General features: G+C 45.3%; 1 protein-coding gene and 1 long non-coding RNA gene across 3 annotated transcripts; one reads left to right on the top strand and one right to left on the bottom strand.

Moving 5' to 3' along the window:
- The first annotated feature begins 126,300 nt into the window (after positions 1 to 126,300).
- On the top strand, positions 126,301 to 442,710 carry SLCO3A1 (solute carrier organic anion transporter family member 3A1). Its single transcript, XM_030317455.1, is given in 13 exon segments — positions 126,301 to 126,650; positions 191,854 to 191,972; positions 191,974 to 192,143; positions 192,146 to 192,316; positions 361,568 to 361,666; positions 371,228 to 371,491; positions 387,544 to 387,708; positions 393,143 to 393,341; positions 395,654 to 395,792; positions 409,207 to 409,382; positions 413,636 to 413,700; positions 433,271 to 433,513; positions 442,029 to 442,710. Coding segments are annotated over 13 exon segments (2,073 nt in total). The 5' UTR covers positions 126,301 to 126,470; the 3' UTR covers positions 442,112 to 442,710.
- Positions 202,715 to 206,244, bottom strand: LOC115515545. Of its 2 annotated transcripts, XR_003969319.1 has the most exons (4): positions 206,122 to 206,244; positions 205,540 to 205,653; positions 204,394 to 204,546; positions 202,715 to 203,467 (listed from the first exon to the last, which is right to left on the bottom strand). It is a non-coding gene; the product is annotated as an uncharacterized LOC115515545 (long non-coding RNA). The 2 variants fall into 2 exon arrangements; XR_003969318.1 differs by lacking the exon at positions 204,394 to 204,546 and having other exon boundaries at positions 206,122 to 206,240.
- Positions 442,711 to 576,716: the final 134,006 nt, after the last annotated feature.

Consider the following 576,716-nt stretch of genomic DNA (forward strand, 5'->3'; position numbering starts at 1 on the left):
AAATAAATATTGGGTGCTATAACTTTCCTCATTTGCAACATGATAATAACACTTGTTTTGATTCCATATGCAATTTTGAGATGCAAGCAGTAAATGGCAATAGCGTATGGCATTCCTCTGCCTACCAGTAAATGTGATTGGACTGGCCAACGTATCTGGGGGGATGTTTTAAGTGTAATTAGACCAAAGTTTAGGTGCAATCAGAATACAGTTCAAATATCGGATAGGATAGGATAGGATAGGGGAACAGGAATTGCAAAATATGCAAAGGTGAGAATTTCTACGCCCCAAATCCGGGCCTGAGGTATGACACGTGCAGTGTGCTCATGAGGTGAGTGGCCTTTAGAGGCACAGAGGCAAATAGATGGGCTCTGGGGGAGACAGATTTGAGCTGGGACCTTGGCTCTGTGCCTCTCTTGAACTATGCATCTCTCTCGGTGTTAGTTTCCTAATCTATAAAATGGGCTAATAGCCCTTTCATAGCCCCACTGAGGTCCTAGGGGATATTGAATGGAGTCGTCTTACACACGTGTAGCACAGTGACCGGTGTATAATAACCAGTCCCTAAATGGAAGATTTGTATGTAATATATGTTTGGGCTGTGCTAAAAGCCCGGGCCGTGCAGCTGGCACAACTATGTGGCAACATGGACGAACTGCAGGGTGACTCTGGTGGCAGTGACCTGGAACTGGCATCTCTGGTCTCCGGCCGTCTCTCCGGCTTAGCTGAGAGAGAACCGTGGAACACCGTCCTCCGTTCCTGTGTTTCTCCCCTCTCCCATCTACCAGCAGGCACCCAGGAAAGGATGCAGAACGGGTGCAAATACAAAACTGCCCCAGTGGTCCATGTCCTGAGTCTGTGGGGACAGATGTGAACGCAACACCACATTAGATGCATTAGGATTAGGGCCTCTTTCCAGGAGGTCAAGGAAAAGGAGGTGAGCAGCTGTGTTGATCGCAGGTGGCTCTCTGCCTCCAAGGAAAGCACACAAAAGGCGTTGTCTGAGATGCCAGGAATGCCGGGACATTCTTCAGGGACAAGAGGACTATGGACACAGAGCTCCAGCTGCCCCGTGAAGAGGGCTGCAGCCAGTGTGGCCGAGCGTCTTGTTGCTAAAAGTACTGGCAATCCTGGAAGGGCCATTCGTTGGCTCGTTGAAGTATCGGGCTTCCATGTTTTAAAGCTACGTCGGTGTGACATTTTGGGGTCCACCAGAACTTGATTCAGATCTTGGTGGAGCCACATCCTAGCCGGGTGATCAAGGAGAAATGATTTAATCTGAGTCTCGGTTATGTCAGCAGAGACACGAGGATGGTTCCTATTTCCTAAAGACGATTGAGAGGAGTTAATGAGACGGGTGTGCCAAAGGTCCAGCACGGGGCCTGGGACAGAGAGAACACCTGATAACAGGTAGCCAGCGCCCCTCCAGGTTACAGGTCAAATACCAGGACTCAAATCCCGGCTCAGCTAGTTACTCTCTATGAGATCTTGGGCCAGTTAACTTCTTCATATCTCTGTTTTTCCATCTATAAAATGAGAATCTTTATATATGTCCACAACCCGCTATCCACAATTTCCAAATCCAAATGCTTCAGGACACCACAAAAAGATTTTCTCTAATTCCACTGGTGACAAAAGCTGACCTCCGCTGGCAGGAAGCTGTTTCCAATCTCCATCTATCCCACTCGGTATAAATATGCACATTGATTATGGAGATGTTGTCCCAGACCTGACCGGGGGTGTTACATAATATATGGTATATGAATTCCACCACCTTCTTAAAATTTGAAAACTCTGAATTCTAAAAGCCATCTGGCCTCAAGGCATGCTAGAGACCTGCATGTAGAACCCAGTTCGTGGGGCTGGAAGACTGTTGGGACCATCTATGGAGGACAGGACCCAGCACACGGAGGGCTTGGTGAGGGCACCCAGGTCGACGGGTCACAGACTCTCAACACCCAACCACAAAGGTCAAAATCCTGTTCCACCGCTTTTTCTGCGTGACCTTTGGTGAGCTCCTAACCTTTCTCGTTTTCCTCACTGTGAAATGATCATTGTGACAATAATTAACAAATAAACTAAAGCAATTAGTATATGTAAAGCACCTGGTAAATTGCCTAGTGTTAGCTATGATTATAATAATTATTACATTTTTATACATAGGTGAAAATTCCTTCTTTTTAAAGGGCATGGCATTACAGCAAAACTCAGAAACCAAGGTACTTGAACTTGGATTGCTATTCCAAGAATTTTCCAGGGACTAGAAAGGTTACCCAGTGTATTAATCTAAACTGACCTTTTGTGCCTTCCCTAATCAGATCAAAGCACTTTTCATTAAAATAGTTTTATTTTATTTTCACATAATGTGCTTGATGAATTCTGCCCCCCCCCCCAGGGATCTGATATGACAAAAATAAGAACAAAATGGTTATTTCTGGCTCTTAGCAACACAAATATTCGGATGGACAGGTGAGGAGGGGGATGGTTGAAGAATCACCCAGGGAGGATGCTGTGCTAGGTGTTGTTGGACGTGGCACCTGTTTCTACTGCCTTCTGCCCCTCCCAGGGTGGTCGTGGACGGGTGCCATTCATTTTTCCAAGAGAGCTTGTGGTGGGGCTGGGGGACAGCATCATACGCACCCCCCGCCCCACCATATGCATCTACCCCATGTGTGCCTAGACCACATGTCCCCACGTGGCTGACAACTGGTGCCTAAGTACAGCAGGGGTCCTGGTGCCAGCCCATACCTGCCACCAGTTCGGGATTCCTTTAATGGGCACTGCTGGCCCGGTCAAGACTTTTTTAGAACTTCAGTGGGAGGCTTGTCCTCCTCAGGCCTTTCTTTCCCCTCTCCTCAGACAGACGCCTCGTTGGCGTTGGAGTCTGAAGGCTCTCCCTGCCTAGTAGCGCTTTATCACCTTTATTGTTCAGAGACAGTTACTCTAATAGGTATCTTGCACACCGAATCTTCTCTAATGCATCTTGGTGTTTGTTCCTTGATAGGCCCTCGCTGACACAGCCTGTGTTTATTTCGCAGACTCCCTTGCCTTGAGGGTTCAGGATGGTATTTGGGTTCTGTCTCTGAGATGTTCTTGCGGGGGACTTGGAAAGGAGAAGGAAAGGAGCGGTGGGGGTAGCTGACAGTTGGGTTTTAGCAGATAGAGGTTTTGCAGCAGCCAGATTCTGCATGCCATACTCTGATCACCAGCTTCGTGGACTCAGGCTACTGTGACATTGGCAGTGGCAGCAGGGAGCCCCAGGTCACAGCTGCTGCGGCAGGATTTCAAAGCCAAGTAGCAGCCCCTTAGCTCCTGCTCTTACAGCAATTCCAATAATTTCAAAAACAATTATTTCCCCGAACTGGGCTTCTTTCCGCTTAAAACGCCCGAGGTGATTTCTGTGTCTTGCACCGAATACTGACTGATGCAGCAATGGCTTTGCAGGTTGCAATGTTGACTTTTCTATGCTCAGGGAAACAATTTAATAAAGCTGTTACCTTCTCTAGCTTGGAAGTGAGACTACAGACCTACCAAGCCAGTAACTCAAGAAGAAGGGATTATAAAAAAAACTAAAGGATTAATTTGTGTTGGCTGCTCCTCACAAGGTGTTTCAAGAAAAATTGAGCTCCCTTAAGGATTAGCCAGTGCGCAAGCAGAGATGGAAGGGAACGGAGAGTTCGGGGATTAAGGTCGTCGCTCGGTTGGAAAGGCAACTGCTTCCATACCTGATTTTCTTGAGCCAGTCAGTTCTTGAGATAGTCCTTCTTTACCCAGTCAAAGGGGTCTTTCTTTGGATGATGAATTAAATGGCCATCTTATTTATGCCTCAGATAGCTAGACAGAGGACAATTGTTCGAACCTTTTCCAAAGACCTCTTAAGTCCTTCTAGTCAAACGTCAGGTCAAGCAAAGGCATCCATCGCTGACCAAGGATGGAACTGGAGGTGTTAGCTTCCAACCCAACCCCCTCATCTTCACAATGTCTGCCTGTAGGGTTTCCTCTGTTCTGGACTGCTTGACTCTCCCCAAGTTTCCTTTTCTATCTGAGGGTTTTTATTGCCGTTGCCCTGGTCCTGCTTGCTTATTGTATATTGAGGGGTGGAGGTGCCGGTAAACTATCTTCTTGTTTACAGGTTACTGAACCATAAAGAGCCAAAGTCAGACCTGACATTCTTGACTTTGAGCTTAGTAATTCAGAAACCAGCTGGTATGTAGGGTTGTCTCCCTTGGGGAAAAGTGATTCTGTTCCATGTGTGGGAGGAAGGAGACACATGGATAATTGGAGGCCAGAGGGGTAGGCTGTGTTGGAGGCAGATCGTTATGCATAAAAATCCTTTCCCCAATTCTGCTCATGTGTTTCAGTCAGGGTCCAATCAGGAAAACACAGACGCCACCAGGCCTTTCCTCGAGAGGGAATTTAACATGGAATCGGTTTCACAGGGACAGATGAGATAACCCAGAAATTAGCAGTGTCCGAGACTGTTGTTACCTCGGGGATTAAAGGGACAAAGGCAGGAGGCAAAAACCAGAAGCACAATGGGAGTGCCAGGACTGTGGAGGGAGGAGCTGTCTGGCAAGAGGTGGAGTGACAGAGGAAACACAGCTAAGGCAGAGAGGGAGAAAACTGCCCAGCCTTCTCTCCTGCTCCCGCCATCCTCCACCAGGAGATAAGGAAACTCGGGAGATACGGTTGGTTCCCTGTGATATATATCGTGGGCTAGGGACTCTGGGCATCAGGCTGGATTGCATTTCCTAACCTCCCTTACAGTTAGCTCTGCCACGTGATTACGTTCTCTCCTTTGGGGTGTGAGCAGAAATCATGTGCCAACTTTCAAAGCTTGGGGCTCACAGCAGTGGGCATGCTGCCTCCTTGTGACCTTCCTCTTACTCCCCAGCTGCCATGGGGGGATTTAGAATTCACTGAACAGACAGTGACATGTACTAGCAGAAGGGAGAGCGATGCTTGGAAGAAACCCAATGACATGGACAATTCACCTGGGAAAAGGTACAAAAGGGAGAGACAAACCATGTTCTTTAAGACACTGTAGTGTTGCGTCTCTTGGCTGCTACAGCTTAGGTCTTTATCCTGATAGAGATGTTTCTCTTTTTAATTTATCTGTTTGCTCATTTATTCAAAAGTCGGTCATCACCTGTGATGTAGGCATTCAAGTACAGGAGATAAAAGTATGAACAAGTTCTTACTTCTCAGGGAGGTCACTGCCTACTAGGGAAGACTGAACATAATACACAGAAATACAGCACAGGGTAATGAGTACATATAAATACAACAGATCGAGGATAGAGAACTAACACGGCTTAGGAACCGTTCTTAAAGGACAGCGTCGAGGGGCACCTGGGTGGCTCAGTGGGTTAAGCGGCCAACTCCTGATTTTGGCTCAGGTCACGATCTCACAGTTTGTGAGATTATGTCCTGAGTTGGGCTCTGCACCGGGTGTGGAGGCTACTTGGGATTCTCTCTCTCCCTCTCCTTCTACCCTTCCCCAGCTCTCGTGCTCTCTCTCTCTCTTTCTTAAAATAAATAAATGAACATTAAAAAAAAAAAAAAAACAAAGGAAAGAATTGACAGTCGGGGACTTGGAGGAGGAGTATTAGGCATCACTACTAGTGAATGAAAACCTGCTCTGTGGCAGGCCCTTTATCGGGTCCCTGGAATATATAATCACTAACGCTCACAATATGGAGACATGTGTTAACACTTCTGATTTTACAAGTAGAGACACAGAAATTCAGAGAGTTTAAATTATTTCTCTAGGGCCACACAATTAATTGTTAAGACTGAAGCCCAGGTTGTCCTGACTTTAAAATCAATGTTCTTCACGCCGGTCAGAGTGGCCAAAATGAACAAATCAGGAGACTATAGATGCTGGAGGGGATGTGGAGAAACGGGAACCCTCTGGCACTGTTGGTGGGAACGTAAACTGGTGCAGCCGCTCTGGAAAACAGTGTGGAGGTTCCTCAAAAAATTAAAAATAGACCTACCCTATGACCCAGCAATAGTACTGCTAGGAATTTACCCAAGGGATACAGGAGTACTGATGCATAGGGGCACTTGTACCCCAATGCTTATAGCAGCACTCTCAACAATAGCCAAATTATGGAAACAGCCTAAATGTCCATCAACTGATGAATGGATAAAGAAATTGTGGTTTATATACACAATGGAGTACTATGTGGCAATGAGAAAGAATGAAATACGGCCCTTTGTAGCAACGTGGATGGAACTGGAGAGTGTTATACTACGTGAAATAAGCCATACAGAGAAAGACAGATACCATATGTTTTCACTCTTATGTGGATCCTGAGAAACTTAACAGAAACCCATGGGGGAGGGGAAGGAAAAAAAAAAAAAGAGGTTACAGTGGGAGAGAGCCAAAGCATAAGAGACTCTTAAACACTGAGAACAAACTGAGGGTTGATGGGGGGTGGGAGGGAAGGGAGGGTGGGTGATGGGTATTGAGGAGGGCACCTTTTGGGATGAGCACTGGGTGTTGTATGGAAACCAATTTGACAATAAATTTCATATATTGAAAAAATAAATAAATAAAACCAATGTTCTTTCTGCTGCGGTAAAGTCATCTCTCCATCCAATGAGCTTCTTCAGTTTTGTGATATACTTAACAGAGCACCTGCTGGACAGATGCCTGCTTGTCTGACCTGCCCTCAACGTTTATCTAATGCATCGCTCAGGTCTACGAGGAGACGATGGAAGAAAGTGTGGCAAGAAGAAGCCACTGTCATTACATGATTTATTTGCTTTATTTCTGACCAGAATACGGTACTCACCACCAGCATGACTGCCCTCCTTATTTCATATCAGATTTGTTCTAAATGACTTCAGGCTGTTTCCCAAAAAAGCCAGACAAAGATTTACCACCATGAAGGATGTTCAAAAGAAATGCTTTAGGCTCTGGCCACATTTAATAGCTCTGTCTCTGAAAGTTCTGGGCAATTGACAGGACAAGAGAGCCACTTTCCACTGGGCCCGAAGTCCCCATTTTTTAGGTATCTGAAAAGGAGACATTGCAGCTTGCATTAACTCTAGAAGACATCTTCTAATGACCAAGAATAGGTGACAAAGCCAACACTTACCTCCAAACACTAGATTAATAATTGAACAAGATTGTGACACTCTGTGCAGCACTGCTTCTAAAAAACTTAAATAAGACCGACTGATATCAACAGGGATTTTATCTGGGTATCTCCTTGACATGATAAGAGGGAATGAGAACCATAATTGTCTATTGGAAATGAACAACATAAGGCTTTTCAGAGTCCCAAAGCCAATCTTTTCCCATTTCAAATGATGTGAAGTTGCCAGTCTCTGCCCTTTTTGCAAATGATAGTTAAAAAAAAAATAAGAAAAGATATTTTGAAGGCAGCTGTTTTTAAAACAGGACAAGATAATATGGTCTCAGAGCGAAAGGGTCATAAGTTATGTCCTGTGATAGTCTAGCCACAGTGTACCTCTGAGTTCTTATGGAGAAGTCATTATTTAACAGTAAGTAATGCGTAGGTCATACAATGTTTTCTTTGAGGAAATTTGCAGTATTTGACTGATTCTTCATTCACAAAACATTCACAAAAAGAAGTATGTGAAAGGCACAGGGAGGTCGGTTTTGCAGGGACAGAGGCCAAGGAGTGAAGTGATTATGCCAAAGATGACAGAGAAAAAACACACTTTGGGGTACAGAATCTAAATCTCCTGAGTCAAGGGCCCACTAAACCCCAGTTTTTTCTATGCTTGCCTATTAGGCATTTTTGCTAACATTCGTTAATGATCGGAATGACATATCTAATCAAGATCTCACAGAAACATGATGGGATATTGAGCTTGCTGATATACACACCAAATAAATCAGCTCACAAAAAGACAAGAAATCAGATACCCCATTCTCTTCTGGGATGTCTATAAAAAACAAACCAAATCAAATCTCTTCACTGGGCTTGGATTACTAGTAGGTGCAGATACATCTTAATTTAGCTTCATTGCTCCTTGAGATCCTACAAATAAACTGAAAACTAAGAAGATACTTTTGGTCCATGTGACATTATTTATCTTTTTCTGATGTCTTGAAAGAGGTTTCCAGCCTAGTTGAGAATTTGGGGAAAAGAGATAAATCTGCCTTTTTTTTTTTTTTTTTAAGAATGAGAATACATTGAAGATATGAACTGTCAGAGGTCTGGAAGAATTTATCTTGTCACTGGCTCACTGACTTGCTTTTCAAGGCAATCCCAAGAACACCAAGCAACGTTTTTGCAATGTCTCACTGTTGGGATTGTCCTCGGTAGCATATCTGTTCCACATCCCCATGCTCTCCCAAGATGAGACGATAGGAAGAGACGTAACAAACAACGTGTTCTATTTCACTGTGCTGAGACGCTCAAAATTTTCTCATTTTCACTGTGTGTCCTTCATGTAGGTATCTCCAGTTCACACCCAGCCAGAGGAGGTAGAGGAGAGAAAGGCCCCTCCGCAGCTGGGCTGCTCTCTGCTCCCAACGGGGAGCCTTTTTACTGTCCATCCCTCTTTACTGTTGGCTTGTCCTCCTGATGCGCGGCCACCTGGGGAGGAGCTGTTCTACTTCATCACCACATCTCCATGCCTTCTTTTTTCTCCCTTTGTCCTCCTTCCTCTTCTGCTCCTCTCTTTCCCTTTCAGCCTCGTCAGTTCTTGCAACTCCCCAGATGTGGCCAACATGCTCTCCAACTCCCACTACCCACTTGGTGGTCTGGTGAATGTCTCCCACCCCCTGGGTTGCCCTCCAGTTCCTCCCCGAGGTGGTTTTTGTTTATCCACACCAGTGGTCATCTTATCAACAATAGAAAAATTGAGCCGGGGCAACAAAAGGACTCTAGGGCCCCGAGCAAAGCTGTGTCTGAGATGAAATGTCCTCAGTGTAACTTGTGGAGTCTTCCGGCGACCACTGGGGCTTGTATCCATGCCAGCCAGTGTGCTACTGAAAGCAGCTATTTGCCCCTCTCTGGAGGTAGAGGAAGTGAGCAGATGGGGACTTCTGCTTCCTTCCTCCAATCTTACGTTACTTCTTCAGCCTGTTTTCTGACCTTCAGGAAGTGGGAGAGGACAATCATGTGAGCTGACGAGGGAAAGAGCCTCACAGCTCCAAGACCTCCTGCTACTGTTAGTATGCGTGGCCTCTCCCTTCTTGACTCTACACCCCTACTCAAGAACTTCGCAAGCTCTTACTTCTCCAAACCCCCTTATTCACTCAAAGAAGAAATGGAACAATTTTGGTCAGACCAAGAGTAGGCAGCCAAGATTGCAGACTCCATATTACACTTTGCACTGAGCCCGGTTTTATCAGTTTGCTGCGATTCCTAACATACTTGTATGCACTAACATGGTGAAAGTGTGGGGTCCATTAGGGATGAGTATTAACACCTGCCTGTTTCAGCATCTTCCTAAAGGACTAGGAGACAATTAAGAGAGAAAGGTCCAAGATTTCCAAAGTCTGGGACTCTAAGGAGTCATCAGGGCTCTAAGGAACCAAATGAAAAGAGGTGGGTCACAGAAGGGTTTATGAATCTGCAAACCAGGAGTTTGTGGTGATTCTTAACAGGGCTAAGTGTGAAATAAATGTTTCAGGACAAGAATAATCCAAATTGGAAATAGAATGAATAGCCAGAGCTATTGATGGAAATGAGGTTTACAAAGACAGCCGAGTAGAGACCATTAAAGCTTATTCCTCACAGAAAGCAAAGTTGCTACTATTTCTTATTAATCCTAATAGGTTACTTGTTTATTGTGTGGATTAAAGGTATACACTATCTACATACGTCATATCATCTGTAAACAATACTCACTTTATCTCCCCCTTTCCAATCCTATGCCATTTATTTTCCTTGCCTCATTGCACTAGATGATACCTTCAGCAAAATGTTGAGTGGAAATGGTAAAAGTAGAGGCCAATGTCTTACTCCTCATCTCAGAAGGAAAGTTTTCAGTATTTCATCATTAAATATGAGATTTGCTATAGGGTGTTTATGGATAACCCTTACATTAAGGAAGATTTCTATTTTGCTTAGAGTTTCTATCTTGAACAAATGTGAATCATGTTGCATATGTTATACACGTATTGGCTTAATCACATGGCTTGCCCTATATTACCACTTGGGGAATTGTGTCATTTGATTTTCCATGTTAAACTAACCTTGCATTTCTGAAATAATGCCAACTTAACTGTGACGTATTATCCTTTTTGTATGTCACTAGATTCTAGTTGTTAATATTTTATTTAGGACTTTTGCACCTAAGCTTATGAGACAGAAAATAGGTTTTTCTTCTGACGCCCTTGTTCAATTTTGTTATAAAAGCTATGTTAACCTCGTAAAATATATTGGGAACAGGTCGGAAAGTGTACCTTATTTTTCTACTTTCTGTGCATGCTGAAAGTTAGCTCATTTCTCTACAGTCCCATTTTCTCTGGATTTTTTGACTTTTCTGATCTTGACTCTCTTACCACCCCTAAATTCCAATTTCATTTTTTCCCCATCCATGGGTCTTTGATCTCTGTAGCACCATCGTCTTATGCTCTGAGAGCAAAAATGGTGGTAAACATAGAGTTCACATTAATCTGTTCTTCTCCTTTGAGTGTCTTGGCCCCTCAAAACCTGCCTCCCGTGGTCACTCTATGATGCCTCAACAGCTTTTTAAAATCCAGATTTTACGGTTTGGGGGGCCATTTATCGTAACCAAAAGAGGAAATGCAATTCTCATCTTTAGGGTTGATGTCAGATTGAATCACTTCTCATTGTTCTTTCTTTGGATAACAGAATACTGGGGGATATCAGGTGATGTCAGGTGGAGGTATGAACGAGTGGTTACACGAAGAGTGTCAGCAGTCAGAACCAGGCTTGAGTTACAGCTCTGTGACTCTGCAGAACTTCTCCAAACCTCAGTATATCATTTTAATACAGAATAACAATAATGTATGTCTCATAGGTTTATTGCAAAGACTTAGTAAAAAAAATATATGTGAGGTGGTTTTCCAGTGCCTAAAGCATGGTAACACAAAGGGCTTGCTAACATTGAATTAACATTACTATTTGCTCTGATTTCTGTGTCCTTTTTATTTCTCTTTCTTAATGACTTTTGAGTTACTATTTTACCCAAATGTAGAAAAGACTGACTTTTGGCTTTCTGTCCAGTCTGCATATAATAGGCGCTCAGTTACTCAGTTAATATTTGCTGAATGGATTAATCGAAAGCATTTGATTCAACATGTAGAATTCGATGTGGTTTATTTAATTCCATTGATTTCAAAATAATGATGATTTCCATCTGCAGTATTAAGTCATGACCTTATCAGGCATTTTTTCCACGAAGCCAGGTGCAATCTCACTCAGTGAAATAATCTTGAGATGCCAACAACCATTCCCACCTCTATCCCAAACAAGTGGAAAGGAACGTGGTGCTTCCAAAGTAAATAATGGAGTCCCACTACTGCAAAGGGCAGAATCATAACCTCATTAAAAAGAAATAACTTTCCCTTGTTGTGATTTTGTATTGTATAGTCTTTAAGAAAATATGAATGTTTGGGCTTGGATAAGTTTCATAGCCTGGCAAAGGGACCTATAGACCATAACTGAAAAGAACACTTGGATAGAAGGATCTAGTCTTACTCTTGCCCACACAACTGAGCCTATCCTCTTCCCCAGTGCCTATGAAGTACTATCACCCACCTGGCTGGAGCCCAAGGCATGTCTCAGAACCTGGAGACTGAGACCAGAGTAATCTATGAGAGTGGAAGATGAGATCTCTATTGTGGAAGGAATGGGCTTTCCCAAAGCAGGAGATGGTCTTGTTGGATGATGAGGGCGCCGAAGGGAAGATCAGGTCCACCTTCAGGGGAGAGTCCTGGGCATGGAGAAGCTCAAGATTTTAGAGGGCTTGACACATACAATTTCAGAGTCATTGCTAGGAAAATAATGCATAAATGAAGACACAAAAATCACATATTCAAAGGTGATCATTTATTTAGAACTTGGAGAGAAATTACTACAAATGACAAATTTTAAAATCATCACCACACACATGCAGTCAATACCATCGTATTTTGATTGACACCCCTCTTGAATAGTGTTTCCCATAGTTTTTGGCTACATACCTGGGATGATTTTGAAATATTTCCTATAGAGAGAAGAGGAAAGGAAAGGAAAGGAAAGGAAGCTAAAGGAAGCCTTTCCTTTAGCATGTTAGAGCAAAATTTATTTTTTACTATGAGAGTTTAGGAAATTTCTTTTAGCCTCAAAATTACTTTTGGTCACGTCATATGCTGATTTTGAAGTTGTTGTCAATTCCTGAAAACCAGGATCTACTTTATTTCCTTTTCCTATGAGGTATTAGGTTTGGAAGAATTTTCCAGACTAATATCTGACTTTGTGTTTCATTGTTTTATGTCTCTCTCCTCCTACCCACATTCTTGTGTTTCTGGGCCCCCTATGGGACCTTCTCATGATGTTGGGCCATGCTCCTTTGGGTGGCGATGCTGAATGAGTTAGTACATGGGGCACAGTGACTATTTCTAGAAGCCATTCCAATACAGAATAGCTACTGGTAACTATACAGCAGTGTGTAGTGAGAGCAACAAGATAAATATTTTACATTGAGACAGAAACGTCTATGGGCACTCTAATGGCCCTGAATCTGAGGAAATGTGTGACAGAGCATAACATGGAATGACAAAAGCAGGTGGTTCTTAATTGCATGAATTAAAATATCTTACTTCTGCCATTTGTACAGAAATCTATGAGCACTTGAACACATAGCTAGGCCTCCTCCTAGGGCCTTACAGGGGCTCACGCAGGTGAGGGGCCTAGAAACTAAAACTTCATTAGCTTCTTGCAAATACACCCTGGCCAGGACACCTATCTTTGACCACTTCTTTCCTTGTGTGAGACAAAGTTCTAAATTAGCTGGAACTTTATTTTGTTTCCCTTCTGAAAATGTCTTCTATTGTTCAGCAAAGAATTTTACATGGACTCATGTATGAGTCTTGTGGAGATGGAAGGGTAAAGCAGGAAAGGAATGGGGGATTTTTCTTCCCAAAGAGCTTTCAGCCCCTAAGGGTGAAGAAGCTTCAGCCCATCGAGGTAATTACTCCACCAAATTGCCAGTAGGGGATGACTTCAGTGGATTCCTGCATCCAAAGAGGGTATAGGTGGGTCATACGTCTTTACAAAGCAGGATTCCTAGGATACGATGGATTTGAAAGGTAATGAGTATATCTTCTCCATCATACCCCCACACACACTTGCCCTGCACCTACTATTTGGCCCTCATGGGATAGTCAAACAAGGAACTCAGATCCTGAAGCCATTTGGCAAGGATTAAAAAAACAAGAGGAAGAAAACAGAGCTATGGCTACTGTCTGTAAAAATCCTACACTTTTTTTGTTTGGGTCGTTTTTATGGTTAAAACATAAATGGAAGACTATCCCCTCAAAATGGGTTCTGGTCCATGAAGCTTTGGCCACCTCAATCATGAGTACAATTCTTCTACTGCTAATCAGCATGGAGGGTTGAGGATATCCACTACTGACTGGACCCCAGTCTGCCCAGAAGATGGAGGTTGGTTGCTGTCCCTGTGACACCAATTGGGGTCAAGTGGACATGGGAACTGAGGAGTTAAGATAACCCAGACACAAGGGTCTAACAGAACAATGTGTCCCTGTTCTTCATCTTGGGCTGAGGAATTTACCAATGCTGCATTGGACGAAGACCAGGTCCGTTCCCCGGTTACAAAGGCCCATTCTCACTAGGGAAAAAGGCAGCTTGCATGTGCCCTCTTGGAATTCTATAAAAGCAAATGCTATGCTTTTTTGCTTGTGTGTGTGTGTGTGTGTGTGCGCGCGCGCGCGCGCCTGTGTGCGTGCACATGCGCATATATGGCAAACATTTGAAAAATGCTTTATGGCCTCATGTTGGGGTCACAATTACTTAGATGTGCTGCCTGATTCCAAAGTTTGTAGTTATTCTACTCCACAGCTGGCTGTCTCATTAAAGAGATTCTCTAGACTGGCAAAAAATAATAGCTTTCTAGAACCACTGAGCTATGCAGACTATGTGATGAGTTGAAATAAAATATACCATCATAAGAATACTTAATAGTAATCGAATGCCTATTGGCACAAATGAATGATAGAATACTAGAGCTAGGAGAAACCTTACACTGAATCATGGATTTAACTAATATTCATTGAGTACCTACCTATTGTGTTTAGTGCATTATTCCATGCACAAGAGATACAAAAATGAATGAGCTACACAGATTATTTGCCCTCATGGAGTTTACATTCTAGTAGAGGAAATAGACAATTAACAAGTAAGATAAATTATGATAATCGTGTTATTATGGAAATAAACTAGGTGTATGACAGAGAGTCACTGTGCAGAGTGGGAGATCTTTAGGTAAGTGGTCAGGAAAAGCGTCCATGCTGAATATCCCACATGTGCCCATACAGATTCTACTGTCTACCCTTCTTCACAAGCTCTGAGACCCTGGAAGTTGATCTCTACTCAATTCTTATGATACAGCAAATTCAATTGATATCTGAAGTGTCTGGGAGCAGACAGGGATGCATTAGGAAGGCCCTGGGGAACCCCAACAGGAGAATCACCATGCACACCCATTGGATTTGGGAGTGAGGCCACACATATGGTACCATTTCCGTGGGGAACCAGCAAGTCAACTGGGAGCAGCATGTGAGATACTCATATCCCACATAAATGCCCCCAAGGGGTATCCATACTGGAGGAAGCTATCAACAATTAGATAGACAAGATTATCTGTCCTGTATATGTCAGCCAGTCTCTTTTCCAGTCTATGCTAGTGTTTGCTTAGAAGGCCTGAACAGGGTGGCCCTGAGGGCAGAGATAGAGACAACATAGGGGTCAATAGTATGGACTTCCCCTTGACTCAGCCTCATTCAGCTAGTGCACCTGCTGAGAGCCCAACGGCTCAACAGAAGAAGACAATATTGAAGCCCTGACATGGTGCCATTCTTTTGGGGCACCTGCCAGAAAAGGGCCTTTATATGGTGGAGAGAGTAACACTTTTTCCCCATAGTAGTACATATTCCAGATACGGATTTGACTTCCTGTCTTGCAGCAATTGTGCCAGCACTGCCATTCAGGGATTTACAGAGTTTCTTTTCTCTCTTCTTGGTATCCCTCGTATTGCCGACACCGGCAAAGGAAGTAAGGCAATGAGAACTTGGAGTCAAGACACTGTGTTTGATCCTGTACATGGATCAGTTCACATCACTGTCCCGTGATCTAGGCACTGAAATGAAGACTTGGGGAGTTTAAGAAACTTGTTCCAACTGGTCAGCTAGCTTGTACTTTGGAGAAATACTGTACTTCTTTGGAGAAATAACTGATTCCAGAGTTGGGGAAAGGAAAATACAAGCCAAGCCAGATACATCTTAGTGTGTCAGAAAATAACGAAGTGCCCCTCCCCCAACAAAAAAAAAATAGAAAGAAGAAAAAGAAAGTAAGGAGGGAAGGAGGGAAGGAGAGGGGGAGGGAGACAGGTAGGCTTGTCAAAAAAATACTGGGCAACCTAAAAAGCTCTCAGCGGCCAAAGCCAGAACAATTTGAGTAACAAAATCGATATCATGTTGGGTCATAACCCAAAGAGTATAACAAAAATCCACGAAATCCATACTGATGTAGTTGACCAGCGTGGCTTGAACTCTGTGGGTCCACTTAAATGAAAAAATTTTTAAATAAACACAGTACAGTACTGTAAATGTATTTTCTCCTCCTTACTCTTAAAAATATGTTCTTTTCTCTAGCTTATCTTATTGTAAGAATACAGTATATAACACAATATACAAAGATATATACAAAATATATCTTAATTGGCTATTTATGTCATCGTTAAGGCTCCTGGTCAACAGTAGGCTATTAATTAAGTTTTTGGGGGAGTCAAAAGTTATACATGGATTTTCAACTGTGCAAAGAGTCACCCCCCCAACCCCTGTGTTGTTCGAGGTTCAACTGTATAAATAATTGATTGAACAAATAACTACAAGGAGGAGAAGGAATAAATCTTTCTTACAGAAGAATTACAAATAATGTATGTAGATTCTCCCTTTCCCAAGAGATAGGACTTAATCCCTCTCCCCTTGAATTCAGGCTGTACTTAAAAAGTAGCTCATAGAAAGAGGGACATACTAACCTGAGAGTGGAGAAACCAAGGGATCAAGGTTAACATCACATCACCAGTAATAAGTCACATTGGTGTCTTGTGTTGCCTGACACAGTGCAATGAGAAGGGCACCACACTGTCATGTTTTTCTGCAAATTCTTAACCTGTATAATGGTGAGAAAACACCAAACCCAACCTGAAGGACATTCTGCAAAATATCTGACCGGCATTCTTCAAAACTGTCAAGGTCGTAGAGACATGAGGAAAAACAGAGAACTATGGAGAAATATGGCTAAGTGCACTGTGATGTCCTGAATTGGAGATCAGAACAAAAATAGGGCACTAAGTGGGAAAATTGACAAAATAAAGTCTGTGGTTTAAAGTGTTATACCAATGTGAATTTCTTAGTTTTGACAGCTATAGCATGGTTATGCATGATACTAACATTAGGAAAAGCTGAGCAAAAAGTATGTGGGAAGTCTCTGTACCAACTCTGCAGCTTTTCTATAAGTCTAAAATTATTACAAAGTTAAAAGCTTTTGAAAACATTCAGAAAACACACACACACACACACACACACACACACACACACAACAGACCACTGTACTAGATCGCCTCTGAGTCATAGTATTTGACAGAAAGAATTTCCCTGGGTACTCTCCACTTGGGAACATTTAGTCACAGGCCAGAGAAAATTTGCCTCTCTATCCAATGAATAGACAAAATAAAGGATAAAAAGAGAAACATAAAAAGTTGATTAGCTCTCCAGTTTATAGAGACTCCTCTGACAGGCCTGCACTATTAAGAACTGTGAACAACTCAATAAATTGAATGCCACTACCATCAGCTACCAGTTCCGTTGAGTTTTTCTCTAAGTAGCCATGAAAACCACAGGTCTTACATCTTTTGCTAAAATCTCCAACTTGACTAGAAAAATATAGTGTACCACCCCTGATGAACAGTCACTGGAATAAATCATTTGAGACAATCAGAAGCTCCATTATGCATTTGCCTGAAAAATTCTCCTCCTTGGTGAATATCTTTGATGCATTTCTCAAGTCTCACTCCACTGCAACTCGCTGTTCTGGTGAATCAGTAGAGACAGAAGATGGATACAGCAAACAAAGGAGGTGAAATGTAATTACTGAGAAGTACAATGGAGGGCGCCGGCTTCTCCAGAGCAGCGGGGCTTCCTTTGGTCACGAGTTGCTGTGGGACCCACGCCTCTTCAATGCAGTTGGCATTTAATAACGGCATATTTACCAAACACTTACCTCTGAAATTCTAAGAAATAACCGTCACCACATGCCAGCACCATAACGATCGTTCTTTTATGACCAACCCTGCATAATAGGCATTATGATCTTGATGGCTAGAAGTGAAGAGATTAAGACTCAGAGTCATTAAGCCACATGGTTAACTGGGCACCAAATCTACATTTCCCTGGCTTCAGACCTCAAGCATTTCCCCAGACATAGTGCTGCTTATTCACAGGGAGTAGATCACCGCTAACGTGTGCAAAATAACACATACTCTACACCCTGCACAACAAATGAGAGCTCTGAAGTCACTATTTAAATAATTTAATTTTTTTTAATGTTTATTTATTTTTGAGGGAGAGAGAGAGAGAGAGAGGAAGCACTAGCAGGGGAGGGGCAGAGAGAGAGAGATTGACAGAGAATCCCAAGCAGGCTCCGCGTTGTCAACACAGAGCATAACACAGGGGCTCGAACCCACAAACCATAAGATCATGACCTGAACCGAAGTCAAGAGTCAGGTGCTTAACCGACTGAGCCACCCAGGCACCCCTAAATAAATCATTTTTTTTTAAATGGGAGATCGGTTAAATAACACTCGGTTATTAGTTAACTCCAATTTTCTCCATTTTTTTTTCTTTGAAAGGTAATGCTCTATGTTCCATGAAGCATTGGAAGGAAGTACGAGTTCTCAACGGCAGAGACACCCGTTCCAGATCGAATCCAGGGAACTATGTTTTTAACATTTTTCTCCACTGGAGTCGCAAGAAACTGCTTTCTTCTTTTCAAAAGCAGCAATAACAAAAAGTACGTGTGTTATAGGAGAAAAGTCTCTTGAGTAGAAGCACCGACAGCAGTTTCGGTACAAACCCATAGCCGCTTCTCCCAAAAGAAACATTCAACACTAAAAAGGTGTAGAGAGAAACTTGGTAAACAGAAGTTCACACAGCAAAAACATAGGAGTCACAACCTTGGGAACACGCTCCAGAAATGAAAACAAAATTCAAACAGGCAGTGGGGGCACCGGCTGACCAAACTTCAGCTGTTTTTTTTGTATAAATATTTTGGATTTGCAGTTGCTATACAATATAAAAAGGCATATAGTATAAAAAGACATCTAGGTATATGCTTTTTATATTTTGGATTTGTATATTTTTATCGAGGTACCTAAATATGTCATAATAGAGAGATATGAAATATAAAAGTATATTTATATATAATATGTATAATAAATTCAAAGTATGAAATAAGGCACCTTGTGTTAAATAATATTTTTTATTAAAATGAATTGAGGGGCACCTGGGTGGCTCTCACCCGTTGACTAAGGGTCTGACTTCAACTCAGGTCATGATCTCACAGCTTGTGAGTTCAAGCCCTGTGTTGGGCTTCTGTGCTGACAGCTCAGAGCCTGGAGCTTGCTTCAGATTCTGTGTCTCTCTTTCTCTCTGCCCCTCGCCTGCTCGCACTCTGTCTCTCTCTCAAAAATAAATAAATATTTTGGGGCGCCTGGGTGGCGCAGTCGGTTAGGCGTCCGACTTCAGCCAGGTCACGATCTCGCGGTCCGTGAGTTCGAGCCCCGCGTCAGGCTCTGGGCTGATGGCTCAGAGCCTGGAGCCTGTTTCCGATTCTGTGTCTCCCTCTCTCTCTGCCCCTCCCCTGTTCATGCTCTGTCTCTCTCTGTCCCAAAAATAAATAAACGTTGAAAAAAAAATTAAAAAAAAATAAATAAATAAATAAATAAATATTTAAAAAATTAAAAATAAATAAATAAACATGAAAAAAAACTTTAAAAAAAATGAATTGATAGTCCCACTCTTCTTTTCTGACTCAGAAGTCAGGGGTAGTTGATTGTATGTGAGGGCATCCCCTGACTGGTTGAGGACACCATGGCAGAACAGTGGTGTATAATTGGGGGGAAGTTCTGAGTCCTTTAAGAATGTGATAGAAACTATGAAGTGTCTTCTGTGAAAATTAATACATACCCCTTCATGTTGGTTTTCTTTCTGAGATGTCCGTGGACACCTGGTGACCATCCTGGTGGAGAGCTCTGGAGCCTCCCAAACCTTCTTCCATATTTGCCTAATAGACTTAGAGAAAGAGATTGATAAGCCATCAGGATTTCTAAAACACAGTCTATGCATCTTTTGTGAAAGGAGCTGAGTTTATCTACTTGCACATATGGGACTGATTTCTGTGCCTTCCGATTTCTAGGTAATGTTCCAAACACACATAATTGAAATCAGGAAGACAATGAAAGACCGGAGCAGGAGACTAAGCACTCTTAAGCTTTGGTGCATTAGCAAGAGGTCCCCGAAGCTTTGAATCTGATGAGTATCAGCCAGACCTTGAAGACCAAAGAGTCTGGTTCACAGAAACATGGCTGGGGGAGCCAGAATGTTGTCCTGGCCCTCTCCAGTTCCTCTCCAGGGCAGAGAAACAGGTGGGATATGGTGTTGGAGCTGAGATAATGAAATCAATGTGCTGAGCACATGGGCTGACCCCAAATAATGGAATGGAGCTACATCATGTATGCATTTCACTTGCATTAATTCAACTGCACCCAACAAGGAAATTAGAAGGCAAAAGCCCACGTAAGGGCAACATAAAGAGTGAATGATTTAAATAATGCAGGCTATGAGGCCATTCCACTCAATGAATACAGGCCAAAAGGCAATGGATGCAAGGCTTTTGTCAATACCAAGGAGAAGGGGAAGAACATGTCAAGCATTTTAAGGCTTTCTTGGCCACTGGCAAGGAAGCCAGGCCATTTTTCAGCCAGACAAAAGAGCGAGTGTTGACGAAAAGCAAAGAGAAATTAAGACCAAGGCCACAAAGAAACATTAGCCAGTTTCAGAATGAGACAAGCCTGTGAAATCATCTGCAAAAGACAGAAAAACCTAAATATCTTTGGTAGTGGAGGAGGGTAGAGGATGAGTACTCTCTATCATAGAAATGGCCATACAATATTCATTGTTGGCAGAAAAAGAAAAAGGAAAACAAAAGTACATGTTAACAAAGAAATATGGCCAGAAGTCCCAAGTCACTAGCTGCTGTATTCTTGCATCAGTCCGGTATATCATTGGATTACACATTTGTTGGAGGCTCCTAGGTTTTCTCACTGAGAGATATTGAAAGCACTCCCTCAATAAAGTGGAGATTATGTCACACCTGATCTTGAGCAAAAGAAAACCAAATAAGGAAGTCACCGTCATGTAAAATACTAGACTGAGCTCCACAAGTATCCACATGTGTGTGAAAAGCACTTGGTCCAGATTAAATCCTGTCCATCACCATCGCTGACTCAGCCCCAGTGATGAAAGACTGGGGTCACAGCCCGTGAGGGGAAAATGCAGGCCTGAGTCAACATTTCATCCTTAACTCTCCCCAGAAATTACTGACCAGAGTTCTCCAGGGTCTCTGCCCTTGTCATCAATAATTAAACCTCAAAGAAAGTCCAGCCCACGAGAGTCACAGTACATGAAGTGGCCATTTCATTGACTTCAAGGGCAAGTGGAAATTACTGTACCAAAGATCAAATGCAATTCAGGGGCAGAAAATGATGACGAGGGATAAAGAATCCCTCCTTATCATTGTGACCTACCTTAGAGTTGGCAGAAATGAATCATATTTGCAAGTACGTTTATCTGTAAAATTCTGTTATCGCACCTGCAAAATTGCTACAAAAATTTATCACTCTAATTCCTATAGTACTTTGCAGTTTACGATGTGCCTTAGTACATATTGTCTCATGCCATGGTTGGGATTAGGAGCCTGAGGCTCAGGGTGTTTGGTGACTCATCGAGGTGCAGACCTGGAATGGGGTCGCCTGTTTGGTCACGATGGTGAGGAACCAAATTTAGTCACTAATAACATCCTGTACTGAGCTACAAAAGAAAAGGAACCGTTTGGTTCTCCATTCTCTTGGGGCAGCAACTTGCAAGGTTCTAAGAAACCAATGAGGCTATTAGGGCATTGGTTCCTCCCATTCTATCACTAACCCAGGATGAGTGGATGCCCAATTTTACAGGTGTCCCTGAAAATAATGCTGGCTTTCCCTTCTTTCCTACACACTCCCAATTCAGTGCTGTTGTTTGGTTACTTTGGATTCCCCTCCCCCATTTATTCATGATAAAGCCCTTCCAATTCTCAACACTCTAAACTATGTGTGAATGCAGACGCAGGAGGCATTCGCGATGTACAGAACGTTCCGCATGACTCCATCTACCTCTGGACGATGCGGCGAATGTATGTTGGTTTTCTGGCACCTTTGTAACCGGAATTTTCTCATAGAAAACCGAAAAGGGCAGACGATGGCTTATTTTGTATGTAATTTAGGCAGCCTTTTATTTATTCTTGTGTGGTTGTTATAATGTGTCTGGAACTCAATATTATGTTCAAACCTCCAGATCCCTAATACAGTTGAAAATAAAATGGAAGGGACAACTTCAATTTTAAAGAGGAAAACGTGTGCTGAACTCGTAGAACTCCAGGAAAGTCTCAAGAAGTCCCATGCACAGGTGCTTCTCAGAATGGGCCCTCCTTCCAAATAAAACCATACTCTGATAGCCAGAGAGAGGACAAATTTCTACTTCTGGATCGTGCTACCAGGGTAAAATTTTCAAAGTATTCATTTTTCACATGATGGGACAATAGACACACATTCAAATGAAGTTTTCAAACCATTTGTAATGCCATGGGAAGCAAATGAAGATATTAGACTATCTATGTTCTATAATCTCTTTGATATAAAAACCATATGATATACAATATATTTTAAGTAGCCAGAAAGAAGCACATGAAATGTTTATTACTAATGATCTCGGAGCTATACAATGATGATTGACCCTTGTGCTTTTTCCTTCTCCTAAATTCCTACAGTGGTCATATATTGCTTTTCTCTTTTAAAAAAAGTATTTTTTCTTTAAGAAGCCTTTCCCATTTGAGAGCAATAATGTGTCAGTTTGGACTCCAGAGATGAACTACTTCAGCTCCCCCTCCATTCGAGACTTAACTCTAAATGCTCTACCAGCCCTCTTCCTTTCCCGGTCTGAGCGCTCTTCCTAGGCAAGCTTGTCTACTCCCATTGCTTCTGTTATAATCTGTACACAGACCACTGCCAAATGTATATCCACATTCCAGAACTTTCTTCTGAACTCTAAATCTATGCATACAGGTGTTCATTTAGCATGTCTACCATGATCGGTCACTGGCAACTTGAAGTCAGCGTTTGCAAATCAGAACTCAGGGCCCCTGCTCTATGCCCAGCCCCCTTCCAGTTTCCCGTGTCAGTGAATGTCATCGCCACATCCACCATTACAGAAGCCAGGCACCTGGCTTGCCCTCTTCCTCTCTATCATACCGCATACACCCAATATGTTAATCAGGCCTACGGCTTCTTCTTACAAAATGTCTCTCAAATCTACCTGCTTTGCTTCATCTTTATGGCCACTCCACTGGGTGAAGCTGTCATCTTTCTATTGGAGCACTGCCACACGTTCCAGAGGTTCTTCTGCATCTACTCTTGCCTTCCTCCAGTCAAATTTATCATTTTGAAAACATAAATTTGGCCATGTATTACTCCAAACTTTGCATCCTTCGATCCTTCCCTCTTTCTTTTAAAATGAAATATAAAATGTCTGTCAAAATCTACAGGACTCCAAACAATATGGCCACCTCCTTTTTCATCATCCTCTTCCAGTTCTATCCTTTCCTTGGATTTCTGCAGTCTGGTATTATGGAGGGGAAAAAACCCAGAGAATTTGAAAATGAGGCTTCCTTCACCTTTTATAAAAACTGCATTGCAGGAAGGAAGAAGGAGACATCTTACCTGCCAAGGGTCAGGGACATCCTCAGCCCAGTTTCTTAACACATAAAAGTGACGAGCTTTCTTTCTGTTCTGGACACAACAGAGAGTCCCTCTAAGACTTGTCCTATATTCAGTTAAGGAGAGGACCTTGTGATGCTCAGGTAAGGAAGAAGAAACATAGTAATGCTTACCAGGGAGGGAAAGGTGAACCCTGACATAAGCCAGCAAGTAGCAAAAGGCTATTTGTATAGGGGGTCTGAGAACATGTATTTAAAGAAAGTATTTGTCCAGTAAAGCCTTTAGGATCAATACGGGATTGCAGTATTTGCCCAAGAGAGTAAGGCATTGAAGCTCTATACAGGACTCAAGATGTTTGCCCAAGGCAGTAAAACATTAAGGATCTCTTTGGCTGATATTTGTAGAGAATGAATCAAGACCATCTGTTCATCATAAGTGCCTCAAGGAAGAAAGAAAGTGTCTTCCTGCTCAGTTCTGTTTCACATGCTGTCTGTTCTATTTGAAACACTCTTCTTCTCCTTCCCTCTTCCCCTCTTCCAGGATAATTCCTATTCTTCCTGGGGATCTCAGTGCAACATCTGTGACATCGTCCCTGCTTAACTGATCATCAGCTAATAACTGATTAACTACTTCCCTAATCAACTCTTCTAGAACTCCCGACATGTTGTCCAAAGAACTAATTAATTGACTAATTCATGTTAGAGTCTAAGCTCCAGAATATGACTATCAGACTCACCATCACCACCCCTACTCTCAGCACAGGATCTTGCACATTTTAGAAATATTTGCTGAAAGAATAAATTAATTCTTTGTGTCATTTAATATTTGTTTATTTATCCTACCAAACAGTAACTCCCTTGACACAAGGATGTTGTCAGATTTCTCTTTGTATCTCCTCATATGTGATTTAATATAGCACTTGGCCCATGATAAATCTTCAATGTTTTTATACATATCTAAATAAATAAATAAAAAGGGAGACAAATGCATAGTAGTTTCTTTTATCATAACCTTATGAGATATAACATACATTTTTGGCTGCAGGATCCTTTCATTATTAAAACTTATTTAGGACCTCAAAAAGCTATCATTCATCTGATATGCACACACACATATTCACATATACATTATATATATATATATATATATATATATATATACCCACACATACATACATACATATGTGTATTTATAAACTAAGGATTAAAGCTGAAAAACTTAAAAAAAAATTTTTTTTTCAACGTTTATTTATTTTTGGGATGGAGAGAGACAGAGCATGAACGGGGGAGGGGCAGAGAGAGAGGGAGACACAGAATCGGAAACAGGCTCCAGGCTCTGAGCCATCAGCCCAGAGCCAGACGCGGGGCTCGAACTCACGGACCGCGAGATCGTGACCTGGCTGAAGTCGGACGCTTAACCGACTGCGCCACCCAGGCGCCCCTGAAAAACTTTCTAAAATGTCAACTTAATGATTTATTAAAATAACAAACTGAGGCACCTGGGTGGCTCAATTGGTTAAGCATCTGACTTCGGCTCAGGTCATAATCTCGTGGTTTGTGGGTTTGAGCCCCCCGTGGGCTCTGTGCTGACAGCTCTGAGCCTGGACCCTGCTGCAGATTCTATGTCTCTCTCTCTCACTGCCCCTCCCCAACTTGCACTGTGTCTCTCTCAAAAATAAATAAACACTAAAAAAGTTTTTTAATAAAATAACAAACTCATTACATGTTAATAAAAATACCACATTTTTATGAAAAATGTTATATTTCCCAAGCCCAAACAAGTATTTAGTTAGAAGAATGACATTATTTTGCAATTTAAAAAATCTCTTTAGGGGTGCCTGGGTGGCTCAGTCAGGTAATCATTCAACTGTTGATATCAGTTCAGGTCGTGATCTCACAGTACTGAGATCAAGCCCTGCATAGCACTCTGCACTGAGCGTGGAACCTGCTTGGGATTCTCTTTCTCCCTCTTTCTCTGCCCCTCCCCCACTTGTGCTTCCTCTCTCTCAAAATAAATAAACTAAAAAAATCTCTTTAAGGTCTAGCTTAAAGAGGACAATTTGCAGAATTCTGATACCTGCAATCTGCCACAATATGTTGGTTTGTTTGAAGTCTGTGAAGAAGATCTGGCACCACCCAGCTGTGTAGTTGGGAGAGATTTTAATAGCCTTTTCCAATAATTATGGCTATTCTTCTTTACTACTACACCAACACTCAACAAGTGGCAATTTCTTAAATATTAGCTGCCATGTAGAATCTGAAACATTATGGATTAACTTTTTTTCACATACTGTTACATTAAAATCTATCAGTTTATTTTGTCCTTTGTCCTTTGTCCTTTGTCCTTCAACTCATGCATGTCTTTGTAACATGGTGCCATGATCATTTGGAAAATATCAGTTCACTGAGTTATGCTGATCCTCTGTTCTAGTTCATTATACAACATGCAAAAATTATGTATATTAATATCACTGTCAATTTCATCAAAAAAGTCATTACCAGAAAGCTGTCAAGCTCACAATGGCAAATACAAAATCTGAAGGTCTAATTTTCACCGGAAACCTTGAATTTCATTATTGGTAAAATTCAGTTGTTCTATTTAATGTAATGGGTTCACTTCATATATTTTTAGAAAACTATTTTCCAAATACCCAAGTCTGAATAACCAGAGCTTATCTGTCATTGTTCCAAGTAAAATTGGTTATTCCAGCTTTTAACTTAGGTAATTATACAAGTGCTTTCCCTCTAGATAAAGCATCACGCTTCATATGCAGCAGAAGTGAATATTCCATCCTGGAGTTCACCCTTCAGCCCCTGTTGCTTCTGATGCAAAGTTATGCTTTCTAATACTTCTGTCTTCCAGACAAGGTCATCAAAGTCTGCATGTACAAATTATACCTCTAAACCTAGCTGGTAATGTTATTATCATTATCCCTCACTATAGGCATGCCTTGTTCACATGGCAGACTAGGCAAGAGAATACAGATGCCAGTTAGAAAAGAACAAAATAAAACCAACTTAAATTTCAGGTTCTCTTGCTGCTGGGTGGGGTGACTCCTTAAATATTAATCAAGAGCACATGGAGGTAGGAAAAAGAAAGCTAAACAACCTTCGGGGTATGTCTGGGGATTGGAAAGGATGATGTTGGTACAGAAGAGGAAGTAATCAGAGAGCAAGAGACCAGAAAGGAGGCTTGAAGATGGCACTGAGACTGGGGATAATTTTCTTCCCCATTAAATAATCATAAGGGTTTCCAAAAACACTTACCTCATTGATGTAGTGATTTAGCCAAGAATTGCAAAACCACTCTCATTAGGGAACAAATAAATGGTTCAGGAAATTAATAATAGAGCAACCACCAGGAGCCACAGAGCCCCCTCCTTCCCCGGAAAAGCATAGTTTCACCCCTCACTCCCCCTCGATTGGATGCCCTTTTCACTGTCAACAAGTGCTTGAAAACATTCTTAAGCATTTTGAGATTAGGATTTGGAGAGATTTTTAGCCTTGAAATGTATTTGGTGTTTGATGTGTATTTTCTCTGCTAAGTAAAGCTCTCTCAAGAGTATCTTTATATGGGGTAAACCAAGAGAAGGGGGAATGTCTTAGTTTTAGAAACTTCATGAAAGATGCTCTTGAAATGAAGATTCTTCCAAGAACAGAATTTCTATGATTTTTTTTTTCTCAAGCAAAAGTCGAATTCCAATGAAGTTCTATCACCTTGGACAAGTTACTTGACCTCTCTAAGCCTCTGTTTCTTCCTTTTTAAAGCAAAGATAATAGTAGTCTTTATTTACAAAGACAGCTGTGAGGGTTAAGTAAGATACTGCACATGCAGTATTTAGCACTGTTTGGTGCATCCTAATACGTCACAAATAGTGGCAGGAGCGATGGTGCCAGCGGCCATGGCAGAAATGGTGGTGGTGGCGATAGTGATTCCGGTGGTAACTGAGATCATAGTGGTGGCAGCAGGGGTGAGAGTGGTGGTGGAGGTGGTGGCAGCAGCGATCATTGTGGTGATGATCGAGATGGTGATGGTGGTGCTAGTGGCAATGCTGGAGGCAGCGGTGGTGAGGGTGATCGGAGAGCTGATGGGGGGGTGATAGATGTGGTGGCGGAGGAGGTGGAGCTGATGGAAGCGGATGTGGAGGTGATGGTGGGGAAAGGTGGAGGTGATGGTGATGGTGGTGGAAGTGATGGTGGAGGTGGAGGTGATGGTGGTGGTGGAGGTGTGGTAAAGGTTTTGGAGATGGTGGTGGGGAAAGATGGCGATGGGGTCGGAGTGAAGGTGATAGGGGTGTAGGCGATGGTAGTGGAAGTGGGGTGATGGTGGAGGTAGAGGAGATGGAGGTGGTGGTAGTGGAGGTGGAGGGGGTGGTGGAGGCGATGGAAGTGATGGTAGAGAAAGATGGTTATGGCGGAGGTGGAGGTGATGGTGGAGGTGGTGGTGGAGGAAATGGAGGCGATGGTAGAGGTGGAGGTGATGGTAAATGTGATGGAGGAGGCAGTGGTGTGGCTGCACGTGTTTATTAGTAAAGCAGGGGGGTTACCTCTGAGGGAGAACAACCCTAACTACCTTGGTCGTCAGAGTTGATCGGGTCTCCACAAAGGCATTCTCTTAACACGTGACAAGTGTGGAAGACCATCTTTCATGTCGGGCTTTACTAGTTTTCTGGCTCTGCAGCTGACATTATATGTCTTCCACTCATGATACTCCCTGTGGCTGCAAAAATGGGGAAGAGGAGCTAAAATAACAGAAAATGAACCCCGTTTATTGAATGAGCTTAACTTGATAGAGGGTGAAAAGGTCAATGTAAGTCTTTCTCCTTCTGCTCCTTCAAACCCAGCTTTTTCTTCCACTCGTTCCTGGATGAAATTTCAGTAAGATTTTTGGTTTTTAAATTTTTTTTTTATAATAAACAAACAATCCCTTGGTTTCGGTATCAGAATGTGGGGTCCAATGGCCTCATTGCCTAATTTCGCTGGAGTAAAGTACAATACCGAAGACACTGTAAATTCCTTACCCAGCGCCATCTTGTTTCAGCCTGGACAGCCGCTCTCTGCCTTTCCAGGCAGGGCCAGAAGGGCGAGCAGATTAGGGGAAGAGGGAAACGTCCTCCCCACTGACAAGTTGTCATGTGGGCTGGTCCTTCCAGATGGAAGGTGTAAGGCACACATTTGCTGGGCTTTGCCCTCGTAGGCACTGTCGCAGGGTCCTTGCAGATTCACCACACATCACACATGTGCACACCACACACACACACCAACACATACACACCGCTCACACATACCATAAATACTACACATATACCACACACACACACACACACACGCACACACCATACCACTGAGAACAGCTTTCTCAGTTTCTCAGTACAGGCCAGACCTCTCTCCTCAAGCTCTGGACATCTGCTGGCTCACCCTTCCCATGGGATCACACTGTTCCCCCAGAATGTCTTCTTTGGTCCCTTCACTAAGTCCCCATCTGGTCCCTAGAGCACACTCACCGACTTTGCTCTTTATAATCAGACAAATCCAGCATCAGTCATGGCTACTCCTCTTTGGAATCTCTCGACGATGCTAACACATCTTTCTGTGGGCCCCAGATGCCAGGGGGCTCACGCTGGGCTCTCTGATGGCGGGGGGGGGGGGGGGCGGGGTGGATCACAGCCTTCCCACTTGGCTAGGGTAACTAGAAGCCCTCTCTACCCCCCGCCCAGGGGACAGAGGGTGGAGCACAGCACCCTGACAACTCTGTCAAAGGCACCCTCCTGCACCAGCCCCTCCCTCCACCCTTGAGCCTGGAGGTGGGTGAAGGGCTGTGGCTTGCACAACTGGTTTTCCAATCTCTCAGCAAGCGCTGCTAAGAGGGTGGGGGTACTTGGCACCTACTGTGCTGCTCTAAGGCTTTGAGGCCCTGCTGAAGCCTCAGACAGACTGAGTGGCGTTTTAACCTTCTCCCACAATAGGGCCGAAATGCTGGCAAATAAGAACCAAACAACAACAAAACTATGAACCTACCGGTCTAGGAAAACAAAGAGAAAACCATAATAATGAGAAAACATGCTGCATTTGCTGGGCAAAGCTTTAACAGGTATTGTTATATAATTTTCAAAGACTAAGTGATGGATATGGGGATCACAGTAATAACCTAACGCTTGGATAACATGGCAGAGTTTACAAACAGCTTTCTCACACATCTCATTCGGTTCTCTTAAGAAGCCTGCGAGGTTGGTGGTGTCTGTCACATTCGATAGAAGAGTCGGGGTCAGGAGTGGCAAAGGAAGCTCATCTCACGAGCTAACCCACGTTAAATGAGACCTGCCGCCTAGGGAGGTGCCTTCAAAGTTCAGTTTAAATGCAGAAGTAGAAAACAAGCATTCAGGTGCTCATATGGCAACTCAATGTTGCCACAGCATATCAGTGTGTGATCAGTGGACTTGTTTCCCTGAGCAGGAAGTGGGCGGGGGGTGGGGGGAGGGGTTGTTATCAAACCCACATGCTGAGTCTCATGCCCATGAGCTGGGTACCAGTCATGAGCGGTAGGACAGCATTCCAGTCTGCTATCTGTTGGGAATTGAGAAAAATCTGGCTCTTTACAGCAGAGAATTTGAAATGCCGTGCCCCACACAGAATAGTGTATTCATGATGAGGTTTTGGGGTGACGATGGGGTTCAGAGCTGATGGACAAGAAAGAATTCTTGAAGACATCTTTGGTGCAAAAAGGTGATTTTATTAAAGCACAGGGACAGGACCCATGGGCAGAAAGAGCTGCACTGGGGTTGTGAAGAATGGCTTGTTACATACTATGTTGCTGGGGAGGTAAAGGCAAAAGGGAAGTTTCCAAAGAGATTTTCATCTGTTAAAGAAGGCTCCCAGGGTACTGGAGGCCTAGCTATTGTCGAGCTAAGGTTGTTTTTCCCTCTAGCAAAGCATTGACGGAAAGACAATAGGGAGTTCCTAGAGAAATGTTATACTCTGCCAGCCTCAGCTATTTGTCAAAGGGCTGCAGGTTATAAGGAAACTTAATTTTACCTGCCATTTTCTTCTTACTTTTGTTCCCCCACATCACTATGGAGGGGAAGATGATGTTGGGGATCCAGGAAACTAAGTCTATAGGTTTCTGGAGATTAAACTATTGATAAGATTGCCTTTTTCTCATAATTTACTAATATATTTGTAAACTGATGGAGACTCCTGTCCTTTATGACTGTGGTCTCTATCGGTTAACCATTTGTTTTCTCTCCTTTCTTTTGTTTCTGGGCAGCAGGGAGTGCCTGAGGAATATCACACAGATCCCACCTGGGGTGGGGGTGGGGGGGTGTATACTAGCTTGAACTTTGCCTTCAGATTGCCTTATGCTCCCTCATCTTTCAGAAGCATCCAAAGCCCAGGCAATAGTGCTGTGGTTGAGCAATGATGTCTACTGTTAGCATGCAGCATACCACACTATGCCCTCTCTGCTAAGTCTTGGGGTCCTGGAATAGTAGAACACCCTTAGATCTTAAAAAGAGACATATTTGTGAAAAAGGAAGCTAAGTGTGACACTGATAGACCTGATTACAGAAGCACCTTCTGCCTTCAAAATGTCAAAATTTCAAAGACATTTCACACATACTATCTCATTGGTACTCGGGATGATTCTGATAAGGCAAAGAAAAGAGTATTAATCCCTGTGTTGCAGAGAGGAAAACTGTGAGCCTGAACTGTTAAGTTTCTGCCCATAATCAAGATCTGTATGGGGCGCCTAGGTGGCTCCGTTGGTTCAGCATCCAACTTTGGCTCAGGTCATGATCTCGCGCTTTGTGGAGTTTGAGCCCCATGTCGGGCTCGGTGCTGACAGCTCAGAGCCTGAAGCTTGCTTCAGATTTTGTGTCTCCCCACTCTCTTTACCTCCCATGCTCATGCTGTGTCTCTGTCTGTCAATAATAAATAAACGTTAAGAAACGTTTTTTTAAAAGAGCTGGAAAGTGGGGGTAGGGGAATGGGAGCCCAGGACCCCAATATGTCAGGCATCACCACCTCAGACAGCCACCCGCCCATGTTACATTGACATAAAGAGATGCACAGGAAAGCTCAGAGCAAAACGAAAATGTCATATGATAGCAGTTTTGCTACAGAAAAGTTGAGATAATTTCATGGATGACATTCCAAGATGGTTTTTAGATTGACATCACAGAAGACAGGCCACTCTGGTAATAAAAAGCAATTTCCACTTTCAAACAAGTGTCCTGGCTAGAGAGGAACATGGGGCCAAGCTCAGGGTGGCAATTTCTCCCTTCATTTGATATCTTAGGCCTTGTTCTAGGTATGGTCCCTTGTGCAGTATTATAAATAGGTCCTGTGTCCAACATACATCTGTGGATCACTTGCTGTGTGTCAAAGACACACAGGCACTAGGGGCACAGACAAGAACAGAAACAAAAGATGCCTGGGCAAATATTTGCAATGATCTGTCTCACGTGTAATAATAATAACTATGTAGAGGTGTCTGGGTGGCTCAGTTGGTTAAGCATCCAACTTTGGCTCAGGTCATGATCTCATGTTTTGTGGGTTCAAGCCCTGTGTTGGGCTCTGTGATGACAACTCAGAGCCTGGAGCCTAATTCAGATTCTGTGTCTCCCTCTCTCTCTTCCCCTCCTTTGCACTCTCTCTCTCAAATAAATCAACATTTGAAAAATTTTTAAAAAGAAATAATAAATATGTAGGAGCTTCAGAACTGCTTCCAAAGAGTGAGTGATTAATTCCATGAGTGGAGGGGGTGAGGAACGCAGGAAGGAAAAGGATTCACAAAGGAAATGACCCCATTGGTGGCATATTTTGAAGGGTGAGTAGGCAGACAATGCAAGAAAGGGCATTCAGACAAAAGGAATAGCATAGCAAAGGCACAGAGGCTCCAAACCACATGATGGGTTTGAAGAAATGTTGATGATTTTATTCATCATGTGTGTTGATTGTGGTAAAATATATACAACACAAAACTTAATGTTTCAAGTGTACAATTCAGTGCCATTAAGTACATTCAAATCTAGAGTTGACCTTCACGATGTAGTTTTTAAGAGAAACTCATTTATTGTTTACATGAGGGGTAAACACTGCCTTACTGAAACTAGCCCAGCACTTGACCTTACAAAGACTTAGTTTCTTCTTTGAGTACATAAGGATGCTAACAGAACCTGTCTCACTGGGTTGTTGCAAAGGCTTGCCATGTAGAGTGATTAGAACAGCGTTAGCTCATGGTGAATGCTTACTGTTTCCTTGTTGTTGATGGTGATGACTGGTGGTGGTGGTGATCTCCACTTGACTTGGCCTTTCACCCCCCACCACCATACCCTGGCTTCTAGGACCAAACATGGAACGAATATGGAATCACTCAATTGTGATATCACAGTACAGAGCATTGCTGAGCCTACAGTGGTTTCACCAAGACTATTCTGCTGGGTGTCTACAGGGTAGGGGTTGATGAACTGCTGGCCTAGCCAGAAAGTCAAGGACATATTGAGCTAAGTCTCTCTTCCCAGAAAACTTACAACCCAGCCACCCACTTCCTGTGAATACAGTTGGGTCCTCACTGTTCACAGATTCCATGTTTGTGAAATTACCTCCTTGCTAAAATTTATTTGTAACTCAAAAGTCAATCCTCATGGCACTTCAGTGGTCATTTGTAGACCTGCACAGAGTGGTGAAAGATTTGAGTTGTGATGTACACGTTCCCAGCTGAGTTCAAATAAGGTGCCTCTGCCTTCTTGTTTCAGCTCTCATTCTGTAAACAAGTGCCCTTTTCACAGTCTACTTGGTGCACGTTTTTCACATTTCTGTGCTTTTTGTTGGTGATGTTGCTGTTCAAAACGGCCCGCAGGCATAGTGCTAAAGTGCTGTCTAGTGCTCCTCAGTACAAGGAGGCCATGACGTGCCTGATGGAGAAAGTAGGCACGTTGGCCAAGCTTTGTTGGGGCATGAGTTCTGGTGCTGTTGGCCATGAGCTCAATGTTAATGAATCAACAACATCTACTAAACAAGATGTCTTTACACAGAAACACATCTAAAACCAGCTTACATATGGGTGGGTTGATGAAAATGTGAATTGCAGGAAACTAACCCTGAACTTCTAGAAACAACGGTTCAGGATTTGCTATTTGTGTGTTTGTGGTGACTTTTTCGAACGTTAAGGACCTTGAATAACAGGAATCAGCCAAGCAAGGAAGAAAACGGCCCACGGAGGCCTACAGTGTGTAAACACATTTTCAGAGAGGAGGGTACAGGGGACAATGAAGGCTCCTCTCGGGCACCACATTCTGGTGGAGTGCGCAGGCCTTCTGCTCCTCTGTCTCCTGATTCAAGGAAGATAAGAAATATTCCCTTGGTTGTTTAGACACAAGAAATCTCCATAACTAGTAAAATAAAGGTTTCTGGGAACAGACTTTCGAGGTTAGGTTTGGGGTACATGAACTTTCCTTTCCAGAAAGCTGTCCATGTAGCCTCAAAATGGTTTAAATCCCAATTTTCCTTTCCCCTGAAAATGTGGGGTAGCTTCTGGGAAATGACTCAGCTCCTTTGCTGGCCAGACCACCCCACGTCTTTTCTTCTAAGCACTACTCAGAGAGATACTAAAATATCCCACAGATGACTGCTTTGTTATCTGTCTTGGCTGATGATGACATCCACCTCTGGGGCCATCACAAAGTGATGAGATCCTGCTTTTGCACAGTTAAAAAATGTGTTTCCCCTCTTGCCCCTGGGGGTCATGTCTAGAACTGAGTAGGAGATGTCTGGTCTTACGGTGACATTCTGAGAGGGGATACCGTGAGCTGAGATGCCTGGAGGAGGTGGTGCCTCATGGCTGAGGGGGCCTACGACAGACACCTCATTGTCCATCATGTATTTCAGGGCTTCCTCTGCAAAGCCGCTGTGCAGAGCTGACCTGGGGGTGACAGGACTACCTCGTGCATTGGAGGAGAGCCTTTGTACGTGCCCTGAGTGGCACTTCCCTAAGGGCTCCCCTGTTCTTCCTCTCGCCTTCCCTCTTTCCTTCCTCCTCCTTCTGTCTCTGCTCCCTGCCTCCCTGTCATCTCTCCATCTGGATCAGCTCAAACACCCTTTAACACTAATCAATACCACACCCTTGCTAGTGGGTGAATGGAATTTAGAGACCAATGTCTTAGGTCTGATCCCTTCTTTGTCACTCATTAATTGCATATGCTTAGTCAGCTCGTTCATCAAATATCGCGCGTCTACTCGGTTCCAGGTACCATTCCGGGCCCTCGGGTTAGTTCAGGAAGTCAGCAGAATAGGTGGCCATCCTCATGAAGCTCAGATTCTAGCGGGCATAGAAAGATAACAAATAGTAAATGTAGTAATCATGTAAGTTAGGAAATGATAAATGTTAAGGGAGAAAAAACATGGAACAGGATTAAGAGGACGCACACAGCGGTATAAGGAAAGACCACACGACTCTGCGTGCACACATGTAAATGTGGGTGATACTCCCTGGCTCTCCTTCCCAGGATGCAGCGAGACAATACAGGTGAAAGAGACATATAAATCATAAACCATTAGATGAGTGTTTACTATTTGTGGAAGAATCTTCTCATCTGCACGAGCCAAAGTTATGCGATGGAAATTCGCATGTGTTCCTCAACACATCGTGTGCCATTTATTGTGTCTGCTCTCTTCTCCGGAGAACCTCCTCTTATCTCCAAGCTGAACATCATTATCTCAGTTTTGTGGCTAGAAAAACAAGGCTCAGAAGTGAAGTAACCCACCCAAGGTCAGGTCACAGAACTGGGGGAAACCCAGAACTGGGCTGAGGATCCACTTCCGTCTTCCTGAGCCTCTTTCCTCAGGGGATCCAAAGCGTTAACCCGGCCAGGTGACCTCTAAAATTCCTCCAATTCCAAGAGTGCTCGGCGTCTCCGTGATTACTCTTCTGGGTGAGGATAATTGGATGACCCAGAGAAAAACACGTCTCTGAAGGAAATGTGTCCCTTAGTTTCTAACAGGAAGGTCATTTCTCAGCAATCCTGGCAGCATAGACCTTGGGGGAAACTGCCATCAGGGGGCTGGCACGGGGGGATGAATGGGGAGCCGCGGAAGCATGACTCAAGGGGCTTCCTCCACCTTGTGGGGTCATGGAACCCAAGAAGAAAATAAAAGCATGAGGGATTCTGTTGGTACTTCCAAGGCTCCTAATAACAAAATAAGAAGAATGACCACAGCTGAAGAAGCAGCTTCTGACAGGTAATTATCAGAAGGGAGAAGCCTTCATTTTTTAAAGACAGAGAACTGCCTGTACAGTTCAATTCAAAGTAGAAGGTAGTTCGGGGGGGGGGGATATATATATATTTTACAAAAATATATACATTTTATATATATATTAATATTTATATAAATATATATTAATATATAAATAATATATGTATATAATTTCAAGTTCCAAGCTCGTGCACAGAAAGAATTGACAAGCATGTTAAATATTGCTCACCAAAATGTTGACCAGGAAAAAATGTTTTTTTCATGCCATTTTTCCCAGCGTTTGAGGTTTTGAGATATTAAATCACTTAATATTATAGATAACGTAGTGTTTTTTGGCTGTTATCTCGTGTCTGATCCCTGCCAGGTTATGAATAAAGATAGTCTGATTTACATATTTATTAGCTACATTTCACAAGAAAATAGCAGCCCTGCATCTCCCGTGGTCCATAATCTGCACTGACTGGCAAGGACATTTAAAATAAGCCCCTGTCACAAATTCTCATTTTATACTGGTCACAGTGAGAGCTGTGCATAAAATTATAATAAGGACACACTCCCAAGTCTGTGCTGAATATCAAGTTTAAGTGCTATGAGGTCATCTGGTGAGTCTGTGACCCTTCTAATTAGGTAAGGGAGTTACCGATACCCCTGAATCCCCACCTCGGGAACACTGTGGCCTGGATCGGCTCACAGAACAAAGGTTCAGATCACGACATGCTCTGTCTGGAGGCAGTGGCATTGGTGACCTTCGCAGAAAGGCCTCTCACTTAGAGGTGGCATTGAGTGGACCGCCCTGTGTCTGGGCCCTAACATCTATGATGGTTTGTCTAGAACCACTTGGACCCCACTTCCAGTCGTTCTCCAGGGAACACTGGTTCCTTCCACCAGAAAGCTCTGACCACAATTAGTCTCCTAGACCAATTTCCTTTATCTTGTAGAAAAACATGTGTATATAAAATTTTAGCAAGGATTTCTCTTCACAGACAGAGGAGGACCTGTCACGTGGAAATGATTTGGTAAGGAAGTGAAGGTTAGAGTTGGTTCCTAGGACCTCTGGTATCTTCTCATTTCCTGCAGTGGAGATGCCCACCTGTGTTGAGGGAGGAGTATACCCTGAAGGCAGGCACAGAATAAAATTGTGAATGTATCCACATTTTCGTTTTCTTTTTTTTTTTTTTTTAATTTTTTTTTTCAACGTTTTTTTTTTTTTTTTTTTTTTTTTTTGGGACAGAGAGAGACAGAGCATGAATGGGGGAGGGGCAGAGAGAGAGGGAGACACAGAATCGGAAACAGGCTCCAGGCTCCGAGCCGTCAGCCCAGAGCCCGACGCGGGGCTCGGACTCACGAACCGCGAGATCGTGACCTGGCTGAAGTCAGACGCTTTAACCGACTGCGCCACCCAGGCGCCCCACATTTTCGTTTTCTAACTACATCTTGGGTTTAAATAAAATTTCTAACTACTGGCATCATTGAGTGATGATCCAATATTATGTTAGGGGCACTGTCTGAATTGGACTCGGACCCACATTTACTATGAAAAAGGAAATCTCTCCAATACGCTGCTGCTTAAGTTAGTTAACTTGGTGAACTTAGAGGTTAGTCCAACCTCTTGCCGACCTCCTGGTCATGGGCAAGACTGTAAAACAACATGGGCATCTGGCGCAGAGATTCTTTAAAAGAGGCATTTACTGGGGCACCTGGGTGGCTCAGTCAGTTAAGCATCGGACTCTTGGTTTGGGCTTGGGTCATAATCTCGCAGGTTCATGGGTTTGAGTCCCACATCGGGCTCCCCACTGACAGTGTGGAGTCTGCCCTGGATTCTCTCTCTCCCTCTCTCTCTGCCCCTCCTCTGCTTGCTCTCTCTCTTTCAAAATAAATAAATAAACATTAAAAAATATTTAAAGAGGCATTTATTGTTTCTTTTTTTCCGAGCATGTGGAAACACCTTTATACCTGTTTGAAAGGGAGGCATCTTATGAAAAGTCACACCAAGCATAATTTGCATCCTTATCAAAGGAGAGCATCACCTGGCTGCTTCAGAGATTTGCTGGCAGCTCAGAGATTCTGTTTCTGGGCCATCAGTCTTCTCTTAACTGCTTTAGTCAAGATGTATTCATTTACTCGGAGATTCATTCATTTATCCAGAGATTTATTCCCATAAACACAGAGATGAGACACATAATATGCATCTAAGGATCACTGGTTGACACTCCAGGGGGAAAATGCTGATAGGTAGGAAAGCGTCTTCCTTCAGACAAATATCCAGTTTTTCTTTGCTTCAATTATCTTGAAACTGGAATCTTCCAACTAAGCTTGACCATCTAAGGTCAGGGACTTCCCACAGACATGTGGCTCTTGTGGAAAATGAGATCGATCGTTATCTAATCTTCCCCAGGACTTCTGTGAACTGGCACACTATTTGGATGACCTGACTTTCTCCTTGAGTAGTTTAAGCACACTGGCAACTCCTCACGGTAAAAACAAGTCTTTCTCTCCAACGTTTAACCTCCCAACCAGAATCAAGACACTTTCAGGAGGGACATTATACGCCACAGACTCGTCAGAGATTTCCCTGAGATGTTCCATTGTAGCCTTAGAGGAACACAAGGGATGGAGACCAAGCGAGAGCCAATAGGATGCTGCAGGAGACAATGAGGTTGAATTGGGGTGGGAAAGTTGGCCCTGAGAACAAGAACTGCCTCCGACTCCCACCGCCCTCTCCTCCCCACCTACCAAAGACATTCTCTCTCTGCCGGTCCTCCCCAAAGTCGTCATTCAATAGGAATTTGGAAACTGCCTATGAAATTTGGAAATTGTGTATGTGTGTGTGAGAGAGAGGGGGAGAGAAAGAATGAATAAGGAAATGAAGATCATAAGACAAAAGGTAACAAGAGTTGGCAAGGATGTGAAGAAAACACCCCGGTGCACTGTTGGTAGGAATGTAAATTGGTGCAGTCACTGTGGAAAACAGCATGGAAATTCCTCAAAATATTAAAAGTAGAACTGCCATATGATCCCGAATTCTACTTCTGGCTGTTTATCCAACATAAATGAGGAGATATCTGCATTCCCATGTTCGTTACAGCATTATTCACAATGGCTAAGATATGGAAACAAGCTAAATGTCCATCAGTGGATGAATGGGTAAAGAAAACTGGCATAAATATACGAACGAATGCCATTCAGTCTTAAAAATTAAAAAAAGAAGGAAATCCTGCCATGAGCACCAACATGGATGAGCCTGGAGGACATTATGCTAAGTGAAATAAGCCAGACACAGAAAGACGAATAGTGTATGGTCTCACTTACATGAGGAATCTATAATAGTCGAAGTGGTAGGAGCAGAGAGTAGAAAGGTGGTTGCCAGGAGCTGAGGGAAGGGGGATCTGGGAAGATGTTGGCCAAAGGGAACGAAGCTTCAGTTATACGAGATAAATAGTTCTGGAGATCTGATGTACAGCATGGTAACTATGGTTAACAATAGTGTATTGTATATTTGAAATTTACTAAGAGGGTGGATCTTAAGTGTTCCAGAAGAAGGAGGAGGAGGAGAAGGAGGAGGAAGAAGAAGGTGACATATATGTTAATTAACCTGATTATAGTGATTATTTTACAATGTATACATATTTCAAAATATCACGTTGTATACCTTACATATGTACAATTTTTGTCAATTATACCTTAATAAAGCTGGGGGGAAAAATGAAGGTAACAAATTCGGGAGTACTTACTGAACTCCTGTACCAGGCTCCCTTGAACTTGACTTGCCCCTCTTTGATGATGAACAAGCACCACACTCAACGTGGGTAGGTAGCTTACCTCCAGCTAATAAAAGCCAGGTTCTTTAGGAATAAGGAAATTCCAGAACTATTGAAAGTGTCTACACTGAAAACTCTGTGGATCACCCAAGTGGAAGAGAATGATTAATCTGTACAACCTCTCCACACCCAAGTTTCCTCAGCTTAAAATAAAGATCCTAATAAAATCTCTCCCATGGGGTTGTCATAAAGATTGAATTCATTCATTCATGAAAAGCTTTTAGAACATAAGTGGTCAATAAGTGGTAGCTCGCATTTATATTGCAGCAACACAACATAGTAAAGAGAAAAATAAGATCCTGTGGCCAGAAACTTGCCATCCAGGGGGGAAGGCAGGCATTAAAATAAACAGAGGGTGGGGCACCTGGGTGGCTCAGTCGGTTCAGCATCTGACTTCGGCTCAGGTCACGATCTCACAGTTCTTGAGTTTGAGCCCCGCACCGGGCTCTGTGCTGACAGCTCAGAGCCTGGAGCCTGCTTTGGATTCTGCATCTCCCTCTCTCTCCATCCCTCCCCCACTCACACACACTCTCTCTCTCAAAAATAAATAAACATTAAAAAAATAAAACAGATGGAACAAATAGGACAATTCCTACAGCGGAAGTGAGTGCTTTGGGGAAGCTTAGGGTTTCCCCACATTTTCTGGAGAATAAAGAAAGACTCCCAGAAAGGGTGGCATTTGAGCTAAAATATCAAGGATAAATAGTGGGGGTGTTTTCCACACATTGTAGGAATTCTTCTTTTCTCCATGGCAAGGACAGAGAATATGCAAAGGCACCCAGATGCAACGCAGCCATGGTTGGCCAAAGTTCAAATACTTCAGACCCTGAACTCTAAGGTGGCTCATTATGAACCAAGTGTAAAATAAGTCAGTGATATGATTTTTTTTAATGGCCAGAAATGTGAAAAGTTGGGCAAGCAGGAACCAATTCACACTTCTTAACTATAGGGAAGTTGATACTAACAGGCTTCTTGTTTAAAGGAAAGCATCAGATGTTTCTGCTCCTAGCTATTATTTAGTTCTAGAGCGATGGAATAACACTGTCTATATTCTCTGAAAATTATCCTAATTAAGTAAACAATACCCAAGATCTGAAACAGATCCTGAGGCAGTGTTACCAATGTGTAATTTAAGGTTGGAAGCATGTTTTTATTTGAAGTATCCTGTTTTCCAGGTACTAAAAAGCATCATGACCCTGATCCAGACAAGGTGTCATTTCCTATTGTTATTAGTCAAGTGCTCTCCCCGAGACACAAAACCATAAGACACGTGTGTCTGTATCTGTATCGTACTCATTTCCGTCTATCTTTCTATAAAGACATTTATTGTAAGGAATTAGTAAATTGGCTTACACAATTATGGAGGCTGGAGATTGGCAAGTCCCAAGATCTGCTGTCAGCAAGCTGGAGACCCAGGAGAGCCAGTGAGTTCATTGCAGTCTGAGTCAGAAGGCCTGACAAACAGGAGAGCAAATGATCTCGTTTTAGCTCAAAAGCCTACAGGGTAGAGAGAGACCCAGGAAGAACCAATGTTTCCATTCCAGTCTGAAGGTAGGAGAAAACCAATGTGCCAGCTTGAGGGCAATTCTCCCTCACTCTTAGGAGGGTTACCTTTTTTGTTCCATTCAGGACTTCACCTGATTGGACAAGGCCCACCCACAGCATGGAGACAATCCTTCTTACTCAGTCCACCACTTCAAATGTTGATCTCATCTGGAAACACCCTCACAAGACTTTCCCAGATTAATGTTTGACAAAATATCTGGACACTGTGTGGTCCAGTCGAGTTGACACGTAAAATTAATCATAACTGGTTACGTAAGATTTAAAATCAAGAAAGGCTTCTTCAGAGTTAGAAGACCTGATTCACATTTCCTTACCCACCAAGATCTCTTACGACTCTGCAGCAAAGTATAAGGCAACAGAGGATTATCAGAAGGGATCCAAACATTTGTAATTTATAACGAAAAGCTCTGCGGACTCCCATAATGAGAGAGGGGGAAACACTCTGACATCAGAACACTTGACTCTGCTAAGTTTCCAAGGCAGTGCGTGGCTGTTCCTTATAAAATATGTATCATTAAAATCCTGCTCCTGGATACAGCAGACTTTACAGCTGCCCACACAGCACAAACAAAAACAATGTTCTGGCGATCACTTCTCAGACCTGATGGATATAAACAGGCAATCCTGTTAATTTGGAGCTGGGGTGATTTTTCTCTTGGCCTTCCTTACCGGTCTTTGCTGTGCACATCAATCACACTAATTGGTTAATCGCGAGCTTTGCACTGAGTGTCCTGCTGCTTGAAATCCCCAGGGAGTTTCATTTGAGGTAGAAAAATTTCTACCTCACCATCCCCACGCAAAACCCTTTTCCCCAAATTGGAAAAGAGTCAAGACTTCATTAAGACTTTTCTCCCCTTGAAGTGTCCACTCAATCACTCCCTTTTGCACCTCACTTAATAGCTCAGAGACAAGGTTTCATTCTGGCACCTCCTTGTACTCGAACTCACGAACCACAAGATCATGACCAACTTAGCCAACTGGCAAAGCCTTGAGTCTAGAAACTGTGTAGCCCCTGATTCGCAAGCCCTGCTTACTGTCTCTATGGCATGTGCCTTACAGGAAATCTATATATTTGGGCCTTCAGATGGCCGAATTATATTTCTCATGTGTATTTAGCCTTTGTCCACAGTTTTCTGGCTCGCAATTCCCAAAACCCTTGAAATTTCCTAAGTCAGAAAGATGTCTTTTGTTATGTTAATGATGGCAACTTTTGGACACTCCCTCTTCCGAGGTGAGGCTGGTTGCTGGCAGGATCAATCCTGTAGAACTTTCAGTCCTACTTCCTGACCTCCCAGGAGGGGAGAGTATTGGGGCTGGAGGTTGAATCAGCCAATGACCAGTGACTTAGTCAATCAAGATTACTCCAAGAAGCCTCCATTAACCCCCCCCCCCCACCACCACCACACCACCCAGGGACGCCTAGGTGGCTCAGTCAATTGACCATCTGACTTCAACTCAGGTCGTGATCTCCAGGTGTGGTTCATGAGTTTGAGCCCCATATCAGGCTCCCTGCTATCAGCCTGTCAGCGCAGAGCCGGCTTCAGATCCTCTGTCCCCCTCTCTCTGCCCCTCCCCTGCTTGTGCTCTCCCAAAAAATAAATTAAAAAATACTAAAAATAAAAAACAAAAACCCAAAAAAGCTGAGTTCAGAGAGTTTCTGGGCTGGTGAACACATGGGATGCAGGAAGAATGACGTCATGCCTAGAGAGGGCATGGAAACTTCGTGCCCTTTCTCCGTATTTTGCCCTCTCTTATATCTGGCCGTTGATTCATATCCTTTAGAGTTACCTTTAATAAACTGGTAAACTAAGTATTTACTAAGCGTAAAATAAGTGAGCTCTGTGAGCTGCACCAGCAACTCAGTCGAACCTGAGGAGACCATTGGACCTCCAATGCGTAGCCGGTGGGTCAGAAGCCCAGGTGTCACCTGAGGCTTGCACCTGCCATCTGAAGTGGGGGCAGGGGGCAGTCTTGTAGGACTCAACCCTTAACCTGTGGAATCTGATGCTCTCTCTGGGTAGAGTGTCAGAATTGAGTTGAGACACCCTGCTGGTGTCTAAGAATTATTTGGTATTGTATGTAGGGGAATCTCCCTCCCACCTTGTTGGAATTGGATCTTGAAACTTTAAAAAACCCACAAATTGACTAAATTATGTATACAATTCTTTTTAGAAGAAATGGCTTATTAACAGGAAAGATCTTGGGGTGCCTGGGTGGCTCAGTTGGTTAAGCGTCCGACTTCACCTCAGGTCATGATCTCATGGCTCGTGAGTTCGAGCCCCGCGTCGGGCTCTGTGATGACAGCTCGGAGCCTGGAGCCTGCTTCAGATTCTGTCTCGCTCTCTCTCTGCCGCTCCCCTGCTCACTCTCTCTTTCTCCTTCAAAATAAATAAACATTAAAAAAATTATTAACAGGAAAGAGTTTTACATTACAGTTGTGAGAATAGCCTTAAGTGTTTAGATTTTTGTTTTCAATAACAGGGAAGACTGAGCCATTGATGGGATATTTCAGAACCTTAAGGATATCAGAATGAAGTATCAGTTGTCAGATTCTTTTAACAAAACTGTCTTCATAGTTTTTACTTCAACATATAGAAAAGGGCTCATTTTCTTTTTTCAAATCAATGAAACATTCTGGGTGAAGCAATACACTCATTTACCTAGGACTATTTACAGAAGTTATCTTTTTCTTAAATACAAAGTTATTGTACCTATTTTTAATCAGATTTTGCATTGACTATATTTTACTGTATTAATAAATGGTGAACTCAGTTTCTGAAATTAAACTTTAAAAAAATTTTTTTTAATTTTTTTAATGTTTATTTTTGAGAAAGAGAGAGAGAGAGAGAGCGCTAGCGAGGGAGGGACAGAGACAGAGGGAGACACGGAATCTGAAGTCAGACGTTTAACTGACTGAGCCACCCAGGCACCCCTAAAATTTTCTTTAATGTTGATCTTATTTTTGAGAGAGAGAGAGAGAAAGCGTGAGTGGGGGAGGGACAGAGAGAGAGAGAGAAGGAGACACAGAATCCGAAGCAGGTTCCAGGCTCCGAGCTGTCAGCACAGAGCCCGACGCAGGGCTCGAACTCAGGAACCTGGAGATTATGACCTCAGCGGAAGTCGGCGCTTAACCTGCTGTGCCACCCAAATGCTCCTTAAATTAAACTTTTTATTTGCGATTAAAAAAAAAAGTAGGGACGGCTGCCCTCCTTCAAGCAGTCAGCTTCTAAACTGTATTGATCTATCCAAACCCAGCACCCCTGCCCGTGTGCAAAGGCTAATTGTTTATTTTCTGGCTGGTGGTTCCACCACCGTCTTAGGGGTGTACGGAGCGGCCCCTCCTCCAGGGCTGCCACGTGGAGGCAGTTAGTTCTGCTTCCATCTGTTCTACACCCAAGTCTGCCTAAGAAGACTGCTGAACAGAGGGTCCACGAGCACAAAAATTTGTAGGCAATTATTTAGGAAACTTACTCCCTTACTCCTTGCCACCTTTGTTGGAATTAACTACTTGATTTTATGTATTCATAAACTAGACTAGACTACAGTAACAAATCAATCCCGACTGCTGGGGGCTTCCCACGACAATGACGTATTGCTTATGCACACCAACTTATGCGACCAACACTGGTTGGCAGAGAGTCTGCTCCGGGGGACACTGAGGGACTCAGATTGACCAATGCTCTAACATGTCCCTCCGAGCCCTGCATATCACCAGGGCGGGGCAAGAGAGAGATTGAAGGTCAGACACTGGCCATTTGAAATCTACAACCTGAGGGGCGCCTGGGTGGCTCAGTCCTTCAGCGTGGGACTTTAGCTCAGGTCGTGATCTTGTAGTTGGTGAGTTTGAGCCCCGTGTGGGACTCTGTGCTGGGAGCCTTGGAGCCTGCTTCAGATTCTGTGTCTCCCTCTCTCTCTCTCTCTGCCCCTCCCCAAATCATGCTCTCTCTCTCTCTCTTTCTCTCTCTCTCTCAAAAATAAATAAACATTAAAAAAATTTTTTTAACATAATCTACAACCTAAAAGGATAAATACCTCTTCTACTGTCACCATTGGCCAGAATGTTCACATGGCCCCATCCAAGTGAAAGGGGCTGGGAAGTACAGAATTCCCAGGGCCCAGGAATCAGAGAAGAATGGATTATCTGGTGACGTCCATCACAGCTTGTCTCTTTTTTCTGTCACTTCAGACTTCCGACTTTCAACTCCCTTCCACCCTTTTTCTGATTTTACAACATCTTTGGACCTTTTTTCTGGAAGTCTTGTCATCAGTATCTTTGTCCTTGCTCTCCCACAGTGAACCTCCATACAAGTCAGATACGCACACACACACGCACACACACACAATGGGGAATGGGGTCTGACAATTGGTTGGCCAGCCTATTGCTGACTCTGGTCCAGTCTCAGACATGCCCCTCTGTGTGTGTGTGTGTGTGTGTGTGTGTGTGTGTGTGTGGTGGGGGAAGGAGATTGGCAGGTACATCCCCATCCAAGTGCAAAAATAGCAAATTCAACTGAAATGATCTGACAGATTTTTTTTTTAATTATAACACTCATTGCTGGCAGAGACACAGAAAGGCAGACATGCTCATACATTACAGGTGAGAGTGAACTTTGGTACATTTCTGAAGGACAATTTGGCAAAACCCATCAAGAGATTTAAAATCATGTATATACTTTGCCCCAGCAATTCCATTTCTAAATTTGTTCATAGGGATAAGCACAAAGATTTAGTTGTAAAGTGGTTCAGTATAACATTATTTATTATAGGCTTAAAACATTCTGGATGCCCAACGATAGGGAATGAAATAAATCATTTCACATTTTTGGATGCTACCCAACAATTAAAATTACATTGTGGAAATATATTTACTGACGTGAAAAGCTGTTCATAAGTTTTTGTTCTTTGTTCCCATTTTGAAAACAACTACACACACACACTTTCTGTCTTTCCATAAGGGTCAACTCCGATGACTTTTCATCTTCTCTTCATTACTGGAAATGGCTTACTAGCAGAAAATTTGTGTAAAAATACTGTTTTGTTTTGTTTTGTTTTGTTTTTGAGAGAGAAAGAGAGAGAGGGTGCAAGCAAGTGAGGGATAGAGAGAGAGAATCCCAGAAGGGGCAAAGGAAGAGAAAGAGAGAAGAGAGAGAAAGGGGGCCTCACCTGAAGCAGGGCTCGTGTTTTTTTTACCCAAAGTGGGGCTCGCGTTCACCCGAAGCGGGGTCAAGTTCATCTGATGTGGAACTCAAACTCACAAACCGTGAGGTCATAACCTGAGCTGAAGTCAGACGCTTGACGACTAAGCCACCCAGGCGCCCCTAAAAATACTGTTTTGAAAACATTTGAAATGTGACATTTTGAAGGAGACCTGTTGGTATTGACCCATCCATGTGACATCCTGACTCACCCTGAACCCCCAGTGGACAGATCTCATAACCACTTGGCTAAAGCTCTCAGTTCTTTTATATGGTATTCACCTAGCAAACACCTGACCCGTGGTAAGTCATGCCTGTGGCTTTGTGCTTCCGCTAACCTCATTCTCTAGTTATTTGGGAGGGAATACCTACAAGAGCCTCTTGCAAATCCTCCTCCCAGAACTTTGAATTTAGACCCCCCTTTTCTCTTGCATCTGATTCTAAACTAGCTCCATGGTTCCGAGCACCGTGAGTTATGCATAGGAAGCTTTCCTCAACCTCCAACCTGCCCCGTCCTTCAGAGGCCTATCTCAATAAATGTTATTTATTATCACCAAACCCCAAGGGTCAATTCTCATCCCTTCGTATATTCCTATCATCCCAATCGTGGGAACAGGATCAGATACAAAAGCAAAATTGCTTATATTTGTATAACTTGTGTATAACTCATGAAAACCTGGGTCAGCCATGAAACTCGGGTTGACAGTTCGGTCCGGAAAGTTATAAAGACAGAAGAACACCATTAAACCAAATTCCTGGTAAGGTCTTGTTTATCCTAACAGCTGGAGTCTGACGATTTTAAAGGTTTTGAATTACCTTGTGTGTTTTTCCAACATTTGTCACGGGTGTTTGACTAAGATGCAGCAAGGCAAAATTTTCTGCAAACAGGCTCTTCTGTTTCAATGTGGAAGTCCGTGACTGCCCTCACAAAAATTTCCTCTTGTTAAGGTTGGGCTAGGTATACCAATAAGTGTTATGTATGTAGCAGGTGCAAATGGAGAAAATAGAGGCTCTTCTATTGACTTGAAAATGAACGTCCACCTTTCCTTCAGATCAGCCTTTGTTTGTATGACTTGTGCTGTTCAGACTCCTGTTTCATTTGGTAACAGAATTGCATCTCTGCCTTTTGGGCCAATTTGTCCGCCATCATGTCAGAATCAATGAGCATTCTTTATTGGTCTAAGAGTGCTAAGCTAAGTGCTAAGTGAGAGGCATTGCACTGGAAGAAAGAAAAACATGACTCTGCTAAGAATTTTTCAGCACTTTCCAAGGTACTTCTCCCTAACTCTACCCTCTGGTGGGGCTACAGTCCTAAGGAAGGCATTTGTGCAAACACACATGGAGCCCTCCAAGGCCAGGCACACACCAGCTATTTGAGGACCGTGTGTGTGAGTGACAAATTCTCCTGCTGGGTATGTTATCGCGCATCGTGGTGAAACTGAGGAGCAAGCCATCTGGATCGACTTTATACTCTGAAATATAAGGTTTCAGAATTGGATGAAATGCACATTTATTTTTTGAGGTAGCTCGTTAGGAAGAAGGAATGGGCACGGTGGAGGTCAAAGCCAAACAGACATTGAGATGTCCGATACCTAGGTAGATAGGGGGTGGTGACACAAAAGGATTTGTTTCATTAGCTGGGATCTGCAAGCTCCCCCTAGGAGAGTTCTTTATTTATAGATGCATATGCCCCACCCCCGTTCAACATACACAGTTTAGGTGGGAGCAAGAGGTTAAACCTATAAGGATAAGATTACCAAATGTAATGTGACTCGCACTGTAAACCCAGTAGCCTCCGGGCTGACCAAGGGCCCCTTTTAATATAATGTTACTAGTTGCTGTGTATCATCTTGGTAGAGGCATCACCAAATTTACTGTGGCTTTTTTCAACAAGATGGCTAATCACTGTTGAGATGAAAGCCCTCGACTAAATCAGCAATAAATCAAATTCACTTAAAGCTCTATATTGCACAGTTTGGTGAGAGAGCCAACACTTGAGAGAGTAACTTACCAGGTCAGCTGTTCGGCTGCTGACAGCAGTCACTGAGTTAAAGTCTCATCTTATTTCATCAACTAGGGGGACTGAAGAAGAGGAAGTGCATTTAGGAAGGGATGGACTGGGCTGGAGGTTATGGATGGCGATGTCCTCAACAGTGTACTGCCAGTGAAAAGGTCTTGCTACTCCTTCTGTGAGCCTAGGGCTCAATGGGGAAGGACCGAGATGCATTGGGGCAGGAATGATATCCATCAGCAGGAAGATGGTAACAGGAAGTAAAGAGGTAGGTTGATGTAGCAGAGAGGGAACTGGATTAGATCCGGAAAAGCTGGTTTCACTGTGGGGCTTTGACAAAGAACATGACCTTTCTTCCCCTGAGCCATAGTGGTCATTACATACAGAATGTACATGTTTTCCAGGGCTACCATAAAAATCAGCATAGACCGGGCAGCTGACATGCCAGAACTTTGTTTTCTCACAGTTCTGGAGACTGGAGTCCAAACTCAAGAGTTTGTTTCTTCTGAGGCCTCTCTCCTTGGCTTGCAGATGGCCACCTTATCATTTCAGATGTGTCCTCATATGGTCTTTCCTCTGTGTGCACCCAGGTGTCTCTCTGGGTATTCAGATTTCTTCTTCTTATAAGGACGCCAGTCCTATGACCTCATTTTAACATAACCCTCTCTTTAAAGGCCCTATCTCCAAATAGAGTCATATTTAGAGATACGAAGGGTTAGGGCTTTAACATATGCATTTAGGGGAGGGAAAATTGTGAGGTAAAATTGAAAAGGGTGGGTGAGGGGGGGAATGAGGAATAAGGCATATAGACCATATTTAAAAAATATTTTGGCCACTGGACATCCATTGTCCTTCATAATGGTACCTGGATTTCCTTTGGGAATTCACCTCCCCAGCCCTATACGCTGGGTGCTGTGAAAATGCCCTGCATTCCCACCACAGAAGCTGAGAGGTCCTTGCAAAGACTTTCTCCTAGAGGCTTCCTTATGCGAACTCTACGCATCCCAGGTGGAAAAGCACACACATCAGTTGGCTGACTGGTTGAATTCTCCAAGAGCTGTGTTTCCTATTAAAATGATGTGATGGTGCACCTGGGTGGCTCAGTCAGTTAAGTGTCTGACTCTTTTTTTGTTTTTAATTTTTTTTTAACGTTTATTTATTTTTGAGACAGACAGAGAGAGACAGAGCATGAACAGGGGAGGGTCAAAGAGAGAGGGAGACACAGAATCTGAAACAGGCTCCAGACTCTGAGCGGTCAGCACAGAGCCCGACGCGGAGCTCAAACTCATGGACCGCAAGATCATGACCTGAGCCGAAGTCGGCCGCTTAACCGACTGAGCCACCCAGGCGCCCCAAGTGTCTGACTCTTGATTTCAGCTCAGGCATGACCTTAAGGGTTCATGGGATCAAGCCCCACCTGGGGCTCGGCACTGACAGCATGAACCTCCTTGGGATTCTCTCCCTCCTTCTTTCTCTGCCTCTCTCTCTCTCTCTCTCTCTCTCTCAAAATAAATAAGCTTAAAAAATGATGTGAGGACAGAGAAAATTTGCTGGGCTTCCCTCATTTCATCTGAAAAACTCAGATAGTCCCATATCTCATGACATCCTGCTCCCAAGTCTGGTTTTCTGACCTTATTGCTGATCTTAATGGTTCCCAATATCCTTTCCCAGAATTCCCTGTTGTTTAAAGTAGTGAGGGTTTGCATTCTGCTTGCAAAGAGTCATCAAGTAGAAGGGTGGACAGAAAGACATTTGCAAGAGAGGAGGAGGGATGGAAGAAAAGGAGGATGGAAAATTGAAAGGAAAGAGGTGAGAATTGATGGAACAAAGGGGCACATGGAAGGACAGAAAAGAAGCAGGGGTGAAAGAATCCAAAGGTCATGAAAGATAACTACCCGCATCTTCCTTGAGTGAAATCAGCTCCGTGCCCAGAGAAGAGAATACGGTTTCCTTCTCATGTTTAACATACAGAGTTACCACTCAGAAGATCTTTCTGTTCACACAAACTAGTAAGGCCCTGGTCCTCTCAGGTCATTTCAACACCAAAAGGTTTCACCTCCTCAAGCAGTCTGTGGTTATGAAGCCTTACATGAGGCTGAAATTTGCTCCCAGTAATCTATACCCTCTGGAGAAATTCAAAACAGGTCTCCTGACAGACTTGCTAATACTTTACAACTGGTGGAGAGAGACGAGGTGAAGGTACCACAGAGAGAAGCTACCTGCATTGAGGTCACTATACCCCAGATGCTGGTCCATAGCTTTGTAGGTCCAGAAACCCAAGTTAGCCAAGGAACTCAGAAGGGACTGCTCAACTCAATCAAATTCACAATACGTTTGATGGGTAGAACAGGATCCCAATTTCTCAATACAAAAGTACTAGGTTAGAATCAGATCTGGATCACAAATTGGCCCCTGTATTTCTTAACTGTGTGATTTTATGTGCAACCTCATTAACTTCGTTGGGTCTGAGTAACACCCATAGTCGGTACAAGGGTTGCATTAGGTGTTACCTGTAAAGTGCCTAGAGCATTGTGGGGCTCAGCACATGTCACTTGTATTCTCTAGCCTTCTGTACCAGTGTCTTCTCCTGAACCTCTTCAGATGCTCACCTGTTCATGTTCCAGCTACTACAGCAGTAGCCAGCTCTGGATGGGCTCTGGCTAATTCCATGCAGGCACAACCTAGAAGTGCCTTCCTCTTGCCTGTGCCTGTCCCTGTCCATCATGGCCATCCCTGCTGGCTTGGACATGTGGGAGGCTGCAGACTGCTTCTTGGTGCCCATCTGTGTACAGCCTTGAAGGGTGGGGGAGTTACCATCATAGAGTGAGTCTTTGACCAAGGATATAAATCCTTCCCTGTTTCTCCCCTCCACTATCCTGAGATCACTTATAAGGCTTCTCAGAGGACCATATCATTTCATCCCTAGAACTCTGAGTCCCTCAGAATTTGGTAACCAGTGGCACTTGGCCATGGTTAATTCAGTAAGTTATCCTTGTATTGGCTTTGTCTCCTTCTCTCCCTTATTCCCTCAGACCCTCACTCCCTGCCTGGTAATAACACAAAAGCCTTTTCCTCAAACCTAGGTTAAAAGGAACTCTGACCCCCTTTCCTCTTCTGGCCACCAGAATACCCCCATTGGTCTGTCCACTGTCTGGATTTCTGTGATACCCAGGAGGTCAAATTCATAGTTAGCAGTTTGCTGCTATTGGTATATCCATGTAATGCAATATCATGCAGCCCCCCAAATGAAGGAAATGCTGGCATGTAGTACAGCATGGGTGACCCTTGAGGACATTATGCTAAGTAAATAAGCCAGTCACAGGATGACAAAAACTAGAATAGTAAAATTCACAGAAACGGAAAGTAGGATGGTGATTACCAGGGGCCCAGGGGAGAGATAAATGGGGAGTTTGTAATGGGTAAAGAGTTTCATTTTTACAAGTTGCACAGCAACATGACTGTACTTTATAAGACTTCATTGGGGCCATTCCTGCTAGAATTTGTAAACCATACTTTAATATAGCCAAAGATTGTGCTCAACTTAGTCTGTATTAATTAAACTATAAGTATCACCTAAGCTATGGTTTAGATCTTGAAAGCCCCTATTATGGATTGGATTGTGTCTTTCACACCAAAGTCATATATTGCAAGCCCTAACCCCCAGTACCTTAGAATACGACCTTATTTGGAAATATGGCCATTGAAGATATAATAGTTAAGATGTCATTGGGTGGGTCCTAATCCAATATGAACAGTGTCTTTATGAAAACGAAAAATTTGGAGATATACACACACAAGGAAAACTCCACGTGAAGGTGAAGGCAGAGATTCTAGAAAGCAGGAAACACCAAAGATCACTGGCAAAACACCCAAACCTAGAAGAAAGACATGTAACAGGTTCTTCTTTATAGGGCTTCAGAAGGATCCAACACTACTGATGTCTGATTTCAGACTTCTGGCCTCCAGAACCCTGAGACAATAAATTTGTGTTGTCTAAGCCATCCACCCCGTACATGGCACTTTGTCACAGCTGCCCTAGCAAACTAATCCAAGCCCCTCCAAAGTCTTTTCTGCAAGTCAGGTCTCCCCTCGCCTGTACTGTGCAATTTTTCTTTTCTTTTCATACCCAGGAGCAAAACCTCATATATATTTTGTATAAGTTTGGTTCCAAAGGTATGCCGTCCATATCACTGTGACTCTTGCTCCTGTTATACTAGCTTGCATTTGCTTCCCTTCCAGGCTTATATGATCCGCAAACTGAACATTGAGTCCCTCGGGGGTAAGGACTGTGTCTTCCTTCTCGTGGGATTAAGAGTGTGACTCAATGGTGCTTAGAATGACTTCGGCCTCACAGGAAGATATGCATTCCGCCTGGCGGAATGAATAATACTGGTTTTATTATTGATGTCACCGACATGTTTATGTGAATGGCAGATTTCCCATAGGCCAACCCAAGTCAGCAAGATGGATAATCATATCTCTTTCCATTAAAATGTCTTGGTGGTAATATAACAAAAGAGGCACAATCTTATTATAATTTTGATTTAAGAAAAAAAATAGAAGCATCTAAAAACCAACAACTTAGCCTGTGTCTCTACCTGCTCTCTTTCTTTCTCTTTGGTGGAGGTTTTGCCCCAACCCCCCCATATATATAATATATACTTATACATTATATATATTAAAAATATATATTATATATTTAATAAAATATATATTAATATATAATTATAGAGAGAGACAGAAAGAGAAATAGCATTAGATCTCTCTATCTATCGAAATATAGACATAGAGATAGCATTATGTATCATATATGCATATTCACGTAGAGAACGAATGGCCTGGCTGAATTCAATATAGAGGAAGGGCAGAGTATATCTTTTGTATGTTGAAATAACTTACCCCAAATTCTCTATTTGGCTCAGCACAGTTCTCAGTTTTCATTATGGGTAAATCATGTTTCACACTACGGCACATAAAGGAAGCAGCTCGGACTTCATTTTTCTCATTCCAGCCCATCACACCAGTAATCATAGCACCTGTTGACTTGGACCATCTTGCTCCGTAGTTACCATTAACTCTGAGTGATCTCAGATGTATCACTTCACCGTCCTGGGCATCTGGGAAACAAGAGCCTTGGGGCAGCTAAACTTTGAGGACCCCTTCAGCCATGATTCGGGGATGCTTTGGGGTGATGGGGGACAGGGAATGCCTCATCATCAATATATGCTTTCAAAATGGCAATTCTCTTCTTAAGGAAAGCCATTCTTGCTAGCAGTTCATAGTTGACAGAGACAGAATTGGAACAGGTTTAGAAATCATAATTTAAATCTCTCTCAAGACCTTTTTTCTAATGTTTGTAAGTGAAATATGTCAAAAGCACTATATCTACCGGTGTGAATTTTTATTGAATATCAAGAGTAAATAATGTATGAAATGGAAAGAAGTTTCTATTAAATCTATTTGAGGCCTTATGTAGATAAAGCTATTCAATTTGTGCTTTGCTTCAATATAGATGCAGCATTAATATTTATCTACAAATAATCCATGGCTATTATTTTTACAGGTGCCTAAAACAATATATGCCTTTGAAAGACATGTGAGGAAGCAGGAGCTGTCCCAAACCTCCAGAGGACACCCCAGATAATAATTCTTCTGTTATCTGACTGCCTAGGCAATGCCAGGCATTGTTTTGTGATCACTAGAGGCAGCTGCAGCCCTGGGGGGAAGAGAAGGCAAAGGATTTTAGGGAGATGTCAAATGGACAGGGATGAAGGAGCAGGGAGTTCCCATTAGTACAGAAGCATAATATTGGGTAAATGTAGAAAATAAATTAATTAAATTTTTGCTTTCTCCCTAAAACAGAGCCCCCACCAAAATATTCCTTGAGGAAACAAAGCTATGTTGGTGACCAACTCTGCATAGGAAATATTACAAATGCAATCTCATCAAAGCCCACGACAGCCCAGGGAAATACTCCTGTTGGCCTCCATTTATAGATCTGTTAGGCGTTGTTCAATGTATAAGTGAGGGCAGGAAAAAACAGCGTTTATTCAATATTTATCGCATTCCAAAAATTGTGATAGATTTGATTGACCCTCACAAGAATCCTTCGAAATATGAGTCCGTTTCACAGCTGAGTAAACTGAGGCTAGCAGATGTTATGTATCTCAACGAAACAAAAAGTGCCAGAGTTGAACTTGGCACTGTAGACTCTTGAGTATTAACACTTTCCATTCTATTCTGCTGCATCATGGAGTATAGTTAGAATTTTATATAAAAAAATTAACAACCCTAAAAACACTAAGTTTCATTAAAATTACTATTAGAACAATGGGACATTTTCCCCACAGTCCCAAGTTTAGACATATTTCAAAAGGGCAAACTTTTCTCCAGCCTTTCTTCCTGAATCCTTCGACACAGCAAAACAGTTGTTAACTCAAGATCCACAGATTGGCTTCAGGGGTCAACGAACCTTCTGGAATTGTATGTAAAATTGTGTGTGTGTGTGTGTGTGTGTGTGTGTGTGTGTGTGTATGTGTATATGTGTGTAGCTTTCAATTTTAGAAAAGTCTCAATTTCAAAGAAAGTTAGGAATTAATCGGATAGATTCAAGGAATTATTATTAGCCTCCTGGCTGCTGGCGCTTTGATAGACCATTGAGACAATGGACAATATAAGCCACAGAGGAGGTGGTTGAAATGAAGTATCTCAGGAGAAATTCACTGACAAGCTGAAGAGAAGAGAGAGTGTAACCAATTCGTGGATCAAATCATATGCAAGTGCATCCCACTCAGTCTTGAGCGCCATAGCTAGGAAGGACCTTGACTGAGAAGGGAGTAACCAGAGGGGAATGACTACAGTGAGTGTTGCATCTGGAGACCACATAATGCACAGAACAGTTGGAAGAACAAGGGGTAAAAGGAACTCCCAGACATTGAGAGTAGGTGTGTAAATTGTACATATGGCAATATGTAATAATCTAAGAACATGGCTATTCTACAACTCAGCAATTCTCCCAGTTCATAGAGAAACTCTTACCCTGTGTACAAGGAGCCACGTAGAGAACTGCATTCGAGCATTGTGGATAACAGCAAAAATAAAAAGAAAAGAACAAAAAAGAGAAAGAGGAGGAGGAGAAGGAAGGAGAGGAAGAAGAAAAAGAAGAGGGAGAGGGGGAGGGGGAGGGAAGAAGGCAACTACGTTTATATTTATCAACAGAAGAATAGGTTCCAAAAAAGTGTAAAATATTCACAGAATGGGAAGTAAACAGCAGCTGAAATGAATGAACAAGAAACACATATACCAATACCAGACAAATCTCAACACAAATTCCCAACACAAAAGTAAAAAGGGTTACACGGAATATGATAGTCCTCATATAAACTTTAAAATCATAAAAAATAAATAAATAAACTTTAAAATCATGCAAAACAAAACATTGTTTATGTACACATACATATGTGGTAAAAGTATAAACATGTGCACGGAAATGATTCTACAAACATCAGAGTGGTGGTTATTCCAGGGGGTCGGGTAAGGAATAGCATTAGAGCACTTACGAAGGGAGTTTCGGCTTTCTTTGAAATGTTTTCTTTTTCATTTTTTTAACATTTATTTATTTTTGAGAGACTACAGAGAGAGACAGAGCATGAGCAGGAGAGGGGCAGAGAGAGAGAGAGGGAGACACAGAATCCAATGCAAGCTCCAGGCTCTGAGCTGTCAGCACAGAGCCCGACGCGAGGCTCAAACTCACAAACTGCGAGATCATGACCTGAGCCGAAGTCAGGTACTTAACCGACAGAGCCACCCAGGTGTCCCTGAAATGTTTTCTTTTTAAAACCCTGAAGCAAATATGGAAAAACAGTACAATTAAACAAAGGTGGTGGTGGGTACATTTTATTACTATTATTATTATTTCTTCACGTGTCTGTGTTTGACATAGTTCATGATATTGAAGCACAAACAGACATGTGAGCTGCCTTCATTGGAAAGTTCGGTTTGAGACAGCATGTCTTTTGAGGCAATTCCTGTAACCGTCTAAGACTAAATTAAATGGTGGGTCTTTTCCAGGTAGAAGCCTGTCAGAGCCTAGTGCCCCCAACAGCATCTTTATGTGCCAATAAGAAGCCTGCATTGGGCTCCTGGGTGTCTCAGTCGGGTAGGCTTCCAACTTTTGCTCAGGTCATGATTTCACAGTTCATGGGTTCGAGCCCCACTCGGACTCTGTGCTAATAGCTCGGAGCCTGGACCCTGCTTCAGAATCCATGTCTTCCTCTCTCTCTGTCCCTTCCCCACTCATGCTCTGTCTCTGTCTCTCAAAAATAAATAACCATTAAAAAATTAAAAAAAAAAAGAAGCCTGCATTTGTTTCTTTAGCTGCTTTGTTTCCTGTACTGTGCCAGAATCATCACCAGAGCAGAATCCTAGGAAGAGCTGTGCTGAGCCTCTCCTGCCCCACCAGCAAGACTGAAGTCTGGCTTCCAGCCCTACAGTCTGCCTGTATTTCCTCTCCTGAGCAGGAGGGAGCAGTCTGCACTTCCCTCCTGTGTTCTTTTATTTTTCTAGAAGGTTTTTAATTTTTATTATTTTTAAAAATTTTTTTAAATAATTTATTGTCATGTTAGCTAACATCCAGTGGATACAGTGTAGTCTTAGCTTCAGGAGTAGACTCCGTGATTCATCGCTTACATACAACACCCAGTGCTCATCCCAACAAGCGCCCTCCTCAATGCCCATCACCCATTTTCCCTGTCCCCCAACCCCCCACCCCCAGCAACCCTCATTTGTTCTCTAAGAGTCTCCTATAGTTTGCCTCCCTCTCTGTTTGTAAATTATTTTTCCTTCCCTTCCCTATGGTCTTCTGTTAAGTTTCTCAAATTCCAAGTAACCTATCTTCCTCTGACTGGCTTATTTCACTGAGCATAATACCTTCCAGTTCCATCCATGTTGCTGCAAATGGCAGGATTTCATTCTTTCTCATTTCCAAGTAGTATTCCATTGTGTATATATATATATATATATATATATATATGTACATATATACATATATATATATATACACCACATTTTCTTTTTTTTTTTTAATTTTTTTTTCAACGTTTATTTATTTTTGGGACAGAGAGAGACAGAGCATGAATGGGGGAGGGGCAGAGAGAGAGGGAGACACAGAATCAGAAACAGGCTCCAGGCTCCGAGCCATCAGCCCAGAGCCCGACGCGGGGCTCGAACTCACGGACCGCGAGATTGTGACCTGGCTGAAGTCGGACGCTTAACCGACTGCGCCACCCAGGCGCCCCTACACCACATTTTCTTTATCCATTCTTCTATTGATGGACATTTGGGCTCTTTCCATACTTTGGCTATTGTTGATAGTGCTGCTATAAACATGGGGGTACAAGTGCCCCTATGCATCAGCACTCCTGTATCCTTTGGATAAATTCCCAGTGGTGCTATTGCTGGGTCATAAGGTAGTTCTATTTTTAATTTTTTTTGTGAAATCTCCACACTGTTTTCCAGAGGGGCTGCACCAGTTTGTATTCCCACCAACAGTGCAAGAGGGTTCCCATTTCTCCACATCCTCACCAGCATCTGTTTCCTGAGTTGTTAATTTTAGCCACCCTGACCGGTGTGAGGTGGTACCTCAGTGTGGTTTTGATTTGTATTTCCCTGATGGTGAATGATGTTGAGCATTTTTTCATGTGTCGGTTGGCCATCTGGATGTCTTCTTTGGAAAAGTGTCTGTTCATGTCTTCTGCCCATTTCTTCACTGAATTGTTTTTTGGGTGTTGAGTTTGATTTATAGATTTTGGATGCTAACCTTTTATCTGATGTGTCATTTGCAAATATCTTCCCCCTTCCCGTTGGTTGCCTTTGAGTTTTGTTGATTGTTTCCCTCGCTGTGCAGAAACTTTTTATGTTGAAGAGGTCCCAATAGTTCATTTTTGTTTTTATTTCTCTCGCCTTTGGAGACATGTCAAGTAAGAAGTTGCTGCAGCTGAGGTCAAAGAGGTTGCTGCCTGTTCCTTCCCGTGTTCTGCCCCTGGTCCCTGTGGTTCTGCTGAGCCATCAGCTGTAGCTCCACGGTTGCCAAGTTGTGATACACTCCAGAATAATTTCATGATCATACCAAACACCTCGAGCACAGCTCCAAGTAAGAAATTCAAGAAAACCAAAGCCTCTTTCTTCCTTTCTCTTCCTTTCTCTTCTTTATCATGCAGCTTTGTTCTCTATTAAAACCTCTGGGGCTTTGAAAGTATTTGATGAGCAAATGTCAGGTAGCTTAGATTGTTGTGGCTTTGTCACTTCCTGCATAGTTGGCCCTGTTCTGCCCCCATCTATTTGCTCCCCACCCACTGCTCTTTTCTGCTGTCAGCTCCCCAGCACCCAGGAGAGCCGTGGGCCAGGCTTTGTGCCCCTTGCTTTTGTGCAAGATATCTGCTGCGTCTATGATGCCTTTTTTTTTTTTTTTTTTTTTTTTTTTGCCTGACTGTTCCTCCTTCCTCCTGGAGATCACAGCTCAGGTGCTGGTTCCAGGAAACTGGGCATTAATTCCTAAACCCCAGAATGGTCCCTGTGTGGCAGAGTATAGCACTACCATAACCCTTACGGCATTACATTGAAATGTCCTGTTTGCATGCTCCCCTCCACCATGGCGGCTTTCTCCAAGGCAGACCCAAAGCCATTGTTATTGGCTAGAAGTTATTGTACATTATCTCTTACCAACCACCCGAAAAGTCTAGGCATTATTTTTAGCCCTACCTTGCAAGTAAGGAGAGCAAGGTTTGGAATGGTGAAGTCTCTTGCTCAAGGTCATTAGATTAGAAAGGAACGGAGGGAGGTTTCAAGTCCAGTGTGTCAGACCCCAAAGTCCATGAACTTAACCATTCAGCTAGATAGTCTTGTTCACCTTGCAACCCAGCACCCTGCCTCAGCCCTCCATTCTCTACAGGGTGCCTCGCGTGGCGTTGGCGCTCAGTCAACAGCTGTCTAATACAACTGAATTGGATCCAGTTTGGAGATAAAGAAATTACATTCATACTGCTTTCATCGGAGTCAGGAGGAATGCACCGGTCTTTTTATATGTATGGGTTTTAAATATATTTATCTCATTTTTTTTCCTAAGTGTCAGGATAATTAATCATCTTTCTCATCGATACATGCAAGCACAATGCAAACTGCAGATAAAAGGGCTGTATATTTGCAAATGCAATTCGTTGTTGGCGCGTAACCATCTTGCACTTCTGTGCCTCTAGACTCACATCGACCAGGCTAACGTGCGTGAGTAAAAATTAGGGAGAAAGAGCTTTAACCACATTTGCAAACTGTTCAGTAATTTATAAGGTGGCTCTCAACTGTTGCTAAGTCAAGACTGTGCACGTACCGTGTGTCACTGTCCCTTTAAATATGACTCTCTTGCTCTTTGGGGAAAGGGGAATGATGTATATTTCTAATTATAACAGACCAGGCTCTTCCACACTCTGTTTGGTTCCCCGCAGGTTACACTATTTGCCAATATCTATTTAACTGTAGCGGTAACAGGAAAAACTTCCAAGTCTAATCAACTAGAAATTCTTTGGCTCCCTTCCTCTTGAGTGGAATCATATTTTTGCACTTGAGGTCATCTTTATATATGAGAGGGGGGACAGGGCTGAGAGAAAATTGGTATTAAAAATAGAGCAAAGTTCCAGACTCTCCCCTGAGCTCATGGAAGATTCTGGCCTTTTATTATTCATGCTTAATGCTGACACCATCCCCCCTGCCTGGAGAGCATGCCAGGATCTTCACAGCACCCTGCCTTCTTCTTACCAGCTGCTGGGGTTGGCATCTGTTAAAATGTTTCATTTTCCTCCCGCCCTCACATCCGGGCACTGCGGTGGTGGGACGGGTCAAGACGGATGGGGTGTCCGTTCATCCCTAGGCTTGCTCCCCACTCTGAAACCCTGACCACTTCTCCCACTTGACCCACCTCATCCTCATGCCTAAGGCCCCCTCAGCCCTGAACATCACCCTCCCCAAAGTTCACCATTTAGGGATGAAGGATACCAGTCAGCTAGCTGAAATTAAACACTGAAAAATTAAAATTTAAACACTGAAAATATGCTCCATGAAGAATTCCTTTAAGGCCGAAAGTTCACCTTTTACTGATGATGCCCCTGCTCTTGTAAATCTAATCCAAAAGTCACTGTAGTGGTAGCATTCTGGAACTGTCAAGAATATATTTTAAGGCAGCTGAAACCTATTTAGAAAATCTAGGATTTGACTACATCATAACTGGTGCTGGGAGAAATAATTAGATGACAAGCAAGGGGGCAAGAACATTAGCTGAATACTGTTCATGCTGGGCACTGCATTAGATTCTGAACTCACAACATCTCATTTACCCGCTGGATAAATGTAAAAATCCACATTCTTGGGGCACCCGGGCGGTTCAGTTGGTTGAGCATCTGACTCTTGGTTTCAGCTCAGGTCATGATCCCAGGGTCATGGAATCGAGCACTACATTGAGCTCTGTGCTGAGCGTGGAACCTGCTTAAGATTCTCTCTCACTCCTTCTGCCCCTCACTCTCTCTCTCTCTCTCTCCTGTAAGATAAAGTTTTAAAAAGCCACATTCTTCTTAACTGAAACCCATGGGGGAGAGGAAGGAAAAAAAAAAAAGGAGGTTAGAGTGGGAGAGAGCCAAAGCATAAGAGATTCTTAAAAACTGAGAACAAACTGAGGGTTGATGGGGGGTGGGAAGGAGGGGAGGGTGGGTGATGGGTATTGAGGAGGGCACCTTTTGGGATGAGCACTGGGTGTTGTATGGAAACCAATTCGACAATAAATTTCATATATTGAAAAAATAAATAAATAAAAAATAAATAAATAAAAATCCACATTCTTGCAGTTGAGAATGTTGAGGCTCAGGGAGGTCAAATAACTCTTCCAAGGTCACACACCTAAGTGCAAACTTGAACCCTGGTCAGGTGACCTCCAAAGTGTTTATTTTACCTCAACCCCATACTGGGAGACCAAGTATTGGCCCAGGCCACATGAAAGTGTAGAATCTGCATGTGGAATCAGAACAAGAGAAGGGTGCATGGCCCTATGGGCCAAATCCAATGCCTAGATTAGGAGCTGTGCCCAAGCAAGGTGTTAACAGAGAAGAGCGAAATGGCCAGTATTTGGCGAGGCACAAGGAAGCAGGAAAGAGGTTCCAGGGAGGTACTGAACAGGCCCAAGGAGAACGATGTTCAGGGCCAGGGTGGACAGAGAATGGGCAGAGAATTGCATGCTCAGTCACTAGACCAGAACCTCAGGATTGGGGAGAGACTCGAGCCAAGCTTGGCCTGAGGCTGAGGTGCTAAGGATAGCCCAGGACCCCTGTGTGCCTGGATCAGGGATGATGCTGAGCCCTCAGGAGCCTCTCTGTTATCTTAGGTCACCAGGTTGAGAGATCTGCCAAGTTGTGCAGATGTGAGGCTCACTGACCCTGGGAAGGCCTCAGGCAGAGCCCAAACATGATCATGTTTCACAGAAGCCAACAGGATTACCAGCTGCCTCCACATTCGGTCAGTCAGCACATCACCCTCTCAGCTGCCAAACGCTCCACGGGCCCTTTGATTCTTGTATTCCTCTGAGAGTTGGTGCCACCTCACCACTGTGCAGGAGGCCGCGTTCTGCTCTAGGGATAAAGAGATAAAAGCCATGGGCGCCTGGGTGGCTCAGTCGGTTAAGCGTCTGACTCTTGATTTTGGCTCAGGTCACGATCTCATGGTTCCTGAGATCAAGCCCCCCGTGGGGCTCTGCACTGACAGTATGGGGTCTGCTTGGGATTCTCTCTCTCTGTCTCTCTCTCTCTCTCTGCCACTCCCCACTCACGTTCTGTATGTGTGTGTGTGTGTGTGTGTGTGTGTGTGTGTGTCCCTCAAAAATAAATAAATAAAATTCTTAAAAAAGATTGCTGACAGTCTTCTACCATGAAGCGTTCCAAGATCAGATCCCTCCAGGGGCGCCTGGGTGGCGCAGTCGGTTGGGCGTCTGACTTCAGCCAGGTCACGATCTCATGGTCCGTGAGTTCGAGCCCCGCGTCAGGCTCTGGGTTGATGGCTCAGAGCCTGGAGCCTGCTTCCGATTCTGTATCTCCCTCTCTCTCTGCGCCTCCCCCGTTCATGCTCTGTCTCTCTCTGTCCCAAAAATAAATAAACGTTGAAAAAAAAAAATTTTTAAAAAAGATCAGATCCCTCTGGCTTGACTTTCCCTTGAGCATACAGGACCACGTGGCTAGAGTTCGTCAGCAGGCCCTTCTTTACCAAAGTACACCTCCTGAAAAGGGGGGCAGAAAGCCACGTTGTTCCCCCAGATCATATTTGAAATATGCATAAAGCAGCTTGCTATTATCCAGTAGGAAATCCTTATTAAACAAAATGATCATTTGGCATACAAACAATCCCACCCTACATGTCTCATTTCTAAGTATGAATGCTGCAGAAGGCAAGTTTTCTTGCCTAGGTATCTGTGGGTTCCCTGGGTATGTATAATCACGGAAGCTTGACGTACCTTGAAATTGGCTTTCCCTTCGAATTGTATGAGAATCTTCAGATCAAAGAACCCATTTTTTAAACTCAGTTTGTAAACTCATTTTTTAAACTCTTGCACAGTGACACTGTGTAAGGCTCGACTGCTGGCCTGCCTGGCTCCACGATGGTCTCAACCGGCTCAGGGACAACGTGCGGGGTGGACAGGTGGCTTAATCTGTGTGGATGCTGTCCTCTGGTTGCACGTGAGGATGCTGCGTGGAAGCCGGCCCTTCTAGGGGGGCAACGTGGTTCAGGTTTTGTTCTTCAAGTCCTCTCTGATCTACCCATCTGAGGTACCAGAATCCCACAGGCCTAGGGAGTTACATCCTTAGGCTGAACTTCTCTCCCCTCAAAAGGATGAAGCAACATAAAATGATAGAAAGAGAAATGACCCTCACATCGGGCAGGCTGAGCTCAAACAGCACCGTTGGTAATTACTGTGTGGGCAAAGGCCTAAACGTAACCTCTTTGAAGACTGTTCATTTCTACGATGAGATCAATAGTACCCACTTCAGAAACTTGTGGACAAGAAATGGGTCTGGATCCAAGAGGCCCTTAGTGAGTGACACACAGCTGCAGATAACATTCCTCCTTTGAATTTCAAAATTTTAATGAAAATGATTTTTAAGAAAAACCGAATCCAGGGGCACATGGGTGGCTCAGTCGATGAAGCGTCCGACTTCCACTCAGGTCATGATCTTGCGGTTCATGAGTTTGAGCCCCACGTTGGGCTCTGTGCTGACAGCTTTGACCCTGGAGCCTGCTTTGGATTCTGTGTCTTCCTCTCTCTTTGCCCCTCCCCCACTTGCACTCTCTCTCTCTCAAGAATAAATAAACATTAAGAAAAAAAAAACTGAATCCATGCCCTTTTAAAAAATGACTCCAAGTGCACCAAATTATATTTGGTTTGCTAAAAGGCTGACAAGTTAAAACATATCTCCATAAAATATGTTTATGCACATATACTTTATTATGTCTCCAGATACTATGCACCTGAGGGTGGGTCGGCAGGGACACACACACACACACACACACACACACACACATACACACATACACACACACACCACACCCCAAATCAATTGCAGATGTGACGAGTATTTGGTTCCAGCATTGATTTCCAGTCCCTCCTCACTGAGGAATTATCATTGCTAAACTGAATTAATATCACGTCTTATTATTGTAAACACACTTACTGGCAAGGATTTCACCAGGGCTCCTTAGTTACTGGTCCCTAAACCTGACACTGGCTGGGTTGGACCAGCGGCCCCAAGTCACCTGGTTGCCATGGAGAGAAACAGAGCCCAGTCCTTTGACAGAGCTAATAGGCCCCTTTAGGATTTGTACCTGCCCTCAAAGAAGAGATGGGGTGCCACACCCAGTGTGGTGACTCCGGCGGGGGGTGGGAAACTTCTGCCACACCCCAGGGGTAACACCCACACCCCACTCTCCTGACATATTTGGTTGTTAACTAGATCATATCACAAATTGAGTTTCGGTGTAATTATTCATGCAGTAGTCTCTGTCCTGGGCAGGCCTACGAGTTTTTCGTGTGTACGTGGAGTATGGGGTATTCATTTGTGTGTCCCAGTGTCTAGTGTGCCTTATGTAGCTCCTGGCACCATACTTGATTAGTTGGATGGATGGACGGATAGATGGATGGATGAAGGATGGATGGATAGACGGGTGGGTGGGTGGCACCTTTGCTATTTTAGCTACCTGTATCAACCTTGATCTGGAGACACAGAAGTTTTTAAAAATAATAATTTACCCTATTTTTTAAAGACTGTCGATTATCATCTCCCCCATGACCAGAAGCTGAGTCTCTTGACGATCAGTGGCAGGTGGTTATGCTACCCTGTACCACATCCTTGTATGTATCAGCTTCTATCTCAAGGCTGTGCCTCAAATGATCTTCTGGCCCCCTAACACCATTACCACCCACACCCAGTCTTTCCCTTTGAAGGGGATTAGACTACGCCACGCCTAAATATGTATGCCACGTTGACATAAGCTGACAATAACTGAGAAGTAGCAGATGCAGGAAAAGCACCCGCCCTCCCCCTATCTGCTTAGAAAGAGGTTCTCCATTTCCCTTTGTGAAGGTTTCCTCTCTCTCACACCAGGAAGTGAAGAACATCCTCTATCACCAAAACTGGAGACAGCACAGAGATGAGTCGCACAAACAAAACCTCACGAAATAACCCTTATCTGCCATTCGTTTCCCCCAAATATTTACCTCCTCCAAATGTAACTACCGCGCATAGAAACCCAACCCCATTTTCTCTGTCTAGTCCTGTCTGCACTACATATCATCCTCTGTTAGAATGGCCCAGAAGCCCCAGGTCTGACTGCCATTGGGGCATTTCACTTTTTTTCCATGAAAACCTCCCTGGACATGTAAAAATCAATATCAAATAAAACACATGTGCCTCTTCCCCCAGTCATCTGTTTAATTCGCAGATCTCAGGAGCAGAATGTAAGAGGGTGGAGGAGAAGGTTTTTCTCTCTTATACCCTTCTGTACCTCTCTCCTGGCCTGATTTTGGACCATTGGGGCTCAGAATAAACTGCAACCCAGAAGGCACTGGAAGGCTTATAAACGAGCACTTTAATCAATATGTAAATACCTGAGAGGTTTACCTGCTTGAAAACACTTCTCTGATACTAGGAGGCCGTACTTCACAGCTGCCAGTTCCGGGTCTTTGAGAAAAATGCTTCCCTCTCCCTCCTCCTTGACAGTGGTTCCAGCTCTGTTCCTTTCTTTCTCCTCTCTGCCCCCCTCCTCCTCTCCCTCGCTCCTGAAGGCCCTGTTAGAGACCTCCGATCAGTCTCTAGGATGTATGCTGGCTGGAAGATCCCCTGGCCCAGGTGGATTTCCTCCTCAAAAAGTCATTCACCCTGACTTAGCTTATTTCATGTCCCAAACCCTCTAAACCGACGTGACTGCTAAAAGTCCCAACCTTTGATTAGCCTTCTTAAAAACGCCTTCTTGTTTATATTGGTCATCAAAAAATTAGGTAAGGAAGCTCCAGCATCTGAAATCAATGCCCAGGGGCTGGCCCCTCACTGTTAGAGCATTAGCCACCTGCCAGACCTTGGAAGGCTCTTCAGAGAATGTCTTCAGCTGTGTCTGCTGAAGAGCACTGGGCAGCACCTGTCACCTCCCACACGTTTGCAGCCACCGGCCCTGCCTGGGAAGATCCTCAGGGCTTGGGACAGAAGCTAGTACCCTCAGAGTATCCCTGTGTTCCTGGACCCCTCCCCTCTGCCTTGTCATTAGATGAGCCCTAACGCAGAAAATGAGTTGGTATTTTGGATTCTCGTTCTCCTCCATATTTCTGTTGATCTACAGCAAGAAGTGGGCGGGGGGGGGGGGCAGGCTCTGGATGGGGAGGAAGGAGAATGTTGACTTGACTCTGTCATCCTCAAACCGGATGTCTTCCTGTGAGTATGGAAGTGACAACAGGAAGAGTTTCATCTTCACACCCATTTTCCAAAAGTTGAAGGAGGGGCTCTGTTTCCACGCTGTTGGTTTTTTTCGTCGTAATCTGTCTGACTGTCCTCAGCAAGTGCCAGAGTTCCCACTCACCTGCTGCCCTTGGTGCATTTCATTTTTTGTGGTCAAGGCCAGATGCTTGGAGTACCCCAAAAACCCAGGAGTGTCCAGAGGGGTGTCCAGCCAAGTGTGTGTGCAGGATCACTGGTAAGCTTCTCCCCGGGAGCCAGTTTTCTGTTTGGGTGGATTATACTGTACTGTCTAGAAGGAGAGAGCTTCCAGAATATTTTACGCCTTTGCTTCAAAAAGGAGCTGTGTCCACAGTGAGTCAGATTGCCTAAGTAGGAGGCCTGGGTCTGCCACTGCCACTAGGAGGTTTAAGCATGGGTCACCAGCTTCTCTCAACACGAGTTGTCACAGAGAGCTGTGGGGAGCCAGACTAAGTTCACCCGGGTTAAGGCCTTCTGTGCAGTGTGAGCTCTCAGTGTCAGCAGCTAGGCCTCACGTGCACACCTGCCTCCTGCTGCTTCTCCCCAAGTTTTCGACAGAAGGCATTTTCCAGTGCCAAGGATGAATCTCCCAAATGGTGTTTCCCAACTCCCAGCACCTCAAGAACCCGTGACCCCTCCGTGTCTGATGACTTTATAATTTGTCTCCTCCCTCCCTGGAAAGGGACAGCAGGGTAGAGGCAAAATCATGTCTGGGTGGGGCCATGTTCACTCTGCTTTTCCATGTGGTAAAGGATCCTTATTTTTGTAAGTCCTTGGTGACCCTATACAGGGACCTGAGAGGGGCTGTGAAGCTGCCACATTCCAGTCTTCCAGAGACAGAGCCGTAAGGATGGTTTTGGAGAGAGGTATCTCAAGGACATTTTATCCCAAGACCATCGGCAAAAAAGGGATATTAAGAATAGAATCCTGAAAATCCAAAAACATTTTTGATGAGTTATCAGACTGGAAGGAGTCTCTTAGACTCTAGAAAGACAGAGCAGGCTAGGGAAGGGCCTGGACAAGGAGTCAGAAGACATGGGTTTGAAGACATACCCTGACCTTGAGAATTGTGCTCTTGGGAGCACTTGGGTGGCTCAGTCAGTTAAGCATCTGACTTCAGCTCAGGTCATGGTCTTGTGGTTTGTGAGTTTGAGCCCCACATCGAGCTCTGCTCTGATAGCTCAGAGCCTGGAGCTTGCTTCAGATTCTGTGTCTCCCACTCTCTCTGTCCCTCCCCCGCTCATGGGCTCTCTCTCTCTCTCTCTCAAAAATAAATAAACATTAAAAAAAGAGAAGAATTGTGGCCTTGATCAAGACAGCTAATGTCTGGGGCCATGACTTCCTCAACTCTCAATTAGGGGTAATAACTTCTTTTTCTCATGTTTGGTATAGAGGCTTCGTGGGGATTTGTGTGGAAGACATTTGAAAATGATGATGTGCCACACAGCACTATTATTAAAAATTATGAGTAATAATGATAGTAAGAAGGAGAGTCTGAAGGTTAGAGTTCTTCAGTGCTTTTCAGAATTGTATAAGAAAAGAGGACTTTTTTTTGAAATGCTATTTAACATGACCCTCAAGAAGAAAAAACGTTTTCCATTGTGAGCCAGAATCCATATACATATGTCTGGGTGTACGCATATGTATTAGTCAGAGTTCTCCAGAGAAACTGAACCAATACGACACACATTTAGAGATGATTATAAGGTATTGGCTCATGTAATTTTGGAGGCTGAGAAGGCCCATAATCTGCCATTGGTAGACTGGAGACCCAAGAGAGTCAGTTGTATAGATGCCAGTTTTAAAAAGATTTTTTTTTTAATGTTCATTTATTTTTGACAGAGAGAGAGAGAGAGAGAGAGAGAAAGCATGAGTGGGGGAGGGGCAGAGAGAGAGGGAGACACAGAATCCAAAGCAGGCTCCAGGCTCTGAGCTGTCAGCATAGAGCTCCACGTGGGGCTCGAACTCCCGAACTGAGAGATCATGACCTGAGCCGAAGTCAGAGGCTCAACCGACTGAGCCACCCAGGCGCCCCCAAAAAGATTTTTTTAATGTTTATTTATTTTTCATTGAGAGAGAAAGAAAAAGCGCAGGTGGGGGAGGGGCAGGAAGAGGGAGACAAAGGATCTGAAGCAGGCTCGGTACTGTGAGCTCAGAGTGATATCATGACCTGAGCAGAAATCAAGAGTCGGCCATTTTAACCAACTGAGCCACCCAGAGGCCCCTAGATTCCAGTTTAAGTCTGAAGAACCAGGCATACCAAGGACAGGAGAAGAGTGATGTCCCAGCTCAACAGTTGGGCAGAGAGCAAATCCAACCTTCTTCCACCTTTCTGTTCTAAGCAGGCCCTCAGCCAATGGCATGCTGTTTCCCTCCACTGGAGGGAGGACAATCAGCTTTATTCAGTCCACCTATTTGAATGTTAATCTCTTTTGTTTTTTTTTTTGAATGTTAATCTCTTCAGGCAACACTTTCAAGACCCATCCACAGATATTGACCAAATATCTGGGCTTCCCTTGGCCCAGTGATGTGGACCCATTAAAAGAACCATCCTAACATATAAAAACGAAAGCTTCACAAAATAATATTTATCTGGAAGACAAAAATGGACTCTGATATTTTCCATTCTTTTTTATTCTACTTGAAATAAAATGCTGGTCATAATTCCTTAAATTAATTTAAAAACCACTCATAGGTCACAACTGCTGCTCGAAAAACTCCAGACTAACAGATCAGGAGTCATATAGCCCCCTAGAAAGGGCCTGATGGTAAATCTTTTAGGCTTTGCAGATCATGGAGTTTCTGTTGCAGGAGGCAGCCATGGGCATGCATAAATGAAGGGACATGGCTATGTTTCAATAAAACTTCATTCACAAAAACAGGTGGCCAGTCCACTGGCCACAGTTTGCTGACTCCAGGTCTAGATGAATTCGTGTCCTTTAGGTAGAAATGTGCTCACCATGGTAAAAACCATCTGGGGCTCAGAATCCACTGTAGAGCTTGCTAACAACCTCAATTTGGCCTCCTGTATCAATCCACCCTCACATGGAGAGAGAGTTCTTCCAACAGCACAAACAGCCAGTCCAGAGTCACATGACAAGTTCTCCCAGTGCAGATTAACAAACTGGCATCTGGTTGTGAGTTGAATTACTGTGAGTCATTGCCCAAGAGCCTGATCAGACCTGGTTGAAAAGAGAAGTCATGTTCCTGTGCCTACAGGTCTAAGGACCAGATTCCAAAATGTCACATCTCACAAAGTACTACATTCCCTGCCCTACTCCTTCCCCTCTGCCACAGCCTAGAGAAGCAAGAATGGCAGAATATTAACTATGGAAACCAAAACAATCCTACACGGGAATGTGCAGTTGCGTTCTCATTAGGGGTTTTCGTGTGACACTGCGTGACTATGAGAGAGGAAACTGCAAAGATCACTCTGGTGAAGGGTACATTTTTATCTGAAGTTTTCTAATATGCAATTTAAATTATTTTAAAATTGGAATATCCCAGAAAATCATCTCGTTTCTGTTTCAAAATGAGCAAAGCCCATCCTAGGCAGCCCCTGACACAGACAGGCTGTGGTTTTTGCAACCTGTAATATGCAACCAATGACCTTGAATTATTTTCTTTTTCCCCTTGCTTAATGCCTGAAGGGCATTGGCTTCATTGTGAGCCCACACAGGGGTCAGCAAGCCCTTTCATATGGGACCAGATAATAAATAATTTAGGTTTTGCAGGGCCAAAGGCAAAATCAAAGACATCATGTAGGTATTTATAGAACTATTTATAATGTAATCATTTAAAAATGTAAAAATCATTCTTAGTTCAGAGGCCTTACAAAAACAAAAGTAGGGCTACATTTAGCCCATAGGCCATAGTTTGTGAACCTCTGGCTTAGAGGGAGAGACAGCAGGACAGGACCAAGGCAGCATTATTTAACTAGGAAAAAAACATTACAGATTTGGCTTTTGGAATATATGCTTTCAATGTCACTGCCCCTTTTGAAGGGTAGTATTAACCAAAGGGAATGTTTTGTATTAAACTAGAGATATTTACTAGGTGAAAAATTACACATGTAAGGTACATGTGGTTATAAGATTTTAAAGGTAAAATTACATGATTGAGTTTAGTTATAAATATTCTTTATGATTTAGTGTAGATATATGGTATTTTAGTATTGTGGCTATAGGAAAACAAGTCTTCGACAATAAGTTGAAGACACTGGTATGGTGCTGTAGAGGAAGATTCCCTACGAATTCCATATTCTTGAGACCCATACAATAAAGTGAGAAAGGGAAATGTTTAGAATCTGGCCAGTAGAGCAGAAGTCACCATGAAGATTGCACCTGTGTGTCCTGTTATGTGACCTTGAGCACATGCTAACGACATACAGAAAGCAAAACCATCTGAAAATAAGGTACAAAGAAAATCAGGGATGAGGAAGGATTATAGTAGAGTTGGGTAAAGAACAGAGCGAAATAGTGGAGACCCTGACTGGAAAATACAAGAAAGAAGCCTGAGTCCCTGTGAACGAGAGCATGTGAGACAATGAACATTTGTACCGAACTACGCATCTTCATAATTCCATGTTGTCCCATCTGTTCTGCTCATCGTTATTGCCGAATAACCTGAGGCAGTGTAACCAGAAAGAGAATTAATTGGGAATTTTAGTCAAGGAGGGAAGCATGGTCTTGGCCAGGGAAACAGACTCAAACATCAGGGCTTCGGGATGAAATGAGGCTCAAAGTGGGAGAATCAGTACAAAGATCTGAAGCCATAAGGAACAGCAACGTGTAGCATTCAGGACCCACGGCAGGTAGGCACGCAGACATAGATGGCGAAGGACAGGGGTGAATACTGTACAAGAGAGCGACGAGCCTCCAAACTTAAACGGCACAAGGAATACTCGATCCAGATGGTTGATATAACAAAAACACAGCCAGAAAATATAAGACCATTTTTCCTATGGGATTATCTCAAGATAATATTGATTATCCATCACTGTTATGCTCATAAGTATACCTTTGTGTGTGTTATCTACACCACAGATGGCAGGCACTTAACAAATGTTCTGTCAATAAAAGATAGTCACTAACTGATCATAGTTCTCTTTTCCCCTGAACTCAGACGCAGTCTCAAAATTCTTCTCAGAAGAGCCCTTCAGTATTTCACTGATGGTTCATTGTGGTTGGTACATGAAAGGAAACATGTATGCCATCGTGATATGTGGATTGAGCGGTGAGCTTAAATTTTTAGCATAGCATCCACCAAACTTTTATTTTGATTACCACCTTGAAGGCTTGTTACATTCAGTTCAAGAATTTTACCTGAGTTCTTGCCACTAGGTTAGCATTTCAACAAATATTCACACTGGATTTGCCGTTGGTTGTCCCATTCACGTAAGTGACATAGACTCCAGAAATTGTCAATCGTTATTAGTTTTATTTCCAATGGAAGGGATTGCCCCTCACCTCAAGTAATGTAGGATTAAACTGCATTCATCTCTGAGATCTGGAAAGGTAATTGAATTAAGTTTAGTTTCAACTGATTAAAAATTCATTAGAATTTAGAATCTTGATGAAATTTTTTCGTTGACTACTTTTATGACATGAGCACATTCAAAGATGCTCTAGATTTTTCATTCTCCTCACTGAAATACCTGTCACTGAGGTAACATCATGTAGTCGCTAGAACCCTCCTTTACTGAATAAAAGATAAGGGGCAAGATGTTATCCATTTCTGGTAGAGTAGCCTGTTGCAGACCAATTTTGCCAGTAAGAATAACTAGAAAATCTGATCACAATTCAAAAAAAGTGCCATTTGAAGGCACTGGAGAGCTATCAAAGCAGCAGAGAAGAGAAGCACATTACTGTGAGCCTGACATTCTAGATATTTTCCCTTTGAGGCATTTGCTAATTCTAAAGCAGCTTAGAGCCAAGAGACTAAAAAGTTAGAGTATAAAGCAGTATCTAACAGATTGAAAGGCTATGAAGAGATTTTGGTAACCTCATGGAGCTTGAAAGACAGATATTGAAGGTCAGAGCTCACCACCAAATAGAAGGATCCCTGGTAAACAGCCCAACTTCCCAGAACCAGCCCAGAACCACAGGAGAAATAAACCCTAGGAGTAAAGGTAAACCGGAAATTGACCATCCCCTCACAAAAACTGAAACCATTGTTCAAACCACTCAATCCCAAACTGGATTAAAGAGATCTGACCCAAGTTTAATTGACTGCCAAAAAGAAAAAATAAATCCTCTGGGGAGGAAGATGTCAGCCAGAGATTCCTATGATCTTGATAACATTCTACACACTATTTGACCCTCAATAAAGAAATGACTGGACATGCTAGTAATTAGAAAAGCTAATTAAAAATCAAAAGAGGAAGACAGAATAAAATGACAAGCTGGAAGATTTCATTAGAGTGTTTTTTTTTAAAGAGACTAATGAAACTCTCACACTGAAAATGTAAAAACCAGGGCCTTATTAGATGAGTTAAGCAATAAATTAGACATAGCAGAAAAGAGGATTGGTGAACTGGCATATAGGTCAATAGAAAATATTCAGACTAAATAATAGAGACAAAAACATCAAGGTCCTAAAAGGTTTTATTAGACATACAGGTTACATTAATAAGATTTATATATTTGGTTAATTAGTGTAACAGAAAAAAGGTAAAAAAGTCTGTGACAGAAGCAATATTTGAAGAGATGATAACTGAAAAAAACACCAGCAAACTGCAGAAAGACATCAAATCAAAGACTTAAAAGCTCTTTGACTCCTCAGCAGAGTTGAAAAAAAAAAACAACCCCACCTTCCCACAAAGAAAATTCCAAGATAAAATGGCTTCCAGACCATATAGACTAGATTATCTTCAATGATAATTCTAGTCCTAAAATTCTGACTATAAATAATGGATGCATTTTTTATGCATCATAGAATAGAGTTATTTCTCCTGTGCCTTGCCTGAATTTTTGACCCACAAAATTATGGAGTTAGTAAAATGATTGATTACACATACACACACACACACACACACACACTTTCTTCTGAAGAAAGCCCCAAGACCAAATGTCTTCATTGACAAGTATTTCCAAATAGTGAAGGAAAGATCACAATAATCTTCAACAGAATTTTTCAGAGAATAGTGAACACTTTCTAATGAATGAGACCAGTATAACCTTGATTCCCAAAACTGATAAGACATTCTAAAAAATTAAAATTATAGATAAATTTCTCTCATGAACATAGATCAAAAAAATATTAAATAGCAAACTGAGACCAAGAACATATAAAAAAGATAATGCACTAGGACTAAAAAAGATAACGCACTTATTCTAGGAGTTCGAGGTTGGTTTTCAAACTCAGAAATCAATTCATTATTGATAATTCTTCCCACTAACAAAATAAAGGAAGAAACTAAAATAATTATCTCAATAGATGCAGAAAAAATGTTTGACAAAACTCTACCATGACTCATGATTAAAAAAAAAAGCAAACCATCTATAAAAAGGAACCTCTTTAAACTTATAAAGAATGCTACAAAACACCAGTAGCAAACATCATATTTAATGATCCGCCATTGCAATTTTTACGAGGGACTAGAATTAAGACAATGACTGTACTCCCTCCATTCCTATTCGACTTTGGAGGCTGCGACAATTGCAATATATTATGAAATAAAAAGCATACAGACATGCATACATACTTAAAATAAGCGTGCATGAATTACAATTGAATAGAAATAAAGCTGCCATTTACAGACAACATGATTGTAGACATAGAAAAGTTTTAAGTCTACAAACTGTTAAAATTAGTAAATGACTTTAGCAAGGGTTTTGCCTATAAGATAAATATCAAAAATACATTTCATTCCCATATGCCAGCAACAATTTAAGAAATGAATTAAACAAACAATACCATGTACGAGAATATCCAAATAAAATTTCAAATATCTAAACCCAAACTAATGCACAAGCCATCTATTAAGTAGAAAGAACAATATTGAAATAATGTAAATAAAACCTAAATAAGTGGAAGGATATGTTATGTTTCATGGATAAGAAGAATCACTGGTGTAATGTGCAAATTTTTCCAAGTTGACCTAAATCCCAGCAGGCTTATTTGTGTGCGTGTATGTGTGGAAACGAACAATCTAAAATTTGAAATTTATATGGAAGTGCAGAGATCCAAAGGTAGCCAGGATAAACTTGAACTATTTCTACCATTGGACATCATAACTTATTATAAAGGCATTATAATTAAGATATTAATTAGTGTGAGCATAGATAAGCAAGAGTCCAGAGAAAGAGTCCAGAGGCAGACCCACCACACACAAAGGAGGACTTGATTTATGAGAGAAGGAAAAGAGGGTCTGTTAACAAAAATGATGCTGGATCAGCTGAATATTTATATGAAAAACAAACCGACAAAGGAAACTAAAACATGGGCTTTACCTTAACCCACATACAAAACTCAATTTTAAATGGATTATAGAAGATACAGGAGAATGCTTTCAGGGCTATTTAGTTTGGCAAAGATTTTTTTTTTTTTTTAAGAGAGAGAGAGAGCACGAGCAGGGGAGAGTGGCAGAGGAGAGAGAGAGAGAGAGAGAGAGAAAGAGAGAGAGAGAGGGAGAGAATCTTAAGCAGGCTCCATGCTCAGTGCAGAGCCTGATGCAGGAGTCAGTCCTATGACCCTGGGATCATGAACTGAGCCGAAATAAGAGCTGGACACTCAACTGACTGAGCCACCCAGGTGTCCTGGCAAAAATTTCTTAAACAGGAAAACATAAGCACTACTTGTAAAAGGGAAAATAAGTACTATTGGGAGAATGGAATCCCAAGTCACATAGTTGGAGAATATATTTTAATTCATATTACCAGCAAAAGAATCATATCCAGAATACAGACAGATTGTACAAATAAGGTGAAAGATCACGAGAAATGAAAGAAAATAGAAAAAAAAATCAATAGAAAATGAGCAAAGGATTTGAACAGGCAGTTTAAAAAAACATATAAAAGTCACTAGGACAATGCAGATGAAAGCCACAGTAAAATACCATTACACACTCAGAAGAAGAGAATGAGTGAAAGTAAAAGGATTGACCATACCAAATACGAGTCCGTTGTGGAGACACTGGAATCTTCATGCATCTCCAGTGGGAGCATAAATCAGTGCAAATACTTTGGAAAACTATTTGGCATTCCGCAAAAGGTGAGCACACTCATGTTCTGTGACCCAGTAGTTCCATTCTTAGGCATAGATGTACCCAGCAGAAACGCACACATTGGTTGACCAACAGACATGTTCAAGAATACTCACAGTGGCCTTATTCATAATAACCGAGCATCAGATACAGTGCAAATTGTCCATCAGTAGTAGAATGGATAAATAAATGGAATATCAGAGAGCAATGAGATGAACAACTTCCTTCTTCGTGCAAAATATGAGTAAAACTCGTGAAGATAATGGTTTCCTCTATAGGAAGTCCAAAAACAGACAAAGCTAATCTCTGGTGTCTATAAATCGGGGGGGGGAGGAGGGGGCACATTGGCAGAACAGTGTGGTGGTAAGTGGACACGCAGTGCCTGACCATCCTGAATTCCCTTGGACTGAGTAACCCAGACACAGGGTTTTCAGTGCTAAAACGGTTAATCCCAAGCAAACTGGGATGGTCGGTCAGCCTAACCGGCAGCGTCCCAAGAGGTGCCTCTGCTGGGCTGGTGAGGTTCTCTTTCTACATCTGGGTGATGGTTACATGGCAGTCGCTTTGTGATTGATCACTTTGTGATCAATTTATGATTTGTCATCCCTTTTTTCATACATGATTCACTAATATATTTAAGCTGTTCAACCTATCTAGTGTCTATTGACAAATGTAGAATAATGTAGGGTTGTACAGAAAATGAATTGTCCCCAAGTTGTTTATTGATTCATATATGCTTTTCCTGCTGATTGGAAAGGCATCAAGCTAATACTGACTCTCTGTAGATATAGATGATAGATATAGATATAGATATAGATATAGAGATAGAGATAGAGATAGAGATAGATACATATACACCTAGGGGTAGGCACCATTCCAGGAACTGGAAATACAAAAGCGAACAGTGCTTCTATTCTCAGGGGACTTCCATTCAGGTGGCAGGGACAGTCAAGAAACAAGTTCTAGATTGTATAACATACTATTGGGTAGATACGTGTAACAACAACAACAACAACAACAAATTAAAAGGGCCAGTGTAAAGGGCAACCAGGGTTGAAATATGGGAAAGAGTGGTCAGAGAAGGTTGTTCGATATAAGTGGCATTCAGTGGAGACCTGAATGGAGTGAAGGGACACACTGACATCTTGGAGGAAGAGAGCAAAAGGGAGAAATGAGTGCAAAGTTCCTGAGATGGGAGCAGAAAATCCATCCCTTTCAAGCACTTATTGCAAATAAAACGATTTGGGGGTGTCAGGGTGGCTCAGTCAGTTGAGTATCCAACTCTTGATCTCAGCTCGGGTCTTGATCTCAGGGTCGTGAGTTCAAGCCCCGTGTTGGGCTCTGTGCCGGGCATGGAGCCTACTTTTAAAAAACAAGAGAGAGGAGGGAAACAAAGGCAAATAAAACTCTTTGTCTAAAGTCTTTCTTCCCCACCACCCGCTGGTGGCTCCATCGGGGCACCGACCCTACCTGACTTCCTCACCAATCTTTCCCACCATCATGCATGGCACATACACTTCCCTGGTACGTATTTGCAGAATGAATAAATTACAGAACTGCATTTTTACATACCCTTCAGTGTGTTCCTGGGCTATCCCTTCTGTCCCAGGAATCTGTCTATTTGTGCCTCGGTCCCACACAGGGACTTTAGAGTTTGTCTTACCATTTGGTGATACAATTGCAGGAGGCATGATTCAAGCAGTGGGCTATGTCCTGGAGATACAACTGTGAGTAAAAATAGACAGACGGTGTCATTGTTCTCATGAGGGTCAAATCCTAGTAGGATCTTGGAGGAAGAAGAGCTTAATTTCAAAGGAGAAACTGGCAGGATTTTCTAGGTCTGAGGAATAAATGCATAAAAGTGGGAAATGGGTAGAACATCTTATCAGGTTGGATGAGCAGGTTTTCAGATCAGACATAGACAAACCTACAAAATGAGGCTCGGGTTTTTATTCGAGGTGAGCTTCTTGGGAGCCCTTTGTCGGTTCTAAAAAGGGCGTGCTATTTCCAGTCCTGAAACCAAGTGGTGAGTGTTAGTATCTGTGAAACAGAGCCCAGAATAAATTCCCGCTGAGATTGTATGACCAGTGTGGTGCATGGTGTGATCCGTTCATCTGATCCTCCCGAAGTCGCAGCAACACAAACAGCTCGGATTGTTCCCCTGTGCCCTCACTTTGAACCAGCGCAGGCCTGGGGCCCAAGGGTTAAGTGTGGATCTAAAAAATTAAACGGCTCTCTGAGAAAGTTCCAGACGATAACCCAGTTGTGCCCCGTGGCGGGTGCCCGCTTCTCCACTGCCCCGGTCGGAGATAGTATTTCGGGCTGTCCTAGATTTCGGAGGGTGAGATGGCAGAAGGTAAAAATGTCACTGTCCTTGGCCAGGTGAGGATGCCAAGGCAGATTTAGAAACCTCGTCAACTCCGTGCTCAGGATAGCAATTAGACATGTATTTTGGTCTTTGCACCTTGGTTGCAAATATTTCCAGTGTTTTACGTTTATGTTACGCTCTCTCATTGTGAGCTTCTGCCCCAGTAGGTGAGACTGGGCTCTCTCGTATTTTATATTTCATATTTTGGTGTAAAGTTTGGTTCTGACCAAATTTTCAGAAGCCCAAACCATGCCCTAGGTGCTCTTGAAAGACCATTTAAGTACATGAATGGAATTGTTTCACAATGCACATAATTGCCCAGTTTCGTAGGTTTGAGTTTTAAAAGCTTGAGCTTTGGTAAAGCAAGATACAACTGTAGTGACGCCTCACCTCCCTGGTTTCTGCTCTGAGAAGAGGTCTCCCATTCTTTCTGCCCTCCATTTACCTTTTTAAAATTAAGAGTTTCTAATTTATATGGGTATACAGAGCACATATTTTTTTTGTCTCCTTTCATTCTCGAGACCCTATTAAATTAGGAGAGAAGTATAAAAAAGCGTTAAACCACTAACAGTAAAGAAATAGAGTGGGGAGGAGAGGAATTAAGAGCAACACAATTATTGGCTAATGAGAAATTTCTAATACTTTCCAGAAGGCAAAAGCCAGTGAGAGCATCTGATAAAGAGAATGATGTGGAGAAGCAGGAGTCCGAATTAAATCATACCAGTCATAGATTGCATTTTTGGGTGGGAAGTTTTGGAAGGAATCCGGGACGCTGCCCTACCTAAGGAGCAGCTGTGAAGATCCCAGATCGTTATCTTGACTAACAGAGCCCTGGGCAAACTTGGTTTAGCTTTGATTTCCTATCAGGTCATTTCCTTATTAATTTGTTTATCCAACACTTACTGAGTCCTGAGAAGTGTCAGGCAATGTTTCAGAAGCAGAGGATCCAAAGATGAATAATATACAGTATATATCTTTGGGGAATGGCAGGGTCTAATGGGAGAAAGAGATGTGTAAACATCATAATTAGGGTGCAGTATGAGAAGCTCTATAATGAAGTGCTTACAGAATCACAGAGCATGTAGAGGTTTCTGGGTGGCTCAATTGGTCGAGCGTCTGACTTTAGCTCTGGTCATGCTCTTACGGTTCCCGAGTTTGAGCCCCACGTAGGGGCCTGGAGCCTGCCTTAGATTCTGTGTCTCCCTCTCTCTGCCCCTCCCATGCACATGCTCTGTCTCTCTCTCTCAAAAATAAATGAACATTTAAAAAAAATTTGTTTTTAATTAAAAAAAAAAAAGAATCACGGAGCATGGACACTCCTTTCTTCCAGGGGACGAAGTGATATTAGAAAAGTTTTATAAAGGAGCTAATGTTTGGTGGGAGTCCTGAAGGAGGCTGGGATATCTCAGGCAGAGAATGGGAGAAGAACATAATAGTGTTAAGAAACAACAGGCCCCAAATGGAGTCACTTTCGCTAAGTCTCACTGAAGCTTAAAACCTACATGAACTTCAGTGTCAGCCTCTCCCAGGAGTAGAATTTTAAACCAATCAGTCTAGAATTTCCTGATCAGCACTAAGTGAGGTAATCTGCAAGATAAGACCCCCTGCGTTCCCCCTAAGGGAAGGTGATCTTGCTGGAAACAATCTTTTCTCCTGCCCGCAAACCTGTTTCTGCCTATAAAATGTCTCCATTTTGTGCAACTACTCAAAGCTCCCTTCTATTTGGTAGATGGGACACTGCCCGTGAATCGTTGAACAAAGCCGACTAGATCTTCAAATTTATGCCATTGAATTTTGTTTTTTTAATGAATGAATAAACAATGTCATCAGCGTTTCTGGGCATTTAAAAAAAGAAAAATCAGGCTCCACCCATGTTACTAAGGACCAGTGCAGTCATACCTTTTATCAGAGTAGACTGGAAATACCCAAGAGCCCACAGCTCAACAGATATATCACTAGTATCATTCATCAAATGAAGATCTATGTGGGTCAAGAGCTCTTGTTGAGATTTAAAAACCCTCTTGGAGACGCAGGTGTATTAGTTACACGGTGGTGCCATTTGCTTTAATCGTATAATCAATACTAACTACTCAGACTGATAACCGAAATAAAATTTGTTCACGTGTGCATGGAGAGAGGTTATCTTAATAGAAGACTTACGCTTTTGTGAAGTAGGGCATTTGAGATCATCATATCACAGCTATCATATTTAAGTGCATACCTCTAAGCTAGGCAATCTCCTAAGTGTTTATCTCGTTTTCTACTTCCAAATCTCTATCAAAAAGAGTATTATTATCTAAGTTTTACATAGAAGGAAATTGAAGATAAGAGGAGTGAAGGACAGAGTCCAAGTTCAACTCAGCCGGCCAGTGATAGGATCAGAACTTAAACCAAATCTGCTGCTTTTCCCTACCATTGGGGTGGCAACATTCTTCTAGAAAGGGCCAGATAGTAAATAATTTTAGGTTTTGCAGGCCATACAGTCGCTGCCCTGAGTTTTCAACCCTGTGGATGGAATGTGAAAACAGCCAGACGATAAGCAAGCCCATGAGCATGACTGTGTGCCAATAAAGCTTCATTTATGGACTCCAGAATATGGTTTACATATCATTCTCATGTGTCAAAAATAGTCTCATTTTTTTCAACAATTAAAAAACATAAAAACCACTTTTTTTTTTTAAAGTGGAGTTAATTTTTTTTTTTTTTGTTTACCGTTTATTTGTTTTTGAGACAGAGAAAGACAGAGCATGAACGGGGGAGGGTCAGAGAGAGGGAGACACAGAATCCGAAACAGGCTCCAGGTTCCAAGCTGTCAGCACAGAGCCCGACACGGGGCTCGAGCTCACGGATTGTGAGATCGTGACCTGAGCCGAAGTCGGCCGCTCAACCGACTGAGCCACCCAGGCGCCCCAAAGACCACTTTTTAAGGGTGCCTGGGTGGCTCAGTCGGTTAAGCGTCCCACTTGGGTTCAGGTCATGATCTCACTGTTCATGGGTTCGAGACCCACGTCGGGTGGGCTCTCTGTTGTCAGTGCAGAGCCTGCTTGAGATTCTCTGCCTGCCTGTCTCTCAATCCCTCCTTTATTCACATGCGCTCTCTCTCTCTCAAAAATAAATAAACATTAAAAAAATTTAAAAACCAAAACATTTTTAGCTGCAAGCTCTACATATTTATATTTACTCTTATGTTTATCTAAAAACAATACAAAAAATACATAAAATACCTATCCTATGACCTTCCTATTGAACTACGCTTGTTCATTTGAGTCCTACTTTAGCCCGACTTCTCAATGCAGTTTTGTTCGCATGTGAATGCAAAATACTTCAGTTTTTATTTCAATTTAATATATTCTCATTTTTCATATGTTTTACTAACAGGGAAGTCATATATGATCGTTACTTTTATCATAATTATTATTTGAGATTAGGTATTTCCACGTGGAGATAATTGGTTTCTTGCTTTTCTTTTATCTATCATTTATGTTAACAATTAGCTAAACTCTGATTCTTGATAAAATTTCATAAAGAATTATTGTTTTATCATTAAAATTTTTTTTTATAGTTTATTTATTTTGAGAGAGAGAGAGAGCAGGGGGGAGGGGCAGAGAGAGAGGAAGAGAGAGAATCCCAAGCAGGGTCCACACTGTCAGCGCAGAGCCCAACGTGGGCTTAAACGCACGAACCATGTGATCATGACCTGAGTTGAAATCAAAGCGTTGGACCCTTAACCGACTGAGCCACCCAGGTGTACTGTTTTATCATTAAAGAAAAAAAGGAAAAACAGGCAATGGGCTGGATTTGGCTCTTGGGCCAACTGCTGACTCCCTACACTCTACTTCCCTCCACTTAGGCAATAGGAATGCTAAAGGTGCCTGCAAAGTGGACTTGAGAAAAGGCAGAGAAGATCTGGGGAAAAAATGTGTGTCCCTTGAAGTCTAGCCAAGGAATGAGGTGGCACTGATGTGCCAGGACTTCATCTTTCTGTTAAATCTGATGGTCCTTTAGCACCACAGGCTGGTGCAACACCAATTTAGATGCCAGGAATAGCCTATAAGTCTGCAAATTCCAGGAGTCTCTGGTTCAGCTGGTTCAGCCCTTTCTCGCCAGGCCAGTGCAAGGTTTCTCATCTTGTTTTCACTTCCTCATCCTTGGAGAAGGGAGGAAGCAAAAGAAGTGGGAATGTGACAATCACACATCTGAAAACAACATGGTCCAGACTCCTGCTCTCATTCATTCTCTCCTCTCCACCTGTATTATTTAATATTTACTATAGACAACTGAAAATACCAAACACAGGGATCTGAAAAACAAGAAAGAAGTGCATTTCCTTCTCACAGAAACTTAAACAGTCAGAGTGGATCTTTTCCCCTGACTGTCCGGCTGTCAACTGGCAGCTGTCAACGGGTGGTCCAAGATGCCTGCTCCCTTTTGGCCATCATGTCTGCATTCCCAAGAGAAAACTATAGAAGAGCAGGACTTCCTCTTTTTAGGGCACTCCCATTTCTGCTTACATCCTGATAGAACATGGTCCTTGTCGCACCTAGCTGCAAAGGAATCTGAGAAATGTAGACTCTGATTCTTGGCATTCAAGTATGCAGCTAGTCTTTAGGGTAGCAAGAAGGGGAGAAGAGATGTTGGTGCATAATTGGCAGTTTCTGCCACACAGTTCATTGATGGAGAGGGACTTTTCCCACCTTTTGCTCTTGACTTTTACCTCTACCACACTGATATAAAGGATTCTAACCCCTACTTCTGTCTTGGACAAAGCCCAGAGTTGCTCATCCTGAATTTACACCTTCCCTGTGTATCTGTCTCACCTGGCTACCACTATCAACATACAGCCTGTCTTCCTGTTTATCCTCTTTCTTTACCTTTCTTCATTAGTACCCTGGCTCCTTTCCATTGGATTCACGACATTACATTTTGGCAACAGACTCTGGGACCACAGTAGGACCTTCCAGGTTGACCTGATTTCCAGGACCCCCAACCTGATCTCCTTGGGTGGCTCCTCCATCCATCTCACATTCAATGTGTCTCCCAGACTGAACCCATTACCTTTAAGCTAACATTGAATATCTGAAGCAGAGACATGAATCCATTTTGATCCCAACGATACATTAAAAAATGACAAAGGGAAAACCACAAATACAGAGAAAAATGCCTAATTAGCCATTGTTTCTCCAAGAAATCAAGTTTAAGTAAAATTGAAAGAGCTACAACATGGTCTCATTATTAGACATTATTAAATCGGTGGCAATAAATTTGATTTGCTGATATGCAAATCTTAAGGTTTGAAAAATATATATATTAGTTGAATGGCATTCAGTAGCCCAGCTACTGATAGGATAAGGTCATCAGTAGAATTCCTAATATAGGTTTGGTTTTTTTCAGTACTGAAGAGAGCAAAATGAGACATTGCCTTTTGTTCTTTTTTTTTTTTTTTTCATATTTAGAAGTACAATTTGATGTCATCAGAAGAGATATTTTTAAAAATGTATTACAGAGTCATTTCTTTGTAAGAAGAGGGGACATTTCCATAGGATAAGCTTTTTTCATCAAGGCTATTCTCTCTCAAGCTGAAGTCCCCTGGTTATAAGGTTAAAATGACATAAACATGAAATGTGCTAGTTGGGTGTCCTGAATTATACAGGGTAGCAAATAGACTGTTCCAGAAATGCCAGTCATGTGTAACATGCAGCCACCCAAGCACCCTCAGGCCAGCATCACTCCTTGAACTTGTCTCTCTCTTATTGGCCAGGTATCTTTGTTTACAGTCTATATATGCAGGTTTGAGTTTAAGAAATTGGAAACAAAAGCATGCCATAGGAGAAACTCATTTTACTAATGAGCAGAGTTTAGTGGATCGTCCTTTTGAGGTTTAAGAATATTGTGGTTCAAGTATTTTTTTTTTATCTTTTTCCTCATCTTTACCTCCTCCAAAAAAACTTCTCCAAATGCTTACATTACTTTTCAAGGCTCTTTTGAGTCTGATTTATGTCTTCTGGATGTTATGCTGTGCAGAAATTGGCCTGGAGGCCGCCCAGGATGATTTTGTTTATATATATTTGATTTAGTTTTATACTTTCTACAGATATGGAAGAGTGTCCCCAAAATGGCCTCTGGCAATGTGTTCATCACTTAGTTTAAAGCATAGGACACAATTGCTCCTCTCATTGCAAGCAGGCAGGGTCAGAAGAAGCCACATACATATGCATATGTTGGAAACTAAGTGGACCTAAAATTAGGACATTAGAGTATAAGAGTTTAAAAAACATTACCTCCATCCAGTCCCTTTAGCTTTTCTCAGTGCATCTTCCCCAAATGTCTTCAGACTAGAAACCAAGGTCTTTTTCTTGTTTATGAAAACCTATACACTATGGCCACCAATAGTGCTCTCATTATGGCGGCCATGTACTCTTTCCTGGGTTCACATTCCGTATGCCAGGTGTTTTAGAGAACTCAAAGAAGGTGGTGGTTGAATTTTTTAAAAAGTTTTTGACTGAAGTGCAGCTGACATATTTAATTTTTTAAGGTCAAATATTTGTTGAACTCTTACTCCCATACCAGGTATACATGAAGAGGCATCTCATGTAGAAGTCAGTTGAGAATTTTCCCTCCTACAGTTTTTAGCCCAATGTTCGAACTGACAGTGACTTTGTCACTGCCACTGCTTTCTTTGTGTTTAATTGGGCTTTGAAGGACCATTAGGAGTCTTCCCCATGAAATAGTTCCTGAGAAAAGCAGAGAGGGTTGAGAAAATGTTTCCAGATTCATAAAATTGGCAGTAGGTATAACATAAAAGGCCTAATAAGCAATCCAGAGTTGCCAATGAATGAAAGGCAAGGGTAAGTGGGGAATGAGGCTGGAGAATTGTGAATCAAGAATATATAGGGGCGCCTGGGTGGCGCAGTCGGTTAAGCGTCCGACTTCAGCCAGGTCACGATCTCGCTGTCCGTGAGTTCGAGCCCCGCGTCAGGCTCTGGGCTGATGGCTCAGAGCCTGGAGCCTGTTTCCGATTCTGTGTCTCCCTCTCTCTCTGCCCCTCCCCCATTCATTCTCTGTCCCAAAAATAAATAAACGTTGAAAAAAAAATTTTTTTTAAAGAATATATAGCTTCTATAAATACTAAAAAAAGACAGGATATTAATTTCAGAGGTACCACGTTTATAGAATTTTTTTGTCATTATTAAATAAAAGTCAAGGGCTGCGTGATGAGATCCACCAAAGCTTATACTGCTTGCTCTGTTTTGTTCTTATTATGGAAAGGAAATAACTTTAACAAGCAATGGAAAGACCACATCCCGGCAATTACTCTGGTTTTTGCTATTGGTATGAGCCTCATGTCGCCAAAAGCCTATTGGAAAGTAGCAATTATACTGGAAATGTAACGCTCTATTATCATCATCAGAATTACTTCCTCCACATGTTGCTAATTCAGAACAGACACAACATGGACTTCTTTATTGGCCAGAGGGGAATTGACATTATCTCAGGCCTTGTCCATATCAAGAGAGATTTCCGCTTCCTAACACATTTTCCATAAATTTACTACAGAGGTCTAAATTGGATATTGTGACTTCAAAGTCAAGGGCCTTTAGGAGATTAGATCATCAGAGTTGACTGAATCAAAAGGTTGGGCTGCTGTTGGATTGTCAGGATGCTCCTAGAGAGTAGTGGGTCAAATCTGAGGGGTCTCTGCTGCAGAGCCTATTGTTGTAACTAGGTTAAGACGAAGAGATCATCTTGGTCTCATCCCTTGTCCAAGGGAGACATGGCCTACGACAAAAGAAGCCAATATATTTCTGTGAGATTTGGGGTGGCTCATGGATTGGAAAAGATGTGGCTGTTGTCACCTGGAGACATTAAAAGACAGCAGGGCCAGGGGGCACCTGGGTGGCTCAGTCAGTTAAGCGTCTGACTTTGGCTCAGGTCATGATCTCACAGCGTGTGAGTTCGAGCCCCGCATCGAGCCCTGTGCTGACAGCTTGGAGCCTGGAGCCTGTTTCAATTCTGTGTTTCCCTCTCTCTCGGGCCCCACCCCACTCATGCTCTGTCTCTCTCTATTTTAAAAATAAATACACATTTTTTTTTTAAATGTAAAAGACAACAGGTATTTTGAGACCATGGTTGGACTACACTTAGTGAAAATGGCCCTAAGCTATAATCATCCTGAAATGTAACATTATCTTTGAAATTTGCATGTGGTTTATTGCTTTAAGTGCCATCACCCTAAGTCCCCAGTGCCTTGGTCAGCCCATTCAGTAGAGGCACTAAAGTAACCACAAACTTCTTAGTCTTTGTCCCTCTTCCAGTGAGCTGGCTCCTTTGCTAGCTTTCAGGCCTTCTGGGACCAGTCAATTATGAAATAAGATCATACATTTGTAGTGCTAAGGATACCCAAGGGCCCCGTGGGGGTGGGACAGAGGAGGGACAATGATGAAATAAATGTACCTTTGGATGAGTTCCCATTATAAATGGGTCCTGAAGTTTACTGGGTTATCGTGCCATAAAAGAATCTTTGATTGGCTACTGAATGTCATTCTGTCTCCACACAGGTTTCTTCTGTCATCTCCCATCTTTCTCTCTTCCCCCATGCCCCACAGTCCTGCTACATGACTTTCCCAAATGCCTCCTCCTTCCCACCTCCCTTCTCATTCTCTGATCTGCCCATAATTAGCAGATATGAAAGAACTGAAACTCAGTAGTGAGACAGTGTTTCCCGTGCTTGGCAGTACTGAAGAAACTACAATCCACTGTCCTAGGGACTGGGATGGTCCAAATTAAGGCTGCAGCATCCAGGGTTTGGCTTCTGAGAGAGGGAGCCTCTCAAAGAAACCAAGAACAGAAAAAGACAGAAGATGTGCCTAAGTTAAAGCCTGGAGAGAAACACTGTGATGTAGAAAGAGCAAACTTGGGTGTCAGAAAGGCCTGGGTGTAAATTTCAATTCTGTCCTTCATAAATTATGTGGCCTTAAGAGTCGTTTCATATCTATGACCTCCAATTTCCTTGTCTGTAAACTGAGTATAATAAAAGGTTATTATAAGGATTGTAAGGCATATATATTGTATCTGGCACATGGTAGCTCTGTGATGAATATGAATTATTATTCTAGCATCAATATCATCATGAGGGCTGAGAACCATGCTGAAGATACCAAACTCAGTTGGCAAATCCAAAGGGGAGGTATAGACACCAAAAACAGTAGACAAAAATCAAGAATCTGAATGGGAGTGAAGTGAGTTCTGGGTAGTGTTCATGAAAGCTGAAATGCCTATAGCCTATCTATACTGGTCTCAAGTCACATGGTATGTGAATGGGTTAGGCTTGTTTAAATGTATAGGGTAGGTCAACACCCTCTACCAGTGGGTGAATTTGAGGCTCCTCTCCTGTCCCCAAACCCAGGATGCAGCTTATCTGATAGGAGCTTCTGGACATAGTCCATCCAGGGAGATGCCATCTTTTCTCTCCCCTCTGCTGGGGCCGGGCTTCTGCGAGTGTGAAAGTGAAGGAAGCAATGGAACACAGTCCTGTCTGTGACAGACCCAAATTCAGTTGTTTGGAAGGAATGTTCATATTACTTTCTTGGTTCAGGCATACCTATGAGAAAAGAGAGGATGTCGGGGGAAAATGAGGGAGGAAGTTTGACAGGTAGAAAAAGGCACCCACGACTGAAAAACAAACAAACAAAGAGGTTACTGCTCCTTACATTCAGTACTTATGAGTGAATTTCGGGCTTAGGAAGGTGACGTCCTCATTGCTAAAATGAAGAATGGGCTTTAGGTAACCACCAACATTAGGCAAGAAAGTAAGCCCTTCTATTTTTCCATTTCCTCATCTATAAAATGGGAAAGCATGAGTCTAGACTCTATTAAAAATCATATTGACTTTTTTTTGTCTTACACCCTGGTGTTACGTACTCATTAATAGCTGCAACTTGTTGTATAAGAAATAGAGATTAAGGGGTGCCTGGATGGCATGGTTAGTTAAATGTCTGACCCTTGAGTTCAGCTCAGATCATTATCTCAAGGTTTGTGAGTTTGGGCCCCGTGTTGGGCTCTGTGCTGATGGTGTGGAGCCTGCTTAGGATTCTGTCCCTCCTTCTCCCTGCCCTTCTCCCCTGCCTGTGCTCTCTCACTCTCCCTCTCTCAAAAATAAACTTTAAAAAATTTAAAAAAGAAAGAAAGAAAGAAAGAAAGAAAGAAAGAAAGAAAGAAAGAAAGAAAGAAAGAAACAGAGATCAAGACATGTTTTACACCATTTCCCAGAGGTCCCAACCAAATGAATTCCAAATTAAGGAGATTTTGGATTGTATGTATTTATAAAATGGAAAGATAACATTTTTGCTTCTTCTGTTCACATTTCCCCCAGGACTAATTTAAATCCAGAAGAAATAAAGAGGTTAGGAAGAACTTCCTTTTGCTGAGCTTGTTTTTCTAACATTGCATGTTATTTCATAGCATTGGTAACACAATATGATGACCAAAAACGTGCTAGGCTTCTTAGTTCAACTGAATTGGTTTCCAAGCAATGGTGGAAACAAAGCCCATAGGAAAATTTCACCTGCCAGACACATTACTGATAGGGAGTCTGTGAGAATTAATGGCAACTCTCTTAATCTTTTTTCATGATTATTATCCAATTGATTCAAACTCATAAAAAAAATTCACTCATTTTTCCCAACCCCAGCCCCAACTCTGGCAACCAACAATCTGTTCTCTGTATCTATGAGCTTGGGAGTATTTTTTGGTTTTGGTTTTGGTTTTTTAGATTCCACATATAATAGAAATCATACACTACTTTTCTTTCCCTATCTGACTTATTGCACTTAGTATAGTGCCCTTGAGGTCCATCCATGTTGTTGCAAGTGGCAAGATCGCATACTTTTTTTGTGGCTGAATGATATTCTATTGTGTATATATACAAGTTTCTTTATCTCTTCATCTGTCAGCGGACACTTAGGTTGTTTCCATATCTTGGCTATTGTAAATAATGCTGCAATAAACATAGGGGTACATGTATCTTTTCAAATTAATATTTTAATTTTCTTTGGGTAAACATACCCAGAAGAGAGATTGCTGGATCATATGGGAGTTCTCCTTTTAATGTTTAGAGGAGCCCCCATACCCTTTCCATAGTGGCTGAACAATTTGAATTCCCACCAACAGAGCACACGGGTTCCCTTTTCTCTACAACCTTCCCAACACGTGTTCTTCCTTATCATTTTGATGGTGGCCATTCTAACAGGCGTGAAATGATATTTCATTGTGGTTTTGATTTGCATTTCCCTGATGATGAGTGATGAGCATCTTTTCATGTACCTGTTGGATATCTATATGCCCTCTTTGAAAAGATGCCTATTCAGATCTTCTGCCCATTTTTATATCAGACTGCTTGTTTTATTGTTATTGAGTTGTAAGAGTTCTATATATGGTTTTGATACTAGCCCCTTATCAGATACATGATTTGCAAATATTGCAAATATTTGCACTGCCATTCAGTGTGTTGCCTTTCATTTTGCTGATGGTTTCCTTTGCTGTGCAGAAAGTCCTTAGTTTGATATAGTCCCACTTGTTTATTTTTATCTCGCTGCTTTTGTTTTTTCATCAGATCAAAATATCATCAACAAGACCTATGTCAAGGAGCTTACCACCTACGTTTTCTTTTAGGAGTTTTATAGTTTTTGGTGTTACATACAAGTCTTTAATAATAATTTGGAGTTAATTTTGTATATGGTGTAATCCAGTTTCATTCTTTTGCTTGTGACTGTCTAATGTATTCTGACACCATTTATTGAAGACACTGTCCTTTCCATAGGGTATATTCTTGGCTTTTTTTGTTGGAAATTAGTTGGTTGCATATATGTGGGCTTATGTCTGAACTCTCTGTTCTGTTCTATTGATCTATGTGTCTGTTTTTATGCCAATACCATAACTGTTTCAATTATTACAGCTTTGTAATATAATTTGAAATCAGGGAATGTGAGGCCTCCAGCTTTGTTTATCTTTCTCAAGATTGCTTTGGCTGTTTGGGGTCTGCTGTGGTTCCATACAAGTATTAAGATTGTTTGCTCTATTTCTGTGAAAAATGCCACTGGAAATTCGGTAGGGATTGCATGGATTCTGTATATTACTTTAGGAAATACAGACATTTCAACAATGTTAATTATGTTAATTATTATATTTTCTGTCTCTCTGTTGAAGTTTTCCCTGTGTTTACCTATTATTCTGCCCACTTCACTGAGCATCTGTATGGCCATGACTTGGATTTTTTTTGTTTTTATCAGATAAGTTACTTATCTCCATTTTATTAAGGTTTTTTTTCTGAGATTTCATCTTGTTCTTTCACTTGCAACATATTCCTGTTTCTTCATTTTGCTTCATTCACTGTTTGTTTCTTTTCTTTTTTTTTAAGTGTATTTATTTATTTTTGAGAGAGAGAGAGAGAGCGAGCACGTGAGTTGGGGAGGGACAGACAGAGAGGGTGACAATCCCAAGCAGGCTCCACGCTGCCAGCAAAGAGCCTGACACAGGACTTGAACTCACTAACCATCAGATCATGACCTGACCCGAAATCAAGAGTCGGACACTTAACCCACTGAGCCACCCAGGTGCTCCTTTCTGTTTGTTTCTGTACAACCATCTCTCCAAGTCTTATAGGAGTGGCTTTGTGTAGGGGGTGAAGCTTATTGTTCAATCCTGTCCTGGCTCTTGGTTGTCTCTCAAATCTTGGTGCTTGTCCAAGTAGCCTTTTATATTCTAATAGTTCCCATTAGTTAAGGATGTGCCAAGACCTGTCAGTGTCCCAAAGAGGAGAATCTCAGCACCTAGATTCAGGCTGACTGGAAGCCAGACCCTCAGGCATCAGCTTTCAAAAGTATACAAATATATACAGTTCCATGGAACCTCCATCATAAGCCCCACCAGCCGCCAGAGCCAGGTGATCTAGAGGTGTTCCCTAGGCAGCGACCATAAAAACTGGGGCACCAGACATAAAAAGCAGGACACCAGGCATGGGTAAATCTTCCCTCTGGGAGATACTGGTTCTCCGGAATGTGGCAGAGGGTGGACGCAAAGATAGCACCTGCCCTCCAGGTCTCTAGAAAGGATTATAGTCAGCTCCTAAATACATGTTTAATTAGAAACCTGCCCCTTAGGCCACAGTCATGATGACTAGGTAATAGGCCTCCACTACAGAAATGTGAGCTCCTGGGTCTATAGCTTATTGCTGTGCCCTGGGGGTGGTAGTTGTTTAAGAATTCTTTCTCAGTTGGTTACAGTCCTGGGGGACCTGCAATCATAAGCCCCAATGGCCACAGGAGCAAAGTGATACAGAGGTGCCTTCTGGTGGGAGTTGCAAAAACTGGGGTGTGTGAACTCCTTTTTGGGCAACACAGATGATTACAGTCAGGAACACAAGCTCTCCTGGCCTTCAGCCTTCAGAGTGAGGAGATCAAGACGTATCTTCTGGGGCAGAGGGGTGGGGCAGCCACAAAATTCAATACTCCAAACAAAAAGTGACGGAGGGGTTGCTTCTATTAGGACCTCGGCCCCAAGGGCAGGCATCTAATCTAACATGCATCTCTAGAAGCCTGCTGGGACACTCTCCAGGGACGGAGACTGGCAGATGCCATCTTTATGCTTTCCCTATACCATACTCCATAATGACTTTCAAGGATAAGAAATCCAGTTGGGGTGTGTGTGTGTGTGTGTGTGTGTGTTTGAGGGGATACGTGATGATTGAAGATGAACACAAACATCCACTGCTTATTATCTGCTACATGCCAGGCCCCGTGTTCAGCATTTTTACAGTAATTATTTCACTTAATCTTCATGACCATCTCATGAGGCTTGTATATATTATCAACTCCGTTTGAAGAGGACAAACCTAAAGCTAGAAATGCCCAAGTTCACGCAGCTAGAAAATGGCAGTGGTATAGGGAAACCGTGGTGCCTTCACACATTGACTCAATAAATGTTGATTAAACACCTATGAAGTTCCAGACACTGTGCTCAGTACTTTGGTGCCGGGCTGATTAAACACAGATACGGACTTTAACTTCCATCTACCAAGAAAGAGGAATGGGCATGAACTGTAGAAACAACAACAGCAAAAGCAAACAAACAAGAACCCCACGTGTTAGAAGAGCGACAAACACACGGACTGAAGAGAAGAGTTACGTGGCACTTGGAGAGCCACCATAATTGGGGGATTTGCCCTCATCAGGAAGGTTGGGAAGATCTCCCTGATGCGTCTGGAGCCGAGGTTTGAAGACCATTACGGACAGAGGGGAGAGCATAACCAGCATGTGCAAAAGTCCTATGGCGGGAAAGATGACGGGGACCGCGAGGGACTAAGAGAAAGGCGATGTGACTGACACGGAAAGAGCAAAGGGAAGGGTGGTGCACTGTGTAGCCGGAGAGCAAGACAGGATCGGGCCACGTAGAGCCTTATGGGCCAAAGTGTAAAATTTTCTTCTAAGAGCAGTGGAACCACATTGCAATTTCTGAGCAGGGAAAACATGGAGCTACTATGTTAGATGCAAATTTTCCTCCTTATTTTGCCAGTGGAAATGAGGTCAAGTAAACACCCACCTTGTGGAAAGGGAAGGGAACAGAAGAAACAAAGGGACAGTGTTTTATGCTTTTTTTCCTTGAGGGTATTGACCTAACCAGAGATCACTAGCAATAGAGTGATAGTCTACAGTGACAAACATGACATGAAAACCCACAAAGGGCCCAACGTGGCTTCTAAAATGCTTTGCCAATGGAAATCTTGCCCCAGTTCCCAGTTACTCTTAAAACACAGTTACATGAGAAACAGATGAGTTTTATTTGCTTTATCTACAAACCAACAGATTTAAGGTGCCTACTCTCCCAATGTGGTGGTTAGTAAGACTAAACATGCGTATAAATCAAACACACCAATGAGTAACTACTGACGTCCTGCATTTTAAGTTATCTCTGGTGTTTTTGAGTGATGTATGGGCATTTTCTCTCTCTGTTCAAGGACCCCAGCCCTTTTAGATATACAGGGTTCTCCTAGAAGGAATAACCAAAGCAAGTCAAAATTGATTTCATTTCTTTTGTTCAAGTGAGCATATTTGTATCCGCTCTGAGAGAGACTTGTGGCATAAGAGAAAGGACTTGAGCACCAAAGATGCTCAACCATTTCTGGGAAAATCAGAAATTCTGTGCTTACTTCTGTATGTGTGAATATTAAGTTTTTGAACTTGAAGACGTTCCTTTATAGATTAAAAAGGGAAAGAATCTCAAGTTCAGTTCCCCGTACTTCAGAAAGTACAAGGCTGTATGAAAGATCTTGAAAGAAGCAGAAATGGAAGGGAAACCAAGAACATTCTAGAAAACTGGTCTTTCGTTTTGGGGGGACCATAGACAGGAGAGGGTACTCAAAGTAGCCCTTTCCATGATCTCAATGTGTCCTGTTCACAGAGTTGATATTCACATATTAATTTCTGCAAAAGTAGCAGGACCATCCCTGCTGCCTCCAGCTGGGACTCTCTCACTCTTCAGCAAGCCCTGCATGATGCTTCTGAGTCTGGCCTCCACCGATGTCTCGACTCTGCTCTGATCTCTCTGTTGTACTTTATGTGGCGGTCTTATAACGTGTCCATGGGGTGCCTGGGTGGCTCAGTCAGTTAAGTGTCCGACTTCAGCTCAGGTCACAATCTCACCATTAGTGAGAGCCCCACATCAGGCTCTCTGCTGTCAGCTCAGAGCCTGCTCTGAATCCTCTGTTTCCCTCTCTCTCTGCCTCTCCCCTGCCTTCTTTCTCTCAAAAATAAATAAAAAATGAAAACCATATATGTCCACAAGTTCAAATTCCTCCTTCCAAAAGGTGGGGCTAATTATTTAGCTTCCTTTTGGGCTAGACTTCTTGACTCACTTCTAACAGATAGAAGATTGTAGAAGTGGTAGGGTGTGGCACCTGAAAATAGGTCATAGAAGATATCACAGGTTTACCCTTACTTACTTGTTTTTTAATTTTAAAATTTTTTGTCTGTTTTACGTTTATTTATTTTTGAGAGAGAGAGACACACACACAGAACACAAGCAGGGGAAGAGCAGAGAGAGAGGGGGACACACAGAACCCAAAGCAGGCTCTGGGCTCCAAGGTGTCAAAGCAGAGCCCGACCCGGGGCTGGAACTCACAAACTGTGAGATCAGGACCTGAGCTGAAGTCAGACGCCCAACCCGCTGAGCCACCCAGGCACCCCCTTCCTTTCTTTCTTAGATTGCTCACTCTGTGGGAAGCCAGCTGTCTTGTGCAGACACTCAGGCAGCCCTATGGAGAGGCCCGCATGTGGGGAATGAAGGCTTCCCACCGATAGCCACACGAGTGCCCCATCTTGGAGGCGAATCCAACAGCCCCAGTCAAGCTTGCAGATGACTGCAGCTGCAGCCCGTATCCTGAGTGGCCCTGAGCCAGAGCCCCTGTCTAAACTGCCCCTCAATTCCTGGCCCATAAAAACTAAAGGAAATAAAGGTCTGCTGTTTTACGCCTCTACGCTTTGGTGTAATTTGTTACATAGCAATAGAAGACTAATATATAATAATAGTAACCAAAAAAAATTCACTAACACTTTAGTAGAATATAATCTCCTTGAAAAAAAGTCTCGCCATTGGAACCTCAGCGCGCTGGCCCCAAGTCAGTGCTCGGTACGTACGTAGTCGTTGGTTAAATGAATAAGAATTTAGTTACATTGACTGGTATTATGTTATTCCTTTTACATGTATTTTCTGACACAATTCTCCCAGCTATTCTACAGATGTATTTTTGTCTTTGTTTTACAGGTAACCAATGTGAGATGCAGAAAGATTATGCTTGTACATTATGGGATCTCTGGGACCCCCAGGACCGAAGGCTTACAGAGAAGTCTGTAGAAGCCCCGGGGACTTAGGGCTAGTCACGGGGCTTTTGATATCTGTTTTTGCACCTACTGTACCATCAGGTAGAAACGCGTTCTTCTCACACCTCGCCTCAGACAGAACTGACAACTGAGCCAAAACGTGCCAAAGCTCTCGTGGAGGTGCAACGGCCACAGGCTCCTGCAAGAAAGCACGAGAATAAGTTCAGTTGCTTAGGAAGGAAAGACCCAAGAGGAGGAAGGATGGGCAGGACCCACACGGGGCAAATAGGAATAAGCCATCGACCCTCTCAGCAGGGCCCGCCTCCCCCCGTGGTTTTACACAAGTCACATCTCTAGCATTGGCAGCGAGGCTTTAGGCTGGTTCAGAACCGTAGGAGCAAAGTGCCCAGATCTAGGCAAGATCCGTAAGAGTCTCCCCGGATTCTCCAAACACAGCACACGCCAGGGATTTTCTAAGGCTCCAAGTCTCTAAATTTCATTCCTGGCCCTTCTCTAAGCTTTGATGGAAAAATGTTGAGTTGTTGAAAACAAGGTTAAAAGAGATTAACCTACCAAATCCAACCAACGATTTACCTGTAGTGAACACTAACCAGATACGTTCCTGTCTAAATACACAGTATCTTTGTGGTCACCTGCTTTTTCCTTTTAAAACATAAAAATCTGGAATGCCAATGTTCTTTAGGAAGAGCTGGAGAGTTTCCCCTTGTGCTGTAGCACACTGACTTTCTGCACATTTCGTGAGATGCTGTGGTTCTGGGAGGAGATAGTTAAACTTGGAAATAATCTTACCCATCTTTGCCTTTAATATCTTTAGTCCTTCCTCTAGGATGGCTAATTTTTTGTGTGTGAAATTAATTTTTGAATAGAGTTCCAGAAGCTTTTATGGCCCACCAGAGAATCTTGAGATAATGCATTTCAATACTTTCCCGATATGTAGCTTAGTTTTCTGGTGGGAAAAGAGGGAGATAGGGAACACATATTATTATTTTTTTTAATGTCAAAATAAGTTTTAGAAGAATACTTAGTAACATAGAAAGAAGCTCACTATTGCTACAAGTGAAAAAGAAACAGTATGTATATTATGATATACTCACATTAAGTATATAGAAAAATTTAAGTTTACATATATATATACAAAAGACAAGGACAGACATGAAATATTAATAATAACCCTCCCTCTCTTCTTCCCTCTGTCCACCCATTCTTTCCTTCCGACGTCTCTTGTGTGTCTACGTAGTGTTGGGCACCATCCCAGGCTTCAGGTGTCCAGAGAGGAGATTCACTTCTGCCCTCAGGTGGCTCACAGTCAAGTGAGAAAGTCGCTGAAATAAACAGAAGAAACTAGATTTATAAAAGGCAGCGTGGCATAGTGGCTCTGAGAACGTAACCTGAAGATTAACACAGACCTGAGTACGAATCATGATTTTGCCTTTAAAGATGTGACCTTACGCAAATGTCCTCACTTCTCCAAGCTCCGATGTCCACAGGTACACGTGGGAATGAAACAACCCACCTCACATGATGGTCGTAAGGAACAAATGAAAATCCCATGAATGTGAAGCAGTCAGCTCCATCTGGCCGTAGTGACCTAACGGATGAGGGAGCCTAAGGCAAGCTGACAGGCCTCAAACATCTCTCCCCACCCCCGACCCCCAGGTGGGGCATGTGTGATAATCCTCGGGCACTTTTGGCTGCCCAAGAACAAAGGAAAGGGAAAACCAAATGGTTAACTGATAGAGATCATAGTCCTGCAGGACCTAAGTCTCCATCACCCCTCCATAGTCATGTGGGAAACTAAGGCAGAAGGAAATGCAGATAGAACTAAATTTCCTTATCACCTGTAGCCCATTGGCAACTACTTGAGGCCGGCAGAGCAAAACATTTCTCCAGGAACTCCCCACTGTCTTAATGCTAATGCTTTGCTAGAGGGAAAAACAACCTTACCATGACAATAGCTAGGGCTCCGGGATCTTGTGGGTCTTCTTTAGCATATGAAAATCTCACTAGAAACTTCCCCTGGACTTTACCTCCCACTCCATAGTATATAACCAGTCTCTCCTGGAGATCCCCAGGCAGCTCTCCCTGCAAGAGTCCTGTCCCCTGTGCTTTAATAAAATCACCTTTTTGCACCAAAGAGATCTTCAAGAATTCTTTCTTGGCGGTCAGCTCCAGACCCCACGAACCCCACTATCACCCCAAAACCTCATCACTAACCACTCAGTAAATGGTCACCATTGGCTGTTATCACAGAGGGCAGAAGAGGAGTTCAGAGGAAGCCAATAGGCTTCTGAAGATACAGATCCCTGAGTTCATAGTCATATGACTAACCCTGAACTGGTCATGACAAATCACTAACCTAGAGTTTGTATTCTTTGCAAGTCCAATCATTGGTCAAGACCTGCCATTGGTGTCTTACAAAAGTGTCCACAACACCCAACACGATACCCAAATCCTGTCTAACAAGACCACTCTTTTTTTTTTTTTTTTTTTTAAAGCTTTTAGCTTTCCCCATGTCTGTAGGCTCTTCTGAAGGAACACTCTGGGGTAGCCCCCTACCACATGGCAAATCCAAAACCCACTCAAAGACCTCCACCAGAGACCCTCAGAGTCCTGGCTTCCCGCATTTCTTCCCTTTTCATTTTTCCTTTTCCTCTTCCTCTTACAGGAAATGTTAGTTCCTATCATAACTAAAAGAATTCCTAAATTCGACTTCCTCATGGTGACAGAGTGAAGTCACAGCCGGTGGAGTCAGGCGGCCCTGAGTCTGAATCCTGTGGCTCAGGGCCCAGGAATGTTAAGCAGCTAACCTGAGCCAGGCCTGTCCTTCTGTGTTTGCCTGAGAGTGAAAACAGAGCTACTTCATGGGTCTGTCGCGGGGATGAAATGAAGGTCACTAGCCCAGTAACCAAAACTTGGCACATCCTCCATACATGTTGGTTTTCTTCCTTTTTCAATAAAAAACGATGGATTGACTGTATTTACACACAGGCTTTTATGATTCTGCCACTTAATGCCAACAGGCCCTCATTCTCTTTCCATATGCATTCAGAGATAAATAGGCCTTTCAGATGCTTTTAAAGTTGTACCCAGTTGAACTAATTATGTATGTTTTGAGGGGGGGGTTCACACTTACTCATTTTTAGCGTAATCAGACAATAGTGACAAGAGAAGAAAGGAAAACAACCGTTGGTCAGATTGACTGAGCTCCATTCATTACCAAGACCCAGTGGTCTGAATGAAAAAGGGTTGAATTGAGAGGTTGAATTGAAGGATTAAGATACTCCAAGGTCAAGCAAAGTGACCCAAATGTTTTATTCATCCGTTTATGCAGATTATCACTCCTTGGGCAACTATGAGATACACGCACAGCTCTATCCTAGAAAAAATGTAAGGCAATATCCTCTGTTTCTGCAAGAGAGAATTTGGTAGATAAAAATCAAACCTACATCTGTGATCTCTCTTTACGGGGCTCCGTATTCTGTTGGCTGCAAATCCTGCGCACATAGGTGTCCTCTATTCCCTCGCCTCCTTCACATACCTCAGCTGTTTATTGGGTACCTGCTCTTCCATTTTCTCAAAGGATACCACTAACCTTGTAATTGCCAAGACAATGGGCTTTTTCCCCCACCCAGCTCTTTGGGTGTGCACCGAACAAGGAAGGGGCAGAGAGAGAGGGGGACAGAGGATCTGAACCAGGTTTTGTACTGACAGCAGAGACGCGGGGCTCGAACTCACGAACCCTGAGATCATGACCTGAGCTGAAGTCGGATGCTCAACCACCTGAGCCATCCAGGAGCCCCTCCCCCCGCATCCAGCTCTTAGCCAACTCAGTTTCTCCCTGGTTTCTACACAGTTCACTGATCCTTTCTCGAATTTCTCTTGTGTTGCTCCACTTTGACTCACCATCTTCATTTTTGGCCAAGTTATTTATTGAAAATCCTTTTCTGCCTCTATTGCTCTACTGTGTAGAATCATTTTGACATTTTTCTAGGGCCTATGAGATAAAGTACAATTTCCCTAATGCTACCTGGAAAGGCCCTTTGGACCTTGCTCTGGCCTATCCTGGCAGCCTTGTCTTCTTGTGGTCCCCTTAGAAAGCTTATGTCCAGTGATGTGAAACAACTTTTTTTTTTTTTTTTTCCAAATTGGCCATGCTCTTCCAACCCTCCCTTCCTCTGCTTCCATGGGCTTACTCAGATGGGATAGAAAATTCCTGGGCTTAACATCAACTTGGCCCTTGAAACTGTTGTATGCCTATCTCCATCCCTAGCTTTGAGTTACTTTATAAGAAGGACATGCTTCCTCTTGATGCCCCAAGCTCTAGCAAAACGCCTGGCAAATCATGGGGAGGAAATCAAACTTTGTTGGATGAACAAGGTTCTGTTGGTTTACCTCTATAATTTCTCAGCTGTCTTTATCCTCATTTGCATTCTCTCTGTAGTGTCTCAAACTAGAGGGTTAAGTCTCTTACTTAGACTGTCACAGAGGCTTTTAATTATTCTCCTTTGTGTTCTATGTCACCTCAGTAATATTCGTCCAAAGCACAGAAGTCAGAGCAATGGTCCGAAAGTATTATTTGCACATCAACAGTTGGTAAATATCCACTGATCCAGTCCCCCAGCGATGCCCTGCCAGCCTGGCTACCAACACGCTTCCTCCAAGACTTTGGGTTGGAGGAACCTGGCACACCAGGGGATTTCTAAGACCTTGTCTCCAGAGGAAGACCAGAATTGATCCTGCTTGATTGGTGTTTAGCCTATACCTCAGTATCTGCTTACAAACTGTCAATGGTTGGCATGACCTAACAAATAAAGTCAAAATTTTTTGTCATGGTCTCAGGGCCTTCATAATTCGATACCGTTTTCAGCCTTATTTACAAATAATAGGTGTGATGTCCTATACCTAAACTTAATATGTTTAGGCATCATTTGGAGGATTTTGCTCCAAATGTAGATTCTGATTCGGTAGGGCGGGAATGAGGGTCCAGGACTGCATTTCTACTAAGGGCCAGGTGATGTCGATGCCTCTGCTCCACAGACCACAGCTTTGAGTAGTGAGGGACTCAAACCAAACCACCTCTGCCCCTTTTTCTTCTACTTGGAATGCTCTCTGGTCTCCATTAATTAACTGATTAATCCCCCAAAGCCAAGCTCAAATGCAACCTTCTCACTAAAATGTTTTCTTATCTCCTGAAGTAAACATGAACTCTTCCCTCTTGGAATTCTTGTATGTTTGATAAGGGAAATCAATCGCCCAAAAGGTGTAACTAGCAAAGTTTTCACATATATTTCCACTTTAAGAAAAGTTTAATTGTTTTCCTGTAAGGTGACCCAACCATACCCTACAATGACCTACACATTCATTACTAGCTCTGCATAGTAATTAAAGTACTATAGAAGGCTCCCATTCATTCATGACAAAATAACCAGGAGAATCTGAACAACCTAGATTGTGAAGAATTGCACGATAATAACTTATGTTCATGGTAATAACCCAGAAGCACAAGGAGCTTAAAATAGCTTCTGAATCATCAAAGGAAGGTTACAATTACATTCAGCACATTTTAGTGCTAAATGAGTTTGTGTTCTAAGTCTCTGAAAACTGACATGTGGCATATGTGTGTGTGTGTGTGTGTGTGTGTGCGCATGTGTTCCAATTCCTTACAAACATATATAAAGACCATATAATTGTCTTTTATAGTTACATACAATATTCACCACTCTCGGCACCAATTCCGTGCCTGCGTTCCCCTAACACAGGCCACATGATTTCTCATGGAAAAAAAAAAATAGAAATCTAGGATTCTACTGTACTTGCTGAATTCCCAAAATAAAGTCCTCAAAACCCTCGGTGTTTTCCTAAAGTTGAAACCTTACAATTATCTGGACCGAGCCTGGGACTGGTTATTTTATGTACTCCCATAATTGATGCATATTCACTCTTCATTCCATAGAGATTTGCAATGGATTACAAAACACACACAATAAAATTTCAAAAACAAATTGACTTAAATACGTAGAAAGGAAAACAAGGGTTGAGTGTGAATGAAGCCGGGAAGAGTGGTTGCCCGGACATGGGTTTTATAAGATGCTGCATAACTGGGGCACCCGAGTGGCGCTGTCCTTTGAGCATCCAACTTTGGATCAGGTCATGATCTCGAGGTTTGTGAGTTTGAGCCCTGCATCGGGCTTGCAGCTGTCAGTGCAGAGCCAGCTCTGAATCCTCTGTCCCCCTCCACCTTTGCCCTTCCCCGGCTCGTGTTCTCTTTTCAAAAAAAAAAAAAAAAAAAAAAAAAAAATGCTGCGTAATTGTCAACCTGGAGCAAGGATGTCAGTACATGTAGGTCTGACTTCCTGCTTCCCCTTCCTCCTTCCTCTTCCATTCCCCTAGCCCATCATGGCAGATGAACAGGTGTCTCCCTTCTTCCTCTTCTCTGGGGCTTGCTTGTACATGAGCCCTCCTCATCCAGAGGTAACATATGCCTCCCTGTCTTCTCTGGGACTATATCAGTATTCTTGCTTAATATATTAAGGAGAATAAATCACACAACTGTTTCACATTTTTAAAAAATTATGTATAATATATTCTCCCCCTAATAAACTTTTATACCTTCCCCCCCATAAAGACATTTCCCTTTGTCCAGGAATCTAACTCCTTTCAAGAAAGAGGGAACTAGATCATGTCCTGCACTTGTATTTTCATTCATCTTCCAAGCCTCCTGAGTCAGGCCAGATGAATCTTATTATTAGCTGAAAGTCTCACTTCCCATCGATGAAGATCTTTCTCATTTTGAAAAAACTTGACTTTCCCAACACTGGCTCTCTCTTCCATGGGATCTGGCCACACAATCAGGCAAAGCTTTCCTCTGCACGGACTAGCTCTCCAGCCGACATCACCCGCCTCCTCCTGCCTGTTGCCTCCAAAGTGTGGTGCAAGAAACAGGTGCTGCCTCAACATTGTTCCACTTCCTGGTTTCCCAGGAGCACTTGTGCTGCTCCTCCCCCAACCTCCGTCCAGTTACCGTTAGGGAGAAGTCTTTCTCTAGACATTTAATCCTTTGTATATCATTGTTATCTGTACCTCACAGGGTGGCTCTGTTGAAAAAGGAGAGCCAGGGAGGCCTGGGCCAAAACCCCCAAGAGAGGATAGGCAGGCACAGATGTCAGACTGCAGGATTCTCAGCAGGAGGAGAGGGAGGGCCACGGACCTTCATCACGAAGGCCCCTTCATGGATTCTTAGTCTTTGAAAGAAGCGCCTTCCTAGAGAACACAAAGCCATCTCCATGACGTAACCTTAGGTCAACAAAAGGCCCGGGACAAATTTGAACTGGCCATGTTATACAGAGGGAGACTGGAGGTCGTGGCCTGGCCAGAAGGGAGATTGAGAGGAAGCTGTCCGAGTGTGCAGAGCTGCTGAAGAGTGGGTCATCCATAGGATAAGGCCAATGCCAGCAGAAAGCCCAGGGTGTCTTAATCAGTAGAAAGAGTGTCCGTGTCTTAGTCGTCACGGCATGAGGAGAGGGACTTGTTCTGTAAGAGAAGAAGGAAACAGTGGAAGCAGGCCAGACCTGGTGGCTGCTGACCAGGGCCACCCACTGCCACCATTGGTCTTCCATCCATTGGCAGAAGCATTCTGTGTCTAGAGGCTATACTGGGGTCCTCTCCTTGACCGGCCTATTGCCTACGGACAACGCGCTAGAAACTTGTAAGCACCTGAACACAGTCTTGAACTTTGATGAGGGGAGGGGAAACTGATGAGACTGGCAGAATGGACCAAAAGTTTTCCTGAGACAGGGCAGCCGTGGGGCACACTGCCCCTGATAGACTGGCTCTCCCTTGTATTCTTCCTTGCTTTTCTCTCTGCCTTCAACTTTTAAGAATCCTTTGGTTCCTGGGAAACCTGGGTGGCTCAATCAGTTGAGCATCCAACTCTTGATTTAGGCCCAGGTTACGATCTCACGCCTCGTGAGATTGAGCCCTGTGTCGGGCTCCATGCGTTGACATCACGGAGCCTGCTTGGGATTCTCTCTCTCCCTCTCTCTGCCCCTCCCCTGCTCATTCTCTTTCTCTCTTTCTCTCTCTCTCTCCCCCCCAAAAAAAAATAAACTTAAAAAAAAAAGAATCCTTTGGTTCCTGATTGGCCATAAATTGTCTTTGGCATGGCTCAAAGCTTCAGGGTTTATGTTGGCCTATTTTTTTATAAATCTACTTTACTTCTTAGACACAATTTGCCTTGATCTCAGTAATTTCTCTCTGCCTTGATTCAAAGCCTCGGACTCTCTCCTATCCATGACAAATACCTGACTCTTTCAATCACGTTTTATTTTCCTCAGGCTCCGTTTCCTACCCTTTATCATCAACGCACTGCCATTTACATCACTGCACGAAAATACCCGAAACAATCAAGAAAGTTACCATCTTTGTGTCGTAATGATGAAGAGAGAATCATATGAGGATTTCCTGGATGACCAAGTTCTCAGCACCATGACAATTGCCTATCTGATTACCTAGGAGAGGTTAGGTGGTAACGATAATGATGATGAATACCCACCCACTTCATTATTATTTTTATATTACAATTGAAGCACAATATATTAGAATTGGAAGGGACCTTGGAGATCATAAGATACGCTACTGTTGTACAGAGACATAAAAAGTGAACCAGAAAGTTTAAGGCCTTTGCCCAGAATCTTAGGGCTAATCAATAAAGGTGCTAAGGCCAAAACCGAAGTTTCCAGAATTCCAAGTATAATATTCTTGCCACTGGACTAGAGGCTCATTTAACACACATAAGTAAATAGTAAATAGAATTGGACTTCAGTGGTAAAGCTCGGAAGAATCTGCTTCACTCATTTATCCCATTCCTACTTATCGAGTGCCCACTATGTACCAGCACTCTACCAGGAAAAGGAGGTAAGGGTGTGAGCATAGACTCCAACGCTATCTACGAGTCTTAGTTATTAGGCAAATATCCATGCAAATTGATTGTAGCGTATCTCATTTATTTTCAGATGCAACTATTTATTTAAATATCTCAGCGTATCCAATATCAGGACTCTTAATACCATTCTTACCATGGAGTTGGCCTGGGAGTCCAATTCTTCCAGAGAGCATTAGCATTTGTTTCTTTTACCTGGGGCTACTCCCAACTTGGGACACACACCTCCACCACCACAACTACCACTGTCTTTAGACTACATTCTCTGCTTTAAGGTTTCCTGGACCACACTTGTAGTCAGACCTCACACCACAAACCTGTATGATGTTCACCTTCTGGTTCAAACTGCCAGGAGAGATTTTTCTACCTGCTTCCACAAGGGGCTAAGGTTGAATTTTTTTTTTAAATGTTCCCGTACATCCATACTAGAGTGGTGCATTTTACAATCAATGGCATCTTAAGTTCTAGCTATTACAGTGGCTACAAATTACAGTAAGAGTTGCAAAAGAATAACGCAGGGTGGCCCAAGGAGACATACAGGCTGACCTGATTTAAAATTTTTTTTAATGTTTATTTATTTTTGAAGGAGACAGAGACAGAGCATGAGTGGGAGAGGGGCAGAGAGAGAGGGAGACACAGAATCTGAAGCAGGCCCTAGGCTCTGAGCTGTCAGCGCAAAGCCCAATGCGGAGCTCGAACTCACGAGCGGTGAGATCATGACCTGAGCCAAAGTCGGATGCTTAATCGACTGAACCACCCAGGGGCCCCTAGGCTGACCTGATCTAGATGGAAGGCCTCTGTAAATAAGTGATCAGGAAACTGCATTCGTTTGTGAGAGCTGCCATAACAAAAAATCAAAGACCGGGTGGCTTAAACCACAGAAATTTATTCCCTCACACAGTTCTGGTGGCTGGAAGTCCCAGATCAAGTGGTCAGCAAGGTTTGTTCCTCCTGAGCCCTCTCTCCTTGGGTGTAGATGGCCATCTTCTCTGGGTCTTCACATGCTCTCCCCTCTGTGTATCTGTGTCCTAATCTTCTCTTCTTAGGAGAAGTGCTATCAGATTAGGACCCACCCACATGACCTCATTTGACCTTAATTAGCTCTTTAAAGACCCTATCTCCAACTACAGCCCCTAACATAAACTGAGGCCTGGTGCTGGGACCAATGACCGAGGAGCTGAACATTCCATCCTGGAGGAACAGTCTGTGCAAAGCCCATTGAGAGAAAGAGGCCAGGGTTAATTTTAAATCCCTTTAGTGTGAAATTTCCAAAGGAAAAGGACGTCATTTCGGTGAATCAGTTTCTCTTGAAATCTTTAATAGAAATAAGATGGATTCCTACCTAGAAATTACTCTTAAAAATCAGACTTTTGAAAGTAAATAGGGGTACGCTCTTTGATTATAATGATCACCCACGATTTCTTCAATCTGAACTTGACTTTGTTCTTGTTGCCATGCTAAACGTGCCGTGCATTGACATGCAGATCTGTAACACGTAAATTACCACCATTACATACATACATGGGGAGGTATTAAAACCATTTCTTCTCACTGCTTTTTTAGAAGAGCCTCATTTCCAGGGGCCAAGTGTTCCGGACAGGGCAAATAGCTTGCGGCACTGGACAAAAAAGTGTGATTTGTAACAGGCTCATAGAAGGATGCACTCCATCTGGTGTATGCATGATGCCATTCCTCTTGGCCCATCCTCTCGAAATCAGTGTAGAAGCTCATGCCCATCCCAGCATCCCTTCAAAGGTGTTTCTTGGGACTTCAAAAAAGTGATAATGACTGTTGGCCATCTGTATGCTCAACGTTACTAGTCATAGGGGAAATGCAAATTAAAATCACTATGAGATATTGCTTTACACCTGTCAGAATGGCTAAAATCAAAAACACAAAAAATAAGTGTTGGTGAGGATGTGGGAAAAAAGGAACCCTTGCACACCGTTGACGGACATGCAAATTGGTGCCTCCCCTGTGAGAAACAGTATGGCAGTTCCTCAAAAAATTAAAAATAGAGTTACCATATAGTCCAGTAATTCCACCGCTAAGTATTTACCCAAAGAAAACAAAATCACTCATTTGAAAAGATATAATTACCCCTATGTTTACTGCAGCATTGTTTACAATAGCCAAGAAATGGAAGCAACCCAAATATTTACCTGTACGTGAATGGACAAAGTTGTGAGATATATCTATATCTATATCTATATCTATATCTATATCTATCTATATCTATAAAATGAAATATTAGCCACAAAAAAGGATGAGATTTTACCATTTGCAACAACATGCATGGATCTAGAGAGTATTATGCTAAGTCAGTCAGAGAAAGACAAATACCATATGATTTCACTCATATGTACAGTTTAAGAAACAAACAGGGGCAACTGGGTGGCTCAGTTGAGCATCTAACTTCGGCTCAGGTCAAGATCTCATGGTTCATGAGTTTGAACACCAGATCGGGCTCACTGCTGTCAGCCTGTCAGTGCAGAGCCCGCTTCCGATCCTCTGTTCCCCTCTCTCTGCCCCTCCACAGCTTGCGTTCTCCCCCCAAAAGAATACATATTTTTAAAAAAGAAACAGACAAAGAAAAAAATGGGGTAAACAAAAAACAGAGTCTTAAATATAGAAAATAAAATGATTGTTGCCAGAGAGGAGGTGGGTGGGGGGATGGGTGAAATAGACAAAAAGGCTTAAGAGAAGGGGCGCCTGGGTGGCTCAGTCGTTTAGGCATCAGACTTCAGCTCAGGTCGTGATCTCATAGTTCGTGAGTTCGAGCCCCGAGTCGGGCTCTGTGCTCACAGCTTGGAGCCTGTTTCGGATTCTGTGTCTCTCTCCCTCTCTCTCTGCCCCTCGAGCTCTGTCTCTCTCATCCTTACTTATCCAGTACTTATGCTGAGAAATATGTAGACTTGTTGAATCGTTATATTGTACACCTAAAGCTAATTTAACACCATATGTTAATTATATGGTAATTAAAAAGTGAAAGCGGGAAGGCACAATTCCTTCCCCGCCCCCCTCCCCATATATGGCTCCATAGCAAACAGGACCCAAGAATTTTTCCGCTTTTCCTGGGCCATCTCAGAACTCAAAGATTTGAAATCCCAAGTTGTTACGAGATTAGACAATAAGGACATCCTTGTATTTTCAGAGTTCTGCTACAAGAGCTTCTTGACAGAAGCCGACCATGCCCTGCATTGTAGAAGTGTCCGGTTACACTATAGCCCATCCAGATGAAATGCTCGATCCTTTTTCAAGCAAGTGCTCTGATCCTGAGTGACCAAAACGCACGTGTGAATTCCTAGGAGCGTGTTCAGCTTTTGCCCTGCTCTGTACTTGGGTGGTGCGGTAAGCAGACCTAAATGTCCCTTTGTGTGTCCTAGGCCAGAATGTGGGGCTCGGGAAGCTCCTTGCAGGTCGTTCCTTCGGAGCAAGGGCACACTGCTCCAAGGGGTTGGAGAACGTGCTGCGAGCTGCTTCCTTGGTCGCTAGTGCTCTGCCACCCTTGAGTCGAAACAGCAGAGGTGGCCCCAGCAACGAGAGGTGGGACAGTTGCTCTTTCTGCAGTCTAACCTTAAATTGGGTGGAAGAGGTGGGAACTTCTCACCAGCCGGCTTCTAATTTTATTTCCTTCAAGACCCCACGTTGGTCATTATGAACATTCCAGAAAAAGAAATCTCCCTACCTTCTCCTCCCTGTTTTGTGCTACTGTGATTATTTCATGCAGGGAAGATGCTTTGGCTTTGATGAAGAGCAGTGATGGCAGGTGAACTGATCATTCATTCGTTCAAACAGTAATTAACAGGCACCCACTACGTGCTCCGTGCTGCTCTGCGCATGAGACACACTCTGTTCCCAGGTCTCTTCCACTGAGACTGTCGTGTGGCATATCTTCATTTTCTTCTTTTTTTTCCCTCTTACTTTAAGGCTTATATAATTGTTTGGTTAGATCAAATAATTGTATTTGGTTTGGAAAAAGAAAAAGAGAGAGAGAGAGAGAGAGAGAGAGAGAGAGAGAGAGGAAGCCTCAGAATGGGTAAGTCCCGACTTGAGTCGTTAATTTCAGGCCGTGTAGAACAAAGCTGCTGTACTACTTCAAAGATAGAAATAAGGCAAATATTCAGCTATTGTAGATCTGAAGCACTTTCAGAGAAAAGAGTGAACTGACAGCAATAAAATTCCCAAAGAATTGATTAAACCAAAATTTCTTGCACCTGGGAAAAACTGGAGGCTTATGCGATGAAATGCACCTTTTATTTCAAAGCTAAACTTTGAAGTTTGAAAATAAAAGCGAAAGACTTGTGGCCCGGGACACAAGGGCTGTTCCAACCTAATGTGTTAGTTGGAATTTCAAAGGGAAATGATTAGAGGTGAGCACTCCCTTGTGTGCACGAGCTCTGGGAATCCAGCACTGAGGACCAGGCAGGACCTGCCGCTAATATCACCACCAGATAATTGATTGGCTTCGATGGGGAAAAGTTTAAGGCACAGAACCCTTGAAGGGAAAATCATCAGATCCTGCCTGCCTGTGATCCTGAGTCAAAGGCCGGGGAAGGGACTATTTCCTCTCTCCTCTGCCCTCCTCCTGGAAATGGCCACGTAGAGGCTGGGATTGGGGCTCACAATATGGATCTAGGTTACAAGGTGAACCCATGGGAGATGTAGAGCAGTGGAGCTGTTTTACCTGGGAGCTTTAAATTTTTTTAAGTTTGTTTATTGTTGAGAAAGAGAGCAGGGAAGGGGCAGAGAGAGAGGGAGAGACAGAGAGAATCCCAAGCGGGCTCCATGCCACCAGGGCAGAGCCCCCTGTGGGGCTCGAGCCCACAACCAAACCACCAGATCATGACCTGAGCCAAAGTCGGATGCTTCACTGACTGAGCCACCCAGGGACCCCTACCTGGGAGCTTTTAAAACTTTTGATACTCAAACCATGCTGGAGAGGGGTCTGAGGATGACCCTTTAAGTCAGGCTGTAGGGTAGGTGGTTGAGAACCAGGTATTAGCACGTTTTGACGCCCCCCTGTGTCTCCAATGCATAGCAAGGGAGAGACAATTGCTTGCCATTTGGGGCAGGACACCTGCTGTGCCATGACAGACCTTGCCTTCCTCCTCTCACTGTAATACCATGACCCTGGGAAGAATTGTTTGCCCCGTATCTCCATCTGGACCGCCCAAATTCCTCCACCTCCTTGTAATGACGCTGCTGGACCAGGAAGGAAAGGACTCAGGTCCCCTCCTTAGTGGAGACGTATGTGCAAGCTTCTACCTTCTTTAAACCAACAAGCAAGCCAACTCACCTCCATAGACTTGGAGCTCACCCCTAGCAACACCTCTCTCCTTCTTTGCACCCAGATGGCTTCAGAAAAAGAACCCATTGTATGCACTTACTGTCCATACCCTCTTAATTTCCACCCTGTCAGTATTTAAAACATGCTGACATTTTGCTTATCATAGACTTTTTTTTTTGAATTAACTTTGATATTTTAAAAACACTGCCTTAAAATATTATTAATCATGATTATTTTGTTTTTTGGCACCCCCTTAGATTTTGCTCCCAAGGTGAATGTTCACCTCACGTGTCTTACCAGAGTCCCGGCCCTGTTCTATATACTCCTCAACCTATTATGATCTGCTTCTGTTCCCCAAAATGCAATGGAAACTAACTTTGGGGGGTACCTGGGGCTCAGTCTGTTGAGCGTCTGACTTCAGCTCAGGTCATGATCTCGTGGTTCGTGAGTTTAAGCCCTACACCAGGCTTGCTGCTGTTAGCCTGTCAGTGGAGAGCCCACTTCAGATCCTCTGTCCCTCTTTCTCTGTCCCTCCATCGCTTGGGCTCTCCCAAAAATAAATAAATATTTAAAAAATAATAAAATACTTTTTTAGTTGACATTGTTTTGAGCATTTCAAACACTTCACACAACAAATAAAACGTACACAAATATAATGATTACAAAAAAACATTACTATACTTGTACCTAAACCTATACCTAAAATGTCAACCTCTTGTTTGCTTCCCAATTTCTTTATTATTTTAATGTCACTTCCATACTTCCTAAAATTACAGTGGTGCTTAATTACAAACCTTCCCAAAGGAATAGTATTCTTACCAGATCAGAAAGAAAATGAGTATCAATTCAGATAGCCAAGGTTACAGGATCTGGTTGATCAATCGATTCCTGGTTATGGCACAAACCCAGGTTATTTCTCCCAATGCTTTTCAAACCCAAGCCAGGACAGCAGGCTGAAACTTTCTTTTTAAGATAATCTTTTCTTTCTATATCAATTAAGAAAAAATGTAGGTCCAAGCTTTTCCCATGGATTATTGTTTTTAGTAACCTGGAGTTTCCCTCATTAAATGTTGAAATCTTGGGGTGCCTGGGTGGCTCATTCAGTTGAGTGTCCAACTCTTGATTTTGGCTCAGGTCATGACCTCAGGGTCATGGGATCAAATGGTGTTGGACTCCATGCTGAGTGTGGAGCCTGCTTTGAGATTCTCTCTTCCCCTCTGCCCCTCTCCCTTGCTTGCACACATGCTCTCTCTCTGTCTGGAGAGGAAAGGAAAGGAAAGGAAAGGAAAGGAAAGGAAAGGAAAGGAAAGGAAAGGAAAGGAAAGGAAAGGAAAGGAAAGGAAAGGAAAGGAAATGTTGAAGTCCTTCTTGACCAGCATGACATAACCCATTGTCCCGTCATTGTGATTACTGGGTCATTGTGATAACTTGGTCTATTGGCATTATTTAAAATGTATGGATGCCAGACCAGTGTCTCATTATAAGTCATGGTTTCATCTCCCAGGAGCGGGAGAACAAGGTTATGCAGTGAGGGCTCCTTTACAAGGCATTTGACCTATTCATCATCTTGGAACACAGTTTTGAGCCTCCTTTCTGTCGAGTTATTGTGTGTGAACATTGGTGTCATTAAGTCTCTACTCTCGGTTCTGTATATTTTCTGAGGGTGATTTGGCTTAGTTTCCTGTGTTTTCCCTCCTGTACTCACTCAGAGAGACATCAGTTTCATGTCTCTGTTTTAAAATCAAACCATTAATAGAAGAAATAAAATACCAATTTGTGTTAACCTCCTCATTAAAATTAATAAAAAATTAAGCAAGTCCCTTTATAGCCAACTTCGCTGCTCATCCTAATTACCTTTGGTGTGCTTTATATGAACTTTTACTCTTAATAACATTATGAAATTGTGGCCTTTCACAAACTCAACATATTTCAATTAACCACGATTATTATACCCATTCTGATGCTCAAATTCCAATTTGGCTGGTGGGAAACTTCTTAAGCTACGTCTTTTGTTCTTCCAGCATTGTTCCTGGCATCTTTGAAAGCATCTCTGCTTTTTGGCAACCGTAGGGTATTCCAGGACGATTCTAGTCTGTGCGTATCTGCTCAGGCGCGTGAACTTGGGCCCATGCCAGACATGTTAGTTCCATACCGCGAAGAATCAGGGATCCAAATCTGGGTGATGAGGGGCTTCATGTGAGAATAGGCAGTTAAGAGAATGGTGCTGCTGTTCACATACTTCTCGCGGGAAAACGATTGCTTTTTAACATCATGTGTTCACATTGATTTTTTTTTCGACTATTATTAACATAATTAAGTGTCTGTACTTTACTCACCTTACAGCATGAGGTTTTATTGACCTCTAAGACTTTCTAATATATTATGCAATACATGACCTCAGCTTGAACCTTCCTTCTTTTATAGTTCTACCCATGATATTGGCTTTTGTGTTTGTCTTCACATCACACTGACATTCAAGGACTCTGAGAAATTGGTCTTTGTTCCTCCACCTCGTTGGAGCTATTGTGGTCACCGATTTTCAGTCTCCTCCCCAGTGAATTCTCTCAGCCCCTGGGCAATGTACCTAAGTGTTTCTTGCCCCTGAGGAGTAATTGTTCCAGATGGCCGCATATTGATTTTCCTCAATTCTAAGAAAGGCTTGGCTTCACTGTATCTGAAGAGTCTTCTCTGGTTGGGATTCAGCCTTGGAGAACACCACTTTCCCCTTCGTCCATACATCCTCTACCACCAGCTCTGTATCTGCCCCCATAGTTTTTAGTCATTGACTTCCAACATATTCGACCGTAGGAATCTGAAGGAAGAAAGATGTGATCTCTCGAGAGTCTCAGTGACAACATGAAAAGGAGAGCAGCGTCTTTGCCCTGTCTTAGCTCAGTTAATATATTTCCTTCTAGAAATCCTTGTTTTCTTACATTTTTAATGAGTGCCTTCCTTGACTGGTAACTAACTTACTGACCCCTTTGTGTAAGGGATCTGGAATGCCACCAGGGTTCGCTCTGGCTGCTACGGGTTAAGCTTCCATTCACCAGTTGGGTGGGGGATGGGAGCCACCATTATCTTAGGAGTTGCGCCAAAGATACCCTGTTACCTTTACACTTAGGGAGAGGGCTCTGGATGAGGAAAAGGGACAACAATTGCTTAAAGAGATAAGAGATGGAACGTAAGAGAAAACAAAGATACGCCTATACATCTGATCTCCTATTCAAAATAACCTTAGCAGGATGGAGTTTAAATCTGACAGCAGCCTGAGTTTCATTTTATGCCTTTGAGCTCGGGCAGGGCACTTGAGAAATGTTAGTTTGCTGGAGACTTCCCATTAAACAAGACAAACTGGGTCCAGAAATGATGGAGTATGTATAATTTTTTAAAATTGTAATTCTAATGCATATATATATATATACATATATATATGCATTAAATATATATATGTGTGTGTGTATATATATATATATATATATATTTAATGGTAACTTGGAAATGTACATGAACATCAAACCTGCTATGAGAGAGCCAGGCTCTGTGCCAGGCGCTGGGCATTCCATACCTCTTCCAGTACTCATAGCAACGTGCTGGGGCAGGTTCTAATTTTATTCCCATTTGAAAGATAGGTAAATTGACGTTTAGGAAGGTTAAGCAAATTATTCATGGTCGTAAACTAGTAGGTGGTAAATTCAAATTCAGGTGACTCAAATTCAGGTAGTCTGACTCTGACTCCAGGACCCATAGTCCTAAATATGCTGCGTATGTGTGTGTGTGTATGTGTATGTGTGTACAACAAAAATTGGACCACACTACACATCCCATCTGGAGTTCTCCTTGTTTTTTTCACTTATTACTTTATCAAGAGCATTTCTTCTTTCTTATAATGTTTTATAAAAAATAGTTTTAAAAAAGGGTGACTACCGGGGCACCTGGGTGGCTCAGTCGGTTAAGCATCCAAACGCTGGATTCGGCTCAGGTTGTGATCTCACGGTCCATGTGAGATCTAGCCCTGAGTCAGACTCTGAGCTGATGGTAGGAAGCCTGCTTGGGATTCTCTCTCTCCTGTCTCTCTCTGCTCCTCTCCCCCGCTCACTTGAGCGTGCGCTCTCTCTCTCTCTCTCTCTCTCTCTCAAAAGAAATAAATAAACAAACAAATAAACATTAAAAAAAATGAGTGATTACTTGGGGTGCCCGGCTCCTTCAGTGGATAAAACATGTGACTTTTGATCTCAGGGATGTGAGTTCAAGCCCCATATGGTGTGTGAAGACTACTTCAAAAAACAACAAACAAAAAAACAGATGAATACTGTCTTTCAGTGAAAACGTAATGTCATTTTGCCAGTCCCTGATTAATGAGCATATACATCCTTCCCAATTTTTCAGTATTATAAACAATTATTCAGTACACATTAAGCAACAAAAGATAAAGCATCGTGCTTGAATTTTTGCTTGTGTCTCTGATGATTTTCTTCAGACAGATTCAGTAGAAGATAATTATTGAGCCAATGGAAGTGAACAGTTTGAGTGCCCTGATAGGCAGGACCGAACCACTTTCCACAGAGTGGCACGAATTCACACCTCTGCCAGCACTTTGCTAGTGAGCCTTTCCATCAAACTTCCACGAGCACAATTTTTTCTTTTCTTTTTTTTTTTTAATTTTTCACATTTATTCATTTTTGAGACACAGAGACAGATCATGAGAGGGCGAGACGCAGAGAGAGAAGGAGACACTGAATCCGAAGCAGCCTCCAGGCTCTGAGCGTCAGCACAGAGCCTGACGTGGGGCTCGAACTCATGAACCATGAGGTCATGACCTGAGCCAGTGGGAAGCTTAACCAACCGAGTTACCCAGGCACCCCGAAAATTTTCTTTAGAAAATGTTTTGCCACATTGGAGGGTGAATAAAATGTATCTCGTATTTGTTTTCATTAGCAGTTGTTTGATTAGTTGCGAGTGTGAATATTTTTGCATGGTCATTGAATTTTGTGTTTCTTTACATTTTCTGTGTGGATCCTCTGACCACATTTCTTTTGGACTAATAGAGTTTTACTTATCGATTTGTAAAGGTACTTTATGTTTGACATTACCCTCCTGCCCCATTGCTAAATCACCTTTCCCAGTTTGTGAGTTCATTGTTGCGAGTGATGTTCCTTGGCATAGGGTAGTCCTAATTGTGTAATGATAAAGTCTATCCGGCTTTTCCTTTGTAACTATTTCTGTTGCTCTTGTGTGTAGAATGTCTTTCCCTCTCCAGAGATCTAATAATTATTCACTTATATTTTTGTCTACGTGCTGTTCTTTCATCTATTTGTTTTTATTGTTGGTTTTGTGTTGGCCTGTTCCACAGCGAGGCTATAATTTGAGTCTATCAATTTTCTCAAACATTTGATGAACAACCCGTTCCTTTCACATTTTTGTTGTGCTTACTTTACTAAGCTGGGATACATACTAGACTCTATTTCAGGGATGATTGCTCAATTTTATCAATTTGTCTGCCAGTTCTTGAGTTTCTACCATACTGTTTTGTTGGATGTTGCTTGCAATATATTTTAATACCTCGTAGGACGTGCTTCCTTAATATAATTGCCTGATTTTCAATATTTACATCATTTTTTAACTTGTTTTTAATCTGTATAAACTGTAGAATCAGTACATCATATAAGCAACATAATATTGGCTTATCTTTTGGTTTTCATCATATTGAAATATGTAACATGTCATTGCAAAATTATAATAGGATTTATTGTTCTTTGGTTGGGCTATCTTTCCAATTTTTTTTTTTATGTTTATTTATTTTTGAGAGAGAGAGACAGAGTGCAAGTGGGTGAGAGGCAGAGAGAAAGGGAGAGACAGAATCTGAACAGGTTCCAGGCTCTGAGCTGTCAGCACAGAGCCTGGTTCAGGGCTCAAACTCGGGAACGATGAGATCATAACCTGAATCGAAGTCAGATGGTTAACTGACTGAGCCACCAGGTGCCCCTATCTTTGTTACTTTTATATCAGTGTAATGTTAACTTCACACAGTGAATCTTTATATTTTCAGCTTTTGTTTTTATATCTGGAAAAATCATATGACATGGAATTATCTGTCCTTGTGAAAGTCTGAAAGTTATCACTGGTGAAATTTTAAAGCAATGGGATATCTTTATAGGTAATCATTTTAGGATCAGGTCAAGTGTTCCATGAAAATATCTATTTACTTCAGTTTTCCAAATTTACTAACACATTGTTTTTGAATAATACTTTTTGATTTGCTAAAAATTTCCTGTTCTTATTTTTACATTTCTGTTTTACTTTTTTTTTTTCTCCCTCCACTCATATATTCTTGAGTTGCGTTAAAAAAACAGTTCTTGGATTTGTGCATCAACTTTACTGTTTCTATTTTTAATAAGTTGTTCATTTTTTTCTATGCTTATCTTTAGAAGATCTTTTATTCTGTTTCCCTTGTTTTAAATACATTTTAATTATATATAGTACAAATCCTTTGAAATGTATCTGTTTTGTCTACTTGTTTTTCCAAAGACCAGTCATTCTATAAAAGGCTTGCATAAAATAATTGTTTCTGTCCATTTCTTCTTGTAAATCTTTGCTTCATGTAGTTGATGCATAAAATATATATCCCTTTTATATCTTGAAGGCTGCACATTTTTATGCATACTTTGACTCATTTAATATTTTTGGCCCTGTTTCTAGTCTTGTTTGAACTTGATATTAATATCTTCATTTTTTTCTTTGTTTATGTTTTTCTAGTAAGTCTTTATTCATTTTTTATTTTTAATCTATTTGTATCATTTTGTATTTTTGTTCTGGATACATTTCTCATGAGTAGGTCACAGTTGGATTTTCTTTCCCCAATCCTGATGTTTTAACATTCTAATGTAGGAGGATGAATCATTTACATTTATTGTTGTAACTGTCCCATTTTCTCATCCTGGATGATTATTTGGGATATCTGGGGGTTTGCTCAGGCAGAGTTCAGGGGAACTAAGCCTGACCACTGACAGGAGAAACAGCTACAGGCATGAAAACAAGGGAAAGCTCAAACTTGGTCATAGCCAAGGCCATGTTGCAAAGAGAGGAACATTCTAAATCTCGAGTCTGTGGAATTGGTCAGAAATCTAGAACAGCATCCAAATCAAAGAGTTTTCAAAAAGCAAACACAGTTGAGGAGTAGGTTCAGAAAACAGAGCCAGGAGAGCTTCCTGGGGAAGCTTGGGGAGACCCAAGTATTTTCAATCTTTTTCTGTAAATGATAATGAAAAAACAGTAATGATGGCCAAAACGATTTACAACAACTTGTTTATTGACATTGGATTAAGTTCTTTCAATAAAGACTCTCTTTAATCCCCACAACTCCCCATGCTATTCTACTTTTACATACAGGAAAACAGGCTCTGCATTTTCCAGACCAAAGTGAGTCAGTGCCAGAACCACTTTCTGAAAACAAATTTCCCTAACTCAAAAGCACACGATTTTGACCATTATGTTATACTGTTTTCTTCCCAATATTAAAATTGTTCTCATTTTTCATCTTCCTAATTTTTACAAGCATATATTATCTTGAATTATTTGAATTAGGTTTTTCAAAATCACACTTGAATGCATACCTTCTCTAATTATCAAATTCATGAGCATAATTCATAACTTTTGATTCCTTCTCCTGTAAGACAAGGAATGGGGCACCCTTCTACTTCCCCACATACTCTTTTTCCCATCTTTGCCAATGTCATTCGGAATTATGGACCTATTTATTATTGGTCTTATTTTTAGTTATTCTATTTCAAGAAACAACAACAAAAACTTTCCATTTGTACTGCTATTTTATTTATAGCATTTTTTTTTTTTTTTTTTTTTTACTTAATTCTGTATGTTTAGCTGGGACTGTCACAATGGTTTTGAAGCCACCTCTTTTATTCTTGAGTTTTTGTCTTTAATTAATATGTTTTTCCATTTGAACGTATCTTTAGGTAAATTTTTCAAGAAAAGCACAGGGGTGGTATCTTTTTTGAGCCCTTGATTAGAATATCTAAGAATGTCTTTTTTGTTTTCTTTGCAAATTAGCAGCATTTCAGCTTGAGTCAAGACCATTTTCTTTCAGTACCATTTAGACTTTGTTCCATTATCATCTGGCATCCAGTCTTGGGATGCACAGTTGATTTAGACTGTTTTCGTTTGATGATAAGTAACTTTAATGCTTTGTCTGGATGTTTGCAGAATTAAAAAAAAATCCTTTAGAGTCAAACAAATTTGCTATATTATGTCTAACTGTGAATATCTCTTCATTAATTTTGCCTAGAGACGGTGTACTAGTTTAAATTGTACATTCAATTTTTTTTTTCTAGCTTGAAAAGTTTTCTTCCAGTCTTTGTCTCCAATGTTATAGCAACATCGTTTGTTCTGGTTATATCTTTCTGTGGGGGAAGGGGGTCCTTCTTATCCATGTTGTAAGTCTTTATTTGTGATCTACCAAATCATCCATCTTTTCTCTCATCATTTTTATCTCTGTTTCTCTTCTCTATGTTGATAGGAAACTTATTCGGCTTGTTTCCTACATCAGTTATTGGGTTTTCCGAAATTTTTATTGTGGTCTTTACTGCCTCGAGATCAGATGTCAATGCCACAATTTTAATTTTAGCTTACCAGAGTCCTATTCTTATCTTCCAGTTTCCTTTTTGAATTCAGTTGGAATCCCAAGCATCATCTTTGTCATCTAATGCTTCATTATTTCAGAAAGTACATCCGGTTAGTATTTTTTAAGAACACAAAACAGCGGGATTAAATTTTTTCTTGTCTTATCTAGTCAACTTTTTTTTTTTTTTTTTTTTAATAAGCAGGCTTTTTCTTTGTCTTATTGGTCTGGGGAGTCTGTTTTATGTTACAGAATATTTTTCATAGATGCAATGTATCTTTATCCCACCTTCCAACACATGCACACTCATTGCTTCTTAAAAGAAGGGATACCTATAGAAGCTGGTTGTACTTTGGATCTGCTAGAATCTTCCTCTTAAAAATTAAATTGGAGAGCAAGTTATGGTGCATACTCTCTGCCCTAGTTTCCAGTGCCTAGCTAGCAATGTGAACTGTTAGATCATGGCAGAAATTTCTCCTGCTTCCCTGACTATTCCTTTGTAAACGGGAAATGAATTAATTATTAAATAACTTAAAACATTTCATAGTCTTTTTGTGTCCCAAAACGGTGCATGAGGGGCTTTGATTCCAAGAAAGGCAATGCTTTCAATGTATGTGGCAGACTGTGTTTTCCAAGGATGGCCACAGCAATGTTTATCCCATCTCATAGGTTCTTCTAACAACGTGGCTCTGACCCACTTTCATTGAGAGATGACTTCTGTGATCTCTTCCCCTGAGTCTAGGTGGAGCTTTGTGGCTGCCTCCGTCCACAGAATGTGGCGGAAATGATGCTGCATGACTGAAGGCTAGGTCATAAAAGTCCCGTGGTCTGGCATCCCCAAGGCTGCCATTCTGGAGAGATCATGAAGAAAGAACACAAGCAGAGATGCCAGGAGCTGCAGGAAGGCACAGATGTTCCAGCCCCCAGCCGTGTGAACCTTTCTAGCCCAGGACACAGGCATGCGAATGAGTGAGACCGCCAGTGATTCCAGCCCTCAGCCCCGCAGCTGCCCCGGCTGATGACAGAGTCCAGTTCTCCCCACCGAGCCCTGCCCAGATTGCAGATTCCGGAGGAAAAGGAATCCATGAACCTTGTTGCTTAAGCCATTAGGTTTTGGGGTGGCTTGTTACATGCCATTAGATAATCGAACATGTTTTTCCCATCCCCACCCCCACCTGCATTACTATATTGCCCACTCCCTATATTACTATACACTTTATATCCCAGGACATACACTGCAACCACCCACCGTTTCCACTGAGGCCCATTGTGCTCTTCGGGGATTTACAACTGCATAGATTTAGCAAGATGAGACAGCACTGAGCTGAGTGTCCTCGGGCAGCCAAAAGGTGACCGACCATCAGGCTTTCCGACTAGGCAATCAGCCCAGGTCCCCGATGCAGAGCCCTCTTGTCCTTCTTCCCCGTGGAGGAAGGAGACACTCTTCCTTGGTCATCCCATTCGAAACTGGACAATCCATATTTGGGACCCTGGGGTTGCAGCCAGATTAAGTCCTGGCAGCCCTTTTGGGTGTTCATGGGTATTTTAAAGGGAGCTGGGAAAGGGAAGTTCACGCGGCCTTCAGGACCCTGAAGTCCCAGCTTGAGTTCTGAGATTCAGAGGTGTTGCCACAACAACAATCAGACACAAAATGGAACCACAAGAGGACCCCTCTCCTGATGCCCTGGCCTTGTCAGTCACCCATGCTCTGTGGGACTCCGTGGTGCGATGGTTCCAGGAGAAGGAAAATAGCCAGCGCCTGTTTTTCATCTTAGTCTGTCCTTCTAAAGCCCCCAGTACAAAGAAGCGGGGAATACACAGAAACGCTAAAGTGCTGCCGGAAGTCGCCTAACTCCGAGCTACTTTTGACAGCATCCTGGACCGGTTCTTTCCTTCCCAAATCATAACATGCATATCAATTGCTTGGGGATCTTGTTAAAATTTAAATCCTGGTTCCGAACACACGGGCTGAGGTCCGAGCGTCTGTGTTTCTAGCAAGCTCCCAGGTGACACCAGTGCTGCCGGTCCTCGGACAACACTTCGAGTGCGGAGGCGCTGGGCACTTCCTGTTGTTTTCACTTCCTGAAGGCAGCCCAGAAAGACTCTCACTTCCCGCCTCCCTAGGTGTGGTTTTACAGCTATTGTCACTATTATGTCCCCTGTCTCTTTGTCTCCCAGTGCTTATGGGCTCCTCCTGCCATTTTGTCCTGTTCTGCAGCTGTTGGGCAGCTCAGGCGGGGAAGGGTCCCTTCTTGTGTCCTCGCTGATTTGTTCCCTGTTCAGTAGTTACTGACCCTTCTGGGCCCGCCTCATCCAGGGGCAGAAATATAGAGATGGAGACACTGATTGGAGGCTCGTCAGGGAGAAGGGCAGCGAGTGCCCTCCACAACGGGACAAACACTAAGGCAGAGGATGACATAGGTGGTAAGGGGATGTAGGTGTGGGGAGGCAGTGGGAAGCTGGGAGGACAAGAATGAGAGGGTATTCTTTAAAGGCTTCCTGGAGGAGGTGATCTTTTAGCTGACTCTTAAGGTACTGGTGGTTGCAAGCCAGCCGAAGAAAGGGGAGGGAAGGGCCTCCTGGGCAGAGGGAATAGCAGGTGGATATGTTTGGAGGAGGAGAAAGCATGGTGAGCTCAAGGGACTGCAATTACTTAATTATGGCCAGAGCCTGGCGTGTACGTGAAGGGCTGGGGGAGGGGTAAGGTAGTGGAGTAGCTTGCTCTGGTTGCCCTAAAGAAAGACAGACCGGGTGGCTTAACCAGAGATTGGTTTTTTTCACAATCCTGGCTGCTAGAAGTCTGACATCAAGGTGTCAGCAGGCTTGGTGTCTTCTGAGGCTTCTCCCCTTGACTGGCAGACCCTCTCTGCTCCCTGGGTCCTCACATGGTTGCCTTTCTTGAGCTTTCTGTGTCCTAATCCTCTTTCTAAAAGGATGCTGGTCTTGGATGAGGGCCCACCGTAAAGATCTCATTTGACCTCACTCACCTCTTTAAAGGCCCTTCCTCCAAATACCATCATATTTTGAGGTGCTGGGGATTAGGACTTCAACCTATGAATTTTGGGGTGATCTAACTCAGCCCAGGACAAGCAGTCAGAGGTAGGATGACCTTCTTGGTCAGTCGTTTTGCACTCCTCAACCCTTTTTATTTGCTGTCTCATAGGGGAGGAGCTGGACAGGGTTTGGAGGAAGGAAGTTGGGTATGGGGGAGGACCCTAATCCGAGCTGGGTGTTCCTTTCTTTGATCTGCATACGCTTTCTCTATTACTAATACTCTTGTTTTAGGTTTTAGTGGCACCCTACACCCGTGGCTTTTCTTTCCTGGTCTTTTCATTTTATTCTTTTAATGTTTTATTTATTTTTGAGAGAGTGCAAGCTGGGGAGGGGCAGAGAGAAGGGGACGGAAGATCCGAAGTGGGTTCTGCGCTGACAGCTGTGAGCCCGATGTTGGGCTTGAACTCATGAGCTGTGAGATCATGACCTGAGCTGAAGTCGGACGCTCAACTGACTGAGCCAGCCAGGTGCCCCTCTTTCCTGGTCTTCTCATATGTCCTTTCTTCCATCAGCCAGAGGATTAATGGACTGCAGTGTGCCATGACCACCTGGGGTATCCAGGGCTGGAGCTGACCGCCCCTGAAGAGGGCAGACAGCTGTGGCCACTTTCTGCTGGGCTCGGGACCCACCAAACTCGTGTCATGCTATTAACTTGGAAACCTCACAGCTCTTTGCCAGAGATGCTGGCTCATTTCATTTGTTCATTCCATTTGCTCACATTTACCATCAGTACCCATCCTTAAAACACAAGGGTTTGGGTGCATTTTTGAGACTGGGAGCAAAACTGGGACACTTGCCCTTGAGAGAGAAAAGGCGTTGTGTCGGGAAAGGCACTCATGAGGACAAGTCTTGCTGCTCCAGGAATGTGGGAGCAGGTCCCTGGGGACAATACCTGGAAGGAAGCTGTCTATAAACCTTGACACCTTCTGGGTCATTTTCCTGTCTTTTTCATAAATATTAAGCTTCTTGGCAGGAGGCCTGTTAGACACTGCACAGGACAAAGGATCCTTTATTTTTATAGTAAAACAGGGGCGCCTGGGTGGCTGAGTCGGTTGGGCGTCCGACTTCAGCTCAGGTTATAATCTCACGGTTCGTTGGTTTGAGCCCCGCATTGGGCTCTGTGCTGACAGCTCAGAGCCTGGAGCCTGCTTCGGATTCTGTCTCCCTTTCTCTCTGCCTTTCCCCCCGCTTGCACTCTCTCTCTCTCTCTCTCTCTCTCTCTCAAAAATAAATAAACCTGAAAAAAATTCTTTAAAGTAAAACACTCTACTCTTAAGAAACTAACGGTCTATTTGGATAAACACATTCTATGTACCCACATATCAGTTGAAGGCAGCCAACGGTGAACTCCCCAAATACGCCAATATTGGTAAATGTTTATCATTTGTATTGTTTCTTTTGTCTCAAGGCTCATCTTCCACAAATAAAAGACATTTCTAAATCCCGAGTTTCTCCTATCGGTTGTCCAATTTCCGTGGATTTTCCTTCTTTTGGTCTTTCTTCCATGTCTCCAGTTGGATTTGGGTTTCACATGTTTAAAATTGCATCTACACTGATGTTTATCCTTTTCACTTCTTTGGTGATCTATTCAAATTAAGAGATATAATTGAAAATACTGAGCTCTGAATATAGTAAGTGGCAAACCCAGGCTATATGGGAGAAAGGCATATGGATAAGGCTAATTGGCAAGTGGGGGTGGGGAGAGAAAAACTCTGAGAAAGAGAAAATAGGCTTCAACTCAGCCCAAATATTAGTTTCAAGCCAAAGAAGTTGGCCTAGCCCCAACTCTATCCTTGGTTGGACACAATGCACGATTGCTGTATTTTCAGAAAAAGAAAAAAAAAAAAAAATCCATCCATAGGGTGAGAATATAAGCATCTATTTTCCATCCCAGCGACAATCAGAAATCATTCTTTGCATTTATTTTTCCACTTTGTATTTGCCTGTGAACAAAATTGAAGCTGGCAAAGGATGGTTCATGTGAATTACTTGAACAACAGTTTCTCATTGTGTTGAATTACATTGAGGCTGCTTGCTGGGAAATCTTGCCACAGCCCAGTAACAGTGAAAGATATTGTCATTCCCCCCCACCCCATGGCCATGAAGTTAACCCACTTCTCTCCCACATAAATGAGTTGGTGGTGGGGGATGAAAGCTCTCCAAATCCTAATCCCAAGCATTTACGTACGGCTTATTAATATTTTTGGAATCAAAAGCCAGTCTGTCTTCCCAAGTCACCCGACTTTCATCATGCTTCCTTCCCTACGTCACAGATTACGTGGCTTGTCACTGTTTGGAATACCTCTGGCAGCCAACCAAGTAAGGAGTGTTGGAACCCCAGGCCTAGCTAGCACTATTTTCACCTAATTTAGGAAAGTCCAATTTAGAACCTAGGCAAGAAAAGTAGTAGAAAGGCCAAAATAATCACAAGGGTCCTTCAGGCGTTTGTAATGCCTACTGTTCCTGAATTTACCATCCACCACTAGGGGGATACATGATGAAAAAGGGTCCAGGCTGGAAGTGGTGGCTATGGCATTTCTCCAAGGGAACAGTTAAGGCCGTCCAGTTGAGGAATTGGATGGGATTTAAGCTCTGTTTACCTTGCTTGCCACAGAATGGTCAACGATCCATTTCAGAGGCTGGTTGGAGGGGGATGCAACAGATCATGGGAGGGCTGAAGGCCCTCTGGATCTCCCCCCTCCTCCTGGCTGCTCCCACCAATTTAGGGTGGAAAATGCAGTTTTCAATTCCCGCCACTTGGGAGCTGTAAGCTCCTAAAAGCCACCTGCTGCTTTTAATCATGAGTGAAATGGGGCTTATAAGACCAGCGCTCCCTGTTGGGAGGCTTGAATCAGCAGTCACGTGCCAGTGCCATGCAGATATGAAGATGGTCCTGTTCCTTTGCTGCTCCCTCTGCACACAAGAGAAACCAAGCACGAGAACCTGCTGCTCATAAACCCACCTCCTCAACCCTGGAGCCCGGATCGACAGGTAAATAAAGGACGACCGCCGAGGGAAGGAAATTGAACGTGTTCAATTCTTTCCGATGGTTGTTGAGGCTGACACGTGATTTCCTTCCGGCTGACTCTGACTACTCTTTAAGGCTTCAGCCACGACATTCTTCTCTGGCCGCTTACCATTAATTATATGAAGAAGCTACAATCCTAATCTGGAGTCCTCTCTTTGGCAGAAGTGTTTGATTTCTTTAAGGACAGTTTTTATGTAAAATAAATGACCCCAAACTGAAAAAAGCCTGTGCCCCTCTGGGACTACACACAAGGAAGTGTGGTACAGAGCGAAGGCAGCTGGACTTGGATTCAAGTCCTGTCCCCTTTGAGCTGTGTAACACTGGGCTAGTCACTATATATCTCTGAGTCTCCATTTATAAAGCAGAAACCATGTGAGTTCCCTTGTCCCCAAGAGACAGACCACTGGGTGATAGGGAGTCATCAAGAACCTGGACGTGTTTCAAAGGCTGGTCCTGCCATTGACTGGATATGTGACATCGGTAAGGTGAGTCAACCTTTCTGGGCTTCCGTTTTCTGACCTGTAAAATGAGCTAATAACAGTATCTGGCTTAGAGGGTGGCTGTGAGGGTTCAGTTGTAAACACAGGTGAAGCACTTCGAATGGGGCCTGGCCAGAGCAAGCACGCAATAAACATGAGCTCTTTGGGGGCGCCTGGGTGGCTCAGGGAGTTAAGCATCCGACCCTTGATTTTGGCTCAGGGCACAGTTCCACGATTCACGAGTTTGAGCCCCGTTTTGGGTTCTGCACTGACAGCACAGAGCCCGCTTGGGATTCTCTCTCCCTCTCTCTCTCTGCCCCTCTCCTATTCTCTCAAAATAAATAAATAAACTGAAAAAAATTAGCTCTTGTTATTTCAACGCACGTGAACAACACTTATGGACCATAATGCACTCTGCTGTTTCAACAGCAGTGGGACAAGTAAACATCTCAGTTTTGCAGCGCGAAGCCACAGAGGCAGGCAGGGAGCTAGCTCATCAAAGGGCTTCTCAGGAAAGTCAGGAGATGCTCCCTTGACGTCAGAGTGTCGGAGAGGCCCCAGCCCTTCAAACGCAGGACTCAGTAGAAAAGTCTGCTGTGAGGCAGCGTGGGGGGCGGGGAGGGGGGCGGCGGGATTTGGAAAGGGGCTGCAGGAAGGTGACAGACTCTTGGGAATTGGTGCAGCCCCGGGTGACAGGAATTGGGGGAAAAATGGAAAAAGGCCTCTGTTGGGGGGAGCCAATTCAGATAGCAGACAGCGAAGACAAGGAGAGGGGAGCATCTGAAAGGGACAGCAGGTCTAGGTGAGATCATGTCTAGAACCAGAGGATGAGGCCGTTTTTATTTCAATGGCATGGCAAGACAGCACCCCCACCATGACACCATCCATTCCCATTCCCATTCTTCGGGAGGAAGTAAACATTTCGGATGTGTTCATTGCTCTTCAGTTTCAAATTGAAGCCTGCGTGTTTCAATTCAAAGCCTTCAGTTTCAATTGAAGCCATTCTCAGGAGCCTAGGAGAATGGCACATTTTCTTTGACCTGTTATTAAGTAAACGCTTTATAAACAATGGTTTGAACCACCCCTCCTCTCAGTGGCCCAGGCAGAAGTTGCTGAGGGCTTCCGGGTACTGATCCAGTCCTTTCCAGTTTCTCTGAGCTTCCAAAAGCCTGCGGACCACTAGTAGATCTTATTGGTGGTGCCTTGTGGCCCAAACTCCTGGTAATGATTATAAAGAGCGGCTGCCTCGGGGGCTCGGGCTTACAGGCCAAGACCGGGAAGGGCAGCCTGGGCCACAATACTAGGGGAGGCCTGGGCTAATCGCTTCCCGCTGACTTCAGCCTCGGCTGCATCATTCCTGAGGATGGACTCCAGGCAGATGGAGGGCTGGACAAGGCCCTCTGCTGGGGTCGCTGCGACCTTGCAGCCACCTAGACACTGCGGCCTGGGGGCGACTGATAGCCTGTGCGGTTCTCGACGGATTAATCGAACTTCCCTCTAGAAGAGCTTTCCTTCCTTGAGGTCGGGAGCCCTTTAGGCACGCCCAGCGGCCCGGGGGAGCAGGAGCAGGGACCCGCGGGTTGCGGACGCCGCCAGCAGCTCTGACCTCTGGCACCTCCCCAAGCCCCGGGGCGCAACATCTGTCCCCAGAAATACCCGGGCAGAGGGGGAGCGAGCGCGTCCACCCCTCCCTGGGTAACTCGGTCTTCGCTCTCTTCCTAGAAACCGCCCCTCCTCTCCCGTCTAGCGCCGCGAAGCCGCAGCACTCGGTCCCCGTCCCGCGGGGGCGCCCGCGCACCCCACCTCGGCGCCCCCAGTTCCTCGCGCAGCACCGCCCAGCGCCCGCGGGGGCGCCCCGTGCTCCGCAGCGCCATCTAGGGGCGGGGCACCGCCTTCCTCCCTCCTGGGCACCCCCCTCCCTCCCTGCGCGCGCGCCCCGAGCGGGTCCCCCTCGCGCCTCCCCGAGGGCGCGCTGGCGGCGAGGGGCGGCCCGGCCTCGGGGCAGACGCAGGGAGGCGAGGGCCGGCGCGGCCGGCTGGCGAAGGGAAGCGGGCGATGGCAGCGGCGGGCGTCCGCGGGCGGCGAAGCGGCGGCGGCGGCGGCGGCGGCGGCGGCGGCGGCGGCGGGCGGCGCGAGGAGCCCCTGTGATTGGCACAGCCCGAGCCGGAGGAGGAGGCGCGGGGAGGGCGGAGGAGGAGGAGGAGGAGGTGGAGGAGGTGGAGGAGGAGGAGGAAAGGGGCGAGCGCGCGCGGCGGCGGCGGCGGCGGCGGCGAGGAGCTGTGCCTTCCACCTCTCCAGCCCCGGCAGGACGGGGGCGGCCGCCGCGGGCCCGGGGCGGGGACAGCACGCAGCCTCGCCGCGCACACCCCCGCCCGGCAGCGGGCCCGACACCCGGGGCGAGCGGGAAAGCGGCGGCGGCGGCGGCGGGGGAAGGATGCAGGGGAAGAAGCCGGGCGGCTCGTCGGGCGGCGGCCGGAGCGGCGAGCTGCAGGGGGACGAGGCGCAGAGGAACAAGAAGAAGAAAAAGAAGGTGTCCTGCTTCTCCAACATCAAGATCTTCCTGGTGTCCGAGTGCGCCCTGATGCTGGCGCAGGGCACGGTGGGCGCCTACCTGGTGAGTCCCCGTGCCAACTCCGCCGCGGGGGCCCCCTCCCCGGCCCGGCGCTCGGGCGGCCGGCTGGCACGGGGAGGGGGCCGCCTGGGGCCCGGGGGCAGGCGGGCATGACCTCGGCCCGGCGCGGAGGTTGGCGAGTGGTGCAGCGGCGGCCGCCGGGGGAGCTGCCGGCCCGGGCTGCCGAGCGAGCCGGGAGCGGGCGGGACCGCGGATGCCGGCAGCTGCTCGCGCGGCCGGCGGGGGCCTGGGGTGCCCGGGGAGGAGAGGCGGCGGGCAGGTGGCCGGGAAACCGTTTGCTTCCCCGCCGGGAAGGCGCAGCCAGAGGGTGAGTTCAGGAGCCCCCTTGGAGAGGCAGGCATCGCGGGTTTCAGGTGACCTGCACATGGGAAGAAAAGCCAGTTGAGCATCCTGCGTCCTCCACTCTTTCCATTCCATCCGCCTCGAGAACAAATTCATTATGCATCATTTTCTCCGGGCGCTTTCCCCATGCGCCAATTACGGAGGGTGGGGGGTGGTATTTAACAGCTTAGAGTAAAACGCACCCGAGTGTGGCCCTGTTCGGAGCCTGGGCTGCAGGGGGAATATTCCCTCTCCGTATCCCAATAGCCATCTTTTGGCGTCTGGGATAAAGTTACAGTACCTGGAGAGCAGCTGCGAGTTTGTGTAGCTCCTGCTACCCGTGCTTAAGACCTCGATTCCCCACCGTGGTCTCTCGCCCGCGAGGGGGTCGCATCATTTTGCACTATGTGCGTCTATTTCATTTGCCTTCTGACAGGGGATATTAACGCTCAGACGGCCCAGGGGTGCCTGGCATATCAGAGGAAACAGCTTGTAATGACTCAGCACTGTCAAATACCTACTTTGTCGCCTTGTCCTGCCCCGCGCGGGTGGTCCCAACTTGAGTTCCAGAGAGCGCACTTTCAGACCCGAGTCCAGCCCTGCCTACACAGGAGAAGATTTTGTCAGTGTATAGTGTTAAATCATTACTTTGGTGATTGACCTGAAACATGAAATGAAACGTCAGAGACTTTGAGTGTTCCTGAACAAGTTTGACGGAGATAGAATTGGACAGGATTTTGGCTGTTGGAATACCACATCCTCAGATAGAACCATGCTTTTCCTGATGTACCACTAATCCCTCCTTCTTGGCCTTGGGGTGCAGTTAATGAAGGCTGGACTGGTGGGTGCCCTGTACCATTCATAGTCTCCAAAGACTCCCGGGCTTACAGTCAGAGGGAAGTACAAGCAGGCTTGTAGCGTAGGGGAACGTCATCTTTGTGGTTAGCAGAGAGGATTGTTCAAACTCAGCTCTGTTCCTGGGGTGCCAAAGTTACAGGGCTCCTGAAAATCAGCTGCATTTCCTTTGCTCCTTGTGAGATGAAAGTGTTTTAAGTCCCCGTCTCTGTGCATCCTTGACTTGTATGCTGCAGGTGAGCCCTGAAGCCCAAAGCACAGTTTTCTTCGGTGTTTAGATTTTTGTTGTACAAAAATGCACTTTTCTCGGAGTTCCAGCACAGACGGTCCCTGTGTGGGGGGTCCGTTCATCAGCACTTTCACGGAGGGAATTTTGACTGTTACGCTATTAAGATAGGTATGTGTATTACCAAGATGCAAATGCGTATTAACAAGATATTTGTGGGTCTGTGCTGGAGCGTATGCAAAGTGTGTACTACCTAACCGGGGTCTGTGTTTGGGGAGGTAATTAGTGTATCAACAGCTGCCTTCGGGTTTACCATTTTGTTTGCCTGAAGCCAGTTTTGTTCAGTAGGGTGCGTTATTCATGCGTGGCAAACAGGAACGGAACTTTTCACACCATGAATGATAAAGGCCTGGTCTTCGTTTTTTAGCTTGCCATGATCTAAGGGTTTTAGAAAGGAACGAGGCTGAGCTTCAACTAGATGAGTAGCCTGGGCTCCTTTAGAAAGTTAAGGAGCAGAGGGCTGCTGGTGAAGCTGGATACCTAAAGGCAGGGCTGGCTGGCACCGGGAGATAGAAAGTTGACTTTAATCCCAGAGTAGGCCAGTGGCAGGAACCCAGTCCACCTGGTTGTTGGTGGTGATGGGGGGAGAGGGGGGCTGCTGGCATTTCCAGCCTGGGCTGATAGAAAGCCTGGTTCAGAGGGGTAGGGTAACAGGAGTCGACAGGTGACCAGCAGAAGGCGGATGGAGGCCCAGGAGAGGACAGGCCTGGGAAACTGAATTTATTTTGATTACTAGGAGCGGAGGGATAGGGTGCTCAGGGCTCTGCCCTGCCCGGCTGCCCTGGACTCTCTATGGCCATCTGAACCTCGTGAAAATAAATAGTTTGCTTGCCAGGGTTGACTGAATCAGGTTGCTGTGGGTTTTGTTTTTCTGGGCCACTTGGGAGTTTTCTGTTCATCTGTTAATTTGGAGGTGGAATAAAAAGTTATTCCTGCAGCTGTGTGTGACTTCTTCATGGATAATTTGAGAATGGAACGTTGTAGGATGTTTGCAGGAAAGGCAGACGTCTGCGTTTTAATTCATCATGGCTTTCTTAAGAAACCTCAGAGCCTGCTTTTCTAGGTGATCATACGCACTGTCAGGGTCCATGTGCCAGGGGTGTGTTATATATGATCTTGGCAATCAGCCTGCCTCTCCGATGAAGCATTTTCAGGTACCTGATGAAGGGCACACCGTGGGACACTGCCAACAGTGCTTGCTTTGATAGCGAGGGGGGTTATCGAAAGTTCTATGCCAGCGACATTATTTTAATCTATTTGATCCCAGTAGTCCATGCAGCTACCTTATTGTTTTGTCTTCTCAGATGCCGTGTTTTATATTTGGAGGCTTCATTTCATTTCTCCCTTTACTTTCTGAAAAGGGCTTGCCCTGTGTCTTCAATGGCACCGGTGTAAGCTCCCCAACTGCAGAACTGAAGCAGGAAGTTGCCTGTGATTTGAGAAGCAACTTTGTAAAGCAGGACTGTGTGTGTGTGTGTGTGTGTGTGTGTGTGTGTGTGTGTGTGCGCGCGCGCACGCGCGCTTTCCCTCAAGAACCTGCCCAGGGAGGAAACTCAAGGGAGACTTGTATATGAGACAAACACCAATTGTTAAGCTGGGCAGGGGACCAGCAACTTTTTGCCTCCATGTGTGTGCGGGTGTGGGGGTGCGTCTCCCAGGGCAATGCTGAAGGTTATTGACCCTGACACCCAGATGCTGTGATAGTAGAGATAAGGTAATCGCGCAACCCCCCGGCCAGCTGTGGATTCTGAAATCTGCTACACTTGCAAGTGTTGTAACTGGAAATCATACTTCAGATAAGCCAATGTCACGGGGATGTTCTCTCTTAGTCCCTTAAACTGCCTGAGTGGCTATGCGATACTTTGTTGAGCATAAGAAGAGAGACCCCATCCAGTTTGATCAGCAAGGTATGCTGGGTCGAGAATGCGATTTTCCTTTACTTGGGGCTTTGCTTTGGGTGGCTCCAGTCTGAACTGACCTTGCAAGGATGTAATCTCTGCTTAAGTCTCGGCCCCTTTGGAGAAGGCTTAGGCCTATGGGAACTGCAGGGAGAGAAAGTTATTTTGTGTGTACTTCATGGTGATGTGTGGAGACCCACTGAGATGTCTCAAGCCATTCTTGGAGGCCAGCCCTGCGTGTAGAGCTTCGTGTGTGTTATCAAATTGCCGAGGACTGGAGTCGATAAGGCTGTGTACAGGAAATTAAAACCTTGACACCTCTGGGCAGTTAGGATCGAGGCTCACATACAAATGCATTTGAATTTCCTCAGGATGCAAACTTGACAAGGCCTGTTGAGTCTCCAGGGTGGGGTGCACAGACAGTGCCTAGGACCCGTGGTGGGCATTTCCCTATTTAGAGTTTTGCAAACCCTAAGTCGGAGGTTGTCGTGACGAAATAATTCGCCGGATGACTGAGTGCATGTAACAGAACTCCCATCTCACTGATTTCTAGTCACTTTAAAAAGTGTTAGGCCTGAGAGCATTCAGTGGCTTGCAATTACTTGTAAGGTGAAACTACTGGATTTGTTATTCTTTTTTTTTTCTCTCTCCCTAAAGAAGCATCATTTTGAAGATGGGTTTTTACGTCTCTTACCCAGAAGCAGACAGCTGAGGGACATTTTTAAAGTCCTTGTCAAATTAGTATGATGACTAAGGCGACTGTATTTTACTTAATCAAATTATTTTACACACTTATGGTTACTCAAAGTGACAAATTCCCTGCCATTTGCATAATTACTATATAGCCCCAGGTAGTAAGAAATACAATTACCCTGATTTTTTTTTTTTTCCTTGCTGTTTGGTTGCACATGTTTAGCTAATAATTATTTAGGGGAAAAATGATTTCTGCAAATTCCTTTCAATCAGCTTTGTGTACACAGCTTAGTTTCTGTAGGGGTTTTCTCTTGGGGGTTTCATGGTCAAAGAAATGGGATCGGTGGGCTGTAAAGCGGGCAAGATCCTTCCTGAATTTTGGAACTCTCCCCCTTTTCCATTTTAGATACCTTACAAAGCAGAGGACACAGAGGCCTCTCCGCAGGGGCACTGTCTTGCTAATCACATGCCCAGCATTTAAGCTCATCTTGCTTGCCTGCTGCCGGAATGGCATTGCTCTGTGTTAAGCTGGATAAGTTTCTACTTGGGCAGAGGCAGTTGGAGCAAGAGGGGCTCTGCATCTCTCTTGCTCGTCTTGAAGCAAGCTTTCAAGTGCTGCTTGTTTATGGAGGGGCTCGCATAGCCATCACTGGGGATGAGTAAGTGTAACCTAGCAAAAAACAATGAGGAGGCAGCCACAGTTGAAGACGATGAAGGCCTGGAATAAAGACCCAACAAAATCCGTGAATGTTCCTGGTTAATTGCAGACAGGGGTGTTCCTTTCAGGGTCTAGGCCTCCTGCAGAGGGAGTGGCAAGGACTCCTGCTGAGCTGACCTTGTTCCTTGGATTGAGGGAGGGCTCCTTGAGGTGCTAGGCAAGGAGGGTGGGGCCTGCCAGGTGACTGGGCAGGCAGGTCTGCAGAAGTTGCCCCCCTCTTGCTGGGATGGAGAATAAAACTCTACCAGCAGTATTTCTCCTTTCAACTTGGTGAACACATTTAACTTGCAGGGATTTAATTTTTTTTTTTTTAAGTTTATTTATTTTTGACAGAGACAGAGTGTGGGCATGAGCTGGGGAGGGGCAGAGAGGGAGGGAGACACAGAATATAAAGCAGGCTCCAGGCGCCGAGCTGTCAGCACAGAGCCCAACGCGGGGCTCGTACTCACAAGCCCCAAGATCATGACCTGGGCCAAAGTCGGATGCTTAACCGACTGAGCCACCCGGGCGCCCCAAACTTGCAGGGATTTAACTGCAGCACATCATTTAATAAATAACCACATTCCTCCAAAGGAGAATCACCATACTCAACACTTCTACTCATGTTTTGTATACCTACTCCTATTATGTATGTTAACATGTGCATCGTGTGCATTATACGTTTAATACGTACACGTTCTGGTGTAGGGTTGCATAGACCAAATATTGATTGCTGTCCCTTTTGGACGTTGTTAAGGGACAGTTTGCTGGTAATTTTGATTGTGTGGCTTAAACATGGGTTTAGAACTCCCCTGAAGTCAAGTGACCTATATTCTGTCCCCTCTCAGAAATGTTTTTGGTAATCTGTAAGCCGGAAAGATAGCATCCTTGTTCCTTTAACTTAGTTTTGTTTTCTGTTGCTATATCTGTATCTGTATCTACAAAATAGGAAATAAGTAGGGGGAAAAAGGGTGGAATCAGTGACTTTGGTTCACAGGATAAATAAAATTGGTATGGTTTGAGAAACTTGTATTTTATGTAACCCAAGTGTCTATGTGTTCATGTTAAAATGACTAAACGTGGTTAAAACCCCAAATGAAATGGTTAAAATTGCCAGGTAGGAGAATGATAAGCATCTGCGGCAACCTTGGCTTGATGGATGAGCTTCCGAAGACCTGGGATTCACACCCACGTTCTCCCCTTCTTGGCTGTGTGTTCCTAAACTGATTACTTAACCTCTCTGTGCCTTGGTTTTTCTTTTAAAACGGGGGTCTAATAATACTCATAACGATTCTCTGAGGATTCACTGAATTGGTACATGGAAAGCACTTTGAATGTTAACTGGCACATGGTCTTTGATATATACGAGCTATTAATAATGACATGGTTGTACATATTTTCCACAGGCATTCAGTTTGTAGCCCCAACAAATGAGAAATAAAATTATTTCAATCAAACTTTGATTTGGGTGTAGTGAACTGTACTCTCAGGTAGTTCCCTTGTTCTGCATGAACATTTTGTCCGGGAGGTAAAATGTTTTTAGAAGCAAGAAATAAGTACCAGTTGCTAATTCTGTTTATTCCCTTATTCTAAATGTAGCAATCCATTTTGTCTTAAAGACGCTGTAAGAATTACCAGTCACGTGGGAGAGGAGTTTGCTCTAGTAATGGTTCTGTTGAGCGTTTCTAGCCAGTGGGTACTTGGAGGTGGGTGGACAGGGGCGCTCGGGATGGCTGGGAGGGACAGGAGTCCTGATGCCTCGTTTTGGGGGGCCCTGTTTCCCATCGCTCTGGTCTGTGGCTACAGGATAGGGAATCCTTGATGGTCCTCTATGTTGCAGGCAGCTGAGGAGCAGAGTGTTGGCTATGGAGTCAGAAGACTTGGACTTGAACCCGGGCCTGCTACCTACCGGCTCCTGGTGACTTGACTTACCTGAGTCCCAATATTGTCATCTGAAAAATGGGACCGACTTACAGATGGTTGAGATATTTGAATAAATGGACACATGATAGAGTGCTCTCCTAGGGTACAGGATTCAGTACTTGCTTTGCTGCTAATGACACAACCCTAGTCGCTGACCTTGGCATAACCAAAGTCCTTCCCCAGGGCCTGAGAATTTGGGGTATTGGGTGAGGCCTCGGTTTTGTTTCCCACATTGGAGATTGGGGCTCTCATAGCTCACTCTGTTTCTCTGGGTGAAGAGTGGCCACTTCAAAGCAGCCTGGAGTGTCAGGATTCGGGGATCAAGGGACATATGTCCTGGACATATGCTGTCCTCTGGTCAGCGACCTGGGAGCTTGGTCCTGGTTGCCAGGGGCGGGGCTCAGGTCTCCTGCCACACCCACTGCTTCATCTTAATCCTCCTGCAGTGCTCGGCAGGGCTCAGCAGGCACAATTGGGGCATTTTCCTCATCTTGACCCTTTTTGGTTTCTCCGAAGCAGAGCAAGTCGGCTCTTTTTTAAAGTTAAAAAACTTTTTTTTAATGTTTACTTATTTTTGAGAGACAGAGCATGAGCGGGGGAGAGGCAGAGAGAGAGGGAGACAAGAATCTAAAGCAGGCTCCAGGCTCTGAGCTGTCTGCACAGAACCCGATGCGGGACTTGAACTCACAGACCTCGAGATCATGACCTGAGCTGAAGTCAGACGCTTAACCCACTGAGCCACCGAGGCACCCTGAGCAGGCTCTTGATAGATGCCGTGCTGTTTCTCATCCTCCGGGTCCATTCATCCCCACTTACGATGATTGTTTAGGGGGTTACCTTTGCACAGCGCCCCTCTGGTCGCACCTGTCCTTGGGAAGGATAAGGAATGGACTGGGCTCTTCTCAGTGAATCCACCTGCAGCATCTGTTTTAGGCGAGTTCTTAGCCTCACATTCAAGGGCCACGGGCTTCACAAGAGAGCACACGCTCTCTGAACACCACTGCATCCCCAGACTCTGCTGGCTGGGTGTCGACTTCCCCGAGGAAGAAACCCTATCAGCTTCCTAAGACCCTGGACCTTCTGTAGCCACAGTTGAGTGAACAAGACTGGCTGGGGGTGGGGGTGGGAGGGGTGCTGTGTCGTGGGCTCTCCAGTGACAATATGCAGAGCGGAAATGCTCCACTGGGTGTAGCGGAATCTCTGCAGCTGGCTGTTCCCAGCTTCTTTATTTCTGTTCTTCTTTGTGGCTTCGAGACGAGCCTTTCTGTAAAGGGAACCCCTTCCTAACGGAGGGTTTAGTAGCTCAATTTAATAGGAACGATCGTAACCAGCCCAGCTGTTTCCTGAAACGAGCTGACATTCCTCTTTAAATAGGGAATGGTTATTTCCCTGAGACATAATAGTCGGTCATTAAAATTTTCTTGGACTTAATACAAATGTCTCATTTATGACTTCCAGTCAACACTTCAGTGGAACAGTTTAAAAGCCAAAGACAACGTAGGTTGGCTCCAAGCCACAGGTTTTGAATGGGGCTGGGGAGGGGGTAGTGTGGAGCCCACTTACTCCCCTTTGCCTCCATGATTTCCTTCATAAATACCTTCATAAATAAAAGGTGCCTTCAACACCTCTTCAATACTCTGTTCTTCTGGGACATCACATCCCCAGTGGCATTTTAAGATGCCTGGTAACAGAATGGAAGAGCCTTGAGTGTAACAGCGATGTCTTATTTCCTTAGCGTTGGGTTTGGTTAAAATCTTTGGGGCACCTGGGTGGCTCAGTTGGTTAAGCGTCCGACTTCGGCTCAGGTCGTGATCTCGCGGTCCGTGAGTTCGAGCCCCGCGTCGGGCTCTGTGCTGGCAGCTCGGAGCCTGGAGCCTGTTTCCGATTCTGTGTCTCCCTCTCTCTCTGACCCTCCCCCGTTCATGCTCTGTCTCTCTCTGTCTCAAAAATAAATAAATGTTAAAAAAAAATTAAAAAAAAAAATCTTTGCCACGAGCACAGAAGCAAGCTGTGGCCACAACCCATCCAAGTGGCCAGTGGTATGCTGGGTCCCTGGCATGTCCCAGCAGGTCTGAGTTACTGTGGGATAGAGTGAGTCCATTCAAAAGCCTAGGGAGTGCCTTTCTTCTGTCTGTGCGTCTGTCTGTCCACCCACCTACACTCCCTATGTGAGTTCTCTACTATGTGGTGGCAGATTCTGATTTGTCTGGCAAGTTGCCCTTTGGGACGGGTCTCTGGATAATTAACTTGGCTGTCCGGGTGACCCTCGAAACCTTTCGTCGGTGGGTCTAAAGCCTGTTGTGGCTGTCTCTTCCTAGCTCCCCGAGTTCCCGATGATGCAGAGTTAGCAGAAATAGGAAGGAGCCAAGAGCAGGCTTTCAACACATAGTCCTGGGGAATATAATAGAATATTAGGCGTCTTGCTCCCTAAGTCACTGCCTACACAACTACCAGAACTTCAGCAAGATCGAGATGATTCTTTTTACCTCCATTTCTGCACTCGCAAGGTTGGTGCCGGGAGAACAGTGTCACAATGGCGCTTTCAATTAAAGACTATCGTCAGATGTTCTTGGGACTGGCTGTTGTCTTTCCCTCCTCCCCTCTTTGGGAGAAGGCTTATGTAAAATAGACACGCTCCGTGTCTAATTGTTGGATCTGCTCCCCCAGCCTGACACTGCCTCTTTCCCATCCTCGGCTGATTCGAATGAGAAATTACCACCTTGAATATAAGCAAGTGGAAATTGGAAAGCCGCCCTCCGACTGATTATGTAAGCTCTAAAATACTGTACCTGAAATCTTGTGTTTCCCTCGCTGAGAATTCTCTTAATGAAGGTACAAATTTCTAAGCGCGGACCTGTATGTTTTTATTATGTAAGCTTCCATTATTGTGACCCCAACCTGTGAAAAAGAATGGTGTTGATTAGTTAATCTCTCCGTTGGCTTTCAGGGTCAGAAAATCATTGGAAGTAGACTCACAGAGCCACCTAGAGCTCTCCCCTTGGAACTTGGCAGCCTGCTGCTTCAGCACCAGCACCTTCTCTCCAGGGGTGCATAGGCTCGTTCTGTGTCTGAGGTCACCCTGACTCTCCGGGTGGCAGAGGGCAGGTGTCCGTGAAGGCTTGAGAGATTGCTTGTGCGATTCAGTGGCGTGTTCGGGAATAAAACCACTGTCGATTGTGATGGGCATCCATGCTTTGGACATTTCATTTCCCAAAGTCCCCCTACCATCGCCTTTGGGGTGTATTTTGCCTCGTGTTGCATAATTTGCCGGTCTTTTGTTGTGGCTCATTCCCACCATCCTCTTCTCAGGCTGCACGCTGCGTGGCCCATTTCACATTTACAGCCTCCTAAAGTGTAGACAAGGAGCTTATTTTGTGGCCAGAGTGGACACTGGGAGGAAATACTTAAAAGAATCTAGACGAGTTGAAAGAGATCCAGAAGAGCTTCAGAAAGGCCTCCCCTGTCTCCATGTGGAAAATTTAGGACAAGAATCACAACTGATTGTGTGATTTATCATGTGGCGGGTCGCATTGTCTCCCCAGTGTGGTAAATACTGTGTCGGCTGGGAGGCTGAAATGCCAAGAGGAGTTTTTCAGCCAGCCGAAGGAAGAATGTCTTCTGGAAACAAAACCCACAAAATAGCACCTTCGCTTTACCTTTGCCAAATCTGTGGAGATGCATACGAATTGAAAAGGCCGGCAGCGTAGCTCTCCGGCTTGCAGGTGATGGGAGCAGGTAGGGAGGGCGTCCTTACCACACACGGGCTCAGAGGGGCCCGTGGAGCCAGCAGGACTTGGGCTAAAAGCGGATGCAGCCCCGTGAACCTTCTGAGATGCACAGGTGGAACCGACTGTCCACTCGGCATGTCGTCCCTGTGTCCCATGGTTGGCCTTGGCCTGCGTTCTTAGGTCTCTTTAAAAATAACGGGCGCCTGGGTGGCTCAGTTGGTTAAGTGTCCGACTTCAGCTCAGGTCATGATCTCACGGTTTGTGGGTTCGAGCCCCATATTAGGCTCTGTGCTGACAGCTCAGAGCCTGGAGCCGGCTTCTGATTCTGTGTCTCCCTCTCTCTCTGCCCCTCCCCTGCTCATGCTCTGTCTCTCTCTGTCGCAAAAATAAATAAAAAAAAATTAAAAAAAACAAAAATAAATAAACATTAAAAAAAAATAACATAGCCAAGGGGGGGCACCTGGGTGACTCAGTCGGTTGCACATCTGACTCTTGACTTCGGCTCAGGTCATGATCTCGTTGGTTCAAGGGTTAGGGCCCTGCGTTGGCCTCTGCATTGACAGTATGGAGCCTGCTTGGGGTTCTCTCTCTCTCCCCCCCCCCCGCCCCTTCCCTCCCCCAAATAAATAAACTTAACAATTTTTATATTAAAAAATATCTGCCCTGCAGTGCCTGGGTGGCTCAGTCGGTTGAGTGGCCGGCTTCGGCTCAGGTCATGATCTCGCGGTCCGTGAGTTCGAGCCCCGCGTCAGGCTCTGTGCTGACAGCTCAGAGCCTGGAGCCTGTTTCAGACTCTGTGTCTCCCTCTCTCTGACCCTCCCCCGTTCATGCTCTGTCTCTCTCTGTCTCAAAAATAAATAAACGTTAAAAAAAAAAATTAAAAAAAAAATCTGCCCTTACTGCTTTTCATCTTAGGCAAAATCGGCACAGGATTAAGTAATTTACCCAAATATGCAGCCCCTACCCTCCAGAGCTAGCCCCCCACGTTACCTCGCGGGATGAGTAGGTGAACAGTCCAGAAGAGTTTCATTTTTGGAAATAATGATTGTAAACATACAAATAAAAGTAATGTTTTGGTGAATGCAGGAAAAAAGTCCACTTTTTTTTCTCTTTTAAAATATTCCTTTATATATATATATATGTATATACGTATACATACACACACATATATATACGTGTATATGTATATATACACACACATATATATACATGTATGTATATATACACACACATATATATACATATATGTATATATACACACACATATATATACATATATGTATATATAGACCGTTTCCTAATAGGCATCATACCTATCCTTAATCTGGTGAGCAGGTAAAAATACATACACTTGTATTTATCCGTCTTCTGATACTTTAGATTTCACTGGGGAATGCTTTGTCACTTAAAAGTAATAGGACCAAGGCAGCTATTAAAAATGCCTCTAGGGCTGCAGGCACCCAAGGCTGTCAGGGAGGCTGTGCAGTGTGACAAGGGACACGTTTTAGAGCCCCCAAAAGGAAGCTGAGTGTTCCTGTGTTCAGGTCTGTCGCCTCCGTGACTGCTTTTCTCTTTGCACCGGGTGAGCTGAGCTCTGGTGGTCACGGTGGTCAGCTCAGCTCTGTCGCCTCCTGGTTGTTCATTAATTTTATTCTTGCCTCCCTGTGCTGGCCCCTGACGCCACAGGGCCACGCTTCACCAGCCCTGGCAGGATGTCCCAGTCGGATCCATCAGACCTCTGTGAGAGCGTGCTCCCAGGAGTCAAAACCTGGTCACTCCTGAGTAGGACTCCTGTGCCAGGCTTAGGCTACAGGCACTGTCAATATCCTTCTTTAAGCTGTTTCCTTTGTTGGTTTCTCACCGTCCTCATTGGGTGGGTAATATAAGCTGAGCTCTCAGTCCTACAGGAGGTAAAGATCCAGTCCCACCTTTGACCACAGACTGTATGGTAATTCTTGCCTTCCCGGATGGACCCTATTGTATTTTATTTGGGGGGTGGGGGTGGGGGTGGGGAGTGTGGTCTTCATATTCTATTTAAACCTTCCCCTGTGGAGTTCAGAGGATAGTAGGGGCATTCCCAAACATTTTCTGTATCTCTGATGTTAGAGAAAAATTGGGTTATATATTCTCCCTTAGATATAGAAAGGTGTGACGTGTAGTACAGAGAAAGTGACTTTGACAGTTCATCCTTTGGTTGGAGGAAGACTTGGACCCAGGGGCGGGAAGGTGGATGACGATATGAATGAGTTTCTAGGGCATTTCTGAAGGAAGAAATGGGGTGTATTGTTTCCCTGGGGCTCTGCTGAAACAAACTAACCATACACGGGGTGGCTTCCAACAACAGATTTATTTTCTGGCAGTCCTAGAGGCCAGGAGCCTGAAATCAAGGTGTCGGCAGGTGCATCCTTCTTCTGAGACTCCAGGTAGGATCGTTTCTTGCTTCTTTGTAGTTCCTGACAGTGGCCCTTGATCTTTGATGTTCCTTAGATAGGCTTTGTACTCCTCCCTTATGTGACTCTGAGGTCACATGGCATTTTTCTTCTGTGTTTCTCTCCTCCTCATAGAAGGACACCATTCCTATTGGATTAGGATCTACCCTAATGACCTCATCTTACCTTAACTACATTTGGTAAGACCTTGTTGCAAATAAGGTCACATTCCCAGATATCAGGAATTAGGGCTTCATCCTAGTTCTTTTTGGGGGACACGATTCAACTCACGATACCAGGAGCAAAATAGAGCAAAGGACCCTAAAATGGTCTGATGGTACAAAGAAGAAGAAAAAGAAAAAGACAGACTCTTTGCTCTCTTCAGGGTTTTGGGTTGGGTAGGAAACTTCTGGAATGTTGGTCAGCGTGTCATTCTTTGCAGATGTGCTATCCTGTGACAGTCCTTGTTTCCTTTCTGAATAAGTAAGGGGATAACTATGTTTCTGTCTGTGGGGTGGTGGTTAGGCTGCGGGAGTGAGCCCAGTTGCGTTAATGAATAGCTTTGAACACACTCTTTCCCGATTCTGGGCATAGCTGAGTGCAGGGAGTGGCTGGGATGAGTACAGCATCTGATTAAGGGAAATGCGTGTAAAAAAAAAAAAAAAAGCCTAGAAATACATGTGGGTGAACATTATGTGTGTATATATTTAGAGTGCGTGTAGTACAGCTCTCCTGTGCCTTACACCCGGGACTCCTTAACAGGAACCAGGCCCCGTGAAATGTCCAGCTGGCCCTGTCGCCTCCCTGAAGTCCTACCTGATGCAGGAAGACTGGAAGAGAATATTATGGCCATGCCGGCCAGTCCCAGATTTGGCCAGGTGTGTGTTACATTAGGACCAGACCCCTGCCTTCTAATCTCATTCATCTCCAGGGTTGGTTTTTGTTTTGTTTTGTTTTGTTTTTGCTGGGGGTGGGACTGTCTGATTCTCAGAGTTTCTCAGCATTGGCTCCTTTTAAAAGACTTCAGCTTGGTCTCTGCCAAACTTGGACAACTTCTTGAAGTAACTGTGAGCAACATTGACTTCAGTAAAGGCATCTTCTTGGGCCTCACGGAGTCTCTTTATCCTGGTGGCAGGGATGGCATGTTTATATTTTTTTCTACTAATGACTCCTTCATGAGACCGTTCCAGGCCCTGGGCCAGGCCATGGCCCTGTCCTCCTGGAGACCTGCAGCTGGTCTGGCTGTATCCGTGGTCCACGGGATGGCATGGTCTTTGCCATAGAAGCCAAGTGTTGGGTCAAAGTGGGAGGTGATGTTGGAGATGGCCCTGGGGAGAAGAGTAGCTGTCGAGTAATTTTCTCAGCCTTGGTCAGGGTGGATCCAAAGGGAAGGAGACGTCAGGCTGGTATTTCAAGAGTCTGGCTGGGGAAAGCCTTCGCAGGTGGGACGGGGGTGGGAAGCCATTTTGGAGGAGAAGGCGAAGGCTGGGAGCACAGGGCCACAGCCACATGCAGGGGCATGTCAGCGCCAGCCAGCATTGCGGGGGCCGTCGGCACCTCTCTTGGCAAGGCTTACCTCCCTCCCCCCAGCTTTGAAGTGGTGCCCTGAAATTCTGCTACAGGCATGTGGAAGGCAGCCGCATCATGGTGTCCTCAGACTTACCTAGAAGCAAGCATGGCCGCATCGCATGATGTAGGCAAGGGTCTGAAGGACACCGCTTGTCCCAGTGTGCTGTGCCCGCCTGGATGGGAGCAGTCGAGGAGGGGCGGGGGCTGGGGCGTCCATACACAATGGCACCTCTGTGGCCAACCTCTTTTTTGACTTATCTTCCAATGAGATTTCTGCAAGATGAGCTAAAATGAGGAAAGGTCCTATCGTATTGGACTTCTTTTTTTCTTCAAACACTTTAGCTCGGCCTTGGATGTATCAGTTCTGGGTAACTTTAAAGCTGGTAACAGAACAAACTGTGTTCACACACAGGAAATGTCTCCAAACAAAAAGTGGGTGTGCGGTTTACAGTTTAAAAATTGGATGGAGGCCATTCGAACTTCCCCTCCCATTCTCCTTGAGAAGGACTTGGCAACCTGCTGAGAGGGGGCATTCCTCCTTGGAATAATCGTGAGGGTCCAGAGGGAAGCTCTCTTCGGAGCAGAGCTCACCGGCAACTGGGCTGAGGCCCCGATGCTGTGGGGGCTAGGAGGCTGGTGGAGCGTTCACTGAGCTGGGTGCCCTTCAACTTCACATCCTGTGTAGAGGGGATGTGGAGTGTGGCCAGAATGCCTCTGGCCTGTTGGCCCACACCTGTTGCCCACAGATGGCCGATCTAAAAACACGGGCTGAGACAGCTCAGGAACCTTGTGTGGCCTCATCACTTGGCTCTACCATTAACTTGAACTTCAAGTTCATGCTTGTGGTATTTTTCTTAATATAGAGACCTACTGTTTTACCTATTGCACAAGGACCATGTGTGTTGAAGATTTGGAAAATATAGAGAAACATAGATATAATAATTTAACAACAACCACAATAATAATAAAAAACATTATCCATAATGTCAGGGCCTGGAGAGACACTGTCAACATTTTGGGACCCGTGCTTTTCAGTCTCTGGGAGTATGTTTCCTTATGACTGTGAGGACAGAGTACAGGTGGCCCTCGAACTATGTGGGGAGGTTAGGGGCATCAACACCCACCCACTTCCCCCACAGTCTGTGTGTAACATTTGACTCCCTTAAAACTTCACTACTAATAGCCTACAGTTGATCGTGAGCCTTACCAATAATACAGCCAATTGGCTAACACGTATCATATATATGTATTATATACTATATTCTTACAATCCAGTAAGCTAGAGAAAAGAAAAGGTTATTAAGAAAATCATAAGGAAGAGAAAATACATTTATAGTATTGTACTTTATGGGGAAAAAAAATCTGTGTATAAGTACCTCTGTGTAGTTCACATCTGTGTTGTTTAAACGTCAATGATAATAGAAGATATTGGCTTTGTGAAGTCCATGCCTGCTGTGTGTTAATCTTGTGTGGCTTTGGGCAAATGACTTTACCTCTCCATTTTATGTCTAAGATTGGCATGGTATTTTTACCTACTTCCTACTAAATGAGATAATCCATTCATAGTGCTTACCCTGTGCCTGTGCAGAATGTTACTATTGTTACTATTATTATTTTATAATAAATCAGATCACACTGCACATTCTTACTCTTTCCCCTAAACCACCATGACTACTTTCTAAGAATTTTTTTTAACGTTTTATTTTCTATTTTTGAAGGAGGGAGAGAGATGGAGAACATGAGTGGGGAAGGGGCAGAGAGAGAGGGAGACACAGAATCCAAAGCAGGCTCCAGGCTCTGAGCTGTCAGCACAGAGCCCAATGCAGGGCTCAAACTCACAAACTGCGAGATCATGACCTGAGCTGAAATCGGATGCTTAACCAACTGAGCCACCCAGGTGCCCCTGTGACTACTTTTCTGTAACATCAGATGTTTTCCTCTGGTGTCACTGTTATGAAGAAAAATGACCTTATTGTTTTTGTAAAAACAATGCATATTCATTATGAAGAATTTTAAAATGAAGAAAAGTTCAGATAAAAAATATTTTAAGACATTCCAAATCCTACCAGCGTTCGGAAATAATCGGGACCGATCCTGGTGTTTGAGGGGTAATAGTTATCTTCTCTCCGTTTCCCCCTGCTCCCACCAATTAATAATCAATAGTGTAGCAGACATGATGGCCAACCACAGGGGTATAAGAATATCAGCTTGGAGTTTGTATGGAGACATTTGGAGTTCGGATTGCAAAAAACTCAGTTTGTGGCCAGATCCAGGCTTCAGACTACTTTGCTCCTGGTCAGAATGATGGGCTGTCTGTTTCTGCAGGGGTGCACCTGCAAAGCTTACCTCCTGGAGGAGCAAAGAATGTGTGCATCCTGAGGTCTGTTCACAGGACAGGAAAAGGAAGAGGTCAGGGCAAGACTGTTAGACTTCCTTTCACGATTTTATAGACCAGATAAGTCTCCTGAGCCCCCTTTGGGGAGGATGCAGTGAGGAAGTCAGAACAGATAATTTTTCTTTGTTTCTTCCAGAAAGTAGAGGTTCCTCCTTTAGTATGGATCCGGGTATGGGTTCTGGGAAGAGGAAGGAGTAACTCCCACCCCCTTTATAATGATCATTAGCAGTATAGCATCTCAGAGTTCTTTCCGTTCCATGGAAAATCGGCTGGCTGGCTAGATATACTTTGTAAGATACATGTTCTTAAAATACAAAGTAGTAAATTTAACTTCACTCCAGTTTCACAGAAGACTTAATTAAAACTTGGAAGAAGTCACTGCCTTCTACCCTTGAGTGTTGCCATGGAAGAGTCCAAGGCCAGCCCGCTTTGTCCTCCTTTACAGACTACGTGCTCGTAGATAAGAGGCTGGAGGAGCTCTTTCTTAGTATCGGACATGTCACTTAACGAGTATATCACTGCCGCATGAGATGTGTCATATTTTGTGGCACTTGGTGTGTTCTTTCAGTTGACAGATTCAATTCTTTATTAATAGTCTCAGGAGAATTTTCTTATATTGTCTCTTTGATTTTTCTTGGTTCTGGGCAGTGAGTTCTCTGATGGAAGGACACCAGTTACTTGTATGTTGGATTGTCTTTGAACTCTATACTTGTTTGTTTTTCTTTGATTACTTGGATCCCTTGTTTGTATCGATCGTCACTTTTTTTTTCATTTTTTTATTTTAGCTTTCCTGTAGTCAGTAAATTGATGAAGCCATCTTTCTTTAGTTTGCTGTAAATTTTACTCTATATATTGCTTTTCTAATGTTTATTTGCTCCCCAATTTATTTCTTTAGGTCTACAATCTCATTTTCTTTCTTTCTTTCTTTCTTTCTTTCTTTCTTTCTTTCTTTCTTTCCTTTTTCTTTGGGCGGGGGGGGGGAGGGTTAATGTTGCCTTTGAATTCTCAATTTACTGCACTCTTATTCATATTAAGTTCTATGGCTCAGAGATCTTTCTGGGGGAATCCTCCTCTTCTTGCATTATGTTTTCTTGGAGGCTGAATTCTTTGTCTTTGATACAATGTTTCATTTGTCCTTTCCTTCAGGAGTCTGTGTTTGTAGAGACCAGACCTTTTTGTTTGCTTTTTATCACTCTGTTCTTGCCTGGGTGAGTCTATGCAGATCTTTGTTGTTCTGGGTGTGGGTGATTTCTGGGTTCGAAGCCTCTCTTTTTTGCCCCCTTACCACCCAGTTGAAGTTTGATGGCTAGATTTTTGTTTCTGTCCGGGCTTTCTGCACCCCGAGGGCCTGCAGAGCAGCCAGGACTGGCTATGCCATGGCAGGTGGTATGCAGGGCGCTGACTAGTCATGGCTAGATGATGTTGGCTTGGTGGCTTTTGCTTCTGGGATGTTTTAAAGGTTCTTTTAAGTGGGCTCAGTCTTCCTGTGGAGGAACACCCACTGCATACCCTTGGGCAGTATTCTCTGGCTTTGGATCAGCCCGGATTTCACCATGTATTCCTGGAACGTTCACTTCCTCCCAGCAGAGGTAATCAGCACCAGGGTTCATGGCCCCCTCTTCATCCTTTTCTCCCCTGAGGATGTTTTCACTATTCCCCACTCACAAAAGAGGAATATATTGACACCTGCTCAGGTTGCTTTTCTCCAGATTTGCTGATACGCATGAAAACTCTCTGGATTTTTTATTTAGTCCCTGGTTCATCTTCCTTCGCATGGTAGATGCTGGGTTTTGAGCCTGGCCATGCCATCCTGTTCTCTTCTGTTCTACAGTCTTCCTTTACTTTCCCTGGCAGGCGGGGTTTGATTATTATGTACTCATTTTTTCTTGGTTTTTTTTTTTTTTTGACTGGTGATTTTTAAAAAAATTTCTGCTTTAACATTGTTTTGGTTAAGTTTTGGAGGAGTGAGATTTTGTAAGAAGTTTGTACCATTTAAGAAAATGTTTATTTTTGAGAGAGAGAGAGAGAGAGAGAGAGAGAGAGCGAGCTAGCAAGGGAGGGGCAGAGAGAGAGGGAGACAGAGAGAGACAGAGGAGCTGAAGTAGGCTCTGTGCTGATAGCAGCCAGCACGATGTGGGGGCTTGAACTCCTCAGCTGTGAGATCACAACCTGAGCCGAAGTCAGATGTTTAGCCGGCTGAGCCACCCAAGTGCCCCAGGAGTTTCTATCATTTAATACCCAGTGTCACTTTAGAAGTTTGTATAGAATCCCATTGTATTTCATTCCCCTATATCTGTTGATCAGTCACGACGAAGGAGGGAGGACTGACATTTTCTAAGTGTCTTCTGTGTGCCAGGGAGCACGTAAATAGTCTGATTCGATTCTCGCCGCAGGTAAATGCCAGTATTTCTGTTTTACAGATAAAGAGATGAGGGCTCAGAGAAATTGAGTATCTTGTCCAGGGGGACACAAGTCGTGTGTGATCCCTGTCTCTCAGCTTTACCTTGCTCTCAAATCCCTCCTCTTTCCTCAGACCACACCTCCTCCAGAAATCACAGCCCAAATGGAAGGCTTAAGGTGTTTGGTGTTTTGATATCATTTTAATACGTTACTACTTGTAAGAGAACACTGTTCTTGTTTTTCTTCTTTCTTCTTAACTGGTAGCGAACGTTGAACACGACTTCCCTGGGGCCGGAGACCTGTGTTCTCTGTCTTTCCCTTTGCCGTGAGTACAAAATGGCATTTGCAGGAGGTGTGAGCTCTGAAAATGAGCCTTCGAACGTTCCATGCCCTGTGTCGCAGGGCCCCTGTTCTGGGCATGTTGCTACCCGTGTGCTCAGCCCTCAACTAGGTTCTCGCTCTCAACAGCCAGCCACTCAAAAACAAGGGCCATTATGTAATAATCCGGCCCTAACAGCCCCCACAAAATTACACACCGCTCTATGCCAGTGTGAACAGACACGCTAATGAATGTTTACCTCTTCACCAAATGGCCGTTTTTCCAAACCTTAGTACAAAATCACATGCCCCGTATTCAAAAAGTATTCCACAGGACTTTCTGAGAATTAACATTTTGGTATTTACTGAAAGACTCCTCAGTGGGATGTCATTTACTTACTTTGGGGTCTCAGGTTTATTGTCAACGATGAAAATGGGTACAATGCCCATCTTAGGTGTGTGGAATGTTTATGAGTTTCAAAGCATTGTTATGGGTTAATGTTGTTTAGCTATCTGGCAACCCAGGGAGATAGGTGGGGTGTTTTTGACCCACTTGTACCTTTAACTTTATATTGTAAGTTTTCGGAGCAGAGAAATGGAAATTATAGTGCAGTGAATACTTAGGACTGAACAGCTGAACAATGTATTGAACTACACACACACACACACACACACACACACACACACACGCAAATATATACGTATACTTTTTTAAAACCACCTTAGAGGAAATTATAGAAAGGAGGACATTTCACATCTAAATACTTCACTATGCCTCCACATAAAATATGATTCCTATCCTTATGAAACCACAACCCTATTACCACTCCTAATAGGAGTGGTTAACTATAGGAAAAGGTAACTGTTCCCTATTTCAACTAATACCTGTGACATAGTCACATCTCTCCAGGTGTCCCCAAAATATCTCCATTGACAATGCTGTTGACGTCCATAACTATGTCCCTAGTTCTGTCTCCAGAATGCTTATTTTTTAGACAGCCCAAAACCAAAGATCCTGCATTTCATTTGTTACGTGATTTTTAGTTTCCCTCTTTTTTATTTTTATTTTTTTTATCCTTGGAAAATACACATAACATGAAATTGACCATCTTTAACATTAAAAAATTTTTAATGTGTATTTATTTTTGAGAGAGATAGGGAGACACAGTGCGAGCAGGGGAGAGGCAGAGAGAGAGGGAGACACAGAATCAGAAGCAGGCTCCAGGCTCTGAGCTGTCAGCACCGAGCTCAACGCGGGGCTCGAACCCGCGAATCGCGAGATCATGACCTGAATTGAAGTCGGACGCTTACTCGACTGAGCCACCCAAGTGCCCCTCATCTTTAACATTTTTAAGTGTTCAGTTCACTGACATTAGATACATTATATTGTAGTATTGTAGCCACCATCACCTCCAACCGTTTCCAGGACTCTTTCCATCTCGAAAAACTGAAACTCTGTGTCCATTAAATAATGACTCCATTCCCTTCTCCCCTCAAGCCCCTGGCAACCACCTTCTACTTTCTGACTCTCTGAATTTGACTCCTCTGGGTGCCCGGTGTAGGTGGAATCATACAGTATGTGTTCTCTTGCATCTGGCTTGTTTCACTGAGCATAGTGTCTTCGAGGTTCTATCCATGGTGTCGCCTGTGCCACAGTTATCTTCCTTCTTAAGGCTGAATCATATTCTGTCGTATGTGGGTACCACATTTTGCTTCTCCATTCATCCGTCTATCGGCGCTAGGTTGCGTCCACATTTTAGCTGTTGTCAAGTAACGTTGCTGTGAATGTGGCTCGACAGCTTTCCTCCTCCTTTAATCTAGACTCGTTCCTCCACTTTTTCCTGTGATGTCAACTTTTGAAGACATGAGTCCAGTTGTCATTTTATAGGACATTCTACAGAACGTTCCTTGTTTTGACTTTATCTCATTATTCCCTGATGGCTTGACTCGAAGTTCGTTTGGTCTTGACTGGATTTGTTTTGTTTGATCAAATTGGAGAACTGCAAAGGCGTCCTTTTTTAAAAAAAAATTTTTTTTAAAACGTTTATTTATTTTTGAGACAGAGACAGACAGAGCATGGATGGGGGACGGGCAGAGAGAGAGGGAGACACAGAATCGGAAACAGGCTCCAGGCTCTGAGCCATCAGCCCAGAGCCCGACGCGGGGCTCGAACTCACGGACCGCGAGATCGTGACCTGAGCTGAAGTCGGATGCTTAACCGACTGAGCCACCCAGGCGCCCCCAAAGGCATCCTTTTAAGTTCTTCAGATTAAATGTCTGGCCCATCCCTGTTTGCGATGCTAAGGGGTTGATGTGGGTAGTGACTGCCAGACCTCTCCATGTGAAAGGGACATTTGTTTCCTTGAAGTGGGTGTGAATCTGTGCTGTCACCCTTTATTTATTTATTATTATTAAAAACATTTTTTTTATTTTTGAGAGAGACAGAGACAGAGCACAAGCAAGGGAGGGCAGAGACGAAGGGAGACACAGATCTAAAGCAGGCTCCAGGTTGTGAGCTGTTCACACAGAGCCCAGTGCAGGATTCAAACTCCCCAACCGCGAGATCATGACCTGAGCCGAAGTCGGACGCTTAACCGACTGAGCCATCCAGGTGCCCCTCTGCTGTCACCTTTTATTTTAAAAAAAAATTTTTTTTTCAACGTTTATTTATTTTTGGGACAGAGAGAGACAGAGCATGAACGGGGGGAGGGGCAGAGAGAGAGGGAGACACAGAATCGGAAACAGGCTCCAGACTCTGAGCCATCAGCCCAGAGCCTGACTCGGGGCTCGAACTCACGGACCTCGAGATCGTGACCTGGCTGAAGTCGGACGCTTAACCGACTGCGCCACCCAGGCGCCCCTGCTGTCACCTTTTAAAGTCTTTTTTGATGTTTATTTATTTTGAGAGAGAGAGAGAGAGAAGGAGAGAGGGAGAGAGAGAGAGAGAGAGAGAGAGAGAGAGAGAGAGAATGAATCTGAAGCAGGCTCCTCGCTGCCAGTGCAGAGCCCGATGCAGGGCTTGATCTCATGAACCATGAGATCGTGACCTGAGCCAAAATCAAGAGTCGGATGCTTAACCAGTTAAGCCACCCAGGCGCCCCTGTTGTTACCCTTTAAACAGATGAGGCTGTTGCCGAAATTCTGAACAGGCGCTAACTTGCTTACCGATAATAATCATCTCTCTTTATTGAGTGTTTGCTGTGTGCTGGGCACCGATGCAGAACTTGACTCGTGTTGTCTCATTTAGTCCTTCAGGACTGTCCCCATTTTGCAACTCAGTGTTGAGGACCCTGCTTGCCCTTCTGTTGTGAAGACACTTTGCAGACCCCTCCCCCTCCTGCTTTGCTTTTTTTCCTTGTCCTGTGTCCAGCCCGGGGGTCATGGCCTTACCCCCTCCCCTGCAGGCTGCCTGGTTTGACGTGGGCACTGTCTGTCCAGTTTATGTATCTGTGGAGTGAGGGCTTGGCTTTGGAGCGAGGCTGCCTGCATTCCAACCCTGGATCTACCCCTCCTGTGGGGGTCTGGGTTGGTTCTGCACCTTCTGGACTTGAGTGTCCTCATATGTAACTTGGGGATGATTACTGCCCACCTCAGAAGGTTCTTGTGAGTGTGGGGTACCCTATATGGAAGCCTTAGTGTGCTGCCTGGTGCATAATAAATCTCAGCCTCCTTGAGGTCACCCCTTCCTTGGGTCCCTGGGGACGGTTCCTCAGGCTCTTGCCTTGAGGGTTTTGTTGTCATGCCCCATGGAGAAACACTGCAGATGGCCGAAAATCTGGAGGAGACACAGAGTAGTGAGGATAGTTCCAGAGCAGGGACCAGCCAACTATAGCCCGTGGGCCAGATCCTCCTTGTAGGCTGTTTTTGTACATCAAGTTTTATTGGCACACGGCCATGCTGGTTCATTTACATATCATTGTTTCCGGCCACTTTGACATTACAACAGCGGAGCTGAGTAGTTGTGACAAGACCATATGGCCTGCGAAACCGAAAATACTTCCTAGCTGGCCTCTTATGGAAAACCTTGTAGACCCCTGCTCTGGAATCTTTTAAGTCTACTCTGGAATCTTTTAAGAGTTCTTAGACTTGTGGTCTCTGATTGGGGAGGCGGGGGGGAGGGGGGTGTCTTGGCTTCCCAGAGAAGATGTTGCTTCCTGGTGAATTCCGGCCTCCAGCTTTCATTTCCAGGGTTACTGGTTGCCCATCTTTCTAGTCTTTTTACCCAGACCCTAAGGCTGACGCCTTCCTCCGGGCAGGCTCCTCCTAATGGTTTTAGGCTGACCACCTATGTGCTCTCTCGGCTGGGCAACATCTGGGGACTCTGAAGGCCCCACATTGGAGGTTCCTGTACTTGGGATCTTTCCTCCTAACCAATCAGTGGAGTAGGCCTGCTTGTGTTTTGCAGGGTACCTTCTAGACGACCCCCAGGGAGCTCCTGTGCACCCCCCCCCCACCTCGGCCACCCTGTGTGGTTACAGTCTGTGGTGGGGGGGTGGGGGGTGCGGCCTTCCCTCTAGTCCTGCTCCTGGCCCTCGAACACAGTAACAGCTAATTGTAGATATTTCACTTCTGCCAACATGTTTGGGGTCCTGCTGCTTGACCCAAATGGAACTGATTCAGCTCCACTGAATGAGAAACCTCATTTCTGTAAGTTACCTCTGCATTTGGATGGCAACACGCCGCTTTCCTAACGTCATTTTCTCTTGCGTGCAGCTTATGTTACTTGATTTATTTCCTGGTCTTTCAGATCATTTTTATTGATCTGAGGCATTACATTTAATTCTGATGTGGAAGATTCTCTTCCCTCGGATTTTATGTCGTCTCCCAACCTCTTAAATCATTATTTACCATTTTTAATTAGTTTGGCATGGAGCCTCTGGAAACGATGATGGCAGTTCCCCTTGTAGATACGTTTTTAAATTTATGACACGAAGCCCTGCTCTCTCCTCCCTCAACCTTCCCCTTAAGACACTTGAGATGTTTGTATTCTGGAACACCTCGCGAGTTAATCAAGTCCAGTTTATTGAGCCTCTGCGATTTGCCAGGCACTCTTCCAGGTTTGGGGGACAGAGCACTTAGCAGAACACACAGGAATCTCCGCTCGGAGGGTGCTGACGTGAGGGTGCTTTTCTCAGAACCTTTGCTAATGACGTCAGAGCAATGGCTGGGATTCTCGAAAGAGTGGGTGTGTGTAGCTGAAGGTGAAAAGTGCCTTCCCATCCTCCGTGCACCAGGTGGCAGGGCCACACACACACTGCCCTCCTGTGTCAGGGCATTGCTGAGACACAGAAAACCGCACTGAGGAAATGGGGCACAATCTAGCATCCCGGAAATGAAACCATCGTATGGGAGATCTTAAGCAGGTGTGGATTTGGGCATTTTCGGTTGGCTGCAAGGCTCCTTAGTCCTTGGTAGGAGCCAGAGGGCATCAGAAGGAAGTAGCTCGGGGCGTTTGGGTGGCTCAGTCAGTTGAGCGTTGACTTCAGCTCAGGTGGTTCGTGAGTTCGAGCCCTGCTGTCAGCCCAGAGCCCACTTAGGACCCTCTGTCCCCTTCTCTCTCTGCCCCTCCCCACTCACGCTCCCTTAAAAAAATATTAAAAAAAAGAAGAAAGTAGCTCATTGGGTGTTTGCAGGACCTGATCATCTACATATTGGCTCCCACAGCACAGAGACAAAATGATGGAACTTCTTGAAGCTTCTGTTGAGTATGTTAAATGTGAAGTGTTCAGAGTGACATTTTGACAGGGACAGATCAAGCACTCTGTTATGTTTTAAAACCAGACTCTCGTTTTGTGTCAAAGCATCCAGAATTGTCACCTCCTTGCCGCCTTCTTCGCAGCTCAGAGCGTGGGCTTTTGCGTCCAGAAAGAACCTTCATTCACCAACGTCCAGACTAAGACATATGTACAGAACTGAAAAAGTACCCACACTTCCTCAGCAGGACCTTAACGCTTACGGAGAGAAATGTTGCATTTCCTGGAGATTTTATTATTTGTTTTCCTTACCTTTTGGGAGTAAGAATTGAGGCTCTTTTCCTCTCTCTCCCTTTTCATTCCATTTCTCTCATGAGTGGTTGTGTTCTTTCCTTCCTGGCATTCAAATAGTTCTGGAATCTATTCTCAGGCATAATTACAGCCTAACTATAAAGCAGAATACGGGACTCTGTTTGCACGATCTGCCTCTGATCTGTACCTGTGCTTTAAACACACACTTTTACTCACATGCAGTGAATGGGGCAGCCATGTTTCCAAAGGCAATCATGTAATGCGACAAGTGCTATTATACAGAATAGCTGTTAGCATAAGGGCTCTACTAAAATATTTATTGCTTGTCCCCGAGCTGGCGCCCTGTAATGCAGGTACATTATGCATCACCACTTATACTATGATATGCTTGGTTTCTGTCACGTATTTTGTCTGCCCTTTTTGTTTTTTTAAAGCCACCATATGCATTTTCCACTTTGAAGTCCATTAGTTCCTATGGAAACCGTGATGTCACTGGTGGGGGCGGGGGTTAGTAGCATCCGGGAGGACAGTATGAAATCATTTTATTTAATGGTTTGAAATTTATACTACTCTTGGGGAAAAGTATGGGTATGTTGGAGACAATGGTGTGCTTCTACGATTATAGCTAGCATGATGCGTGTGCATGTAACAAAAGTCAGCATTTGAATTTTTTTTTTTTAGGTTGCAGACAAAAACATACCTGGAAATTAGGAGAAATATACAAAGGAAGGAAAAGGGAAGGCCAGGGATTCATGTAATTGTTCCGGCTGCCCAGGGGTCACTATTACAGCAGGTGCATAGAGTTCCCTCTATAGGTGTGGTGTGTAGGATAGGTCTTGAGCTCTGTGAGTGACACTTGTGTTCCGGGCAGTGGTCGAATTGATTCTGATGTGCAGTTAAACTCTCTCTTTTTTTTTTTTTTTTAATTTTTTTTTTTATTACTTTTCTTTATTTTTGAGAGGCAGAGAGAGAGATAGAGTGCGAGCGGGGGAGGGGCAGAGGCAGAGGGAGACACAGAATCCGAGGCAGGCTCCAAGCTCTGAGCCGTCAGCACAGAGCCCGACGTGGGGGCTGAACTCACGAGCTGTGAGATCATGACCTGAGCTGAAGTTGGATGCTCAACTGACTGAGCCACCCAGGCGCCCCAGTGCAGCTAAACTCTTAACAAGGTCCCTAAAAAGGTGCTGGTGGTCCCAGAATCTTGTCTTGGGTGTGACAGGAGAGGAGGGGGCATCTTGAGTCCCAGGTAGGGCACCCGGATCTTTTTAATAGGTACTCAGGTGCTATGCAGAGTGTCTGAATGAAGCTGGCCTGTGTTCTCCTTCAAAACTGCTCTCTCTTTTTCCCTTTAAACTTAATTTTGGGGTAATTGAACATTCACACACATATGTAAGAAATACTACAGAAGGACACCCAATCTCAGTGGTAGCATTTTGCATAACTGTAGTACATTGCTGCAGGCAGGAAGTTGGCGTGCATACAATTCACCAGCACACTCCCCCAGTTGTCTGTGCATTTGTTTGTGTGTGTGTGTGTGTTTAGTCTCTTTCATCTCCCGGGTAGATTCATGTGATCACCGCCACAGTCAGGGTACATAGCTGTCCACCCCCCTCCATTGGATTTCCTCCTGCTACCCTTGTGTGGCCACACCCTTCCCTACCCCCAGACCTCAGGCAGTCACTGATCTAGCCTCCATCTTGGAAACGCTGTCACGTTAAGAATGTTACGTGCATGGAATCATTTAGCATGTGATCTTTGAGATTGGCTTTTTTTTTTCTCCACTCAGCAGAGATCTCTGGAGATCTGTCTGAGTTGTTGCATGAACTGGTATTCCATCCATTTTCATTGCTGAGTAATATTCCATGGTATGGACGTACTACCTTTATGGAAACAATCACTCCTTCAAGGACATTAGGTTGTGCTTATTTTTTCAAAGAGAAGGACCTGGGAGACAGTTTGATGGGGTCCCAACAGCACGGAATCAGGGAGCACTTTACAAGGATCCAGTCTCTGTCTCCTGTTCTCTTCTGGAATTTCCAACAGGGCTCCCTCCAGAAGCAGTAAGGTGCAATTTATTTAGAAAGAAGGCAGGCAGGCTGTGGAAAGAGCCCACTGAATCCCAGGGGAGCTGACTAGCCAGCTGATGTGTCTCCTTTCAAGGGTGGGCCTGAGTCTGAGATACATTTAGTTTATTTGCAGAGGGGAGCGGAGGCACTCTGTGCTCTGAGACCTGCATTTAAGCATCTGCATTTCTCTTCCAGGAGTTGATGGAAGAAGGTACTTTTTGTTTTTGATAAAAGGAGCTGTAGGGGCACCTGGGTGGCGTAGTCGGTTGAGCGTCTGGCTCTTGGTTTCTGCTCAGGTTGTGATCTCACGGTTTGTGGGTTCGAGCCCCGCATCGGGCTCTGCGCGAACGTGCGGAGCCTGCTTGGGATTCTCTCTCTGTCTGTCTGCCCTTCCCCTGCTTGCTCCCTTGTTCTGGGACAGATCATGGGTCTTACGGGTTGATTTTCATGTTGAAAAATGTTGTGCTTGGCCTTTTCAGGAAATATGTCTGGGGATTGTTTAGCCAGTCACGTGACAGAATTTTAACACCAAAATCATTCTCAGAGTGCCAGCTGCTGGTTTGAGGTTCATTGGAAGTGGCCCAAGCTGACTGACCCCGTGACCTGACGTTGTGAGTCCTCACTGAAAGACTTGTCTTGACCTTGTGTCTGATGCAATCAGCAGACTGTCCCTTTGTCCTCTGCCATTCAAGTTACGGACCTAAAGAAAGGAAGGGATTTTAGCATTGGGACAAGAGGTGGCCCACGGGGGAGACAGAAACACGTGCCTCTGGCCCAGACTTCAGGAGGTGGTCTTCTTAGCGTAAGCAGTGTGGTTTCTTTGCCTGGCAGTCTTCCCGTCATCTGCTAGCACTCACCTGGGATGTCCTGCTGCAGTCAGGTAACCCTGTACGTTCCCCATCCTCACCTCCCCTGCCTCTCCCTGGCCAGGTCCCTTGCCCTCCTCCTGCGGCCTCCTTTGCAGTTGACTCTCTTCTGACCCTAAACCTTAAGACCAGTGCCTTGAAGGATGGCTCAGCTTAGTTCTAAAGCAGCCTGGGACGCAGGCATTGTGTGTGGGTGGGATCTTCCCCGAGGACTTTCCTCAGTTGCCTGGAAGGTAGGCAGTACCTTCAGGGGCCATGCTGTATGAGAAGTGCTTAGCCGAAAATCAGGCTTAGCCTTGGTGAGGTACGTGTACGGGGAGAGGGGCACATGGGATGCACGCACAGCGAGAGGACAGGAAGTTCATGCCTCCTTTCTCAAGCACATGTTCAGGACATGCCTTTACCGAGTGGGATCGTGGATAAACCATTCATACTTGCAAAATAACGTATCATTGAAGGTGTGCGTTTGCGTGTCTCTGTGTTCATGTTCCCAGTTCAGGGTTGAGGCCATGGTAGGTATTTGGTGAATGATCGCTGAATGAATGAATGAATGAATGAATGAGCGAACGATCAAGCAGGCAGACGTGGACTTGCATTCAGTACAGGAGGGATGGGGGGATTTGCAACCTCCTCTCCCACAGCCACCCGCATACGACTTTTCTTTCAGCCCTACTCTGATTTCACCAAATATGTGCGAAAAGTAGAACTCCGTCAAAGCTAGTGAATTATGGCCTAGAAAGCAGTGGAGTTTCTTTGAGGTCAGGTGTCTCCTGGTATCCCAGGGTGCTGTGGTATCACCTGGTTCTTCAGGAACTTGGTTGGGCTGCAGTCGTGGTGCCTGGTGTGTAAGGGAATGTAGCAGGCGGCACCTTTATAAACAGGGGAGCCGCAAGGACCTGGGAGGGAGCCGTGTGCTCCAGCTGTTCGGATTCCGGGCCTGTCTGTCAGTGCATCTTAATCTTTAGGTCGCCAAGATGCTTTGAGGCTGGTTGGTAATAAAATGACCCCCTCCTCCTCCGCCCACCACACCCACCCCCGGGTTTTTTTGTTGTTGTTCTTGTTAGCAGCAGGGCAATGGTGGCCCGAGTCTCCCTTCTACCAGGTGCCGGGAAATGCCTGCTTTGTGAAACTTGAGGATGAAAAGAGAAGCGTCGTGCCGAGGTTCTAGCAACCCCTCTTTCCAGTTTGCCTTTTCACTCCCATCAGCGGAGGGACCAGAGGGAAGCTCAGAAACCCCAGGCTCCTCAGTAGGAGAAGCACCTGTTGGGGATCACAGCATCCATTCCCTGCCTCCCTCTTGCTGGGATGTTGGGGCTTGTGGATGATGGGCTGTCTCGCTCTGGCATGCTGGGGGGGGGGGTTTAGACACCATTCTGCCCCCTTGCATTTCCTTCCATTTAGCAGTCATTTCCGTAGGGATTACATCCCTCTCAGTTATTTGTAATTATCTTCTTTTATGCCATTATATACCCTTACAAGTTGCTGTTGGTTATAAATGCCAAGTTGTGATTTAGATCTCTTAGTAATTACGAAGGTGATCTTTTTGCACATTATTCATACCTTCATGATGATTGCAGGTGTTCTCCCGGCTGGTATGTAGAAATGTTGGTTCCAACTCTTTTGTAAGCAGGGTCGTATTGGTAATATCTCTGGGAGCAGCGTCCTGAGGTACCACGTCTACGTACTCAGTTCTGCCTGCTGGGCCGGGAACTCTTGTTACATGCAGTTCGTGCATCGTGCACTTAACCCTGTCACTGATGAGCGCACAACAATGTTGGACGGAGCAGAAAGCTTTGCCACTGTAACGTCACATAAAGTTACATTAATGGTCAAAATAGTCACAATGAATGATAAGAGTAGTAATACTGTCTATGACTGTCCTAAGGTTTTTACATCTGTTTAATCGTCTCAGAACCTTGTGTAATAAGTACGGCTTATTACCTTTATTTTATAGCTGGAGAGTGAGTTTCTGAGGGATCAGGAAATGTGTTGGTGTCACCCAGCTTGAGTGGCAGGGCTGGGCACCAAAACCAGGCCTTCTGACTCCAGAACCTTTTTTTTTTTTTTTTAAATAATAAAAAAGTTGTTTTAAAACAAAGAAGCCACTATTAATCTCTTCAACAGAGATGACGTGAATCACTAACATCAGAAATGATTATGAAATGTCTGTTTTCCGGTATTAAATGGGGCTTAAGTGATTTCCACAATTTGCATCTTACTAGAAAGCTTCGATAGTTAGATTTGGGTTCTAATTTTGACGTTTCCTTTTTTAAATCACCACTGTGATTTGTTCAAATTAAGCGCTTTTCGGAAACCCACTTTGTGCCAGGCCCTGTACTACGCGTGTCCCACACATCGCCTCATGTAACTCTTAAAATAGAATGATTCTTTGAGAGCTGAAGAAGCTGAGCTCCACAGAGGTGAACGCATCAGAACCTCTCCCGATTGCTTGGGCTCATGGCTGGAGCCCTCCTGGCGAGCTCCCCCCACCTGTGTTCCAGGAGCATGGCGTCTAAGGTCTTTCTCCAGTGCACCAGGAAAGCTTTCTGGGAGAAGGTGCGGTTCTGTGGGTTCTCTGGTTCTTGCTCATTTAGTAGGAAAAAGCCTACCCATCCCATGTGGGGGCCCAAGAAGGAAGTGGCTGATGAGGGGCAGGCATGGTGAGCTTGCCTTTCTGCTCTGGGGCAGCTAGTAGGTGCATCCTCACAGAGCAGAGGCCATCTCCTTTGTCCATGTGCATTGCCACTGGACAGCTCCAGACCTGACTCTGCCTTTTCTGTCATCGCCTCCCTCCCCGGGGCTCCCTTCCCAGAGCTTACTCCTGAGGGCAGGAGGGCCATGCTGGCTTCTCCTTGAATGAGCTCAGAGGTCAAAAGCTTCTCAAGGGAAGACTCAGGACATCAGAGGCCGGAGTGCCCTTTTCAAAGCTGTCCTGGTGCCTCTGTCTCCGGTAGAAGCTGGGCAGACTCACTTTCTTTTCGCAGCCAAACACCAGAGTGTCTGAAATCATATACAAGAAAAGGGAACCCTTCTCCACTGGGCACCTGGGTCAGGAACGCCCAGGGTCTTCTAATAATGCTGAGAAGAGACCCTTGTTAGGTTTTTAGCTTTTGTAAGAAATCAACCCTGAAACTGCGAGGATGACCCTTGAACAGGTGCATCAGTCTCTGTCCTTGATTCCATTCACAGCAGGCAGTTTGGGGTAGATGTCCACTGTGAACAGCCATATGCTGCCTGAATTGATCCTCCTACCCCCCCCTTTTATTTTGCTGCTAATGTATGGGATGCTAGAGAAGCCTCTCTGGGCAGATGACATTTGAGTAGATTTGAAGGAATCAAGTTACGTGGTTATTCAGAGCGTGTGTGTTTCAGGCAGAGGCAGTAGGAAGTGCAAATGGCCTGAGGTTGAAGCATGCTTGCTATGTATGATCAAAGACTAGAAAGGTGAGTGCGTCACTAGCTGGGGGAAAGTGGTAAGAGATGAGAGCAGAGGTAGCTGGAAGACCAGATCCTGCCGGGCCCTGTGAGCCGCCAGACGGCTGAATCGGTCCTTTTTTAGTATTCTTTCAGGCAGGCAGGAGTGATCAGTTCATTTCTCCAGTGCCCCTCTCAGCCTCTGCGTGTTTGCTTTTCCTCCAGTGTGTCCTGTGTTTCCCCCTTGGTCTCTGTTAATTGTGCAATGGGAACATTTTCTTCCCTCCAGTAATAATAGCACAAAAACCCATATAGGAAAGCTTAGGAGGTTGTATCTTTTTCCGTGAGCTCTTATTAGCTGAAAAATGACATTACAGCTCATCTCCTATGCTTCTCTTTTAATTAAGATCCGCCTGCCCTCCCTTCCACCCCCTCCAAACACACAGTCCTGCCATTAGGGGAGATCTATCTCCTAGGAGCCCCTGGGTCAGGGTGGCTTCCTCATTTGTCTTCCTGTGGGGCGAGTGTCTGAAACCCCTCCCCCCTCTCTGCGTGACTGTGAACCTGGACAAGAGCGATTTGCCTCTTTATGCTCTGCCCTTCCAAAGAGAGATGTGATATCCCACATCGGTGTTGTTTGTACAGTGCGACCCTGTTTATACGTTTACTGACTGCGGAGTCCCCACATGCAGGGAGTCAGTGTCCCTACCTTTGTGGCTTTGTTCTTAGGACCTCACGCCGACTCCATCGATCTGAACAGCCTGGCTTAACTGCAGCTGAGCACGGAGGGTGTGATGCGTTGGTGCTTTGTCGATTCTCTGCAAAAGTTGGGAAAATGAGGGATCGTGGGTATTTGACGAGCCCCGGAAGACGGCAGGTGTGGACGAGGGCCTTACCTCCTCCTTTTCTAATCCTGCAGTTTATATACTCTTGTTTCACAACTTGAAGCTGGCAGGTGAAGGAATTTTGCTTCCAGCTGTCGTTGCAGTTGACCGGGAGAGGAGGCGGGAGTTATTTTCCTCTCCTTTCTGCGTCCCGTGTCCTGGCCAAGACTCAACGTTCCCAGTAGAATCCCTGCCAGCCTTTATGGCCCTTTGCGTGATGTGTCTGAACGCCCGGTGTCATTAGCACTGTCAGTGCGTGGTCACAGATGAGTGTAGAAATGCCTTCGAATTCGGAGTCAGTATGATGATAGTTTTGCTTTCTTCTTCACTACTTTTCTGTTCTCATTGAGAATACTGTCACCTTCTCTTCCCCTTCCCCTACCCTCTACCATTTCCCTCTGAGTGCAGCCTTTTCCGGACCGTGTCTGGCTGTCCAAGCACCCGTGGCTACCTAACGCCCCCAAGAGCCACCCTGAAGATGTGTATTTTTTTCAGTTTTTTAAATTATTGTTTTTTAATGTTTATTTATTTATTTATTTATTTATTTATTTTTTACCGTTTATTTACTTTTGAGACAGAGAGAGACAGAAGATGAACAGGGGAGGGACAGAGAGAGAGGGGAGACACAGAATCTGAAACAGGCTCCAGGCTCTGAGCTGTCAGCACAGAGCCTGACACGGGGCTCGAACTCACGGACCGCGAGATCACGACCTGAGCCGAAGTCGGCCGCTTAACCGACTGAGCCACCCAGGCGCCCCAATGTTTATTTATTTTTGAGAGAGAGAGAGAGAGAGAGAGCACGCAAGCAGCGGAGGGACAGAGAGAAAGAGAGAGATGCAGAATCCGAAGCAAGCTCCAGGCTCCAAGGTGTCAGCACAGAGCCCTACGCGGGGTTGGAACCATGCACCGTGAGATCGTGACCTGGGCCGAAGTCAGACACTTAGTGGACTGAGCCCCCCGGGCGCCCCCACCCTGAAGGCTGAGATAGAGCGGCAACAAAGCCGGTACCCCTCGCCCGCACCCCACCCTGTCGACTGCCCTGGTTCTGCCTGAGTGTGCGGGAGCCCCTCAGCAGCTGGAGCCAGCTCGCCCTCATCTTGACACCCCCGGATGGCCTGGCGGCTTTGGCCGTTTCGAGCCCAGCTGGAACCGGTGGAGGGGGGAGGGGGGTTGCTGGGCGGTCCCGCAGAAGTCAGTTGCCGCTTCGTCCTACTAAACAGATTTCAATCCTAGGACCTTCTGAAGACCCACTGCCCTCGCCCGGTCTTCTGACGGACTTTGTGACGAAGGATGTTGGGGAGGTAGCCTCTAGGTTTAACGAATCCAGACTGGATGCACCGCCGAGGTTTTAACATCTCCTTCTGCTGTGCTAGCTGTGTGCCCTGGACAAGTCGCTTAAGCTCTCTGAACCTCTCCTCCTGGATCTAAATTGAAGTCGGTGATACCTGCACCACACAGTTTGCACCAGGATTTCATGAGATCACGCCCGTGGAAGGCGCCGCCTCTGGGTCTTGGCACGCCGTCCGCGCTCGATGGATAATGAACTTCCCTCCTTTCCTCAGCCGGGATCCCAGGCGGGAGAAGAAAAGGCCCAGTGAGCTGCAAGGCATGCTGATTTGCTCTCCGCAGCGATCTGTGCTTGGCAGGTTTCAGATACTTACAAACAGAAGTAAAAGAGCTTTGATTATGCCCTTGTTTGTGGTTTGCTTGGGTCGTGTTATTTTCCGAATGGAGAAGACGGTGGCCGTCTCACTGCCGCTGGGTGAAGGGCTGGCCGGGAGTCAGGGTGGAGAGTCAGTACTTGGTCAGGGGACTCCCAGGTCCCCCGTGCCTCGGACGTGGGTTGGCAGCATTGTCCGAATGGGGTGTGGTCCCCGGGCCCGGGTTTGCTGAGCCCCTCCCTGTGTGCTGTTGGACCTCCGGGCACATCTTCAGGCAGTGTGTCTTTGCCCGTCGTAGATGCACTGGCTTGTCTTTCATCCGCTTAAGTTAATGCTCTCCCAGGCTTGCACGTGACCCGTGCTTGGCTCTGACCTGTGTCGGTGGGAGCCTTTAGCAGGTCTCTGGAGGCGCACTGCCTGGATTCCAGTTCACCTCTCACTGGATGGCCTGGGGCATCAGGAACCTGAGTCTCTTTGTCTGCAAAATGGAGTAGTGATGGCCCTTACCTCATAGGGTTGCATGAGGATTAGGAGGATTAATCCAGAAAAGTGGTTAGCGCGGAACCTACTCCATAATAAGTGCCCAGGAAAGACTGCTTGTGCTGATATTAATAACAGGTAGTACGTGGGCATTGATGATTACAGAAGAAATATATTCCACGTAAGTGGACATTGTTAGTTTTTCTGTACAGCAAGCCCTATTATTCCTTGACTGAGGTTATAAGGTTGGAGGTACAAACTCCTTAGCTAAAAGTAAATTCTGTATTGTCACCAGGGAAGGACTGTGGGTGGCCACACTGAATCTGGGGTCTGTCCCTCCCTCCCTCCCTCCTTTCCTTCCTTCCTTCCTTCCTTCCTTCCTTCCTTCCTCCCTCCCTCCCTCCTCCCTCCCTCCCTCCCTCTTTCTTTCTTTCTTTCTTTCTTTCTTTCTTTCTTTCTTTCTTTCTTTCTTTCTTTCTTTCTTTCTTCCCCTTCCTTCCTTCCTTCCTTCCTTCCTTCCTTCCTTCCTTCCTTCCTTCCTTCTATTTATTTATTTTGAGAGAGAGAGAGCACAAGTGGGACAGGGGCAGAGAGAGGGAGAGTTCGAGCTCGAACTCACGAACCATGAGATCATGACCCAAAGTCTGACATGCAACCGAGCCCACCCAGGCACCCCTGGTGTCTATTTGTAGTACTTTGTAGGCTTTGAAGTACGGTGTCCCTCTGATATCTTCCCTTAAACTCCACACGTTGCTCAGCCCTTATTCCAGCGCCTGAGTTTCCCTGGGTTTCTGGTCCGAAGCTCGCATTGTTTCTCCTTACACTTGTGGGTGAGCATGGCCGTTGGTGCTGGGTAGCAGGGCTTGTGTTTTAGTTCAGGGCTCCATGCCCTGTTGTACACAATGCTGGCTTGTTCTATGAATTTACTAGCCCAGGAACTCTGTTAAGGTAGGCTCATTTCCAGTGCGATCGCTATCCACTTAGTGTCAAGTTCCACATAATTATTGACCCTTAGAATCTGCCCGTACTTACCTGTGTAGCGGCATGGTGAGCCTTGCTTTCTGTGTGTTCATTTAGGCTGTTAGCCCAGGCAAGTCAATGTGGCAGTTAAGGCAAATGGAAGAGACTTGAATTGTTTTTCCTTCCTTTATAGGTTGAATGATTTCATTGGGCATCGTTCAGAATTGTTACTATTTTATGACATATAGTTCATAAATACCGTTTCCCCTGAGAAGTTGTCTTGTTATGTTAAAGAATAAGTGACTTTAAGGGGAGATAGTATACAGTTTGCTGATTTTTGCAGTCGAGGAAACGCTGTGCCATTCATTTCCTACCAGAACAAAGTACGAGCCCAGACTGAGTGTCTTCCCTTTTGTTTACATGCCCAGTCCTCTGCTTATATTTGTGTTTGATTTATTTATGGCTGTGTGCATATATATGTGTGTATATGTGTGTGTGTGCACCTGTATGTGTCTGCTCGCACGTAAATGTGTATACGTATGTACGCACTTAACGTGCAGAATATAGGACTGAGAGATTATGTTTTGTTCCCTCAATACTATCAATCATTTCTCCCCAATATTTTATCATGAAAGATTTCAAACATGTAAATGAGTTGAATTGTCCAGTTAATACCCACTGTTACGATTCTGCAGATAACATCTTGCTATATTTGCTTTATTGTATAATTATCTGTCTCTCCATTACTGCATTCATTTCCATCCTTTTGTTTTTGTGTTTCTAAGTAAGCTGCATGCTGCCCCTAATCATGGCCATGTGCTCTTTTTGCGGAAAGCGTGTTTGACTTATTGGGTCTTACCTGAGCCTTCCCTGGACCTCCTTCTTGACACCTGCTTATGACTAGGCTAGAAGCCTTCCCAGTAGGCACAGAGCCCTCCCATCAGCCTCTCCCAGGGCTGTGTCTCTCTTGGTGTGGCCTTAAGAATTCTGATTCTTGGGGCGCCTGGGTGGCGCAGTCGGTTAAGCGTCCGACTTCAGCCAGGTCACGATCTCGCGGTCCGTGAGTTCGAGCCCCGCGTCAGGCTCTGGGCTGATGGCTCGGAGCCTGGAGCCTGTTTCCGATTCTGTGTCTCCCTCTCTCTCTGCCCCTCCCCCATTCATGCTCTGTCTCTCTCTGTCCCAAAAATAAATAAACGTTGAAAAAAAAAATTAAAAAAAAAAAAAAAGAATTCTGATTCTTACTGTGCAATTTTTTTAATGTTTTATTTTTGAGACCGAGAGAGACAGAGCATGAGTGGGGGAGGGGCAGAGAGAGAGGGAGACACAGAATCAAAAGCAGGCTCCAGGCTCTGAGCTGTCAGCACAGAGCCCGATGTGGGGCTCGAACTCACAAACCGTGAGATCATGACCTGAGCTGAAGTTGGTTGCTCAACTGACTGAGCCACCCAGGCGCCCCCTGTGCATTTAAAAAAAAAAATGTAATGTTTATTTTTGAGAGAGAGAGAGAGAGACAGAGTGCGAGTGGGGGGGGGGGGCAGAGAGAGGGAGACACAGCATCCAAAGCAGGCTCCAGGTTCTGAGCTGTCAGCACAGAGCCCGACGTGGGGCTTGAACTCATGAACTGTGAAATCATGACTGAGCCAGAGTCAGGCACTTAACCTACTGACCTCCCCCCCAAGCGCCCCTCTTACTGTATATTTTGAAACAAAGGTTTTCAAGATGCTCTCCATGCACCTTTCTACTTTTTCATGCTTAGAGCCTTAACTAGACTCCCCAGAAAATACTCTCTGCTCCCCATCCCTTAGCACCAGTCAGGTCAGGGCTCTGACAGACACCAACTCCTGATTCAGCTTCAGGGTTTCCCTTTGGCTAGTTTCCAGCATTCTCTGGTCTGGGCCGCCTCCCCTCCTCCTCCAGCTAGCCATCAGGCTGACCTTTGAGATGAAGCGGTTCACAGCTGTCCTGCCTCAGTGGTGCCCCAGTCCTGCCCGGGCTGGAATGTTCAGAAGGAATGTTGGAATGAGGGCCTTGCTGGGAGAAAACTTCCTATTCATTTAAAATAATGGCTTTCTCCATTATGTTTGTAATAATAATGCAATGATTTCCATTTAACATGTGCATTCTGTCAAAAAATAATTTGGAAAAAGTGAAAAATGTGCCCTTCATACAATTACAGAGGGAACCCAGGTCAAATAGATTTTTTTAAATCATTAACGGGGGAACCGGTAGGTTGGTAAAGCTGGCTCGAAGAGCGTTTGAGGAGCTGGGTATTTATAGGCATTTTGAAGAAAAAAAGATAGAAGAGAGTAATTAGGTAAGTGTGGGGGAAATGGTGAGGTACCATTCACATGAGCCTTGAGGTGACCCAGCTTCTGGAAGTGCAGCCAACAGAAAGCTCTGTAGTGGAGGAAGAAATTTTCCTCCACCCTTCTAGGTTCTTTTGGCTAGTCTGTTAATTGACATAAGACAGATCCACAGGATGAGAGCAAATTTCATTTCATATGTACTGGAGCCCCAGATAAATCTGAGAGGCTCAAAGACAGGCATTTGAGGCTCATATGCCATCCTGAGCTAAGGAGGATATGGGGGTTTAGGGCTTCAGTGGGAAAGGAGACAATTTGTAGGAAGATGGGATGAGCGGATGTTTGGGAAACAAACGTTCGGCGTGCCGTGAAGAGACAGACCATGGGACGCGGGCTGGAAATGAACACATATGCCCTTCGAGGCCCCTATCCCTTACCCCACCTAGCCCAGACTCTTTGTAGTTACCTCTGGCGATAACTCTCTTGTACTAGGACCTCCGTCTGAATTCTTAGAGGCAGTTAAAGGGGAGGTTAAAAGCTCTTCCTGAGTCTTTTGGACCTTGATTATTTTCAGCTTAAAATAATCTACATGCCATAGTGGTACATTTTGGGGAGTCAGGGGACTCGCTCTGAATCCTTTTAACCCTTGGCTGTCACCTCCCTTCAGGGATTGCCCTGGCTGAAGAGAGTCACCTGCCCGGAGACATGCTCCCTCTGGGGGCAGTCTGCGCCCAGTGTCTGATCCATGAGTGGGAAGAAAGCACGGACCTCTCACCCCCTTGCTTGATCTCTTGAGGGGCATCCTATAGTCAGAAAACTGCCCATATGGTCAGCCAAGGCAGGTCACAAGTGCATCCTAGCTTATCTTCTTTCTTTACTGAGTCCTGCTTCCTTCCCTCCCTTCTTTGGGGCTTGACCCCTAGAACACTCCTTCACAAACGTGTGGCTCCATGGCGATCATTCCAGAGTCTGCCTCCTGCGAATCCCAGTCTGTCACAGTTAGATACAAAATCAGTGAGCGCCCTACAGCGCAGTGTAACTGTAACTTTTGGGGTTGTTTTTTCCATGGCATAGAAGGTCTACAACTTGATACGTAACTTTACAGTGTCCAAGCCCTTAATATATTGGAAATAACCAAATCAAATCCAGGTATACTCCTCTAGACCCAGGTTTGGCTGACCTGTAAAGAACAGCCAGATAGTAAATATTTCAAGCTCTGCAGGCCAACACCTCTTTTGCTCCCACACAACCCCATAATCCTGCTGCTGGAACAGGAAAGTAGTCTTGATGGCATGGCCATGTTCACAAAACCGGTGGAGGGTGGGATTTGGCCCGAGGGCCGTAGTGTCTGACCCCTGCCCTAGGTGGTTGAGTCATCTGCGGGCAAGTCTCTTAAACGGTGTCCTGGTGGGACATGGAAAAGACAAGCTGCCTGCTATCTTTGCCCCTTTGCTGCTCGGAGGATTTGATTTCTCAATCCCGCAGCAGCCCACAAGGTGCTCGTGTTTCGCATTTCATGAATGAGGTAACAGGATGAATGAGGGTTCTCCATCGTCTTTCTCTGTAAGTACATGATGGTCCCTGGAAGTGCGTGTGGTGGATCTAGCCCACAGGCTTGGCTGTTTCCTCCTCCATCAGTCTATGTCGCTGAGTCATGGGAAACACGGAGATAAGGGTTTGAGTCACTTTTGGGAGAGAAGCACTCAAGAAACAGCTGACTGTGGATTCATTAGAGCCCAGAGGTATTTGAGGAGGTCCTGCCCAGCACCACACTCTCTCTGCCATGTGTCCTGGAATTGTCACACAATGGGTGGGTGTACCTGTGAGCAGGGCAGCGCGAATGCAGGTGGCTCTTATCCATTTAGGTTTTAGAGGAATTTTCCAGCCTGGACCTCGTGTCCTAGGCTGCATTCCTCTGACAGAAGTAGGAAGTCAGAATGGCTGAGCTCTTAGCTGGGCAGTGGCAGATGCTGGCTGGGCCACTGAGCAAGCCCCCTGGTCAGCCCGAGGCACTTGTCACTGTTAAGAAATATGGAGGATATTTTCAGTCTTTTCCTGCTCTGCCTTTGTAAACAGCCATTTTTTTTTTTTAAGTTTTAGTTTTTATTTTTGAGGGAGACAGAGACAGAGTGCAAGTGGGTTAGGGGCAGAGAGAGAGGGAGACACAGAATCCGAAGCAGGCTCCAGGCTCCGAGCTATCAGCACAGAGCCTGACGCGGGGCTCGAACTCATGAGCCGTGAGATCGTAACCTGAGCTGAAGTCGGATGCTCAACCGACTGAGCCACCCAGGCACCCCAAACAGCTATTTATTTTCATGTTTATTTATCTTGAGAGAGCGAGAGCGAGAGAGAGAACATGAGCAGGGGAGGGGAAGAGAGAGAGGGGAGAGAGAATCCCAAGCAGCCTCCACACTGTCAGTGTGAAATTAAGAGTTGGATGCATAACCAACTGAGCCACTCAGGCACCCCTATAAACAGCCATTTGACAGGCTCTGGGTTTGAATTCTGACTCCTCACTTCACCAGCTATGTGATCATGGGCAGGTTTCTTAAATTTGTTTTGTCTCTGTTTCCTCATGTGTAAGATGAGGATAATAATAGTACCTTTAACGTGGCTAATATGAAACTGAAATTAACTTGTACATGTAGAGTTTATAGAGTAGTACCTGGTAATACACAGTAAGTACTATGAAAGTATTTTCTGCTATTGTTTTTGTTATTATTATTACAATGACCATTAGTTTTTAGCACTTAGTATGATGTCTGGCTAGTAACAGGTGCTCGGTAAGTGTACTTCAGTGCATAAATGGGTCACATAAGAAATTAGATTCAGATAAAGTTCTAGAACAGTGCCTTCCAATGAAACTCTCTGGGATGATGGAAGTATGCTGTGCCGGTGCTGTTCAGTAGGATAGTATAGGGAGGAAAAAGAAACTTCCCTCCACCCTTCTAGGTTCTTGATGGAGACCTCCCCTATAATAAAAGAGAGGTTAACAGGGGGCCCTAAAGATATGAGACCCAAAGAAGTGACCAAAGCTGATGGCTTTTACACCTTTTTGACAAGGAAACGATAAAGTTGTAAAGAATTGACAGGACAAAGATGTCTGAGTTTGGGTAATAAATAAAAGGAAGCAACAAGGTTTGTTTACATAGTCTTCTGGGCTCCAGAGTCCTTCTCTCTGGTGATAAGGATTTCTCCTTTCCTCCTGGTGTGGGGAAGGCACCTGTCACACGGGAGATTCATTTCCTGTTTTTAGGGAGACAAAGGACGGTCCGAGTGTCTTTGTATCCGCTGTTTCTTATGTGACTTTAATTCAAAATAATCAAAATGCCAGAGTGGCACATTTTGAGATTACCTGCCCTGAACTCCCATCAGCTGTCAACTAGCCGCAGATGGCTGAGGAGCACTTGACGTGAGGCTAGTACAATCAGGGATTTTAAATTTTGTGCAGTCTTAATTTCCACTTACAGCCACCTGTGGCTAGTGGCTACCATGTTGGACGGAACAGGTCTCTGAACAAAAGCGTTCAGTGGTTGTGATTCTGTTGGTCTGGTTTTGGCATTTTTGTCAGCATCTGCATTAGCCTGCAGGCAGAATTGAGAACCATAGGACTGGAACTTTCAGGCCAGCACTTTTTCATCCACCCACACATCCATCCATCCATCCATCCATCCATCCATCCAGTTACTCTTCTTGGCCCTAGCAGTCAGCAAAGAGATCTTGGCTCTCAAAGAGCTTGCCTGCCACCGAGGGAATAGATAATGTGAAGGCACAGGATATACGATGAGAACAAAAGAGGGCTTTGCGCTGGTGACTGGGTTGGAAGCGATGGCGGTGCTTGTTTAAGGAAAGCTGGGACCCTGTTTGGTGGGGAAACAGCCTGGTCCTGATCTGGGATAAGAGTGTTCCTGGCAGAGGGGGCAGCCAATGGTCTTAAGTTGGGACCCTGTTTGGCCTGTGTCTGAAGCAGGAAGAAGGCTGTGTGGCTGGCATGATGAGCCTGGAGAGGACATTGGCCAGAGATGACCTTAGAGAGGAGGGCCCGGTGGGAATTTTCAGGACCTAGTGGGCCAGAGTCTGGAGCTCGGGATTTTTATTCTGAGCGCCGTGGGGAGCTGTGGGAAAGTACTGAGCATGCCTCCTGTACTGCGTGCCATGTAGTGCGTGGCTGATATGGGGAGGGGATAGCGGTGGCTGGGTACAGATGGTACAGGGGAGACAGAAGAGTTTACAGATGGGGATCTATCAAGGTGGAACCGACAGAACTTCCTGACGGGTCGACTGAGTATGTGAAGGTCGCGGAGTGTTTCTGTACCCTCCTTCCCAAATATACCTGGACAGTGAGACTGGGTATTTGGAGTACCCACTGACTGATGAATAAGCTTATCTTCCTTCCATCTTCAGGAGACTGCTTCAAGGCCTTGTGAGGCTGTGGAGTGTGGGTCAGGGGGGTCATAAAGCACGTAGCCTGGGGCAGTGTTTCCCTGACAGCAATGTGCGGATCACCTGGGGATATTGCTAAAATGCAGAATCTGACTCCTTAGGTCTGGGGTCTGAGATTTTGCTTTTCTAGAAGCCTCTTTGGGGATGTCAGTGCCACCTGTGTTTGAGCCCCACTTTACCCCCTAACGGCTGACTTGACTCCCTATTGTATGTTCCTGCTACACAGAGCACGGAACAGTGACCCTCCAGACCCCTTGGGTCTCTGGAGCAGGTTGTAGTGAGCCAGGAAGCACTCTCCCAAAGCCGAGTCTGTTCTTGCGGATCTACACGGGCATCTCGGATGGGTGGCTGTGAGCCCTCTCCAGACACTCAAGGAACTTGCTTTGTGGACGGGGAAGACCCCGTTCCTTTGTCCTTTGGGAACAAAGTTCCACAGCAATTATTTCACAGCCTGTAGCTCTGTACCCTCAGCTCCTCAGGTCCAATCTCTAGAACTACCTTTGAGGGGATGTATTTTACATGAGAAAGAAGGCTTTAAGACAAAATGACCCATGGGCAAGAAGGCACGTGGCTGTCTGTATTTAAGCAACCCTGCATTCTTAACACAATGCATTCACTCGGTGTCCCGGTGGGAGAAGAAATGAGACGCGCTTACATCACCGGAGATGTTAACAATGGGATGATGGGTTTCAGCAGGTTCAGCCGAGGGGGCATCCATAGCGGTGCCTCTAGCTCTCATTTCTTAATGAAATGGGTAAGGAAGTGTCAAGAAGTTTCCTATGATGCGTCTCCCTGCAGAACATCACGGTAAGTGAAAACAATTACCAGGCTGTAGGACTTGGGGTTGTTTCGAAAGGAGTGTGCTCCCGTGTTCCAGGGGCTAGCTCAACCGTATTGATCATCCGGGGCCGGCACAGAATGCTTTATTGAGGCAGGATCCCATATGGAAGCTTTTTGTAAGTGAAACGAACATTTGATTACTGGGAGAAAATGACCGTGACTTGTTATTTGGTTTCCTAGCCGATACCATTGATTCATGGTGTCTCTCGTAGTTCTTAATAATCTGCCCCATTTCATACTAGATGGGATACTGCAGTTGTTCTCTTGACCCCTAGCCCGTACATGTAGGGCTGTTGTACCAAGCTGGTATGCCAGCTTCCTTCTGTCTAATCTTTGGAGTTCCCAAGTGCTGTGGCTTTTATCATCGCAGGTTATTAAATGATTATGTGGTAGTTTGCATTTTCATTATGTTCTTCCCTTCTAATAAATGCAGATCTTGCCTTTAGAGCCCGCACAGATTTAACGCAGGAGACTGGGGGGCATGGAACTGCCTTGACCCACCTCAGTCATAATGAACCGTCCCTTCTCTTGTTTCTGAGTGGAAAGCCATTCAGTAAAGCCACTCACTCTGTCTGTGATTCTACTCGTCCACGGAAGTCTGATCCCTCCAATTGCTGTTTCCCCCTTTGTTTCATTTCTCTTTATGGAATTACAGCTAACGCCAGGGATAGCTGCTGGGAAGGAAGAAACAGGCGTGGTTTAAGAGAGCCCTTAATGAAATGGTCTTTAGTGCATAATATGGTCCTAGAATTAGGGCAGGGAGGGGGCTTCTCCCGTGTGGATGGAAAAGCTCCCCGCGTAAGCCTGTGCACCTCTGTACCCTGTGCTCTGTATACCGGCACGTTATTTCCCGGATTCAGAGCGGTGGCTTCTATCACAAAGCTGAAGAAACTTAATCTGCCAACCAAATAAAAGTCCCATGCGTGGTGTGGCCACAATTGCTTCTCAGAGGTGGGACTCCAGGCAGAAATGGCACGTGGACCAACTTTCCAATGTGAAGAAAGGTGAGCCTTACATAAGATGTTTATCATCAGGACGTGCCTTGTCTTGTAAGAGAATGGTAAGAGCTGCACTTAGAAAATGTCTCTGTGATGCCAGCTAAGATTCTGCCAAGACGTATCACGGGTTTAGGAGCCAGACAGTCCTGAGTTGAAATCTGCCTCTGCCACCTTCTAGCTGTGTGATCTTAAGAAAGACACATAGCTGTTCTGATCTCGAGTCTCCTCCAGAAAACACAATAATGCCTTCTTGGCAGCCAGAAGGCTGGGAGAATTAACAATAAAGTATGCTAAGTTCCTATCACACTGTTTGCCACTTTCTCTGCGGATTGTTGTCTTTAAAACAAAACAAAAATATTAGGTTGGGTGTTACAAGTAGGCTCTTATGTAAAGACTTGATGTTTTCACGTTCTTTGGCTCAGAATAAGCCCACAGCCGTCTCCTGATTTCTGACCGTCTCCTTCATCCTGGCTCCGTAGACTATCCCAGAAAACACTGTGGCAGGTATCTCTGCTGGTGCAAATGCCAGGGTATCATCTTGATGAAGCTGTGTCCCGGGACGCTGGCGGCTGAGTGGATGGGTTTGCTCCCATGTGCCAAACTCCGTCCGTGTCACAGCCCAGGCTCTGGCAGGAGCGTGCCAAGGAACGGTGTGCCAGTATTGGAACTGGGTGTCCGAGGCCAGTAATTGCCAAGACCATCTCCTCTGTTTTCCGACCCGTCGAGGCAGCCTGCAGTGAGTAACCTGTCAACCTGAGCCCTAACTACCGGGGCAAAGCCAGGTGACGTTGAGTGAGAGCGGGAGTCTTTTGCTGTAGACACACAGCATTTTCTGAGTAGAGATTGAATGAGATGCAGAAGACACACGCTTGGGCTTTGTGTCTGGCGTTCTTCTTGGCTTACGTGCAGGTGTCTCTTTCAACACATCTTATTTTCTAAGCATGAAGTCAAAGGGAGATAATGTGACCCAGTTAATATGATAGGGCTGCGGCAATCCCAGGGGATGTATCCGTTTCCATCTGTCACATGCGGGGCTGGCTCCCTGCTCAAGAACAGAGCCATGGTCCCCGTTACCAGGGCACACAGCAACACCGCTTGCGCTCAGCTTTCTGGTCCGGAGTTGGGCGTTAGCCACTTCTTACTGATGTGAAGAATCCAGTGCCCTGTAATATCCAACTGGAGAGGCAAATGCCTTTTTCATTCTACAATCTGCAGATTGCAGCCCTTCTGGAGAGTGCATTTTCTTTTACATTTGATATTTCTTTAAAAAAATTTTTTTTAATGTTTATTTATTTTTGAGAGAGAGAAAGAGAGAGAGAGAGAGAGACAGAGCATGAGTGGGGGAGGGACAGAAGGAGACGGAGACACAGAATCAGAAGCAGGCTCCAGGCTCTGAGCTGCCAGCACAGAGCCCCACGTGGGGCTCGAACCCACAAGCAGCGAGATCATGACCTGAGCTGAAGTCAGACACTTAACCAACTGAGCCACCCAGATGGCCCGACATTTGATAATGTTTCTAATACTGTCTTAGACCCGCTTGTCTATGTAGTTTCCTCAAGCTGTGTCTCTCCTGGCTTGTAGCTTTTATTAGACATAAACCATGTCAGTTCTGTAATAGTTGTCCTTGTTGAGCCTGGTTCTATTATTCCCTGGCCTCTAAGAGTCATTTGGGTCTTTTCTGGAGGAGCCCAGAGGGCTGTTCGCCCTTCTTCATCTCCAGTTGAACTGGAAAGATTCAGTTAAAGGAGTTTAACATTTTAGATGCGCAAGAGACTAGCATTATACCCACTGTGTTGGGGTTCCCCAACATGCCTTCTTGATGGAGGTGAAATCACCCCCCTAGTGGAGAGGAAATTGCTTCATGTGGGTGGGGAGGGGCACAAAAATGTACTGCTTTTTTATGTATAAAGTGTAGATTTACATACAGTGTATAAACATGTACAGTGTATCTGTGCTATGAAAATTTCATGGGGGCCAATTAGGAAGAAATGTCTCAAAGGGCTCTTTGAGGGTGATCGTGGGGAAAAAAAAGTTTGAAAAACCCTGCTATAGGATTTTACTATAGATGCTTCTTCCGATGCCCTGTTCACAAAAAATAATGTCCGAAAGGAAACCCTTTGCTCTCTATGTGGGGTGAAGATGTCACCAGGTGTAGTTCTAGAAGAAAAACTGGTATGTTTCCAGCTGAAGAGCTGCTTGGAGCTCTTTGGGGGCAGGCCTTCCATGAGTTTTAAATAGCATCAGAGTCTCCCAGAGAGATTTCAAGAGGGCAACTCTTGGACCCCACCCCAAATGTATCCCAGAATCTTCTGGAGCTCTGGACATCACTTGGGTGATTCCTAAATTGCCAGACTGACACCAAGTCCGTAACTACTGTTCTAGAACGTGGAGAGAAAGTGGTTTAGATTGGAAGCTGACCGAGGGCCAGAAAGGGAGACCATCTTATGGATCTCACTCTCCCCACCCCTCCTGACCTCCCCCTGCCCCTATGCTTCGGCAAACCGGAGGTGCACGGGTCACCAAACATGCCTCAGCCTTTCCAACCTCCATTCATTTGCTTCTTAGATTCTCTCCACTCGGATTCCCTTTCTTTCCTCTTAACCTGTCCACTTTCTGCTTGTTCTACAAGACCTCGCTTCCATGATTCCTCCTGTGGAAAGCCTTCTGCGAACCTCCCCCGTGTTGTTCCTTCACTCGCACATTCTGCCTTAACTTTTTGGCTATTTGTACCTATTGTCTTCTTGTCTCCCCCCATTTTCTTGAGGCATAACTTAATATACCATAATACCCATCCATTCTAAGTATACAATTAAATGATTTTTTTAGTTAAGTTACAAAATCATGCAACAACACCATAGTCCAGTTTTAAAATATTTCCATCACTTCCAAAAGTTTGCTCATGCCTATTTGCAGTCAGGCCCCACCCCATCCTAGCCTGAGACTACCCTCTTTCTCCCTCCTTCTCTCTATTCCTTCCTTCCTTCCTTCCTTCCTTCCTTCCTTCCTTCCTTCCTTCCTTCCTCTTCCCTCCCTCCCTTTCTGTCTCCCTTCCTCTTTTCCTGGACATTTCGTGTACATGGAATAATACAATATACAGCCTTTTACCTCTACCTTCTTTCAATTAGCGTGACCTTTTTGTGGTTAATCTATTGTTTTAAGTTTATTTTTGAGAGAAAAAGCACAAGTGGGGTGAGGGGCAGAGAGGGAGAGACAGAGACAGAGAGACAGAGAGAGACAGAGAATCCCAAGCAGGCTCCGTATTGTGCTATCAGTGCAGAACCTGATGTAGGGCTCGAACTCACGAACTGTGAGATCATGACCTGAACTGAAATCAAGAGTTGGATGCTTACCTGACTGAGCCCCCTAGGCGCCCCTGAGGTTAATCTAGGCTGTAGATGTATTGGTACTTTGCTCCATTTCATTGCTAAAGACTATTCTTTGGTATTCGGATTTAGTAGATATTATATTAACTGGATTGGATTAGTGTTGGCTTTATGGCTATACCATGTTTTGTTTACCCATTGACCATTGATGGGAAATGTGGGTTGTTTCCAGTTTAGGGCTATTATGAACACTGCTGTCACGGTCTTTGTGTAGACATGTGTTTTCAGTCCTCTTGGGTTGATTGGAGGTGGAATTCTTGGGGCATCTAAATTCGTATGTAACTTTTTTTTTAATGTTTTTATTTATTTATTTTTTTGAGAGAGAGAGAGAGAGAGAGAGAGAGAGAGAGAGAGAGAGAGTGGGGGAGGGGCAGAGAGAGAGGGAGAAACAGAACCTGAAGCAGGCTTCAAGCTCCCAGCTGTCAGCACAGAGCCCAACACAGGGCTCCAACCCATGAACCATGAGAGCTTGACCTGAGCCACCCAGGCGCCCCTCATAATGTAACTTTTTAAGAAAAGCCCAATTGTTTTCCAAAAGTGGCTGTGACCATTTTATCTTTTACATTCCTACCAGCAACACAGGAGGCTCCAGTCCCTCTACATGCATGTGAATGCTTGGTGTCGTCTCTGTTTTGTTAATATACCCATTCTAGTGGGTGGGTAGTGGCACCTTTGAATTTCCCTAAAGAAGAATGATGCTGAGCATCTTTTGAAATGCTTATTAGACATTTACATGTCGTCTTTGGTGAAATTGTCTTTTTAAATTACTTGCCTATTAAAATTGAGTCCTTTGCCATTTCATTGCTGAAATGATTGGAAGATCATTGGAAGGAAGTGGTGCTGAAATTATCTTTAACCTTACTGATTTTCTGACTAGCTGTTTTATCATTACTGAGAGGGATATTACTGTCTCCAGTTGTTATCACTGAATTGTTTATTTCTCCTTTCACTTTGTCAATTTTTGCTTCATGTGTTTTGGGGCTCTTAAGGTTGGTGTTGTTGGGTGTATATCTGCCATTTCATAATTTATTTTGTCTCATGTCTTTTTTATTACTCTGTTCCTTCTTTATTGCCTTATTCTGTGTTAAATAGATATTTTCTTGAGTTTCATTTTAATTCCTTTTCTCCCTATGTTTTGAATTATTTTCTTAGTGATTGCTTCTACAGTATGCATCTAAAGTCATCACAATCTGTTTCAGATCAGCACTAACTTAATTCCTGTAAAATATGAAACGTTTGCTCCAGTACAGATCTATTACTTTCCCTTGTTTCTGATATTATCAAGTATATAACATCTATATGTGTTATGAATCTTAACAATGCAGTGTTATTGTTTTATGCAATCTTCAGCCTTTTAAAGAAGTTAAGATGGGGGCGCCTGGGTGGCTCAGTTGGTTAAGCATCCAGCTTCGGCTCAGGTCATGATCTTATGGTTTGTGAGTTTGAGCCCTGCCTTGGGCTCTGTGCTGACAGCATGGAGCCTGGAGCCTGCTTCAGATTCTGTCTCCCTCCCCTGCTCATGCATGCACATGCGCGTGTGCATGCTCTCTCTCTCAAAAATAAATAAAAATAAATTTTAAAAAATAAAGAAGTTAAGAGGAAAAATATATTTATATAAGGCCCATATTGAACTTTTCTAGTACTCTTTATTTCTTTGTGTATATTTGAATTACTGTATGGTATTGTTTTCTTTCCACTTGAAGGATTCCTTTAGTATTATAAGTAAGGAAGATCTGCTAACAATGAATTCTCCCAGTCCTGGTTTATCTAGGAATATCTTTATTTTGCCTTCATTTTCAAATGATAGTTTTGCTGGATATGGAATTCTTATTTGAGAGTTTTTTCTTTCAGTTCTCTAAATATACTATTCCATTGCTTTCTGACCTATGTTTTTTTCTGATGAAAAGTAAGCTGTTAATTTTATTGAGGATCTCTTGTGTTTGTTTTGTTCTGTTTTTGCTGCGTTAAAGATTTTCGTTGGTCTCTACCTTTCAACATATATGTGAACAGACTATAATGTTTCTGGGCTTGGAGCTCTTTCCTCTTGTCGTACTTGGGGTTTATTGAGATTCTTGAATCTATAAAGATTCTGTTTGTTTTTCTTCTTGGTTCTTCAGATTGACAATAGTTATTAATTTATCTTCAAGTTCACTGATCCTTTTATCTGACATCTCAAATCTGGTATGAGCCTCTCTAGTGAATTTTTCATTTCAATTACTATACTTTTTGACTCTAGGATTTCCATTTGGTGTGTGTGTGTGTGTGCGAGAGAGAGAGAGAGAGAGAGAGAGAGGTCTGTGTCTTTATTCAGATAATCTGTTAGATTATTAATATAATATTGCTATTTAATTATTCAAACATGGATTTCTTTAATGTTTTGAACATATTTAATAGTAGATGTGTTGAGGTTTTGTCAGCTATGTCCAACATTGGGGGGCCCATTTTCAGATGACTCACATTTAATTCTAATTTTTTTTTTTTCAATTTAAGTAACCTCTATGTCCAGTGTGGGGTTTGAACTCATGACCCTGAGATCAAGAGTTGCATGCTCCTCTGACTGAGCCAGTCAGGTGCCCCCAGATGACTTATTGTCTTTTCTTTTCCTCCTGAGTAAGGAAGGGCTATGCTTTTCTGTTTGTTTTTGCATGACTGAATCTTTTGTTGAAAATTGGACATTTTAGATAATATACTGTAGCAACACTGGATTTGGTTTTCTGTCCCTCCCTCAATGCCACCCATTCTTACCCATGGTTTGATGTTACTCTGTTTAATTACCTGCTTGAACTAAGACTGTGATATCCACCTTTTCTGTGCTGTGTGGCCATGGTGTATTTTGTTTTTAATTTTTGGTTCCTGTTTTTTCTTTGCATGTTGTAAATTCTCATTTCCTTTCATTTTATTTCTTTGCATGTTGTAAGTTATTGTTTTATTTTTATTTTTATTTTTGTTATTATTTTTAATGTAATTATTGACAGATTGGTTTTCATACAACACCCAGTGCTCATCCCAACAGGTGCCCTCCTCAGTGCCCATCACCCACTTTCCCCACTCCCCCACCCCCATAACCCTCAATTTGTTCTCAGTATCCAAGAGTCTCTTATGATGTGCCTCCCTCCCTCTCTGGTAACTCTTGTTTTTGTTTAAAAAATTTTTTAATCTTTTCTTTATTTTTGAGAGAGGAGAGCGTGTGAGCAGGGAAGGAGCAGAGTGAGAGAGACACAGAATGAGAAGCAGGCTCCAAGCTCCAAGCTGTCAGCACGGAGCCAGACGCGGGGCTCGAACTCACGAACCGTGAGATCATGACCTGGGCCGAAGTGGGACCCTCGACCACTGAGCCACCCAGGCGCCCCACTCTTATTTTTATTTTAAAGTCTGGCTTCCTAGGGGTTGTCTCTGTGTCTGCATAGTCAGAGTGCATTTTCAAATGCCTCAGGCACTAAGATTGCATTCAGAATTAGGGCAGTTTTTAAGTTTCCCCAGCTTTTACTTTCTTCTGGGTCCTTTTGCACCTCCTTTGTCTACCACACAGGCTCCCAGTCCGCCAGGAGGGAATAGAGAGCGAGAACCGTCTCGTTTCTCCTCGCTTCCGCGCGTCCTTTCAGTCAACTAGAGCTCTATGGAGAGCTTATCAAAGACTCTCACGGCTGATCTTGCTGTTGAGTTTCTGTCTAGTCCGCCGGTCTGTTGCTTGCCCCAACCAGCATCGCGACCGCGGAGTAGCTGATGTTTGCCACTCATTTGCCATCGGGATTGCTATCTTTACTGACCACGCCCCTGAGTGGGGGTTTTCACGTTCCACTTAAGATCAAGTGGCCTCCTTCCAACCGCGAGGCTGCGGGTTTGCATGGCCAACCCACGTGATAGAACTGCTGTGCCAAGCTAACATGGGAGGGGCACGGGAGGGAAAGAGCCCGGATTCCCCATCGTCACCAGAGGTTCAGAAGTTTTCATGAACAAATGTTCCTCAGTGCGTTGTATGTTCCTGTTGATTTCCAGAGTCTTGAAATAGTGTTCTTTGTTTTGTTTTACAATTTTGTCCAGGTTTATCACTGTTCTTTTTTAAAAAATTTTAATGTTTATTTATTTTTGAGAGAGAGAGGGAGGGAGAGGGAGGGCAGAGAGAGAGGGAGACACAGAACCTGAGGCAGGCTCCGGGCTCTGAGCTGTCAGGGGCTTGAACTCCTGAACTGTGAGATCATGACCTGAGCCGATGTCAGATGCTTCACCAGCTGAGCCACCCAGGTGCCCCTTATTGTTCTTGAGAGACTTTGTCACGTTTCTCACGCTGCCATTCCAGCTCCGTTGTCTTTTTCCGTCTTCTAGACAGCAAACATCATGTGGCAGTTAAATAGGATGAACTCTGACACCAGACTGTCTGGGCTTGACTCCTGGCCCTGCCATTTACTTACCTATGAGACCTTGGTCAGGTTACTTAACTTCTGGGCCTCTGTGACTGCATCTGTAAAATGGGGATAATAACAGTACCTACCTGGGGTGCCTGGCTGGCTCAATCAGGAGAGCACGTGACTTGTGCTCGCTTCGGCAGCACATATACTAAAATAGGAGAGCACGTGACTCTTGGTCTCAGGATTGTGAGTCTGAGCCCCATGTTGGGTGTAGAGATGACTTAAAAAAATCTTAAAAAAAAATAGTACCTACCTAATGGGGTTGTCGTAAGAACAAAATGGATTTCATATACACAGAGTGATAGAGGCTGTGTTTGACACACTGTAGATGTTATAAAATGGTAGTTCTGATTATTAGTTTACTGAGGGAGGGACTCTATCTGATTTACTATCTTAGCTCCCATACTGTTTGGCCTGGTACTTTCCACACAGTCAGCTCATCTGACCTGCAGATCATCTTTACAATCTCTTCTTTTCTTTTTTAATTTTTTTTAAGCTTATTTATTCTGAGAGAGAGAGAAAGCATGCATGTGTGTGTGTGTGTGACAAGCTGGAGAGGCACAGAGAGAGAGAGAGAGAGAGAGAGAGAGAGAGAGAGAGAGGGAGAGGGAGAATCCTAAGCAGTCTCTGCACTGTCAGGGTGGATGCTGGTGTGGAACTTGAACTCACAAACCGCGACAGCATGACCTGAGCCGAAACCAAGAGTCAAGATGCTTAACCGACTGAGCCACCCAGGCACCCCTCATCTTTACTGATCTTTACTAATCTTATTTGCTGCCTGTCTTAGCCCCCATATCCATGGCCTGGTACTTTGCGCATAGTCTATTCATCTGATCCTCGGATCATCTTTACTGAGCGATGCTTGACGTTCAGAGGAAATGAGGGCAGCTCTCGGAGTAATTGTGGCGTGAGGACGAAAGACTGCAGGGGACCCAAGGAACAGATGGCTTTGTGTCTCGTTGAGGCCAAACGTTAGTCAGTCTTTGTCTTGGGCGCCTGTGTTTTTCCTCCCAGCCCCAGGAACTGCCTGAAATGCCTGGTGCCGCTCACACACCATATTGAGTTCGAGCCCGGGTCTGCCCACTTGTGTTTGTTTCCAAGAACTTAATTAGCACAATTGCCACCATTTCCAGAGTTCCCTTGCATCAGGCACCTCCAGGAATGGACAGAGCAGCTTGGCTGAGATGCTTATTTAGGTACTTGCGCAAAGCAAAGGGCCACCGGGGAGCTCTGGGAGGGCCGGGAATGTTCCATGTGTGCTCATCAGCCCAGGCTGCACTCACCCGAATGGAGCCATCGTGCCAACGGGAAATCAATGCTCCGTCCTCTGGTGCACACACCTGGGGGACCCGAGTACCAGCTGGATTCAGTGCTCACTCATCTCCTCGGCGGGACACCTTCGTGCAGGAAAGCCTACGTCTCACACTGCTGTACGCGCTGCTCTGTGGGCTGCAGACAGAAGACGGTCCTTGTCCCCAGAGAACGTTCAGCCTTCCTGAGGGACGCCAGATGTACCAGAATGATGACTGCAGGGGAGTCTGAATCAAGTGTCGTGGTTGCAAGGGAGAAGGCGGAGGCAGGGGGGATTCGCGGAGGAGGTGGATTGGTGGCCGAGTAGGGATCTCTGAAGTGAGTGGCGTGAGCTGGGTGGTATTTTGGCCCCTGTGAAAATTGAAAGCTGGGCGCTGAGACCGATCCAGGCCAGTGTAGGAAGGTGCAGCTAGGGATTGCTGAGGTGGGGAGGCAGGGCGGCAGAATGCGGCCAGATGTTGGGGTCTGCTACCCCGAGGCAAGGAGCTTGGGCTTTTCTGGTTGGCAGTGGGCATCAACCGGGGTTTTAAGTAGCGAATTGACTGGGGACAGGTGGGGTAGGGAGCCAGGGCTGACTGTCAGGTTTCTGGGGCCTGGGACCTAGCAGATGTCAGGGAAATAACTCATGTTCGTAGAGGGAGAGATCAGAAGAGCTGGGCTTGCTGAGCCCGGGGCAGGGGTGTTGGAAGAGGTGGAGAGCAGAATTCTGTGTTGGGACCTGTGGAGGCTGGGTGCTGCGGTTATCCTCCAGAGGGGTCTGGAGCATGGAGGTGCAGTATGGCTGCGGGGAGAGCTGGGGTGCCATCGGTATGCTGGAGACAGACTAGGGAATGTACGGATCCCCCTGGCGGGGTTGTATAGTGACTCATAAACAGTTGGTGGTGACCTTGGAGAATTCTGGCCATAGAGAACAAGAGAAGAGGAGGAGGTGGGGAGCAGGTGGCGGGGGATGGGGAAAGTGGAGGACAGCAAGTTGTTCGTGTCCTGTGTCAGAAATCAGAGAAGCTCTGCGTGAGAAGGGTGGGGAAAATAGCAATCACATTTAGGAAATAGGAACTCAGTGGGGACCTTTATCAAGGGCATCGTCCCATGGCCATAGCACAGTAGGGAAGCCCGAACTCATGGGGTTGACGTGAACATAGAAAACAGGGAAGTCTACCCTGCAAATGTGGACTTTCTTTATGCCTCTTTTTTTTTTTTAATGTTTATTTTGAGAGAGAGAGATACAGAATGCAAGTGGGGGAGGGGCAGAGAGAGAGAGAGGGAGAGAGAGGGAGACACAGAATCCGAAGCAGGCTCCAGGCTCTGAGCTATCAGCAGAGCCTGACGTGGGGCTCAAACCCACGAACCACGAGGTCATGACTTGAGCTGAAGTCAGACACTTCGCTGACCGAGCCACCCAGGCCCCCTCTTATGCCTCTTGATGGAAGGCGAGAAGAATGGCAGTGACAAGAATGTAAATTGATGTAGCCACTGCGGAAAACAGGATGGAGGTTCCTGAACAAATTAAAAATAGAATTAGCAGATGATCCAGTAATACCACTACTGGGCATTTACCTCCCAAAAAGGAAAACACTGGGGCGCCTGGGTGGCGCAGTCGGTTAAGCGTCCGACTTCAGCCAGGTCCCGATCTCGCGGTCCGTGAGTTCGAGCCCCGCGTCGGGCTCTGGGCTGATGGCTCAGAGCCTGGAGCCTGTTTCCGATTCTGTGTCTCCCTCTCTCTCTGCCCCTCCCCCGTCATGCTCTGTCTCTCTCTGTCCCAAAAATAATAAACGTTGAAAAAAAAATTAAAAAAAAAAAAAAAAAAAAAAGGAAAACACTAACTCGAAAAGGTCTATGCACGCCTGTGTTTATCACAGTGTTCTTTACAAAAGCCATGATATGGAAGCCACCTAAGCGTCCACTGATAGATGAATCGATAAAGGAAGGGGATCTTAAGTTGTTTCCTGTGGATGAGAATTGGGCCATATTGTGGATAGGGTAGAGAAGGAGCAGCTGGAGAGGGTGGAAAGAGGGCAGAGAGGTGAAGAAAGGTATCCAGGAGACAAGAAGGGCGGGTGGGTAGGCAGAAGGACCCATGCTGAGTGGGAGGGAGGGAGGCTCCTTCCCTGGGTGGAGGTCAGCTGGGCATCTTATGGCTGCATTCCCTCCCTTATGCTTCCTGTGAGCAGGATCCCGCCTCTGGCTTTGGCAGGAAGAGGCAGTGTTGTCCCACCTGCCGCAGTGATAACCTCTCCACGACTTTGTTCAGTTACAGCTTTGGTACCTTTCGTACTTCGTTTGGTGTTATTGGTACCGCATACTTAGCACCTTGGACAAGGTAACATGCATTCGACAAGTAGTAGACTGTTTTACTCATGATAGAGTGAGACCCCAGTAGCGTTAGGTTTGCTTTTATTTTAATATGGGGGGGGGGCGGTGCTCAGAGCTGGGCTGGGCATCAGGAAACATCTCTGTGAGGTACAGGTGTACGATGCTGGGCAAGTCACTCATTCCTCCGGGCTTCTGGTCCCTCCAGTAAAGTGTGAGCAAACGGGCTAGATCATCCTCAACATCCACTTTAGTAGGAGTGACGTCCATTGTTCCCGTGACCAATCGCTGCATGTCTTTAGGCAAAGCCGAGGGTGTTTCATGCCTCAGATGCACCGGAAGGATGGACGGCGAATCAGAGCAAGTTGCCGAGATTGCTGTGAGCGGGCTGAGGAAGATGAACTCTTACTGTCTGTGACTGTTTCCTTCAACGGCTGCTGACACCAAAGCTGCGGAACTTTCTACGCTAGAAGCTTTTTAGCGATGCACATGAACAGGCGTTGTTTTGTTCTGATCTGTGTTTATCTACACTTGGATGTGCAGGCTTTGGTGAACGTATTATTTTCTTATCAGCTTATGTGTGGGGTTCATTTCTTGGAGAGGCTATAATTAAGCGGAAGCAGATTATCTTGGTAATCAGGGACGTAGGTATTAGAACTTAATACCTGTCTGGTGGCTTGCTCTTGAGGAATTTATACGTAATGGTTTTGTACCCTGTTCTGGTAGAAACAATTTGTACATAGTGTACTACGCTGTGTCTTTGGACTGTCTTCGAACTTGTTCATCCTTTATGATCATGTCTGTTTTCATAGCTTCCATCTCCGTGATTCTGCCAGCTGGTTGAGGCCCTGGTGCGGCACAGGTATTCAGGGCTGGGTTTTTCACTCAGCTGACGGTAAGCCTGCACCCTCGGGCATGTAGAGAAGTTTAAGTCAGTGAACACAATTCTGCCTGAGGGGAGAGTGTTGGTATGCGTGAGTTGTTAGTGTGTTAGAAATTTCTTTCTTAAGGCACTGTGTCTGATCCTGGGGTGCCTGGGTGGCTCAGTGGGTTAAGTGTCCGACTTTGGCTCAGGTCATGATCTTGCATTTCGTGGGTTCGAGCCCTGTGTGGAGCTCTGTGCTGACAGCTTGGAGCCTGGAGCCTGATTAGGATTCTGTGTCTTCCTCTCTCTCTGCCCCTCTCCACTCTCTCTCTCTCACTCTCAAAAATAAGTACACATTAAAAAAAATACTGTGTCTGGTCCTCTAAACAATTTTGTTGAATGCTGAGGAAATCATTTAACTCTTATTGTTCTTGAAGTTTCTCTCACAGAGGAAACCTGGCATCACATCCATTGTGAATTGAAAGCATGACTGAAGTTATTTGTATAAAAGGTGCTAAACACAAATTATTAATAATAGCCTGATGCGAACATTTCTGGTAATGACTTTAAAGCTCAGTAACAGAGTGGAAGAACATTCTATTGCCCAGGGATGGAGAATCTTTGTTTTTTCCATGATGGACCACAGAGCCATAGAGAAGAATCGACGATGAAATTTAGAAGCAGGAAGCCATTAGATTTAGAGATGCTGTTTTAGGGGAATCATAAAATGTTATCCATTCTCATAGAATTAATTGAACATAAGATTTTGCTAAATATAAGGAGCAATAAAAAGTGTGTTTCCTTGTACTTTAGGGCTATTTAGGGAAGAGAGTTAGCAGGAGAGAGAGAGGAGAGAAACTAATGGGATGTAGAAGGAAAAATAGTCTGGGAAAGATGCAGATCATGAATAGAGAAGGGTGCAGGGAATGGCAGAGACAGAGGCTTAGAGCAGAGACCAGTGAGGCCTAAGGAAAGCCAGGTGACAACCCTCACTTGGGGTGACCAGAGGAAACATCGTTGCTCTACATAAAGAGTCTCTGGGCTCTCAGGATGTTGCTGAGGAAGGGGAGGGCCATGTTGCATATTCGCAACACCAGGCACCTGACAAAACACTCCACCACATTTGAACCTTGTGGCAAGCTGTGAGGGCAGGAGTGCCTTCTCCACATCACAGACGGGGGGGGGGGGGGGGAAGGAGTTGCAGGTGTATTAAATTAAATGCTTTGCCTACGGCCATTTGGCTCCCTGAATCTGTTGTGTTTTCCTCCTGCCCCCTCACACATACGGATGGCTTTGGTGTCGACCGAAGGCCAGAGCTATGTCTAAATCAGAGATTCTCTGCATAATTCTTACTCTGCTTTTTGCGAAAAATGGTTGGAGGATGACAGCCATTTATTATGTGGTCATAATACGGGCCAGATCATCCACCAGAAAGAAAACAATATGACTTAATGTCTCTCTTGCCTGGCTGACCTGTGGAGCAGGCGAGCAGCCTGTTTCCCGCCCCCCCCCCCCCCCGCCCCCGCCCGGGTCAATTACCAGAGGCCTTGTCTTCTGTCCCCTGGTTCTGCAAACCTCCTATCCTGGAATTCACAAGTGAATGCCTTGCGTGTAGCATTTCCCTTGCGCCCTAAATTACGTGCTCCAAGCAGCTGCTGTTCAGATGAAAAACAAAACCACCCAGGGTGCCTCATTCACCTGATGGGATTCCTGCTACGGCTTCAGCACAGGACAGTGTGTCTGGGCCTTAGCGGTTAAGCCCCTTCCGCGCCACCCCCTCCCTTACTGCAGGAAGGCGTGCCCTTGGCGCATCAGACAAGAAATTGAAGCTGCCTTGCAAATTACTTTCACGGAATTAAAAAGCTTGCATTAAAGACTTGCCTAGATTGACTTTTCTGTGCCAGCAGCAGGAATGCTTCACAAAGTTGTCATAAAGGGCCAGCGCTTTTACTGGCAGACGTAGGAGTAACGTGATTTCCCAAGCTGGATTGACAGAGAACGGTAGAACAAGGAGTTGGGGGAATCTGTGGCCTGTGGCCAAATCCAGCCCACTGCTTGTTTTTGTTAATAAAGTTTTATTGGAACACAGCCACATCCATCGTTTCCATATTGCCTATGGATGCTGCTTTTGTGCCAAGATGGCAGGGTGAGTTGTTGCTATGGGAACTGTGTAGCCCGGAAGCTTAAGTATTTACTGTGTGGCCCTTTGCAGAAAAAGTGTGCTGGGCGCCTGGGTGGCTCAGTCGGTTAAGCATCCGACTTCGGCCCAGGTCATGATCTCATGGTTCATGAGTTTGAGCCCTGAATCCAGCTCTCTCTTCAAATTCTCCGTCTGCCTCCCCCCCTCACAAATAAACAAACATTAAAGAAAAAAAAAAAGTGCTGATCCCTGTTCAGGAATCCCTGCAAGGGGACCACACGTCCTTTAGGTGACTACAGTTGAGCGTGAGCTTGACATCTCCTGCATTGTTGTTGCACCTGGTCCCTGACCTGGACCCTGCTGCTGGGCACCAGAGTTCAAGGGCGAGGCTTCCTCCAAGTTCCTTGGGGCAGCCTGCTGCGATCTCACATCCCATGCCCCTCGACAGAAGTGCTTCGAGATGGGTCTTCTCCACATTCACGGGCTCCTTCCAGCCAGAGGAGGACCCCCCCCCTCCACCACCCCCTGCGAGGTCCTTTTGCTGTACCTTCCTTCTCCAGGCCTCCTCAGCTGCCCGCTCTGCCCTGTGTCCCTGCTGCTGCACCTCTCCCATGGGCGCCGTCTGACGTTCTGCCAGCACTACCCTGCTGAAGCCTCATTACCCACCTGTACTGCTGAGATCACTGCCAGGGCAATTTCTCCTTTTCCATGCTATGCCTCACTGCCTGGGTAATGTTGCTCCCGCTCAAGAACCTCCCTTGGCTCCCCATTGACCTCCAAATCAAGGGCAGACCCTCCGTCTGGCCTTCAAGGTTGTTTTCTTTCTGATTATTCCTCACAGTGCCCTGAGCCCAAAAGGTCTCCCCACCGCGACTTACCCCAGGGTGATCTGGACTGTACCGCCCACGCCCCACTGATCTTTACTCTTGGAATGTTGCGACCCCTCCCCTCACCACCCCCCGTTCATCCTTACTGCATCCCGGAATCCTAGATATATTTTCCTTCTCATGCCACCGAACACCTGCTCTCACTCTCTCGAACCTTCTGCCACTCTGTCCCCTGTATGGTGGGCTGTGGTGTTCTTTGGTGGCTGCTTTCTGCTCTCCTCAGATTATAAAATCCCACGGGGTAGGGACGGTCTCTCGTAGTTCTGTTTCTTGCACCTTGCCACGGAGCGGGCACTCTGGAATGGGAGTCACACAGAGCATGCACACGAGTGACGAGGGCAGCGTTTTTATGTGCACCTACTGTGTGCTGGCAGCCCTGAGGCGTGGCCTCCTAATGCTCGCTCGGGCAAGCTCGTTATCCCCCGCTGCCCTGATGCCAGACAGGCTCGGCAGATCTGCCAAGTTCCGTCCGAGCCACAGGACCTCCAGGCTTCCCTGCTCCCGTGCTGCCCCCCCCAGAGGCGTGTTGCATGGTGTGATCCGTCAGGTGCAACGCCTCTGCCGTGTCCATACGGCGTGTCTGCGCACACACAGACCCCTGCCCGCCTGTGTCTTAGAATCACTGGGAGCTTTGAAAATACGCACGCCGGGGCCCATCTCCCTCAAATTACGGGAGAGTCGGGGCGCCTGGGTGGCGCAGTCGGTTAAGCGTCCGACTTCAGCCAGGTCACGATCTCGCGGTCCGGGAGTCCGAGCCCCGCGTCGGGCTCTGGGCCGACGGCTCGGAGCCTGGAGCCTGTTTCCGATTCTGTGTCTCCCTCTCTCTCTCTGCCCCTCCCCCGTTCATGCTCTGTCTCTCTCTGTCCCAAAAATAAATAAACGTTGAAAAAAAAAATAAAAAAAAAAAAAATTACGGGAGAGTCCTGGGGGTGGGGGTGGGGCAGGCACTGGGTTTTCCAGAGCCCCCCCAGGTGATTCTACTTCAGGCCACGCCCTAAGCCAGAGTAAGAAAGCCGACAGACCTCTGGGAAGGTTCCTGGGGGCCGTCCTGCCCCTTGGCTCCTGATCCCAAGAGCTTCTCGTTCCCTGAGTTCCTGACACCCGGGCTCATCTGTAGGTGGCCGTGGTCTCTGGGTACCTCCCGCCTGAGGGGACTTGCGACAGCTGCGGTTGGCCTGAGTGTGCCTTGGGTACCCTAAAGGGGTGAGCTCCCCCAAAATGCAACCCCAGTTTCCCCGTGAGTATGTCCCTGTGAACTGAAAATGAAGAGTGCTTGCGATTTGTATTTAATTTAACAAAAGAAAGTCTTCAGTCTTGAGCAGGGTAGGTTTGTTGAGGATAGAGCAGTGGTTCTCAAAGCGTGGTCCCCAGAGCACCATCGACACCACCTGGGAGCTGCTGAGAGCTAGAAATTCCCAGCCCCACCCCAGACCTGCTGCATCAGAAACTCAGAGGTTGGAATCAGGCAGTGAGTGATACCCTTCCCGGGGGATTTTACTGCCTCTGAGGTTTGAGCAGGCAGCTTGGGATTGATGGTGAGGACATCTGGAATCTTGGTGGTTTTCTGCCCAGCTGGGCATCTGAGACCCCCCCCCCCCGCCCGCCCAGTCTTAGAAAAACTCAAGCTCCCCTCTGGGTCTCCTCTCAGGGTTTGGGAAGTTGCATTTCGAACACATGCTCCCAGAGATTCAACGCTTTCCATCAGTCCTGTTACCCATTAAGTAAAGACAGTTGTTCCCTTTAGCACGCATCTTTCTCCTTGCTGGGTTGTTCGCTGCCACATAAAAGCCACAAGTGGGTTTTATGGCCTCATGCATACTTAATTAGTCCATCTTCTCAAAATTGTGTTTTAAGTGAGTGAAAACATTTGCCTCTGATCTAATCCGCAAAGCACCTTTTCAGAATGTTTGCATGGCCGAGGCTAGTGAGGGGCCACAGGTCAAGGAGGCAAAGACCTGTCACCCCCATGGGCTGCTCTGCAAAGAGCAGGTTCGAAGCAGGACAGGAGCTGCAGGCACAGACGTCCGCTCTTTGTAGAAGAGCTGATTATTTTTCGTTTGGCCCCAGCTGTCTCTATCCCACCATCCTTATCTGTCATCAGAAATGTCCGCACCTGTGTGATACTTTATGACGGGGTGCACCTGGCGGAACAGAGCCGTTGTCACGTTTGAGATCCGCCGCCTAGTATGTATGTCATTAAGCCTCATGGCAGGAATGAAAAACGGCTTCCGCTCCAACCTTCCCACCTGTCCACCCTCCTGCTTCTGCTGTCCTCTCCGCCCGTGGTGGAGGTCACCAGGCTCCAGACCCCACCAGGCTGCTTGAGATGACTCCAGTGTGCCCACACGTGTTCCTCCTCTATTTCTGGGCATCTCTCAAGACTCAGCACGAAGGCCTGGGTGAAGCCCCCCCCACCTCCCCCAGGCAGGTAGGCTGTCGTGTTTTGCACTCCCACGCGGCATTACCTATCATAAGCGTGGCTAGAGCGCGTACTCTCTCATGCGTGTTTGTGTTACAAAGCAAAGGAGTAAATAAATGAAGCCTTTGTTTTTCCTACCCAGAGCTTCCGGAAAGAACTTCTTTGGCAGTATTTGAAGTCAGTTTAAGGAGACCAGACTTGCTAATAAATTTCTTTTCTCGACAGTTGCAAACACTTGGTGTTGGGAAAATAATCTAGCCGCGTAGTTAGGGCTGTCGGAGTCGCGAGCTGGCTTTGACTTGCCTAGAAAGTGCGGTGGAAACGGGAATCCGAATTGCAATGTGGGCAACAGAGCGGGTACCCAGCTGTCCTGTCACAGTACCCGTGTTAGAACGTGGCTCTGCAGGGCTCGCCCCCAGGGCCAGTGCTGGAGGAAAGACCACAGTAGCGGGTGCCATTGCGTTAGTGCTGTGCACCCTGGACCAAAGCCATCTGGGGACTGTAACAAAATCCTGGGGCCCAGGCTGTCCCCGAGACCAGCTGAGTCAGAAACGTGGGGAGGGACCAGCCTAAAAGCGCTTCCGGTCTAAAAGCAGCATTGAGAACCACTGGGTTAAAGGAGGCTGTTTCTTTCTTTTCTTTTTTTTAATATGAAATTTATTGTCAAATTGGTTTCCATACAACACCCTTGCTCATCCAAAAGGTGCCCTCCTCAATACCCATCACCCACCCACCTTTAGCCTTCAGTTCTCAGTTTTTTTTTTTTTTTTAAAGTTTATTTATTTTTGAGACAGAGAGAGACAGAGCATGAATGGGGGAGGGTCAGAGAGAGAGGGACACAGAATCGAAACAGGCTCCAGGCTCTGAGCTGTCAGCACAGAGCCCGACGCGGGGCTCGAACTCACGGACCGCGAGATCATGACCTGAGCCAAAGTCGGACGCTTAACCGACTGAGCCACCCAGGCGCCCCACAGTTCTCAGTTTTAAGAGTCTCTAAAGGAGGCTGTTTCAACACGTGGGTTGAAAAGGAGGGAAGGAGGAATCCATCACTTGGCTCTTCTGTTCTTTTTCATAAGGCAAATAAAGGCATGCTAATCCTTCTAGGTATAGCTGTGCGTGTGCCTGGCCAGAGGCTGTGGATGCGTGGACAACGGTGCACATATTTATATGTTTGGAGGAAGGCTAAATCCACGACTCTCCTTCCCATTTCTTAGCAACACACAGCCCAGCGTCTCCGAAGATGAGTTTCTCAAGTTCTGCCCATTTCTCTTGCCACTGTATGGACTCAGGCCTTTCCTTGTCTCTTTTCTTGTTACAAGTTTGCTGACATTCCTTTCTTTACTCTTCCACCATCCATTTGTCACACCGTGGCCACACCTGGCATCTTTTCCACTGTAGAAACCTTTGATGTTCTCCGATGTCCCTTGATAAATGACAGTGGTTTATAGATCGCCCTTCCCAGCATTTACACCTGTAGGGTGTTTTTTCTGGCATAGCTCAGCCAGAGGTAGCACTCTTATCCCCATTTTATAGACAGGAAAGTGAAAGCATCTGGTGAACTGCCCAAGGTCACAGCTGGGTTGGACCCACGCATTCTGAACCCAGAGTCCTGGCTCTGCCTACGAGCTCCCACTACGTAGGGAAAGACGGCTCTGTGCTAACAGACCTTTCATTATTTCCAATCTTTGTGTGCATCCTGCTAGGTTGATGTTACTTTTTAGGTTTCACAGTAATCCAGGCTTGGACAGGTTAAGCACCTTGACCGAAATCCTAGAGCAAATTAAGGGTGTAGGAGCTGGAATTCAAATCAGGTGCTCCCTCTCCATACTCTGCATTTTCCCCCACCACACTGCATGGGATTGTCTTATTTCTTTAGGGTGGCATCTGTGACTCTTTAGAATCCGGTGCCCATCCACCTTTCCAACCATTTTCCATTCTGTTATTAAATCATGCCACATGACTTTTGCTCACACTGTTCCTTTTGCCTGAAGCGTTCTTTCCTGCCCAGCTAGGGCTATGAGACCTCCTCCCAGGACAGGGACCCTGTTGATAATACCCCCTGTAGAGGCTATTTGCATTTTCTCTCCACCTCACAAGCCCTAAAATAATGCATCTGCTCTTGCCCTCCCTGCCCCCCCAGTCATGTGATGGTTGCAGCCTGAATGTAATCCAGTCACTTCGTGTTTTAGTTGTGCATGTTTGCTTTTCTGCTAGGTGGCATCTTGAGGCCAGGCATCCTTTCTTCCTTCTCTGTCTCTCTCTCTCTCTTTCTCTCTTTTTTTCCCCTAGGACATTTCCAAGCCACCAGGAGAGGCTAGTAAATATTTGCTAAACAAATGAAGGGCAGACAAGAATCCAAGGGTGGGGAAAGCCTTACAAATCTTCCATCCAAGAGGCCTGGGAGGGGCTGCAGTGAGTGCATGGAAAAGTCAGGGATGTGCTCACTTGGTGGCCTTTAGGGAAATGTATGTTGGAAATTTCCAGAAGGAAACCGAGCTAATGATTATCCCAATGAACTAATCCAGCATATCCATTTTGCCAACTAGGTTTTGGCTCATTTTATTTTCTTCCGGTGTGCTTTGCTAACCTAGTAAAAAGCCCATGGCCTCTGTGCCCTCCCAGCATGGACTTTCTAAATAGCGTATATTGGGAGCGTGTAATGACGGACTTCAGGGCTTTTCCGGGACTCATGAGCCCTGCTATATGGTGGTGGGGGTCGGGAAGGGGAAGTTGTGATTCCCAAATACAGGCAGAACCTTTGAGGAATGGAACAGGTGTCAAGAAAGACACCTTCCTTTGCCATTGGGGAAGCTGGGAAAGTTAATTCTTTTAGCCGTTGGCTTGGGGCTGTCATACTAAGTAAACATTTTTAGGACTCTTCGGGGTTAAGTCGCTTAAGTCACTTTTGCATCCTGTGGAAACCGCTCAGCGGCCAGGGCCGGCCCGGCAGGTGCACTCCGAGGCCGGAGGGGGCTTCTGCTTGGGTGGCGTCCGTCAGTATTGGCCTTGAGATTTCGTTTTGCACCCCGCAGGTGAGCGTCCTGACCACCCTGGAGCGGAGGTTCAACCTGCAGAGCGCCGACGTGGGCGTGATCGCCAGCAGCTTCGAGATCGGGAACCTGGCGCTCATCCTCTTCGTGAGCTACTTCGGGCCGCGGGCACCGGCCGCGCCTCATCGGCTGCGGCGGCATCGTCATGGCCCTGGGAGCATTGCTGTCGGCGCTGCCCGAGTTCCTGACCCATCAGTACAAGTACGAGGCGGGCGAGATCCGCTGGGGCGCCGAGGGCCGCGACGTCTGCGCCGCCAACGGCTCGGGCGGCGACCAGGCCCCGACCCGGACCTCATCTGCCGCAGCCGGACCGCCACCAACATGATGTACTTGCTGCTCATTGGGGCCCAGGTGCTCCTGGGCATCGGTGCTACCCCCGTGCAGCCCCTGGGCGTCTCCTACATCGACGACCACGTGCGGAGGAAGGACTCCTCGCTCTACATAGGTAGGAGCTGTGGTGGTGCCGGGTTCGCTCCCCTGTGGTCCGTGCTGTTAGTAGCAGGGGCGCCTTGACAGAGGAAGGCAAGGTGGGCCCCCCGAGCTTCTTAACGGTTCTCCGACGTGGCTGCACATCTGCAGGGGGCGGGGTTGAAAAATGGGGATGCCTGAGTTGCACCCCCAGGAAATCCGGTGTAGTTGGTCTGCCGTGCCACTGGAACTCCCCAGGTGATTACCGTGTGCGGCAGATTTGGAGGTCCTGCTTTGCTCCGGCATGAAGAAGCTCGAGGTGGGAAGACGTGGTCAGGAAAGGTTAACACGTATTAATCTGCCATGGGTATGGGGACTTTGAGCCATCTGGCATTAGCCACCGAGGTCTGTTTGGGCTCTACACCTTGGAAGCCCCAGTGTTTAATAATCAAACTGATCTTCTGGTCATTGTCCTGTTGAAGTTCAAAGAGACGATTACACGCCCCTTCCCCCCCCCCCCCCCCAGCATTTGGTATCCTTCAGAGTTGGTGATTTGTGGTAACTTTCTGCATGGGGGGTGTGCCAGGAACTGGAGATTTAGGGAAAAAAGAAGGTATGTGTGCGTTTTAAATTTCACACCATAATAGCTTCTGTTACTTTGTACTGGCACGTTGGAAGCCCCTCATAGGTTACGGGGTTAAGGAACCTCCAGTGTGAGCTGTTCTTGCAACAAACGGGGTCCTCGCTGCTCTTGGGCACCGTGGCAAGGTCATTTGTATTGTGAGGGCCTGGCGAGCATCTCTATCTCTTGTTTACTAAGTGTGGATTACTAAGACTTGTCCCCACTCCCTGAGCGCTCAGCTTTGGCAGAATTCCTTCTACCCGTGGAAACTTTTTCTCTCCTGAAGCACTGTGCTTTGAAGTATTAAGTTAATGATCACACAAAGGTTTAGGTTAAGCTAGAATGGAGCAGAATTTGATGGAAAGCTCTCTACCCGGGCAGCTTCCACTGTTGATGAGCTAGGAGGGTTTGGAGCAGTTACGCAGCTCGATGCCGGGTTTCCTCTGTGACTTTCTGTCCCAGCTGTGGAGTAAATGCTTTTGTTGAAAACCTGTGCTGCAAATGTTCACGGTTCTCTGTGAACGGGCTCAGGGTAAGAAAGGTGGATGGAAAGCGTGTGCCTCTCCATCTAGGGCTGGAGCCTGGTCATGACTTCTCTGTGGAACACGATGTGGGATAGGGGACTTCCCAACCCACGATGGCCAGACCCTCTCCCCCTATGGTTAGGGTGGGTCCTGGGGATGTCATTTACATTTTGTTACTTCTGAAGCTTGAGCGACAGCGATCCCAAAGGAGTGTGTCGCAGACTAGAACGTGGGTCACGGCATGTAGCCAAATAGCCTCCTGAGGTCCAGCCAGACAATTGGTCTAGGACTTGACTGATGGCATCCTAAGACCCTGGGAGAGATGTTTTCTGGTAGCAGTTAACAGTAAGTAGATAAAGCTCAGAAGAGGAAATGGGGGAATGAAAAGCGGAGTTCTTGTCTCTGATGACAGAATCAAGCAGAAAAATTTCTCCGGAGTCCTTCCTCCTAGAGGCCTAGAACCTTCTTTTGTAAGTCTCCCTGCTGAGTTAGGTTGGGGTCTTTTCCTGCACTGGCTGGGGCCTGGTTTGGTGCACAAAGCAGTAGGATGAGGAAGCGCTTTGGTTTGTGTGTGGGCGTTGGAGGCAGGGGGCGGTGGGGCTGACCATTCGAGGCAAAGGGCCGTCTCCAGTTCTGAGGCCACGTCATGGGATTTGCCATGAGTCTTTGTTAGGAAGAATGTTTCGGGCAAATTTCTACTTGGGTGCCATTTTCTTTCTGTGATAGCTAGAGTTGGAAGTGTCCATTGGGTGCATGGACATCTTGGTGGCACTGGTCCATCCGGAAAATTCCAAAACATGTGGCCATTGAGATGGGCTCTCTGTCTCTGAACTGGTTTTATGGGTCTGTGTTTCCAGGGAGCAGGAAAGAGTAAGCCTTCTGCAGAGTTTGGCCTCAATGGATGGCTGCCTTATCCCATGCAAGCTTTGGATTGTTCCAGGAACAGTTTAGGAAGACCACAGTATATGTAGAGTATAACTCGTTCATTCATGGGTTGTACAGGACATAAGAAAGTGTTTGTGACCGTGAGGATATTTTAGCATTTATCTCCTCTAATGGGGAGCTAGTTCCTGAAGCCACTTAAAGCTTGAGGAAGTATGTTGGGGAACCTACTGAAAGGGACTGATGAATTATGGCCTTACATACTGCCTGTAGAGAGGAGGGGAGTCTGAGGGCACTGGGAGCGTGCGTGTGGATGCACACCCATTGTTGTTGAATAGCACGTGTGTCCCCTGGTTCCAGCTCCTGCAAAGCTGGTTAAGAGGAGAGGCTCACAGCCCGCCCTCTGGTCATATGCCTAATAATGTGAGTGTGGCTGGAGATGGAAAAGGATTATGAAGACTTCCATTTGTAAAATACAGACTTATTCATAGCTGATTCTTTCCTGTGGGTGTCAGCGGGGAAGGGGATGATGACCATGTAGTCTCAGCCACAGGCCGTTGGTGGCCAGGCCTGCCTCTGGGTTGCACGTCGCCAGTTGGTTGCCATGAGCGTATCTACGGCCACGCCCAGGACCTCTTCATGCAGGGGAGATGGGAGCATTCATTCCATCTTGAGTCAAGCCGATACAGTCCCCTGGAATGATTATTTGCTCTGGACTCCTGTGGCTGAGCCACTGCCAAGCTTCTGGATTCCTCGAAGGGCCATTCACAAGGGGCTTCTCTGGCTGTCACCAGTCTGTGGCTGTCCCTTTCCAGCGTGGGGAAAGGGAGCCAACGGAGCTCATTACCAGGGGACAAAACCCGCTGAATGGGAACACGACTCCGCTGGCAGGCTTTTCACTAATGCACAGTGTGGAAGCCAAGCTCACGGCGCAGCTAGACAATGACCTGTGGGTGGCACATGGCACTCTTTCTTCCTAGATGGACCGAAGGGCAGGGGGGCAGTGGAAACCATTCGATGTGGGGCCTGATGAGGATCTAAGAATAGACCTTTCAGGAGTCTCCTCAGTGACCCTCCATTAGCCCCAGTTTTCTTAGCTGTTCTGTTTTTTTTTTCAAGTTCAAAGCCTGGCAAGACATACTGTAGGCAGGAATAAGTAGGATAATGTAATGGACTCACCATGTCCTTTCATTAGGTTGCTACGGCAATTGGTTGCAACCTTGTCCTCTTTGAGGAAGAAAAAAGGTGACCTGAGTGGTAGAGATGTTTTAAATAACTTTATTCCTAGTTACAACGTATCACATGTTCACCGTTGACAACTTTGGAAGTATGGAGAAAGAATAAAGAATCCTTACTCTTGGGACGCCTGGGTGGCTCAGTTGGTTGAGCCTCCGACTCTTGATCTCGGCTCAGGTCATGATCTCATGGTTTGTGGGTTCGAGCCCTGAGTCGGGCTCCGTGCTAACAGTGGGGAGCCTGCTGGGATTCTCTCTCTCTCTGCCCCTCCTCCCTTACTTGCACACACCCTCTCTTCCCCAAAATAAATAAATAAACTTAAAAAGGAATCATTACTCTTAGCCCTATGATTACAGAAGGTCTTTTCTGGATTGGTATGTTCTTCTACCAAAAATGTGTTTATAATAAACATCTTTCTCTTAATATTTGATGCACATTTCCCCGTGTTACTAAATATTCTTCTGTGATATTACTGCATGCGTAACATTCTCTTGTGGATCGGTACTGTGATATTTAATGCCCTCTATTGTTGGACATAGTTTTTTTTTTTTTCTTTGTTGTTTGTTTGTTTTTAAGTGTTTGCTGCTGTCAAGAAGGCAGACGGGACCCTGTGATTCTGAGCAGTTAAATGACTTGTCTAAGAGAACTTAGCTGGACTTGTGGTCTGAGGGTGGGGGTTTTTCCATGTACGTCTGGGATGTATCACAAGGCTGGGGTTGGTGGGGGGAGAGGGCTGGTGGCTGGTCCAGGGGGTCAGGTACAAGTACCGGGCCTGCGACAAGATAGCATGAGGTCTTCAGGAGGTAAAAATCTTGGGAGCCAGCCAGGAGGGAAGAGAGCAACGTGCCTCAAAGCCGAGGGGAGAGGTGCGATCGGAAGGGAGAGTGGGTGCCCCGGCCCAAAGTGTGGGAATAGGCCGAGGGGAGGGTGGTCCCGGCTCACAGTCCAGGACAGGGTTGTGGAGCCGCCACTGCTTCGAGTGGAGGTGGCTTCAGACAGAGCTGGTGCTTCCAGACAGGGGCGGCTGCGCATTCCGCCTTCTGCTTCCCTCTCTCCTGAGATGCACTGGCCCTCCCCTCACATCGCTGATGATTCCCTTTTTGAACCACGACAGCCATTAGGTGATTGTACTTCCATTGGGTTAGAAATCTGTCTCCTTACTGGCTGCCACTGGCTCTGCCCTGGGGGCTCCCCCGGAAGACTTGTTGTCTCTCTTTGCACGCGAGTGTGTGTGTGTGTGTGTGTGTGTGTGAATGTTTTATTCATTTTTGAGAGAGAGTGTGAGTGGGGGAGGGGCACAGAGAGAGGGAGACAGAGGATCAGAAAGGGGCTCTGCACTGACAGCCCCAAGCCCGATGCGGGGCTCGAACTCGGAAACTGTGAGATTATGACCTGGGCCAAAGTCGGATGCTCCACTGACTGAGCCCCCCAGGTGCCCCTCTCTTCCACGTGTCGATAATTCAGGTAGCTGAGCACCAGCCTCGCCGGGTAGGGAAGGAGTTAACCTGCTATTTAGCTCTTCTGTATCGGGACCTTTGTTCCTTACTTGACTTGGTTTTCCTGCCACACTTGAGCCGCCATTTCCCTGTTGAAGACAGATGCTGTGGGGGCTCATTCCCAGGGGACGAAACCAGATGAATGAGGCGTGCAGGACGTGGGTCCTGTGTTAGTTTGCTAAGGCTGTCCCTAACCTAACACCACAGACTGGACGGCTTAAGCCACAGAAATTTATTTTCTCGCCGTTCTGGAAGCGGGAAGTCCAAGATCAAGGTATCCTGAGAGCTGTTTTCCTCTGAGGCCTTTCTCTTGGCTTGCAGATGGCTCCTGTTCCTCCTTTTCCTCCCTTCACAGGGTCTTTCCTCTGTGTGCTCACACCCCTGGGGGCTCTTTGTGGCCTGATTTCCCCTTCTTGAAAGGACAGCAGTCAGGTGGGATTAGGGACCCCCTGTATGACTTCATTTAACCTTACTACCTCTTTAAGGCTCTATCTCCAAATGCAGTCATGTACTGCAGTACTGGAGGTTAGCGCCCCAACATGAATTTGTCCAGGGTGGGGAGGGGTGTGTGATTCATCCCATAACCGTACTGAGGGGATCAGTACCAAACTAAACCAAGACCCTTGGGTCTTTTGCCCAAACTTTTCTATAGGAACTGCGTTGTTGTGTGTGTGTGTGTGTGTGTGTGTGTGTGTGTGTGTGTGTATGTTTGTGCTCAAGAAATTATTTGAAGATGTAGCTTAAAAACAAAAACAAAAACAAAACAACTTTTTATTTTGCGATCATTCTAGAATCACAAGTTGTTGCAAAGTACCGGGAAGTCCCCCATACTGTTCATCCAGTTTCCCCCAATGTAACACGGCGCATGACTGAAGTGCAATATCAAAACCAGGAAATTAACATGGTACCGTCTGTGGAGCTGATTCAGATTTGGCCAGTTTTAACATTGATTTATTTTTGAGACAGAGAGACAGAGCATGAACGGGGGAGGGTCAGAGAGAGAGGGAGACACAGAATCCGAAACAGGCTCCAGGCTCTGAGCTGTCAGCACAGAGCCCGACGCGGGGCTTGAACCCACGGACCGCGAGATCATGACCTGAGCCGAAGTCGGACGCTCAACCGACTGAGACCCCCAGGCACCCCCGATTTTGCCAGTTTTGATGTGTACTCGTTTGTGTGTGTAGAGTTCTGGGCAGTTTTTTTTTGTTTTTTTTTTTTTATTTAAAAAAAATTTTTTTTTTTTTTTACGTTTTATTTATTTTTGAGACAGAGAGAGACAGAGCATGAATGGGGGAGGGGCAGAGAGAGAGAGGGAGACACAGAATCGGAAGCAGGCTCCAGGCTCTGAGCCATCAGCCCAGAGCCCGATGCGGGGCTCGAACTCACGGACCGTAAGATCGTGACCTGAGCCGAAGTCGGCCGCTTAACCGACTGAGCCACCCAGGCGCCCCTAGTTCTTGGCAGTTTTAATACAAGTGCACCGTGTTTTCAACAGAACGGGATCAAGGTGAAACCAGATCAGTTTGAGTTGTGGGAGTGTGTTTGGTAGGCAGGCACACATGCAACACTGATACACACATGCGTGTGCATGGGGAGAACACCGAGACAGAGAGAAGTCTTTAGGTGGAATGGAGGCTGGCCAGAGAAGAGGGATTCTTCCAGAAGAACCCCGTGAGAGCCTTCTGAATTCCCAGGAAGAATGGAGCCCTTGCAGGCTGCCCGAATCCACAGAGCAATTGCTCTGAGTTGTGTGGCACATGTATTAGACACAAATGTGTCATGTTTTTTGATCGCTTGTATTGAGACCCAGTGGAGCCCACTGTGTTCCAGTTGATGCAGAGAGAATTATTCTCAGATTTCATCTGCCAAGTGTTTGTTCAGTACAAAGGTCACTATGATACCAGCTGGCAGCCAGAGAGAACCAAACTTCTCGTCGGAGCCCTGGGAGCCCAGAGTTATTTTGCTTCTGATGAGTTTTTATTTTAACTTGACATTGGGTAAAACGTGTTTCAACTCTCCAAAGAGTGTGGGTCGGGTATGGATCAAATACACTGTGACTGCAGTTCATCTGAAAAAATAATTAAAAGCTTTCCCTCGTGGGAGCCAGCATAACTCATTATATTCTTGCAACTTCATTGATATTGAAGTCTCCCTCATTAATTCTTTTTCTAAAATAAATGGCACTGTAACACTGGTCAATTTGCTTTGGCTGTGTTCCACCCCTCTCCCCAGCTGCTGGTCACATGCCATTTTCGGTGTGTTTTAGCAACGCGCTAGGAAACATGCACGGGGCTCTTATCTGGTGCTTCCATATTGCCTGGGCTGCTAGGTGCTTCTTGTTCATTTTCAGCTGCTCATAATTCATGCCCTGTGGCTCACGGAATCGCTTCTGTGCTCTCTGCCTGGGTGACCTTGGACGAGACTCTCAGCATGGGGCTCTGGAGCCTGACAGTTTTGAGATTCAAACCCTGGCTCCCCTTCAGACCTGCCACCAGGATTTTGGACACCTTTCTGGTTAACCTCAGCCTGTTTCCTTAGCAGTAAAAAGAGGCCGGGGTCTACCTTGCAGGGATCTGCCTTGCTGTCCTTTGCATCAGGTACCCTGTCCGTGGTGCGAGATCAATAAATGTTGTCCTGTTCTTTTTTTGTGGTCCTATCATCTCTATTTCCAGATGTGGAAAGTGAGGCGTGAGATAAGTGACTGACTTACTGAAACACACAGGCAGGTCTTTGACAAGAGCAGTTGGATCCTGATTTTCAGCTTGGGACATAATCCACCTAGTAGATCTAAGAATAGCAACCTCTTCAGTCCTGCATTAAATCAGCAGGGCTCTTCTTGCCTGCAGACCCTTCCTGTGGCTCATCTCAAAGTACCTAAAGTGCTAGCATGGCCTCAGGCAGCAGGCGATCTGGTTCATCCGAAGTCAGAGGCGCCCTAGAGTATGCCCATTACCACAACATGATGTATTGGTTGGCTTTCTGGGTTTTGACACATTGCTTCCTAATTTGCTTCTTGATATTGGCTCAGTTTTTCAAAGAATGTATTCTCACTTTAGTAAAATTGAGAAACCCCAAATATAATAAGAAACTATAATATCTAATCTAGGTACCTATAGAAAGTTATTGTCGATATTAGGTATATTTCCTTCCAGCCTTTTTCTTTTGTCTTTTAAGACCCTACTTACTATACATGTAAACCTACTTTCAATGGACCTGTTGTAAAGTTCGTAATATATCAATTATATGTGAAATTATTGTGTTAATTATCACAAAGATAACTATAGGGTATTTTGATAATCTAGAAATGCTGGAATGTGCTCGTTGGTCATTTGAACGATGAACATCTTTGTGGTTTGAGCCACATCCGTCCACATTTGCCGAAGACTTAAAAGCTTGAGTTAGTGCCATGATCCCATGTGAATTGGAAGGCAGCCCTTTGGCCTGGCTGTGACTTTTTCCAGAAGATAAGTAAGTGAGACACAAGTGTGTCATGAAAAGATGCTTTGGGCTGGCCAGGAGTGTGGGTGCCCTTGTTGTCAGCCCCAGGCCACATCTTCTGCCCAGGGTAGAAATCTTAAGTGCTACAGGGGCTCGGCCAGCAAATGAGAAAAGCAGACCATAGATGGAGGCTGAGGAACGGAGGGTTCTTTCTTCATCCAAGTACAGAGTCAGTCTTGCCAAACCTTTGGATTTTTAAGAGTGATCGGAAATCCATAGTTTGCAAGTGGACTGAATTGCCAACTCGTTGGCATCCTCTCCAAATCCTCCCGCGGGTCACCAACGCAGAAACCAGCTCGAGTACATTGGTGACTTGCCATTTTGGACCCTTGGCTCTACATCATTCATCTCAAATTGCATTTGTCTTTTGGATAGCAAATAAAACAAGAAAGGAAGCTAGGTGGTAGGGAAGAAGTTGCACATCATGGATGCCACAGCCAGAGTAAATAGTGTTATCTACTGTGATCGCAGGTGATCTGGGCGTTGGGTTGGGGATGGGGGCGGGGACTCTTGCACAAACACAGGACACAGTTGGGAAGAGAGGAAGGAGTCAGAGCTGTTGCCGCACCTCTCAGGATGCCATTCCAGCTGAGGCTTTGCCTTTTGCCTCATGAGCATGGGAATCCTAGAATGGAAAAGAAATTCAACCAGTTTCCAAGCGAAGAATGTCTGAATGAAGAAATCTGTTCCCCAAGAGTTTCCTGAAGGGAGTAGAAACCAATACCGTCTGGGGCTAGTTGGGGCCTGTGGATGTTTCCTGTGTGTGCGGGAACACCTTTGCTGAGAGATTTTAGAGCATAGCATTCAAGTGTTTGATGACCCATGTAAGACCAGAGAGGCCCAGACAGACCTAGAGAAGATTCGTGGGGAAGGTGAAGGTGCAGGTGCATGGGGCAGGGTCGGGGCGGGGCGGGTTCCTTCCTTCGGAACCGCAAAGGCACATTGTTTCTATACCATCAACCTCTTACTGCACCTGCCTCGTGAAAGGAAAATTGATTTTATTTTTCCTTTCAACTGTGACACAGGCATTGTTTTTAAATATAAAAGGTTCTGAGCTATTTTCCTGAATAACCTGCATATTTCTTTTCTTTAGTTTATTTGCAGACTACTTCTTTCCGACATAGAATAATCTCCGCTTTATCTCCTTTTTTTTCCTTTCACACCTGCAAGAGGCATTCAGTGAGAGCAGCTGTGGGAAGGGTTTGGTTTCTGTAGAGGGTTGTGATTTGCTGTTGTTACCACGGGCCTTCCTCTTCAGGGCAAAGTGAGTTCTTCATTGCTAGGGGATTCTTGTGTTAGGCCTCATGGAAGAGTCTTTGTTGTGGCCGTTGGCTTTTCCGCCTGTCTGGCACCTCGTTTCGTGACCGAGTGTTGCCTTTCCCCACGAGGACTGCAGACATGATAATGTGGTCCAGGCGTGGCTGGCCATGACCTAGAGAAGGGCTCCCATGTACAAGGATTGGCCCAAGGATTGTGATAACCAAAGCCTACTACCATGAGGTTTGACAAATGGACTCAGAGTGAGAGAGAGAGAGAGAGAGCGAGAGAGACAGAGGCCACTTTCTTTTCTAGGACTGCTAGCTGTAAAAACTTTATGTCCAGAGATTCCAATGTCTGTCATTGCTGCCACACGCAGGGAAGTTGACCTAGGAGTGAAGACCTCGCAAAGGAAGGTAGATCAGGGGGAGAGAAGGCAAGACGACTGCCTGGATCCAGCTCTGCCGGAAGTGAGCCTCTAGCCCTTGGAATCCCAGCTCCTTTAGCACAGAAATGATCCTGTACAATATTTGCAGTTCACGGGCTTGACTGCCCAGTCCATGTCAGGGGCGAGAGTTGGACTGGACTGCTTTCCTCTTGAGGGGTGACCCCGCACCTTCTGATGGGGATAGCGTTTCTGTGCAAGGAAACCACGTAGGACAGCTGTGCTCTGATCAGAGAGCTAGCTCTTTTACGATTGCCCTAAAGACCTGAACAACACTACCCCAATGCAGTCAATGAAAAGGGTTAGGTTGGAAGTTCTGCCTCAGGTTTTCATTTCATTATTTCCTAGCCTTTAAGTTGCAGGAAAGAGACCTAGAAACCAAAAGGAATGCCCCCCCCCCCCCACTCCCCGCTTTCTCCCTGACCACCCCAAACAAACAAAGTGTTTAAAATAACCTGTTGGCAGGCAGGCTTTGTTGGGGAGCAGTAAGTGTTTACTAGCAATCGCTTACGGAGGTGGGAGAGTGTCCAGCATGTTGGCTTATTATTCGGTGCTGCTGCTTTTCGAATGGAAGAAGGCTGACCAATCCTGGCTCCTTGACGTGAGTGTGATCGCTGGCCCTGCCTTCACTCCCAGCACTGGCTTCGTATCGTCAAGGGCCAGGAGGCTAAATGAGCGCGCGCCATTTGGGACTTGGCTTTGCTATTTCATTCCTGCCAAGACGTGTGCGTGTGCACGTGCTTATTTTTGCCCTTGTGCAGACAAACCTCCGAAGGCACCAACGCGTTAGGTGGCTGATGGGCGCTCATAAACAAGTTAGGTGTAGACATTAGAGCTGGGGCTCAGGAGTTTGCCTTACAAGTGTGAAGAGAAATTAGGGGCTACGTAACAGGGCTGCTTCAAACTGAAGTTTCTCGGATGTGCTTGAGGGGAGGGATCCAGGACCTTCTAAAATTATTCGGAGGTGCGTGTGTGCTCTTGCGGGGAAGCTTTCGCTGGCTTCTCGAAGAGGTTCAGGATCCAAAAAAGGTTAGAATCCCATAAAGTCTTTATGATGGGCAGACCGTGAGGTTGGGCGACTTGGGATAAGATAAACCAAGATAGTCGAGGTGATGGGCTGTGCGGAGTGACAGATGGAATGCTGTGGACTGCTCAGCTGTCAACTTGATCCGCTCCCTGGGGAGCCCCCGTACCTCTGACAGGAGGCATCTTCGCATCAGTCAGGCAACTGTGGGTGAAAAGTCAGAATGTGTTCCCAGCCACTCAGGAGACGCCCTCCAAGCCCTCCTCCTCCTGTGCCAGTGCTTCCAGAGTCCAAAAAAAAAAAATTCCTCTGGGGCTAAAATTTTCCATCCCTTCTTTCGGCCTAACTGTGGGTGTTTTGGGTAATATTCAGCAAATTTTCTGTGTTGGTTTTGCACGGATGCACAGATAGGAAAATCAGCCTTTTTTTTTTTTTTTTTTTGCTTTGAAAGCAAAAACATTTTAAAAATGCACTGGTTCATAATGGAATCTGAACTCCCGAAGTCAAAACTTTCCATGCGTTCTTACTAAGAAAAATTCTCTCCCGGGCAATGACAAACAAACAAGTAGGCAGAAAGTTGTGAGGGACCCCAGAAAATCATCTGGGGACACAAATGAACGTGGCAAAATTAGCATGGGCAAAACTTTTTACCCCACACTTTTTGGGACGGTCGCTGCATTTAAGAAACCCCCTTTCTGTCTTTACCAATTCCCATTGCCGCCTAGTTCAGGTATGGGGGTGCAGGGGGCAGGCAGGGTTTGGGGGTTGGGCACATCCTAAGCTCTCTCCAAGAAGAGATGTTTTTCTCCCTTTATCTCTAATGTTCTAACTAAGCATGTGGCACAAGTGGGTGCGATTTCCCAGTGCCTTCTTTTATGCCCAAGGCGTTATTACCGTAAGAACATTCATATTTTCCCACCTGCCTCATGGGCTGTTAATGGAGTTTACAAAGGGAATTTGGATTCCCAGCAAGAGGCCTCATTAGCCCGGCAAGGATCTGATAGATTCTAAAATTGTGTATGGACACTTGGAACCTTTAGAAACCCAGTGGTGTCTATTATTAGATCTAAATTATTTCCCCTACCCCAGCCTCAGTCGGTACATTTGTATCACGGGGGAAAGAACCTTACCTTGATCCAGCCAGATCAGCTGGATTGGCTTATGCATGCATTAACGCCTGTGGTTCTGGGGCTGAAGACAAGACTCAGAAGCCATGGGGCAGCATAAAGAACAAAATGTCTCCTGCATGGGCGCTTTTTTATGTTTTAATATCCGCCTTGTTCCTGGTTGTGAGCAAGTGTTTAATTTTAGGAACGATTGTGGTCACAAAGAAAATTTAACACCTGTCTGCTTATTTGGACAAGTGCGTCAAGCACGTGGGGGTTTGAATAATGACTGTAGCAACACGGGATATACTAGCCGTCCTCTTTGGTGTCCCTGCTACACAACAGAGAATGGGGTGCTTTGCCTGTGGTCTCTCGCTCCCTCCTCCTAAAGCCCAGGGAGACAAGGGTTGCCATTCTCATTGTGCGGATGAGGAAACTGAGGCAGAGGGAGTATGCTCGCACTCTTCTCTCTCTCTCTCTCTCTCTCTCTCTTCCTCTCCTCTCCCCTCTAATAAAATTATTCCTGATTTTAGCAGTAAAGTATGGAATGGTGAGGAGTGTCTCAGCCAGGAGACGTTGATGGCCATAGGGGACTTAGGGCCTGGCTTCTCTGTGGGAATTGTTAAAACTCTCATCCGATAAAGCTTTGTTCCCACGAAAGAACCACGTGAGTTGTTTTCACAATCTCCCCGTAGTAAAGTGACAGACACTCACCAGACGGTTTTGTTTACGTTTCAGGCCCCGCAGCCTTTAATTGGTATACAGTCACTGCTCTTACACAACTTGGACTTGGGTTGGTTTGTTTGTTGTTTTTTTTTTTCTCCCTCACTCCCAGGCTTGGCCAAGCTGGCTTGCTTTGCTCCGCAAGTCAGGAGTGATTGTACGTATACCTCACTCGGCCACAGCTGGGACCAAAATGGTAAGAAGGTAAAATAAAAAAGGCTTCGTGGATCACGGAGGAACAGGTGAGAAAGAAGTATTAAAGAACAGAGACCATGAGCTGAAATATTGCAATTCCCGGTAGATCGGACAGGGGTAGAGGCCTCTTGGGCTTTCCTAACGGGCATGATGTGCAGGTAGCTGCGTGCTCCTCCCAGAATATGTTCATCCTCACTGTCCTGCGAGCTTGTTGGAGGTCTGCAGACAAATGACCGTCTCTTATTGGCCTACCTGGCAGAGTGGAAGGTGGGTTCAGAGGTCAGAGACTGGGCGTGAGCCACCAAGTTCGTGCAGAGGGGGAGTAGGGAGCGCCTCTGGCTCATGACTCCAGATTCATATTTCCACCTTTAAAAAAACATGTTTATTTTTGAGGGGGGGAGGGGCAGAGAGAGAGACGCGCGCGCGCACACACACACACACACACACACACACACACACACACAGAATCTGAAGCAGGCTCTCCAGGCTCTGAGCTGTCAGCACAGAGCCCTATGTGGGGCTCGAACTCACAAACTGAGAGATCATGACCTGAGCCAAAGTCGGACGCCTAACTGAACCGCCCAGGTGCCCCAAGCTTTTTTGTTGTTGTTGTTAATTTTTGAATTGTAAAAAAAAAAAACCCACAGAACCTGAAATTCACCATCTTAACCTGTTTTTTAAACAATGTACAGTTAAGTAGTGTTGTTGGCACATTGTTGTGCAGCGCTTCTCCAGAACTTTCGTCTTGCAGAACTGACACTCTTCACCCAGGAAACAGCCCCAGTCACCACCATTCTGCTTTCTGTCCTTACGGGATCTGACTATTCTCATTACCTCTCCTGAGTGGAGTCCCTACAGTATTTGTCTTCTTGTTGCCGGCTTTTTCCATTTAGCAGAATGTTCTCAAGGTTCATCCATGCTGGAGCCTGTGTCTGAACTTCCTTCTTTTATAAAAGCTGAATAATATCCTCTGGTGTGCATATACCACATTTTGTTTATCTGTTTATTCCTCATTGGGCATTTGGATTGCTTCCACCGCTTGGCGATGGTGAATAGTGTTGCTGTGAACATCTGTGTGCAATCTATTTCTGCCTTGTTAAAAGTCAGCTCTCAGGGCATCTGGGTGGCTCAGTCGATTAAGCGTTCAACTTCGGCTCAGGTCATGATCTCCTGGTTCGTGAGTTCAAGCCCTGCATCGGGCTCACTGCTGTCAGCACAGAGCCTGCTTTGGATCCTCAGTCTTTCTCTCTCCCCCTCCCCTGCTCTCTCTCCCTCTTTCTCTCTGTGTCAAAAAATAAACTTAAAAAAATAAAAAAGTCAGTTCTCTACTTGGGTGTCCTAAGTAGATCCCAGGAAGTGCAAAATTCACGTCCTTAAATTTTCTCCCAAATTTGCTTTGTCATTGTTTCACCCTGCCCTTTTCCTCCCACCCCTTGCATTTAAAAGCCACCACCTCTTACTGATCCTGGCTTCTGAAGGTCTCTGGAGTCTGGCCCCTGCCCTCTCTTCATTTGCCTCAGTTGTTTCAGGCCAGGCCCTCAGCACCTCTCACCTGGATGAGTGTGCCCATCTTTGACGAGTCTCACTGATATTTAAGATAATAGTACTATATATTTTTGAGAGACTTAAAGTTACTTGACTCCTTTTTTAAAAAATATTTTTTTTAGTGTTTATTTTTGAGACAGAGCGTGAGTCAGGGAGGGGCCGAGAGAGAGGGAGAGACACAGAATCCGAAGCAGGTCCCAGGCTCCGAACTGTCAGCACAGAGCCGGATGCGGGGCTCGAACTTATGGACCGTGAGATCATGACCTGAGCTGAAGTCGGACGCTTAACCGACTGAGCCACCCACGCCTGCCCCCACTTGACCCCTTTTTAACAAATAGAGACAGGTTAAATTTAATCGTCTCCATTTCACTCATGCATTGATTTAACAAATATCGTGAGCTTACCTTACGTCAAGCCCAGTGCAGGGTGCTGGGGGGGTGGTACAGTGGATGGATGAGACCTAGCATCAGACCATGAGAGTAATAATATTAGGCATTTATGAAGCACATTCTGTGGGCCAGAGACTGGGCAAAGTTCTCTATGTATTTTATCCAGTGTGATTCTCGAAAAGATCCCTTAGGTTTTATTGTCTGGATTTTATGGAAGGAAATCTGGACATAGAGATTGATAATCTGTCCAGTAAGGGACAGCATGGGGACTGGAGCCACCTCTTTCTCCAAGGGATGTGTTCCTCTGCTTCCCAGCAAAGTCTATCAGCAACTGCCATAAAAACCAAGAGCTTGAAACGCAGGGAGGGCAGGATGAAGCTCCAGGCTTATGGGAATCTACACATGCGTTTGTGTATGTACAGTTGGAAAATATTCACCAAATGTGCTCAGGAATATTTTACAAGTGTGAGTAGTGACTCAGTGCCTTGCAGAGACACGCCGTCTTCCAAACCATAGCTGCCGTTGGAGAAAAGAAACCGCGTTGCACATGTTCTCAAAGCAAGAACTTGTGTAAACTTCATTTTTCATCCGTGTCAAATGCCGTTCCCTGATGTGATGCGTTATCTGGTCAAGGAAGTGACTTGACAAAGCCTCTCGCCCAGGCTCAGAAAGGAAGGCGATGTCCCTGATGTCTCCAGGCTGGATGTCTGGGGAAAGAAAGCATGTTTAAAACTGGTGAGGCTTTGCAGCTGGGAGACGGTGTTTTACTTCCTGTGAATCACATAGGGCCAGCCCGAAAGAGGCCACCTAGCCGTGTGTGTGTGTGTGTGTGTGTGTGTGTGTGTGTGTGTGTAGATGGTGGAAATTGCTATTCACCACACAGAACATGAGCATATTCTTTTAAGAATATCACTCCTGCTGGAGACGATTGAACGAGTAAGCCACGAGCTCACTAGGCAGGTCTTTAATTTAAAGTGGGGGGGGGGGAGATTCAGTTCTGTAGCTTGCTGCCTGCTGTGGTGTTGCCTTAGAAAGCTCTGGGTGGTGGAAAGCCCCCATTGGCAGAGTGCATACCCCGTGCCGGGCACTCGGAAATGAGTTTTCTCCTTCCCTCTGCATCATAGCCATTTCACAGAGTAGAAGACTGAGGCTCAGCAGAATGAAGTTACTTGTCTCAAGTCTATATCCCTTAGTAAGGAAGTGATCAGAGTTGAACATAATGTCTGTCCACTGATGGTGTCTGGCCCAAAGCTGAGATTTGGTAGAATAACTGATTTTTATTATGGGATATTTGAAACGCATACAGAAGTAGAAAGGCTAGTTGAGCGGACCTCAGCATGCTCATCGTGGCCTGCCTTGTTTCATCTGTCCCTACCCAGTCTCCCTTCTCCTTGGTTGTATCAGATGTACGGTTTCAGAAATTTTAGATCAGTCATTCTGTATGTAAATACTTAGTGTTTATTTCTGGAAGATGAGGACTCTATAGAAACAGAATTTACAATACTACTGTCATGCTTAAGCTCTGATGATAATTTGTTAATGTTAACACCTATGTACTCAGTGTTTAAATTTCTCAATTGGCTCTTTAAAAAAACACACACACTTTATTAGATCCGAAGAGCTCTATGATTTGCAATCAGTTGCCTTGTTTCTTAGGTCCCCTATAATCTATAGGTTCCCTTTAATCTATAGGTTCCCCCCCCCCCCCGCCTGGTTAAATAAGTTGAATCCTCTGCCCTATAGTTCTATACAGGCTGGATGGTGCTTTTTTAGCATGTTCTTCTGTCCCCCACTTGTATTTTTTGTAAATTGGTTGTTAGCTCTAAAGGACTGATCTGATCCATGTTTGATTTTTTTTTTCTTTTTCTTTTCTTTTTTTTTTTTGTAAGAAATACTTCATAGGTGATGATGTGTATTTCTATTAATGACACACATAAGGTCTGCTTTCTCTTTCTGTGTCATTGACAGCCATCGATGGTCAGGTCTCTACATAGTGGGGATGTTCAGATGCTCTCATTCCTTTTTCAAAAAATTCTATTAAGAGAAAGTTCCTTATTTCAACCCTTTTATTATATTTGGGTAGAATTTGATTAAGAAAAGCAGGAAAAGTGGCTATGTGGTTACCAAAAACAATGCTATTTATTTATTTATTTATTTATTTATTTATTTGCAGTTTGTTTTGTCCTTAAGGTATATCCTTTTATTTATTTTTTAAAAAAAAATTTTTTTAACGTTTATTTATTTTTGAGACAGAGAGAGACAGAGCATGAACAGGGAGGGTCAGAGAGAGGGAGACACAGAATCTGAAACAGGCTCCAGGCTCTGAGCTGTCTGCACAGAGCCCGATGTGGGGCTCAAACTCACAGACCGTGAGATCATGACCTGAGCCGAAGTCGGCCGCTTAACCAACTGAGCCACCCAGGCGCCCCAAGGTCCTTTTAGGGACATATGAATTACTATCTTTAAATATCATTGAAGGGGCGCCTGGGTGGCGCAGTCGGTTAAGCGTCCGACTTCAGCCAGGTCACGATCTCGCGGTCCGGGAGTTCGAGCCCCGCGTCGGGCTCTGGGCTGATGGCTCAGAGCCTGGAGCCTGTTTCCGATTCTGTGTCTCCCTCTCTCTCTGCCCCTCCCCCGTTCATGCTCTGTCTCTCTCTGTCCCCAAAATAAATAAACGTTGAATAAATATCATTGAAAAAATGGCTTTTGTCTGTGTGGTTTGGACTCAAATTCAGTGAACAATTAAACATGTTCCATTTTGTTTTTGATTCTTATAGATTACTTCTTAAGAGGTTATTTTGTTTGATAATTACATAAACTATTTACATGGTGTCAAAGTCACATCTACAGAACAGGAATGTTCTGAGAATTCTGGCTTCCAAACCTATCATTGTTTTTCCCTCCCACACCTCAGACATAGCCATTTTTCTTTCAGTTTTTGGTTTTTCTCTGTTTGAAGAATGTAACCAAATATATTTATATACCAACTTCTCCTTTTTCTTTATAAAATATAACTAATTATATGCATTTTTTTCCCACCTGACTTTTTCACTGAACAGTATATCCTATACAGGAAAATTGCATTATAAAGAGTTAGGATAATGGGCATTGTATAAAGATCTATGGAATCATTGAATTTTTAGAGCTGGTGGTAATGTAGCAAATATTCATGTGGCATTTACTGTGTTCTGTGCACTGTGCATAAATTCATTCAGTAATTCTCATAACAGTAATGCTCTGGGGTATGTATTATTATTGCCACCATTCTATAGATGAGGAAACCAAGGCACGAGGTGGTTGGTTAGGTGACTTGCCCAGAGTCTCAGATCCAGTGAGTGGCTGATCTGGGATTTGGATTCAGGTGTATGCTCTCAAATACCACATTATATTGCTTTAGAATTTCTGGAGTTTGATTTTCTGGTTTTTATGAGTTAAGGGAGTTCTGGCCCCTGGGCGGTTAACATTAAATATGTCACTACCGTGTGCCCTGTCCCAAGCTTTATTACTTTTTCAGGTGATCCCCAGCTTGCCGTGCAGCTTCTTGTTGGGTCTGGAATTTGATCTTAACTTACCGTAAAGTTAACCACTTAGCCTGTTTGTTATTTCATGGATGCTCAGACAATGAGACTCATGGGTCAGTTTAAGGACTCTATGACTCTTGACACCTTAAGAGTAGGTTGTGACTATTCCTTTTACCTTGAAGTACCACAGAGGTGATGCTGAAGATGCAGGTGGATGTCTGCGGTGCAGGAAGTCCTGTTATAGGAGAAGGATACCGAACTTGGAGTATCCACTGCTTTTATAGCAAGCAGTAAGCAACCCTATCCTTTGTCCCAGAGGGAAAAGTTCTCTCATTCCTTACAGTTGCTCATTGAGAAACGGTTGGGTTCTGAATCTAGCCCACCTCTGTTAGCTACCGAATGGGCACTGTTTACTTCCACTAGCCTGATGTTAGAAGCCCAATAAGTCTGCTAGATGGGGGGTAAGCCCTCAGCCTTTTCTCTTACCTTGTGTCTTGGCAAATGTAGCTGGATGAATGGGAACATGGACACTCTCAGAGAACTTCGTCTCCCGATATTTCTTTGCACCTTCATTGTTTGAGAATAAAGAGTCAGGTGGGTCCACGTAGCCCTTCTTTGACAGATTACAAGTGTTTGAAAATATTTGCCAATATTCCCTGACATGTTTATGGTAAGTTTTGTATCTCTCAGACTTTTTTTTTTTTTTAATTTTTTTAATGTTTATTTTTGACAGACAGAGCATGAGCAGGGGAGGGGCAGAGAGAGAGGGAGACACAGAATCTGAAGCAGGCTCCATGCTCTGAGTTGTCAGCACAGAGCTTGACGCGGGGCTCGAACTCACAGACCGTGAGATCATGACCTGAGCCGAAGTGGGACGCTCAACCGACTGGGCCACCCAGGCGCCCCTGTATCTCTCAGACTTTAACCGTAGCAAAACCAAAATCCAAGTGAGATCTCTTTTGAAGGCCACCCTCAACACATCTTAAGCACTCATCATGTTGCAAACTTGTGGATTTTCTTTACGATGGGTAACATTTTGAAACCAGCTGGAGGGATGAGGTTGACAAGCATCGATTAGTCTCTTGACTACATAATGGCAGGTTTCATTTTGATTTCCTTTTATTTTCTTTTTCCTGGCTGAACTCCTTTCAATGTTGAGTCCAGTTTTTCTTGCCAGTGATTTTTTTTTTTTATAATACTGTAAATTACTGCCCTTCCTAAGATGCCGATTATAACTTTACCTTTTCATAGCAACACATGAGGCTTTGAATGGGAACACTTTCTTGGAGGACAGCCCTCCCTAGCAGTTTGGCATCCTCAGTGACTTTCTTGATCGGGTTTCCTGTGTTAAATAAGAACTGTTAAAGGTCCCGGCCATGTCTGTTTGAGGCAAGAAATGCTCCTTTAAGTTATGAGAGGAAAGGGCAACATAATAAGCTTCTGTAAACGTGGTCCAGGTGATCCATCGAGGAAAACTGGGAGCTGGGGTCAGAGGGATGGAAGGGAACAGAAACGGGTCCTAGGTTAGAGGAAAGTCAGGCTAATGAGGGCAAAGGTCATCCTTGCCCCCCAGTTCCCTGCACCTTAAGGTCTAGCCCATCCCTGTTGGCTACAGGATGGGCACTGTTTACTTCCGTTAGCCTGATATTAAAAGTCTAATGTGTCTGCTAGATGGGGGTAAGCCTCAGCCTTTTCTCTCATGAATTTTAACAAAAGGCTCTGGCAGCTTGGAGCCCCCAGAAGGGCATCTTTCTTTTTTTGACAGTTTATTTATTTATTTTGAGAAAGAGACAGACAGAGTGCGCGGGGAAGGGGCAGAGAGAGAAGAAGAGCGAGACCCAAGCAGGCTCTGCACTGTTAGCACAGAGCCCGACGCGGGGCTCGAACTCACGAACCGTGAGATGCTGACCTGAGCCAAGACCAAGAGTCAGACACCTAACCTTCAGGGCCACCCAGGCGCCCCTCCCGGAGGGCATCTTTCGGGTGTTGCCTGTGTGTGGAAGAGTGAGACGGCTTGGCACTTCCTTCCTGACGAATTCGGAGGGAAGGCTCCACATGAGCGTGCACTGAGCAGCATACCCGTAGTCCCTCGTAGCACACCCTCGTAGTCCCTCTGACACTTCTCGTTGGACCTCCTATTGGAAGGACTTTATGTTTAAAATCAGCTCCCTGGGATCTTTTCAGGACCTTAAAAACGTTTCAGGGATGGTCCCACAGCAGTTAGCCAGGAGCACAAGAGGGAGCATAGCCCTCATTATTAAAGGGATCACAGGTCCAAATGGAGAGAATAAACCCATGTTACACCGACCGCTGAGCAAGGGATCCCAAGTGCAGGAGTGAGAGTACCCCCAGCTCTTGGACCAGCCCCCACTGCTTACTGAGCTCTGTGACTCCGTGTCCCCCTAGGTACAGTGGCAATAATGATAGCATTTCTCTTATCAGAGATGATGTGATGATTATGGGAGGTGACATGAAAAGGGCCATTGCTAGCACACAGTGAGCGCTCAGCGTGTTACTAAGTAGAGGACAGCGTGTCGGCACAGGCTGGGCCTACTAACCGATGTGGTTTCTGGGTGTAAGTTTGTCTAAACGTGGCCTGGAGCCGTGCTGTCCAGTAGGGCACCTTGCTAGCCACATGTGCTGTTTAAGTGACTTCAAGCCAAACAGAATCAAGAACATCGTTGCTCCATCGCACTGGCCAAATTTCAAGACTCAAGAGCCACGTGCGGCTCTTGGCTACCGTTTTGGAGCGTGTGGGTTACAGAACATTGCTGTCACGCAGGAAGTTCTTTTGGACAGTTCTGTTCGGGAGAGTTTTGCCCCTGAGGGATTCGAGGGCATTATAATGACGGAGTGTTTAACCTTGGCATTTTTTTCCCGGTACCCTCCCCTTTCCGCTTCCTTTCTGCAAATAGAGAAGGGCATATAGTGCAGACATGGCAGTGTGCGTGTTCCAGAGACTGCTGGAGTCACAAACCCTTGCAGACGAAGCTGAGGCCGGCCTGCAAGGTGGCTGAGGCCCGCTCAGTGCCTTGCAGCCTCCCAGCACCCCCCCTGCACACCCTCTCGGTTACAAAGGCCACGCTTCTTCCTTTGCTGCTGTCCTGGGGACAATCTCAAGTTCTAATATTCCTTTCTGTTTTCCTCACAGGCACCATGTGTCCTAATTTATGTCCTTAAACTCTGGTCACCGTGATTCTGGGACACCCAAGGCCCTTCGTTGACTTGCTGAGTCGGGGTACTGTCCTAGCTGTGCTCCCAGAATCTGCAAAGAAGGTTAAGTCCATCCTCCAGGGGCCAGAGAGTCAGGGCACCTGCGCCTCCCTTTCCTTTGGGTTTTAGCTCCATGAGAAGAGTGTGAGCTGTATTTTGTAGCTAAATCCTGTCTCCCCAGTGGGCGACGTAGAAAGGAAAGCAGCCACTTGCATTAAAATGTGTTTTGGCCGCGAGCTCTTGGGGGCTCATTAGAGATGGCGTGAATAAGAACTCCTGGGCTCAGCTGTCATCTTTGCACCTACCTGTGGAGCACGGAGCAGGAGGAAGGCACCTTGTGGGTGCCAGGCCCTGTGGGGAGCAAGGTCCAGGAGGTAAAGCTATGACTTCTCGCTGCCCATAGAGCGAGTAGTGTCTCTGGAGAGGCAGCCTGGCGGAAGGGGTTTCTGAACTGTGTTTCAAAGAGGTGGGGAGCGGGGGCATCAGGGTGGCTCAGTCAGTTAAGCGTCCGACTCTTGGTTTCGGCTCAGGTCATGATCTTATGGTTTCGTGAGTTCGAGCCCCCCATATCGAGCTCCAAGCTGACAGTGCAGATGGAGCCTGCTTGGGGATTGTCTGTCTGTCTGTCTGTCTCTCTCTCTGCCCCTCCCCTACATACGCTGCCTCTGTCTCTCTCAAAATAAACGAAATGAAAAAAAAAAATTGTAAAGAGGGGAAGAGTAGGCCTGCTAAGTTAAGGGAGAAGGGGAGAAGTTCCAGGAAAGACAAATTCTACAAAGAAGTTTTCATTTGAAACCATGAACGGCTCGTGAGAAAATCACCACCACTTCCGAGCCTCGCATTCTTGGGTGGATTGCTTAAGCTCGGCTTTCACATCTGTAAGATGGGAGGGGTCCCAGTAGCCACCTCACAGGGCTGATCTGAGGACTGATGAGCCGGCACACGTAGGGCATTCAGAGTAAGTGCTCAAGGGACAGTCACTGTCATCATTGCGGTCTTCTTCCTCCTAGTATTTTTATTATTATTAAATGAGAAATAAGGTTTGGAATTGAGTTCAGATGCCAGCTTTGCCACTGATGCTGTACAAGCCCCTTCAGCTCTCCGAGCCTCAGTTTGTTCATCATTAAAATGGGGAGCATGCCATCCATCCGTGTTAACGGGGCTCCTCGTGAAGCTTACCGTGAGGTTTTTGTCCGTAAGTTCTGGAACGGGGCCGGGAACGTAGATTGTTTCACCTTCTCCTGGTCTCCAGACAGCTTCCCCGGTAGTCCCTTGGAAACCAGGTGGGGGAAGGGGGAGGGGGTGGAATGAAGTTTGAGGAAAGCGAGTCCGGCAGCTGTGGGGGGGGGGGGGGACGGCTTACGCTCAGGTGCCGCAGTGCCACTGAAATGGAGACGTCACACGCTTTCTGGTTTCTAGAGGTTTGTGCCACAGTTACAAGACGGCCTCTTTTGTGGTTAGAGTAGCTCTTTCTGTGGGCCAGGCTGCTCTAAGTGTTCTACCTGTATTTAACCCTCAAGAAAGCCATAGGTCGTGGGGCTACGATTCCCATTCTACAGATAAAGAAGTTGAGGCACAAAATTAGGGACTTGCTCACGGTTACCCCAGCTAGTATGTGGTAGTGTCAGGATTTGAACCCAGGCCCGTGGACCTCAGAATCTGTCTTCACCTCCTTGATTGACAGGGATTTGATAGGGGACTGCAGTATACATTTAGCACTTCTGTGTTACAGACGTGGTACGATTAAGACTCACAGAGGTGTAGACAGGAGGGTTAGTGGAGAAAGAAAGCACAGTCGGGTTACCAGTCGGTTTTTCGCCTCATCCAGAGAATTTGGGTGGGGGAGTGCAGGCCCCGAGGTTTTCTAAACTTAGCCCCCCCAGCGCACCCCTCCCCACCCTCGGGCTAGACCTTGGCCTGCAGCCCGCCCTCCTGCTGGAGGCTGCCTCGGGCACCGGGCACCGTGGAGGGAGAGTGTGGCTGTGCAGCGGGACCCCCGCAGTGCCCAGTTTTGCAGGGCCGGACAGTTTTTCCCGCAGCTCTGCAGAAGGACAGACCTTCCCGTCCACCTGTCGCTCGTAGGCTCTGGTCGGGCCAGCAAGGGCGGCGGACGTTGGCGGCAGCGGCCGGTTGTGGCGCCTCTTGACGCGGCCTTTTGTGGGGCCTGCGTGCCGGTGAGCAGGGGCAGCCAGAGTGGGGGCCGGGCCACCGCTCCTTCCTCAGCCTTCTGGCCCAGAAGCGTGTCCTCCGTTACCCCCTTACCTCCATCCCGCTTCCCCGCCCTCCTCACCTCTGCCTACAACCTGCCTCCTGCTGCAAAACCGTCAGCAGCCCCCACAACCCACAGGGTGTTGCCTGGGGCCCGCCTGCTTCTGGGGGTTAGTGATTTCTGAGCCCTCCCCATGGGCTGGCATCGTGTCGAGCTCCCCCAAGTCTAGGTTTTACACAAGAGGCCTGGGGAGGCTGGCTGAGTAGGGTTGGAGCCAGGCTCAAACCTGGGCTGATCCGCTCCAGGCCTGGTAGCCTCACATGTATACTGAAATAGAGCCACTGAAATAGTAAATTTCAAATTTTTAAAAAAAAATTTTATGTTTATTTTAGAGAGAGAGAGAGAGAGAGAGAGAGCGCACACACACATGTGCAAACAGGGGAGAGACACAGAATCCAAAGCAGGTTCAGGGCTCTGAGCTGTCAGCACAGAGCCCAGTGTGGGGCTCGAACCCTCTAACCATGAGATCATGACCTCAGCTGAAGTCGGATGCTTAACCGACCGAGCCACCCAGGCGCCCCTCAGATTGGTATTTAAACAGGGCACTTTCCGCGGTCTGGGGAATTGTAGCAGAGTGATCTTGGAGCATCAGTCTGGGACTCTGTCCCCTCACAAAACAACCCCCGACACACACACACACACACACACACACACACACACACACACACACACACACTCTCACTCCCTCCCTCCCTCCCACCCTCCTGCGAATACACCCTGGTGTTCATCAGTGTCCGTGCACCCGTGGATATTGATCACGGCTCAGGGGCTTCTTGGGAACCCGGTAGAGCCTCCTTTGCTCACAGCTCCAGCCACGTGCACCTGAGACAGTAGGTGTTCCCTGCTGAGTGCATCTCCTCTGGAGAGATCTGTGTGGCTACCTACATCCTGACCACTGCCTCCCCACTTTCTCCCTGCTTTTGCCACTTTGTGACAGCCCTAGGGCATTCCTGTGAGTCCTTAAAGACCGTCCCTGGCAGGTGCTATTAAATGTTAATAAGGGATCTAGCCAGGGCTGGGCCCCTTTGACCTCTGGCTCTGGGCTTTGCCACTCTGCCATTTTAGGTGAGTGATTTATTGAAAGGGAGGCAGAGGTGGACAGTGGGAAGGAAATCGCCCTTTTAAATTTACGGCTGGTTTTGCCCATGTTAACGTGTAAGCCTCCAGCTATGCAATTAGAGGTCGTTAGGCAGCTACAATGCGAAATTAATTCTGCGGGGGGGTGGGTGGGGGGGTGCTGCTTGATTGGGGTGAAACTGCTCCAGGGTAGGGAGAGAACAAGCTGGTTGCTTTGGCCTGGTGAGGAGAGGTGAGAACATTGTGCTGTTGGGAGAAGGGACTGAGAGCTTACTGGGGTGTGTGTGTGTGTGTGTGTGTGATTGAATAAGTGAATAGGTGACCAGCTAGGACTGAGCCCAAGGCCCTGAAAGTCCCTGGGACGCATCAGGCGGTGGCTGGATCACACTGTGAGCAGGACCTCTTCCTTCCGGCCTTGGGAAAGGCCAGATCTCAACTTTGATAGTTAAGGCTGGGTGACCTTGGCCAAGTTACGTAGCTTCTCTGAGTCTCCCTTTCCTTCTCCATAGAAGGAAGGCATTGGAAATCAGAGAATCTGGAGGTGTGTTTAACCCTCTAAAGGATTTTTTTTTTCTCTCCCGTCCTCCTGCAAGGTATGAAGCTTCTAATCTCTGATCGGTTTGTATTGTTAACAAGCAAAATTCAGCTCAACTCAGTAAATTTCAAGATCATATTAGTTTTATTCACTGATTCTTGAATTGGGCAGCGTCCCATCTAGCAAAAAGAAGTACGCTCCAAATAGCTTCGGAAAAGGGAAGGTTTTAAAGGCAGAGAGTGGCAGAAAAAGGAAGTTTGTTAGCAAAGAGTGGATTGTTTCAGACTTAGGTTAATCTACCTGTGGGGGGCAGAATGGGTCTTGGCGGGTTACCTCATTAGTGCTGACCCGGTAACTTCAGGTTGGCTGGTTAAAGGTTACATTCCTGGGAGAGGCTGAAACTACCATGAGATTGGGTAGAAGCGTTGGCTTGCTGACGTGGGGCTTAGCACAAGTGCCTCCATTTTGGGTCTGTTGTTTCATTCATTCATTCATGTTTATTTCTTGAGAGAGACAGAGAGCAAGCAGGTGAGGGGCAGAGAGAGAGGGAGACATAGAATCCAAAGCAGGCTGCCATTCTGTCCCTAGGCCAGTTCTTGCTGGGTTCCAGTGACCTCGATCCCTCCTCTTGCCTCTTTAGGCTGAAGGGTTGGTGATCGTCTGTCACTGTGACTCATCTTGGGTGCCTTAGTGTCCTTTGATAGGTCCCTCAGCCCTGCCCTTCCATCTGTAAATAGTTCTTCGTTAGGTGGTCCTGAGTGGAAACTTTTGAGTGTACTATTTGCTACCCACACATCTTGACTGATACAACCACTTAGCACAACCTCACTGTACCTCAGTTTCCCTCATCTGTCAAATGCCTTCTTAGGGTTGTTGATATATGTTGATATTGTGTAAAGGGCTTAGGAACAGCCACTGGCACGTAGGAAGCCTATGTAAGTGTTTCCTCTTATTTTTATGATTTCCATATTCCTTGTCAAAGGCCCCTCTTAAGACTATATACAGCTGGCTTCAGCCTCTGGGGCTCTGGCATTAGAGCGTGAGCCCCTCAGGGATTCAGCAGCTCCTCTTTTCGGGGCTGAGAGGCAAGAAGGATGAGGCCAACAAGAGGAAACAGTATCATCAAGGATGCTTTAGATGTGCTGGGCAAGCTGACTCCTCCCCCGGTTTGTGCCGGCCCCTCCCCCCGTACCAGTGTAGCAAAGTGGCCAGCAGCTGCGAGGTCAAGTTCCGAGTGGTTTCGGCTTCTGTGCCTCACTTGGCCGATGATCTGTCACGGGTCCTGCCTGTTCCCCTTGGAGCCTGGTCTCTGTGCTTAGCTGTTGGCAAGCAGCCGGTAGAGATATGACACAGTGAATCCCAGAGGGTTTGGATCTCTGATCTGGAGGATTTGGTGATCGTCCCCTTTTACTCAGATGTGCCTTTCAGGAGGAAACCTGTCTTGAGATCTGAATGCCTGAGTTACTCGTGAAGGAATGTGGGAGTGGAGGACGCTGTCCTGCCAAGCAGAACTGATGATGGTCGTCCTGAGGAGGAGAGGGGGAACAAACACATGCACACTCGTGTGTGCATGCACACACACACAGGCATACACTCACATGCACACACAGGCATGCACTCCCATGCACACACAGGCATACATGCACCTGCACCATGCACACACAGGCATATACACACATGCACACGCATGCACCCATGCACACCCATGCATGCACAGGTGCACACAGGCATACACATACCTACACGCACATGCATGCATGCATGCACAGGCACACACATGTACACACATGCACAGGCACACCCACACGCACACACACAGGCATATGCACACATGCACACATGCACACACATGTACGCCCAGGCACACACAGGCATACATGCACATGCACACAGAGGCACACACACAACCACATGCACGCACAGGCATACACACGTACACACACATGCACGCACAGACACATGCAGATACACACTCATGTTCATGCACACACGCACACATACAGTCTTCAGGTGCAGCAGAAGCATTACACTCCCCCAAAACTTCCTAGAGTGTGCACTAAGATCCCACTCTCACATCTAGATTTTTTTTTAACGTTTATTTATTTTTGAGACAGAGAGACAGAGTATGAATGGGGGAGGGTCCGAGAGAGAGGGAGACACAGAATCTGAAACAGGCTCCAGGCTCTGAGCTGTCAGCACAGAGCCTGATGCGGAGCTCGAACCCACCGACTGTGAGATCATGACCTGAGCTGAAGTCGGACGCTCAACCGACTGAGCCACTCAGACGCCCATAGATTTTAATCTTCCTCCAGTATTTCCTATTAAAGTGCGTAACTCAGGCCCTAATAGAATTATGTTTGGACAGTTTATATTCTGAGATGTGGACACTGTGGACTGTGGGTTTAATTTATTCATTCAGCAGTATTTATTAAGTATCTTCTTTGTGGCTGGCACCAGGCTGGGTCCTGGGAATTTGGTAATAGATAAGAGACCAGGGCCCTGCCTCATGCAGTTGACATTCTGATAGAGAAGAGAGCCAAGAATGAATGAATGAATGAATGAATGAATGAATAGATAAGAGACCAGGGCCCTGCCTCATGCAGTTGACATTCTAGTAGAGAAGAGAGCCAAGGATGAATGAATGAATGAATGCATGCATGCATGCATGCATGCATAAGTAAGAAAACAAACACCATAATTACATGATGTAGTGCATGCTGGGAAAGGAGCACTGCAGACACAGGGAGAAGCATGTGCAAAGGCCCTGAGGCAGAAGATAGTGACTGTATAGGAGGAATCACAATAAAAGCCATGGGGCAGAGTGAGCAGGAGGGAGACGGAGGGCTGGGGCTGAGAGTTGGCTTTGCTGGTCCTGCAGGGCCCTGCCGGTCACAGGAGGGCTTTGGTGTGTTTCTGTCCCCATGAGAGGAACCATTTTCGGGGTTTTAGGTAGGAGTTATTTGATGCTCTGATGCTTCTCTGCTGTGCAAATGGGTGAGTAGGCTGTTGCCACAGTTTGGGTGAAGGTGATAGAGGCCTCAACTGAGTGGGGGAAGTGACTGCTAGAAGCTGATAGGAGTTCCTGATGAGTTGGGGGGGGGGGAGGGAAGGGCTTAGAGGGAGAAAGGGAAAAATCCAGGGTAACTTCTAGAGTCTGGCTTTCTCAGATGCTGACTCTTTCCCCTCTTGGCTTGGTTAAGAATGATCTAACATGTTCTCTGAACAGATGCGCATCACCTGGTGATAGCAAGGGAACAGCATAAAGCAGTGCTGGCGTGAGTGCACGATCACGGATCCAGTGCGGAGCAAGGCCCCGGCTTACCTTGGGTCCTTGGGTCCGCGAGGGCGGTTTCTCATCATCTGAGGGCTGAGAAGATTTAAAGATCGTTAGTTCAGCTTCTCTGTGGAGTTGAGTAACTTGTCTGGTGTCCACACAGCCGGTCGGTGGGGGGAGCCAGGCTGCAGTTTGGCAGTGCCATAGGACCGTGGGCCATGCTCAAGGCCTCAGCGGACAGAAACGCCTTTTGGAATTCGTGGCAGATGGGAGGAACTTGGGAGTCCTTGGTGCAGGGCGACTCACTCAAGCGTGTTCATCTCCACCAATGTCCGAGGGAAAGGAGGAGTCTTAAGATGTGTTTAGACATGGACACTTTGAGGCACGATTTGCCCTCCGTGGAGGCAAGAGTAAGGCCTGATCTCAGAGTCGACACTTTCCCCTCTGTTGTCTTCCTCTGGTGAGGAGGCTTCCCTTAAAAGCACAGAAAGAGTCTCTTAGAAAATACAGTTAACCCTTGAATAACTCAGGGGTTAGGGGCACCGACCCCCCATGAAGTTGAAGATTCACTGTAATTTTTGACTCCATAACTTAATAGCCTACTGTTGGTCAGAAGCCTTACCAATAATATTGACAGTCCATTAACACATATTTCGTACGTTACATGCATCATACACTGTATTCTCATAATCAAGTAAGCGTGAGAAAAGAAGATGTTATTAAGATCATAAGGACGAGGAAATACACTTGCATCACTAGACCGTATTGGTTGAAAAAAATCTGCACGTTAAGTGGACCCACATGGTTCTAACTGGTGTTCAAGGGGTCAGCTTCCCTGGGAAGTGTGTTAGAGAAAGAGAAATCCTATAAGGTCCTTTTAAAAGAAAGGCTGGAAAGACAGAGAGTAGCCTGTATTTATGCAGACAGAGGAGGGTCACACGTGTTTGGGACCCCAAGTTCCTTTGCCCCAAGAGGACATTTCAGATGGTCCTGACATGAAAAAGCAAAGGTGTGAACTTAACATTCATACCAAGAACAGAGCAGACCTCCTGTAGGTCCAGTCAATTATGATATTTGAAAATGATGGGATGTTTTACAATTATTAAATGTAACAGGAGGTGCCTGGGTGGCTCAGTTGGTTAAGCATCCGACTCTTGGTTTTGGCTCAGGTCATGATCTTGGTCATGAGATCAAACTTCGGGCTCTGTATTGAATGTGGAGCCTGCTTGGGATTCTCCCTCTCCTCTCTCTCTGCCCCTCCCCTGCTGTGTGCATTCATCCTCTCTCCCTCCCCCTCCACCTCCTTCTCTCAAAACAAATAAGTAAACATTAAAAAGATAACGGTTGGTGGAAAAATATTTTGTTACTTTGGCATGAGTAGGGTAGAGAACCGAGGGGAAACAAACGGATTCCACAACTGTAGTACAGTTTGGGTGTTCACTGCACTTAAGGACTTGAAAGAATTCTGTTTCTTCCTCAAAATGTTTCTCCTCTGATTTTGTAATGTATTAAAAAGAATGCAACCAGAACTCATTTTCCCAGTTTAGTTGTAATGTTTCAAGGCCGAGGAGAGAGAGCAGGTGACCTGAGTTAGCAAGATCCCCCCCGGAAGGAGGACACGGGCCATGGAGCCAGTGGAAAGTGGCAGTGAGGTGAGGACCACCGACCGGGGACTTGGAGCGCTCTTCATACCCCCAGCGTGGCACCACGTAAAGCAATACAAAGCAAGCTTGCAGTTTGGGCCCTGAGTGACGGGGTGACCACAGGATGGGTGTGGCCGTGGGACTGTGTGCCTTGGCTCTATGGTCTTGTGCATTTCCTACTTGGACCTACTTGTCCCATGGAGGGCAGAGTGACACAGGAGGGCACAGGAAGCATGGTCTGAAATAACCCTGCTGCCCCCTTCCAGGACTCCCCGCTGGTGCCCCTGTAAAGATAGGACCCCTCCTGGCCGAGCCTGGCCTTGGCCGAGGGCCCTGTGGCAAGTGGTCATGCTGCCTCACGAGGGAAGAGCATCTTGTCTCCACCCTGGAAATCCACTTTGGGCACAAGCCCTTCTGGGAAGCATTGAGAGTTCTTGGGCCTGGCCTTTCCTGAAAAGGTGCACGGACCCTCCGTCCGGGTGGCACTGGCAGATTTAGCCCGGGCTTCTCGCTCAGCGGGCGCCCTGTTGCCTGGACATCCGCCCTCCGCTTCCCTTTCTTCTCTGCTCCCGGGGTTTTTATGGGAGCCCTTGTGGGCCCTCTCAAGCACTCAGACAACGACATGTGGAGCCTGGTTATCGTGGGCAGGAAATGGGCTCCGTTAAGTGTCCTTTATCCTCTGCACCAGAGGCCAGCAGACCTCCAGCCTTTAGTAATTCTGGGGTCCATTTAACCCGCTTTGGTGTTGATCAGAAACGTGAGTTCGTTCAGCTCTGGATTCGGGTTTCCCTTGGAGCGATCGTGGCTGAACCACGGAGATGCTGCACACGGGACCGGAGCCCCTTTCTCCGTTTGCCTGGGCCCCACCCGACCTGCTTTTCTTGGGTGTGCCCCTTGCTGGCCACGGTAGGCAGGTGACTTCGGAACCCGGGGCCCTGAGTGCTGCTCCCGTTTGCACCCAGGCGGGCACCTTTGGAACTTTCCAGTTCCGTGTGAGGGTGGTTTATCCTCCCTGCTAGATGTTTCAGTTGGGCTGTGGGAGCAGAGGCAGAATACAGATGGCAGATCTACTCCGAGGAGAGAGAGTGCTCCTACATTCCATGCTCGGCTCTCCGCGCCCTGATACCAGCTTGAGCCAGCAGGTGGGTGTGAGGCCAGGCCTGCCCGTGGTTTCTGTGCCCTCCTCTGGGAAGCTTGCTCTGCTCCTGCCTGTGGCGGTCCTCACCAGCTGTCTACCGTGGACCCAAATGTGACCCTGTGTCCTGTTCGCAAGAGGTGTTGTTAGCATGCAGGGTTTTGAGAGCACGAGCTTAGTCAAGTTTAGAGAAGAGGCCCAGTGTGTGATGTGAGCCGCACACCCTGTTTCTGCAAGTGCTGTCACGCGTGGCCTTACGGGGGTGGGGACAGCTGGAGTCACAGGTTACGAGTGTGCAGATTTCCCCGTGCAAACCTCCGCCTTCTCCCAAGGGAGTGCTCAGCAGAAGGGCAGACCAGGCTGTGTAGGGAACATGCATCCTTGTACTTTTGGGTAGTTGCTGATGAGACAGGGAGTTTGTCCCCAAGATTGAAAAGCTTTCCAGACAGCGTGGGGAATTGTGGCAGGGCTGTCCCCTGTGGGCCACCCCGGTGTCCTGTGCTCACAGACCTTGGGGCTGGGTTTTCCAAGAACAGGAGGATGCCACAGAGTAGGAGAGGCCTAGCGGAGGAAATGCACACTTAGCCCGGGCACGTCTGTAAGGTTGAAGGTCAGAGTCAGACTCCTGGGGGTTCTGTATCCCGACCAATGCCTCCGAAGATCTCCCGGGCTTCAGAGACCCAGGAGACCCCGCATCCTCCTTTCCTGTGATAACTTAGGAACCCGTCATCTATAAAGGAATCAATACTGTAGGAAAGCCTTTTTTGGCCTCCTGCTTGCATCATCCTTTGTGGGGGTGACTCCCTTCACCCCTGGCGTCAGCTCCCCACTTGACATTCTGAACATCTTTACGCGGGTCTACGACGCCCTCCTCGACTGCTTTCCCTCTGGCCATGTGTGTCTGGGTGTGGACGGTTAGTGCCAGAGAAAGGGGTGTGAAAACTATCAATAAAAGGCTGGGCAGGGGTGGGGGGGGGGACAGGTGCTTCTGTACATGGGTGACTGTGATACACAGATAAACTCAGGAGGAGGACGGGGCTGTGGGGGAGGATGCGGACACCAGGAGGCCCGGGTTCACGCTCAGTTCTGCCATTTCCTGCCTGTGGGGCCTGGTGACGCTCTCCTCCCCAGTAGGCGGGGGTAAGAGTGGTGCCCACCTCCACTGGTGGTGCCCATACCTCCGAGGGTGGTATGAGGAATGAGAGACCAACTTGATGAGAAGTTAAGCGAGTCACGGCAGTGCCTGGTGGCTGCGAGTCCCCATCAGAGATGCTTGCTGCCATTGTAGACGTCACACCCACTGGAGTCTGTACCAGAGAGAGAGAGAGAGAGAGACGCCATGTCGTAGGAGTGGAGAGCAGGGAAAATCCACTCTGACTGGAGGGCTTTTAGGAGAATGGGAAATTGTAGCAGGCACAGAGGTGGCAGCTGGCACGCCCTGCCTGCAGGTGCAGGGCCTGTGTGCTCAGGTAACACGGGGCCACTTCTGTGGCCAGAATCTAGGGTGTGTGTGTAGAGAGAGGTGGGGGCAACGGGAAGCTGGGGAAACAGCAGCCTAAGGAGCGGAGGGGGGAGCCTGGCCCAGGTGGCAGAAGAGAGTCAGATGTGTTCCAGGGAGAGTCCGGCCCTGGCACTGGCTCTTGGTCCTGAGCTCTGACCGAGCAGGCTCTCTGATCCCTGACTGTGCCATTGGGTGCAGGACAGGGCAGATGAACCGCGGCAGGGGAACCTCGCGCGTCAGCTGACCGGATGCGCGCACGTGCGTGTTCCCCTAGCGTTTGGCCGTGAGCTTCGTCATCTGGTCCGGTTCTTCTGAGCCCACAGAGGTTCCCAGCCCTTACCTTGTCTCTCGTGGATTTCCCATGTACCACAGCTTCCCACCGTTTCTCCTTCCGGAACAAATTTAAATCTTGCCCACCTTCGTTTCTTTCCTGGATCTCATGGCTGATACTCCTGCTTCCGGGGGTTAGGGCTGCTGACCGTGTGGTGCGGTGTGTTGGGCGATGCTGAATTTTATGGTATGTGGGACGCTGATTCTGCCTTTAGTAATCTGATGACAAAGATGTCTTGGGAAATACAGCCAGGGAGCCACCCTCTGTGACTCCACCAACAGGTAGCTGATATTCTGATATTTCTCTGGCTTTCGCTCCGTTTGACAGGGGAGCTTAAGCTATTGTGCATATTTTCACGCTAAAGTTCCCCTGGGGGCCATGTGGCTTTGAGGGATTTGCTGAACCTCACTGCCTTTATTCACACCCTTAAATATACAGCATTTGATTGAGATTATAATTTACATACCATAAAATTCACCCTTTTAACATGTAGAATCCTGTGGGTTTTAGTGTATTCACAAGGCTATGCAACCTTCACCATGATCTCATTCCAGAATCATCCCCCAAAGAAATCCCCTTAGTAATCACCTTTCATCCTGGGCTCCTGGCAACCACTCATCGACTTTCTGTCTCTCTAGATTTAACTATTCTGGACATCTCCTATTAATGGAATCATATAATCTGTGGCCTTTTGTGTCTGGCTTCTTTCGCTTAGCGTGATGTTTTCACCGTTCATCCGCATTATAACACGCATGAGAACTTCGCTCCTTTTAGTAGCCCGATAATATTCCATGGTAGGGATATACCAGATTCGATACATTCATTCATCAGTCAGAAGACATTTGGGTTGTTTTACTCTCTGGCTTCGTGAATAACGCAGCTCTGAACATTCACGTGTAGTTTTCCACGCAGACTTACGTTTTGACCTCTCTTGGGTATATACCCAGGCAAGAAACTGCTGGGTCCTATGGTAACTGTGTTTAACATTTTGGGCAACTGTCAAACTGCCTTCCAGAGTGACCGCTCCATTTACGTTTCCATCAGTCACATAGGAGGGTTCCAGTTTCTTACAACCCTGCCAACGGTCATTATTATCTGTCTCTTTCACTGGAGCCATGCTTGTGGATGTGAAGGGTTTTGATGTGCGTTTCCCCGATGGCAGGTGATGTCGAACATCATTTCATGTGCTTATTGGCCATTCGTACATATTCTTTGGAGAACTGTCTGTTCAAGTTGTTTGTGCCTGTTTTTAAATTGAGTTAAGAGTCTTTGAACTGTTGAGTCGTAAGGGCTCTTTATATTTTCAGGAGACTAGGCCCTTATCAGATGTATAATTTGGAAGCGTTTTCTTCCGTTCTGCGGTTAAGTTTACGTGTGATCAAGTGCGTTTCACCAGAATGTTGAGCCCACTGGTAGCCACAGAGCTGGTGCTCAGAGGCTTTACTAGGGGACAGTGACCTCTTGTATCACCAGCACCTACCAAGCACCAGTGCTTTCGAGTAAACAAATGGTTTTCCTTTGTCACTTTCCAAGGGTAAAAAGGGGAGGATCTGGGTAAAGTAAGGGGAAGTGGATAATAAATCCCCGAGCGGAACCCCAGAGGCGAGCATCACGGAAGTGCACACTGAGGCATCTTGGACCTGGATCCGCTTACAAAATCAATGAAGGGAAAGAGAGCACAGAGCTGGGCTCGCACCTGTGCTTCAGATGCAGTAAATATACTTTTCCGGAATCAATAGGGCGGCTCTGCAGTGGCCTGTGAACGTGGTGTAATTATCGTGCCCCAGATCACAGTTGTCACCTATTGATTTCCCTCCTCTCGGCAAGTACTGGCACATTTCCTCCTGCCCCCCACGCCACGCCACTCCGGCTCCAAAATCTGATTCTCATCTACCACCCCCTTCTCCCCAGCTGCCTGGCCCAGGAGGGGAAGAGGGGGTGAAATCCAGGGAGGGAGGTGCCAACCCCATCGTTATCGTGTCCTTGGTCAGGGAAGAGGCAGCTGGGAGGGTCTCGGATTTAGGGACAGGGTGGACCAGTCCCACTCTGAGAAGTGGGATTGAAGAATCCTAAGAAAGGCCTCAGTGGAGGCTGCTGCCTTGGGAAATCATCTGGACGGAGGAGGATTTCTTGTTCTGCAGACACGACCAGGGACAGAGGCTTCTGCAGTCCAGGAAAGCGGTCCCGGGTCATTCCTGTAGACGAAGACGTCTATTTATAAAGTGGCTGATGTCAGAGAGTGTAAGTCACGGACTCCTTCACTCACTCCTGCCTTCTTTCGTCCGTGGAAGAAAGACATGGTGAGCTCGTGGTGAGCCCTAGGGCAGGCCTGTGGGAGGGCTGCAGAGCTGGAACAGGGCCTGGAGGCAGAGGTGTGGAGAGAGGAACGGGACAGGGTGCAAGGGCGGGGGTCAGGTCTAGGAAGGCTCCCCCTCACACCCCACTGGGAGGCGTGGAGCCCTTGGGGAGGAACAGGTGTTTATCAGATAGACTGGGCGGGTCCCACCCCTGAAACCGCAGGGTGTGGATGGGAACTTCAGGGAGTCTGCTGTGACAGTGGCCGAGGGCTGTCCCCAGGAATAGGGAGGGGAGAGTGAGATCGGCGGTGTTCCGCTCTCCTTTGTGGGGGCTCAGGGGTGGGGAAGTGGCTAGAGATTTGCCCAGGAAGCTGCCTGCGGGTCTGGTCTCAGGGTGGGGTGGCAGCCTCCCGCCCACACTGCGAGATGGGTCCTTCTGAGCGCTTGTCCTGCCCTTCGTCCCCGGAACACCCCACCCCATCTCTCTCTGTGCATCTTTGCAACTAAGCTTCCTTGGTGGTGGGGGGTGGACTGGATGGCGTAGAACAGTGAGGGGTTCTCAGACTTTTTGTTCTCAGGACTCCTAACACCCCACAAATCACTGAGGAGCATCCCAGTGATCTCGTGTTTCCAAGGCTTGTGTCTGTGGGTATTTAATTAGAAATTAAAACTGAGAACACACAGGTGCATGTTGCATTAGCCATTAGTGACGGCTAGAAACCCCCGCTGCACGCTTGTGGGCGAAACGAGAGTGAAAAAGGCAAAGAAGGTCTTCGTGCTGTTTATGTGAACAGTTTTGACCTCATGGAGCCCCCGGAAGGGTGGATTCCTTTGGGTCAGAAGCTTTATTTGCACACTCGGCATAAACCATCGGCCGACCCGGTGGGCAGGTCTTGAGTGCTGTCTTGGGGCCAGGCGCTGTGTTGGGGAGGGAGGGATACCACGCTGAGCGAGTAACTCCTGCCCTCCGCTGTACCAGGGGGCCGAATTCATTCAAGAGTTACAGAAGCTAGTATTTATATTGTGACTGTGATAAGGCTAGGAAGGGGGGTTCTAGGGGCTGAGCCCAATCAGGGGCCCCCATGCTTCCTGGGAGAAGTGAATCTAAGCTTCCAGCTCACGAGGAAGTGGAAGGTGGCCAGATGAGGAGAGTGGCACTGTGTGGTTTTATCAGGACAGAGTCCTGTGTGGCGGGAGTGCAGTGCGTGGGGGGTACAGAGGCCATGGTGGCAGGGAGAGGGATCTGCCCGCAGAGCACCCTCTGCCCTGCCCTTCCCCACCCTTCCCTGCTTTATCCTTCCCCCTCCCCCCTCCCTCCTCCTCCCCCTCTTCTTCCTCCTCCCCCTCCTTTCCTCCCCTCCCCCTCCTTTCCTCCCCCTCCCCCTCCTTTCCTCCCCCTCCCCCTCCTTCTCCTCCCCTCCCCTCCTTCCTCCCCTCCCCCTCCTTTCCCCCTCCTTCCCCCTCCTTTCCCCCTCCTTTCCCCCTCCTTTCCCCCTCCTTTCCCCCTCCTTTCCCCCTCCTTTCCCCCTCCTTCCCCCTCCTTTCCCCCTCCTCCCCCTCCTTTCCCCCTCCTCCCCCTCCTTTCCCCTCCTCCCCCTCCTTTCCCCCTCCTCCCCCTCCTTTCCCCCTCCTCCCCCTCCTTTCCCCCTCCTCCCCCTCCTTTCCCCCTCCTCCCCCTCCTTTCCCCCTCCTTCCCCCTCCTCCCCCTCCTTTCCCCCTCCTTCCCCCTCCTTTCCCCCTCCTTTCCCCCTCCTTTCCCCCTCCTTTCCCCCTCCTTTCCCCCTCCTTTCCCCCTCCTTTCCTCCTCCTCCCCCTCCTTTCCTCCTCCTCCCCCTCCTTTCCTCCTCCTCCCCCTCCTTTCCTCCTCCTCCCCCTCCTTTCCTCCTCCTCCCCCTCCTTTCCTCCTTCCCCTCCTTTCCTCCTTCCCCTCTTCCTCCTTCTGCCCTTCCTTTCCCCCCTCCTCCCCCTCCTTTCCCCCTCCTCCCCCTCCTTTCCCCCTCCTCGCCCCTCCCCGATCTTGGTAGAAGTCCACCCACAGCCTGGACACTACACTCTGAACCAGCCTTCATGGGGCCCTGCAGGTGTCCTTCACTGTCCACGGCCAGTTCAGGGCTGAGCCTCGTCACGCCTCCCAGCTCCTGACCAGCCCTTCCGTGTCTGTGTCTTGAGCTGCATTCTTCCATCTGCCTGTGCTCCCTGGTCAGGTCTTCCTTGTCTCCCCCCACCTCCCCCACCGCCGACCCCAGCCGTGCCTCAGTTGCCTACTCCACTTGTGGTCCCTACTGTATCTTTCATAAAAATCCCCGCTGCTCGTATTCTCCTCCTGTGAGCCGCTGCTCCAAGCGCTGTACAAACATGTCCCCGTTCAGTCTTCACCACAACCCTGTGGAACAGGTCTCCTCTCTCCATCTTTCAGATGAGGACACTGAGGCCCGGAGAGGTTAAGCCCGTTGCACAAGGCCACATAGCACCGGAGCAGTAGGACTTGGATTCGAACCTACGCAGTCTGGCTCCGGTCTGTACTGTTAACCAGTGCGCAGGCTGCTTTTCGTTCTGTGTTTTCTTCCCAGCTCTGGAACCACGTGGTTGTATCTCAGGTCTGGCATATGAGAGGAGCTCATCAGAGGTTTGATAAATGAAGTTGCTCTCCGTGTTCTGCTTGCCTGGGCGTCCAGCTCTGTGCCTCGGCCGCTGCTAACACATGGACTGCTGGGTAGCGCAAAGAGCAGATGAGCGCCACCGTGCCCCTGTTTGGAAGCTGTCGTTTTCAGGGCAGAGGCGCAAGTTCAAGATGGCTTGACAGATAGGTTCTAAGACCATCCCAGTCACTGGTGAATGTGCTCCCGAAATGACTTTGTGCGCTGTAAAGTCCCTTGCCAACAGGAGGTATTGTTTTCGCTGTGACCAAAAGCAAAAGTCTCTTGGGGTGTGTGCTTTCCAAGTCCTGGGCCGGGGCTCTTGGTTCAAAGCAAGGTCGAGAGGAGGAGAAAATGAGTGATTCCCAAGGCAGGGGGTGAGAAGGCCCATCCCAGGAGTGCACCTTGGGGTCAGCGACCAGCTTTTGGGGAATGAAAATGAGCTAGAGTCTGCCTATTGTCATTCCTTATCTGTGACTTCCTGCTGGGGGCCTGCTGGTTTCTGAGCAGCACAGAAGTCTGGTGGCCTCTCTGCAGGGGGTCTGAGATCCAGAACCTACGCATAGGTCAGTGAGCAAAGGATTGGGAGGGGCGTGGTGCAGCATGGGCCTGGGCGTTGGGGATGAAAATTGGCTGTTGGTTGCTATCCCTTTTCCCCACATCTGGGCAGCCCCAGTTGCCTTAGTTCTGTGGGTTTCTCCTTCCGGCTCTGCAGATCTGCTGGCGTATTTGTTTGCAAGTGGAGTAGGCGGAATTTTTCAAAAGAAAGCAGTTTGCAAAGATGAAAATAAAACAACTTGGGATAAATGGTTCATCTGGCAGTGGGAAATCGCCCCTGGCATTGGGAGATCTTTAACCTTGTCTGAACATGCAGTTTGGCTCCTGCCTCATCATAGAGAAACTTGCTGTCTCCCTGCTGAGGCTAGACCCTGGGGAGAAAGAGCCTAAGAGCCAACCTGGCACCATTTGGGAACTTGATAGGTTAGATGCGTATCTTTCCTGCCCAGTGTCTTCTGTGCCCCTCCTGTGCAAGACCTTCTGTCCCCTGGACCTATTGCTGTGGTTTTTCACTGGCCTGCTGTTTTCGGCCCCAGCACGCTTTCATTCTCTGCTGCAGAGTGCAGTCCTCAGTGCGGTCTCCCACAAACACACAGTGCTCATCTGCGACACCTGTGAGCAAGGCCTTGGGGGAAGTTTGCCTTACCATGGGCCGTGTGGTTCCGTGTGATCAGGGCCTCTCTGCTTTTCTGACTTCATTTCCTGCTTTGTCTTCTCAGCAGCGGCCACACTGGCCTCTTGGCTCTTCCTTACACATATACCAAGCTTATTCCTACCCCAGGGCCTTTGCATTCGCTGTTTCCTCTACTGGGCTCACTCCACAAATCCTTGGGGCTCTCCCTCTTTGGATTCAGGGTTCTGCTCAGATACCATCCGAGAAGCCCTCCCTCTTGGCCTTATTGAAAGAAGCGAGTGCCCCTGCTCTCTCTCTCACCCTCGGATCCCCTGGCACTTATTCTCAGCTTTATTTTTCTCCATAGAAATTGGTCCCACTGGCCACAGTACATAGTTATTGATGTATTTAGTTTCTGTCCTGCGACACCAAAATGTAAGTTCCACAGAGACCAGGACTTTGTTTCATTCCCTCTTGTATTCCCAGTGTGGAGTAGGGCAATGTTGGCACAGAACAGGTGCTTACCAAGGTTTGTGGTGCCAATGGTAGTGACTGAGCCTCTCGTGAGTCCAGATCACTATGCTTATCCAGCTTTCTTTCTTTCTTTTTTTTTTTTTTTTTAATGTTTATTTTAGAGAGAGGCAGACCATGAACGGGGGAGGGGCAGAGAGAGAGAAGCAGGCTCCAGGCTCCGAGCTGTCAGCACAGAGCCCAACGCAGGGCTCGAACTCACAAGCCGTCAGATCGTGACCTGAGCCCAAGTCGGGTGCTTAACCGACTGAGCCACCCGGCGCCCTTGGAGATGCCTTTTTTGAGAGGTGTTCGCCCCTTGAGCCACATCCCATACCCCGCAGTAGCTCTTAAACGCATTCCTTTCAAATGATCATATTCTTAGCGATCTTATTCATTCCAGCAGCCATTCTTTTGTGATAGGACTGATTTCTCATTACTTGCTCACTTATTTACATGACCAGCTGGTTATCTGTTTGATTTTGCCACCCGTGTGACCCTTGGTGGCTCGTAGCAGTCATCTTGACGTCTCTCCGAGGCCGAGCTCTGCCCGGCCACGTGGCTTCAGTACAGCCCATCCTCAGAACTCACTGCATGAGCCTCCTCCCTCCAGCGGCCCTTTGCTGCATGAAATTTGCCACTCCGCTTCAAGAACCCTTGACTTGACAAAGCAGACTTGTCTGAAAATGTGGTCTTTTGAGTTTTTCCGTTCATTTCCTTTCCAGTCAATTTCTTTATCTCCTAATTGCATTACCGGCGACCCCAGTAGAATTACAGAAAAGCACTTCCAGAAGATTCATTAAGACTCGGCTGCCGGCAAGGGGGTGATAACAAAGGAGGGATGCAGACCGCTGTGGCAAGTGCCAGTGTTTGAACCTCTCAGTCTTGCTCTTCTTCCGGGAAGTCCTGGATTCTTCTCTGAAGGGCATCTCTGGCCGTGGTGGATTGATTCTCTCAAAGGGGGAGGATGGTGATGCAAGAGAGTGGCTCTCTGGGGGGAAAGGAAGGCAGATGTCACCAGCTTGTGTCCAGCATGAAGGTTTGTTGAGACATTTCAGTCCAAAGTGTGGGATTCCAGAGACCAATCGTGTCTCGTGTTTTTAGAGCCCTTTGCTGTGCATTTTCCTGTACGTGATGCTATGCATCGGACCTCATGGCCTTTGCACCTGCTGTTCCTCGTTACTCCGGCCTCTCCTCATCTGTCACCACATCAGAAAGGCCGTCCCTCAACACCCATCTCCCACTGACCCCCCACCTTCACTCTTGGGCCCCTTACTTGACTTTCCTTTTCTTCCTAGTATTTACCCCCGCTTGGCCTGTTATATATTTGTTTATTTGTTGTTGTTCCTTGTCAGAGCACAGGTCCCGTGAGAGCACATCATTCACTGTCAGATCTTCAAAGCTTAAAAGGGTTCTCAGAACACGGAAGGGATCCAGTAAATACATGTCAAACGAATGGATGTGTATAGTTTTATAAAAACTCTGGGGTGGGGGGCGCCTGGGTGGCTCTGTCGGTTGAGCACCCGACTCTTGATTTCGGCTCCGGTCGTGATCTCACGGGGTTTGTGAGTTCGAGCCCCACATTTGGGCTCTGCTCTCCCTGTGCAGAGCCTGCTTTGGATCCTCTGTCTCCCCTTTTCTGGCCCTCTCCTGCTTCGTGCACGAGCTCTCTCTCAAAAATAAACATTAAAAAATGAAGAAACAGAAAACAGAAACCCGGGACAAAGGTGTTATTACTGCCATCATGTGGGGAAAGAAAGTCCTTTGTGCTTGAGGTGATCACTCCAGGTCCTGAGGTGGGATGTGGCTGGACCAGGAGTTGAGCTCAGGTCTTCTAGGTCCCCGTGGAGCCAGGTCCCAGGCTTACAGGGCCTGAGAATGTCCTCTGGAGGTCATTTAGAAATTCTCAGAAAATGTCACAGACTACAGCAGGAAGTGACAAGCGAGGTCCTTACTGGAGTGGAAATTTTTTTTTTTTTTTAATATTTATTTGGGGAGAGTGTGAGCGGGGGAGGGGTAGACCGAGGAGGACAGAGGATCCGAAGCAGGCTCTGAGCTGACAGCAGTGAGCCTGATGTGGGGCCCGATGTCACAAACTGCGAGATCATGACCTGACCGGAAGTCGGACGCTCAACCGACTGAGCCACCCAGGTGCCTCCAGAGTGGAAATTTTAAGAGGTATGGAGCCAAGGATTTCCTGTGACCCCAGAGGGAAACCGGGAAATGACAGACACCTTGGAAAACAGCAATGGGAGACTTGGGGCTGAGGGAAGGGCTGGGGGCTGGGGGCTGGGGGAGAAGGACACGCTGGATGTGGCTCTGGAAGTTTGTAAACCCACTGGGGGGGGGTGCCCAGCAGTGCCGCTTAGGGGCCCTGTGAGGCATGCAGTCCTTGCGTTCTCGGGCTGTCCAGTGGACCCCCCCCCCCCCGTCCTGTACCCAGATGGTTCTCTCACGAGGGTCCGGCACTGGGAGGGGCAGGAGGGACATCAGCCCAGGAGGGCTGACTGTCGATTATTGCGCTAACAAGAAAGAGGCATGGGTGATGGAACGAACACCCCAAGTCACACTTGACCTGATGGTGGCACGCACCCGTGGTTTTATTGCAGTAGATGTTAATGGTTCGGATGGGGAGGCTACATGTTTTTCGATTTGTGGGAATAAGTTTGCAGGAGAAGGGAGCCTTGTAATGGCACCAGAAAACCCCCTCGCGATTATAAACTTGCCCGGGATGATCCATAAATCCGATGATGTCTGTGTGACAAATCAAGGGTCAGGTGTAAAAGAAGATTCAGTGGCCCTGTCATTTCTGATGGATTTTTGTTTGCTTGCTTGCTTGCTTTCTGTTTTTGTTCTTGTTAGATGAAACATTAAAAAAATTTTTTAAACGTTTATTTATTTTTGAGACAGAGAGAGACAGAGCATGAACGGGGGAGGGTCAGACAGAGAGGGAGACACAGAATCTGAAACAGGCTCCAGGCTCTGAGCTGTCAGCACAGTGCCCGATGTGGGGCTTGAACTCATGAACCGCGAGATCATGACCGGAGCCGAAGTCGGACGCTCAACCGACTGAGCCACCCAGGCGCCCCTAGATGAAACATTTAATAGTGTCTCCTCCCCTGCACCCATTATTGGGTCTGGTGAATGTATTTGTTGAAACTGCTCTAACCCGCAAACCCCTACATGTGTCGTTGCTTAAATCGATATGTATTTCTTGCTCGTGTGAAAAGCAGATGGGCTGCTCTTGGCCAAGCGGTGGCATTTTATACCTTGGCATTGCCGTTTTCAATGTCCTTTGCAAGGTTGCTGTGTTTGTCTGTGTCAAGAAGGAGGAGAGAATGTGGCAGAGGGGTGTGAGGAGTTGTGTGGGCCGGGCTGGGGGCTGTACCTGTTGCTTCTGGCCGTTGGCCCGGGCTCAGGCCTTGTGCTGTCCCTGGGAGGCTGGGAAACCGAGCTAAGCAGTGTGTCCGGGGAGGCGCAGAAGTGGGCGTAATCACTGGGAGCCCCTTGCTGCCTCAGGGACGCTGTATTTTTAAGTACAAGAATCCTTTTACATTCTGTAGCTCTCTGTGTACCTTAGGGCATGTTCTTCAGAATTATTTCCTTTTTATAAAAATATTTATTTTTGAGAGGGACACAGGGGAGGGGCAGAGAGAGAGGGAGACACGGAATCTGAAGCAGGCTCCGGGCTCTGAGCTGTCGGCACAGAGCCCGATGCGGTCTCGAACTCACGAGCTGTGAGATCATGACCTGAGCCAAAGTCGGATGCTTAACTGACGGAGCCACCCGGGTGCCCCGAGAATGATTTCCTTTGATTGCCACAGGAAAGGTGGTATTATTCCCGTTTTACAGATGAGGAAACAGAGGCTCAGAAAGCTTACGTAACTTGGTGCTGGTCACAGAGGACCAGATGTTGGTGATGGCGCTGGAATCCAGATGCTCTAGGCCCCATCCATGTCTCATCCTGTACTTTCTTTTTGTGAGTCTTTGCATGTGGCCAGAGGCCCTCCCTTCAGGTTTCCGTTCGTGTGCCATGCAGCTCTTGGGACAGTTCCCATCATAACCCCCATCTGAGAGGCTCTGGGGGCCTTGTCTCCACACAACAGCACAGAGACCAGGCGAGAGCGGGTCCATGGGGACACTCCGTGGTGCAGAGGGTTTACAAAAACTTTTAGGGAGTGGGGCGCCTGGGTGGCTCAGTCGGTTAAGCATCCGACTTCGGCTCAGGTCATGATCTCGCAGTCTGTGAGTTCGAGCCCTGCGTCGGGCTCTGTGCTGCCGGCTCAGAGCCTGGAGCCTGTTTCCGATTCTGTGTCTCCCTCTCTCTCTGGCCCTGCCCTGTTCATGTTCTGTCTCTCTCTGTCTCAAAAATAAATAAATGTTAAAAAAAAAAAAATTTAAAATCCAGGGCCCCAGAGAGCAGGATAATCAGAGAAGAAGTCACACAATCAAAGGGAAGAGCAAATCAGGACCCACTGCCAATCTGTGCTTGGGAACCCCAGGGCCAAACTTGGTCCCTCACCGACCCCTGAAGGAGACCCCAGGCCCCCCTCAACGGCTGGATGTCCCGTAACGAGTGAGAAGCCTGAGATCCTGCTCGTTCTCTGTGGTGCTGAAGAAGGGCTTTGACAACCAGACCCGACAGGTCAAAATAAATCCCCTCCGTTGTGAGGAACCGTCTCATCTGGGCCTCCGAGGCTTTCTCTGATTCAGGCTCTCTACACACATCCTCCACTGTCTGTTCCCTTCGCGACCCAGATCGCCGCTTCTCTCCAGCTTTCCTGCTTTGCTTGTGCCGTCTGGCCCCCTCCTTCCTCTGCTCAGGAGCCCACCTGGCCTGGAGAGTGGCGTCGGTGGCCTCGCCTTCAGCTGGCACTCCTGGGGGTGCGGCCCGGCGGAGCCCTGGCATCGTGGGCCGTTAGCGGATGTGTGTGCATAGGTGAGCGTGTGAATGTGTGAGAGTGTGCCTGTGTGCGTGTGTGGGAGTGAACATGTGTGCGGTGTATCTGTGTATGTGAGTGGGAGCGTGTAATGGGAGTCTGTGCTCATGGATGTGTGTACATGCTGTGTGTGTGTGTGTGTGTGTGTGTGTGTGTACATGTTGAGGGAAGTGACTGGGCATGTCTGCTCTAAGGTGCTTCTCAGCGTTTGCTCCTGGAGCCACGGCCCTATGAGCAGGTTCAACCCCAAGGACACGGATCCCAGCTCCCAGCCCCTGTTGAGGGAGAAGGGGAGCTCCCGTAGGAACCCGGAAGGAGGGCTTGGTGAAGCCTGCTGCCTTCAGTGCCCCTTCCTGGACAATTCCTTTAATAATCCATTTAGCTCAGCCTTGCCTGGCTCATTCAGTGAGTCACCCAGAAGGCATCAGAGCCTTGTCATTTTGGTAGCCGCAGGGCATGTGCTAACCGTGGGCAGCTCTGATCTGCACTAACAAGGTCGAGATAGGTTGAGAAACAACCCAGACAGAAAACAGGTGCTGCGCCCCTGGCTGGCGATGAGGTCAGGATGCTCCTGCTTTGTGACAGATTTGGGACGCAGAGAAGAGACAAGTTGAGGCTTTGTGCTGACTGAGGCCCCCCCTGACACCCTCCTGGGGGGGGGGCGGCGCAGAGAGAGAGGGACACACAGAATCCAAAGCAGCTCCAGGCTCTGAGCTGTCAGCACAGAGTCCGATGCGGGGCTCGAACTTAAGAACCTGGAGATGATGACCTGAGCCAAAGTCAGATGCTCAACTGACCGAGGGAACCACCCAGGCGCCCCAAGCTGAGGATGATGCTGATTATCAATTCTCAAGTTTCTTCTGTTGTGTTGGGAGCATCAGCAGCTGTCAGTGAGATGTTCTTGCCACTGCGTACAATACAATATCACGTGTCCCCGTGGTGCACGGGGCAGAAAAATCCTCATTCAGTCCGGCACAAACTGTGGCTCTGAGCACTTCAGCCTAGGACCCCACCAAGGTATTGAGCCCTGAGCCTGAATGCTGTGGGGTCAGGTTTGCATGAAAGCACTAGGCAGAGATGTGCTTTTCAAATGCAAATTTTAGGAACATTTGTTTGAATGGGTCCCTTGGGAGCCACAACCGTTTTCAGAACCCGATTAACCTGGGTGTGTTTGAATGCCTCAGCAGTGGAAGGGACTCATGCCTGGGCCGCAGTGACACTTCTGAAAGCCAGCAGCTGGCATGTGTCCTGCAAAGAGGTGGTTTCCACCCCAGGCTGACTGATAAGGTGGCAGCTTTGTAGAATGTAAGGAATTGCAAGCCTTGCTTCTGCAGAGAGCTTGGCCGCTGCACCACAAATCACACTTGTATGGCATCTTCCTTCCAAGAGGCAGCTTCAGTCATGGAGAAGACAAAAGCTCTGTACAATTTTTTTTTTTTTTTGAACCGCAAGAGAGAGGAGGCATAATCTGTGTTTTTGAGCTCTGCTTTCAAATAACTTTATAAATGGCTTTAAAACTGTCTGAGTCCATTTGGGCTGCTATAACAAAAATACCACGGGCTCGGTGGCTTAAAGAACATTTATTTCTCTCGGTTCTGGAGGCTGGGAAGTCTAAGATCAGGGTGTCTGGTGAGACCTCGTTTCCTGGTTCACAGAGAGCTGTCTTCTCTCTGTGTCCTCACGTGGCGGAAGGGACAACAGAGCTCTCTAGGGTCTCTTTTCTAAGGACGCTAATCAGATTCTTGAGGTCTCCAGTCTCATGACCATATCTTCTCCCAAAGGTCCCACCTCCTAATATCACTTTAGGGGTTGGGATTTGAACGTGAATTTGGGGGGGAATACCTACGTTTAGTCTGTAACAAAAACTGTCTTTGTGAGTGATGAGGAAAAGTGGGACTCTGGAGAAGTTTAGGACTACCTTCATCTATTTCCTGTTGCTTATGTTTTCCTTTTTTTTTTTTTTTTTTTTAATGTTTATTAATTTTTGAGAGAGAATGAGCGAGAAAGAGCACAAGCAGGGGAGGGGCGGAGACAGAGGATCTGAAGCAGGCTTCACGCTGTCAGCTCAGCAGAGCCCGATGAGTGTGGGGCTCAAACTCACAAACCTCAAGATCATGACCTGAGCTGAAGTCAGACACCCAACCAGGCGCCCTGTGTTTTCCTTTTTATTTTTTATTTATTTATTAAAAAAAAAATTTTTTTTTCAACGTTTATTTATTTTTGGGACAGAGAGAGACAGAGCATGAACGGGGGAGGGGCAGAGAGAGAGGGAGACACAGAATCGGAAACAGGCTCCAGGCCCTGAGCCATCAGCCCAGAGCCTGACGCGGGGCTCGAACTCACGGACCGCAAGATCGTGACCTGGCTGAAGTCGGACGCCCAACCGACTGCGCCACCCGGACGCCCCTGTGTTTTCCTTTTTAAACATGCCCGGAAGTGGTTAGATCATAGGAATCTCTGTCTATGTAAATACAATAGGTTTTGCATCTTTATTTTAAATAAGAATTCCAAGTGATAAAAGAGCTTTTTAATTATCAGAGCAGAAGGAGAGGTATCCTGAACTAATTTTCTAGTTTGATTGCTACACACAGAATGGACTGCGGGGTACATTAATCCAGAAGACACAATAGCTGCCCACTTGAAGCTTTATATGGGACAATGTCATTAGGGTATCTCAGTTAGGCTTTTCTTTGATAGTAATATCCTTTGTCTCCTTCCCTCCCTCCCTAGTATACTGGAGCTGACCTGAGGACAAAATCCAGAGGATTGCCATGTGATAAGGACAGTTGTAGCACTTGATTTATAACAATAGTCTGCTCTCGGATGAGCCACGTGGTTAGTATACGGATAATCCTAGATGAGATCAATTAAACATTTTACAGATGGACTAACCATTTGGTCCTGTGGACTTCCTGCTCCTGTTATCTATCCTATTTCCCTGGATCTTGTCTATCAAATATCAAATCTCTAGATCCTGGTATCTATCAACTATCAAAAGGACAGTTTTGAGCTCTGTTCCTTTCAACCAGCTCACCATCTGGGGGCCACTGGGGCACAGTGGCAGGAATAAAGGTCAAGCTCATTTCTTCAGCATTCTCCCAGATCCCACTGGCGTAAACTCTCTTCCTGTCTACTTTGTCTGCAAGACTCGTTGCCAAGAGTTCTCACGGGCAGATCTTCGGGCAGTTGAATCAAGAGGAAGGCTCCACTTCCTTCTCTTCTCTCTCTTCTTCCTGCAGAGACACAAGGTGGCTTTGAAACACTCCTATCTCCTTTTCCGTCTGATTGCCTTATTTGTTCAGATGCTTCCATCCTGAGCATTTTCTTGATTGCTCCCCCTGATCTCTTTGCAGAGTGTCTTGCACGCAGCTCATGGCCCATCCATCAAAGTGCCGTGCACATCCGCTTTCTCAGACAGAGGTAATACTCCTAAGGGCTGTGGAGGAGAGCAGTGGGCCCATTTTAGCGCAAGACCCAAGACTGAAAGAGGTGTGTGCCCATGGGTCCCTGACCCCTTTCGGTTCACCACCTTGGCAAAAAACAGCAGCAGGAGGAGGAGGAGGAGGAGAGAAAAGGGAGTTCAGTGCGCATCATTCAGGCGACGCTTTCAGCCTCCCGTGAGCTTTCTCTCAAGTAACCCTTCAGAGTTTTGCTGGGGTTATTAGGTGTGGCTGGCTCTCCACAGTTCTCTGCACTGTGTTTATTATGCGTCGTGAAGGTGTTACCGCTAGATCAGTGCCTCTCATGTCTCCTGTCTGGTCACTAGGTCGGATGCAGCGGTCTCCACAGACCATCACCATGAGGCCAGCTGCACCGAGTTCTGGTGCTAAGGGAAAGAAGTTCAGCCACACGCCGTGAGCGAGGAGCTGGGGTGGAGATGAGTGACCCCCACTTGTGAAGTTTCTCCCACTCTGCGCACACACGCACAGCATTTGTGCACCTGCAGACACGCGTGGGGGCCACCGCACCACCAACGTGCCCCTCAGGCACCGCGTGACTTTTGGTCACCCCGAGGGTGGCCTTGCTTGTGGGTGCCTTTATGCCTTTTTTTGGTGAATGCGATTATCTCATTTAATATCTATTTTTTGAAGTTGTTTTAAAATTTTTTTTTTTCAACGTTTATTTATTTTTGGGACAGAGAGAGACAGAGCATGAATGGGGGAGGGGCAGAGAGAGAGGGAGACACAGAACCGGAAACAGGCTCCAGGCTCTGAGCCATCAGCCCAGAGCCCGACGCGGGGCTCGAACTCCCGGACCGCGAGATCGTGACCTGGCTGAAGTCGGACGCTTAACCGACTGCGCCACCCAGGCGCCCCTTGAAGTTGTTTTAATGGCAGCATAATTGACACACAGTGTTACGTTAGTGACTCTGTAACTCTGTACGTTACGGCGTTATGCTGCAGTCGCCACGAGTGTAGCTGCCCTTTATACCTTGCGTGTGCTGGTTCCTCTGCATGGAATTCTTTGTTTCCTCAGTAGATCTGGCAAACCCCTGTTGCTTCATGTTGTGTCAGCTCTGGGGTCCCCTCCTCTGGGAAGCCTTCCCTGTCCACCACCTGCCGTGCACACACAGGGTCTTACTGCCAGTGCCATCCATCTGCATGTGGCATTGCTGTCCTTCCTCATTGTCCTGCTCCTGTACCCATCTCCCCACTATAAACCAAGTCTTTTCGTTATATAAAGCAAACATGCATATAAATGTATCAGGCACATATAAGCAATTAATAGATATTTGTTAGATGAATGAATGAATGAATGAATGATTTGGGAGGGGGAAGGGTTGTAGTTTGGAAAATACCTGACCACTCTATGGATACCAAGAGCTAATTGGTTTTGTGGATTAAATTTCTCATGTTTGCCTCTTGATATAATTAGCACTGTCTTCCTATCAAGACCGTTACCAAAATCTACTTTGACTTGGTGCCACTCGACCTATGTCATTTCCCTCCCGGTAGCACCTCTCAGCCTTACTCTTTGCTTCTCCCAAGAGAAATCTCCATTCTCCCAAGGAAGGGATTTAACCATGTCTGTGGGTCTCTTGGTGGTGGAGGCTGGGTATGGGGGATCTGGCTCAAGTGCTGGGGAGTTCGGCAGGGTTAGTCCTTTGGATTGCTACCCAGAAGAAAATTTGAGCTGGGAGCGATGGTCAGCGTGGCTGCTAGTTTCCCAGCTTCATGTGTCGAACTTCTCCAGCATTACGTCTGTCGTGGTGACCGAGGAAGTATAGCATTTTTTCCCCTTAGCTAAATGCTAAAAGGCAAAAAGACTTTACTTCCTCACCCAGAAAAAACATTTAGCTCCAGTAGAAAAGAAAAAAGTCTATAGCCATTAAAACGAAAAGGGATTGGCATTGAGTTCCAGCACGCTTTTCCCAAGCCGTTTACAACACTTTTGTAAGCGAAGGTCCTCGTGCGGAGAGGAGAGAGGTAGAGTGTGTTCTGAGCTATATTTTAATGCGTTCTTTAAAATACGGCCACGGTGCAGTATATTTGCATGGCTGTCTTTGGGCTCTGTTTCTAAAACAGTGAGAGTCGTGTTGAAATTTGCAGCTGGTGAGCTGGCCCCAAGCCTGGTCAGTTCGGCCTCCAGCGCACCCTGGGACAGCCAGCAAGGCTGCTGGGGCCACACATGTGAGGTGCCTGCAGGGTGGGGAGAGAGACCTGGGGTCCTCTCCTGTTCCTGCAGCTGGCCTGTCGAATAGAGTTGACATGGAATTTTGAGGTCTGTAGCCATTCGCTGAAACCCTCCTGGAGAATAAAAGCAGGCATCATGGAGAAGGGCCGCGTCTGGCGTCCAGGGACCCAGAAGGAGCTCCAGTAAAGCAAGATGGTTGCTTTTTTCCCCCTTTTTCTTTTGAGTAAGTGGATCTTTTTCTCCCAGGAAGCCTTCAAACCTCCAGGTCTCTCCTGAGCTAACGCAGGCGATCAGTGTGGATCCCACCACCACGCGGTGTCTTGTATTGGCTAGACACCAAGAGGGTTTTCCTTTTGACACCGAGCAACCTCCCCAGGGAAGAAGAGCAGACAGGCTCTGTTTGCCTGACCCAGGAAGGGGGACTGAGGTGCGTGCTGGGGGTCCGTGCACCAACCATACACCTGTACTGAGCTGCAGGTAGGCCCAGAGGGGGGTATGTGTGCAAATCTTTAGATGCATACAGGCGTATACAGTTGGTCCTCATTTTTTTTTTTTTTTTTTTGTGGATTCCATACTTGCCGATTTGCCTACTTGCTGAAATGTATCTGTAAGCTCAAAACCCGTATTCACAGCCCTTTTGTGGTCGTGTGCAGACACGTACAGAGTGGTGAAAAATTTGAGTTGCCCCACGTGAATGTTCCCAGCTGAGGTCAAATAAGGCCACTTTCTGCCTTCTTGTTTCAGCTCTCCTACCACAAACAATCGCCCTTTTTGTGGTCTATTTAATGCCGCACTTTTGTGCTTTTTGTTGGTGATTTCGTTGTTTAAAATGGCTCTCGAGTGTAGCGCTAAAGTGCTGTTTTGTGTTCCTGAGTGCAGGAAGGCTGTGATGTGCCTTTTGGAGGAAATATGCGAGTCAGATGAGCTGCTTTCAAGTTGTAGAGCTGTTGACTTGCAAGTTCAATGTTAATGAATCAACAGCATATATGAAGTCAGGTGTCTTTAAGCAGAAAACCCATACAGCAAGGTTATGTATTGATGTGTTGATGAGCCCATTGTGTCTAGAGGCTCACAGGAACTTGACTCTGGGCTCTCCAGGGAACAGTCGGTCAGCATTCACTGATTTGGTGTTTGGCCCAACTTTATAGAACGTAAGTACTGCAGTTAATGCAGATCGACTCTAAAGTGCTTTGAGAGTTTTGCATATGGCGTCACATTTGGCTGAAGTTGACCCAGATGGTGCCCTCACGCAGGTGTCTGTGCTGGGGTGGGGGATGGCAACGAGAGGGGAGGGGCCGCTGGGAAGCAGGGTACCAGGAGAATGCAGCTGGCTCATCATCTCAAGGTACATGACTTACTGAAGGGGAGGTAGTGCCCAAGGTCCTGTGTCCTCTGGGTGAGAAGAGACTTCCGGGGAACGCCCCGACGTGGCCTCCAGTTTGGTTCCTGGTGCTACACGGATCGAGTGAATCTCGCTGTGAGGTGAAACCGCACCTGCATCTATCGGACACCTAGGAAGGGACAGTGGGCGGGATGCTGGTGCAGGGAGCTGAGAGGGAAAGATGGAAGGGTGGGGGTTTCACTCTTTGTACCTTCTCACCCCCTAGAAGAGAAATGGCCGTGGGTATCCAGGCAATGAACGGATTCCCATGTGCCGACTGCTGCCAGGCATGGCACCTGTGGATCTCATTTGGACTTGATGGCAACCTTCAGAGCTCTCATCCTCTCCATTCTGTGATCAAGGGCAGGCACAGAGAGGTTGCCTGCATTGTCAGAAGACACACAGCGAGTCCGGGATAGAATTTAGAGTCAAGCCTAGGTTAACTGAGATGCAACTCATGGGATTTGGTGGCTGATTGGAAAATCAGACGGAACAGCAGCAAAGATGGGGGACGAAGCTGGGCTTTTGTCAGGATGTCTAAAATAATGGTTGCTTTGAGGGAAGTGCAGAAGTTTGAGCGAGTGAGTGCAGGGAACAAGGGTAGAAGCTGAGGCCTTGGTGCTCAGCCTGGGACGGATTTGCCCCTCAGCGGACATTTGGCAACGTCTGGATTCCTTTTTGGTTGTTGGTTGTGTCAGTGGGGTTAACGGCATCTAACGCACAGAGGCCAGGGAGGCTGCTAAAACCTCTCACGGGCAGAGAACCGCCCTCACAACAAAGAATTATCTGAGCCAAGATATCAGTAAGGCCAAGGCCGAGAACACCTGAATTAACATGAAAGCAGGTCGTGGCAGGATATCGTGGGTCAGGCCGAAGGCAGAACCCACCTTTGGGACAGCAGAGGATGAGGGGGTCTACTTTGGGTTTCCAGTTACATTTCCTCTGCTGAGAAATGACTGCAATCTAGAAACTTCAGTAGAAGTATTTCCTTCTGACCAGTTATCATTCCTGGCTCAGTTCACTCTTTGTTGTTGTGGTACCTTCTCTGTGTTAAATAAGACATACGCTGTCTGTGAGCCGGGTCCCCCCATGGCAGCAGGCACAGATAGGTGACAAGGTCAGAGAGGAAGCATCCCTGGACCTGGGAGGCCAGGCTGGGGGCCCAGTGCCATCTGTAAAACGACTATAGGTGTGGGGCACCTCTTGGAGCTCAGGGACCGTGTGAGGCCTCTGCCGGGGGTCTGAGATAAGGGGGAAGGACAGGGACAGCACGTCCCAAAAAACCCAGGCCCCTCCTGAGAGTTCAGGCTGACCTAAAGGGTCACTGTTGGTTTTTACTTCCCAGACTCTTCTTAGCATTTAGTTTGTCCTCAGGGACCTTGCAGTGTTTGCAGGGCAGACCCATGAATAAAAGTGAGCTGTGCAAATTCCTGCAGGGGAGGTGTTTACCAAGTGTGGTGGGGGCACAGAGGAAGGGACAGATGTGTTCTCTTGCAGAAGCCAAAGGACAGCAAAAGTCGCTTTGGGGACCGGAAGGTAGAAGGAGTCCAGGCAGAGGGAAGAAAGTGCCGGAAGGCGGGAGCGCGCTGTGGGTGCTCAGCTTTGGTCAAGGGCGAGGGGAAGGCGGCAGGGAGGACACGAGGTGGCAGAAAATTGGGTGCTGCCCACAGAGTGATCTCTGAGGCCTCAAGGGCGGGTGTCCCCAAGAGGTGAAGCGTCCCCACTAGAAGGCAGAGCTGTTTCCAGTCCCCTGTGGCAGGGAAGCTATGGCCCCTCTCCCGGAGGTGGTGATAGGACTAGTGCCCATTCTGCGTCCATTTGGAGAAGCTAATTCCTTCCTCAAAAAGCAAACCAAGCTGGGCACTAAACACCCTTTCCAGAGGGTGGGCGCTGGGGAGCCTGGGCTCCGTCCCAGGATCTCTGCGTCCTCACCGTGCAGTTAGGGGAAATCCGCTTCATTTCTCTGGGCCACCGTTTCTGGTCTGTAAAATGAATAGAGGGGCGCCTGGCTGGCTCAGGACGTGATCTCGTGGTTCGTGAGTTCGAGCCCCGCGTCGGGCTCTGTGCTGACAGCTTGGAGCCTGGAGCCTGCTTCGGTTTCTGTGTGTGTGTCTCTCTCTCTCTTTCAAAAATAAATCTTCAAAATAGAATACCTGCACCTACACCGTTGGATTTTTCTGAGGTGAAATGATTTCAGGTGATTGGCTGGGGTGAGTCCCTCCTTCCCATCTGAGAGCAGCAGCGGAAGAAGGTCTGAGACAGTGACGAGTTTGAGGACTGAGCCTGAGCGCCGCCAGCCCCCCGTATGCTCCAGTTGGCTGTCACCTGTGCATTTTTTTAAAAAAAAATTGAATTTGAATGTCCTTGCATGAGGCTGGCGGGGTCCATTCCACACCCAACCCCTTGTCCCAAGAGTGTCCTGCTTCATGCATTTAGTGTCCCCTGCTCTAGGCAACCTAGACAAAAGGCCGGGGGACACCAGAAGTTGTGGTAAGTAGAAGACGGAGAGACTGTAGGCAGGATTAGCCACAAATGGAGCCAGTTGTGACGCCCACGTGCATGGGCGTGAGCCCTGTTCATAAAGCGGTTGGGGATTTTCAGTGCTGGATTCTGTCCAGGGGCTCATTGATTATGGTTTCCATGGCAGCAGGTTCTCAGGCCAGGAGGGTCCCCCGCCAGCCTGTGACTCCAGCTGGTGGCTTCAGGCTTGTGTCCAGGTCCGGCCCCGCTCTTGACGTGGCTTCTGTTGGCATCCTCCTCCACCTTGCTCGCCTCTCCATTCCCCTCTGGGCTTGCGCTCACACCCCACCAAGCGGCTGGGGCTCCCAGCAGGAGATGCAGCCTGGAGCCCCTCCCGCCCCTGCCCTGCACATGTCAGCTTGAAGAGCAGAGCTAGTGGCCAAGCAAGGAGAGACCACCGGCCCGGAGGCAGAGCCCTAGGCTGAAGTGTGACCTTGGACACCTTGGACAAGTCACTGCCCCTCGCAGCCCGGTCCCTGCCTGTGATAGCAGGGTACTGCTGTGGCTCACAGCACCTGACGTGATTGTTGGGATGCCAGGGAGAGGCGATATGCGTGGAGGGGACCTTCAAAAAAATTGGGTACTCTGCAAATAATCGGAGTTTAAAATAATTAAATCAGCACGCTGTGTTATTCCTCAAAGTATGGCCACGCCGTCAGCAGCCTGGGCCAGCAAACAGGAAGCGGGGTGCTGATAGGGGTGAGGACCCTAGGGAGCACTGGGGGAGGGGTGGGGGCAGGAGGAAAGAGGGTGTTTTCCAGGCAGAAGGCCTTCTGCAAAATGGTGCTCATTTTGTGTTGTGGGTAGGGGTGAAGTTCCATGCTGCTTTGGGGCTGCTGTCTTTAGGGGGATGTTGCAGTCAGGGTGCAGGTCTCTCTGGCTCACAGGGGCCCTGCTCTCCCGGGTCCACACAGGAGGGGAATTAGGGCTTTGCTGCTTCTGGTGTAAAGACACTCTCCTTAGGATCCTCTGCTGCCCCCCGCACCCCCAAACCAGGTCCTTCCTTTATCCTGCTCTGTCTACACAGCTAGGAAGGGAGGCTCAGAGCCAAAAGCCCTGGTTTGAATCTCTTGTGATGGAGGGCAAGCTACTTTCCTGTAGGCTCTTTGTCATTTAAAATGGAAATACTGAAAGACAGTGCCCGCAGAGGGAGAGTGGGCACTGTCTGGAAGATGGAGGGTGCCGATCCGGGTGAGTATTTAGAACACCGAGTGCTCAGTAAATATTAGCTCTCATTGTTACAAATACTTGAATATCTGTTACCCTTACTATCTTTAGCCACTGCCCGGCTCTCGTTGTGTCAAACAGTAGAAATATGATGCAGGCCCCAAATGCACACCACACAATTGGAAACTTGCAACTACATTAAAAATAGAGTAGCCATATTTTTTATTTTTATTAAGAAATTTTTTAATGTTTATTTCTGAGACCGAGCATGAGCAGGGGAGAGGCAGAGAGGGAGGGGGACACAGAATCCGAAGCAGGCTCCAGGCTCTGAGCTGTCGGCACAGAGCCCGACGCGGGGCTCCGACTCGTGAACTGTGCGAGATCCATGACCTGAGCCGAAGTCGGATGCCCAACCGACTGAGCCACCCAGGGGCCCCAGTAGCCATATTTTAAAAAGGAGAACAGGTAAAATGACACATTCCAAATATTTCTATTACAACAGCGTAATTTTACAGTATTAGTGTATTTAATCCACAGTATCTAAAGTCTCATTTCAATACATGATCGATACAAAAGGTATTAATACTTTACCATCTTTTTTGGGTACTAATCCGTGAAATGCAGCGTGTGTGTTACGGCGTCCGTGTGGGCAGCTGTAGTCAAGGGCTCGGTAGTCGCGCGTGGTTGACGTCCCCCTTGGCTGGACATTAGAGCTGCAGCCACAATGGACTGTCATCCCTCAAGGCTTGTGCTGATCATTTTTTCCCTTCTGCTCGGAACGCAGGCTCAGCTCCAGCTTCGCTACTGGATAATTCCTGTTTATCCCCCCACAGTGAGGTCTGACATCCATTTCTCAGCCCCTTAGTCTGGGAGAGGGCCACCTCTCTTTGCAGAGCTACTGACCGTTGGTTGCATGGACCCTGGGGCGCACTGTGGATTGTGGGAATAAGAGACGGATTATGTGAAATGGATGGTTCCAGAGGACTTGTATGTTAGTACTGCTTCTTAGAACTTTCTGTCCTGTTAGCGTGGTCTTTAGATGATAAAGTCAAACGCCTGGGTGGCTCAGTCGGTTAAGCGTCTGACTTCGGCTCAGGTCACGATCTCGTGGTTCGTGAGTTCGAGTCCCGCGTCGGATTCTGTGCCGACATCTCAGAGCCTGGAGCCTGCTTTGGATTCTGTCTGTCTGTCTGTCTGTCTCTCTCTCCTCCCCCTCCCCCACTCACACCCTTTTTCTCTCTCTTAAAAACAAGTAAACATTAAAAAATTAAAAATCTTTTTTTTAAGTTTGAGGAGTTCTTTAAGCCTTCCTTCCCACTCTAGGCAGGCTCAGTGTGACTGTGGATAACTACGAATGGCAATCCGAAGGAGCATTTGCAGAAAACGTCCGCAATCTTACTTTCTACTCCGATTCTGTAGAGTCACCTCTTTGTGCTTCGGCTGTCACTTGCAGGCAGCGGCGTTCCTCTCAATCCACAAGTTCACGGTTTGGGATCTAGGTGATTTTTTAGGCAGATAGTAGGTGCATCTGATCACAGAATTTGGCAGAGGTTGGGCTTAAGAACCTTTAATGGAACAGATTCCACGTGAATTCATTTTGCTCCTTTTCGTACAGCGGGCGAATGATAACAAGGTAATGAGACATAAGGAAATACTGCTTTTTTTACATTTCATAGTGGCAGACTTGGGAATGTACTTATTAGGATTGGCTCTTGTTATTTGCATGACAACTGACCTGGATTTGAGTCTCTGTTGCGTTGGCCATGGGCCTTGGCAAATTGCCCCATATTTATGTGTGTCAGTGCTGTTCCCTGCTGGCTGGGCGCAGTGACCATCTGATAGCGTAACAGCAAATAGGTAAAAATAAGACGACAGGTGTAGTAGTTACAACCCGTTGACTTCCCATTGGTAGCGTTTGCTGTCGCTTACTTTTTAGTTACTCAGTTACGATTTTGTTAAATAAGGATTCTCTGTGTTCTAAAAACAAAAACTCTAGTGGGTCAAAGAAGTATCAAACCCACCCATGTGGCGATAACTTTCCCAGTTTCTCCTTGTTCCAGTTTTCAGATGCAAAAGTAAAACGTCCTTTCTTAATGCAGTATATCTTCTCTAAAAGGACCTCGTTTGCTCCTGTTAATTATTATTTTTTCTTTTTTTTTTAAAGTTGGGTTTACTGAGGTATTGCTTCAGGACAACAAAATGTGATCTTTCATGCATACAGTTTGATGCATGTTCCGACGAATGTGTATAGGTAGATAAGCACCCCCTTAATCAAGATAGAGAAGTTCCATCACTTTCATTTATTTATTTATTTTTTTTTAAATTTTTTTTTTTTCAACGTTTATTTATTTTTGGGACAGAGAGAGACAGAGCATGAACGGGGGAGGGGCAGAGAGAGAGGGAGACACAGAATCGGAAACAGGCTCCAGGCTCCGAGCCATCAGCCCAGAGCCCGACGCGGGGCTCGAACTCACGGACCGCGAGATCGTGACCTGGCTGAAGTCGGACGCTTAACCGACTGCGCCACCCAGGCGCCCCTAATTTATTTATTTTTTAATGTTTATTTTTGAGACAATGCAAGAGACAGAGTGCAAGCAGCGGAGGGGCAGACAGAGGGAGACACAGAACCCGAAGCAGGCTCCAGGCTCTGAGCTGTCAGCCCAGAGCTGGACGCGGGGCTCGAACTCACGAACCGTGAGATTATGATCTGAGCCGAAGTCACACGCTTAACCGACTGAACCACCCAGGCACCCCTGTTCCATCACTTTTAAAAGTGTTTTTGTTTGTTTTTTGTACCTTTTCTCAGTCCCCTCTTTTTCCCCCCACGTCTCTGGCGGCCAGTGGTCTGATTTCTGTTCCTTCTAGATCTACCTTTCTAGAATGTCATGTAAATGGAATCATACAGCAGGTGGCCTTTGGGTCTGATGACTTTGATTCAGCCTCATGCTTCTGAGAATGGGTCGTGTGGGCGCATTTAGCCAAACCTTGTTCCTTCTTACGGCAGGATAGTATTCCCTTGTGTGAACATACCACACTTTGTTTGCTCCTGTACCCTTGGGGACATTGGGTTGTTTCCAGTTTTTGACTGTTATGAGTAACGTTGCTATGAACACTCGCCTACAGGTCTCTGTAGTTTCCTTTCCCTCGGGAAAGGCCCAAGCGTGGGATTGCTGCATTGTAGAGTTCTAGGTAATGCTCTTTCACTGTGAACTTCACTTTTCCCTCTCTTTTAATATTGTTCTCCTTGGTTGCCTGATCCTGCTCTGTCCGTTTTTTTTATTGTCACATCTCATAATTCTTAACGTTTTGTGTGCTTTGTCAATCAGCATATAATTGGGTTATGGCTTAATTAATTTTTAAATTCCTTCTGCACTTTGTGGAGTTTAGTAAAATTTCTTATTGTTCTGGCTTACTTTGTCCTTTCATATAGCATTTTCTGTTTGTGTGTATTTGTTTTATCTTTCCCTTTATTAACCGTGCAGTGGTTAATAAAAAGATAGTTTGTGTTAAGCCCTAATAATGCCTTCCATCAGGTTGTAAGCTTGCATTTCTCTAATCATTAAACAAGAATAGAGAAAGGTAGGTGTGAGATCTTGCCCCCCTTTGACAAAATAAGAAATTCATTGCTCTTTTCTTCTTTTTTCAACCTGCCAGCTGCCAGTGTTTCTAATTGTTAGTATAATCTAAGGTTATAGAGTCTCTCTGTAGACTAAGGTTATCATCGCAGTTATTTTTACCATAAAATACTTCTTCACAGCTAGGTTTTGGCTTTCTTATTCCATTTTGAAGCTATAATCTTAATGGCCATTTATACTTCTTTAAATTTAGGTGATGTCGCCGTTCCCTGCCCCTCTTTGTGTACTGGGACCTGCCTGTCCCTGAGTTCTTGATATCAGCTGCTTAGCTGGAATAGGTCTTGGGAAAGTTTTCCCAGTAAAGGCGTGTGAATAATAGATTATTTGAGTTCTTCAGTGTCTGAGAAGTTTTCCTGGTTTGTTTGTTTGTTTGTTTGTTTCTGTCTTTCTGTCTTTCTTTCTTTCTTTTCTGTCATAATTTGTCCGGGTGGAAAACTTACTTGTCCCCAGCCATTTTCTCCTGCAGTGGTACAGCTCTTATCTTCCGGTAGAGCCAGGGAACTACCTGGGGTCGGCCTGGCCTCCACTCCTTTGTATGCAGATAACGCACTGCTTTTGCTTCAAGCCCCCTCTGTCCTTGAGGTCCAGGGAGAGGCTGTCCAAGGATGCCATATTTTCATGCTGTCAGTGACGCACTTAGACGAGGTGTCTCCTGGAAGTTTCGGAGAAGACCAGTTAGCTCAGTGCCATTTTGGTTTGTTAGGGAGGAGGGACAAAGCTGTGGAAGAATGTACCCCAGGAAAGTGGAGTCCTAAGACACCTCAATAAAGCAGGATCAGAGGCAGAGCTTATTAGATATCCTTTTAGGGGCCGAAGTTAAACATTTATTCTCTAAATGCTCTTTGCCAGGAGACTCTAAACTCTGAGGACAAGGACCTTGGTTGTCTTGTCCACGGTTTTCCCAAACCCGGTGTGGTGCCAGGCATGCATGCGGTAAACATGGAGCATTGACCCGGATATCGAATATACGAATATTGATTATTGAATCAGTTATTGCACCAGATAATCTTCTAAACAACAAAAAAAATGCCACCTTGTGTTTCCCATTGGTTTTTCTCCTGTCACCCACTTTTCAGGAGTTTTTCAGATTTCTGAGACTTGTCAGGACTAGGAAGCCTGTCTTCTGGAGGCCATTGGTCAACGACGAATCTATAAATCAATTACCTGAAGGGTTTTCCCACCAGTAAGGGAGAGCTTCACTTCTGCAGACCCCTGTACCCCTTTGCTGTTTATAAAGATGGATTATTTCTGATTTAGGTATTTCTGATCTTTCAATTCTTTCTTTCCTCAGTGGACTAAACTCTTTCTTTCATCAGTAGAATGGCACTGCGCATGGGTTTCTGGCATCCAAGGAAGAAAGTTTCTGTGAATATGTGGCCTTTAGACTGAAAGCCAGTGATCTTCAGAATCCTTGATTACCCAGACCACGAACTCGCCTACGCCCTGCTCCACACGCCAAAGAGGAGTCAAGGACTCTGCTGTTGATTTGTCTTAGGATCTGTACTGCATTCAGGGCTCAGAGTATGGGGATGTGCACTCCCTTTTTTCCCCACTCAGAGGGAAGCATTTTCCTTTCTGTTCCCACTATGAAAATTGTATGACGCCTTAGAATTTTCCCACTGGAGTCCATTTAATAATTACCCAGGGCTTTGCCTTTTGACAATTTATGCAAATGATTCTGAGTTCATAGAACAAAATAAACTCTCAGAAGTCATGAATGGATTCATATTTGAAGGCTGTTCTTAGGAACAGGAGTCTCCCCTGAGATTTTAAACTTTCCATGTATCACCATCAATATCCGGTCCAGGGTTTAGCCAACGAAAGCTCTCAGGCCAAATCCCATTTTTGTCAATAAAGCCTAAAATGTTGACTGTCTTTCCCTTCACAGGAAAACTTTGCTGACCTCTGATCTAGTTCAACACTTAGACAAGCCACCCCCACCCCATCCTGCACCCCAGTCTCCACCCCATCTCAGTCATGGACTCCCAAGTCAGTTTGCCATTCTGACCACTGCTCCCTGGTGAGTGTCACAGGGCTCTGATGATCAGTACTGACTTCTGACCTGCTGTTTAACCTCCCTGAGGTACAGCTGCCTCACCTGCAAAAAAGCTTCCAGTTTTTGGCATTAAACGTTGTACCAAGAAAGCTTTTCTTCCTTCTTTCCAACTCTTCCCCAAAGAGTATGACCATTTATCTGGGGGCAAAAAAAACCCAAAAAACAAAAACCAAATTAAATGGCACTGCAGCATAGTAGTAAATTTGCCATCAGAGAGCCCGGGTGTAAATCACTTCTCTGCCACTTAGTAGCTGTGTGACCTTGAGCAAGATGCTTAAGCTCATTAAGCCCGCTGTAAAAACATTGATCAAAATATTATCCGTCTCCTAGTAGTATCATGAATGCTTGGTGAGTAGGGCACGTCTGGTGTTTTGCGTAATGCCTCTCATCCAGTATCTACTCTTTGAACGATATTGCCTGTTACCTTCATTATCCTGGTGGTTTTATTATTGAGGGTGCAAACTGTTGGTCACGATCGTGGCACTCATCCGCGCTGCCCACACTTGTCAGCCACGCCCCTGCCACTGAGCCCCACATTTGCAAGCAAAGAAGATGTGCGCTCCTGGAGAAAACAAACGCAGACTTTTCACCTTCCACGTGTGGCTCCCTGAGATCATTCCTAAAGGCAAGGCCAGGGAGAGGCTGGATTTGCACATTTGCACGTTTCTTGCCTGATCTCCTGGAGACCCCTCGCTGCGTTCTCTACTGCCTTCACTGTACCTGTGGCTCTGGTTCCCCTTATGGTTCCCAGGGGCGGCCTGGGGTGGGACAGGATGCCCTACCCATGTGCAGCCGCCAGGGATGCTCATTCTTCCCATGTATGAATTCACTCACTCCACATTTATTGTACCATTCTGTGCGCAGAGATAGGAAGGAAGATTGATGCTTAGTGCTGCCTTAAAGGGCCCATCATCTTGGGTCCCAGTTCTGAGGGTGTGTTGGAGAGGCAAGAATGCAGGGGCCAGGGAACCAGAGAGTTTAAAAGTAATCCCAGCAAAAGATGGTGAGTGGGTTAACAAGGCAGTGGGGGGGATGCTAGGCTGGGTAAGGATGAAGCTTGAGTTGGCGTGGGATGTGCAAGCTCATTCCTGTTTGGAGTGGGTCCTTTCTAGACAGGACTCCTTGACGATAAATCCTTCTTACTCGGGGGTCGTTCTGTAAGAGGTCTGAACCTGCCTCCCTTGGTGGTGTTCTCCCTTGCACCCAGCAGCGATTGTTGAACAGAGAGCAGGTTGGGTTCACTGGGACACGTGTAAGTTTCGCCCGGGGCCTCCACGATCCTCGGACACACGGCACCCCCAGAACAACCGTGTTTCTGGTTCAGCATGTGCTGACTTTCCCCAGACTCAGGAAAAACGGTGCAGGGTGGCTCTAGGGAACGAGGTGCCCCCCTCGGTCCCTCAAGTCCAGGTGACCCTGACTGAGGCAGAACGCAGTTTCTGACGTGGCCCTTTATGGAACAGTGGGTCCCACAGGGTGGAAGGGCCTTGGCAGCTGTGCCTTTCTTGTCAAACCCTGGCCTGGGAGGACCAAAAATAGACGGTCCCGGGACCAGTGTGTGTCCAGGAGGTGCTGCGGACTGGGCTGCCTCCTGTTAGGGAGTGTGAACCAGCATTCCTGAGTAACGGGCAGCCCTGGAGGGTAGAGGCCAGGGTGCCGGCTGGGCAGGGGTGGGATAGTTGGGATGCAAGGGTTCCTGTCCCACCGATCAGGCCCTCCTTCCTCTGCTACGTCTGTCTGCCCTCCCTCCCTGCTGTCCCTTCTACCGCTCACCTAACCTCCCGACACACCGCTGCTCAGAAAGTTCCACAGGTACCATCGCCCATTCAAAGGATGAACTCAGACTGTGAAGCCCTTAGAATCTGTCTGGATCTTCTCTCCTCTCTCCTTTGACTCCTCATGCCCTCTGTGCTCCAGCCGATTGGGACTCCTCGACGTTTTCCCGGCATGCCCCCCTTTCCTACCTTGTGGCTGTTTGCCCTGGCCCCTCCTGAACCCCCTTCTGTGGACCGCTTCCTACCTGCGTACATTCTGTGGGTCCTTCGGCATCAGCTCACGTGCCCGGTCCTCTCTATGTAAGGCTGTGGTAGGATTTATCATCCACACCAGGATACTTCCTCTCGGAACAAAATGCACAAACCAGACCCGCCTGCTCGCCCTATCCAAAAAGCTTTTTATGAAAAGGAGAGGGTCCCTCTCTTTCTAGCTCCCTCAACTCTTTGTCGGTAAAAATGGTACAACAGATTGCGCTGTGCCGCAGAGTGTGGACGTCAGTGTCAACACGGGTTCCTGCCCCAGATTCTAAGCTCCCGAAGGACTACCGTCCCCTCCCTGGTACCCTGCGCGGCCCCTGCCTAAGGAGGGGGCTCACGTATTCTCTGAGCAGCTGCCTTTGAGCACGTTTTCATGTGCGTGCTGGGCACTGAGTTGTGCACGCCCTCCCCTTCCTCTGCACCCCCAGTGCCACTTATTCAAGTGCACGCACCTCAGCGCAAACGTGGGGCCATCCCAGCGCAGCAAAGCCTTGGCACGCCAGACGTGGATGCCGTCTCGGCCGGCAAACCCTGCCTTCCTGACTGCAGGCAGCTGCTGGAAGAGTTCCTGGCCGATTTGTGGCGGGAACAGTTGATGGCTGCAAGAGAAGGACCACTTATAGGTCATGCCAACAACATTTTCGTTTGTTTGTTTGTTTTTGAAAGATGTTTGTTTATTTTTGAGCGAGAGAAAGAGTGTGGAGCACACTCGAGCTGGGGAGGGGCGGAGAGAGAGGAGGGACAGAGGATCCAAAGCGGGCTCTGTGCCGACAGCAGAGAGCCCGATGCGGGGCTCGGACTCATAAACCTCAAGATCATGACCTGAGCTGAAGCTGGACGCTTAACAGCCCGAGCCACCCAGGTGCCCCCACCACACGTTCCTTCAGGCAGGAGAGGTGGACAGTGGCCTGTTTGGTGTCATTAGATCTCCTAACGATCAGAGCAGCGCCCGCACGTGTAAGGTAACTCGGCCCGCACAGGGGTGCTATTCAAGTAACTTCACATTCTGGCCTTGGCTTTGAGGAAGGCGCATCTGAGAAATAGTTGTAGATAAGACAATTCCACATTTTCTTGAAGAACCCCGCCCGCTGAGGTTTCCTCTAAGAATTCATGAGGTTAATCAAGCTGGGGAATCCTTTGTTCAAACAAAATCTTGGGCAGATGTCCAAAACAAAAACCAACAGAGTAGAGCCGTTCTTGGTGAGGGGGGTGGTTCTACGCACTTGCCACACGGTTCCCCCTATGGAGTGTCGGTGAAAGCAGCATTTGGGGACGAAGACCAGCGACCTGGACTCACTAATGGTTGGCGGTGTGCAAAGCACACGGTGGGGGTTGAAGGAGGACACGTGTCGTCCACCTGCCCCCTAGGAGGCCCGTGATGGATGCTGGTGTGTGGGGTGCTGCCTGGCTCGCCCAGATTGGCACAGCTAGGTCTTAAAAGCATACCTGTAGATCTCCCCGGCGCTCCGTACTGCACCTGCCATGGAGAATAGGACTCCCTCCAGGGGTGGCTTACCTGTGTCAGCCCCGTCCTGAGACTCCCAGGAGTTGGAGGGTTCTCTCCCTTCATAGATGGGCATTCACTGCTTGGGTTTATGGGAGCAGCAGCAAGAGACAGGCTTCGTCCAAAGTGGGGTGTCCCCTCCATACATCCCCTGAGTTACCTCCACGAGGCTGGGGGTGGGCCATTTGGAAGCAGTCCCATTTTAACCAGGTGTGGTGTGTAAGAAGCACTTGACTTTTTGCCGAAGCGATCAGTGACTGAGCGTGTGCCCTGGGCCAGCCAGGGTCCTGTGTGCTGGGCAGTCTGTTTCATTTTCACAACATTCCCATTTTTTAGAGGTTGTCTTGCTTAAGAGTTTTAATAACAAGGCCCAGTGCATTTCTCCCACAGTTTTCTTTTTTTTTTTTTTTTTTTTAATTTTTTTTTTTTTTTCAACGTTTATTTATTTTGGGGACAGAGAGAGACAGAGCATGAACGGGGGAGGGGCAGAGAGAGAGGGAGACACAGAATCGGAAGCAGGCTCCAGGCTCCGAGCCATCAGCCCGGAGCCCGACGCGGGGCTCGAACTCACGGACCGCGAGATCGTGACCTGGCCGAAGTCGGACGTTTAACCGACTGCGCCACCCAGGCGCCCCTCTCCCACAGTTTTCTTGAAGCCTGGCCCTGAGCGTCATGGGATGGGGGCTGTTTATTTCTAGAAACATCTTCCTTAGCTGCCTCTGGGAAGAGAGCTGGGTCTCTTCCCTTCACATTCTCATCCTTTGTCTGGCCTAATGGGAGAGCTGCCCCAGCTGAGCCAGCACAGAAAGTTTCTTTCCAATTGCAGCTTAATCTGTAATTGAGGGATGGAGAGTCGAAACTCATCAGAAGGAAGCGTGAGGTGGAATTTCCCCCGAGTGCTCAACACACTTTTAAAAGCAAATTACTCACTTCCTTCTGGAGGCAGTAAAAGCACATTTGTTTGGTCGTGGCACGGGGAGACTGGGGGGACTGTGACTTTGTGAAAATCACGGTTTAATATGCGTGGCAAAGAGAGAATAGCGGTGATGGACAGGAGCGTGAGATCAACATGAAATTTGCCGTGGTAGCCGGAGAGGGTGGAAGGAAGCTGGAGTTCGTGAACCCACGTACAAGTCTCTTTGATGCCATAAGTCCTGTTACAAGATCCTCGACCGGTGGTACGTTCCTGAATCTTCACAGCGGTCTAATTCGGGTCTGGATGCCCTGTGTTGGACAGGGGCTCCGTCTGCGGTAACGAGGCTGATAAAATAAGGCGGAAAAGCCACTTGCTAAGACAGAAGCGAGACCTGGGCAGGGTGGGCGGGGCTCCTGGTCACAAGGTTTCCCAGGTCAGCTGTGACCCCTCTGACTCTCTCCCAAACACACAGCAGTTCTGTTTATCCAGACTGGGGGCCGAGGGGTCAGATCCACATTCGGTTATTCCTCTGAAAAGAGGGGTTTGCACCTTAATTTTTACTTGCATTTCAGGCTACATGACTATGCAATTTGTTGACTTTTCTCAAGGGACAGTGGTGGGAACTCCGTGCTGGGGCATAAATCCTCTGTCCAGACTATTTCTGAAGCTTCAAAGGGAGATAAAGTTACTTTTGATGAGCTCCCTCTTCAGCTGTGTTTTCACATGTCAAGAAAAAAAATGAAAAGTTTTCATTCTTAAATGAAATAAAGAAAGTAATAAAGAAAGTTACTTTAAAGAAAATAATTTTAAAAGTCCAGAATGTCCACAGAGTATAGATAGCTCTGTGCCTTTTCCCTGAGAGATGAGATGGTATATTTATGTTCACACATCTAGATAAGAGTTTCCAAACGTGAGAGTTTGCCTAAAAAGTTTCCATAAGTACCGATAATACTTCACGTGTGTGTGTGTATTTAAATTATATAGTTGTATCCCTTTTAATGTAGAACGTAAAGTATAGAACAAGCAAAAACGTACATGAAAAGAGATAAAGATAAACACAGGGCACCTGCGTGGCTCAGTTGGTTAAGCATCCCAACTTCAGCTCAGGTCATGGTCTCATGGTTCGTGAGTTCAAGCCCCTCATGGAGCTCTGTGCTGACAGCTCAGAGCCTGCTTCAGATCCTCTGTCTTCCTCTTCCAGCCCCTCCCCTGCCTGTACTCTCTCTTTCTCTCTCTCTCTCACTCAAAAATAAACAAACATTTACAAAAGTGAATAAATAAATAAACAGTATTTAAAAATGTCTAGCTAAGCCTAATGGTTTCAAACCATTTCAAGGGGAAAAGGTACATAGAGTGATGTTTATTGTTAATGATTTTGAGTATAAATCTGTACTTTAAATTATTTTCTCCATTTCACAACTTTTTGCTGAACATTTGCCACCGTTTTTAAGCTTGTAATATGACTGATGAAAGGTTTTATGGGGGGAGGGAACAAGAGGCCTAGCCTAGCCCCCCCCCCTTTTTTTTGGTATTCACTTCGTTTACTTGTGTTTTGCATTATTGATGTTATTTTCAACCCATGCTTTCTTTACAGGAATATTTTTTTTTTAAGATTTTTTTTTTAAGTGATCTCTGCACCCAGCCTGGGGCTCGAACCCACAACCCCAAGATCGAGAGTTGCATGCTTCACTGATAGGGCCAGTGAGGTGCCCCGGAAATCCGTTTTTTTAAGTGGCCTTTTTTCTTCCATACATAGGGAAAAACACTCATTATATGAATTTTCACAAAGGGACACATCACCTGGATCAGGAAATGGAGCATTCTAGAAACTTCCATCATGGCTCCCGTAGTCCCCTCCCACTCACTTCTTTCCCAAAGTAACCATCTCCTGATGTCTGTTACTTCATGGAACTTTTACCTCTCTTTGAACTTTATATGAATGGACTGATTCGCATGCACTGTGTCTCCACGTTCTGTTTGTTGGATTTACCAGTGTTGTGGGTGTGTGGTTGTGGCCCCCCGCTGTGCGACTGGACCTCCATTTCATTACCACTCTGCTGCTTCAGTACATTTACGTGGTGTCCGGTGAGGGGGCGGGTGTTCACTCTATTGTGAACAGAGCCTCGGTGAGCATGGCAGTGCCTGAGTTTCGGCGAAGGCGTGTACGTGTTTACGTTGGATGTGTCCCTAGGAGCGGGATTTCTGGGTCCTAACGTGCCTTCGTGTTTAGTAGATGTTGCCCAGAGTTTTCCACACTGGTCGTACAGGTGCACATTTCCAAATGAGCAGGGGCTGAGGAGTGTCTCTGCATCCTCACGATTGGCTTTGTATTTTTGTATTTTTAGCTTCGGCTGTTCTGATGGGTGCTGTTAGCACAGTACTTTGGGCAGACCAGGGGCCCTCCAGGCCCTGCGTGTTAGAGGGTTCTGCTCTGGTGCTCCTCGGGTCTGAGCGGTCCAGGGGCCCCAGGGCCACTTCTGGGGTCTGCTTGTCCTGCAGAGAGTGACTCTGAGGGGTGGCCGACCGGTGACTCTTGGCAGAGATGGGACAGAAGGAGCAGTGAGTGCATGAAGCTCGCACCTGTGTCCACGGAAGGGGCCTCTGAGGAGAAGGGCGGAGCCCAGGATGGGAGGAGGCGGGGCACTGCCATCAGGGCCAGCTTTTCTTATAACTAGCTTCTAGTGCCACAGAGGCTGAGAATTCCAAATTTGGACCTGCTCTTCCAAGTTATGTTCCCCCAAGGAGTGTGGGAAACAAGGTCGGTGGACGGTGGGTGTTGGAGCACCTGGGGGCAGGGTCTGCATGGCATGTGTTTCTGGGGCGAGACGGGGACCTGTCGGCCACTGTGTTCCATCTTCACCAGGAGTGGGGGCTACGGGAAGCGGGGGGCGATGGTGGGCAAGCAGCTGAGCCTCGGCCAGGAGGCACAGTGCTCCTCCGCACCCCACGGTAAAGAGGACAGGAAAGCGGGTGTTGATCCTGTGGGTTTCCAGAGCAATTGGAATAGGAGGCCGAGGAGCCGCCGCGGGCAGCTGGCAGCGGGGTCCGCGGGGTCCTTTTCCTTCCTCCTGCCTCCCCCAGAGCCTCTGCAGCTCATCGCCCTAGAGCAGACGGTCCCATCGAAATACACAATGTGGGCGTCAGGTGTAAGTTTAATTTTCTAGTGGCCACATTAAATCCATTAAGAAGTGAGATTAACCTTCATGTATCTTAACCCACTGTAGCCAAGATTACTGGCAAGATACATACATTCTCTTTCCATTTCCATTTCTTACGTGTCAAAGTCCAGCGTGTGTATGTGCAGGTAACATCTCTCGGGTCAGACCAGCAGCCACACTGGCTACGCTGCTGGGACCGTGCAACCTCCTGGTGGGAAATGAGATTGATTCTGGGTTTGTACTAACCGTGGTTATTTGATAGGAACTGTTGGCTTTAACATAGTTTTAATTTTGTTGTTATGAAGATGTATTTGTAAAATTAGGCTGGAACATACTTAACAGTTTTAGCTTGATTTTAAACATTTAACATTTAGGCGGATGCTAAGTGCGTCTCCTTCTGTATTCATGCCCATAGACGCCTGGAGTGGTTAATGTAAAGACTGGTCAGCCGGGGCGATTAGACACCGTCTGTCTGTGTGTCTGTGCCTGCACCCAGGCAGGGACCGTTTCTTACTCAGCTTTGGGACCTCGCAGCACCTGATTCTTTGCTTTTTGCACATGGGTGCTGTGTGAAGGGAAACAAGAGATCTGCCTTGTTCTTTTCACGTTCCTGGAGCCTAGGGCATAGTAGGTGCTAACGTATTCATTTGTTCATTCAACACGTATTTATTTATTTATTTATTGAGCACCCATTTAGTGTTGGGCACTGGGTGCTTTTCTGGGTTCTGGGGATACAGTAGTGAGAAAGACAAGGTTCCTGCTGTCTTGGAATTTGTGTCATTTGCTGTCAAAGTAGCCTGCTTTGTTGTCAGTAATAATAATAATGATAAATAATAATACCACTGCGGTCCACATAGCTCCAAAGACAGTCTGACATGTGACTTCTTCTCAAGCACTGAAAGAAAAAAAAGATAGTAGCTGTCCTGAGTCTTAGAAGATATAATTAGTTGGCAGGCATAATAGATATTTAAAGCTCCTCTTGGAGGGATTCTGCCGGCCACATTTGGGGGATGTGGAATTAGGTGAGAAAGGATTAAGGGGATCCGTTCAAGACACTTGTTGCAAATTGAGTTTGACTCAAAAGTCCATCGCTGAGCTGCTGTCTGACCTGACCAACAGTTGTTTCTTATGTACAGACTGGGTGTTTCCTGGGGGCTGATGAGAAGGAGATGTAAATAAAAAAGAAGACATGGATTGAAGTCTGACATCATCACTCAGCTAACGAGTGAAGAAAATAAATTAATATCCTTTAAAAATTTAGAATTGGGGCACCTGGGTGGCTCAGTCGGTTGAGCATCCAACTTCCGCTCTGACCATGATCTTGTAGTTCATGAGTTGGAGCCCGTGTTGGGCTCTGTGCTGACAGCTCAGAGCCTGGAGCCTGCTTCAGATGCTGTCTCCCTCCCTCTCTGCCCTTCCCCTGTTCATGCTCTGTCTCTCAAAAAATGAATAAACGTTAAAAAAGAAATAAAGTTAGAATTTCAAAAATTAAACGTTAAATAATCTACAGGAAAATTTTGTTATGCGGGATGGTCCGGTGTAAGGAGGCAGAAGACAAGGTAGAGATCAATTAGAGAGATAATCAGAGTTTTGTGTCTGTGTCAGTGACTTTCAAACTTGAGTGAAATCAGAATCATCTGGGGGGTCTCATGAGGACACAGATTGTTGTCCCCACCCCCAGAGTTTGTAATTTTACAGGTCTGGGGTGGGACCTGGAAATTTGCATTTCTTTTTTTTTTTTTTTTAAGTTTATTTATTTATTTAGAGAGAGCACAAGCAGCGGGGAGAGAGGGAGAATCCCAAGCAAGCTCCGTGCTGTCAGCACAGAGCCTGACGTGGGGCTTAGTCTTAGGAACTGTGAGATCATGATCTGAGCTGAAATCAAGAGTCAGATGCTTAACCTACCCAGCTACCCAGGTGCCCTGGGAATTTGCATTTCTAGCAAGTTCCCAGGTGCTGCTGTTGCCGGACCAGGAGCCAGACTTTGAGAACCACTGGTCTGTTTCATTAGATTACCATTGTTACAGGCACACAAGTTTCATGCTTCAGTTTCACATGGGTGATGTAAGGTTGGACCACAAGTCCTACAACGCAGGAAGAGCTAGGATGTTGTCTAATCCTATAGCAATGGTACAATGAGAGTTAGAGACAGAATACATTGGTTATGCATATGGTTTTTGTGGCTGCCTTGGGCTTACCTTGATGTCTTTGACCAGGTCACCCAGTCTCTTTGTGTTTTCCTATGGGGATATTAAAATTAGGGTCTCCGTAATCTGGCCCTTCCCTGTTGGCTCTTATCCTGACACCGCCCTTCTGCAGAAGGTGCCAGAACCAGCATTCACAGTTAACCAGACCCACCATGTTGCTGTTCATTCTGCTGTGCCCTTGGGTCAACTCTTCCCCTGCATTGACCCCCTGCAAGGTTTTATTCTTCCTCAAGATCCTCGTTCAGCTACCACCTCCTGAATTGGCTCTTCTTGGCTTCTCTTTCCTAACATGGACTCCTGCTGCACTTTCCACGTTATAATTTGTAATGCGTATAGTCCCCTTACCATTGTGTGGGCTGTTCCCAGGCGTCAGACTCCGCTTCTGCGGCGCTGTGGCCCCCATTCCCAGCCCTGCCCATGGCAGGTGCATGGTAAATATTTATGGACTGCATGATTGGATGATTTAGTGAAAGCATCCCAGATTTCTCTGTCTATAAAAATGAATAGAACAAAACCACAACCAATAAATGGAATGCAGACAGTTCAAATAACGGGTATTTGGAAAAGAGTTGCAGAGTCATGGTGCAAATAAAATGATAATGAGAAGTCCTGAGATTTCCATTATGTTGCTCTGTGTAACAAGTCTGAATCTAACTCTGCTTAGATTAATTGTTTCATGGAAGAAACAAAGTGTTATTTATCTACTCATGAAAAGCACTTTGCTGATACCGGCCCAGGGACAGGAGTGAATATTACCGATCAGTTATCCATAAGCATCTGTAATCTGCTTTATATTTCGGTCACAGTGTTAGGTTATCAGATGAGTCCGAGGCCCCATGTCTGAGTCCTCGGCTCTAACATAATCACTTGGGGAAATATTTGCCGAGAGGGTAACAAAGCTTATGAGAATGAAAATTTCTTCCATTTACCCAGGAACGAGCAGCCCCAGAATTGCAATCATGTCTAATATTTCAGAGGGTCTACGACCACAGTCCTTATGTGTCTTTTCCAGTGCGATGCTCGTCATGTCTGTGCTGCACATATAGTAGGTTTAAAAAATCCTGGAGTGGGGAAGCAGGGAGTCAGGAGGAAGGAAATGGGTAGTTTCTCTGGAGACAGACAGTGGGGAAGGGGGCTGGGCACCCTGTGGGCATGGGAAGGCGGAGTCTGTTTTGGAGAAATTATGGCATGCTAGGAGTTTGTGAAATAGCTTTGATAATTTTGTCCTTTTTTTTTCTAATCTAACTTTGCCTGACATAAAGCAACAACTTACGAAAAGATCAGGGGAACGGGCCCATTGTGGCAGTCTGTCCAAGGATTTTATGCAGTTTAGTGGCCCCTGTTGGAGCCTCGCCCCTCCAAGGTTGGTTTCCTCCCTCCTGCCTCCAGGTGCCCCGCTCTTGACTCTCTAAACCTGTCCTCAGACTCTTGAGCTGGTTACATTTCTCTTTCTTCCTCTTGCCTCTGGGTGTCCCAAAGGCATTGTTCTTACTGCCAGCTCTTCCCTGTATATATTTAGTTATGTCTTTCCAAATGCCCCTGGGACATCTCAACTTAGATGTCCAGCCTCAAAAAAAAAAAAAAAAAAAAAATCCCCAAGCTGAACACATTGATTTGGATGAAATGTACCTCTCTGTCCAGGTCTCTTATCTGCACATACACTGATCAGACCCTCCCTACTCCACTGCCTTTGCTCCTCCTGGAATCCTTCCCACCCTGAGTCTGGAGTCTGGGATGAGGCCCCCACACTCAAACACCTTCAGAAGCCAGGAAAACAATTTAAGTATATGAAGCTGTCCAGGAGTGGGGTGACAAAATGGCAGCTGACCTTTGTCTCAGTGCTGGGGAGCAGGAGGGCCTGGAGGGGACAGTGGAGAGTTGGGGGGGGGGGGCGGGGTGTAGGGGCAGGTGCTCTGTCCAAATGGGACAGCTTCTGCTTAGCTCCTGGCCATCCTTGCCATGTAGGAATGTGGGCCCAGAGTTAGCAGATATTTTTGACTTTTAAAGAGAATTTGGAATCCATCTGTTTAGTTGCCTGATTTTATAAATGTTAGCTGTTATTTGCAATGAAAATCACCCCTTGACCTCACATTGTAGAACTCATGCAGACTGTCTGTTAGTCCTGTGTAGACCTCAGCTGCCAGTTTGCTACTTCTAACTTAAAGTGTCTAGCCTAGCATCATCTGTTAGACATGTGAGCCGTGTATGGGGTCAAAAATTCCCTTGTTGCCACCTTTTAAAAAGTAAAAAGAGGGGCTCCTGGGTGGCTCAGTCGGTTAAGTGTCCAGCCATGTTCATGGGTTCGAGCCCTGCATTGGGCTCTGTGCTGACAGCTCAGAGCCTAGAGCCTGCTTTGGACTCTGTGTCCATCTCTCTGCTCCTCCCCTGTTCGCGCTGTCTCTCTCTCTGTCTCTCTCTCTCTCTTTCTCTCAAATATAAAACATTAAAAAAATTTTTTTAAAGTAAAAAGAAGCAGGTAAGATTATTTTAATACTCTCATTGACCCAATACTTCACAAATATTTCAACATGTAATCCATAGAAAAAAAATTACTAATGCGATTATTTTACGTTGTTTTTATGCACTTAGTGCTTGACACGTTTACACTGGTGGCACATCTCAATTTGGACCAGCCCCACGTGGCTAGTGGCTGCTGTACTGGACCTCACAGCTTTGAATGGTGAAGAATAAGATTAATTATATGCATATATAATAAGATGAGGTTTTGTTTACTTAGCTGTGTAGAGCTAAATAATTTGAATTTAGGACACACCAAGGTAGAAGACAACTCTGAGAATCGTGAGTCCAACAGTGACACGTTAGGAAGAATTTTTGGGGTGGCCCTGGAGTGGAGCATTATAGACTTTCCTAAGCCCCTCATGCATGGGTGACCGGAGTTTTTTTTAAAGGACTTTTCTATTAGGAGCTCTCTCTGCCCATCACACAGGAGTGAAGTTTAATTCACACTTTGAGGTGGGGTTCTCCTTTGGGTTGTACTATGCCCTTGCCCTTCTCAAGGTCAAGGTGAGTATTTGTCTTTAAGCATTTAAAACCCAAACGAGTGTTGAAGCAGCCAGTATAAAATAGAGAAGAACGTTCTGAATTCAGTGGTGATTTTGCCATTTGGTCAAGACTTTGTAAATATCCTCACTGCTTAAAGATGAACGTTTCCCTTTCAATATTTACCTGCTTTCACTGTATATTCTTCCTGTGGAGCAGGGCCCTGGAGCTGTTGTCCGCTTTGGCCTAATAAAGGTTATGACCACCGGTGACTCCTTTCTCACCCCTAGCACCATGGTTCTTATGTTTCCTATGACTCCACCCTGGGTACCTTCAGGAATCTGTTAAGGATGGATACGCAAAACTAATGATCATGGAAACCATGCTTACATCTTCCAAGAGTAAGATCCCAACAACATGGCATGGAGTGAGGCTTACTCTGGATCTCCTGTGCTCTCACTTGGGCCTCTGTACTCCTAGTGGAGGCCAAGGTGTGGTCATTTATGCTCCTGGAGGGAAACCAGGGAAAGTCTGACAGCTTCTCAGGACCGCCAGCTGTACCTGCTCTACCCCAGTGCCGTGACCTTGGAGACCACTACTTTTGTGCATTGGGGAAGAGGCTCACCGTCTTTTCTTCCCAGGAGCCAGCTATTGTCCTTGTGTTGAGTTTGGGCAGTGCAGCTGAGAATATCATCCTGGGCTGAACTTCCAACACCACCAGAGAGGCCATCCCAGTAGGTGCCTTTGCTGTGACATGTCCCCGTGTCTACGGTTCCTGACACGGATCTGATGTGAGAAGGCTTCCCAGAAGCAGCAGTCTGAGAGACCTTGAAGGGAATCCCGGACCCTCAGGGAGGTAGTTGCTGCCCCAGTCATTAGGTGCCCTCTCTCCCTAGCCTGCCGCTGGGGTCACTGGCTTCAGTGAGCAGCGTCTTCTGGATTTCACTCAGGCTTATCTCCTGAGTATAGCTTTGGTGGGGGGAGGAGGAAGCAGACAGTCTGCGTTTGTGCAAGGAGGAGGTTCCCCACAATCGTCTTGGGGCACATAGTCACTGCATGAGTGCGTTCCTGCAGACGTTTTAACCAATGCAGAAAATTTCGTTCTGCTTTTGAGTCTTCTGAATGCAGAGGAAGTATTTCACTCTGAGATAGTTGGCTGAAGGAGAAACCTACATAGCACTCTTGGTTTGAGATTACCATCCAGAACACTTTCATAGGAAGATGAAATTTGAGAACTGATTTAGAGGGATGATTTTAAAGTCAAAATTGAGAGCAAATCGTTCTTTCTTTAGAAATGGCTCAGAAGGTAGGTGGTAAACGGACAAAGAGCTGCCATGGAACTTGGCTGGGATGACAGGGGCATTTCCTCTTTTCATCCATACATCCGTTTTTCTGATAAATGTGTAGTGATGATGTCACTTTGCGCCAGGCACCCGGAACGCAAGGATAGTTGAGATCTGATTCCTTTCTTCATTTAGTGGACCTGGTCCTGTGGTAGCCCACCTGCAGAGTTCGCCTCCAGGAATCCTTGCCTCTTGGCATGCGTGCCCTTGACCAGTCCCTTCCCGCAGTCAATAGGGCTGGCCTGTGTAACTGATACAATAGTGCGGAAATGGTGATGCATGGCTGCCAAGGCTATTTGTAAGGGGCATGTTGCTCCCCCCGTGCTACCTTAGATCACTTGCTGTGGGAGAAGCTGGTTGCATGTGGTGAGGACACCCCCACATGGAGAGCTGAGGCTCCCCTCACCCCCTCTAGCCAGCACCTACTTGGCAGCCATGTGAATAAGCCATCTTGGAAGCTCCAGTCAAGCCTTCCATTGCGTGCGGCTTTGTGATGTCTTGATTGCAGTCTCGGGAGAGATCACAGGCCAGAACGACTCGAATTCCTGCCTTAAACTTGTGTGAGATGATAAATGTTTATTGTCGTTTTAAGCCTTTAGGTTCTGAGATAATTTGTTACCCAGCAATAGATAACTAATACATATCCCTTAAACGTGCCAGGCATTGTGTTAAAACCTTTGCAGATATCCATCCATCAATCATCATAACGTCCCTTTTAAGGTAGGTACTGTGTTGTTGCCATTTTAGAACGTGGAAACGGAGGCCCAGAGCTGTGTAAAGGACTTTCCCGAAGTCAGAGAATTTGTAAGAGCTGAACTGGGGGTTTGAACTGAGCAGTCTGGGCACAGAGGAGCGTGTTTGGGAAATCAGTTGTAAAATCGGGTGAGTGAAGAGGTGCAGGGTTGAGATCTAGGAGAGTAGTGAACTGGGTTCTGAGTTCAGCTCCGTCACCATCTGGGATTTGGAGGGGTCTTGACTAAATCGCTTCTTGGAGGCTCCAAGCCACTCATCTGCAAAGCCTGGGAAATGCCAACTCCCATTCTGGGATGTTTAGAGGATTACATGAGGTAGGTCGTGAAAGCCCCATAGCAGGAAGGGGGTAGCGTCAGCACACCCGAGTTCTTTCCCTTGCGAGGCACCTTGCACCTAGCACCACCAAAGGGGAACTCTGTCTTCTGGAAGGTACCCAGGTGCCCAGGGTTCTGCAGTCCTGGGCCATGCCTGGATGCTGCCTGTTTCTGAGTCTCAGGGGATGCCTGGCGTCCCAGCCCATGTGATCGCTGCTCTGTGCAGGGGACTCAGCCCTGAGTCCCCACATGGGAAAAATCCCCCGACCTTCATTGCTGGGTTGTAGACTAACAACAATGGACCATTTCCTGTGCTTAATTATATTATTCACAGTACTCCACAGAGTGGGCGGTTTGGAACCCCAACCACTAATTTACAAAGTAACTGGAAAGACAAAAATAAAACAGAAAAAGGAGAGTAGCCCTGCTGGCTCCCTGAGGTCGGCATTGTGCAGCCAGAGGTAATTATGTTGGGTGCACCTGCAGGTTTAGGGGGCGGCACTGTCCATTGTGGGAAGCACAAAGCAATCCTAATTGCGTCACTTTCTTGGGTGAGACTTGGAACAAATTATTTAACTTCTCCAAGACTTGATTTTGAGCAGAAAATGGGGATAATGATGCCGACCTTATTCACTCCTTGAGAGGATCCCTTGGGGTAACGTGGGTACCTACCATGGTTCGGTATCCCTTCCCTTTCTCTTCATAATGATTGTATGGGGAGCTGGTGTCCCAGGCAGCCAATGGCTAGGAGGTCAAGCTCACAACTTTTTTCCCCCCCCAAAGGAAATTTAGGGACAATTTCAGATCAAAACAGTGTTGAGGCATTCCAACAGGCAACCACAGAGGAATTGCAGACCTCTGTTATCTTTGGAGGTGACTAGTGGGGGGGGGTAGACCCCCCCAACCTTGGACGCTTAGACCAAACTAGCTGGGAGACTGCAGATTTAGTCTTTTCAAGTCTGTGTTTGTAACCTGGGAGAAGAAAAGTAGTTTTGTGCCCTGAAAGCTTTTCTTTAAAAATCTTATATATCTCAGTGCACATAACATGGGTGTCTGGGGGGGTGGGGGGAGGGAAGCTTTCTACAAAAGTGTAATATGTATTCATGATTAAAAAAAACAAAACAAGAAAAAACAAAGCAGAGACTCTTGGCAACTTACAAATAGAGGGAAACTTCCTTATTCTGAAAATGTCTGCAGAAACAACTGTGATGAACATGGTACTTAATTTTGAAACTTCAGGAATTTAAGGATGCTGTCTTTTACTTTTCACATTCAGTATCACATTGGATGTTCTGGTTGTTTATTTAATAAGACAAGGAAAAAAGGGGGCATGAAATTGGAAAAGAACCAACAGAATTTTCCATATTTAAGGATGATATTATCATTGTAGAAAAAAATCTATAAAGTGGTAGTAATAATTTGTTACATATGAGACGTGTACAAAAATCAGTTAGCATTCCTATAGAGAAATATCAAGCAGGAAAGGTTTTTAAAAAAATTTTTTTTTTCAACGTTTATTTATTTTTGGGACAGAGAGAGACAGAGCATGAACGGGGGAGGGGCAGAGAGAGAGGGAGACACAGAATCGGAAACAGGCTCCAGGCTCTGAGCCATCAGCCCAGAGCCAGACGCGGGGCTCGAACTCACGGACCGCGAGATCGTGACCTGGCTGAAGTCGGACGCTTAACCGACTGCGCCACCCAGGCGCCCCAGGAAAGGTTTTTTAAAAATGAACATTTATACTAACAAAAACTATGACTCACTTAAGGAGAAACATGTTGCAACAATAGGCAAGCCCTTTTTAAAAAAAAAAATTTTTTTTTAACATTTATTCACTTTTTGAGAGATAGAGACAGAGTGTGAGCAGGGGAGGGGGCAGAGAGAGAGGGAGACACAGAATCTGAAGCAGGCTCCAGGCTCTGAGCTGTCAGCACAGAGCCTGACGTGGAGCTCGAACCCACAAACCGTGAGATGATGACCTGAGCCAAAGTTGGATGCCCAACCGACTGAGCCACCCATGTGTTCCAAAAATTAGGCAAGACCTTTATGGAGAATGTTAGAAAACTCTATTGAAAAGCATAAAAGAAGACTTTTCAACAAAATGCAGAACCTACAGTGTTCATGGATTAAATGACTCAGTATCATAAAGATGTTCTTTCTCCCCAAATTTAGTCTGTACCTTCAATGCCTTTGCAATAAAAAGGAAGCAGGGATTGTGTGCATATGTACATGTACGTGTGTGCATGTGTGTGTAACCATATAAAATAGTCCTAAGGCTCATGAGGAAACTTACTCGATCAAGAATATTTGGGGCACCTGGGTGGCTCAGTTGGTTGAGCGTCTGACTCTTGATTTCGGCTCAGGTCATGATCCCAGGGTTGTGGGATTGAGCCCTGCATCGGGCTCTGCACTGAGCCTGGAGCCTGCTTGAGTTTCTCTCTCTCCCGCCCCCCCTCCCCACTTTTTCTAGCTCTCTCACTCTCTAAAATAAAAAATAAATGAATTAAAAAAATAATAACATAGGTTTGTGTATGTGGATTATATAAGGAGGGAAATTGCCCTGATAATTATCTGGGTTATAAATTATAGTAATTTAAGTATTGGCACAAGGATATAAAAACATATTATTTAAACTGACTGGTGTGCCTAGAAGCCAATCTGTACATGTGTGGGCACATAAATGAGAACAGGGGTATTCTAGTAAGGGACGAAAATGCTTTACACTGTGAGCAAACCGGAAAGGAATAAAAAGAAAGATCCTTACTTCACACTGTACTAAGAAATTGATTACATTTTAGCCAATTAAAAAGGATGATTAAAGTCCTAAATGTGAAAAGCTAAAATTGTAGAACTTTTAGTAAGAAAAGAAAAACCCTAAAAATGATAGTTTAATTACATTAAAAAATTTTTTTTAATGTTTATTTGTTTTTGAGAGAGAGTGTGAGTGGGAGAGGGGCAGAGAGAGAGAGAGAGAGAGAGGGAGACACAGAATCCGAAGTAGGCTCCAGGCTCTGAGCTGTCAGCACAGAGCCCGATGCGGGGCTCGAACTCACAAGATGTGAGGTCATGACCTGAGCTGAAGTCAGATGCTTAACTGACTGAGCCACCCAGGTGCCCCTGATTACATTAAAATTAAAAACTTCTTATTAAGAACCACCATAAGCTAAGTTAAAAGCCATATAAATCAAGACAAAATCTGCTATACATAACCAGTCAGGGATTGATATCCAGAATATTTAAAGAATTCCTTCGAATCACTATTTAAAGAGACAATGCCATAGAAAAATGGGTACCAGACAGGAACAGGGAGAAATCAGAGGCAAGGAAAGGGGATGGGCAGTAAGCATGAAAGATTTTAAAATTCATTAGTAGACAGGGCATGCAAATTAAAAATAATACAGGGGCACCTGGGTGGCTCAGTCCGTTAAGCATCTGACTCTTGGCTTCAGTTCAGGTCATGATCTCATGGTTCCTGGGTTCAAGCCCCATGTTGGGCTCTGTGCTGACATGTGGAGCCTGTTTGGGATTTTCTCTCTCCTCCTTTCTCTGTGCTCCTCCCCTGCTCACCCAGGCATGCTTGCTCCCTCTCTCCCTCTCTCCCTCTCTCCCTCTCCCCCTCCCCCTCTCCCTATAAATAAACTTAAAAATATATATAACACAGTGGGGTAGCATCCCACACTTCTCAGATTGGCAATAATTAAAAACCTGATGGGGCGCCTGGATGGCGCAGTCGGTTAAGCGTCCGACTTCAGCCAGGTCACGATCTCGCGGTCCGTGAGTTCGAGCCCCGCGTCGGGCTCTGGGCTGAGGCCTCAGAGCCTGGAGCCTGTTTCCGATTCTGTGTCTCCCTCTCTCTCTGCCCCTCCCCCGTTCATGCTCTGTCTCTCTCTGTCCCAAAAATAAATAAAAAACGTTGAAAAAAAAATTTAAAAAAAAAAAAAAAACCTGACAACACTAAGGGTTGGCAAAAATGTGGGTGTTTTCCTACAACGCTTCTGGGAATGAACATTGATGAAATCAGTATGGAGAAGTGACCGTTCTACTCCAAGTTAGCTCCACAGATAGACTTCAGGTTAAATCCAGCATATGTTAGCACAAGGAAACGCATTTATGCAGGAATGTTCACCTTGGAGGTGTTTGTAAGAGTTAAAAACTGAGGTCAATCAGATGTCCTTCCTTTAGGGAATGGATAAATTATTTTATTTAATATATATAAATATTATATATAATTTATATATGTTATATATTAAATGATATATATTAAATAATATATATTTATATATATACACACATTTATATGTACATATTTATTTTATATATATGTGTGTGTATGTATACACATGCACACACACACACACAATAGAATCCTGTATAGCAATTATTGAATGAATGGATTTGATACATCTGGACAACCTAATGTTGAGTCAGTAAAGAAGTTGCAGTGAAATAGTATTCTTGTTATGTAACTTAAAGCACAGAGTAGCACTTGACATTGTTCGTAGCAACATATAAGTACCAAAATTACAAAACCGTGCATGGGAAAGACTTGTGGGAGTTCAGAGGAGCTGTGTTCTCTGGGAAGGAAAGGAGGGGAAGTTGGATTGGACTTCAGTAAAAAGGCGGTTCGACTCTGTAATGTTCGCTGGAAACAAAATAGAAACAAAATGAAAGAGACCGGAAGTCAGTACTACAGTAGGTTCACACTGGTTAAATTTAAGCTTGGTTTTGGTAATTAAGTTATTTTCTGTATTGGTGTGTTTAAAATCCTTGTTTGAAGCAACAGCCATCAGCACCTTTCAGATTCACCCAAAGGAGCTGTGTGGAAATGCCTCCCTTCTTAGCAGGGAATATTCTCTTCAGGCGTGTCCCTGTGCACAGGCGGGGGGCAGGGGTTGTGTGTGGGCTCAGTGCCCATGCCCATGTGCGCGGACACTTGGATTCGTCTCGTGCTCAGCTGGTGTTTCCTTGACAGCTTGGGAGTCCCTGTGGCCTGCTGAATCTGGGGCAGGTGAATGGCTTTGCCCATTGGCCGGTCCTTTGCCTTTGGGGAATATAAGCAGGAGCCAGGCTGATCTGTCTGTCTTCTAAATATGCACTTTACCTTGTCATGATCCTCTTAGCTCTTCGCCTAGCTCTTTTGTTTCATTTTCAGCCAATCCTAACCTGTAACTATGAATGCTTCATCCAAGATGAGCCAAATGTACCATCTGAAGCCATGCTCTCTAAGTAAGAGGTTAATAGGCTTTAAGGACTGTGGGGAAAAGGTACGTATTTGCCCACCTCTGGGAGTGCAGGATGGCCAGAATCCGCACCAGCACGCATCTTGGACGCTGCTTAGTTAATGCTGTGGAATAAATGCCTGCCTTCTGGTCGCTGTGGTCCGTAAGAATCTTCTGACTTGAATTGCCCCTAGTCTGGCTGGGATTTCAGTGGGTTTCAGTGGGGAGAAGGCCAGTGGCGTGTGTGTGCCACTTGGAGTGACTGAGCCCCGTACTTGGGGCTGAAGGTGCCAGAAACTGATGTGCCAGAGGTACCTGAATGCTGCTTAGGCTCTTGCTCTCAGATACACCCATAGGGAGATTTCTTACTGGGCTGAAGGCTGTATGAAAGGACCCAAAATTACCATGTGTTTTTTTTTTTTAAGTGTATTTTTTTAAGTTTATTTATCTGTTTTTGAGAGAAAGAGAGAGAACACGGGGCAGAGAGAGAGAATCCCAAGCAGGCTCCGCACTGTCAGAGCAGAGCCCGATGCAGGGCTCAAACTCACGAACTGTGAGATCATGACTTGAGCTGAAATCAAGAGTCGGACGCTTAACCGACCACCCAGGCGCCCCACCATTTGTACACTTTATCAACACAGAAGGATTTAAACTCTTAGAACGTTGAAGCTCGTCACGTGAAGGATTGTTGGTCCAGCCTAAACAGTCAGCCAGCCAGCCAGCCAGCCAATATTTGTCAAGTTCTTTCTCTTTGGTCTTCGCATTCTAAAATGCAGTGTCCTGGAAGGTTGCTTGATGACTTTACTGGTAGCTAAGTGGGTACCTCTCCCTAGGTCGGTCCCTTCATTCTGCTTATAAGGGTCATTAGAACTCCCTCTTTTTCCTGCCACGCTTTTGGGACCATTGCACTGGGCTCTTGGGTAAAGACTTGATGAGAGTCACTGTTGATCCCTTAGCTGCTGGGATTCAGGATTTTAGCCCAGCAGGGACATGAAGATTCTTAACCCATGGTATAGACACATGGCTTTCTCATCCATCTTACCGGATGTACATTCACAGGGAAAGAAGGCTCTTCCCTGCCACAGGGGTTGATTGTCCCTGATAATCGGTTGGGACCCAGTCCCTGGGCAGGTGATACCCATCATTAACCCTTGGCCCAAGACCACAAGAGGGAGAAACCATCCAGTGGGTTTCACTCTGAAGAGGCCCTGGAACAAAATACTTGCTCAGGACTTGTCTGGACAAAGAGATGGGTTTTTATAGGTCTGGCAACAGTTCTTGTAATTCGATAAAGCCCAGGTGCTGAGCACAGCATATTATGAGCATATTTAGTGCTTCTTTATTAAGGAAAAAAAAAAACCCATTATTAACATGGAATGTGGGTCAATTGGTTCCTACCTGTCATTCTGAGAATTTTTCTTCTTCGTGATTTCAGTGTTTCCAAACAATTAATTTTATTTTCTTGGCACGCATGGCATATTAGGAGTTTCACCATAAGACTATACCCAGAAATTGGTAATAGCAGCTACCTCTCTAGAAGGGCGTGGCCTGGTCAGGAGACTCCGCTTTTATTGCACATCCTTGTAGTGTTTGAAGTACATTTTCCTAAATGTATACCTTTTTTAAATTGTAAGAACTTAGTTAATTAAACAAAAAATCTTGTTGTCACACGCAAGGGTTGCTTACGCTAATATTGCATGTAGTAAGTGTTAACATTACCCAGTCATCTGAATTACCACATCCGGGTCTTACATTTACCAGCTATGTGACACAACCACTTAACTTCCATGCCCGGAGCCTCCGTTCTCAAATCTGTAAAATGGGCGTGAGGACACTGCTTCTCTTGCAGAATGTCTTGAAGAAAGATGACACCAGGGAAGTATATCCCTCTTCCTGTCTTCACTTATATTGCCCAACTCCTCCCCCCCTCCGCGGTAGGAAACGAGTTTTACATTCCTTTGGATTCCCCAATCCCTGGCGGCCTGTTCTGTGACATCCTGACCGAAAGGGGCGCTCTGTCCCACGGTTTACTGCACTATCTTCCGTGCCTGGAACAGCACCTGGAACAGTGTCTGTCGCAGCGTCGGCACGTTGTAATGTTTGTTCAGTGAATGAATGCAGGCATGCATGATAGGAGTTCAGTTAATGTTGCTTGATCCCTGAGAACTGCTTTGCTGAAATAATTGAGCCATGTCCCGCCTCGTCTCCAGTGGTTCGTATTACTAGATGCCCTTGGGTCTGGAAAGTACCTACCGTGAAGTGTGCACCCCTTTTGCTGAGCAGCACTTTGCTGTTATTTTTCATCGGCTGGCCTGTCATGCATCGGCCTCGGGGTCTACCCACAGACCTCGCCATTGTGCCTCCTGGCACGAACCACCCCCGCTCAGCAGTGGCCATCTCGTTATTCCTCCGGCAGACGCTGTTACTTCTCTGATGTTTGACGGGGGAATCCCAGACCTCATGGGAAAGGCCGGGGGGTGGCAAGCCCAGGTCCAGCAGGGACATGCAGTGGTCTTCCTGTAAGGGGCAGGAGCTTTCCCACCTGATCTCACTTGTGCCCCAAGCAGCAACAGTGAACAGGTCAGGTACTCACGATGGCCAGTTTGTCTCGGAATCCATGGATACAGGGCCTGGGATACACTCCCCCCCACCCCCCAGCCAGCCAGAGGATGACATCTGGTGGGTGCCTGTGGCTTGAGTGGGTGGCTCTGGATGCCACCCGGCAGCACCCTTCCCTTGGGGGTCGTGCCCTGACCCGCGCAGCAGTCACAGCTGTCAACCTCTCTGTCCTGTTCCTGCTGACTGTCCAGATCACCTGAAATGTGCCGCCCGGGCAGGGGCATCATGGTGTGCGGCATGCGGGCCATCTCAGGCACTTGTTACAGCTACAGACTCCTGGGTCCTATAGAGACCTTCGGGAGAGGCTCTCGGCGTGTGCGGCTTGGGAAGTGCTAGCTCTCTTGGTCTCCAGTTGACCCCAGTTCACGGGAGAGATTTGAGAGCCACGCTGGAGTAGACGGGAGTCTGGCTCTGAGAGCCGGGCAGGCCTGGGTGGCAGTCCAGGCTGTGCCACCTGCCAGCTCTGTGGCTCATGGTCTGCAACCTCGCTGGGCCTCTGTGTCCTCCTCTTGGGGATAGCAGTATAGATGGCCGTTTTGGTAGGTGATACAGTGCTGATGTGACAACGGCCCTGGGGTGAGGCGGGGGGAGGGGAGAGTTTCAGTAATTCCGTCCCGGACAGGGCTTGACTAGATGCTTGAGGAGTGTGTGACACAAGGACGGATTATTGGCCGTTTTTTGATCAATTAAACACTAAGAACCAGAGATGTTACCTCCCTGGATTAGCTGTCACCATCCTCCGTGCATCAGCAAACTCAATAAGTGAGTTTCGGGGGGAGTCTTGTAACTGAGTTGAGTAGGGGATGAGCACCAGTGAGTGAAAGCTGATCTCGCTCGCAGAAGCAATGACTGGAGATTCCCTGCTGTTGTCCCGAAAGGCATGAGTCTTGACTGAACTGTGACGATTTTTCTCATATTAAAAACCTTTTCCTTTTATTTTTCATCCGGGGAAACCCAGATTCATACCTACCAGAAGCAGTGATGTCCGACAGTAAGCAGAGTAACATAGAGTGTGGCATGTGGCTCTAAAGGCTCGTAAGCCCTGAAACCCTGGTTATTTCTTTATGAGAAGAGTGAGAAACAACAAACACTACTCAAGTCCCTGAAACTCTTCTCTTGAACACTAATCAACATCGGTGCCTTGACGTGCTACAGTTTACTTAAAGAGCAGAGCGTTGGTTCCTTGAAAAGTTCACGATGTTTGCATTATATTTATTTTGAAAACAGTCTAGTGAAATAAATAGCCCCAATCTTCCCCTAGCTATTTTTAGAGGGTAGTATGTGGGGGAAGTGAGGCGCGTGCAGAAATGTGATTGGGCTTTGAAAAATAGAAGGGGGGAGAAAAGAGAAAGAGAAAACCACCAAGGCAGCCCTGCAGACCCTGTGTTTGCATGAGGAAGCCACGTGCAGGTTAGTGTTCCTGGGGCGGAATAGCCCCCAGCCCAGCATTCAGAGCCTGCACAGAGGTATAAGTGATGGCCACGTGTGGTTACTTCAAGAACATCTAGAGTCGATGGCCCCCCCATCCCTTCCACGAGCAGGCATGTGGGCCCCGCCATCGTGACCTACTTTGCGGCTCAGTATTGTGGGTCTCCGGTGTAGGTGAGAGACGCCTGTTGTCGCCCTGTTGGTCTCTGCGTTTCAAGGCAAGCATGAGAGTGACCTGGACAGAGGAGTACACATGTCAGGCTCAAGCACCTGTCTCAGCCTTGATGCTGCCTGTTGAAGGGGGTGCTCAGAAATGCGGCTGCTCTACATCTAGAAAGCTGGGGGGCTCCCAGTCCTGTGACCAGTCGGGTTGGGGTATAGCCGTGCCTACTGGGGAGTGGGGAGCGCATTCCAGTAGCTGATTTCCAGGCTGAGGGAGTTCCCAGACTCATTCGCTGGATAATTTGTGTCCTAGTCACCATTGCCTCTGTCAGGGTGGCTCAGGGTGGCCCGTCCATGTGGCGGAAGGAACCCAGAGTCAGTTTGATGTGATTTCTGTCCTCCCAAATCTGCTGCAGACTGATCACACAGGGAGTGCTCGGAGTGTTGTAGTTAGCTGCTCAGTGCCTCTGTTGTGTCCTGCTTGGGCATGCGATGGGGTCATTTGCTGATCTGTTGAAGGTAAAGCCAGAAAATAGTCAATTCAAGATTAATTAGGTCTCACATATTCCTACTTGTGCTGGAGTTAGTTGCCTAAGAATTCTGCCAGTCATTTTTCCTTCCACACTTGGGGAAAAGGCCTGGGTTGTTTATCATCTGAGGTTTAAGAGTAGATGATCTCGCCTTACTGAGATCTGCATGGAGGTGACATTAGCTAAAAATCTGTGACGTGAGCTAAAACTTGCATGGGAACCCGATAACACAATTCCTTCGTTGGACGTAAATGAGTTGTCCTGGACTTATAGTACAGGTACTGAGTTAGTTCAAGAGGAAAGATGCTTTTTGATCACAGAGCAGGGAAAAAAAAAAAAAAAAAAAAAGATTCTGGGATCCATGGTGGTGACTGTCGTCTGCTTAGCTTAGACATACTTCTGTCAGATACTGTCTTCCTGCCTTTTCCTTTTCCCAGCACAACTTTGTTAAGTGCTTTAAAAATCCAGTTTAAAAATCCAGTAGGAAAGAAAAAGAAATTTCCAATTTATTTCCATAGTTATTTGTTTTTAGGTTTAATATATTTATTTTGAGAGAAACAGAGACAGTACAAACGGGGGAGGGCAGAGAGAGGGGAGAGAGAGAGAATCCCAGGCAGCCTCCGCGTTGTCACCGCAGAGCCCGATGCGGGGCTCGTGAGATCATGACCTGAGCCCAAATCAAGACTCAGACACTTAAGCCACTGAGCCACCCAGGCACCCCAAGAATCAGCTCTTTAAAAAAACGAGATTGCCAGTGCCCCCAAAGACAAAACCCTGGAAAATTACTCAACAGGATACATGTATTCCGTGCAGTCATGTCATTGCTGACTAAATGTGCTTCATGCAGCTACCACATCCAGAAATGGAGATCCCCCATCTAGGAAAGCGCGAGTTACGACGCCTTTTTAAACCCCACATCTTCCTAGCAATATCTCTGTCTATTAGATCTCTGTTTTAGAGGGCTGGAGTCCTTGACCCAGAGGAAGCAATTGCTAAAGGAAGTAGCAGAAGGCCCATTAACAGATCGTCTGGGAATCGTGTGACATCAAGTTACATAACTTTTCAACGTCAAAGCATGCACACCACGAAGCGCTGGTGTCCATTGTACAAGAGTTTATATACCAAAAAAAAAAAAAAAAAAAAAGCAACATTTCAGGCAGCACCCAAGAGGACTGGAGTATTTCTATGGTGAACATTCAGGACAACATAACAGCTCGTGTATTTTTCTCTAGGTAAAGGCCCAATTCGTGTCCAATGCCACTAAGCATAAGAGAGGCACTGTTTGTTCTCCTAAAAACCTGTCTCGCTAACGTTAAGGTGGGTTATGTAACACGTAAACACCAATTATGTAGGCATTGTTCTGTAGTGAAAAGACCACGCTGTTCAGTCACTGTGGGCTCCAGGCTTGAGTTGACATGCACGTTGGATGGGTACTTGTCTGGAATATGAGGCCAGGAGACCTGTCTGACGTTGAATCAGTGAAGATCCCCCTCCCCCACCAAGGAAGAAATGAGATAAGAAGAGAGGGTGTCAGATGTAGTTTAAGGCTAAAACGAAGGAAGGGGGTATCTTTTTCAATAGAGAGAATGTGAAGGGGGATCCATGCACACAGAATGGCCTCGGGTAATCAGGGAGGCACCTCGGCAGTGCATTGTTTTAATTGGTGGTGAGAACCTCTCAGGTTTTTAGAGGCCGTAGGAAGAGCCAGCTTTTCTGAAAACCAGAACTGTATGGGGGGTGGGGGAGGGAGAGTGCTATATTTATTTTTCCTACAGAGCATGAAACAAGGGTGTCCTGAGGTTAATAGGAGTATTTTACCCTAGAGACAGAGATCCACACTCCCCTGGTTTGTAGAGCTACGGCTCTAAAAATGTGCAAGTTTGTTTATTTTCTGTATCTCTGAGAGAATCTCTTAAAAAAGTAAGGTGGTACCTTTAGAAGGATACAGATCGGCATCCCTGTTGGGGGGGGGGGTGTCTTGCCATTCTTGCACCCTTGGGCCGTATGTCCAGTCTCTTGTGGGGCCAGAGGTCGCCTTTGGTGGAGAAGTCAGCTTAGCAAGCTGGACAACCTCATTGGCACATCATTTCTTGAATGAACTGGGCAACCCCATTCTTGGTCCCCAAATGGCCAACTAGCAAAACCAAAAATAGCACTCCCCCCCCGCCGACCCCGCCACTTGTAAATATACACACACAATTTGGAGCCTTGGAATTCCTTCCACTTGGGCTGAAGTCGGTCCAACTAAAACGGAGACCCAGCCCTTGAGAACAACCTGCCCCCTTCCCCCCAGTAGTCTAGATTCATTTTCACAGGGTTTGGAGAGTCAACATTGACACTGAAACAATGAGAGGTTTAAATTTTGTGTTCACATGGGTAGAACTTAAGGGTTACACATACACACACACACACACACACACACACACACACACCACGTAGATAGCTTGTTTTCTCAATGATATTTTCCAGTGTTACTGGCAACTGTGGTTCCTATGCACAGAAAATAATTAGGACTGTGAACATTTTTGTGGTATATGTGAACGTAAAACCGAAACTAAAAGCACATCTTTTCGTAAATCAAATCTGCTTTGAATAGCATCAGTTGTGGTCAGGCAAGGCAGATAAGCCCCTTGCCTCTCCAGAAGAGCAATACTTCAGCTATAGAGACTCTATTTGACGAGATGTTATGGATTTCTGATGTGTAAAATGAGTTTGTACCGTCTCGTAAGACAGAGTCATTTGTAGGGGGAATGAAAAATGTATGACTTCTGACATCTTTTTTTTCTGAAGTGACGTTTGTATAGATTTCTCTGCTCTGACTTGCTTTCCTTCTCAGTGACCCCAGCCATCACCCGTGTCCAGGTCTAGGAATGCACGCTGCCTCAAATTTTGTGCTCTGCTGAGCCATCCACTGAGTTGCAGTTGGGAAGGCTGTGAACCTTTTACTCCTCTCCATCAGAATGTTTTCCAGAGGAACAACTCTGGAATTGAAATAAGCAAGAGCCGGTTCTGCTGGGGGCCATAGACCAGGGCGCGTAGCTCAGCCTGGCGGCACAAACACAGAGTGCCCTGGGCGTTGCTGCGTCTCCCATGTTTCTATCACCTAGGGGATTGGTTAGGCGGCTGAGGCTCCGAGCAGAGCCCCGGCTCCAATTCTTCCAGCCTACTCAATCTCAGGGGTGTGCTTGCCAATTGGATAAGGTCTCCGGCAGGGCCTGCTGCTAGTTGGACAGTTGTGCAATAAATTGACCAGGCGCTGGTGCATCGGGAAGAGGGCAGGCTTGGACGCCAGCCCGGCCTTTGGATTTGGCTGGCCCACTGTGATCTGTGTGCTCTGGGACAGGTCACCACGTGTCTACAGATCCCACTCCCCTCCCGTGTGAGCGGTGCCACCTTCTTCAAAGGGGTGTTCTGAGGTCTCCAGGGATGGTGCACGGAGAGGCTTCCAAAAGGCTTCTCAGAGCTTCCTGAGAGTAGAGCTATAATGAGGGCCAGAGGGAGGAGAGTGAAAGGGGCAACACCGCGGGTCCAGCAAGTGTTGGTTTTCTCCATTGCCTTCTGATTGGTTCAGGTGGGCAAGCGATGTGAAAAAAAAAAAAAAAAAAGTGTGCTTTAAGAAGATGTGCACTCCATGGGGACCTTTTCCAAAGCCCTGTGCTCATGGAGAGGGACAGTGGGGCCAGGAAGTCTATGGACAAGGGCCCTGTATGCTGGACTCCTCCCAGGCTTCCCGGCTTTGCTGTGACCTTACAGCCTTAAACCCTACTCCTGACCGCCTAGGAGGCTGGCAGGTGGCGGATGGGGGAGCAGGTGCTCCTCATCCTGCAAACCACTATGTAATTTTTTGGTGTTCTTACTTTCCTTTGTACCCCCAGCACTCAGAACAGGACCCTAGAAGGTGACTTTGAATTAGGGGATACTCATACACAGTGTGGAGGCTTAAGGGATCTCATCTACCTCTTCACTGATTCCCCAAAATGTTTCAAGTAATATTACTCTAGGAAGGAGCTCCGCCAAAATAACAAATGGCAACAATAAAATACATGAGCTGGATAAAGTTCTCTTTTGGAGAATGGTGATGCTCATTAACATAAGGCCCTGAGAAGTCCTGTACAAAGAACTGCTTTGACTTCATTCAAGCCAGTGTTTCCCAGCTTCATTTGGCCTGGGAAGTTTTTTTTTTCACTTCTTTCCAGGACACACATATTGGCAAGCACTAATCAATGGCATATTGGTTGGTATTAGTCTCTTTAATCCTAAATCCTCATGCATTTCCACGTAATTTCAGACTTCCGTGGAGGCATTGTGCTGTTAGTGTCCTTGCTCGGCTGGAAAACCAACTACATGTAACTTTTTCTCCTGCAGCTCTGTCGTTGATGTCCCTGGGGATCGAGTGTTCATCAGGACTTCTTTTTCACTTCAGAAGCCCTGTTGATCTCTTTGCATGATGACACCTCAGCTTCCTTGAGCCTCGAGTCAGTTGTAAATGATGGCATGGGACCCACCAGGCAGTCTCAGGGAGGCCCTGGTTATTTTATCTGATATCCCTGTTAGTCCTGTCAACTTCGCTGTGGGTAGGGTTGTTCCCATTTCTCGCCCCCTCTGCTGCCGGTTACTCTCATCCAGCGACCATTCTGTCTCGCTGGGACATCACAGTAGCTGCCTAACCAGACTGTTCCCAGCACAGCAGCCAGGGGGATCCAGCTAAAACACAAGTCAGATCAAGTCAGTCCTCCCATGTCTGGGAAAATGCCAAAGTCCTGACAGTGACCTTCAGGGCTCTTTGCGACCAGGGTCCCTGCCACTTTGCCCTCCCCACCCTGCTGCAGTCACCCTAGACTCCTTGTTCTCCCTAGAATGTTCCAGGCAACATCCTGCCTGATTTGGGGAAAAGAAAAAAAGCGTTGCATTTCCTCTCCCTTCTGCCCAGGACATTCTTCCTCGTGGCTTCCAAGTGGCATGTTTCCTTCCAGTATCTGTCAAATGCCATTTTTCCAGAGAAGCTTGCCTCGTTGTCCTGTACAAATAGCATCCCTCCATGACTCCACCCCCTTGCCCAGTAGTTGTTCTGTATCCCCTTCTCTGTTTCCCTCTCCCCTCCCCTCCCCCCCAACACCCATCAATGCCTGACATGTGATATATTTACTCGCTTATTTGTTTATTGTCTCCTCTGCCCACGGGGCTGTCAGCTGACCTAGTGCAGGGACTTGACGTTGCTCTTGGCAGGCTGTATCCCCAGCTCCTAGCACACAGTGCACATCGTGCAGGCAGACCTCAGTACCCAGCTGTTGAACGGATGAGAACAGTGACCGCCATCCTGTTAGCGATGTGACCAGGGTGGGTCGTACGTAAGAGGTGGTTGAACGTTGGGAACCTTTCAGTTTACTGTGTTATTTAGAACAGCTCAGGCTGGAAGCTTGTCCCGGGTTCAGAGACTGCTGCATCTGAGTAGAACCGTCACAGCTAAAGGTGAGAGCCAGAGGCTCATCAGGACACGAGGAGAGACGGTGCAGACAGGCCAGAGAAGGCTGAGGACAGAGCCCTGCAGAACTGCGGGATAATGCCCACAGGCTGCCATCGCCGTTGTTTCCTGTAATAATAACGGTCATTTGCTGCCTGAGTACTTTTTGTTTTTGTTTTTGTTTTTGCCGGGTCTATCCTTGTTGCCTCCTCGTACAGATGTCATTGTATTTTAAGCTCCTTTTCAAGCCTTGGAGAGTGCTCAGGTTGCACTTCATTAGAGGTCAGTTTGGATGACAGAGCAGAAAAGGGCCCAGTCTTCCCAGGCCTCAGTTTCCTTACAGTGAAACAAGCAAATCGGAAGTGAAGGTCTTAAAGGCCCCTTCCTATCACGGGTGGTCCGAGGAACGAAGTCACCTCGGAGCCATGAGACTACGCGTGGCATTTATTTCATGACTCTGTGTAGCAAAGCACTGAAGAAATTAAAGATGTGCCCAAGGGTGGTGGTGGTGGTGGTGGCCTTGAGTGGGTTCTTCCTGCTGTTGACGAGGAGGCTGTAGAAATGGCATGGCTCAGGGATGGTGGGCTGCAGTGAGGAACCTCATTCGGGTGGAAGGGGTCCCCCCTGTGATGACCAAAGGTCAGGCGAATGGGAGAGGCTCTACTCAGAGTCCTGCTCAATTGAGGTAGAAGGATCTTCAGAGGATCCCCAGGGGCCTGGAGAAAGTTCAGATGAATCACACACGCCGATGAGGCTGAACAACTTCAGAGAAGGACTTGACGAAAAGGAAATGTCGTTTGTTGAGTAAGAGTACGATTCAGGTAGCAGCTCACGGACCAAAGCCGTCGGACTGCAGCTGGAAGATTCCGTGTCGCCTGATCTGCCCGTTCTGACAACGCAGCTCCTTGAGAAAGACGGGCCGATGCCCGCCGTGCTGGAGCCGTGTGCAGGTGGCTGGGTTTGGGCCCAGTAGACCCTGAAGCTGCTGGAGAGGGTACCTCTGCCAGACTCCCCAGGGCGGCAAGAAGGGGCTCTTCTCAGTCCAAAGGGAGTATGAATTCTAAACTCAGATTCCATGAACTCCTCACGAATTTCCTACAGTGGGTTTGGTATCTTATTCCCATTTCACAGATGGGAACACGGAAGCTCACACAGGTCGAGGCTTGCTCTGTGTCATACTGCCTGCTGCTGAGAGGAGAGCATGTTCCCTTCCTGTGGTCTTTCTGTGATACGGGCCTGTCCTTTGGACCAGGTGCTAGGTTGGCTGCTCCGTGATAGGGAGAGTGAGACCGGATCCCGGTCCTGTGGGCCTCCTGGGACAGGGACCCCGCTTCACGAAAGGCCAGATGCTATGAGTTCTGCTCCTGTGGGCTCGTGGGCTCTGATAACACGGCGTGGGGAGCTCTTACTTGGTGAGACATGCCCAGGCCATCACCTGACTTATACTTGTCAGCCGAGGACATAAACTATTAAAAATATGCCAAAGGGGGTGGCGCCTGGGTGGCTCAGTCAGTTGAGCGTCCAACTTCAGCTCAGGTCATGATCTTGTAGTTCACGAGTTCGAGCCCAGCATCGGGCTCTGTGCTGACAGCTCGGAGCCTGCAGCCTGCTTCGGATTCTGTGTCTCCCTCTCTCTCTGCCCCCACCCCCCACAGCTCATATTCTGTGTCTCTCAAAAATAAATAAAACACTTTTAATTTTTTTTTTTAATTTTTTTTCAACGTTTTTATTTATTTTTGGGACAGAGAGAGACAGAGCATGAACGGGGGAGGGGCAGAGAGAGAGGGAGACACAGAACCGGAAACAGGCTCCAGGCTCTGAGCCATCAGCCCAGAGCCCGACGCGGGGCTCGAACTCACGGACCGCGAGATCGTGACATGGCTGAAGTCGGACGCTTAACCGACTGCGCCACCCAGGCGCCCCTAATTTTTTAAAAAATATGCACAAGGAGGGCACCTGGGTGGCTCAGTTGGTTAAGCATCTGTCTCTTGATTTTGGCCCAGGTCACGGTCTCACAGTTTGTGAGTTCTAGCCCCGCGTCGGAATCCACGCTGACAGTATGGAGCCTGCTTGGGATTTGCTCACTCGCTCTCCCTCAAAATAAACCTTTTAGGGACACCTGGGTGGCTCAGTCAGTTGAGCGTCCAACTTCGGCTCGGGTCATGATTTCACGGTTCAGGAGTTTGAGCCCTGCATTGGGCTAGTTGCTGTCAGCACAGAGCCTGCTTTGGATCCTCTGTTCCCCACCACTCCCCTGCCACCCGCCCCTTCCTTGCTTGCACACTCTCTAAAAAGATAAATAAAACATTAAGAAAAATCTTCAAACTAAACGTTAAAAAAATAAACTTTAAAAATATGCAGGAGATCATATCCAGGGATATGGAGATTGTCACTTATAATCAAGCTGTATTACTTGGTTTTTCAATCCGGCCGAGACATAGACTCATCATGACATTGTGGAGTCCAGAGGACCTTCAGAGATCCTGCCGTCTGGAGCATGTTGGGGGAAGGCCTTGGGCTTGACGTCTAACACCATGGGTTTAGTTCCTGGACTTGCACAGCTCTGTGACTTCCGGGCAAGACTCTGGACCTCTCCGAGCTTCAGTTTCTCCCCTTGGCAAATGGTGTAAGACTAGCGTTCACCTCGTGGGTAACAGAAGGCTGGCAGGCATGGAGTTGGGCAGTATGTAAAAGGGTAGGCACACAGGTGCTCACCAACAGTGGAAACCGTGACGACAGAGCCCCCCAGCAAGCCAGGCCGAGGCTTCCAGAACATCTCCCCTAATCTAGGCTGAGGCCTCAGCATAAGCGCATTTCCTTTTGTCTGGACGTTGGCAGGGGAGACACACGTGGGCACAAGTCCGTGCCTTTGTCACCGCCTGAGAGGAGAAGGGAAAGTAAGGAACCTGTTGGGCAGTGTCCCTTGGACCCCCACCGCTCAGCGGGCTGTGTGGGCATCTGGCCACCTGCTGCCTCTTTTAAACACCACTCTGCTTTGAGCCGAATACCTGGGCACGGATGTGAAGCGTGGGTGCAAAGAGGTAGAGAGAGAGCTGGAAAGAAACCTGGCTGTCTTTGGAAGGCTGTAGGGGTGAAAATGCCCTAGATCAGGGTTTCCTTCCAGGCCTGCAGTTTAAATTACAGTCATAATTTATTGCTATTATGGGCACTGAACTGTACTGGCCCCGGGCTCTGCGAACACAGGAAGTCAGCCAGGCCTCTTCGAAGTGGTGTTCAAACAGCACTAGGAGAAAGAGGCTCCGTGGTTAGAAAGCAACGGGAGGAAGCCCACCTGCCTTTCCCTCCATCCTGGTCGCCGAAAAGCCCACCCCCTCCCACTCCATCTGCCCACTCAGACACTTCCCTTCAGAAGTCAAATTAATACAACTTCCTGAGTGCCTGGCTCTCTACTGGAGGAGGTGGAGGAAATGGAACCTTTCGGGATGTCCTCCTTCTCTGGAGAGGGAGAAGGTGGCGATTTTTTTTTTTTTCCAGGCTCAAGGTATTTCTGGGAATTCAGCACCGTGGCCAGTAGTGAGGAAGAGGAGGAGGGCGGGATGGAGAGGGAGAGGAGGAGGTGGAGGAGGAGGGAGTGAGAGCCCTTACCAGCGAGGTAAGGCTGGGAGTTAGCAAGGCAGGTTCTGTAATGGTGCAGGTGTGTTGGCGGTGACCAGGAAAGGCTCTGAAGGCCAAAGGAAGAAGCTGGTCCTGACCCTGAAGGATTTAGGCAGTGGAGATCTCCAGGGCCTGTGAACTTTGACACGGCGGTAGAGACAAGGAAACGGGGTGCAGAGACAGCAACACAAAGCACTCTGGCGTGGCTTAAAGAATGAGTTCAGATGAATCGGGCTGATGGCTCTGGAAACGAGGGAGAAGGAATGGATGCCAGAGATCCGTCAACGCAAGAGGGGATGCAACCGAGGAAAAAGACCCTGAAGGCTGAGTGTGTGAATGACAGGTGGTCACGGCCACAAAAGGAGGGGGAGGAGAAGATGGGAAAAGCTGGCAGATGTGCTTTGAGTGGGCGGATTGAAGTGGTGACGGGCATCTGAATGGGGGTGTCTCCAGATGAGTTAGGTGAGGATAAGATACGGGACAGGTCAGGGCTGTGTCGTATACTTGAAAATCTCCTCTGAGGAGCAGATCTCACTAGAAGTATAGTGGGGCCCACTTCAGTCGAGAAGAGTGTAGGGAAGGACGGCAGGCGTTCAGCCACTCCCCACCCACGTGTGATTGGAGAGGAAGGAGTAGTTAAAGGAAGAGCCCCAAGTTAGGAAGAAGCTATAGAAAGCACTCAGTTGCCACTTGCAGAGGAGAGAGAGGGAGTGTGTGCATGTGTCCAAAGAAGAAAACACCACATGTGGACGGTTGCAGTTGATGCCAGGAGATTAGAGAAAATGAAGGTTAAGATCTGGTTGTTGGAACTGATCCCTCAAAGGGATCTAGAGGGATCAAAGGTCTAGAGAAATTTCAAGAAGGTGCCTCCATAGAGCTGGAGGCGCTGGGATTAAGGGGGTAGGGAAAGCGTGGGTGGTGGTGAAAAAGTCAAAGCAGAGGGGTCAACCGTCTCCCAAAGCTGTGAGTCCAGATCATGCTCCCCGACGGGGAAGGAGCTGACTCAGCACATGCTGGAGAGAAAGGAAGGTACTGCGTGGAGCCTGCTCTGGAGAGGGTGGGAGAGAGCTGCCCACGAGCAGGGGGGTTATCCCCACCATGGCAAAGCCGTTATCCCCACGCTCAAATACAGGCGCAGCGGAGCAAAATGGGGGTGAGGCGAATATTTGAGGGCGTGGTGGACAGACAACGGGTGCTTGCAGCAAGTAGCCACTGTCTTCTTGGGCACCAAGAGAAGGTGCCGGCGGTGGGGTTCGGAGAGGGGGAGAGAAGGCACAGGTGCACATTTAGGGAGGAGAGATTCCGAAGCGACTGTTGTATGGGAGCATTGGCTCCGGCGTCCGTGAGAAGGCAGGGAGGGCGAGGCGAGCCCCCACGATGGCCGGGGAATGTGCACGGGGACCCCGTGTTGGGGTTTGCTCCAGTAGACGGGGCTGGAGGGCTGGAGGCTTCAAACCGAGGTTTGGAGAAGTTAAAAGGGAGCTTCTTAAAAGAAGGGAGACGAGCAGGTGGCAGGTGGAGAGGGCTGGGGGCAACGTGCAGGGATGGGGGCTGCGAACCGGGACCGCAGGGATGGAGTGGAGAGGGTGGTGACGAGGGTCAGGGCTGGGCCGTGGCTGCTGCAGAGCCAGCTGTGGGGGGTTGAGGTCTCTGAGGAGCTGAGAAAGACAGGCTGGAGGTGATAGGCGCAAGGTGGGGCCCGGGGAGGAAGAGGTGCGTCGGGAGGGCACAGGATGGGAGTCAGCTGCTTGGGACTTAGAAACCCTGCCGCTAAGTGGCCGTGTGGCCGTGGGCAAATCACTCGGGTTTCCCGGATGAGGGGGCCGATGTCCGCACCATCCCTCTGTTATTACGTAAGGTGGCCCATGGGACACCGGGGACCCCGAGGGCGATGCAGAGTCGCGACCTTGTGTGCGCAGGCAACTCCTTCCAGCCCGTCCTACATCCGCGCCCCACAAGCCTCACTCGTGACGTCCGCAGCAGCAGGCCGCCATCACCTTGTGACCCTGCCACTCTCCTTCTGCAAGAAATGGAATCTCTGAATTCCACAGCCGGGTTTAAATCCGTGCCCTCTCCAGCCTCCTGGCAGAGATAAGCCAGAGCTGCTGCGGCGAGCGAGGAGAAGTGACTGGAGAGACACCCACCTGAAGGGTTGCACCTGTGGGCTGCACCTGACTGGTGACACAGAGCGGAGCCTGATGAAGGCATCGCGTGCAGGAACGCCCCCCACCTCAGCTTCGTCCCCATGCCCACCAGCCGGCGTGCAAACCTCAGCGCCCAGCCACTGTGGCTGCTGGTTGTGACCTGGGTGTTTCTCAGTCACAGTAACGTGACTGCAGCATCTGAGGCCACTGCTGGCACCCGCCTTGTGCCCGGTGCCTGGCCTGGGACAAGGCTCTGCATGGGGACTTTTTTTTTTTTTCTCTCCCCTGGTGGCTATTTTTAGAGGGCTCCAGCTGAACTGCCGCTGTGAACATATATCTTCACTAGGGGCGTATGCGTCACTCGCGAGGTGTGCAGGTGCATGCGTCCTGGAAAGAGCTGACGCTGCTCCTCGTGGGGGCTCCCCAGGCTGGCGGGCCGCCGCTTTCAGTTCCGCTAGGTGGCTTTCCTGCCATGTCACCTGTGCAGGTGGAGGTTGCGTCTGTGAGTCAGGTCAGCCTGGAGTTTTTCCCCTGGGACCCTCCTTTCCTCCACACCTGGGGGAGGTGCTGGGGCTGTGTCCTGAGGGGCTGTGCAGGGCCGGCCCCGAGTCTTTGGCCCTCTCAGCGTCCTGATTTCTGGAGCCTCTCTTTGGCTTGCTGCTCAGAGCGAGTGTGGACGTGCACACTTCTGGTTCCCTAGAGCCAGACTGCCTGCCTTGGAATCTGGCCCCTGCTGCTCATCAGCTCTGTGGCCTTGAACGAACCACTTTCTTAACTTCAGTCTCGAAGCCTCAGCTTACTCGTCTGTGACGTGGGATAACAAGAATACCGATTTCACGAAGTTTGTGGGGGAGGCAGAACAGTTAAAGCCTGGAGCTCTTTGTTGTTCGGTGTCCAATAAATACTAGCTCTGCCCTTTCCCTTTTTTTCCCCTCAGAGACGACGTTTCTCTTACGAACTTTGTTAGTCACTCTTCTGGCCAAGCCCTGCCCGAGGCCCAGGTGAGCTGGTGGAGTTTGAAGTGCTCATGGTGACAGCAGGGAGACTCTGGGGTGAGCCTAGAAGGGTGACCGAGAGTTTGCTGGCAGAGGTGTGGGAGTCGGGGTGGGGGTGATTCTCCTATGATAACACCCTCCTCTTGAGGCGTGCCTGATGATCTCTAGATTTTACCTGGTGAAGATTCAGAGGCAGGCAGGAAAGGGAGGCCCCTTGTCTCTTCCTGAGGATAACCTCCAACCACTGACTGGGCCAGCTCTGCACAGAGCCTGTCAGCGGCCCCTGGAGAGCACGCCCATGTCCTGTGGGAAGGACCCAGTCGAACCCAGCTGCCGGTGGCTGTACTCTGCCTGGATGCGTCTGTAAGGTGTCCTCGGGGGCAGACCTAAGGTTTTAGTGGCGCCTAAGGGTGGAAGAAGAGAAGGGGGTCATAGTGGTCTTCATGTCAGGGCAGTGAAGACCATGCGCCCAAAGCACAGGTCACACAGGACCATGTGGGGGAAGACACACGCAGGGCCTCTGAGAGAGCATGCTTCCAGAGAGCCGGCACCCTTTTCCCATTGTCCCGACCGGCGCGTGTCCCAGCTTCAAGGCGAGGACAGGTTTTCCCAGCTGTCTTGTGTCCAGGACCCACGCCCCTCTCGGAGTCAAGTTTTTTGCCAGCCAGGTAGACCTATAAATTCTGACAGTACTCTTTTTCCCCGGAGCGCACACCTTTGTCATGTCCTGAAGCTTCTGGTTTGAAGCAATGTTGAGATCTGTCAGCTCAATGAACACACAGGACAATCTCAGCAGATTTATTTGGCAGAAACACCAGATTCCCGAAAGCACGTGGGCTGGCCCGCATGACCCCCGCCCTGGCAAAGCGAGAACGTACGTCACAGGTTTTGGGGTTAACTCGCACTGAAAAGCACTCAGATTCCGTTTCCATTTTCTTACACGGTAACCGTGACCGCCACTGGCACGCGCGTTGGATTCTGTGTGGGTGTTATTGATGAAAGAAGGGAGCCAGATAGACAGGGAGGGGGGCGGGCGGGCCCAGCACTCTCCTACAGGGAGAGAGCTGGCCCTCGTAGGCAGGCTGGTGACAGGAGCCCGGCTGCCTTCTCTTTGACATCGGTGCTCAGAAGACGCCTGTGTCCGCATCTTCTCGCTGTGGATCGGCAGTAGAGCATTTGGCAAACCCAGCCCACAGCGTAGCGCGTCCCAAAGATACGTATTCTTTCAAGCCACCTTAGAAATCCGTTCAATCATTTTGTGGTGCATAAGATGTGATTTTAATGGCAGTTTAAATTTTTTTTTTTTTTCAACGTTTATTTATTTTTGGGACAGAGAGAGACAGAGCATGAACGGGGGAGGGGCAGAGAGAGAGGGAGACACAGAATCGGAAACAGGCTCCAGGCTCCGAGCCATCAGCCCAGAGCCCGACGCGGGGCTCGAACTCACGGACCGCGAGATCGTGACCTGGCTGAAGTCGGACGCTTAACCGACTGCGCCACCCAGGCGCCCCTTAATGGCAGTTTAAAAACAAAAAACGAAAACAAGAAATCAATCCTGGCTTTGTTGTTGTGTGACTTCATGTAAATGGCATATTCTCTTCCAATCAGAGAATTTTAGTGAGGATAAGATGAGTTAGTGTGTGGGGCTCCCCAGACGGTAGCCAGTTCTCAGGGAGTGATAGCCCCAAGCCCTTAGGTGTTGACATGATTGTGGTGTCTGTTGCATTGTCACTGTAGCATGTTTTTGGGTGGCCCAAGAGTAATGGGCCTGCCTTAAAGCTGTGGTATGCACTCACTCACTCATTCATTCATTCATTCATTCCTTCATTCATCTGAGATTTATTGAGCTCCTTCCTTCATTTATTCATTCAGTCATTCATCTGAGATTTATTGGGCTCCTATTATGTGCCTTTAAAGGTGTGGCCGGCCGGCCTGCCTTATTATTCACTCATTTATTCATCTGAGATTTATTAAGCTCCTATTATATGCTGTTAAAGATGTGGCCTTCCGGGGCGCCTGGGTGGCGCAGTCGGTTAAGCGTCCGACTTCAGCCAGGTCACGATCTCGCGGTCCGGGAGTTCGAGCCCCGCGTCAGGCTCTGGGCTGATGGCTCAGAGCCTGGAGCCTGTTTCCGATTCTATGTCTCCCTCTCTCTCTGCCCCTCCCCCGTTCATGCTCTGTCTCTCTCTGTCACAAAAATAAATAAACGTTGGAAAAAAAAAAAAAAAAAGATGTGGCCTTCCTTCCTCCCACTGGCCGGCCCTCCCTCCTTCCCTCCCTCCCTTCTCCCTCCTTCCTTCCTTCCTTCCTTCCTTCCTTCCTTCCTTCCTTCCTTCCTTCCTTCCTTCCCTCCCTCCCTCCCTCCCTCATTGATCTGAGATTTATTGAGCTCCTATTATATGCTGTTAAAGATGTGGCCAGCCTTCCTCCCACCCACCTTCCTTCCTTCCTTCCTTCCTTCCTCCCTCCCTCCCTCCCTCCCTCATTGATCTGAGATTTATTGAGCTCCTATTATGTGCTGTTAAAGGTGTGGCCAGCCTTCCTTCATTTATTCATTCACTCATTCATTCATCTGAGATTTATTGGGCTCCTATATTATGCTGTTAAAGGTGTGGTTGGCCGGTCTTCCGGCCTTCCCTCCCTCATTCATCTGAGATTCATTGGGCTCCTATTATGGGATGAGCATTAAGGCCACAAAAATGAATGAGGCACAGCCCTGCCTTGAAGCAGCTCCCACCCTGGAGAGCTTGTTACCATAAGCAGTCATGTTATTTTCTGTCTAATGATGACACTCTAAGGGGAGCAGGTGTCAAGGGCGTCGATAACCCAGGCAGAGGGGGCTGGTGGGAAGGAGCCAGAGTGTCTTACCATTCCATGCCATTTATGACGGTGATGCCCCAGGTTTTAGGAGACAAAAGCCGCAACTGATCTGTAGTGAGAGCCTCCCCGCTTCGGGGAGTGGCAGGAAGACAAGAGTCAATGATGCATTTTGTTGCTTTGGGAGTAGATTCCATCCGAAGGTGTAGAGATGGGGCAGGAAATCCTGTCTGAATCCAAAGCTCCCATCCGTTGGCATAAAATCCTGAGGAGCCCCTGGAGGGAGGGAAGAAAAAGTCTATAGTATTCGAGCGATACCGAGAAATTCCTGACTTTAAAAAGGACAGATTTTTAGCAAAGGAAGTTGGATATTTAGAGGTGCTTTTTTTTCCCCCAGAATTATTTTTAGCTTCCAGCTATATAATTTTTCTTGCCGACTTAGGTGCAGTCTGTGGATTAGACTGGTTGTGTTTGGGAACGAAAAACAAGCCACGTCCTCTGGTTGGAGGGGCAGGAAGCGTCCAGTGTTGTCCCGCCTACAAGGACACTGGAACACAGCCTGTAGAGAGTCAGATTCCTGCAAACAGCCGGATGTGTGGCATCACTGAAGGGGGTGGTTATCCCAGCAAACCAGAACCCGTTTCACAGGAGAGGAAACCCCGAGAAATCGAGTGGCTTGCTCAAGGTCACGTGACTGCAGGGAAGGGTCTGAACCAGAACTCAGAGGGTCCCATTGAGTTTCCTGCTTCTATAAGTGTGACATGAGGGTTTGGGTGGTAAGTGTCCTAAAGCCTCTCAAGGGTTTCTTGATGCTTTTCCTTCTAAGGATAAGGCTCCACTTAAGGGAATCTCCCCTTCTTTATAGAACATACAGACTCTCGTAGCTGCTTACATCCTAAACGGCCACATTGGTGCCAAACAGCTAGCTAGCCTGGTCATGTTTTTAAAACTAGGGAACTGAAATTCCTTGTCCTTTAAAAAATTAATTTTCTTTTTTGTCTTTCGGTAACCCGTAGGAGCAGAAGAGTGGAACTTTCAGAAAACAGGTCCGTAAAAGAGAGATTGACTTCCAATAAATACCTTTGAAAATTGGGACTGATCTTACCCTCCTCCTTCCGGAAATCCTTCTGGAGAGCTCAGTCCTTATCCCACTGGTTCTTATCCTGCATGGTTTTTGAGCCCTGTCTTCTGAGGCTGAGATCCTTGTTTTTCCTTTTGGCATTCATGATGGTGGCAAGAAGGATGTGTTTTCTGTGGAGCCAAATGCAGTGTCAGAATCAGCTAGTGACTTGGTTGGGCGATCTGATACCTGCTTCCTCTGTCTTTGGGGCTCCCAGGGAATCCTCTGTACCTGGTTTCGTATGTGGTGCTTTAAATGGTCTCTTCCCTACTGTGGGAAGAGTACCCCACCAGGCTGCAGGACACCAGGCATAGCACAGGTCTGTCCCCTGATGAGTGAAAAAATGAATGGAAAAACAAACTGATGCGACCCTCCTACTTTCCATATCACGGGCAGAGTTAATCTCAGTGATTTCTTTACCAGGTCTCTCTTTTCTTTTTGTTTCTAGGCTATAGTCTTATAAATAGAAGTGATTGGCTAAGAGGTGACAAGGGACAGGGCTCCCGCTGCCCTCCCAACTAGTCCTCAAAGTTACCTGAGCCTCAGGTCCTTTGGCTATTTATGAAAATATTATGCCGTCCAACTTACTGTTATAATGGGCTTAGACTTTTTTTTTTGGGAATCCACAGTAATCTGTATTTAAGTTGAATTCTTCCTACTGTATGTTGATATATGTTGGAGCGAAGTGATGTATGTGTGTGTGTGTATTCCTTGACCCACCCATGTTTTGATCTAACAGATGTTGGTTGAGTTCCTACTATGTGTGAGGCACTTCTCTGAGCCCTGGGGATGCAGCCATGGAAATACAAGGTCCCAGTGTTCACGGGGCTCACACCCTGGTCTCAGGGAAACCAAAGGAAAAAAAAAAAAAGGAACAAACAAAATAATAGTAGTCACAGGGCACCTGGGTGGCTCAGTCCGTTGAGCGTCCGACTTCGGCTCAGGTCATGATCTCACGGTTCCGTGAGTTCAAGCCCCACGTCAGGCTCGCTGCAGTCAGTGCAGAGCCCGCTTGGGATCCTCTGTCCCCCCCTCTGCCCCTCCCCTGCTTGTGCTCTCTCAAAAATAAATATTTAAAGGAAAAAGTAACAGCAGTAACAACTGCTCTAGTGAAAACAGAGCAGGAGGAGAGGCTCGACGGTGAGTCAGGCGTATCCTTCCCGAAGTCTGAGGCTCTCACTTGAAGGCTGTGGGTGACGCTTCCCGGGGTTCTGGTGAAGAATACTGGGGGACTCTGGGCACTCATGAGTGCTGATTTCAAACAACAGCACTCCTGTGCTAGCAAGCATGTGCGTTTTGGGGCGGTGCTAGGCACGGAGCCAGGCTCTGGATGTTCTTGAGGTCTAATTTTGGCCATAATTCAGCAAGGCGGGTATGCCCCGTTCCATGTGGGAAGGGGATGAGGCTTCGTTTCAGGCCACTGTCGATTCTCTTCCTTCCCTGACCTACCCCGTAGCGGTCTCCTGTGACAGTTCACTGTTAAACCGGGGTCACTCGAGATTATCAGTTAGCAGGACAGACGCAGTTTTCTAAGTTCTCCTCCCCGTGAGTGGCTGCTATCTACCTTGCCAGTGTTGTGTGATTCATCACCGAGTAGGAGCTAATATTTCCCCAGGGCCCTTTAGCAGCGGAAAACGCTAAAGAAGTGGTGAAGAGGTTTCTAAGTTACTTAGCAGATTTTATGAACTGCTAATTGCCTCATAAAGGCATTTTATTGGCCAAGGGTGATCTGTTATTGGCTCTGTTTACATATCTCAGTCCCTTTGCCTGTTTCTTCTGCCCTGGAAAACTCTGCCCTCTGTCCAGCAGAGGAAGTTTGGGATGTACAAGCCAGTGCCCACCATGGTCCCCACATGTGGGGACTCTGCTGGTGCTACATCTGGTGACGCTTGGAGCAGGATATGACCTCTTGATGTGATTGGCTTAATAGATTAGCAGCAGACAGGAGCCTTGGTTTTCTTCTCTGCAAAGTGAGGGAAAGAAGGATCTGAAGGCAGGTTTGTGTTCATTTGCGTTTATTTGCTTTCTGAATGGGCTCTTTGACTTCTGAGTCTTCGAGAAGTTTCTCACTTAGGGGACAGAAGTGACAGAGCAGGTGGTGAGTTTAACAGATGACAGTGAGAACGGGGAACTAGCCAGCTCCTGCCTCATTTGCATTTTTCTCGCGGGTTAGCATGCCTTAAAATGGAAAGGGTGGGGCACACAGGTTCACAGAGCAGCTGGAGTCCAGAGTAATTAAACATTGTGGAGGTTCCTCAAAAAGTTAAAAATAGAACCACCCTATGACCCAGCAGCAGCTGCTAGGAATCTACCCAAAGGATACAGGAGGGCTGATGCACAGGGGCGCATGTCCCCCAATGGTTATGGCAGCACTTTCAACAATAGCCAAACTATGGAAAGAGCCTAGATGTCCATCAACTGACGAATGGATAAAGAAGATGTGGTTTATACGTACAAGGGAATACTACTTGGCAATGAGAAAGAATGAAATCTGGCCATTTGCAGCAACGTGGATGGAACTGGAGGGTATTATGCTGAGTGAAATAAGCCAGGCAGAGAAAGACAGATACCATATGTTTTCACTCGTCTGTGGATCTTGAGAAACGTAACAGGAGACCGTGGGGGAAGGGAAGGGGGAAAGAACAAGTTACAGAGAGGGAGGGAGGCAAAGCATAAGAGACTCTTAAGGACTGAGAACAAACTAAGGGTAGATGGGGGGTGGGGGAGAGTGGAAAGGGGGTGATAGGCAGGGAGGAGGGCACTTGTTGGGATGAGCACTGGTTGTTGTATGGAAACCAGTTTGACGATAAATTATATTAAGAAAATTGCATGGGGCCCTGGGGCTCTCTGAGTTCTGTTCAGTATTTTCTTAAGAGAGTTTGGAGAAATCAGCTCATAGATCCACTACCTGGGTTCTTTCAAGAAAGAAAGAAAGAGACAGAGGGAGGGAGGGAGGGAGGGAGGGAGAAAGAGAGAGGAAGAAAGAAAGAAAATAAAAAAAATAAGAAAATAAATCTAGGGAATGAGGAAAAGGAGACGACAAGATGACAAGACAGAGTCGTCATGGTTTGTATGAGGCAGGAAATGATGGCTTCTGGAAATAATCGGCAGTACGCGGGAGGGAGTGACAGCATTCTCCACCAAATGTCCAGAGTGGATTAGTTAACAGATGGGCAGCTTTGGTTGAAGATGACTGGGGATTGTTGTGAGCTCTCTAAAAACAATCAGGGCCGAGTCAATGCATTGCATTCCTGATAGAGTCGCTATTATATCCAATTGATGCCCAAGATACGATTTCCTGGATCTGTGTTAACAAATTTTCTCATGATGTCCTTGGGAACCTGTTGAATAATACGTTGCTTCTGTTTATTGAGAGAGAGAAGTCATGTGTTAGACGCAGGCTAAGGCTTTTATATGTGTTGTCCCGTAGAATCCTCAGACCAACCACATGAAAAAGGTACTCTTGATTTTTCCTATATTGTGGATGAGCAAATTGAGGCTCAGAGACATTAAGCAGCTTGCCCAAGGTTGCACAGCCAGCAGGAGCAGAATAGGAGTCTCGCCCCGGTTTCTTTGCCTCTCTTACGCATGCTCTTAAACGCAATGCTACACTGCCCCTAAAGGATTCATATTAGATTGGCATCGGTCTGCAAATACCTCTGGTGTGGACCGCCACCGGTGTCCTCCCTTTGCTTTGTGCCATTCAACATTTTTATCCGTGACCTGAATGAAAACATAAAGGCACACTTTTCCACAGAAGCTAAGCGGTTGGCACAGGCTGGAGGAACAGATCATGCACGGTACGGCATGAAATAATCTGTCCAACGAGGGGCAGGAGCCACGAGGGCGGCTGCAGAGTGTACATTTCTGCATCTTGGTTTTTAGTTTACTTTTTCAGGTAAGCCACACGTGTGCAAGAGGGACACTTCCTTGCAGAGCGCATGGAGGGGACGTGCGTCATTTAGAGCGCGCATTGCCTCTCTTCATCAGTATCCTCCTCGATATGCATAAACCACCTGTTTGAGAATCTTCCCTAGAATCTGCACCAAGGATTAGCAGTGAGCAGAAGACCAGTCCCTTCTGCGGACTTGCTGCTGATTACGCTGGGTGCTGCAAGACATGACTGAGGAAGGAAGACCGAGGGGGCCAGTGGAGGGGGAGAGGAAGCGGTGAGGTGCAGGTCGCCGGTCAGGTGTATGTCAGGTCGTGACAGAGGTGGAATGAGAGCAAGGGCAGGTACGGGCCTCCTGGGAATTTTGGTGATTTGCTGCACGTCTCCAGCCAGAAGGTGGTCTCATCAGAGCCCGAATCCAAGCCTCTGGACCCTATTAGTACCAAAGGGAAAAACCACCAGCTCTGAAATCTGCCCTTCCAACCTGGCCTTGACCTGCTGGCCCCCAGAAGAGACATGCACCTGTTCCTTTCCCCTGCCACACTCCGTTCATCAATAAATATTTATTGACAGCCTACAGCACCAGAGAATATTCTAGGTCTAGATATGCTTTTACTAAAACAAGAATAAAAAGAGAAAAAGGAAAGAAAAAGACACATACTGACCGTCAAATCGGAAAATGTTCTAACCTAGAAAGAAGACCGCTGGGATATTGGATTTTATGCAATATTTAAACAGCTCAAATATACAATACATTTTTTAGGCTAGAATGGTCAGGCCTCCCCCCCCCCCCCCCCAAGTGGATTTTTATTCCACAATGAAATCACTGCTTCTAATTTCCATGGAGAACAGGCTGCAACTAGGGCTTTTTCCATGGCTTCCAAGGCCAAGTGCAGAATGCCAGGAGTTGGTGTTCCCAAGAATTTTTGTAGGACCTGGAAATGAGAGCCTGTTGCTTTTTGCTGGCATATCTCTTAAGAGATCTTGACTTCTTGCTTCAGAAAGAGGGGTGTGTGTGTGAACCTGTGAGCCCATGTGTGTGTTTAAACGTCAGAGAAAGTCTGACCCACGGCCAGACAACCACCCCCAGCCCCCAACTGCCAGTTGCTTGGAAGAATATCCTGTTTCCTTCAGGCCCCAGAGGGCATACGTTCAAGTAAATGCTTTAATTCAATTACATCCTGTTGCCAAGTAATTTCTTAAAGAAGAGGAAGTAAATGGAATCTCTTCTGGGAAAGTTGTGCTATCATCATGGCTTTCTTCAGGAGGAACATGTTTATTTGAAAACTCTCCACAGCCCGTTGTATTTACAAGCCAGATCTCTGACCAGGGGGAAGAAAGGAAACTTGTTCACTTTCAGAGGATGCCAGATTTAGGATTTGTCCCTAGTGGTGTGGGAACAGCTGTCACATCTTTTGGCCCGCCCGGCCAGGCCCTTATACTGTGGGGAGCATGAGAGACAGGGTTGCTCTGTTCTGGGGATTAAAGATCCTTGCAGTGGGGCCAAAGCAGGGATCGTACCTGGGCTTGGTTAAGTGTCCATATCCAAGCTTTCCATTATGCATCTTTTACCTACTTAGCTGTAGTCACTGCCTGGGCAAAGACCCATGTGAACATTTGCTTTTGAAAAATGTTTGTTTTCTCCTAAGGGAATACATACTCCCCGTAGAAAATTTGGAAACATAATAGAGGCTAACAAGGAAAATAAGATTCATCTATTTTCCCACATTGCAGGAATAAAGTACAGTTTTGTCTGTTTTTTTTCCCCCAGTATTTTTTTTTTCCTGATCACATATATGTACTCAAGCCAACACTGTATGAGTGAATGATTTTGTAAGATTCTGTGAATGACATCTGCCCTAAGGAGCTGAGTTCCCATCCAGCTGAAGCCTGTACTCTTGCCTTCATTTACATTTTTTAAAAATGTTTATTTTTGAGACGGGGAGAGAGAGCACAAATGGGGGAGGGGCAGAGAGAGAGGGAGACACAGAATCGGAAGCAGGCTCCAGGCTCTGAGCTGTCAGCACAGAACCCGACGTGGGGCTCGAACTCACAAACCGTGAGCTCATCACCTGAGCCTGAAGTTGGACGCTTAACAGACTGAGCCACCCAGGTGCCCCCATATACATTTTAATGGAACTCTTCCGTCTAGTATTACGAAGGGTAAAAGATCTATGATTCAATCAGGCGCCTTCTGGGCTCAGTGATGAGTCTGTGAGCCCAAAGGCCACAGGTCAGTTACCTAGGAATGATTCAGAATTGCGGCTGCCTGCCCAGTTATGTTTCTTAAGATGCATTATTGCTCTAATAAAATGTTGTGGGCTGTAATTTTGTAACAATTGGTACTAGGAGTCCCAAAGGAGTTGTGCATTTATCTTGAACATGGGCTCTACCCAGGCCCCCACCAGCACAGCAAAGTTTGCTTTAATGATGTTCCTTTGAATAATTTAAATGCCACCCTCCTGTTGATTCTTTCTGTGTGTTTTATTCTGCAAAATGCCCCAAAGGGTTAGTTGGTTTTCAAAAGCTGCATGTTAGACACAGTTGGATACTTTTTTTTTTTCCTTCAGCGGCTTTGAGATTTATGCACTGATGCTTTTCTCAGACAAACACCAAGGGAAACGACCTTTGCAAAATACAAAATTTCATCCTGGGAATCCACAGTGGACATTTCTCGCCTTCTGCAAAGCCTCTGGCAGAAGCCAAGTGGTGGGGGAGGTGGGGGGAGAGGACGGTGGCATCCTGCCAGAGCCACAGTAAATAGCACGGGCACTAGCGCTCCCTAAAATGATTTAAAAACCTGCTCTCATTACTGCTGATTGAACCGTGGAAACCCAATGGCGAACTTTGAAGAACTCAGCCCCAAGGGCTAAAAGATTTGGAAAATTTTAGGTCTAACGGGGTCTGTCTGAGCAGTCATTGTTCCCCAGAGCTTGGATTTACAGAGGGGGAGACTGAGGTCTGCCAGAGTTAAGCAGGATGTCTTAAGTCACACCCACCTCTGCGGAGGGGGATTGGAACCCACAGCTCCTGAAGCCCAGCCCTGCTTCTCCAGTGCCCTGCGGGACCTCTCCAGCACCTCTCGTGTTCTGAGGACACCAGAGAAGTGTGAAACCTGTCCCATGGAAACGGGAAGCACTCTTTGCTCAGCGGTCTGATGGCTTGAAAAGCAGATGCCAACCTGTGGAGCTCCCAGTGCGTGCATCCCGAAATGAACGCGTTTTGTGAACTGCCTAAAGGAACCACTGGCTGCAATGTGGCATCTTGCCTGAGCTCCGTCACGCCCTGTGAGGGAGGGACATGAAGAGGACATTTCATGAGTGCTCTGAATGCTAGCCTTTTAAAGACATGTTCTGCACAGAGGATCTCCAGTGTCTGTCTGGGCTTCATTTACTTGTGCCGGGGCCCCATGTGAAAGGTTAGGGCAAGGAAGAGAGAAGACAAAGGAAATCTATGAAGGCTTTAAAGGAGCTAAACACAAGGGTGTTTCCACCCCCCCCCTGCCCCCCACAAAAGGATGAGTCAGTGGAGAAATAATAGCAGTATAAAAAGAATTTGAAAAGCATGAGGAAAAAGAAAATGTTAATCGTGTTAACCTTTTAGAGCTTAGGCAGGGCACAGCAGGAACATGAGCCTATTTTGTTTCCTTGAAATCAGCCATCTGATGACAAGCCTTTCTAGAATCCCAAATCAGGGGCTGCTTTTGGGCTCAGTTGTTCTGCTAATAAGCCCTCCTGTTCCTTGAGGCCTCAAAGGTTTTCCTGGATCCCTAGCTTTGCCCCTCTTTGAAACTGCACTGTACAAAATGTGGAAGTGTGGTGTGTCTGAGGTGAGTCCCTGAAGGGGACTTAAGTCACCGTCCGTCCTGGAGGGGCTGGGGGTTGTGGGAAGAGCCCAGTCCTTGGGGCAAGACTGAGATGGTTTATCCTGGGCTCTGCCCCTTACTGACAGCTGTGCTGCCGGCCGGGTGGCTGAGACTTTTCGGTGCCTCAGGAGGTCGGTAAAAGGGACATCAGCCGTGCCCTCTCAGGTGGCACTGCCACAGGACTCCATGGCGATTTAGCCAGTTGATGGCCATGGTGGTTGGCGGTGGTGATGTTCCGCCCGCCCTCACCCGTGGGCCTTTGCCCGTAGGGTACCCTTTTTGTGTGGAGTCTCTGCAGTACCGATCTTTGGTCAAGACGGGGGCCAGAATACACAGTCCCCTGACAGGGGCTAGCGTTAAACTTTGTCCAGAATCGTCTCAAACTCAGAGGGCCACACCGTGCGTATGCACACGTGTGATGAGGGCAAGTGAGGCACGGTGGGGGCCAGGTGTGGGAGAGAGAATGGAATTCTCCCTGGGAGCATCTGGGAATGCTCCCTTGAAGATGTGGAATCCCAGAATCTTAAAGGGAGGGGAGGGCTTTGGCGTGGTGGTGTTGGCGGTGAGAACAGCTGCGGGAAGGGCAGAGAGGTGGAGTGTCCGGTGACCTTGACGGTCTCAGGGCTGTGGGCTGTGCTTTCAACCTTTGAGTAGGTGGAGGTGTGGTGAGGGTGTAAATGGAGATGAAGTTGGAAGGGAAGCATTTTGGATAAGGCGGTGGATTTTCAGATTTTACTATGTATGCCGTGGGCAAGCCCATCGGAAGCTTTTGAATAGCGGAGATGCCCTGGGTTTTTGGCAGAAAGTTCTGGCTGCCGTGCCTGGGTGGGTTGAAGGAGGAAGCAGCTGCAGGTGGCGGGCCCCTCGGAAGGCGTTGTGATGCTTCTGGCAAGCCGTCAGGAGGACGAGGACCAAGTCAGAGATGCAGCCAGGAGACAGCTTCGAGGAGCATCACAGAAGCGGTGCTAAAAAGATCGGAGTCTGGTTGGACTGGGCTGATACGGATCGGGAAGAGGTGATGATTACCCTGCAGCCGGCGGCGGGTGACTGGAAGCTAGAACGGGGAGAGGGAGGGAAAGGGGGGAAAACATGTCACGCCTGAGCATTTTTGACTTTGAGGTGTCAGGGGAAGTCTGTGTCACCGTATCGGGTGGGTGGCGCAGGGCTCAGGGTTTGGAGCGTGGAAGACGGATCACAGAAAGAAGTCTAGAGAAAGTTTCACGATGTTGGATTTGTGTAGCATTTTAGGATTTACAGAAGAAGCTCGTGTGTCAAAAGACCCCAGGGGATGAGGTATCATCATCGTCTCTGTGGTGCAGAGGGGGATCCCGAGGCCGTGCCTGCATAGCGGGGTGGATGGTCCAAGAGGGAGTGAGGTTGGAGGCACTTTCAGAGCGCGTTGTCCACACGCCTGAAGACACTGGAATTCACACTGTCCTCCCAGTATTTCGCTCTCTGGAGGAAGATGGTCCTCCTCTTGCCACCCCCAGAGCGGCAGTGTGATCCCTCCCTCCGTGTGCCAGCCGTGTGCCAGCTTGGGCAGCTGGGGGGACACGTGGGGTGAGAGACTGACAGACATAAATGCCCACATGGGGATGAAGAGACGGTGAGGGAAGATCAGAGGGACAGGGAGGCTGGCCTGGCTGGGGCCCAGCGAGGGAAGGGGTGAGGCACAGAGTCAGCGGGGTCTTGCTGACTGTTGGCATGATCTTGGCCTTATGCGGCAGGATGGCGGCTGGGGGCGGGGGGGGGCACGGCAGGGTGCTGAGCAGAGGAGGGACAGAATCTGAGGGCTCCCCTATGCTCCGTTGACACTGGGCAGAGGAGGGCAGGTAGGAGGCAGGACTGTATGCAGGGACCTAGAGGGGTCCATGGGAGCAGGGAGCAGAGAGTAGCATGCACATACCTTGAAGGGAGGACTGACACATACTCGGATGGGTTCTTTGTGGAGAGTGGTTGATTTGAGGAGTCAAGGAGGGTCTCCGTAACTGGATGGGTGGGGCTGCTGTAAGGATGGAGAGGTCTATAGAGAGAGGAAACTTGGGTGGGTGAGGGTTGACCAGGGGCCTGCGTTTGGAGCCGCTAAGCGTCAGATGCCTCCAGGGTATCCAGATGCCGACAGTGAGTGGGGACTTGGGTACAGGGCCGCAGAGGTCGGGAGAAGTGTCAGTTTGGGAGTCATCCATGTGAGATGGTACCTAAACCAGCAAGGCTGGACGAGATGGCCCAGGGCGTGCGTGCAGACAGGAAAGGGAGCCTAGAGCACTCCCTTGCCGAGCGGGCAGAGCGGGAGGACCTGGGCCAGAGAGAACAGCTGGGACGCTGTAGCAGGTGCAGTCTGGGCAGCCAAGGGAAGAACGTATTTCCTCCGGGAAGAGGAGGGATCACCTGGGTCTAGGGTGGCAGGTGGATCGGGTAGAATGACAGTGGCCATTGGATTCATCCAACTTTCACGTCTGAGGTGGCCTTGCTTCTCAGTCTCCTCTATCAGGTGACATGTAGCTGTCGTGCAAGAAAAGGGCCAGTGAGAATATCCCCTTCACTGCTCAGTTGTGTCCCAGCACAATCAACTATCAATTATTGATGGCCTGTTATAGTGTCACATGATCTCCATTTACTCTCATTTTATCCTCACACAGGACGAGACGGTCACCACGTTTCACAGCGGTGGGAAGTGAGGTTCAGAAGGGTTTGATGGCCTGTTCAAGGTCAGAGTTAAAGGGGCAGAGCAGGATGGGGAATGCAGAACGGTGGACTCTCAGGCATGTGGTTTTTCAGGCTGGGGACAGTTAGTCCAGTGGGTACAGGGAGACCCAGGGGGAGCTGTGGTCTAGGCTTTGATACTTGAGCTGGCCGCACAGGGGCCTTCTGGGTTTCTTCCAGTGGCCTCATGCGTCCCCCGGAGGCCCTTAGATGAATCTGTATAAAGAAATAAAACCAGGCTGGTAACCACTCCAATAAAACTCACTCTGTGCTGTATGTGTTATGAGGATAGTGGTGCAAAGGTAAACTTTGCCAGAGGGAAATGTCACGCTTTTTCTTTGCTCTTTCCTTTGTTAGAGCTCTGTTAGGTAAAAAGCCATGTTGTGTGGCCCAAAGGGATGTAGAAACCCGGATGTGTTTAAATATAAAATGCACAACCTCGAGTAAGTACACATATAGAACGATGAATTCCAACAAGACTCTCAGGCAGGCAGAGTGATCTAAGAGGGGACGATGAACCAGACTGCAGACCGGTTTTAGTTTCTGGCACCAGCTTGCAGAGGGCTGGACTCTGCTGGCTCCAGGCAGCTCAGACAGGGAGCACAGAGCTCACTCACAACTGGGAGTGAGTTCTAACACCTGCACGGCCCCAGACCCCATGATGCCCCCGAGAGCAGAGGCTTTTTCACGAGGGGTCTGTAAGAGTGTGAGTACCTGCCCTCATCCAGTGCCCCTGCCTGACCCAGAAGAGACCCCAGCCTGCTTCCTCCTTGCCCCGGGGCCAGTGCTTTTGGCCAGAGCTTGTGGGGTGTGGGGGCTGATGATGGGGACAGGGTGGGAGTTTTGGATAGCACCACAGTTTGGGGACCCTGGAGACTGGTCCCCATCCTGAACTTGTCAGCAGGGCAGGGCGGAGCGGGGCGCTCACACAGTGTGTTGTGTAGGCTGCAGGCATTCCCTGTGGTGTCACTGGGGCTTGGCCACTGCCCCAGGCTGGGACCAGCACCTCCCGGCCCCCGCTGTAACTGCAGAACTTCTCTGGGCCAGGTTGCAGGTAGAGAAATGCACCCCATCTGTTCTCTGGATTTCTCCTGTGTGTCCGATGGTCCTCCTAGCCAGCTGGGTTTCGTGAAGCCTAAAATGGGTCTTGCCTGGAGCACATTCTCCTCTAGTGTCTAAAACTAGTGAGAGAGGTTTTTTTGTTTTGTTTTGTTTTGTTTTTCCCTGGGAAATCTAATCTGTGCTGTTCCTTCGCCAGCCTATTGTTGAAGGGCTGTTTAGTATCTGAGGCTTCTGGTACTTTTTAATGATCCTGTTCAAGTTTTTCTTCTCCTCTTACTGAAAATTCCACGTTGCCAGGAATTAAGGGGCTTCAGGTTTAGAAACTGACATGACCCCATGCTCCCCACCTGGGCAGAAGCATCAATTAATTCAACCTTTTCAGGCATCTTGGTAGGGAACCATATGCCTCCTTCAAAGCCAAAGTCTTTTTTTTTTTTTTTTTTTAATTAAAAAAAATTTTACCATTGCTTCAGTTACCACTTCCTGGTTCTAAGTTCTAGAAATATCCTCCCTAAGCCTCTACTTCATCCTCTCTCCTAAAGGTGGGGAGGTCAGGTGGCTTCTAAGATGTCTGCTAGCCCAGAAGTCTTGTGACTCTGGATTCACAACGGCCCACGTTAATGCTGTACTCGGAAGGGCCCAGAGTTCACTGAGAAATGACAGTTTTTACTCAACGGATGGTTAGAACTTGACCTCTAAGAAGAGGGGAACAGGGAAGGCGGGCCTCAGGGCTGGTTTCGTTAACTTTGATTTGGAAGTCCTGGTTCTAGGTTCTCCTGTTCCCTGGTGACCAGCTCAGGAGGTCATTCCTTCCACAAATAGTGACCGAGTGCATTTGAGAGGCCGTATACTCTTCTGAGTGCTGAAGCTAGAGCAGCAAATACTCACAGGGCTTATATACCGTAGCAACATGCTGTGGGCTGCTGCTTGTGTTCCGTGGGTCTTAGAGCCTTGACCCTCTGTGATCTATCTGTTGCTTGCAGCCCGGTCTTTAAGATCGCAGTGGTTTTCACCTACATAATGTTTTGGTCATAACGTCTATGCAAGACTCTGTGTTTCAGTGCCAAACCAGATTGTCCTTTCTGGCCTGACTTGAGGGAAGTCCATACCTTATGGATTAGAACCTCCAGGCACCTCAGTTGTGGGTAGGTAGCCATCCGAAGCTCGGAGGCTGGTGCCTGGTGACATTCTTAAGGAATGGTCGTGCTAACCCAGATTTCTACTCTGAGTCCAGGCTTCTTTCATCCCAAATCTCAACAATAATGATGTGCGTCCACGTGTGGGGAGTCAGTCTAGAACGCTAGACCTAGAACTTGTTTCACGGCTCCCACGGACCAGCCTCGACCCTCCATACCCAGCGTAAATCAGATTCCTCACACGCTTCTAAGGCTGTCTGTACGTTGCTGAAATTCTGACCTTGAGACGCTGAAAAGCGTGTGTCACTTCATTCCCTTGCATTACTTTTGGTGTGACACTGACCTTGGGGTCCCGTGGAAGATTCAGCCTAAGACCCGACATCCTCGCTCTCGCTGCCTCCTCCAGCGGATTCCGTGTTGGAGCTCTAGCAGGCTTCCCCGACGCACACCAGGCTTCCTTCCTCTTAGCTTCTGTTTTTCCTTGTTTTCCCCAACCTACAGGTATAGCGACCTACCAGTGAGCATTCCAGCAGGGTCTGGACTTCGGCACCAGCATTTGGGTCCATGTATATTAATCGGATGGTCCGTCCTTAACCGTGGCCGCTGGACCACTCGTGTCCTGTGTCATGGGAAGAGCGGTTGGCCTTTTACGCGCAGTCATGGATCTGAAGGGACCTCCTTTGCTCATGGCAAAAATTATTTGGAGATGAGTGAGAGCCTCTCGTGAGGGTCAGATGTGGTCAGAGCTGGAAGGCCTGTGTGCAGGTGCTCTCTCTTTGGGGACAGGTAGAGCTGGGTGGACGGACGTGCCACCCTATCTCTGCTCCTGTGTCATTGCTAAAATGGAGATCATGATTCCCGTCTGAGCAGCCTCCCTGGCTGGCCAGGAGAACATATCTGAGATAATGTGAGTGAAAGTACTTGGAAGATGATAAAGTTCTATATAAATGTGAGAGGTTATTATTCATCTTCTATAAACACACAAAAAAAAGATATGTGGAAGAGGAAAATGCACAGAGATGTAGAAGATGCTGGCCATTTTATTTATTTATCTTAAAAATTAAAAAAAAATTTTTAGTGTTTTTATTCATTTTTGAGTCTGAGAGAGACAGAGCATGAGCAGGGGAGGGGCAGAGAGAGAGGGAGACACAGAGTCTGAAGCAGGCTCCAGGCTCTGAGCTGTCAGCATAGAGCCTGATGTGGGGCTCGAACTCACAAAGACTGTGAGATCATGACCTGAGCTGAAGTCAGATGCTTAACTGACTGAGCCACCCAGACGCCCCTTAAAAAATTTTTTTTAACGTTTATTTATTTTTGAAAGAGAGCGTGAGCAGGGGAGGGATAGAAAGAGAGGGAGACACAGAATCCGAAGCAGTCTCCGGATCTGAGCTGTCAGCACAGAGCCCAGTGTGGAGCTCAAACTCACGAACCGTAAGATCGTGACCTGAGCCGAAGTTAGATGTTTAACTGACTGAGCTACCCAGGCGCCCCTCGAAGACACTGGCCATTGGAAAGGATGTGTACAATTTTGACACTCAGCTTTGCTAATGTCTTAATATTTTCAAAAATAATAGCTATTACAGCTTCGAGAGAAGATGTTTTCTCACGAAAGGAAGCAGGTCGGTTCTTTGAACAGTTCAGGTTTTGTCCAGTGTGGGTGGTCATGCTAGGCCAGGGAAATGGGGAGATCCCGTTGTGTGATGGGCATTTGAATCTGTAGCACTAGGACATAATGCAGGGTGAGAAGAGAGCAGGCATGTATCTTTCTTCTGTTCCAGGCCAGGGAAATGGGTAGTGGCTAAAGGAGCCATCCAGAAGAAGGTCCCCCAACCTCCATGTAGAGCCTGGCTTCTCACAGGGTACAACAATGAGCTGCAAGCCCATCTGTGTTCTAGGGGCGATGTCCCACAGTGACACTGGCAGCAACCTCTCCCATGGCCCCGCCTGGTGCTCTGCCCGTGCAGTGAAGTCCAAAAGGAAGTAGTAACGTCTGGACAGTGCTGCCGGCCTCTGCCATCGCCCGTGGCTTCGCTAGGCATCCCAGAGAGTGGGGTGATTACTGCTGCTATTGGCATGTGGGCGACTCCTAAGGAGAGCGGACCCGGCATCAGCCCTTTAATTGCTGCCCTTTGGCTGTAGGTCTTGAGCATCAGTGAGCATCAGAAGCATCTGGGGAGCTGTGTAAGATGTCCATTTCCCAGGCTGGGGAAACTTTTACAAATCCAGACTGACTTGGTTGTGGCCTGGGAATATGCGTTTTTGGCAGGCGCCAGGACTGACTCAGGTGTCCGTGGTTTGAGCAATCCTAGACCTCTAGGTGCACGTCCTGATTTGTCCCCAAGTGCTGAGGGGCCTGGGCTGGGCTGGCCTCAGACCTTCTGCATCCTCCTTGATGATGCCCATCTCACGTGGCCGCTCTGAGCATTAAATTGAAGGTGATGCTTTGTAGATAAAGTATCCAACCTGCAGAGGGTTAGGGTTAGGGTCAGCATGGGTGCTTGCCCTTCCTTTATAGCAACCCTGGACAAAAAAAATAGAACCGGATTTCAGATTTCCTAAAATGCACGACCCTTCTGGGTCCCCATGAACCCTTTCTCGTGCATGTAGAGTTGACGGATATGTTTCCATCACTCGGCGAGGGTTTGTCCAGGGCCTTCGTCTTACCAAGCAAGCATTTCAGGTTTCAGGGACAGGGAGGGAGACACAGATGATATATCAAAAATAGTTGCCAGCACTGGGACCAGAAGCCCTGTTTCTGGAGTTGAGACTTCAGTGCACAAATCCAATAACGTTTGCTGAATAAACAGAACTCTTAAGAAATCAGCTAACAGGGGCGCCTGGGTGGCGCAGTCGGTTAAGCATCCGACTTCAGCCAGGTCACGATCTCGCGGTCCGTGAGTTCGAGCCCCGCGTCTGGCTCTGGGCTGATGGCTCAGAGCCTGGAGCCTGTTTCCGATTCTGTGTCTCCCTCTCTCTCTGCCCCTCCCCCGTTCATGCTCTGTCTCTCTCTGTCCCAAAAATAAATAAACGTTGAAAAAAAAATTAAAAAAAAAAAAAGAAATCAGCTAACAGACCAAAGATGAAATTGTACAATCTTTTGTACACTCAGACTTTAGAGGAAGGTAAAAGAGTAGTAGGCAATGTCCACTCTTGCTTCTAGAATGAATTGTATGGTCTTCTTGACACGTATATTTTATTTATTTGTTTGTTCAAGATAAGCTCTGTGCGTGTCATGGGGCTTGAACTCATGACCCTGAAAGAGTCACATGCTCTACCAACTGAGCCAACCAGGCGCCCCAACACGTACATTTTGAATCCAGATGGAGACCGGCAGATTTCACTGAATATATATGTACATGTGTGTGATTAGAGTCATAGAGTTACAGAATCTGAAGGGATCTCACACTTACCCAGAGACACCACCATTTCCCATCCTTCCCACATATGCCCGGTGTCAGAAATCAGAACCACGAAGGCCCAAGGAGCTGTCTAAAGTACAGAAAGCGATTCCGAATCTGAAGCATATAAACACAGAAGGTAAGTGAAATGACATTTCAATATTTAATTTAAAATTTTTAGGAGATCTGTGTGCTGTAGACTCCTAGCTAAGTGACGTGGAACACATTCGAATCTACTCGTTGGAGGGTTGGGGTCGGGAGGTTTATTTAACTTAGTAGCCATGAGGCTCAGCGTCAAACTCCACAGTGAGCAGGATGCATCTTGTCAAGAGAGGGAGAAGTGGCGAGAGATCTCGGCTCTCAGGTGAGCCCCAGGAGGCTTGGAGGGTCGTCAGTGGCTGTCCCGGAACCTGGCACTGTCCTTTCTCAGCCAGGCGGTTGTGGTAGTACGTGCTTATTCCCATCCACACGGAGCTCTTGGCGTCTGTCCTGAAGCAAACACTCTGACTCTTCTCTTTACTGTTACCATCTGATATTCACATAGTGTCAAAAATGTGCCAGGCACAGGCTGTGCAAAAACCTAGTTCGATCATTTTGCCTAGCGAACCTAAAATTAATGTTAAAAGTGAAAAGGTGTTGACTGTTGGCGACAGCCCCCGGCGGTGACTGAAGGGGTTGGCTGTGACCGCTTTGTTGTGGCACTAGAAATGATATCTGGAGCACCCAGACTGTCGGCCCGTCGTTGCGGGGATGAGGCTTCGTGGTGGCCTTAGCTCGTTCACGCACCTCTGAACGCTGTGAGCCTTGTGGCAGGTTCCAGACGGTTCAGGGGGCACTTCCCGCTTCCGACTCGCTCACGGAGGAACCCGACATTGCCTGTGGTCATCAAGCACAGAGTGGGCCGTGAAATGTCTTCTGGGGGCATGGAGGTGGGGGTCAGAGAGGGCATCACACAGAAGCCTGAACCTCTAAGGGTGAATCGGAGTCTACCAGTTAGACCAGCGAGGAGGGCAGATGTTCCATGCAGGGGGTGGGGATAGCGTATGCAAAGGTATAGTTGTCCTCCAGAGCAATGCATTGAAAACCAACGAGCATAGGGGCCAGTCCAGGAGAATCAGAGTTGATTTTAATTATGGGGAAACATATCCCCCCACCTCGAGGGACTTAGGTGATCTTTTAGGCCATGGCAACTCATCTGCAGATTTTCAGATGTGTATTTTAGGAGCATGACTCAGGTGGCCACAGAGCGAAGGGAAGACAAGGGAGAGATTCTAGAAACAAGTTGACTAGGATGAGCTCTTCTGTCCTGGGTTAATGAATGAGATGATTTCTTGTGACCCACCTTTGTGCCATTGACGTGGCCATGGCCGCCTGCTCAGCTGGGGGTCGTTTGGCCCAGTTGCTGGGGGCTGTGGTGTTAGTCACTGTCCAAAGCATGCATTTGCTTTCCATAGATGCCAGTTGACTTGACTTTGTTTCTTGGCCAAGGTCAGCCTCCTAGACCTGGCGAGGCCTTAACCCCAAGGGCAAGCGGTGGAAAGAAATGTTTGGATTGGTTTCAGCTTCAAAACCAAGAGTGTGGACAGGAGGAGGCATCACCCATGGGATTCTAGATACTCTGTCTCTCCAGTGCAGGCCAGAAAAACAAACCATGGCAAAGAGCTGGCTCCTGAAGAAGACTCAGTATCCTTCCTGCATTCATCATATGTCAGCATTATTTGGATGTGAATCTGATCTCAGGAGCAGGCTTTTGATGAGTTTGGTTGTGGTAAGAAGCCAATTTCCTGAAGGTCAAAAAGACCCTCCCCCACCCCCACTTCAGACCACATCACACAGCCTCGTTTGCTGTCACTCTGCTGTGTGACCAGAAGGAGCAGATTCCAAGTGTCTGAACTCCTGGCCCCTCACTGACCCAGGCAGGCTGATGGAGGTCAAGTGCACTAAGACCGTCCTTGGGCCACCCCATCCAACCCCAAACGGAGAACTTGGTGTTGCATAAACATAACCTTTGGCACCTTTATGTTCAACGGTGCCCAGATTTGGATGCCACTTGGTACGTGGGCTCCATGCACAGAACTTATTTTTGATTTGTGTTCTTTTCCTAGGTGAGCATCTCACCCGGTTTCCTGGTTCAGTTTTCCTATCCACCGCATCTCAGCCATTTTTAAAAATTATTACCACATAATGACAGTCCCTTCCATGTAGTGTGTGTCTATACTGTGTCAGGCATTTTACACGTGGTAACCCCTTTAGTCCTAACTCAGAACTCAGAGAGGTTGAAATTGTAACTCCGGCTGTGGAGATCATCTCAGGGAAGCTCGGAGAAGTTTTAGCAGCACATTGGGTCTCTTTCTCCACAGTGGTTTTTGCTGGACTTCCCTGAGAGCCTTCTTCCTCTGTGCCTTCAAACACGTCTAGCTCCCCTGTCTTAAAAGGAACTTTTGGGGTGCCTGGTGTTCCCCGACCCAAACCCCCTCTCTTCTAGCTTTCTGTCCTTCCATCTCCAGCCCCCTACCAGGGCTTTGGCTTCAAACCTGCTTCCTCTTACTTCTGACATTTATAAATACGATGTATGGTCTCTTAGAATAATACATGCTTGTTGGAAAATGTGTTTTAAAGGACAGAGAAGTAGGGGCGCCTGAGTGGCTCAGTCAGTTAAGCGTCTGACTTCAGCTCAGGTCATGATCTTGCGGTCCGTGGGTTTGAGCCCCACATTGAGCTCTGTGCTGACAGCTCAGAGCATAGAGTCTGCCTCAGATTCTGCATCTCTCTCTCTCTCTCTCTCTCTCTCCCCCCCCTCCCCCTCTCACGCTCTGTCTCTATATCTCAAGAATGAATAAATGTTAAAAAAATTTTTTTAAGTAGAGTATACTGAAGAAATTAAAAAAATATAATTCCACCACTCAGAAATTACTATTATAATTTGTATTTATCAAAGATTAATATATATATATAGAGAGAGAGTATATATTAATTTTATATAATTGGTATTGTGCCATTTTTACATTTGATCATACTTTATTCTTTCATGGCTGTGAGAACTTTCCCATTTCGCTGATTTTATCTTTAAACAGCATTTTAAAAAGCTGTGTGGGAACCCATTCTATGGATGTGCAATTGATACATTTAGCTCATCTCCCACTGTAGGTCATTTTGTGGCTTCTAGCATTTCATCTGGAGTAACAGATGTCCTTGTTCCTTAACTCTAGCCGTTTGTTTTCTCTGTCATATGGTTTAGCGTTGTTTTTTGTTTTGTTTTTTTAAATTTTTTTAATGTTTATTTTTTGAGGGAGAGCGTGAGTGAGCACGCGAGCAGGGGAAGGGCAGAGAGGGAGACACAGAATCGGAAGCAGGCTCCAGGCTCTGGGCTGTCAGCACAGAACTCGATGCGGGGCTCAAACCCATGAACCACGAGATCATGTCCTGAGCTGAAGTCGGACACTTCACCGACTGAGCCACCCAGCGGCCCCAGCATTTTTTTAAATAATGCAGAGACAAATCGCGTTTATTCAGCTGCTGCTGTGTGCTTTAGCGCTTTCCATTCTCACGTAAGCCTCCGAGCCACCTTGCAAAGAAGAGATTAACGGTATGTCAAGTGACTTAAGCCATCCAGTTAGTAGGTTATAAGGTCCAGATGTGGGCCCAGCCCTTGATCCCACATCCAGCCCCCATTGCCCTGCCGTCTCTGATGGCATTAAGGATGCACAGTGGCTCGTACCTGTGGGCAAACTCTAAGACTTAATGAAGGGAGCCTCTGTATTTGACCAGCCCCTCCCAGCTGGGTTAGAAGATCCTCTTAGCTGTGAGATGCTCACCTCTAGGCTTAATCTTAGCCCTAATTAGAGCTGGAAGGAACTTTCTCGTTTTATAAATGAAGAAGCTGAGAGGCTTAACAGGGATCCGCCGTGTCACGGTGTAAGCTGTATTGAATAGCCTGTGGCCGATACCGCATCCAGTCCCCTCACACCCACATTTCGCTCTTGCCTGGAGCTTCTGCGCCCATCCCTGGTCCATCAGGCCCAGGGGCCAGGACCGGCAGCCAGTGCTGGTGGAGTTGAGTTTGGCTTCACTCCATTTGACTCTGAGAGAAGGCTGCCACCTCCGTGGTTCTCCCAGGGAAAACCCGGAAGCCCCCTAGTGTTGGTACCTGCTGGCTGTTTTCCTTTCCTCTGCCCGTCCTTGTGCAGAGTCCCAGGTACTCATGGCCAAAGCCACTTTGGAAACAGTCCCATCTTCTTCTGTCACTCCAAGATCTAAAGCCATCTTTCGTTTCCCCAGTGATGTTGGCTTCTCTGTGGCCACAGATGTGCGTGTCTCCTCTCCCTCTGCCCAGCATGATGATCATGAGACCCTTTGTGTAAAGCTGGATCATCTGATGGGTCTTTGGGAGAACAGCCCCAGGCACAGCTGAATGAAGGGGAGAAAAGCAGGGTGGCCATCATCCTCCCCTGTGCTTCCCCTCCTTCTTTTCCAGCCATGGATGTGAACAGGTAAATGTGAAGCCCTCCCTGCTTGGCTTTTGTCATCAGGTCCCTATAGGGTTCTCCCAGAAGAAGGAGAGAGTCCTTTCTGAAGAACACAAGGCATTTTCATTACTCTCCCGGAAAGGAGGCTTGAGGTGCTGGAGAGGAGGTAGGACGGGGGCAGGAGGCTAGGGGAGGTGTGGAGGAGACAGGGGGCTTTCAAAGGGGCCACTTTAAAAGTGCTGTTGCTGATGTGAAATGTGGCCCCGTTGTCTGTGGGGGAGGAATTCCTGACTTAGTTGACAACAGAGATCCAGACTTTATAGCACAACTTGTCGACCTCAGCACTATTGATGGTTGGGGCTGGATAATCTTTGTTGTGTGTATGGCGGGGGGTGGGGGGGGGGTCTGCCCTGTTTACTGTAGGAAGCTTAGCCGTACCGCTGGCCTCTGCCCACTAGATGCCAGTCACCTCCAGCAGATGTGACAACCCAGAATGTCTTCAGACATTGTCCTGTGTCTTTGGACAGGAGGTGGGGGGTTAGCTTCTCTTTCCATCTGCATTGAGAGCCATTCAGCAGATATTAGTGGGGAGCTGGTGCTTTCACCTACATCAACTCACTTAATCCCCACAATAACCGCATGAAGTGAGTGGCATTAGCCCTGTTTTATAGATGAGGAAGCTGAGGCCTAGAGAGGTTACATGTGAGTGGAGAGCAGTGAGAGCTAGAACCAAGATTTAGGTCCAGGTTGAGTCTGACATCAAAGCCCATCACCTTAGAGGTATGATTGCAAGGGAAAGAAAGAAGTGCCACTGGCGGGGTTTATTTCAAGGATACAGTGGGATATTTTACAGGCAGCTCAAGACAGGAAAGGCGGTATGACTGGGTCTCACAGAAATAGAGTCGGAAAGTTGGGAGCCAAGTTTACGTGCCCGTCTCTTGGCACTCCGTGGCTGTGTTTTATGCCCGCGTCTTTGCACATAGTCTCTGCTTCTCTCGTATCTTCCATGCCAACCCTGTTCCCAGCCTTGTTTAAGTGCCTCCGGCTCTGTGGTCAGAAATCCAGGCTCTCAGGCGAAACAGTGTGATTGGCTCAGCCAGGGTGAGCGGCTTGCTTCTCCCTGGACCAATCATCTGTGTGTGTTGGGGCCTGGGAGGTGACAGGAGGAAGTGGGTGCCCCCCCCCCCCGATACCCTGAGCCCTTGCTACTGCCCCCTGGCTGCCCTTGCTGGCCCATCGCCATGATGGCAGAGGCCATCTGCCCGACACGTGGAAGCCAGGGGTTCTACTGACCAGTGCCTGGGCCACAGTGTCCTGCAAAGTGATGCCATGGGAGGTGTAAGCAGACACATCTGTGTCTTCCGTTTAGCAAACAAGTGGAGCCAAGTCAGCCCCCCAGAAATTGATCTTTACCAACACTTAATGAAGAGTTAGCTAGTTAATAGCCCATGACAAATCCAGAGGCCGTTAGGGGTCTGACAACCCGGACATTAGCAGCAGCAGTGGCCAATTTCCAAGAGATTACTGACATTTGGGGCCATTCAGGAAGACATCCGGGAGGAGATACTCACAGAGTTGTTTCGGGCACAGCAAGGGAGGGAGGAAGGGGAAGAATAAGTGTCAGCCTCGTAATACACACTGACATTGGCATCTCTGAGCAAGAGCACAAGTTGTTCGAGGAGCCTTTCCATCATAGAAGAGTTAGGAGCAGAAGGAATGGCGAACTTCAGCAGAATTTCCTCGAGTTCACAATGAATCCAGCAGGCCCCCAGAGGCCCAGAGCCCTTTGGTGTCGTCTAGGGTTAGTCTGTCCCTTGCCCCGTGACTGGGTGACTGTCACTGTGACTGATCTCTAGCCGACACTATTAGGTGACTGTCACATGCAAATGAGCGCGGCCTCTTGCTTTGCTGTTGTATTAAGTCGTCAGCCTCTGGGAGGCATTCGGCACATGTGACAGGGAGCCCACTGGGCCGGGCGCTCGGCCCTGGCCCCTGCCCTTGGGGGTCCTGGGCTCAGAGGAACGACTGGCTGGACGGCAAAGAGGACATCGCAGTGTGCTGTGAGTCCCAACAGAATGGAGGTAGCAGATGTGGGGAGCACTTTCTGCGGGCCCGGAGCATGGCACACAGTGTAGACATTCGTAAAAGGGACCCCTGCGCTCCAAGAGCTCTTCCTGGGTGTGCTGGGGAAGTGGCCGGAGCCCTTGCCATCACTCCCGCCTCTCTGTGATGAAGCGCTCTCAGCTCTGTGTGTGGTGTCTTCTCTCCATCTCCCGTCCGCCGGCCCCTGTGCCAGTCCTTGTCACCCTCACCACCACCAGCATCTCCTGTGTCCCCTCTGTCACGCGTTCCTCATGCAGCAACCAGAATCGCCTTGTACGTCCCTGCTCACGATGTTCCGTGGGCTTCCTATTCCATGTAGGGTAAACCTGTATACTGCTTATCGCGAACCGGGAGAGAGAACCCACCTTCCTCCTGGACCTGTGCCCTTTGGCTCCAGCTGCTGTCCGTGGTGGCGCAGGCTCCCGGCCCGCTTGCTGTCCCTTAGACCCTTCAGGTTCACTCCCAACGAAGGCGTTCACGCTTGCTCTTGCTCCGTGTGGAGCTCCTCGCCCCCAGAGCCCCCTGCCTTCTCCTCTGTCAGTCCCTCACCACAGACCTCTCCGGCCACCCTTCCAGATTTGCCTCTCACTGCGTGCCCACTGTCACATTTTCCTGTTGTGTTTTCTTTGCAGTTTCTAGAAGTATCTTGTCCGTTTATTTGGCTGTGGTAGAGGTACAAATAGGTAAGAAATGGTTCGTGCTTAGGGACCTCAGTGAGGTGAAGGCTTAGGTGACATTTGAGCTGGAACTTGAAGAAGTGTGACTTTCCAGGTTGCGACGTGGATGGAAGGGATTTTAGGAGAGGGAACAACGTGGGCACAGAGGCCAATGAGTGTGCCACCTTTCAGCCAGCACGCCTATAGCCCCGACTCCACGAAGGCAGAGTGGGAGCTGGTTGGGGCTGAGACTTCATCCTGTGGGCAGTGGGGAGGAGTCAGGAGTGCACGGTGGTAATGTGCTAGACCTGCTGGATTTGCTCACGGGAACCAAACAGGGTTTGAAAGTGAAGTCGTGTTTTTAAAAATAGGCAGGAATAACTGGGGGCCAAGTCTGGTGAGGAAGGGAGGGTGTTTGAGACCGGGAGCATCAGCTTGGAGTGAGAAGCAGGGAGACGCTTTGGAGTAAGGAGGCCTTGTTTGCTCAACCCATCTTGAACCCAACATGGCGTGGCACTCCTGTGTGTGACGGGTTTGGGCTTATCTTTGGGCGATGTGCAGTGGCCAGGGAAAGAGCCACGGAACCAGCAGGTCGTTCCCAAGAAGACACGTGCATTTTCCACTGACGGTTTTCTCCCTCCCCAGCTAGTTCGAGCCACACACAAACAAAAGCGCTGCATGATGAGGGTCAGATGCTCTTTGTAATTCCACAGCGATGAGTCTTTTTTGTAACATCCAGATGTCAGTGCTATTTTGGGCAGATGTTCTGGGAGCAGTTGGTGATGACCTCACGAGGGTGTGACTTGGAAGACCAAATGACACAGCCGCTGTGAGTAAAGCCAGGCTCTGCTCTCCTGGTCTGTGTTGCCGGGGTCCCCACGTCAAGGTGCCCCCACGTTGTTCCTGCCAAGAGCCACCAGCATGCCTTCAACTCCTCCTCGCCCCAGGCTGCTGAGTGAGCTCAGAACCTGTGTGAGTGGTCTGGGGCCTTTGAGAGAATTTTCTATGGATGGGGTACCTACCCTCTGCTACAGGCCTGTTCTTGGCCCTCCACCTTGGGGCAGCCCTTGGTGACCGGTCAGCTTCTCTCTGAGCCTGTATTTCTTCATCTGTAAATAAGTAGGTGGATAATCATTTTTTATAAAAAAGAAATTAAAAACGCAAAACCTGCCTGGCAGACCCGGAAGAGAATCAGGGCATCAGGTGAGGTCGTGTGCACGGCGGCATTTCACAGTGCCAAAGGCGTCATACAGATGTTAATTATCATGGCAGCAGGCTTCTAATGCATCAGGCCCGGACTCTGAGGTGTGTAAGAATTGGATGGCACCTCAGGGGTTCATCTAGTCTGAACTTCAAGCCAAGGAAAGAGTCCTTTCTCAGGGGTCTCCAGCAGGGAATCACCAGCCTCTGCTTGGATTCCTCCTGTCTGAGGGAGCCTTGTTCTTTTCCAAGGTTCCCTAGTCCAGCCGCAGGCAGGGTTCGGAGGGAAAGGCATTCCGTTCTGTGGAGCCCGGTCCCCGGTGATTTCCGGGTTCTGGTTTTCAAGCGACCTAAAGCCGTGCCTTCCAGAGTGGTAGTCCCTCCCCATATGGTTACTGAACACTGGAAATGTGATGAGTCTGAACTGAGATGTGCTGTCTGCGCAAAATACACTCTGGGTTGCAAAAGACTTACTATGAAAAAGAATATAAAATTTCATTAATGTACGCACATGTTACGTGTGTCTTAGGCGTATGTTCATTCATTTTATGTTTGTTTTCATCTTTGCCATGTTGAACTGATAATCTGGACACACTGAATCCTAGAAAATACGTTATGAAGTCAGTTTCACCTGTTCACTTTTATAACGTGGCTCTTAGAAAAAATCGAATTACCTATGTGGCTCACGTGCTACTTTATTATTCTTGTTGGACAGCGTTGCTCTAGAATTACAGAGGAAAAAAAAAACAAACAAACACCTGGATTCAGCCTTTTCATCCAGCACTCCTTCAGATACATTAAGATAAGTATATCGTGCCCCCAAGTCTTCTCGTCATCTCCAGGTAGCCATTAAGCCCCTGCTATGTGCCAGGCACTGTGTTAGGTGCTGAGGTGGGTGATGATGGCCAAAGCAGGCTCAGTCCTTGTATTCCTGGAGCTACACTTTGATGGGAGAGGCAGACATCAATCAAGTCTCACGAACAGGACTGTGGTTCTGTATGTGGCTTCTCAGCTCCCCATTTTCCTCCTTTTTAATGCACTTGTTATTTTACAGTGAATTTACATTTACAGCAAAGCTTGCAAGACAGCAAAGAGAGCTCCCAGACGCTCATACCCATTTTCTCCTATTAGTAATGTCTTGTCTTAGTAAAATATACTTGTCACAACTAATGAACCGGTAATGATGCATTCTCATTAACTGAAGTCCACACCTTGTTCAGAAGATGTTAGTTTTTAGCTAATGGCCTTTTCCTGCCCCAGAATCCCATTCAGGATACGATGTCATTCAGATGCCGTGTCTCTTTAGGCTCTTCCTGGCTCTGACTGTTTCGGAGACTTTGCCTGTTTTTGATCATCTCGGCAATTTGAAGATTGCTGGTCAGATATTTTGTAGGTCTGTCAGGTCTGATAGGTCTGCCGTGTTTTCTCATGATAGACTGGGCGACATGGCCTTTGAGGAGGAAGGGCGCAGAGGCAAAGGACCATTTTCACCCCGTCCTGTCCAGGGCTCGTACTGTCAATGTGACTTATCACCACTGATGCTGACCTCGATCGCCTAGCTGAGGGAGTGTTTGTTAGGTATGTCCACTGCAGAGTTACTCATCTTCCTCTTTTTCCTACTGTCCTCCTAAGAAAGCACGTTAAGGAGAGAGGCATTATGCATCTCCTTCTTGAGGGCGGAGCATCTCTGCATATATTATTTGGAATTCTTTCGCATTTATCCATTCTCCCCCATTTGTCTATTTATTCCGTTCCTGATGTATGTCAGTACGGCCTCATGAATAATTTATTTTGTACTTTGGGCTATGATACAATACTGCTTTATATAGTTGTTTCAGTTCAAACTTTGGTTATCGGATGCTTTTGTAAGTGGGTCCTGTGTCTTTTTGACGTAGCCCCATCAATGTAGGTTTTTTGTTTTAGTGTTGTTGTTGTTTTTTAAACACTTCCTTACTTTCTGACACTACCAGCTATAAGATTTTCCAGACTCATCTGGTATTAAAATAGGGATACTTCGTGCACCTATCTTGTGGCGTTGTTCTGAAAATTGAGTTACTATAAGCAATGCTTTTTCCCGGTACACTTTTCTTCCTTGAGATGCAACTGACATATCTTATTAATTTCGGATGGGATATCTGTGTGTATTGCAAAATGATCCTCACGTTAAGTATAGTTAACATCTCTCACCACACAGTGTTATAATTTTTTTTTCTTGTGATGAGAACTTTTAAGATCTACTCTCTGTGCAGTTTGCAAATATACAGTACAGAATGATTGATGAACCGTCTCACTATGCTGTGCGTTACGTTCCCAGGACTTATTTATTTTATAACTGGAAGTCTGTACCTTTTGAACCCTCTCACCCATTTCACCCGCCCCCAATACTTCTTTAATAAAAATCGCTTAACAGCTGTATCACCGCATTGAAGTTTTAGTCAAGCAGAAATCTGATTGATGTTTTTCACTGAAACTCCTCATAAGTCAGAACTCCTTGTTCCATACTTGTGTGATTTTTTTTCTAATATGTAATACTTTCTTTCCCTGTTGATTTCCATATTGGGTGTTCCCACCTCATTATTTGCCGCCTGTCACAGTCTCCTGCAGCTTGGATTCCTGTGTTTCATTGCACAGCCTCCCCCCATCTGACAAACAAGGCTCACCATGGTGAACAAGGCCACACGTAGCTCTTCCACCCTGCTGTACCCTCAGCCAATGGAGTTTGCATGTGGCCGTCCCTTGACCGTCGTTCCGCCATCTTGAATTAGGGCTATTATCAGATACGATTCACTGTCCGCTGTTCCCTACTGTATTCAAGTTAGTGACCTTACGAAAATGGGAGAGGAGGTTGGATTGGGCTCAATTTGTTTTCAGGAAAACCATCTTCACTTGACATTTATTGACATTTTTCTTCCTTAAGAGTCTATAAACCATTGGTTAAATTCACTCTGTAACTTTACTGATGTTATTTCCAGAATCTGCCTTTTGGTCTCTATGAACTGGATACTTGCCTAGTACCAGTTTTGTGGTATTTTCTTTGTTTTGACACATTTTTCCTGTGCAGTCTCTGTGCTTCTGAAATTTGGTCTACATCCAGGACCTTGGGTGAGCAAGGGGCCTTGAAGTCATTGGAAAACATGTTTAGAAGTCCTTTTTTTTTTCTTTATTTCTGTGTTCTGTTTCCCTTAGAACCACTTTTGTTCATTCTTTTGAGGTTGAAGAACATTTTCCTTGGTAGAAAAAAAAAAAAAAACATACTAAGTTGTTCAGTGAGTTTGATTTCTTGCTGAACCATCTGCTGTAAGTTGGAGACCCATCTTTTGCTGCTGCTACATCCTGCTCCAAAAATGCCTTTCTGAGGTTTTTCCACTTTCCAGAACCTCAGCCCCTTCTGGGCTGTAACAGTGCCAGGACTTTGTTTAGAAGTTCCGGCCGCTTCCATCATTTGTCATTAGCAATTCTCAGTTGATCTGAGCTCCCATTTAAACTACAGACTCGCCTTACTTTTTGTGTCCCGCATGGTGGTGGGGAGACCATGTATTTCTGAGGGGCTCCTTCCAGAGTCTTACTCCCTCCAAGTTCCCTTTCACACTGTTTGCAGTCACTGTCCTAATACCCAGAGTGGGTCTGCGGTCCTGCGGGGTGGGTCCATCCAGACCTCCTGCACTTCATGCCCCATGCAGAGAAGGCACCCCTCCTGTTCTCTGCCAGCAGCTACATGACTGGGTCTCTAGGGGCACCTGAACTTGACTGTCCCCGGGGTCACCTCCTGCACCCACAGTTATTGGGGAGAGAACAACCTCAGCTCCCCCCCCCCATTTTTGTGTCTTGAGTGCGTGGTTTTCAGTTTCCTTCATTGTCGCCCAGTGGGTTCTTTCATCGTGGATGGACAAACGTCAGGCCACTTCTTCCCTCCAGCCAGAAAATAAGTTCTCAGATGTCTGACGGTCTCTGGGTCTGTCCTCTTCCAGTAGGGCAGCACTGACCAGGAACTTGCCCTTCTGATCAGTCAGAGTGGCCAGCCAGCTGCTACTCTAAGCCTGCCCCTGCCTGGGGGGAAGCCTGACGGACCCAGGAGTCCATGCCTGGTTCCCTGTCCTCAGCTGGAGCTGAGGCAGGGCTGCAGAAGGTGGGGGTGGATCCCACACCCCCTTCTGCACTGTCACCTGGGCAGTGCGTCATCACACTGAACAAAGGACCCCAGGAAGAGTCAGCTCTGGGAGAGAGGTTATTGGAGTTGTTTTCTTTCTAGCTTTGAGCTGCTTATTTTTTCCTGAAAATAATGTTTAGAGCTAAGAATGCTGGCAGGCATCAGACATCACATGCAGTGCCTGGAGAAGAAAAAATGCAATGAATTTTCAGTCAGAACATTGAGGTGGGCCTTGGGGACTAACGTGCCTGGAGGTAAAACACTCCTACATATGTACCCATAAGACCAGTCAACCCCTGAGGACCCCGAGTCCCAGAAACATGGGCTCCGCCTCAGGCATGGAGAGCCCAGTCTAGATGCCACTCATCACTTGTGTCTTGAGTTTTCAAAGAGCAGTGAAGAAGGCAGGTGTCACAGACATTGACAAGAACGTTTTGCTTCTGGGTGCAGGTCTCCTGTAGGACCTCCTGGGCCATCTCAGGAAGGACTAATAGTCAGAGGCTGCTTGGATCCCCAAAGTCATCCCTTCACATCCCTCAGTGGACAAATGAGGACACTGGATTCCCCAAGGGAGAGGGAGAGGTCCCTTGTTCTAGGTGACAGCAAGAGAGAATAACAACTCTATTTCGAGCCCAGCTCCAATAATGATCAGTGACCATGTCTAACATTAAATGAAGGTCTACTCTGTGCTGGGAAGTGTTCAAGGCTCATGGCATTTGTAAAAATCCCATATTTAGTATAAATCTGGAAGATGCATAGTATTATCCCAAGATTTGTAGATGGGGAGACTAAGACCCAGAGAAGGGATGAGACCCGACCATGGACACACAGCTGGTCACGGGCCAGGCTGTACTTGGACTTGAACTTCATCACCACCATTGTGTCTTTGAGGGTTGGTCGTGTGGGATTCTTGTCTGAGCAGGTCTACACATGCACATGTATCCTTAGCAGGTAGGGAGTCTGGCTCTACAGATTGGGAGACAGAGACTAAGTCTTGAGGGTCTAAGTTCATTGTCCTTTCTACTATGCAGAGTTAAGAGCTCTGTCTAATGTGTCCATGGAGTTAAAGAATGTGTGGGGTTCATTTCCTGAGTTTTTACCCCTTCTACTCTGTGAGTTAAAGTCAACCAGGGGCACCTGGGTGGCTCAGTCGGTTAAGCATCTGACTTTGGCTCAGGTCATGATCTCACAGTTTGTGTGTTTGAGCCCCATGTAGGGCCCTGTGCTGACAGCTCAGAGCCTGGAACCTGCTTTGGATTTTGTGTGTCTGTCTCTCTCTCTCTCCCAAAAGTGAGTAAATGTTTAAAAAAAAAATCAACCAGCAGGTTGAGATCCTTGCTTCAACCTCGTGCCCTGAGTCTGCCTTCAGATAGCTTGAAGGCAGGATGCTGATGCCTTTTGGAGTGTGGTTGCACCCCCCCCCCCGGGTGGCCTCATCTGATAGCTGGGGCAGAGGAGAGCAAGCGAATGTGGTTTGTCATTCCATCCACTTAAGGACACCTGCTCTCTGGGAGCCCTCATCACCATGCTCCCCACTAGAGACACTTGCCTGCTGAGGTCTTAAGTTGTATTCATTCCTTGGGGCTGTTCCAGCAACGTACCACAAATTTGGTGGCTTCAAATAACAGAAATTGATTCTCTCACAGCTCTGGAGACTAGAAGTCTGAGATCAAGGTGTCGTTACGGTCAATTCCTTCCAGAGGCTCCGCGGGAGAATCTAGTCCATGCCCCTCTTCTCGCTTCTCGTGGTGGTTGGTAGTCCTTGGTGTTAAGTGGTTTGTGGATGTATCACTCCATTTTCTGCCTCGGTCTTCACGTGGCTCTCCCTTCTGGGGCTGGTTTCCCTCTCTTTTCTCTTATAACGACGTCGGTCATTGGATTTGGGGTCCACCCGGCTAATCTGGGATCATCTCATCCTGAGATCCTTAATTCCATCTGTAATGTAATTTCTCAATAAGGTTGCGTTAGCCTCCCTAGCACTGGGGTTAGGATTTGAACAGATCTATTTGAGGGATGCTATTCATCCCACTCTGTCAGTGTTCCCTCATGGTTTATGAACAGTTCAGGAAGGAGTAAAGGGTCTTGGAGTAAGTGAGAAGGGGGGTGAGCCCTTCCTGCCCCAGCCTCCCTACCAAATAAACCAAAAAGTCCCATCAGAAAAGAGAGGCTGAAACCAAGGCCCTGGAACAGGTTTCTAAAAAGGGCTGCATTGTCTGTCCGTTCCCAGGAAGCAGATGTGTGCCCTGCAGCTGGACTGGTTTAGCCATCCCTGTGCCCTGAGGCAGGGGGCTGGATTCACTGACTTCCCACAGCCCTACCCTCACCTTGACACATGTCCTCTTCTCTGGCAGCACATGCGCTTCCTTGGAGATGTCCCACTACCTTGTCTGTGTCCAGCACCTCGCTCCAGGTCTTGGCAGGACCCATGCCTGGCCTGCGGGGAAGCTTGTCACTTGCCTCATTGTCCAGCCTGTGAGCAGTGGCTGGCGATGTGCCCGCCATGGGTTCTGTGCCCCTGACCAGATGGCACGTGAGGAGCCCAGTGCTCTTTGTTCCTCAGGAAGCCTAGTGGGGGCTTCCCTGGATCTAGAAAACAAAACCATGATGGCTTGGGGGGGAGGAGGCAGGTACGGAGGCCTTCGTGGTTAGCACGGCAGAACCTGTTAATGGCATCAGCCCAGCGTTGAATGCCGTGCGGCTCTAACAGCACAGACAGGCCTCCAGTAAAAGCTTATCAGTGCATCGGATCTAAGTTTCTGCAGCACCGCTCTCTACGTTCTGGTATCCTCTGTACCTAAGGATGCACCTTACACATATTAATTGCAGTTATTGTTTGTGAATTAATAGACATTTTCCTTTTCGCTCTCTTTGCACTGGGTCTGGTATGTGGTAGGTGCCCCGTAGGTGAGTCTTGTTTGGGGCGCTCTCCTCCTTCCTCTGCCCTGGGAGTGTTTGGAGGCTGGCTGGCTCACGCCCACTGCTCAGCCCCAGCAGAATGGCAGGGTCGCACCTACCAGGCTGAGAGCTGGCAGAAATGAACCGGGACCTGGGTGAGACGGGGAGCTGGGCTGAGCGCCACCCCAGGGATCACAGAGGGAGCCCCCCCGCCCTCCGCTCACATATGAATCAGACGCCTGGTTCCTGTAAGAGCTGCCCCTCTGAGAGTCCCCGAAAACTGAAAATTCGCCGGGATTTGTTCCTTCAGTCGATCCCGAGGTATTTTCCAACAGTGATTAGCCCTGAAATCTCTAACACCCCAAAGGCCCGGTAGAGTTTCTCTGGGAGGACCTTGAGGGGGCAAAGAGGAGGAGGGTGTGCCGCTACCTTCCTGCCGATGGTGATGGTGGCCGTGGAGCCGTGGGAGTTTCCAGAGCTGTGGAGTGAGAGAAGGGGCAGGAAAATGCTGGGCTTTTTGGGGCATGCTCCCGGACACCCTCATCGCCCCTTCAGATGCCCCACAGGCTTGTTCCTGCATGAACGTGTGCACCCCTACACCAAGGGGCCCTCCTTCGGGGCCACAGGGTTTGGCTACATGCGCAGGGCAGGGGCCGCACTTGGGAAAGCCTGGGGCAGCCACCTTCCTGAGGCCATTCCAGAGAGGCACGGACAGAATACTCCCCCAGCACACACCCCTCCCCCCCCCCCCCCCTCCAGGGTCCCCACTCCATCCAGGCCATTCCTGGAGGCCCCGTTGAAATACAACCAAGAGCGAACCCTGGACACTGAGGAACTTCAACCAGGAGGCAGACAGAGCCATAATCCAACCCCAAGCCTTTCAAACACCTGTACGAAGAAGGCGAACACACACAATTTATTTCTTATTCTGTTCCTGAAGGTTTTAAAGTATCAAACAACCCTTGTGGGAAAGAGTTTGGGTGAACCCGTAGTCCCTCAACACCGGGCCTTAGAAGGAGCAAGAATCTCCGTGTGTGAGTGAGGGGTCCTGTCAGGGGCGCTCCTCGGAAGTCATCCTGCTCTGAACTGGAATCCGAGCCCCTAGAAAGGAAAAACTTCCTTTGGGGACCTTGGAGACACCTGTTGGCGTCTTAGGTGAAAAAGTCACTGTGGAAGATAATAGAAGTAGAATTTCAGGCTAAAACTGAAGAGAGACCTTTATCACTTCTCATTATCACAGCGATCTCAGGTTTTCTCCAGAATTCCGAGGGCAGCAGAGGGTTTTACATACTTTGAATAATCGAATTCGTCTTTTGCACCTGCACACGGGAAGAGGGCGAGGTGTTTCCGTTTTGGAAAGCTGTTTAGTAAAGCTGTTTGGGAAGACGGGGGGGGGGGGGTGGCTCCCTTAGGACCAGAATCCAGGTTCTCCACCTCCACCTGTGGCCCCAGCTAAGCCGTGGCACCCGGGAACGTGGGCAGCGTGGCCACCTGTGCTCCCGGAGTGGCTGCCCTTGGCTGGGAGGAGAGGTTAGTGTCCCGAGCTGGGTGGTGTAGGTGTGACCACAGCTCCTTCCCCCTCCTGTGAGAGGGGAGGGCAAGATCAGGAGTCCCCCAGCACCGCCGCTCTGCCCGGGAGCACCGGGGCGCTCGGCTTCCCCTGGTATCTCTGAGGAGCACAGCCCGTGTCTTGGCTCAAGTCTCCCCAGAGCCCAGTCTGGCAGGACCTGTCACAAGGCCCCTTGCGGCCAAGAGAAGCTTGTGCCTGATGATGAAGACGTTCACTCCCGCACTCCTGTCTCTTAAAAGCCTTCTTGGGGGTGGGGTGGGGGGTGGGGGATCCTCCTCTCCTCACTCTTGGTGGAGTGGTTCAGGGTTTTTCATTTGCTTTCTGCAGCGGACTGCAGGGAAGGGATCCCTGTCTGCATGACCTTTTTCTGTGATTTGCTCACATCAGGCAGCGAGCTTGCCTTTTCTGGCCTTGCTCGTCCGGGAGCAGGGTGGCCCTCCTGCCTCTAAAATGAGCGAAGGAGGGGAAAGAGCAGAGAAAACCCCAGGGTTGCCGTAAGCCAAGAGGCCCGAGTGGTGGTGCCTCCTAGTGCCATCCGGGCTCTAGACGAACATTTACTCAGAAGGGAGGATCAGGTGACAGTTTATTCAGGGGACCCCTGGGCTATCAGTGCCTTGGGAATTCTGGGAATTCCGGTTAAGAGGTACTAAGCATACCCTTTGATAATCTCCCCAGATAATGCCTCCAGTGGGTTCACCGGCATGGACTCCTCCGATCCCTCAGTCGTAAATGTTCCCTAAGCACTTTGCCAGGATGCAGGTCCTGTGCTGACTAGGAGGGATGTGTAAAGCCCGCTCCCTTGCTTCTTGCTGTGGTATAGCAGTTAAGTGAGCTGCTTTCGGAACCTGCCTTTCTGGGTTCAAATCCGTCTCTGCCACGAGTTCCTCCGTGAGCCCAAGTAAGTGGTTTACCGTCTCTGATAGTCAGCTTTTTCACCTGTAAATGTGGATGAAGAGAGCCCATCTTCCAGGGCCCTTTTGCTTATTATCTTAAAGTCGAAGCACTTAGCACGGAGTAAGCACTTGATGAAAGTTGGCTCTTGAAAGATAATTTGGAGGGGTCTGGTGAGTGTGCATCCTCCTGATGTCTCTGTCAGCTGGCCTCTTTAGCTGCTGCTGAGGTCTGCGTGTGGCCCAGGGGCCCACATGTGCTGTGTGCCTGGGTGTGGCCGCCATCTTGCACACAGGAAAGAGGAGAGGACACTGGCTTACATCAACCCACGGCCTTGTTCAGCCCCATGCCTAGAAGCCAGCGGACTCCGAAGTCAGCCCTCTTCCTTTCTGCATGGGAATACTTTCATTTTTTTAATTATTTATTTTTTTAAATGTTTATTTATTTTGGAGAGGGAGGGGCAGAAAGGGAGAGAGAGAATCCCAAGCAGGCTCCACGCTGTCGCTGCAGCGCCCGATGTGGGACTCCATCCCGCGACCCTGAGATCGTGACTTGGGACAAAATCGAGAGTCGGATGCTTAACCGACTAAGCCACCCTGGCACCCCTACGTTTATTTTTTTGATAGAAGATTATCCTGAATGTTACCTGTGTCAGCCCCAGGGCTGAGGTTGGATCTCTGTAACATCCAGTCCTCTCGGGCTAGGGACAGGAGCTCGGTCCTCTGTCATCTGGCGCCACTTGGCATGGGACCCAGTGGTGATCAGCCGCACAGGCCTTCATGTCATGTGGTCGGACTTACAGTGTGGTGGCTGGACAGAGATCTTGGAGAATCTCACATTTGTTCTCCATCTGTAGGTGACACCTAAGGACACTTGTAGCGGACGGTTAGAGTGAGTTTGAAACCCTTCCCTCCTAATGGACCAGTGCAGACTGTTCTGGAAGGATTGGTTTCCATCCCAGTCTCTTCCATCATACTGTGAGCTCCTTGATTCTGGTTTCAACAGAAGCCGGACAGCAAGACCCAGATATCGGCTCACGACTGCTGTCCTTTACATTATGAAAAACAAGATAAGGAAACACACACTCAGCTGGGGGAGGTTGGGGATGTGGAAGAAGGGACCACGGGCCGCCAGGTGTCTGCCCCAGGACTCTCCTCCGTGAGGCCAGGCAGGGAGGCAAGGTGTCCCCGGAGTTCTATCCGCACCCTTCTCCCTTCTCGCTGCGTAGGCCACCGGGCCTCCCTCCGCCTTCGGATCCCACAGTCAGGGAAGCACCAGCAGGCACATTGGCCCAGAAGTGCTAGTGACTTAAAGAATACTTCCTTTCCAGATGAATTTGCATATTTTAATTGAAGGCAGATGCCTTAAGTTAATTCAGTGCAGCAAACTTGCCGTGAGCATTTATTATGCTCAAAGGAATAAGATTCTGAGAGCTCAGTGGGGCAGGGAGGGGCAGCTCTGTGGGAAGGGGACGTTGCAGTTCCATATGGGTTTCACGGGGACACCTCCAGAGCAGCCAGACCCTGTCCAGGTTGGATCCGTCTCTGAGTGGTGCACAGGGACCTGGAGTGTGGTATGTCAGGAGGAGGACCCCGGGAGGGGCCAGAGGGCCTCCTGTACCGTGCAGGAAGGTGTAGTCTGAATTTTGAGGAGGGGCTGGTATGCTCAAACTTGTGTCTTGGAGCAGACAAATCTGGTGGCTGTGCCGTAGAAAACTTGGAAAGGGTAGGGCTTGGCGAGTGGGAGACCAGTTGGCTCAAGGAGTGAATTTCTAACTGGACTCTTAGGTCCTGGTGCACCATTGCGGAAGGCACTCGGGGACGGTGAGACCCAGAGGCGTAGCCCAGAGACACTCTCTGACATCCAGGCCACTCTCTTGGGCTCCTGCTCGCACGGCCTGCTCAAGGGCTCAGAGTGAGGCCACTGAAATCATCATTTTGGTCCTTCTGCCGGAAGCTCATTAAGGCTTTCCCTGGAAATCAGTGTGCCTGGAAGGCCTGGCTCCCTCCAACCTCTCGCCCACCGCAGGGCAGTCCCGGGAGGGTGCCTGGATCAGGGCCTGCTTGCCTCCTTCAGATCCCTTTCGACTCGTCGGGAGGTACACAGCCCTGTAACTGGGCCAGTCCTTTGGCGTCTCAGCGTTTCTCAAGGTAGGAGTTGGTGAGAAGGAAACACCAGGACAGAAAACATCCGCACAGCCTGTGCTGTCACATCTCCCAAAAAGGACAACGAAAGTGGGTAGCTAAAAATAGCCCCTCAGGGCTCGTTCAGGTCTGCTTGGAAGTACTGAGCTCCGAGCTAGAGGGAAGGAAGTTTAACCATTTGGGAACCTGGTTTCACGCAGGCGCCTTTTGAGGATGTGGCCATGTCAACTGAGTGTGGATCTCAGCAAAGATGGGTGTGTCGTTAATATGACAGATGCTTATCATGGCCCCTCTGCTGTATAGACAACCAGTTAAATCCGTTTCAGTCAAAACCCCGGAAATGTGGGTGGGGTCCTTGGAACGCCACAGTGGAGTGACAGCTATTTCAAAGTCAAACAGGCCTGGGTTCAAATCGGCTCTGCTCTCTCTGTTGGCTACTTCTAAATTAGACTCCTGGGCCGGTGTCTTAACTTCTGGGAGCCTCTGTTTCCCTGTCTATAAAGTGGGAATGGTAAACCCATTGCAAAGGATCATCAAAAAGATTGAATGAAATCCTATAAACTCACTGCCACCTTGACATAGTGTAAGAAACCTTTTTTTAAAAAAGTCATCGAGCAAGACGTTGTTCTGAGTTTTGGCTTTTTCCTTGGATTGTCCTGTTTAACCCTTAGGGTTTAACCTTTTGTTATGACGTAAGTACTAAAGGTGTCCTCATTTTATAGAGGAGCTGAATGAGATTTGGGGTGGAGGGGTGTTTAACTTTGGGCTTCATAGCCATTGAGGACAAGTTCACCTGTCCATCAGGCTGACCTTGCAGGGGTTCAAGCCCTGGGCCCCACATTAGAAAGACTCCTACCAGGGTCCTGCTGGGATTTCAATAAATGACCCCCCCCCCCCACCATGGGTGAGCCCCCTGCTGGAGCTTGTGCTGAACTTCGCTTCAGGGTCTCTAGAGTCTTCCCCTCCTCCCCTACCTGCAGAAATTACCCTAGAATTTAAGAATCAGTTAGCTGAATTGGAGACTCAATCCCCCCCCCCTTTTTTTTTTGCAAGGAGAAAAGGAGAACGCACTAGATCAGTTAGCTGAGTTGCCATAAATATGTGGCCAGTTTTTCCTGTGTGGCCCCTGCTTCCTGCAGTAATTAAACAGGAGCCATGTGCTCAAACTCCTTTATAGCTCTTTTTTTTTTTTTTTAATTTTTTTTTTTTTCAACGTTTATTTTATTTTTGGGACAGAGAGAGACAGAGCATGAACGGGGGAGGGGCAGAGAGAGAGGGAGACACAGAATGGGAAACAGGCTCCAGGCTCTGAGCCATCAGCCCAGAGCCTGACGCGGGGCTCGAACTCACGGACCGCGAGATCGTGACCTGGCTGAAGTCGGACGCTTAACCGACTGCGCCACCCAGGCGCCCCCTTTATAGCTCTTTTTAAAACCTTCTTATTTCTTTCCTCCCTTTGTGTTGAAGCCATGTGATTGAGGTATAATTTATAGACCATGAACTTCACCCGTTTTACATGCACAGTTTACAGAGTTGTACAGCCATCACTATAATCTAATACTAAAATATTCACAGCTCCTCTGCTATTTCTATTTAAAAGTGCGTAAAAAGTTACACGCTGGTCCTATTGAGCTCGTGACTGGAGAGTGGAAAATAAGAAAGTTCCGCATTCAGAGGTTCGAAGTTTCTCCAGCCTTGTAGGGAAGGGGCGTAAGGAAGGAGCTCAGGATCCAGGATGCAGTTTATGGGTGGCGGTCACAGAGGTGAAACAGACGAAGAGCGGGGTCCGGTCATGTCCAGTCTGCCTGCGGGAGGCCCCAGGGTTGGTCCCATGCTCATGTCCCTGGTGGGACCATGTCTTCATCAGGGGGCGGAATTTCTGGGAGGTATAAGCAGCCTCTAGAGGGTTGACTTCCTGAATCCCTCTCCAAGGAAGTGGGAAGGAAAAGCCTGGCCCCAGTGCAAATTCCAGAGAGAAGTGGGTATGCTTGTGATGTGATCCAGTGGGAAGAACCGGTAAAGGCAGGTTTCAGTCCTGGCTTCACCAGTGACCCACCGTAAGCCTAGTACCCTCATCTCGACATTGGAGAAAACAGTTGTTCCTGGTTTTGGCACTTCTGTGAAACAAAATGATAGTGTGCATACAATGGGGGGGGAGGGGTCTAGGATGTAATAAGGGCTCAGTAAATAGCAATGATTGCTGCTGTTGGTAAAGATAAAGCATTGTCCGAGAGAGGTAAACCTTGAACACACCATAGAGATGTATCTCGTTTGTTTAGGGAAACAAATGCATTTGCTGGTGAGTTCCAATTCACTTTCTTCTGTTTACTGCATTCGTGTGGCTCTAGACAAGTTGCTTGACTTTCCCAAGCCTCAGTTTCCCTCATCTGGAACGTGGGTCTCAGGATGGCACCTGGCTTGTAGAGATGGGGCGGGATCAAATGAGACCGTGCACGTAGAGCTTAGCTCGGGTCTGGCACCTGCCAGGGCCCCATCAAGGATGGCTGTTCTCTGTGGATATTAAGTTCTCTGTGCCTCAGTTAACATCAAAGTCCACATCTGCATGAATGCGTGAACCCTTGAAAGTACAGGCCTAGTGAGGGGCCTCAGAAGAATTTGGATGCGGTTGTGCTGTGTCTCTGGGAGTCCCTGTTGGCTGGTTTCACACCTTGTATGTAAGTGTAGGGAGAGACTGAGCTGGGCTGAAACTGGTCCCTGAGGACCAGTCCTGCTGACATCACGCAGGGCATGTGGGTCTGCGTGCTTTAGAGCCCACTGGTGTGTTGTGGCCCATGGTGGCCAGACCGCCATGATCACACGCCCTTCCATAGACCGGGGGGAGGGGCCCCAGAGCCCTCTGCGTCGTGCCAGCCTGCCAGGCTCCCTGCTCTAGCTTCACATTAGGAAGGGCCATGGAGTCCTAGCAAGGACCCATAAGCTGGATCTCAGGGCCACCCTCGCTTTTTGTAACATAGAGAAGTTGGACTAGATAAGAAAGAGCCTTGATTTTGAAATTTCTGTGGAGCCCAAGGGTTCACCAAGGTGCCTCTGAAGCCCTGGAAGAGGGAGAGGGGGATGGGGGGGGAGGGAAGGGGTCAAGCAGTCTCCTCTCCCTTCAATCAGAATATCTTTCTGTTCACCTGTTTTAGATTGGTCTTTTATGTGAAATTTCTTTGAAGAAAGACTTCTGCAAGAAGAGAAAGACAGTTCTGGCCTCTGCTGGGCGAGAGTATGTCCAAGCGCATAAAGCATTGGGGTTCTCAGACACCCCTCTCCAGGGAAGAGCCTCCTCATCCTTGAGCAGGGGTTCCAAGGGTGGCAGGAGGTGATCCCCCAACCCCCGAGAGGCTAGGCAGGGCTGGGGGTGGGCAGAGGCCCCTGGCTGGTCACTGCAGGAGAGGGGAGCCTTGTCCATTCATCTTGGAGGTCATGCACACGTTCTTGCCTCTGTGCTTGGCGTTGGTAAGGGCTGGAGGTGCTGTTTTTGGGAAACACCTGGAGGGGCTCTGTGTCCAGAAATCAGAGCTTCCCCTCCACACCAAGACTCACCATACACTCCTCGCCGTAGGAGGGCAGAGCAAAACTAAGCCCCCAGGAAGGGGAGATGGTCCCTTCCAGCATCTCGGTGGCCCACATCCCACAGTGTGGCTTTTTCCTCTAGTGTTTAAAAGTCAGATGTAGGCCCCCTAGTCATCAAGTTCTTATCAGCTTCTGATTTCAGCTTCTTTTCAGTGTCCACTGTGGACTTCTAGAGGATTCCACCTATTTGCTGCCTTTTCAGTCATTGCTCACTGAGGGTCTCTGAGGCTACCAGAGAGCAGGCTCTGCCCGAGCCTTTGTCCGTAGGAGACTGTGTGCTCTAAGGGCTTCAGGCCCTGCCCAAGTCTCCGCCTCTGCCACCAGGAACTTAATCAGCAGCTTGGGAACATGGTTTTCTTTGCAAGGAGACTCACCCAAAACAGTAGAAAGGGCTGGGAGTGGTGAGAAGCACATGCCCGGTTGAATCAGTGCCGCATACCTTGCTGGGAGAGCTTCATATGTTGTAGGCAGCTTGCTAGGGACTGGGGGATAGGGGTGGTTGAAAGGAACCTCCTCTTGGGACTTTTGCCACTAGTAGGGTCCACTGCACCTGCCTGACGGTTGCAGAAAGTGCCATGTGTTCATCTTAGTCCTGCTCTTTTGTATTTCTCCCTACACGCACGCGGGGAGCTGCCGGGGTCACCTTCCTAGGGCATGGTTCTTCTACCCAGAAACCTTTCCACCTGCCCACAGCTGGTTTGTGGGCCTGAGTCTGAGCCCAGCAATCTGGGTCCCCTGAGATCTGGCCCAGACCGGTTTACGGCCCACCGCTCTGGGCCACGTCCAGTTGCTACATCCCTGCCCTTCCCATATGGTGTCCTCAGCCCTGCGTCCCTTCCCCTCACCTCAGCCTGCCAGCGCCCTCCACCTGGGTCCCAGGCCACATGCCCTCTGTTCCTGAGGGAGAAGTGAGGAAGCTCACTGCCCAGCAAGCCAGCTGAGGGGATCGTGCTGCAATACTGCCCTGCGTCCGCTTCTCTTTGGTTTTTCTTCTCGTAACACAAATACGAGGGACTTCTCACACACGGGCTATGGGGAGACTGACAAACATGGTGTGGTTAATACATTAACCTGGTGTTGGGTACCCGGGTGGCTCAGTTGTTAAGCGTCTGACTTCAGCTCGGGTCATGATCCCACAGTTCGTGAGTTCAAGCCCCACATCAGGTGAGCGTGAGCCCTGCTTCTTTCTCTCTCTCTCTCTCTGTCTCTCTCTGCCCCTCCTGGAATTCTCTCAAAAAACAAAAAACCCAAAAAACAAAAACCAACGAAAAACAACCCACTAACCTGGTCAAGTAGTGTCACCAACCGGGTCATCAAAATGCATTAAGTATCGTCTAACTGCAAACTGACCATGCTACACCTTTTGGGATTGTCTTTCCAGAACCAGGATCATCGAGGCAGATGACTGTGCTTTGTGGCCTCTTGACCACTTGGAAGCAATGTCACCTGGCCCAGACACTGCTGGGTGACATCACGTGCTACGGGCATGATTGAGCTCCAGGGTAGAGACTCAGGAAAACTATTTGCGTTCTTCATAATTGGCATGCTTTCAAAGGAACGCTTTAGCAGTAGGGCTGCTGTGATAGAGTCTGAGATTAGGCTCTCCTGCCCAGCGAATCGTGTTCTAGATGACCGACCACGTGAGTCCGCCCCCCACCTCCACCTCGCTTCCACTTTCAAGTATGAATCAGATGGTTTACTCTGTGCTGCTTTCCTCTTCAGACAGGAAAACGGGCTCCCAACCTAATTAAGACAGCACTTTGAGTCTGTAACCAAATTCATTCGCAGCCCGACTGTGCTGGGGTGCCAAGCTTCCCCTGGCTGCCGCATGCTGCAACCCTGATTCAAATCCTTATCATTTATGCAGGCTGAAGCTCCTAGAGACATTTTTAAAAGTTAACCCTGCTCTTCTCGTGCTTGGTGGGGCCACGCGGCTCCTGTCACTTTGATCTCGGTCGGTAAGGAGCCTCCACGCTGAAGGAAGCCTCGAAACACGCTCATTAATTAACAGCTGCGGGCACTCGGAATGTTCCGTCCGGATGGCGCTAATGGCCTCGCGCCTTTGGCGGCCAGAGCTGGAAAGTGGAAGAGTCCCAGACAGAGCTCCTCTTTTGAGCTACCTGCTAGCTCTCACCCCTTACTCGGGCTTGGAAGCCACACAGCCGTGGCGTTAGTTCCCAGCCCTGCCACCACTAGCCATGTGACCCAGGAGGTCCGGAACCTCTCTGGACCTCACCTGCCTCATCTGTAACACGCTAGGCCACACCGCTGTTTCATGGGGCGATTGCTAGAGTCCCACAAGCATTTGGGATTCCCATGCTGTGCCAGGCCCTGTGCTAGGCCTATAAGGAGGCAAAGTGGAATAATACGAGGGATGTCCTTGCTCTCAGTAAGTACGTGCTCTTGATCAGTCGTTCCAAATCAGGGGCACTGGGCCATAACTAGAGCCATTTTTGGTTGTCAAGACTAGGGGTATCTAATAGGCCGATGCCAGCCGTGCTGCTAAATATCGTACCAAGCACGGGACAGCCCTCCACAAGCAAGAAGGATTTGCCTGGTCTTGTCGCTTGCAGTGTGGTTGAGAAACTCTGACCCAAGTAGACCAGCCCAGATGTCTAAGCAGATAATTTCAGGGCAGTGTGATAGGAGTTAAGAGCATGAAATAAAGTACTTGTGTTCCGGCGGCCTGGATTTGGTGGTGCTCGGTGACAGGTCACCTGCTGTCCCCCATGCAGTGCTACCCCTTCCTGAGGACTCACGTGGGGAGCAGGCATCCAGAGAAAGGAAGCAGACTTTGCATCAGCTGCACAAAAGAGGTGTCACTCCAATTGATGTGAGTCTGGCTCGTGTGATCCGATGCTCTCCTGTCGGTTCCAACCTTGTCAAAGCCCAGAGACAGAGGGGACCCAGAATAGGGCCAGGCCTGCCGCAGCCGGGGGGGGGGGGGGCGGTCTTCAGCAGTGAGCATTTCTTTGCACTTGTCTTTCTCATCTGAAGGCTCGCAGCCCCGCACAGAGCTCTGCAAGGCAGAATTCTAAATGAGTCACTGCGTGACTCACTGGGGAAAGCCCTCCTCCCCAAGAGCAGTGGCTGAGAACCCACCCAGGTGACATAAATCCACTTCCTCTGTTCCCTTCTTGCCTCTCCCCACAAAGGACTAAAAATAAAATGTAAAACAGCTGGATGACTTACTGCGAAGACTTTCATACTTCCGCAATAAGACAATAAATGGAAATTTTTTTAAAGAAGTCGAACTGAGAGGCTAACCCAAATTAGAATGCAGGAAGGTCACGGCGTGATGGGGAGTTTCTTCTGCTGCGTGGGCATCAGGCTCATTCAGAAGCGGTGTTTCTCCAAACAAGTCATTGTCCCAAAGAGGCAAAGGGGGAGTGGAAAGAAATGAGCCTAATTCAGGAACTCTGAGTCCCAACATCAGTGTTCTCAGGAAATCACTCAGCCTCTGAGCCTTGGTTCCTTGGTCTGCACTGGGGGGGGGGGGGGGGTGGTGGCGCCCCACCATCATTTGGAGGATAAAGAAGTTTAGGCAAGTGAAGGGGCTTTGAAGGTTAAATAAGCTTCTACAGTTATTGTTAAATGTTGGGGTTGTGATAATAGCATTGTGGTTTTGTGTTTATCTTTATTTTTTTTAAATGTGCATTGATTTATTTTAAGGGAGAGAGAGCAGGGGAAGAGCAGGGAGAGAGAGAATCCCAAGTAGGCTCTGCACTGTCAGCGTAGAGCCTGACCTGACTCGGGGCTCAGTCTCACATACTGTGAGATCGTAACCGGAGCTGAAATCAAGAGTTGGATGCTTACCCGACTGAGCCACACAGACACCCCTCATGTTTATCTTTTGAAGAGAGATCCTAACATACTTATGGACAAAATGATGTCTGGAATTTGCTTTGAAATTGCACAGCGACAGGAGAAGTAGCTGGGGTATGTGCAGCAAACCGTGACTTTACGACAGTCGGGGCTAGTGATGTATATGTGGGCCTTCATTCTTCTAGTCTGTTCTCCACTTTTATATGTGAAATTTTCCATCCTTTGCAAATATCTGCCTTTCAGAAAAGAGTTCTGCAGATTGGGTAAGAGCTGGGTGCCCAGCTGAGTGACTTCGACTCAGTAGGAAACCGTTCCCCTCCAGCCTTTTGAGAAATGCATGTCAGAGACAGAGCCATTTGAAGCTAAGTGTCACCTATTTTGGAATAATGTTCCTCCGGCGTTAGGGATTACAAAATGATTGGTGGTTCCAGGTGCTCTTCCTGCCGGCCGATGCTAGCTGGCCGGTGTGCAGGGAGCTGAGACAGAGCAGCGGGTCTGTGGGCGGGCTGTGGCCTCTCTTCTGGCCCTAATTCTTCAGTTGTGACACCCGGGGACACATCACTTCATCTTGCAGGCTCTTTGTGTCCCCACCTGTGAAGTAAGGAGCTGAACCATCTCTCAAGAAGCTGATTGACCGGTCGCTCTGTGACTGAGCCTAATGACGACAGGCCCTTTGTAGGGTCAGTCCCAGCAGGCACGTCATACAGGATATGTCTTTGCGGTGATTTGGGCGCCTGGCGGTGACGAGCTCCTGTTGCTTCCACTGAGTAACTTGCACCAGCGCCAAGGGAGGTCTCTGAGCCCAGGGACTGTCCTTCCTCGCTGTCCCCAATGGCACAGTTAATGGACTGATCAGTCCTTCCCTTAGCGAGATGCCTGGAGAGCAAGGGCGGCGTGAGGCTTTTTTCTCGTTTCTTCGTGGATTCCATTTCTTTCTGGTTAGTTCATAGATGTCGAAGGATTTTGGAGGGGCAAAATGGAGGCTTTTTGAAAGAAATTTGGAATTCAGCATCCCGTAGGCTCAGACACCCTTTTTGTTTGTTGTTTTTTTGTTGCTGGTTTGTTTTTTTTTTTTCTCTCTCTCCCATCAGCGGGTCTTGAATCATATATTCGGAAGGAGATTTGGCCCAGCCCAACCTCTGAGCATTGTTCTCTGACCTTCCTCCAGTTGTGTTCTGAGTCCCTGCTCTGGGTGAATAGAAGGCCTGGGGAGATGGCCCAGGAGGGGCAGTGGTTTTCAAACTTTTGGCCATGGGACTGTTTAAAGAAAACTGTATTAGGGGCACCTGGGTGGCTCAGTCAGTTAAGTGTCTGACCCTTGACTTCAGCACAGGTCATGATCTCCCATTTCGTGAGTTCAAGCCCCACATCGGGCTCTGTATTAACCATGCAGAGCCTACTTGGGATTCTCTCTGTTTCTCTCTCTCACTCTGCCCCTCCCCTGCTTGCATACTCTCTCTGACGTTCTCTCTCTCTCAAAATAAATAAATAAAACCTTAAAAAAAAGAAAACTGTGTTAGTTCCCCAGGGCTTCCACACAATTACCACAGACTTGGTGGCTTAAAACAACGGGAGTTTATTTGCTGATGATTCTGGAAGCCATAAATCCAAACTCAAGGTGTTAGCAGCTCTAGGGGAGAATCCTTGCTTCCTCCAGCTTCTGGTGGCTCCAGGCAGTCCTTGGCCCGTGACTGCCCATCTCTGTCTTCCCCTGGCCTTCCCTTCTCTATGTGTATATCATAAGGACACTTGGATTTATGGGCCCTGTGGGGTAATCTAGGATGATCATGTCTGAGATCCTTAACTTACTTACATCTGCAGAGACCCTTTTTCCAAATAAGGTTATGTTTGCAAGTTCCCGGACATGGACATGTCTTTTTGGGGCCGTCCTTCAGCCCGCTACAAAAACCTTACCCAGAAGTGCACACGGCAGAGTGGAGAAGGAGGTGGCCTCTGGTTACAGCCCAAGGTGACAAGACCTCACCTCCACACACTCAGCTCCCTCCCTTTCCCACTGGCCAGCAGCCCCCAGCACCAGGGAGCCCTACTTGGAACCAGAGCTTCCGTGGAAGGAGCTCAGGAGACCTTGGAGTCAAAGCTTAGGCTTGGAAATGGACCAGGGAATGGGCAAGACAGCTGGACCTCTCGGTATCATCTGTGAAGAGTGAGATTTGCAGGTCTACACTGCAGTCTCCATGGGGCCAACCGTCCTTGGGTCCATTAGTTTCCTCTCACCCCATGACACCCCACCACATGGAAACAGGTGACCGGCAGTTATGGGGACACATCTCACTTCACATCAGGGGTCAGGAATCAGTGGACAAGAAGGTTTGTCCTGGTGTTCAAAGACCGTCAAGAGCTTCTAGCATTGTAGGGAGCAGGTGGGTTTTTTTCTTCTCTGACAGAAACGAAGGCGCTCCCCAAGCTTACTCAGTTCTTACTTGGTAGATGACCGTCCATGTTAAATGGGTCCTGGTGAGGGGTGTCTGGGTGGCTCAGTAGGTTGAGCGTACAACTTCGGCTCAGGTCATGATCTCGCGGTTTGTGAGTTCGAGCCCTGCCTTGGGCTGCCTGCTTCAGATCCTCTGTATACCCACCCCCCCTCAAAAATAAATAAACATTTAAAAAAATAGGCCTGGTCATCTCCCTGCACCCTACACCCACCCTGCTTGCTTTTACGCTAAGTTGAATGTGGCCTGAGCGAGGGTCTGAGACCCACTGTAGCCTGACGACTTTAGAGCAGGCTTCCCAAGCTCGGCATGAGTGGCCTCTTAGGCTGGATCTGTCTTTGTTGTGGGGCTGCCCTGTGCATCGTAGGCTGTTCAGCATTCCTGGCCTCTACCCACTAGATGCCAGGAGGGCCCGCACCTCATTGTGACAACCAAAAGTGCCTGAAGACCTGGCCAAAATTGCCCCTGGTTAAGAACCTCTGCTTCAAAGAAATCATCCTTGCCTGACCTAGCCTGTCAGGTGTCAGAACTGAGACAGCCATTCTCCTTGTAAAAGATTAAAAAAAGTTAATATTTATTTATATTTGAGACAAAGAGCACAAGCAGGGGAGGGGGAGAGAGAGAGGGAAACACAGAATCTGAAGCAGGCTCTAGGCTCTGAGCTGTGAACACAGCGCCCCATGTGGGGCTCGAACTCATGAGCTGTGAGATCATGACCTGAGCTGAAGTCAGACACTTAACCGACTGAGCCACCCAGATGCCCCCCCCCCAATTTTTTTTAAAAAGTTAGGGGACTGGGTACAAGTTGCTGTGCCCAGAGCTCCTGATGGGAGGACTTTAACCCTGACTTGAGTAATACAGATAGAAGCAGACTTTTCTCTCTTTGCACAATTATTTCCTTACTCCCTCTCATCTCCAACCAGAACCACAAGAACTTTCCAGGAAAAGGAGGCTCAGTGTTTGGTCGAGATTAGGTGGACCTTGGGGACCGCACCCAGGTGGGTGTGGCGTTGTCCCAAGACTGGCTCTCTGCTGTCCTATTGCCTTTGTAAAAGCAGACATCCCTCAGCACCTGCTCTCCTCCTTTCTCCCATCTGTGGCTTTGAATCCCACCTCTCCGATTTCTCTAGAAAAATTCACCCACGTAGATAATTTTCCAGAAAGACCATCTTCTGGGGACTTGAGAGGCAGGGAAATCAAGCAGCTGGTGTTGATTCAGCCTTCGGATCCTGAGAGAGCAGACAGCAGAGCAGTGGGGGATGGCCGAGGGTGACATGACCGAGGGTGACATGACCGAGGGTGGACACCACCCATGTTCTGCTCTGTATGTTGAGTTTACTCCTGCCCCTTTGGGAAAGGACTTCACACCTGTGCTCACAGAGCAGTTGGTAAGAAGGACCTTCAATCTTCCATGTGCCTGGGGTGGCAGAGAGACTTGAGAAATTTCTGGAAGATTGCCCAGATGAAAGTCCTAGAATCTTGGGACTGGGGATTCTCTTGTCTGCCTTCCTCCCACGCAGCAGGAGAGTCCTCCCCTTCAACGCTGACATCTGGCCACTCAGCCTCCACTCGCACCCCACCCCTGCCTCTGGCAGCAAGGAGCTCACTACCTCCTAAGACAGTCAGTCTACCTGTCCCCAGTGCTCCTGGTCACCGGCTTTGTTACACCCACATCCTGACCTTGGTTCTGGCTTCTGGAAAGACACACGGCGTTTGAGCTTGTATTCCCCGTGACAGTGTTTCAGACATACCACCTGCTCATGCTTCTTTTTGAGTCTCTTAGTCCTTTCATGGCACGGCTTCTAGATCCCTCTCTCTCCCAAGTTCCCTTCCAAGAGATGTTCCAGGATGGCATGGTCCTCTCTAAATGTCGTATTCCAGGCTCATCCTGTGCACATATGGGGTCCTCTTACTTGTGTCCCAGATTCTGTCGATGCCACTGAGGTGGCCTGGGTTTCTACTACTGTTTTAACTAACAGGGATGCGTTCAGAGACTTCCCAAGCCTCCCCTCCGATTTCCTATATGCAAATACTAGCTGTATTTCATCCTGATCCTTTGGGTCTATCGATTCAGCCGGATTTATTCATCTTGAGTCTTTAATCTGCCTCCAGCATATTGACCTTCCTTCCTTCTCCCATGAGCATAACGTGCCAGCCACCATCCCACGCGTGGGGACCAGGATGGGAGCCCTCACCTGCTCCGTCTGCTGGAGGGGGTTCGGGCGGCTGTGGCTCAGCTCCGGTGCTGATTCCCTCTCTCGCGTGGTGAGCGAGCGCTCTTGTCCAGCCTGTGCGTGCCTCAGGTTGCAATGTGTTTGCGACTTTCCCCCGGTCGAATGAGCCCCCTGACCCTATCAGAAAACCACGGAAGGGTTGAGGTCGATCTGGAACACTTGTTGCGAGTGAACTCTGTGGACTTGTGACCGTGACGGCCCCATGCTTGCAGGGCACATAAACCCAGGGCTTAGTAATACATCCTCAACTTTTGTCAGGCGTCAGAGCCACCAAGCTGCTGTTTCAGCTAGCAGCCACATCCCCCGTGGGGAGAAATCAGGGTGGAGTTTGCATTTCATTCACACCTCGAGGGTTTTCAAAATCCTGGTGGCAGGGCCTTGCCAGAGGGGAGGTTGGGAAGGGGAGAAAGTAGCTGTCGGGTCCCACTGGCTGCCACCACTAGAGTCTGCTTGTCTTGTCCCAGGTGGGGCTTCAAAATACCCTGCCTCTAAATGGGAGGAGTTTAGGCAGCTGCAGCCCGTGTTCCAGGGCTTCATTATGGTCAGTTCTCCTGGATGAGGGCAGTTTTGAGAATGAGATTTTTCTGCTCATTTGCTCATGTGAAGGGCTTCTGGTTCGGGAGCCTGGGCCTGACTCCACTGGTAGGACGATGGGCAATGTCCAGAGACCCCCTACTGACCCCCTGTCCCTGCCCCAGTGTCTGGTTATGATGCTTTGCTCGCACTAGGTCAGTTCTCCCCGCCCCCCATTGACCACCATGCAGCTCAGAGCTGGGCCAGCCTCTGCCCTTGCCTGTGCCCTCGGTGGGAGTCCCTGGGGGCGGGGGGATCCTGCCCATCCTGCTGTGCCCAGCTGGCTCTCAGAGGCCACTTCATCCACCACCGTGTGTGGCTGTGCATGCAGCCTGGCATCGGGGCCCCCGTCCTCACCCATGACCGCGCCAAACCAGAGTTTGGACTTTGTATTATAAAGTAGGGAGCCCCTGGGGGTGCCAAGCAGGGGAAGAACATGATTTCCACGAGTTTTAAGAAGGTTCACCTAATCAGGTACAGACTGTATGGGTTGGGGAGGTCGAGGCACCATGGTTGGGGTCCCCTGTGCAGGCATTTGGGAAAGTTGTGTTTTTGACAGACACAGGGTGGGGACCCTCACTAGTGCCCACGGATCGGGCTGGTCACTTGCCTCTGTGCCCTCACAGGCGGGAAAGCCACCTTCAGGAGCCGGTGCGTGACCATCATATCTTGAACTGCATTACTTCCTGTCACCATCACGAAGCACCAGTCCCCGGCATGACCAGGTGTCTGGCTCCCTCTGGTGACAAGAGGAAGCACTGAAGCGTTGTCCTCTCCACTGATGCTGGAAGCCACACCTGTTGAGTTGAGGAAGGGCGAGCTAAGGCCCAGAGCCCCCCCCCCCCCCCACCCAGTGCCGAGTGAGGGGTACAGCTCCCCTGTGTTTGTGCTTGAGTCCTGCTGTCTCCTTCAGGCCCCTCGGTGTCTCGGCGACAGGCAGGCTAAGGCTGAGAGTGGGGCCGTCAGCACCCTGCAGACGCCAACTCCTATAGAATTTACTAGAAGGATTCCCACGGCCCACAGCCCTCCTGCTGCTGTTTTTCGTGCCACCAAATGGTAGGTGGGAGGCACCACAGGCTTGGGGGGGCCCACAGAACCTGGGCTCCTAGCCAGTTGTGTGGCCGTGGGCTGGTAACCTGACCGTGCCTCAGTTTCTTCGTCTGTAAGCTGGAGGTGAAAAGACTCCTATGTGAGGGTTGTTGTGAGGATTAAGTTGGAGACCATGTCGGACGTACCTGGCCTGGCGCCCGAGGTGCTTCGAGGTAGAGAGTGATTTTGTCGTTACCCGTGGCGTCAGTGTGGCTGGATGGAGTTCCTGAGCATTAGTGGAGACAAAGTGAGGTCACTGCGGGTGAACACCCGGGGACTCTGGTGAACAAGAAATACCAAGAGTTAGGAATTGACCTGTGGGGGCACCACCTGCTGGGCCCGACCTCTGCCTCCCCCAGGCTTGGGCCCATCACTGGGTTCTCAGAGCTTCAGTGACCTCCACAGCAGCACTCTGTCTGGGGTCTCCCTGAGGCCATGGAGAAAATTCATGATGGCTCTAAAGGCCTTTGAAGATGCAGGTGTGCTGGAGAGGTAAGGACGCAGACAGGACCGCTTCCACGAGGAACTTCTCTTTGTGAATCAGCTAGGGGAGGGCAGGGAAGCGGGTACGCGGAGGCCCTGTAGCTGTGCCAAGGCCGTGGCCAGTGACCCATTTCAGCGTGGCGCCCCCTAGGGGACGAAGGGGGGGCATGCGTCTCCATGCTATGAGTCAGTCCGAGGGCTGCGGGGACATCAGGGAAGTGTATGCACATGCCTCCTGCACAGCTGCCCATGAGCCCCTACTGGCCTCCCTGTCACCTGTTTTCTTACCCTTCATTGCCCCTATGTCCTGCCTCCACGGTTGTCTTCCTGAAACCCAGCTTCAGCGGGTCACCCCTCATCTGCTGGGGTTCCCCACGGCCGCAGCTACACCCTGACCCTGGAGCGCCTCCCAGGCCAGCACCCCAGCCCCTCCTCCCCCCCCCAACTTGTTTGATCGGGCCTCCTCCTGCTGCGGCCTTATGTCCTGGGTGCCACTCCTGCCCTTTCTCTTCCCTCCTCGCCTCCCTTAAGTCCTCTGTCTTTATTCTAATTTCCACTTCCCGCTTGTGGTACGTGTGTCGCTGGGCAAGTGACTTAATCTGTCCGTGCCTCAGTTTCCTGATGTGTAAAGTGGGAGCAGAGCTGCAGATAGAGTCATAGAGAGGATGAAATGAGATAGTGCGTGGAACAGGCTGGTACCCAGGCCTCCGCTGGCTCTATGGCAGCGCCACCCCGTGGTCGGCACTAGTAATGCTCCTGCTTCAAACCCCGCTCCCGCCCTTGGCCGTGAGTGGGGTATTTCCCTCTTCTGATGTTCTTCGGCTTTTCTCCCGTACTGACACGCCCTCCTGTCTGGTGTGCGACATTCAGCGCGTGTATTTTGCAACCTGCCTCCTGCAGGGCACAGTGAAGCGTCAGAGGTAATAAACAAGACCAGGGTCCTGTGCAGACAGAATTCTCTGCTAGTTTTACATCCTGCCAGTCCTAACCAGGGAGCAACACGCATGCGGGGCGCCGTGTGCTGACTTCATCCTGACGTCCGGGGGTCCTGGGACAGCTGCGTTAACGCCAGTGGTTCTCCCCGTGCGTCTAATGCCCTAGGCCATTTGGGCAGCACACTACAGTTTGCAAATACTGTTCCATGCCTTGTCACGGGTGATCCTCACACCCCTCTTGGCAGTGCATGGGGTGCTAGGGCCTCGTGACAAAGTACCACGGACCCGTTGGCTGAAGCAACAGATGCTTATTTCTCGCAGCTCTGGGCTCTGGGAGTTCAAGATCAACCTGTCAGCCAGGTTGGTTTCTCCTGAGCCCCTTTCCTTGGCTTGCAGACGCCCCGCCCTTCTCCTGGTGCCCGCATTTTCTCTGTGAGTGTACTTCCTCCTCTTTTTATAAGGACAACAGTCCTTTGGGACGAGGGCACACCCTAATGGCCTCATTTTAACTTAGTCACCCCTTTAAAGGCCCTGTCTTCAAGGCCCTAAAAGCCCTTTAAAGGCCCTGTCTTCAAATACGGGCACATTGTGAAGTCCTGGGGTTAGGGCTTCCACAGGTCGATTTGGGGGGACATATTTACAGCTGGAGCCGGGAAGGCTAAGAGAGCTTGAGTGCCTTGAGTGTGGCCACGGGTCTGCTGTGCACAAGCTGAGACTAGGAGCCCAGGCCCCGGACCCCATTACCACCCCCCCCCCCAGCCAATCTCTCCACTGTCCCCTGCTGGTCACTGGGGGTGGGGATAACAGGAAGCCCTGGATTTCTCCACCCTGTGATCTGAGAGCTTCTGGGAAGACCCTCCTTGGCTGGCAGGCAGGCAGGATGTGGGCCCCTCAGGAAGGGGCAGCCTGTTGTTTACTTGGGGGGGCTTCCTGCCGGCACGCTCATAGCTTCCCAGCCCTCCCCCCTGCCAGCTGCATTTGTCATCAGCCAGTGCAGTCTCGGGGACCGTGGGTTTTCGGGGAGCTAGAACGGAGGATGGGGGGGAGGGCAGGCATGCTCTCACTTGCTTTGAAGACTCAGCCAGCTCCAGCCCTGCTCCTTGGTACCTGCTACATACAAAGAAGCTGCCGGAGAGCTTGATGGTGGTCCCTGCCCTGACACGTCAGGCCCCAGGGCTACCAGCCAGGGAGCCACACCCTGGCCCCTGCTGACAGTGGGTTCTCCCTGGGCGGGGTGGGGGGGGGGTGGTTATCATATTCGGATGGCCACTGGCCGGCCAGCCGGATGGACGCATGCCCTCACCCTGGCAAGGCTCTGCTGGGCAGGAAGGGAAGAAGAGAAGCTGGAAGAAGTCTGGCCTTGTAGCATGACCTTCGTTAGAGGCACGGTTTGCATAATGCTGGGACTTCCCACCTCTCCCAGACCTGGGTGGTAATCAGTTCATAGTTCACCAAACACTGGGTCCTTCCTCCTGGAAAAGGGCTGCATCACCCTGTGGAGAACCAGATTGTGTTGTTGTTGTTGTTGTCTTTTTTGAATAAGACTTCCGCCTTCCCTGAGCCTGCAATTCTTATGGTATGCCTGGTACATGGAATTTGATTTTTGCACCCAGGCAGACTGTGAGCAGAACTGCAGAAAAAGTCTCAGGGGCTGTGGCAGAGGAAGGAGGGGGACGGAAGAAGAGAGGAAATCTAGGAAGGCCCCTTGGAGGAGGTGGTATGGAAGGCAGGCTTTGAATGGAGAGTGGAACTTTGGTACACTGTCCAGGGCCTGGAGGAGAGGGGGAATCTGGGTGGAGGACCAGTAAAAGTAAGGACTGGAAACCGGCGCTAACTAGTGGCCGCCCCAGGTATGCCAGGCAGTGTTCTGTGGTCAAGTTCACAGTTCTGGTGGCATACAGGGCTGCTTTGGCTGCACAAGAGAGAGTCAGGTTCTGCCACCAGCTCAGTGACCTGAGCCTGGCCACGCCCAGCGTCCGGCTGCCCCTCCAGCTTGCAGGCTGATGTCAGATGGCGGTCACGTCCTTCCCTCTTCCCGTGTGCCCAGATGTATTTTGTACCCACCGGTTCCTTGGTCAAGGTCAGCCAAATCAGAACCCAGAGGTTCTCAAGCTGGGTGCACAGAAAATCACGCTAGAGCACTTAAAAAAAAAAAAAAAATCCCAGTGCCTGGGCTGTGCCCCAGATCACCTACATCAGATCTTGAGGGGTGGGACCTATGCATTAGTATTTCCTTTTTTAAGCATCCCACATGATTCCAGTGTGCCCCAACTTTGAGAGCCGGGGAAATGGCTGACCTGAGAGGCACCGGGGAGCATGCTAGGGGAAAGGGATGTAAACTCTAGCTCTGGGACGTAGCAGGGCAGCATTGCAACATTAGCATTTTGTTTATAAACCTTGCAAGGAGGATAATTCGATTACACAAATTGGCGTCCAGCGTCTGGCACGTCTGTGTTCGGCGAACGCTCGCCTCGTCATCCTCTCTTTCCCTGCCTCCCCCCTCAGAGATAAGCAAGGTCAGTTATGTAATTCTGCCAGGCTACTGGCAGTGGGCACCAGATAAATATGTATTGCATGTTTTGCGGGCCTCCTACTGTGGATGGATCATGTTTTATTCATGCACGTATGATGCACAATGTTCCTTCCTCGGGGAGAAATTTCAGCCTGCAGATTTCAACACGGAAGAATACATTTGTGTAAATTGAGGGCACGGAAGGCTAGTGGGAGAGGAGAAGAGCAGTGCTCTGAGGGTTTCATTGGCAGTTAGGAAGTGGAGGCCAGGGAAGTTCAAGGCAGGACTCTCTCTTTTCTGGGCCGGCGCTGCCCTCTAGTGGGAAAAAGCCCTGACTGCTTGAGGGGACCGTCAAGTGTTAAAATTCCTGAGTCCAGCCCAAGAAATAAGGATGCAGGTCTAGGGGAGACCAGCCATGCAGGCCTCCTCCCTTCTTGGACTCATTATCCCTGAGCTGCAAAGAAAATTCTAGAAGGCTTCACATGCATTGCATCTAATTCTCACTATTCTGCAAGGTAGCTATTCTTATTCCCAGACTCACAGTTGGGAACTGAGTCATCTAGAAATTGAGACGCATAACCCGGATCCCACGCTAGGTCTGGGGGATTCCAAAGACTTCACGGCTGTACCATTATGTCCTGACTGTTATTTCCCTAAGAACTTAGGTGATCCTCAGGGCCTCAGTTCAAATTTACCTCCACCAAGTAAAAGCTGTGTAGCCTTGGGGCCATTGACTAACCTCTCCGAGCTTCTGTTTTCTCCTGTACAAAAAGACTAGCATAATACGCACCTTATCGAGTGGTCATGAGAAGTTATGTTTGACCTCAAGCATGTCAGAGGGGATAAAGACTTGAAAGCAGTTGCCTTAGGATGGTAGGATAATAGTAAATTGTCCGCCTTTCTGAATGCATTATTTTTTACACTCAGGCAAAAACAAAGGACTGATTAGACTGCTTTCCTTCCAAAGGAGGCCAGAGCACTCACCCCGAGGTACCAGCGTAGGGAGATAACTGCTGGAGAGGATGTTCCCTTGTTTTCTCGAAGTTCTGTCAAGTGAGACTCAGGAACCCTCTAGAGAAAACCACAGACTTCCCCTGAAGTGATCTCTCATTTTGTCAAGCCCCAGACCCTCAGCCCTGCCCTTCCCCTGCCCTGCTCAGCGCTCTCGGTCGCTGCTTAGAAGTCAGTGCTGTCACACGAGATCACCGTGTCCTTGGGTGCCCTCCCTCCTCACGGCCAGGGAGGGACCTTGAGCCCGGCCTTGGGTGCTGGGCAGTGCGGTTCCAGCATGTGTTAGTTTTGTCCTTCCCCATCGTCTTGAGGGCAGCAGAGAAATACCTGGACCTTGTAATCTTCCTTTCCATCAGCTCCTTAAATTCTACTTCAGTAGATAATTCTGTTCTTTAAAAATACACTCTTTAGAAAATCTTCCAGTTTTTTTTCCAGGCCATCTCTTAGGAGACTTGTGTATTTCTTTTAATTATTGTTTTTATTTATTTAGTTATATTTTTATTTAAATTCAAGTTAGTTAGCATACCATGTAGTATTGGCTTCAGGAGTAGATTGCAGTGATTCACCCCCTATTTATAACACCCAGCGCTCATCCAAACAAATGTCTTCCTTAATGCCCCCTTCCCCATTTAGCCCATCCCCCCACCTACCTCCCCTCCAGCAACCCTCAGTTTGTTCTCTGTATTTAAGAGTCTCTTATGGTTTGCCTCCCTCTGTTTTTATCTTATTTTTTTCCTTTCCTTCCCCTATGTCTGTCTTTCGTGTCTCTTAAACTCCACATATAAGTGAAATCATATTTATCTTTCTCTTATTTCACTTAGCATAATACCCTCCAATTCCACCCACGTTGTTGCAAATGGCAAGATTTTACTCTTTTTCATCACTGAGTAGTATTCCATTGTACATACACCACATCTTTTTTTTTTTTTTAAGTTTATTTTTGACAGAGAGAGAGAGAGAAAGAGAGAGCGCGCGCGCGCATGAGCAGGAGACACAGAATCTGAAGCAGGCTCCAGGCTGCGAGCTGTCAGCACAGAGCCTGACGCGGGGCCCGAACTCACGGACCGTGAGATCGTGACCTGAGCCGAAGTCTGATGCTTAACCAATTGAGCCACCTAGGTGCCCCATGTATCCATATACCACATCTTCTTTATCCATTCACCAGTCGATGGACATTTGGGCTCTTTCCATAATTTGGCTCTTGCTGACAGTGCTGCTGTCCATATAGGGACAGACTGGAAGGGATTATCTAAATGAATATCAGTGTTTCTGTGTGGGCGGTGACAGATGATGATTTGTGCCGTCATCCTCGTACTAGTAGTAGCTAAAATTTATTAAGCACTTAACTGTCTGCCGGGTGCGATGGAAAGCCCTGGCCATGCGCTGACCCCTTAAACTTTGAAACCACCTTGGAGGGGAAGTGCCATTATTATCCCCGCCCTCGCGTGAGCGAGCTTGGAGCCCCCACAGCAGATAAATCCCCTTCCGAAGCTCACACAGCTAGCGAGTGCAAGCTCTGGTCAGCCCCAGGGTCTCTGCTCTTGGCCACGTTCGGGGGGCTTCTCTATCCTTTCCTTATACTCAGATCATTCTTCAGCAGGTGTTTCCTTTAAAATGAGGAACAAAGGTTTGAATTTATTCTTTTTTTAAAGTTTTTATTTATTTTGAGAGAAGGAATGTGAGCAGAGAGGGGCAGAACGTGTGAGAGGGGCAGGGAGAGAGAGACAGAGAGAGACAGAGAGAGAGAGAAATCCCAAGCAGGTGCCACGCTGTCAGTGCAGAGCCCAACACAGGGAACAGTGATATCATGACCTGAGCCGAAATCAAGAGTCAGACGCTTAACCAACTGAGCCACCCGGGCACCCTGAAGAGGTTTTATTTTTAAATCAACCTATCTGGTCTCACCAATGCAAAAATACATAGGAAGAAATACACTACAAATACAAGACTGCCCAAAACGAAATAAGAGAATGATGGTATTTTTGTTAGATGATTCAGTATTTTCCAGTCAGTAAGCATCTCCCACCCTAAGTAACCAAAAAAGTAAAACTCAGCAGAAAAGAAACTCCTGCTATTAGAAGTACCAGTGAGAATAACTGATAGCTGTTACTATTTTGTTTTTATTTTTTTGTTTTGTTTTGTTTTGTTTGAGAACATTCCAGAAGTTCCAGGGACTTCTCTGAAGCATTTTTTATGCACTCACACATTTGACCCTCAACCCCTCCCCCCCCCCCGTAGGAGATGTTGTGAGCCCATTTTACAGAGGTGGAAACTGAGGTGCAGGGAGCATTTATACTGTGCTCTCAGACACACAGCGGTGGAGGCCATTTCCATGCAGGGTCCTGGAGTATTTCTGAGAGCACTGAGCAGGGCAGGGGAAGGGCAGTGCTAAGGGTTCTGGACTTGACAAAATGAAAGATCACCTCAAGGGAAGCCTATGGTTTTCTCTGGAGAGTTTCTGAGATTGGCTGGATACAGCTTCGAGAAAATGAGTAGCTGTTTGTATATAAGTACTTACGTTGCAGATGCACGTGATATGTGACAAATGTAACAGTCATGTTTTTGTGCAGAAAACATACTACAGTTTAACAAATTGTTGTGAAACAAACATGCATGTAGCCTGTAACCAGACCAGACACAAAACCAGCACCCCAGAACCACCCCCACCCCCCACCCCCTGCCTCCTTGAAGATCACAGTTCTCTTCTTCCCTCCGTCCCTGGCAAGCAGCAACCACAGTCCTGACTTCTATTCATTTCCCTGTTTTTTCATTATGCGCTGACTACCTAGTTATATATCACTAAATGGTTTGATTTTGTTGCTTGGAATTCTGTATAAGTGGAATCAGATGAGTGTTCAGTCTTGCCTGTGTTCTTCTGCTCGGCATTGTGTCTTTGAAGGCTCATCCGTGTTGCCGATCAATGGTTTTTCTTCGCTGTAGAGTAATTGTAGACTGTGGACATGTCCCCGTGTGTTTCTCTGTCCTACTATTATTGATGGGTACTGGGTTGTCTCCAGTTCCATACGAGCATTCTTGGATATGTCTCCCAGTACATGTCAGACTTTCTGTAGGGTATTTACCTTAGAGTTGGAATGGTGGGTCGTGGTGTAAGTTTATCTTCAGTTTTTCAGATACTGTCAAAATTTTTCCAAAGGGGCTGTCCAGTTTACACGCCTACCAGCAGTGTGCAAGCGTCCCACATTCCCCACATCTTTGCCAACATTCAGTATTGTCAAAGCTCTTTAACTAGCTGATGTGGTTAAGGACGTTTCACTGGGGTGTAATTCACATGTCCCTGAATTCTAATGAGCTTGAACATCTTTGTCCTAGTCTGTTGTTCATTTGAATTCCCTCTTTTCTGAGGTACCTGCTGAGGTTTCTGTCCCCTTTCCAACTGGTTTGTCTTTTTTTTCTACGAGTTTATAGTAATCTTTGTATAGTCTAGACATGAGCCCTCTGATTCTTGTGTGTGTTTCTTAAGGATGTATGTTACGCATATATTTTCCCACATTTTCACTTTCTCAGTGGGCTTTCTTGGTGAATCTGATGAATGACCTTCTTAATTTTAACGTAGACCAGTTTATCAAGCTTTTCTTATATGGCTAGTGCTTTCTTTGTTTGGTTTAAGAAAGCTTTCCCTACCCCTACATCATGATAGTACTTTTGTCTGTTATCTTTCAGATGTTTTATTATTTTGCTTTTCACACACAGGTCTCTGATCTCCCTGGAATTGATTTTTGCATGTGTTGTGAGACTGGCTTCCCCCGTGCCGCCCCCCCCCCCCACCGCCCCCCACCACTCTAAGTTGAAGTTGCCCCAGCACCATTTATGGAAAAGATCATCCTTTTCCTTGCTGCTTTGTATGTACACTTTACCATAAATCAGGTGTCCACCTAAGCGTGACTCTGTTTTCTGGGCTTTCTCCACTACTTCATGGGTATATTTGTTCCCTAAGCCAGAAACACACTGTCTTAATCATGATAGCTTTATTATTTTTAAATTTTGTTTAATGTTTATTTATTTTTGAGACAGAGACAGACAGAGCACGATCAGGGGAGGGGCAGAGAGAGAGGGAGACACAGAATCCAAAGCAGGCTCCAGGCTCTGAGCTGTCAGCCCAGAGCCCGATGCGGGGCTCGAACTCACGGACCGTGAGATCATGACCTGAGCCGAAGTCAGAGGCTCAACTGACTGAGCCACCCAGTCGCCCCTATCATGATAGCTTTAAAAAGAAGTCCTGAAAAGTGAAATGAAGTAAAATAAAAATAAAGTAAGCCCTAATATTCAGTAGGGCAAGTCTGGACAATTCTTCTTATTAAAAGATGTCTAGGCTGCTCTTGCCCCTTAAGGTTTCTATAAAATTAGAATCAGTATGCCACATTATACAAACAAAAAATGTTTTAGTTATTTTCATTAATGATCGTATATCAGTAGTATAATACAGTTGACTAATTCTTCCAGGGCCAGTGAATTCTAAATCGATGTCTCCATTTGGATTTTTTTTAACACCTATTTATTTTTGAGAGAGAGAGAGAGAGAGGGAGAGAGAGAGAATCCGAAGCAGGTTCCAGGCTCTGAGCTGTCAGCACAGAGCCAGACACCGGGCTTGAACCCACAAACTGTGAGGTCATGACCTGAGCCAGAGTTGGATGCTTAACCAACTGAGCCATCCAGGCGCCTCTCCATTTGGATTTTCCAAATTCTTCTGGTTCTATGTGTCTGTCCTGGCCCTCTCTGTCGCACAGGTCCCCTTGGTGCATTGCATCTAGAAGGAGGCACTTTGATGGGAGCGTCCCCAGTGCCATGAGACTCGTGCAGTGAACATCGTCCGGGGGTATAGTAGGATGGGGGCTGGGCTTGGGCACAGCCACAGCCGAGGAGAGTTGCTCACTCCCTCTTTTTATGGCATTGCTGTAACTAGCATTCTTTTCCATGCACCCTTTCAATAGTGAACTAACTTTTCATCACACTGGGCCAAACCAAGAATAGAAAAAAGAATAAAACCCACCTCTGTCTCCTAGGGCTTGGAGTCTCCTCCAGCTTCTCTATGACTGTGCCCCAGTCAACACCAGCTCTGAAAAATGCCCCGCAAAAAATGTTCCACGGTCAAGTAATTAACAAACAACTTCATGCAATATCCTGTTCTTGGAGAGTCACGTGGATATTTATAGTTGTAAGGTCTGAGAATTTACTCAAATTTGCTTAATGGGTTGCATTAGTTTCCTATTACGGCTGTAATGAGTTACCACAGACTTAGTGGCTTAAAATAACACAAATTTATGATCTTCCCTTTCTAGAGGTCAGAAGCCCACAAGGTGTTTTCTCTGAGCTAAAATCAAGGTGGGCGGGGGGTGGGGGAGGCTGTCGTCTTCTAGAGAATTCTCTCTGGAAGGGAGAATCCATTTTCTTGCCTGTTCCAGCTTCTAGAGGCGGCTCTGTTTCTGGGCTCATGACCCCATCCTCCAGAATCTTCTTTCTCCTTTTGCATTGAAAGGACCCCTCGTGATTGAGCCTTTGGGGGTAGTCCGACTTTATCAGACTTTATCTGGAAGTCAACTGATGAGCCACCTGCCTTCCATCTGTAGCCTTAATTCTCTTTTGTCATTGAAGGTAGCAGTTACAGGTCCTAGAGATTAGGACGTGGACGTCTTTAGGGGCCAATAGCCGGCTTCCCACACGGTGTGGTGGCACATCAGTCAGAGTGCTAATGTGACGTCCAAGACTTGGTTGCATGCGAGGTCTTTCAGGGACTCTGCTCCTTCATGCACTGGCTTTCTCTTTGGCACCACCCCTGACCTTGCACAGTGGGTTGGTCTGGTGCTGGCCCTTCTTAACACAGCACAAACTCCACGGGAAAGCAGGGATTTTGTCCGTTTTGTTCACGAATGTGTCCCAGCTGCTTGCACCGTGCCTGGCACCTAGTAGGTGCCATTAATGTATCTAGAATGACTAACAATGCAGGATTGAAGTTCTCTCTAGGAAGGCAGCAAGCTTCTGGAGGGCAAAATCCGTGGCCCCCTCATCCGCTCTGCCCCAGCATCCAAAGAGGGCCAGTGCTAACCTGGAAATGGGGTGGCTACACCAGAGGTCGCCAGACTTTCTTAGTTCAATCTGCCGTTTGTATCCTAATTACATTGTTTTCAGAGCCCTGAGTCTGAAAGACATATCTAGCTGTTTTGTTTATCAACCAAGTTAGGTTCCAACTACTTAATAAATGTCGGAAAAACTAATACACATCTGTCAAAAGAAAAAATATTTTTATTTTATTTGTAAATAAATCTAGCCACGATAGGGGCGCCTGGGTGGTGCAGTCGGTTAAGTGTCCGACTTCAGCCAGGTCATGATCTCGCGGTCCGTGAGTTCGAGCCCCGCGTCAGGCTCTGGGCTGATGGCTCGGAGCCTGGAGCCTGCTTCCGATTCTGTGTCTCCCTCTCTCTCTGCCCCTCCCCCGTTCATGCTCTGTCTCTCTCTGTCCCCAAAAAATAAATAAAAAACGTTGAAAAAAAAATATAAAAAAAAATGAATAAATAAATCTAGCCACGATAATGGGATGTGGGTCGCTGCAAGGGGACTGCACAGTTTTGCACAGCTTGGAATTCGATTGGACTCCCCTACGCTCATTTCCTGCTGCGCATTGATTTCCACACAATATTTGCTGTTTGTCCCAGCAACTACAGAAGACCCAGTTCACAAAGAGGAGTTAGTTGAAAAGAACGTATGTAGCTCGATCCAGCGTTGAAACCCACCAGGTACCTCGAGTGAGTAGTTTCATGCATGGCGCCTAACACATGTCAACTGTTGTTGGGGTTTCCCTCAAAAACTTAAAATATCTGGGGCGCCTGGGTGGCTCAGTCAGCGAAGTATCCGACTCGTGGTTTCGGCTCGGACTATGATCTCGCGGTTCGTGAGATCGAGCCGCACATCGGGCTTTGCGCTGACCGTGCAGAGCCTGCTTGGGATTCTCTCTCTCGCTCTCTCTCTCAAAATAAATAAACTTCAGGAAAAAAAAAATATCTTCGGGGCGCCTGGGTGGCTCAGTCGGTTGAGCGTCAGACTTCCGCTCAGGTCACGATCTCGTGGTCTGTGAGTTTGAGCCCCGGGTCGGGCTCTGTGCTGACAGCTCGGAGCCTGGAGCCTCCTTCGGATCCTGTGTCTCCCTCTCTCTCTGCCCCTCCCCCACTCATGCTCTATCTCTCTCTGTCTCAAAAATAAATAAACATTTAAAAAATTAAAAAACCAAAAAACCTTAAAATGTCTTGCGGCACCCCCGTGAGTTCATTGTGGTACTACCCCCCTTCCCCAGGTGCCTCTGTACACAGTTTGGAAACTGCAGATTTACACTAATCTGATTCACAGAGGGGACCTGTGTTTAGACCGGGATGCCAGAGGTACACAGAAGTCATCCCATTCCCCCTGGACCTTTGTTCAGTCTCCACGTGCTTAGGAAGCCAGGTCACCGCCAGGACGTGCTGGCGAACAGGCAGGCGGAGCCGAGGAGTGGACTCTGGATGGCCAGTCTGTCTGGGCCCTGGTGTAGCTGAGGGTGATAGCTGCTTCCCAGTAGGAGCCCTCCCTGGGGCCAGGTGTGCTCCCGGCTCCAGCCCCTCTCCCCTGATGGTGGCTTTAGGAAACAGGCATGGAGGGTGGTGGTACTTTGGAAAGAGGAGGGCTGAGAACCCGCATGCAATTCATTGTAACAGAAGAGACGCAGACGTCTCTTGTTTAACAAACACTTTCATGGCTCTTTCTGTGTGTCTGACACTGTTCTAAGAGCTTTACAAATAACTGGGTCATTAAATCCTTGGCACAGTCCCGTGAAGTGGGTGTAATATTCCCATTTTACAGAAGAAAAAGTGAGGCACAAGGAGGTTCGATATACCTTGCCCAAGGTCCGTGGAGCTAGGATTTAAATGCAGGGGGCCCATGGCTCTCTCCTGAGCTGCCTCTAATGTGGTTTTCCCCGTAGCGGGTGGGAGAAACCTGACTTGAGATCCTGGCTATGCTGTCTTTCTAGCTTTGTGTTGGGAGTGAGGTGTGAAACCTCTCTGAGATTGTTTCTTCTTCTGTGAAATGGGCACAGCGGATCTCCCCGAGTCATTCAAAAGATTACAGGAGATTACAGGTGTAAACGGCAGGGCCCGGGGTAGTAGGGCGGAATGGGCCCTTCACCTTTAGTGGCTTTTCCGTGACTCAATTTCTGCTCTCCCTCATCGCCCCTCCCCTTCTAGTGTCGGTGAATCTGGCAGGCAGCAGGGGGCAGCACTGAGCCATGAAGCACATCCTCTCCTGTCCTGAAGGCAGTTACTGCACAGGGATGGTGAATTTTAGCACTGGACAGTCTTTTTCCCGTCCGTTTGGGCAGAACATTTGAAGTGGTTTCGTTAAACAAGAAAAAAATCGCAGCCTAGGAGGATGAATCGAAAGGAGAGCAAGGAAGCGCGCTCAGAAGTACCCATCTGTAAGATTGTAGCCCACCTTATACCCTCTCTGGGGGATAGCGTTGCCCTAAAGACCCAGGGTTGTGCTCTGTGATGCTGCTTTTATTTGACTTGTTATCCTAAGATATTACTGAAGTGGAAAAAGGGTGTTTCCTGATGCGTGAAGACCCCCGCCCGTGTCACTACTGGACTGTTCCTTGGAAAATATTCGGGAATTTGTATTGAAGGTTTCCTTGACATCTCTCTGAGGAAGAGCTGCTTAGAAGATGCCCCTAGAGATTTCAGCTGATGGGAGAAACACCCTTCATACAAAAACTACAATGTGTTCAGGGCACCTGGGTGGCTCAGTTGGTTAAGCTTCACACTCTTGATCTCTGCTCAGGTCATGATCTTGAGGTTCGTGAGTTCAAGCCCCACATCAGGCTCTGAGCTGATGGTGCAAAGCCTGCTTGGGTTTTTTTTTTTTTTTCTCTCTCTCTCCCTCTGCCCCTCTCTCGCTCTTTCTCTCTCTCTCTCAAAATAAATAAACATTTAAAAAAATTTTTTAAATACACGTGTTCTGTATCTTATGTTGGTTTTTGGAACTGGGTCCTATCAGGTGTCTCTGGCATTGCAGGAGGACTCCATCCTGTGAAAATGGAACGCCACAACCCCAACACCTTGGAAACCCTTGTCCTCTCCTAGAGGGACTGGAGTTCTTGGCTGATGGAGAGGACGCCTCGGTGCGTGGTGTCTCCATGGGAGGTCTGTGCCCACCCGAGCTTCCAGAATGGGTGGCTGGCCTCTGTGTGGGGTTTCCGTGGGGCTCCCGTGGGCAGCCGAGATTGAGGGATGCCCCTTCTTCTGTGTTACAACTTGCCATGAGGGCAGGAGGCCTGGGGCCTGGAGTCTCCAGCTGTTCCATGAAGGACTGACCTATCCAGACTCTCTACTGTCCCCAAGTGGGGTCGAAATTACCAAATAGTCTCCACAACCTCTTCAGCACATCAGTTGTTTCTTCCAACGATACTCAAAGCTTAGACCTTTGATCTCTTAAGTATTAGCTGTAACTTGCATTGCTCAATCTCTAGGGGATGCATCAGTGGTTATTACATTGATCGGGTGTTTTATTTAATGGGGATGAGAGAAGGTGTGATATCCCAAGGGGTGGGGGGTGTCTGGGGGGCTCAGAGTGACTGCTGGGATATCAGCAGTGAGTCACAGGGTAGTTGCAGGGCCCTTGGCAGGAGAATTGTGGTCCTGTCTCCCGTGTCCCTTCCTTTTGGAACTACCTGAGCAGACGGTTTGCTCGCAGCCATCTTTTAGGGTACCATGACTGACCAGTGGCTCACCTCCGCCCATAGCCTGGATGGCGGGACATGGCTGGCCTCACAGTTTTGCCCTGAAGCAGAAATCCCTTCAGGCTATGTTGGGTGCTGCTCTTGCCTTGGAAACCTCCCTGTCCACGCCCCCACCCCTGCCCCCTGGGTCTTGGTCTTTCTCTGCATCTCTTCAGAGAATAGGGCCAAGAGTAGCTCTGGTCCCTAACTCTACCCGGCTAAGGAGAGCCCCCCCCTAATTCTTGCCCATATCTGAAAGATGCCTATATTGTAGACTTTTCCAATAATACCCCCAAACTTTCTCAACTTCCTCCACTTAGTTATCTTAATCTAAGTTGTGACAAACCAGAGCCAGTGTACTAATGAGGTGCATATTGATCCTGTCAAGATTCTTATAAACAGGAATAACTGTGAAATTGGGGGGGGGGGTCTCTGACTGGCTATGGGAGCAGGTGTTTTGAGACTCTAGAACTTCTGTGTGAGACTCTAGAACTTTGATGTGAGACTCTAGAACTTCTAGATTGCTCCAAATCACAGAGTAGGATTTCACCGAGAGTGGACTTAGCCCCATTTCCGTGATATAAACCATTCTCTTTTTAGTCCTTCCTTTATCAAACAATACCCCCTTCTAAGCTGTCTTCAAATGATTGCTTTGGGGTCTGGGTTTCTGTCTATAAATGGGGAAGACATGGCTTCCTTTGCCAAGTATTTATAAACCAGATGAGCTCCTGCCTATAGTTTATGTTTTCTCTCCACCTCTAAGACAATGAGCTCTGGAAGGTTAAGATTCTTAACTTTTGGTCCAATACTAAATCTCCATCCCTCCGACTGCTGCTTGACACATAGAAGGAGCTTGATAAATATTGAGTGCATGAATGAATATTTGAGTGGTTCCATGTTGACATCACTGAGAGAAATCAGGATGAATTCGTCTACTCCTGTGAGCAGACCACAAGTACTCTCCACTGAGCTCGGGTTCCCTTTGATTGAATTCATCTCCAACTTTGTTCTTCCTGTGTGCATGTGGACTGTTAACACCCATCTTTTGGGTTATCTGCTTGGGTTGGATCAAGCCACGTATTGTCTGTCTCCACAGCCAACCAGCTTCTTGAGGGAAAGGCCACTTTTTCACTGCTATTTTTATTCCCAGGGCCTTGGTAACTGTCATTGCTCACGGCATGTTCTACGGAACTGAAATTTAGTTGAATGGATACAGCCTGTGGGTTTTAGTCTGGGCTCGGTACCTTTCCCAGAATGAATAAAAAGGTTTGTGTAAAATCTCAGGTTCTGTCTCCATCAGATACTTAAGTACATGTCTAGTACTGTCTTCTCAAGTCCTATGGAAAAGCTTGAATCCTAACAACTATTACAGTAATAGATAGTAACTCCAAAATATGGAGGGGGAAACTGCAAAATTAAAATGAATAAAACATCTAATTAAATGTTCTCAAAGCATACCATTATGTCAGCTCTGGTTTTTTGAGAAATTAATGCCCATAAACATTTTATTACATTTGAAAATAATTTGTGGTTTTGACTTTTCTCACTTCACAACAATTCCTGAATTCGTACAGCGAGTGTTGAGAAATCTTAGCCAACCATAAATTAAATGAATTACATAAAGCCAAATAAATGTGAAAGCAAAATTATAAAAATCCTTTCAAAAATGTTTATGACAGAAACAATTTAATGACAGACGTGGGTGTATTTTAATTTGGTTGATACGGTGTGGGAGGGAGTCCTCTAAAAGTAAGTGCTCTCAGGGCCCACGAATATTCAGTGCAACCTACCAAAAAACCAGAGAAGTCTTGCATAACAGTGCTTCAGTACTGGGACTTTTTTTGACTAATTCCTAATGGCATTTATATAATCAGATTTCTTATCTGGTCAATGTGAAATAATATCCTTGACCTTTGATTCTTTTGGTCATCAGCTGCCTTTTTTTTTTTTTTTTTTAAATCTAATCTCTGTTTCATCTTCTTTCAGGAATCCTGTTCACGATGCTGGTATTTGGACCAGCCTGTGGATTTATCCTGGGCTCTTTCTGTACCAAAATCTATGTGGATGCAGTCTTCATTGACACAAGTAAGGAGTGTATCTCAACTTTTTATCGCCATCCATAAGCGTGCCCTCCATCGTAAGGGAGCCTTCAGCCTTTGGGTTCTAAAACCTTGCTAGTAGGGGCAGGCTCCATGCATGGAGCTGTAGCTGCTGGCTCAGCAGAGGTCGAGGGCAGGAGCATGAGTGTTGGCTCCAATGGCCTGGGATCCGGTGTGTACTCCGCCAGCGTCTACCCGGGGGCCGAATAATCCCTGGAGTTGATTTTACTCCTCGAATCTGGATCGTCCTCATCTGTCAATGAAGTGTAACAATAATTGTATCTGCCTCGCAAGGCTCCTGTAAGCATTAAACGAGAGGATAGATGTGGCAACGCCTGGCATTTTCTCACTGAGCGTCGGTCCATTTACGTATCTGAGAACCCTGCTTTCTGAACGTGCTCTGGAAATACGAGTGGACCCAGGGGGTCAATGAGACAGAAGATTTGAAACTTCTTTCTGTAAGATAGTGTTGTGGTGGCCTTTATGAAGAAACAAACCATACCTCAAAACCATTTCGAGCAACTCTTCTTGTGATCCTAGCAGGAGGAGCAAGGGTATTTTTCAGATTACTCTGCAAACCCCCACCCGCCCCTGCCCAACCCTCGGCACACTTTGAGTTGACGGTGGGGTAGTTAGATAGGCTAGGTTATGCAGTGGTAACACACAGTTCCCAAATGTTAAGTATTTAGTTTAATTAATTTATTTATTTTTAAAATATTTTTGAGAGAGAGCACAAGTGGGGGAGGGGTAGAGACAGTGGGAGACACAAAATCAAAAGCAGGTCCCAGTGCCTACACTGTCGGCACAGAGCCTGACACGGGGCTCAAACTCCCAAACCGTGAGATAATGACTTGGGCCAAAGGCGGACGCTTTACTGATCGAGCCCCCACCCCCCGCCCCTTAAGTGATTTTATACAACCGAAGTTGATTTCTCGGGCATGCTACATACCCAGTGCAGGCTGGCAGTGCTGGGGAGGATGAGACACAGCTCATCAGGGACACTCCAGGACCTGGCCCACGGAAGTTTCATCTGACCCCAGCCTGCCCAGTTGCCAAGGCAGGAAACCAGGCTGTGGAGAGGTGCGTGCTGGCTCTTGAAGCTTCTCCTCACGTTTTAGTGGCCAAAGCAAAAGTCATGTGACATCTTAGTCTCCCACTGCTGTGTGACAGATTACCCCAAACTTAGTGACTTACAACAACAGACAGCTATCCCATTATAGTTTATTTCTGTGGGTCCGGAATCCAGGAGCATCTTGGTTGGGTGGTTCTGATTCGGCGTCTCCCATGAGGCTGCAGTCAGGATGTCGACATGGCCTCCAGTCATCTCAGAGCTCAGCCCAGGGAGCTTCCGCTTGTAAGTTCACTTCCAAGGCTGTTGGCAGGCCTTGGAGGATCCGCGTTCAGGCTCACATCCATGGGTCTCTCTACAGGGCGCCCTCACCAGGGTTTCCCCAGAGCAAACAACCCAAAAGAAGGTGAGAGAGAGCAGCTGAGACCAGAGCCACGGTCTTTTTGTAACCTCATCTCAGAAGTGGCAAGTCATTGCTTCTGCCTTCTGGAGGGTTCAAAGCAAGCCTCTGGTTCTGGTTTACACTCCGGAGAAAGGACATGAATACCAGGGGTAGGATCGTTGGTGGCCATCTTGGACACTACCTACCACGTGTGGTCACGACTCCGACTATGGGCCCAGAACAGCACACGCTATTTCTGTGCAGTTCAGTGAGCAGGGAAGCCATGATTCCTGTCTCTTGGAGAACCGAGCGCAGGAAGCCATCCCAGCCTCTCCTCCTCTTACCGATCTATTCTCAAGATCAATAAGAGCTCCATTCCTGGTTTCTCAATCCATCATCTCTGGGCAGTGCTAAATTTACCAGTTCACCCCAAAGAAATAGTGTGGTTTTCAATCTAATCAGGTTGCTTTGTGATTCACTCCATTAATCCCACTGATATATTTACTTGTAGCTAATGGTGTGATGAATATCCAAGTGGGGAGGGAAAAAAGGAAGCAAATGCAGCTTTATTTACTTATTCTTCTCAAGTGCTGGGTTTGTTCAGGAGGTGGTTGGATGCTGCTGTGTTGTAGCAGTTGGTTGACCTTTGAACCCCCGCTCCTAGCGAGCCTGACGACGAGCAGAAGCCTGGTCAGAGAACCAACACGTGGTGGGAGTTGGCCGCCATTTTGATTGCATGAACAAAAAAGCTTCCACCACTGTGCCAAAGGCAGTACAAGATAAGAATCACAAAAGAGGGTGAGGGGAGGGGGTTGCATGCCCCGTGCAATGGGGAAGCCTGCCTGGAAGGAGAGGGCAAGTGGCCAAGAAGCATATTCTGCCCTCAGCATGTAGGCAGTGATCCCCGTAGGTTAAGGCCCGTGGGTTAGTTACCAGAATCTCTGAGCCAGAAAGGACCTCACATCATTCTCTTCCAGCCCTTTCATTGTACAAATGAGGAAACTGAGGCCTGGGTTGGGGGGGGGGGACAGGGATGTACCCAGTCCAAGGGGTGTATCTGTATAAAACCCATGTCTTCTGAGCAATGGAAGCTCTCTCCTGGGAATGAAATAGCATCTTTTCTCTGTGCCTGGAATGACCAAGGGGTGGACCTTTGGTTCATTCATGGTTCCCCTCGGTGTGCCATTCATTCCTTTGCTCAGGCTGTTCCCTCAGCCTAGAGTCCTGCTCGCGGTCCCGGGCAACATCTGTCCTCACCCTCTGGGCCAGTGTGAAGGGCCATCATCCATGGTTCTGGGTTCACTGGAAGTTTGAAGCCTCCCCGGATATAAGACAGAGGGGCACGTTTCTAGTCCACCTGGGCATCTTGCTGATGGTAGCCTCCCCCTCCTCCCGCCACGAGTTAATAGCAGAAGTCCCATCCAGCGTGTCTCTAGGAAAGAGAAGGGAGCAACGTGAGTCACCACCATCTTTTGTTTGCATCCTTGCTGAGGGCTCTGGGAGCGCTGATGCTGCTCTTTACCAGTAGAGGGCAGAAGAACATAACTTATTCTATTCTATTGGAGAGTAAGACCCAATTCTACAGTTTCCAGCAATTTTGATGATTTCTAATCTTGTGACCAAAACTCATTCTCTCTGGAGCAGATTTGGGCCGTATTTTGAGAATGGAGTTCTTAATTCTTTAGGGATGACCCTGCTCTATTTTTTCTTCGCCGGTGAAGACAGAGCCCCTCTTTAGGGCTGTCCCAAGTGAAGCCTGAATGTAAAGGGCCAGACTCACAGCCACGTGTTTCTGAAACCCCAGCTGAGAGCCGGGAAGGGGACTGGGGAAAACCGTGGTCTGGAACTTGTGGGGAGGCGAGCAAGGCAGAGCCCTTGTCACGGGGCAGTTGGAGGAGAGAGTGTGCCCTCCATGCAGGCTGGCTGCAGCTCAGGGCACAGGGTTGAAAGGGAGAGAGCGGCGAGGGAGGCTGGTTGCAGTCTGTGTGGAGGGGAGGTGGTTGGTTGTAGGAACAGGCCACCTTTGGGGTGGAGAGACCCCATGGGCAGCTTCCCAGTAGGGCTCTGCTGGCCATGTTTAGACACCAGGCTCCCTCTGCCCCTCTTCTTAAGGATAGATGCCTCTTCTGACACCCCACGGAAGGAAGGATGCTGCCTCCAGAATTGCTTTCATAGAATATCTTTTAAAAGTGAAACCAGTTGAGAACCGAACCCAGAAAAGAGAAGGACTTGGTAACAGCGTGTGCCCCAAAGCACTGAACTGAGCAACGTTAACAGTGGGTTTAGCAAAAGCAGATTGGTAACGGCAGCCATGACTTGACCCCTTATGAAGGCTGTATATAGGTGGCCTCTTCCGAACCACAGAAAATTCCCATTGGAAGGTGGGTCCTGCTGTTATTCCACTTAACAGGTGAGGTGTTCTCATGCAGCGATTTTGAGTTCTGAGCTCCAGTGCTGGAATCAGACCTCCATTTAAATCTCAGCTATGCCCCTTCCAAGCTGTGTGATCCCGAGGGCATTTCTCCTCATGGGTCTGGGCCTGGATGACAAGAGTTAATCGTGCAAAGCACGTAGCACCGTGCCTGGTATATAAGAAGCACACAGTCAGCGAGAGGTTAACTCATTTCCTCAGCTAGCGGGATTCAAACCCCAGGCCTCCCGCGTCCCTGGAACTTCTCCAGGACTTTCCAAAGGCTGCCCCCTTCTGTGGACAAAGGCCTTGCTGAGATGACCTAACCTCATCACATCTGTACAGACCCCTCCTAAGGCATGCACCAGCCGGTCCCCTACCACTGCGTGGTGTTTGCAGCTGGAATAAGATATGTCCATATGTTTGCTTCATGAAAAAGGTCAACCAGCCGAGAGCCTCCCACCCTGCCACTCTAGGGCTGGCTGCTGGATTCACCCGATTCCTTCATGTTAGACTAATTAGCTCAACAGCCAGGATCCTGAACATTCCACGCTGCCCTCTCCTCTACCCTCAACCCCTCCCTGTCTCCAGTTTCTAATTTGGTCTGTAACTGAATGATACTCTTGGAATGCTTGAGTCCCATAGCAAAAGCTTCACAAAGTAGGTTAGACAAATAGGTAAATGGACTGAAAAAATGAAAAACAAACAAAAAAACAACTGCCCAGAGAGCCATGGTATCACTTACCCATCAGCGTGGCCTGAGAGTAAGAAGTCAATGTCCCAAATTTGCTTTGATCTGCTCTTCTCACAGTCTCGGGTGTCCCCACGGGCTGGTTTGGTTGTTTGCTTCGTTTTAAACTGGTTTGCCTCTGTTCCCAGTGACTGTTCTTTCGTACCTACAATGGTAGCAGTCCTCAGAAGTGGGAGACAATCTCAGCCCCATCTGTTTACATGACCTTCAACAGAGGAAGCTAAACACTGCCAAAAGCGTGCTGAGCCTACCCGACGAAACCACAAAGACGCTCTGGATGTTGGATTCTAAGGCGCGGCAGGGTTAGAGAAGTGGCTGTTGTAAAGCAGAAACCCTTCGTGCCTACAGGCAGCGAGGCAAAGGCAGGCCTGGACTGTGCCAATCTCCTGGCAGGCAGACCTCTCCATCACAGCGATGCTTTGCTTCACTTGTCCACGCCTGGAATGGCCAAGGGTCTGATGAGTGCCTGGGTAGAGCGTAGCTAGTCTGCTCAGAGTCCCCTGAGGATGCCGCGTCTTTGCTCGGGCTGTTCCCCCAGCCTGGGATACTGTCTCCACCCCATTCTTTCCAGTGTCTTTTTTTCTTCACGGTTGCAGTTTCATTGGCAATGAGCTATATCAAGTAAACGAGACAGATGGGTGCTTCTTGGTTTTGTTCTGGACATCTTAGTGACCACAGTCTTCCAGAAAAAGCTGACCCTGCTGTATTTGTTTTAAGATCAAGACACTACAGGGGCGCCTGGGTGGTTCAGTCGGTTAGGTGTCCACCTCTTTGTTTCAGCTCAGGTCATGATCTCACCGTTAGTGAGATCGAGCCCTGCATCAGGGTCTGTACTGACAGCGTGGAGCCTGCTTGGGATTCTCTCTCTCTCAAAATAAATAAACTTATAAAAAAAGAAGAAGAAGAAAATAAGATCCAGATACTCCATGGGGGCCAAATTGCAAGAAAAGCAAAGAGGTTTTCACCCCATTGCCCACCTGCACCCGAAATGGTACTTCACTATTTCAAGCCTTCCCAGGATCACTGTTCCTAAAGGACATGACTTTTTATTTCCCAATAAGCCTTTTGTACTAGTCAGGGTAGGCTTGGTTCTGCTGTGGTAACAAACACCTCCAAGATCTTAGTTGTTTAGTAACACTAAAGGTTTGTTTCTCGTTCGTGCTGTATATACCGTGCGTCTGCTCATCGTTACCTCGGGTACCGTCCCCGGAGGATCTCATGTGCTTCTATGATCAGGCAGGGCAAAAGAGCATGGCAAGTCAGGTGCCGGCTCACCTGTGGTTCTCCACGGAAGTGACACGTGTCCCCGTGCTCACATTTCAATGACAGAGTTCTGTGGTGCCTGGCTACGCCCAAGGGAGATGTAATCCTCGTGTTCTCAGACGAGGAGATCCGAACGAAGACCTCGGTAACATCTACCACCGCATTCTTTGCCAGCTGACATAGACAAGTCTCTGTCAGCTTTGGTAATGCTGGCCTCTGCTGACCGGTGACTGGCAGGCAGGTGGGGAGGGATTTCCCCCATCCCCTCTCAGGAGGTGCTTCAGCAAGGACTTGTCTCAGGCTGGGTTCCAGCGTCGTCTTCCTGTGAACCACGAAAAAATCGGGACTAAAACTCCACCCCCAACCTGGACCTGAGGGCGGCATGCTCCAAAGCTGAGTGGTTTCTTCTCAGAAGGTTCTTTCTCTCTCTGACACAGTGCTCGGGATAGTTGAGATGGAGAGGGGAGGAAAAAAAAAATCAGTACTTCCGAAAATGGTCAACTGTGATTTTCCTAGATCTACAAAACCCTGCCGCCCCACCACGCCTTCCTACACCCCTCCCCACCCCCCACCCCGGCGCGTGTAACAGGCAGGCCTTGGTCTGACACACGTCACATACTCTTCCCTGTCTTACAAATTATGAGCAAACGCTGGCTTTCCATGCACGTGCGCATACCTACAGGGAGCGAGTTGACACAGGCACATAAACATCCGCCTCCCTACCATAGCCCCTCTCCCTGGGATATTTCCTCACACATAGAAGAGACTCCCTAACTTCCTAACTAAAATATGACTCTCTACGTGCTACTAATTTTGTTCCCCCTAAACAACTGCCAGGATTTCTCTCTCTCTCTCTCTCTGCTGGCTCACATCTGCCAGCTTTCAATTCCCCGTTTATGGAGCCCATTGACAATGGAGGGAGATACCAGGGCTCCCTTTTTACGTCTTTTGTTTTCATTCATTGCTTGGCAGCTGGTGAAGAAACACTGTAAGTGACTGGAAACAATCCTTCCTGCTCAGCTACCGGAGGCAGTCTGACTTCTTCTCTCTTCTCTAGTTTGCATAAAGATGCTTTGAAGATCACCTTGGGTTTCCTCGTGCCTTTTGAAAGCTTTCCCATACTTAAAAAAATAAATAGATAGATAGATAGATAGATAGATAGATAGATAGATAGATAAATAATGTGTTTCAGGGGCACCTGGGTGGCTCAGTCGGTTGAGTGTCCGACTTCAGCTCAGGCCATGATCTCACGGTTCGTGAGTTCGAGCCCTGCGTTGGGCTCTGGGCTGACAGCTCAGAGCCTGTACCCTGCTTTGGATTGTGTGTGTGTGTGTGTGTGTGTGTGTGTGTGTGTGTGTGTCTGTCTGTCTCTCTCTCTCTGCCCCTCCACCACTCATTCATTCTCTTTCTCTCTCTCTCAAATATTTTAAAAAACCTGTTTCTTGAAATTCCCGTTCCTGTAAATATACACTTATAAGTAGAAATAATAGGATCTGCCATATACTAAGAGCCTACTATGTTTCAAGTGATTCTTGCTCATTACCTTTATTCCTTGCAAGCCATCTGGGTGGATGTCAGCTTTATTTTGCAAATGATCAAACTAAGACTCAGAGAGGGTAAGTAGCTTGCCCAGCATCCCATGCTAGTGAGCAGCAAGGCCGTGATTCACCCCTAAGCCTGCCAAAGCTTATACCCTTCTCTTCTCTGACATGCAGCTACGCAAAAGCATCTGGTCCTTTGTAGTGCCCTAGATGCAGCTGCTGGGTTGATGTCAAAGCCTCCAGAAGAGAGACCACCAATGCTGTAAAGGCCAACTCACCACCTGCCGACAAAGTTGGTGGTCTTCGGCCCGTTGCACAAAGCGCAGGAATTAATCATCCGCTCAGGGAGCCCAAAACAAAGTCTTAGGCAGTCCAGAGGGGCCATGTAGCAAAGTGATAAGGAGCATGGCCCTTGGCATCTGGACGCCTGTGGCCCAGTCTTCAGCTCTGTGAACTTGGGCAGAGTACCTAAACTTTCTAAGCCTCGATGTTCCTATCTATGTAAAATTGGGATCATAGAAGACTCTACCTTGTAGGGTTGTGGGGAGGGTTGGTCAGAACAGGTAAGAATACACCCTGCATAGAGTGCCTGGGTGGCTCAGTTGGTTAAGCATCCAACTCTTGATTCCGACTCAGGTCCTGATCTCAACCATTTGTGAGTTCGAGCCGCACGTTGGGTTCTGAGCTGGATAGCACAGAGCCTGCTTGGGATTCTTTCTCCCTCTCTCTCTGCCCCTACTCCGTGTGTTCTCTCTCTCTCTCTCTCTCTCTCTCTCTCTCTCTCTCTCAAAATAAATAAACATTTTAAAAAAATACACTCTGCGTGCTGCCTGGTGCAGAGCAAGCCCTCAGTAAATGATGGCTGGGATTTTCATTAGCAGGAACTGACGAGTCTTCAGGGAGAGTTTTGCCAATGGTGAAGTGCTCACCCGGTGTCTGTGGTCATTCCTCTTCCCAAGCCTGTCCACCCATCTGGTCCAGGCCTGCAGCCCTGTTAGCTCTTAGCTCATATGCCATGCTCCTGTCTCCAAGAATTTCCTTCTGGGCTCCAGAAGCATGCGATTATCACCAAAGAGACATTTCTGAGCAGCTCATCTGGGAGTGCTCTATGAAAAGCAGTTGTAGAGAAAGACACCCCCCCCCCCAAAAAAAAAGAAAATCTACGGAGGGGTAAGCTATAGTTTATGTCTTCATGACTTCAGCTGGGGAATCACAGAAGGAATCCCAGAAGTAATAGCACAAGACAGCCGTACTACGTGCACACTGCCTTTAAGCCCTGCAGAGCTCTCTAATAAAGGGCTGCCCAAGCCACAGGCCACCATCAAGATTTGAATGAACCTGTCCGCTGGCAGTTCGGTAACAGGACCCCGGCCGTAAATATTGGGCTAACGCCATTGAAACGCCCAAGCACGTGGCAAGGACTCTGCTGAGCACTTTATATCTGGTGTGGCTCATTTGATCTTCCCCACAGACTCCATAAGGTACTGTCCTCCTCCTCCTCATCCCGCAGGTCAGTCAGTGAGGCACAGAGGGTTCGAATCACCAGCCTGGGGTCCTGCGGTGAGAAGCGAGCAGCAGGGTTTCACTCCAGGTCTCCCTGGCTCTGGATTTCATTCCGTGCCCCCCGCCCCCGCCACTTTGTGATCTGGGAACCCGATTTACGATGGGGCGTGGGGTAGGAGATGGCCTGTCAGATGAGCTGCTGCTTGAGGGGTGCCGGTGAGCGTCCGTAGTGAAAATAGACCCTTGACCGTGAATGCTTGTGTGCCTTCGTGCGTTCGTCCGTGCACCTGAGCAGCTCTGCCTAGCCGGTCAGTTCCAGCCTTAATTCGGAGGGTGTCTGGCTTCTCACTGGTTTTGTTTAGACTGATAGAAACACGGAGGAGACAAGAAAATTAAGGAGGGAAAGCAATCAGCCTTCAGCTTTGGGAGAAACAGAAGCACTGACATGGAACAAAAGGCAGCTTTGTGTGGCGTCCAGTCCCCGCTACCCCCCCTTCCACGCACCCCCCCCGCCCCCAACCCCAGGCCGTTTCCAGAGCCCTCTCCTGTCTGTGCAGCCGACTCGAAAGCTCAGCCAGGTCCCGGCCCTGCCGCGGCCCCTCCTCCTCACTGCTCTTTCTCGTTACAGGTAACCTGGACATCACCCCGGATGACCCCCGCTGGATCGGAGCCTGGTGGGGCGGCTTTCTGCTCTGTGGTGCCTTACTCTTCTTCTCTTCCCTCTTGATGTTCGGGTTTCCACAGTCTCTGCCCCCGCACTCAGACCCTGCCATGGAGAGCGAGCAGGCCATGCTCCCCGAAAGAGAGTACGAGAGACCCAAGCCCAGCAACGGGGTCCTGAGGCACCCCCTGGAGCCGGACAGCAGCGCCTCCTGCTTTCAGCAGCTGAAAGGTAGCAGCGCCTTGGACGTGGCGGGAGGCGGGGGGCAGAGTAATGGCGGGGCTAGGCCGCTGGGGGGAAGGTTCACCGTCAGGACTGGGTGCCGGGGAGCTTGAGGTAGCACCACGCTTGTTCCCATGGTTTGCTTTCTCTGGTCCTCTGCTTCCCTTTAGCCCTGAGAAACCAACCTGATGTTTCAAAACAAAACAAAACAAAAGGCAGAGTAACTACCACTTAGCAGAGGGGCAGCAGACCAGTCTCCCCAGCAGACCCTCACTGGTCATTATAGCACCTGCTGCATCCTAAACAGAAATGTCCGTTGGAAGAAGGTTCTAGACCTCTCATGGAACCCTCAGAGTCTTTGAGGCCACCGCGTACAAGCGCGTTGGAGCAGGAAAGGACCTTGGAAGTAGGGCTTCCTTTGCCTGAAAGAGGCATTCTTCAAAAGCCACATCCAAAGTGCATTCCCTTCGAGTCGCTCCATCCCCTTCATGAGAGATGTGTTCCTCCCGAAAGAAGTATTAACTCAGTCTTAATAACAGAGTCACACTTGAGAATGCGGCAAAGCTCTCCCAGTTGTTTTTAGAAGGAAAAGAATACACATCTCTTCTGACAGAATGGCGAGACACACACAGTGATGTGGAGTGAGAATGAGAAGCAGCCCTCCCCACCCCGTCCCACCCCCGGGTTGTTGCCCCATTTGGTAGGGTCTCTTCAAGGCAAATGGGGACGAGCTGCTTGGTGTCCGTCACGGCCCCCCTCCCCACTGCGAGGTCTGTGCAGAGCCCCTTGAGTCACAGGAGCCCTTCGAGGGGATCCCTAGAGAACCTGCTGGGTTTTTGAAGCGGGAAAATGCAAGGCTGGGGCACTCCTTCTCATTGAGGCTGTGCCAGGAGGAAGGTGGATGGTCGCTTCTTTGCAGGGTCCGGGAACACCTGTCAGCAGCGACAGTCTTTCAGTGGTCACTTTAGAAACTGGGTGACAGTCAGGGCACCTGGGTGGCTCAGTTGGTTAAGTATCCGACTTGGGCTCAGGTCACGATCTCACGGTTTGTGGGTTCAAGCCCCATGTCCTGGCTCGCTGCTGTCAGCTCAGAGCCTAGAGCCTGCTTCTTATTCTGTGTTTCCCTCTCTCTCTCTGCCCTTCCCCCACTTGCACATTCTCTCTCTCAATAATAAATAACGTCAAAACAAAAGTTAAAAAAAAAAGGAAACTAGGTGACAGTCTCTTTACCGATCTTTTGTATAATGAAGTGCACCTTCTCTGGAGATGCTTAAGAGCCATGGGGAGGAGCTGAGGCCACCCTGTGCCCAGGTCCCCACTCGGCTGTTCACTAGAGCTGGGATCGTTAACTTCTCCACGCTTCATTTCCACAAGTACACAGTTGTAGCCGCGTTCCTAAGTGACAGTGTGGCCGGGAGAATTAAAGCACTGCCTGCAGAAGACTGACTGTTCATAGTGCCTCTTCATTAGGGATCAGAAGAATTTGTGTTAATCCTCAGATGAGACTAATTAATAACCTAATGTTATGTCTGAATCCATATTCTGTAATCGTTTCTACCAAAGTAGAAATTTGGAATTGCCCAAAGAAGGTCTTAAAAGCCAACTCTCTGAGTTCCAGAATGCATAGGTAGATGAGAAGGCCACCCACCTTGTGTCCTCAGAGGGCACCTTGACTTGGGCCCTCAGAAATCTTAATAGAAGAGCTCCCCCCTCCCCCCGCAAACAGCTGGTTAGAGGGAGATGCCTACTGTTGCCCTAATGGTGCAGGCAGCCACACAGAATATCCCAGTAACCAGATCCGCAGGAATAAATAGGGCTGACGTGAGTGGCCTTGCAGAGGACATCCTCGACCAGAGCAGTGGCAGCCTTTATGGGTCTTTCCTTGTCCCAGAGTGATTGATTGCAAGGGCTCTGATTGCAAGAGCTACAGCAGTAATCTCTTACCTTTCATCTCTGGGGGTGCAAAGATGAAAAGACACAATCATGCCATCCGAGTACTCACCATCCAGCATAGGGACAGACCAGCAAGCCAGCAAAGGCAGCCTAACATGCAAAGGACTGTAGTAGCGAGCAACTGAAGGGGCGACAGAAATACAGCAGACCGGCAGGGGAGAGCCCACCTCCTGCGTCAGAGGCTGAGGGATGTCACGTCTTCAGAATTCTTGGGTTATGATCTAGTTGCTCATCGACTCCATTTGTTCAATTTCGTCAGCATGTGTTGAGACCCTATTAGGCTCCAGGGACACGGTGCTAGTAACCTAGGAAGCTTCTATTCTAGAGCTTGCGTCGTAGCAGGGGGAGGCGTGCAAAAGACCGAGTTAAAGCAACGGCCAAGTGAGCGTTGGACACGCCATGGCTGAACTGACCAGTACGTAGTTGGGTGGACAGGTCTGAGACTCACTATAGGTCATAGTGATCACAGGTTGTGATCTGTGCATGCACGGGCTCCACTTCTGATAATTCATGATTTTTAATTTAGAATTACAGTTCCCAGAGGCAGTAGGTCTGTTAATGGACCTAAAGAATGTCAGGAAAGGAAAGCAGCGTCTCTAGAAGAATCCCCAGGAGCCAGGATACAGTGATGGGAGCTATTATGCTAATAAACAAGTTTTACATGTGCCAGCACGTGGACGGGGGGGCCATGGTGGTTTACATCCTTTCTTTTTCCACGCGAGACGATGTTTTAGCCACATGGACGTTTCCTCCAAAAGCACCACGTGGTGTCCCTGGTGCTCCCAAACTCTTGATCCCATTTGCAACCTTGGAAGCCCCCGGGGTCTCCTGGCAGTGTGCTGCACATTTATGAGTACAGATGAACTGAGCGGCATTGTACGTGGAGGAATGAACGTTGCTCCAAAAATATATGTGTTGCAACTCCTCCTCTGTTTCATTTGAGCTTGCCTATGGGTTTCTTCTCCAGCCATCTGTCCGTGTCCCTGGCCATGCCTTGCAGATAGGGAAGGCCTCTGGGAAGAGCTGGCACTGTGCCAGGAGCACCTGGCCCATCCTCTTCCCTCCTGGGCCTGGCACAGCCCCCCACTCCTGGGAGAGCAGTGGGGCTGCTCATCTGGGTTCACACCCAGCTCAGCCACTTCCTAGTCAGGCAACCTTGGCCGTGTTGCTTTAACTCCATTTGGCTTTCACATACGGTGTCTGGTTGATACTTCACTTATTCCTGTTTATAGATGAGGAAACCAAACTCCGGGGAGGTAGGAGTTCAGGCTTGTGGTTCATTGTTCAGGGTGCTCTCCCCCAAAAAGTGGGCTTCGAGGGTCTCTTTGTAACAAAGTTGGCCATTATTGGGTTTGCAACCCTGATAAGAAGAGGAGAGACTGAAAGCCCAGAGTGGTGGTCTTTAACTGTGTAGAGAAGCTGTTACTTCTTGCACAGCCCGGAAGTCCCCGTCTTATAGTGACTGTCACATCACTGTTTAACAAAGCAGGCAGCAGGCAGCCAAATGCTTGGGTTTGTGAGGCTCCAGTGTCTTCCTGGGTGGGAGTCTGCAAAACCCAAGACACGTTTCTGCATCTCAGTTGTGCCACCAAGTAGCTTTTTCTTTGTGCCCTGGCTCTAAAGCCTCCCTTGCCCAACCTTGTTCTTCAGAACGTTTTGCTGATTTGTCTTTCTTCACCCCCTCACGACCTTCTCTGTGTCCGCAGCTGTGTCCACTCCTCCTCTCTATGCCAGAGCTGGGGGACAGGGCGGAGTGGGGGGGGGGTGGGCAGGACAGTGTGGCCTCCTGGATCTAGATGCTCAGGGTTTGTGGAACGATTTGGGAAAGTCAAGACCCAGAGGGAGGAAGGAATTCAGGGGGCTGTTATAGACAGATGTACAGTGTTATCACCAGCTAGCTTGTTAAATCTCACATCCGTATTTTGTGTTTTATTTGGAAATTGTCTCAGGTGTCAGTTGCCCTAGAGGGGCTTTGATCGTTCGGATCCCGGCTCCTTCAGTAGCCTTATGCTATACGCCTTCCCCATCACGTTCTGTCTGGTTGCCTGAAGACAACAGGCACTCTCCTCTTTTCTTTTTTTTTAATTTTTTTTTTAGTGTTTATTTATTTTCGAGACAGAGCATGAGCGGGGGAGGGGCAGAGAGAGAGGGGGACACAGAATCTGAAGCAGGCTCCAGGCCCTGAGCTGTCAGCACAGAGCCCGATGCGGGATGCGAACTCATGAACCGCAAGATCGTGACCTGAGCGAAGCCGGACGCTTAACCGCCTGAGCCACCCAGGCGCCCCCTCTTTTTTTTTTTTTAACGTTTGTTTAGTTTTGAGAGAAAGAGCGCAAACAGGGGAGGGGCAGAGAGAGAAGGACACACAGATTGGAAGCAGGCTCCAGGCTCTGAGCTGTCAGCAAAGCTTCACTGACTGAGCCACCCAGGTGCCCCTCCGGTGCGTGTCTTATGCTACGTCTTGGGGCAATAAATGGACTCTCTCTTTAAGGAAAAGTGGCATCAGCAGGTGCTAGCTGACTTTTCAACAGAGCGTACTTGAACTCCAGCCCTGCTTGCAACAGCACTGGTGTACCCTAAAACAGTGGGTCTTCTAGACAAGGCTAGAGGCTAAAAGGGAGGGGAGGAACCCACTCCCTGTAAGCACTGGCACATCCTAGCCCTCTGATGGGCTTTCTAGCTGGGATGAGTGTAACTGTTCCAGAGGTTTAAAATCTGAGCAGAGAGCCCTGCCTTTGATCACTGAAAGAGAGGAGCAGTTAAAAGCTGCACGCTCTTGTCTCTGTGCACTTCATGCTGACTGCCAAGTGGTCTCTTCCTGTCCCAGAAAAATAGATGAACCGGGTGATGGCAGGGAACAGCTGAGCTGGCAGGGCTCGGGCGGGGCTTCAGGCTCAGAGTCTTAAAAACCACCCCCAAAACGCGGAGGATGGTGTATGAGTTCCCAAGCACTCGCAGGGAGTTCCCACTGGGTCCCGACAGTCCGGCTGATGAATGCCACTAATCTCCATTCCAGCCATCAAACCACAGAGCTTAGGGTTAAACTAGGTTCCCAGGTTGCCAGTGTTGGGGATGATGCAGCCAGGAATGGGGCCAGGTGCCCGGACTTCAGATCCTGAGCTCTTTCCGCTGTATCCCCTCAAGGATTCACTGGACTGTTAATGCCCTGAGAAGAAGAGGGGAGTCAGCCTGGGGCTGATTGAACAGAGACCCTTCCTGCGTCAGAGAAATGTCCCCTCTCTCTGTTCCACGTGCTCCTCTTCCAAAGGGGCCTTGCTCAGCTCCAAGGGGCCTTGCTTGTTCTACTTGCTCAGCCCCAAGGGACCTTGACTTTCAGGGGAGATGAAATCTGCCCCCGCTGTTACCTTCTCCACCCTCCTGCCCTCCTAATGCCATCCATCCCTGGGCTCTGCTGACTTTACCACCTGAATCCGTCTCCGGCCTGCTCTGCTGTCTCCTGCATTCCAGTCGGCCCTGCCCCGCTGGTCTGTGTGCACAATACAGGGGTTGCAGAATGCGTCTGATCCTGTGACCACCTGCTGCTTAAAGGGACAGAGGTGGAGCCCTTCGTGGGGCTTCGCAGCCTCTTCTCACACCACTGCCGCCCTGTCCCTCCACGCCAGCCTCCCTTCACCAGCTTCCATCCCCAGGCTCCCTTGCTCCCCAGACTTCGCATTTGCCGTTCCCTCGGCTGGAATTCTGGTCCCGTCATCAGGCCTCAGCTCCCAGTCACATCCCCAAGGACATTTCCCTGCCCTCCCGGGCATGTTGCTCTCCGTGTCATGGTCCTAACGTTACCGTTGCCTGAGTGATGATTCCCTTACTCTGCCCTGCCTCTATTTTGCCCCTCCTCCTGGACATCGGTGCTTGGTGCACCGTTGATAAACGGGGGGGATACGGGGATCACTGGACGTGTGCTGCCACGCCCAGCAGTCTGCTGCTTTCCTTCAAGCTGTCCTCACCCCCAGCCCCCTCCCAGGGTCTTGGCCTGTGTTTGATCCACCTACGGATGCAGGCTCAGTGGGAGCTCTACCTGTGCTGAGTGCCACAGCCAACCCACAGGTGACCTGCCCACGTGGGGGAGGGGCTGCTGGCCCAGTGGCTCGGGCGGACTTGCCCCGGTGACTTTGGGCTGTGCGAGTCCTCTGCCGGGTGTTTGGGGCTGGGGCTGGGTGCTTAGCCCTCCGCACCCACTGCTCTCCCGGTGTTCCGCAGGAGCCCCACGTGTACCAGCCTGGCGGAGGGATGCGGCTCACGCCTCTGGCTTCTAGAACTGTGCCGGGCCTCCTCTATCCTCTTCCCGCTAGCAGCCAGCGTCTGCCACGTTCTCCTTAATGAGGGGCCTGTGCCTTTGAGCATCACGTGATTGTGAGGAGCCGGCGTTCCGAGAGCCCTTGTTCTGCAGGCGAAATGGCTGAGTGTCTTTGATCATGCCATTTGTCTCCAGAAATGTGCTCCCCCCTCGTGTGGATTTCCCATTAAAATCTTCCTTCTTGATCCTGTGGCCAAGGACACCATTCCACCCTCCCAAATGCTCGGAACCCCGTGCCAGGCTGTGTGGTTCACATGCTGCTGTGCCCAGGAGTTGTGCCTGCAGGTCCCCAGGACCAGTCTGGCCAGTGGCTTCCTCCTGTTCTGAGCAGCATTGGTGGAGGATGTGCTGGGGCGTTATGTCTGTGAACAGGATGCAAATTGTTCCAGAAAGCACCTGAGATAACATGAGACAGTACCCAGCGTGGTGCCTGGCACCGCATGGCAACCCCACGAGTGGTTTCTTAAAGAAAGAAGGAAGGAAACAACCAGAGGACAGCATTTCCCAACGGGGGTTCCTTGGAACACGAGTCCTCAGAGATGCTCAGGGAAAAACAAATCCGTGGGGGGAGCGAGGAAGGTTACGTAGCCAAATAAGCCTGAGGAAATGTCTGTGTACTATGTGACCCTCTTGGAGACTCAGATGGTTATATTCGAGTATTAAAGGCCCTTGGGAAACCAGCTCTAAGGAAAGCTGGCTGGTGTTGTTTTATGCCACGGGACCCCAGGACTCTCTTGTTCAGGTAAACTCTTCAGGCCTTTAGGAAATGTTACCAGAATAAGGATATAAGGTGGTGGGGATCGCAGGAGGTTTGGAGGGATATACTGAGTCCACAGGGAGGACCTGAAGACAGGTGCAGAAAGCATGTAGCATTTCAGCCTGATGTGCAAGGGTGAGCAGGATCCCTGTGAGTGGGGGGAGGAGAAAGGCTTCTAGGCCCAGGGGCAGGTGCAAACAGAGGCAGGGGGCAGAAATGCCCAAGGGGCGCCTGGGTGGCTCAGCCAGGAAAGCATCCAACTCTTGATTTCGGCTCGGGTCATGACCTCATGGTTCATGAGTTCGAGCCCTGCATCGGGCTCTGCACTGACAGCATAGAGCCTGCTTGGGATTCATTCTCTCTCTCTCTCTCTCTCTCTCTCTCTCTCTCTCTCTCTCTGCCCCTCCCCTGCTCATGCCCACACTCTCTCTCTCAAACAAACTTTAAAAAAATGTCCAAGGGGCGCCTGGGTGGCTCAGTCGGTTAAGCGGCCGACTTCGGCTCAGGTCATGATCTCGCGGTCCGTGAGTTCGAGCCCCGCGTCGGGCTCTGTGCTGACAGCTCAGAGCCTGGAGCCTCTTTCAGATTCTGTGTCTCCCTCTCTCTGACCCTCCCCCGTTCATGCTCTGTCTCTCTCTGTCTCAAAAATAAATAAGCGTTAAAAAAAAAAAAAATTAAAAAAAAAAAATGTCCAAGATGGGGGTGGGAGAGAGACATCTGGTTTTGGGGACTAGGACTTAGAAGAGGTCGTGGTAGAATACAGTCCGGTGTCCATTCCTGCACCTAGCAGAGTTCCCGGTATCTGAGGCCACTCAGTAAGTCTTCGGTAAAATTATGAATGGATGATGGAGGGCGTTTGCATTGCTCTTCTGAAGTGTCTGGACTTTATGAGCCATTGTTTCCCAGCTGGGGGTTTGACTCAGCATCACCTGTGGGGTTCTTGAAACACGCCCACAGTCCGGCTACACCCCCAGAGACTGATTCCATGAGTCCGTTAGGGAAGAGGGAGGTGGTCCAGGCACCTGGATGTCTTTAAAGCTCTCCGGCGATTCTAAGTGAAACCCCAACTGAAAACAAATACAAGAGGTGGTGAGGGTCCTTTGGGGGGTTTCCATCAGAGTTGTTTCTGCAACAGTTGCAAATAAGAAGAAATGTGGGGAGGAGACCCTCGCGTGAAATAAGCTTGGGACAGTGTGTGACATGACCCATTTGGGAGGTCCACAGTGACATTAGCACATTGAAGGCTCTGAGAAGGTCTGTGGTAAATGCAGCACTTCAGGAGGTAGCGTTAGGGCTTAGAGACGGGCACTTGTATCAACTTGGGTGTCGAAATCCACCATTTCTCTTGTGAGCGCTGCTCTTTCTTTTTCTAGCCGTGCGTTCCCCTACAGGCAGAGTTTTCGTGAATGCTAAATGCCACCACTGATATGGCGCATCATGCTTCCGGAGAGGTTCCTAGGGGCTGGCCTGAAGTTACAAAAGTGGCATTTTGCTTACGAAAGGCTCTTTATTTCTTTAGTCATTCTCTGCTTGCTCCGTCTGACAACAGAAAGACGCAACAGTTGCATCTGAGACAGCTTCCAGAGTCCCAGGCGCCTTTCTCTGTCTCACCATGCCGTTTTTCCGACTTCAGCCTCCCGGGGGTCACCAATTTGAAGCTGCAGGAGATAGCTGTGCCTCTGGGGGTGCTTGGACTTAAGCCAGCTAATGTGCCCCCACCACTAATCTTTTTCTCTCGGGCCTTCTTGGCGGTGTTATGAGGAACTGGGGATTTAAAAAAGAATAGAACTGATTGATAGGGGCGCCTGGGTGGCTCAGTCAGTTAAGTGTCCGACTTCGGCTCAGGTCATGATCTCGTGGTTTGTGAGTTTGAGCCCCACGTTGGGCTCTGTGCTGACAGCCTGGAGCCCGCTGCAGATTCTGTGTCTCCCTCCCTCTCTGCCCCTCCCCCGCTCATGCTCTGTGTCTCTTTTCCTTAAAAATAAATAAACGTTAAAAAAATTAAAAATGAGAAATAGGACTGATTGGCTCTGGGTTTCCCTGGCCAGTCCACACCCATTGGATGCTTGGGTTTTAGTCTAAATCCTCGTTTCCTGCGCCGATGGCGTCTTGTTTGTTTGCTCAAACCATGACCTTCTCCATCCACGGGACATGGTACCTTCGGCCTGTTACCAAAGACGGGTAAATGGAAGCCGCATAGCTGCTTGTCTCACAGCTGGCAACGAGAGGGTTCCAGGAAGCTCCCCTGGGTCCCTCAACAGCCCAGAACAGAGCCTGGGGGACAGTCTCATCTGCAGCGACGAGGTCACAATGAGCCCAAGTCAGCCAGTCTTGGGCCTGTACATAGCAGGCACTCGCTTCCAGAAGGCTGTCTGACACCAGGCTTCCCCTCCCACCTGGACTTCTCCCCACCCCACCCAAGGGAATGATGTAGGTACTTCTAGAATCAGCAGTGGAAATGGCCATATTAGCTACTTATTCCCACTTCCGTCATGGCCCATGAGCCTGTGGAATGTGACCCGTGGTCTCGGTTTCCACAGTGAATGTTTCCTAAGAGATTGTGACAGTTACCTTTTGAGACTGCAGTGTGTTTATTTATTGGATTCTTTCAACCATCTTGCGTTTATTAAGCATCTGCTCTCACCGGGCACAGTGCCCACATCTAGGATTGGAGCTGCCCCATGTCTGTGTGCAGGTGGCTCCTCTCATGGGAGAGACCGGAGGACCCAGGCAGGGGTGTCCCGGGGACACTAGTGCACGGATGACAGCCTGCACGGGGTACAAGGGACCCATCTTGGTGACCTCCAAACATTTGTGCCATGCCAGGAAACTTTCTAGGACGTACCCTACCATGACTTCAATGTCATGTCTCCACTTTGGTGTTTATTCACATCTTCTTCATTACTTCTTCCGTCCCCTTTCGTTTGGATTTGGTCGTGACCTGGAGGCTGTTATGTATCTTAGGCCCACCCTGCTCCTTCCGCCGCCCTGTTCTCTTCTGCTCCTGGGACCTACGCTCTGGGAAGTGCTTCGTGACGACTTCTCTTTCAGAAAACCGCTTTTCCGTTGACTCCCGTCCCCATGCAGAGACCTGAAGATTTAGAAGCGGGTTCTGGAGAGGAGGCAGACCTGAGTTTTGCATTCCAGGAGAGTGGTTTTGGCAGCCGCTCAGGCAAGCCTTGCTTTCCTTGTGTCCGCAATGAGATGGTGAGACCACCCTGCCGGAATAGCCCTCGGAGTGAAATGAAGGACCCTTAGCATGTTGGCCCTCTGACACTGCTGGCCCGGCAAGCATTGGCCGTCGCTGTCATGATTACCAAACAGCTGCACACGCTGGCTCTGTCTCCCCTTCTTGGGAGCATTAACCGTGATGTATTGACAGCAATGTTACGAAAGAAAAAGAAGGCCAAGGCCAATTTCAGTAGCGAGCCTAAGGGCTGAAATATCTGAGTCAAGGGCAGCACCACTGAGGCCCACAGCAAGCACATCCCCGGGCACCATCAGGTCCCGGGAAGGGCGGTGGACAAGGATGCGTGCCCCTGACCCCCTGACCCATCCAGCCTGCTGCAGAAGGGCATCTCCTTGGGAAGCCAGTGGCTCCAGTGGCAGCTCCCAGGAGCCCCGCTTCCCCCCCCCCCCCAGTCACTTCCCAGCTCTGCTTACTTGTCGCGTTTGCTCACACAGAGGCCTCCTTACAGCAGGCCTGGTGTCCCCCACCTTGAGGGCTCTCGCCGGAACGTAGCCAAGGAGCACTTCCGTGCCATTAACTATCCTCATGCTCATCCAGGGCTTACCTGTGTGCCAGGAGCGCTGAGTCACATGCTTGCACGCACGGGTCTCATTTAATCCCCGCAGCCATCCGTGGGACAGGGTGGCATGCTCTGGGCATAGACCTTCTCAGTCTTAGAGATGGAATTCAGATCCCGGCACCCTGGCTCCTTACGGGACTCTGCAAGCCTTTCTTTCTCTCATTTCTTTCCCTCCCTTCCTGTCCTCCTCCTCCGAAAAAAAAAAAAAAAAACAAACAAAAAAAAAACCTCACAGACTAAGCCCCTGAGTCGTTTTCCCCAGCTCCCATAGGAGTTGTTGTATTATTATTTCTAAGCGTTAAGCTGCACCGTCGATCACCGGGGGCGGGGTCTGCGTGCTCAGTCCTCCAGCCAAGAGCAGCGCTTCTGCAAACCGGAACCGGAATAGCACCCTGTTAAGAGCACGTTCTGTGGCAGCCGGTGCCAGGGTTGGAGTTTCTGCCGTGCTTCCCCAACCCCGGGAACCACTCCCTGCCTCGGTTTCCTTATCTGTAAGTGGGGGCTGTACCTTGCCCCAGGATCACAGGTGTGCTGTGAGGATTATGTGATTTGATGTGGGAGTGGTTAGAACGGTGCTTGGCGCCCTCGCGATGCTCTGTCGGCGTCCGTCCGCACAACTTCTCCAAACCTGCCTTTTTCCCTCCTGGAGGGACCTGCAAGCTTTTAAGAAATCTCAGTCCTACAGGAGTGTCTTCAGAAAACAGCAGTGGAAAACCCATCTTCCCTGGAGAACTCCCCCTGGTGCTGTTTTCAACTCCATCCCAGCCTGCTGGTGATGGTATCTGGCTCCCGAGGAGAGGTGAGGTCTATCCCAGCTGGTGAGGCTGCCTCCCACCCCAGCTCCCAGCTTCGGAGGCTAAAATCAGCGGGTGGGAAGTAATGAGCTAAGGGGCACCAGGGGTGTTCAGTGGCCTGGTGTGGCCTTGGTTCATTAGTTTCTATTTGTCTGGGCCACCTCATTAGCTACGGCCTCCTTGGAAGGTTAGAATTTTACGGGTTTAGCAACCCATTTGAATGAAGAAGGCTTGAAATACTGGGATGGCCCTAGGATCAAGCTAATTAATACTCTTTTTCAAACTGGGGCTTTGGAGGGTAGGCTGAACCTTTGAAAAGGAATCTTTTGAGAGAGTTACAAGTCATTGCAATAAAACCTGGGATGGAGGGAAGAACCTGGGAGCAAAATAGCTGAACACAAGGAATCTGTCATTTCTGGCAGTGAATCGGCTTGGTAGAGGAAAAAAAAAAAGAAGAAGAATGTTCTTCATGCAAATAAGATCCACTGAGTTTTCCCTGGGCCTTCTGTCAGATGATCCTCAAACTTAATAATTTTCACATCTAATTCAATGTGAAATTAGTCATTAGGTATTAAGACAAAAGCAGGCAGGCTCTCCTATCTCAACAAAGAATCTTCCCCACTGAAGTGGAATTATCTCTGGAATAATTAAAATGGTTGCTGAAGTATGAAAACATTCCATTAACCGGAGTTTCTTTTGTCGAGAGGTACCCTCCCCTTTCCCCAAATAAATCGTGATGGCCATGATCAAGGACAAGGAGATACCAAGACCCAAATAATGTGATCAAAACGAAATCCTCCCTGGTGTCCTTTCTGAGCCAGAGAGCAGAGTTCCTAGTTCGAGGATGCTGGTGATTTCAGCTCAGCAGCGGATGGTCTGTGCCCTAACAAAGGAGATGAAGCCTGCAGTGAAAGGGATGATTGTTTTCCTGGAATGTCCCCAACCTGCCTATTGATTGTTGGCAGTGTTTCCAGAGTTTAGACATCTTAATTACAAAAGAACGCGATGATCGTGAGACGGCGTTTCTATCTGCCAAACATAACCAGCTGGGGGCTTTCGTATTCACTCATTACAGGGAGGTACTGTGGTCGCTAGATGGGATCCATACCTGTCTCTACAGCGTGAAGGTCGGTGTTCCGTGCCACACAGCCAACCAGTCCCTCATCACGGACACATTACCCCATCGCAATGTGCCACACACAATAGCAAATCAGCCTTCACTCATTAGCAGTAATTTATGATGATGGAGTCTTAACATCCAACGGGCTTTTGAACATGAAGACAGATACCTCATTGCCCTCTGTTTACGCCCAATGTATTCATCTTCCATATTTGTTTAGCAGTCCACATTTTTAAATCTTGCACAGTCAACACCCCTGTAAATATTTGTATGATTCTTAAATAATGTGTATTTAACCAAGGAAAATTTCTCAACGTTTAAACACAGATTTAGACACTAGACACTTTTAGCATCATTTATTTGAAATGATGTTCCTAAAGAAGTCAGATTATCTTAAATGCTTGAAACCCTGCAAAAACAAACAAAAACACATGTAAAGGTCAGTGCGTTTGCAAAAAAAAAAAAAAAGTATAAATGAATGAATATTATAGATTTAAAGTTTCTGAGTGTGTGGGGGGTGTGTGTGCGCATGTGTGCGTTCTTGTACGTGGTTGCATCATCCAACAGTTGCCTTCCTAAGGTTTTAGTAAATTTTGTGAGAAACTACTGCAGGAAAGAAGAGGCCACCAGCTCTGGTCATTTTTTTAGTTGGGATGTAGGACAGAGTTTCTCAGCCCACAGTGATTCTGAGCATCTAGTTGTCTGACTCCATTCCCATAAGAGTGTTCTTCTCATTATGTCAAAGGATCTTTAAATCCTTCTCTTGGGGGTTTCATTTTTGAAGCTTGGTCTCTTCCATGGAAATGATAAATTTTAAGCCGTGCGTATCTGCCATTTCCTGACCCATTGTTCTGTCATTTTGATGTATTGAGCTTGTCTGTTAACATTATTAAAACCTTATGTATCCCCTATTATTATTTTATTCTAATTAGTTGGGCCATTTAGAGGTTTCATCTCCTAGGAGATGAGATTGAGTCTGTGTAATTAGCTCTCTTCTTTAGGACAGCTGGCTAATTCATCACCTTGGAATGCAGTTGTAGACTCCCGGCTCACCTGTTTATTTTGTGTGACCATGAACGCTGGTGGGTTCTTCTGAGACTTAGGATAATACTTGCCTCATCTGGGACTCAATTTTATCTTTTCTCTTTACACAGGTGGAACCACATGCCAAATATTCTATATTATTATCACAACAGAACAGAGTTTCCCTAACTCCACTGGCATACCGCTTTTATAATTTTTTTCGCCGTATCTGCTGACCACCCGTACCATTATTTACCTAAGGCTTATCTTTAAATAACTTTAAATCTCCTTGTTTTAACCTGGCATCGTTTTAAGCTATGAGAGCCATGAAAGCACACATTGGATATATCAGTTGCATTTCAGTTGACTTTTTTGTAAGGACACATTAAAATAACAGCATAAGTATTGAAGCGACAGGTTGTCCCCTAATACCCGCACCTGCAGGGACCCCTAGCGCACCGCCAGGAAATGTCACCGTACCATAGTTGAGGGGACCTGGTGGAACACCACAAACATCAAGGATTCTACTTGCTGGCAATGATCCAAATAATGGCAGAGCCCAGGCTCTGCTGTTCCTTTAGCAGCAGTATTCATGGACTCTGTGTGCAGAAGGCATTTCAAAGTATGTTCTTGGGGTCAGATTTGCCAAAAGGATATGATAAAGACCTAGAATATAAATTGTATGTAAGAAGCCTTGTGACAGGCCAGGAGAGCAGTAGATGGGTGCGAACTGCAGAATTGAGGAGACGAGGGAATGAAGGGAGAGGGGAATAAAGATGTATCCTGAAAGGCTAGCAGGCTTCGGTTGCATTCAAAGAATTAAAAACACAACAAGAACAACAACAAATTGCACATTTTTTTAAAGCACCAATATACGTGCGGAATCTTAAGTGGTTTATGAAACCACCTGCTTTGAGAAATATAGAGTATAATAAAATAAGACTGAAATGCATAACCTCAATAAGACCTGCCTTCTGACTCTGGTGGTGCTTAATATGGTGCACAAGTCACCAAGTGCTTTTGCCTGTCGTCGGTTCTCACCTGAGCCCCGGGCACCAGGCTGGGCAGGCAGCTTCTTCTGGGTGGGACTGGATGATGAGAAAAGACCACCTGAGGGTGAAGGAACAAATGTAGCAAAGATCTGGGGCAGAGCATCTCCGGAGAGGGAGGAGCCCCTAGTGCACAGCCTTAGGTGGGGAGGGCCTGCTTGGGATAGGAAAGAATGGGAGCAGGCAGGCTGGACTGGAGGGAGAAAGGGGTGTGGTAGGAAGTGTCATCCGATTGCTAAGGGGAAGTTTTGATCAGGATGGTAATTTGAGTTGATCCCACGGGCTACAGTTTAGGGAATGATTATTTCAGATCAGAAGTCAAGACTCAGCTGGTCTTGACCCTACCCTAGTTGGGTTGCTCTGGGACTCCCCGATGTGAGAACTCATGGAAACTTTTTCCAAGGAGTTGGCCATAGATGTGTTGAGAAGAGGTGGGGTTTGACTCAGCATATATATGTATGTATGTATATATGTATGTGTGTGTATATGTGTGTATATATATATATATATATGCATAGTGTATATATATATATAGTATATATATATAAGCACGTGTATGTATGTATATATTATTTTTTTTTTTGAGAGAGAGTGAGCAGGGGAGAGAGAGAGAGAGAGAGAGAGAGCGAGCATCCCAAACAGGCTCCATGCTCAGCACAGAGCCTGATGCAGGGCTTGATCTCATGACTGTGAGATCATGACCTGAGCTAAAATCAAGTGTCGGACACTCAACCAACTGAGCCACCCAGGCGCCCCAAGATTGAACATATTTTCTTAACATACATATATAGTCACAAATATTTATCCTAGGTCTATTGATAAATATGCTTATATATACTGATGTAATTATAACATTTGCAATTTATAATTTATAATTAAATTCTATGTTTTCCTTTGAGAAACAAACCCCAAACTCTTTTTTTGGCAGGGGGGGGAAATGGAAGTAATTTGTCATTGCTTATAAAATATCTTACCGATTCCAGTAAACCAAGAAAAGGTGTGATATCGTTTCCCTCGTCGCATTCATTCTCAGTTTAAATGGCTAAATAGCAGCCTGTATTTTGAAGCCAGACTCTTCACAGTGGTGGGTGACTTCCCATCGCTAGGTTTCAGCCTGAGCTACTGGGTGATACCCTGGGCTGTTTACTGAGATACACAAAAGCGTGTCAAGAAGGGACCCAGGGGGGCAGAAGACCTGGGAGTGCAGTGTGTGACCGTGGCTCTCTGCTTGTCTCTCCCTGCAGTGATCCCGAAGGTCACCAAGCACCTGCTGTCCAACCCCGTGTTCACGTGCATCATCCTGGCCGCCTGCATGGAGATTGCAGTGGTGGCTGGCTTTGCCGCCTTCTTGGGGAAGTACCTAGAGCAGCAGTTTAACCTTACCACCTCTTCTGCCAACCAGCTGCTCGGTGAGTCCGCCTCTCCTTCCCCCGGGGAGGGCAGAGGGCTGCCGTCCTGCGTGTAACACTCTCAGGGTCTACCGAGGCCCCCCAGAGAAAGAGCCCAGGCTCTGCTGTTCCTTTAGCAGCAGTATTCATGGACTCTGTGTGCAGAAGGCATTTCAAAGTATGTTCTTGGGGTCAGATTTGCCAAAAGGATATGATAAAGACCTAGAATATAAATTGTATGTAAGAAGCCTTGTGACAGGCCAGGAGAGCAGTAGATGGGTGCGAACTGCAGAATTGAGGAGACGAGGGAATGAAGGGAGAGGGGAATAAAGATGTATCCTGAAAGGCTAGCAGGCTTCGGTCAGGTACGTAAAAAAAGTAAGAATATTTCTGGCAGCATGAAACCCGCAGTCAGCAAATACAGAGGTTGGAGGCCACGCACTCCTTTCCTGACCCCTGCCCGTGGCAGACATAATTTATGGATCATGGTACTCCTTCTCCCCAAGAGCCAGCATGGCCTTCCCATCCTTCTCAGTAGTAGTCTACAGGCATCCGTTCCACTGTTTGGAGTTGGCATGGTAAGGAAAACCAATTTGCCCTCAGGGGAAGAGCATTACTAAGGGGGAGTTAGGAAAGTGGCCTCCTCGCAACTGACCAGGGAGACGGGAGAGTTAAGGACTCCAGGGGTCTGGCTCGGACAGCTGGTGGTACCATTTGTGAAACCTGGAAACCTCCAAGAATCAGATCCGTGGGGAAGACGATGAGATCGCTTCTGAAGTTCCCGAGCGCGAGATGCCCGTGGTGTATCCACGTGGCCTCCTGGACTCGGCGGGGGATCCGGAAGGAGACCCGGGTGAGGCAGAGAGGTTTGGGAGCATCGGTGTACGGATGGAGGACACGGGAGTGAACGTTACATGATGAGAAGGTTGAGAATTAGAGAAAAAGGGTGAGAGACCAACCGTGAGGAAACAGTGGCGTCTGTGGGGGAGTTCAAGAGAAACCCACAGGGCATGAGAGTCCAGGAAGAGATGATCCCAAGAAGGGAGCCATTAGCTTCCTCCCATTAGTTGCAACAACCAGGACGCCTTTCCACCTGTGTCAGAGCTGTGTCCGAGAAGTGGTGAAGCGGGGAGCCCGTGCTCTGTGTGGAGAGTAGCCCACACAGAGGGACGGCGTAATCTGTGACTGCAGGACACTTTCCCGAAGCTCAGGTGTAGAGCAGAGGAGAGTGGCCCCAGCAGGCGGGCCATGTGTGTCGGGGTCCAGGGGATCGGTGGAGATGCTGCATCGCTGGAAAGGTTGGAAAGGTGACCAGGTTGCTAAGCGTAGGGGAGAGAGCCAGCACAAGGGGATTTGCGGGAAAGAGTGGGGTGTGGACGGACAGCCCTCGACAGAAAGGCTCATCCGTCCTACAAGTGCAGAGGAGAGAAGCATGAGTGTGGCCACTGAGAATCCGGCTAGGACAGCCCTGCATCTGAGAGAGATCTGCGGCCACACGAATGACCTTCTCTGGTAAGTAGGGGCGTCAGATCGTCTGCTGAGGGGAATGGTCTTCTTCAGCGCTTCCTGTGTCTTTGCATAATGGTCCATAAACAAATGCAAAGCCGCTAACCCGTCATGAGTCATCAGGAAAACACATAACCGCACTGCAATACCACGGGCTGATAGCACCGAGTGTTGATGAGGATGTGGAGCAACTGGAACTCTCGCGTGCGGCTGTTAGCAGTGCCCAAAGGTGGGAGCACTTGGGACAGCTCCTAGGCAGTGCCTGGGAAAGCCAGTGTTTACGCTGGGATCCATCCGTTCTACTTCTGGGCATGTTCCCACCAGAAATGAATGTTGAAATCCGTTCGTTTAGATATGCATAAGTGACAGCGTTCAGAGCCTCCTTGTGCATAATAGCCCCAACTGGATTCAGCCCAGATGTCTGTCGCCAGGAGAATGGGTAAATAAATTATGGAATGCTCGTGCAGTCTTCACACAGCATGAGAAAGCAAGCCTTCTCATACCTGTCTCCGTGTGGGTGAATCTGACAGAGTTGAAAGACGTCAGGCACAAAAGAGTACATGTGTATGTGAGTTCAAAAGAGGAGAAGTTAATTAAAATGATGGAGGCCTTGATGATGGGTACTATCTTTCCAGGAGGAGGGGGAGGGCAGCCACCAGGGAACCTTCCTGGGCTGCTGGAAATGTTCTAAGCTTGATTGGAGCCGTGGTTATAGGGGTGTATACAGATGCAGGAATTGATTGGCTGTTCCTGTAAGCTTTGTGTACTTCCCAGCACATGATGTATCTCAATTTCAAAAAAAAATTAAAAACATACTATGATAATGCAGCTGGGTCATAGCACGTCTCCTTGGGAGCTGCTAGGGTTGCACAAGCCTTCTTTCTTTCTTTTTTTCTTTTTTCTTTTCTTTTCTTTCTTTTTTATTTTTTTACTAATAACGCTTTACCATCCACTTCTGTGTTAAGTGTCACTTCCAAGAAGTATTAGCAAAATGCAGGCAGCCCTTTAGTTCCTGTCTGACAGAGACAGGTAAAGCGGGTTTCTTTTATAATTAAAGTCATAACTTTTTCGTTATAACCTGGGGTGTCTCTGGTTTCGCCCTCCGGCAGCCAGTTTCTCCATTTCTTCCTCATTCCTGTGCTGCTGTTCTTACGTGCTGATTGCATTTGCTTGGTTGCTTCGGCGCGGGGCTTGTGTTTTATTTCAGAATAGACTCCTAAGGTTTCTATTGACAAACAAGTCAATAGTCTTCAGGGCAGAAGGTCAAAACAACAATCTCGCCTTCTTGCACCTGTTTCTTTCCCAGTGACTCTGTCTGTCAGAGGGTCTGGCAGGGGAGGACCTTGTGGAGAGGCCACCTGCTGGCCCATCTGTCAGTCCGTCTGTCCAACAGTCCACACAGCATGTGTGCCCTCTCCCTGTGTCCTGCTCGGGGCCTCACTTTAATCAGCATGGACCCTGGAGGGTGGGCGGTGGGGACAGAGTGAAATACTGGGAGCAGCAGGCAAGGCTCTCATCAGAAAGTGCTTGGTTGGGGCGCCTGGGTGGCGCAGTCGGTTAAGCGCCCGACTTCAGCCAGGTCACGATCTCGCGGTCCGGGAGTTCGAGCCCCGCGTCGGGCTCCGGGCTGATGGCTCGGAGCCTGGAGCCTGTTTCCGATTCTGTGTCTCCCTCTCTCTCTCTCCGCTCATGCTCTGTCTCTCTCTTTCTCAAAAATAAACATTAAAGGGGCGCCTGGGTGGCGCAGTCGGTTAAGCGCCCGACTTCAGCCAGGTCACGATCTCGCGGTCCGGGAGTTCGAGCCCCGCGTCGGGCTCCGGGCTGATGGCTCGGAGCCTGGAGCCTGCTTCCGATTCTGTGTCTCCCTCTCTCTCTGCCCCTCCCCCGTTCATGCTCTGTCTCTCTCTGTCCCAAAAATAAATAAACGTTGAAAAAAAAAAAAAATTAAAAAAAAAAAAAAAAAAAAGAAAGTGCTTGGTTCCTACAGACCCAGGGGATAGGGCCCAAGCAGTCACCCCTGGGCCTTCGTGCGTGGCTCTGTGCCAGCCTTGAAGCCATCAACAAATGGGACAGAGTCCCGAAAAGAGCTACATAGATGATTAAGGCGCTGATGGCATGGATTTATGCGTGAAGATAAAAAGGACTCAATCTGCATAGGTTAACGTAATGAGGATAGTTTCGGGGAAGTTCTGATAACTGAATGCTAAGGCGGCACACACATCAGGGAGGAAGAGAGAAGGCTGATGATGGCTGGGAGAAAAGGCGCCGAAAGGCTGTTATTGCCATAGTTACCATCATCACCAGGTGATGCTCCCTGCGGTCTCTGCTAGGAAATGAAACAAAGCACATGCCTGCTCTCTGGGCGTGGGCATGTCCTCCCAGTGTTCATTCACACAGATCCAACCTGCTCACCTTTCCATGCATCCTGAAAATGAGCCTCAGCGCCCGCTCTGTGCTAGGCACACAGAACCGTGTGGACTGAGCGGGATGGAGAATGTTCTTGGGCTCAGGGAAGCTTCGTCTGGGGAGGGGGAGAGTGAACAAGAAACAAGAGAACTAAAAAGGGATGAGGCAGCTTCAGACAGTGGGGAGAGCCATGAAGACAATAAAATGGGGTGAGGAATGGTAGGGAGGCCCCTGGGTGGAGTGTAGGACCACTCTAGATGGTGTGAGCTGGGAAGGCATCTCTGAAAGGAGTACGGGGCCAGCCAAGTGGAGACATAGTGCAAGAATGTTCCAGGAGAGGGATCAGCAAGTGTAAAGCCTGGGGGGACCTGAATGGGCTTGGTCCGTCCCGGGGAGGGAAAGGAGGAACAGTGGGCATGGGGTGAGCAGAGAGAGGCACTTGGGGGCTAGATCGTGAAGGTCATTTCTACGCCAAGAACAAGGGAAAACCAAGTAGATATTCCAAGCGCATCAGGTAACACAGAGATCTTTGTTTCATTTAAATGTGACTTGAGCTATTTTCTTGCAGAGCTCAGCCTTCCTGATTATGTTTTTCTTACCCTAATATTAAAATTAATTTGCATTCTTTTAGCACATACCAGCTGGTTGGTGTAGTCGATTGACCTAGAGGTCTGTTGATTGGCAAGAAGGAGGCAGCCTGCCCTGGGAAATTGGCCATGTACTATCTACATGGTGAATAAATGACACACGGCTAATTTAAAGCTGAGTTTTAGATGAAGCAAATCAGAACAAAGCAAAGACCAAACAGGAGATTGGAACTCTAGGACCCTTCGGCCCTTCTAAAATTCCATGAGTCTCTGAGAATCAGAAATAACAGGTTTATGGTCCTGTTGCCTTGCAGATAGCTCTGTTTATAAGAGAGGGGGGAAATTTTATGCCAATTATTCACCAAGAATTAACAAAACGATTTGATTGATTCTACTTCCGGAGAGGTCTGGGAGCTGGTTAAAAGGCCACCTGCATGGGCCGGTGAGTCCTAGGACCTTTGTTTACACACCGCCAGGCCTTTCCATGAAGCCCTCCTTGACTAATGAGAAAAAGAGAGAAAACCCCCAAATGATCTTGAGTCCCCTTTTCCCACGTCATCTCAAAATGCACAGAGAGCACATTAGTGCTCCGTGATCTTTACGTCCCTAAAACATGTGTTCCAAGTCTGTCTTTGTCTCTTGGCTGTTCCCATGCCAGCCGTGTCTTTCCCATGAGGGTACCTCGCTTAGCATGATAGGTGTAGGTATTTGGACCCCTAATAACAGAGTGTGTACATGTGTGTCTCCCCCAGTTTTCTGTGAGCTCCCTGAGGCCAGAAATAAGGCCCTTTGTGGAGACCTGGGGGTGGAGGGCAGCATGGAGAAAGGGGTGCAGTCGTGGTATCCCTGGGAATTCAGGTTGGACAGGGTTCAGCCCCCAGCCTGGCACTCATCTGTTGTATTGACTGGTCCTGGTTTCCCTGCTAACAGTTTCTGCTCCTCTGTTTTTCTCCCAGGGATGACTGCAATTCCATGTGCCTGTCTGGGGATCTTCTTGGGTGGTCTCCTGGTAAAGAAGCTCAGTCTTTCCGCCCTCGGGGCCATTCGGATGGCCATGCTCGTCAACCTGGTGTCCACAGCTTGCTATGTTTCCTTCCTCTTCCTGGGCTGTGACACGGGCCCTGTGGCTGGGGTTACTGTTCCCTATGGAAACACGTAAGTCCCACAAATGTCTGTTTCCGCCCCTGCCTGCCCAGGGGATGCCGTGGTAGGGTAACAGAGCCAGCTTTGTCTCTGGTGACCATGAATGGAGGGTTCGATGATGCCTCTGTATCCTCCTCCCAGTGCCGGAGAATCAACGTGGACCTCATGGGTAGAATGTGCAAGGCCATTCCACTCAACAGCTGTCTCCTGGGACGGCCGGGAACACACGGGGGAAATCGTCCTACATTCACTCCCCACAGTACTCCTATTACCATTTTTATCATTTGACCTTAGGAATAATTAAAGATAACACAGAGAAATTTTATTTGAAAATTCATCTTAGGGGCTCTTGGGTGGCTCAGCCAGTTAAGCATCCAAGTCTTCATTTCGGCTCACGTCATGATCTCACTGTTCGTGGGTTCGAGTACCTTGTCAGGCTCTGTGTTATCAGCGCAGGGCCTGCTTGAGATTTCTCTCTCTCCCTCTTTCTCTACCCCTTCCCCACTTGCTCTCTAGATAGATAGATAGATAGATATGGAGATAGATAGATAGATAGATATGGAGATAGAGAGATAGATAAGTAAATAAGTAAATAAGTAAATAAATAAATAAATAAATAAATAAATAAAAACTTCAAAAATTTCAGCCTAAAAGGAAAGACAGAATAGATTACAACCATTCCTGAAATTATCAGGAGCTATCATTAGGCTCCCATAGTAATTATAGGGTCTCATCCACAGTAGGTATTGATAAGTATGGGAGGGCAAAGGAGGTGGGGAATAAAAGAGGGAGAAGTGAAGGAAGTTAGTTCTTATGGGACACTTTTTTTTTCTAGTTACTATCCCAAGGCTTTGACCTAGAGTCCAACCAGAATTGCCCCAGAGGGAATTAGGAAGAGTCCAGCATCCACAGCTGTCCCCCCCTTTCTGTGTGAGACTTGGAAGCTGCTTGGGGATCAGCCTGGAGCATCAAGGGTGCAGCAGAGTTGGCCTGCAGGATACCAGTTCCTCCTCCTACCAGTCTCCTCCTCCTCCAAGCAGGCCATCAGGCTTTCTCCTATAGTCCTGTATCTAGAAGGTATAGGCACCCGCAGCGTCAAGCAGGCTGAATGTGGGAACACAGGTGAAGGCAGCTGTCTGTATATTCATGCACAGTCCACGCATTTGTGTGCCCCTCTGTCCCCTTTACCACCACCGTGGCCACTTCTGCCCCCACCCCAGCCCCGGTTCCTCCCCCTCCCAAATGTGGCACCTTCTGGTTTGTGCATACCATGAATAACAGCTTTTGGAGAGAAAGACTGCCAGCCTTAAACTGTGCCAGCTCTCAAGTAGTAAACTTGTCGCGGTTCAAAGCATAGGGTCTTACGATAATGAAGTTCTTCTTCATTAAAAAAAGGAAAAAAAAAAAGCTCAGGGACTACAGTCCAACTGCTAACTCTCCCCAGATTGGTAGAGCTCCAGAACCCCCTCCCCCTTTCCCATGTACAAGGTGGGTATGTTTGGGCAGGCGACTCAGCCTGGCTCTGCCTCAGTTTCTCTCTTATCAACCCCATGGGGTTACACAGAGAATAAGTGAAATATCCGTGCGGTACCGTGAATAGTGCCTGCCACATAAATTGTCAGATATCACCGTCATCGTCATTACTATGAAGCGTTCTTGAACCCTGGGAGGCTCAGCTGAAAATAACGGGGCTGGAAGGAGAACCTGCCTCTCTTTCGGAGCTCACAACGCCCACTCCGCCCTTTTCCTCTTTGCAGTTTGCAGGCTCTGGGTAATTGTGCCTTTAATGGTACAAAAGGAAATTTAAAATAACTCGTGTTCTTTTTCTCAGGAAGTTGAATCACACAGACGATAGTTATGGAAGCCAGTCTAGTTGTTGTTAAGCATCGTGAGGCGTACTGCCTGCTGGGGAGGGACAAAACAGAGACCAGGACTGCCCGGAAAAAGGGAGAAGTCTGTGTTCAGCTCTGCCAGGAGGAGTTGCTGGGTCAGGGAAGGAGGAACGGGCTGAGCTGCAGCAATCATGAGCAGCACCCCTGGAGGAGGTGGCCCGGAGCTGAGCCCAGAGGGCACGTTGGTGCAAAGGATAAGAAGAGGCTTCTTCCGCCTCCGGGCAGAGGAAGCGCGCAGCCTCGCACCGTTGCTTCTGCGCGTGCGCGGCGTCTCTCAGCAGAGGCGCCAGGCCGGTCCTTGTGGGACGGGGAGGGGGGAGAGCCGAGGAGGAGAAGGCAGGGGTGCCAGGTGACTCATCACAGCAGTGGGCGGAGCGATCCAATCGAAATTGACCTCCCTTTGATGGATTCCATGTTTCGGTTCTTTTCCAGCTCAGCGCCTGGCGTGGCCCTGGACCCCTACTCACCCTGCAATAAAAATTGTGAATGCCAAACCGATTCCTTCACTCCCGTGTGTGGGGCAGATGGCATCACCTACCTGTCTGCCTGCTTCGCTGGCTGCAACAGCACGGTATTGGTGATTTTCTGACCGGAGGGGATGGGGCAGGGGACGCGGGCAGACAGAGTAGTTTAAAACCCATGGTCAAGGGCAGCAGTGGGCCGCCACATGGGTTCTGTACTTTGTGTTCCTGCCCTGTGACTGTTTCCCAGACTCTACCGCAGTCCAGTGGAGGATCCTCAGCAGAGTGGGTAGACTGCCGGGTCTTTCAGGCCTTCCTGCTAAATCAAGTAGGTTTCCAGAAAGTGTCACGGAGCAACCAAAAGTTAAAAAAAAATTTCAAAGGAAGCTGTACATATGGAGCCAGAGAAAAAGATTATGGTTCAAGACGCTCACAAAGGGTGTCAGTGGAATAGCCGACTCTACCGGTAATGAGCTCCCCATCAACAGAAGTATATAAAGGAAGGCTAGAATACCATTTATCAGAGAAGTCTTCTTCCAAACCTGAGACTGACAGTAATTCAACCTCTTCCTTTTCCGTTTCCTTTGCCTTATATTCTCAACTAGATACCTCCCACTTTTACCCATCACCCCCCCCCCCCCACTCAACTGTTTTTTGTTTTCCCCCCTTGTCAGTATGAATTTTCCAATTGGCTATCAGCCTGCCATTTTCCATGTTCTCTGCTTGAAAACCTGTTGCTAAGGGACTGACTGGTCACCAAGTCATGCTTATACACCTGCCTGTCTTCTACATCCACATCACCACTGCCCTGGTGCCAGCCCTCCTGGTCTCTCCCTTGGACCAGTGTGGCAGTTGCCCAACTGTCCCCACAGCTCAGGGTGGCCCCCTTCTGGCCCATCTTCTACACTGCAGCCGAAATGATGTCTGCAACACTGCAGAGGACCCTGTCTAATGCTACCTTGTCACCTATGAGATAAGATCTAGGCACTGAACTGGCTTTGTATGTGCCTTCAGCGCAAGTCTGTTCTCAGCCATTCTCTCTAGCTCTGTTTCCTTTTAGTTTGTGGTATTCAGCTTCCCCCACACAACCTGTGTGCCTTTTCACACTTCTCTCCCCATTCGGACAACTCCTACTCAACTGTCGGTACCCTACTCGAATTCCCCCTTCTCTGTGAAAACATCCCTTCTCTTCTTTAGCTTTGATGTTCTTGCCTCTGTGGTTCTCTGATCTGTCTCTCCTGAAGGCTTCTCTCTCATTTCACTGCAGTGATCTGCTAAGCGTATTTGTCGTCTGCTCTGATCTGTGAGTTTCCCGAGTGAGGGCTGTCATCCAGGAGTGCTCTGTAAATGTTCAGGAATGCATAGATGAAGAGAAAGATAAGAAAAAGGCTAGGTGGCTGCTCTAGAGGAATTTAGAGTTGGAATTATTTGTTTCTTGTCCTGCTCACATTCTGTATCTTTTAGAGGCAGCAATTTCTCTGAAGGAAGAGAAATCGATCACTTATTTTCATCTCCAAAGATTTCATTTTTCTTTGCTTTTAACATTTAGATTCCTGGCCAGTTATTAACATTTTTCTATTGAGAAAATAAATCCCGATGGTGGGGGGATGGTGGTGGTGGTGGTGGTGGAGAGAAACTGATTTTTTTTTTAATTAGATGATAAAGCAATTTCTTTATGTGACTGGAAACGAATTTTAAAATGGGATGGGGCCTTGTGAATGGTTAAAATAAAAGTACAAGCTATTCTTTTTCATGACAACAATTTTATTAACATCTTAATAGCCAAAAAGTTATATAAATCAGTTTTGCTTCTTGTCCTGCTTTAGGAATTAAATTGACTCAGTATAGGCTGGTATCCTGAGACCAAACAGGTCTCTATTCCAGAGCATTCTCTGACAGCCAAAAAAAAAAAAAATTGTCTTAAAAATTGCATATCCCTTGATCTTGCATGTACGAGTCTTACTGAATAAGAGCCTCGCTGGCCAGTGAGTCTTTGTAGCTGCTGAAACAGGAATGTGTGGAATGCAGTTCTTGGCTAGTGAGCTTCTCTGATTCCTTCTGGATATACTGTTCCTTCTCCAGACACCTGCCTTTTCCTCACATTGCTGGAGGCCTCCTAAGGCCTATCATCTGCTGGGGTGCAGGCAAATCAGAGAGGTTCTCCTCCCGCGATTACAGGTCAGAGATTGAGGTAGCCCCGGGCCCCAGGACCGGGTGGGAGTCACATTTCTCCTCCATGGAGGCAGATCTCAGGATGTCCTGGCTGTCAACAGGTCGATGAGGCCACGCCTATCCCGGAAAGGGGTCCTTGTGACAACCTAGCCTTGAAAACAACCCTAACTGTAGAGGCCGCAACAGCAGCAAACTTTTTCAAGAGCCTGTGTGGGCCGGGCAACAGGCCTTCCACATGTCACTCATGGTCCGTGACGGCTTGGCCTGGAGCCAAAGAAATCTCAGGCCACCATCCAAAAATGAGCAGAAAGCAATTTCAATCTTCTAAATCTCTGCTGCAGTATTTTGGGGAAATGCCAAATGGTGGATTATATTCCTGGTACATTCGCTCCCTCCTTCGTTCCCAATTCTTGCCTCCAAGCTCTCAAAAAAGCTCTTCCACAAGCTGAAGCCTTCCTCATCCGTCTTCCCAATTTCCCTTTTTCCTTATTATTCCTTCACCGTCTGCTGGAGTCCTCTAGCTTTCCAGGTGTGAGCGCAGCCATTCTTACCCCTGCACCCCCGGCCCTGTGTGCGTTTTCCCGTCGATCCTCCCGGCAACCTGGGGAGGGAGGTGTTATTTTCACTCCTGATGACAAACTAGTCACTTGCCCCGGCTCGCGCAGAGCATGGTGGTGGTGGCATTGGAATGTGGATTGGTCTGACCCCAAACCCGGTGTCTTCCTCTGACTCTGCGACTGACCTCTTGAGGATGCTTACCTTCTTCTTCCTTGAAAGGACTTCATTCATGTGCTCCATAGTCAGGACATTGCCCTCACAGGCTGGCCCTGCTGCCTCTGCAGCCTCAACCTCCCCACTTCTCCCACCTGTTGAAGAACGACTTACTATGTCGAACTTCATGGGGTTCCTCTGACACACCCAGCTCTCCCTTACCTCCAGGTCTTGTCATGAGCTGCTCCTTTTATACCTCCGGGCCTTTGCACACGCTGCTCCTTTTATACCTCCGGGCCTTTGCACATGCTGCTCCTTTTCTCAAGGAGAGTCTTCCCTTAAGCCCTTCAGATGCACAGTAGTTCTTTTTCTGCAGCTGAGAAGCCTCCTCCCCGCTTATTACTTCTTCCAGTGCTGCATTAGAACCTCATCCTGCAGAGTCCTCCGGCACCTGCTCTGTCCTGCAAGGTCAGACCCTCCCTCCCCAGTCCCCAAGAACAGCTTGTTGACTCCGCATCTCCTACACTGGGCTCCAGCGTCCAGCGATGGGGTTGGGGTTTTCTTGTGGACCCTTGCATTTCCAGTGCCAGCCATGGCTCTGGATAAAGGCCCCAGGCTTCCTGAACACCTGGCTGGAGGCCCCGTGCTGTCCCCAGGAAGCCGTGGGTGAGAATACTACTTCCTTGAATAGCATTTGGCAGGCCAGTAGGTTGGCCAATGCAGATTTTAACACTAAAGCTCCAGTCCTTGTTCATGTCTCACCCACTTATAACTTCCATCAGAACCTGTGAAAATTTCCCATAACTCTATTAAATGTGAATACGTCACCAGTCACATAATTCTGATTATAGGGAAATCTGGTTGGCATTAGTGGTTTGCTGATGTTAGACTTTCCTTGCCGCCCTGGCTTGGGTTTTGTATTTTATTTTCTTATTGCCTATCTCCTTGAGTGACAGCAATGAAAGTTTCCAGGATCGCATTGAATGCACAATTTCTAATTCGTCTCCTTGCATACGACTGGGAGGGGTGACAAAAAAGATTGCGAGTTAATTTTGTAAGGTTCCTTTGGCATGAATATATTGCCCAGATTGTTCCTGTACCTTTCACTCTCAGAAGTAATTATTCCAACAAAGTGTGTTGGTATGCTGCTGACTGACTGCTGGAAGTTGTATCCTTTTGATGTGCTGAATAATCGACTAAAACAAACAAACAAAAAGGCTTGTATCAGCCACCAATAGAACGTTGGAAGTCATTACAGGTCCAGCACAGCAGTTTGTAGGCGACTAATGAGAGACGACTAATCTATGCCCCCCCATTCAGACAACCCCCCCCCCATTCAGGCAATGGATATGTGTCAAGCGCCTATTTGAGAAGAGCCTGGAGCCAGTTCTGTGGAGGGGTGGAGGGGAGGGGAAGGGCGGGGGACCCATTATGGACGCACGCAGGCAGTTTGTTGTTGACCGTCATGGATCTCATCCCTGCCTCCCTATTAGGATTACTTGAGAGCTTTTAAAATATGAGGCCTGAGCCTCATCCTTAGAAAGTCTGATTTCCTTACTGTGGGATAGGACCCAGGTATCTGTATCTTTTGAAAGCACCCTCCCCCTGCCCCACACCAAATGTTTCTGGAATGTAACAGAGGTTGAGAACCACTGTGCCCCCTACAGAGCATCTCCAGCTTGGCATTGCTGACATTTGGGGCTGTGTCTGTCTTCAGCAGCATCTCTGAGCTCTACCCACCAGATGCCACTGGCAATGCCCGCCCATTTGTGAAACCGCCAATGTCTCCAGATACTTCTACAGGTTGTGGTTGGGGGCAGGATCCCCCACAGTTGAGAACCACTACTCCAGGAGAAGGGATGGGTTCCTAAGTTTTTATCTTTCGAGAAACAGTGTCCGAGCTGACGCTGAACATCTAGCCTTCGACGTCCTTTCCCTTCTCACCTTTGTCAAGCACTCAGGAAACTGAACTGGAGACTGGGGGTGCTGTGTCTGCGAAGTACAGAAGAAACGAACCGATTGCTTATACACCCTCTCTGCCCTATGGATGTGCTTACTGTGTCCTGAAGCAAGGTTCAAATGGCCTGTGCATTTCCTACACAGATCTGGGTTCCTGGCCTCTCTGTAAAAGTTGGATGAGAGCTGACTCGGCCCTGGCACCCTCGCAGGGCAGCGACGGGCTGGAGCTGAGAAATGGTCAAACCCACAAACAAGGCATTTGATCTCCTCTTAGCCGTAGTCCCCACCACTGGCTACCCCCTACACCTGTGCCAGTTTTCTTACCTGTTTCCTGTCTTGCCCTCAAAGGTGTGGAGTTTGCAAGCCCTCTCACAGAGCCTGGCCCCGTTTGTCAGAACTGATTTAAAAGTGTGTACTCGTTCAGGCGATGGCTTGTCAGAAGATGTGACTGTTCTGAAATAAAGCCCAGCTAGGGCATTGCCACCTGAACCCCTACTATATCTCAGGGCCTGGACAAGGCACTAGAAATAGAGAACTGGGGGGGCGCCTGGCAGGCTCAGTGGAAAGGCGTGTAACTTTTGATCTCGGGGTTGGGAGTTCAAGCCCCCACGTTGGGTATAGAAACTACCTAAATAGATAGGGGCACCTGGGTGGCTCAGTCGGTTAAGCATCCAACTTTGGCTCAGGTCATGATCTGTGGTTCATGGGTTCAAGTTCTACGTCAGCCTCTGTGCTGACAGTCTGGAACCTGCTTCAGATTCTGTGTCTCCCTCTCTCTCAGCCCCACCCCTGTTCATCCTCTCCCTCCCTCCCCCCATCCCTCCCTCCCTCCCTCCCTCTCCATGTCTGTCTGTCTGTCTATCTCTCTCCCTCTCTCAAAAATATTTAAAAAAATTTTAGGGGCACCTGGGTGGCTCAGTCGGTTAAGCATCCAACCTTGGCTCAGGTCATGATCTGTGGTTCATGGGTTCAAGTTCTACATCAGCCTCTGTGCTGACAGAGTCTGGAACCTGCTTCGGATTCTGTGTCTCCCTCTCTCTCTGCCCCACCCCTGTTCATCCTCTCCCTCCCTCCCTCCCTCTCCATGTCTGTTTGTCTGTCTCTCTCCCTCTCTCAAAAATATTTAAAAAAATTTTAGGGGCACTTGGGTGGCTCAGTTGGTTAAGCATCCGACTCGGCTCAGGTCATGATCTCATGGTTCGTGGGTTCAAGCCCCACATCGAGTTCTGTGCTGACAGCTCGGAGCCTGGAGCCCACTTCGGATTCCGTGTCTCCCTCTCTGCCCCTCCCCCTGTTCACACTCTGTCTCTCTAATATAATTAAACATTAAAAAAATAAATTTTAAATAAACTAAAAAAAAAGAAAAGAAATATAGAGCCAGAAAGGTAGGAGCTCATATTTACTGTGAGATGAGATACAACGTACAGATAGAATTATGTACAAAGGAACACCCATGAGCAATAGCTAACCTATTAAGCGAAACGAGCATATTATAAAACAATATACCAGATTATGATCCCTTTTAGTAAAGAAAAGGAAAAAAATCCAAACACTTGTATATCTTTACGTGGAAAGATCTATACAGAAGATGTACACCCAGCTGCTCACAGCACATTACCTCTGGCTAGAGACTGAAGCATTAATTTTCATGTTTCCTTCACATTTTCTGCAAACTACTAAATGATCCAAAATGAGCACGTATCCTTTTTTCAATAAGGAAACAAAACTTTTTTTTTTTTTTTTTATGAAAAGATAATAACCTGACAGTAAAGGACGGGTGGTTACGTGCCCATAAGAGGAAGACACAGACACATGGAGAGATCAGGAAACCCAGAGTGTAAACCCGCTCACGCAGGGATTGCTTCAGGGCGGGTGGAGCTGCGAGGGAGGGGTGCAGATGTTTTCCCCCCAGAGGAGGAATAGTGGCAGGGGAGGCTTCTCGTGTAGGAGGAGTGGGTATCAGGCGGTGGAGAGGCCTGGAAGGATATTCCAGCATGGACTGTGTGTGAGTGCGGGGCTGGTGGGAAGGCCTAGGCTCTGCGATACGGGGACAGATCCCGTGTGCAGGAGAGAGAGCAAGAGGGAGAGACACAGGGACGTGATGCTCACTCCTAGCAGCAGCCACATCCTTCCCCTTCTGTGTCCTGCCCACGCTTCCTTCCCGAGGTGGCTGGAGCAAAGCGTGGGCCTTGCTGCTCCCCGGAGACCAGCCCTTTCCTCCCCTTTCTGCAGGAGATAATTAAGGCTCTGCCCGGATGTGCTCTGGCTCCTACGTTACCAGTGATGGGAGCGAAAGGTGGACGGAGGTCTTGCTTTCATCTGAGAATTTTTCTCCCTGGCCATTATCCTTCAGCCAGTGACCCTGAAAGGGAACAAGAGAGTCTATTTCTTCTTGCAGTTTTTCAATATCCCCTTTGCCTCTAGGCACGTGGGTTGTCCTGCACTTTGTGATGAGCATTGAGGTCGTTACCTAAAAATGCCAGCTTGGGTTGGGCCAATGAGGTGAAGAGAGTCCAAGCTACCAAAGGACAGTAATAAACGACAGGAGGGTGTCTGAGGAACTTCGTCGAATCATGAAAGGAACTGTTAAGTGTCTAGGACGCACAGGAGCACGTTGTCACTGGAAGGAAAAGGTCCCAGTGTTTCGTGGTGGTATGGCAGCCCTCTGCCATCCCCTTATCAGGATGTGATGACAAGGGATCAGAGGTCTCACAGACAGAAGCGGGACAGAGCACTGTGCATCCTAGCATTCTCTGTGACAAACTCTCCTTTAAAGCACAGGACTGGAGCCCGAGTTTTAATAGAAATGGCCATTTCTGCCTCGTAACTGAATACATTTCAGAAAGAAAACCGGAAAGAATATTCCAGAATTTGGGGGAGTAACTCTCTACCTTTCCACGTTTCGCAGCAGGCTCTCAGTACAAATCACTTCATCACCCCCATACCTGTCCCCTCGCAAAAGTCATCTTTCAACCTAGAAATCAGTTTTATTTGTGCAATTAATTGATCCAAGAAGCAAACACAAACAACTTCATTTGCTGGTATTTTCGAAACGCTGCAGATAAGTCTTTTTTTTTTTTCCTTATAATAGGAGCCATCAAAAATAGCATGCTTCTGATTTCCTTCGTCAATAGAAAATTAATCCGAGATTCTAAAGAGTAATTTTTCTATTTTCATGGTCTCCAGCTTTATTGCAATTATTTATCCCCATCATTATATGTGAATGGAAACATTTCTCAGTCTAAATTAATGACTGAATGTGGAATAGGAGTACGATTTTCAGTGACTACTCTTCATTGATTTCTTCTTTATTTTCTAATGCTCTGGAGTTCTTCATTTTTTTTGATAGATGATGTATTTGTATTGTTCAGAAGTCAAAAAATATAAAAAAGAGGGAGTGGTATCTCTCCTTTGCACTCTGTCTCCTGTTCACCTATTTTCCAACCCACTGCTCTGCCAAGTAGGTAATTACTATGATTAGTTTCTTGTGTCTCCTTCTGGATTTTAACGCATATCCAAGGTCTTTCTTATTCCATACCTCGTTGTTTGTGGGTTTTTTATGGTTAATAATTTATATTGGTGTTCTTTCCATATCCATACGGGAAGAACTCTCTTGTATCTTTTTGTTTGTTTGTTTTCTTACGGCTACGTGGTCTTTCCTTGCCTGGATCCGTAGGAACCTGTTTAACCAGCCCCTGTGATGGGTGTTCAGATCGCTGCATAACTTTGGGTCTTGCAAACAGTGTTGTGGCTCACATTGTGCTTACGTCATGTTGTGCGCGGGCCCATCTGTCTGTAGGATAAGTTCTTACAGAATTTACAAGTGAGTCCCCTTCTGTCCTCTGGGTCACCGCTGGTTCCAAAGCTTTGCCTGGCCTCCTGTGCGAGCACAGTGGCCGTCTGGTTATCAACATGCTATGTCAGGATGCACTTATTTCCAAGAAAGCCAGGTCCTGCTCCCACCTCCCGCCCCAATATGTGGCGCCAGACAGAGAATGTAACTCCTTCCCCTAGGTTGGTGAGCCGGGAAGATGTTCCTTTGAAACAGAAGTGGAAAATTGGACGTTTTCCAGGTCAGGAATGATGCACCAATCTCCCAGAGCCTAGTGCACTTTGTCAACAGTGAAATATATTGGGGACTGCCAGGGACAACACTTGATTCAGGCCATGACTGTCTACAGGTGGCTTCTGAGATCCATCTGCTTTTTGGACTGGCCAGATGGAACTGTTATATACAGACAGGGTGAGAATTAGGATCCTAGTCTCTGTCATCTCCTTAGTAAAGTGAATCGTTCTGTCACATCCAGGTTATCTCTGTATTTTCAAGCTTCCTGCTCCTCAGAACTTTTGCAAGTTTAGGGGTTCCCGCGTGGATGCCCGGTTAATATCAGTGGAAGAAGTGCTGTTCCCCCCGCTTCCTTTCTGTTTGGGATGGCAGTCTGAAAGCCCCCAGGAGGAAAGTCGTCTCTTACAGTTATGCACCCTGGGGAAGGTGAAACCTTGTGTCCTCATCTGTGGTTCCTCCCACCACACGTGGACATCTGGGTGGACGTTTCTTCTCACATAGCTGCCTCTGTGGCCAGAGTCCCCACAGCCCCTTTAGCACGACACGCAGGTCCATCTCTTGTGTCCCCTAAGCCCAAATGAAGGATGTTACACTCTCTCTTGCCGTGTGACCACAGGCCCAGCATGTTCCCTTAGATTTCCCTCTTGGAAGGGTTGCAGGAATGTCCCAGGTGCCTGTCCACCCCCCCCCCCCCCGCCAAGACCGTGGGACCACCCAGCATTTCCAGATGCTGTCATTGTGTTGGACTGAGTCCTCTGCCCAGAAAGGAGTCCCATCCATGTCCCTGCTCCGACCCTCTGGCTTACCTCCTCCCCAGCCTCTTCCACGGCTCTTCTCAACTAAGTTAAGTCTGAATAAATAAATACAGATTTGCCTACAGCCTCTGGGAGGGGCCCAGCCATCTCCAGCTTCTCTCCTGGCCACTTGCCAGATGACATCTGCCCTGGTTGCATTTCTTACTTCTGCTCTTGTGGTGTTAATGACCCTACAAATGCTTCATTTCTGTCCAGTCGGACTGCAGCTGCTCTTGGCCTGTTCTCGTCCCATCCCTTCCCCTGGCTTTGTGTGCCATCACCTCTGTCCCTTGTCTTGGCTCAACTCTGCTGCCCACTCACTCCATTCCCAGGACATTGGCTTTAGGGGACACACTCATCCCCTCCCCGGACCAGACAGAGCTGTGCAATCCCTGTGTCAGATAGTCTGAAATAAAGATGTCTCATTTTTATCCCCTTCCATTAGAGCAGGAACACAGACCTAATCCAGAGTGGGTCCATTTCAGAAGGGATTTTCTCAGAGCAGAGAGGAGCCAGGCAGTTTTCCTATCATGGTAAATATGATGCAGTTGGGCCCTAATCTAGGTATTGGGCAAAAATCTAAGACTGAGTCTTAGATTAGACCTACTGTAATAGGTCCCAATTACAGATTATTTCTTAAACAAAGCTCTCCGGTCACAGGGTTTATTCACCAGGTTCTGGCCCCGATCACTCGGCTGCAGGACTCACGTCATAGTCCTAAGAGGCTATGTGAGTCAGAGCTCAGTTCCTAGGGTGATTGACTAAGCAACACCACAGCCATCCTGGAGGGGCCTGTTCCTCATTTATACGTGTGCATTCTTTGGGTATATGTGGTTCTTAGCCCCCTACACCTGAATCTGTCTTGTCTCTCAGGCTATGACAGGGATCAGAGACAGAAGGATTTGAGGGTCTGAGAAGGACTTAGGATACGGTGAAATGAATAGGCCTTGAGATCTATCCATTTATTCAATAAACAGCTGATGAATCCCTGTCATGAGCCAAGCCCTGTTCTCTAGAGCTGAGGATAAATTAGGGAGCAAAACTACAATGATGTCTGGCCTCATTAGCCTCATAGTTGTGAGGAAGATGCATCAGACGTGGCAGTAAGGAGCAGGGTCCAGAATTCCCACCTGCTGTCCAGAGACACCATTTCTCGGGCAAGAGATGTAGAGGGAATGGAGGTTGGGGCGGGGGGGATGTACATCTGTCTGGGTTTGGTCCGGAAAGCAGCACCCACAGGTATTTTGGAAATAAAAGAATTGAGTGTAGGAAATAGAGCTTACGTGAACGTGGGGGAGTTGAGGAATTAAAGTCTCGAAGAATCACAAGACCGATCTTTGCCATCCCCAGAAGCACCAGCTGATGTGGGTAAGAGGGGGGGCTTGTGGGAAAATCCCAAGAACCTGTGTTCATATGACTGTCTGTGAGACGAAAGGGGTGCTGACCATGTCAGCAGGTGGACAGCCGAATCGGGAGAGGCGGGCATAGACCTGTGCTGTCAGCAGGGCAGATAGAAAAGAGGGCGGATGCAAATACGGATGCTAGGGCCAGCTGGCACCTTCTGGGCACCTCTGCGGGTATCATCCTTGTGTCTGACCTTCAGAGCGTAGCGGCCTCTGCTTCACTTCTGCCTTCTAAATCTCACCCGTGTTCCCCTCCCGACCAGCTGTCACCCCTGCAGGGAGGGGGATTCCAGAGGAGTAGTTCCCAGATGTAGATGGGGAGGAGTGCCACGCTGACAGTGCAGAATCCAGCTTGGGGCATTTGTTCCTGGATTTAGTGTGGAAATGGCGACATGCTTGGAGCCTTGGGACAGGACATAAAACGTGGGTCTGGGACGGTCATGGGCTATGGAAGCCAGGGAGGGGAGTGGTTCACGGGCACATGCTCTTGGGGGCCCCCGGAAGAGAAAAGTGGACGGTGGGGTCGGGTTATGGAGGCCACCGGAGACCTTAGCACGATCCGGTTCCCGCGTGTGGGGACACAAGCCCCCTGGAGTGAGGGGGAGCTTGGGGAATGAGATGGAGGTGGTGGGTGTAAACAGCGAGGGAAGTTTGGCTGTGCAGTTGGGGTCTGGGCAGAGGGGGGTATAGTTTCCTCTCCTGGGCAGGAAGAAAGGTGACATTTAGGTTGTCGTTGGGGAGCAGCCCTGCCTCCTGATAAATGCAGATGAGGATTCATTCGCCTCGGCATTCTAAAACCACCTGCTAAGAGTTACCTGCTCTGTCTCAGCACCGTGAAACACTCGGGACAATGTGCATAAGACATGGTCTTCCTTTATCCCGGGAGCCACGAGGCCTCCTCCAGGAGTGTGGGAAGGTCCCTCAGTGGTGCATAGAGTGTGCCCTCATACAGGGGCTCCTCGGGGCCCATGAAAAACCCTGGCTCAGGGCTGGCTCAGCCAGTGGGGGGCCTCCCAGGAGGTGGAGGTTTTACAGAAGAGCTAGCAAGACCCCTTGGGCAGAGGTGTGTGGGAAGGGCCAGGGGGCCAAGATCTCAGCATCTCCCATGGGAATTACAGTAAACACCATGGGGTGCTGTAACCTGGCCACTTATACAGAGGCACCTGCTCTTGGCACGATGCTTAGGAAGAAGCATCCGGCCCCACCCCACGTCTGCCCACATGGGTAAGCGCCCCTGGGCAGGATGCAGCCAGGTGGCTCTGATGGGGCAGAGAGCGTGGCACAGAAGGGCTTTTGGACATCCCTGAAAACATCCCATGTGACTTGATGGGATAAGAAAAGCCCCTATCTGTGCTCTGCTCTGTGGGAAAAGAAAAGAGGCGAGAGGGAGAATGGAGGGGAGAGGAGAGGAAGGAGGACAAGGACGAGCAACGTGAAGGCCAAAGGGGATTTGTTTGACCCTCAGGAGGATTTTTCTTGGCGTGTGCTCTGAAAGCCGAGCAGTCCTGAGAAGAAAAGCGATGAATCATTTATGATTGTTTTCATTTTGTATTCATTAAAGGCCTCTGCACTATTATTATCGAACCTTAATTGGCTCGGCGCTCGCGTGGCACTGCCTCTCCCAGCCCCTGCCCCTCCCCTTGGCCATCAGAAGTTCCTCTGATGATGAAGCTGGGGCCGGACCTTGCTGGGGAGCAGGGGCAGCTGGGCAAGAATCTACCCGCAAGATCAAATGGAATGCGGCCGCCTTTTTCCCCCCCCCTCCTTGGATCATGTATTAATAAATGTGTCTGGTTTGGGCTTTCGTCTGCTGCCCGCGATCTGCTCCATGCTCCTGGCATCTCTTAGCCCTCTTTGCTTCCCCTGGCACGTGAGAACTTTCCCATTAACCTGCACCCCCTCCCGCCCCACCACGGGAGGAGCAACCTCGTGGCTGACAATGCCCATCCTTTGTTCCAAGTGCCACACTGGGCACTGAACCAGCAACAATATGCAGGTTACCTGATTTACTTCTTTTAATACACTTCATTGTAATTATAACTGCATAAAAGAGGACAAATTGGCAAGTAATTATAACGTTAATTTGGCAATGTTTTATCCTATTGTGGAGGCACAGTTTCCTCCACAGTACTTGGGGCGGGGGGGGGGCATGTTTGTCTAGGGTACAGCCTATCGAGGGATTCTTGAGCATGGAGATGAAATACACAGGAGATGGGGAATTGGCTCTTCTCCCCGTAAATATTCCTTTATTTGCATGTGTTTCGCAGCCTCCTTAAAAAGCTAACTCGTTTATTCAGGCCTAATTAACGGAATGCCACAGAATGCATAATTAGGCTGTGACAGCTCCATCTGATGGATGGCTTTGGATTTGGAAACTGGAGATACCCCCAGTTAAGAGGGCTGAATACTTCCGTTTCAGAATCTCACCGGCTGTGCGTGCCTCACGACCGTCCCGGCCGAGAACACAACTGTGGTTCCCGGAAAATGCCCCAGTCCCGGGTGCCAAGAGGCCTTCCTCACCTTCCTGTGTGTGATGTGTGTCTGCAGTATGATCGGGGCAATGGCGCAGACACCCTCAGTCATCATCCTTATCAGGTAAGCTTAGACCCAGGGACTAGAGAGGCCAGGCTCACCTTTCGCCCTCCCCGTCCCCATCTGGTGCTTGTCTGTAGTTCTCTGGGAGGTCCGAACTTCGGGTGTGGCATGAGTCTTACAAGCCAGCTTCCCCAGGTTGATAGGAATCAGTTACATTTGATAGAGACCGGAAAGCATGGCCCCAAGGGAGATGATACTTTCATATCCTCCCAAGAATAGATCCTGCAGGCGATTTTGAATGTGGTCCTACATTGATTTTTAGAGACAGCAGCAGTGTTGGAGTAAAAGGAAAATGGCCTTGGACTAGCCAAGCCCCCAAGTTCAACCCCTGTTCATCCACTGATTAGCCACGTGACCTTGGGCACATTTTCGCTCAGACTCATTTCTGAGTTCGGGCCCGGGAGCAATGTCATTGATCCTGCCAGCCTCCTAGAAGTGATGTGGGTCCCACCAAGGCCATGCATGTGCCACCAGTGACTGTACTTGTCCGGAACCACCCATAATCTGGTCTCTCAGGACCTGTCCTGGCGGTGAGTGAGGTGCCTCAAAGGTGAACTGTGGAGTCATATTCTGAGTAACTTCTACGTTTCCAAAGTTACCTAGATTTGGGTGAGGAACCTAGAAATGGGATGCTCCGGCCCCCAGTGTCTGTCTCGAACTGGAGGAAGTGACCCCAAACAGACAGACCCACCTTACTGGGATGCAGCTATCTACACAGACCAGGGTACTCCCAGGGGCTAGAAGCAAGCAAGAATGAACTACTTGAACTTGACCTGTACAAATGCACATTCCCAGCTTCTGTATCCAGCTTTGATCCCCTTCTCCCCATGCCTACCATGTTTCCTGATCTCTGTTCTGAATTCCTGAGGAAGAACATTTCTCCAAAGCCCTTATGTCATCTAGAAGGTCATTAGCAAAGCCTTGTTAATGTGCAGAAGCATTAAGGTAACAATAGCAAATTGCCATTTTATACTTTCTAAACTTGAAAAACCAATTTTCAACATTCACACCCAGCGCTTGCGAGGCTGTGGCAAAACTGGGCTGGGTAAAATCACCTATGGCTGGTGGCATTGAAAAGCCTATCACTTCTTTCAAAGAAGCAATATAGCATTGTGAATCAGGAGTCATAAAAATGTTCAGATTTTTTTTATGAGGTAACCCTACCCTTCAACACTTAGGAAAATACTTCCCTCCCAGAAAAACAGCTCAGGGCAGGCAGATTTTTATTACAATGTTAGCTATAATAGCAGAAAAACCTGAATTGGGATAATGAATTAAATTACAGTACTGTACCATAGCTCAATGGAATAATGAAAAATTCTTAAGAATGTGAAAAGTCCTTAAGAAGTGAACTGTTGCATTTAAATTCTATACAGAGGTTGACTGTGTCAAGCATGGATATGGACAAAACCCGTCAGGTCCTAGGTATGGCTGTGTTATGGGTGACTTTTCATTTAGAAATCCCTATGAAGTTGTATTGTGTTGGTCACCCACAAAAGGTGCCAAGATTCAGGAACAATGACCTTCATGGCCATTAGCAGTGACTAGTCCCTTTGTTTCCTCTCCCCATGACTTCTGTGCAAAAACCAGCTCACTGTTTGTGACTGGCACACCAAACACAGAAAGTTGAAATCTTAATCACTTCGAAATCTCAGCTTGAGAAACAGCTCTTGGGGATTTTCGGGAAACATTTGATTCCTTTAAATAGATCAGCAACAGATGGCCTACGTGACCTAGGCTGGGCCTCGGCCATCACATAACCCTGTGCTCTGCCGGGGCCTGCTGGAGGCCCAGGCTCGCACGTTGTCCCCGTCGAGATGGCCAGGGTAGCACCTTATTCTGTCACTATCCCAGTCCATTTGGCCATCACAGGTATTCCAGGCAGGCACAAGGGCACAGTCTAGGCCACCTTCCAGGTATATGCCAGCCCTTGCCCCATTCCAGAGTGACGGCCCCACTGTAGCCCACGTAAAGCAGCTCTCAGAACATCCACAGGTGAGGATACAAGCTAACACCCGCTGCACCCCCCTTCAGAGCCAGCACTGAGCTCCTGTTTTAATTACGTTTACATCCTTATTGCCATTCCCCTTTTACAGAGGAGGAGGCCCGGGGAGTGGTTAAGCAAGCAGTATTCTCGAGGTCGTCAGCTAGTAAGTGGTAGACCTCAGATCCCATCCCTGGCCTTGCCCGGAACTTTCCATAACATTCAGACCTGAACTCTCCATTTCTTCCTACGTAGATCTGAGAAGGAAGATTCCCCCATGGGAACAAGTTCCTCAACAGGATATGAACAGAGATCTTAGCACCTTGCTCATTTTATTCCTAGTGACATGATAGCTAAAAGGAAATCAGATTTCAAGTGATAAATATTCTAGCTCATTACGCCAGCACGTTTTCTTGAAAAGGAGAATTTGCTTTTATTTATGTGTCTTTCAACTTAATACCTTCAAGTGGGTATGCAAAAACCAGAACCGTGGAGCCAATAATAGCTCCGAAGAACTTGGATTTTGTAACATGCACATTCTAAAGAGAGCTGGCTGTGTTTCTGTCCAGAAACATCGATCTCATCATTGACATTGTACGTGTATCTGGCTGAATCAGCCAGAGAGTGATTTCCCCATCACTCCTTGAAAGTCTTAACCTACTTGCCTGTATCCCACTCTTTACAATTGAGAAGAAAGGGGTGTTCCCCAAGAATAACACGTTTATAGTTTTCACTGAAAATCTTAGAAATATGTCCAAGATTGTAAAACCTACATCTCTGTTCGTTTTAGTTTGACAGTGTCTTTTGGTCCACTCTACCGACAAGCCAAAGACATGCCCACTGAGGCTCAAACCAGGTCATTGGATGGATGGCATTGGATGTTTGGATGAATGATTCCTGGGGTCATTTACCTAGAATCTAATTCTAGCTAAAATAGATTAATAGATAAATGATCTCTCAATCTATCAGTCAGTCTTTCTATCTACTAAGTCCTGGGTACTAGATATCCTAGTGGACTTAGATATCCTATTGCAGTGTAACTTTGTTTCTAACATTTATTTCCTACAGAATTGATTGCCTAGGTCCTCCCTGTATTGCATGAGCCTTCCTGGTCTTTCAGCCATACTGAAGTGTTCCTGGTATTTACAAAGTCTCAGCCACACTGGACTGGCTCTAGGCCTAACCAGGTCCTTCCTGGAGACATAGTACTGTGCTTACCTCCCCATTTCCCCTAGGGACTCCCAATGGGAATGGGATAAGAGGAAGTTTCTCTGCCTGTGGTGTCCAAGATTACCTGAAGGATACGTGTATGTAGTCCATCAAATACCTCTCTCTTCATGTTCCCTCGCCACCCCCCCAGAGATAGGGCCGGTCTGGGTCATGAGTGGGAGACATGTGCTCACCCCACCTATCCACCCACATATATGTTACTCAGTACATCATCACTGCACTCACAATGGACAAGATACAAAGAGTCCCTGGGCCCAGAGAGGACAAGCATTGAATTAATACTCGTTTCAAGAGTAAGAGGCATTACGAAAGAGATGTTATTAGCCATGAGGGCCCCTCTGTCTAGAATTGGTCATTATTTCTAAACCCCGTCTACTGTCACGCTCATCCCAGAAAACGTTATACTCTGAGAGTGTGCTAGAAAATGTGCGAGAGGGTCATTCTAAGGGACTATTCTGGATAAACCAAAGCCAGGGTGATTGGGTCCATTCAGAACAAAGAACCATGACCAAGGGGTATTGAAACTGGATATAGTCAAATGGATTATTCTGCAAGTGGCCCATCTGGGGTGTCAAGCCACGATCATCTGGTTGATATCACAAAATGACCTGAGAAGGACAAGGGTGTTCACAGCACTGGCTGTTTGAGAAACGTTCAGAGAAATGGTCTTCCCAGTTGATACTTCCCCAATATGTGTATTCTATCAACTTAAGATATTTGCCCGTCCTGGCAAAAGTAAAATGCCTTTAAATGAAGACTTTAGGGACCACATTTGTGTGTCTTCCTCCCAATGACAAGATTAGCCTTATTATTTAAAAAAAAAAAAAAAAAAAACCCACTGTTAATTTCCTAAACTTATCTTGTTAGTGCAGTTATTTATCAGACTTTAGGCAGAGAAAGCAAAAAAAAAAAAAAAAAAAAAAAAACCCATTAATTTCTAGAGAATGGCTCTGATGGACAGCAATGGATGACTCTGGGGTCTGTTAATTGAAGAGGAGTGATAAGGATCTTTTTTTCCTCTTCATCTCTTTGCATGTAGGACAGTCAGCCCTGAACTCAAGTCTTATGCCCTGGGAGTCCTGTTCCTCCTCCTCCGTTTGTTGGGTATGTATGCTCTTTATTCCCTCAATAATGAATTGGATGCTTATGACCAGGTGAGTAAATATGCGTGAATTTGTCCCACTTCTTGAGCTTGTCTTTTTCTTTCTTCTATGAAGTATAATTATTAATAAACAAGAGAAACCTTAAGTCTGTAAATTTTGCTCTGCGTTTAGACCTATGCAATCTCTGGATACCACAGAGTCTTCATTTATATAATCCCTGTCTTGGTGCCACCCTGGATTCTCACCAGCATAAGGAGGGAAAGTGATGGCACCAAAGAGAAAACCATTTGATGGTGTAATGTGGCTCCCTCGTTGAGCAACCCCCCGAGCAGCTTGTGAAATGCTTCGATTATGGGCTGCCGGCTAGGACAGAGAAATCTTCTGACAATGTCTCACAAATGGAAACTTTAATCTCTTTAAATTTTTCCAAACTGATTGAGTTTATTTACCTTGGGTTTCCAGGATGGGGCAGATGTGACCTTCATGCTATAGAAGCTGTATTCCAAGGTTTGGTATGGATAAAAAGAATTCAGTCTAACCCTGACGTTTTTAAGTTGAGAAAACATAGGATGGGGATATTCCATGGTTCTCCCTGGGTCCTGGGACAGGCTGGGGCAAAGCAGAAAAGGCTGGCCAGGTAACCCAGCTGCCAGGCATGCCTGACCCTTCTCCCTTTAGACTTCTGTTGCTTTATGAACGTTGCTTTGTCAAAGCCAAGATCGAGACAGGGTAACATTTTTTTTTCCTTGAATAATAGTGGTCTTCTTTAATGGGCATTAAATGGTAAATAAATATGCAAAGGGAGATAACCATGGCCTGTATTTTCAGTGTAAAAATTAAACTACTCCTTCTAACTGTGGATGAGCACAAAGACTTAGCTATAGAAAATGTTTATGAAAATGTTTGTAAAAAATGAAAAATTGGCCATAACTCAAATGTCCAACAGCCTGGAATTATTTACATCCATTATGATATGGAATCCCAGTAAGATTTATGTTCCCCTTTAACATTCTGAAAAGTATTTATAGACTTGGAAAGGGCACATGACATGTGGAGGGGGGACAAGGTCTATAATATACTAAAGTGTTTTTAAAGTATAAGCATGGAAAAATATTGGAAAGCTAAACACAAACATGGTATATTATTGTCTTTGAATGATATTATGTTATAAATATTTGCTAGAGGTTTTAAAATTTTGAATGAATATATATGTGCCTATGACTTAAAAAATTTTTTCTTAATGTTTATTTATTTTTGAGAGAGAGGGAGACAGAGTGCAAGTGGTGGGGGAGGGGGGTGGGCAGAGGGAGACACAGAATCCGAAGCTGGCTCCAGACTCTGAGCTGTCAGCACAGAGCCTGATGCGGGGCTCGAACTCATGAGCTGTGAGATCATGATCTGAGCTGAAGTCAGACGCTTAACCGACTGAGCCACCCAGGTGCCCCATATGTACCTATTACTTTTATAATGAGGTGAATTCCTGTATAATATATGGAAGAATATGAAGGATCCACTCACAAGGTCCTTCCTGGAGAATGGTAAGTACAGGGTGTGTGCACCTCCTCACTTCCCTTCTCCACCTGTAGCCAGATATTTCTAGTCAGTCACTGTGATCCATCCTGCTGTGCCCAGGACAAGGTCTCAGAGTCCTCCCGATGATTATCAATCCATGTAGGTGGGTAACTAGGGAGACCTAAATGGCATTTTTATCTTAGGTCGATTTTGTGGAAAACAGAAATGCTCTAGGTATGAAGATATCCAGTTAAGACAAGTTTAGTAGGAACGCAAACTAAAACATTTGGGCCTTCCGGGAACTTGTAGTGCCCTGTAGAACTCCGTAACCATGGGGTAATCGTTAGGTTGATTCTTTTCTTCTTCTCGGGAGGGTGAAGTCTGCATGCATCATCCTGCCTTACCCCTGTTGCCCTAACTTGGATGGATAAATAGATACATGAATGTGTAACGTCACGTAGCAAGTTGGGGACCCTTATTTCTGTAAATAGTGAAACCACTTCGCATATACATTCATTCAACGCACTAACATTTATCGAGCACACCCAGTGGGTTCAGATCTGCGTTGATCATACCCAGGTAAGTGGGTATGACTTCCTAGTAGTCATTTTGTGAGCTCACCAGGGAAGGTGGGAATCCCCCATCTGTGGGGTTGTTGTAGGAGAATCTCCACCTCTAAACAGACACTTAAAGACTCAATATAGCAGGTAAAAAAAAAAAAAAAAAGTTACCCTTCAGAATAATTTGATGGCATAAAAGGAAAAAAAAAAGGCTTGTAAAATATTTCTGAAATGTTAATGAAAATTAGAGGGTATTTGAAGACAGAATGGAAAATTATAGAGCTCGTATAATGTGACACTGTTAGGATCATTGTATGTTGCCCTCATGCAATTCCATTATTTATATGTCTGCCCCACGAATAATCAACCAGGCATTATCTATAGTGGTATTTTTCAACTTCTGTGACTGATCCCCAGCCAGAGAGAAGTTTTACATTATGGGCCAGTGTGCACATACATATGCATTAATACAGCTGGAACAAAAATCTCACACAAAAAATACCCTTAATATATGTGTGTATTCTTTTCTGTTTCATGCTTTTTAAAAAGTTGGTCATGACACAGTCTATTGATTTTCTTGCCCATTTATGGGTCACAAATCAGTCTGGAGAACTCTGCTCTAGCAGGATAGGACAGCTTCATCTTTTACTTCAAAGCAGCTTATCAAAGAAGTCTTTGCTGTTGGCCTGATTCCATTTCCTGCAGCAGCACCCGATGTGATTAACCACCAGTTAATGTTAACGAGGGGTCAACCAAGAAATCGGCTTCCATGACATTGTCGACCTTTGTGCTTGGCCCTGTATGGGTAATGGGAATTCAGGAGAGCACCACAGCTTGGTGATGGTGTCTACACAGGTGCAGTTGGGGACACGTGGAGGAGCCACCTCACCTCGCCTTGGGATGGGGCAGGGGTGTGGGTCTGAAACAGTGTGACGTCTACCTTAGACATGAAGACTGAGCAAGAGTTAGGTAGATGAGCGAGGAGAGAGGGCTATAATGGAGGGACTTACGGAAGTCCAAGCCTGGGAGGAAGCACCATGTTTGGGGCCACAGGAAGTCGAGTGTGGCTAGAGTGTGCAGGACAAGCAGGCACGGGCCAAAGATGGGACAGGATGGGTGGCCGTCAGAACATGACCTGGAAGGGTTGCTGCCCTGTCAATAGCTTTGACCTTTATCTCTCAGTTAAACGAAGTCATTGATGGTCTTTAACCAGATTGTTGTGTTTTGGAGGAACGCCCATGGTCCACTGTATGGACAATGAGAATGTACGGACTGAACTGTAAGCCGCTGGTCTAACAGAGTAGCTGATGGCCTGGGCGGGGCGGGTGGAAGAAGAACCTTCGAGGCCTGGTCTCTGAGTGAAAGTGTACCTGCTGCAATATGTAAGAGGGAAGAAACCACAATGACAGTTCCTTACAAAGGCTTGGATCACATGATGAATGGGGACATTACCTACTAAAACAGGAAGACTAGGAGGGAGGGGACTTTGGGAGTGGCATAGGCCAGCACTGTCCAGTAGAACTTTCTGAAATAATGGAAATGCCCTATATTTGCATCACATGTGGCTATTGAGTAGTTGGCTTCTATAAATTTTAATTACTGATTTTTATTTAAGTGGCCACTTGTGGCCAGTGGCCAGTCTCTGATGCACCACCCTTAGGAGAGCGTGAGGAAGTGGGGCAGCATGGGGAGATCACTCTTTCCAGATACAGTGAAACCTTGGTTTGCGAGCATAATTCATTCCAGAAACATGCTTGTAATCCAAAGCACTTGCATATATATATCAAAGCGAACTTCCCCATAAGAAATAATGGAAACTCAGGTGATTCATTCCACAACCCAAAGATATTCATATGAAAATGATTACAATACTGTGATATAATACAAAATAATTGAGAAAGTAGAAAATACAAAGAAAAATAAACAAATGAACCTGCACTTACCTTTGAAAACCTTCGTGGCTGGTGCGAGGGCAACAAGAGAGAGAAGGGTTATTGAGTAGGACAGCTTTCATTATCGCTAACAGATGGTGACTACAGTACAGTATTGATAAACTTGTCATATACAGTATTTAATGTAACTGGCAATAAGGCAGCAGAGGAAAGGGTCTCTATCTGCAGGCAGCCTGACCTAGCATGAAGCAGAGCATTCCTAAGCTTACTCTTTGATGGAGAAGCAAAGGACTGCCCATAGGTGCTTTGAAGTGACAAAAAATACACTAGAGCCAGCTGTGGGCACCTTCCAATGTTCTGAAAAATCACTGATTTCTGCCAAACATCATGGCCTGAGACCGAGCATCTGAGCGTGGGAGATGATCACCCACCATCCCACAGAGAGAATAGGGGGAGGGGTAGGAGAGAGAGAGAACCATTGGCTCAGTTGTGATCATGTGATGTGCAGCATCACGTACTACTCCTATTGGAAGACATTGCTCATTTATCAAGTTAAAGATTAAAAATGTTTTGACGTCTTGTGCAGAAGAAATTACTCCCAATCCAAGGTTTTACTGTAATTAGCTATGAAGAGTATAAGGAGAGAGGGTAGGACCCAGAAGTGAATGGGAGATTATTTTTTTCCTGTTGCTTTAAATGCCAGTGGAAAGGAGTTGATAGAGCAGGGACTGTAGTGTCAGGGGTCAGTGTGGCTCCGTGAGCTTCCCCAGCAGCTTTGGAGTAGAAGTGGGAACACGTGGTTGGTTCTATCAATGGCAGGCAGGTGTGGTAGAAGGAGTGTGGGGCCAAGAAATTAAGGAAGACCAAAGTGGGGTTAAATGGACTATGGTACCTCAGCTGGATGAGGGAAACATGACAAAGCCCAGGGTGTAGAACCTCATTGGTGTCTGTGGAGAAGCCCAAGGCTTCTGGTAGAAATCGAGTGGGGGGAGAAGGGCACTGAGCTACGTCAGTAAATTCAGAGTAAAGTGAATGGTCTCCTCTGAGCAGAATTCCTGATGCAGTCAGATCCATCCCTCTTCATCCTTTTGCAAATGCCTGCTCGCTGCTTTTCTCTCTGGGTGTTGGCAAGCCATCTGCTTGAAGACCTGATCCAGAATCTTGCCCCTGGGGTCCACTGCGTGCCTTGGATGTTAGGCGAAGTTACATTAATGGAAACAAATAGTCGCTGAGATCCTGCTACACCCAAGACACTGTTCAAGATGCTGCAAAGAATGTAAAAATACTCAGGAGCCAGCATCCTGCCCTCAGGGGGCTCCAGTGGGAGAATGAAGCAGGTATGAGGAATATGTAGGGCCAAAAGGGTCCGGACCTTGAATCTCAAGGGAAAAAGAGATTTTACTTGGCTAAGTAGTTGCCAGTGTGGAGTGAATGACAGATTTAGAGAAGACTGGATATACATTGAGAGTTCTGATTTGGGGAGATCAGCCTGGCAGCAAGGTGCACGGAGGTTCTGTGAGGTGTGGCACAACTAATCAACGCATCGAAGGGAGAAGCGACTAACCACAGCAGGGCAGTGGGCTTAAGAGGCAAGGACAAATGGAGGCCTACAGTGGAGGTAACATCTACTGAAACCCCCTCACCCCGCATCTAACTATATGAAAGTAAAAGAGAACCAACAGAAGCACAAGGTGCAGCAGAGAATTTCAGCCTCAGTGACGCGGCATATGGAGAAGCCTTTCATAGGGCAGGAGATGCAGTCTGTCAGGTGTCTCAAAGGTATTGTTGGGGCTGGGCTGGCCGCCACAGACTCTCCTCCCACGAACGCCTGCTCTTAGTTTTCAGAGCACCTGCTAAGCAGAAAGCATTGAGAATCTCAAGGTGCCCGTCTGGACCCAGGTGTCATTCCCAAGCAGACTGTCCCCAGATCTTGGGCGATTCATGAAGGTACTGCAGGAGCAGCACATCTGGGAAGCTCCTGATACGGTGCATCAAACATTTGCCGAGCTCCTACCATGAAGTCGTGAATATAGAGAAGTTCTACAGGCAAGTGGGAGACATGAACCCATTAAATGAGCGCTTTGCAAGAAGTAAGCGCAGTGTGCCAGAGGCCCCGCATGAGAAGCCATGCGCCCAGCCGTGGGAGGATCGGGATGGGGTACAGTGGGTGGAATGCATGGAACACCCCTCCCACTCGTCTGTGCGTCTAGTTGCTTGTTCATCAAACATTAAGCAACGATGGGTCTGACATCCTCAAGTGCCGCCATCACCCAGGATCTGCTTCCCTACCTGCCCTCAGGTGTCATCACATATTCACCGTGGACCGCTCTGCAGTCAGGCACAGCAGGATTTGAGTCCGGCCCTGCCACTACTGGCCGGATGGGTGTGGGGAGGCTATTTGAGCCTTAGTGACTTGAACATGGAGCCCAGGGATAAAATGAGAGCAGAGCAGCATCACCCAACCTCTCCGATTCGAGAAAAGTGAATGTCAAGTGCCCACGGGCAAAATGCTGGCCAGTGCCAAAAGTCCAGTCTCTTTCTTGGCATTGCTGAAGCAGAGAGAATCTATTTTTCGCCCACCCCCTCAGCGGCTTGTGCTGGTCAGGACAGTAATTTTAATCAGGCTGAAGAGGGATTGCACGGTGACTTCAAGTCTTGGCAGGTAATCTGGAGAGGAACGGATACGTTTTGAAATGTAAATGCCCGAGTAATTTTCAGCTTCCATTTTGTCCCAAAAAGGTAGGTGAATTTCTTTTCCTTACAAAAGCCTTTAAGTTCATCTTTAAAGTTTACACCAAAGAGTATAAATAGGCCCAGCTTTTTCAACCTGGGGGGGGGGGGGCGGCGGGGAATGAATTAAATAGCCAAAATACAAAACCATGGGGTTTAATCTCCGTTAATAGATTTCAGGAAAACAGAGACCCTTTCCTTGAACAGTACTGCAATTTTTGCATTGAAATATATAAACATACATGGCTGCAGCTGGGACCAGAGTGTAATAGGAAGAAAGATTTAATCCTTTTAATATTCTCTGTAATAGCACATAACAGCACGGAGCCTCCGGGTACCCTTCCCAACCTACTGTGGGTTTCCGGTGTCTCCGTGATGGGGCACTAGTTCATCCCTACTCCATCCGTGAGTGTCTCCCCAGGAGACATAGGGAGAAGGGAAGGCAAAGGGACGGGATGCTACCATAGCCTCCAGGGAGGAAACACACAGTTTCTAGAATACCATGCCATCATCACCCTCCCTCCTCGTTCCTTAGGTAACTGAGGGCATAACAGAATGAAGAAGCTCAGAGCAGGAATAGGTCCTATACCTTATCCACTTGGCACCCCTTCTGGAAGCAACTGATTATCCTCCAAAACAGACTTATTCTTAGGACATGAAGGAGTCTTGCCAGTTAGGGTTATTCTCTGAGTCTTGGTTTGAAGAGTATTTTGCAACTCTTTTCTCTGGAGATGGTGATTCAAAAGAGGGCACACCTCCAGGCATCCAAAGAACAGGAACGGAACTGGATTTGTTAAGAGCCCACTACACGAGGGGCTTTCACGAATGCCGTCTCATTCGATCTGTATAAAAATTTAGTACAGGGGGGCATCTTGTGCCCATTTTAATAAGCAATGCGACCGAGATTGAGAGGAGTGACTTCCCAGGGTGGCAGGTTCCCAAGTGGCGGAGTTGGAAGCCAGAGTACGTGATCTCGGGTCCCAAAGCTCTCATTTTCTCCCCACCACCGAGCAACCTTCAGATGTGAGCTCGCTCTCTCTGAAGAAGGGCAGCTGTCAGCTCTTTCTTCTGACAAGTATCTGCCTGAGTTGTTCTGCAAAATACTGAGTTTGCTTACAAAACAGTCTCCCAGCCTTCTCAATGTGTTAATAACCCTGGAGAAGGGAGCACTCTGGAAAGATCAGAACCTCCTTGTGTGTGGGTTTCCCCCTCCACACTTTGCAAAGATCAGAACCCCTGTTTCACCTCTGAAAGCTTCAAAACCAGCCTTCCGCAAGCCAGTTATTCCCAGGAGCTTAGCAGCAGGGTAAATAAGATGTTTTCTGTAGCCCTGGAAATCCCTGATAAGAGCCCTAAAATCTTCGCTTCAAATCAACAAACTTTGAATTAGTAAGAAGGAGATTATTGGGTTTGGGGTTTTGAAATGTCAAGCCTGAGACAAATAATCTCTCTCAGCTTCAGTTTCCCTGTCCATAAGATAGGGAGTGTTATAGGGTTATGGACGGGGGCTCCTAATACATTCAGAGTGCCCCCCGACAGTGCCGGGGAGAGGGGGTAGTTAATAGACAGTAGTTACTGTGTTAACCTTAAAAATAAAAGTTACTGGGGCGCCTGGGTGGCGCAGTCGGTTAAGCGTCCGACTTCAGCCAGGTCACGATCTCGCGGTCCGTGAGTTCGAGCCCCGCGTCAGGCTCTGGGCTGATGGCTCAGAGCCTGGAGCCTGTTTCCGATTCTGTGTCTCCCTCTCTCTCTGCCCCTCCCCCGTTCATGCTCTGTCTCTCTCTGTCCCAAAATAAATAAACGTTGAAAAAAAAAAAAAATTTAAAAAAAAAAATAAAAAAAATAAAAAAAAAATAAAAATAAAAAAAAATAAAAGTTACTTACCAGCAAAAATGGGTTTATTCAGGAATAACAAAGAATTGAAATTTGGGACATGCAAGTCACTGCAGCACCACAGGCAGGTCCCGTTGTAAACAAAGGAGAGGAACGTTATTTTATAGAGAAAGAGGAGGAAGTTGGGAGGTGATGCTTCCTCAGTGGCTGAGATAGTCAGTTTCTTGTAGGAGATGCAATGCACTTCATTCCCTCCTGGGACCTGTAATTGAGGATTCTTCTGTTGGGGTCTATAATGAACAGCTCTTCCTGTAAATGACATTGAGTGGGATGGTTCCCCATTTTATTCCCACTCCATTTCAGTGAGGTGTCCCTTTATTAATTTTCACATTTCCCCCTTTTGATCAAGATCCTTCTCCAAACGCATCACGGAGCAAGAGTCTATTTTTCACAATTCAGTGGCCTTTTTTGGTCCCTCAGCGCCAGGAAGGATCTTTCCTGGGTGTCACATCACTCGTCCGTGGAAAATTGTATAGATGGGAAACTACTGGGATTCGTTCGAGTCGCAAGGACCACTTCCATCTGTAGTCCATATTTATCAAGACTGTAGGTGCTAGAGAGCATGTCCTTATTGTTCACCGCATTTTTACAAAGGTTTGACAGGCACCGAGTACAGAATCAAAAGTAACATGACCGTTCCAAATTATGTGATGGTTTTAAAACAAGATCCTAGATCTGAAAGTAGCCAATGAGAAATATTTGTGGGCACTTACTCCCACGTAGGGAAGGAAAGTCCCTCGTATGGGGACAAACCCCAGAGTCACGTGTACCTCCTGGGAGTCCCCACTGAAAACACTCATGGGAACAGAATAGGGGATATTCTGGAAGAACCCAGGAACCTCCTGGAAGAATTAACCAGGTGCATTTGGGAAGATACAGTGCAGGTATAAACACGAAGCAATAGCTGGTGAACTTTTTGCAAAACAGCAAAACTTCAAAGATGTTGAAAAGCAGCATTGTTATCTCAGAACTGCTGGAACTTAGGTGTATTACTAATAATACAGTAAAGTCGAAAATTCAGAAGCCATGAATTTCGGGTAAGACTCCAGAGGAGTCCATTAATATCCAAATGAAAGAAACTCCTGTGAATCCCGAACCTTCTAACAGGCCTGATCCAGAGATCTCATCAGATGTCGTCTGCTCCGGGGCCGGGAAATCCGGATTTTCAGGTCATCGGATGGCGTGCAGGTCCAGTCAGGCTGTGGTGCTCTCTTTAGAGGGGTCTCATGGATCCAGGAGTCTGTTCTCTGGTGTTTGTCAGCACAGGATTGGTCAACAGTGCCTTACTGGCAAGGTTGAACAGAATCTTGTCTATTGGAAAAGACACCTCCAGAAAAAAGTCCAGGTTGCAACGTGTGATGCTCAAGGTCTTTGTCTTCCAGTAATACACGGTGAGAAGACTGAAGCATGGCCGTTTTTAAAGAAGCAATTAGGCCTCTCCAGTGTTGAAGCATGCCTTTTATCAATGGTGGGTTAAAGTGCTACCAAACCCAAGTGGGGCTTCCCGTCCCTGAAGATGCCAGTACTCAAAGAGATGAGCTTTTGATTGAAAAGGAATATAAGCTTTATTCAAAAGGCTGGCCACCTGGGGAGAAGGCAGGCTCTTGTTCAAAAGCCAACTGGAAGTTTCTACCTGGCCCAGGGGGGTTTATAGAGGGTTTAGGGTAATCAGCAAAGGGAGTGCAGTGGCCTGCAACATTCCCTCATCGTGTGCAGACTGGATGATGCCAGCTACAAACGTTATCTCAGCGCTCGGGGCTCCGGTTCATGTTTGTGATGTGCAAGCATACTGCGTTCTACCAGAGCAAGGTCTACAGACACACAGAGGGAGGTCGATAAAATCATTTGTGTGACCTAAAAAAAAAAAAAAAAAAAAAAAAAAAAAAAAAAAAAAACATTTTGCTTAAAAAATTGCTAGGCTAATCAGAAAGCCGAGGCGGCTTCAAACAGACTTGCTGGCTTCTGTGGCCTGGCAGAGTTTTGGTGCTTCTGTGCTCCAGGCTAGCGGTCTGCAAATCTCAGAGTACATTAATTCTGCTACAGATCAAGGGCCTTAGGTCAGCAAGAATGGGTTAACCTGAAGCAAGTTAACCCTTAAGACCAGCTGGAGTGCAGCACATTGGACACCCTGTGACCATCCCAACAGGGCTGGATCTGAGACTCGGAAGGACCAAGGGCAGTGCTCTCAGCCAAGCCATTGGGAGGGTCTCTACCCATTCTGCCAGTTGAGTGCCCATTAGCACCATTACCTGAGGGTTGTGGGTGGGATGCACAATGGAAGTGTTGTAAAACTGGCCAAACAACAAAGACTTGTCAAAGACCCTGACCGGTAAAACGGGTTCCCTGATCACTGTGAAGTTCATCCCCCCAGGTAGGGATATTTTCTTCCAACAGAATGTTAGCCACAGAAGAAACAATGGTCTATCTGCAAGGGAAAGCTTCAGTCCAGAGAGAAAACCTACAAACCATGACTGTAAAACTATCCAGGAGATGGGGGAAGCTGTATGAATTCACCTGCCAAGACTCGAATGGCCCATTGGGTAATTTAAAAAGTCTTAGAGCATTTCAGACAGGTTTCCCTGCATTTTGTGGTAGGGAGGTGGGCACATTTGTGGTCTTAATATTTCCTCAGGGCGCCTGGGTAGCTCAGTCAGTTAAACTTCTGACTCTTGATTTAGGCTCAGGTCATGATCTCTTGTTCATGAGATCGAGCCCCATGTTGGGCTCTGTGCTGACAGTGTGGAGCCTGCTTGGAATTCTCTCTCTCTGCCCCTCCCCCGCATGTGCACACATGCTCTCTCTCAAACTTGGAAAAAAAATATATTTCCTCATCAGTATTGGTTCATAGCTGCTGTCACGTTGTTAATAGACCAATGGTTTAATACGTGTGCGATCGTAAGTGATAGGAAATTTAGAATTTCTGGTAGGGCCGGATTGTTAGTTGGTCCAAACCAGAGTTCTCTTTTTTTATTGAACCAACAATTATTAGATTGCTAGCCCTGTTTTTCATTTTTGGGGGCCAATTGTTGGGCATCTCTGGTCAGTTTTTCCAAATGATTGTTTAGGAGAACATCCCTTTGGACCATGACAGGGGTTTCCCTAAGAGCAGCATTTTTGGTGGACATATTAGCAAGGTAGTTTCTTTTGGCCTCTAGGGAGTCGGTTCTGGAATGCCCAGAATATAATAATATACCAAATATTATTATATAATATACCAAAGTCACAAAGTATTCCAAAGGCTAACTAGATTATCAGTTTCATTATTCGCGGTTTTACCCTCGGCTGAGGTAAAAACATATAACTCAGCCTGATGGGCCAAAGGTAGAGGGACCGCCAAAGTGACTTCAAAAGGAGCTGCAGTGGTATACCATCATAGTTACCATTTTCATCCTTTAAGTAAGCACCTTCAGTAAACCATGAAAAATCTGCATTGGTTAGAGGAGTTTCCTATACATGGTCACAGGGAGTCCAGTGGTGATCCGTCAGCATTAAGTGACTGCAAGAGGTCTGGTCCAGGAAGGAGGCTCAGAGAACAGCAGGTGAAGGTCATTGCAGCGAGAAAGTTGTAGGAGGAGTAGCTGTTAGGAGGATGTCCTCAGAGGTGAGGTGAAGAGAATTTAGGATTCAGGCTTCTAAATGATGTTTAGAGGGGGTCCCATGGCGTCAACTAAAAGGGCAATGGCAGGCATGGCTCTGAGGAGAGGGGGGTATCCCTGTGCTACAGGGACATGTTGCTGCTGATGGTCCCATGTTTTGGTGGGGACTCCAAGGCATTCCCTTTCCTCTCACATATAAACAGGGAAAGGGGAAGGTGATAATTAGGGTATCTGAGAACAGGGGGCCTCTATTACTCTTTGCTTTAAAGTCTCATTAGCTGTGTCATCTTGATCTTTCCAAATAACAGGGTCAGGTCTGTCTGTTTTTTTTTTTTTGTTTGTTTGTTTGTTTGTTTGTTTTTTTAGTAAGGCATATAGAGGTTCAGCCATAAGAGAGAAGTCTGGAATCTAATTGCAACAGTAGCCAGCCAGTCCCAAAGAAACCTCGTTAATTGGCAGTTAGTTTTAGGTTTGGGGAGGTTCTGGATGCCATGAAAATTACCTGGATCCACATGTAGTCCTTATTTCAAAACTGCAGTTTCTATTTGGAGACTTTTTTAAAGAAAATTCCTTTTCTAATGTCTATTTTTGAGAGAGACAGAGACAGAATGCGAGTGGGTTAGGGGCAGAGAGAGAGGGAGACACAGAAGCCGAAGCAGGCTCCAGGCTCCGAGCTGTCCGCACAGAGCCCGACGTGGGGCTCAAACTCAGACTGCGAGATCATGACCTGAGCCGAAGTTGGACGCTTAACAGACGGAGCCACCCGGGTGCCCTTCTATTTGGAGGCTTTATGTCCCTTTAAGGCCAAAAGCTTTAAGCAGGTAGATGCTGTTTTCTATAAAGAAGTATGAGAAAGGGAGCAGAGATGGAAATCATCTCTGTAGTGTGGCAAACATCCAGATCAACTTTAAGGTTTGTGAAAAGTGAGAAGGGCTCTCTGTGTAACCCTGGGGTATTACTGTCCAGGTAGAACCACAAAGATCCTTCTCAACTAGAACACTGAAAAATGCACTGCAGTTATCAACTACAGTGAGGATCTGCTTTTAGTAAGAATAGATGTCAGTAGCATATGGAGCTTGGGAATAACAGTATTGAGGGATGATAATATTTATTGCCTAGAGGTCATGGACAAACTGCCATCTTCAGCCATTGGGTTTTCTCACAAGTAAAACAGGGATGTTACAGGGACTAGTGCAGGGGCTAAGAAGGCCTTGATTCCTGTAATCATCTATTTTATGGCCTTGATGCCTTGAAGGACTACTTTATTTATAGAGTATTGATTATTTCTGGGGCAGGGGGAGGTTTTGAGGGATCTATTTGAATCGATGGGAGGTATACTATGGATTCTGCCAATATCAGTTGAAGAGCGTGCCCATAAAAAGGATGGTGGCCAATGCCTCAGGGACAAAGGATTGATAACCCCAGACGCAGCTCTAGTGGTGTCAGAGTGGGAGCAAATAATAGGTACCAAAGGGTCACTTAATTCACCAGGTTGGCTATTTTGATGACCACTGGCAGATTCTTAAGGAGAAAGAAATTCTGGCATGATATTTTTCTAAGAAATCTCAGCCCAATAAATAAATAAGGAGAAAAGGGTGAGTAGCTCTCAGTGGACCTAAACAAAAGGGAGTAGGTTCCAGAGACTGGAAACTGCTGAGGTTTATTAGAGACCCCACCCCCACCCCCACACACTATTTGAACTGGTTTTGTACTCCGAGACAGCAGCTGCCGTGTAGCAGGGGCTTGAGCAACAAGAGTGCAGTTTCTGAGAATGGAACTCTTTGTCCCTATTGACAGCCCATCAGGAGAGTGCTTTCTCTGAGCCGATAGATAGAGAGGCTTGGGAAGAGCCCTGTAGTTCCTCGGGGCCCTGACACTGGGTACAAAGGCTGCAGGGGACTGTGGCACTTCAGCCTGTCACAGTCTTTTTCCACGGTCCTGGCCCTTTGCAATAATAGCAGATATTAGGGGAGGGTTGGTTGTCTTTAGGGGCATTCATTTGCCAGCATTGAAAACGGAGAATTGTAGCACTCTTTTCTTTTAGATGACTCAGCTAGAGCGTAAGTGAGCTGGCTTGCCCAGTTAAATCTGGGGTGTGCAGTTTCCCATTCCATCCTGGTCCTTTTAACAACAACAAAAAAAATATCCATGTTCAGCCCATTAATAAATCGAGTTTAAGGGTGCCTGGGTGGCTCAGTCAGTTAAGTTCCAAACTTCAGGTCAGGATCTGACAGTTTGTGGGTTCAAGCCCTGCCTTGGGCTTTGTGCTGCCAGCTCAGAGCCTGGAGCCTACTTCGAATCTGTGTCCCCCCCCCCCACCTCAAAAATAAACAAATAAATAAATAGAGTTTAATGCTACCTGGGGGCATTCCACATCTAAAGGAAGACCAGAATTTTCTTTAAAGACAATTTGGAGTTGATTGTAATAGTCATGAACAGGTTCACCAGGCTTTTGTGTGCAAGCCTGAATTTTGTTCCAATCAACAGGCTTAAGTAAAAGCTACCATCATTGGTGGGTACAGCATTCTAGCATCCTGCCAAAAATTGGGGGTCTGTTTCCCTAAATCCCCCCTCAGGGTGGTCCCAATGGGCTAGTTTCATCCAGTGTTTGGCCTGGCCCTCCCCAACAAGCACCTGGACTATAAATCTGAGAAACCAGGTTGGTCTGTTGGAATAACTGTGAAATTCTTCAGCAAACCTTACGGGAGTCCTCGGCCACTTTAGAAAACTCTTTATGGCTCACAATTTGGCTTTGTTCCAGGGAACAAAGGCAATGTGGGGTTCATTTGGATCCTCAGAGAGACACATATTAATAGGTCCAGGAGAGGAGGGGAAGGTTCCTTCAGAGGAAAAGGCAAGTTCAGTGAAAGGATTAGCCTGAGGGAACATACAGAAGTAAGGAGGCAGTGCAGGGAATAAAGGAAAATGGCGCCAGAGGTGGGAACCAAGCCCAGAGGCTGTGAGACGAAGGGGACAGAGAAGGGGAAAAGTGGCCTCAGCAGCCCTTTTTTTTGTTTGTTTGCCTCAGCTAGTATACATTCCAGATTCCTGATGATGTTTGGAAGCTTCACACTACCAGTCAATACAGGTGCCCTGTTCTGTTGACAGTTTTAGAACCAGGCCTGTCCAATTCAGTTTTGAGAAGAGTCAATTTAGGAAGACGGAAAGTTCCCCACTGAAGATCCACATTACTTTTTGTTAAGTTGTCCCGCTTAGTTAGAAATGCACATGAAGAGGGACCATGGGATTTGAAACATAAAACCAGCTGGGCTCGCAGAAGAGGGGAGGGCACCCTCTAAAGCAGTTTGACAGCTGGGGCCCCCTTTCTTAGAGGTTTATTCTGTAGAGGAAAAATTTTCAACAGGAGCGACCTGGTTCCAGAAGGAATCAGGATACTTTACCAAAGGCCAAACGAGTACTCTCAGAAAGAACAAAGCCTTAAAACAGATCTCAAATAAAGTCTGGGGAGCTCAAAACACAGAGCGGAGCTTGAAATCCAAGAGACAAACTGACCTTCGAAACTCCAAGGTCAACAGGAAGGCATCTCACTGAACTCCGTGGGCACCTGCCCTGGTTGCTCACCAGCTCCCGAGCTGCCGCAGGTCTTCTCTGGATCCCACCTCTCATCACCAAATAATGGTAACCTTAAAAATAAAAGTCCATTGAGGCACCTAGATGGCTCAGTCGGTTGAGCATCTGACTTGATTTTGGCTCAAGCCATGATCCCAGGATGGTGGGATCAAGCTCCATGTCAGGCTCTGCACTGAGCATGGAACCTACTTGAGAGTCTCTCTCTCCCTCTGCCCTTCTCCCCTGCTCTCTAAAACCTAAAAGCCCATATTTTACCAGCAAAACATGGGTTTATTTGGAAGCAGAATTGCAACTCAGGGCACGCAGGGTATAGCAACACCGTAGACAAGTCCTATCGTAAAGGAGAGGAAGGTTACTTTATGGAGGAGGAAGTCGAGAGGGGTTGTTCTGAATGAAATTCCATTGGAGAAAAGCAAGAGTTCAGCGTGATGACAGCTTCTTACTGGCTGAGTTGCTGGGGTAGTTGATTTCCTGTAGGAGATGCAACCTACATCTTTCCCTGTTAGGGTCTGTAATTGACACTTGTTCTTGCTCTATGGCTCCCCCATCTGTCCTCTCTAGTCTGTGTTAGAGCAGTTTCCCATCATTAATTTCCACCATTATTATAGCACTCTTGTGGGAGTCTCCATTGGTGACTGGGGAGGCAGTATCTTGCAGGGACAGCCTGAGATTTTATTTGGCCCACCAGAGTGATAAACAGAATGATGGATGGGTGGCTGCATGGGAGCATTAGCCATCAGGTGAGTTCTAGAATGACCTTTAAAAAAAGAGATCCAGTCAGTTCTTCTCTGGTATTCTTTGCACACCTGATAGCCAGAGCTCCCCTTTGGGGAACAATTTTAAGCCAATATAAAGATGAATCTGGTGGGAAAGACAGTTTGTTTTTTTATAAATATAAAGGGAAACTTATAAAGGTTATGCTTAAAGTATTAAACCCAGAGTTTATTCTAAATTAGTCCCCCGACCCCCTGTATACCATGAATAAGTTAACAAAACTCGTGGGCCCTATGGAAGGACCAGACTTGTGCATAACACCTCATTTATAACAGGGCTCATCTTGACCCTGGCCAGGTGGGCAGTATTAGCTCCATTTTAAAGATCAAGAAACTGAGTCACCAAGAGATCAAGCGACTTGCCCCAATCCTAAGGCTTTCGACACAAGTTCAAGGTTCTTTTCTTCTCCAGCACAAAGGCTCTCCAAAATATGAAAAGCTTTTCTAGGCACTTAGCTTTCTAATTTCTGTTTGAAGGCTTTTTCTGACTCCTTCCAGGCTGTGTCATCTGGTAATGGAGCCTGACAGTAGGCAGGATAAAACCGACACCGTTAGCACAAAGAAGTATGCCCTACTTTAAAGATAACACAGTATTTTAGAAACCCTCACACAGATACAGATTCATGAAGGAGTTACATCTTGGCATTTTAGAGGGATATTTTGGTCCAAGCAAGTATTAAGGAATGGCTCCTTTATATTGTAAATTTCCTCTGATGGGCTTAAAATATGACCACATTTGCCCAATGTGGATTTGTCTGCAACTCTTCCAGTCCCTCTGCACTGGGAGCAAAGAGCCCGTGTGCTATCAGTCCCTTCCCACGGCAAAGCTGTTGACAATGTCCTCACAGGCCACTCCCCACTGCGCTGTGACAGGTGAGCTAGGACAAAGTGACCTCAAGAAAGGCAGAAGGAAGAAGAGGGAGGAACATTTGGGGGCTATCGCAACCTCATAAAACCCAGAGAAATAGGTGAATGGAGGCAAGTGATCCCACGAGACCATAGAAACAGCCAGATTTGTCCCATTTTCCCCGAGTCTATCAATTTAAAGTGGCTCCCAATCTCCATTTCTTTACCTAAATAATGTGGAGGGTGACTTAGTTTCTTTTACGTGGTTGGCTCCATTGGGTTAGTCCAGTGGGCTCGTTTTCTGTTACATGAACCAGGGCATTTGTTGCAGGGTGGGGGGCGGGGGCGGGGAGAGCACTCACTGGTTGGGGAGGAAGGCCTCAGACTCATGGACAGACTTTAGGGCAGACAATGCTGGGATTCTAGGAGTTTCCATTCGGCGAGACCAAGCAGACCTGGAAGCTGCAAAGAGGGAGCAGGTTGTTGATTTACAGAGTCAAGCTGCTTGGGAAGTTTAATGAGGTTTCAACTAAAATTCCTACTCTGGAATTTCTTTCTGGGCTAACACGGGACCGAGCTGGGAAGTGCTAAGGCACCTGGGCCCAACCTTGTTGGCACTGATGGGACAGTGCAGCACCCCTCCCCCTCCCGCACGCCCATCCCAGGCCTGACATTAAAACGAAGGAAGCATGGTCTCCCTCAGTGAGCCTTTTCCCTCCCAGGCTGCCTTCAGGGGGCCCCTCCGAAAGGAGGGTTTGCGGCATGTTTGACACACGTGTTTTAATTCTGGGGATCGTGAATGGACATCAGGGGTTCATGAACCACCTGAAATATGGGTGTGATTCTTGTGGGTAGATGTAATTTTCTGGACTAAGGATCTAACTCTCATCGAATTCTCAGAGGGACCTTCCTTAATAAAAAAGTGAAACTGACGCTCCAGGTCTGGCCCTGGAAGGAACACTCCAGATAGCAGGATACCCCAGAAATGGGATCTCAGAACTGTTGCCACCTGCTTCCGGTGATCACTCTCTGCCTCTAAGGTCTCTCCCTGGATATGATTGGCACCACATTCTGGCCTTAAGGGTACTTTTTTGTTCTGAGGCAATTAATCTGTATTAATGAGCCATTCACTATTTCCCATTGCACAGATGAAACAGTTTCCTCCCCTGCCCCCGCCCCCCCCAAAACAGGCCAGAATCCCCAGGGGATGACTTCACAATGCTGATGAGCGGGCCACACACCAGACATTCTAACCTAGTTGTTCTAGGAGGGAACACCTTGGATGATTTTAATGTGCAGCCAGGACTGATAACTTTTGAGCTTGGACAAGGGACAGAAACACAGAACTGAACTGAGGAGAGTTTTCATCTCCGCCATTTTTGATCGCTGGTTGAAAGTGCCCGAAATACTCTAGGGTGAGGGTTTGAAAACTGGTTCCCGGCTCAGAATGAAAAGGATTCAATCCAGTGGTAATATCCAGGGGAAGGGAAGTTGTCAGCATGTATGCAAATGGTTTCCATCTTAAACGATACACACATACACATGCATGTGGGTGTGTTATACATGCTTGTGTACGTAACACGTACACACGTATGAGGCTGCATGTATGCATGTGTGTGTACAGACACACACACAAAGGTTAAATGCGCTCGTTTCAACTTCTGTTCCCTTCTGTTCCCAACTCCCTCCACTCGAACACAGCCTTAGAAGCCCCGTACAGAGAGCACGATACCTCCTTGCATTTCCTCTGTGTGGTTGTACTTCTCTGAGACGCAGAACGGTCCCTCCAGGGAAGCTTCTCTGTCTCTTCTCAGACTCTCAGCGGATGACAGTAGTAGCAGACGTCATTTATTTTGTGTTTACTGTGTGCCGGGCACCGTCCTAAATGCTTTTCCTGGGTCCATTTAGTCCGTCTTCACAGCAGTCTGAGCAGAAGTGATATTATCCCCATTTTGCAGATGAGGAAACTAAGGCACAGGGGGCTTAGAGACCTCGTGCAGGTTTGGGCGGAGCTGGGGTTCGGACTCCAGGCTGTCCGGGCCCGTGCCGTGGAGCCACCCAGTGGGACACGCCAGCCCCGTGGTCCTGTGGGGGGAGAGCGGTGCACGCGTGTGGACTGGAGAGGCCAGTCTGCAGAGCCCGAGGGTAAGCGTGCCGTGTTCTTTCCCCCTCTCGCAGGCTTCATCCCCCCTCCCCTCATCTTTGGGGCCGGCATCGACTCCACCTGCCTGTTCTGGAGCACGTTCTGCGGGGAGCAAGGCGCCTGCGTCCTGTACGACAACGTGGCCTACAGATACCTGTACGTCAGCATCGCCATCGTGCTGAAGTCCTCTGCCTTCGTCCTCTACACAACCACGTGGCAGTGCCTGAGGAAAAACTATAAACGCTACATCAAAAACCACGAGGGCGGGCTGAGCACCAGTGAGTTCTTTGCCTCTACTCTGACCCTAGACAATCTGGGGAGGGACCCTGTGCCCGCCAGCCAGACCCATAGGACAAAATTTATCTATAACCTTGAAGACCATGAGTGGTGTGAAAACATGGAATCTGTTTTATAGTGACTAAGGAGGCTGAACTCTGTATTAGTAATCAAAGGGTCATTTTTTCCTAAAAAAAAAAAAATTTTTTTCAAAAAAAAACCCACAAAACTCAGTACAGAGACACACACACCACACGTACACACACCACCACCTTTGTCCTTTTTCTCAAAATCAGAGCCAGACAGGATTCAGAATAAGGAGAGCACGGGATCGTGTGTCTGACGTACGACCTGCTGGGGCCCAGAGTCTTCTCTTTGAAGGTTCTTCGGGATGCCGATCGCCGCAAGCAACAGGCACGGCCAAGTTCAGGGAACAGTGGTGGCCCAGCTTGGAGGATGGACATTTCTGGATATACATACACACACAAACCATTTTTTTAAGTCTACTAAAAAGCCCAAGTTGACAACATTGCCAGGATAAACACTAGTGACATACCCCGTGCCACCCGCCCCCTCCATGCAAGGGTGGGGGGGGGGTGTGCAAGTCGGAGCGGGAGCCCCCCCCTCCTCTAACTTTTGCAATATGGGTCACTGTGTAGACGACTCACCCAGTCTGCATGTGGTTCAAGGCCCCAGAGTTCTCTCAGCGATGCTAATGGGTGATCCGTGCTGGAGTCTGTAATTGGCACCTCTCACCAGCTCCATGTTCAAGACTGAGGGCCCAAGGGGGAGCCGGGCGTGGGGGGGCCAGCACCCCACCTCCCCCCACAGCACCCCCCCTCAGCCCCACAGAGTGACCTCAGGAAGCAGCGGGCCTCACCTGGCTATGACTGACTTTGCTCAGAGCCGGTGAAACCCAGCACAGTCCAAGTCATTTGCTTACATTTGCCAAACATTTTGCCATTTAAAAAAAAAAAAATGCAATGCATATGAATTTCAAACTGTTGTATGTATAATCCTCTAATACTATTTTTAACCACTTCTAAAATCTGTGTTAACTCTTCAAGTCACTGACACAGTTCTCTAGGCTGAGTTTATTATGCTGGTTGCTTTTACTTTTCTCCTTTTTTTAATGCACCAAAAATATAATGTGATTCAAGGGATGCAATTAATCTATTGTAATTTTTGTTTTATCATTTGGTCCTCATTCGGATATTCTGCAAAAACAAGGATATACAGTGTGTTAGAAGAAGAAGAAGAAGAAAAAATGCTTGGAGAAAGAGTGTATAGGCAGCTTGCCTTTAAAAGAATCACATTTGAGACAACAGGGGATAATGTGATGAATTGCAAATTCGCCTTCTGGCTTTATTCCCCATGATTCAGTGATCGCTGTCATGGGAAGCCCTTTTATATTCATGCTTCACATTTCGAGAGGCCTTCTTTTCAACCCGTGGAGGAGACACACTTAGATGTTGGTTGTGTGCAGGGGTGCGGTGCTTCTGGGGCTAGGCAAGAGGAAGAGCAGTTCCCTGGCCCCAACTGTGGGGCGGTCTGTGACGGCGAACAGACCCGCAAGGTCGCGGAAGCTACCACTTGTCCGATGCATTAACATGTCTCTGTTTTCAGGGTCAGTCTTGAACAAAGAGGCCTTTGTCTGTTTCGAAAGTGGCCAAACCTCAAACAGCTAGCAAGCAAACCTCATTGTTTGGGATGAGAATCTTGGGAAAACCTCTCGCAGTCAAGCAGCCTCAGCCTCATAAGGCCACGTCCGTAAGGGGACAGAGCTTATGCGAGAGCGTGTGCACACGCACGCGCACATACACACACACACGGCCCGTTTAACGTACCTTTCATGTTTCTTCAGTGACCTTTGTTCGGGCCACTTGTGGCCCTGGGGAAGCTCTCAGGGGTGGTTTGGTTGGCTGTTTGCTTTTTCACCTCAGACACATATTTGCAGTTCACCCAGAGGATAACAAAAGAATCAGGAAAGAAAAGAGTGGAGGCTCTGAAGAGAGGGCTGTTGTGCCACATTTCTAACATAACACCGTTAATGGGGCAGTTTGAGTGACAGCCCGAAAGCAGAGAAAGCACCACCCAGCAAGGAGGACCCAGAGAGAAGCTGGTGTCCTGGTGCGGGGCCACCATGATCAGCTGCCTGGGACAGGATGCTTCCAAAACACTCCCACGCGTTTACTTTTAGTCTGCCCTTGTCGGTGAGCACAGGGACATTCATCAATGTGTTAACTAGTAAAAGGAGGGATTGTTCTCCAAGCAATTCATAAAATATGTATGCTCTGTCACTCCAAAGGTTTTGAAACCTTCCTGTACAGGTTTGGGGGTAGTGTTGCTCTGAAATGTATTGCTAACAGGGCACTGCCGTCTGCATAGCTCTCCAAAACTCAGTACGCACACAGCGAGGCCCGATAACCTGGTGTTTTCACAGGGCCATTTGCTTAAAGAAAAAAAGCTTTTTGAAAACGCTTTGCATTTTTGGATTTTTTTTTCCCCCTAAGATTTTAGGATGAATGAGATGTTAGGATGAAAAAGGAAAACACTGCCAGGGCTCAATTTTGTCAACAAGTAGGTATGAACCGAAAGCCGTCTATTGCGAGATGGCTCTAAAGTGCGTTGTGTTAACTTTTAGGGTTTTAATTTCTCTCCTACTACAGAACAGAAAACATAGTCTGGTTTTAGTGTTTCCTTTTGTGCTGCAAAGAATCATTGTACATACAGTGTTAGATCGAGCTCCTCGGTTATTTGTTTGGTTTTGAGTGAATGAAAAGATTCCCTGCTAAGAGCTCCACTGGACTAACAGAAAACAAAAACTGAAGGGAAAGAATAAACCTAGAAGGTTAATGCTAAGCTTCTCTCTCTCTCTCCTGCTACAAACTCCTCCGCCATCTTGGTCGAACGTGCCCAGAGATGGATGAAAAAGCTTCTCTTTGCTGCGACTTTTGACAGACTTGTGTAACTCCTACGTATATAGGCTAAGTTTTTTGACCAATATTATGCCTGCGTGTGAAGCGAACACCCTTTGTAAAAGTGGATTTCCCTCTGGGGGATGGGGTTTCGGTGTGTGTTGACAGGAAGACCAGCGGCCTGGCCCCCTCCACGCCTCCGCCGAGGGAGGCTGTGAAGCGCCAAGGCACCCTGGGGATGCTGCCACTCCAGAAGGCCACAGCATGTGGGCTTTCCTCACAGCTAATGAAGGAGCAAGAGAGGCTTCCACTCACGGTCCCCCCTAAGGAGTTTGCTAGTAGCGCTTAGCAGGCAGAATAATAAGGGGAAGCCAAGAGCTTCTAAGGAATCCTTTGACAGACTTGTTAATGTCTTCCAAGTAGGAAGGAGTGTGCTTCTCCATAAAAATCACTCTTTTCTCACCACTTTACAGTAGAATAGCTTCCTCTAGTGATGAGTTTTAAAGTTAGGCCTGTATATTTTAAAGTGGTGTCTATACATTTAAATCCCTGATTCCACTTCCCTGTCTCCAGTCGTGACCTAGAACTTCCCCTCAGGCATGGCAAGATTTTCCCATCCCTTCCCCTTGGAAAGCTGCCACTCCAGAAGGCCACAGCCCACAGGCTGTCCCCACAGCTAATGAAGGAGCCCGAGAGGTCCTCTGAGGTGACCCGCAGAAACGTTGCACACAGGGACAACCAGCCAGTCCCCAGGATGATCCCCAGTCCACTCCCGAGGAACCTTCTCAGTAAGAGGATTCAGCCATGGCTGCTAACCATCATCACCCCCACCACAACCACCACCACCATGACCACCCTTCTGGAGCAGGCCATTCATTGAGGAGCATATAAAATGGGGGAAAAAGTAAAATACACACGCACACTCACTGAGAAACCCTCTGAGGAAAAGTCATTGTTGGCTTCGATGAACCTGCAAGCTGGTTTCCTCGCTGTATGCTGTTCAGGTCCTTCTAAGTGTGGTGTCTTCTCCATCCAGTCAGGCCTACCGGACCTGAACCATAAGCACTCCTCAGCAGCGTTCAGCAATACAGGTCAATGTGTAGAAATCAGCGGGCTGATCAGAGGGAGAAGGACAGGATAAACTTGTACCATTCGGTGACATTCCGCTCGAGTGTTGTTTGTGTATTCGGTTGGGTTTGTTTTGAATGAAGGGAGAAAGCCACACAAGCTGTTTTTCAGACCAGCAGAGAATATGTGCTGTCTTGTGGTGTTCTTATCTGACCATTGTGATCGCTCAGGAGAAAATTCCAGACATGCAGTAGGGGCTTGATTGCTGAGCCCTCTCCTCAGCCTGCTCTCAACCATGATGTGTTGTTTCCCTGTAGGTTAGAATCCAGGGCGAATACTTAAGAGGTGCCACGTTGTCCAAGAGAAGGTGCTGGTGAAATGAAGTCCAGCCTGGAAAGTTAGTTTGGAACATAAACATAGTCCTTACCCTCCGAGCTTTCTCTTGTTCATTGTCCCATCACTGCTAACTCAGTCCAAGTTCTTGAGTTCTGAAGGTACAAGGACCTAACCTCTTGAACAGCTGTCCCTGATGATAGCCTTCAGACCCAGCCCCCGTGGGGGATTATGGTTGCTCGTGAATAATTCGGCAAGACAGAAGGATCTCTAACTGGTAGAAAGTGCAACAAGATATTCTTGTTCAGATGTGTCTCAGGGGGCCTGTTGTCCCGGGTTACACGTGGAATCTACACTATCTGCACACACAGCCACCCACCCACACCTCCCGTTTCTCACGTTTGTAGGTGACCTCAGAGTGCTTGGTCATCGTGGCAGGAAGGGGTTACAAAGACTAAAATGGCAAATTCAGAAAAGCAAAGATTGTCCTGTACCTCAGCCAGCCGCGACTGCTCTGGAGACAAACAGAACTACTTCTCAGAGACCATCCACATGGTAGCTCAGTTTTCCTTTGCACGGTGTCGCCATTAGGGGATGTATTGCATGAACTTGATATCTTCTAAAGATGTATTCACTCATTCCTTTATTAAGATTTTGACAATATGCCAGGCCATGGGCCAGATATGAAGAACGAAAAGACATGGTTCCATCCTCCAAGAGCTCACAGTTCAGTGAGCCAGACCTGAACATAAACAAAAGCAATAGAATGATTATGTGAAGAGCCCAGCTCTGACTGGGCCCAAGGAGGGCTGAGAAATGGTGGTGGTAAGTTTGGCTTCCTGGCATCGAGAACCAGGAAGGTTTGAGAGATAGAGGCATGGTCCAGAACCAAGAACTAAAGAGCAGTGGGTGGCTGCCAGAGAGCTGGGGGAGAAGGTCGCCTCTACAGAGAGGGCCACCAGAACAAGTTGACAAACTTTCTGTAAAGGGCCAGGTGACAAGCATTTTAGGTTTTGAGGCCATATGGTTCAGACCACTGAACTCTGTTACAGCATGAAAGCCGCTCAAGTGTAAACAACTGTGTAGGCTGTGTTCCAATAAAGCTTTATTTACAAAGACAGGCAGTGGCCAAGGGCAGTCATATGCAGAGGTCTGAAGTCACACAGCAGGGTTGGGGGGTAGGGGACTCTAACAGCCAAGGCTGCCGTGGCAGATGCCAAGTTATGTGTTGGAAGGGTCCTGTAGCCAGGTGCCCATCAGCCCTGAAGTTACCACAGGAATTCATGCAGGTAGCCCATTTTCCAGGAATGAGGTGAGTACCCCATCACTGTCAGGATCTGCAAATGAAGGCAACATCATCTTGCTCTCTGTGGACTGGAATTGGAGCTACAGGATCTGATCTACATAGTTCGACCACAATAATTGTCCTTTTTTTCTTAAGCGATAAAATAGGGATGGGAGGAAGAAATGTAGGAATGGGTGAAAAAAGTAAATCCAAATAGTATTTCGAATCCCTGTCCACCAACACAAAACACTGGCACCATGGAGCTAATAGATACTCCAGGTGGAATAATTGGTAAGCACTAATAATAACTAATAATAGCTAACATTTACCAAGCACTTACCGTGAACCAGCTTATTACACGTAATAGCTCACTTAATCTCAGCAAGAGCCCTGTGAGGCAGGAACTGTTTCTAACATCAGTTTACAGGAGCAGGAAACGAGGCAGGGAAGGCTTCCAGGATTGGCTCAAGGCCACAAAGCAGAGCTAAGATTTGAACCCAGGTCTGTGAATCCAAAGCCCGTGATCTTTGGCTTTACGGGCATCCCCTGCATATACTGGGCAAGATGTGAGCCCCCACCCCACACCCCGCTCCCGTAGGGACTGCCTCAGCAGGAAGACTGTGGGTTCTACACACTCTCACGTGCCCCCTCATGTAACAACCAGCATACCACAACAGGTGTCTTCCAAGGACTTCCGTCCTTCCTGTGTTGTTCCTGGTCTTGACCACAGAGCCCAGTGATCAATTTCTATGGGGTGGTATACGAGAAGCAGACAGGTAAGAGGAAACAGGAGATTCCTTTGCTCTGATGCATTCTGAGATGCCAGGGAGGCATTCCTCAGTGCTGGTCATCGGCTGCAATGGGGAGACTCCAGACACCCCTCCGCCATGGTGCGTAACATCTACCTCGGGAGTTTGGCTCTGCCCCAGGGCCCTCAGACACACCAACACTGGTCACTGGTTGAATAGGTCTTGCTCTGTTATCAGATATTAAGCTTTTAGGAAGAGAGTTTCTAGACATTTCTATTTTTGCATTAATGACTCAGGCCAGCAATCAGTGGTTGGTGATTAGCATAAATTCTGAATATTTTTCCATAAGGCAAAGAGATTATCTCCTTCTGCTATGAGCAAATGGAATAGTAAATTTTCTGGAGGTTTAACATTCCTGTAGGTTGAGATCTTGCCATCCCATTAAGTCCCCCAAAATAATGTTTTTTTTCTTAAATTCATGCTAACTTAATAGAAGAGAGCTCTCGTGGTGATATGTTTGTGAAACTTTGGCTTTATAATCTAAGGCCATAAGATGAATCAGAAATGTGCAATGTAGGAAGTTGCACTACAAAAGGAACCCAGCTAACATATAGATTGGTCCAGCACCTTAAAGGAAGAAGGGGCTGGAGAGCTCACATTTAAGAGCCTGCTACCCACATGCCACATGCCAGAAGGCATGGTCTCAGGTAATGCACCCAGCAGCTTTACACCGGGTAAAGGTAAGTATCATTTTTTCCACTTTTACAGGTCAGGAAACTAAGGTTCCGTAAACCCAAGCCTCTTAAAGTCACACAGGGAGTTAGAAAAGCCACCAGGAGCCAGTGCCAGGTCTGTCTTGACTCCAGAACCTGTGCTCTTTCCATTATACCACCATGTAGCCACCAAAGTGAATATACAGACCTGCTTCTTAGAAAGCTTCAACAAGGCCAGCAGGACATCTCTGGGGGAGGAAATCCCACAGAAATCTAGACTTCCTAGAGAAAATGAACCAAGAGCTGGAGGTGAGAACCTCTGCAAAATTTTGCCGATGGGCACGGGGATCTAAAATGAAAAGGAAAAAAAAAAACTATTTTGCTTTAGTAATTAAACATTAGAGATCTTTAAACACACCCCTCCTTCCTTCTTCTACCTTAGCCACATCGGGGGAAGTGTCCCTGCCACTCACCATCCTCTACCTTATTTGTTCTGGGCACAAGAACCCAGCTCTCTTGCTTTTATACCACCCTCCCCAACTTCCTGGCCCCCAGGCTTCCAGCAAAACTCCAAGGCCACTTGACCCTCTCGAACACTGAGGAATCATGCTCCCAACCGCCCCCGAACACATGAGCTGCCTTCCATAAGCCAGCTCTCAGCTGCAAAACCCTGAGGACAAGAGTGACATTTCCACGCTGTCACCTTTTTGTAACACCGGGTCGGAGTCTTAAAGAGGACAAGTAAATGAGCAGGGATTTGTATGGTCCCACTGTGCTTATCACTGAACAGCAAAGGTGTGTGCTCTGCTCAATGGGACCTGCCCAGCTTATAAATCATCGCAGGGACTAGCTGGGTTTTTAATGCCTTTTAAGTGAAGCCACAGCATCTATTTTGGAAGTGTGGCATAGGCTTAAAAACTCTGCTCCAGTGAGGAGACCGTGTGACTCAGCGTGCGGTGAATCCTGTGGCTGAAAAGAAAACAGAACGTCCGGGATGCTGGAGGACAAAGCATGACATTATGACGCTAGAGGTATTCTCTGGCGCTTAGCCACATCTTCAGCAGAAGATTGCGGCGACATTTGGAGTCCCAGAACACAAGGCTTGTCACTGGTGATTTATAGGAGATGAGGACAAGTTAATGACTGGGATACATCTTATTCGTTCCCATAGAAGAAACAGCCAGTTGAGTGTTGGGATAGATAATAGATAAATACGTCTCTTAGAAAGATTTGGCCTTCACAAAGGTCTCTGGGCTTGGAATCCGGCTGCTTGGGTTACATGAAGTAAAACCCAGTATTTCATTGCATGACTTCTCTTGTCCATCCCACTGGAAAGCCCTGATGCTATTATATAAGCCTTTAAAATATATATATATATATATATATATAGGAAAACCAGAAAAGACCGATCTCTTTTTCCTCTTGGCTCTTCTTCCCTCCTCCCCTTTTAGGCACAGAGTACCAAGACATTGAGACTGAGAAAACCTGCCCTGAGTCACATTCACCTTCAGAAGACTCCTTTGTGAGAAGCTGAGGGCCTGGCCCTCCTCCTCCTCCTCCAGAGAACAGCCCGCCATTATCCACAGACCTCGCAGGCCTGACTTAGCGTGCTCTGCCCTGCCCGAGAACCCAAGGGTCCCTGTGTGGATTATCTGGCCAGTATGTGGTCCTTTAAGGCCCCAAGCATAGGCCTGTGATGAGGACTAAGGAGGTGGCTGTGGTCAGGAGTCCTCTAAACCCTTGGAGTAGGGCATTTTTCCCAGGTCGCCAAAGAGTAATGTTGACTAAGTGTGCAAATTCCCTTTGGCCCATCCCTCCCTTGGCTCCTGTGGGGACGTCCTGCTGACACGCTTTAGAACCCCCTCCCCCCCTTCTTCAGGATGCTTCTCTGATGGAGGGCTCCAGCAGCTCTTCCGAAAAACCAGCCAAGGCTGGATTGCAATGAGGGGGTGGCAAAAATGACCCTGTTTCACAGAAGGGAGGGGAAAAAAAGCACATACTCAATAGATTTTGAGTGTGGTATTCTGTATTTTTGCAGCTTATATTTTCCAGATGAGCAGTTTAGAATACGTGATGTAAAGTACACACTGTACATTTGCTGAAAATTATATTAAAAGCACTATTTTAATTCTTTCTCTGTCTCATGCTGTAATCTCTAGTCTCTTTTTTTTCTCTTGTGTTTTTGGGGTAGAATGATCTTGCAGCGGTTCTTTTGGAGAGTGTTTCTGGCTGTGTATGTTCTATATTTGTGGGCTTCGAGTTCAAAAGAGCATGAGCTTTGGAGCCAAAACAGTCCTGGCTTTGAATCCTTACCCCAGCACTTGGTACTGGCGTGGCGTTGACCAAGTGAGCTGACTCCTCTGAGCCTGTTTTATCACTTTTACATTGGAATGTTGACATCTGCTTTATACGGTTGAGAGAAGATTTAAATGAGGTCACGTGCGAAGGCACAAAGCTCTAGCACAGAATGGTCACTTGATAAATGGTCATTATTCATGGCCACCCCAACCTGTGTTTGGAACAAGATGCTTCATGGCACTGATATAGCTCCTACTCCTACGTTTTATGGGCCTGTGCTGTGGCTGTCTGGCTTTCCTTTCTGATTCTCCTACTGGGACAACTGGGAGGGAATGGCTTCCTCTCAGGATAAACCCACTGGTATCTGGTGGAGGCTCAATGTACGAGCGAGAGAATGAACAGGCTCAGACGCGTCAGCCTGTGAGGCTTTGACTTCAGTCCCTCTCCTCAGGGACAACAGCAGTATTTGCCTTCCCTCCTCCAGGGCCACACACCCTCCTATCAGCCTCACCCCGTGGATGGGGCCCCAGTTGTCTTCCCAGTCCTTGCCAGGACTCTTTGTAATTGGCTACTTTCTCCTCCACATCCTTAGTCCACTGGCTGGACTCCTGCCACATGTGGACAGGTTGGTCAGGTGATGCCAGCCACTGATGTGCCTTTTACATTCGTTACATTGCCAGCCAGACTGGAGCTCCAGAAGCTGGTGCTTGCATTTTGTCTTCTGGGTGAAAGATGTAGGCTGGCCCCATTCCTATTGGGCCAGCCCTGGTAACTTTTTTCATATCCCCTTCCAGCCTGGATCTTGCCTGTGACAGCCTCATTCTTTGAAGTTGAGCTCACTTGAAATCAAAGCTTGTCAAGCTAATGTTACTGGAAGATTGCACTCACCTCAGCCCTATGCTGTCTTTTCGCTCAGGAGTCAGTGGCATCACAAGAGAGTATGCTTGAGCGAGTTACCTTATCTAAGGCCTGATTACCCAGCACACTGGTACCTTGAGGACTCTTTTTTAGCCTAGCCCTGCTATTTATGTGATTGTTTATGGTTTGCAAAGCAACATGATTTATTCTCTCCAGCATAAAGATCCCAAGAAAATGCAATTTTAACATTCTCCTTCCTGACGAGGAAAGATGCTGAAGCAGCTCAAAAATGCGTCAGTGGTTCCTCCTGGGAACGGGGCTTCATTTAGACTGGAAATTCAGCAGGAGGCAGAAGGAAGAAAGGAAGGTCTATTGCTTATGGTATTCCTGCTCTCAGTCCAAAATTTCACATTTGTGTTTCATCTATGCCCTAATTTCTTTTCTCTTGATGCCTTTCTTCCCATAAATGTGGTCAATTTATGGAAAGCTTACTCTCCATCCATTTTATCTTAACTTCACAAAGATCTATTATTTCTGATTTGGAGTCAAGAGACTCATCCTTCAATACTTGAACAGGTCCATAAGACATCCGGTCATACAGGTTGCTCAGCCAACTCAGGGAGAATGGGCAGCTTCAACTCACATCCAGCTGTCAGCAATGTCCTCTCAGCCACCATGGCCAAAAGGGGCTTTGAACCACATATACCTGTCATCCATCTTGATCCACATTTGAAAATCCAACTTTACCCTTTTCTCAGTCTTTGTGAAAGGGCTGGTTAGGCATCCAAGTATTTGGCTCAATCAAAATAAAAACAAGATGTTTCTATGCCCTCAAATATGGATTCAAAACTACTAGTACATCCACTTTGCAAAGAACCTGTCATCTTTTTTTCTTTGTTTTCTTTTTAGGCTTTCCTACTTCAGGAACTACTGCTATAGAACTATTTCCATAACTCTGCAGAGAAATGTCTATAGTTAACACATAGGACAGAAACTTAACTTTTGCTTTCGAGAACATACTTTTAAAAGTATAAGCTTGGAGCCCCGCATCAGGCTCTGCACTGACACCATGGAGCCTGCTTGGGATTCTCTCTCTCCCTCTCTCTCTGCCCCAACCCCTGCTCGCTTGCACTCTCTCAAAATAAACTTTATTAAAAAATAAAAACAATTTTTTTAAAAAGTCTGTTTCCTGAGTTTCAGTGTTCCCAGGTATGAAATGCATAAACTTGCATTTATTGGATCCCCAAAGGAAGGCTTTTCAGATCTTCAAGAGTGTTTCAATGGGCAATCCTACCTCTCTGTTCCTCATAAGGGTATTAAGCTGGGGGGGGGGGGGAGGTGGATAAAGAAAGAGCACAAAGGCAGAGTGACAAATGCATGAGTTGTTTCACCTGCAAAATAGGAAACAGCCCATGGGACTCAAACTTGCCATGACAGAAGTCAGTGGCCTCCTTTGCAAAGGACACATTTGTCTATGATATTCCTCTCCATCACCTGTCACTGAGAACTTTGCCACAACCCACAGGGGCATTTGAAATGTCTTCCCAATGCAATGAAAGTGGAAAGCCTCTGTCCTCAGGCTTTATGCCCAATGTAGCAATGGGATCCTTTCTTTCTCCAGATTCTCAACTCACCCCCAGGCCTAGCCTTGCATTTCTTCAAGGAATTATATATTGAGCCAACTATATTTTCATGGTAAAATTAGTGCTTAATATAAAGTTAGAAAAAAAAAGGCGCCCAAAGAAAATGGCCATTACTTCAGTTGTTGCTAAAATAATCATGGTCTATATCTTTAAGTTTTTGCAAATGAGTAGACATTACAATGCCATGTGAGTAAAGGAGACATATCTATCTTAAACAGGACATTGGAGATAAGACTTTATTTAAATGTCAACTCTCCCTGTGAATGTGACACTTGAAGAAGCACAGTATTGTCAACCATTTCTTCAGGTGGTATCAGCAGATCAATCCCCCCAAATATCAGAGGCAGCTACTGAGGAGCTGAGCTACCGGACTCAGACCCATGCTGGGGTGACAACAGGAGTAACAAATACTTGGTGGTCCTCACTCTGACTAGGTCCCACCCTCTACTTTATGGCATCCTATGCTCGCTGGGAACCTGAGCACTGGGGAAGATGGTGAGTGGTGCCTCCATGCTTTCTATATTTCAAACTGAAATAGTAGGCTCCCCATAGCTGGGAGCAGTAGGGGGACAGGATGGCTTTATGTAAGAGCAGCTAGCAAGTTTACATGTCAGCTCCACTGTTCACTAGCCTTGCCAGGCTCCAAGTCATGTCGCCACTCTGACCCTGTCTTTATGTAGCTCAAAGATGGGAAGGTTTCAGCCTGCTTGGCAGAGTCATCAGAATTCCGTGTATGTACAGCCTAGAATCAGTCCCCATGGGATTCAATCAGTATTGAGTTTCATTGAGAGGCCTCATCCTTGGCCACATAAATACAAACCAGCTTCTATTTACCAATATTTTCTACTACTTTGTTTTTTGGAAACCCTCCTCTCCACTGGGTAGCTGGTCCCTTAATGACCTCTCAGTCAATTCCTTAATTTTTGAGTCATTTTTAGTTATTAAAACAGCAACACTTCTAGATCTGTCTCCTCAGGCAAGGGAAACAAAAGAAAAATAAACTATTGGGTCTACACCAAAATAAAAAGCTTCTGCATAGCAAAGGAAACCATCAACAAAATGAAAAGGCAACTGAACAGGAGAAGATATTTGCAAAGGATGTACCCAATGAAAGGTTGATATCCAAAATTTTAAAAATCTCATAAAATTTCACACCAAAATAATAAATAATAATAATAATTCAATTAAAAAAGTGCAGAGGACTTGAATACACATTTCCCCAATACGACATACAGATGGCCAGCAGACACATGAAAAAAAATGCTCAACATCAATCATCAAGGAAATGCAAATCAAAACCACAATGTGATATCACCTCACACCTGTCATAATGGTTAGTATTAAAAAAATAAGAAATAGCAAGTATTGGCATCAAGTGAGGACGTGGAGAAAAAGGAACACCCACACACTATTTTGGGGAATGTAAATGGTTACAACCACTGTGAAAAACAGTATGGGGCTTCCTCAAAAAATTGAAAATAGAAATACCGTACTATCCAGTAATTCCACTGACTACTGGGTACTTACTCCCCCCCCCAACCCCAAAAACACAAATTTGAAAAGATATATGTACCCCTGTGTGTATTGCAGCAATCACAATAGCCAAAACATGAAAGTAATCTAAGTGTCCATTGATAGAAGAATAGATATAGATATGGTGTGTGTGTGTGTGTGTGTGTGTGTGTGTGTGTGTGTGTGTGTGGTGGAATATTACTTGACCATAAAAAGAATGAGATCTTGTCATTTGCAACAACATGGATGAAACTAGAAGGTATTATTCTAAGTGAAATAAGTCAGAGAAAGACAAATACCATACAATTTCACTTATATGCAGAATCTAAAAAAATAAATAGACCAAAACAAAGCAGAAACAGACCCATAAATACAGACAACTGGAGGTTGCCAGAGGGGATGGGCAAAAAAGATGAAGTGGGAAGGCCAAGCTTCCAGTTATGGAAAGAATAGGTCACCGAGATGAGAGTTACAAGGTATGGAGTATAGTCAATGATACTGTAATAGTGTTCTATGGTGACAGAGGGTAGCTACACTTGTGGTGAGCACAGCATAAGACATCTTTATGGAATCACTATGTCGTACACCTGAAACTAATGTAACATTGGGTGTGAACTGTACTTCAGGTTTTTGTTTTGTTTTGTTTTTAAAGCAGCTTTGCTATATTTGAGAACTCCAGGCACACATGCTGTTCAAGCCTTCCCCAATAAGAACAGGCCTAGGGACCTGTAGCTCTGGGGGCATGGAGGGAAGGGAGTTTGGTGTGATGTCTCGCTCCACCTTCCTCTTCCCTGCCCAAACCCACCTCCAGACCAACGTGTGGAAGTAAAGAGAGAAGCCCAGTTTGCTTCCTAGACTATGGACTCCAGCCCATGGCTAACCTTGCTGACTGAGCCCCTTCTATGAAGTGCTGGTGTAGAAGCAGCATGCCCCAGAGTAAGCCAAGCTAAAGAAGGATTGCTTCCAAGAAGCTCCCCTGGGCTCTGGAGCTCCATTTGGAGAAGCAGCTCTAATTTCAGGGAGACTTTCAGTTGCCACCCATGGGCTTCGTTCCCTTGCAGAAAGCACCTGTTTGCCCTACACTGGGTTAGTCCCTGGGAAACCTGCTATACCTCCAGTCTCACCTTTCCTCCTAGCCTGGGTTCTGGGTGTTAGGTACGAGCCAAGCCATTATCTCCATCTCCCCAGCTGTCTCTGATAGTGCACCCAGTGTACAAGATGTTAGCCTCCCCCGCTTAATACAATCCTGGACTTTGGTGATCCCATTCCCTCAATTTTGAGGCAGAAAACCAGTCAATGCCTTTCTTCATAAACATCACTTGTCCCCCTAAAAGGTGTCCCCTCACCCCCTGTTCAGGCCTGTGTGTGTGATGGCAGGGGCACAGACAAGATATGGGGAAGGAGAGGAGATAGCAGGGACAGCTTTTCTTAAGAGGGAAAACCCCCCAACGTTTCCCCTGACCTGCCCCCCACCACCACCTTATGCTACCATTATCAAAAGAGGAAGGCCAGCTACCAGGTGGCCCTGATGATAGATGACACTCCCTCCAGAGAGGCCTCCAATTTTTCATAATGAACATCCATCTTTCCCTAAGCGCCCAGCACTTTCTAGCCTTCAGGTAGTTAATTATTTGTAGATTTCACACTTAATGAAAGAGTATTGATCCAGGGCCCGGTGTGGAGCCCTGTGCTCTAGGAGGCCCTGTGGCGAGGTCCAAGGAAGCACTGTACTCAATAAATTCGCAATTTAGATGGAGGAAAAACAAGCCTCCGTATAGTAGGAGGACCTTTATGACACAAGTATACATCGAGGCACTGTTGTTGAGAAAGAGACGCCATGATGGGAATTCAGAGAGGACAGAATCCCTAAGGATCAGAGCAGCCAGATGAAGCATTCTCAAGGAGGTGGGGTGTGCAAAGGCCTCAAAGGAAAATGTTCTCACTTAGGCTTCAGGTGTGATGCTTTACTCTGTCCATTAGAATGGGTTTCTGGAAAGAGGCAGGAAGTAGTTGCAGAGGTAAAATCTCTACGAACAGACACGAGGATAACCATGACAACACACCAAGCACTAGGCTAAATTCTTTACAAATGCCACCTCCTTATCTCAGCCTTGTAAACGCTCTGTGAAATAAACCTTTCATTTCTGTCCTGTTGATCTCAGTTTGAATCTTGGTTTCTCTACTTGCCATCTATGCAGCTACGGTTTTCTTGTTAATAAGGTGAAGGTAATCATGTCCACTTTGTAGGAATACCATGAGAATTCTGTGGAATAATGAATATAAGGCACTTAGTACTATGCCTAGTACCCAGAAAATGTCTAAGAAAATTAAGGGTTCTTCCTCCATTTTTAGTACATAGGAAATCTGTTCCCTTGTATTGCCAGGTATCCAACCGAGGTTGAAATTTCTAACAGGACTAACTTGCATGGGTAAATAATTATAACAGCAATTATCTCCCTGAGGACCATTATTTGCCATCACCATTTCTACCCACTGAAATTACACGCATTAGAAGCAGAGCCTCCCATTGGCAGATAAACGTAATTAAATTGGAAGAATGACATCAATGCCTGATTGGATTAATAAAAGAAATTTATTCCCCAGAGGTATTTCAGAAATGCTTCTCCAGGCTGGATCATATTTTTTTTTTAAAAGCTTGTACTCTGAATTCAAATTATGTATTAATTTCTTTCCCAAATCAGCATACATTCAACCCTTATAAACACCAGGTACCTCTGAGAAGCTAGGACTCTGATGGTTTTATAAACCACACACACTGATACCAATCGTCCCGATCTTTCTGTAAAATAGATCTATGAATGACAGCATTTTGTGATAAAGTCAATTCAGCAGAAATTTCAACTGGATGACGTGTTTCTTGGGTTGAGAATTTTAAATAATGGGTAGGTGCTCCTGGGTGGCTCAGTCAGTTGAGCATCCGACTCCTGATTTTGGCCCAGGTCATGATCCCAGGGTCGTGGGATTGAGCCCCTCATCAGGCTCTGCACTGAGTATGGAACCTAATTAAGATTCTCTCTCTCTGCCCCTCTCCTCTGCTCATGCTCTCTCAAAAAAAAAAAAAGTGCAAAGGATAGAATATAATGTGGTCACTTCACAAATTTAAATGATTTTTTTGTCCTTAACTCTCCAAGTATCTAATGGCCGTATGCAGATCTGGATCAAAATAACTTTAAAAATTGAGTTTACAAGTGATTTCATTCTTATGAATTCCACTAGTAATGATAGTTGGGCCCAAATTCATGGACCATGACAAAGGAATTTTCCTTTTCCTTGTGTACATGTCCAATACTGGATTGTTCCTATAGTTATGAACACAGGTGTACATTTTCATTTCTAAATCTTTGCCTAATGTTTATCACTCCAAAAGTCTCAATTGGTATCTGTTAAATGAATTTATATACAGCTCATCATTTATGAATTTGGGTGGCAATCCACATTGGTGTTCCTCTTAGATACTTGAAATATGTCTGTAAAGTAGAGATAAGAAAGGCATAAAACTTGATTTTACCACTGGAAAAAATCCAGAAGAGGAAAAGTGTCTTTCCCAGTAATCACAAAGGAAAATAAAACCATCTGGTTATTGAGTTATGAGATGGTTGTCAGAGAAGGTCACAAGGTTTTACTGGTCTGGAAGAGCAATTCAATCGCTTTTACATTTCCACACACAAAAAAGAAATTTTCATACAAAACTATTGCCGAAGTAAAAATGGGCACATCTAATATCTTACTGCACACCTGAAAACGTCCTGAGTCTACACTATAGTTAACTTTGAGAAGTGAAATGTACCATCAGACAAAACCATCAGACCAATGTACCACTGAATGTACCATCAGACCAAACCAAATTCATTAATTATCTAACCTGATAAGACTAAAGGTGAGGTGCAACCACATTGACACTATCCTCAACTCTTTTGAAAACCATGTAATGATCTTTCTAAATATTTACCAGAAACTGAAGCTTTTGGAATTATAAAGATTCTTGTATTGCCATTTTTATTTCTCTTTTTTTTTTCCCAACATAAGGTCATCTTTTCTAGAGACTAATGCGAATGGATGGCTCATCTTGATGATTAAATCATCAGTAGTTACATGTTGTATAAGTTAGTAATGGAGGGTGTTGATATCACCACTTCTCTACCTGTGTAGGCTCAGATTTATGGTCATCCTTTATTGATAAAAATCTGCACATTCTATCTGACGTATAGTGGGTATAGAGACATAGTTCTGTTCCTTGAGTGCTGATGCATACCTCTTAGCTTTCAAATTTCTAAAAGAGAAAAATGCAAAATGATAGCTAAAGAAAAGGCTTTACTCAACCCAGTTCATTTACAGAGGTTTCATTACTTCATACTTAATAATAACCACAATAATTATACTGACTTCTTTATGAGATCAGCATTAATAACCTACAAAAATGCTTAACAGAAAGGTGCACTATCATAAGAAAAAGAACCTGTGAAACCATTTTCAAAGACAAAAGTAGTAACTCAAAAAATAAAAAGCATTGCCATATGCCAAGACTGGATGGATCAATACTTGGAAAATGTAACTTCTCCCTAAATAATTTCAATGCAATCCCCAAGAAAATATGAGCAGGAGTTTCTATGGAAATTGTCAAATTGATTGCAAAATTCAAATGGAAGTGCTCAAGAACAGCCATCACAATTCTGAAAATAAAAAGAACAATACATGAACAGTAGCCTTCTCAAAAACCAACATGTTAAAAAAAAGCTCTAGTATTTAAAAAGGTGTGGCATTTGCACAGACCAGATAAATAGATCAAAGGCTCAGGATAGCACTCATAAACAGACACTTATATGAGAGAGATGTAGAATATATTAAAAGAAAGCATTTCAAGTTATTGGGAAAACATGGGACTATTCAAATAATGATTTGGGGAGAGAATTTGGAAACAAATTTAACTCATTGCCTCTCACCAATGAAAAATAAAATCCAACATAGCTTACAGAGCTAAAAATCTTTCAAAACTGTAAAGGATTTAGGGGAAACAGGATAACACATTTATGGTTTGGGGATTTTCTAAAAAGATCCAAAATTTAAAAATCAATAAAAGGATAGATCTATTTCAGAATTAAAATATCTTGGAAGAATCAATATTGTTAATATGTCCATACTATCCAAAGTAATTTACAGATTCAATGTAATCCTTATCAAAATACCAATAGCATTTTTTTACAGAGCTACAACAAATAACTCTAAAATTTGTATAGAACCACAAAAACCCCAAATAACAAAGCAATCTTGTGGAAGAACAAAGCTGGAGGTTTCACAATCCCAGATTTCAAGATCTACTACAAAGCTGTAGTAATCAAAACAGTATGGCCCTGGCATAAAAATAGACATATAGATCAATAGAATAGAAACCCAGAAATAAACCCATATTTATATGTTCAATTAATCTATGACAAAGAAAGAAAGAAAGAAAGAAAGAAAGAAAGAAAGAAAGAAAGAAAGAAAGAATATACAATGGGGAAAAAATAGTCTCTTCCATACACGATGCTGGGAAACTGGACAGCTCCATGCAAAAGAATGGACTGGACCACTTTCTTACACCACACACAAAAATAAACTCAAAATGGGTTTAAGACCTAGGATAAAAATCCTAGAAGAGAACATAGGCAGTAATCTCTTTGACATTGGCCTTGGCAACATTTTTGTAGATCTGTTTCCTCAGGCAAGGGAAACAAAAGCAAAAATAAACTATTGGGGCCACACCAAAATAAAAGGCTTTTGCACAGTGAAGGAAACCATCAACAAACAAAAAGGCAACCTACTGAACGGGAGAAGATATTTGCAAATGATATATCTAATAAGGAGTTAATATCATATCCGAAATATGTAAAGAACTTATACAACTCAACACACCAAAAAAGTATGATCCAGAAGTTACATTTCTCTACACCTACCCTAAATAAAGGGGTGGAGTCAGAGGAAGGAGATACCATGGCATGATAGGATGTGGGTCCTCAGGATCCTGGGTGATTAGTAATGGAGTTCTTAGCCACCCCCTAATCCTTCTCCATCATGACATGAATGTAGAGCATGGTTGGGTGTACAGCTTCATTCCCTTTTCCTGACATCCCCATTAAAATCCCACTGCCTCCGTTGGTTTAAATTCTACCCATCCTTCAACATCAAGCACAAATATTGTATAGAGCCAGAGTACTCTCTAGGTTTAGCTCATTAAACTTGGCTTTTTGCCAAATACTCAATACCTTTTTCACATAATAATTCCCATGTGATGTCTTACCCATCCCAGATATTCCCAGAATGATCGTGGTAAAGCATCCTTCAAACTCAGGCTTGCCCCTCTACTGGAGTCTCACAGGCAGGAGCTGGGCTAGAGGAATCTTAATGTACCAACAAGCTCAATGGTGAGTCAGTGGAGATGTCACTGATCCATATCCCCCCCTGCTACTCTTTCACCAAAGATGATAGTGTCCCACTAGATCCCACAATCTTTTGCTTTCCCAGCACTTACACTCACTGTATTAATCATGTTTAGTTCATGTTATGTTTCTTGTATTGAGATATATTCTGTACAGGCAATATCTGTGTCTTGTTTAGCTCTAACAGTGCTTAAGATAACACCTATACATACAAAAGTGCATTAAGTATTTTTTAAAGATTTTTTAAATGTTTGTTTATTTTTGAGAAAGAGAGAGAGAGAGAGAGAGAGAGAGAATCCAAAGCAGGTTCCAGGCTCTTAACTGTCAGCACAGAGCCCGACCCAGGGCTTGAAACCATGAACTGCAAAATCATGACCTCAGCCAAAGTCAGACGCTTAACCAACTGAGCTACTCAGGCATGCTAAATATTTTTAATGCACTCAGTGTATTTCCTGTCCAGTAGCCTAAAAAGGTAGAAAACATTGCCAGGGGGAAGGTCTGATGCCCAGAGCCATTCTAACCACATACATCTTCCATGAGTGACCAAATGTCTCTTAAGATTACATGAAGAAAATCAGAACTGAAAATATCTGGTCATTTCCCATCTCCCTTTAGCCTAAGTTCAATCAATCACTCTGGACTGATAATTCTTTGTGCCTGGACAGGACTTTAGAGTTCCCACAGGTTTTCTATAGTCAATGTGATCTTTCTTGATTCTCCAACAACACAAAGAAATAACTGGAACTTCAGGGGTTAAGTGGTTTACCCAAGGCTACCTGGCTAGTAAGTGACAGAGCTGGAATTAAGAGCCTAATATCCCTTCCTCCAGGACTTGAGTGTTTTTCCTTCCACCATACTACTTCTGTCTTTGCAGGGAAATTGAGAGTCTATTCCTGATCTGAGGTACAAGTGAATATGCGACAGGATCAGTACCCAACCACAGCCTGGGGATACCAAGATTTCATCTTCAGGAAGGTTGGATTACATGGATCCAGGGAGTCATATGCAATTTCATAGACCTTGTAGTAATGGTGGACAGTGTATCATTTCTCAGTCCATCCTTCTAAGAGACAACTGATTTGTCCATTCGGCTAGAGTGGAGCACTTATGTCAGGGGGCAGGCAGGATCTGGGATATGTTTGAGGTTATCAGTCTTCTCTGAGTTCTAGAATGCAAGCCCTTTTCCCAATGTCTACATTCTTCCAAGACACTGAGTATAGCCTGGATTATTTATGAGTTCCCTCTGAATCTATCTAGTGCAAAGTCTGCAGAATGGGCCACTCTTCTAGAAGAGTGAAATCAGCAGTCCTTTCTCCCTTTTCTCTCTGCTAAGGCCCATTTAAGGAAATGAGGTCCACTCACCTTGAGCACTTAGAGCCTGAGAAACTACCCCCGTCTCCTCCAGAAGTCCCACTGGATGTTGGCCAGCATGAAAGTGGTGAGGTCATGTCACCTTAGGTTAGGCAGACTGGGGATACTATACCCTAAGCCCAATGAATGTTCAACTCTCATGGGAAAAAGTTTGGGACTACTTCTCCAAAAGACCCTCAAGGCAGACCCCAGGGATTTCTTCTGAATGCACTCGCTCCAGGCATGTGAAACCACAGCCTCACTTGAGATATCCTAGCAACCACCAGGGTAACCCAGGTGCAGCCTGAGATATGAGGCAGTTTTCACAAATTAAGCAGGACATTTCTCATTATACCAGATGGCAAGATCAAATGACCTGCAGTGCAGGAAGCCACTGCTGTTTTTCCTCCTTACTGTTCTACCCTAAAAATGCAGATTATCCCAGAGAGCAGCTGAGAAATAAAAATAGCAGCTATTATTTATTGAGGCCCAATTATGTGGCAGCCACTGCCCTAAGGTGTTTTAAATTTATCCACACAATCAATTTTATAAGGTAGGTACAATTATCTCATTTTTCACAAAAGGTAAGAGATCCTCAAAGTTCCTGTTAAGAATAGGGGGAGCTGGAATCCAAGTCCCAACCTCAGTGACTTCTGTCTCCACTAGAGGGTGCTGGCCTCTGTTTCTCTAGTCTTGGAAGAATGCCATCAGTTGATGGTTTTGATGGGAATGGTGGATTCTGGGGATCAAGAAACTCTTTAGGCTCTGAGTGGAAAGCCTTCTATCCCAATTTGGGACAACCAGCCCTTGGGAGGGTTCAGTAACAATATCCACACAAGCCACCATGTTGCACTCTCTGTGGGCTCTGTTAGGCATAGATGCCTTGTTAGTCTTGAGATGTCCACGTAATAAAGTGACTCAGATTTCACAGAGATTATGACATCGGAGACAGCTTCAGGAAGAGCAAGCAAACCCCTTGGTTGACTGCCCACTCTGAGGCTTCATGACACTGGCTTTCTCAGGCTGAGTAGCAAAGTGTCAGAAATGGTGATAGTGGTAAAACACCCTGGGCAGTAGGAAGTATTAGCAAACAAACAAACAAACAAACAAACACAAAAACCCACCACTGATTGAACATGGCCACATCCAGGGAAATACCAGCTCAGAGATAAGTGACAGAATTCTCTGGACTCTGTCTGCATGTGTGTGTGTATATGTCTGTCTGTCAGGGGGGTGGGAAGGAGGAAGTGGTCAGTGGTAATTGGCTTAGCAGGAATAGTGGCAACATCCATAGCTCTGATCAATAGAGCTTCCAGCTATGATGGAAATGCTCTATATTGCACTGTTCAGTATGGGAGCCACTAGCCACACATGGCTTTTGAGTATTCAAAATATGGCTAGTGCAACTGAGGAGGTGACTTTTGATTTAATCTGATTTTAATTAACTTAAATAATTACTTGCAACTACTGCTACTATATTGAGGACTAGAAATGCAGGCCCAGGACATCACACTATACCCCCACTTAAAAATGAAGAGGCTAGGAGGCATGGCCTTCTCTTTCTGCAGAGTTTACAAGTCGAAGGTCTAGAAAGTGTCCATTGGCAACCATTACTGATTGCTCAAGAAACCGCAGCCACCACCCTTCTTCTTCTTCTACAACAACAACAACAACTCTTATGCGAGGTACAGAGGTTACAGTAAGGTCAGTGTTACATCCCCCTTGTCCTCATCACTGAGCTCTCCAGAGCTGGCTCTAATCTCAACCACTTCCACACTATTCTTCTGAGGAATTCCAGCTGCTCTCTACCATTACTAGAGGCCCTAAGGAACTTGCCAGACTGTTTCAGGGTATTTATGCCTAAAGAAAAGCCAAGTGGCCATATCTAATCTATTCCTCCCCATGCCTTTCTGGTCTCAAGGGGATTCTGCAAGGCTTGCCAACTCCCCTTCACTCTATCAGTAAGTGAGTGAAGATAGCCTTCACTCAATCAGTAAGACAATTACTCTTGAAGCATCCTCTGACCTCCCTGGGGGTTCCATCATTAAGTGACCCCACCCTGGAATGATTGGCAGGAACTCAAGTTACCTCCTTTGAACACACACCAGGACTTACTTCTGTGTCTCACCCATCCCCTGATTCTCTCTTCTCCCACCTGAGAAGATTTTTATTTAGTGGGTAATAAAGGGGAGAAATTACTTCTGACCAATCACCATCCTTCAAGGCCTTGGAGTTTGATATTCAAATGTCCAAGCTTTTAAACTGTTCTCTCTGCTTTTCTCATCTACCAAAACTACATTGAGGCAGCAGATACTTTGCAAGGAAAGGACTAAAAGGTTTAAAAAGTGGAGTGTATGTGGGTAACTAGAAACATATTGTATTGTTAATCCTGCAAAAATATTCAGGCACAGAGATTGAGCCTCAAAGCTTATAGGGAATCTGCAGCAAGATTTAAAGGCTCTTTATCTCCCATCTCAACCTCCATATAGCCCATCTCTGAAAATATGGGCTTTCAACTTTTCTTGAAAGAAAAAATACATTAGAACTGAGAGCTCCTTTCGTTATCTTTCCATGTCAAGAGTCTGGCCTCGCATTTGATTTGATTTGCAGGCTGGAGCCTAACCATGTTATTTTCCTCAGGACCCATCCGGGATCGCAGTCAGCTCATGCTCTCCCAAGCCAATGTGAATATTGATGTGGTGGAGTTCATTGCCAACCACTGATCTCCAACTCCTCTTGTACAGTTCTGCTCCTCACTTCCATTTCTCCAAGATCATAAGGAGCCATGCTGAGTGTCTGTGCTTCTGGGAATGAGACAAACTTAAATCACCCCCCCCTTCCCTCCCGTGCCCCTACTGGTTTCCAAGGACCATTTCTGTTTCTAAAGATAGCCATGTCCTATGAAAGTTGAAAGGCATCGCTGTGATCTAAGACGCTACGTGAAACCTGAATGGAGTATCACGTTCTAATCTCTCCATGAGAGAAGGAACAATTAGTATTCCTTGGATAGAAGGCCATTTAGACTAGAACCAGTAGAAATGATAGATCCAGAAGAGGCCAGAAGCCAAGAGTGAAGTGCTACAACATTGAGGAAATGCACATTTTCCATTTCTTTCTTGAGTGGGTAGCTTCTTATAGAGGGAAAACCATAATTAACCCAGAGAATCAAGAAAATAGTTCAGCAGCCATTTTTTGACCACCAAGAAGTTCTGTGCTAGGCTTGTCCTCAGGGATGTGCATCTAGCAGGGAGCCTGAGGTCAAAAACAGTTAACTAGAGCACAAAGCAAAACAATGGAAAGCTCTTTAAACTGAGCATATAGAAGAGTATAATCATCAGTATACCTTTCACCCAGAAAATTCAGTGGGAGCTAAAACAACTTAAATATGTCTAACTCCTCCTTGGGGTTGTCATTTACCCCTTAACTTCTTTAGCTAAAATTTACTGTGCACAAAATCTATAAACTCTTTGTAAAGTTGGGTGCTTATTTCTCAACTTCTACATGGAAAGGTACAAGGAATGACCATTCTGATCCCAGAGAGTGCCACATTCTCAAGAGGAAGGAAGGGGAAGGAGACAGGGCAGTCAATACCCAGCAGAACCATGCATGACTCCATGCAACACGAACCAGTGGCAATTGTGATTCCTTCAGCCAGAGAAGAAAAAGAAGGATAACCCATGTCATGGAGTGCCTTCTGTATGTCACACTCTGCCTGAAGCTATTCCCATAACTTCTCATTTATTTCTCCCAACGTCCTGGGAAGTATTACTATATCTATGTGGTAGAATAATGCATTTGAAATATTGATGAGCTCTTCCTTTTTGTGTTTGCTTTTCTCTCTTGGCCCTTTCCTCCTTTCGGTGAGGTAGGCCATTTTGTGTTCGTTGCTTTAAGGGAGGAATGTGGTAGCAGGTAGCGAAGAACAGAGCCATTTTAAAAGCCAAGGCCCTTTGGAAGTAGGGATCACTCAAGCCTGATAGTTGGGCTGAGTAATAGAAGCCACTACCTCCAACTCAAAACCATCCCGCCAACTAGAAAAATGTTCCCCAGGCTGGGAAAAGGAGTCAGAAAAGAAGTAAAAAGAGGCAGCACAGGTGTTGGGGGACCCTGTGAAAGTGGCCTTATGCCCTTATCCCTGCAATGACTCACAGTAGATGTAAAAAGCCCCAAATTCATTTCTGGGATGGGAGAGTAAGATGACTTCTGTCTGATTTGCTGGATATTGTGGCAGGGAGGCCATTCAGATCCAGAATGGGTTACAAGATGTGTCATGCAGTGGTGTGTTGGAACCAGCTAGCAAGAGCTGGTTGATAAATTATCAGGACTTTTGTGAGCTGATGACTAAATCATTAGTAGCTAGAAATCAGCATGATGGGAGGAGTATTTACACTCCAGAAGTTGTCAAACGCCATAGATCAGGAGTTGCTTCTTTCCATCCCCCATCCCTCAGAGCTAGTTGCTAAATATTTACCAGCACACAGCTGGAGGTAGAAACCGACTTAGGGTCAGAGAATGGCTACCTGTCCTGTCCTCCCAAAAACTGCTAAGGAGGAGAGGAGAGAGTTCCAGATGGAGTCTCCAGGTAGGAAACTGTCTCTGGCAGCTGCTTGGATAAACCACAGAGACTTGCACAGTGGGAAGACAGTTCAGTAGATGCCCAAAAGACATCAAGAAACAGTTGAGACTTGGAGTGATACTGTTTTCAAATAAGTCACCCACAACATATATACAAACCTAGGGGGAAAAATCCACAAGAAATCCCAAATGATTTGACAGTACATGTCTTACATTATGTAGAATAGGAATTCAAAGTATAAATGAAACTTACAGAAAAATAAAATTACATAAATCACACACCTGAGTTTGTGAAATTGGTATCTGCTACATCTATTTGACAGATAAGAAATGTGAAGGTTGGAGAGGTTGTCTCACCCCAGAATCTCAGTGTCTATCTAGCTCCCTGATCTCTGCTGTTGTTACTACATTGGGGGAACCAAAGGTAGGGCCAGCAGAACTGGGGGTGAGGGAAATATCACCCAGAGCTGATTTGGGGAGCAAAGCCTAAAATTGGCACAAGCCACAAAAAAAGTAAAATCCTTCCTAAGTCCCAACCAAAATCAAGAATAAGCTCCCACACTTCTTGTCTAGTAGAAGAATAAAAACACATTAAACAGGGAGATGAAAAGGCTCCCTTTGAGCTAGTCAGGTTTTGCTAACTAATTTAGGAGCCGGTTTAAGGGAGGGGTGGGAGGGGAGATTATTAATCCAGCTGATGACAAAGGGAATGAAAAGGCAGGAGGTCACAGCGACCAAGGAGGGGGAATGTAGCCATGGCCCCATGGGGGAGGAAGAGGTACATTCAGTGGGAACCAAGCAGTGGGCTACAGAGTCCTGCGTGTGGGGCCTGAGCATAACTGGGGTCAGCTTTCAATAAGCCTTTGAGGACAATGGATGAATGAGGTTACTATGAAAGGGCAACTATACCCCTACTTGATGGCCCAGAGGAAGAATGCACTGATAGAGCCTGAAACAGTGTGTCATCTTTCAGGGAAAGGTGTGCACTCACTCATCCGCCCTGCCCTGCCTGCTTCAAAACACATGCCCTCCACTGAAATGAGCATAGTGCTCTGACCAACATCAGGACAAGGGAGTCAAGCGGAGTTCAGGGACCAGGTCCTGGAATCTTCTAAAACTAAGTAAATGGAAGAGCCTTTCCAGGAAAGCTTCTTTTTAGCAACTGCATCCTTCCACACATGGGGCAGCACCCTGGGCCTCAGCTCACCTAGGGAGAGGACCATACCCTGGCCTTTTACCTCCTGCTGCCAAGGTCTGGCTAAGTCTCCCCTGAAAGCCTTGCCTCCCTGCTCTTTGGAGGGACACCTCAGCATACAGTTCCTCTAACTAAATAAAGTGCCCCAGCTATGCTGGTCATTAAGGTTATTTTTATTTATTTTTTTCAGTTTCCTGGCTTTTGTTTATTTTTAAATATAATTTATTGTCAAGTTAGCTAACATACAGTGTATATAGTGTGATCTTGACTTTGGGAGTAGATTCCCATGATTCATCGCTTACATACAACACCCAGGGCTCATCCCAACAAGTGCCTTCCTCAATGTCCATCACCCATTTCCCCCCTCTCCCCTGCCCCCCATCAACCCTCAGTTTGTTCTCTGCATTTAAGAGTCTCTTATGGTTTGCCTCCCTCTCTGTTTGAAACTATTTTTTCCCCTTCCTTTCCCCCACGGTTTTCTATTAAGTTTCTCAAATTCCACATTTGAGTGAAAACGTAGGATATCTGTCTTTCTCTGACTGACTTATTTCACTTAGCATAATACCCTCCAGTTCCATCTACGTTGTTGCAAACGGCAAGATTTCACTCTTTCTCATTGCTAAGTAGTATTCCATTGTATATATAAACCACATCTTCTTTATCCATTCATGAGTTGATGGGCATTTGGGTTCTTTCCATAATTTGAGTATTATTGACAACATTGCTATAAATATTGGGGTACCTGTGCCCCTATGAATCAGCACTCACAAATGTATAGCCAACTAACCTTTGACAAAGCAGGAAAGAGTATCCAATGGAAAAAAAAGACAGTCTTTTTGGCAAATGATGCTGGGACAAATGGCCAGCACCAAGCAGAAGAATGAAACTGAACCACTTTCTTACACCATACAAAAAATAAACTAAAATAGATGAAAGACCTAAATATGAGGCAGGAAACCATCAAAACCCTAGAGGAGAAAATAAGCAACAATTTCTTTGACCTCAGCCACAGCAACTTCTTCCTCCACATGTCTCTGAAGTCATGAGGGTTATTTTTAAATTTTTTTTAACATTTATTTATTTTTGAGACAGAGAGAGACAGAGCATGAACGGGGGAGGGTCAGAGAGAGAGGGAGACACAGAATCTGAAACAGGCTCCAGGCTCTGAGCAGTCAGTACAGAGCCCGACGCGGGGCTCGAACTCACGGACCGCGAGATCGTGACCTGAGCCGAAGTCGGACGCCCAACCGACTGAGCCACCCAGGCGCCCCATGAGGGTTATTTTTAGAAGGCAAGACAGTAACTCTCTCCTCATCTCCTGGATGCCAAGCTGGTATCCAGGTAAGGTTAGGAGGAGGAGTGGCGTGGGGTCTCGGCTCTGCCTTCACGGGAGCATAAAATCCATTCCAGATTGGGGGAACCAAACAATGACCCAGGTCCCTGACCCTCATCTCTTGGACCCCAGCCAGAGACTGAAGTGTTTTTGGCACCTCAGACTGCCTCTGAGCTACAGGAGGGAAAGGCAGAGGACATTCCCACTCCCATTTTCCCTTCTGCATTATAATCATTGGGTCTTCTTTCTTCACCTAGATTGTAAGTACATTGAAGGGGGGGGGCTCTGCCTTCTACTCTCTAGAATCCCAGTAAGTGCCCTATTAATATGTATATAGTTTGATCCCCATGTCCAGTAAGAAGTGTCAATATTCTAATTGTTCTCACTACCTTAGTACTACAGAGGAGCATGAAAATTGAAGGCAGGCAGAATGCAACAGACAGCTTCCCCAAAAGTAAGACAGTTCACTAACGGCACATGAGATGTGAGGTGGCATAGCATTGCCCAGATAGGAGGAGGAAATAAAATTGGTTATTTACCCTGGTTATTGGTTAATCACATTTGTTACTGAACATGTGGTACACAGACATGTCATTAAAGAACATTAAATCAGGGGTTCCTGGGTGGCTCAATCAGTTAAGCACCCGACTCTTGATATCAGCTCAGGTCGTGATCTCGTGGTTGTGAGATCAAGCCCCTCGATAGGCTCCTCACTGAGCATGAAGTCTAATTGGGATTCTCTACCCCTCTGCCCCTCCCCCACTCAGTCCTACGTTCTTTCTCTCAAAATAAATATTAAAAAAAAAAAGAATGCGAAATCATACATTGGGAAATCAAATCCTCTTTCAAATTTCTTTCAATTCACCTGCTTAGGTTAAAGACAAAGTCTTTATTCGGTTCTGGTGTGTCTACAACACTTTCAAACACCTGCCAATCTCTCATCTAAAGCAGCTGTCTTAGAATCAGTGCTTTTTCAGGCAACAGTGTCTAGATAAAATTAACACTGTTTGTCATACGTTTATTTTTACAGCAACCTTAGAACTTTTGCAAGAGATACAGGTTTCCTATTTCTAATGATGATAAGGTTTCACTTAAAAAAAAACTTATAAAAAGGAGTCGTTTAAAGAAAACTAGTAAGAAATACCACAGATGGATTGCAAAAAATATATATATATATTGCAAAAAATATTGCAAAAAAAAAAAGAATGTGAAGGTGTTGAGTGATAGCAGTTTGAGGATGTGACACAAATCATACTAGAAAGATAGAACTTGGATTCAGAAATGCCCTCATCCTCTGCTGGTTACTGCAAGAGCCAGGGAGCCCAGTTTTCTGCCTCATCTAGGCAGGCGCTGTGTGCAGTGGGTTTGTCCTGATGGGATGAAGTGTCGTGGGCATCACAGTTAAAGCCTAAACTTCCATGAACACGGTTGTGATCTAGAGGAGAGAACCAGTTGGCTTGTGGCATGCCCCTGATGATGGATTTTGACCCAAGAGTGGGCATGTGTGACTAATTTAGCCCAATCATGTGAAAACAAAAGACTGCTATGTCAAAAACAAAGCTAGCGGCCATTTTCTTTCTCTCTCCCAGGAATAAGAACACACATGGCCCAAATCCTCCTGGTTGCCACCTTACAATCGTGAAAGAGTTTTAGGGGGAAGGCAAAACGGAGGACACCAGCACGGAAAGATGAAGAGCCAGGGCCTTGATAGCGTCAATGAGCATTTCATCATTTCCATGCCTGGATCGTGACCCAGTTCTCCACAACTTGTTATGGGAGATGATGCCTTTCCTTACTGATCAAGCCAGCTGGAGCTGGGGTTTCTCTTGCCTGCAGATCAAAGTCCCTACTGATTCCAAACACTCCGAGGAGTCCCAGAGGAGCTGGATACCCTACATGATGCCTGTTAATGATCCAGAGGTGGGAGAAAAAGAGCAGATGGCGATCTGTGACTTTCTTCACACCATTCTGCAGCAATTTCTGCCATTCTGCTTCCAAATCTTAACTCTCCTTTTGGAAGAACACTGCCAAAGGGGTTGGGGCATTCAAGTAACCCAAAGGGATGGGGACAGACCTGCCTGGGAAGATAGGTCCTAATCCACCAGTACCACCACAGACTTTCATGGAACTTCTTCATTTACAAGGCTCACATTTGCCTTTAAATTCTGCCTGGACCTCACAGAGTTCTCTTCCTCCACCATCTTGCAGCAGTGAGTAGCTTCCCCTTCCCTTTGCAGTCAATCTTTGTTGTCTAAAGCATCTAAAAGTGCCATCAATCTGCCCCTCATCCTCCTCTCCCTCAGACTAAATCCTCTCTGTCTTTTCTCTTAAATATTGTTTTCTAACTTTTTAACCATTATTTGATTCCAGTCCAGATCCTCAAGCAGTCCTCTGCAGTTAAAACTCTTTCCATTGAACGTGGTGACAGAGAGTCCTGAAAGAGCCTGGGCATTTGAAATCCCCTGATAAGCAAACACTGAGGGCCCACAGGACACTGTTACCCAACAGAGAAGGAGCTCAGTGAAGCTCACCATTTTCTGTCACGTTGGCTGTTCTTGTAAGGCTGGGTCTAGCCTATAGTCAGGAAACCTCTGCTCTCAATTCAGCTCTTGCACCAGCTAGCTAGCCATGAGTGATCTTGAGCAAGTAACGTTCCCTACACAGGTCTTAGTTTCCTCCTAAACTTTGTGATTTCGTGGCAAAAGTGGAAAGTGATCATCAGGTCCTAGACTGAATCAGGGATCATTCTGGGGATACAGACTGAGGGGAGGCAAGCAGGGAATTCCAAGAGTAGGATTTCATTTGAAGTTTATTCCTTCCTGCATCCCAGTGACCTCACCTTCAGGCTGTTCCCTCAGACTCCAGCCAGGTTTATCCTCCTCCTTTTCCAGAGAAGGAACCGTGGGGACCATGCAAGAGATTTTCCCTCTGCTATCTCAGCGGGATGTACTTGCACATGCAATAGACCTTAGGACTCCCTTTAGATGCATAATAAAATAGGCTTCTAGGAGAGGGACTCACTCAGCTGCGGGGAGCAGTCCTACATTGAAGGCAATGAGGAGCAGTGACTTTTGGCTGATAGTTGTGCTTGCTACAGGTCACAAGCTACCACATATTTCCAAACAAGATCCCCTGGATTCTCTGTGTGCCTGGCCTCACTTAACCCTCACAGCAGATCTACCAGGGAAATGTCAGCTTACATGCCCACACCTGTGGCACCAGCAGCTGTAAAATATTGAAATACTTCTATGACAGTTGTAGTAAAGAGCCTCTCCCTTTGGCCCCCTGAGCACTTTGCCCCCAGCTTCCTGGGTCCCAGCAAATAAAAACTGTAACTTGGCATTAATCAGAGATTCCAGATTCCAGAGCTTAAAACATGTGTTGTTGTTAGTATCTGGCTGTTGCTGATTATTTTGAATATTGTCTTTGATGCATAGTGCATGTAATGCATAGATTAATAGATCAGGGGTCTACCACAAAATTTGAGTGCTAACCCCCAAGAGCAATGATAAATAGATAAATAAAATATGGTATATACCCATCCTACTCAGTCAAAAAAAGGAATGAAGTGCTGTTACATGCTACAACACAGATGAACCTTGAGAACGTTATGCCAAGTGAAAAAAGCTAGACACAAAAGGTACATTAGAATTCCATTTACATGAAATATCAAGAATAGTAAAATCTATAGAGACAAAAAAGTAGGAGGCTGCTAGGGGCTGGGAGGAATGGGGTTTCTTTTTGGGGTAATGAAAATGTTCAAAAGTTGATTTTGGTAATCAATGTAAAATTCTGAATATACTAAAAGTCACTGAATTGTGTATTCTAAGTGGATGAATTGTAGGATATGTGAATTAAAACAGTTTTAAAAGCTATAGGATACAACCTCCATAAATCTTTACTAAATTTAAAATTATACATACATGCACACATATACACCATTGCATTATTATGTATGCTATAACACAAATACAGAAACTATACTTTTATAGGCTGAGATGAAAATAGAAATTTCGTATATATATCCTTTTTTTTATCCATTTATAGATGGCCATGTGGCCTGCTTTCATAATTTGGCCATTGTAAATAATGCTGCTATAAACAGGGGTGCGTGTATCCTTTTGAATTAGTGTTTTTATATGTGTGTAATTTAAGAAACAAAACAGATAAGCAAAGGAAAGAGAGAGAGAGAAGCCAAGAAACAGACTCGACTGTAGAGAACAAACTGCTGGTTACCAGAGAGGAGGGGGGTGGGCAGATGGGAGAAATAGGGGATGGGGATTAAGGAGGGCACTTGTCGTGATGAGCCCTGGCTGGTGTATGAAACTGCTGAATTGCCTTATTGTGCACCTGAAGCTAATGAAACACTACACCAACTATACTGGAATAAAAATAAATATAAATTTTAATATTTTTTATCTGTGACCCAGTATATGGCTTTTGGAAACCCCTGCTCTAGAAGAAAAAGCTGAGGCTTCCCAAGTTTGCAGGGTCTTTCTTCTTCCTAGCACAGAAGGCAGATTCCAGGGTTTCCCAGAGGCTGAGGAAGATTAGGAGCAGCTATTGTTTTTTGTTTGGTTTGGTTTTTGTTTTTTTGGGTTTTTTTGGGGGGGGTTTCTTTTTGGGTTTTTTTTTTGAGGCTCACAATGCATTCAAAAACAAAGAAATGTCAAAACGATGTTAAAATACCAAGAAATATTTTAATTGTTTACACTTGAAAAATAAAGCCTTTCTGACATGAAAAAAAAAAACCAGAATGTAATACAACCGTGCTATTCACAAGATAATTAGATCTTTTTAGAAAAAATTAATTCTGAGCACACAGAGGCAGTGGAACAATACTGGAGAACTGGAGGTTGTGCGTTCATGTCTCCGTTCATCTCAGTCTCTGGGCGAGTGTGTGCACAACCTCACTTGGCAATGGTGACCGAGGCTCTCATGTGTATGTGAACCACACTAAATGGACCCTGGGCTCCTGCAGTGATGGCTTGTGCTTTGGGGCTGACACGAGAACCAGAAAGTGGGGAGGGAAGTGGCCTGTGGAACCTCCTTTGTGCCTACAAGCCATCATTCTGCAGGACTATGTATCCTTCGCCAACAACAGTAATTAGGAAGCAAAGGAAGTGGAGGAACCGCTGTAGGAGGGGCCACCAGTTCAACTGGGAGAGGGATTATCAAGTCTCCTGGAGGCAAGGCAACTCATTAATACACAGCTGGCAGGAGGTTTCCTGTCGAAGGGTGATACTTTAAAAAAAAAAAAAAAAGGATACATTTTCTTTTACCAATAGTACAAGAACAGTGAGGAAAGGAAAGTGTAATAGCCCCTCCTTTATGTGTCCCTTTGCCCCCAACATTTCCAAAGCCACAGAGCTCTAGAAAAAGGCTGGGTCAAAGACTCCCTCCGGTCTCAGTCCTTGGAAATTGAGTCCCTTCTTTATTTGGAGCCGCCCACTGGTTGCCATGGTAACACAACATCTGCTACCCAACTCTGCTCCAGCGGTCACTGGGTTTGGCATCCTCCAAGCTGTTGCCAGTTCTGTGTTTTGCCTGATTTGCTACTCTGCTCCCCAAGGATTGCATCACACTTTTTCAGCAAAGGAACACTTATTCAAAAGGCAGGGTTAGGGAGAGAAGGGAGGTTAAATCTGTGCAAACTGCAATTCTGAGAAAGCAAGCACTCTTGTGTGTGGGGCCATTAACTCTGCCAATCTTTGGATTAATGTGCTGCACCTGCTGCTGATCTCAAATCCTACTGCAAGCCATCCTCCTAGATTTATTTTACTAGCATTTGTTTCTAAGAAGCATACATTATTTATTAAAACTTCCATAAGACATTTAAAAATATATAAATTCCACGCTCATCTCCCTTGTTTTCTCATTTTAATATATTTCAAGTTTAATTGCTTGTCTGCCAGTCTTTCTATACAAATTGTTCTTGAAAATGAACAATATAAAATATAAATATAGGTTTCCTTGCCTACCACTTTCTCCTGTTCCTCCAGGTAGCATTTTTATTCCCACTTCCCCCCAAAGAAACACAATTTGTCTTGCTTGTTTTAATGGTGACAACTCTCCGGCAGTCTCTTAAGAAACTGAGAGGTGGTGTGGTATGGCCGAGAGAATATACACTCTGGAATTAATCACAGGAGTTTAGGACTGGCCTCCCAGAAAGTTTAATCAACTCATCTGATTTTACTTGGGACTTCCCCAGTTTTAGTACTGAAAGTCCCACATCTGGGGAAACCCTTCAGTCTTGGGAAAATGGGGATGATTGGTCCCCCTCTTCCCAGACTCCTTACCCTTTCACTGTGTGTTCTCAGGAAATTCCCTTCATCTTTCTGACACAGTTTTTCTCATTTGTAAAGTGAAAATGGAAAGAAGCTCCTCCTCAAAAGGTTGTGGTGAAGATGATATAAATTATCTCATACAATGCCTAAGCCTAAAGCAGAAGCGCATGCCCAGTAGCTCTTATTATCAATCTTGGAATTAAAACTCTAGAGATAATCTTGAATCATTTATCCAATTTACAGCTAAGAAACTAGTTTGTTTGGATCATCTAGCTTTATTTTATTTTAATTAATTAATTAATTTATTTATTTATGTATTTACTTTTAAGGCTGGGAACAGGGCCAGGTCTAGGATAGTATAGGTGAGGTGCCTAGCGCTCAAAATTTAAGGAGGAACTGACTCTCAGGGTGATGCAAGTGAAAACTTTCCTGTGAGTACAAACAAGGTGCCAACCTGCTCACCTGGTTGGGGCCATTTAGGTAACCCAGCCAGGCTAGAAGAGATAGTTATCTGACTTAGTTAAGGATGTCACAGTCTCTACTAGATAGATTCTCCATAGTATCTTTGGTGACATTTAGTTTCTAATAGCAACAGTGTTCCTAAGCCATCCAGAGCTGTGACTGCTGCAAGATACTTGTATTCTAAGCATCATTAAAACAAGGCAAAAAGAAAAAAAAACTTGATTCTCAAGAGAGCTTGAGAAGCGAATCATTATAGCCAGCCATTTCCCAAACAGCATTAAATTTCCTTTTATTGTCAACAATATTTTATGGAAATCTTTCTCAAAGATATCACATATTTCCTTGCCTTTTTCTTTCTTCTAAATTGTACTCTTTATTTTTAAATAATTTGAGGTTTGCATGCAGTTGTAAGAAATAATGCAGAGATACTATGCAAAACTTTAGTACAATATCACAATCAGGATATTGACAATGATATGGTCAAGATACAGAACATTTCCATCACCACAATGACCTCTTATGTCGACCTTTGGTAAACACATCCACTTCCCTCTAACTCTCATCCACTCATTAATCCTTGGAAGTCATTAATCTGTTATTAATTTCTATAACTGTATCATTTCAAAAAGGTTATATAAATGGAATCATACACTACATAATATTTTCAGATTGTCATTCCCCAGCACAGTTCTCTGGAGATTCATTTGGGTTGTTGAGTATGTCAATAGTTTATTCCTTTTTATTTCTGAATAATATTTCATGGTGTGGATGTACTACAGTTTGTTCAACCATTAACTTTTTGAAGAACGTCTGTGTGATTTCCAGTTTTTTAATATTATGAATAAAAATACTGTAACAGCTCATGTACATTTATGAAAGAAACTTAAAACACATCAACAAATGGAAGATATCCTGTGTTCATGAATTGCAAGACTTAATGTTAAGATATCAATACTATCCAATGTGACCTTCAGATTCAGTGCAATTCCTGTCGAAACCCCAAAAGTTTTTTGAAAAAAGAAAAAAATTTACCCTAAAATTTATATAAAATCTCAAGGGACTATGAATAGCCAAACAGTCTTGAAAAAGAACAAGCTTAAATGTGTCCTACTTCCCGACTTCAATAGCTGTGACAAAGCTATAGTAATCAAAACCAGCATAAAAACAAACGTAGAGACCAAAAACACCAAAGAACAAAAGAACAGAGTAGAAAACAGAAATAAATCTTTGCATATATGGTCAAATGCTTCTGGACAACAGCACCAAGACAATTTAATGGGAAGAGGACAATCTTCAAAAATGAATGTTGGGAAAACTGAATATCCATATGCATGAAAATGAAGTTGGACTTTTATCTTACTCCATATGAAAATATAACTCAAATTGGATCAAAGACCTAAATATTAGAGCTATAATGATGAAATTCTTAAATGAAGACAGGAAACAACTTCTTAACATTGGACTTTGCAATGACTAGGACACCAAAAGCACAGGAAACAAAAGAAAATACAGACAAATTGGACTATATTGAAATTTAAAACTATATGCATCAAAGGACATAATCAACAAAGTGAAGAGGTAACCTATGGAATGGAAGAAAATACTTGCAAATCATATATCTTAAAAGATGATTAACATGCAGAATATAAAAGGAACACCTACAATTCAACAACAGAAAAATAAGCAACCAATTAAAAAATGGGCAGGGGACTTGAAAAGACATTTCTCCAAACAAAGGTATACAAATGGCTAATAAGCACATAAAAAAGAACTCAAAATTACTAATCATTAGGGAAGTGCAAATTAAAAACCACAAGATACAACTTCACACCCATTAAGATGGTAATTATTAAAAAAAAGAAAGAAAGAAAAATAACAAGTGTTGACAATGATGTAGAAAAACTGGAACCTTTGTGCACTGCTAGTGGAAATGTGAAATAGGCAACTGCTATGAGAAACAACTTGATGGATCCTCAAAAAATTAAAAAATGGAATTCCCATACAGCCTGCAATTTCACTTTGGGTAAATACTCAAAAGAATTGGCAGCAGGACTCAAACTGATATTTGTTCATAGCAGCATTATTCACAATAGTCAAAAGGTGGAAGTAACCCAAATGTCCACTGATGGATGAATTGATTAAACAATATGGTAGGAGTGGCATCACCAAAATGACACCATAGGTCATTCCTGACTTAGAGCCCTTTTACAAGAAAAACAGCTAACAAATATTCATGCACAGTTCTTGCACAAGACGCCACTGAGAAAATCCTAGAATATGATGTGCTGAAGCACCCCTCTGCACCACAAAGACCAAGATAGACCACATTAGAGGGGTAACAGGATCAGTTACCTGCTGCCTAAAATGCTCTTCTCCCAGGCCAGTGCAGCATCACAATGAGAGGTTTCCTCTAAGACTATAGTTCCTCCAGTAGGAAAAGAAAGCCGGGGGTGCACATCTAGCTCCCCCAGAGTGTGGACCACTTCCTGGGAGCCCCAACTCCAATTTCACTCCATGGGAACTATAGGAGAATCTGTGGCGCTTGACTACTGGAAATCTGATTGTAGTGGAGAAGGGAAGAGGAGCTTCCAACAACCAGCACTCAGATCTTGGCAGACTGAGTTCCTACCAGCAGCAACCAAATAGTAGTCTAAGTCATTGGTTTTGCTAACCTGCAGAATCAAGTCAGTGGTGCAACCTGACTAAGGAACTCCTATCTCCTTGATTTTAGTCCTCAGATGAAGAGCTTTTTGTGGTCCCTAGAGTCTGGTCTGCCCATGCCCAGGCAGAGGAGCTAATTCATACCAACTGCTGAGTAGCTGCCAGCCCCATCTGACCAGAAAGACTGGCTGGACCACTGAAAAGCTGCATTGCCCACTAATGCTCAAGCAGAATATGGCAGGAAGAGCTAAGTGTCCACAGAACAAAACCAGTAACCCCATTCAGCCAGGGAACTTGGAGTGTGGGTTACCTGGGGTGAAGACCACAAACAAAAAATCTTGCTAACCTTAAAACTAGTTCTCCCACTCTCCCTGGGCAAGAAAACTAATTTGCAGCCCTGACCATAGCTAAATACAGCTGTCAACCTGTCTGATCAGGGAACCTAACCAGAACACTCAGGAAGCTATGAAGCTCATCCAACGACCCTGCTTACAGTGGCACTTAAACAAAGTGTACAGCGTATACCTATCTCCCTCTGCAGAGCAAAATCCGTGGCCTTGTCCAGCAAAAGAATTTACTGGATAATTTTGTCTGATTCTGGTCCCCAAATAATGAGCCATGCAGGTGCTGGGACTGTCCCAGGGTATGAAAGATAATTCATAACCCCAGCTGAGTATAGTACCCAGTACCAACTGCTTAGGAAGCCTGACTAGAGAACCCAAGTAACCATGGAGCCTATTCTACAGCCCTTCGTCTATGCAGGGAACCAAGCAGAAGCCCTATCCAATTCTTTTCAGTCAGAAGCACCAACCCCTGACCTCAGTGCTTTGGCAGTGGCCTCACCCAAAAATGATAGCAAGCTCACCCTCCTCCAAGAATATTACCAGCAGACACATTAAAAAAAAAGTCCAAATTGAGCTGCCTGGTGAAGAATGGTCTCTGCCAAAGTGAGCCAATAAAATCTGGAAGAAGAGATTGCATTCCAATGCTCAGATACCAAGATAAGGAATAAAAAAGTCAGGTAAACATGACAACACCAAAGGAAACTAATAAAGCTCCAATAAGTGACCCTAAAAAAATGGAGATCTATGAACTGTCTGGCAAAGAATTCAGAATAATCCTCTTAAAGAAGTTAAGTGAACTATAAGAACACACTGACAAGAAAATTTTAAAAACCTGAACAAAATGAGAAGTTTAACAAAGAGAAACTATCAAAAAAAAAAAAAAAAGAGAGAGAGACACAGAGAGATATCATAGAGCTAAAAAATAAAACTTAGCTGAAGAATTCAATAGAGAGCTTCAAAAGCAGACTTGACCAGGCAGAAGAAACAGTGACCTAGAATACATAACATTTGAAATTATCAAGTCAGAGTAGCAAAAATAAAAACAAAAAAATGACAAAGAGTGAAGAAAGTCTACAGGGACTTATGAGACATAATCAAAAGAAACAATATCTTCATTATGGAAATTCCAGGAGAAGACAAAGAGAAAAGGACAAAAGGAATATTTAAAGCAACAATGGCTATAACCATTAGAAATTTATAAAAGGAAAAAACTCACAGGTAAAAGTGAATGTATAATAAAGATAGCAGATTAATCACTTACATAGCCAGTTTGGAGATTAAAACACAAAAGTAGTGGGGCGCCTGGGTGGCTCAGTTGGTTAAGCAGCCGACCTTGGCTCAGGTCATGATCTCTCAGTTCGTGGGTTTGAGCCCCACGTCAGGCTCTATGCTGACCAGCTTGGAGCCTGGAGCTTCTTCGGATTCTGTGTCTCCTTCTCTCTCTGCCCCTCCCCCACTTGTGCTCTGTCTCTCTGTGTCTCTCAAAAAATAAATAAATGTAAAAAAAATTTTTTAAAAACCCACAAAAGTAGTAAAATCAATTTTATCTATAAAAGTCAGTCAGGAGATACACAAAATAAAAATATATAAATTATAACATCATATACATAAAACATAGAAATAAAAAGTTAGTGCTTTTAGAATGTATTCAAAATTAAGCAACCATCAACTTAATATAGACTGGTGTACACACAAGATGTTACATATAAATCTAATGGTAACTAAGAATCAAAAACCCATAACAAATACACACACACACACACACACACACACACACACACACACAAAACTAAAGAGAAAAGAATCCAAGCACAATTCTAGACAAGCTATAAAACCATGAGAGAAGAGAACAAAAGAAGAAAGAAACAAAGAACTACAAAAACAAGAAAACAATTACAATGGCAGTAAGTACACACCTAAATAATTAAATATAAATGCAATAAATGCTCCAAACAAAAGACATAGGGTGAGTGAATGAAAAAAAAAACAAAAAACAAAAAACAAGACCCTTCTATAGACTGCCTACAAGAGACCCTCTTCAGACTTAAAGAGAAGTATAAACTGAAAGTAAGGGACTAGAAAAAATACGTACCACTCAAATGGAAGTTAAAAAGAAAAAGAAAAAAAAGAACTGGTATAGCGATACATATATCAAACAAAACAGACTTTAAAACAAAAACTATAGTAAGAGACCAAGAAGGGCATTACATAATGATAAAGGGAACAATCCAAGAAGAGGATATAACAACTCTAAACATCTATGCATGCAACTGAGGAGCACCTAAATACATAAAGCAATTATTAACATAAAGGGAGAAAGTAATACAACAATAGCAGAGGACTTTAACAACTCATTTCATCAATGGATAGACCGTCCAGAGAGAAAATCAAGGAAACAGTGACTTTGAATGACACATTAGGCCAGAAGGAACTAATAGATACATACAGAAAAACCCACCTCTACACAGAAACATATTCTTTTCAAGTACACATGGAATATTCTCCAAGATTAATCAATCACATGTTAAGCCACAAAATAAGTCTTAATAAATTTAAGATTGAAATCTTCTCAAGCATCTTTTCCAACCATGATGGTATGAAACTAGAAATCAGTTAAACAACATTCTACTAAACAATGAATGAGTCAACCAAGGTATCAAAGAGGAAATAAAAACATACAGAGAAATGAAAATGAAAGCACAAAGGTCCAAAAATCTATGGAACACAGAAAGAACAGCTCTAAGAGGAAAGTTTGTGGTAATACAGTCCTACTACAAGAAACAAACAAACAATTTCACATAAATAATCTAACATTACAACCAAAAAAAGGTAGAAAAGAAAAAGTCTAAAACTATCAGGAGGAAGGAAATAATGAAAATTAGAACAGAAATAAATGAAACAGAGGCTAAAAAATCAATAATTATGAGATGGTTCTTTGAAAGGAGGAAAAAATGATAAACCTTTAATAAGACTCATCAAAAGAGAGTCAGGACTCAAATTAATACAGAAGTGAAGGAGGAATGACAGCTAACATCAGAAAAAGGCAAAGGATTATAAAAGACTACTAAGGAAAATTGTATGCCAATAAATTGGACAACCTGGAAGAAGTGGATAAATTCCTAGAAAGATATAATCTAAACTGAATCAAGGAGATATAGAAAATTTGAACACATTGATTACTAGTAATGCAGTTAAATCAGTAATCAAAAAACTTCAACAGACAAAAGTACAGGACTAGATGGCTTCACAGCTGAATTATACCAACACTTAATATCTATATTTCTCAAAGTATTCTGAAAAATAAAGGAGAAAGGAAAACATCCAAATTTATTCTATGAGGCCAGCATCACCTTGATACCAAAACCACACAAAGAGAGAAGGACAGAAAGACAGAGAGAAAGAAAGAAAAGAAAGACACCATGTCAATATCTCTAAAGAACATAGAGAAATCCTCAACAAAATATTAGCAAACTGAATTTAATACATTTATTTTTTAAAGTTTATTTATTTTTGAGAGAGAAAGACAGCATGAGTGGGGTAGAGGCAGAGAGAGGAGACAGAGAATCCCAAGCAAGCTCCAGTCTGACAGCACAGAGCCCCATGCAGGACTTGAACTCACACTCTGTGAGAATATGACCTGAGCCCAAATCAAGAGCCCATTGCTTAACTGATTGAGCCACCTAGGCACCCCAGTGAATTTAATACATATAAAAAATCATCCACTGGGGCACCTGAGTGGCTCAGTCAGTTAAGGATTGGACTCTTCACCTTGGCTTGGGTCATGATCTCACAGTCATGAGAACGAGCCCCATGTTGGGCTCTGCACTGAGTGTGGAGCCTGCTTAAGAGTCTCTTTCTCCCTCTGCCCCTCCCCGACTCAGATGTGCCTCCTCACTCTCTCTCTTAAATAAATAAACTTTAAAAAGAAATTACCCACCAAGATAAGGTAAGATTTATGCCTTAGATGTAACGGTGGTTCAATATTTGTGAATCAATCAATGTGCTACATCACATTAACAAGAGAAAGGATAAATACCATACAATCATCTTAATAGATGCAGAAAAAGTCTTTGACAATATACAACATCCACTCATGATAAAAACTTTCAACAAAGTGGGTTTAAAGGGAACACACCTCAACAAAATAAAGGCCATCTATGAAAAACCTGCAGTTAACCTACAAAATAGGGAAAAATGAAGAGCTATCCCCACTAAGGTCAGGAACAAGACAAAGATGTCCATTTTCACCACTTTTAGACAACATAGTTCTGGAAGTCCTAGCCACAGCAATTAGACAACACCAACAGCAACAACAAAAATAAAGGCATCCAAATTGGTAAGAAAGAAGTAAAACTTTAACTTTTTGCAGATGACATGAAACTACATATAGAAAACTCTAAAGACTCCACGAAAAAGCTACTGATAAATGAACTGATAAATTAATTCCATAATGTTGCAGGATACAAAATCAATGTACAGAAATCTGTTGCATTTCTATACACTAATAATAAACAGAAGAAAGAGAAATTAAGACAACAATCCCTTTTACAGTTGCACCAAAAATAGTAACATACATAGACATAAATTTAACCAAAGAGATGAAAGTGCTTTACTCTAAAAACCATAAAATACTTGGGGCGCCTGGGTGGCTCAGTCGTTGAGCGTCCGACTTCGGCTCAGGTCACGATCTCGCGGTTCGTGAGTTCGAGCCCCGCGTCGGGCTCTGGGCTGATGGCTCAGAGCCTGGAGCCTGCTTCCGATTCTGTGTCTCCCTCTCTCTCTGCCCCTCCCCCGTTCATGCTCTGTCTCTCTCTGTCCCAAAAATAAATAAACGTTAAAAAAATAATAAAAACCATAAAATACTGATGAAAGAAATTTAAGACAACAAAAAGAATGTCCATCCTCAAGAACTGGAAGAAAATTTATTGTTAACATGTCTTTATTACCCAAAGCAATCTACCAATTCAATGCAATCCCTGTAAAATACTGACAGCATTTTCACAGAACAAGAACAAATAAGGCTAAAATTTGTGTGGAACCACAAAAGACCTTGAATACCAAATTAATCTTGAAAAACAGCAGAGCTGGAGGCATCCCATTCCCAGATTTCAAGATATACTACAAAGCTGTAGTAATCAAAACAGTATGGTACTGGCACAAAATAGACACAGATGAATGGAACAGAATAGAGAATGCAGAAATAAACCAAGACTTACCTGGTCAGTTAATTTATGGCAAAGTAGGCAAGAATATACAATCAGGAAAAGACAGTCTCTTAAATAAGTGATGCTGGCAAAACTAGACAGCTTCATGCAAAAGAATGAAACTAAACTGCTTTCTTACACCATACACCAAAATAAATTCAAAATGAATTAAAGAACTAAATGTGAGACTTGAAACCATAAACATTCTAGAAGAGAGCATAGGCATATATATTTCTATATTTCTCTGACATAGGACTTAGAAACATTTTTCTAGATAGTTCTCCTGAGGCAAGGGAAATAAAAGCAAAAGTAAACTATTGGGACTATATCTAAATATAAAACTTCTGCACAGCAAAGGAAATAGCCAACAAAACTGAAAGGTAACCTGCAGAATGGGAGAAGATATTTGCAAATGACATATCTGATGAAGTGTTAGTATCGAAAATCTATTAAATAACTGATACAACTCAACACCCCCAAAACTAATGATCCAAGTTAAAAATGGGCAGACGAACAGACATTTCCCCAAAGAAGACATACAGATGGCCAACATACACATGAAAAGATACTCAACATCATTCATCATCAGGGAAATGCAAATAAAAACTACGAGATATCACCTCACACCTGTCAGCATGGTTAAAATCAGAACATAAGAAACAACAAATATTGGCAAAGATGTAGAGGAAAAGAAACCCTCATGCACTGTTGGTGGGAAAGAAATATTAAGCAGCCACTGTGGAAAACAGTATGAAGTTTCCTCAAGCCATTAAAAATAGAATTACTCTAATATCCTATAATCATGTTACTGGGTATTTACCCAAAAAATATGAAAACACTAATTCAAAGGAATACATGCACATATGGATGATTCTAGAGAGTATAATGCTAATTTAAATCAGTCAGAGAAAGACAAATACCATGATTTCACTCATATGTGGAATTTAAGGAACAACAACAACAACAACACAAATGAAAAAAGAGAAACCAAGACAGACTCTTAACTATAGACAACAAAACTGATAGTTACCAGAGGGGAGGTAAGTAAGAGGATGGGTAAGAGGCAGTCCACCTGTGATGAGCACCGTGTGATGTGTGGAATTATTAGTCACTATTTGTACATCTGAAACCAATATAACACTGTATGGTAAGTATACTAGAATTCAAAATAAAATTTAAAACAAAACAAAAAGAAACATAAGTAGACTTGAATAACCCTACAGACCAAATGGGACTGACATTTATAGACATTTCATCCAACAACTACAGAGTACACATTCTCCTCAGGCATACGTGGAAAATTTCCTAGGATAGACTATATGTTAGGTCACAAAACAAGTCTTAGCCAGTTTAAGAAAATTGAAACAAGTATTTCCATTAACCACAATGGTATGAAACTAGAAATTAATAACAGGAAGAAAACTGGAAATTTCATGAATATAAGGAAATTAAACACTTTTTTTAACTTTTAAAAACTTTATTTATTTTTGAGAGAGACAGAGAGACACAAAGTTCGAGGAGGGGAGGGGCAGAAAGAGAGGGAGACACAAAGTCCAAAGAAGGCTTCAGGCTCTGAGCTATCAGCACAGAGCCCGACGCGGATCTTGAACCCATGACCATGAGATTATGACCTGAGTCAAAGTCCAAAGCTCAACTGACTGAGCCACTTAGGCATCCCTAAACAACACTTCTGAACAACTAATACAGCCAAGAAGAAATTAAAGGGGAAATAAAACATCTTAGGAATGGATGTTCCTAAGGAAAGGAAAATGAAACTACAATATACTAAAATCCAAGGAATGGAGCAAAAGCAATTCTAAGAGAGAAGTTCACAGTAAAAAATACCTACTTTAAGAACGAGATAGATCTTGGGGTGCCTGGGTGGCTCAGTTGGTTGAGTGTCCGATTTCAGCTCAGGTCATGATCTCACACTCCTTGGGTTTGAGCCCCGAGTTGGGCTCCATGCTGACAGCTCGGAGCCTGGAGCCTGCTTCAGATTCTGTGTCTCCCCCTCTCTCTGCCCCTCCCCTGCTCATGCTCTGTCACTCTCTGTCTCAAAAATAAATAAAAACATTTAAATTTTTTTTTTTTAAAAAAGAACGAGATAGATCTCAATCTCACCATCTACCTCAAGGAACTCGTCAAAGAAGAACAAAGAAGAACAAAGTTAGAAGGAGAAAGGAATTAATTAATTAAAGAATTAATTAATTAGGGGCATGTGGCTCAGTTGGTGAAGCTTCCAACCTCCGCTCAGGTCATGATGATCGTGAGTTCCAGGCCCACATCGGATTCTGTGCGGATACCTCAGATCCTGGAGCTTGCTTCAGATTCTGTGTCTTCCTCTCTCTGCCCCTCCCCCACTTGCGCACTCACTCGCTTGCTCTCTCTCTCTCAAAAATAAACATTAAAAAAATAATATAAAAGGAATTAATTAATTGGTGGCCACCAAAGGGAGGAAGTCATGGGCATGCAGAGGGGTTAGGAAAAGACTATCACACTGGGGAGACCACATGGGGAAAATGAATCCCCATGGCATTTGGCTTTGAAAATCAGATGGGCCAAATTTTGTGACTTCTGACAACCAGTGAGACTTAAAGCCTGGAGCTTAAAAATTAGTGGGCTCATCTCCAGGAGAGCCTGGAGGGGCAATAAGAAACTGAATTCCTGCCCTTAAAGAGCCAACACAACAAATAGCCTCATAGAGATACAGCATAGAAGCAGTAGTTTGAAAAACACCTGGGGCATACCAGAGGGGTAGTTACTTACTAACCTCAGAGTTTGCTGAGGGACCTTTCCAGGAAAGGTCAAAGGAGATGGCAGACACCATTTCCCTCCTCCACACCCCAGCATAAACACACAGTAACCTGAAGGAACCAGCACAGCACTGGTATTCACTACTTAACTTGCTCACCCCAAACTCCAACGCCTCCAGTGGGGGCTGCCTTAGTCTTTGTGAGAGATCTGCACAAACCTTGCCAACACTGCATCTCCCAACTATGCTCTTGGATGGCCCTTGGTCCTGGTGTCAGCAGCTTGTCACCTCCTACAGAGGGGACACATGCCTTGTTTTTTTTTTTTTAATTTTTTTTTTCAACGTTTATTTTTGGGACAGAGAGAGACAGAGCATGAGCGGGGGAGGGGCAGAGAGAGAGGGAGACACAGAATCGGAAACAGGCTCCAGGCTCCGAGCCATCAGCCCAGAGCCCGACGCGGGGCTCGAACTCACGGACCGCGAGATCGTGACCTGGCTGAAGTCGGACGCTTAACCGACTGCGCCACCCAGGCGCCCCAACACACATGCCCTGTTAAAACTGCACACCCTCCCCTAGTCTGTTCACACTTTGTGGAGCAGTCCCAGCTGGCTCTGGTCTCAGCAGCAGGTGTGCATGCCCTGTGGAAGAGGACCACAATGTACAACTTGTGGTCATGGCACACCTGTGTGCATGTTGTGGCACACCCTGCCTGGTATCCACAGCTTCACATCTTTTGTGGAAAAAGACCAGTACCACCTTGTTAAAAGTGCGTGCCCCACCCACTACTTTCAAGAGCAAGAGACTTAGCTGACTTTCCTAACACAGACAAATAGAAAGTTAGACAAGATGAGGAGACAGAGGAATATATCCCAAATGAAAGAACAAAACAAAATCACAACAAGGGACCTAAATGAAAGGAAGATAAGTAATGTACTTGCTAGAGAATTTAATGTAATGAATATACATTACATTATATGTATGTATATAATGTACATATACATTATGTACATCTTTTCTCAAGTAATGAGAAAAGAATGGAAAATATCAGTAAGACCGACCCTTAACAAAGAGATAAAAAAGAATCAGTCACAGATGAAGAACACAATAATTGAAATTTAAAATGCACTAGATGGAATAAATAGGAGGCTAGATGAAGTAGAAGAATAAATCAATGATCTGGAGGACACAGTAATGGAAAATACTTGAGCTGAACAGGTAAGAGAAAAAAATTATGCAAAATGAGAATAGACAGAGAAATCAACCACTTCAAATTTAATGATGTTCACATTATAGAGACCCAAGAAGAAGAGAGAAAAAAAGGAACAGAAAATTTATTTGAAGAAATAATAGTAAAAATAACTGAATTTGGGGAAGGTAACAGAAATTCAAATCCAGGAGGCCCAGAGATTCCACAACAAAATGAACCAAAGGACGTCCACATCAAAACACATAGTAATTAAAATGGCAAAAAGCAAAGATAAAGATTTTTAAAAGCAGTAAGGAAAAAGAATACAGTTATATACAAGGGAAACCCCCTCCCATAAGGCTATCAGCAGATTTTTCAGTAGAAACTTGGCAAGTCAGGAGAGGCATGATATATTCAAAGTGCTGAGAGGAAAAAATCCGTAGGCAAAGTCTTGCTCTACCCAGCAAGGCTATCATTCAGAATAGAAGGAGAGATAGAGTTTCCCAGATAAAAGCTAAAAGAAGTTCATGACTACTATACCAGCCCTGCAAAAAGTGTTAAATGGGACTTTTTGAGGAAAGACCATAAGTAAAAGTAACAAAAGTAGGGAGCACAAAAAAGGCAAAAAATAAGCGTATCTGTAAAAATCAGTCAAGGGACTCACAAAGTAAAAGGAAGTAAAGAATGACACCATATACCTAAAACATGAGGAGGAGAGGAGTAAAGAATGGGTTCAAACTCAACCGACCAACAACTAAAGATAGGCTGCTATATGCAAATGTTATATATGAATTTAACGGTAACCACAGATCAAAAACCAGTAATAGATATGCAAAAAAATAAAGAGAATGAATCCAAGTATATCACTAAAGTAAGCCAACTTAAGAGAAGAGAGTAAGGGAAGAAAGGATCAGAGAAGATCCACAAAAATAACCACAAAACAAATAATACAATGGCAATACATATATGCCTATCAATAATTACTCTGATTGTAAATGGACTAAATACTCCAATCAAAAGACAGTGACACAATGGATAAAAAAAAAAAAAAAAAAACAAGACCCATCTATATGCTGCCTACAAGAGACTCACTTCTGACCTAAAGACACATGCAGATTGAATGTGAGAGGATGGAGAAACATTTATCATGCAAATGGACATGAAAAGAAAAACAGGGTAGCAATATTTATATCAGACAAAAGAGACATTAAACCAAAGACTGTACTAAGAGACAAAGAAGGACACTATAAAATCATTAAGAGGACAAGCCAACAAGAATACACAACAATTGTACATATTTATTCACCCAATATGAGAGCACCCAAGTGCATAAAACAGTTAATAAAAAAGCTAAAGGAACTGATTGATAGTAATATAAGACTAGTAGGGGACTTCAGCACCCCACCTACATCAATGAACAGATCATGCAAACAGAGAATCAATAAGGAAACAGTGGCTTTGAATGACACACTGGACCAGAGAGATTTAATGAGTATTTTCAGAACATTCCATCATAAAAGAGCAGATTACAAATTCAAGTGCACATGGAACCTTGTCCAGAATAGATCACATATTAGGTTACAAAACAAGTCTCAACAATTTCAAAAAGATCAAAGTTATACCCTGCATCTTTTCTGATCACAATGCTATAAAATTAGAAATCAACCACAAGAAAAAATCTGGGAAGAGCACAAATACATGGAGGTTAAATAACATGCTACTAAACAGTGCATGGGTCAAACAAGAAATCAAAGAGGAAATCAAAAAGTACATGGACACAAATGAAAATAAAAACAACAATCCAAAATCTTTAGCGTGCAAAAAAATTCTAAGAGGGAAGGCAATACAAGCCTACCTTAAGAAGAAAAATATCAAACAATCTAACCTTAAAGGATGTAAAAGACGAAAAACAGACAAAACCCAAATCCAGCACAAGGAAGGAAATAATAAAGATTGGAGCATAAATAAATGATATAGAAACTAAAAAAACAATAGAATCAATCAATGAAACCAGGAGCTGGTCTTTAAAAAGATCAACAAAATTGATAAACCTCTAGCCAGACAGGCAGACAAAAAGAAAGAAATACAAAGAGGACTCAAACAAAACCAGAAATGAAAGAGGAGAAATAACAAATAATAGCACATAAATACAAACAAAGGATTATAAAAGAATATTATGAAAAGTTATATGCGACCAAACTGGACAACCTAGAATAAATGGATAAATTCCTAGAAACATAACCTACCCAACATAAAACAGGAAGAAATAGAAAATTTGAACAAATTATCAGGTATGAAATTGAATCAGTAATCAAAAAACCCTTAACAAACAAAAGCCCAGGACAAGATGGGTTCATAGGCGAAGTCTAACAAATGATTTAAAGAACAGTTAATGCTTAGTCTTCTTAAATTTTTACAAAAAGTAGAAGAGCAAGAAAAACTTCCAAATTCATTCTATGAGGCCACCATTACCCTCATTCCAAAACCAGATAAAAGTACCACAAAAACAGAAAACTATAAGTGAATATCTTTGATAAACATAGATGAAAATCCTCAACAAAATATTAGCAATTCACATCTAGCAATACATTAAAAAAACTCATTTACCATGATAAAATGGGATGTATTCCCAGGATGCAAATATGGTTCAATATTTGGAAATCAAACATGATACATCAATAAGACAAATGATAAACACTATATGATCATTTCAATAGATGCAGAAAAAGCATTTGAAAAGTACAACATCCATTTATGATCCATTATGATAGGGTTAGAGGGAACATACTTCAACATAATAAAGACCTTATATGAAAAACCCACAGCTAACATCATACTCAATGGTGAACAACTAAGAGATTTTCCCCTACCATCAGGAATGAGAAAAGGATGTACACACTCACCACTTTTATTCAAAATAGTACCGCAAGTCCTAGTCACAGCAATCAAACAACAAAAAGAAATAAGACATCCAAATTGGTAAGGAAAAAAATAAAATTTTAACTCTTTGTAGATGAAGTGATATTATATATAGAAAAATCTTAAAGACTCCACTAATAAACTACTACAACTGATAAAAGAATTCAGTAAGATGGCAGCATACAAAATCACTTAACAGAAATCTGTTGTATTTGTATACATGAATGAATGAAGCAGCAGAGAGAAATTAAGAAAATATTCCTGTTTACAATTGCACCAAAAATAATAAAATACCTAAGGATAATTTTAAAAAATTTTTTAATGTTATTTATTTTTGAGAGAGAGAGAGAGAGAGAGAGTGCAAATGGGGGAGGGACAGAGAAAGGGAGACAGAATCCAAAGTACGCTTCAGGCTCTGTGCTGTACCCCCTGACATGGGGCTCGAACCCACAAACCACGAGATCATGACTTGAGCTGCAGCCAGACACTCAACCAACTGAGCCACCCAGGCATCCCAGAATAAATTTAACCAAAGAGGTAAAAGGCCTGTACTCTGAAAACTATAAAGCACTGATGAGAGAAATTGAAGATAACACAAAAAGTGGAAAGACATCCCCTGCTCAGGGATTGGAAGAACACATATTTTTAAAATGTCCATACTACCCAACCAACCTACAGATTCAGTGTAATCCCTATCAAAATACCAACAGCATTTTTCACAGAACAAGAACAGATAATGCTAAAATTTGTGTGGAACCACAAAAGACCCCAAATAGCCAAAGCAATCTTGAAAAACTGGAGGCATCACAATTCCAGATTTCAAGTTACATTACAAAGCAGTAGTAATCAAAACAGTATGGTACTGGCAGAAAAATATACACATAGATCAATTGAACAAAATAGAAAACCCAGAAATAAACCCACAATTATATAGTCAATTCAACTTTGACAAAGGAGGCAAGAGCATGTAATGGGAAAATGACAGTCACTTCAACAAGTGGTGTTGGGAAAACTGGACAGCTATATCAAAAGAAATAAACTGGACCACTTTACTACACCATACAAATAAATAAATCCAAAATGGATTAAGGACTTAAATGTGAGACCCAAAACCATAAAACTGCTAGAGGAGAGCATAGGCAGTAATTTCTCTGACATTGGCCATAATCACATCTTTCTAGATATGTCTCCTAATGCAAGTGAAGCAAAAGCAAAAATAAGCTATTGGGACTAGATCAAAACAAAACTGTCCTCACAGCAAAGGAACCAACAAAACTAAAAGGTAACCTGCAGAACGGGAGAAGATATTATTTGCAAATGACATATCTGATAAAGAGTTAGTATGCAAAATCTATATAGAACTTATACAACCCCATGCAAACAAAAACACCAAATAATCCAATTAAAAAATGGGCAGAAGACACTAATAGGCATTTCTCCAAAGAAGACATAGATTGCCTAGAGACACATCAATATATATCAACATCACTGATTAGAGAAATGCAAAGCAAAACTACAACGAGGTATCACCTCACGCATGTCAGAATGGCTAAAATCAACAATACAAGAAACACTAAGTGTTGGTGAGGATGTGAAGAAATAGGAACCCTCATACACTGTTGGTGGGAATGCATATTGCGGAAGCCACTGTGAAAGACAGTATGAAGGTTCCTCAAAACATTAAAAATAGAGCTACCTATGACCCTGTAATCACACTACTGGGTATTCACCCTAAAAATATGAAAACACTAATTCAAAGTGGTACATGCACCCCTATGATTATTGCAGTATTATTTTTAAAAGCCAAATTATGGAAGCAACCTAAGTGTCCATCGATAGATGAATGGATGAAGAAGATATGGCATATATATACACAATAGAACCTTATTCATCCATAAAAAAGGATGAAAGCTTGCCACTTGCAACAACGTGGACGGATCTAGAGAGTATAATGCTAAGTGATATAAGCCAGTCCAAGAAAGAAAAATACCATATGACTTCACTCATGTGGAATTTAAGAAACAAATGAAAAAGGAAAAAGAAAAAGAGACAAATCAAAAAACCAACTGTAGAGAACAGATGGTTCCCAGAGGGGAGGTCGATGGAAGGATGGGTGAAATAGGTGGAGGGGTTAAGAGTACACTTACCACAATAAGCACTAAGTACAGAGTTGTTGAATCATTATATTGTACACCTGAAACTAATATAACACTCTAAGTTAATTATACTTGGGTGGTTTTTTTTGAAAGGTTAAATAAAAAGACAATGTATGAGTCCATTTGTATGAGGTGCCTAGGGTAGTCAAACCCATAGAAACAGAAAGAAGGTGCTGCCAGAGGCTGGGGGCAGAGAGAAATGGGGAATTATTGTTTAATGGGAAAGAAGTTTCAGTTTGAGAATATGAAAAAAGTTCTGGAAAGGGACAGTGGTGATAACTGTACAACAATGCAAATGTGCTTACTACTACTGAGGTGAACATTTAAAAATGTTTAAGATGGTAAATTTTATGTTACGTATATTTTACTACAATAAAAATATAATGTACAGGTTTTTATGATAATGAGTTTTTACTTCCCTCTGATAAATGCCCCGGAGTGCAATTTCCAATTCATATGGGAGTGGCACTTTTAGGTTTTGAAAAACTGACATTTTTCCCCCCAGACTGGCTATACTATTTTCTGCACCAGAAATATTTAACTGATCTACTTTTCCTGCATTTTTTCACCAGATTTGATGTTTTCATTTTTTATTGGAACCATTTTAAGATGTATAGAGCGATATCCAATTGTGGTTTTGATTTGCATTTCCCTAAAGGCAAATGGCTAATGATATCAAATAACTTTTCATGTGTTTGCCATCTGTATATCATCTGATGAAATGTCCATTCGTGTTTTCTCTCGTTTTCTTTTTTTTAACGTTTTTATTTATTTTTGAGAGACAGAGACAAAGCATGAACAGGGGAGGGGCAGAGAGAGAGGGAGACATAGAACCCAAAGCAGGCTCCTGGCTCTGAGCTGTCAGCACAAAGCCCAAGGCAGGGCTCAAACCCACAAACCATGAGATTATGACCTGAGCCAAAGTCAGATGCTTAACCAACTGAGCCACCCAGGAGCCCCTCTCTCATTTTCTAATCAGATTTTTCTTTTTACTGTTGCCTTTTAAGGATTCTTTGATATATTCTAGATACCAGTCCTTTGTAAAAAATATGATTTGTAATTATTTTCTCCCTGACTTTTTATTCTCTTAATATGGTCTTTTATGGAGCAAAGTTTTTTAATTTTGATGAAGTCTAATTTGTCAACTTCTGTTTTATGGCTCATGTTTTTGGTGTCAAATCTAAGAACTATTAGCCTAACTCTAAATCCCAAAGAATTATTTTTTTCCTGGAGGTTTTAGACTTTTACATTTTATAGTTAATTCCATGGTTTATTTTTAGTTAATTTTTGTATAAGTTGTGAAACTTAGAAAGTGGTTTAATTTTTAATTTTCTTTGGATAGAGAGTTTCAGTTGTTCTGTGCTCCTTGTTGAAAAGTCTATCCTTTTTTCACTGAATTGCTTTGAAATTTTATCAAAACTCATTCTGGTCTCCGTATGGGTCCATCATTGTGTTCTTTATTTTCTTCTATTGATCTATGTGGTCTATCCATTTGTGAATGTCACAGTTTTGATTATTGTGGCTATATAGTAAGTCTTGAAATTAGGTAGACTGATTCTTCCCATGTTTTTCAAAAATATTTTTTGGCTAATGCGTTCCTTTTCCATATAAATGTTGGATTAAAATAGTCTACATTGACAAGAATCTTTCTGATACTTGATAGGAATGCTGTTAAACTTGTATATCAATTTGGAGAGAATTGCAACCTTACTATGTCATGTAGCAACAGTATATTCACCATTTATTCAGATCTTTTATTTCTTTCACCAGAGTACTATAGCTTTTAGCATGCAAGTCCTGCACATATTTTGTTAGATTTATACTTAAGTATTTCATCTTTTGAGTGATTATTAATTGTCATATATTTTAAATTTTGGTATTCATGTATTCATCACTAGGATGTAGAAATACAATTGATTTTTGTGTGTTTATCCAATATTTTATATCTTACAAACTTCCTGATATGATTTTTAGTTCTAGAAGGTTTTTTTTATTGTTTTTTAAGTTTACTATTTATTTTGAAAGAAAGAGCAAGCAAGGGAGGGGCAGGGAGAGAGAGGGACAGAGAGAGTACCAAGCAGGCTCTGGGCTGACAGAACCTGGGCTGAGATCAAGAGTTAGACACTTAACCAACTGAGCCACCCAGGCACCTCTAGAAGGTTTTTAAAAAATAGATTTCCTGTGGGGTGCCTGGGTGGCTCAGTTGGTTAAGCATTCAACTTTGGCTTAGGTCATGATCTCATGGTTCCTGGGTTTGAGCCCTGCACTGGGCTCTGTGGTGACAGCTCAGAGCCTGGAGCCTGCTTTGGATTCTGTGTCTCCCTCTGCTCCTCTCCCACTGGTGCTCTCTCAAAAAATAAATGTTAAAAATTTTTAAAAAATAGATTTCTTGTTACTTTCTATGTAGATAATCATGTTTTCTGCAATTAGAGGAAATTTTCTTTTTTTTCATTTTTGAAATACTTTATTTTTATTTATTTATTTATTTTTTACTTTATTGCATGGGTAGAACTTCCATAACTATTTTGAATAGAGTGGTGAGACAGGAACAAAGGAAGACCTCCTTGCCTGACTTAGAGACTTGATTGAGTTTTTCCACCGTTGAGAATAATGCTAGCTGTAGGGTTTTTTATAGATGTGTTTCATCAAGGTGAAGAAGTTACATCTCTGTTCCTAGCTTTGTTTTTTCAAGGTGAAAAAGTTACACCTCTGTTCCTAGCTTTGTTTTTATCAAGATTAATGTTATGATAGGCTTCTCTTCTTTAGCCTATTAATATGGCAGGTTTTATTGGTTGTAGAAGAGATGTTGTGTAATTGGTGCTCATTCTTTAAATATTTTATATAATTATCCAGTGAAAGCAACTGGGCATGAAGATTGCTTTTTTTGTGAGAATTTAAATTATAAATTAAATTTCTTTGATAGTTATACAACAATTTAATTTAGTTCATATTGGGAAATTTTAATTTTTTTAATCTAAACTGTTGAATTTATGTGTGTAGAGTTGTTTGTGGCATTCCATTACAATCCTTTTGATGTTTGTAGGGTCTTCAGTAACATTCCTATTTCACCCCCGATAGAGGTAATTCATTTCTTCTCTTTTTGTTGTCAATCTTGATAGTAGATTGTCAAGTTTATTGCTGTTTTCAAAGAAACAGCTCTTTATTTCATTGATTTTCTTTATTATTTTCCTATGTTCATTTTCATGGATTTCTCCTTTTACTTTCATTATTTCCTTACTTTTGCTTGCTTTTGATTTATTTTGGTCTTTTCTAGGTACTCAAGTTAGGAGCATAGATTATTGATTTGAGATCTTTTCTTGTCACTAATGTACGTATTTAGTGCTATAAATAACACTTCCAGCATGGCTTTACTGGGTCGCACAAATTTTGATATGTTGTATTTTCATTTTCTTTCAATTTTTTAAATTTTCCTGGAGATTTCCTTTTTGACCTATGGATTACGTAAAAGTGTGATGTTTAGTTTCCAAATGTTTAGGATAATTCTGCTTTTTGCAATTAATTTCTAGTTTGATTCTATTGTGGTCAAAGAACATTCTCTGTGTGATTTTGTTTTAAAAATTGTTGAAATTTGTTTTACGACCAGGATATGTTCTATTTTGGTATATGTTCATCTCTTTGATGGTTTCCTTCACTATAAAAAGCATTTTATTTTGATGTAGTCCTAGTTATTTTACTTGTTTCCATTGCCTGAGGAGACAGATCCATAAAAATATTGCTAAGGGTGATGTTCAAGAGATTACTGCATATGGTTTCTTTTTGGACTTATGTGGTTTCAAGTCTCAAATTTAAGAGTTTAATCCATTTTGAGTTTATTTTTGTCTATAGTATAAGGAAGGTTCCCAGTTTCATTCTTTTTAATGTAGCTGTCCATTTTTCCCAGCACCATTTATTGAAGAAACTGTCTTTTCCCCATTATATATTCTTGATTTCTTTGTTGTAAATTAATTGGCCATATATATGCGGATTTATTTCTTGGTACTTAATTCTCTTCCATTGATCCTTGTGTCTTTTTTTTTTTTTGTCATTACCATCTTGATTATTATAGCTTTGTAGTATACTTTGAAATCTGGAATTGTGATACCTCTGACTTTGTTGTTCTTTCTCAAGATTGTTTTGGCTATTCATGATCTTTTGTGGTTCCATACAAATTTTGGATTTAAAAAAAATTTTTTTAATTAGTTTTCTTTATTTTTGAGAGGCAGAGAGAGACAGATCACGTGTGGGGGAGGGACAGAGAGAGAGAGAGAGAGACAAAGAATCTGAAGCAGACTCCAGGCTCTGAGCTGTCAGCACAGAGCCTGATGTGGGGCCTGAACTCACGAACCGTGAGATCATGACCTGAGCCAAAGTCGGACACTCAACCGACTGAGCCACCCAGGCCACCCATTTAAGAATTTTTTGTTCTAGTTCTGTGAAAACACTATCAGTATTTCCATAAGATTTGCATAGAATCTATAGATTGCTTTCTGTAGTATGGTCATTTTAACAATATTATTCCAATTCCTGAGCATTGTGTGTATTTCTATTATTTACGTCACCTTTTATTTCTTTTATCAGTGTCTTATTTGCACAGTACAGGTCTTTCACTTCTTCAGTTAAATTAATTTCTAGGTATTTTTTTTCTCTTTGAATTGTAAATGGAATTTTTCTTTTCCTTTATAGTGTTTTGTTACTAGTGTATGGAAATGCAAAAGATTTCTATATAGTGATTTTGTCTCCTGCAACCTTACTAAATTTGTTTATTAGTTCTAACAGTTTTTTTTGTCAAGTCTTTAGAGCTTTCTATACATAGTATCATGTCATCTGAAAGTACCAACAGTTTATTCCGTTCCTTTTTCTTGTCAGATAGCTGTGGCTAGGATTTCCAGTACTATGTTGAACAAAAGTGCTAAACATTCCAGTACTAAACATTCCAGTACTATGTGGAAACCCATTTCATTTATTGCTTTCTGTATCTTCTTTTGTTTCTGTTTCTTAATCCTGTATTCTTGTGGGTTACTTGAATATTTTCTAGAATTCTACTTTATCTCTAGTGTTTTTGTACGTATCTCTTTTTAAATGTTTTATTCTCTGTTCTAGGGATTACATTATATACACATAAGTGATCAGTTTGCTAGTAACATCATTCTATAATACCAATGAAGTACAAAAAAATCTTACTTCCCTTTACATCTCTTTACTCTCCTACATTTATAATTAACTATTTTCTCTACATTTAGAACACATCTGCCAGTGTTATAATTTTTGCTTCAACATCAATATAATTTAGAAAACTTGAAAGGAGAAATAAAGACTATTGTAATTATCCTTAATTTTGCTGACCATATTCTTTCTTACATTCTGACGTTCCCAGTTCTTTCTTATTATTTTTAAGAAATTTACCTATTTTTTTAGGGTAGGTGTGCTGGTGACAAATTCTTAGTTTATCTTTATCTGATAATGTCTTGATTTCCCCTTCATTCTTCATTATTTTTTAATGTTTATTTATATTTGAGACACACACACACACACACACACAGTGCATGAGTGGGGGGTGGGCAGAGAGAGACAGAGAATCTGAAGCAGTCTCCAGACTCTGAGCTGTTTAGCACAGAACCTGATGTGGGGCTCCAACTCATAAGCCGTGAGATCATGACCTGAGCCAAAGTCAGACACTTAACTGACTGAGCCACCCAGGCACCCCTGATTTCCCCTTCATTCTTAAAGGGTATTTTCACTATATATAAAATTCTGGATTGACAGTCATTTTTTCTCTCAGTATTTGAAAAGTTTTATGCCACTTCCTTTTAGCTTCCATGCTTTCTGATGAGAAATGTGTTGTCATAATTATTTGTAAAGTGTTTTTCTTTCAAGCTGATTTCAAGACTGTCTTTAGGTTTCAGAAGAGTGACTATGATGTGCTTGTTGGGTTTTTCTTTAAGCTTTTCCTGTTTGGGGTTCTCTCAGCTTCTTAAATATGTAGGTTTACATCTTTTATCAAATTTGGTAAATTTTCAGCCATATTCCCTTGACTACTTTTTAAGACACACCTTCTCTTCTTCAAAGATTATGATAATGGAATATTAGATCTTTTGCTATAGTCCCACAAGTCCCTGAAACTGTTCGTTTTATTCAGCTGTTTTCTCTGTGTTGTTCAGATTGGGTAAATTTTATTGTTCTATCTTTCAGTTCATGGATTGCTTTTCCGTTCCCTCCATTATGCTGTTAAGTTGATCCACTGGGCTTTTTATTTTGGTTATTGTATTTTTCAGTTCTAAAATTTTGTTTTTTTCCTTTATGTCTTCTATTTCTTTGTGGAAACTTTTGTTGTTGCTGTTTCATGTGTCTTTAATTGTTTGAAGCATTTTTATAATGGCCACTTAAAATTTTTATCCAATAATTCTAATATTGCTGTTATCTTGATGTTGACATCTATTGATAGACTGTTTAAACTCAGCTTAAGATCTTCCTAGTTCTTGACACAAAAAGTGATTTTCAATTTAAACTGGTGCTTTTTGTGTGTTACCTTATGAGCCGCTGAATCTTGTTTAAATATTCAATTTTAGCTGAATTCGTCTGACGTCAATCTCACAGGGAAAAGGAGGAGAAGGAAGAGGCAGAGGTAGAAGTCCAGGTCTCATAGTTGGTTTCCATTGACACCAATGGTGAGGTCCTCATTATTTCTGAGTGTATGTGGGAATTTTATTTCCTCACTAGGCCTCCATTCTTGCTGGAAGGGATAGGAGTATCTCATCATTGGTCCCTACATGGCCTCCACTATCCCCATGCCTGTTTGGGTGGCCTCATTATCACTGGATGCTAGTGAAAGTTCTTACTCTCTACTAGGCCTTCTCTGATAGTATCTCAACAGAAAGATTCAGGGGCACTTCATTACGGCCAGATGGGAGTGGATATTGGCTCCACTGACACAATGTGGGGGAGCCATCTTAGCACTGACAGGGATAAAAACCCTGACTCCCTGCTTGGCTTCCTCTGATACCATTCAGATGTGGTGCTGCCTCATTACAGCCTGGTGAGGGTAGAGGTCTAGGCTCCCCATTCAGTGCTGGCTGGCAGAGACGGGAGTAGAACTGTGGTGTTTGGCTGTACTAAAGTTGTTAATGTTCAAATATTTTTCTTTGGTCTTTGGACTAGAGACCCCAGGATTTTATTTGGGCTTTAGTGTTTTCTTTACTGGTTGGCCTTTCTAGGTTGCTGGCGTCTTCCATGCCAAGTCTGAAATATATCATGCAAAATGAAAATCAATGATACTTATTGCCCTTTTGTTCTTTGAGTCCCGAAGTTCCTCATGGGCCTATTTCTCCCCACTTTCCAGTTTTATTAGGTTTGTTTAGTATATAATGTCCAGAGTTCTTGTTTGTAGTTAGAGGAAGGAATAGAGAAAAGTCTATTTACTTTCTGAAAGCACAAGTCCCTGCCTTCTTAAACAGAGGTGGTCTCCACATATATTGGAAGACTATTGTTTGTTATGGGAACTATCCATTATTAGGTCTGTTTTACTACCCACAGGATCTAATGTACAATTTAATAGGCTTGTTTACCCCAACATGAAGGATCCAAGACGACTATGCCATGGGGATTCCTTTTTCTACCTTTCACAAGCATTTATGTTTATTCTTTAGAAGTCAGGTGAACAAACAGAGGGTTACTGGAGGGGGGTGTGGGAGAGGGGATGGGATAAATGGGTAAGGGGCACTAAGGAATCTATGCCTGAAATCATTGTCACACTATATGCTAATTTGGATGTACATTTAAAAAAATTAAATTAAAATTTAAAAAAAGAAGTCAGGTCTAAATGGATTTAAAACCTTATTCAGCCACTCACTACTGTGTTATTTGGAGCAAGTTACTTTTCTTAAACCCCCATTTTCTTATCTCTCAGACTGTTGTACGCTACTTTTCTACTATAATTCAGCCTATGTTTCAATGCCTATTCTACTTCTGATTATCTGTGTCTTAATCACCATGAACAGAGAAAAACTTCAGATTAACTAAGAAAAACCATTCCAGGACACACTCTTCAGTGAATAATGGGCATGAGGTTAGCTTAAGGCCATTCCTGGTGCTCCTCTTTGTTCCTAGCTAATATAAATTGCACTTTGTCTATCACCAGGATGGTGTCTTTCGAAACCACTTATAATTTTTTTTTTTTACTCTTATTTATGTACATGGCTTAGGCATCTTTTTTAAGTTCAGCATATTATTTCTGGGATTTCTGTGTCACTTAGTATGTGTGTGTGTATATACATATGTATATATATACGTATAAATATGCGTATAAATATATATGTATAAATATACGTATAAATACATACATACTTATAAAAATTTATATACGTATAAATATGAGCATAAAAATTTACACACATGCACACACACATCATATATATATATATATATATATATATATATATATATATATATATTTAGTTATGTTTGAGAGAGAGAGAGAGAGCACACAAGCAGGGGAGGAGCAGAGAGAGAGAGGGAGAGAAAAATCCAAGCAGGCCCCTCTCTATTGGCATGAAGCCTGATAGGGCGCTCGAACTTATGAACCATGAGTTCATGACCTGCGCAGAAATCAAGAATCAGATGCTGAACCAACTGAGCCCCCCAGGCACCCCTTGTTTGTTTAATATCCCAATCAGGGAGAGGAGTCAGATACAAAATTGGAACTGGTTTAAAAGTTTCTGTGTGAGTTGAATTCTGTGACTTCTGAAATTTCCTGCTTTCAACCACCATATTATTCAACACACGACTGCATTAGTTAGGGTATGGTAAATCATTGCAAAAACGGACACTATAAACACAATGAAGTCTATTTTTCATGCACATAGAAGTCCAAGGCAAATATTTCTAGTTAGCAGTGGTCTACTTGTGATGTTTCAGGGATTCAAGCACCTTTCACATGTAGCTTTACCCCAGCTAGGACCTCATAAATATTGGCATACACCTATTAAAAGCAGAGAAGAAATATGGAGGGAGTTCAACTACTTCTTAAAGGCAATTACACTGGGAAGAACTTGTGGGGAAATGTATTCTAGTCATGTGCCCACCTACAATTCTCTTAGGAAGGAGAAAACATACTGGTGGACACAAATATAATTTTTTCCCCTGGAAATGTTATGCTGTAAATAATCATATTGCTTTTTTTCATGGCTTACTTGAAATTATAAGCCAGGGGAAAAAAGGCCTCCACAGAAATCAACCTTGATAGCACAATGATCTCGGACTTCTAGCCTCCAGAACTATGAGAAAATAAAGGTCTATTGTATAAGCCATCCAGTCTGTGGTATTTTGTTATGGCAGTTGTAGCAGAGTGATACATGGGTAATTCCATCAGGAAGAGTTAACAACTCTAAATGTGTATGTACCTAACAATGAAGCTTCAAGATTTATAAAGCAAAAATTGATAGAAATGAAAGGAGAAATTTTTTAAATCCACAAGTATACCTGAAAACTTCAACGGCAACTCAGTAATCAATTGAACAAGTAGATAGAAAATTAACAATGATATAGAAGACATAAACAACACTATAAAATATCTTGACCTGACAGATACGGATAGAACAACCCAGCCAACTACAGTAATATACATATGTTTTATGTGCATGTGGAACTTTTATTAAGATCGACCATATCCTTAAAACATTTCAAGGAACTGAAATCATACAGAGCATATTCTCTGATCAAAACAAAGTTAGAATTTGATAGCAGAAATATATATGGAAAATTTATAAATACTTAGAGATAATACATGTTTCTAACTAGTCCATGGATAAAAGAGGGAGTCTCAAAAAATTATAAAATATTTTGGGCTTAAGGAAAATGAAAAGTACAACATCAAAATTTGTAGAATGCAGCTAAATCAATGCTTACAAAAAATTATAGTAAAATATCTGTTTTTTTAAAATTAATTTATTTAAATTCAAGTTAGTTAACATACAATGTAGTATTGGTTTCAGGAGAAGAACCCAGTGACTCGTGACTTATATAACACCCAGTGCTCATACCAACAAGTGCCCTCCTCCTTAATGGCCATCACCCATTTAGCCCATCAGTTCACCTACCTTCCCTCCAGCAACTTTCAGATTGTTCTATGTATTTAAGAGTCTTTTATGGTTTGCCTCCCTTTTTAAATTTTTTGATGTTTATATATTTTTGAGGGAGAGAGAGAGAAGGTGAAGAAGGAGAGAGAGAGGGAGACAGAATCCAAAGCAGGCTCCAGGCTCTGAGCTATCAGCACAGAGTACGACACAGAGCTTGAACTCATGAACCGCAAGGTCAGGATCATGACCTGAGCCAAGGTAGGACACTTAGCCAACTGAGCCACCCAGGCATCCCTCCCTCTCTGTTTTTATCTTATTTTTCCTTCCCTTCTTCTATATTCATCTGTTTTGTTTCTTAAATTCCACATGAATGAAATCATATATTTGTCTTTCTCTGACTTATTTCACTTAGCATAATACACTCTGGTTCCATCCATGTGTTGCCAAAGGCATGATTTCATTCTTTTTGATCACTGAGTAATCCATTATGTGTGTGTATACACACACCACATCTTCTTTATCCATTCATCAGTCAATGGACATTTGGGCTTTTTCCATAATTTGGCTATTGTTGATAGTACTGCTATAAACATTGGGATGCATATGACCCTTCAAAAGAGCATTTTCGCATCCTTTGGATAAATACGTAGTAGTTCAATTGCTGGGTTGTAGGGTAGTTTCATTTTTAAGTAAACTCCATACTATTTTACAAAGTGGCTGCACCAGTTTGCATTCCCAACAGTGCAAAAAGGGCTCCCCTTCTCCACATCTTTGCCAACATCTGTTGTTTTCTGAGTTTTTCATTTTAGCCATTCTGACAGGTGTGAGGTGGTTTTGATTTGTATGTCTCTGATGATGCGTGATGTGAGCAATTTTTCATGGGTCTGTTAGCCATCTGGATGTCTTCTTTGGAAAAGTGTCTATTCAGGTCTTCTGCCTATTTCTTCACTGGGTTACTTATTTTTGGGTGTTGAGTTTGATAAGTCTTTTATAGATTTTGGATATTAACCCTTTATCTGATAGGTCATTTGCAAATATCTTCTCCTGTTCCTTCAGTTGCCTTTTTTGTTTCCCTCACTGTGCAGAAGCTTTTTATCTTGACGAGGTCCTAATAGTTCATTTTTGCTTTTGTTTCCCTTGCCTCCAGAGACATGTCTAGTAAGAAGTTGCTGTGGCCGAGGTCAAAGAGGTTGCTGCCTGTTTTATTCTGTAGGACTTTTATGGTTTCCTGTCTCACACTTAGGTCTTTCATCCGTTTTGAATCTATCTTTGTGTATAGTTTAAGAAAGTAGTCCAGCTTCATTCTTCTGCATGTCGCTGTCCAGGTGTCCCAACACCATTTTCTGAAGAGACTGTCTTTTTCCAATTGGATGTTCTTTTCTGCTTTGTTGTAGGTTAGTTGGCCATACATTTGTGAGCCCATTTCTGGGTTCCCTACTCTGTTCCATTGATCTATGTATATGTTTTTGTGCCAGTACCATACTGCCTTGCTGATTACAGCTTTGTAATACAGCTTGAATTCCAGAATTGTGATGCCTCCGGTTTTGTTTTTTCTTTTTCAACATTACTTTGGCTATTTGGGGACTTTTCTGGTTCTACACAAATTTTAGAATGGTTTGTTCTAACTCTGTGAACAAAGCTAGTGTTTTTTTGATAGGGATTTCATTGAATGTGTAGATTGCTTTGGGTAGTATTGACATTTTAACAATATTTGTTCTTCCAATCCATGAGTATGGAATGTTTTTCCATTTTTGGTGTCTTCTTCAATTTCTTTCATAAACTTTCTAAACTTTTTATTTGTTTAGTGTTTATTTATATTTGAGAGAGAAACAGAGAGAGAGAGAGAGCATGAGTTGGGAGAGAGGCAGGGAAAGAGGGAGGCAGAATCTGAAGCAGGCTCCAGGCTCTGAGCTGTCAGCACAGAACCCAATGTGGGGCTGGAACTCACAAGCTGTGAGATCATGATCTGAGCTAAAATTGATGGTTAACCAACTGAGCCATCTGGACACCCCATCTTTCATAAGCTTTTTATAGTTTTCAGTGTGTGATCTTTTACCTCTCTGGTAAGGTTTATTCCTAGGTATCTTATAGTTTTTGGTGCAATTGTAAATGGAATCGATTCCTTAATTTCTCTTTCTGCTGTTTCTTTACTGGTATATAGAAATAGAAATACTCCACCAAAAAACAATTAGAACTGTTACATGAATTCAGCAAAGTTGCAGGATATAAAATCAACATACAGGGGCGCCTGGGTGGCTCAGTTGGTTGGGCGACCGACTTCGGCTCAGGTCATGATCTCGTGGTCCGTGAGTTCGAGCCCCGCATCGGGCTCTGTGCTGACAGCTCAGAGCCTGGAGCCTGTTTCAGATTCTGTGTCTCCCTCTCTCTCTGACCTTCCCCCATTCATGCTTTGTCTCTCTCTGTCTCTAAAATGAATAAACATTTAAAAAATTAAAAAATAAATAAAATAAAATAAAACCAACATACAGAAATGGATTGCATTTCTATATACCAATAAAAATGCTTATGTTATATAAAGGTCTACAATAAAGACCATAAATCAATAAAATTGTTAATAGAAAATATATAAAATAAATACAACAAAAGGTGATTAGTTGATCAATAAAATTAACCTCTAACTGCACTGAACAAGAAAGAAAAAACAAATTTCCAATATCAGGAATGAGAGAGAGGACATTACTACAGATGTTAAAGAGATAATAAAGGAATACTGTGAACAACCCTACACTCATCAGTATGAAATTTAGATGAAAATGACAAATCTATCTAAAGACATAAACTACCAAAACATTCCAGAAGAAATAAAAGTACTATACCTACTATAAACAATAAATTTTTAATTAAAAATTTTCCAATAAAGTACACTCAGGCTCAGATTATTTTACTATTTTTATCAAACACTTAAGGAAAAAACATCAATACCACATAGTCTCAACAGAAAACAGAAAATTAGAGACTACTTCTCAATGTGTTTTATGAAAGAAACATTACCCCAATATGAAAATAGATTGAGAAAGTGCAAGGAAAAAAACAACAACATCATATCATTATCTCTCAAGAACATAAGCACAAGAATCCTCAATGAAATATTAGTAAATCAAATCCAGCAATATATAAAAAGGATAATATTTGGTGGTCAAGTGTAGCTTATTTTGGAAATGAGATTGATTCAACATTTTAAAATCAATCAATACACACCATAATATTAATAGGTTAAAGAAGAAACCATATGATCATAAAAATAGATGAAGTAAACAAATTAGGCAAAATTCAAAACCTATTCTTTTTAAAAATTTTTTTTAAGGTTTATTCATTTTTCAGGGACAGAGAGACAGCGTGAGCAGGGGAGAGGCAGAGAGAGAGGGAGACACAGAATCGAAAACAGGCTCTAGGCTCTGAGCTGTCAGCACAGAGCCCGAGGCGGGGCCTGAACTCAGGGACTGCGAGATCATGACCTGAGCTGAAGTCGGACGCCCAACCGACTGAGCCACCCAGGCGCCCCCAAACCTATTCTTGATTACAAAGGAAAAAACTTGAGAGAAGCTGGGGAGATGGTATTATACAAGGACCCTAAGCTCACCTCATCCCACAGATACAACTAGATAACACTCACATCAGTGTAAATAACCCAGAAAATGACCCAAAGACTGGCAGAACAAACTTTGCAATTAATCGTAGAGAAGCAACCACATCAAAGAGGTAGGAAGGACAGAGATGTGGTGGGGAGCAAAAAACTGACTGGGGCAATCCATGGGGCAGAGGGAGCCCTGGGCATGGAGAGGGGAGAGAAACAGACTATCACACTGAGGAGCCTACACAAGGGAGACAAATCCCCATAACATTTGGCTTTGAAAGAGATAGGGACTACATTTCATGTGTTTTACAACCAGCAGGACTTAAAGCCTGGAACTTTAAAAATCCAAGGGTTCACCTCCAGAAGAGCCTGGAGGGCAACAGGAAACTGAGCCCCTAACCTTACAGAGACAACAAACAGCCCCAAGGAGATAAAGCATAGGAACAGCAGTTTGAAAAATGCCTGGGGCATACAGGAGAGGAGTTATTTACTACTCTCAGAGTGTGGAGAAGGGCTTTTCCAGGAACAAATGAGCTGGCAGTTACCATTTCCCTCCCCCATTTGCCAGGATAAACACACAGCAACCTGTAAGAACCAGCACAACACTGGCACTCACTATCTAACTTGCTTACACAGACCCCCACCCCCAACTCTTTGGTGGATCGGACCTTTCCAATTACACTTGCCTCAGTCCCAAGGCTAAGTAAAGGTCACTCCCTCAGAAGATCAGGCACAAAACTTACCAGCAGTGTGTCTCTGAACCTGTGCACTTTGCAGGGCCCCTGTCTGGCACTGGTGGTGCCAGCAACAGTGGCAGCAGCAGCATTGGGCCCCACAGGAAACTGATGCACATTTTGTTAAAATTGCATGCCCTACCATGTACAATTTGCAGATCCACCCCAGTCTCGTCCAAGTGGCAGGGGCAGGCCTCATTTCCCAAGAACACCAGTGCCCACCTTGTTAAAAGTGCATGCCCCACAAGGCTGGGGATCAAATACGGTCCACAACAGTCAAAGCGAGATGACTGCAGACAACTTGACTGAAGGAAAATATGGTCAGGACACACCAGCAGGGCACATGCAACATATATAGGAGACATCTCTGAAGTGCCAGGTTTTGGTGAACAGGGGACACTGTATTGCAGTACAGGACCTCCTCCTCTTCTTCTTCGTCATCTTCTTTTTAAAGATTTTATTTTTTTTTAAGAGTTTCTTTTGAGAGAGAGAGAGGGGTGCTCTCGTGGGGGTTAAAGCACGGATCCTGAGGCTGGGCTGGATCTCATGACCATGAGATCATGACCTGAGCCAAAATCAAGAGTAGGAAGCTTAACTGACTGAACTACCCAGGCACCTCAAAGATTTTATTAAGTAATCTCTACACCCAATGTGGGGTTCAAACTCACAACCCTAAGATCAAGAGTTGCATGCTGTACTGACTGAGCCAGTCAGGCAACCCAGGATCTCTTCTTATTAAGGCCATTACTTTCAAGGCAGGAGGTGTTGATATTTCAGACACGCAGAAACAGACACAGTTATACAAAATGAGGAGACAGAGCAATATATCCCAAATGAAGCAACACGATAAAACTACAGCAAGAGACCTAAGTGAAATTGATAGAAGTAATATGCCTGATAGAGAATTTAAAGTAATGATCATAAAGATACTTACTGGACTTGAGAAAAAGAGCAGAGGACATCAGTGAGACTCTTAACAAAAGGATAAAAAAAAGAACCAATCAGGGATGAAACACACAGTAAATGCAATTAAAAGTGCACTAGATGGAATTAATAGCATACCACATGAAGCAGAAAAATGAATTAGTGACCTGGAGGTCTAATGTAAAGTAATCAACGAGCACATGAGAGGAAAACAAAAATTTGCAAAATAAGAATAGACTTAGAGAACTTAATGACTCCATCAAGTGTAAGAACATTTGCGTTATAGGGATCCCAGAAGAGAAGAAAGAGAAAAGGGGCAGAAGATTTATTTGAAGAAATAATAGCTAAAAAATTCCTAATCTGGGTAAGAAACAGATATGGAGATCTAGGAGGCACAGAAATCCCTCAACAAAATTAACCCAAGGAAGTCCACACCAAGACACATAGTAATCAAGATGGCAAAAAGCCATGATAAAGAATTTTAAAAGCAGCAAGAGAAAAGAAGACAGTTACATGTAAGGGGAACTGCATACATAAGGCTATGAATGGATTTGTTAGCAGAAACTTTGCAGGCTAAAAGAGTAGCATGATATATTCAAAATGTCGATAAAAAAAAATAGGCAACCAAGAACACTCTTTTCACCAAGGTTATCATTCAGAATAGAAGGAGAAATAAAGCATTTTGTAGACAGACACAATTCAAAGGAGTTCATGACCAGCCCTATAAGAAATGTTAAAGGGGACTCTGAGTGGAAATAAAGACCATAGGTAAGAATAACAAAAGTAGGAAGCACAAAATCAGTAAAAATAAGTATATCTGTAAAAATCAGTCAAGGTACTCACAAAATAAAAGGATGTAAAATATGACACCACATACCTAAAAAGGGGAATGTAGAGGAGTAAAGAATTGGTTCAAACTTAAGTGACCATCAACTTAAGATAAACTACTTTATGCAAAATATGTTATCTACAAATGTAATGGTAACCACAAATCAAAAACCATTCATCAATATGCAAAAAATAAGAATGAAGTCCAAGTATATAACTAAAGAAAGCCAGCAAACCATGATAGAAGACAGCAGGAGAAGAAAGGAACAGAGAAAAACAAAAACAACCATAAAGTAACAAAATTGCAGTAAGTACATACCTATCAATAATTATATACAATGTAAATGGACTAAAAGCTCCAATCTAAAGACACAGGGTGGCATAATGGATTAAAAAAAAAATTAGACCCATCTATATGCTGCCTACCCGGCACTCATTTCAGATCTAAAGACACCTGTAGATTGAAAGTGAGGGGATGGAGAAATATTTATCATGCAAATATATGTCCAAAGAAAGTCAGGATAGCAATTTTTTTTAACTTTTTTAATGTTTATTCATTTTTGAGAGACAGAGAGAGACTGAGTATGAGTGGGGCAAGTGCAGAGAGAGTGGGAGAAACAGCATCTAAAGCAGGCTCCAGGCTCTGAGCTGTCAGCACAGAACCCGATTCAGGGCTCGACTTCACGACTCAAGATCATGACCTGAGCTGAAGTCAGACGCCCAACCAACTGAGCCACCTAGGCGCCCTGCAGGGTAGCAATTCTAAAGTTGGACAAAAAAGACTTTAAAACAAAGATTGTAACAAGAGACAAAGAAGGACATTATATAATAATAAAGGGGAAATCCACCAAGAAAATATAACAACTATAAATATTTTTGCACCCAACATGAAAGCACTCAGATACGTAAAGCAGTAACAAACATAAAGGAACTAATCAATAATAATACAGTAATAGTAGGGTACTTTAACACCCCACTTACATCAATGGACAGATCATCCAAACAGAAAATAAAAAAGGAAACATGGCTTTCACAGACCAGATGGATTTAACAGATATATTCAGAACATTCCATCCAAAAACAGAAGAAAGCACATACTTTTCAAGTGCACAGGGAACATTCTCCAGAATAGATCACATATGAGGTCAAAAAGCAAGCCTCAACAAATTAAAGATGGAAGCCATACTATGCATATTTTCTGGCCATAATGCTATGACACTAAAAATCAAACAAGAAAAAAATCTGGAAAGAGCACAAATACATGGAGGTTAAATAACATGCTATTACACAATGAATGGGTCACCCAAGAAACCAAAGAAGAAATAAAAATTTAGCTAGAGAGACAGATGAAAATGAAAATGCAATGGTCCAAAATCTTTGGGATGCAGCACAGCTTTTGTAAGAGGGAAGTTTCTAGCAATACAAGTGTACCTCAAGAAGCAAGAAAAATATGAAATAAACAACCTAACTTTACACCTAAAGGAGCTAGAAAAGAAATGAATAAAACCAAAATCCAACAGAAGGAAGGAAATACTAAAGATTAGAGCAGAAATAAGTGATATAGAAATTTAAAAAAAAATAGAACAGATCAATGACACCAGGAGCTGGTTTTTGAAAAGATCAACAAAATTGACAAACCTCTAGTCAGATTCATCAAGAAACAAAAAGAAGACTCAAAATCACAAATGAAAGAGAGCTAAATAAATAGCACAGAAATAAAAAGGGTTGTAAGAGAATATTATGAAAAATTATGTGCCAACAAATTGGACAACTGAGAAGTAACAGATAAATTTCTAGAAACATATAACCTCCCAAAACTTGAAGCAGGAAGAAATAGAAAGTTTGAACAAGTTGATTACCAGCAATGAAATGCAATCAGTAATCAAGCTTCCAACAAAAAATAGTCCAGGATCAGATGGCTTCACAGGTGAATTCCCCCCAATTTTTTAAAAAAAAGAGTTAATACCAATTCTTAACTTTTCCATAAATAAATAAATAAATAAATAAATAAATAAATATCTTCCAAATTCATTCTATTCGACCAGCATTATCCTGATACCAACACCAGATAAAGTCACCACAAAAGTAAAGAACTATAAGCCAATATCTCTGATGAAAATAGATGCAAAAGTTCAACAAAATATAGCAATCTGAGTCTTTTTTAACTTTTTAACTTTTTTAACAGCACATTAAAAAAATCATTTAGCACAATCAAGTGGGATTTAATATTCCCATCCCAGGATGCCGTGCGGTTCAATATTTGCAAATCAATATGATATATCATATCAATAAGAGAAAGGATAAATGCCATATGATCATTTCAATAGATGCAGAAAAGGTATTGACAAAGTACAACATCTGTTCATGATAAAATCTCTCAACAATGTAGGTTTAGAGGAAATATACATCAACATAATACAAGTTTTATAAGGAAAACTCACAGTTAACATCATACTCAATGGTGAACAATAGAGATTTTCCCCTGAGGTCAGGAACAAGATAAGGATGTCTACTTTCACCACTTTTACTCAACATAATACTGGAAGTCCTAGCCACAGTAATCAGACAAGAGAAAGAAATAAAAGGCATCCAAATTGGTAAGGAAGAAGTAAAACTTTCCCTGTTTGCAGATGATATATTATATATAGAAAAACCTAAAGACACCCCCCCCAAAACTACTAGAACCATTAAATGAATTCAGTAAGATCATAGGATACAAAATCAATGTACCAAAATCCATTGTATTTCTATACAATAATAAAGCAGTAGGAAAAGAAATTTTAAAAACAATCCCACTTACAATTATACCCCAAAATAGTAAAATAACTAAGAATAAATTAACCAAAGAAGTCAAAGGCCTGTAGTCTGAAAACTATAAACCACTGATGAAAGGAATTGAAGATGACACAAAGAAATGGAAAGACGCCCCCTGCTCATGGATTAGAAGAATATACATTCTTCTAATGTCCATACTACCCAAAGCAATGCTCAGATTTAATGCAATCCCTCTCAAAATACCAACAGCATTTTTCACAGAACTAGAACAAACAATCCTAAAATTTGTGTGGAACCATACAAGACCACAAATAGCCAAAGGAAGCTTGAAAAAGAAAAACAAAACTGGAGATATCACAATTCTAGACTTCAATTTATATTATGAAACTATACTAATAAAAACAGTATGATACTGGCACAAAAACAGACACATAGATCAATACAACAGAATAGAAAACCCAGAAATAAACCCACACTGATATGGTCAATTAATCTTTGACAAAAGAGGCAAAAATATTCAAAGGCAAAATGTCTCTTCAACAAATCGTGTTGAAAAAACTAGACAGCTACATGAAAAATGTATTTCTTACATAATACACAAAGATAAACTCAAAATGGATTAAGGAGCTAAATGTAAGACCTCAAACCCTAAGAACTGTAGAAGAGAGAACAGGCAATATTTTCTCTGACATACACTACAGCAACAACTTTCTAGATACGTCTCCTAAGGCAAGAGAAACAAAAGCAAAAACTATTGGGACTACATCAAAATAAAAGGCTTCTGCATAGTAAAAGAAACAACGAACAAAACTAAAAGAGAGCCTGCTGAATGGGAGAAGATATTTGCAAATGACATATCCAATAAAGGGTTAGTATCTAAAATATATAAAGAAGTTACATAACTTAACACTCGAAAAGACAATAATCCCATTAAATATGTGCAGAAGACAAATAGACATTTCTCCAAATAAGACATACAGATGGCCACCAGACACATAAAAGAATGTGTATCACTCATCATCAGGGAAATGCAAACAAAACTACAATGAGATCACCTCACACTTGTCAGGATAGCTAAAATAAAAAAAAAAAACCAGAAGAAACAACAAATGTTGGCAAGGATGTAGAGAACAAGGAAACATTCTGCACTGTTGGGGGAAATGCAAATTGGTACAGCCACTGTAGAAAACAGCATGGACTTTCCTCATAAAGTTAAAAATAGCACTACCTTACAATCCAGTAATGACATGACTATTTATTCAATGAATACTAAAACACTAATTGGAAGTAATATATGCCCCCTTATGTTTACTGCAGCAATTATTTACAATAGAAGCAGCCCAAGTACCATTGATAAGTGAATGGAAAAGAAGATGTGGTATATACACACAATGGAATATTATTTAGCCATAAAAAATAATGAAATTTGCAACGACATGGATGGATCTAGAGAGTATAATGATAAGCAAAATAAGCCACTCAGAGAAAGACAAATATTATACAGTCTCATTCATATGTGGAATTTAATGAACAAATGAACAGAAGGGGAAAGAGACAAACCAAACCAAATCAAACAAAACAAAACCTCTGAACCTCTGAACTATAGAGAACAGATGGTTACCAGAGGGGAGATGGGTGGAGGGATGGGTGAAATAGGTGAAAGGGGTTAAGAGTACACTTATCTTAATGAGCATTAGAGTAATATATGGAACTGCCGAATCATTGTATTATATACCTGAAACTAATATAACACTGTATGTTAATTATACTGGAATTAAAATTTTAAAACCTCACTGGAAACTGGGAATAGAAGGGAAATTATTTTGTAAGTAAAAGATTTATTTTTAATGAACAAAGAGACTGAATTTTAAAGAAAATTTAGAGTAGCTAATACTGTAGAAAGCTATGCAATTCTTTTAATACATCTTGGTGTTCTATGGGATGCCCAGGTGGCTCAGTTGGTTGAGGTTCTGGCTCTTGATTTTGTCTCAGGTCATGGTCTCATGGTTTGTGGGATAGAGCCCCGCATCAGGCTCTGCACTCAGAGCACAGAGCCTGCTTGGAATTCTCTTTATCCCTCTCTCTCTGCCCCTCCCCAGCTCTCTCTCAAAATAAGTGAATAAACTAAAAAAAAAAAAAAAAAAAACACATCTTTTTGTTCTATATGTGAAGTCCATATAGATACATAGAAACTTTGAACTGATTGAAGTACTAGTTTTATTATCTTTTATGATTGTCAAATTGGTTTCCATACAACACCCAGTGCTCATCCCAACAGGTGCCCTCAATGCCCGCCCATTACCCACTTTTCCCTCTCTCCCCACCCCCCATCAACCCTCAATTTGTTCTCAGTATTTAAGAGTCTCTTATGGTTTGCCTCTTTCCCTCTCTGTAGCATTTTTACCCCCTTCCCCTTGCCCATGGTCTTCTGTTAAGTTTCTCAGGATCCACACGAGGGAAAACATATGGCATCTGTCTTTCTTTGCCTGATTTATTTCACTTAGCATAACACTCTTCAGTTCCATCTACATTGCTACAAATGGATCAACTGATGAATGGACAAAGAAGATGTGGTTTATATATACAATGGAATATACTACTTGACATTGAGTTTTATTATCTTTTAAAGGTGACATCTTTGTTGTGTAGACATGAAAATGCAATTTATTCTTGAGGTACCAAAAATAAGGAATTTCTTTTACAATTTGTGTTTCATTTCAAACCTTCATGCATAAAAATTTAATGACCTTGTATAGAAATTCTTGTTAACTTTTCAATAGTTATTCAAGAGGAGTCTGTCTTTTCATAGTGACACAAAGGTGTCATCTCCAGTTATACTGATTTGAAATCATAGCGCTGGGCAAGATTTCCTAACAATATGGTCACAGAAGGAATTTCTTTAGCTGGATAAAATATACTTACTATGGGATGATTAATGTGTTCCCCTTAAGATCTGGAACAAAGAATTAGTTTCACTCTTAGCATTCCTATGAAACATACTGAAGTTTACTGTCAGTGTAATAAAGCAAGAAAAAGAAATTGAAGGTATATTGGAAAGGAAGAAATAAAACTTTCTATTCACAGATAACACAGAAATTTTTAAAGACTCTAGAAACAAACATAGAACTAACAAGTTTAGCAGGGTCTCAGAATACAAAATAAAAAAAAAAGAAATCAATCCTATTTCTAAATATTAGCAATGAACAACAGGAAATTTTAAAATATACTACTTACAGGGGCACCTGGGTGGCTCAGTCATTTAAGCATCAAACTCTTGGTTTTGTCTCAGGTCATGATCTCATCATTTGTGGGTTTGAGCCCCACATTGTGCTCTGTGCTGACAGCAAGCCGGGTTGGGATTCTCTTGCTCTCTCTCTCTCTCTCTCTCTCCCTCTCTCTCTCTCTCTCTCTCTCCCTCTCTCTCTATCCCTCCCCTTCTGTCTGTCTCTCTGTCTCTCTCTCTCAAAATAAATTTTAAAAAACTTTTTTAAAAAGTACCCCTTTCAAAATCCAAGAATAATTTCTTTTTTATACATTTCCAAATAAGGATATTACTTATATGAAAAGCAAAAGAACCAGAATAGTCAAAATAATTTTGAAAATGAAAAACAAAGAATGCTCATGTCCCCTAGTTTTAAGTCTACTTTAAAGCTACAACAATCAAGACAGTGTAGTACCAGTTAAAAGGTAGATGCATAGATCAAAAACAAAAACACCCAGAATTTTAAAATCCAGAAATAAACCCACACAAAAATGGTCAATTGATTTTTGACAAACACATAGCAGATCAATGGAGAAAGGATAATGTTTTTCAATGTTTCTGGAACAAGTGTATGTCCATATGTGGGGGGAAAAACTATTTCAAACTATGTTTCACAACATATAAAAATTGGACTCAAAATGGATTAGAGACTTAAATATACAACTAAAAACCTTTTAGACAAATGAGATGTTATATCAAAGAGTTCTTATATTTCATTAAAAATACAATAAGTAACATTACTCCAACACTAAAAACCTCTGCTCTGCAAAACATACTGTTTTGAGAGAATGGAAACACAAGTGACAAACTGGGAGAAAAATATTTGCATGTCATGTTTTAAAGAAGGAATTTTATCTAGAATAAGTATCAAACTCTCAAAACCTAATAACAAGCAACCAACTAGCCTAATAAAAAATATTCAGAATACTTAGTCATTAGGAAAATGCAAATTAAAACAAGATACCACTATACATCTTTTAGATTATCTAAAATAATTTTTTAGAATTTTTTTTAAGATTTTACTTTAAGTAGTCTTTATACCCAACATGGGGCTTGAACTTACAACCCTGAGATCCAGAGACTCATGCTCCACCAACTAAGCATGCCAGGCACCCCTAGAATATCTAAAATATTTTTTAACTAAAAAATATAAGTGTGGTGGTGAAAAAGTGTAAGACATTTGGAGCTCTCATACATTGCTGTTGGAAATGCAAAATGGTACAGTCACACTGAAAAAACAAAAATTATGAAAAAAGTGGAAAAGAGAAAATATATTGTCAGTCACTTCATAAAAAGTGAAATGCAAATGGCACATAAACAAGTGAGGAAATTTTCAGTTCCAGTAGTAAGAAATGAGAAGTAAAATATCAGGAAGATCCTAGTATTCATGATTCACCACTGACACAGATTTTTAAAATAACAGTACTCAATATTTGTGAGGATTCACTAAGACATATATTCTCATAAACTACTGGTGGCAATGTAATTTGTTAAAGCTCTCCAGAACATGATTTGTAAATATCTGTCATAAGCTATAAAAAATTTCATCCTCTTTGAATCAGTAATTTTACCTCTATGAATGGATCCTAAGGAAGTAATCAAAAGTGAAGACAAAGATTTATATATAAAGAAATTCAGCATGGCAGTATCTTCAATACAGAAACACTAGAAACAACTTTAATACACAAAAGGCTTATATTCAATTATGGTACAACTATAAAACAGAATATTTTTCAGTATTAAAAATATTTATGAAGTGTTTTTGATGACATGGGAGAATACTTTTGATGAAGTGAAAAAATCAGGATAGAAAATTTTATGTATATATATATATACACACACACATACTATAATACTATATATATATATATATATACACATATATATATATATACTGGTAATATATACATAAGCATGTATATATGTATGATTTTAAAAGTTTTAGGATTATTTATATATCAATGGATATATATATGTGTGTATATATATATATATCTATATATCTCCACACACACACATACTTACACAAACAACCATTAAGACTACCAGACGAGACTGTCATTTCATTTTTAAAATATTAAACTGTTTCTTAAATCTTCTAGCTTTTTTCACATTTGAAAAATAATTATACTACTTTTATAATCAGAAAAAATTACATTGTTTTGCCATGATGAGCATCAGGTGCTATATGTAAGTGTTTAATCACTGAATTGTACATTTGAAACTAGTATTACCCTGCAAGTTAACTGGAATTTATATATAAACTTTATAAAATTACATCATTTTAAAATGTTTTCCTTTATAGTGAATTATAAGATCTGTTTTTCATGTCTAATTCAGCTGCAGACCCACACCGTTTCAGACATAACTGTCTAAAGGGGAAACGTCAAGGATGTAGTTTTCCTCAGGATTTAGGATACAAGAATCTTCACTCCCTAGGTAGCCATGATCTCTTAGTGACAGAGATAATTTCTGTTGTAGAATCTTAGATTTTTATTGATCACATAATGGCCATCAACATCACACACAAAAAAATGTGTTCCATCCAAACCAGACTCAGAAAATTTCACAAATTATTACATAACATGATATTAAAATATCTTATCTGAAATCTTCTTCTAAATATCTCTATCACCATATAACTCACACTCCAAAATGAATAGAATGGGCAGAAAGGGTATCATCTCATTTTATTGCCAAAATGAGGTAATTAAGTCAAAGTTTTCAATCATTCTAGACTCCTTGGTGCCTCAGATACTAAGCTTTTATACATGTCAAGTTACCTAAATTTGGGGCACCTGGGTGGCTCAGTCAGTTAAGTCTCTGACTTTGGCTCAGGTCATGGTCTCATGGTTCATGGGTTTGAGCCCCACGTCGAGCTCTGTGCTGACAGCTGAGAGCCTGGAGCCTGCTTCAGATTCTCTGTCTCTGTCTCTCTCTCTCTCTCTCTGCCCCTTTCCTGCTTACTCACTCTCTCTCTCAAAATAAATAAACATTTTAAAAAAAAGTTACCTAATTTTACCAATCATACTGTTATATAGGAATGCCATAAAATATAGATTAGGAAAATGGGAGATTTAGGACAGTTTTTTTAAGCAATTAACTGGGGAAAAAAAGAATAAACAATTAACTGGACAGGAAAAATATAAGCTAAAAATAGTGTTACATTGGATACATTTTAAGTAAATTCACCTTAAAGAAATAATGACAGATAAGTGATTCAACTATTTACACAGGATCAAGATAGATTTTAAATAAGTCTATCGATAAAATTAAGGATAGATTTTAAATACTTTCGACCTTAACTGAAATAATTTTGACCTTAACTGAAAATATTGTGTCTGTATGTAATTAATAATATGAGGCAGGGTATAACATTAAAGGTTTAATTCATGAAGTGACTCTTCAGGGTCTTACTGAGGAGAAGGTCTGTAGTTCTGTTGATTTAAAATGAGTGGAAAAAACTACTGGTTTCCTCTTAGAATGTAGAAAAATGGAGAGAGAACATCATTTTAACCCTCAAAACAAGAACAACAAAATGCAAGATGACAGCCAAATTTACAATTCAACCTGAACCCATCAAAAGCTGAAGTTTCAGGGCAACAAAATCTAAGAAATAAGTATCTTCAAAAGGATATGTGGCATGAGAACATTCTAACTGGGATAGACCTTGCCAGATGCCAGTAAGAAGAATTCAGAGGATATACTTTTTAAGTCAATTACTAAAGACCAAATGTGGGTAAAGACAAAACCCCATGGAGCATGGACATAAAGGGAATTTGCACCCACTAGCAGCCTATTACCACATACCTCACTTGGTACTCACAAAAAAAGATGGGAGGCAGGGAAAGAATTTTAATAAAGCATCCCTTATGGGAACAGTATTTACTGAGGAAAAGAATATGAAACTTCCATTTGGATCCTTCTCTTCTATTTTCCTTGTCAAACAAAAGGCTTAAACCACTGGAGAAGAACAACAAACTCCTTTGTTCTTAGGGCACTGGTTTTTACACTGCAGTAAAGAAAACAGAACAAAACCTCCAACAATGGGAAAGGTGGGAATATGTACTGGAGACAGACCTACAGGTGGGGTCTGGTTAGTTTAGTTCCTGATTTGATTGGCTCAGTGCAGAACTAAATGCCCAGTAGAAACAAAGGTGTCCTCCAGGCATAAGAACTGTTTACCTCAGTCTCTACTTTCCTATACAAGATATCTGATTTTCAACAAAAAATTACATGGCATTTAAAAAGAAAAACACATTATCAGAAGACAAGTCAATCAACAGTAGACTCAGATATTACACAACTTCTGGAAATATTAAACAGAGAACTCAACCATAATTAATGTTTTTAAAAAATGTTTTAATGTTTATTTTTCAAAGAGAGAGAGAGAGAGAGAGTGAGCAGGGAAGGAGCAGAGAGAGAGGGAGACACAGAATCTGAAGCAGGCTCCAGGCTCTGAGCTGTCAGCACAGAGTCTGACATGGGGCTTAAACCCACAAATTGTGAGATCATGACCTGAACCATAGTTGGATGCTTAACTGACTGAGCCACCCAGGCACCCCATAATTAATACTTTAATAGCCAAGTGGAAAAGATAGACAACATGCATGATCAGACGGTTAATTTGGACAGGACAGGGATAAAATGATTCCTAGAAGCTCTTAGATGCTAGAAGATGTCCTGTATTGGCTTGGTAGGGCAACCTACACCCTATAAACAAAATCCTCACTGTGCATGTGCTTCCAGCAAGTCTTTTCCCCCTGTTCTTTCAGTCCCAACAAAGGCAGTACCAGAACTTCAAGAGTCCCATCACCTAAATAGTAGAAAATAGCCTTGTCCCCAATATCCAATCAGATCTCCCTCTTTTTTCCCTTTCTTCAGCAAGGCCTCCAGGCGCAATTAGTAGCATTGGTATGGATACTCCATAGCTAAGTTCCAGGCTCCTAACGGTAAACCCCTTTATTATATAGAAAACTGGATCTCCCTTACCTCTTTCAGCCAAGTCAATAAATAAGGCAATGCAGAAATGCAGGCAAACTTTCTCCACTGTGTACTCTGCTTCTTCCATATATTTACAAATTTGTTCACAAAAAAATACTATCACTGTTTACACCACAAATGCATTATGCTGTGGGTCACTGTGTGTCCTAATATTTGGCATCCACTGTGGATCCCTGACAGTGCCAGTTGACCTGGTAATGTGTGTGTGTGTGTGTGTGTGTGTGTGTGTGTGTGTGTGTGTGTGTTTTAACTAAGAAAAAGTGTTACATGTAAAGTGGGAGGATAGACAGCCCCCACTGGAGCAGTGTCAAGGTCACTTGGCTGAGGTTGGATGGTTGGTGACTGGATGTTTTCCAAGGGTTGTGGCAAAGGATGGAAGTGTTTTGAGAGGGCTATGAAGGGAGGTACTGTGGTTCATAAATTGATGTCTTGCCTCCTCTGCACTTGGAGGTATTTTTGAGCCCTCAAGTAAAGAAAAACAGGAAGGGCCTGCCACTGCATCCAGGGAAGCTACTGGAACTAGTTATTCACCCTAGAGAGGTCATGAGCACAAATCCCATCCACCACCCCCAGCGTTTCCAACAGGAGAGTCACTTAGCTACTTCAGAAACAGGAAGTGTTACTCACTAAGGGAAAATAGAATGGCTGTTATTGTAGCCATGGAGGCAGTTAGAAACTAATTATCATATACCACATTACTGTACTACTTCAGGAGACTGAAGGAGGCACCAAATTAATATGAGAGCTAGCTCCCTCCAGGAGTGCTATCATCAGCATGAAGAGGGGACCTTAAAGGCTTAGGATGTCCATTTGCATGAAGAATGGATTACTACATTAGTTTTATTTCATGAAGCTGCATGATAAGCAACAGGAAAAATAACATATGACCCTGGATACAGAATTGTTTGGGTTTATCGATAATGCTAAGGAAGGCTACTGCTGTCCAATTCTTAATCAAGAATTTGTTGGATTTGGGAATACATAACCCCATTGGGAGATATTCCTGATATTATAAATATAAAATGGATTATCTCACTGAGGTAGTTGCCATTTTAAAATTGTTGTGTTAACATAGTTATATGAGAACTGGGGCATCAAGTGAGAATTCTTCACAATATATCCTTGATACAGAAAATGTAAGATGATTTAATATGAGCATGTCCTTTTCAAATGGACAATGTCCTTGCATTTGCTCTTTTCACTGGCAGAAACTTATATTACTCTACCTTAAGAAATAATGAAGCAATAAGGAGAAAGTAATGAAAAGGGCCCCAGAATGTGTCTTAGGTTTCTACCCAGGATGGAAAAAATGGGAGAAATAAGAAATAAAAGAGAAGACATTTCAGTTACAGGCTGTAACAAATCACTACTAAACTTAACTGTTTTAAAAAACAAGGAAAACAAGGGAGAGGGTCCGAGATGGTGGTGTAGGAAGACCCTGAACTGTCTTCCATGGACACCCCAACTTTACACCTATTTATAAAGCAATTCCTCCTGAAGAACTACGGGATGGCTGAACACCTTCTGCATAAAAATAGACCACATAGAGAATGGTAAGAGAGACAGAGAAATGGTAATAAAGGGAACCCCTACACCCAACACCGTGAACTGAAGTAGGAAGCAATAGTACTGAGGGACCATGAGCAGATTTGCCTGCCCTGGGACATGGGGACTGATGGGGAAGCCATGGTTTAAAAAAGCAACTAGAATTGAAAGGATCCTGTTCTAGAACTCTGACAAATGGCAGAGGAGCTGCTTGAACTCTCTCTCGGTTGGAGGGGGTGGTGATTACCACAGTTTACATTACCTCTTCACCTTGATAGTACAGATGGGAGCAGGTCCTGGGTATCACAGTCAACCTGCCTCCTCAGTGATCCCTGGGCCCCTATACTCAAGGTAGCCTTGGATGCCCAGGGGCACAGAAAAAAAAGCCACAGTTTAAAAGAACAACTAGATCTACCCCCAAGAACCCAATCAAATGGCAGAACAGTGGAACTCTTAGTAAGTGGGGTTGGCAAGCACCACCATTTGCATTCTCTCCTTGATAGCATGGACTGAAGCAGACTTCATGTGTCCTCATTAGCCTACTATCTCAGTGAGCCCCAGGCCCTAACCACTCCAGCTCAAGCCATCCCACCAAGGTGGCCACAGCATTGCACACTGGCGGACACCTCCTGTCAGCAGCATTCACTATAGCTCCAGACACTTTGCCAAAATGAGACGGGTATGAAGCAGCCCAGAAACCTTTAGTCCCACACCACTTTGGCTCTAGTTTACTTGCCAGGCAGCCCCTTCATGGAGCACCCCAGGACCCCCCAGCTTGGACCCACTTCAGCTTCAGCTGTGCTGCCAGGGAGCCCCCTGTGTGGAAAGCCCTGGGATCACCGTGGCCCATGCCCATTTCAGTTCCAACCATCCCAGGAGGGCAGACCCACTACAGAGTGCCCCAGGACCTCCAGTCCGTGCCAGTCACAGCTACAGCCAAAGTCACCAGACTCACATAGTCTACACATGGGATAACCATACACAACACCACTCCTTCCAGTTTAGGAGAAATAGCTCTACCTCCTGATTCATAGAAACAAACACAGAAAGTCAAACAAAGTGAGACATAGGAATATGCTCCAAATGAAAGAACAAGGTAAGACCTCAGAAAAAGAATAAAATTAAAGGGAGATAGGCAATCTACTTGACAAAGAGTTCAAAGTAATGATCACAAAGTTAGTCACTAAACTGGAGAGAAGAATGAATAAACTCAATGAGAACTTCCAACAAAGAGGTAGAAAATATAACAAAGAACTAAACAGAGTTGAAGATTATAATAACTGAAAAACTAGAAGTTATCAGATTAGAAAATGTAGAATAGACCAGTGATCCAGAAGACAGGGTAATAGCACATAAACTGAAGAGCAAAAAGAAAAAAGAATTTACAAAATGAGACTAGGTTATGGGATCTCTTGGACAATATCGTGTAAAACATTCATATTATAGGGGTCTCATAAGGAGAAAAGAGTAAAAAAAGGGGCATAAAAGTTATTTGAAGAAATAATAGCCAAAACCTTCCTTAACCTAGAAAATCAAACAGACTTCTAGGTTCAGAAAGCACAGACTTCCAAACAAGACAAACCCAAGGAAGTTCACACCACAACACACAATAGTTACAATGTCAAAGATTAAAGAGAGAATCTTAAAAACAGCAGCAAAGAAGCAAGTAGTTATATACAAAGGAGACCCTATAAAGCTATTAGGTGATTTTTTTTTTCAGTAGAAACTTTGCAGGCAAGAAGGGAGTAGCATGATATATTCAAAATTCTGAAAGGAAACAATCTATAACCAAGTATACTCTATCTGGAAAGATCATTCAGAATTGAAGAAAAGATAAAGAGTTTCCCAAACAAAGTTGAGAGTTCATCATAACTAAACTAGTCTCACAATAAATGTTAAAGAGGTTTAAATGGAAAAGTCCATAACTAGAAGAAAATTATGAAAGGAAAAATGTCATTGTAAGAATAATATGTAGTAAAAAAATGTAATACAGCAATCACTTATAAAGTGAATATGAAGATTAAAAGACAAGAGTAGTAAAATCAATTATATATAAAAAATTAAGGGAAGTCACAAAATAAAAACAAGTAAAATATGACAACATATGTAAAACATGAAGGGGAGAGTAAAAATAAATGTGTACAAACTTAAGTTACCATCAACTTAACACAAACTGCTATATACTTAGAATAGTATATATGAACCTCATGGTATCTACAAACCAAAAACATAATACAGAAAAAAAATTTAAAAAGCCAAGCATAACACTAAAGAATGTCATCAATCACAAGGAAGGAAAACAAGAGAAGATAGGAACAGAAAACTACAAAAACAACCAGAAAACAATTAACAAAATGTCAGTGAGTATATATCTATCAATGATTAATATCAATCAACTAAATGCTCCAATTAGAAGACACAACAGGAATGAATGGTAAAACAAAGCAAAACAAACTCTAGGTCCATGCATATGACTCATTTCAGACCTAAAGGTTCATACAGATTGAAAGTGAAAAAATGGAAAAAGATATCCCATGCAAGTGGAAGTGGGGGGAAGAAAAGATGGGCCAGCAATACTTAAGACACAGAAATAGACTTTAAAACAGAGACTGCAACAACAGACAAAGAAGAGCATTACATAATGATAAAGGGATCAACCCAACAAGGAGGATATAACCATTGTAAATATCTATACACTCAACAAGGGAACACCTAAATACCTAAGGAAAATATTAACAGACATAAAGGGGAAAATTGATAGTAATACAATAGTAGGGGACTCTAACACCCCACTGACATCAATGGATAGATCATATAGGCAGAAAATCAGCAAGAAAATAGTGTTTTTGAAGGACACATTAGACCAAATGGACCTTACAGGCATATACAAAGCATCCCATCTAAAAACAATAGAATATGCATTTTTTTCAAATACATATGTAATGTTCTTCAGTATAGATCACATGTAGGCCACAACACGTGTCAAGTTTAATAATATTGAAATAATAACAAGAATCTTTTGTGACCACAGTGATATGAAACAAGAAATCAATTATAAGGGAAAAAAAACTGGGAAAAACACAAACAACCTAAAAGCTAAACAACATTCTACTAAATAACCAATGGGTCAATGAGGCAATCAAAGATGTAATAAAAAATTCATGGAGACAAAAATTAAAACATAATGGTTTAAAATCTTTAGGATGCAGCAAAAGCAGTTATCAGAGGAAAATTTATACTGATACAGGCCTACCACTAGAAACAAGAAAAATCTTAAACAATCTAACCTCATACCTAAAGTAACTAGAAAAGAACAAAGCCCAAAGTCAGAGTAAGAAAATAATAAAGATGAGAGTAGAAATAAATAAAATATATACTAAAAAAAAAAAGAGCAGAAAAGAGCTGGTTCTTTGAAAAGATAAGCAAAAATGATAAACCTTTGGCCAGACTCATCAAGCAAAAAAGAGAGATGACCCCAAAAGTACATCAGAAATGAAAGAGAAGTAACCATTGACACCACAAAAACACAAGGATTATAAAAGGCTACTATGAAAAATTATAAACAAATAAATAAATTCCTAGAAACATACCATCTTCTAAACTGAATCAAGAAGAAATAGAAGGGGCACCTGAGTGGCTCCGTCAGGTAAGCTTCTGACTTCAGCACAGGTCATGATCTCATGGTTCCTGAGCTGTGCTGACAGCTCAGAGCCTGGAGCCTGCTTTGGATTCTGGGTCTTCCTCTATCTCTGTCCCTCTCCCACTCATGTTCCATCTCTCAAAAATAAATAAATGTTAAGGGGCACCTGGGTGGCTCAGTCGGTTAAGTGTCCGACTTTGGCTCAGGTCATGATCTCACAGTATATGAATGAGTTCAAGCCCCACATCAGGCTCTGTGCTGACAGCTCAGAGCCTGGAGCCTGCTTCAGATTCTGTGTATCCTTCTCTCTCTGCCCCTCCCCTGCTCGTGCTCTCTCTCTCTCTCTCTCTCTCAAAAATTAACAAACATTTAAAAAAATTAAAATAAATAAGTGTTTAAAAAAAGCTAAAAAAATATAAAGTCTGAACAGATTGATTACTAGTAATAAGACTGAATCAGTAATCAAAAAATTTACAACAAAAGTCCAGAACCAGATGAATTCATAGGTGGATGCTACCCAATATTTAAGTAAGGGTTAAAACCTATCCTCAGACTATTCCAAAACATAGTCTCCAAACACATCTTATTAGGCCAGCATTACCCCGGTACCCAAATCAGACAAAGACTCACAAAAAAAGAAAGCTACTTTCCAATATCCTTGATGAACATAGATGCGAAATCCTCAACAAAGTATCAGCAAATCACATCCAACAATACATTTAAAAAAATTCACCATAAAAAAAAAATTAAATAAATAAATAAATAAATAAATAAATAAATAAATAAATTCACCATGATCAAGTGAGATTTATTTGGGGGATATAAAGGGAGTTAATATTTGCAAATCAACCCATGTGATATGTCACATTAACAGAATAAATGAGAAAAATGATATGACCACCAGATGCAGAAAAAGCAGTTGAATAAATTCAACATTGGTTCATGAAAAAAACTCTCAACAAAGTGGGTTTAGAGAGAACGTACCTTAACATTATAAAAGTCATATGAGGAACCCACAGCTATCATACTCAATATTGAAAATCAAAGAACTTTTCTTCTAAGATCAGGAACAAGACAAGGATGTTCACTCATACTCCCTGTATCTGGAAGTCCTAGCCACAGTAATCAGACAAGAAATAAAAGGCATCCAAATTGGTAAGGAAGAAGTAAAACCCTCACTACATGCAGATGATAGGATACTATAGACAGAAAACCCTAAAGACGCCACCAAAAAAAAAACAAAAACAAAAATAAAAACCTATTAGAAATAATAAATGAATTCAGTAAAGTTACAGAATGTAAGTTTAATATAAATTAATCTGTTGCATTTCTATATGCTAAAAAAGTAGCAGTAAGAGAAATTAAGAAAACAATTCTATTTACAATTGCACCAAAAAATAATAAAATACCTAGCTATAACGTTAACCAAGGAGGTGAAGACCTATACTCTGAAAACTATAAAACATTGATGAAAGAAACTAAAGATGACCAAACAAATGGAAAGACATACCATGCTCATGGATTAGGAGAATTAATAGTGTGACAATGTCCATACTACCCAAAGCAATCTACAGATTCAGTGCAATCACTATGAAAGTTCCAATAGCATTTTTCATAGAACTAGAATAATTCTAAAATTTTTATGGAAAAACAAAAGACAAATAGCCAAAGCAATCTTGAGAAAAAGGACAAAGCTGGAGATATCATGCCCCCTAATTTCACACTATGCCACAAAGCTATAGTAAAATCAAAACATACAGTGTTTGCACAAAAAATAGACACATACATCAATAGAATAGACAGCACAGAAACACACCCATGCTTATATGGTCAATTAACCTACAACAAAAAAATATGCAATGGGGGAAAATACAGTCTCTTCAATAAGTGGTGCTGGGAAAACTAGACATCTCCATGCAAAATGATGAAACTTAGACAACTTTCTTACATTATACACAGATAAACTCAAAATGGATTAAAGACCTAAATGTGAGACCTAAAACCATAAAACCAGTAGAAAATATAAGCAGGAATCTCTTTGATATCAGCCCTAACAACATTTTTTTTTTCTAGATATGTCTCTCCAGGGAAGGGAAACAAAAGGAAAACAAAACAAAACAAAAATCCTACCAAAACTACACCAAAACAACAAAGCATATGCACAGCAAGCAAAGCCATAAACAATATGAAAACATGAGCTACTGAATAAGACAATAGGTTTGTAAATGATATATCCAATAAAGAGTTAATATCCAAAATCTGTAAGAAACAGGGAGAACACCAAAACAAAACAAAAAAACAAAAAACAAAAAAACCCACACATCCAAACAAACCCACAAATAATCAATTTAAAAATGGGCAGGAGACCTGAATAGACATTTTTCCAAAGAGATTCAGATGGTTAACAGACACATGAAAAGATGCTCAACATCACTAATCATCAGGGAAATGCAAATCAAAACCACAATAAGATATCATCTTACACATACAAGAATGGCTAGAGTCAAAAAGACAAGAAATAGCAAGTGTTCATGAGGACATGGAGGAAAGCCCTCAATTCACTGTTGGTGGGAATGTAAATTGGTACAACTACTGTAGAAAACAGTATGGAAGTTCCTCAAAAAAGTCAAAAATAGAAACACCTTATGATCCAGTAATTCCACTACTGGATATTTATTTAAAGAAAACAAAACAGGGGCGCCTGGGTGGCGCAGTCGGTTAAGCGTCCGACTTCAGCCAGGTCACGATCTCGCGCTCCGTGAGTTCGAGCCCCGCGTAGGGCTCTGGGCTGATGGCTCAGAGCCTGGAGCCTGTTTCCGATTCTGTGTCTCCCTCTCTCTCTGCCCCTCCCCCGTTCATGCTCTGTCTCTCTCTGTCCCAAAAATAAATAAACATTAAAAAAAAAAAAAAAGAAAACAAAACAAAACAAAAAAAAACTAATTCAATAAGATATATGTACCCCTATGTCTACTGCAGCATTATTTACAATAGCCAAAATATGGAAGCAACCTAAGTGTTTGTCAGTAGATGAATGGATAAAGAAAATGTAATACACACACACACACACATACATACAATTGAATATTACTCAGCCTGCGATCTTGCCATTTGTGACAATATGGATGGACCTAGAGAGTATTATGCTAAGTGACATAAGTCAGAGAAGACAAATACCATATGATTTCACTTATGTGTAGAATTTAAAAACCAATACAGGGGCACCTGGGTAACTCATTCGGTTGAGCCTCCAACTTTGGCTCAGGTCATGATCTCAGTTCGTGAGTTTGAGTCCAGCATCGGGCTCTGTGCTGACAGCTCAGAGCTGAGTCTGCTTCAGATTCTATATCTCTCTGCCCCTCCCCCACTCACTTGCACTCTCTTTCTCTCTCTCTCTCTCTCTCTCTCACACACACACACACACACACACACACACTCTCTCTCTCTCTCTCTCTCAAAAATAAACATTAAAAAATTAAAAAAATAAAAACCAATACAAAGAAATAAAGAAAAAACAGAAACAGACCCATAAAATACAGAGAACAAACTGGTGGTTGCCAGAGTGTGGGTGTGTGTGGGCGATGGGCAAAATGGGTGAAGAGGTATGAGAGGGTTCAGGCTTCTAGTTATGAAGTAAGTCAGTCATGGGGATGAAAGGTACCACAAAGGAAATATAGTCGATGGTATTGTGATAACATTGTATGGTGACAGGTTATGTACACATGTGGTGAGCACAGCACAATGCATAGAGTTGTTGAATCACTACGTTGTACACCTGAAACCAATGTAACGTTAATTATACTCCAGTACAGAAAATAATGACAAGATATATTTTGTTCATAAATCTATTTGAGCAGGGTTTGCTGGGGATAGTTCAGTCTTCCCCACCTGGCATGAACTGAAGAGCTAAAGGCTAGATCTGGAACCTTCTGAAAGCTCCCTCACTCATATGTTGGGAAGATGTTGTTCAAAACTCAGCTAGGGCTATTCGATTGAAAATCCATATGTGGTTTTTCTATGTGGTCTGGGCTTCCTCACAATATGGTGACTGGATTTCAAGGGCTCCAAGGGCAACAGTATAGACTGAGAGCCAGATGGGAACTCTCATCTTTTCTAACCTAGCTTTCTAAGTCATATAACATCATTTCCCCTGCATTTTATTAATTAAAAGAAAGAACCTAAAGCTAATTTATATTCAAAGGGTTGGGAATTAGACTCCACTTTTTGTAAGAGTCAATTTATGGATATGTTTTAAAACCACTACCATCTGTCCACTGGCACAAATTATTTACATTATTCCCACATACAAAATACACTCAGACCCACCCAAGATCCCCCACAACTTTAATTTATTATAGAACCAGACTCAGCATTATCATTTGTTCTAATTGGCTCTAGGTGTGGGTGAAATACTTCAGGTATGGCTCCTTGAGAATAGCTGGTCAAATGAAACTTGTCTTGAGTTGAACACTTATGAATTAAAGAGATCAGTTTTTTACCTCAATTGACCCAATATTTGATGGTAGGAGAGGCATAGGATAGCTATTTTTCTACCAACAGGGTAAAATTGGAGGTGCACAGGAACCACTGTTCTATAGCAATTCTAAAATCTAGCCAAGCACATATTTACAGCTCCTCAATTAGGTTTCAGTCCTGCCACCTCAGAGTGATTCATTTTGGCTTTTTGACCTTCCCCCCAATGCTCTTGTTAACTGTTGTATGATAATTCCAAAACTTAGTGGCTTAAAACAATAATTACTATTATTTCTCATTTTTTAGGTCAGGAATTCAGGGGCAGCTGGATGACTCAGGTTCAAGACCTCTTGTAGGCTTGCTGTCAGATATTGGCCAGCGATGTAGTCATCTGAAGGCTTTAACTAGGCTGGAGAATGCTCCTCCCAGGTAGCTTACTCATATGGCTAGCAAGTTGGTATTGGATAATGTTTAGAATCCCCAGTCCTTCTTTTTGGGAACTTCTCCACAGGAATTCTTTAACGTTCTGGCTTCCCCCAGAGCAAGCAATCTAATAAAGAATAAGGTGGAGGCCACAATGACTTTATAACCTAGCTCCGAATTACATACTATCACTTCTACTGTATTTTTTTTGTTGTTGTTAAAGAAGCAAAGACTCCATGTAGGAGGGGACTACACAAGGGTGTATATATCAAAAGGTATTCAAGGCCATACACAAAGATATACGACGATGGATCATGAAAAGAGACTTAAGAAAACACAAATTGAACAAGTTCCCACCTGCAAATAATGGAAGATATGTAAGGAGACTGGCAGAAAGTCAAAAAGGTATACAGAGGCAGAAAGGGAAAAGACAAATGGTATACTGCCTATAAAGACAGAGATCCCTGAATAGTCTTATATTAACTGTAAAAAGTAGTTCACAGTGAAAACTTACTATGGTGCTGAATTTGTCATTCTCACTCTGAGTTCTGGTGACTTTATTGGCATCTTGTGCACAGAAAATGCTGAGGAAATCACTAATGGCTGGCAGATTCCAGAGTCCCTGTTTGCTCTGCCCTCTTTGGTGTTCTTCCAGTTAGCCATGCTCATAAAGTTCAACAATCTTCATCTTTCAGTGTGCAGTGATGCTCTCATCCCACCAACTCACTGCTCAGCAGTCTTGGAAACTATCCCTAAGGGACCTGGTGCTGTGGTTCTCCACCCCAGCGCCACAACCAGGCCTAATCCACCCCATAACTATTCCCTAAAAGGAAAGAAGTCATCCCCCCCCCCCACCATGGGCAACTGCCATTTTCAAGTGGTTACAGAATGTTACCTTGAATCTGTAGGTGGTTCCCTTGGTGTGCTCCATCTTAGGACATCTTTTTTCTATGCAGATATCCAGCTGTCCTCTACTTTCCTCTAGATTTAGTAACTCTCTCACTCCAGAAATATCTTTATGTTCTTCACAGTGACTTAGAACTCTCCAGAATACCTGTCATTATCGTCTTTGGGACCAGCATTGGGGCATCCCCTCCTGGCATCTAGGAATATTTTTTACCATTTTAAGTTAAGTCTTCCAGACTTGCATTAGCAATTCTAAGACCAAGACATAATCTACAACCTACAATGTACTCTCAAGCATCTTTCCCAGAGCAATTAGAACATCAATCCTGAACAGGTATCCTTGGATCCCTTTCCCAGATCATGTAAGTTAACCAGATAGCCCTAATAGAAGTATAAGTGGTAGAAAACCTCTGACCCTCAAACTCAGGCTCAGTGAGTAATCCAAGCACTATTTCAGGATCAGACTGTGTAGCTGGATATTTCTTAGTCTGTACCTTCAGGTTTTCTTCCTCTTGGCTTAGCCTGGGTTGGCCTAGAAGAGCTCTTCAGATACCTTTGATGTGCTTCATAGAATGTTTTGAGACCTCTCTCATCATACAGTGACTCTGCTAATGTTGTCAGTAAACTTTAAAGTCTCCATTTAAGGTCTTATTATTTTCCTGAAGGAGAAGGGTGTAGTTAATGAGTACCAAAGGTCAGAAGACAGACTGAAGAAAGACAAACTTTTGGTCTCCAATGGCCGTGGGATGGGATAGCCCCTTCCAGTGGATAGGGAGTTGCATGGTTCCAATGGTTGAATTGGTTCATCTGGTCTCAATCAGACCGTGAAAGGACAACAAGTTCTATTAGCAACCTTAGTATTCAAACTCCCTCACTGAGCATCTAATCAATAAGGCAGCATTGGGGCCAGGAATACATTTACTTTCATAGAAAACTAAATATTCCCTACTCTATTTCAATCTAGCCTGTAGATACGTAAAGTGGTGGCAGGGAGGAATTTCTTCAGTTGGAGTGCATATCCAGTTCTTCTGCCTCAGCACATCTTCCTAAAGAGTAATATTGGCACTGAGGGGATACTGTGTGCCCCGTACCATCCTGCTTTTAAGTTCTTATCAATAAAGCTTTTCATTATGTACACCTTGGGTCACTGGTGTATGGGTTAACATGTAACTTGACAAGAGTTTAGTGTCAGGTAAGCCCTCTCCCAAGCAATACTCCAGGACTTCATGAGCTCTGAGGGTCCTCTGAGGTTCTAACAGAGTGGGAGACAGGTGCAAGGACTAACTTGGAAATGGAATGGGGCCTGCTGGTACAGCCTGAATATGGATAGAGAGGAATGGATGTCCCTGTTCCATGGGGGAGTCTGTAATTTAACTTGCAGATGCTATTATGTCCTGGCAGAATGTGCAAGTTGAAGTAACCTAGATAGGAACTAACATAGAATACTGTCATCACATCATATTGATATTACCTGTTTGCTCCAGCCTGGGAGGGATCTTTCCTACTGTATTCATTTAGCAATAACTGTAAGATATAATCCAGCTCACTTCAAAAGACATGTGATTTCAAACAGACGTTCCCTTATGTTGGATTCCTCCAAGGATTCTACTTAAACTGAACAAAGAGGAAAGATATAATAGTTTGGATTTTAAATTTCAGAGGGAGGATTAATATTATTTTTACAGGAATGAAAAAGAAATAGTCATTCCTAGGAGCCTTCCCTTAGGGTTGCAGGTACTTTTGGTCATTCACCTAACCATGCACATGGTCATTTTATCTAATGTTTCTCTCTCTTCCTATGCAATCAGACCCCAGCAGGGCCAGGAATGGACATTAAGAGGGTTTACTGCAGGGTGCCTTTAAAAAATTTTTTTAGACATGATTCAGAGCTGTGAAAGATTTTCTCCTAAAAAAATCATTTTAAGCTAATGACTGTCCCAGCTTTTGTGCATCAAATGTCATTTACAGGGTCAGTGAGTGGAATAAAAAGGAAAATGACAGGCTTTGAGGAGACACATGGCTGGCATTTAACTACCCAAAAGCACAGAAATGGAGGCATTTTTTAAGAGGCCCAGACTGTGAGGAGAGAGAAGGGAGAGAAAATGTGTCATGATATAGGAGAAAAAGATGAGGGGGTTGGGAGAGGTGTGGTGGCATGGAAAAAAAGAAATAGAAAGAGAAAAGAGGATGTCTTCATTGCTTTGGTAGACTTTGGGTTTCAAAATGGAGATTTGACTCACATATATATCTCCCCTCCTTCCTAGAAACTCATTAGAATGACCAAAAAGAAAAAAAAAATCATAAAACATCTATAGCAGCATGGAAAAAGAAGGGAAAACAGAGGGCACAAAATCTTGAGGGACTTCTGAATGATATGAAGCTTGTAGCAGGGTTCTACAGAGAAACAAAACCAATGGGATATACATAGCACTCTTGATAGATTTATTATAAGGAATTGGCTGGATTATGGAGACTGACAAGGTCCAGAACAGTATGGTAAGTCAGCAAGCTGGAGATTCAGGGGAGCCAATGGTATAGTTCCAGCGTGGGGTCTGGCAGGTTGAGACTCAGGAAGAGCCAAAGTCACAGCTTGAGTCTTAAGGCAGAAAAATGATAATGTTCAAGTCTGAAGGCATCAAAAAGGAGAGATTCTCTCTTACTCTGGGGAGGGTCAGCCTTTTTTGTTCTATTCAACAGATTGAATAATGCCCACCCATGTTAACAAGAGCAATCCCCTTTACTCAGTCTACCAATTTATAGTAACCTCATCCAGAACACCCTCCCAGAAACATCCAGAATATTTGAGCAAATATCTGGGCACACTGTGACAAGTCAAGTTGCCACTTAAATTTATCCAGAGACAAAACAAATGAGATTTTAGGAAAAGAAAGGCAGATTATAGTGTTCATACCATGATTCCACAACCAAACTCAGTTGGGAGGGGTTGTCTCTGCCTTCAAAGAAGTGTTTCCACCAGAGCTCCTGGAGGAAAAAAAAAATATCTATAGCTTTAGCGCTGGAGGCAATAGCAGGCCAGGCTATGGGCAGTTGGGAGAATTCACAAAGGATTTCACGTGGCTCTGGCCACAGCATCTGCACTCAAGATTTGCTTGACATAGACAGTTAAAGAAAATAGGGGGGCACCAACTAAGTGAACATTCTCCTATCATATCCATTACTTACCTTCCTACTAAAGTTCTGGCCAGATGTGGATATGCCTAAATCTTATCAGCAAAGCCTGGATGATCGGGGCAAACTGGGTATCTTGGAAGAACTGAGAATTTGAACATAAAGTAGACACTTGCCTTAGTTCCCACTCTCTCCACCTCACTCCCTCTGCTCAGGGATCAGTGTAAGGGAGGGCTGACAATGGACAGACAGAAATGCAACTTGGTGCTCAAACTAACTTGATGGGGGTAGTATGGGCATCTTGGTCCCCATTATACCTTTTTCCTTCCCTTCAAATTCTTATTTGGAAAGACCTCAGCATAATAATGTATCTAAAAATATGCAATGGGTGAATGAAAATTAACCGAAGAAACCCCGCTGTCTCATTGACTCTCTACTACAAAATTTTGAAAGGCCTGAGACTCTCCCCAGAAGATTTTGCGATTCCACATGTCCTACCAGGAAAGGGTCAAAATAAACACAAAGAGGAGATAGCCATGTCCCCTAGGTTTAATGGGCGTTTCTTCAGTATTCCTTCATAACTCCCTTTGAAAGTACAGCTCTGGCCAGATGTAGCCACCTCTCCATTCCCAAGGCTGCAAAGGAGAGGGAGGTACAGGGATCAGACATCAAGAGTTAAACTCAACCTTATAAAGAACTTATGAGCCTTCTAGGGTCTAACATCCACTAAGACACAAGATTATGGGGGGAGGGGATGTTCTCAGCAATGCTATAAACATACCTTGTCATTTCATCCTTCCCCTCTAAAACCTATGATATACTAAAAACAAAGCAAAGAAACAGAAGAAATTGAAGGTTTGCCCGTTTTTCTTTTCCAGAGACTTAGAAATTTGAACAGGAGTCCTTAAAATCTGAGGAAAAGCCATCATAAATTTTAACACTAAAAAGACCTACATTTTAAAGAATGAGCAAAGAAAAAAAATCAAAAGATCCCAATAGACCCAGTATTTCAGAAGGATTTCCTGAGGAATTAGGTAAACATTACACTATGAAAAGTTTCCTCTAGGAAACATAAAAAAATTATAAAAATCTCTATACAATTCTTTCAAAATAGTTCAAGAGAACATTACATCTCTGGAAAGAGAGAAATTTGAAATCAAGACACAAGGTTGAACTGTATAAAATTGCTTATACTAGGTCACTTTTGAGCAACAAAACTGGCAGTTTTATAGGGTTATACCTAATAGATTGCTTTCCAATGAAAAACTGAAGAATCAAGTGCCTTGGGGTATGAACGGAAATAGATTAATGGATATAGTAAGAAATAAGAATTAAATACAGGGCACCTGGGTGGCTCAGTCGATCAAACCTCTGACTCTTGGTTTTGGCTCAGGTCATGATCTCAGTTTGTGAGTTTGAGCCCTCACATCGGGTTCAGTGCTGACAGGATGGAGCCTGCTTGGGATTCCCTGTCTTCCTTTCTCTCTTCCCCTCCCCTACTCTCTCTCTCTCAAAATAAGTATTTTTGTTAAAAGAATAGATATTACAAGAAAGTCAAGTGATATTGGTCAGTTGATAATTTATAACAAGATTTAGAGGTAAAGGACTGAGAAATTAAGATGAGTAGTAAACAGATAAAAGACTGATTCGAAATAAAAAAAATACTCTCTAGCTCCTTCCATGTCACTGGCAATGGCAAGATTTCATTCTTTTTATGACTAATATTCCATTGTTTATATATACCACATCTTTTAGAGCAGAGAGAGAAATTATAATAAGAGATTTAATTTTAAAAATTCCCAGGGGTGACATCAAAATGGCAACACATATCCACCCAATTTCAGCCCCCACACACAAGAAAGCCTAACAACAGCTATCCATAGACAGGGCACCATCATGAAAATCTCAGAACCTAGAGGTAAGGTTGAAGCACTCCTCTGGACAAAAGAGACTGAGAAGGACTGCATTAGAAGGGTAAAGGGGACAATGTAACTTTGACCACATTGCCACTGCCCCAAGCAAGCATAGTGTTGTGCATAAAGAGCTTTCCTGGGCCTAAAGTTTATCAAGTGTGAAAAAAACAACCCAAGGTGACATCCAGCTTCCCCGGAATTAGGGAGTGCTTCCTGGGAGGCTCACTCGGGTCTCATCTCACAAAGCTTAGTAGGGAAAACTGTGGAGCTCAGCCACTAGAAATCAGACATAAAAGGGGAGTCGGGCTTATAGCAGCCAGTGCTCAGGTGTTGGAAGGCCACAATCTTGCTAGTGGTGCTACCTAAGAAGAAATCCCAGGTGGCAGCTCTGGCCATCTGTAGAACCAGACTGGTGGCCAGGTTGAGCTCAACTGGAAGTTCTGCCTGAATTAGATTGCAAGCCAATGAAATGTACTAACTAGAGAGTCCATTTTATTCGCTGTCACACCAAACTTCAGTAGCCTCCAGTACCATCACCACCTCTGCCCCAGGAATAATGGCCATAGATGCATGGCAGCCACAGATGCACAGTGGCCATGGAGCACATCCTATGGCCAGCTCAGATATAGAGCAAAACCAGCATCCCTGCTAAATAATATTGAGCATAGCCAAATAACCAGGGAACCTGAACAGTGGCCCTGAGCATCTCAGAGCAAAGCTTATGGTACTGCCCAACCACAGAGCACAGTATACACATCCCTGCTTAATTACTGAACATAGTCATGGCCTTGCTTACTCAGAAAGCCCAGCCAGTGACCTCATACAACTTTAAAGTATAGCCTGAGGCCCCACCTGATCAGAGAGCCTAGACAGCTACTCCATATGACCATTGAGCAGACTCCCCAGTCCCACTCAAGTATGGTTACCAGCTACATGAGAAAGCCCAACCAGCAACCTCATCCAAAAGTAGAGCACAGTCAATGGCCTACCTGATTACAAAACAGAATGGCACCATCTAGTTAGGAAGCATAGCCTGAAGGCCCACTCAATGAGTAGTCATCTGCAGCCCTGCCAAACCGTGGGATGCAATCAGTAAGCATTACCTTGCCATAGAACACACCCTGAGACCAAAACTGATCAGAGGGCATTGCAGAGCCCAGTTAGTGACCTCACCCAACCACAGAACACATCCATCAGTACTGCCAAATGAAGAAGCCCCCCTCTAGCCGTTCCCCTTGAACATGGAGCCCAGTTAGCAGTACTACCCAATCATGGAACCCAGCCAGCAGCACCCTGACCTCAGAGTATGAGCGGTTAATTTGCCCAAAAAAGACCCCAATATCAAGCCCTCCTTGCCCATGGATGCTACCAGCTGACCTATCTGGTATCCCAAGCTGAGCTGACTAATGTAATTCTTTCTGTGCTGAAACAAACCTATAAATATGCCAGAGAAAACTGCTTGCTCAAATGTGCAGATACCAATGCAAAGCATTGCAAAGGATCATGAAGAACCAGGAAGACATAATACCCCAAAGAAAACTAATAAAGCTATAATAACCAACTCTTTAAAAAAAATGGAGATCTACAAGCTAACAAAGAATTCAGAATAATCGTCTTAAAGTTCAGTGAACTACAAGAGCATGCAGAAATCTAAATGAAATTAGTAAAACAATGCATGAACAAAATGAGAAGTTCAACAAATAGAAACTGTCAAACAGAAATCCTAGCACTGAAGAACAAAATGACTGACGAATTCAGTAGAAAGCTTCACTGAAGACTGGACCAAGCAGAATAAAGATTTAGAGAACTTGACGACAGGTCATTTAAAATTGTCCAGTCAGACAAGCATAAAGAAAAAAGAATTTAAAAGAGTGAATAAAGCCTAAGGGACTTATAGAACAGCATTGAGATAACAATATAGGCATAATGGAAATCTAGAAGGAGAAAAAGGGGCAGAAAGACTACTTAAAAACCATAATAAATAAAACTTCCCTAACTTGAGAGAAATGAATATCAAGATTCATAAAGTTCAAATGAACCCAAATAGATTCAACCTAAAAATGGCTACTCTGAGACTCATTACAATTACATTTTCAAAACTCATAGACAAAAAATTTTGAAAGCAGCAGAAGAAAAGCCACTCATCACATATAAGGGAGTCCCCATAAGACTATTAGTAGCTTCTCAATAGAAACTTTGTAGGTCAGGAGGAGGATATATTTAAACATTTGGAAAGAAATCCTGTCAACCAAGAATACTCTACCCAGCAAAACTGTCTTTCAGAAATAAAGGAGAAATAAAAGACTTCCTGAAACAAAAACAGAGGGAGTTCATCACCAATTGACTTGTCTTACAAGAAATGCTACAGGGCATTCCACATGCTGAAATGAAAACATGTTAATTAACATATATGAATGTGTGAATCTCACCAATAAAGGTAAAGATCTAGTGAAAATCAGATTTTCTAATTTTGTGATGATGGCATGCAAATCCCTTACAATTCTAGTTTTTTAAAAAGAGGCTTAGTAAAGGGATTTAATGGCACAAGTAATCTTCCTAAGACACGGATAAACTAAGAATTTCTATTTTCCCTGATTAGATCTCTAATGAATCAACAGGTATCATTTAGTTAATGGTGATTTCATGCAAGTCATATAGAATACATTTGTGCTGTCTTAAATTTCTTACACATTGATAAAAATTTAAAAAAAACAAACAAACATAAAAACCCACACAAAAAGCTTGTAGACTAATGCTAATTTGGTGACCTTAATAATTTTACATTGTTTCCTTTAAATTCACATTGGGTTTTATTTGATGGGCCAGTTCTTCTGAAATCAAATTTTGTTATAACTTCTCTCCAAGTAACTTCTCTCAATTTTTTGATTCTGAGTCTTCCTTTCGTATACTTGAAAGTTTTCATACATGCACAAGTTTACAATTTGCTTTTCCTTTTCTTTTTTACATTGTCACATGCAATTCAAGAAATGAAACAAAGAACCAGAAATGACAAATACTATTTGGGGTAAAAGGCTGTTGCTGAGTTAGTCCATGGATGGTATACAAGATTTAAGATAGACTCCATGATCCCCACCCTGAGAGTCCTATGTGTAATTCCCTGTTCCTAGCACCTTACCTAAATTGCTAGAAGAAACTTTGACCCAATCCCAGCACACAGAATATAACAAAAGTGAAAATTTTTAGATGTAGTATGAAACCCTCAGTAGTTGACTTTTCAAGTTTTTATTTAAATTCTAGTTAACATACAGAGTAATATTAGTTTCAGGTGTACAATATAATAACACAACTGTAGTTTTAAAGCTAGAAAACATAAAAATAACTATAGCTGTATTAATTTATTACTTGATACACGATATTAAAAAAATATGTAAATTGTAATGTCAATGACCAAAGGGCAAGGGAGAGAGAAGTATAAAGTTCCTGTATGATATCAAAGTTAAGTTAATAGAAGTTTCAAATAGGATGTTATAACTAAGATATTTTAGGTAAGCCACATGGTAACCACAAAGCAAAAACCTGCAGTAGGTACAAAATAAGATTATGATAAAAGAGTCAAGCATACTGCCATGGGAAGTCATCAAATCACAAAGACAGCAAGAAAGGAAGCAAGGAACAAAGGATCTACAAAACAGTCAGAAATAGTTAACAAAATGTCAATAGTAAGCCCTGGCCTATCAATAATTACTTTATTATTGTTTTTTTAATAATTACTTTAAATGCAAATGGAGTGGTGCCTTGTTGGCTCAGTAGGTTTAGCGTCTGACTTTTTTCTTTGGCTCAGGTCATGATCCCAGCTGGGGTGGTGGGATTAAGCCCTGCATCCAGCTCTGTGCTGAGGGTGGAGTCTGCTTCAGATTCTCTCTCTCCCCCCACCTCTATGGTTCTTCCCCTCCTCTCATGTGAAGAAAGAAGGAAAGAAAAGGAAGAAAGACAGAAAGACAGAAAAAGAGGGAGGGAGGGAGGGAGGAAGGAAGGAAGGAAGGAAGGAAGGAAGGAAGGAAGGAAAAGTGAAAGCAAGCAAGCAAATGGATTAAATTCTTCAATGAAAAGACAGAATGTCTGAACGGATTTTTAAAAAACCCAATATCCAATGATATGCTGCCTACCAGAGACTCACTGTAGCTTTAAGGAAACATACATAGGCTGAGAGTAAAAAGATGGAAAAAGATATCCAAGCAAATGGTAAACAAAAGCAATCAGGGGTAGCTATATTTATATCAAGCAAAAGTTTTATGTTTAAGCTAAAAATGGTTATAAGACACAAAGAAGATTATAAAAGGGTCAACTAATCAAGATGATATAACCATGGTAAATATTTATGCACTCAACATTGGATAACCTAAATACATAAAACAAATACTAAATTAAAAAGAAATAAACAACGCAATAGTGGTTGGATTCTTTAATACCCGCTCCATCCAGAAGAGAATCAGCTTTTAAGAAAATTAAAAAAAAAAATTTTTTTTAAAAGGTGGATTTTGAACAAAGAACCAAATGGAACTAACAAACAACAAACATATACAGAACATTTCTTCCAATGGCAGAATACACATTCTTCTCAAGTGCACAGGGAACATTTTCTAGGACAGATTATATCTTAGGCCACAGAACAAGCCTCCACAAAATAAAACAAAAAATACCTAATATCAAATATCTTTCCAACCACCTAGAAATCAATAACTAGAAATCAGAAATCTGGAAACTAGAAATCAGTAACAGGAGGAAAGCTGGAAAATTTACTAATGGATGAAAATTGAACAACATCATGGATCAAAGAAAAAGGAAATAAAAACATATCTTAAGACAAAAGAAAATGAAAACACAAAATACCAAAACTTATGGGATGCAGCAAAAGCAGTTCTATGAGGAAAGTTTCTATCTGTAAATACATGTATTAAGAAAAAAAATCTCAAATTATGATTCTGCACTCAATTCTTATGTGTGGGTTTTTCCCCCACACTAAGCAATCCTCTAACAGCAACTGGGTGTTCTACAATTTAATTCAATTCTGAAATTATTTACGTGTAGATAGCATCGATCTCACAAGTTAAGGGCTCAATCCAATAAGACAGTCCCCTTCTACTTCAGATACCAGTTGCAAGTTCAGACCAGCTACAGATCAAAGGTTCCAATGATCTGCCCCTTGGGTTTCAATTAATTTTCCAGAGCAGCTCACAGAATTCAGAGAAACATTTTACTTATTAGAATACAAGTTAATTATAAAAGGATATAATTTAGGAACAGCCAGATGGAAGAAATGCATATGGCAATGTATGTAGGAAGATTCCATGTTCTCTGATTGTGCAATGTATGTAGGAAGATTCCATGTTCTCTGATTGTGCCACTCTCCTCAAATGTCTACATGTTCATCAACCCAGAAGACATCTGAACCCCACCCTTTAGGGGTTTTATGGAGGTTTCATTACATGGGCATGATTAATTAAATTATTGGCAATTGAATTCAATCTCCACTCTGCCTTACCCAGATTTTGGAGGATAGGACTGAAAATTCCAAACCATTAGTCACATGGTTAGCTCCACTTACAACCAGCCCCCATTCTTAGGTGCTTTCCAAAAGTCACTTCATTAACATAGCAAAAGACCTCTGTCTTTCTCATCACAGGGAATACTGAAAGTTTTAGGAGTTTTGTGCCAGAAATGGAAATAAAGACCAAATATGTATTTATTATAAAATCATAGTATTACACAAACCACCTAACGTTACACACCAAAGAACTAGAAAAAGAACAAATGAAGCCCAAAGTTTGAAGAAAAAATGAAATAACAAAATTAGAATATAAATAAATGAAATAGAGAATAAGGAAATAACAGAAAAGATTCACATAATTAAGAGTTGGTTCTTCAAAAAAATGAACCAAATTGATGAACCTTAAGTAGACTAACCAAGGAAATAAGAGAAAACTAAAAATGAATGAAAGTAGATATTACAACTGATATCACAGAAATACAAAGGATCATAAGAGACAACTACAAGCATTTATATACTAATAAATTATACAATCTAGAAGAAATTGACAAATTCTTAAAACATACCACTTACAAAGACTGAATCATGAAGAAATAGAAATCTGAAAAGACCAGCAAGGAGATTGAGTAACATAAACTTCCTAACAAAGAAAGTCCCAAGACTAGATGTTTTCACTGGTAAAATCTACCAAACATTTAAAGAAGAATGAATACCATTCCTTCTCAAACTATCCCAAAAAAGATAGAAGAGGAGGGAACAGTGTCAAACTAATTTTACCAGGCCAGCATTACCCTGAGACCAAAGTCAGATAAGGACACTACGAGAAAAATATAGGCCAATATACCTGATGAAATAGATGCAAAAATTCTGAATAAACTGAATTCAATAGCACATTAAAAAGATCATACTCCATGGTCAAGTGGGATTCATCCTTAGTATACAAGGATGGTTAAACATATACAAATCAATAAATGTGATACACCACATTAATGGAATAAAAGATAAAAATCACATGATCATCTCAGCACAGAAAAAAATTGACAAAATTCAACATCTTTTAATGATAAAAACTCTCAACAAATTGGACATAGAAGAAATGTACTTCAACATAATAAAGGCCATATATGACAAGCCCACACCTAACACCATACTCCATGGTAAAAGTTTGAAAGCTTTTCCTCTAAGATCAGGAACATGACAAGGATGCCCACTTTCACCACTCCTATTCAACATAATACTGGAAGTTATAGCCAGAGCAATCAGGCAAGAAAAAGAAAAGGCATTCAGATCAAAGGGAAAGAATTAAAACTGTCCCTGTTTGCAGATTACATGATTTTCTATAGAGAAAACCCTAAAGGCTCCACCATTAGAATTAAGAATCAAATTCAGTAAGGTTGCAGGATATAAAATCAACACACAAAAGTCACTCTCATTTGTATGAATAATGAAATTTTTGAAAAAGAAATAAACAGGAGCACCTGGGTGGCTCAGTTCAGTGTCTGACTTTGGCTCAGGTCATGATCTTATAGCTCCTGAGTTTGAGCCCTGAATGGGCCTCTGCGCTGACAGCATGGAGCCTGCTTGAATCCTCCCCCCATTTCCTCTCTCTCTCTAATTAAAGATGTAAATAAATGGAAAGATAGCTCATGTTCATGGATTGCAATAGTTAATATTGTTAAAATGCCCATACCACCCAATGCCATCTTTAGATTCAATGCAATCCCTATCACGATTCTAATGACAATTTTACAAATATAGAAACAAAATTCCTAAAATTTGTATGGAACCACATAAGACCCCAAATAGCCAAAGCAATCTTCAGAAAGAAAAACAAAGTTGGAGGCATCATGTTTCCTGATTTGAAAACTACACTACAAATCTGAGGCAATCAAAACAGTACGCTACTGCCATAAACATAGACATAAAAACCAATCAAGAGCCCAGAAATAAACTGACACATAGATGGTCAAGTAATACTGAACAAGGGAGCCAAGACTACTCAATGGGGAAAGACAGTGTCTTCAATAAATGGTGATGGCAAATCTGGATATCCACATACAAAAAGAATGAAACTCTATCTTATGCTACTCACAAAAATTAACTCAAAATGGATTAAAGACTTAAGTGAGAGACATGAACCATAAAAATCCAGATCAAAACGTGGTTGAAAAATCTCCATTAGTCTTGGCACTGATTTTCTGGATGTTGTACCAAAAGCACAAGCAACAAAGCAAAAACAAACAAGTAGAATTACATTTAACTAAAAAGCTTCTGCACACCAAAGGAAACAATCAACAAATTTAAAAGGCAACCTATAGAATGGGAGAAAATATTTGTGAATCATGTATTTGATAAAAAAAATTAATCTCTAAAATATATAAGAAATTCATACAACTCAATAGGGAAAAAATAATCTAATTAAAAAAACGAGCCAAAGATAGGAATAGACATTTTTCCAAAGAACATGTACAAATGGCCAACATGCACATGAAAAAGTGCTCAACATCACTCATCATCAGGGAAATGCAAATCAAAACCCCAATGAGATATCTCACACCTGTTAGAATGAGTGTTATTAAAAAGACCAGATGGTCTTTTGGTGAAGACGTGTAGAAAATGGAACCCGCATGCACTGTTGGTAGGAATGTAAATTGGCACAGCCACTATGGAAAACATTATGGAGGGTCCTCAAAAAATTAGAAAGAACTACCTTATGAGCCAGTAATCCTACTTCTGAGTGTATATATCCAAAGGAAATGAAAAGAGGATATTGAAGTGATATCTACACTTCCATGCCTATTGTAGCATTACTTATAATAGCCAAGACATGGAAATAATGACATAGATATACCCACATATCACAATTATTTATACACACACACACACCCACACACACTAGAATATTATTCATCCATAAAAGAAGGAAATCCTGCCATTTGCACCAACATGGATGGACCTTGAGGGTATTCTTTCAAGTAAAATCAAAGATAAATACTGTATGATCTTACTTATATGTGAGATATAAGAAGTCCAAACTTTTAAAACTGGAAGGTACAGTGGTGGTTTCCAGGGGGTGGAGGAAATGGTCAAAGAGCACAAACTTCCAGTCATAAGATTAATAGTTCTAGGAATCTAATGTACAGAATGATGACTATAGTTAACAATACTGTATTGTATACACGATGCTGAGAAAGTAGATCTTAAAAGTTCCCACCACACCCAAACAGTAATTGTGAAGTGAGGAAAGTGTTAACTAACCTTATTGTGGTTATCATTTCACAACATATATCAAATCATCATGTTGTACACCTTAAATTTACACAATGTTATATTTCGATTATATCTCAATAAAGCCAGAAAAAAAATCTTAAAAAAAAATCCCTTGCCTCTTTATTCCCACTTTGAAGGCCAAAATAACAAAAGAAACAGTTGATGAAGATAACAGGTTATGAAGATATCAGGAAATGAGCCCACATAGACTACTGATTTGAATGTAAAATGGTGCAGCCAGTTTGGAAAACTGATAGTGCCTTAAATGTTTAAATAAACACAGAGTTATGACTTAGAGTTCTATTCCTCAGAATCATTCCTATATATCCAAGAGAAGTGAAAACAGGTTTATATAAAAACTTGTACATGAGTTATTATAGCAAATGTTATTTATAATAGCCAAAAAGTGAAAAAAATCCAATGCCCATCAACTGATTAATGAATAAACCAAAGCTGGTATATCTATGCAATGGAATATTTGGCTGTAAAAATAAAGTGTTGATACATGCTATAACATGGATGGACCATTATGCTAAGCAAAAAAAAAAAAAAAGCCAGTAACAAAAGACCACATATTGTAGGATTCCATTTATATGAAATATTGAGAATAGACAAATCTAGAGTGAGAAAGTACATTAGTGGTTGTCTAGGGCTGGAGTGGGGAAGACGGGAAATGAAGGGTGACTGCCAATTAACATTGGGGTTTTACAGAGAGGAGATGCAATTATTTTAAAATGGATTGTGAAGATGGTTGCACTACTCAGAAAATATACTATAAAAAATTGAATGAAGCATTTTAATAAGTCAATTATATGGAATGTGGTTTATATCTCCTCAAAACTATTATCTAAAAAAATTATATGTCCAAATAACATCTTAACTTTTAAGGTATGATCAAGTTTCCCAAAATATTAATGAAAAACAGGTAAACATGCTCTGGTGAATTATAATAATCATTTTATTTCAAGCACAAAGTAAATAAATGTCTTACAAATCCAGGTAGAAAAATCTAGATTACTTAAAAAGGAAAAGAATGATATTGGCATCAGATTTCTCTTAATTCTAAACACAAGAAAATGACATAAAAGCCTTGTTTCTAGGTTTGGGGGTTGATGTGCGCACACAGGAAGAGTAGAAAATGACTCCTACAGAAGCAGAGACCTAACACATTTATACACACACTCGTGCTGAAAGCAGTTACCTGATAAATTCTTCTACCTATCAAAGAATTGACTTTAAAATTAATATCCTAAAGCACAGGGAGATATCACATATAAGAACAGGCATAGGGCCACCTAGGTGGCTCAGTTGGTTGAGCATCCAACTCTTGACTTCAGCTCAGGTCATGATCCCAGGGTTGTGGGACTGAGCCCCATGTTAGGCTCCACGTTGAGCATGGAACCTGCCTAACATTCTCAGTCTCTCTCTCTCCCCCTCTGCCTAGCTCCCCCTCTCTCACTCAGAACAAACAAAAAACAATAGGCATAAAGCTTTATGGATTGGATGTGAACCAGACATGACCAGGCTACAGGAAGGCAAGTAGTGGTCCAAAAAGATGTTAATGACAGTGCGTTGTTTATACCCCACCAAATTTACATTTCATGGCACCTTCCCATTGAGCATTCATTGTGTCCCAGGTATTAAATTGTTTTTCATGATCTCTTAATTATTTCAACAACCCTATGAAGGGAATATTGTTGTTTCCCTATTGCTGAGGAAGAAGCTAAAGCTTAGAGCAGTCTAAAACTCAGCACTATTGACATGTGAGGCTAGATAATTCTTTTTTAGGAGGACTGTTCTATGCATTGTAGGAGATTTAGCTGCATCCAGAGCACTAGATGCTGGTAGGGTCTTCAGACATTGCCAAATGTCCCCTGGGGAGGAAAACTGACCCCAGTTTGAACCTCTGGTTTCGAGTGATAAAGCAATTTACCCAGTTCAAAGCCAGACCTGTGTGACTCCAAATACTTCTGTGGAGTAAAGAACTGGTAGAAAATTTATGGAAAGAAGCATTCTAGAATTCTGGAGTCCTGGTCTTCACTTTGTACCATCACTAGCAGCTTTTTAGCCTTGGCTAACAGTGCCACATCCTGCCTCTGAGGCCTTTTCAAGCAGTGAGTTATGTGGGCAGTTGGATTTAGGGAACAGGAAGCTATTTAGGTTGATGCTCTGGGCGGTCTACAGCTAAACCACGCTGAGGAGAACAAAGCTGCTTTGAACTCACCCTACTTCAGCTACATCAAACAGGGATCCTCTGAACTCTTGAAGGGCTCTTAATATGATTTCACTTTCTCATAAGGACCAAGTCTTCTTTCCTTAATTAGGCAGACTGGCCAGCTAAAATGATAGAATTTCCTGTGAGTAATGCTGTGACTTGGCATTACCCTTCATATTTACACAGACCCCATGAACAATGAAAAATGGGACTGGCACAATTACCAGTGAAGAGGTTATATGGGCCCCTTGTCCAGGTCACCTAGGACACTCCAAGAAGGTAAAATAATTTTAATATTTAGCTTAAGCCCAAGAAAATTCAGGATGATAAATATGGGCCTCTAAAAATCTTATCATGCTTTCTAAGACTAAAGAAGGCCTTAGGAATTCATAGTAACTATAAAGAAGTTTCCTCCGAATTATCGACTATGTTTCAAGAAATGTAGCTTTATGCTTCCTGAGTTTAGTAACTTCTTTTTTTATTATTTTTTTAACGTTTATTTATTTTTGAGACAGAGAGAGAGCATGAACAGAGGAGGGGCAGAGAGAGAGGGAGACACAGAATCCAAAACAGGCTCCAGGCTCTGAGCTGTCAGCACAGAGCCCGACGCGGGGCTCGAACTCACGGACCGTGAGATCATGACCTGAGCCGAAGTCAGATGCTTAACCGACTGAGCCACCCAGGTGCCCGAGTTTAATAACTTCTACCAACAACTACAAAGGGGTTCACAGGGGATATTCAATGAGAGCAGTTCTAATAAACATGGAAGATTTTCTGAAATAGCATATTTAAATTTTTCATAGCCACTGAAGTTTTAGACTCTAGTTGAATGATCAGAAATTCCAAATTGTGAATGACAGACTTCATGGGTTTTTATTTGAAAATCTTCCCTTATACTATAAACTGGTTATATTGTAGAGAGCCCCTCCCTTTATTAATGCAGGCAACTGGAAGTTAAATGTACACATTTCTAAACAAAATGGTGAATATATTCATTAGACTCTGGTCTATCTTCTGGTTCTTACTCTTCTTTGGCCATGAACCTCCCACTTATGATAAAATGATTTATTTCTCCACTGGAAATGTAGAAGTACGATTAAGGCATGTTATGCCCAATTTAACCTTTCATACACCAACATGACACAGAGGAATGAAAAACTAAGCCTAAAATTAAGGCCTCTAATAAAATTAGTATTCAACCATATCTTTCTAAGAGGCTAAAGACACAGGGTAAAATCAGGCACATTTGGGTCTTGTTAGAAGGCATAGAACACCCAAATTTCATAGTTTGGGGACCTCTTCAGCAGGGGAAAGATAATATGATTCAGTCATTAAAACACCTAATCAGTACTATGAAACCACTCATTCCTCCATTCAGTAAGTATTTTTTGAATCATCTTTACTTTATGCCAGACACAGGGCTTAGCTCTCAAGCAAGGGGTGTCCAGCTGCTCCACTGCCTTTCTGTCATATTAGGTTTTATAAATTCCACATGGCTCTGCTTCTATCCTTTCAGTGGTTGGAGCTGTTTCTTTCCCTTTATCTTCTTCAGGAGACATGCCTAAAACTTAAATATTAAATGGTTCTAGGGGAAAATTCTATAATCCTTCCCTTATTAACAAGAGGTCCTACAGGGTGTGATGCCTCTACAGTCCACAGGGGGATGCCCCACATTCATTGTTCTTATCCTTGGTGCAGACATACCCTCTGATCTCAGAGGGTAACAGAAAAAAACCCACTTTCCACCAACCCCTTAATCCTATATAGAACCATGTTCTATATAGCATAAAAACCATGTTCTATGATAGCATAATTTGTCATAATGGATAGAAAAAATGACATTGCTTCTATGAGATGCTCCAGAAGAAATCTCAATGGTTTAATATCATTAATAAAATTATAATATACATATATTACATATACATTCAGATCAAGAGACTAGCTCACACATCTGGTTCAGGTCAAGGACTTCCAGACAGCCTTCAGCAATCTCCACTGATGTCAAAATCTACTTGATTAACCCCTGATAATACATTTTATCTTTTGATTGCCTTACAAAAAACAAAAACACAAACAAAAAACTCCACTTCAAAGTTTTTTGTTTTTGTTTTTAACAACTTCATGTGTAAACTATGCAATCTGAAGCTTAAAGCAGTCAATTCTGATGGGTCATTTCACTGTCCCCTTGATTCCTTTTATTTTTCTGCCATACCTCCCCCTTACATTCCCCTCAGCTGCCACTCCTGGACCGGTAACCGGTAATCATTGAAGTCATTAAGACAAAGATCCCATTACTCCCAATTGATTTATTTGTTTGTTCAATCAAGATGAATTAAGTGCTTTGATATGCTATCACTGTGCTAGTTGTATGAAATGCAAAGATCACTGAAACAATTTTACTCCATGGATCTACCATCTATTTGGGGAGAGACACAAGTAAAAGATATGCAAAATACAATATGCCAAATGCATGAATGGGGGTATGGAAAAGATGCCATTTGAACACAGAAATGGAACACTTAATCCACCAGCAAATGGTTACAGAAGACTTCTGACAAAGCCGAGACAATCTGAAAGAGAAGTAGGAAGTCAACGGGCAAAGGGGCTTGGGGAAAGTAAGGAGGAAATTGGGCCAAATCCTAGAATTTTGGCAGGGGAAGGGGTTTGAGTCCATGGATCCACAAAGTACGAGCTGGGGAATGGAAAGAGATAAAACGGAAGAGGCCGATCATGTAGGGCCTTGTACAGAAATAAAAGGGAATAATAGAAGGATTTTGTTTGGATGACTGATATGACCAATTTGCATTTTAGTTAGGGTGGCAAAGACTGACACATGTAGCAAGGATGGCTGTTGCCTCCCCAGTCTCTATTTTCCTCTTCTCTCATAACAATCTTTATAGGTAAAGGCAATATTTCTACTTAAAAATGACATATCCTGGCCTTTGCAAATAGGGGCGCTCCATTAGCTATAAATAAAAGTTAGGGTTTCTGAAAAAGCTCTTTAAAAGGAGACTGATTTGGGGCGCCTGGGTGGCGCAGCCGGTTAAGCGTCCGACTTCAGCCAGGTCACGATCTCACGGTCCGGTCCGTGAGTTCGAGCCCCGCGTCGGGCTCTGGGCTGATGGCTCGGAGCCTGGAGCCTGTTTTCGATTCTGTGTCTCCCTCTCTCTCTGCCCCTCCCCCGTTCATGCTCTGTCTCTCTCTGTCCCCAAAATAAATAAAAAACGTTGAAAAAAAATTTAAAAAAATAAAATAAAATAAAAGGAGACTGATTAGATGACAAATTGTTTTGCCCTTGCTATCTTCCTTCTTGCTGCTACCTGCACTGTGGATGCAATGGCTGTAGCACCAGCGTTCATCTAGCTATCACGAGGCCGTCCTGAGGATGGAAGCCACATGCTGAGAATCTCAAAACAGAAACTGAATCTGTCCTGTTGTTCATGGAGCTGCCATACCAGCCCTAAAAGTCTGCTTAACTCCAGACCTCTTTTATTTGAGGGGAAAAAAAATCACAGATTTATTTTAAGTTGTTGTGATATGCATTTTCTATTAGAGGCAGCAGAAAGTAATCATAAGTGGTAAGAGAGGGAAAACAAAGCTAGAACAGACGCACTGGCAGTTTTCTGCATGAAACTAGGTAGTGGTCTCCATGCAGTAGTAAAAGGGATGGACTCTGGAGTGGATGGATTAGGGTAATATGAGGTATGATGAATAATACTGGTGATTTGTGGCAGGTGGTGAGGGGGAATGGCACCCCAAGTTTCTGGCTTTAGAAAATGCAATCATAAGAGACTCTTAAAAACTGAGAATAAACAGAGTTGATGGGAGGTGGGAGGGAGGGGAAAGTGGATGATGGGCATTGAGGAGGGCACCTGTCGGGGTGAGCACAGGGTGTTGTATGGAAACCAATTTGACAATAAATTTCATTAAAAAAAAAAAAGAAAATGAGATTGCTCAACCATTACCTGTTTATAACAAACTTCCAAAATGTTTGATGCTGACACTTAGCCAACTTGAAAAACTCAACAACCCAGATGTATGTCCAACTTTCAACCATGCCCTCTCCCAACAAAACATGTAATAAACTCCGTAAGGTTCTAAGCAAACTTTTGAATCAATCTTATCAAATTATATCCCCTTTTCTCTCTCTCCCTCTTTCTGCCCCTTCTCTGCATGTGTGTGTGCCCACTTTCTCTGTCTCAAACATTTTTTTTTTAAAAATCACATCCCCAGACTCTCTGAGACTTAAAAGTCTTTAACTTCAAGGAAAAGTTATTTTAGATTTTTTCCTCAAAAGTTAAATGTGCTATGAAAATTCTATGGTGGAATTTCTTTCCATAGTTCTTTATCCCTTTAAAAAAAATTTTTTTAAGTAAGTTCTGTGCCCAATGTGGGGCTTGAACTCATGGCCCCAAGATCAAGAGTCACATGCTCTACTGAGCCAGCCAGGCACCCCTTCCTTGTCCCCTTTAAAGTAAAAGGTAAATTAGTTGAGCAAAAGATAAAAATGGAGACTTTAGTAGTTTAATACGACCATATTCTTCAAAGGAAGCTATCTATCCTTCAACAGCTAAGACATTTTCATGGACGTAAATCTACACATTCTCATAGCATTTACAGTCCTTTGGGGATGCACATAAACTCAGGGAAGTGACAAAGAATTGGTATGGGTTTAGACATTTCCTCTATTCCTGAAACATTCCCCAACCTGACATGGCCTAATCTTGCACGTATTTTGAGACCCAACTTGAAGATTATGTTTTATGAAGCCCATTTTTATCACTAAAGCTGGAAGCAGCTCTAACTTCTCCAAACTTATATACTTTTACGACTTTATTGGATATCTTTACCCAGTAGTCGATTTATCTGGGCCAATTAAATCAACTAGGAATACTGTACACATGCATAAAACCAATTAACTCACTCCGTGAAGAACTTTCTCTGATCTAGGCTTTTTTCTTTTCTCTCAGTTTTGAAAAACAGAATTTGTGTTGGACATTAGAGCCAACTCTTCATTTTTGTATTATCCAAAGAGGCACCCAAGACATTGAAACTTATGAAAAACTTTGGTTTCTATATAGTTTTGGAGCTATCACCCATTGTTGTCTTTTTTTTTTTTTTTGCAGTTTTATAGGAAATTGAAAGATGATATTAAAGAACAAAGGCACTTAGTTATTTCATTGCCTTTAACTGGAAGGATAATGTAAGGACAGGACATATGGTGAGGCAATTTTGAGGCGATTTTACTTGAGTAGCCACTTTGAAAAAATCTGAAAAGTGGGAGGAATTGCTGACTATTCTTAATACTGCACAAGGTATGTGAAATCATTTTGTACTTTAATTCAAGTATTTATTGAACATCCTCTCTGTTACTTGTCATGTGAGGAGCTGTGGCAGTGGTAAGCTGGATCCAGCCCTGTCAGCTGGCAAGAGAGGATACTTAAAATTTCAGAAAATTTTTGACCCGGTTGTTAGGCCATTGATAACTGGGAACTGGCCAAAGTTGGGGTATTTACAGTGCAGAAATTGGCAAACACTACAAAAGAGGGCTTTTTAGTTTCAGGAAGCCAGTGTACTAGCATGCCACTAGAAGTGTAATCATGAGTAAGATGCATTCTGAGTCCCCAGGAGCTGCCTTCCTAGTTGGGGGATAAGACAGGTACAACAATGGTCAGAACACAAGACACCATGTAAGGGCTAGAAGCTATATGTAATGATACACAAGTCTCCACCTAGAGCTGCACTGCATTAAAAGAAATAGACTCACAAAAGAATCCCTATCTTCTGCCCTATAAGAACATTATACACATCCAAGGATGTAGCATAAAACAACTCAGACTCTTAGAATACTATTATCTCTGACACTGACAGACTAGAGATTCTGAAATTCTGATTGCAAATTAGGTAATAGTTCTACATCACACACACACACACACACACACACACACACACACACACACTTTTATGTGAATGGACAATACATTAAGAAAAAGAAATCCCTTGAGATAGTCAGAGGCTAAGGAGAGAAGCGAGTCACAATCATTGCCACAGAGGCCTCTATGAATAACTACCTTACTAAGTCTAGGTTCTCAGTTTATGCTTAAAAATAAAATAATGGGTGGGGGGTGCTTGGGTGGCTTAGTAGGTTGAACATCCAACTCTTGATTTCAGCTCAGGTAGTCTCATAGTTCATGAGTTTGAGCTCCAGGTTGGGCTCTGTATTGACAATCCAGAGCCTGCTTGGTGTTCTCTCTCCCTCCCCTCCTGTATGCACTCCCTCTCGAGCTTGTGCTTGTGTGCTCTCTCTCTCTCTCTCAAAATAAATAAACTTAAAAAAATAAATAAAAAGGGACGCCTGGGTGGCTCAGTCGGTTAAGCATCCAACTTTGGCTCAGGTTGTGATCTCACCGCTTGTGAGTTCAAGCCCCGCGTTGGGCTCTGGTCTGACAGTTCAGAGCCTGGAGCCTGCTTCCGAGTCTGTATCTCCCTCTCTCTCTGCCCCTCCCCCACTCACGTTCTGTCCCTCTCTCTCAAAAATGAATAAACATTAAAAAATGTTTAAAAAATGAATAAAAATAAAGTAATGGGTTTAAAAAATAGTCTCTTCTGATCTTCTACAGTCATAAACTAGCCCACACACAGAAGTCATACAACACACACTCGTGGCCCAAAACGTCTCAAGGAGAAATCTACTTAACAGGGACCTGCATTTTACTGACCCCAGGTCTCTGGTGGAAACAAACAAATCCTCTCTAGAGAAATGAGACCTAGGAGAGAAAGTGTAGGAAGTGATCTGAGAAGTAGAAGATCCCAAACAAACATATCACAAACCATAAAAAAAAAAAAAAGCCATCATAAGTAAGAGGAAATGCAAAGAAAAAGCCACAACCACAGGCTGTATATATAAAGACTACACATCAGAATTATCAGATATAAGTTGGTATGTTAAATGTGTTGAAGGATTAAAAGAGAATCAAGAAATTGTCTTCATTTTTGGTAGCATTTTAACTCCATTCAGTGTTTAAATATCCACATGTTAACTATTTTCTTTTGTCTCCATTTATTCTCCCATCTTCTTTAAGATAAGTATTCTGTACAAAAGAATTCTAGCCAACAAGCTCTTTTTTTAATCTAAAAAACATTCTTATTTTAGCCTCATTCTTTTTATTTCTAACTTTTTATTATTAAAATGTTTGGGGTGCCTAGCTGGCTCAGTCAGTAAAGCATGTGACTCAGTCTTGGGGGTGTGAGTTCAAGTCCCATGCTGGGTATAGAGATTATTTAAAAATAAAATCTTTGGGGTGCCAGGGTGGCTCAGTCAGTTAAGCACACACCTCTTGATTTTGGCTCAGGTCATGATCTCCCAGCTCATAAGTTTGAGCCCCACATCAGGCTCCACACTGTTAGAGCTGAGAATCCCACCGCTCTCTCTGCCCCTCCCCAACATGTGCTCGCTTGCACACTCTCTCACAACTAAACTTAAAAAAAAAATAAAATTAAAAATAAAAAGATGTTTAAAATGACAGTGAAAAGAATAAAAATAAAATATATAGATTTTTTTTGAGAGAGAGAGAGAGAGAGTGAGTTGAAGGTAGGGGCAGAGAGGGAAGGAGAGAATCTCAAGCAGGATCCACACCCAGTACGGAGCTTGACCCAGAGCTCAGTCTCACAACTGTGAGATCATGACTTGCGCCGAGATCAAGAGTTGGATGCTTAACTGACTGAGCCACCCAGGTGCCCCTAGACTTTTTTATATTAAAGAATAACACAAACTAAAAAAATGTATGTATAGATGTAAATTTATACACATATTTAAAAATGCTATGTGTATATGTAAATTTATACACATATATTACTCCTGAACCATCTGATAGTAAACTGCAAATATGAAATTTCACCCTTAAACATGTCAGCACTTAGATTAAGTGTTGGAAAATAGATTACAGGGCCTGAAATACAGAAAAATCCAACAAACATCTAGCTAGAATTCAAAGTAAAGAATGAAGAAAAGGCAATATTTGAAGGTATAATGGTTTAGATTTTCCAAAGTTAAAAAAAAACAGAAATTTTCCATTTTCTGGAGAAGTTTTAAAGCATTTTTTTAAATGTTTTTTGAGAGGAGAGTGAGTGTGCAAATGGGGGAGGGGCAGAGAGCAAGCAAGTGAGCCAGAATCCCAAGTAGGCCCCACACTATCAGTGCAGAGCCCTACGTGGGGCTCAATCTCACAAACTGAGAGATCGTGACCTGAGCCAAAATCAAAAGTTGGACATTTAACCAATCCAGGTGCCCCATTGAGAAGTTTGGTATTACTATTTTCTGAATGTTCAATAGAAATTATTACTAAATCCCTATGGACTCGGTGACTTATTTGTGAGAAGATTCTAAATATAAATTCAACATCTTTAATCAATTTAAGAGAAGTCATGTTATTTGTTTCTTCTTGAATTTGATTAGCTACATCTTTCAGGATTTTGTTAAGAACTGATTCTCTGTCTACTAGTTCCATTAAATTATTGAAAGAAGAATACTTAAATTTCCATTTAAAATTACACATTTAATTTTTTTTGTTTTTATTATTTTTTAGTTTAGAGAGAGAGCATGCATTCAAGCTGGGGAAAGGGCAGAGGGAGAGTGAGCATCTTAAGCAGACTCCATGCTCAACTCAGAGCCTGACTCAGGGCTCGATCCCATTACACTGAGATCATGACCAGAGCCAAAATCAAGAGTCAGATGTTAACTAACTGAACCACCCAGGTGCCCCTACAATTATGCATTTCTATTTCTCCTTTCAGTTCTTAAGTGTTTGCTTTATGCAATTTGAATCTGATATTAGATACATACACATTTAGGATTGTTATGTTGTCTTCATGAATTTATCTCTTTATCATTATGAAGTGATCCCTGATAACATTTCTTGCTTTGAAATCTACTTTGAGGGGCGCCTGGGTGGCGCAGTCGGTTAAGCGTCCGACTTCAGCCAGGTCACGATCTCGCGGTCCGTGAGTTCGAGCCCGGCGTCAGGCTCTGGGCTGATGGCTCAGAGCCTGGAGCCTGCTTCCGATTCTGTGTCTCCCTCTCTCTCTGCCCCTCCCCCGTTCATGCTCTGTCTCTCTCTGTCCCAAAAATAAATAAACATTGAAAAAAAAAATTAAAAAAAAAAAGAAATCTACTTTGATATTAATATAGCCTCTATAGATTTCTTTGGATTAGTGTTAGCATAGTATTTATTTCCTGATGCTTTGCTTTAACATCTCCTGTCTATTTTTTTTATATGAAATTTATTGTCAAATTGGTTTCCATACAACACCCAGTGCTCATCCCAACAGGTGCCCTCCTCAATGCCTATCACCCACCCTTCCCTCCCTCCCACCCCCCATCAACCCTCAGTTTATTCTCAGTTTTCAAGAGTCTCTTATGGTTTGGCTCTCTCCCTCTCTAACTTTTTTTTTTCCTTCCCCTCCCCCATTGTCCTCTGTTAAGTTTCTCAGGATCCACATAAGAGTGAAAACATATGGTATCTGTCTTTCTATGTACGACTTATTTCACTTAGCATAACACTCTCCAGTTCCATCCATGTTGCTACAAAAGGCCAGATTTCATTCTTTCTCATTGCCATGTAGTATTCCATTGTGTATATAAACCACAATTTCTTTATCCATTCATCAGTTGATGTACATTTAGGCTCTTTCCATAATTTGGCTATTGTTGAAAGTGCTGCTATAAACATTGGGGTACAAGTGCCCCTATGCATCAGCACTCCTGTATCCCTTGGGTAAATTCCTAGCTGTGCTATTGCTGGGTCATAGGGTAGATCTATTTTTAATTTTCCTGTCTAACTAAATAGGTGTGTTGCAAATAGTACACAGTTGTGTTTTTACATTCAATTAGACATTCTCTACCTTTAATTTGGGTGTTTAGATCATTTATATTTAATAAGATTATCAGTATTGTTTGGTTTAAATCCACCATCTTCATAGTTGTTTTTTATTTGCCCCATATGTTCTTTCTTCTTCTCTCCTTTTAAGTGAGCATTTTATATTACTTTTATTTCCATAATCAACTCATTAGTTACAATTTTAGTGGTTATATAGAGCTTATAATATACATTCTTTAATTTATGAGTTATCTTACAAATATTATATCCCTTCATGTGTAGTATGAAACATTATAAAAATATTCTTCCACTTTCCCTCTTGGTCTTTGTGCTATTACTGTCATACATTTTAATTTTATAAATGTTTTGGACCCTGTAATATATATATTTTTACATATAATTATATTCATATATGTGAATATAATTCTTGCTTTAAAGAGTCATTTTTTTAAATTTTAAAAATTGGGAAAAAAGTTTATTTTTCTACATATTTACCATCTCTAGTTTTCTTCATTTGAATAAACTCAAATATCCATATGGTATCATTTTCCTAAGCCTGGAGGGCTTCATTTGACTTTTTTTTGTAGCTCCAGTCTATTGGTAATGAATTCTTGTAGTGTAGCTTTTTAGGTCTGAAAAGGTCTTTACTTTTCCTTCATTTTGAATGACTTTTTCAAGCTACAGAATTCTAGGTTGAGTTTTTCTTTCAATATTTTAAAATGTCACTCCTCGTATTCTAGCTTTCATTGTTTCCAATGATAAGTTTGTCTTTATTCTTATTTGTGGTCATCTATGTGTAATATGTCTTTCTTCCTTGACTGCTTTTAATATTTTTACTTTACAACAGTCATTTGATTATGATGTTCTATGGTGTTTTCTTCATATTTACTCTGGATGGTCTTTTTTTCTAGTTTCTTTGGTCTGCTTTTAGTTTTCACCAATTATGGGGGAAAAATCTGACATTGTTTCAAGTATTTTTCTTACTCATTTTTATGGCATTCAAATTATACACATTTAGGTCATTTGATATTGTCCCACAGCTCACTAATGCTTCATTATTCTTTTGTCTTTTTTCTCTTTCATTTTGGGTAGTTTCTATTGCTAGGTTTTTAAGTTCACTAATATTTTGTTGTCCATTATCTAAGGTGCTGTTAATCCCATCCAGGAAATTTTTTATTTCAGTTATTGCATTTCTTAATATCTAGAAATTCAATTTGGGTCTTTTTTATATCTCTTGTTAATATGTGGATTCTTTCCACTTTTTTTCTTTTAATTTGTATTTAAGTTAGTTAACATACAGGGTAGTCATGGCTTCAGGAGTAGAACCCAATGATTCATCTCTTACATATGACACCCAGTACTCATCCTTAAAAGTGCCTTTCTCAATCCCCATCACCCTCTTAACCCACTCCCCCTTCACCACCACCCCACTTTGTTCACTGTATTGTAGAATCTCTTATGGTTTGTCTCACTCTGTTTTTATCTTATTTTTCCTTTCCTTACCCTATGTTCATCTGTTGAGTTTCTCAAACTCCACATATGAGTGTAATCATGTTATCTTTCTCTGACTTATTTTGCTTAGCATAATATCCTCCAGTTCCAACCATGTTGTTGCAAATGGCAAGATTTCCTTCTTTTCGATGGCCAAGTAGTATTCCATTGTATATATGTACCACATCTTCTTTATCCATTCATCAGTCAATGGACACTTGGGCTCTTTACATAATTTGGCTATTGTTGATAGTACTTATATAAACATTGGGGTGCATGTGCCCCTTCAAATCAACATTTTTGTCTCCTTTGAATAAATACCTAGTAGTACAATTGCTGGGTCATATCGTAGTTCCATTTGTAATTTGAGGAATCACCATACTGTTTTCCAGAGTGACTGCACCAGTTTGCATTCTCACCAACAGTGCAAAAGGGTTCCCCTTTCTCCACATCCTTGCCAACATCTGTGGTTTCCTGAGTTAATTATAGCCATTCTGACAGGTGGGAGGTGGTATCTCATTGTAGTTTTGATTTGTATTTCCCTGATGATGAGTAATGTTGAGCATCTTTTTGTGTGTCTGTTAGCCACCTGGAGGCCTTCTTCAGAAAAGTGTCTATTCATGTATTTTGCCCATTTTTTCACTGGATTATTTGTTCTTTAGGTGTTGAGTTTGATAAATTCTTTACAGACTTTGGATACTAACCTTTTATCTGATAGGTCATTTGCAAATATTTTCTCCCATTCCTTCAGTTTTATTTTACTTTTGTTTGTTGTTTTCTTTGCTTTGCAGGAGATTTTTATCTTGAGGTCCCAATAGTTCATTTTTGCTTTTATTTCCCTTGTCTCCAGAGACATGTCAAGAAGTTGCTGCAACAGAAGTCAAAGAGGTTGCTGCCTGTTTTCTCCTGTAGGATTTTGATGGTTTTCTGTCTCACAAAAGGCCTTTCATCTGTTTTGAATTTATTTTTGTGTATGATATTAAAGTGGTCCAGTTTCATTTTTCTGCATGTTGCTGTCTAGTACTCCCAGCACCATTTGCTGAAGAGACTGTATTTTTTCCATTAGCTATTCTTTCCTGCTTGTTGAAGATTTGTTGGCCATATATTTGTGGGTCCATTTCTGGGTTCTCTACTCCATTGATCTTGTGTCTGTTTTTGTGCCAATACCATACTACCTTGATGATTATAGCTTTGTAATATAGGTTAAAGTCCAGGATTGTGATGCCTCCAGCTTTGGTTTTCTCTTTCAACATTACTTTGGCTATTTGGGGTCTTTTCTGGGTCCATACAAATTTTAGGATTGTTTTTTTCTAGCTCTGTGAAGAATGCTGGTGTTATTCTGATAAGAATTGCATTTATATGTAGATTTCTTTGGGTAGTATCAACATTTTAACAATATTTGTTCTTCCAATCCATGAGCATGCAATGTTTTCTCAATTCTTTGTGTCTTCAATTTCTTTCATAAGCTTTCTATAGTTTTTAGCATACAGATCTTTTATCTGTTTGGTTAGGTTTATTCCTAGGTATATTAGGTTTTTTGCTGCTAAATATTGTTGGGCTTTATTTGGGATGCAGTAAAGTTATTTGCAATTAATGTTATCTATTTTGGTTTTTAAGCTTTGTTATAGAAGATCCAGAACAGTCTTTAGTCTAGAGCTAATTTGACTTCACTACTGAGGCACTATCCTTTTTATGATGCTAGTATTTGCCATGTCTGTTAAGAAGTCTTTACAATTTAGCTGATAGAAATGAAAACTATTTTTGGTCGTGTGTAAACTATGGAAATTGACCTTCCTATTCCTTTTAGTGGTTATTTCCCCAGCCTCAGTAGTTTGTGTGGATTCGCAGATCCATATTTAGGAAATGGCTTAAGAGGACCTATCAGAAGAGCTTTAGGACTCTTCTCTTTCAGTTGCCTGCTCTCCAGGATTTTGCTCCATAAATTCTAGCTTACTTGACTTTTCTAAACTAGGAACTTAGCCAAAATGCTAGACTCCATTTGTCTTTCCCCTCCTTGCACTGTCATCTGAAAACTTTAGGCAGTCAAGTATGGCACTTAAAGGGTTCGCCTTGTCTTTTTCCCCCCTTGCTCTCAGGAATCACTGTACCATGTTCTCTTCTGTCCACTATCTGAAAACCATCATTACATTTTTAGTATGATACATTTTCTAGTATTAGGTACGAGAATAAGTCTAGTCCTCTTTCTTCCATCATTCTTCTCACACACAAAATTTTAAATGAATATGGAAAAGAAAAAGACCAGGAGTAACAAGAATACTCTTGAAGAATCATCAAATAGGTAAGACTTTCCTACTATATGTCAGGGCTTGTCATAAGTAAAAATGATTAAGACAGTCTAGTTGTGATAAATGGGAAAATAAATTTAAAAAAAACTATGAAATGGACCAAATGTATATAAAATTTGACATATCTGGGGAATGGATGAATTATTTAATAAATAGCGCTAGGATTTACTACCAATTTGGAAAAAAGAAATTCAACTTACTTCACATCATATACCAAAATCAAATTCAGGCATTGTAAGGAAACTTACGCTTATGCTCAGATAGATATGTGCAAGAATATTAGGAGGCATATTGTTCATGGTAAAAAGGTAGAAACAATCCAAGTAGCCATCAATAAAATAGGCAATTAAGTGTGGTATAGTCAGTTACAGAAAAGAAATCCATGCAGAGATACAAATAAATGAATTATAACTATAATCGTGAGCACGGATGAATCTTTGAAATAAAATTTAAGTAAAAAATCAAGGAATACAAACAGTATCGCAATTTCATACAAAGTAAAAAACAAGGAAAAATGAAATAAAGATACTTTTAAACATGCATGCATATGTGAAACAACTATAATGAAAGCAATGGAATGATAAAGATTTCAGAAGAGTGGTTACTCCTGTTAGTGGGGCAGATGGGGAGATGGGACTGGAGAAGAACATTAGACGGTTTGAATGGTTTTTGTAATGCTTGCTATCTTAATTTGGGAAGTGAACTTGAGCATTTCATGATTATGCTTCAAAGTTTTAAGTATATTACAGTTTAAATTTTGCATGATGTACTTCATAAAAATGAAAAAAAAAAAAAAAAAAACAAAACAAAACACCTATTGTTACTTATCTTTGCCCTGCAACTTCTAGGAGCCTCTCACACAGCTGGTGTGAAGGAGTCCTCTCACTTCAGATAAAGCCCATCTTTCCATGATGCTCCAGATTGCTTCCACTGCCTTCTTTTTCTTGCATAAACTCTCAACACTCACCAAATTCCCCCACTCCACTACTGCCACTACAGAAAGTAGACCCTCTTCAGTTTGCCTGCCTTCCTTTTACAAATTTGCCCCTGGCATCCTCAGAGTGGATCAAATGGTTCTCTGGCAGCTTTCCAACAGCACAGACTGAATGCTGTGTTGGAAAGATCCCTGTAAGCATATGTGTTAGCAATCACGAAACAAACAGGGTCCACCAGGGGAAACAAATAAGGGGAATGGGAATCCAGCTAGAGGTTAAGGTAAGGCTTTGAGCAAAAGGCAGCAATAGAACAGGACTTCAAAAAGTGGGTGGAATTTTGATGGATAAGACAATGAACATTCCCTGCAGAAGGAAATAGCATCATGAGAGAACACTAGATGGCTTCTGGAACACTGAGTCTTTCGGGTTGACTCATTCACAGAAGAAAAAAGGCAGGTGAGAAAAATTGGATTGAGAGAATAGCATGAGGTTAGGATGGCATGTGAAAGAATTCTCTTTATTCTTTAGAACATGAGACACCACTGAGGGTTGATGAGTAAAGATTGACATGACCAGAGCTCTCTATGAAGATTTAAATAATTACTCTTGAGCATTTACTATGAAAAAGGCACTGCATGTGCGTCTATGAGGTGGGGGTGCAAAAAGCCAAAAAGACTGAAGATATGATCTTGCCCTAGTGACTCATAATCCAGTTGGAGTCAAAGAACATAATCAAGGGAAAAGGCTAAAGCAACAGGACACTTTTCCAGCCTCCCTGAAACAGGTCTCTAGAGTGTGGTTTCCTTATTTGGTTAGAATCGGTGTGAATAACCAGCCAAGTGCCCAAAGTACAAAGTCAGATCATAAGTTTATGCCTTGCTCAGCATACTAGAAGTTGAATTGATAATTGGGTGGTATAATGCTAGGAGAGAGGTCATTACCAGCTATGGGGAAATACACATTCCCTTTTACAGGAATAACCACTGGAGCTGTGGCCACAAGTCTGAAGGACCCTGTTTTCAAAGTACAGACTACAGAAATTTACACAGCCATGTAGTGTGTAACTCAAGAGTGTGATGTCCAGTAGAGGATGGATTTGCCTTTGCTGAGCAATGAGCTCCAAAGAAGGAATGTACCAGATTTCCTACCAGAAAAGCAGCAGGTTATTGATGCTGAGAATGCCAGACAGAATCCTCTTATGCATCTCTTCAGCTTGATCTTGAAATTGCTCATATTGTGAAGCCCCTCATGTATCAGTCTGGATAAATGCACCAACCTACCTCAGGGGTGGCAAGGTGATCTATTTATGTTTATCACTGAATACTGACTGAGATCCTGATGGCATGGAGCAAGCTGGGTCTTTCTTCCTCCCCACTTATCCATCATCTCCCAAGCACCAACACACCCTATTGAAAAGAGGTTGCCAAGACATATGCTAAAATTATATTGTATTTCATCTTACTTTGGAAGTAATGAGATCGTTTAACATGAAATGTAATTTAAAAGTGCAATGGGGCTTTTTTTTTCCTTTTCTCCTCGGTTGGTAATAGCTTCAGACTCCGCATGCAGCTGACTGACACATCAGTAACAGGTACAAAATGAGACCTATTCCTTTCAGAAAATGAGTGTCCGCTGAGAGAGCTGGACAGAAAGCAGGAATGGCGTGAGTCTTTGAAGACAGTGCCTATGCCTTGAGCTCATCTCCCAAAAGATTCAGGATACATTACTCTGGGCTCCACACAAAACCAGGTTCACAATCAAAGAGGAGTTTTAAAATACATGCATATTAAGATAACTCCAAAATGAGACACCAAGAGGCAGCTCAAACCACATTCCTTTCCCTTTTCCTCTCTTCACCCACTTTAGAAAATAGTATGCCTTTCTTCCAGGACTCTGAAATAGAGCAGCTGATTCTGATCCAAAGATGCCAGGTACATGAGCAGTGTTTGTTACCCCTTGAGGGATAGAACAGCAGGAATTGGCAGCACTGGGTAAGGCTGGAAATGTCATCTTCTGGAAATTTTCACAGTCAAGATAAGTTATACTTTGTAGGACAGCTAATAGTTTTAAATTCACATATTTGAGAAGAAAGTGGTAATTGTGTGGTAAAATATTAACCAAGCTCAAAAGATAGAGCTAGATCATCTCAGTCTCTGGTACAAACAATACATGAAATGTGTGATTTGTTATAAACCTATCTGTAAACATTGATGACCTCCTGTACTGCTATAATTTAAATATATGGTCAATGTGAAGATTAATACAGTCAAATAATCATCTAGAGATACAAATACTATGTTAACAGAATAGAAGATAATGGCCCCAGAAGATTGGATGTTGGCTTGCTTCATTATCTTGAATGTGTTTTAGATTTATTCAACAGTCAAAACCATAGAGTAAAAGACAAAGAGATTCATGTCTGTTTTCCTGGCTTTTGCAGGAATAAGTTGTGCAACCTCAAGTAAGTTGTTTACCTCTCTTGGCCTCATTTTTTCTCATCTATAAAAGGGAGTTGTTAGTGCATAACCTATAAGATACTTAGGTAAATCAACTGGTGTTTTGTTAAAGCTCACATTTTTAATAACTATTTTGAAATGCCCAATGGATCCTTGTCATTCAAGGTGTGGTCCATAAACCAGCAGCATCTACAATCACCAAAAGCTCATTAGAAATGTACTCTCAGACCTCACTCCAAACCTAATCAGATTCTGCATTTTAACCAGACTCAGGTAATTTGAATCGGTCTTAAAATGCAGATTATGATTCAGGTCTGGATGTGGGCTGAGGTTCTGCATTCCTAACAAGCTCCCCAGCTCTTCATCCAGGGACCACATGCTGGGTAGCAAGATTGAAAGAATGGCTGGCACACTGGAGGTGCTTAATAGCCTACAGCGTTGGTTTTCAAACTTGGTGCATCAAGATCACCTGGAGGGCTTGTTCAACCATGGATGGATCAGCCTCACCCCCAGAGCTTCTGAGTCAGTAGGTCTGGTAAGTCCCATACTTTGCATTTCTAACAAGTTCCCAGATGATACTGATGCTGCTGGTCCAAGGATCACATTTGGAGCATCATTGGTCTACAGACTTGTGTGGAAAACAAAGGATTAACTATGACAGAGTAAGGAAAAACAAGACAAACACTATATGATTTTTAGTTATAATCTAGGGGTTACAAAATCTAGAAGGAAATACACAGTAGACATTCTTTTATGGAATTTGGAGTATTTTCTGTTTGCCAAGTGTAACTGACTGAAAGATTGTCCCCTATCAAACCACTTCTTCCTTCCTAGGTTGCAGAGTCCCAGAAGCAGCAGCTCCTTAGAGCCCCCGACCTTTCCCATTTACACAAGAGGCTACTGGCCTTTAGAGATAGGTTTATTTGGAGTGAAAAAGAGAGGAGACTAATAAGAACAGGGGAGGCAGTGATTAAAACAGTAGGCATAAATGAGTAAATGGGTGAGCATGCTGAAGTTTGGGTGTCCTCACAGATTTAGCAAGGTGGTTGTGGCCATAGTACTCACCATTTGTTTTGTTATGTCCCACCTTTGTTCCTAAAAGGTTTTAAAAAATATTTTGAAAATGCATCTCAGCTTCATCAACCTCAAGGTAGCAAATTTTGGAATAGTAAGTTTTTGTGGTGCCGGAAACAATACCAAGATTCACCATCATTGCCCTTCATTGGCAGGGGAGCTGTGAGCTAGGTGCTAGACTTTGCAGAGAGGCAGCTGTCTCCTTTGAGCACAGATTGCGCAGGGCCTGGCATGTCCAGGCCCAAGGCCCCTAGCACTTCAATGCAAACTTCCCTGCAGGTATAAGAAAGCCCTAACACCCCTTTGATTCAAGCAAGACAGTGGATGTTCAATAAAGGTTTTTATACTTCAAAGGGAAGCTACCCCATCTCCTAAAAAGTGAGCTGATGTCTCTGAATTGGGGGATCAAGTAAGTGCAAATGATCATTTTAAAATCTTATAGAATCCATTCTGAGAAAATAAGGGCGATGCACATAGTTATAAATGCTCAGCATTTAGTCAATAGAATACTATACAGCCACTAATAATTAGGTCCATGAAACCAAATTATAATTATGGTATTATGGCAAAAATTTTTAAATTAAATACTATATTGTATCTAGGGCTTAACTATAGATATATATTTTTTAAAATTCTGTGCCCAAGAAGCACCTGAAAGAAAACACTGCAAAACGTAGGCATTGGCTGTATTTGCAGTATAGCACACTTCAAAATTTGTTGTTTCATAAGTATGCACAAAATTCATAATGAAAAATGAGCCTTTTAAAAATTAAAATTAACAATTTAAAAGGCATAATATTGGCAAGAGTAAAAAAAAGAAAAGATATTTTACTCTAATTACAGTCATGCTAAAACACCTACGTGTTAAAAAAATAAAGAATTCAGTGCATTAATAGTGATTGCTTTTATTGAGACTTAGGGCAGTTGAGAAGGGGGGTGGTGTTTATCTGGTTGTCGAATTTTTTCAGTGTGATTTAGAATGAAACAAATGTAAAATATAATGGGGACGTAAATGTTCCTGGGAGTAGATTTGCAGTTTATTTAAAATAAAATGTCAACAACAGCTTGCTCCTTGGCATCTCTCACTGAAGAGCTTGGAGACCACATCCTGGCCTCTCTCGGTCATCCCCATGCCTGAGCCTGTGCTCCCACATGGGGTCAGCATGAACAGGAAGCTCATTGTTTTTCGCACTTGGATGGAAGCCCAGTGGAGGAGCATGCCTTACTTTTAAGAGCTTCAGGAGTGGTCACAAGCCTGTCAGCCAGAATCCTGTCACCTGACTCAGAGGCCAGCCTAGGTCCCTAGCAGCCCCACTCCCATGGCCATTAGCCAACATGGCTTTGTGCCCATCAGCTATGCAACATACCAACTTCATGTGATAAGTGACTACATATCTGGGGCTCAGGAAAAGTGCAGAAAATAGAAAAGATTGCTTTTATTTACTTATTTTAAATTTTTTAATGTTTGAGACACAGAGAGAAAGACAGAGCATGAGAAGGGCAGGGGCAGAGAGAGGAGACACAGAATCTGAAACAGGCTCCAGTCTCTAAGCTGTCAGCACAGAGCCCGACACGGGGCTCGAACCCACAAGCCATGAGATCATGACCTGAGCCGAAGTCAGATGCTTAACTGACTGAACCACACAGGTGCCCCCAAAAAGACTACTTTTAATCAACCATGCCAAAGTAGGCCCTCCTGTATTTAGCAGTCAAGACCCCATCTGATGACTCTTTGTAGGGCTTTTCTCAAATACAAAAGGTTCTTTCACCATAAGTCCTAAAGGTCTAGGAATTTTGCCAGTAATCTTGGGAAAATTGAATTCTTTCTCATGTTATGAGCTCCACAGAGATGTTAAGGTGTCTTCTGGCCAGTCTTTAGATAACTTTCTCTAATGGCTCACAATGCCACATGGCAAATAATTTACTGAAAGTATGCATGAGGACAAGGAATTCATTAATTCTTTCTTTCATGCTCTCAAATTCTCAAGTGACTTCTGTGTGCAAACAGCATGCGAGATGCTGTAGATAAAGTGCTGTATAAGACACAGTAGCCATCCTCAAAGAGGCCAAAGTCTAGATTAGAGACAACAGGAAAGAGGGAGGTTCGACAGGTGACAAAGACCTCTATGAGGTCAACATAAGGAATAAGAACAGAGGGCTGGGGGACAGAAGACTTCCTGGAGGAAATGATGTCTAAGCTGAGAAGGGAAGCATGGGTAGCAGTTAACCTGGCAAAGGGAGGGCAAGTTGGGGAGTGGTAGGGGGAAGAACTTTCTAGAAAGAACAGCAGGGTCAAAGGCCTAGAAGGACAAGGATGTGATCTGTTCATGAGACTTTTAAGTAGAACAGCATGACAGCAAAGCCGAGTTCAAGAGCAAAGTGATAAAAGACAGCTCAGGAAGTAAACAGAGGGGGGCAGGGGTCATAAAAGCTTTCTAAGCCATGTTGTCATGGTAGCATGTTTCAAAGCTGCCTGCCTCCTCCACCTGCTACTCCTAGGAGTGGGGGAGGAAGGGAGAGGATGTTGGTCAAATCCCAGGACACATCTGGGTCAATATAACTGGTGTGGAGCCTTGTTTGTAAATACAAGGAGCTTGAAATGGTCCAGCCTGTTGGCTCATTGTCTTGGGCTTGACTGCTTGCCATTCTGCTCCTTGGAATCTTTTTTGGAATCTTCCCTTTTCTCTTGGGTTCCTTTTTTCTTAGAGCAACTGGTATCTAAGGGGTGCCTGGAACTGTCTCCTATTCTAGAAGGTCTGTGCCCTGCAGAGACCAATTGTGAAGTAGGGTGGAACCCAAGGGAAAGGAGGCAACCCCCAGACCCTTATACCTGTCTACTATCTGGTCAGGGAGCTTTGGCTGGTTGCCTGCCCTCACATGAGAGCTACAAATGTTCACTCACCAGGTAACACAAAAACTGGATGCGTAGAAGGCAGCTAAGAGAGTTAGTGTAGCAAATAATGGGCTGTGTGTAATTTGAATATACCCAAGTGGAAGGATTGCTTAGTCCTTTCTTGGAGAGGGATTGTGACAATGAGGTAATACTAGACTCTGCCTCAGATTAGATGCTTAGTAAATGCATTCTTCTCAACCCCCTTCACCACTGAGCTCTAAAATTCACAAAAACATGGCCAATTAATGTCTGCTTTGGAGATTAGCTCCAATCCACAAGAGGCGCCCTAAAGAGAATAACAGATGTGAATATTTTAGGGGGGAAACAGATAATTGTACCTTAATAATTAAGACCCATTTTTTTGTTAGGCCTTGTGCAAAGGCTTGCAAACCATGCACATACTTTTCCTTTGGGAAGCTGTCAGTCCGATGGTGAGAGAAATCCACACAAATGACATGACTGGTGACTTGAAATACATGTACATAAAGAGCCAAGAAATGTAACAACTTGAAGATCCCCCCCTCCCTCCCAGGTGGGAATTATAGAAGGCTTCATGGAGGAAGGGGCTTTTGAGGGAGGGATAGGGTTTGGATTTCAGGGTAAAGGGAACAGAGTGAGCCAATATAGGGAGGAAGGAAATGGAAAAGAGAAAGCAGTTGTGTTGGATTGCTCAAGAGATACATCAAATGTTAGAACCAAAGAAGGTCAGTTGGAAAGGTCCATTGGTATCAAGTGACGGCAGGACTACAGGGCCAGCCTTTCATGCCTCTCCATCCTGCTCCGGTGGGGGCATCTGAGGACACTGTAGCAGGACTGGATGTGGTGGGTGAATGTGGTCTCAAATAAATACTTATGGCCATTGTATAAGTTTGCATTTTTGGTGCCCTGTGATGGAGTGCCAGGCCAGACCTCCCACCAAGTACATTCAAAGAGCAATTGTCCTATTTCCATCCTTGGTTGCTACACACCTGGCCCCCTCTCTCCTCATTGCATTCCAGAAAACTGCTGCCACACTCCCCAGGCATGAGGACCCACGCCACTGACCCATCCCAGGCAATGTGGCCAAAGACACAATTAAGATCCAGGACTCAGAACTGCAGCACACCTGCAGCAGAGCAGGCCTGGGGATAACTAATTACAAAAGGCAGCCACACTCCTGGCCTCTGCTTGGCAGAATCAGGGTAACAGCTGTGGAAAAGCAGCACCTGCTTCTTTTCTGCATCTTCTGCATGCTCTCCACACCCCGTGCTGCTGAGAAGGGAGCAAAGTACCCCATGCATGCCTCCATGAACAAGTCCTGTTCCAAATATTGTTTTTCTCAAAGAACTTCTCATTCCACCATGTTTACATGTCTCTGTGTTCACTGCTTTTGCATCTTAACTAGCCTTTGGCCAATAGCAGTCATATTCACACATTTAAGTAACATTCGAGTATCTCCCCCTCCCACAGACCCAAACAGTCTTGACTGTCATATCTTCCCCCGTCATTCCTTTTCATGCCTGTATTCCATATGGTAAAAGGAAGGCCCTCCACCAGGAGTGGTGATTGACAATTAAAATTATGAGATAGATTTCCAACTGAATGCCTTGTTAAACACATGTGATCAACACCATATAAAATGACACACTGCTGCTAAGGAACCATTGGGCCCACAGGGATGATTCCAGGGAGAAACTCTGTGACCAAATCTCCAACATAAGCAATAAGGAGGCACCCACTTTTAAAAATCAGCCGATGAAACCTAACAAGTAGGATGCTGAAGAAAATCAATATTGGCAGATTTAAGCTGTGCTCACAAACGACTCAGATGTTTTTCTTAAGCCCTGATTTCTGAAGAGGTGTTAACTTGAAGGTGAATTATATAAAAAAGAATACTTCCTTTTGATAGAAACAATGATAGTTAAGGTCTCAGGTGAGTCAATAAAGTGTTATACATAGGTAATTAAACTGAAGAACACTACTACCAAACCATAGCACTCTCTGTTCTACAACACGGTTCTCTTCCCTACTTCTGTTTTCTGGATGCCCTCCACATGTGTCTACCTATCAAATCCTACTTCATTATCGAGACTCAGAACAGGTACCTCCTTCCTCCATGAAGCCTTCCTTACAACCTCAGACAAAAGAAAACTCTCTCCTCTTATGCTCCTGAAACATTTTTGAGATATGGTTTCAGGAGTACAAAATAATGATGCAATACTTGTATGTATTACAAAATGATCATAGTAAGTCTAGTTAGCATCTGTCATCAGTCACAATTTTTCTTGTGATAGGAACTTTTAAGATCTACTCTTAGCAACTTTCAAACTTATAATACAATATTAATTCTAGTTCTCATGCTGTACATTCTGTTTTCCAAAGAGAAGTCCTTTCATTAAAGTGTTTTAATTGAAAAGCAAATGACTGGTGTTAAACCAAACAAAATAAATAATAAATGGAACTTTGAGAAAGTGATTGAGTACCTGACCCATAATTGGGTGCAGGAAAGGGCTAATGGAATTTAAACCAGAAAAAACAAAAAATAAGATATTTTTCTTTTCTATAGTATTCCATTGTATGGCTAGGCCATACTTTAATCAGCCTCTAATTACTGAATGCTTTCTAGCATTTTTTTTAATGTTTATTTTTGAGGAACAGAGAGATGGAGTGAGAGCAGGAGAGGAACAGAGAGAGGAGATGACACAGAATCTGAAGCAGGCTCCTGGCTCTGAGCTGACAGCACAGAGCCTGACACAGGGCTTGAACTCACAGACCACAAGATTATGACATAAGCTGAAGTCAGACGCTTAACCCACTCAGCCAGCCAAGCACCCCTGCCTTCCTGCACTTTTTAATTGAGAATGTAAATGTACTATCAATTTTATGGGATTATTACTTTAGAATAAACTATTGAAGACGACCCACAAATGGGCATATGTGTTTTTAAGAATTTAAACAAATTGATACTTCCATGTGAGAATTCTAATGTTTCTCAAAATAGAAAACAAAAGCAAAAATTCTACCTATTAGCTATATGCAACTCAAGTGAGTATGCTCAAGTTTCTATTTACAGTTAGTTTTGTTATTGAAAGTTTGATTGGTTTCATCCAATTCATTTTCTGCCTGCAGTCTCAGCCTCTCCTCCACTGGACCCTTGAATCCTCTCTTCACCTTTTCCAGCCTGCTCAGTGTGGAAGGGGTCTCCCTTGCCCTCTGGCTATTGGTTGGGTTCAGCCAATGAGAGAGACCTTTAGAAAACCCCAAGAGGTGCTGGTAGAGGGAGAAGGAAGCAGCTCAGCACATATACTCCCCTGGCATCCTCCCTAGTACCTTGTCAGTAGCTGCATTTGTCTACCAAAGACCCTCGCCCTTCAGACTTTGAGGGGCAAGGAATATGCAAATAGCAGCTCCCCATTCTTGCAAGTTCCTGGGGGGGAGGGGTTGCTGTGCCTTGTTGGAATCCCTTAACCCAACCCACACCTCTTCAGAGTTCCAACCTCAAACACCTCTGCTCACCCTTCTGAGTGTTCCACCTGTTGCTTGATAGGCTTGGACTGACATGGTAATTGGTACCAGGGTCTGGGTGGCAACACTTAACCATCAGAGACATTGTGGACACAATTTCTAAAATTAGCAGAGATGTCTTTTATGAAAATGGAAGTATTTTGACCCATGAAACCTGTGACATTAACTGATTTGATTATGGGGCCCCTAGAAATAAAATAGATGGGCTGAGCTCAGGTGTACTTTATATTCTGGCTTTCGTGGGCAAAATCCTAATGTAAGTCACTATCATGACTTTCTATGGCCTTTTGTCCATTTGTAAGTCATAAGCTGGTTCACAGACACAGTAGGCTGCATGCTTTGAGGAAGGACTCTGCAATGCAGCCACAGGTATATACTGCAAATATACCTCCAAACCTTCCCTAGAGAGGCCTACATGTATTTAGAGGATAGATGTACCTTAGGAAAGAATATTCAGGTATTTCAAAAATTATAAAATTCTACCTCTGGATATCAAGCCCTGGAGAGTGAATTGCCACCATGCTCTACAGTTTGAGTGGTAACTTAGGGAAGATAGAGGGATTTGGGGATTGACTCACCTCTCAGTCTAGAGGAACCCATCATGATTTACTTGTCCAGTTTCAGCATGTAGAAGGCCACCACCAAAGACTTATGACACAGGGGTGGTAGTTCTTACTACAGCCCTATGTAACTAGGCTGTACAGAACCCAAATAGATGTGGAGAATAGTTGTTGTACCTTATCACAAACTTAAAAATGATCACATTGGGGTGCCTTGGTAGCTCACTTAAGTGTCTGACTTCAGCTAAGATCATGATCTCACTGAGTTCAAGCCCCACATCAAGCTCTGAGCCTGAGGCTCCTTCAGATTCTCTGTCTCCTGCTCTCTCCCCACTCTCCCCTGCTCATGTTCTCTCTCTCAAAAATAAACAAACATTTTAAAAAATGATCACAAACTGGGGCACCTTAATGTCTCAGTTCATTAAGGATCCAACTTCGGATCAGGTCATAATCTCATGGTTCATGGGTTTGAGCCCCACATTGGGCTCTGTGCTGACAGCTCAAAGCCTGGAGCCTGCTTCAGATTCTGTGTCTCCCTCTCTCTCTGCCCCTCCCCACTCATACTCAGTCTCCCTCTCAAAAATAAACATTAAAAAAAATGTTTTAAAAACTGATCACAAACAAATTTTACCTTTGGTTCCAAACGTGGTAAATTACTGAGAAATACCACAGTCTCTGGCCATGGGTTTGCAGCAGCCTGGAAAATGCCATTTCTCCAATTTCCATTGATAATTAGAATGGTTTGCCTTCACATGTCTTATCTCAAGATCATGTTAATTCTTTATGTAATACTCTAATCTTCAGGGACCTTCAGGACTTTGATATTCTACATAACATCATGGTAGGCCATTGCCTTGGTGATCGCATAGTAATTGTACACAAGGAAACCTGCCCATCGTGAACTGGATGGTGCATGATTCACCAAATGATAGAGTTAGACACAGCATCCATTATTAAATGTAAATGATCTAATATGAGCCTGGGCTCAAGTAGGTACAGAAGGCCCAAGAAAATGTCATGAGTATGTAGCTCACTAGTCCTAAGGCACCTCTTCCTAATACTTCCCTTTTTCTTTTACCCATGCTGATTGCCTTATTGGGAATTCCTGATCACTAATTAGCACAAGAGAAAAGATAGGAGCAAAGTTTAAGGATGGGTCTGCAGGATATACAGCTCAACTGGGGGGTGGCTTTGAAAGAGTCATGAAGGACAGACTTTGGATAGTATATATGACTGCCTAATTTGTGTAGAAAAGACAAAAGTGAGGCTCCAGATGAAGTCCTTAGTGGTAGTTAAACCTGGGTGGCTCACTGGGAACATGGGAATATCAAGATTGGAAAACTGGTGATAAGGAACTGTAGACTAGAGATGTGTGGACAGATTTCTCAGAATGGGCACAGAGAAGATACAATCTCTTACAAAAATGCCTGCCAGAAGGCACCCAGTACAGAGCAGGCTCTTAATAATCACTTAAAGTATGGATATCAGTCATCCTCTTTCCCCAGCAACCCCAGTGCTTGCTCAATGGGCTCATGTTCAAAGTAGCCATGGAGGCAGGGTTGGAGGATGTACTCAAAATCAAGGACTTCCCCTCATGATACTCATTTAGTTCCTGCTACTATTGAGTGCCCTACCTGCCACTAGTAAGCTGTGCTCAATATGGCCCTAAGCCCTGGGTATAACAGAGAGCCACCTGGGATGAGTTGATTACATTGGTCCTGGGGCGCCTGGGTGGTGCAGTCGGTTAAGCGTCCGACTTCAGCCAGGTCACGATCTCGCGGTCCGTGAGTTCGAGCCCCGCGACGGGCTCTGGGCTGATGGCGCAGAGCCTGGAGCCTGTTTCCGATTCTGTGTCTCCCCCTCTCTCTCTCTGCCCCTCCCCCGTTCATGCTCTGTCTCTCTCTGTCCCAAAAATAAATAAACGTTGATTACATTGGTCCTTACATTATGAAAAGGGAAGCAATTTGACCTCACCAGGATAAAGGTTCTGTACATTCTATCAATGGATTTGCTTTCTCGTCTGTAGTACTTTGGCTAGGACCATGATTGATACCTTATCAACTACCACAGTATCCCAAATAACCTCTCCAAAAAAGCAATTATTTTATGGTAAAAGAATACATCGATGGGTTCAAACCCAGGAAATTACAAATGTGTCCCATTACCCAGAGGCAGCAGGCTTGATAAAATGGTAAAGGCTTTAGTTGCAGAGCCAGTGGGGAAACCACATTCAGCAATGTTGGGAGCTGCCTTATAAGATGTGTAGTATATTCCTTAAATCAGCAGTCAATATGTGGGGCCACTCTAATTGCCAGAATGCATGGGTCTGGGAAGTAAAATGTGAAAGTGAACTTGTTGCTCTCCCTGTTTTATATAACGGTTCAATGAAGAAATTGCTTTCCTCTGCTAGGACCTTGGGTTTGAGTGAATTGGCATTGCTAGTGCCCCAAATAAAAAACCTTCCACCAGGGATCACCAACCTATTTCAATGAAATAACACCTGACACTAAACTAACTCTGGCCATTTTTAATTCCTCATACCACCAAACTAATAAGTAGAGAAGGAGTCATTCTACTGACTAGAGTGATTGATCAAATTACGCAGGGGAAATTGGGTTGCTTCTATGCAATAGGAGTGAGTGGGACTATCTCTGGGAGGCAGGGATTCACTGTATTGGTGCAAAGTTGCAGCAAATCACAAAGAACTTGATCTTGTGAAAATGACAGTGGGCATAATTTCAATACAATGAAATCCCACCCACCCTAACGAGAGGTAAGGGGAACATGGAAGGGGTGGTGAAAAAGAAAGTTATGGTTATTAACTTAGGACTCTTGGCCAGTTACAGAAGCAGGAGCTGGAATAGCTGCTATATATTATGTACAGTCCTTGGTCCCCCATGTTTCACCCCTTGTAATCTCAATTTAGAACACCTGAGGTTTCATGTAGTAATACAATCCCAGACCTATTCAGTTGAGATCATTTAATGCCTCTTAATCTTCTTTAGTTTCTTCTCCTAATACTTCTGTTCTACAGATATTGATTCCCTGGCTCTATTTTTGAGGTTTCTTCCTATTTTCACTTTTAATTCCCACCTCTGACTTTTGGTTTTGTGTTCTGCGAGAATGAAGTTTGTTGGTCTGATTTATAATATGGTTTTCTTAAGTATCCATTGTGATGTTTATTCTATTTTGTCTTGCAGAAATTATGATTTCCAAGATCTCTTTCATTTTTAGCATTATCCTTCCCCATAGCAGTCCTCTTAGGTGATATCCTCTCCAATCTCATGGCAAATATAAATTTAATGCTTTTGCATTCTTTCTCATTTTCTGGCCACTCAAGCTTGATTCACCTCTTCAAACTGCTGGTTTTTGTTTGTTCACTTTACAAAGAAAATTGAGATAGGTGGTTTGGGTTCATATTAGAATCACTTGAGGAGAAGGGGCCAAGATGGTGGAGCAGCGTGGAAATTCTCTGCTTCTCTCATCGCTAGAAAATTGATCCGAGGATTAACACAATAATCTGCATAACTTGAGCCACACAACTCAGCATGTATGCAGCATGGAGGGATGAACTGTGGGAGAGAGAAGGCGTGGAGGGTAGGGAGCAGTATTTGCTGAGAGGACAGAGAAAGGAGGGAGAGTACAGGAAAAGCACTCACCACCCCCAACAAAGTAGCTTGAAAGAAAGAATGGAAACACCCACAAGTGACTGAATGAAGAAGGGAGAAAGGAGAGAGGTTTTCAGTACTATTAGGACTCTATAAACAGGTCAGAGCAGCATCGGAAATTCCACAGCCCAATACTTGGTAGCGCTCTGGTGGGATGAGCAAATCCTCAGGAGCTTGCAGCGAGGTCCAAGGGGATCATGGGCCAAACAGGGAGAAACAGTCCCCCTGCTACTTCACTAGGAGGTCATCTGGTAGAGGCCTTATGGCCTCCCCATAGGCAAAGTTCCCAGCAGACCCCAGAGGACACAATTGCTTTTATCAGAACAAAAACACCACAGTGTCATGAAATCTGGCACTGGTTGGGTGCTGTGATTTACCATAATCCCTGAACTGCTGCTGCTACAGGATCACAGGAACTTATTCTGAGGAAAGCCAGCACCCAGACACAACCTCTGAGCCTCTGCAGCAGTGCTGTCACAGGAACATCCCCGGGGGCAAGCCAGCACCCAGCCATTGCTCAGTGAGACCCTCCTCCAGAGGGTCAGAGCAGGTCCAAGCCGCAGGGCCCTCAGAAGTGGAGGGTTTGAAAACACAGCCCTATCTGAGATAAAATTTGGGAAGAAGATACCACCTGGCAGGCTGATGGCTTGAATGCAGACAGTGTAGAAGCCGGGAGTGGAGGGAAGACAGACACAAAGGAGGGGTGCTTGATTGCCAGTAGGGTAGAGCACAGAGTTCCAGAGCCAGAGACTGGGAAACTGGGTGAGGTCATTTTCACCTCTCACCCACAAGCACATGCTCCACCTAGTAGAGAATAGAGCTGTTACACCAGCACCATCCAACTGTGCCATCCAAGCCCCAGAGGACCCCACCAGTCTCTCCACTTAGTGTACAGACTATAAAGTGCTTTATAGTTTGACTTCTGGGGGAAATTGGATGTAATTTCATTCAGATTTCATTCTGTTCACTGGTCAATTTTTTTTAATTTTTCTTATATATAAATGAGAAAAAAATTTCTGTTTGTATAATTTATTTTACTCTTATTTTTATTTTTTCTAAATTGACTATTTTACCTTCAATTAATTTTGTTCTATTTTATTGTATACAATTTTGAATTTTTAAGCATTTTCTTACTTTTTTCTTTTATCTTTCCATTTTTTTCTCTATTCAATCAAGCTTCTTTCAACAACCAGACTAACCAATACCTCAGATCTAGCTTCCTTTGATTTTTGTGTTGTTTTTAATCATTTTAATTTTAATTTTTTTCTTTATTGTTTTTCTTCCTCCAAAATAACAAAATGAAGGAATTCACCCCAAAAGAACAGGAAGAAATGACAGCCAGGGACTTAACACACATATAATGAAGATGTCTGAACTAGAATTTAGAATCAGGATAATAAGAATACTAGCTGGGGTCGAAAAAAAGCATAGAATCCCTCTCTACGGAGATGAAAGTAGTAAAATCTAGTCAGGATGAAATTAAGAACGCTACAACTGAGATGCAATCTCAAATCAATGCCACAGTGGCAAGGATGGATGAAACACAGCAGTGAATTGGAGATACAGAAGACAAAATTGTGGAGAATAATGAAGCAGAAAAAGAGGGAAACTAAGGCAAAAGAGCACAATATAAGAATTAGAAAACTCAGTGACTCAATAAAAAGGAACAACATCTGAACCATAGGAGTCCCATAAGAAAGGTTTATGCGAGAAAATCATAGAGTAAAACTTTCCTAATCTGGGGAAACACACAGACATCAAGATCTAAAAAGCACAGAGAGGGGTGCCTGGGTGGCGCAGTCGGTTAAGCGTCCGACTTCAGCCAGGTCACGATCTCACGGTCCGTGAGTTCGAGCCCCGTGTCAGGCTCTGGGCTGATGGCTCAGAGCCTGGAGCCTGTTTCCGATTCTGTGTCTCCGTCTCTCTCTGCCCCTCCCCCGTTCATGCTCTGTCTCTCTCTGTCCCAAAAATAAATAAAAAAATGTTGAAAAAAAAATTAAAAAAAAAAATAATAAAAAAAAAATAAAAAGCACAGAGAACTCCCATTAGATTCAATGAAAGCCAACCATCAACAAGGCATATAATAGTCAAATTCACAAAATACACAAAGAATTTTGAAAACAGCAAGGGAAAAAAAGTCCTTAACCTATATGGAAAGACAGATCAGGTTCACAGCAAACCTACCCACAGAAACTTGGCAGGCCAGAAAGGAGTAGCAGGATATATTCAACATGCTCAATCAGAAAAACATGTAGTCAAGATTTCTTTATCCAGCAAGGCTGTCATTCAAAATAGACGATAAAGAGTTTCCCCAAACAAAAATTAAAGGAGTTTGTGACCACAAAACCAGCCCTGCAAGAAATTTTAAGAGGGACTTTCTGAGAGGAGAAAAGATGAAACAAGAGAGACCAAAAGCAACAAAGACTAGAAAGGACCAGAGAACACCACCAGAAACTCCAACTCTACAAGCATCATAATGGAAATAAATCCATATATTTCACTCTAAACGTCAATGGACTAAATGCTCCAATCATGGGGTGCCTGGGTGGCTCAGTCGGTTAAGCAGCTGACTTTGGCTCAGGTCATGATCTTGCGGTCCGTGGGTTCGGGCCCCGTGTCAGGCTCTGTGCTGACAGCTCAGAGCCTGGAGCCTGTTTCGGATTCTATGTCTCCCTCTCTCTGACCCTCCCCCATTCATGCTTTGTCTCTCTCTGTCTCAAAAATAAATAAACATTAAAAAAAAGACATAGGGTAACAGAATGGATAAGAAAACAAGATCCATCTATATGCTATTTCCAGAGACCCACTTTAGACCTAAAGACACCTTCAGCTTGAAAGTAAGGGGATGGAGAACCATCTATCATGCTAACAGTCATCAAAAGAAAGCCAGAGTAGCCATACTTCTATCAGAAAATCTAGACTTTAAATACTGTAACAATAGATGAAGAAGGGCATTATATCATAATTAAGGGGTCTATCCACAAAGAAGATCCAACAATTGTAAACATTTATGGTCCCAACATGAGGAAACCCAAATCTATAAATCAAACATAAAGAAACTCATTGATAATAATGCAATAGTAGGGGACTTCAGCACCCACTTACAGCTGTGGACAAATCATCTAAACGGAAAAGTCAACAAAAAAGCAATGGCTTTGAGTGACACACTGGACTGGGTGGACTTAACATATATTTAGACTATTTCATCCTAAAACAGAATACATTATTCTTCTCGAGTGCACAGACAACATTCTCCAGAATAGATCACATACTTGGGACACAAATCAACCCTCAACAAGTTCAAGAAGATCGAGATCATACTGTACATATTTTCAGACTACAGTGCTATGAAACTAGATCACAAGAAAAAAATTGGAACGACAACAAATACTTGGGGATTAAAGAACATCCTACTAAAGAATGAATGAGTTAACCAAGAAATTAAAGAGGAAATTAAGTACATGGAAGCCAATGAAAATAACACCACAGTCCAAAACCTCTGGGATGCAACAAAAGCAGTCATAAGAAGGAAGTATATAGCAATCCAGGCCTTTCTAAAGAAGAAAGGGGGCACCTGGGTGGCTCAGTCGGTTGAGTGTCTGACTTCAGCTCAAGTAATGATCTCTCTGTCCCTGAGTTCAAGCCCCGCGTTGGGCTCTGTGCTGACAGCTCAGAGCCTGGAGCCTGTTTCGGATTCTGTGTCTCCCTCTCTCTCTGCCCCTCCACCACTCATGCTCTCTCTGTCAAAAATAAATCAACATTTAAAAAAAAAAAAAAAAGGAAGAAAGGTCTCAGATACACAACCTAACTTTACAGTTTAAAAGCTGGACAAGAACAGTAAATAAAGCCTAAAAACAGCAGAAGATGGGAAATAATAAAGATTAGAGCAGAAATCAATGCTATCAAAATAAAAAAAAAAGCAAGGAAAAGAAAGAAGAAAAAGAAATGATAGAACAGATCAATGGAAGCAGGAGCTGGTTCTTTGAAAGAATTAGCAAAATTGACAAACCCCTAGCCAGTTTGATCAAAAAGAAAAAGGACCCAAATAAATAAAATCAAGAATGGAAGAGGAGAGATCACAACCAAGACTGCAGAAAAACAATAAGAGAATATTATGAGCAATTATATACCAATAAATTGGGCAACCTGGAAGAAATCAACAGATTCCTAGAAACGTATAAACTCCCAAAACAAACAGGACTAAATGGAAAATTTGAACAGACCTATAACCAATAAAGAAATTGATTTACTTATGAAAAACCTCCCAAAAAACAAGAGTCCAGCACCGGATGGCTTTCCAGGGGAATTATGCCAAACATTTAAAGAATGAACTCCTTTTCTTTTGAAGCTGTTCCAAAAAATAGGAATGGAAGGAAAACTTCCAAACTCTATGAAGCCAGCATTACCTTGATTCCAAAACCAAAGACGCCACTGAAAAGGAGAGCTATAGACCAATTTCCTTGATGAACGTGAATGTTTAATATCACTAATCATAATGATCAAGGAAATGCAAATCAAAACCACAGTAAGACATCACCTGACACCTGTCAAAATGGCTCATGTCAAAAAGACAATAACTAGAATAAGAAAAACAGAGAGGGAGGCAAATGATAAAAGACTTTTAAATACAGAGAAGAACTGAAGGGTGCTGGAGGGCAGGTAGGTGGGGTGATGGGTTAAATGGTGATGAACATTAAGGAGGGCACTTGTTAGGATGAGCAATGGGTGTCATATGTAAGATGAATCACTGAGTTCTACTCCTGAAGCCAAGACTACACTGTATGTTAACTAATTTGAAGTTAAAAAGAAGAGAAAAGAAAAAAATAACAAGTGTTGGTGAGGATATGGAGAAAAGGGAACCCTCAGGCTCTGTGAGAATGTAAGTTTGTGCAGCCAATATGGACAACAGTATGGAGGTCTCCCAAAACATTAAGGATATAACTACCATGTAGTCCAGAAATTCCACTTCTGGGTATTTATCTGAACAAAAATAGTAACCTGAAAAGACATATGTACACCTATGTTCATTGCAGCATTATTTACAACAGTCAAGATATGGAGCAACCCAAATGTCTATCAATAGATAAATGGTTAAGGAATATATGGTACACACATATACACAGTGGAGTATTAGTCGGACATAAAATAATGAGATCTTGCCATTTGTGACAACATGGATGGACCCAGAGAATATTATGCTAATTAAGTCAGAGAAAGGTAAATACCATATAATTTTACTTATATGTGGAATCTAAAAAACAAAACAAAAAAAACAAACCAGAAACGGACTCCAATACAGAAAGTAAACTGGCCATTGTTGGGGCAAGGGAGGTTGGGTTGAGCAAAATAGGTGAAGGGAATTACGTGGTACAAACTTCTACTTACATAATAAGTAAGTCACAGGGATGGAAAATATAGCATAGGAAATAGAGTCAATATTGTGGTAACTAGGATGACAGGCATAACTAGACTTATTGTGATCATTTCATAACATACGTAAGTGTCCAATCATTATGTTGTATACCTGAAACTAATAAAATAATGTATGCTAATTCTACTTCAATTTTTAGAAATATGGCGGGGCGTAATCAGTCTTGGATTCCTACATGACTATTAATCCACATGAGTCAAACTGTGTGTTATGACACCAAGAATTTGAAACCGTTTTTGAATACATTAGTCTGATTATTTTGTATCCTGGTTTATCCCCTGCATAATATACCATTATTTCTCCATACCTTTAAATATTACCCCAAAACAAGTTTAATGGCTCCATATTTTATTACAAATTTATGTACCATATATTTACCGAACTAATCCCCTATTGAAGCTTTTTTGGAAACTATAAATATTGTTATGAGCTTCGCTGTTTTTGGCATTAGTTCTTCATCAAATTCCACTAGTGCTACTTCTGTGATTAAATAGGGTTCAATACAATGTTGCTTTCTGTTACGTGCAGCAATAACAGAAGTTTAAAAAATTTAAAGTTTTACGGGGCGCCTGGGTGGCGCAGTCGGTTAAGCGTCCGACTTCAGCCAGGTCACGATCTCGCGGTCCGTGAGTTCGAGCCCCGCGTCAGGCTCTGGGCTGATGGCTCGGAGCCTGGAGCCTGTTTCCGATTCTGTGTCTCCCTCTCTCTCTGCCCCTCCCCCGTTCATGCTCTGTCTCTCTCTGTCCCAAAAATAAATAAACGTTGAAAAAAAAAAAATTTAAAAAAAAAAAATTTAAAGTTTTTATATGGAGATGACATTATTTGCATAGAAAAGTCCTTTAAAAATCTGTAAACAACTAGAACAAGTGAGTTTACCAAGTCCGGATCATATAAAGTAGGCAAAAATAAAATTTTATACACTAATGTGCAAACAATTGAATAGAATAAAAACAATTTATAATAGCATCAGAAGATAAAACCCTTAATATTTAGTTTATAAATAAAAGACATACAAGACCTCTATATTGAAAATTATGAAACATTGATGAGAATTTTAAGAATGAAGAAATATACAATTTTCAACTAATGGGACTGGAAGAATATCCATATGGAAAACAATGAATCTTGGCCTCTTACCTCATATCATACACAAACACTAATTCAAGATGGATTATAATCCTAATTGCAAAATTATAAAACTTCCTGGAAAAAAAACCTGCATACCATCTCTGCAACCTATGGGTAGGCAAAAGTTTTAAGACAGAAGTGATCACAAATGAGAAAAATTTCATAAATAAAAAAACTTTTGATTATAAGACATCATTAATTATGGACAAATTATAGATAGGGAAACGATATTTGCAAAATGACTATCTCATGAATGCAACTCAATAAAAACTCAAAAACCAAAATGCTAAGTAATAAGTGGAGAAAAGGTATAAACAGATAGTTTACAAAGGAAGATACATGTATAGCCAAAAGGCACTTAAAAAGATCAACATTATTAGTTATGAGGAAAATGCAAATTAGAGCCACAACGAAATACCACTATACACAACCTGGTGTGGCTACATTTAAAAAATAAGTAATATAAAATAAAACAGCAGCACCAATGGATAAAGATGTGGAGCAACTGGAACCTGCATACGTTTTTGGTACAAATGTAAAATAGTGCCACCCGTCTGGAAAATATCTCCCAGAATATACTTATTCTATGACCCAGCAATTCCATACAAGAAAATACATGCCTATAAATTGTATAAGAATCACGTTTTTGTTTATAATAGGTAAAAAATGCAGACAGACGAGGTGTCCAACAGGAGAATAATCTTCAGTATATTCATATGATAGAATATTGCTTGCCAATAAAAGGAATTAACTGTTGAAAAATCAACAGCATGGCTAAGTGCAAAAACACTTTTCTGCCTGAAAAATAACCGTACACAAAAGGGTATATACACATGATTTCATTTATCTGAAGTTTTAGAATAGGGAAAATATACCATCAAAACAAAAGTAGTTGCCTCTGTGGAAGGAAGTGTAGGCAAGGGTTTATTGGGAATGGGCATGAAGAAGATTTCTGGGGTAATGATATTGTCCAATATGGTTTTTTGTTCTCTCGAAAAAGTGGGTATAGAAGAAATGTAACTCAACATTATAAAGGACTTACATAACAAGCCCACAGCTAACATCATACTCGGTGAAGAGCGGAAATCTTTTCCTCTAAGATCAGGAATAGGACAAGGTTGTGCACATTCGTTACTTTTATTCAACATGTAATATTACAAGTCCTAGTCAGAGAAGGGGCGCCTGGGTGGCTCAGTCGGTTAAAGGTTCCACTTCGGCTCAGGTCATGATCTCGTGCCCGGAGTCGGGCTCTGTGCTGACAGCTCAGAGCCTGGAGCCTCTTTCAGATTCTGTGTCTCCCTCCCTCTCTCTATCTCTAACCCTCCCTCATTCATGCTCTTTCTGTCTCAAAAATAAACATTAAAAAAAAATTTTTTTAAATAAAAACAAGTCCTAGTCAGAGCAATTGGGCAAGAAAAAAAAAAAAGATATTCCAA

The sequence above is a fragment of the Lynx canadensis genome, chromosome B3 (assembly GCF_007474595.2).
Source record: "Lynx canadensis isolate LIC74 chromosome B3, mLynCan4.pri.v2, whole genome shotgun sequence".
Taxonomy (NCBI): Eukaryota; Metazoa; Chordata; class Mammalia; order Carnivora; family Felidae; genus Lynx; species Lynx canadensis.